This window comes from Microcaecilia unicolor, chromosome 2 (assembly GCF_901765095.1).
Source record: "Microcaecilia unicolor chromosome 2, aMicUni1.1, whole genome shotgun sequence".
In the NCBI taxonomy this organism is placed as follows: domain Eukaryota; kingdom Metazoa; phylum Chordata; class Amphibia; order Gymnophiona; family Siphonopidae; genus Microcaecilia; species Microcaecilia unicolor.
In genome coordinates, this window is record NC_044032.1 from 381,222,777 (window position 1) to 381,790,629 (window position 567,853).

General features: G+C 45.4%; 4 protein-coding genes and 1 non-coding gene across 14 annotated transcripts; 1 reads left to right on the plus strand and 4 right to left on the minus strand.

Annotated features, from left to right (window-relative positions):
* Nucleotides 1-3,072: 3,072 nt before the first annotated feature.
* Nucleotides 3,073-104,011, minus strand: LOC115461021 (UDP-glucuronosyltransferase 2A1-like). Of its 6 annotated transcripts, none has more exons than XM_030190534.1 (7): nucleotides 103,933-104,011; nucleotides 102,789-102,904; nucleotides 63,599-63,747; nucleotides 62,629-62,760; nucleotides 27,327-27,414; nucleotides 23,718-23,937; nucleotides 3,073-4,000 (listed from the first exon to the last, which is right to left on the minus strand). In XM_030190534.1, the coding sequence occupies exons 3-7, from the start codon at nucleotides 63,719-63,721 to the stop codon at nucleotides 3,724-3,726; spliced, it is 840 nt and encodes a 279-aa protein (XP_030046394.1). In that variant the 5' UTR covers nucleotides 63,722-63,747; nucleotides 102,789-102,904; nucleotides 103,933-104,011; the 3' UTR covers nucleotides 3,073-3,723. The 6 variants fall into 6 exon arrangements, with proteins under 6 accessions (XP_030046394.1, XP_030046392.1, XP_030046393.1 ...); XM_030190532.1 differs by having other exon boundaries at nucleotides 101,973-102,904; XM_030190533.1 differs by having other exon boundaries at nucleotides 101,973-102,904; nucleotides 103,937-104,010.
* A 61,111-nt stretch (nucleotides 104,012-165,122) lies between these two features.
* On the minus strand, nucleotides 165,123-281,608 carry LOC115461022 (UDP-glucuronosyltransferase 2A1-like). 3 transcript variants are annotated; one of them, XM_030190540.1, is made up of 8 exons: nucleotides 280,679-281,608; nucleotides 280,179-280,180; nucleotides 246,638-247,262; nucleotides 180,201-180,349; nucleotides 179,167-179,298; nucleotides 171,351-171,438; nucleotides 168,622-168,841; nucleotides 165,123-166,050 (listed from the first exon to the last, which is right to left on the minus strand). In XM_030190540.1, exons 1-8 carry the CDS (start codon nucleotides 281,418-281,420, stop codon nucleotides 165,774-165,776), a joined length of 2,235 nt encoding a protein of 744 aa, XP_030046400.1. In that variant the 5' UTR covers nucleotides 281,421-281,608; the 3' UTR covers nucleotides 165,123-165,773. The 3 variants fall into 3 exon arrangements, with proteins under 3 accessions (XP_030046400.1, XP_030046398.1, XP_030046399.1); XM_030190538.1 differs by lacking the exons at nucleotides 246,638-247,262; nucleotides 280,179-280,180; XM_030190539.1 differs by lacking the exons at nucleotides 246,638-247,262; nucleotides 280,179-280,180; nucleotides 280,679-281,608 and adding an exon at nucleotides 231,986-232,779.
* Nucleotides 281,609-316,383: 34,775 nt separating this feature from the next.
* Nucleotides 316,384-418,814, minus strand: LOC115461023 (UDP-glucuronosyltransferase 2A1-like). Of its 2 annotated transcripts, none has more exons than XM_030190541.1 (7): nucleotides 418,707-418,814; nucleotides 376,828-377,759; nucleotides 350,706-350,854; nucleotides 348,682-348,813; nucleotides 342,179-342,266; nucleotides 321,140-321,359; nucleotides 316,384-317,307 (listed from the first exon to the last, which is right to left on the minus strand). In XM_030190541.1, exons 2-7 carry the CDS (start codon nucleotides 377,567-377,569, stop codon nucleotides 317,031-317,033), a joined length of 1,608 nt encoding a protein of 535 aa, XP_030046401.1. In that variant the 5' UTR covers nucleotides 377,570-377,759; nucleotides 418,707-418,814; the 3' UTR covers nucleotides 316,384-317,030. The 2 variants fall into 2 exon arrangements, with proteins under 2 accessions (XP_030046401.1, XP_030046402.1); XM_030190542.1 differs by lacking the exon at nucleotides 418,707-418,814 and adding an exon at nucleotides 387,118-387,208.
* A 47,625-nt stretch (nucleotides 418,815-466,439) lies between these two features.
* Nucleotides 466,440-541,268, minus strand: LOC115461024 (17-beta-hydroxysteroid dehydrogenase 13-like). 2 transcript variants are annotated; one of them, XM_030190543.1, is made up of 7 exons: nucleotides 540,855-541,268; nucleotides 503,173-503,280; nucleotides 491,271-491,402; nucleotides 485,967-486,073; nucleotides 476,668-476,805; nucleotides 468,723-468,839; nucleotides 466,440-466,696 (listed from the first exon to the last, which is right to left on the minus strand). In XM_030190543.1, the coding sequence occupies exons 1-7, from the start codon at nucleotides 541,062-541,064 to the stop codon at nucleotides 466,609-466,611; spliced, it is 900 nt and encodes a 299-aa protein (XP_030046403.1). In that variant the 5' UTR covers nucleotides 541,065-541,268; the 3' UTR covers nucleotides 466,440-466,608. The 2 variants fall into 2 exon arrangements, with proteins under 2 accessions (XP_030046403.1, XP_030046404.1); XM_030190544.1 differs by lacking the exon at nucleotides 540,855-541,268 and adding an exon at nucleotides 521,512-521,782.
* A 24,095-nt stretch (nucleotides 541,269-565,363) lies between these two features.
* Nucleotides 565,364-565,436, plus strand: TRNAK-UUU. The gene has a single exon. It is a non-coding gene; the product is annotated as a tRNA-Lys (tRNA).
* The last annotated feature ends 2,417 nt before the right edge of the window (nucleotides 565,437-567,853 follow it).

Genomic DNA, 567,853 nt, shown 5'->3' on the forward strand with positions numbered 1-567,853 from the left:
TACCGCTAAATCAATGGCTGGCGGTAAGGTCTCAGACCCAAAATGGACGTGCACCAATTTGTATTTTGCTGCATGTCCATTTTCTGTAAAAATGTAAAAAAGGCCTTTTTGACAGGTGTACTGAAAAATGGATCCACCTGCCCAAAACCTGTGCCTACAGTACTGTAGGGCAATTTTCAGGGCACCTTTGTAAAAGGACCCCTCAGGGCCCTGTTTACTAAGCTGCGTTATTATACGCATGTTAGCGTTTTTAACGAGCGTTAACCATGTACGTGCGTTAACTGTGTAGGCACCTACACGGTTAGCGCGCACGCTAATCAGGCACATAAAAATGCTAACGTGCTTTAGTAAACAGGGCCCTTAGATCACGAGCCTGATAGAATACAGAAAATGATGACGTTGTGATCACTCCCATTTCAGCTGATAAAAAGCTTGATGCAAAAAAAAAACAAAAACCCATAAACAACACCAATGATTGAAAATGGAGAAAAATAAAAAACAGCACTGTTAGAGAAGCTTTTTTATTTTTTAAAAAGAAACTATTTTGCACAATGCATGAATAAAGAAAATTATTATTTATTTAAAAGTATATATATACTATCCCAATAAGAAACAAGTACGCAGAGATACAGAGAGGAAGAATATGTGGCAGAAATACAGAGTTAAAATGGGTTAAAAACTAATTGCCAAGAATGTCTTCATATGCTGGCTGCCAGTGAACACAATAGATTCATATAATTATTCAAAACCGGAGGAAAAGACCTCAGATGTCACCAAGAATGTTTCACCTGCCCGGTTAGTAACAAGACAGGATAATGGTCTTAAGCAACTAATGTAATCCCTGGTCAAAATGTTCTTGGTTGTGATATTTCTGCTTCATAGCTAATAAAAATAAAACTTTCAAGTTAAACAAATAAAACAAAACACCTCCTTTCTGCCCATATTTTTAAGCAAATTTTTTTCATCACTGTAGAAAAGTTCTTCAAATCTTCAGTTCATGAAGGTTATCATTAACAAGTGAAACTGCATATCTTATAATTCATTCCGAGCAACATAGTTCAAAAGACAATCAAGCTGCTACTGCAGATAAGTGTTCACTCTTTAAGTTGCTTGACTATCTTTTGAAACACAGTCAGGCTTATTTTCGAAAGAGAAGGGCGCCCATCTTTCGACACAAATTGAGAGATGGGCATCCTCTCAGGGTCGCCAAAATCGGCATAATGGAAAGCCGATTTTGGGCGTCCCCAACTGCTTCCCGTCGTGGGGACGACCAAAGTTCCTGGGGGCATGTCGGAGGCGTAGCGAAGGCGGGACTGGGGCGTGCCTAACAGATGGGCGTCCTCGAGCGATAATGGAAAAAAGAAGGGTGTCCCTGATGAGCGCTTGGCCGACATTACTTGGTCCATTTTTTGTTATGACCAAGCCTCAAAAAGGTGCCCGAATTGACCAGATGACCACCGGAGGGAATCGGGGATGACCTCCCCTGACTCCCCCAGTGGTGACTAACCCCCTCCCACCCTAAAAAAAAACTTAAAAAACTTTTTTTGCCAGCGTCAAATATCATACTCAGGTCCATCTTAGCAGTTTGCAGGTCCCTGGGGGGAGGGGGGGGGGGAGGTGTGTGTGTGTCAGCGCAGGCATAGCGAAGGTGTGGATGTCCTTCTTTCAAACATTTTGGATGTCCTGAACTGCCGTCCCCCCACAGGGACAGACAAATTGCAAGGGAGTGGAGTAGAGGCCTAGTGGTTAGTACACTGATCTTGCAATCCAGAGGTGACCAGTTCAAATCCCACTGCTGCTACTTGTGATCCAAAATCCAAATAAATAAATAAATAAAGGGGTTGTCAGAGGCATAGCAAAGGAATGGATATCCTTCTCATAGAAACATCCACATTTTGGACGTCCTCAACTGCCCGTCGCAGGGACGGAGACATAATGAAGGCAACTAACACTTGGATGTCCTTCACCCATACACCCCCTCCCCCCCCCAAAAAAAACATCCCTGATGAGCACTTGGGCGTTTTCACCTGGACTTGTGTTTTTTTAAGGTTGTAGACAGCTATTATATATGCAGCGTGTCTGCATGCATGAAGCCATCTCTGGAATGCGCAGAGCAGCCACGCATAAGGCTTGGCTGCTCTGCACTGGCTTCCCCTCCTTAGGAAGGAAATCATGTGCAAATTAGCTAACAGCGAGCAGCTCATTTGCATGCGATTTCCTTCATGCATGCCCGTTCCTTTCCGAATTGCTAAGGGATCGGTAAGGGAAGGGCTTTTTCTGTTTAGTGCATCAGTTAGTTCACTGCAGTGCTCCTGACCGGTTGGTGTCCTGGCATGTCAGGGGGACCAGTGCACTATGAATGCTGGCTCCTCCCACGACCAAATTAGTTGGATTTGGTCATTTTTGAGATGGGCGTCCTCGGTTTCCATTATCGCCGAAAACCGGGGACGACCATCTCTTAGGTCAACCTAAATGTTGAGATTTGGGCGTCCCGACCGTATTATCGAAACGAAAGATGGCCGCCCATCTTGTTTCGATAATACCGGTTTCCACGCCCCTTCAAAGGGAAAATTTGGGCGCCCCGTTCGATTATGCCCCTCATCGTCTTGTTAATAACCAGGCAGGTGAAAAATTCTTGGCAACATCCTATTTCCTCCCTATAGTTGTTTTGGGAATGTTTTGAAAAATGCCAGTACCAACCAGGATGTCACCTCTGTGGGGAAGCACTTCACAAAACGAGAACACTGTACCAATGATTTTATGGTGAGAATACTAAAAGGGAACTTTAAAACAATACAGGAACGTAAGACCTTTGAAGTCAGAATGATTAAATATTTTGACACCTACCAGACAGGACTTAACAAAGATCTGGGTTTTCTTGCCCATTATAAACCATAAAATTCTACTGCTTTGTCACCCTCTTATCACCATGCATATCTCCCTGTCCCTCATCCACCCTCATCCTGTTAGACTGTCACTGAAATGCTTTGATGTTTCACTTATATATACTGTCATCTATCAACATTTGCTTATTTCTGATCTAATGAAGAAGGGCTACCTTCGAAAGCTAATCAAAAAATGTATTAAGTTAGTCCAATAAAAAAGGTATCATCCTATTTTCTTTTCCATGTTTTATTTTATTCTATTGATTATGAATAATAGTATGAATCTATTGTGTCAATTTGTGGTTGATAGATAATTACTTCAGTGGTGGACTTTACGGTCATTATTTTTGTTATTAAGATTTCATATGCTGGATGTACATATTGCACCCTTTCTTTGGTAGAATTCAAGGATTAAGATTAACACTTGCAGTAAATCTGAAAGATGGAAATGTTGGATTATGAGTGAGGGTCATTCCTTTCATGATATGCATAAAACAAATCTTTTTGGAGACATAATCCTGAGAGGTACCAATGACACCATTTGATTATTTTAAGGCTCTGGGAAATCAGAATATTGTAATAATTCCTACAAAAACAATCTAAGTAAGCTATCCATTTGTTCTGAAGTTTAACATACATCAACGGGTTGTAAACTTTTGATTTGTTAATTTAAGTATCAGTATAGACTGTGCATCTGTTGACAGATTAACATTAAGACAGCAAGGTAATGTAAACATTTCTCAAATTAAGTGGTACTTTCTCACCTGTTCACTAAACTTAGACTAGATAGAACACACAAGTAGGGAAAACTCATAATAGAAAAATATTTCAAGCAGCATTACTCTCTTTTTTTCTTTACAACTCTTTTCCGCTTTCCAAAACAAAATGAACAACACTTAATAGAAACTATAAGGAAGACCACCAGGCAGAGGATCAACAATGCTATAATGTCCAAGCAGTGGTATTGGTACCATGTGAGATGATGGGAAGCAGGTCTCAAGTGTTTTGCTCCTTTGTGACGCATAACAAATTCAATCCAGAAGACAGCTCTGTCCAATGGTTTTATAGGCTGGTCATGCTGTATCTGGGATAACTTCATTGCATTTTCTTTATATCTGTGGGAAGAAAGCACAACACATATGAATGTAAGTGGCCTGCTCATTTTCAAACCATCATTTGCCCTTACTGTGCCAACACGATAATATTATCAGTGTATGTAAATTTCTTTTTTTTTAAATCAAGGTTCTACTAGGTTATGTTAGCAGTATATTTTATGGTTAACCAAAACCAGTGTCAATGAAATGTAAACAGGACATATGAAATAAATCATTGCTAGATGTCTGTTCCTCAGCAAATATTTTTGCAAGATGCAGCCATTTTGACTCTCCGGACTGATTAACAGATCATATCTGATCAGAGAGCCGCAGGAAGGTGTGTGGTGGACATGCCACAAAGACAGCTGCCATAATTGCAGCTCATTAATTGTTGCCTAATGGCTGTGGTTCCCAGAGCTGACCCTTCAGAAATCAGACCTGTTTGAAGAGTCTCAAAGACAAGGTTAGGACCAATCTCTGAAAAGGATGATTCCTGAGGTAAAGCTCTGGACCCCATTTACTCACTTGTTTTTCTTTCTTTCTTTTTCTTGTATTAACTAGGAGAGCATCCTTCTGCAGATGTTAAAAAATATTATACAATGTTTATGTTATGTTTATTCACTAGGAGGTCCTTTTACCAAGCTGCGGGAAAAAGGGACCTGTGCTAGTGGCGGGAGCTGGTTTTCCTGCGTGCCTGGGCTCTTTTTACCAATGGCCATATGGTAAGAGAACTCTTACCGCGTGGCTATGTGTTGGGCTTACTGACACTTTGTAAAAGACCCCCTAAGTAAGGTCAAAACAAAACAGAAGGGAAAGAGAAATTACCAACAGTAAAGAACACAGTCACTCAAAGAGTTCAGGCTCTCTCTAAACCCTCCCCCCCCCCCCAAACATATTCCATATACTCAGCTTTATTGGACATTGTGGGATGTAGCTAATAGATAATTAAACCTTGAGAGATCATATTTTTACTCCTGTCAAAATTCTGCACAAAAAACAAAGGCAAGTTCTGTGCAAATTTTGAAAACTCTGCACATAGTATTTTAAAATTCTATACAACCCCACCTGCAATCACTCTCTGCTACCACTGCACCCCCCCCCCACAGAAAATCAGTTGCATTGCTGCCCCCAGCAGAGACCTGCCCCCCCCCCCCCCAGGCTACTAGACCACCCTGTAGGCCAGGCTTGTCCAACCTTTTCTTATCAGAGGCCACATTTAATAATTCATAACATGTGGAGGGCCATGACACACATGTGCATGTGAGCACCATAGGCGGTCGGTGGCCCAACTGTTTGGGGAGGCTAAAGGGGGTGGGGTTAGGGGTGGAGCCAGGGGAGGAGCTTATAGCCACAATTAACACAGGAAAAAAATAAGTAAAAATAAAATAGTCACAATTAATACCTTTTATTAAATTTAGACATTAGATATGTATCATATGTCAAAGAATAAAGTGGTTGCTCAAAGCATATACTAACCACAATCGCTCAACTGCAAAACACTATGCACAAATTTGTGCAAAAACACACTCAGAACCTTACTGTACCATAACACTAGGCAGACCCTAATACATCAATATACCACCCATATAGAAAATGCAGACCGTCAACAATATGAAACAAGGGATCATAATATCACAATTCTCATGCAGAGCCACAAAACACCCTTTCAGGGTGGATAGTGTTCACAATGAGCTCCTTTTATTAACAACTATATGTAGATCCTTCAAGAGGTAGTGTGTCATGATTTAGGCTCTAAAACCCTTTCTGATGTTTTGGTGCCACCTCAGTAATGCCAATACACAATCTCTCCACTGCAAAACACTATACACAAACTTGTGCAAAAACACACTCATAACCTTAGCAAACCATAACAGCACTAATTCCAAGGACAGGACGAGCTACAACCTTATGCGTGGAAAAGCAGCACTGTAATTACACCAGGCTCTAAAACACCAGTACACAACCTAGTGAAACAAAAAAAAAAACAACCCAAAAAGGCCTGTAAATTCTACACACTAGTAGAATACTGCACCTTGATTACACATGAAACACACATGACACAACAGATAAGAAGGCAAAACTGGAAAGTTACCTCAAGAAGTCAGACTTAGCATGCAGCAATACTAGAAAAATTGAAACTTGCATGCAAAATATCACAGATGCATATTTCCAAAAGCTGACGTATTCCAGTTAATAAATTCTGAATAAAATACTTTTTTCTACCTTTGTTGTCTGATCATTTAGTTTTTCTATTCGCTTTGGTCCCAGTGTCTTCTTTCCATTTGATATTTTTTCTCTCAACATGTCCACCTACTACTACTACTATTTAGCATTTATATAGCGCTACATCCCTCCATTCTTATCCAACATTTCTCCTGTCTTCTCTGCCCTCCACTCCATCCATGTCAGCACCTTCCCTCTTTCTCTTCTACCCTTCCATCCAGTGTCATCCCTCTTTCTCTCTCCATCCTTCTACCCATTACCCTCTCCCAATCCTTCCGTCTATTGTATCCCTCTATCTCCCCTTCCTTCTACACAGTTCTCGCTCTCGACCCTTTTCCATTCAGCATGTCCTCTCTATCCCCATTCTTCCAGTGTCTTTCCTCTTTCTTTCCCTCCCTACCCTTACGTCCAGTGTCTTTCCTCTTTCTGCCCCCTCCTTCCAGCATTTTCCCTCTTTCTCCCTCCTTTCATTCAGCATTTCTCCGTCTGACAGCTAGGGTCTCCCCCAGTTTCTCCCCAGCAGCTTCTCTCTTTCTCCTGCCCATGTCCCCTCTTTCTCTCCCCATCTTTCCACTAATCTCTCTCTCTCTCTTCTCTTCCATCCAGCATCTTCTCTCTGGCTCTCCCCTGCTCTCTTCCATGTCCCCTCTTTCTCTCCCCATCTCTCTCTGACTCTCCCCTGCTCTTTTGCATGTCCCTGGCTCTCCCCTGCACTTTTTTCCACTTTCTCTCTCTCTCTCCTCCAGCGTCCTCATGCATCTCACCTTTCTCTTCCCTCCCCTTCTTGCTTTCATCACTCTCACTCCTTTCTCCACCCCCCTTTTCCCATTCCCTGCCATTGCTTTCCTTCCTCCCTCTTCCTCTTAGATGTGGCACCTCACATCCTCCTCTCTCCACCCCCTTTCCCTTTGGTCTGGCAGCTGGCTGGCATGATGCATCGCTCCCCCCCCCCCCGGACTAGTTCGGTATCGCTCTCCCCCTCCGCTCCTGTCATGTCTTTGAACTTCGAGGATTCCTTCCGGTAGCAGCAGCAGCATCAGCAGCATCAGCATCGGTAGGGTTACCATACGTCCGGATTTCCCCGGACATGTCCTCTTTTTGAGGACATGTCCGGGGCGTCCGGCGGATTTTGCCCGCGCCCACGTTTGTCCGGATTTCTGGACAAACGTGAGCGCGGGTGCGGGGAGGCGCGTGCGTGCGGTGGGCGGGCGATCGTCGGCGCCGTGGGTCACCTGGTCTCCCGTCCTCTCCCCTTCCTTACCATGTTCCCTGGTGGTCTAGTGACGTCTTCGGGGCAGGAAAGAGCCCCCTCTTTCCTGCCCGGAGCGCTGCCTCCCCTGTCTATCATCCTTCTCGGTCTGGCTGGGGATTCAAAATGGCCGCCGAGAGTTGAACTCTCGCGAGGCCGCTTCAACTCTCGTTGGCCATTTTGAATCCCCAGCCAGACCGAGAAGGATGATAGACAGGGGAGGCAGCGCTCCGGGCAGGAAAGAGGGGGCTCTTTCCTGCCCCGAAGAGAAGACACTACTAGACCACCAGGGCTAGATCGTAAGTGAGGGGGGGGGGGTATGTGATGGGGGGAGGGGATTATGCGACGGGGGGGGGGGGGGAGGGGCGGAACCCGACCTGGAGGGGCGTGGCGGGGGGCGTGGCATGAGGCGGGGTGGGGGCGGGGTAGGGGTGTGACATGTGTCCTCTTTTTCAGAGGACACAAAATGGTAACCCTAAGCATCGGCAATGATGTAAGCGCTGCTTTCAGCTTGCCCCAGAAGCCTTCTCTGGACAGCGTCCCTCCTACGTGGGAAACTGTACAGAGAGTGCTTCCGGGGCAGGCTGAAAGCAGCGCTTACATCATTGCCGATGCTGCTGCTGCTGCTGCTGCTGCTGCTACCGCTACCGGAAGGAATCCTCGAAGTTCAAACACGACGTGACAGGACAGGAGCGGAGGGGGAGAGTGATACCGTAGTAGTCGGGGGGGGGGGGGTAAAGATCGCACGGTCCACGCACCAGTCGGGGGGGAAGGGAGGGAGATGTTCAAGGCAGCAGGAGCTGCACCCGGGGTGGTCCGCCCCGCCCTTGCTGCACTTCTGGCTGGGGAGGCTTAGCCCACAGCCTTCACCATCTCTTTCTCTCTCTCCCATGCCCCCTCCCAGCCTCTCTCATGTACCCCCAGAACCTTCACCATCTTTCTCTCTCTCCCATGCCCCCTCCCAGCCTCTCTCATGTACCCCCAGAACCTTCACCATCTTTCTCTCTCTCCCATGCCCCCTCCCAGCCTTCACTCAGTCTCTTTCTCATGCCGCCTTCAGCCTTCACTCAATCTCTCTCTCTTATGTATCCCCCTCCCCTGTCTTCACCAATCCCTGGAACAGCTGCCTGTTCTGACCTCTGTCCATGTTGAGGGTGGATCACTTCCTGAGCCACATGATGAGGGAGTTGGAGGGGGATGTTTTTTCTATTGTACAAACAGTCATTGTCTTCGGTGGCACTGACTTGCATCCTTGTCATTAATGTCAGAATTATTTGTGCAATGATGATTTGCTAGGATTATGGCAACGACCAAGGGGGGAGGGGGTGTAGCAGGAGGGATAAGATGGGAGGAATTGGGATATGGACGTAGAGGGAGGGAAGTGTGTTTGGAGCATATGGAGAGGGGTAGAAGGGAAATGGTGGAGAAGTAGAAGGAGGGAGGGAGTGGAGCGAAAAAAGGGGACAAATATGCATTGCAAGATCCAAATGAGCAGGGAAGAGATCTCTAGTCCTTTATTGTCCTTTATTTCTTTGGAATAGCTGTCCTCTTCCTTTTCATTCTTGTTCTTGCTATTGGTTTTGATATTTTATTATTTCATCTTGCAAAGTTGCTAAAGCAGCTTGGTTGGGCTTGTGGATTGCTTACTAGTTTTGCATGCATTTGCTCACAATATATAGTTTTTGCTTATGCACAATAACCAGCTTATTTTCGAAAGAGAAGGGCGGCCATCTTCCGACACAAATCGGGAGATGGCTGCCCATCTCACAAGGCCGGCAAAATCGGCATAATCGAAAGCCGATTTTCGCCGGCCTCAACTGCAGTCCGTCGCATGGGCGGCTAAAATGAAAGGGGGCGTGTTGGAGGTGTAGCGAAGGCGGGTCGGGGGCTTGCTTAACACATGGCCGCCCTCGGCCGATAATGGAAAAAAAAAGGCCAGTTCTGACGAGCATTTGGTCGACTTTACTTGGTCCCTTTTTTATGTCTCAGTCCCAAAAAAGTGCCCAAACTGCCCAGATGACCACCGGAGGAAATCGGGGATGACCTCCCCTTACTCCCCCAGTGGTCAGTAACCCCTTCCCACCCTCAAAAAAAAAATCTTTCAAAACTTTTTTTGCCAGCCTCTATGCCAGCCTCAAATGTCATACTCCGGACCATCGCAGCAGTATGCAGGTCCTTGGAGCAGTTTTAGTGGCTGCAGTGGACTTCAGGCAGGCGGACCCAGGCCCACCCCCCCTACCTGTTACACTTGTGGTGGAAAATGGGAGCCCTTCAAAACCCACCCGAAAGCCACTGTACCCACATGTAGGTGTCTCCCTTCACCCCTTAGGGCTATGGTAGTGGTGGATAGCTGTGGGGAATGGGTTTTGGGGGGCTCTGCACTGAAGATAAGGGAGCTATGTACCTGGGAGCAATTTGTGAAGTCCACTGCAGTGCCCTGGCATGTGAGGGGGACCAGTGCACTATGAATCCTGGCCCCTCCCACGACCAAATGCCTTGGATTTGGCTGGGTTTGAGATGGCCGCTCTCGGTTTCCATTATGGCTGAAAACCGAGGGCGCCCGTCTCAAATCCGGCCAAATCCAACACACTTGGCCAACCCCAACTGTATTATTGAAACAAAAGATGGACGCTCATCTCGTTTTGAAAATACAGTCGGCCCTGCCCCTTCGCGGTGCCGTCCTCAGAGATGGGCGCCCTTAGAGATGGCCGGCCCCGTTCAAAAATGCCCCTCCACAAGTCTCTTTTCCCTCACCTGGCTTCAGCTTCAAATTCCTCTGGTGGAATCCATGCTTCCTTGCTGCGACTCCTCTAACTGTAAGCTTAAGCCGTGTGGTGCAGGTTGGTTTCCCAGTATCAATCTCAAAATGGCTGCTGGGACCTCCTCCAGCAGTCTCAGCAGTCATCTTGATTCAGTGGCGGCAGCAAGCAGGAATGTGAGGGCTCTATTCCTGCCCCCGAAGAGGCCACTAAGCCACCATGGTGTCAGACTTGTGAGTTCTTGTACAAAGTAGAGCGCTGCTGAGCCCAGTACTCAGACCAGGTTCTGCTTGGCGGCTGGACAACCCCGGGTTTCACCCGGGCTGACCGCTGTTCCCCAGAGGTTCAGCCCCTAGGTGCGGGCAAGCAGCCTGCAAGACTTGCGAGATGGAGCTGGAATCAGGGTGGTGAACGTATCGCCCAGGCAGGCAGCAGGCAAGAGAGTGATCCAGGTACAGGCAAAGTCAATAGGCAGGCAGCAGGCAGGGGAGTAATCCAGGTACAAGCAAGGTCAATAGGCAAACAGGCAAGAGAGTAATCCAGGCACAGATATAGTCAGTAGGCAGGCAGCAGGTCAAGAGGGTAATCCAGGTACAAGCAAAGTCAGTAGGCAGGCAGCAGGTCAAGAGAGTAATCCAGGTACAGGCAAAGTCAGTAGGCAGGCAGCAGGTCAAGAGAGTAATTCAGGTACAGGCAAAGTCAGTAGGCAGGCAGCAGGCAAGAGAGTAATCCAGGCAAAGGTAAAGTCAATAGGCAGGCAGCAGGCAAGAGAGTAATTCAGGTACAGGCAAAGTCTGCAACGAGAAACAAGTAGATAAGAAGCAAACTACTGAGCAAGTAACACCTACCAAAGTAGAAGCCGAAGCATGGAGTCCTGGAAGAGCTCAGCTGATAATGACATCAGCAGGAATTAGCAGGGAGAAGGAGCACACCCATAGGACAAGAGCAGGGGAAGGAGGAACCGAAAGACTAATAGGAGAGAAGCAAGGGAAGCCAGGCAGAGGGAGAGCAGACACAGGTGGATGGAAGCAAAGCAATCAAGAAGCAAGGGAAGCCAGGCAGAGGGAGAGCAGACACAGGTGGATGGAAGCAAAGCAATCAAGAAGCCTGGAAGCCAGGCAGAGAGAGAGAGCAGCCACAGGTACATGGAAGCAAAGCAATTAAGGAGCCTGCAACCACCACTCTCTGAATAAACCCAGAGAAGAACTACACACACGGCTCAGGGCACTGCCAGTCAAGTGTGCGTGTCAACGGGACCCCGCGCAGCCCGAGGACGCCACTTGCGTTGAGGTAGGGGACACGACAGTACCCCCTCCTTAAGGACTCCCCTCTGCCTAGGTCCGGGTTTCTCTGGGTAGCGGTCATGGAAATCTCGAATCAGGTCAAGAGCGTGGACGTTAGCAGCGGGCTCACAGGAATTGTCCTTCGGGTCAAAATGTTTCCATGACAGCAGATAAAATAGTCGTCCTCACTGATGCCTGGAGTCTAGAATTTCCTCCACCTCAAATTCAGGATCAAGCTCAGAATCAGGGACGATGATCTTCTTGGGTTCTGGATGCCATCTGGAAGTTAAAAATGGTTTAAGCAGGGCTACATGGTAACCGGAGACGATAAGTGACCGCCCCACCCAAGATTGTACTGGAAATGGCCCTATAAATCAGGGAGCGAATTTGAAGGAGGGGAGAAGTCTCAAATATTTGGTGCTGAGCCAGACTTTCTGTCCAGGTTGGAAAACTGGCGCAGTTCGTCTTTTCCAATCCGCGAAGAGCTTGTACTTAGCCAAGGCTCACTGGAGATGTTGCTGGACTTTGGCCCAGATAACCTGAATGTCAGTGAGAGTCCGGTGGAGCAGAGGCGAGGCTTGTGTCTGAGGGATTGGAAGCGGCAGATGAGGATGGCGTCCATACACTGTAAAAAATGGCAAGGTATGAGAGGCAGTATGAAAACTGTTGTTATAGGCGAATTCTGCCCAGGGGAGCAATGCGGACCAGTCATCCTATCGACTGTTAGTGTACATCCTTAGGAAGGCCTTGAGAGTTTGATTGACTCGTTCCACGATGCCATTGGTCTGAGGGTGATAGGCGGATGAGAAGTGAGTGGTAATCTTAAAGGTAGAGCACAGTGCTTTCCAGAACTTTAAAGTGAATTGAGAGCCCCGATCACTAATGATCCGCAGAGGGAGACCATGTAAGCGGAAAATGTGTTGGATAAAGGCCGTGGCAAGGGTGGCAGCAGAAGGAAGGGTCTTCATGGGAAAAATCGGTCCACCACTACCGAAATGACTGTGTGCCTTGGGATTCAGGGAGCTCAGTAACAAAATCCATTGATATTTCCTGCCATGGGAGTTGCGGAACTGGTATAGGCTGCAGGAGTCCCCACGGCTTGCCAGGAGGGAACTTGTTCCGGACGCAAGTGGGACAAGTAGAAATAAAATGTAAGATATCTTGAGCCATGCGGGACCACCAATAATACTGAGATATTAAATGAAAAGTCTTACGGAAACTGGGGTGACCAGCAAAAGTGGAGGAGTGTCCCCATTTGAGGACCTTCTTCCTGGATTGAGGTGGCACGGAAGTTCTCGTAGATTTGGGTGAGACCAAGTTCCTGGAGGCAATGCAGGCAGGATTGAGCATGGGGTAACACTCTTTGGGTTCTTCAGAAGGGTTGAAAGCCCTGGATAGGGCATCAGCTTGCGTATTTTTGTCTGCCAGTCGGAACACCAGGCGGAAGTTAAAATGGACAAAGAATAATGACCAGTGTGCCTGCCGTGGGTTCAACCTTTTGGCTTTCTGAAGGTAAAGGAGATTCTTGTGATCTGTGATTACCGTGATGGGGTGCAGGGCCCCTTCCAGGAGGTAGCACCATTCTTGAAAGGCCAATTTAAGAGCCAACAGTTCCCGGTCTCCAATGGTATACTTTTGTTCAGCTGGAGAACATTTTTTAGAAAAGAAAAAACAGGGGTGACGTTTGCCAGACTCTGAGGCTTGAGAAAAAAGAGCCCCTGCCCCGAGGGAAGAGGCATCAACCTCCATAACGAACGGTCTTTTAACATCAGGCCTTTGAAGTATAGGGGTGGACAGAAAGGCTCATTTAAGGGTGGTGAAGGTCTTGGGCTTCCAGTGTCCAGTTCTTCATGTCTGCCCCCTTCCTGGTCAGCGCGGTGAGAGGGGCAGTGATGATGGAATATCAATGGATGAACTGCTGGTAGTAGTTAGCAAAGCCCAAAAATCGTTGCAAGGCCCGGAGACCCTGGGGCAATCTTGGATGGCTCGGAGTTTAGTGCGGTCCATTTGGAGGCCATTTGAGGAGACGATATATCCCAGGAATGGGATAGACCGTTGATGAAACGAGCACTGCCGAATAGGCGGTGGCTCTGGAGGCACTGAAGGACCATACACACATGATGGACATGGTCCTTAACAGAAGTAGAGAAAACCAGGATGTCATCCAAGTAAACTATGACCGAGGAGTACAGAAGATCTTGAAAAATAAAATTGATGAATTCCTGAAACACTGCAGGTGCATTGCAAAGGCCAAACGGCATAACTAAATACTCAAAATGTCCCTCATGGGTAATAAAAGCGGTCTTCCATTCATCCCCATGGCGAATTCGGACTAGGTTGTATGCCCCTCGGAGATCTAACTTGGTGAAGATAGATGCCCCTTGCAGACGATCAAAAAGTTCTGGAATGAGGGGAAGCAGATACCAATTTTTTATGGTTACTTTGTTCAGACTTCGGTAGTTAATGCAGGGTTGCAACGAGCCATCTTTCTTGGAAACAAAAAAGAACCCTGCCCCCGCCAGGGATGAAGAGGGCCTGATGAAGCCCTTATGGATGTTTTCTTTAATATATTCCCGCATGGTATTAGATTCCTCACGAGAAAGGGTGTAGAGCCGGCCCCAAGGGGGGCATTTTGCCTGGGAGTAGTTCAATGGGGCAGTCAAAAGGGCGATGTGGAGGAAGGGAATCCGCCTCCTGCGGACAGGTCAAGAGGGTAATCCAGGTACAGGCAAAGTCAGTAGGCAGGCAGCAGGTCAAGAGAGTAATCCAGGTACAGGCAAAGTCAGTGGGCGGGCAGCAGGTCAAGAGAGTAATCCAGGTACAGGCAAAGTCAACAGGCAGGCAGCAGGCAAGAGAGTAATTCAGGTACAGGCAAAGTCAGCAACGAGGGACAAGTAGATAAGAAGCAAACTACTGAGCAAGTAACACCTACTAAAGTAGAAGCTGAAGCACGGAGTCCTGGAAGAGCTCATCTGATAAAGTGCTGGCATCTGACATCAGCAGGAACCAGCAGAGAGAAGGGGCATAGCCATAGGACAAGAGCAGGGGAAGGAGGAACCGAAAGACTAATAGGAGAGAAGCAAGGGAAGCCAGGCAGAGGGAGAGCAGACACAGGAGGGTGGAAGCAAAGCAATCAAGAAGCCTGGAAGCCAGGCAGAGAGAGAGAGCAGACACAGGTACATGGAAGCAAAGCAATTAAGGAGCCTGCAACCACCAGTCTCTGAACAAACCCAGAGAAGAACTACATACACATGGCTCAGGGCAGTGCCAGTCAAGTGTGCGTGTCGACAGGACTCTGCGCAGCCTGAGGACGCCGCTTGCATTGAGGTAGGGGACATGACACAGGGTTTGTTAAGGTAGGCCCAGGGAGGACCTACAAGGTAATCAGGGAGCCCCAGGGGCCAGGTCTGTGCCAGGCAAGGGGGTCACGGTAGTGCTTGTTTTCTGCCTGGAGGTGGATGGGCAATTTCCAGTTTCATCTGGAATCAAAGCCATTGGTTTCCGTCGGCTCTATTTTGTGTAGAATTCCCTATAAAAGCTTGGCTCCTCCTTGCTCCAGGCTTGAATGCCCTCTTCCCATTCTCCGTCAGCAATCTTACTTTCCACCCCTCTCTAGGCTTGATTTCTTTCGCCCCCTACTTCAGCTCTCTCTGCCCCCACTCCAGGGTGGATATCTCCATCTCCTCCAATAAGAATTCCAGTTCTCTCTCCACCCCTCTCTTTCTGAAAACCTCTTTCCAGCATACAATCTTTCCCTGCAGGGCCGGTCTTAGGCCGAGGCGACCGAGGCGGCCGCATAGGGCCCCGCGCGGCACGCCTCAGTCAGCCTCTTCCCAGGGCAACGACGTAAACAACAAGCCAGGTAAGCATGGCACAGCGCCGCCGCGCCATGCTTACCGCCACCCTGCCCACCCTCTTCTTCTCCCCCCAACCAAGGAAGGATAATTTTTCTTTTAAATTTACCCTCCGTCGCCGGAATCCAGCACAGCAGCGTCAGTGAAAACGCTCCTCCCCTCCCGAATCCCCCCGACGTCTGTAGCAGAACAGAAGTGTCACCACCCTCCTGCGCTCCGTTGTATCTGTGATGGTTTACCCAACACCTGTTGTTAGTAGTCGTGGCTAATGTTGGGTACCACACGGAGCTCAGGGGATGGTGCAGGAATACTAACCTCGTCCCACCCTTTTAAAAAGATGTAGGAGGAAAAATAAACTAAATTGGATACTTTTCTAAATTAACCAGAACCAACACAATATTAAGATTTTCAAACAATAAGTCAACTTTAATTTCAGAAATTTCTATAACAAATATTATAACATTGAAAGTAGATAATAATTGTAATACAATGTGCAGATTAACTCTTTTGTTGTGCTATCTTACTTATTTTTGTACCTCTTTTCTCTTTTAGGTTCACTTTCGTCAGAACACCCCCAAAATCAGATAAGTATAAAATAACCTTAACAAACCCAAATATTCTCTGTATTTTCTCTCTCTTTGTGAGTATTTCCCTGAATTTGATTCTTTGGTGTTTTCTTTTCTCTTTCCAGGTCTCCGTAAGCAGCCCATCCCTCTCACCAAGGAAATAAGGTAAGTATTGTGTTTTTTTTTCTTCTTCCCTATTAGTCTTTCTCTCTTTACTTCTATTCACTATTTGTGTCTCAGAATGTCACTTAGCTGTCGTTGATTCACTCTCCGTTCTGGTCGCCGTCTTTCTTGCGTGGGGGCCCGTTGTCAACAGATGCTTTATTTTTCTTGAAGTCTTCCTCCTAAACCTTCCTTTAAGCAAATGAACAGGAAGCAAAACCCTCTCTTCCTGATTTCGTACGGGAACTCTAAAGGATTTGTTCAAAAACTGTGGCCAACTATTCTTCAAAAATAAAATTAATTAAATGTTCCCTATCTTCCAGATCTAAACTTTAGGTTTTTTTCCCTGAACTTGTGGTGAGAAAGATTGATTGTCCCTTTCACACAATCACTCCCACACAATTCTTTTATTACACTTATTCCAACTCTTATTCAACTCACTACCCCTTAAGCTATAACTCTACTTCCATTGAATTAAACTTTAAATTTATTCCTAAACCCTTTCCCAAATACTCCTTATGCTATTACTACAAATACATTAATAACCCTCTCTTATCAAATTCCCCTTAACTCCTACCCTATTCATACATTCACCCTATCCTAATAAAATTTTAAAACTTATTTTATAAATCACACCTTCCTTACACACCTCACTTTCATTCACCATCAATCACCAGAAACTTTTCCCAATATCCTATCTTTTACCATTAAAACCCTCCTCTCACTACCAGCACCTCCTCAGCACCTCCACTCTCTCTGACCATCAATCCCACTCTCACCAACTGCAACTCCCCGGTTGCCTTGGTAACCAGCCTTGGCTTGCGTTCCAAACCAGCCCTGGCTTGCGTTCCAAGACCCTTCCAGCCAATCCCTGACTAGTACCAACATTCCAATCTCCACTGCTGACCAGCGGAATTCTGGCCAGCAGTGCAAAATCCCCATTTTAACCCCATAGAAACTAATGGAAAAGTAATAAAATTAAATAAAAACCCTATAAAACTATATCCGAATCACCCCAAAATTTCTACACCAATTAAACTTCCCATTCCCTATTAAATCCTGCTTTTAAAATTTAAAAATAACACTTTTTACAGTCCGCCCGCAATTATCTCTCCTAAACCCCCCTCAAAAATCCCAAAATAATTTAAAACCCACTCTAAAAATTCAATCCCCCTCCCCTCTACCTGCTACGTCGAATTTAAAATTTTACCATGTAATTAACCCCTTAAAACCCACACTACACCAGAACACCCCCAAAAAATATTAAAATTTAAAATGTAACCCCCCACAAAAATAAAGAAAAATACCCTGAACCCAAATATGCAAATAGAATTTAAAACCAATAAACCCCTGATTTTTTAAAAATAAAAAACGCTATTTATGCAAATTTAAAATTAACCAATCAAAATTCCGGGCCAAACGACCCCTTACCTTAATGTAGATTTTCCCCACACGTGATCCCAAACAACGGATCCGGTCCCGCTGGTCCTGGGCCAAAAACGGAGCGAAAAATAAAAACAGCCCCAAAAACCACGATTCTTCTGGAGCTCCAGCTTAAAAATCGAGGCCCAGGCTTGTAGGCCTCGCCGGAGCTCCCCAAAAAAAACTATTAGTGCGCACGCGCGCACCCCCGACACACCCCTCAGCGGCCGGGGACGTACCCAACCATCCCCGGCCCGCAGGAAACTCCCGCGCCGTCTCTCTTCACTCCCGGGACTCGCCCAATCGTCCCCGGGAGCCAAAAACAGCAGCGCCGCACCGGGAAATCGCGGCGCTGCCCCCAAAACTACAGCGCTTCCAGCAGCGCCTGGTTCCAGCCCCAACGAGCCCCAAAACACATCGGGAGCGCTACTCTCCCCCTGCAGCGCTCCCGACCACAAAACTGGGCCCGAAATTGGCCCCCGAAAATCGCCGGACCCCCAGGTAAGATTAAAAAAAAAATATTTTAACCCGAGGGTGGGACAATGAGAATAAATGAATCAGGAAGAGCTTCTGTTCTGCTACAGACGTCGGACTCGGGGGAACTCGGGAGGGGAGGAGCGTTTTCACTGACGCTGCTGTGCTGGATTCCGGCGATGAGGGTAAATTTAAAAGAAAAGTTAACCTTCCTTGGTTGGGGGGAGAAGAGGATGGCAGGAGAGGGCAGGGGGAACAGGAGGGTCGCTGGACATGGTGGCAGGGGAGGGGGGTTTCTGGACAGGATGGCAGGGGCAGGCAGGGAGGACAGGAGGGTTTCTGGACATAGGTGGATGGCAGGGGAGGGCAGAGGGGACAGGGGGGTTTCTGCACATAGGTGGATGGCAGGGGAGGGCAGGGGGGACAGGAGGGTCGCTGGACATGGGTGATGGCAGGGGAGGGGGGTTTCTGGGCATAGGTGGATGGCAGGGGAGGGCAGAGGGGACGGGGGGGGGGGGGGGGGTTACTGGACATAGGTGGATGGCAGTTGGCAGGGGAGAGCAGGGGGGACAGGAGGGTCGCTGGACATGGGTGGATGGCAGGGGAGGGGGTTTCTGGACATAGGTGGATGGCAGGGAGGACAGGAGGGTCGCTGGACATGGGTGGATGGCAGGGGAGGGCAAAGGGGACGAGGGGGTTTCTGCACATAGGTGGATGGCAGGAGAGGGCAGGGGGGACAGGAGGTCGCTGGACATGGTGGCAGGGGAGGGGGGTTTCTGGACAGGAGGGTTTCTGGACATAGGTGGATGGCAGGGGAGGGCAGAGGGGACAGGAGGGTTACTGGACATGGGTGGATGGCAGGGGACGGCAGAGGGGACAGGAGGGTCGCTGGACATGGGTTGATGGCAGGGGAGGGGGGTTTGTGGACATAGGTGGATGGCAGGGAGGACAGGAGGGTCGCTGGACATGGGTGGATGGCAGGGGAGGGGGGTTTCTGGACATAGGTGGATGGCAGGGGAGGGCAAAGGGGACGGGGGGGTTCTGCATATAGGTGGATGGCAGGAGAGGGCAGGGGGGACAGAAGGGTCGCTGGACATGGTGGCAGGGGAGGGGGGTTTCTGGACAGGATGGCAGGGGCAGGCAGGGAGGACAGGAGGGTTTCTGGACATAGGTGGATGGCAGAGGAGGGCAGAGGGGACAGGGGGGGTTTCTGCACATAGGTGGATGGCAGGGGAGGGCAGAGGGGACGGGGGGTTCTGCACATAGGTGGATGGCAGGGGCAGGCAGGGAGGACAGGAGGGTTTCTGGACATAGGTGGATGGCAGGTGAGGGCAGAGGGGACAGGAGGGTCGCTGGACATGGGTGGATGGCAGGGGGGGGGTTTCTGGACATAGGTGGATGGCAGGGGAGGGCAAAGGGGACAGGGGGGTTTCTGCACATAGGTGGATGGCAGGGGATGGCAGGGAGGACAGGAGGGTCACTGGACATGGGTGGATTGCAGGGGAGGGGGGGGGTTTCTGGACATAGGTGGATGGCAGGGGAGGGCAGAGGGGACGGGGGGGGGGGGGGGGGTTGCTGGACATAGATGGATGGCAGGGGGGACAAGAGGGTCGCTGGACATGGGTGGATGGAGGAGAGAGAAGACATGCTGGACATGGATGGAGGCGAGGGAAGAGTGAGGAAGGAGATGAGGTGAGGGAAAAGGAAGAGAGGAGAAAAAGTGCACATGGATATAGAAAATAGGCAGAAGCTGGATCCACTGGACAGTCAAGTCTGCGGAGGACCCAGCTTTTACTTACGGATGTAGGGCAAGAAATGAAGAAGAAAGGCGGAAAGTAAAGAAATAAATGGAAAGGAAGCCCTGGAAACGGAGTTAAGAGGACAGATAGCAGCACAATCGGATACTGAGCCAGCATGATCAGAAAAACAAAGTCACCAGACAACAAAGGTAGAAAAAACTATTTTATTCAGGATTTATCAATAGAAATCAAACAAAATAAAACATGGAAAAGAAAATAAGATGATACCTTTTTTATTGGACATAACGTAATACATTTCTTGATTAGCTTTCGAAGGTTGCCCTTCTTCGTCAGATCGGAAATAAGCAAATGTGCTAGCTGACAGTGTATAGAAGTGAAAACATTCAAGCATTACTATGACAGTCTGACAGGGTGGGAGGATGGGGGTGGGTCGGAGGTATGCATGGGGACATCAAAGCATTGATGTCCCCATGCATACCTCCGACTGTCAGACTGTCATAGTAATGCTTGAATGTTTTCACTTCTATACACTGTCAGCTAGCACATTTGCTTATTTCCGATCTGACGAAGAAGGGCAACCTTCGAAAGCTAATCAAGAAATGTATTGTTATGTCCAATAAAAAAGGTATCATCTTATTTTCTTTTCCATGTTTTATTTTGTTTGATTTCTATTGATAACCTTAAGAGTGGACTAACACGGCTACCACACTCCTCTACTTATTCAGGATTTATTAATTGGAATATGTTAGTTTTTGGAAATGTGCATCTGTGATATTTTTCATGTAAGTTTCAATTTTTGTAGTATTGCTGCATGCTGATTCTGACTTCTTGAGGTAACTTTCCAGTTCAGTATTTTGCCTTCATGTGTTTTTCAGGTGTGATCAAGGAAGGTGCAGTATTCTGCTAGTGTATAGTTTGCAGCCATTTTTGGTTTTTTTTTCACTAGGTTGTGCACTGGTGTTTTAGAGCCCGGTGTAATTACAGTTGGCTTTCCATGCCAAGCATAAGGTTGTAGCTCGTCTTGTCCTTAGAATTAGTGTTGTTTATGGTTTCATGATAGCATTTTGCTTATTATTTCAATCAGTTTTTTTGTACAAGTTTAGCGTCATTTGTATTTATTTGAAATTTCATAAATAAAAAAATTTTCTAAAAATGGAATAATCTTATCAATGGGGTGGGGCTAGGGTGGGGGTGGAGCCAGGCTGGGGCAGGGCTATGGTAGGGCGGGGCTAGGATGGGGCCCCACCAAATTGGTCTGCATAGGGCCCCGCACTTGCTAAGACCGGCCCTGTTTCCCTGGCACAGACACACCCATAGGTCTCTTTTTCAAACCTTCCCGGCACATACATCCATAACTCTCTCAACCAGAGGCGTAGCCACAGGTGGGCCTGGATGGGCCTGGGCCCACCCACTTTGGACTCAGGCCCACCCAGCAACGGTGCACCTCAGACAACCAAACCGCGACTTCAGCTTTCCCTCCTCCCAGCCACCCGCCGGTGCGCCGCAGGTTTTGTTTCCTTCCTGCTCCCTCCTCTGTCATCCCCGTCCTGCAGTGGTGTTAGCTCCTGTGGTTTTTGTTCTCTCCCACCTCCCAGCCACCCACTGGCGCGCCGCAGGCCCTTCCTCCCCTTCCATCCCCGCCGTCCAGCTCTGAACGTCTTCAGCGGCGCCAGGGCCATCCGCACGCTGCTACGTGTGCTTCCTCTGCGCTGGCCCCGCCTCTTCAGAAAGAGTATCGGAGAAGGTGAGGCCGGCCAGAAGGAAGCAATCGTGTAGCGGCAGCGTGCGTCTCCGCTGCAGACATGCAGAGCTGGACTGCGACGGGGATGGAAGGGGAGGGAGGGCCTGCGGCGTGCCGGCAGGTGGCTAGGAGGTGGGAGAGAACAAAACCGCAGCGGGTGGCTGGCGGGGGGGGGGGGAGGTGCAGCATGTCAGCGGGTGGCTGGGAGAAAAAACCTACAATATGCTGGCAGGTTGCTTGAGGGGTCAGGGAGAGAGGGAGAGACAGGAGCACTGTTGGGATGAGGGAGTGAGACAAGGTAGTGCTAGGTGGGGTGGAGGAATAATTGTTTGATGTGGGGGGAGGGATGGAGAGATGCTGCAAGGGGAGAGGGAGAAGGGATGGGGAGAGGGAGGGAAAGGCTGCATAGGAGTGGTAAAGGACCAGAGAGAAAAAAAAGTGTTGGACATGGAAGTGGAAAGAAAGGAGGGAGAGATGAGAGGGGAAATGTTGAACATGGCATTGAGGTGAGGGGAAGGAAGGAAGGATGGAGAGATGCTGTGTGGCGGGGGGGGGGGGGGGGGGAGTGAGATGTTAGACCAGGGTCTCAAGGCAGGGAGAGGGAGAAACGTTGGACATGAAGGTGGAGGAGAGGAGAGGAAGAGAGAAGATGGACAATGGATGGTAGGGAAGAGAAAGGGAAAAATGCTGAACAATGGGGGAGATGAGAGAGATGGGACAGGAAGATGCTGGTGGTGGGAGGTAAAAGGGATAGGGAGATATCAGGCTAGAGGGTGAGGATGGGAGAAAGAGGGAACAGATGCTGGGCTGGAAGGGTGGACCGTGGAGGGAGGGAGACACTGGGAATGGTGGAAAGCATGGAGAAGAGGCCTAGGGAGTGGAGATGGCAAAGAAATAAATGAGAGAACAATGATTACAGGGGTAGAAATATGGTAATGGTGCATAAATTGAAGATGGAAATGAATGATAGGCTGGGAAGGAGAGAGATGGGGAATGGGAGAGCTAGTGGGTGAAAGGAAATGGAAATGTGATAGATATCTTAAAAGTAAAAAGAAGGAAAAGATTTAGAAAGAGGATGAAATTTGAGTGTACAGAGGCAGAAAAGAAAAAAGAAAGAAAGAAAGGAAAGAGCTAAAATGGAAAGATCAATATTTCAGAGGCAGGTGTAGTGAGGAAATGAAATGACAGGAGAAAAAAGACAAATGGACAGCCGCTTGAAGAATTAGCAGAAGACAGACAGGAAAGCGGGAAAGAGAAATTGGAACCAACATGATGGAAAAATAAAATGTCCAGACAATAAAGGTAGAAAAATCATTTTATTTTGAATGTTTTAAATGGAATATGTTAGCTTTGGGAAATGTGCATAGTGGATGTCTTTTATTGTGTTAAGTAGAAAAGGAAATGAGCTTTTGCTTTTGTTTCTCCAGTGTTGTAGTGCATGCTTAGGTTCCTAGTTCAATTTTGTCTACAAATTTTTATTTCTAATTTGTGATCCCTTGTTCTGTAATTTGTGAGGGTCTGTCAGTGTGACTGTAATGGCAGATGAAGAGATTGGAGAGGAGAGGGAATTGGGGGAGGGGCTTCTTTATTTTATGCCCTGGTCACCAGCATGGTAACAGCAGCCCTGAACCTTGCTGTGGCTAGTGGGGATCCCCAAGCCCTGCCAGCTGGGTATCTCTTCCGGGGCTGGCCGGAGCTGCCTTCCGCCGAGCTTGGCAGATGGGGGCAGCATCCTGGAGCCACTGACAACTAAGCATGTATGGGGTGCTGGCATCAGTGGCTCGAGGAGTTGCAACTGCCTGCTGGGCTTGGTGGGGAGGAGTTCTGGCCATCTCTGATGGAGGTCCCCAGCTGACGGAGATTGGGGATCTTCATCAGCTAAAGTATTTATATTTTGAGTTGGGAAGTGCTGGGGGAGAGGGGGGAGAGAGAAAATTTTGTGCCCACACACTTTGTGCTCAGGCCCACCCAAAATTGGTTGTCTGGCTACGCCACTGCTTTCAACCACCACCCACCCCTCTTTCAGTACAAACACCACCATAACTGTGGTACTGCAGTATAAAGGGAAACTGGCAGACTAGAGGGGCCTTGCAATTTTTATCTGACATCATATTCTATGCTTTTATGTTTCTTTGACACACAGAAAAAAAATTAAATCCACAAATTGATAACACAGTAATAAAAGAGCATTTATAAAAACTTATTGTTTCATATTATCTAATAATTGGTATATCATGGAACTTACATGGGGTTGTTAATGACCGTGTTAAGTGCATCCACCAAATCCTGGGCTTCGAAAGTGTTAAAATTCAAAACAACTGCCATCCCCTTTGCCTTCATGTGGGCCATGTTATCTGGCTGATCAAGAAACAATGGAATGCCAACCATAGGAATGCCATGATAAATAGCTTCATAGATCCCATTGGTTCCACCGTGTGCAATAAATGCTTTTGTCTTGGGATGACCTGGAATAGACAAGTATTGATGGGTGTGATATTAGAGGTCTAGGGATTAACAAGATAGCAAGGAACTCTTTTCTATTCATCAATCCAAATGAACTGCAACAATTAGCACATGGGTTTCTCTCAATTACTTTTGCCAAATTGGGAAGGGGAAAAAAGTTGGGCAACTGAGGTGTTTATATGCTAGACTTGAAAAAGAAAGAAGAATTCAGAATGAGCTGTGGGAAATGTTATGTTGGACCAGAATTAAGGGAAGTTGCCATCTAACAAGTTAGCATTACAAAGGTCAAGTGGAGAGCACTTCTACAACCGGGTGGATGGTAGAAGTCTATTCCATAAAGGAACATAGGTGGCTACTTTCCCTTATAGAATACTAGCCTAACTGGGTATATACATACACCTAACATTTAGGCATGAGCAGATAATGCAGAGCAGTCAATGCTAGGAATGGGATGTCATTTGCAACAACATGGGAAATCAAATGTCATTGCATGTCATTATATGAAAATGAGCAGAAAAACATGATGTGTTTTTTTTTTCCGCTTGCTGATAATAGTGAAGCATATTTTTAAAGCATGTAGATGTACAAAGTTACACAGGGGCTCATTTTCAAAGCACTTAGACTTACAAAGTTACAGGTGCACACTATTTGCAAAGAGAAGTGCATGCACGCATGAACCAATATGCATTAGGAAAGACTGCACCCTCTTGGCAAATTATATGCATGCTTTGCAAAACATATGCATTCTTGATTTCATAGCTCCCGTAATGAACAAATGCCTGGATAAGAATGAACAAAGCATTCCCAGAGACAGCATAGGAAAAGACATGACATGAAAATGTTCCACTTGGCCGTCCCTAGTTAATACCACCCAAGAAGTGTAGCTATCTGCATTGTGTTGTGCCACAAGGTTAATGCACTGTGAATTGAAGAAAGCATGTGACAAGTACTACTACTACTATTTAGCATTTCTATAGCGCTACAAGGCATACACAGCGCTGCACAAACGGAGGATCTCTAAGGAACAAGACGGGATTGTAGTTGGTATGGATGGGGAGATTGAATAGGTCATATGGTCTTTATCTGCAGTCATTTTCTCTGTTTCTATGTGAACACATTTTCACAACATTAACTACGTGGGAAATGCTGGAACACCCCAACAGTTACCATGAACATTTGCAGTTACCTTGCTCTAATTTTTTGCTATTACTGCACAATAATTGCAAAACATTACTGTACTTTGTTAAGATTGTTTTTATTTTTTTTTTTTATTTTTTATTTCTGTTGCTTTTTATGTTTTCCTTTAGTTTTTTTTTTTTTTTTGGGGGGGGGGGGGTTCAAGTTCCATTGGTTTTATCCATATTTTCTACATTCTACATATAAACCATATGGCTGTAGCGTCAGTGTGATTTTCTATATTGGGTGATATCATCCAACATTCAGATTTATACTATAAGACAGAAAGTATATGGTAATATAATACTTTCATTCTCATTTTCTCTGCTAAGCTTTTTGTCTCTTAAATTTTTCTTTATCTTCAGGTTTAGGTTTAGGTCTAATTAGACTTGTTATACTGTCCTTCCTGCAAGGCATAACAGAACGCTGTACAAGTGTGTTATTTGCAAAGATTTTATTTTGGAAACGGTCTAGAATTGTAAGATAAATAAATGCTCTTAGGCTCCATAAACTTTTTGATTGGTTTAATAACATTATTTCCAAACCTAGATACATCATGCAATTATCTTCATTCTTGGGATTACCTTATAGGCTTTGTTAATTGTCTGTTCTTTTTTTCGAACTTATATCTTTCACTTTATCTGCAGCTTTCCTTTAGAGATCATTATTAAAACAGTATTACCAGCCTAGCACATTGTTAATATTACACCTTCTAATTAAAGGTAAAGATAAAGGGTCATAGATTTGATATACGGCCTTCTTGTGGTGCAAAGTGGTTTACATTTTGGTAATTTCTTTGATCTCTTTTTAATGTCCAAGTGGAAAAATTCCAGTGAAAATTTGCTTCTTTGTGTGACTTCCCTTACAGGTTAAAGACATATCATTGGTCTTCAATACTGATAGCATTTGTTTATTCTAAACTTAAGTCTCTTATGATCCCAAGGACCTGAAATATTAAATGATTTTTTCCAATTTTGTGCCTAAGGGATAAAGAGGCAATTCTGCTAACAGGTCGCCAAAAGAAAGGTGTCTACTTTTTGTAGGTTGCAAGCCTATTCTTAGTATGCATGTGCATGTGTTTACACTAACATAAACTGACACTGGCACGCTGACATTTTTGTGTGTGCTCTTACACCAGGTCTATGGCTGGTGTAAATGTGAGTGTCTAAACGTGACATTTATTTGCATATATTACAATTCTAAGGGGCCCTTTTACTAAAGCTTAATGCATGCTATTAGCATTTAGGGTGCGCTAATGTCGTTAGTGTGTACTAAGCTTTAGTAAAAGGATCCTAAATGTAAGATTCTATATAAGGCACCTAAACAATCTGTGTGGAAAACATTTTCGTCTAAGCGTATTCTATAAGTGGCACCTAGATTTAGGCACGGTATATAGAATACACTTAGTTGGTAGCGCCTAAATCAACGCGCCTCATACACCAACAAAAACATGGCGTAAATCCTGGCATGTAGATGTAGGCACAGTGGGCCACATTCTATAACAATGCATGTAAAGTTTGAAAAGCTCATGAAATGCCTACAACCACGCCCCTTTTTGTCTGCGCACATTAGAATTTAGGCGCTCTGCATTACAGAATACGCTTAGCGATTTGTGCAAGTAAATTCTAATTATTCTCAATTAGTGCTCATTATTGCTCGTTAAGTGCTGTTAAGAATGCTGATTAGCTTGTTAAGCTAATTAAGTTAGGCACACTGTTATAGAATCTGCTTGGATTTTGGAGCGGAATCTGGGGGTAAGTGCATAAATGTCGGCTCCACTTATGCCCTGCTCATCCCCCTCCGCTATGATCTCCTCTCCTTATGCGCTGAGACACACAGTTCTATGGCAATATTTTATATACTTAAGCACACAAATGGCACAATTTAATATAAAGGCGTATTTTCAAAGCACTTAGAGTTACAAAGTTCTATAGTGACCTATGGAACTTTATAAGTCTAAGTGCTTTGAAAATGAGCCCCATACTAACATGGTACAAGCAATCTGTTACAGAGTAAGGGGGAAAATGTTTATAAGTCTTTTAACATCAGACTCCAAATATTCAACAAGATTATTGTACCCCTTGATAGGATTTAAGATTCCTTTCATTTATTTTACCAAAATTAAACTTTACTAGGGATATGTTTGCAGACAAATGTCTATATTGTTTTAGCAAGGTGAATGAAAAATGAAAATGATTAAGAAGTCATGCCTTACCGAGAAGATCGTTCTGGGGTAACCAGTCATAAAGCTTAGTGTTATGCCCTAATGTTTCTGGTGTTTTGCCACTGTATCTCCAAAGCACCTGAAATACAAAGTTATTAAAGTCAAGTGCACCCCTCTACAGTATAAGCTAAATGCACCAAACATGATGCAGGTGTCAAATATCAAAGAGTTAAATGATAAAATGGTAAGTCTTACTATTGAATATCTACTCTTGATCCACTTGCAGAGTCAGCTATGGTCCAACTGGCATGTGTCCCTGACTTCCTGGTTTCTGCTTCTGGATTTCCCTTCCCCATCATGCTATGCAACTCCCCACATTAGGGAGTACTGAGCTACCATTGATTAGCTAGAAGAGCACATGGCCACATCATGGAGTGATGTTGGGGGCTTTGAGGTTGAGAGGTGACTGCAGGTAGTTCAAGAGTAGGTGTTATTTAAGCAGTTAACCATTACATTTTCATCATTTCAATTGGTGGTTTTCAACCCAGTCCTCAGAGACCACCTATCCCACTGGGTTTTCAGGATATCCAATGAATATGCATGAGAAGCATTAGCATGCACTTCCTCCATTGCATGCAAATATCTTTCATGCATATTCATTATTGATATACTGATAACCCAACTGACTAGGTGGTCTCTGAGAACTGGGTTGAAAACCACTGATTTAAATAGTTAACTAAACTATTTTAAAAGGGGTAACTCTGTTAGTCTGGTGTAAGAGATCTGAAGTGGCAGTTGCCTCAATAAATTGGTTACTTTATAAGGTGTCACGAGGTTTTGAGGACCAGAGTCCACTTTGTCAGATGGTCTTTGAAAGCTCATGCCTCAATAAATTGGCATCTATAAGGTGCCACCTGCCTCTTTCAATGTTATTTACACAACTTTTACTAGGAAAGTGCGTTTGCTTACAAATAAACATCAATGATATCTGTCATGCCAACTGAAACATCATAAACCTCATAACAAAATGTCATAATGTTGTTGGTACCAATCGCACTGGCTAGTTTACTTGTATATTCACTGTGGGACCTCCAAATATATCATAATATTGCAACTTGTTCCCACCAACTGTTTCTTTTACCACCACAATTCATTTAGTATATACTAGTAAAAAAGGCCCGTTTCGGTTGGCAATGAAACGGGCGCTAGCAAGGTAATCCCCCACCCTCCCTCGCTATCTCGCTCTGTCTCCTCTGTGACCCATGCCTCCCTCCCTTCCTTCCTTCCGAGTTCCAGACCCCCTCCTTCCCTTCCAGTTCAAGGCCCCCTCACGCCCCTCCCACCGAGTTTCAGACTCGCCACCCCCCCGTCCTCGTTACTGACCTCTGGACCCGCCTGCTGCGACCCTCTCTACCCCCCCCCTTTCCGCCGAAAACCCTCCCCCGCCGCCATCGCATACCTGTGCTGATGGGGGACCCCAACCCCCGACAGCCGAAGTCCTCTTCTCGTCTGCGCCGGCGTTGTTTGCTGAATGGTGTGATCAAGTTTCTGTGCATGCGTCTGATGTCAGACGCACGCACAGAAACTTGATCAGATCATTCAGCATGCAACTCGGAGTTGGCTCGTGCTGCTATGTTGTGATTGGGCACTATCGTTGCTGACGCACCCGGAAGTGAGAGGCGTCGTTTCAGGAGATGGATACAGAAGCAAGAATGCCTCAAGGCTTATGTCCACGCAGTCAGAAAGGAATCTGCTCATGCTGCATCATGACAATAAAGAAGAAACATCACTTTGCACCATGCTGTATCATATTGAACCTCAGTATCCCATACCATAGTGGGAGTCAATATGCTGGATGACACCATGGTACCAGGCAGCCTCAGGATACACTAGGCTGAATTGCACAACTGCATGCTTTAATACACGACAGCATGCTGCATCCCAGGGCTTTTTTTTTTTTCAGTCAGTATGCACACTGGCATCTTTTTTTCCTGCCTTCCAAAAGTGTCCTATCCACCCCACTACATTTTTCACTCAAAATCTCCCACCAGCCAGCCTCAAAGCTGTGACCCTCAGATTCAATTTCAGAGGCAGCCACCTTCCAGGTAGAGCTATTCTGGGTCACATGGCTACATACACTGTACAGGCTGAAAAAAAAAAGCCCTGGTTACCCCCGCCTCCTAAAGTTGGGTGTGCATGAGTACTGGCATCTTTTTTTTCCCAGAAAACTTTGCTGCATTCTACTACAACTTCTTGCATCACACTGGTGTTCAGGACAATGCTTCACTGCAGCATGCTACAATGCATAGCCTTGTGTTAATCCACACAGCACTATGCTGCACCACAGTGCTCCTCACCGCATCACATCATGGTCGGAGGCAACACCACATTATCCCATGCCACACCTCACCACAACTCTCTGTTATGGCAGGCAACACCATACTGTTCACACTTCTTTCATTTTTGTGATACACAGCACCAATGCACTGAGCAGCCGCCCTTTCCAAACCTTTGATGTGTGTAAGAGATATAAAAGGAAAACAACAACAAAAATATCATTAGTGAATGGTTCTGCTGGACTTTCTTGTGCTTTTATTTGAGTAAATGTCTTTTAAGTGGTGCTTAGGAGTTACTTGAAGCCTGCAATGTTTTGTAGTGATGGTAATAGAGAGGGATTTGCTCAGTGGTGTGCTGGTAAATGTTAACAACAGGCTCTCTCCCCGGTCCACCTCTGTGCCCCTCGTCCACCTCTGCGCCCCCCTAAATTGCAGAGCTGGCTATAGCCAGGGAGAGAGCCTGGGGAGGGGGGGGGCAATGCATTACTCCAGGAAAAAAAATTTAAATCATCCCAGGTTCCAATCTAATTCATGTTTAATGTGGGATAAAATGCCATAAATAAGTAAATAAATATAAACTTTTAATGTTGAGCACCTGATTCTAAAAGTGGACATATTCCAAACACTATAATGAAAATAAAATGATTTTTTTCTACCTTTGTTGTCTGGTGACTTTGTTTTTCTGATCATGCTGGCCCAGTATCCGATTCTGCTGCTATCTGTCCTCTTAGCTCCATTTCCAGGGCTTCCTTTCCATTTATTTCTTTACTTTCCGCCTTTCTCCTTCATTTCTTGCCCTACATCTGTAAGTAAAAGCTGGGTCCTCCGCAGACTTGACTGTCCAGTGGATCCAGCTTCTGCCTATTTTCTTCATCCATGTGCAGTTTTTCTCCTCTCTTCCTTTTCTCTCATCGCATCTCATCTCCTTCCTCACTCTTCCCTCCCCTCCATCCATGTCCAGCATTTCTTCTCTCTCCCTTCCCTCTCCTCCATTCATGTCCAGCAACCCTCCTCTCCCCTGCCCTCCCCTCCACGATCCACCCATGTCCAGCAACCCTACTCTCCCCCTGCCCTCCCCTCCATCCTGTCCAGCAACCTTTCTCTTCCCCCGCCCTCCCCTCCATCCACCCATGTCTAGCAACTCTCCTCTCCTCCCCTGCCCTCCCCTCCATCCACCCATGTCCAGCAACTCTCCCCTCCCCTGCCCTCCATCCATCCATCCATATCAGCAATTCACTTCTCTCCCCTGCCCCCCTCTAGCCATCCATACCCAGCAATTCTCTTCTCTCCCCTGCCCCCCTCCAGCCACCCATACCCAAGGATTCTCGCTCCCCTGCCCTACCTCCATCCATCCATATCAGCAATTCTTTTCTCTCCCCTGCCCCCTCTAGCCATCCATACCCATCAATTCTCTTCTCTCCCCTTTCCCCCCTCCAGCCATCCATACCCATCGATTCTCTTCTCTCCCCTGCCCCTCCAGCCGCCCATGCCTAGAGATTCTCCTCGCTCCTCTGCCCCCCTCCAGCCACCCATACCCAGCGATTCTCTTCTCTTCCCTGCCCCCCCCTCCAGCCACCCATACCCAGCGATTCTCTTCTCTCCCATGCCCCTTCTCCAGCTAACCATACCCAGCGATTCTCTTCTCTCCCCTGCCCCCCTCCAGCCATCCATACCCAGCGATTCTCTTCTCTCCCCTGCCCCCTCCATCCATCCATATCCAGCAGCTGTTCTCTCTCCCCTGCCCTCCTGTCCCCTCCATGTCCAGCAATTTCTCCTCTCTCCCTGGGCCCTGCCTTCTCATCCATTTCCATCGATGGCTTTGATGTTCCTCTCTCCCCTGCCCTCCCGCTCCAATGTCCACCTGCCCGCCCTCTTCTCCCCCCAACATCTCTCTTTTGCTCCTGCCATCCTGGGGGGTTTAAATCGTTGATTTACCTCCGTCGCAGCAGCCGCAGTGAAAGCCCGTCTCTAGCCTTCCCTTCGTTTCCTGTCAGTGTCCCACCCTCATGGAAAGAGGAAATGATGTTAGAAGAAGGCGGGACACTGATGGGAATCAGTGGCATTCCTAGGGGGGCTGACACCCGGGGCGGATTGCCGATGCGCCCCGCCCCCCGGATGCAGCAAGACCCTCCCCCCGGCGAAAGAACCCCCCCCCCGGGTGCAGCGCGACCCCACCCCCGGCAAAGGTAACCTGTTCCGGGGCAGAAGGAGCATGGAAACGAAGAGCCGACAGGCACGCGGCACCCCCCCAGCGGCGTGCACCCGGGGCGGACCGCCCCCCCTTGTTACGCCACTGACGGGAACGAAGGGAAGACTAGAGACGGGCTTTCACTGCAGCTGCTGCGACGGAGGTAAATCAACGATTTAAACCCCCCAGAGCGGCGGGAGGTGAGGTAAGCATGGCTTGTGGTGGGTGCCCTCCTGCCATGCTTACCTCACTTACCGCCGGGTTGCGCCGCCCAGTGGTGTACCTAGGGTAGTTGACACCCAGGGCCGGTCATTCTTTAACACCCCCTCCAAAATCCAGTACTAGGCATACCGAGAATATAAAACACTCAGGACCTATAGAGCAATTCTACCATACCATAAGCAGTAATTTCTACGAGTCACACAAGGAAAAGGAAAGCATCTTAAACACTACAGTGAGCACTAGAACATCAATTCACCTATTGTAAAACGAAACCAGACAGAATAGTACAGATTGTCGATCCTGCACAGTCAATGCCAACTAAAAGCCATGTCTTTTTCATAAACACAGTCACAGATACACCCTAATCCACTATAGAATAAGTAATCATAAACTTTCTATTTAGACAAAAATTAAACTGAAACCCCAAGATGCTAGATTCTGCATACAATGCAACACCACAGAAACAGAAAATGTAAATTTGAAAAAACTAACAAATACCAATCACCTCTTTACAAATTAACAAATAGAAATAAAACAAAGATAGAAAATAAAATAATACCATTATTTTATGTCTGCCCTCCCTCTCACTCCCCCTTCCATCCAGGATCTGTCCCCTCTCTCTCTGCCCCCTCTTTTTGGCCCCAAGTTCCAAGCCCATTATTCACCTGCCCCTAGTTCCAGCCCCAGCCCACATCTCCCATCTGTCCCGCTTTTTCAGCCACCAGTTTCAGCCCCACTATCCCATCAGTCCCCAGTTTCAGCCCCAGCCCTTTTCTCCCACCAGTGCCGAGCTTCAGCCCCAGCCCCTATCTCCTTTTCAGCCCCCAGTCCCCACAGTTTCAGCCCCTGCCCCTTTTCAGCCCCCCAGTTCCAGTCCCCTTCATCCACATGCCTTGCATTAGGGCCCCCTTTTCAGCCCCAGACCCATTCTCTCACCTGCCCCAGGCATGGCCCCATTCTTCCTCCTGCCCTCTTCTCAGACCCTAGTTCCAGGCCCCTTCTCCCATCTGATCCCCCTCCCGACCCAGTCCCCTTCTTCCAACTGAGCCCCCCTCCCCGACCCATTCCCCACCTGCCTACCAGCTCCATGGACAGACGACCCTCTTCTCCTGCCACCCGGCACCTGACCCAGCCTTTAAAAAAAATCTGTGAAGCGACGGCGCAGCGCAGCATCTCGTGTATGTCTGCTGTGTGTGTAAAGGAAGCAAATTGCCTCGTCGGTCGGCCTTCCCTCACTGTGTCCCGCCTTCGGATGTCACTTCCTATTTCCGTGAGGGCGGGACACAGTGAGGGAAGGCCGGCCGATGAGGCGATTTGCTTCCTTTACACGCAGAGCAGACAGATGCGAGGCGCTGCGCCGCCGCTTCAGAGTTTTTCTTTAAAAGGCTGGGTCAGGTGCCGGGTGGCAGGAGAAGAGGGTCGTCTGACCACGGAGCTGGTAGGCAGGTGGGGACTGGGGTGCCGGGGGAGCACCCCCCCCACCTGCTGACACCAGGGGCAGACCGCCCCTACCGCCCTGCCCTTGGTAAGCCACTGGCACCGCCCCTGGGAGCCGGCTCGCCTGCCACAACAACCGGCTCACAAGAGCTTTAAAAATTTAACAGCCGGCTCCAGCACACCACTGGATTTGCTGGACTGTCCCATTGTGTGAAAGGGAGGGGAGCTGGGCTAATGCAATTGTTGTTTTTCACAAATAATAAAAAGTCCTGACTCTTCGGGTATGGTATCTGTACCAGCGGTGTAGCTATGGGTGGGCTGTGCCCCCCCATTCGTGCTTCAGGCCCACCCAGACTAGTGGCCCCCAAAACACCTCATTGGTGGTGCCTCAGTTCTCTCTCTCTCTCTCTGTTCTCCATTGCCCGCACAACATCTGCCCATCTTTCCCTGAACTTCCTGCCCCTCCCAGTCTACCTTCAAGCCATCACCTGCAGCAATTCCTGTAGGCAAGCTGAGCCAGCCCTACAGGCTTCCCTCTACCGCAATGTTTCCCAAGTCCAGTCCTGAAGTACCCCCTTGCCAGTCAGGTACTCAGGATATCCACAATGAACATGCATGAAGGACATTTGTATATAATGGAGGCAGTGTATGCAAATCAAATTCATGTGTATTCATTGTGGATATCCTGAAAACCTGACTGGCAAGGGGTATTCCAGGACTGGACTTGGGAAACACTGCTTTACCGCATCCCACCTTCGATGATGTCACTTTCTGTTTCTTCACTGGTGGGGATGTGGTAGAAGGAAACCTGCAGGGCCGGCACAGGTTGCCTAGAGGGATCGCTTCCAGCTTGGCTTGGAGGTAGACCAGGGAGGGGAAGTTTTCAGAGAGAGATGGGCAGAAGCCGGGCGGGGCGGGGGGGGGGGGGAGGATCAGTGTTGCCAGGTGGGCGGTTTTCCGCGCCCCGCCGCGGGAAATTTTTGCCCGCGGCGGGTTGCGGTTTTTTGGGCGGTTTTTTAGGCTTCCGGGCGGCTTTTTGGGCAGCTTTTTGATTTTTTTTCGGCCGCGGGGGGCGGGGTTAGTGACGTTTTTGGGCGGGGTTAGTGACGTTTTGGGCGGGGCCGATGACGTGGGAGGCGGGGCCGATGACGGGGAGGCGGGGCTGATGACGGGGAGGCGGGCCCGATGACGTGGGAGGCGGGGCTGATGACGGGGAGGCGGGCCCGATGACGTGGGAGGTGGGGCCGGTGATGGCGGGGGCGGGGCCGGTGACGCGGGGGTGGGGGTGTCAGGGGCGGGGTTTGTGTTTGGGCGGGTTTTGGGCTGGTTTCTGGCCCGGATTGGGCTGGAAAAAAAATTTCTACCTGGCAACCCTGGGGAGGATGACAGATGCGAAGCTGCAGGCAGAGGGTGAGAAAGATGACAATATTTGAGCAGGGGCAGAGGGGATGGATAGGAAGAAAAAAGGAGAGATGGGGCAGGGGCGGAGAGAAAGGTTAAAAAAATCTGTATGGGAAGGGCCCACCCAGGTTAACTCGGGGCTCACCCATAATGGCAGGTCTGGCTACGCTCCTGATCAGTACCATGATAATACAGTACATTTATAGCCATAGTTTTGTTATTTTGGGGTTTTTCTTTACAGCCTATATTGGATAATGGAAATATATAGAGGAATTCCACCCCTATCTTTGCAATCCTTGGTATCTGAATCAGAGAGAGGCCTGTTATGTTTACTGCTTCTCCTGATCAGACTTTAGTTAATAAAGGCCTTTGACTTTTAAGGAAGACTGGGCTTATGAGCATTCCTGTCCATGTTGTGCAACAGGGTTCACCATGCAGCCTTTTCTAGATGCTGAACTGTCTAATCAGATGACACAGTTCATTCAGGCCCACATGCTGAAAAGTAAACACAGGTGCTAGAGGCCATTAGCTTCAGACTAGTGCCTGTGTTTACTGGCTCAGTATGCTGCAAGACAGCTACCATAGGAAAGAACATGCGTGCTGACCATCAGCACAAGTAGCATGAAAATGCATGTAAAATAGGGGTCATTAGGTATGCACTCCGATGCTCATCCAACCTTGGACGACACAAGGGCGCCCATGGCGCGCCAAATCCAATGCCAGCTTGGAGCTGAGATTAGGATTAATAAGTACATAAGTATTGCCACACTGGGACAGACCAAAGGTCCATCAAGCCCAGTGGCCAATCCAGGTCACAAATACCTGGCGAGATCCCCAAAAAGTTCAATACATTTTATGCTGCTTATCCCAGAAATAAGCAGTGGATTTTACCCAAGTCCATTTTAGTAATGGTCTGTGGACTTTTCCTTTAGGAAGCTGTCTAAACCTTTTTTAAACCCCACTAAGCTAACCCCCTTTACCACATTCTCTGGCAACGAATTCCAGTGGGAGGAATGGGGAGAAAATGGCATGATTTTGATGCTCGCAAGAAACAAGTTATGGCTCATGGCAGAGTTTCTCTTTAGACTGTTAAGTGACTTCCTCCTACAGAGGATTGTGTTTTTTTTTATTTTTTTTTTTATTTATTCAATTTAATCATTACATTTATGTCTCAAACATAATATGGAATTAAAGAAATATACAAGATTGAACTAAACAATCAGGCAAAATATAAATTTTGTTAGTCCACATTTAAATGATCCAAGAACTAGGGACTCAAACAAAAATGGTATAGCTGAAGCGGTTTCCCGCTTCAGTCTACTCAAATGCAGAAAACATTTTGCAAACAGGAAGGGCAAGAAATCAAGTCGGGGCAGCCGATAAAGCATACAATCCAAACAAACAGTACATTACTCTTTACTAACAATAAATTCTGCAAGTTTATCTGGATCAAAGAAAATATAATTAGTAGATTCCAACGAAATATAGCATTTACAAGGAAATTTAAGTATAAAGGTCCCACCTAATTGTAGGACCCTTACTTTCAATAATAAAAAAGCTTTTCTTCTTCTCTGCGTCTCTCGAGAGAGATGAGGGAAAACTTGAATTTTTGAACCAAGAAAAGGTGTAGAGATGTGGCGAAAAAATAATCTGAATATGTTATTACGGTCCAGTTCTAATGCAAACGACACCAACAGTGTCCTCTCCGTAATAACTTCCATTGAGCTTTCCAAGAACTGTGTCAAATTCAAATCAGATTGAGGAGGTTGTAAATTTCCAATTCCAGCCCCAGAGATGTATACGTAGCACTCTAGTTAGAGGGGGAAAAGCTTCCGGGGGGAGCCCCAGAACTTCAGTAAAGTATTTTTCAGCATTTCTTTGGCTGGAATCAAAGGAGATTTAGGAAAATTCAAAAACCTGAGATTGTTCCTCCTTAACTGATTTTCCATATAGTCTATCTTCTTCCTTTGAACAGTGTTATCCTTAATAACTGCCGAAATAGAGTTTTTAATGGAATTTACCTCGGTTTCAAAAAGATCCATCCTATTCATCTGTTCAGTAACCTTACCTGAAAGCTCTGAATGAGCCTGAGACAGCTTCCCCACGTCACCTCGCAAAGTTCCTGCCACTTGGAGTAACGTGCTGTTTAATCCTTGGATCGCTTCCCAAATGGAATCCATTGTGATAACCGATAGTCTCACAAGTTCCCGGACACTGACGGAGGGCTCGCTCAGTTGTCGCTCGGGGAAAGAAGCTTGCAGCATCAAGCCCACTTGCGAGGATGTTTCCAACGGAGACGAGGTCGCTATGGGGTCTCCACTACTATCCGCAGGGACTCCACTTCCGGAAGCCCCCGTCGGTTGCCTCTCCATAGCTAACAACTCCCCTCCGGGTCTCTGGGGCGTTATCATCGGAGGGGGACTCAACGTCACTCCCTCTACGCTGAGGTCCGAAGAATCCCTCGGACCCCTCGAAGCACCGACTTGAGTTCTCTGCAACAGCAGTCCCGCTTCCTCTAACGTCGTCTGTCGGGTGGTAAGGGAGTTCACCCGTCCCGTGGAGCGAGGTAAGCTGGGTTTACCCTTTCTCTTCCCCATAGGCAACTAGGGGAGATTCCCACACACAACTTCGGAGTTGAAGGGCAGGAACTGCTGTTCATGCGTCCTTCCTTAACGCCATCTTGGATCGGCAAGCAGAGGATTGTGTTTTAAAAGGAATGTTGGTGGCTGGCAGACCATGTTTCCCTCTACTAAAATTTCCTATACAGAAGCTTTCCAAATTTTTGCATGTTTAAGGGCATTGGGGAAGGTCACTTTGAATGATCGAGGGGTTCACAGTTGTTTACCTGGTAGAAGACAGTAAAAATATGTAAAGGTCTACCGACCCTGAAGAGTCCCAGGAGATTAGACAAAGGAAGTGACAGTGCTTTAAATATTTATTTATTTATATTACAACAAACTAGATCAGAGTCGGATCAGAAATGCTGAGACTCAGAAGTCTGCACAGGCTCCTGCTCCCCCATGATGTCAAACTCTTGAGCTCATGCACCACACAAGCCTTCCTCAAATCTACCCGATGCTCAACACGAACAGCGCTCTTATTTTTGCATATGATTAGCGTTGAGCATCAGGGAGTACTTTTGCTGTGCTGTTCTGGTGGTAATTTTACGGCTCTGTTCCATACAGTGCCGGAATTTTGATTATCAACCTGTCAGTCTTTTATGGTGAATATGTACCTACTGTAGGTAATACTGCAAAAGGTGTGAATCTTCTTAAAATATGCATAAAATATCTAAATTCTTTTAGAAAATATAAGTATTATTTCTTGATTTATTAATTTTTTATTTCTACCATTTATAAATCACAATCCATGTAATACACTTTATTATATAATTAATACCACGTGCCTGTCAGAAATGGCAACTGGAGGGAAGGAAGAAAACCTCCTGCATGCCAAGGGGTGGCTTAGGGTGACAGAAACAGGAAATAGGAGCAGTGGGGGGGGGGGGGGGGGTGCAGGGAGGGAGACAGGAACAGTGTCACAGAAGAGGTGGGGTGCAGGGAGACAAACAGGAGCAGTGGGAGGGGCAGGGACAGACAGGAGAACTTGGTGAGGACAAGATAGAGACAGGGGCAATGCTAGGTGGAGGTAGAGACAAGTTGGAAGGTGTATGTGTGTGTGTGGGGGGGGGGGGGGGGGGGGGAGGTGAGGGTAAGGTTGCCAACTGGCCAGTTTTAAGCCGGCCTGGCCGGTTTTGCAAAGGCCAGGCCGGCTGCTGGCAGAACCCTAAAATGGCAACCAGAAAGCTGTTTTTTTTGGCTGGTCCAGGGTCTCTGCCTTGTGGTCCCCTTCCATGGGTCCAGTAGCCCTCCCTTCCTCCATTCTCTCCCACCTCCAGCTCCAACTGCCTCTGTCCCGGTCCTACATAACCATTAGGTTGCAGGCAGTGCTAAAGATCCGCTGCTTCCAGCTGCCCTGGTGCTTCTCTCTGTTTGGTCCTGCACGCAGGAAATTGCATAAAAAAGGGCAGGACCAAACAGAGAGAAGCACAAGTGCATCCAGAAGCAATGCATTTTTAGCTCTGCCTGCATCTTGATGGTTTTACAGGACTGGAAGAGAGGCAGGAGTGCCACTGTAGCCGAAAGTGGGAGGGAATGGAGGAGAGGGACAGCTGCCAGACCCAGGGGATATTGGTGGGGTAGGGAGGTGGGATGGGTGAGAAGGAGAGAAGCCAGACACTTGAAGGAGGGGCGATGCCAGATCCACGGGCATGGGGTGAGGGAGAGAGGCCAGACCCCCCCTTGGAGGGGGGGGGGGGGTAAAGATACCAGACCCCCCCCCTCCTTAGGGGGGAGTAAAGATACCAGCCCAGGAGGTGAGGGGAGGGAGGAAGAAAGAGGGCGAGATGCTAGAATTGGGGATGGGGGGAATGGAGGGAAGAGAGTGAGAGACCAGACTGTAGAGGGGGAGAGGTGCTGGACTACTGGACCATGGTGGGGGAAGTGGGGAAAAAGAAGAGACAGAGAGAGACCATACGGGGGAGGGGGGAGCTGGACCAACAGAGGGAAGAAGGGAGGTAAAGAAAAAGAGAGAAAGATCCTGGATTGCAAGGGTGGACAAGGGAGAGAGAGGGAGAGATCCTGGCTGCAGGGTGGGGGTGTTTTAGGGGGGGAGGAGAGAGGGGATGGGACAGGGACTTAGAGAAAAGATGCTAGAGATGGAGAGAGCCTAGGGACAGGGTCGCAGAGGTGAACTGCTAGACATGGGGTGATGGATAAGGACACTGAGAAGGCATATGTGGAATATGGGAGGAGAAATGTGTGAGGACATAGAGGATAGGATGGATAATGGGCATAGAGGAGAGACTGGTGATGGACATGGAGCGAGAAGACATGTTAAATGGACAAAGGCCCTTGCAAGAGAATTAGGGGGAAAATAGAGAAAAGCAGAAAAGAGACACTGGGACTAAAGCAAATAGAGAAAGAAAATGCTCATATAACAGGGATAAAAATGTATACTTTATTCTGAATTTAGTAATTGGAATGTGCAGCTGTAGCAAATCTTCTTCTCTGACTAATGGTTAGTGCTTTGTTCCTGACAACGTGGGTTAGATTCCCATTGCAGCTCCTTGTGACCTTGCGAAAGTCACTTAACCCTCCTTTGCCCTAGGTATAAAAACTTGTGGTGAGCCCTCTAGGGACAGAGAAAGTACCTGCATATAATGTGTACAGCACTGCATACATCTAGTAGCGCTATAGAAATGATTAGTAGTATTTCTCTACTATTGCTATTCATGCATAGTCTGATTTCCTGAGGCTTGCAGCTCAGTTTTTTGCTTTCATATCTCTATTACTGATGTGTGGTCCCTTGTTTTAGACTTGTTGAGGGTCTGTTGTGTTTTGTTGAATGACCAAGGTTCAGTATTCTGTTAGGTTGTATTTTCGGTGACATATTCTGCTTGTGTTTAGTTTCTAGGTTGGAAACTGTAGAAGTCTGATTTTCCAGTAGGGACTATACTGGTATTCTAGGGTGCTGCCTTTTCATAGAGTCCTGGACATTAGTGCTACTTTATTATGCCAGGTTTTCTATATATGTGAAATGTGTTTGTTTTTTGCAGGGTTTGGTTACTAGAGCTCCGTTTCTCTTATGTCAAGTCATAGAACTTACATACAGTTTTTTCTTCTGAGATGGCAACCTTAGTGCGGACAGCGGGGGAAAAGGTTACAACAGTGAGTGTGGCAAGGAACTAGGGATGGGGCAAAGGACTAGGGGTGGGGCATGGGACGGGGCAAGGTAGGGGCATGAGGGCAGGGCAGATGTCAGATTTTTCATTGGCAAAAAGTTGGCAACCCTAGGTGAGGGGACAGAGGAAAGAGTTAGTGAAAAACTGGGGAATAAGAGGTAGGAGAATGAGAAGGCCAGGGTAAGGGAAAGAGATGGAAAGATGTAGGTAGATGCAGTAACAAGAGAGAGATACTGGATAACATGAATGTAGGTGCAGTTTATAGAATACGTCTAAATCTAGGAGTAGTTTATAGAATATGCCCAACATCTGTTTTCTGCGACTATATTTAGTCGCATATATTTACACCAATGAAAACCTGGTGTAAATGCCGATGCCTCAATTACATGTGGAACGGGCATATTCTATAACAGTGCGTGTAAATTCTAGGAACGCCCATGATCTGTTCATAGACACGCCTTCTTTACAGATGTAGAATACGCTTAGGCATTTGTGCGCATACATTCTAATTAATGCCAATTAGTTTAATAATTGCTTGTTAAGTACAATTGTCGGTGCTGATTGACATGTTAAGCTAATTAAGTTGCGCGTGGAAACCCAGAATACGTCCGGATTTGCGCGCGCAACTCAAGTCACACTAAACAGAATCCAGGGGATTGTGTAATGCTATTACTTTGGCCTTAGTCAAATTCAGCCTTAAAACCCTCCCTTTTGTAGCTGATTTTAAATCTTAATCCTATTTTCTAGATCATTTTCTAGCTGGTTTCAACCATTTTCTTAGTAATTAAAATTTCCAAAGTTTATTAGTTGTCCTGTATCTTCGCTTTGACTAGATTGTATTTGCAAAGTGCTGCATACATCTAGTAGAGCTATAGAAATGATAAGCAACAGCAGCTCTAGTGGCAAGGGCTTATGCGACATGTAAGTGCTTTGTTTGAGAACATATACTTTTGTTGTGACTATTGGTAATGTGTATAAGAATTCCCTCAAAAAGTGTGTGCTAGCTGTTTTTTATTTTAGCAAGGAGAAATATAGCCAAATGCATTCATCCTCAAGGCCCTATTAGTACATTGGTCACAGTGTGTAGATCGTTCTTGATCTTCTTGCTGTGCTGTGCTGCTGTGCTGATTCCCTTGACTGGGTAGGACAGTCCCCTTCTTCAACTGGACACCATCCACTACTTGGAATCCACCCACTATCCTAACTCTTAGGGCCAGATGCACTAAACTAAACGAGCCTTTAACGACCCTTTAACGAACAAGTTTTTAACCGTGGTATGCACTAAAGGCCATTTTCCGACGACAGTAGCAGCTAACGAAAACGGAATGCAGATGAGCAATTCGTGTAGAAACCCTATTGTAACGAGATGTACTAACCTTTTCCGATTGCCTTAACGCAGGAAAAACGCCGGGAAACCTAACAAAATCTAACGAGAGGTCTGTACCTCTCGTTGGGGCTGTGTGGGCTTGGAAAAATTATTAATGTAAAAAACAAACAAACCTGGAGCCAATCCCAGCGCATTAGCTGAGCTAAACGTGCTGTGATTGGCTCAGCCGAGTGAAGCATGGGCCAAAAGGGCGTTGTATTACTCCGAGGTTGAATTATTTGTCCGAAAAAGAGCCTGCAGCATCGGAGCCTGTCTGATTTTTTAAAATAAAGCTTCTTAAAGAAAAACGTGAATCCTTTTCCATGATACATTGAATGTGTGGTCAGAAGCTGCCAGGAGGTCCTGTCATAAGCACGTCTATGTAGTACGTGCATATCGACGTGCTATATAAGCGTGGTTACGCATGTGTGCACATTTGTCGGAGAAGTCATGGCTGCACGAGGGAGAAATCTGGACGTGCTGTGGTTAGCACAGCTGTTTACTATAAATGAGAAGCGTCTTTTCCCCCTTCCAGGGAAAAGACACAACATCACACGCATGGATGAGGGGTGGAAAGTTCTACAACGCTTATTTAATAAGCGTTCGTCATACCCCAGATCCATAAGTATTGGCAGTATATAGGGACGTTTGTATGTGCGTGTACAAAAAAGGTGTTTTCTAGAACGTGGGTACAGCTAATGAGCATGACAGTGCATCATATCACGTGAATCATTGCATGACAGTGCATGACAGTGCATCATTGCTTTTTTATATTTATTTCTTTTCATCTGATCGCCCTTCTTCTTGTTTAACAGGTTGAGGAGCTGAAAAAACGGGCGCGGGCCTTGAGGAAGGACCACTCAGAATGGCTCCAGGAGGTCAAGTCTAACCTTGACAACAGCCCAGGTATTTGTTGATTTCACATGAGTCTGCCACATGAGATTTGATAATGCCCTCGGGGTATTATCTGATAACTGATATTTGTTTCTGCAGAAATGTCATCTTCTGAGGCAGAGGATGATGATGATGATGAAGGCAATGGGGGGTCCCTGGCTGGTGTTGCTCCCCCCCCGCCCTTCCGGTCCTACCCCTGGTCCCCACCTCTTGCCTTATGCCCTTGTCCGTCCCGGCCCCTCCTCTGGTCCCCCCCCCCACACGAAAGAGATCCCGCCATACCCCAGTAATGCGGCTCCCTGCACCAAGACACGGCCCTTTCCACCTTTCCTCTCCTCCTCCCTGAGCACACTTGAGCCCCCCTGCCTCCCCCCCCCCAGCCGCACAGTCCCATCAGCCCTCCTGTTTCCCCTGCATCCCCCCAGCCACGCCCTCCTGTTTCCCCTGCATCCCCCCCAGCCGCACAGTCCCACCAGCCCTCCTGTTTCCCCTGCATCCCTCCCCCAGCCGCACAGTCCCATCAGCCCTCCTCTCCCCCCTGCTTCCCCCCCCACAGATGCCCAGCCTCTCCCCTGCTATACCCTCCCACTCCTCCCCTCACGAAGTCACCAGCTTTCTAACAGTCCTTTTGTCTTTACTGGCAGGTGCCGTGGTGGACCTCACAAGGGAGGATATTGAAGACATCCCCTCTCATCCCCCTGCTACCCTTGACCGCAGTGTCTCCCCCATTCCCCCTGCTCCCACCCTTGCCAGATTCACCTCCCCTATCCCTCCCACTCCTACCCTAGACCGTTGTACCTCTCCCATTCCTCCTGCTCCCACCCACACCCGATCCACCTCCCCTATCCCTCCCACCCTTATGGACCGCGCCTCGTCTCCCATCCCTCTTGCCCGTTCCAGCCTGTCCCCCGAGGAGCTGCAGATGCTGGCCGAGAACATGCACTTGGGAGGACAGGCACTGGAGGACCTTTCCCAGTGCTCCTGTATCTGTCCTCCCAAGTACAGCGTCCTTGATGCCATCTCCTCCCCCTTTCCCCCCTATCCAACCCCTCTTCAATACCGTGCAATATATCTGCCCCCCCCCCGTATATAGTCCCCTTCCCCCAATATATTTTTGTAGATAATCGTTATATATTTTTATACATTTATAAAGTTATCTGTTATCATTTTTCTGTGTGTTCTAGTGGTGTGATTTCCAAACTGGTTGTGTGGGGGGTGGGACAGAAATAATAGGAACTGTAGTACAGGGGTGGGTGAAAGAGGAGGTATATCAAGGGGTCCTCCTACAAAGCAGCACTGAAGTGAACCACTTACAGTGTGGCCATTTCTGGAGGGAGCACTGAACGCCACCCAGGAGGAGAGGAGGAATAAGAAGGAGGTGGAGGACGACGAAGAAGAGGGTAGAGATGGAGGAGATTTGAGGCTGCAGCTGCCCTCCTAACCCAACATCTCCTGCCTTTTTATATATCATTGTACATCTACTAACTTTTTTAGTGGTAAAGACTATTCTATGTGTTCATGTGGTGTAATTTTTCAAAGAGGTGGTGACAGGCATTGGACAGAAAAACTTTAAACTGTAGTATAACTAATGAAATGTTGATGGAAAGGGAGGGGGCCCCGCGAAGCAACGTGCTGGGTGGAAGGGAGAACACAGACAAAGCTTCTAATTCATGATCCAGGTATTCACGCATTGCCTGTATATGTGCGTGTATATATGACGTATATATTGTGCGCCATCAACGAGCGCCGCACTACTGTGTGTGCTATCGCATTTGTCTTGCACGTGACACAGACAAGCGAATCCGCTTCTATTTTCACAATCCAGGTATTCCCTGGTTGGCTGCGTATTTGCTCATAAATATGACGTACATATTGTGCGTTATAAACAAACGCCGCTCCTCGTGTTTGCCTTGCTCGTGAATTGATACAACAAGGTAATGGATGGTGGATTTTTCCTGGCATAGTTGGACTTTATTCCTGATATACAATATGCCCACGTTGCTGCCAGGCAGGGACAGGAGCCAAGGCAACCCATTCATGAAGACCCTGCCCACGTTCGCCCTCGCCGGCTCCCCCGCCGACGTGTGTTTCGTCCACGGCTGGTTCTGGAAGACATGTCAGACAGGAAGATTGTAGATGACTACCACTTATCCAGAACAGCTATATATGAGCTGTACCAGGAAATAAGAGATGATATCGACTCAATCACTGCTAGATCTCATGCAGTACCTGGCCTGGTAAAACTGCTGACTGTTCTGCAGTTCTTTGCCACAGGGACATTCCAGCATGTTTTAGGGGGTAACAGCGGCATGGACCAGGCTACTGTTTCAAGACATCTAGCCCAGGTACTACTCTTAATTTTACCCTCTCCCCATCTCTGCGCTCCACCACGTCTCTGCCCTCCGCCACCTTTGTTACACCCCCTTCTCAGATTTTTACTGTATAAAAACTGCATGACCAAATACACACCTTTGTTCTATGTTTCAGGTTCTGCACACCCTGAAAAAATGTGTTCGCAAGCACATTGCTTTTCCCACAGGGGAAGAGGAGCGGAGGAGGATCAAGTGGGACTTCTACAAGATTGCTGGCATGCCCAATGTCCTGGGAGCTATTGACTGCACACATGTTGCCTTCACCCCGCCTGTGGATCAAGAAATGCAGTACTGTAATCGCAAGATGGGGTACTCGCTGAATGTGCAAGCGGTGTGCGATGCAAACCTTAGGATCCTGGATGTTGTGACACGTTATCCAGGGAGCTGCCATGACTCCTACATCTTGTCTAACAGTGCGCTGGGAAAGAAGTTTGCAGAGGAGCAATTTCAAAACAGGTGGCTTCTTGGTGAGTGTTTTCCATTTTTTTAACAGATGTGGCAGCGGTTCTGGAGGATACACTTTCCAGGTGACAGGGCTGTGTTTGGCATACTATTGCTATGGGCATTATTATTAAACGGGCAGTTTGCTAGGTCTACTGACCTCTTCCGCCTTCGGGCCAGGATAGAGCCCCCTCTTTCCTGGCCCGAAGACGGAAAAGGTCACAAGACCACCAGGGCACTAGTAAGTAAGGGGAAGCCAGTAATCTGCCCGTTTGTCCAGAAATCTGGACAAACGTGCAGATTGGCAAAAGCCGCTCGATTGCCCGGAGATGCCCTCAAAAAGAGGACATGTCATGGTAAATCCGGACATATTGTAACTCTAACTATTATGTTCTGATAGCAATGTATTGTTGTGTTCCTGCAGGGGATGCCGGATATGGATCTAAAACATGGCTACTGACCCCGCTCGCAATGGCCCGGTCGGATGCTGAGAAGCGCTACAACGAGTCACACATCTCAACTAGATGTACAATTGAGCGTACTTTTTGGGTACTGAAGAGCAGGTTTCACTGCTTGAACATTTCTGGTGGATCCATGCAATATTCCCCAGAAAAGGTTGCTGATATAGTGCTTGTATGCTGCATGCTTCATAACATTGCACTGAAGCATCACCTCGACATCGAGATTGTAGACCCTCCAGAAGTGGACATAACCCCCTTGGACAGAGGATCGGATATGCTTCAGGATACTGTTCCTGAGTTAGCTCTATCTCTGTCTCTGTGGGCTGGCTGCTCTAATTGCTTCACTACTCTACACTTGTGTGTATTGGGCCTCTCTGTACTTCAGTGGGCTGTTCCTGAGGCAGCTCTGTCTCAGGCTGGGTGGGCTGGCTGCTTCCAGCCTGACACTAATTACCTCACTAGACTACACCTGTGTGGGTTAGGTCTCTCTGGGCTTCTGTATGCTCCCTGCCTGTGGCCTGAAGGGGTGACCTCATCTGTCAGGGCCTTCTTAAGGAACTGGTGTTCTAGTCTTCATTGCCTTTGCATTGCCAATGCCTCCGCAGTGCCTTAGGTCCCGAGGTTAGTGTGCTGTTTGCACAGTTAGCTTTCCTTGTCTTTTCTTGTGGGCTTCCATCCCTTCTGCTTTGCTAGTTACTATCACCTGTGGGCCTTGCCTTCTGGCTCAGGGTATTATTGCTCTGTGGGCTTTCAGCTCTTCTATGTCTATTGCGCTGTGGGCTTCCATCCCTTCTGTGTTTATTGCTCTGTGGGCTTCCATCCCTTCTGTGTCTATTGTGCTGTGGGCTTCCATCCCTTCTGTGTCTATTGCGCTGTGGGCTTCCATCTCTTCTGTGTCTATTGCTCTGTGGGCTTCCATCTCTTCTGTGTCTATTGCTCTGTGGGCTTCCATCTCTTCTGTGTCTATTGCTCTGTGGGCTTCCATCCCTTCTGTGTCTTTTGCTCTGTGGGCTTCCATCCCTATCTGCGTATATCCCTTTATCTGTCGGCTTCCAGGCCTTCTGGGTGTATTACTGCGGCCTGGGGGTTTCCAGCCTTTCTGTGTATATTATTCTCTGTGGGCTTCTTGCCTTTCTGTTTCCCTGTGCAGTGGCTCTGCTCCCTGTCTGAGGTTGGTTAGTGGCTGCTGCTGCTGCAGCCATTTCTCTCCTTTCTATCTGTTAGCTACTGTAGCTCCAGTCTAACCCTTCCTCTGGCAAGCGTATCTGTCATTCCCATTCCCTTGAGCTTAGCTTGTATGTAGCTCCTCTTTCCTGCCAAGCTAAGCTTCCATGGACACCCTGCCTGCCTAGTGTTTGGGTGAACCCGGATCCAGTCAAGCTGTGCCAGTTTCCCGAATCCTGTGGGAGAAGCCTGTATTGAGCATCCTGTTTCTCTAGCCTGAACCCTGCTGTAGGACGTTGTTCCTGGATTCCTTGTTGCTTTCTCTTCAGCTCCAGCCCAGCCACTCCAGTCCTGTCTACTTCAGCCCGTCTTAGGGTTGCCTGTTTCCTGTTGGGTGGTTTTGCCTGCTGCTGCCACCTCCATGACAGCGGCCCAAGGGCTCACATTTCCCCGAGAGACCTGACACCCTGATCCAGAAACATCTGCTGTTGCTGCTGGGAAGACGCTCTCATCAGATTGCACAGGTCACTCAAATGGGCATTGGTCTGCTCCAATTGGGCGCTGGTTTTGTCCAATAGGGCATTGGTTTTCTCGGATTGGGCGTTGGTGTTATCCACCACATTTTGCACCTGTGCACATAAAGCAGTTGTGGAATGCTGGATACGTTCTGCCACTTTTTCAAGCCGTGTGTTTATCCCCTCATTCCACTTGCCCTGCATCTCCCACAACTGGCGACGAGCCTGCCATTCCTCCATAGGGGTTCTACGAGGACGGTCCATGGGCAACTGCATAGCAGAAGATAGGGGGGTGACATGACCATTGAGGGGAGTTCTGACATCAATGAGGTCAAGTGTCACAGTTTCCTTGTCCTCCCCATCCTTTCCTCCCTGTGTAGGCGTCATCAACCATACACCTACCAAATAGAAAGGCAAGTACTTTAACACAGGAACACAAACATACACACAAACAACGCCAATGTCCTATCTCTCAGCAACACACGATAACATGTCTGTACTCACGTGGTTCTAGTTCTTCAAGTTTTCTGGCACATGGTGTTGCAGGCCCTGGTGACCAAGTGTAAATGCCCGCAACCGGATGTACACTGTCAGGCTTCTTCCCTGGAAGCACTGGGTTTGTGAGTCCTTGGACCACTACTGTGGAGCGGCAGTGGCAGGCAAGGTCACCTTCAAAGCAGAGATGAGGCAAGGTTGGACTGGAACCCCGGACTGGAGTTCTGCACTGGAATACACAGGACTGGAACGCACAGGACGGGTGCGCACTGGACTGGAACCCACTGGACTGGTACACACTGGAGTGGAGCCCACTGGACTGGAACACACAGGACCGGAACACGCTGGACAGGAACACACTGGACCTAGGCTTCACCTACGCTTAGCCACCATTCCCCGAGGGTTGAGCCCTCAGGTTCAGGCAGCCGGCAGGGCTTACAGGAAAACCGGAACTGGAACTAGCAAGCAGGAACAACAGGAATCAGGATACAGAAGTTGTCCCGTTTCCCGGGTCTACCTGCGCTCCCGGGGTGGGGAGCGATGGTCGACGGGCCTCGCGGCGTCCAGGGCTGCGGGAATGGACCTCCGGGGAAGCCGGCGCTGCCGCGGGTCGGGCCGAGCCCGGCGACCCGCTGGAACAAACGCGGACCCCGGAGAGCGGAGCTTTGCGCCGGCCAAGATGGCGGCGTTGGCGCCGACGATTCCCTTGCCCTGGGCGGATCGGTGCGGAGGCTCCTCCCACGACACGCCAGATTGGCGCACCAGGACTCAGACTCCACCTGGAGGGCGGACCGGCCAATCCGCAAGCCCCATCATCTTCCGGGTCCAGGTTGGTTGGTTCTCCTCCCGACGAGGGGGCGGAACGGCGCAATATTTAAACCTAGGAGCTAGAAGACTCGGGGCTTCCGTTTCGTTTCTCAGAAGCCTGCACAGTGGGATTGTATGGAGTGCTAGCCACCTCCAGAGACTGTGTCCTTGTCAGCTAGCCGTCCTTGCTAGCCACCTCCAGAGACTGTGTCCTCTTCAGCTAGCCGTCCTTGCTAGCCACCTCCAGAGACTGTGTCCTCTTCAGCTAGCCGTCCTTGCTAGCCACCTCCAGAGACTGTGTCCTCTTCAGCTAGCCGCCCTTGCTAGCCACCTTCAAAGGCTGTGTTCCTTTTCTGCGCTAGCCGTCCTTGCTAGCGGCCCTTTAGAGACTGAGTTGCTGACTACCAGCCAGGCCGACCGTCACCCCGCGGTTCCAGCAGTCCTGCTGGCCGCCTGCAGCTGGGGGCTCAACCCTCGGTGAACGGCGGTCGCCGCGGGTGAAGATTCGGGGTGCGCGGCGGTCCTCGGGGGTCTTACCGGGCCTCAGGGAACCTAAGGGCTCACCAATCATCGGAACAGGACAGAAGTGCCCCCAGGCACCTAGGCGAAAGCAAGGCAGACAGGCAGGGAATATCCGGGTTCTGGCAATAGTCAGGCAGTAGTCGGGTCAGGCAGCAAGTATCGGGGCTCAGGCAGTAGTCGGGTCAGGCAGCAGGTATCGGGGTTCAGGCAGTAGTCGAGTCAGGCAGCAGGCAGCAAGACTATGGCTGGAGCTCTAGTAGCAAGGAGTACTGGCAGCGGACAGGACTAGGGCTGAAGCTCCAGAAGCAAAGGAAAACACACATGGGAAAACCAGAAAGCTAAACACAAGAAAACTAGTAAAGCTGAACACAAGCTAACAAGAAAGCTATGCCCAAGCTAACTAGTCACAAGCTAGAAACTCACACTAAGCAAAACACAGGAGAACTAGTAAAACTGTACACAAGCTAACAAGCAAAGCTATGCCCAAGCTAACTAGTCACCCACTAGGAACTCACACAACACACCACACAGGAGAACTAGTAAAGCTGTACACAAGCCAACAAGAAAAGCTATGCCCAAGCTACTAGTAACAAGCTAGAAACTCACACTGAACTGGACAAGGTAGCAGTGCACAGAGCACTCTAATATACCAGGGACCTTAGATGATGCAAAGGCCAAGGCTGCAGTCTCTAAGTGATTAATAAAGCCCTTCAACACCTGAGGAGTAGCTGCAGCCATCAGTAAGCAACTACGGAGGCTGTCCAGGCACAAACAAGAAAGACAAGTCCGGCAGCCTGGAAGAATCGGACCAGACTGCGCTAAAGTCTGGAATGGGTAGGAACAGCAAGACAAACTAGGCAGCCACTGGCTCTGGCCATCAGCGGGTGAGAGGAGCACAAACCAAGGAGCAAGCAGCGCGCACACAGAACATAGAGAGACTTGAATACCTAGGTGCAGCACAGAGGAGCAAACAGAGCCAGGCTGGAGACAGAGGTAGAGCTAACTCAGGCAGCACCCCCAGGTGCAATAGAGTGGAGTAATTAGAGCCATGCTGGAAGCAGCCAGCACACAGAAGGAAAACTACTCCAGAAAGGATAGGCAGAAGCCAGCTTAGAAGCTGACCCCCAGAAATAAGGTAAGTCTGAGGGTGGTCACGGCCACAGACGTGACAGTACCTCCCCCTCAAGACCCCCCTTCCGGTCTCCACCGGGGGTTCAGGTGTCCAGGAGTAACTGTTGTGAAACCTCCTGATAGGTTTCAAAACCCAAACATGGATCGCTGGACTGGAAGCAACAAGGAAGTCCAGCACTTGCAGCCAGGAGTGGGTCTTGTAAACAGGAGGCTCTTTCGAACCACCGCTGGATGGAATCAGAATCTTGGATACAGCAAGAGGAGTCCTACTCAACCAGAGCACTTTTCTGAGGGGATCCACAACATCTTGGGCCTCCTGGCATATCAACCTAGTAGCAGGAACAGGGCTAGCATCCCAAGCTGGGCTAGGATTGGGACCCAAACGGGAATCAAAAGCTTGACTGTAACTGGAACCAGGAATTGGACCGGGATCAGGAGCTTGACTGGACCTGGAACCCAGCGCGGCCTCAGCATCCTGGCTGGCACTGGAACTCAGAGTGGACTCAACGTTGTCTTGGCTGGAACTCAAACTCGGAGTGAACTCAGCATCTTGGCTGGAGCTGGAACTCAGCTTGGACTCCGTATCTCGGCTGGAGCTGAAACTCTGAGTAAACTCAGCACCTCGGCTGGAAATGGAACTTGGAGTAAACTCAGTGTTTGAGCTAGAACAGGAGCTTGGAGCAGACTCAGCATCTGGGCTGGAACTGGAACTCAGAGCGGGCTCAGCTGCGGGGATGGAACTGGAAATCAGAATAGATGCAACAGCTTGGCTGGAACTGATGCTCTTCTGGTTGGACTGGAACGACCTAAGCCGTCTCCTTTCGGCGTTGGCTTCAGGAGTAGTCCGCAGGGCAGGCTCCAAGAGAAGACTGCGGCGGTACACACAGAGCGTGATAGCAGGATCAATTGCAGAAACTGGGTTTCTCTGGACCCCAAGCCGCTGAACTCGCCTTCTCTCAGCTACAGCTTTGGGGGTATTTTCCAAGGCTGGATCAGAACAAAGTCTATCACGGTACTCTTGGAGCGTCATCTCATCATTAAGGGCAGAAACTGAAGAAACCTTTATAGGCTGGACGCTCAGCCTGGTATCAGGAGCAGTCCCGGGATTGGGACCCGGACTGGAATCAGGACTTGAACCGAGGCTGGGACCCGGAGTGGAATCAGAGTCTGGACTGAAATGGGAACTCTGAACCGGAGCTGAATCGGGACTGGGACCCGGACTGGGTCAAACTGGACTCAGGAGCTTGACTGGGAGCACCCCTTGAACTGGACTTTAACTGAGGCTTGGCAGAAAAAACCCCTTGGACAGGGATCAGAGGCTCGGTCTGAAGCACCACTCGAACTGGTCTTAGGAGCTTGACCGGACGGGTCACTTGGACAAGATCCGGAGGCTTGCTTACAAGCGTCCCTCGGACTGGACTCAGAAGCTTGATTGGATGGGTCCCTTGGACTAGGACCGGAGGCTCGACCTGGAGTGCCACTTGAACAGGTTTCGGAGGCTCCGTCAGAAACACCCCCCGAGCGGGCCTCAGGGGTTTCACTGGTCGTGCCACTTGAACGAGGACTGGAGGCTCAGCCAGAAGTGCAACTCAAACAGGAATCATAGGCTCAATCGAAAGTGTCCCTCGGACGGGACTCAGAGGCTTGATTGGGAACGCTGCTTGAACTGGAATCGGAGCTTCAAATTGCAGCACCCCTCGGACTAGATTCAGGGGCTTAGGTGGCAGCGCTACTTGGACTGGAGTCAAAGGCTTGGTACGACGTCTCACTCGGCCTGACCTCAGAGACCAGGTCAGAACCATCCCTCGGACTGAACTCAGAGGCTTAACTGGAGACTTCACTCGCACGGGATTTCAAGGCTCAGCTTGAAACTCCCCTCGGACTGGACTCAGAGCCGGCGGACTGGAATCCCGAATAGGAACTAACCCGCTATGGTAACGCAGACTGCTCTGCTGAGGAGCCTTGAGCGGAGGAATTCCACAGCATATTCTTTCAGCCTCCGCTTCTGAGGTATCCCGCAGCACTGGGTCTTCGAGAAGACTTTGCCGGTACACGAAAAGCATTGTATCCAAATCAAAATCAGAAACTGGACTATGGCGCACTTGACGCCACCAGAGACGCTTCCTTTTGGCTGCTGCTTCAAGAGTACCCTCCAGGGCTGGGTCAGACAAAAGTCTCTGGCGGTACACCCGAAGCGTCATAAAAGAGTCCAAAAACGTAATTGGGTTGGCATAGGAATCTGAACAAAATTCAGGGGCAGCATCCGGGTTGGAACCCGAGTTGTCCATAGGGAACGAAGTCATGGGCAGGAAGCCCACCTGGACCGATGATCTTGCAGGACTCATGGCCTTTGCATTCTGTCAGGCTTCTTCCCTGGAAGCACTGGGTTTGTGAGCCCTTGGACCACTACCGTGGAGTGGCAGTGGCAGGCAAAGTCACCTTCAAAGCAGAGACGAGGCAAGGCTGGACTGGAACCCGGGACTGGAGTTCTGCACTGGAATACACAGGACTGGAATGCACCGGACGGGTGCAAACTGGATTGGAACCAACTGGACTGGTACACACTGGAGTGGAGCCCACTGGACTGGAACACACGGGACCGGAACCAGGGACATGCCTAGGGTCTCTGGTGCCCCCCTGCAGACTATCAGTTGGCACCCCCCCCCCCCATCCCGTGTGGCACAAGATGCAAAGGAAATAGGAGCTGAAAGATGGAGTGCATCTTTGTGGGATTGCTGAACAAATAGAGGGTTTACAACCACTTAGCTTTTCGTGCTTTCATGTTCACGAAATTAGTAATTAAATCTTTGATATCTAACTGGGCACATACTGTATATCATTCTCAATAGCAATCATGGCAAGGCTTACAAGCCTTTCTTGCGAAATACTTGATCACAAATAATCCTATATAATAATTCTCACCTCCAACAGGATGTGCCTGGGACCATGCCTCCCTCGGAGGTGGTCTGCTAGGCAGGCACGCACTGACGTCAGTGACATCAGTGACAGCTGATACCAAAGCAAGGAGAGGAGTAGGGAAACACGTGGAGCGTGTTTCCCTACTCCTCCCCCTATGTTACAGCCCACTGCACCCCCCTTCCGCGACCCAATCGACCCCCATTCTCGGCGAAAACCGTCCCCCGCCGCCGTCCAGTACCTGTGCTGACGGGGGACCCCAACCCCTGTCAGCCGAAGTCCTGTGCTGGCCTTCGCGCCGTTGCTTCTTCAATGATCTTCGGTTCAAGTTCCTCTGCATGCGTCTGATGTCATAAGTACATAAGCACTGCCACGCTGGTAAAAGACCAAAGGTCCATCAAGCCCAGCACTCTGTCTCCGACAGCGGCCAATCCAGGCCCCAAGAACCTGGTAAAAACCCAAAATTTAATAACGATCAATGGACTTTTCCTTCAGGAATCTGTCCAGACCCCCTTTAAACTCAGCAAGGCCAGCTGCGGTCACTACCTTCTCCGGCAATGAGTTCCAGAGTCTAACCACACGCTGAGTAAAGAAAACTTTCTCCAATTTGTTTTAAACCTACCACATTCTAACTTCATCTTGTGTCCCCTAGTTCTATTATTGTTAGAAAGCGAAAACAAACGCTTCACATCTGTCCGCTCTACCCCACTCATTATTTTGTAGACCTCTATCATATCACCCCTCAGCTGCCTTTTCTCCAGGCTAAAGAGTCCTAGCCGTCTTAACCTCTCCTCATAAGGTAGTCGTCCCATCCCTTTTATCATTTTCGTCGCCCTTCTCTGCACCTTCTCCAATTCCTTTATATCTTTTTTGAGATGAGGCGACCAGAACTGAACACAATACTCCAGGTGCGGTCGCACCATGGAGCGATATAACGGCATTATAACATCCTCATGCTTGTTTTCCATCCCTTTTCTAATAATACTCAACATTCTGTTCGCCTTCTTAGCTGCCGCAGCACATTGAGCGGAAGATTTCAACGTTCTATCCACGATGACTCCCAGATCCCTTTCTCGGTCCATAACTCCTAAAGCAGAACCTTGCATGACATAGCCATAATTCGGGTTCCTCCTTCCCACGTGCATCACTTTGCACTTGTCAACATTGAACTTCATCTGCCATTTGGATGCCCAATCCCCCAGTCTCACGAGGTCCTCTTGTAATCTTTCACACTCCTCCCGCGACGAGATGACCCTGGATAACTTTGTGTCATCTGCGAATTTAATTACCTCACTAGTTACTCCCATCTCAAGGTCATTTATAAATATGTTAAAAAGCAGCGGTCCCAGCACAGACCCCTGAGGGACCCCACTAACTACCCTTCTCCATCGAGAATACTGACCATTCAACCCTACTCTCTGCTTCCTGTCTTTTAACCAGCTCTTAATCCATAATAATACACTGCCTCCGATCCCATGACTCTCCAGTTTCCTCTGGAGTCTTTCATGAGGCACTTTGTCAAACGCCTTCTGAAAATCTAGATATACAATATCCACCGGCTCCCCTTTGTCCACATGCTTGTTCACCCCCTCGAAAAAATGCAGTAGATTTGTGAGGCAAGACTTCCCTTCACTAAATCCGTGCTGACTTTGTCTCAGCAGCCCATGCTTTTGTACGTGCTCCGTAATTTTATTCTTAATAATAGCCTCCACCATTTTTCCCGGCACCGATGTCAGACTCACCGGTCTATAATTTCCCGGATCTCCTCTGGAACCCTTTTTAAAAATCGGCGTTACATTGGCCACCCTCCAATCTTCCAGTACCACACCTGATTTTAGGGATAAATTGCATATTACTAACAGCAGCTCCACAAGTTCATTTTTCAGCTCTATTAACACTCTGGGATGAATACCATCCGGACCCGGTGATTTACTACTTTTTAGTTTGCAGAACTGCCCCATTACATCCTCCAAGTTTACAGAGAAATCATTTAGTCTTTCCGACTTGTCCGCTTCAAATACCTTTTCCGGCACTGGTATCCCTCCCAAATCCTCCTCGGTGAAGACTGAAGCAAAGAATTCATTTAATTTCTCCGCTACAGCTTTGTCTTCCCTGATTGCCCCTTTAACACCACCGTCGTCCAGTGGCCCTACCAATTCTGTAGCCGGCTTTCTGCTTTTAATATACCTAAAAAAATTTTTGCAATGTGTTTTCGCTTCTATCGCTAACTTTTTTTCAAAGTCCTCCTTAGCCCTCCTTATCTCCTTTTTGCATTTGGCTTGACATTCCTTATGCTTTATCTTATTGTCTTCCGTCGGTTCCCTTCTCCATTTTCTGAAGGATTGTTTTTTGTCTCTAATAGCTTCCTTTACCTTACCATTTAGCCACGCCGGCTGACGTTTGGTCTTTTTTCCTGCACGCAGAGCAACTTGGACACAAAATCATTGAAGAAGCAATGCCTTGAAGGCCAGCACAGGACTTCTGCTGACGGGGGGGAGGCAGAGTCTGGAACAGCGAGGGAGGGAGGGTGGGGGATGGCCTTGCTAGCACCCGTTTCCTTCCCTTTTGAAACGGGCATTTTTTACTAGTTTTTTATGATTTTTAACCGTGAAAATGATCGCTCACCACTTGCCACACTGACAGGAATTGTCAGCAATATTCTTAGAAACAAATTGCTATACATTGCAAAATAAGATAGCAGATGTAAATTCTCAAAGTGGACATATTCCAAACACTAAAATGAAAATAAAATGATTTTTCTCTACTTTTGTTGTCTGGTGACTTTCTTTTCCTGATCATTGATAAGTCTCTGACTCTAAAGTTTAGCAATTTCATTAAAGCAAAATATATTTCACCTATCACAGACTCTTCCTATCCAAGGAGAATCTTTTATATAAAAACAAACACCAAAATAAACAATCACATTTTCACTTACCAGCTCTTCTACACTACATGTCAGCTAAAAGCTTCCTCTGAAACTACTGTTGGAACCATCAGCCAATGAAATGGCTTTTAGCTGTAACTATCCGGTTACCTTTAATTATGCAAACATCATTGCAGTCATGCCTTCCTCTGGTGTACAAGCTCAGAGAAAAAAACCCCCAAAAACTTTGAACCACTTACAGATTTTAACAATTACACTATTTACTTTTTATTTCTCCCAGGTCTCACTTGCACACCTCCCTCCAAACCTGGCTGTTCTCTTTAATTTGAATGTTGTTCAAGCTCATCCTGAATGAGGAGTTCGTCCCACACCAAAGACATAAATAGCACTGGTTGTATTCTTTCAAACAACTTCAGCAGAGTCTGCCTGCCTCAGTGAGCACTGTAGTCGAAGAGGGGAGGGCAGGGGAGAGAGGAGAATCACAGCTTCAGGTAAAACATTTTGCAAGTGAGCTGACCTCAGGAAACGGTAGGCACCCTCCAGAGGTCGGCGCCCCCCTGCGTTGCTTACCCCGCTTACTGTGTTGGCACGGCCCTGACTGGAACCTGCTGGACAGGAACACACTGGACCTAGGCTTCACCTACGCTTAGCCACCGTTCCCCGAGGGTTGAGCCCTCAGGTTCGGGCAGCCGGCAGGGCTTACAGGAAAACCGGAACTGGAACTAGCAAGCAGGAACAACAGGAATCAGGATACAGAAGTACCCCCAGGCACCTAGGCGAAAGCAAGGCAGACAGGCAGGGAATGTCCGGGTTCCGGCAATAGTCAGGTCTGGCCACAGGCAGAGAAGATCCGAGTTCAGGCAGTAGTCGGGTCAGGCAGCAGGCAGCAAGTATCGGGGTTCAGGCAGTAGTCGGGTCAGGCAGCAGGTATTGGGGTTCAGGCAGTAGACAGTAATTGAGCCAGCTGGGTTTTACTTCCATTGCTTGAAAGCAATGGAAGTAAAACCCGGCTGGCTCAATCCGTCCTCCTTTTTCTGGAGCCATATGGTAACCCTAGTGAATCTCTCTTCGCTGACCTCCCCTCTAATCCATGTGCAGCGATTCTCCTCTGCCCCCTGTCCTCCACTGCCATCCGTGTCCAGCGATTCTCCTCTCTCCCCTGTCCTCCCCTCCATTCCCAGCGATTCTCCTCTCTCCCCTGCTCTTCCCTCCCATCCATGTCCAGCATCTCCTCTCTCCCCTGCCCTCCCCTCTCATCCATGTCCAGTAATTCTCCTCTGCCACCTGTCCTCCCCTGCCATCCATGTCCAGTGATTCTCATCTTCCCTGTTCCCCCTCCAGCCACCCATACCCAGCGATTCTCTCCTCTCCCCTGCCCCCCTCCAGCCACCCATGCTATTCTCTCCTGTCCCCTGCCCCCCTCCAGCCATCCATACCCAGTGATTCTTTCCTGTCCCCTGCCCCTCCTCCAGCCACCCATACCCAGCGATTCTCTCCTGTCCCCTGCCCCCCTCCAGCCACCCATGCTATTCTCTCCTGTCCCCTGCCCCCCTCCAGCCACCCATACCCAGTGATTCTCTCCTGTCCCCTGCCCCCCCTCCAGCCACCCATACCCAGCAATTCTCTCCTGTCCCCTGCCCCCTCAACAGCCACCCCTACCCAGAAATTTTCTCCTCTTCCCTGCCCCTCCTCCAGCCACCTATACCCAGCGATTCTCTCCTCTCCCCTGCCCCCCTCCAGCTACCCATACCCAACGATTCTCCTCTCTCCCCCCTGCCCCCCTCCAGCCACCCACGTCATCATCATCTTCTGTCTGCTCTCAGCTCCCCGATAGCCCTTGTTTCCTTCCTGCTGCCGCCCTGCCTTTAAATATTGTATTTTTCCTCAAGTCGCAGCGCCAGCATTGAAAGCAGCAGGCTCGGCTCGCCTCCAGCCTTCCCTTCCCTCACATGGTTCCGCCCTCGCGGAAACAGGAAATACTACTACTACTACTACTTAACATCAGAAGAGGGCAGAACCATGCGAGGGAAGGGAAGGGAAGGCTGGAGGTGAGCCTGCTGTTTTCAATGCCGGCGCCTCGACTCGAGGAAAAATACAATATTTAAAGGCAGGGCGGCGGCGGCAGGAAGGAAACGAGAGCTATCGGGGAGCTGAGGGCAGGCAGGAGATGATGGACGAGCGGGGGAGCCTGCAGCTCGCGGGGTGGGGGGAGGAGAGGCAAGTCGGCTCGCACTCAGTAAACAACCGCTCGCAAGATGCCAAAAAATTTAACAACCAGCTCTTGCGAGCCGGTGTGAGCCGGCTCCAGCACACCACCTCACAAAAAAGGTGCCGGTACACCGTACCGGCACGAACCGGCACAAAAAAAGCACTGGTCTTAAGAGGCCCCACTGTAGTAGCATAGCCAGACCCAGTATTTTGGATGGGCCTAGAGCTAACTTAGATGGGCCCTTCCATGGCACGGCACAGCACTCCATAGCCCTCCCCTGAGATGTAACAAAAAATTATAGATTTTTTCACCTACCCCATATCAACATCTCTCCTCCTCCGTGGCATTCCAGCATCTGACCGCCTGTTGCTGAACCCCGTCCCTCCCTGATGTATCTTACAGGCATCCCCGGTGCCTGCAGTGAGTCAATTATTGCGGCGTGTGTCAGCTCCCCAGGTTTCCATCAACCGGGTCCCACCAGGCAGGAAATGATGAAAGCGAGGGTGGGACCTGGCCAGTGGAAGCCTGCAGGACCAGCACAGGCAGCAGTAATTGAATCACTGCAGGTGCTGGGGACACCTGTAAGGTACACCAGGGAGGGACGGGGTTTAGCAACGGGTGGGCATATTCTGGGATGCCATGGAGGAGGAGAGATGTTGATGGGGGGTGCTGCTGCTGGGTGGGCCAGAGCCAAGAATGGGTGGGCCTGTGTCCACCCAGACCCACTCGTAGCTACGACACTGCCCCACTGTTGCAGCTGACTCTACTGTTGGAACTCACATCCTCTGCCCCCGTATGTTTAGGCTGTGTTCCTTGTCTATTTATCTTTACTAGACTGTCAGCTTTAAGAAACAGGGCGGCTATGTACTACTACTACTACTACTAATCTCTGTGGCCTTCATTTATCAAGCCTTCTGTTTTCATTTATCTGAGCCCTCTCAAGAGTGTGCTCACATTACTTGCTTCCACTCAGTGAGTAACAGGCTCACAGACTCACATTAATAAGTTAACTGCAGTTTGAGTTAGGTATGAACCAGTATTCAGTTAGCAAGCACTTACGAGCGGATATTCAGCCAGAGGTGGTCAGTGTTTTTATGTCTGCTGCCAGCTGTATTCCCAGATATTCAATGCCAGGCTCTTAACTGCATAAGCTAAATCACGTAAAGACAGGACTGCGAATTATGCAGCCCAATTTAAGCAGTTATCTTATGCAGTTAAGGGCTGAATATCAGCATTTAACTACTTAACTGCATAAGTGGCAACTCCGCCCATGGAACATCAGGCGCTAATTGCAAATACTCAACGGCACTATTGAATATTGGCCGGTTAGTAAATAGCATGGATGGTGAACATACCATAGGAATCCAGTCTCAAATCTCAGCCTGCTTTCCATAACTCCTCTTTATTTGATATACTTCCCTGTATCTTAAACTTAATACGGTCTAGACAGAGCTTCATGTATTTCCTCCTAAATCCATTTCTCCTCCCTTTGTATTTCTGTGAATTATACCTGTCATTCAGTGGCGTACCTAGGGTAGTTGACATCCGGGGCCGGTCATTTTTTAACACCCCCCTCCAAAATCCAGTACTAGGCATACCGAGAATACAAAACGCTCAGGACCTATAGAGCAATTCTACCATACTATAAGCAGTCATTTCTACGAGTCACACAAGGAAAAGGAAAGCATCTTAAACACTACAGTGAGCCCTAGTACATTAATTCACCTATTGTAAAATGAAACCAGACAGAATAGTACAGATCATCAATCCTGCACAGTCAATGCCAACTGAAAGCCATGTCTTTTTCACAAACACAGATACACCCTAATCCACTATAGAATAAGTAATCATAAACTTTCTATTTAGACAAAAATTAAACTGAACCCCCAAGATGTCAGACTCTGCATACAATGCAACGCCACAGAAACAGAAAATGTCCCCTAGTACTGTGCAAAATATAGACAGCAGATGTAAATTTGAAAAAACTAACAAATACCAATCACCACTTTACAAATTAAGAAACAGAACTAAAACAAATATAGAAAATAAAATAATACCATTTTATTGGACTAATACATTTAGCTTTCAGAGGCCAAAACCTTATTCCTCAGATCAATACAGTATAGTGCTGTTATGGTGTCCTATCCTGACCTGAGGAAGGGGGTTTTGCTCTCCGAAAGTTAGTCAAAATTTATCAAAATTAGTCCAATAAAAAGATTACCTTATTTACATCTTCTATTATAAACATTTATTAACACAGCTACAATACTACTTTATCCTAAAGCAAAAAAAAAAAAAAAAATATATATATATATATATATTTTATTTACAGTTTGTTGTCTCTGGCTTCTGCTTTCCTCATCTTCTTTTCACTGTCTTCCTTCCATCCAGCATCTGTCTTCATTCTTTCTCTGCCATCCAGTGTCTGCCCTCTCTGCTGTCTCCTCCATCCAATGTCTGCCCTCTCTCCCTGCCCCTTCCATGCACATCTGCCATCAATCTCTGCCCCTTCCATCCACCATCTGCCCGTCTGCCCTCTCTCTCTCCCCCTTCCATTCACTGACTGCCCTTTCTCTCTGCCCCTTCAATCCACCATTTGCCATCCCTCTCCCCCCCCCCATCCATCCATCCATCCATCCAAGATCTGTCCCCTCTCTCTGCCCCTTTTTTCAGCCCCCAGTTCCAGCCCCCTTATCCCACCTGCCCCTAGTTCTAGTCCCAGCCCACATCTCCCACTTGCCCCTCCTTTGCAGCCCCCAGTTTCAGCTCCACTCCCATCTGAGAAGCCCCCACCCCCCTTCTCCCATCTGAGAAACCCCCACCCCCCTTCTCCCATCTGAGAAACCCCCTCCCCACCCCCATTCTCCCATCTGAAACCCCCCTCTCCCATCTGAGCCCCCAACCCGACCACCAGCTTCGTCCAGAGAGGACAGCCCTTGTCTCCTGCCACCACCCTGCCTTTAAAGAAAAAGATGTGAAGCGGCGTGGCAGGCAGCGCCTCGCATCTGCCCTGCTTGTAAGCAAAGTCAATCTCCATTCTCCTCATCATCGTCGGGCCTTCACTGACTGGGTCCCGCCCTCCTCTGAGGTAACTTCCTATTTCCACGAGGGCGGGACCAGCGAGTGAAGGCCCGACGACAAGGAGGAGATTGGAGATTTACTTCATTTACAAGCAGGGCAGACGAGAGGCGCTGCCTGCTACGCCGCTTCACAGCTTTTTCTTTAAAGGCAGGTGGCAGGAGACGAGGGCTGACTGCAGCGCCAGCGGAGCACCCCCCCCCCCCACCCACTGACACCCGGGGCGGACCGCCCCCACCGCTCCACCCTTGGTACGCCACTGCTGTCATTGTTCTACTTTCCTCAGACTGGAATCTCATTTGTGTATCATGTTTCTTCATTTGCATGTGTGCATGCAAGGGCCTTAACATGTTCACTCATGTTAACAGTGAATATGCACTGTTTTACTTTTGCAATAACTGTTCTTCAAAACTGAGCTAAGTGCACATATATTTATATATATTTTATACATTTTTTTTGTGTGGACATTCTTTGGGTTAGTGTATTTTTGTTTACCATTAGGCATGCAGTGATTGAAAAGGGTGTCGCCAAGCAATATTGCTGAGGCAATAAGGTTACTTCTTGGAGCATACTTTTCATATATATTTTTAAAAATTATTTGTTATGTAATTATAAAACTTTTAATTGTTTTATACATTAAAAAAATGATTAAATAGTACCTGGATCTATATTGGATGGATGCTTTCAAGTAAGAACCTAGGCGGGGCTCAACATGATTACTGGGTATTCTACCAGCCCTGACAATGTTCGATGCCACAAATAAACACTGACCTTTTGTGGAATCTTGCTCAAAGCAGTTCCAATGATGTTCGCCTTTTCAATACTTAGGTTTCTGAACAATAAACCCAAGGAAAACACCACAATGCCATGTTCACCCGAGCTCTGGACAAATTTCTCCATGTCCTGCAAGTCAGCAAAAAAAAAAAAAACATACTAAGAAACTGTTGCATTTTGATCGTGATCCCCATTCTGCAAAACTTGAAGCACACAAATGGAAGACTTTGTGGAGAGATTTAGTCTGGGACATTTCTTCTCGTGCTGTAGGAAAGGATAGATAGGCTGCTTTATGTGTGTGTGGGGGGAAGGGGGGTCCTTTTATTAAGCTGTGGCAAAAAGTAGCCTTAGTGCTCTCCCTGATACAGGTCTTTCCTGCACAGTAAAGATATTTTTACTGCAGCCATAAAAATGGTCTGTATGTATTTCTTGTCTTAATGGCCATGTGTTAATTTTGTCATTAGTACGCAACCATTTAATAAAATATATAATGTCAGTACATATCGCCACCCATTTTGTAGGTGGTAAGGGCTCACGTTTGCTAACCAGTTAGTGTGCGGTAATATAGATGCCCTAACTGGTTAGCAGAGAAATGCACATTCTCTGCCCATGACTGGCTCTCAGCCAATAAATAACTAAATATTTTTTAGCATGTGGTTCGCATGCTCACATTTGGAGCTACCGCAGGACGCCAGAGTATGTCCTGTGGTATTGCATTTTTAGCTGCACTAGGGGGTCCTTTTACCAAGCTGTTTGAAAAAGGGCCCAGTGGTAGCAGGGGGGCCATTTTTGCTGTGTGCCAGGGCCCTTTTTACTGCAGTGTGCGATAGCACCTAATGCAGCTTAGCAAAAGAACCCCTATGTTAATTCGACATTTTTTTTTTTTTGTTTACCTCAGAATTTTGCAGAATGGAGGCTATGTCTGAGAAAAAAATGCCGTGAGAACAGCATGTTTTCTAAACATTACCTCTGGTAGTGGTTTTGCGGGTTGGCAATGAAGTCCTCCAACAAACTCAAAATTGGGTAGAAAAGGTCGAGGGTATTCAAAGTCCCAGTAGGTTCTGATCAACCAGATATCAGCCTTGCTCATGATTTCACAGATTGTTGTAGGTTTCCCTGTAAAGATCCAAAAGACAGAGGAATTAACTGCAGAGGTCCTGGATAGGTTTTCTCCCATGGAAGAGCCTAAAAAATATGTCTGCTACCAGCAGTGATGTACTACTGTTTTGTTTTTTAGCTTTAGGGGCTCTTGGCAGATTGGCTTCACTCTAGGAGACACTTTTTGTGTTTCCTAAAATAATTTAATAAGAGGATTCTGATAGTCTCCATTAGCCTCCTTCAGCACATGAATTGAAAAGTGAGTTTTTAGGTGACAACAAGTCATACCTCTTGAGAATTTAGGAAGGAGTCAACTGTATTTTTGGAACGCAAACAAATAGATAAGGTGAAAATCTTAATTATGTGAAACTAGCTTCAGAGAGGTAGCTCAAGGAATTTATTGAAATGATAAAATCTTCATATTACATACTGTTGCAGGAATTGATGCATGAATTACCCCTATTGTTAGCAGAATCTGTGGTACTTCAGGAGTCAGACAGCACACATCAAAATGAGAGAGAAATCTTCTTTATTTGCCAGCAAACAAAGCAGGACATCAGCATTAAGTCTCTTCTTCTCTTTCTCAGCTCTCTGTGTCTTTGTGGCTTCTGTCTCAGCTGCTTCTCTTCTGCTGTCTGTCTTCCTTCAGCTCTCTTCTCCTCTGTCTGTTCCTTCTGCTCTCTTTTCTGACGTAAGCTGCTTCTGCTCCCACTTAAATACAGTCCTAAGCCCCCTCCTAGCCCCCCTTACTCTCCAGATGGTAAAGAATAGATTGGTTACCTTGCCTCAGCCAATCAGCTCTATAAAAATATCAGTTACATAGGTTCCAGACATCCTAAACTGACCTGTGACCTGGGCCCCTCACACCAGACATTTGGGCTCCAGAACTCCTGCATGTTATTATGATTAATTTCTCATATTCCTAGTACTAACTGCTAACTGAACTCTGGCATTCATTAAAGGGTCAAGGGCCAATCTTACTTAATAGCATACAGCTATAGTTTGTTATTTCTTTCAAGATCCATTCCTACATTTACCTATAATTAATCAAGGAGAAGAGAGCTGACTAGTCCTGACCTTTTTCACCCACCAGCTCCATACATTAAACCAGCCAGAACTGCAGATAAGTCAAAACACATGTTTGACCTCTTCACTGCAGTCCTTGCTTGAAACGTCAGACAAAGAGTAATACAGAATTTAACAGACATTCTACACAGAAACAAAACTTATTAATTTACACAGAATACAGCATATTCTAAAGTAAGCATCCTTATAAGACATATTCTACATACTTATAATGGTCTCTATATCTATATCTAAGCTATCTCCTTCTAAGCATTTTTAACTAATCCTAAACAAACTGCCTGCTTTTAAACTACAGTATGTCTGGCTCATTCCTTTGTTCATTCATAATAGTTTACAGCTGTGCCAGCATTAACAATCCATCAATCACAAGGGACAGAGTTTCTCTCTCTGACCTTTTAACCCAGCAAGGCTAGATTTCTAAATAATCTGAACCATCTGGCATTCCTTCACTTGCAGGACTGAAAAGTTAAAATACCAAATTCAAACACCAAGCTTTTAAACCCCAGATTTTTATGGCTTCTTATATATATAATTATGCCCATGGCTGCCTCATTCCCCCCTTTGAGACTAAAATCAGCTTATGCAGAGATAAGTCTCACAACTCAAACTCTGGAGATTATAGTGATCCTAACTAAGAATAGGCTTGTGAATCACCATTACCTTACTTGTTAAGGTCCGACGGCATACTGCCGAAGCACATGAGGCCAGGAAACAAAACAACAACCCTGCTAAAACTAAAACTATTAAGGAAATAAACAAAGGACGTATCCAGGAGGTCAATGACCACCACCAGGAGGTAAGGTCTAATCCTCCTCGGTAATCCTCCACATTAAGGCTGGCCAACTGTAGGACTTTATCCATAGCATGCCTAACTACATGCGTCCTATTTATAACAATAGTACAGCACTCTGAAGAATTTAGCACTGTGCAGAGGCCACCCTGGGCTGCAAAGAGATAGTCAAGACCCATACGGTTATACCGAGAAACTATACTTAATTCATTAATTTGATCCTGCAATGCATTGACTACCACATTCAGCTCATGAACTAAAACATGGAGTAGAGACTGAAGTCTCTGGGTAGCCATGCCCAGTTCAGTAATACCCGCTACCGGGCCCCCAATTGGAATCCAGGCCGTGGCAGAAAGGGCTACAAGTCTCTTTTTAGTCAGAGGATAAGTAGAGTTAATATACTGGAGGGCTAATTCAATCACCTCATCCTCTGTGGCAACGGAGGAAGGTAAGGACAAGGCCTCTCGCTTAGAGCGGTGCGGGGATGGTGGCCTGAGGAGAGGAATAACTTTAGGAAAATAATTCAAAGTTACCAATACACAAAAATCATATGTGGGGGGAAGAATCATGTGGAGGACATTATCACAGAGCCAGTAATGACCAAGGAGAGGGCGAGGAAAGTTCCCAATAAATGTTGGCACAGGATGGACACTAGGATGCCCATAATGCGAGCCCCTATCCCAGGGGGAACTAAGAAGAAATGGAGACTTTGTACACCATAGGTGCCAATCCCCAATTGTGACAGACCGCTCATATGATGCAACCCCTTCATACCCCGGGGACTTATGAAAGTAGAAAATAGGCCGGGACACTATAGTCTTCTCAGTAGTAAGGTTAGGAGCCAGATAATCACCTTGGTCATAATCTACAGGTATGGTAGTAGGGCACATAGGAGTACCTGGAGAGACTACCCACACAGATTCCCCTTTTTCTGGGAGAACATTAGTATAGTTACAGGGAATGGGAAGAACAGTTGAGATGTTTCTTGTTAAACAAAACACTCCAGAAGCTGGATAGGGAGACGTAAAGACTGGCCTTAGAGAAGATTCAGAGGGGGAAGTAGCATTATAAAAGGACCACCAAGTATAATCCTGGCTCCAAGGGCCTGAACTCGAAAAGTAGGGAGGTATAAGAGCTGGGAGCTGCACAGGGACAGGTACAGCTGGGACATCTGTAGTATAAGGAGAAAATCGGGAACACACAATACAAGGGGAAGTAATCTTTGCCTGGCTAATTAGTTCCTGGACAAAGTGTAACCAAAGGTTGGAGCGAGTTGGGGTATTAGGAACAAGGAGGCAAGGAGTAGAAAACAACAAAAGCATCCAAACTACTAACATTTTCTTTCTTCCTAATCTAAAACAAATACAGCAAACTAATTAAGCAATAATATTTCAACAGTCTGTGCTAATCACAGATTATTCTCATATAATGTTCTCAGTCTTTGAGTTCTTATACCAGTTGGGATAGAACCTCAACTGACGAGGATCAAGCTCTCAAATTCCAAGAAAGCCAGAATCAGGAAAAGAAAGAGTCTCAGTGTGAAGCCGAAGTTCAGCAGCTCCTGCAGTATGCAGTTGACCCTTCTTTTCAGCTAGTAGATTCTTTGGTTCGGGTCAAGCGCAACTTCAATGGCTCCGCAGGATCTCTTTCTGCTCTCCACTGTCTAGGCTCCGTCTGATCCGTGCTGGGCTCAGTCTGTTCAGCAGACTTGATTCGAGACCAATGGACCCATGGAGTTATCCCTGCGACCTTCACAGCTGTAGGGGTAGAAAGCAAAACAGTAAAAGGTCCTTTCCACCAGGGCCCCAAAGGCTGGAGCCTCCAGTCTTTCACCCAAACTCTATCCCCTGGCAGGAAGGAATGTACCTGAGCCTGGAAGGGGACAGGGTTTATTTCTCTCACATAAGACTGAAGCTCAGAAATTATCCTGCCCAAGAGGGCTACCTGCTCCTGCACCTGGGCAGACCCTAAAATCCCTATGTCTCCCTTAATTCCCTGCAAAATGGCTGGGGGCTTCCCATACACAATTTCAAAGGGAGAGAGGGCTGTTCCTTTAGTTGGGGTGCATCGGAGGCGGAAGAGGGCTAGTGGCAGTGCCTGTGGCCATTTCAGTTGGGTTTCCTGACAAATCTTTGCTAGGCTATTTTTCAAGGTTCTATTTGCTCGCTCAACCTGCCCTGAACTCTGGGGACGATAGGCACAATGCAATTTCCAGGTAATGCGCAATGCGCGGGACAGGGCCTGAAGTGTGGCTTCAACAAAGGCGGGACCATTATCTGAACCTATGGCAAGGGGCAGTCCATACCTGGGGATGACATCCCTAAGGAGGGCTCGAGCTACTTCTGTGGCTTTCTCAGTGACTGTAGGATATGCTTCCACCCACCCAGAAAAGGTACAGACCATGACCAAGAGGTATCGGAGCCTACCGCTCCTGGGCATTTCTGTGAAGTCTATAACTAGAGACTCAAAGGGTGTTAGTCCTCTAGACTGAACTCCTGGTGGAATACGGGGTCCCTGACGAGCATTATTCTGGGCACAGAGAGTACATCGGGCAGAGGCAGTGGCAACCAGACTATCCAATCCTTCCAGCACCACTACTCGACTGAGTAGGCGGGCTAGTGCTGTTTTCCCTAAGTGTGATAGGTCATGAGCTTGAGACACTACAGGCCAAGCTAGGTGGCGTGGCACCAGAACTCTGGTATCAGGGAGATGTAACCAGCCATCAGATCTCCTTACTGCACCTTCCTCTTGAGCCCATTTCTCTTCCATTTGGGTATACATAGGCGTCCATTCTTGCAGTCGAATTTGGAACAGGGGAGTCACAGTACTTGCTGGGGGTCCTCGAGCAGCTTCCTTGGCCACCCGATCAGCATGGCGGTTCCCTCGGGCCACTGGAGTATCTATCCTTTGGTGTCCCCTGCAGTGAATGACAGCTACCTTCTTAGGTGCCCAAACAGCCTCTAGCAGCTGAAGTATTTCAGGTCCATACTTAACAGGTTGGCCTGCGGCATTTATGAGTCCCTTTTCCTTATACAAAGCTCCATGAGCATGTAGAGTTGTGAAGGCATACTTGGAATCAGTATAAATATTAGTTACCAGTCCTGCTGCTAGCTCCAGAGCTCGTATGAGGGCCACAAGTTCTGCTTTCTGGGCTGAAGTTCCTTGGGGCAGGGCTCTTGCTTCTATCACCTTGTCTTCTGTCACCACAGCATAGCCTGCCAATCGCTTGGAGTTCTCCACGTAACTGCTTCCATCTGTGAAATAAATTACATCTGGGTCCCTCCAAGGAACATCTTTAAGATCTGGTCGACTGGAGTACACTTCATCCATGGTTTGGATACAGTCATGATCCGGTGGTCCCTCAGATGCTGGCAAAAGAGTGGCAGGATTGAATGTAGCCACTGTTTCCAGGTGTATCCGTGGATTCTCACACAAGCTAGCTTGGTACTTAACCATACGGTTATTTGTAAACCAGTGGTTGCCCTTATACTCCATGAGGGTGAGAACTGCGTGGGGGACTTTAACAACCAGTTCTTGCCCCAAGGTCAACTTATCAGCTTCCTGAACCAGTAAGGCTGTTGCTGCAATAGCCCTCATGCAGGCTGGCCATCCTTTAGCCACTCCATCCAGCTGTTTAGACAGGTATGCAACAGGCCTCTGCCAGGATCCCATCATCTGGGTCAGCACACCCAGAGCAACCCCCTGTCGCTCATGGACATACAATGAGAAAGGTTTCTCCACATCAGGAAGGCCTAACGCAGGGGCTTGGAGTAGGGCTTTCTTTATGGCAATGAAGGATTGTTGAGCTGTAGGTCCCCATTCAAATGGTTCCTTTTCACCCCCCTTTGTGGCCTGGTAAAGGGGTTTCGCCATCAATGCAAAATTTGGAATCCAAATTCTGCAGAATCCGGCTGCTCCCAGAAATTCCCTAACTTCCCTTCTGGACTTGGGTTGGGGAATTGCAGCAACCGCTTGCTTCCTACTAACATCCAGTCTCCGACTTCCCTGGGAAATACAAAAGCCCAGATACTTCACTTCTGACTGACAAAGTTGGGCCTTTGAGCGTGAGACCTTATAGCCTGCATCCAAGAGTAGCTCCAGCAATTCTCTGGTAGCCTCAAAACACTCTTCCTGAGTCACTGCTGCAATCAGGAGGTCATCTACATACTGGAGTAAAACTCGTCTGGAAGGCTCAGATTTAAAAGTCTTAAGGTCTTGTCCTAGGGCTGTCCCAAAAATGGTGGGGGAGTTCTTGAACCCCTGTGGCAGGCGGGTCCATGTATACTGAAGCTTCCTTCCTGTTACTGGGTTTTCCCATTGAAAGGCAAAGAGCAGTTGACTGGCGGGGGCCACCCGAATACAAAAGAAGGCATCTTTTAAATCAAGTGTCGTGAAATGGGTAGCTCCAGAAGGTATCAATCCTAGCAGGACATATGGATTAGGCACTACAGGGTGTAATGAAATAGTGGATTTGTTGACCACTCGTAAGTCTTGGACTGGCCGGTAGTCCTCAGTCCCTGGCTTCTGAACTGGCAATAGTGGCGTATTCCATGGAGACTGGCAAGGTCGAATAATTCCATGGGATAACAAACGATTCAGGTGTGCTTGGATCCCTTCCAGAGCCTTTCGGGGAATTGGGTATTGGCGAAGATGGATTGGCCGGGCACTTGGAAGTAAGTCTACATGGACAGGAGGAATATTTCGGGCCAACCCTGGGGGATTATCTTCTGCCCATACCCCACTGACCTGAAAGCTATCTGCCAGGGGTAGGTCAACTTGGCCCTGCGACTGATGCAGCCGCCATTCTTCTTCAAGGGGGCAGCAGAAACTCAATATACCCTTAGGGCTAGATGTCGGGGGACGAAAGGAGACTGAAGTCTGGCCATCAGAGTCAAAGGAAATTTGGGCCCTAAGCTTGGACAGCAGGTCTCGACCTAACAAAGGGATTGGACAGTCTGGCATATACAGGAATTCATGAGTGACTGTGTGTGAGCCTAATTGGCATCTACGGGTCGTCAGAAAGGGCCTCCGGTTCTGCACCCCCGTGGCTCCCACCACTCGGACAGTTTTTCCAGACACAGGCGCTAATCGCTCCGTCACAACAGAATGTTCAGCTCCTGTATCAATCATGAATGGAATTGAGCGGCTCCCTATAGTTAACTTGACCATAGGTTCCTGGGAGCCCAATTTGTAGGAACCCGGTCTGTCCTATTCGTCCCATTCTGCCATCTCGGCTATCCCGATGATGTCAGATTCAGGAGGCTCATATCTTCCCTCTCGAACTCGGCCTCGGCTTCCTCGATCTCCTGGTCCCCTTCTCAGTCCCTGGCGCCTCTGGGGGCATTCATCTTTCCAGTGCCCTCTTTCCTTACAGTAGGCACACTGGTCCCTCTCCAATCTTGGTCTGGGATTCTCCCCCCTTAGCCGGGATTGATTGAAGGAATCTCGGGGCCTGGCTGGTGGTCCGGGGTCCCACTTTGGCTTCCCATTAGCTAGAGGTCGACCTCGGTTAAGGGTGGAATTAGTAATGGCTGCTGCTAAAAGGTCGGCCTTCTTCTACATCTTCCGGTCAGCCTCTCGGCGCACCTCCTGATCCCTATTAATGAAAACCTTGGTTGCGATCTCAATTAGCTGGGTGGTATTCATCCCTGCGAATCCCTCCTGACGCTGCAACTTCTTCCGGATATCTGGCATACTCTGGGCCACCAATGCACTATTCACCATTCTCTGGTTTTCTAGTGCCTCAGGGTCAAATGGGGTGTATGTTCTGTAGGCTTCAATTAGTCGCTCTAAAAAGGCCCCAGGGGATTCAGTTGCCCCTTGGAGAATTTCAGAGACCTTTGCCAGATTAATGGGCCTCTTTATGCCTTTCCTCATACCTTCCAGCAAGTCCCGGCAATAGCAAGACAACAGTTCATAGTGCTGCTCATTATTTGGATCCCAAGCTGGAGCTGCGCGAGGGAACCGAGTTCTAACCCATTCCTCTAGGTCCGGTGTCCTCTCGGGGGCACGCGCTCGCGTGATGGCCTCAGCATTTTGCAAAATCTTCCGCCTCTCCTCAGTTGTGAAGAGGGTCAGGAGAAGTTGTTGACAATCAGTCCAGGTTGGGTTATGGGTGGCCATAATGCTAGCCACTAGGTCCACCACTGCCTGAGGCTTTTCAGTATAAGAGGGGTAATGCGTCTTCCAATTCAGGAGATCAGTGGTTGTGAAGGGTACATACTGGTAGGCCTGTGCCTGCATAACCTGACCCTCATTATTAGGATCCGGTCGAGTGATGGTTACCTGACGGAGGGGCAGAACTCTCGAGGAGGTGGGAATGGAACCTGAGGTAGAGCTAGGAGCTACCCTCCTATCATGCTCAAAGGTGATTGCAACAGGTCTAACCCATTCAGTGGAGGTGTGTTGAAACCCTGAGGGATGGGGAGGGGTACTCATAGGCTGAGAGGTGGTCACAGGTGATTCAGTCCATTGAAAGGGATGCCGGGCCCCTGATGAGTGGGTAGGGGTACTAGAGGGAAAGGCTGGGCTGTCGGGAGTTGAGGAGTCAGGGGGTGCAGCCCAAAGCGGGTCTTGGGAGGTTAACAGGGGAGAATGTGGCAAAGGAGGGTAGAGGCCGGATGAAAGGTCCACCCTAGGATGTGACGGGGTTTGCACAGAAGAGGAGCTATCCGGAGAAGCCTGTGCTGGAGAGGCTTGGGCTGGGCGGCGTGGATCTCTGGGGGTGGCACGGAACCCCAACAATGGGCCATAAGGTGGCGGCTCAAGATCTGAGGGGTCATCAGAAAGTATGGGTTTCTCAGACAGGGTAGGGGCGGAAGCCACCGATTGGGTGGTAGGCTTCCTAGGGCTCTTTCCCTCTTCCAATTTAGATTTTCTAATCTTTCTTTGAACGCGGCCCAACATGAATTTTACTGGGGATCCCATATAAATTTTCAACCAAGAGGGAGGGTCAGTCACAAGGCTGTCCCAGGAATCTATATAGGGGAGTTGTTCAGAATATTCTGGTTCTCCTACAATTATGCTGTAGACCTTCCAGATTACTTCAATATCTAAGCTGCCACCAGGGGGCCACCCCACTCCCATAGATGGCCACTCAACTTCACACAAGGTTCTTAGAGTACTTGAGCTTAAAGTCTGTCCATAATCATTAATTAAAAATCCTTTCTTGAAATTCTTAAGCATACAATCTAGGGGAGTATCAATTTGTCTAGACGATTTCCCTCCCATAATGCTTACAGTTACAACACACAAAAGGGAAGGAGTTTTTGGATTTGTGGTAAGGGGTCCACAGAACCGAGACACAAGGTAGACAGACAACAATCGCTTCCTTCGGTCACTGGCCAATTGAACTCGCGTTAATTGGAAACGCAGTTATAAGAAGTCCGCACTCATTTAACATTCACGCATCACACATTCTGCACAAAAATCCCACCCAACAATTTCAGATTTCTCAGATACAGATAAGCTCAAGCGGTTTCACTGCTAGTCCCCACGACTAGAAGCTACTAGGGCCTTCGCTGAGAGTTGATCAGACTCCCCTTCCCTCAATTTTTGAGGGGCTGGTTTACAGTTTCCTAGCTAGGATTACAATACAGAATACAGAATACATACCCGGCGAATGTTCTCCAGTCAGTTGGGTGCTGGGATTAATGCAGGATTCAGAATCCCACCACTGCCACCAAGAATTGTTGCAGGAATTGATGCATGAATTACCCCTATTGTTAGCAGAATCTGTGGTACTTCAGGAGTCAGACAGCACACATCAAAATGAGAGAGAAATCTTCTTTATTTGCCAGCAAACAAAGCAGGACATCAGCATTAAGTCTCTTCTTCTCTTTCTCAGCTCTCTGTGTCTTTGTGGCTTCTGTCTCAGCTGCTTCTCTTCTGCTGTCTGTCTTCCTTCAGCTCTCTTCTCCTCTGTCTGTTCCTTCTGCTCTCTTTTCTGACGTAAGCTGCTTCTGCTCCCACTTAAATACAGTCCTAAGCCCCCTCCTAGCCCCCCTTACTCTCCAGATGGTAAAGAATAGATTGGTTACCTTGCCTCAGCCAATCAGCTCTATAAAAATATCAGTTACATAGGTTCCAGACATCCTAAACTGACCTGTGACCTGGGCCCCTCACACCAGACATTTGGGCTCCAGAACTCCTGCATGTTATTATGATTAATTTCTCATATTCCTAGTACTAACTGCTAACTGAACTCTGGCATTCATTAAAGGGTCAAGGGCCAATCTTACTTAATAGCATACAGCTATAGTTTGTTATTTCTTTCAAGATCCATTCCTACATTTACCTATAATTAATCAAGGAGAAGAGAGCTGACTAGTCCTGACCTTTTTCACCCACCAGCTCCATACATTAAAACCAGCCAGAACTGCAGATAAGTCAAAACACATGTTTGACCTCTTCACTGCAGTCCTTGCTTGAAACGTCAGACAAAGAGTAATACAGAATTTAACAGACATTCTACACAGAAACAAAACTTATTAATTTACACAGAATACAGCATATTCTAAAGTAAGCATCCTTATAAGACATATTCTACATACTTATAATGGTCTCTATATCTATATCTAAGCTATCTCCTTCTAAGCATTTTTAACTAATCCTAAACAAACTGCCTGCTTTTAAACTACAGTATGTCTGGCTCATTCCTTTGTTCATTCATAATAGTTTACAGCTGTGCCAGCATTAACAATCCATCAATCACAAGGGACAGAGTTTCTCTCTCTGACCTTTTAACCCAGCAAGGCTAGATTTCTAAATAATCTGAACCATCTGGCATTCCTTCACTTGCAGGACTGAAAAGTTAAAATACCAAATTCAAACACCAAGCTTTTAAACCCCAGATTTTTATGGCTTCTTATATATATAATTATGCCCATGGCTGCCTCAATACTTCAGTTCATTCACTAATGAAACAAGAGAATATGGATTATTGATTCTTCTAAGTAAAGAGGAAAAGTGTATATGCAAAAACACTAAACCCTTCAGAGACTGAGATTGTACTCCAAATGCCCTAGTTTAGGAGTGAGGTTCATTCCTCTCATAGTAAGAATAAAACTAAGGATTGTCGTATGTGTTAACCAGGACCCCCAATGCTATTGTTAGTTTGTCAAACTGACCTCAACACCTCCACCCCTGGTCTATCACCAACTGGTGAAACAGAACCTTAATATAAAGGATTCCAGGGATTCTGTGGGGTTATTCTTATCATAGGTCTTAGTGCCCAATTGTTATAATTTGTACCATACCAAAAACTACTTAACTTTGCATTGGCTGGCTTGAATCAACACATACTGTTACATCTTCCATCAAAGTATCCTAACCACACTAATTGTTAATTTATTCCATGTCCAAATACCCTCATTATTTTACTGCTTGTGCTTAACCACATTATCCCCTCAGTCCCATGTATAGTGCACTTAGCTGAGTTCTTTGCTTTTCTCCAGCCGGCTGGTAAACGTTCTCCTATGTTTCCAACCCTATCTCCTGTTCATGAGATCATGAGGTATGCGGTAGTGCTTTCGCTGGTATGAGTGTATTCAGATTACTTCGTAACCCCGTTCCTCTCTTTACTCTTGGAACACTTTGGAAAGCATCCACGATCCCTCTACTTCTTTCTGAGTCCGCAGACGGAACCTTCCAATCTACATCTGGCAGATTGAAATCTCCCAGCAACAAACACCTCTCTCTTGCTTCCCAACTTTTGAATATCTGCGATCAGGTCTTTATCTAATTCCTCCAATTGTGTCGGAGGTCTGTAGACAACACCCACGTGTTTTTAAAATGGGGATAAAGGTTGCTGATAAATAAGTAAAGATCATTGTTAGTAAAGTCAAAAAGAGTCCAAAGTGATAAGAACCCAGGATGAATCCGACAATAGATACTATTCCTATCATACACACCCTGTGTTTCAGCAAACTAAAGGTGATCTTGCCTCAGGGTATTTGCTTGTGTTTTCTGCTTCTGTCCTCAGTGTCTCAATGTGCTTCCTTCCCGTCCCCCTCTCCTCTTTCCCCCCCCCCCCCCCCCCCAGCTCCCTCCCTCCATATGCAATTTTCTGGTCTGGAGCGCGGCCCCCAAACACTGCCCTCTAGGTCCTAGTGCCTGCCTCAGCTAACATACAGAACATAGAACCTCCAGTCCTCCCTGCATTCACCTCTTCCCGCCAGAAATCAAAATCTGAGCTGTGCCTTTTTCCTTGAAGCACTGGTCTGGACAGCTTCTTGAAAATGCTTTACTCTTGGCAGAGGGCATTAATGTTGCAACTCACTAGCAGTTCTCTTTATTTCTATTAAAGTTGTGCTATTTGTTGGTGGGGGGGGGGGGGGAGAAGAAAGCCGGGGAACCTGACGATCTCCATTGTGTGCTGTTGCTGGTAAGACTGTGCCTCCGTCTCGTAGTTTTTTTTTTTTAAAGTCCCCCGCCGATGAGGGATCACGTGATGTGCTGAGAGGAGCGGAAGCAGGAAAGCTTCTCTCTTAGACCGAACCCTCCTCCCCATTGCCTTAGAGTGCTGACCCGACCTCCGCTAACAAAGAAACACGACGAGAGGGATCCGTGAGTGCATGGACCATTTCGTCACGAGATTGGAGCCTAAAATGCCACCAAAATCGATAAAAAAAAGAGGCGGACAGGCCCCGCGTCTCAGAGTCCAAGATGGCGGCGAGCCTTTTGCCTGAAGGGCAGGAGGCGATGTTTTCCCCGCCGCAACTTCAACAACTAACGGAGGCTGTGAAAATGGCCCTGCAACCGGAGTTACAGCAGCTCTCTGGCAAACTGGTGGCGATGGAGAATTTGCTGGCGGACACGATGAGACGCACTGGAGAATTGGAACAGAGGGTGTCCGCCGCCGAAGACGAACAGGCCGGAACAACAACAGAACTCGAAGAATTGAGACGGACAGTGCAAAAGCAAACACAACTATTGGATGACCTCGAGAATCGCTCACGAAGAGATAATCTTTGAATCGTCGGCATTCCAGAAACGGTAATAGAGCGCTCGCTACCTAGCGTATTGGAAAAATGGCTCCAGGCAGAATTTGCGCTGACAGCATTGGGGCAATTTGCCTAGAGCGCGCCCACCGTGTAGGCAGGAAGACCAACTCAGACCAGAGACCCAGAGTGGTCATGATTAAAGTCCACAATTTTGTACACAAAATGGAAATCTTAAAAGGAGCACGATTGAAACGTGACTCATTGACTTTCGAAGGTTCGCCAGTAAAAATTTTTTAAGATTACTCCCTTGCCTTACAAGAAAGACGGCGGGCCTACGGGAGGGTGTGCCAATCACTTGTGGATGCCAATCAGAAATTTACGATGACATACCCGGCCACTCTGCGGGTCAACTACCAGAGCAAATGGCATGCTTTTCAATCACCAAAGGAAGCGCAAGACTGGATGGCTGAGAACTTAAATATTAATAACCATCAGAATAGCCCCAAGTAAATTAGACGGTGAACTGAGCTGTCATACTATATTGGAGGTAAAGGGTAACATTTAAGAAATTAAAATTGGTGGGGGAGGGGAAGACCCCACATTATTGATCCCTCTATCCTTTCTGTAGGCATCAGAGGGGGGATAGACTGGAGTTTCGAGGGGAACAGAAGGGACAGGGAGGGGGGAGTGGGAAAGGGAAAGGGAAAGGTTGAGTCGCCAAAGGGACCTAAGGGAAACAAGAGAGATAAGGCCACTAGTAATGTCCAATGTACGTTGTATTGCAAGGGTGTACCTTTTGCTGAAAGGAGGAGGCTGGGAAAGTAGTGACACCAGTGTACCCTTGGGCGAGGCTGGGCGTCCGAGGAGGCAAAATTCAAGAAGAGCTAGAACGCAAGTACCCATAGGAAAAACACAACATTAAGTCAGTAAGGTTCGCCTCCTGGAATGTGGGAGGTATTTCCACCCCGATAAAGCGGACAAAAATCTTAGCAAGCCTTAAGTGCCACAAAGTTGACATAGGGTGCCTTCAGGAGACCAGACTCACTAGTGAAGAACACAATAAACTAAAGAGACAGTGGGTAGGTGATGTCCATGCAGCGTCCTCTGGAGACCGTAAAGCTGGGGTGGCAGTGCTGATTCGTAAGGGGTTGGCCATGAAGTCGGAGTTAGTAAAAGCAGATACAAATGGACGCTATGTTCTGGTATGACTCTGGGTGCAGCAAAGAGACTTTCTAATAATGGGAGTGTATGGGCCCAATGTGTATGATGCAAAGTTCCTCCCAAACTTAGTACAGATGTGCCTCCCGTACAAATCCATTCACCTTTTAGTAATGGGAGATCTCAATTTGGTTGTGGACCCTAGTGTTGATTGCTCAAACCCAGGGGCGGCTTTGAGAGGGGGGCCTAAGGCGCATGCGCTCTCCTACTTTCAACGAGCCCTTAATTTATTAGACACGTGGCGTTGTTTGCACCCCGGGGAACACGACTACACTCACCTGTCCAGGGCCCATGGAACGTATTCCAGAATAGAATATATTTTTATTGCTCAACCAGCCTTCCCCTGGGTGTTGGCATCTGAGATAGGCCCGGAGGAGATAGCGGATCATTCCCTGGTGTGGATTGATGTAGAGGTACCAAATTTCTATCAACAAGCTTGTAACTGGCGATTTCCAGGTTATCTGTTACGAGATAGTGAATTTCCAGATTTTCTTAGGCAGAAGTGGGAAGATTATCTCCATAACAATAGAGTGCATTCAGATCAGCCCGAATTGCTCTGGAGTGCAGCCAAAGCTGTACTAAGGGGCGAGATAATTGCCTTTGCCCGTGCAAAAAACAAAAAGCAGACTGTAGCAATAGTGAGACTACAGCAAAGTTTACGGAAAGCAAAGGCCCAATACATTAGACGCCCGACTGCAGAGTCAAAAGAGCAACTGAGAGCTATACAAGTAACACTTAATGCGTTGATGCATGAATGGGGGCAAAGATATATGGCCTATCAACAGCACAAATTTCGCAGATATGGCAATAGAGCAGGAGCGATGTTAGCACAATTAGTCACAGCCTGGGGACCCCGTAAACCAATATTGGCTCTCAGAGATGCACGAGGGAACATCCAAAACAAGAGCAAAGAAATATCCCAGATCCTCACAAAATTTTTCGCAACATTATACAAATCCAGTAAAGATCCAGATGAAGCGTAGATAAATCAATTTCTGGAGGGGGCAGGGTTACCGAAATTGACCGAAGGGGAACAGGAGGAACTAGAGGCACCCTTAGACGCAAAAGAAATACAGGAGGTAATAAAGTCACTACCCACGGGGTCCGCGCCTGGCCCAGATGGGCTCGCTGGCGAATTTTATAAGGCTTTGCTCATCTCCTTCATCCCAGTGATCAGTGCTTACTACGAGCAGGTGGTTAACACAGGCCATTTCCCAAAACATGAAAACACAGCATCCATTACTCTGATCCAAAAACCTGGGAAACCAGCCCTCCTGGCGGACTCCTACAGACCCATCTCCTTGATTAATGTTGACCTGAAAATACTAGCAAAGATCCTCTCCAACCGCCTGGCCAAGATATTGCCAAGGGTGGTGGGGGAGGAACAAGTGGGATTTGTTAAGTCCAGACAGGCGGCTAGGAATGTACGCAGACTATTGCTCGCTATGTCAACAGCCCAAATGTCAGAAATGCCATCCTCATTATATTCCTTGGATGCCGAAAAGGAGTTTGATCAGGAGGGGTGGAAATACCTGTTCACAGTCTTAAGGTACATGGGTATTGGGGGGTGGTTTTATAGGGCCATAGGGGCGCTGTACACCGGACCGAAGGCTTCAGTGTTAGTGAATGGAGTTAGCGCCCAACCCTTTGAGATCGCCAGAGGTACTAGACAGGGCTGCCCCATGTCTCCAGCTCTGTTCATACTATCCCTGGAGCCCTTATTGAGGGCTTTGAAGAAAATAGAAGAAATCCCGGGTGTGCGGGTAGGGAGCAAAACAATTAAACCCCTCGCATTCACAGATGATTTCCTGATTGCGACCGCCCATCCTTCAGATGCTTTAGACCGGACACTGCAACTTATAGAGGAATATGGTCAAATCTCAGGCTTACCTTAAACATCAAAAAGTCCCTGGTTATGGAAGTGTACCCAGATAGGGGGCAGCCGGGAACCACCTGCCCCCTGACAAGAGTGGAGGACAAGATAAAATACTTGGGCACCTACATTCCCCGGGACTTGACGCGATTGTACCAAGAAAACGTGGAACCTCTGCTTGAGGCAACTCGTACAAAGCTTTGGCTTTGGGAGAACTACCCTCTGTCTTTAATGGGCTGCATAGCAGTCTACAACATGATGATAGCACCCAAATGGATGTATGTGTTCCAGACTCTTCCACTTTTTCTCAAACAAGAGGATGAAAAACGTCTAAACAGGCACATACAGAGATTTTTGTGGAGAGGGCGCAAAGCAAGACTTCCAATTACAATAATACAAATCCTGCGTGAGTACGGAGGCTTGGGCCTACTAAGTATGAGATATCTCACCATAGTCAGCGGCATGCGTCACATCTCCGATTGGTACAGAGCCACCTCAGAATTTTCGGACACCCCGCTGGAGACGTCCCTAACACAAGGAATACATTTCAGTTGCCTACTGCATATGGGAGGGGGGCAAATCCCTCAAGTCTTGAGAGAATCGTATATATTGCCCACAGCACGAGCAGTTTGGAGATGGGTCTGCAGACAGCATCATTTTAATGGGAGTGTTACTCCCTTCTTGGCGATCTGCGATAATCTGAATTTCCCACCAGGAACCTTGCATGGAGCCTTCCACAGATGGCGTCGCAATGGTCTGGTGTATCTATACCATGTTTTAACAGAAGAGGGGCAACTGAGGACATTTGAAGATCTTCGGGCTCAATTTTCCTTTAAGTCAACAGACCACTTCCACTATTGGCAACTAGTACATTACATTAAAAGCCTGCCTTGGGAATGCCTCACGGAAGATGTACAGGAGGAAATCTCATCTGCCTACTCCTTACAATCACAGGGCAGAGTGTCTTTCACAATGCACCATCGGCACTTAAGAGACTTGACAGAAGAGCCAGATTACAAGTCATTATCCCAGAAATGGAACGAGGACTTGGGCACGAATTTGACACCACGGGATCTACAAGAGTTCATATACGCGATACCTAACTCCTCTAAGATGGTTTTGTATAGAGAAATGGACTACAGATTCGTAATGCGGACCCATATCCCCCCAAGGAGGGCATTTCATATGGGAGTTTCCCCAGATGAAGCTTGCCTTAAGTGTGGGGCGCAGGGAGCGACACTTGGTCACATGTTTTGGGTGTGTCCCTGCGTCCAGAGATTTTGGAACTCTCTCACACAGTCGACATCCAAGATGTGGGGGGCGACCTGGAAGACGGGACCTCAGATGCTGTTTGGGCGGCCTGTGTTGGTGCGCCCCCTTCCAGGAGGATTCAAAAGCTTTACCCACAGGGCAACTATAACAGCAAAAAAGTTAATACTCACTGAATGGATTACAAATAAAGAGCCAACATTGCAACAATGGCGTGGCTTGATGATAGATTATATGAGGTTTGAAAAAAGAATGGCAGATTACAAAGGGGACCGGGGATTCACTGAGAAAGATTTCTATAAGATCTGGACCCCATTCTGGCAGACCATTCCCCCAGGAGGCAGAGGGCGCATCCTGAACATGTAAATTGGACATATGGACATAGAAAGCGTAAACTCTCAAGGGCCTTTCCCTGGGGGTGGGTGGTTAGGGGTGGGAGGTGGGGTGGGGGGGTGGGGGGGGGGAGGAGGTAGGGTGGGGGCTCTATAGATTAGTTGGAGTTGCGACAAGTGCCTCATGACGAGATTCCCAAGCAGTTTGAAGAAACAAGGACGGACTAGATAGTAGCAAAATTGCAGTATTCCATTATATTTAGCCAAATTTGTGTTTACTTGCAGTGGTAGAAGACCTTTCAGGTAGGAACACAGATGTCTAGGGGCAAATGTACTCATTGTTATGTTATGTGAAATTCAATAAACAAATTAAAAAAAAAAATAAAGTCCCCGCTGATTTTTGCTGCTTTCAATCTAATAAAGTAGGCGACCTGGCCTTTTTTTGTTGTTGTTGGTGGTTGTGGTTAGTGTGTGTGTGGGGGGAGGGGGGAGATGGAGGGTTTTTAAATGATATGGACATCATGTGTGTGAGTAATGTGAGCCGGCTGGCGGAGATCGTTTAGGAGCAAAGAGAGAGGTAGGGTCAGAAGTGATTGGCAACTTTTTCCGTGAAAGAGTGCGTCACATCGCCCGAACCTCTACCCTTTGGCTTTTGGTTGACTTGCGAATTTGACTAACGCCAAAAGTGGGAGGGAAGGTGACTCGGTGAGGGCTTTGAATGGCTGGTGAAAGGAGAGGCACTGTGAGCAGGAGGCGGGTCTTAAATTGAATTTAGATTGAGTGTACTCTTGTTGAGTGTATTTGTTCCGCCCTCAACGTCATCACGTTTGACGTGAGGGCGGGGCAAATGCTCATGGGCAAATTGTGGTTTCACCACCATGCAGTTAGAACGTTGGGACTTTGTGGAGGCTTCAGTAGAACGTTGGAGGTGCGTTTTATATAGAGAGATTAGCTAATAAGGATCCTCAAGCTCTGTTAGCTGAAGACTTTCTCTGAAGGTGGCCAGAACTCCCTTTTACCAAACTTGGCAGGCAGCAGCAACATCCGTAAGCCACTGATGCCAGCACCCTATGCGTGCTTAGCTGTCAGTGACTCAAGCATGCTGTCACCGACTGCAGAGCTTGGTAGAAGGAAGTTCTGGCCGTCTTTGGAGGAAGTCCTTAGCTGGGGAGGCTTAGGATCCCTACCAGCTATACAGCAAGGGTCAAAATTGGTGTTAGACATGCTAGGGCTCCCTCCCTGATCCTCTCTCCTCCCTGCCTTCCCTCTGATTTCCCCACCTGCCATTACTGTCACACCAACAGACCCTCACCAAATACAGAACAGGGGATCACATATCAGAAATAAAAATATTTAGACAAAAATTGAACTCAGAACCCCAAAAGTTAAACTTAGCATGTACTGCAACACTGGAGAAATAAAAATAGAAATGGATTTCCTTTCTCCTCAACACGATACAAACACATTTGCTATGCAGATTTCCCAAAGCCAACATATTCCATTTAAAACATTCAAAATACATTGCTTTTTTCTACCTTTGTGGTCTGGACATTGTATTTTTCCATCATGTTGGTTGCAGTTTCTTTTCTGCTTTCCTGTCTATCGTCTTCTAATTCTCTTTCAAGCGGCTGCTGTCCATTTGTCTTCTTTTACCTTCACTATACCTGCTTCTGACATATTGACTGTTCTTATTTTTAGTTCTTTCCTCTCTTTTTTCTTCTTTCTGCCTTGCTGTCAACTCAAATTTCACCCTCTCACTGTTCTCCTCCTTTTTAGTTTACAGCTACCTATCAGATTTTCATCTTTTTCTCTCATCCACTAGCTTTTCCATTTCCCCATCTCACTCCTTCCTCAGCTCTCCATTTCCTTTCATTGTCATATTTCTATCCTCTGTAATCACTATCTTTTTATTTATTTATTTATTTATTCATTTCCTTGCCACCCTCTTCCTCTCCCTCCTGGCCTCTCCCACATGGTTCCACCATCTTCCTTCCCTTCACCCTTCTAGCCCAGCATCTGCTCCCTCTTTCTCCCCACCCCACTCTTGTAGCCTTACATCTCTCTGCCCCTTCTCTCTTCCCTCCTGCCCTCTCCCCCATGTTCCAACATTTCTCCCTCTCTCTTCCCTCACTCCCACTGTCCGGCATCTCTCCATCACCCTTCTGCTCCTGAATCCAACATCTCCTCCTTTCTTCCCTCTCCACCTCCTGTGTTTTTCTCTCCCTCTCATTCACCCCCAGGTCCACTATATCTCCCTCTCTCCCACTTTCTACCATTTCTCCCTCTCTTGTGCCATGGGTCCAACACTTCTCTTCCCCCCTCCCCCCATGCAGCATTTTCTCTCTTCCTCCCTTCCACTGCCATGTCCAACATTTCTGCCTCTCCCCCTCCCTTGTGCCCCATACAACATCTCTCGCTTTCCCCTACAGCATCTCTTCCTGCCCTCCACCATCATGTTCAATTTTTCACCATCTTTCCCTCCTCACCACCCTCTGTCCAACATTTATCATCTCTCCCTCCCCACTACCCCTATATCCAACATTTCTCCCTCTCTCGTCCCACTACCCTCCCCATGCAAGATTTTTTTTCCTTTCTTACCCCTCTCTACCCTATGTCCCACAATTCTCTCTCTCTTGCCCCTCTCCACCTCATGCCCCCCCATGCAGCATCTATCTTTTGGAAGGAGACCTCCCCCCAACTCTCCCTCTCAATTCAATGGGGCACCACCCTTAACAGCCTCAGTATTGGAGGAAGCAGGCTGAGCTCCGATCCTGCATTTGCCTCCCTCTCTCTCATGGCACTGCTTCCCAGATGCTGCCTACCACCGCCACGATCCTGCATCTACCTCCCTCTGTCTCAGCAGCAGCGGTAGCGATTCATACATGCTGCCTCCTGCTTCTAACCCAGAAGCGTCTCCTCTGCCGCGTCCCGCCCCCATTATCACAACTTCCTGTTTCTGCTGGGGCAGGACGCGGCAGAGGAGATGCTTCCGGGTTAGAAGCAGGAGACAGAGGGAGGTAGATGCAGGATCGTGGCGGCAGTAGGCAGTGTCTGGGAAGCGCTGCCGTGAGAGAGAGGAAGGCAGATGCAGGATCGGAGCTCAGCTTGCTCCCTCCGCTGCCGTGCTAATGAAGGTGCTCCACTGCTGGGTGGGCCTGAACCCAAACGGGGTGGGCCTAAGCCCGCCCAGGCCCACCTGTGGCTACACCCCTAATCTTAGCTGAGGTAATCTTGGTCCACTTCTCCTGAAACCAGTACAGGAGTCCTGCTTGAGGAGTGAACTGAGACTCCATCAATGGAAGATGCAGCAGGCATAGGTTGACCTGGAGTTGAAACAGAGCTCATTCTACCAGCTTTGTTGTAGTGGAAGTGGAAACCCTGAAAGTGGTTTTCCTGGCCCCACAAAACCTACGACAAAAACCAAGCGGATTAAAAATCATCCTTAAACTCGTCCCCTGGCAATCTCCAAGACTTGGAAGTCCCTCAGGTCTTTACCGTAACTAAATTTGATCGCGTGGAGAGGCGCTTAGCGTATTCTATATACCACATGGAAATGTAAGCCTATTCTATAAAATACAGGCATACTTTAGAGAATACGCCTAGGTGTATTTTTCCCCCCATGGAATTTTCAAGCGCCATGTATAGAATCTAGCCTTAAATGCATAAATGGTTTGAATACCAGCATATATGTACACATATGCCAATGTTGTACCTCAGCATTATTCTAGAAATACTTACCTATCTTGCATAGGGTCTATTTGCAAAAGGGGTTTACAAATGGTGGAGCATGAGTGAAGCATATGATACACTTAGTTCTTTATTTCAGATATATATAAATATCTTAACAATTGTTTTAAGCTATGCATGTTTGTATGTATTTTCATTTAAGTTGAACATACACATAGTACATTTAACTGCTTTCTTTTCTATATTGCATTAAGACTATTTGCAGCAGGTTTTGCACTTTAATATTATACATATATATATAGTGCAATCCGCTTAAGTTCAAGGGTCTGGGGCCAAAGAAATGCATGCAATTAACCGGAGCGTGCACTTAACCATTGTGACCCAAAGAAGCTTGACATCTGATAAACATATGTACACTACTGTTTATTATTATACGTACAGTTTATAGTCTCTGTTAACTGATATTAGGCTTACTTGAAGTAATAAGCTATAGTCCTCTGTACACTATTGGGTCTGTGAGTTCCATAGACTATGTCTTCCAGACAGTAAAAACTGTCATAGTATGACATCCAGTGGCCTCCAGATAGGCCCGCACAGTGTTGAGATTCTCCAGCGCTCTTGCAAAAGTGACAGAAGGAGGTTGTTGAATTTCATCAGCATGTGCCTCGCTGCTCATTTCATCCTCTGTTTCATCATCAGCCATTGCTGCCTGCATGTAGGCACATATCTCGACATCGGTGCTGTCATCAGCTGTTTGTAGATCGTAATCAACAGCTACGTAGCGATGAAACTCCTCTTCAGTAACACCAGCTGGGATGTCAATAACCTGTTCATCTGACGCGTTTGCAGCAGCTGCATCTGTTTCGTCCCTCTCCACATCCTTAACAAATCTTGCCCGCTTGCAGCAGTTCACAATGGTTGCCTGTGTAACATGATTCCAGGCTTCTTTCTGCATATGTAGGGAAACCAACAGTGATAGATTACGAGCCAGTTCAACAGCACGTTTATCCTTGCCAGTCTGGTTATCCATAATGCTTATCAGATGACGTAGCACAAGAGCCCGATAATGTTGTTTGAAATTGGCTATTATGCCCTGATCCATAGGTTGGATCAGAGAGGTAGTGTTTGGTGGCAGGAAGACCACCTTGACGATAGACAGTCTGACATCATACCTGTGTGCAGCACAATTATCACAAAGCAGCAAAATCTGACACTTTTGTGCCTGCATTCTAGTGTCTAACTTCTTTTGCCACTGCTTCCAAATTTCCCCAGTCATCCATGAATTTGCGTTAGCCTCGTATGACACAGGAAGTCACTTAACTTTCTTGAAGCAACGGGGCTGTTTGCTCTTTCCATTGACGAGGGGTTCCAACTTCTCACTCCCATCCATATTGCAGCAAAGGAGGATCGTCAGTCGGTCCTTCGATGTTTTACCTCCAGTAGTTTCAGCATGTTTGAATGCAAGAGTTCCATCAGGAATCGCTCGCCAGTAGAGACCATTTTCATCAGCATTGAAAATGTCACAAGGTGCAAACTCGTTCAAGATGGTAGGAAGAACTGAAACAACCCAATTTTCAGCACCAAAGTCATTAGCGTCTTGCTTCTCAACATGCTGTTTCTTGAATTTTATGTTGTTCTTTTCCTTCCATCTTTCCAACCATCGAACAGTGGCTTTGAATTCAGTTAGTCCAAGACTTTCAGCTAGCTGGTTAGCTTTCTCCATAAGCAGTGGACCACTGACAGGAAACTGTCTGCTCCTGACTTGAGAAAACCACCAAAGAAGAGCATCTTCTACCTCCTCAGCTTTTCCTGCCCATTTTCGTTTCCGTTGTGGATTTGTATTGTTTTGCCAGTCTTCCAGAAGCTGGTCTTTCTGCTTCAAGATACGTGAAATTTGACTGGGATTGACACCATATTCTTTAGCAATAGATGCTTGACTTTGTTTGTTTTCTAATTTTTTAAGAACTTCTATTCGTTCAGCAAGTGTTAAAGTCTTACAGTTCCGCCGTGACGACGACGACGACGAGCCCAGTGTACACTGTAACAAAATTCTTTCGCTTATTCTGCCTTTGGCAGTTAAAGGGGCGGTAAATTTGAAATCTCGTTGGTTGTCATGCGCCAATCGGCTTCTATATTCCGTGCGCGCGCTTATGCGGAGTCTTTCCAGTAGAGGAGCTGTCTTAAACCATGCATATAAGTGAATCTTGCACTTATCAGTGGTGCGCTAAACCGAAGTTTGTCCCCATAGAAATTGATGGTGCCAAAAATGGGACCGAAGTACGGCATGCAGTTAAACAGAGCATGCGCTTATCCGATGTGCACTTAAATGGAGTGCACTGTATATATATATATATATATATATATATATATATATATATATATATATATGTCATTACAGAACTACACTGTTATCCTGAGAAGAAAATACCAACAGCAGATATTAGGCTAGACCGTGTGTCTGCGGTAACCATCCTTCACCAGTAACGATATAGGTCACTAACTAAGACCCTGACTGTAGAAGAAATTCCTGTTCTCACCCTTAGTGGTCCGCAGAGTCAGCTCCAGCTGGTGTGAACACTTGGCTCCTCTTCAGGCTCTAGCAGAATTCCTGTGAGCCCCTCCTATTGTCAGGTTTTAGTCTGATGTCCTTGCTCAGTAAAGTAGCTGGTTACTTAGTCTGTGGGAAGCCGTATATCAGCTCAGGAATCTTTCCTTATACTCAACCCAGCACAGCAAGAATTACAGTTCACAGGTGTTTGGGCAATTCAGTCCCTCCTCAGAGAGATGCATATACCACCCGATCTTCCTTTCTTCTGACCTGTTTCTCCCTTTCCTTTTGCCAAGTCTAGCATTGGCACTGCCCTCCAGGTTTTCAGGTGACACTCAGGGACCTATCAGGAACTGCATCCCTCTCCAGCAGGTTATGTATAGTCATCACATCTTTTGGGCTACTAACAAGAACTCCTTATCAGTGGTCATCATGCCATTGAGGTAAATAACAAGCATGCCCTCATTCATGGCTGGCAGTGCAAAACTGTCCTCCACGGTTCACACTAGATACCAGAGACACTAGCTCTGTGAAGCTCACTCCTCCGCAACTTCCCAGGAGATAAACCGGAGGAAAGAATGAGTAAACAGCTTGTCCTTAAAAGAAATCACTAGCACAGTTGGGCCAGAAAGAATGCAGAATCCATGTTTTTTTTTTCTTGCAGAAAAGATGGTTCTGGGCCTAACAAGGCCTCTTGCCTACCAAGGGTAATTATTACAAATATAAGGGTTACAATTAATTTTATAATTAGTCACGCTGTATCATCTACTCATAAACTGCTCTAATTATATTAATCATAAACAACATTACCATAATAACCACTTTAAACGTTTATTACATCTCGAAATCCCATCCAACCACACACAATCTCACATAGCACTCAATACTGTGTTTCACAAAATAACAACATTTCATGTACCCCAACTGTCTGGCATAGTCTCAAGAATTATACAAAACAGAGCAGTCCATAGCGAAGTTATCACTCCGCTTTAGTTTCACACAAAAATGTCCTGATAATCCACTGTTCAATCGATGACGATCTTGCAGACGAAAATCTATCCTTTCACAACTGAAGAAACCTCAGCAGATGAGCAACAACAACAAACCCCATTACAGGGTCAGTGTACAATAAATAGGTGAGCAGTCATTCTGCTGTAATTTCCATCTTGCCCACCAACAAGCATGTAATCTTTTCAGCTTCCCATCCTTATGGGTATTATATGTGGTTGAAGGTGTTCCTTTCATTCACCATTCAAATCTCAACCTGGTCTCGGTCTCAACACAGGCTGTGTTTCATTTTCTCTTCATCAGGAGACCTTTCACAAATAACATCAACCATTACTTATAATTACATACAATCACTCTGCATATTTAATATAAAAAAAAATTTCATTACCTTTAACAGCCCCATTAGAGTTTCTAGGCACACCCGGGATCCTCTCTGTCTCCGGTTACACCAAATGCATGAGTCATACGATTCCCCACACCTCACTTCCTCTTTTATATTGCCATTAGCAGAGACCAATCCACTTCCTTATTTAAACCATGTGGCTTCACGGTTCCCCAATTATATATCATCCACTGTTCCCTACGGACTAGTTCCCGCTCAGGATTGCCCACTTGTCCCTGTAATTGAAACAATACTACAAATTTCAAGTCATCAATCACATGATTAGAATGCAACCAATGGTTCACAAGCGGAGTGTCAATCTTCCTACACCTGATGTTGCTTAAATGTTGTGATATACGCATCTTGATCTTACGAGTAGTTTCTCTAATATACCACAACTGGCATGGATAGCATATGCCATAGATCACATTATGGGAATTACAGTCAGTTTTCTTCTTGAGATAATAATATTTACCAATCGACTGAACCCATATGCGATCTGTACACAGCGCATGTCTACAATAAACTCAAGTGTTACATTGCTTATGCCCACCAGGATTTCCATGCTCACAATGCTCAATTAATCGTTTCTTGGACAATATCTCACCAACATTCCTGTCACGTGTGCATGAAAACCGAGGCTTATTACTCAATGCTGTATGTAAGGACAGAACAGACCAATGTTTCATCAATATGTTTTGAATCTTCCCTGTCTGTTTATAAAATGGAAGTATACAATTAATCTGTCCGCCCAGATCTTTCCCCCTATTCTTTGCACTATTTAACCAGCACTGATGAGCATATTTCGCTCGTTTATACTGTATGCTCTCTTAATGGTGTGCTGTGGATATCTACGATTTTTAAACCTGGCGGCTAGCAATTGCGCCTGTTGATTGTATTTCTCCTGATCAGAGCTTAACCTCTTGATCCTAAGAAATTGGCCAATTGGTATACTCTCTTTCAACTTACGTGGATGATGACTGTTAAAGTGAAGTAAAGTGTTTCTATCTGTGGGCTTGCGGTATACAGTCATCGCAAATTGGCCATTAGCATACATTATATCAATATGTAAAAATTGGACAGACAGACCCAATGACTGTTTCACCAATTGAATATTAACATTGCAGTTGTTCAGATGGCTGACAAATCTATCTGCCTCACTCTCCGAACCTGACCATATGATAAAAATATCATCAATATACCTTTTCCAGGTGACGATGTGCTTCCGAAAAACATGCGAAGAATACACAAATCGATCCTCATATTCCGCCATATAGAGGCTCTCTATACAAGCATTCCACAGGGAGCATGTTTAGGCATTATTGAGAAAACTCTACTAGGTTTAGATCTATCTAGGGAGAAGAAGCAGTTGTTATTCAAGATGGCTCAGTTGGTAATCGAAAGAAATTATTTTCAATTCTTAGATCAATTTTTTCTGCAAATTAGAGGGGTCGCCATGGGGGCTACGGTTGCCCCCACGGTGGCCTGCCTCTATATGGTGGAATATGAGGATCGATTTGTATATTCTTCGGATGGAAGAGAGGGGGGTAAACGGAGTCACGATCGCCGTTTGGGAGGGCTTGCACGATCCTGGACCTCGCGGGGGGGGGGGGGGCTCGCGGGTGGCAGCAGAGGGAAGATGGATGGGACTGGGAGGGGTGGGGAGCAGAGGGAAGGAGCAGGAGATGGATGGGACTGCGAGGGGTGGGGAGCAGAGGGAAGGAGCAGGAGATGGATGGGACTGTGAGGGGGGGAGCAGAGGGAAGGAGCAGAAGATGGATGGTACTGGGAGGGTGGGGAGCAGAGGGAAGGAGCAGGAGATGGATGGGACTGGGAGGGGTGGGGAGCAGAGGGAAGGAGCAGGAGATGGATGGGACTGGGAGAGGAGGGGAGCAGAGGGAAGGAGCAGAAGATGGATGGTACTGGGAGGGTGGGGAGCAGAGGGAAGGAGCAGGAGATGGATGGGACTGGGAGGGGTGGGGAGCAGAGGGAAGGAGCAGGAGATGGATGGGACTGGGAGAGGAGGGGAGCAGAGGGAAGGAGCAGGAGATGAATGGGACTGGGAGAGGTCAGGCACAGCAGAGGGAAGGAGCAGAAGATGGATGGGACTGGGAGGGATGGTGAGCAGAGGGAAGGAGCAGAAGATGGTCAAAGCCAGTATGTAGATGGATACAAAGGACTAAAGAGTGAGAGAAAAGTGTGTGGGTGTGTGTGGAGGGGGGGGGGGGGATGTAAAATGAAAGATCAGTGCCAGACAGATGCAGAGAAGGACAGTAAGAAGACAAGAGAAGGGCGAAGAAATGGAAAAGTCAACCTAGAAAAGAATTTAGGAGAATATTGATGCATGGAAAGTGAAAAGGAGACTGGGACCACACCAACTAGAAAAATAGAATGCTCAGACAACAAAGGTAGAAAAGAAAACATTCTTTGTATTTAACGCTTTTTAAGGACTAAGATGTGCATGCTTTGTGAAATGTACATTTTTTTCTATTGTATTTTGCAGAGTACAGGAGAAAATACATTTCTGTTTCTCTTTTACCAGTATTTGCACTGCTTACAGAGTTTGGCTTTCTTAAAGAGATCTATATTTCAGTTTTTGTGGGCATGTTTTTTGTGGTTCCCTATTTTGTATCTCATGAGGGTTTGCACCTGTTCTGCATTTGTGACTGATGTGATGGATTCTGCTAGCATGTAGTGTTTGTGTAGGAATGTGTAACGTCCAGCTTGTTGCAGTTTTTCAGTAGCAGGTATATTGGTGCTCTAGGGTCCGATCATCTTGAGCTGGCTGGGTAGCGTTACTGAACCCCCCTTTTTTTCTCCACTCTATATGCTGAAAGATTCACATTTAACTGTGGGTGATAACTTGGTCCTGTATCCTGTTTTATACGCAGGTAGTGTGAGAATGTGGCTTTGGAGTTTCAAATTAATTACTTGCAAGCTTGAGTGCATCAGTAGTCATAAAGATGACTTATACTGTGCCAAAATTGAAATTTGAAAACTCTTATCTCTATCTGGTCGTTAATAAAAGGAGCTCATTGTGAATACTATCCATCCTAAAAGGATGTTTTGTGGCTGTACATGAGAATTGTGACATGATCCCTTGTTTCATATTGTTGATGGTCTGCATTTTCCGTATGGGTGGTATATTGGTGTATTAGGTTCTGCCCAGTATAATATTTATGGTACAGTAAGGTTCTGAGTTTTTGCACAAAGCTGTGCATAGTGTTTTGCATTTGAGCGATTGTGGTTAGTATATGCTTTGAGCAACCACTTTATGCTTTGACATATGATACATATCTAATATCTAAATTTAATAAAAGGTATTATTTGTGACTTTTATTTTTATTTATTTATTTTTCTGTGTGTTATCAGACAATTATGGATTTAAGCTACACCCCTGGCCCCACCCCTAACCCCGCCCCCTTTAGCCTCCCCAAACAGTTGGGCCACCGACCGCCTATGAACAAGAGAAAGTAGCATCGAGATGTTTCCTGTTTCGTATTTAGTTATAAAACTGATTAAGACAAGCATGATCCAGACACTGATCTACACTGCAGACATTATACCAGCCTGATGCACAAACCAGAATAAAAAAGCACATTCATATTACTGAATGCGAGGACTATATGCTTTGAAACATTACAATCAAGAGCAATACATTTCTATTTTCTAATATATAAAGACCAGCAGTATATTTTCTAATATTAGCAAAAGAGCCCCTAAATGTTACCATGCTTCCTTCCTCCTAGAGCCATGAACATTTCTGCTGCAAATTTCCAACACCATTATTCACTTCCAAGCTGAATAAATTGTTTTGTGGCGCAGATTAATACATGCACATTTTCCCATAAAGAATGTGAGCCTTGTAGAAGTTATATGAAGGAAAGTGATGGGAATTATGTATAAATGTAACCAATAGGTGATAAGTACAGTTATAAACGAGAAGTACATCTTCTACTTTTCCTATAAAACTGATTAAAAAGGACATTAATGGAACGTGTAGCTATATACAATCCCCCAGATTTTATATATGGTGCCCAGATTTGCATTTCAAAATTTGGCTGCACTTCAGAGATGCGCACACACATTAATTGAACCACCAATAATTGGGTGCTATTAACCAATTATTGAGATTAATTAGCACCCATTAGAATTTTTGCATGTTAGTTCTTCATCTCAAGGTATACAACCATCTGTGGATAGTTTAGCCATCGTTTTCCAATCCAAAGTGCAAAAAGTTAGACAAAGTTTTCATACAGTGTGTGATATATGTTTAAGCTATAGCCAGGGAGTTTAAGGAAGTTCCTGGATTTCTTTTTCTACTATCTCTATAGATGATATTGCAGGGCTTTTGAATAATCTTTCAAAAAAGTCTTGCAACCTAGATAATTGTCCGTCTCATTTGTTAAAAACAATTCCTATGTCTTTGATAATCTGGATAACTGAGGGGGTCTTTTACTAAGTTGCGTTACCATTTTTAGCATTCCCTAATGCAACTCCCCCTCACTTCTGGTGGAGATGTATGTTAGGCTCTGGGTCCTGTTCGCCTATTGTATGTAGTCGTGGCTTCGGAACCCAGCACCCAGAAGTGGAGGGAGAACAAATTCACTAACCACGTCTCGTGCCTACAAGAGACAGGAGAGGAAAATAAACTAAATACAGAGATTTTTCCCAACCTTGGACAGAACTCGCCAGTTCACTTTTCAGTTGAATTAAAAGGTTTTAATAATGAAAGTTCAGCACAAATATTGTTTCTTCCCAATTTTAAGGATCTTTAAATATAAACCTTGAACTTATTTTCTTAATAAAATAACATTAGCAATTCACCTTACTTAGAAACTATTCTAAATTATACAAATATCAACAGTGTATCTTTCAGTCCCTCCCCCTATTCTCTAGGCAATTACCGACAAGTATGTAACACTCTTTCTCACTTGTCTTTCTAGTTTTCCAACAGGTGCATACCACTTCTTCCAGTTCACTTTCTCAGATAAGTACTTTTCTTTAAATAACTTTGTGTATTACTTATTTACTTAAACTATCATGCATTAATAGTTTTTCTCCTTTGTAGAAAGAATTTGATTCTTTGTATTGTATTCTTGTCTTACAGATTACCCTCTTTTCAGGATTGCAGAACTCAGACCAAGATTTCCAGGTAAGTATACTTCTTTCCCTGCTTCCCTTTTTCCTCTATTCACTTAGTGTTCCAAAAGGTAACAGATTCTGTGAAGTTAAATTGTGTGTAAGCTCTACTAATTTGTGATGCTTTCCAGGTAGAATCACTTAGCTCAGTCCCACGTTTCCGCTGAAGCAGATTTTTAGTACTTGTCTTTCTTGCGTGGGGGTCCTTATTTGCTGGATCAGGATCTCCTCAGTCTCTTTCTTCCAGTTTCTCTCTTCTCCCTAAACCTCGCTAAAAAAATTGAACAAAAAAGGAACCAAAACCCTGTCTTCCTTTCCTTTTATTTCCCAGGATATCTAACTCAGGGACTTTAAAGATGGTACATTATACTGGGGTCAGATAGCTAAATTAAACAAAATTAATCAGAATGATTCTATCTTGTTCCCCTATCTCTCACTGAGCCGTCCCTATTCTATGGGCTGGAGAGAGCTTCTGTACTGAAGTCATAATTGTTACAGTCAGAATCAGACTCTCACCTCTCATTAAACCCTCACCACTTCAATCCCAATTTCACTCCTTCCCTAGGACCATGCACAGCTTTAATTCTCTCTTATCTCAAACACCCTCCTTCACTTCTCATGCTCTTCTCCCACAGCAACCTTTTTCCAGTCAAATCCACTTTTAAACCCCTTCTACATTAATTCTCATTTATTCTCTTACACCCCAACACCTTTCCAAATACTTTCAACACCCTACTCACACTCTCATGTGCACAGCCTGCAAAAACACAACCTGCCTCTCTCAGTGCCAAGCAAGGTTGCCAGATGGGAAAAATTTTCCCAGCCCCAAATCAGCCCTAAACCCGCCCAAAAAATGCCCAAAGTCAAACCCCGCCTCCCACGTCACCAACCCTGCCTCCCACGTCACCAACCCCGCCCTGCCCCTCACCTCACCAGCCCCGCCTTCCACGTCATTAACTCCGCCCCCTGACATCACCCCTGATGTCGTTAACCCCGCCCCTGATGTCAACCACACCCCTGAAAAGCTTCTATTGGACCAAATTGGACCAATAGAAGCCCTGGAAAAAAGTGCACAGTGGCCACAGGAAAAAAGCCCAAACCTGCACCCCGCAGCCGCCGAAAATTTTCCGCAGCTGCTCGCAGAAAACCCGCCCAGTGTTGCAGGAAGACCGCAACCCTGGCGACAATGGTGCCAAGCTTCCTCAGGCAACTGCCAGCTGCTGTTGCCAAGCCAACAGAAGCTCAGGTCTCAGCAAATTCCAAGAACATGTGTTGCTGGGAACACTCAGGTAATTTTATTTGCTTTATTAACCTCCAGGTTACACTAAATATTAGCATGCACCAAATCGCTAGCATGCCTTAGTAAAAGAGGCCCTGAGTTAATGAGATCTCTTTTGGAGGGAATTTATCCTATTTCTTGCATTGCTCATACCCCTATCCTTAAATCTGCTAGTGCTGATTTAACTATTGTAGATAATTATCGACCAATTGCGGGCATTCCATGGGTTGCCAAACTCTTGGAATTCTTGGTTTATCAGCAATTTCACGAGTTGATTTTTTTCCAGTGATTTACACTTTATGCAGCATGTGTTTCGTCGGTTACACAGCACTGAGACCTTGTTTCTTTCTTTGACATCAGAGGTGAGGGACATTTTGAGTAAAGGGGCTCAAGTTGCTCTGTTGCAGTTCGATATTTCTGCTGCTTTTGATGCTATTGATCATTCTTTATTACTTCATAGACTTGCTGAATTGGGTATTGGCGGAAAGCTATTACAGTGATTTTCAGCAGAGGCGTAGCCAGGTTTTGATCTCAGGGGGGGCAGACTTTTATAAAATAGGCACCGGTTGGTGTCAGCTAGACAGCAGTGTCTATGTTGTTGCTCAGGGGCTGTGGCGGGCCATGATTAATACAGACTGTCTCCGTTGCGTCCTGCCTACTATGAAACAGGAGTTTCGTCAGGAGGCAGGACGCAGAAGAGGTCCCTGGACTGGCTAGAGCAGGCAACCTGTCTTCTTAACTACAAAGTAAAAATATTCAAATCGTGACCATCACCTCAGGAATAGCACACACATTCCTTTCACTGCTAGACACCTTGTTTAAATCAGATGGGCTTTTGTTTGTGTGGTGACTCTACAGGATGTGGAGACCACTAGTCTTCAGGATTTATATTTTGGTTGACAAGGGCCACCAAAGGCGGCCCTGGCCCCAGAGTGGCTGAGCCTATTTTCAAATAGGGCTAGACACTTTGCCATTCAGGTTTTCAGGCTATCCACAATGAATCTGCATGAAAAAGATTTTCATGTAATAGAAGCAGTATATGCAAATCAATTTCATGCATATTTAACGTGGATATCCTGAAAACCTGACTGGCAAGGGTGTACTCCAGGACCAATTTGGGAAACACTGCCCTAGAACACAAAACTTACCACCCCATAACAGCCCTAACCCACCTATGAAAAGATAGTGCTATATATATTACACTGGGTTCTTGAGCACCAATATACCTACTATTGGGAAACTGGAACAAGCTGCACTGTTACACATTTCTACACAGACACTACATGCTAGCAGAATTCTTCACTTCAGTCGCACATGCAGAACATGGACAGACCCTCATCTGTATAACATGAGTAGCCATACTGGGTCAGACCAAAGGTCCATCTAGCCCAGTATCCTGTTTCCAACAGTGGCCAACCCAGGTCACAAGCACCTGGCAGAAACCCCATCTGTGACAACATTCCATCCTACCAATCTAATACAGAATAGGCAGCCACAAAAACAACAACAACAGCAACAACAAAAAGTTAAAATAGAGACCCCCTCTTCTCTGCCCAAGAAAACCAGACTCTATAATCAGTGCAATACTGGTAAAAAGAAACAGAAAAGCATTTTCTCGTGTACTTTGCAAAATAAACATAGAAAAAATATACATTTTTACAAAGCAGGTACATCTCAGTCCTTACAAAGTATTAAATAAAAATAATGTTTTTTTCTACCTTTGTTGTTTGGGAATTTGGCTGGTCCCAGTCTTTTTTTCCATGTTCCATGAGTCAGCCTTACAAATTCTTTTCCAGGCTGGCCTTTCCATTTCTTCTCTCTCCTCTTGTCTTCTTCCTTTCCTTCTCTACATCTACATCTAGCTGTGTATAGAGCTCCCAAGTGATCCAGTTCCAGAAGGGATATTTTTCAACCAGTCACAGGGATATTTTTCAACCAGTCACAGTGTGAACTCTTATCCCACATTCATGTGGGATTTGCAGTCCCTGATTCTACCCTTCAAAATCTGTGCTGCAGTACATCCAAAATGACTTAAGAAAATGCACTCGGACGCCTGCAGGGTTGCTAATCTGAAGATATCAGAGATGTGCATTTTCAAATACTGTCATATTCCTAATATCAAATTCAAAATAAAATACCTTTTTCTTCTGTTGTTAGAACAATTTATTTTTTCAATTGCTTTGGTCTCACTGTCTCTTTTCTGTGTTTCTCTGTTTCTTCTGCCTTTACAGGGTTTCCTGCCCATCTGACATTTCTTCTGTCTCCAAGTGCACCATCCTTCTTTCCTCTGCACCACTATTTGTCCTGTCCAGCATCTCCCTTCTGCGTCCCTTGCCCCTACCCTACCCCCAAGTTCAGGATCTGCCCTTTCTGTTTCCCCATCTCCCCCCTTTTCAGCACAAGCCTTCCTGGTCTCCTCATCTCCCTCTTTTCTAGCATCTGCCCTCCTGGTGTCTCCATCTCTCCCTTTTTCTAACATTGCCGTGTCCCCATCTTCCCCCTTTTTCCAGCATTACCCCTGTGTTACCATCTTCCCCCTTTTCCAAAATTACCTCTTTGTCCCCATCTCATCCCTTTTTCACCGTTGTCCCCATATCCCCATTCCCCCTTCCAGTAGTGCCCCTCTGTGTCCCTATCTCCTCTTCCCCTTTCCAATAGTGCCCTCTCTGTGTCCCTATCTCCTCCTCCCTTTCCAGTAGTACCCCTGTGTGTCCCTATCCAATCTTAGGTTTCCCTTCCCAGTGAAGCCGTCATCGCCATACTCTCAAAACAAAGCAAGCAAACCTATGAGCTGCTGCATCCATGTTGTCACTCTTTATTGTTGGTAGCATTTGTATTTAATCTCACTTATATTTTCAAACATGCCAATTTGTGCAGTATATGGATGTACACAGAAAAAGTATAATAACGGAATATAGGTAGAGTAGTAATTTGTTGTAAATCGTAATCAGTGTGTCAAACGGAATATAAGAAAGCTAATGGACTGCATTAGGGGCTTATAGCCCATTTAGTTATGTTTAAACAAAAGAGATCTACATTAAAAAATATTTATTTTTATTTTGACCTATAAAACCACTTGTCCCTGAAACATGCCTAAAAGCAGAATAATCCATATGTATCTAAAATGTAAATTCCTACAAATGAGATGACGTGAAAATGTGATTCCATGTGCCCCAATGAAAGGCGAGTTTAATTCTACTTCCATTTAATTTCAATATATTCTATCATCTTTATAACACAAGCTTCCCAAGGCAGAGTACAACAGTTAAGATAAACTCATCAGGAAACAGGATATCCTCACTGAAATCTTGGCCATATGTATTGTATAGAAGAACAGTGAAGAAAAATGAGCACAAGCTACAAAGTTTATAATTGCTTTTTCTACCAGCTACAATAATTTTTGAAGCTGTTTTATTTCTTTTCTCCTCTAGCTTTTAAGGCACTGCCTATCCAACAAAAACAGCTTTAGCCTTGTTACAGATGGATCAAAGCCGCATTGAGCCTGTCATGAGTGGAAAAGCGCGGGGTACAAATGTAACAAAAAATAAAAATCAACAATAAAGAACGACAATGTGGATGCAGCAGCTCATAAGTTTGCTTGTTTTGTTTGGGGTGAAGGCAATGATGATGATGGCTGCGCAGGGGAGTGGAAACAGATTAACCAAATTGGCTTCCTTGCTTACAGGATTTACTGGGCTAGAAAGGCTCATTTCCACTCGTCTATTAAACCTCCTTGGGCAGCTCTCCCCCGGAGTCTTGCATCTTTCTCCCTGTGTTTCTTCTGCTGCCCGCTGTCTCCCATCTGCATCGTCATTTTTACTGCCCTGAAGCATTCTCCCTCAGCACCAGCAATTCACAGTCAGCCTTCTGCCAGCGTCGGGGCTTCTCCTCAGGCGCGTCCCGGACTCCCGCCTACTCCAATGCAACTTCCTCTTTTCTGCAGAGGTGGGAGTGAGACATGCCTGAAGAGAAAGCCCTGACGCTGGCAGAAGGCTGACTGTGAATCGCCGGTGCCGAGGAAGATCGCTTCAGGGCAGTAAAAATGACGATGCAGATGAGAGACAGCGGGCAGCAGAAGAAACACAGGGAGAAAGATGCAAGACTACGCGGCAAGGTGGCAGGGAAAGTTACTGGCACGTGGCGCATAGGCACCATTTTTTCAAAAATCTGTTTGGGGGAGCGACTACTCCCCCTGCGCCCCACCTAGCTATGCCACTGATTTTCAGAATTTATGGGTAAAAGATCATATTTGGTTCATAGGAATGGTGTTTCTTCTTATTCCTGGTTGCCTAAGTGTGGTGTCCCTCAGGGGTTACCATTGTTCCCTTTATTATTTAATGTTTATATGAGGCCACTTGAGCTTAGATTTCTTCTTTAGGTTTACAAATATTGACCTGTGCATATGATATTTCTTTTATTGTGTCCTGCTTTGAATACCTTCGAACATTTGATGTTAGTAGAAAATGTTGCATTGCTTGATTCATGGGCTAGTGCAAATTTTTAAAAGTTAAATAGACAAAAACTACTATTGTTTGGTTTGGGGATTATGATCCTTTGCCTGAAAAATTTCTAAAATTGATTACGGGAGAGGTTTTGCAGATTACTAATAGATCCAAAGTTTTGGGTGTAATATTAGATTCAAGTTTATCTTTTGATGCTCAACTAGCTACTTCAGTAAAAACATTTAATTTTCGATTGTGTCAGTTGAGAGCAATCTGGTCCAGTTTAAGTATGGAGAGTTTTCGAAGTATAGCAGAGTCGGTTCTGTTACCTTATATTGACTACTGTAACTCGTTATATGGGGGATTAACATCAAAGCCGTTGCGAAGATTACAATTGCTTCAGAACACGGCTGCCAAATTAATTCTGAGAGTCAATAAATTTGAGTTGGTGACTCCTCTTCTTGATAAATTGCACTGGCGTCTGGTTCATTCTAGAATTAAGATTAAAATAGCATGTATGGTTTTCAAAACTTTGGCTGGACAGAATTCTGTTTGTCTTTCTAAATATTTGACCATATTATCTGCAAGACATGTATCTCGTGCTATTCAAACTAATACTTTATTGTTTCCTAATTTCAGAGGAATTAGGTTTAAGAGCTATTTGAGTAACTCAATATTTAACGGTAAAAATCTGGAATGATATACCACATCAGAGTAGATCTATGGTCTTATATTTTGTTTAGAAAACAACTGAAGGCTTTATGGGTTTCGGATGTAGATTTAATTTTAGTCAATTTGTTTTGATATTCCTCTGTAATTCTATATGATTGAGATGTTTCTTTTCTTGTAATCCGCAATGTATCCCATGGCGATATAGCAGAATATAAGTTACGTATGATATGGTATTTGGCTGTGTGCTATTCTATAAGGCAGGGCACCTAACTTCTATTACATGAAGTAGAGGAGTAGCCTAATGGTTAGTGCAATGGGCTTTGATCCTGGCAACCTGGGTTCAATTCCTGCTGCAGCTCATTCTCACCTTGGGCAAGTCACTTAATTCTCCATTGCCCCAGGTACAAAAACTAGATTGTGACAGAGAAAGTACCTGCTTATAATGTGTACTGCACTGTATACACCTAGCAGGGGCATAGCCAGACCTCACGGTGGGAGGGGGCCAGAGCCTGAGATTGGGGGCACATTTTGATTGTCGTCACGCCTCACCTCGCCTCCTTGCCACTTCCCCTCACCACCTCGTCGCTCCCCCCACAAAAACAAATACCTTCTTAGTTTCACGTAATGGAGCGTCAGCGTGCGCAGGAGGAGCAAGAAGAAAGAAGAGCAGGGCAGCGAACGTGGCTGCGCCAGAGACCTGCGCTGAAGAAGGCTTCAGCTGTCAGGGATTGGGGACCTCTGCCAGCCAAACCAGGGGCCCAATGAAATTTGATGGGCCAAGGCCCCCCACAGCTACGCCCCTGACACCTTGTAGTGCTATAGAAGTGATTAGTAGTATCTGAAAAGGGAGGGGGGCATTCTGAAAGGTTGCACACATATTTATAGAATAGAGGGTCAGCACACCCAACTTGGTTGCCAGTATTTATACCAGTTTTCAGCAGGTGTAAGTCTGGGCAGGGGAATTGTGCTTTTTAGTGCTGATCTTTACAGACACCCATTTTTGAGCACAATTTATAGAATTCTCTCAATAATCTTTCTATTGTTCATGCAGTCTTACGCCATGGACTGTTGAAAACTCTCAAATAATTCAAAGTACATTTACGTTGTGGGAAGAAGAAAACATGACTATGGCTAAAAGTTACCTATTGACAGAAAAGCAATGCTGATGAGTTTGGTTTTGGAGAAGATTTCCCCTCCAGCCGTTGGCCAGCCTACAGAGCTGGGAGACCAGGCCTAGGTAGTAACTTTTCAAAATGATTGAAGGTGCCAGACACAATACAAAGTACCCCTCCCTGGACACACTGACAGAGGCTGCTTAATGCTTGGGTGCTCAGCACCACAGGAATCCACAGAGCTGGCTCCTATGAGCAGGGGCATAAACAAGGGGGAAAAGGAGGTCAAAAGAATATACAATGCATGCACAGAAATATGTTTCAGTGTCTCTTCAGCATGCTGTATGGCCTGGCTTATCAATGTATTCCACCTTGGTTTTTTTCCAACTTGACAAAGGCAATGAGCACAAAACTTGCAAAGATCTGAAACATATCAGTGGTGGAAATAACTGAAGCTTACCTAACATTTGACTGTAGTACTGATCCCAATGTCCATAAAGGGACTGTAAGATGAGGTCCTGTAGGGTATACAACACAATATTCCACATTCTCTCCATCAGCGACATGGTGTCACCCATTTCAGAGAGGACAGCAGGAACATAGGATGGGGGTGTGGGCATCTGCGCGCATTTCCTCTCCACAACTGATCCTGGTGTGAATCGTAGGGAATACAAGTACGGAACTCCCAGGGCTATGGCAACGAGGTCACCACAAAGAAATATTGGGTCGGACAAAACCACATCGATCTTCCTCCTCTCCAACTGTTGCATTAAATCTTTGTTTTTCAATACTGCATCGCAGATGTGCCTATTTGCATGGTTCACTTTGCCTACCCACACACTTAATCTCTTGTAGAATTGCCAGAAGCTCATTTCTGGCTTTTCATAGACCCATAGGTTCACCAAACCATCTATTATTGAATGCATGTAAACCTTATCAAATGGCGCTTGTAAGACTTCATAGTGCAAAGCTGATGTTGTGTTTTTGGGATTGATATATGGAGAAGCTGAGGAGACCAGCACCGTGACATTGTGACCTCTGTTTATTAGCTCTTTTATAATGACTTTAACATTTAACCAGTGGCTGCCTTCTGTTGGCCAAATCAGTACATTCCCAGAAAGGACAGTTCTTGAAAGAACCAGCTGAAAAATTACAAGACAGATCAGTTTCTCTGGACCAATGCTTCTCGTTGGGATAGACATGTTCAGGGATGTAAACAGGAAGCCCAGATATTTTTTCACATTAAATTCCAATACAAGGATGTGAGGTTTCTTACTCGTAGGACCCTTGGTGGTTTCATTCAACCCAAAGGTTTATTCTTCAAGAATAACTCTTCTGTGATGAAGATGACAACTGCAATATGTGCATGTACGCAGAAAACTGTTCACAGTCCTAGGTTCAAAAAATGAAGAAAACCAGATAACTTTTGATTTTTTCTTATTATTAATAAGATTGCACGTTTGTCATTAGATTATACTATGCTAAACCAATTTGTGAAAAACTGCATTGGCTCCCCACCAAGGAACGTATTGCCTTCAAGGTTTGTACTCTTGTCCACAGGATTATTTATGGTAATGTCCCTGGATACATGCTGGACTTTATAAAACTACCACCCAGAAACAGTACCAACCTATCCCGTACTTATTTAAATCTGCACTATCCAGACTGTAACGGACAGATACAAATCTACTTATGCATCCAGCTTTCCTTACATAAGTACACAACTGTGGAACGCTTTGCCCAAAGCTGTAAGGTCTGTCCATAACCACCTTAACTTCAGGAAAATACTGAAAACCATCCTGTTTAAGAAGACTTATCCCCCTGATCCAGATTAACTACTTCATTTTGTACCTGTATTATTGAACCGGAGCTTTACGGTATTCTGTAAGTCACATTGAGCCTGCAACTAAGGGGGAAAATGTGGGATATAAATGTGTTAAATAAATAAATACATGCATTCATTAAGCATTGTTAAAAGAGCATGTTTTAGTGGTACATCATATGAGAAAGAAGGGCTTGAAAACTATTACAGTTGTCCAACAGCAGATTAATGAATGAAGTAGTTACATCGCATCAGCACCCTTCAATATTTCCTCATTTTTAAAGTGAAATATTTTCCAAAATTACTAAAAAATGCTAATTAAAAATCAACATATCTGAATATAGTCCAATTATGGAGAGTAAACAAGAGCCATTATAATTTAAACCATTAAGGATTGTAGTTACTGAGATGCATTTTGGCAATAATATATGTTATGGTTAGTGCAGTGGCCTGAGGAACTGGGTTCAGTTCCCGTTGCAGCTCCTTGTGACCGTGGGCAAGTCACTTAACTCTCCATTGCTCCAGGTACAAAAATAACCACCTGTATATAATATGTAAACCGCATTGATAGTTGTTAAAAGAATTTTAATTAACATACTCACGAATCTCAAGACACCAAACCAGCTTAAACACAAACAGGTTTATTCTTGCGCAAGAGAGACAAAATTCCAACATCAGTTAGGATGTTGTCTGACTCTAACCCCCCCCCCCCTGCTCTTATAAACCTTTCTCTTACAATGCCTACGTGCAGTTTCACAGTGCCTGTGTGTCTGTCATTAACATGTTACAGTTCTAGACTGTTAATAAGGTAGCCGGCCAAAGCATATCTAAGAACATTCAGTTCTACTTGCAATTGCACAAGGTCAGAGCTGAACTGTTCCTCTTTTACATTTATTTAGAAATTGTAAGAATGATTAACCCTATATTAGCAAAACATTTCCTCTACAATATAACTCTTCCTCTCTATGCTTCTCTAATGTTTCTGCACACATGAACCTTATTCTACCACAACATTACTGTATTTGTTCATACAGGAATTGGTGAACGCCTTTATAGTACTATGTAAGCCACATTGAGCCTGCAAATAGGTGGGAAAATGTGGGATACAAATGTAACAAATAAATAAATAAATAGTAATCACAGAAGGCAGTAAATCAAATTCCATCCCCTTTCCCTTTAACATGAGTTAAATGGCAATAATGTGCAATATATTACACACACATTAATTTAAATTACCATGGGATACATAAGTACATAAGTAATGCCACACTGGGAAAAGACCAAGGGTCCATCGAGCCCAGCATCCTGTCCATGACAGCGGCCAATCCAGGTCAGGGCACCTGGCAAGCTTCCCAAACATACAAACATTCTATACATGTTATTCCTGGAATTGTGGATTTTTCCCAAGTCCATTTAGCAGTGGTTTATGGACTTGTCCTTTAGGAAACCGTCTAACCCCTTTTTAAACTCTGCTAAGCTAACCGCCTTCACCACATTCTCCGGCAACGAATTCCAGAGTTTAATTATGCATTGGGTGAAGAAACATTTTCTCCGATTTGTTTTAAATTGACTACACTGTAGTTTCATCGCATGCCCCCTAGACCTAGTATTTTTGGAAAGCGTGAACAGACGCTTCACATCCACCTGTTCCACTCCACTCATTATTTTATATATCTCTATCATGTCTCCCCTCAGCCGTCTCTTCTCCAAGCTGAAAAGCCCTAGCCTCCTTAGTCTTTCTTCATAGGGAAGTCGTCCCATCCCCGCTATCATTTTAGTCGTCCTTTGCTGCACCTTTTCCAATTCCACTATATCTTTCTTGAGATGCGGCGACCAGAATTGAACACAATGCTCAAGGTGCGGTGGCACCATGGAGCGATATAACGGCATTATAACATCCTCACACCTGTTTTCCATACCTTTCCTAATAATACCCAACATTCTATTCGCTTTCCAAGCCGCAGTAGCACACTGAGCAGAAGGTTTCAGTGTATTATCGACGACGACACCTGGATCCCTTTCTTGGTCCGTAGCTCCTAACGTGGAACCTTGCATGACGTAGCTATAATTCGGGTTCTTTTTTCCCACAGGCATCACCTTGCACTTGCTCACATTAAACGTCATCTGCCATTTAGCCTCCCAGTCTCCCAGTCTCGTAAGGTCCTTCTGTAATTTTTCACAATCCTGTTGCGAGTTAACGACTTTGAATAACTTTGTGTCATCAGCAGATTTAATTACCTTGCTAGTTACTCCCATCTCTAAATCATTTATAAATATATTAATAGAAATCAAACAAAATAAAACATGGAAAAGAAAATAAGATGATACCTTTTTTATTGGACATAATACATTTTATGATTAGCTTTCGAAGGTTGCCCTTCTTCGTCAGATTGTAGAGGAGTGTGGTAGCTGTGTTAGTCCACTCTTAAGGTTATCAATAGAAATCAAACAAAATAAAACATGGAAAAGAAAATAAGATGATACCTTTTTTATTGGACATAAGTTAATACATTTCCTGATTAGCTTTCGAAGGTTGCCCTTCTTCGTCAGATCGGAAATAAGCAAATGTGCTAGCTGACAGTGTATAGAAGTGAAAACATTCAAGCATTACTATGACAGTCTGACAGGGTGGGAGGATGGGGGTGTGTCGGAGGTATGCATGGGGACATCAAAGCATATCATTGATATTCTAACAGGATGGGTGTGGATAGGTGAGGAGTGGGGTGATCAACAGAGACATACAGCTTTATGGTTTATAATGGGCTAGGAACCCCAGATCCTTGTTAAGTCCTTTCTGTTGGGTGTTAAAATATTCAATCATTCTGACTTCAAAGGTCTTACGTTCGTCAGATTGGAAATTATTAAAAAGCAGCAGTCCTCGCAGTCCTAGCACAGACCCCTGAAGAACCCCACTAACTACCCTTCTCCATTGTGAATACTGCCCATTTAACCCCACTATCTGTTTCCTATCCTTCAACCAGTTTTTAATCCACAATAGGACTTTTCCTCCTATCCCATGACCCTCCAATTTCCTCTGTAGCCTTTCATGAGGTACCTTGTCAAACGCCTTTTGAGATGTAAAATATGCAGATGCATGCAAAATATCTCATTCTTATGTAAATTGAATATCAAAGCTTGAGCTCAACACTGCAAGCTGTGCTTTTTCTGTCCAGGAACTATCATGCAACCCCTTGCTCTCTTGTTCCATCTTTAAAGAGCTGTTGTTGGTAAAAAGCAGTGGTTCCCCCTCCCCTTCCCCCTCCTCCCAGACATACCCCTGAGCCAGAGTGCCCCAGCAGCAAAGTCCTGCCCCCATAACAAGAACTCATACCCTGCCCCCTGCTCACAAGGACCCATACCTTTCTCCCACTAAAGATGCCCCCCATAGGCTCCCACAGGCATGCTGGAAGACATTCCTGGTGGTCTAATAGAAGCCAGATAGGAGTGATTCCCAGTTGCTTCTGCACATATAAACACTGAGTTCAAAAAGGCAGCTGCAACACTTAGTGGTAGTGTCATTAATAAATATTATACTAGAGTCGATAGTCTTTGTAATCATTAAAAAAGTTTGCCAATCAATCTCCAGATTCAGTCCTTCAGGGTTAAGCATATGCATTTATAAATCTCTTGCTGTTCTCAGCGGACTAAAAGTTTTGAAGATTTAAGATTCCTCCCAATACCACGACTTGTTCAATAACAAAAAAAAAATGTAAATGATTATACAGTTTAAGCTATTTGTTTACAATGTAACGTGAGCAGTGTTGTCTCCTCGTTGGTATGGATGGCAAAACAGATTGATTGCAAGCTTTTTTATGATTACAAAATGTTATCGAATCTAGTAAAATATTTATTAATGTTTTTAACGGTGATATATTTCTCAAATTTAATTTAAACTATAATTGGCTGTCATGCTTGTACAGAGTTGTTTAAGGCATAATTGGGAGAAAAATATGTACATTTGATGGCGTTTTTTTGAGAGTCCTATGATTTATGTAATGCTTGATGTTCATCCTTGATGATTTGTGATTTTCATATCTTGGCAGATTTTTGAGAATTTAGAAAACAGTTATTTTTGAAAATATGAAAAACCTCTATAATTTGAGTTTTTCACTTTATTAATGTTTGTATTTTCAGTTTGCTCTTTCTTGTCATGCTCCCTGAAGAAGCCTAGAAAAGTGAAACTGCTGGCTAGGTTGGAGCAGTACTTGGTATTAACCATCACTATAGAGCAGCTTTAACTTTCGCTTCGGAGCAGTGAAGATTTGATAATTGTTGCTGATTCTGGATGCCATATAAAATTAAATAGTTAAAATTAAAACAGCCCTGGTTCACTCTCAAAAAACTGGATTATATTTGTATATGTTGATTTTGAATTGTCATTTTTGGGTAATTTAGGGGTCCTTTTACTAAGCTGTGCTAAAAAGTGGCTTGCGCTATGACTTCACGTGCACTGAGGCCACTTTTAGTGTGACTGTAAAATGGCCACATTTTCCATGTCATCTATTAATGGCCACAGGCTTATTTCCCAGTTAGTGCATGGCTATTAGCACGGGACTCTTACCGACACCTATTTTCTAGGCGGTAAGGGCTCCCGCACTAACCATGTGCTAATCAGTTAACGCACAGTGATGTAACTGCTCTAACCAATTAGCGTTGGGCATGCCTACTCTCTGCCCCAAATACGCCCCCCAGTGCTAAAAAATAAAAAGCATTTTTAAGTGCGTGGGAAGCATGTGCCGATCTGAAAATGACCATGGAATGCCTGATTTCACCCTGAATTAGTGCTTACTGCATCTTAGTAAAAGGGCCCCTTAATCTGCTGTTGGACAACTAAGTTGTAATGGTCTTTGAGCCCTTTTTTTCTCATATGATGTGAGTCAAAGCATTTTATAACTGTTTATTAATTTTGACAAATTTTGGAAAAGGTTTTTAAACTAATACTTCCATAAAATTGTGTTTTTTTTTTGTGGAAATTTAAGTTTCCATTACCCAGGGCTGGCGAGGGGGGGGCAGGGGGGACAAAATTCCCCAGGCCTCCAAGGGGGGCCCGGCGCTGGGGTCAGGCCACCGGCACTGCAGTTCCTGACAGATTGCCTCCCTTCCGGCCTTTCCTCCCTGTGTCCCACCCTCGCGGAAACTGGAAGTTACATCAGACGAGGGTGGGACACATGGAGGGAAGGCCAGAAAAGAGGCGATCTGCGCTGCCGCCTTGCATGCAGGGGGCCCGGAGCCATGGAGGCAGGCAGGTGAGAACGCGGACTGCAGCAGCAGGGGGAGCAACGGAGGGGGGGGGGGGCGGCAGCGACGGGAGGGGCAGAGGCGGGGCGGCCTTGCCCTGGGCCCGGCTGAGTCTCTTGGCGGCCCTGCCATTACCACATATCTTTATACTTTAATAGTTGAAAGAGGACAAGATGGCCAATAGGTCCAATCCTTGTATTTTCCTAATAGTAATTTTTGGGACCCTTTTACTAAAGTACAGTAATGTTGTTCACTTACCTTATAGTACATGCTTATATTATTGTACAGTAAGGGCTCCTTTTACCAAGCGGCGGTAAAAGGGACCCTATAGTGGCATAAGCGTGTGGGTTTGCAGCATGCAGAAGCCCCCTTTTACCACCACCGGCAAAAGGCTTTTTTTTTTAAAAGAAGGAAATGGCTGTGTGGTATGTTAAACACTTGCTGTGCGGCCATTTCCTGGGGGAGTCCTTACCTAGGAGGTGGTAAGGGCTCATGCTGTAGCCTATCAGTAACTGGGCACAATGCAGCACTGCTCGATTATTGTCGGGCTCACTCCTGCCACTTGAAGACAAACGGGTTTTTTTGATGCATCAGAAATGGTGCACAGAAGGGGCAGGAAATACAGCCGGGCTCCCCCAAGGAGCTCAGAGGTAGAACCGAATTGCCGCATGGCAAGCCCGCGGCAGGCTTGTCACACTTTCATAAAAGGGCCCCTAAGTGCACAGTCTGTGAGCTAAGTGTTGATGGTGAGTCCAGCATGTTCTCTTACTTTTACTACACAGAAAAATATTAAGGGGACAATTCTATAATATATATGCTAATATTTACACAGGCATTATGCACAGAAATGTTTATATGCACACATACACATGCCAATATTTCACTATATGCTGTTCTGTACATACTCACATATCTCATATAGCACAAATTTTCATGGTGGGTGTACACAGGGGTAGAGCCTGGGCGCAGTGTGAGTGCATCGCTTTGGTATTTAAGCATGAGAATTTACAACAGCTCTATAGCTGGCTAACTGCCCGTGTCTAACTTCTGTGCACATATATGCCCAATTAGGTAGTATGCTATAAAGAAAATTAGGTGCCTAGATTCCGCAATAAAATAGGCTCTTACCAGGTGCCTTCTGGGCTCCTGATTGTAAGTGCCCTGTTGAAGAATGGCTTTTTATGTGTATTGATAAGCAGTATAAAATGTATTGTACTGGTACTTGTTGCCTGGATTGGCCACTGTTGGAAACAGGATACTGAGCTTGATGGACCATTGGTCTGTCCCAGTACAGCAACACTTATGTACTTATCTACTGTGTTGCCAACTAAGAAATACATATGATTTATAATAGAGCTTATATATTAGACTGTATTTGTTTTTCTGTTTTATGAGTGCATGAATATGATATCATTTAATTTAATTTTGCATTTCACAGCATTTTGAGTGCTTTTTGAGTGCAGGTTTTTTTTACATCAGTGGTTATAACCGATAGCTATAACTTCATTAAGAGGTTCTGAGACTTTATCCTCCACTAGTCAAACTCCTGTATATCCCAATCTGTTGATTATTACCTTGAAAGGTTTGATTGAGTGGGGACTTTTAGAGATACTTCTGAGAGTTAAGTGCTCCCCATTCCTCTTTGTTTAATGTTGTGAGGCCACAATACAAGCCATTACAATGGAACAAGTAAGATTTCACAACCATGTTGGCAGTCTCTTGCTCTTCCTTCTACCTTCTGTTTATGCATGGAATGCATTTTGACTGAGCTTCTAAGATGGTATTTTTAAATAATGTCCATCCTTCATATAAACTTTTATTTTTGCAACTGTTCCTTATACTTCTTTCGAATTTCTTTTGGGGCTTTTTTACAAGGGCCTTTGCACATGCAGCACGTGTCAAATCAGCATTATTGCCCAGCTAGCGTGTGTGTCTGGCGGTAATTCCGAGTTTGGCATGTGCCAAAAACCCACAGTAGAAAATAATTTTCTATTTACCACCGCTGGGGCGTTTCTGGTGGTAATCAGCAGTTGGAACGTGCTGGATGGTTACCACATGGGTAACGCATGAGCCCTTACTGCTAAATCAATAGGTGGCATTAAGGACTCAGGCTGTAAATAGTGTTTATAGTGGAGTCCGTGGTTATATGGTCCCCTTTTATAACCACTTAGTCCTAGACTGTAATATGTGGGAATTCTTTCTCTGATCCTTCTACTTACCATAAGAAATGTACCACCCCAAGACACAGTGGATCAGCCACCCCCAAGATATGGGGTGACAGAGAAGACAGAGGCCCCTTAGTTTGTCAATGTTTCCCTTTTTAAAGTTAAATGCTACTATGGGAGATTTCTTTTTTGGTCCTCCACTCAGTGATTGTTACATTTGATAATGTTATAATCATTATTGCCAGTGATATCTTTCCAGCCAGATCATGTGTCACAATGACAATTAGATCTAATGTAGTCTCCCCCTTATCAGTTCAAGGACCTACTACTCCATGAAGTAATTTATGGCAGCTAGAAACTTTGCCTTTTTAGTGTATCCTGATGAGGAATTTATCCAACCAATACTGAATTAATTAAAGTCTTTTGTTATAATTGTGTAGCAGATTTTATTTGCTTTTCTAATTTCTGCTAGCATTTTGTCTATTGCTTCATCTAGTCAGGTAGATGGCAATTTACCCCCACCACTATACTTTTCCCAGTCACATATTGAGTTCCTATCCATAATGATTCCACTTTAGTCTAAGTCCAAGAGTCAGTAACTTTGCAAAATAGAAGAGCCATTTAATGTTTTATTTCTTTCCAAAATATTTTGAGAGCTATAACCTTGTTGCAAGTTCAGACGTGTATATAAATTACTACTACTACTACTATTTAGCATTTCTATAGCGCTACAAGGCGTACGCAGCACTGCACAAACAAAGAGCTTACAATCTAATAGACAAAAAATAAATAAAGTAAGCAAATCAAATCAATTAATGTGAACGGGAAGGAAGAGAGGAGGGTAGGTGGAGGCGAGTGGTTACAAGTGGTTACGAGTCAAAAGCAATGTTAAAGAGGTGGGCTTTCAGTCTAGATTTAAAGGTGGCCAAGGATGGGGCAAGACGTAGGGGCTCAGGAAGTTTATTCCAGGCATAGGGTGCAGCGAGACAGAAGGCGCGAAGTCTGGAGTTGGCAGTAGTGGAGAAGGGAACAGATAAGAAGGATTTATCCATGGAGCGGAGTGCATGGGAAGGGGTGTAGGGAAGGACGAGTGTGGAGAGATACTGGGGAGCAGCAGAGTGAGTACATTTATAGGTTAGTAGAAGAAGTTTGAACAGGATGCGAAAATGGATAGGGAGCCAGTGAAGGGTCTTGAGGAGAGGGGTAGTATGAGTAAAGCGACCCTGGCGGAAGACGAGACGGGCAGCAGAGTTTTGAACCGACTGGAGAGGGGAGAGGTGACTAAGTGGGAGGCCAGCAAGAAGCAGATTGCAGTAGTCTAAACGAGAGGTGACAAGGGTGTGGATGAGGGTTTTGGTAGAGTGCTCGGAAAGAAAGGGGCGGATTTTACGGATGTTGTAAAGAAAGAAACGACAGGTCTTGGCAATCTGTTGGATATGAGCAGAGAAGGAGAGAGAGAAGAGTTAAAGATGACCCCAAGGTTTCGAGCTGAGGAGACAGGGAGAATGAGAGAGCCATCAACAGAAATAGAAAACGGGGGGAGCGGGGAGGTGGGTTTGGGGGGGAAAATGAGAAGCTCGGTTTTGGTCATATTTAATTTCAGGTGGCATTGAGACATCCAGACAGCAATGTCAGACAAGCACGCTGAAACTTTGGTTTGGATGCAAGGTGAGATATCAGGGGTAGAAAGGTAGATTTGGGAGTCATCAGCATAGAGATGGTAGGAACAGCCATGGGATGAGATTGCCCCCTCCCCTACCCCAATCCTCATCTTTTATCCCCAACCTCTTACCATCCCAAGCAGTCTCTTTCTCTCAATCCTACCTCACCCTAAGCAGTTACTCTTTCTCAATACCCACATTCCCAGAAGTAATTCTCTGTCTGTTCCCCCTTCCCAACTGTCTCTCTCTGTCAAGCCCTCTTCAATCCTATAAATCACACAGAATTCTTTTCTCTAAATCCTTCCCTCATTTTTATCAACTACTAATATACAGCCACATCCTCAATGGTATCTTCTCAATCTGCTCCACTTGCATTCTTTTCTTTCTTTCTGTTTCAGTCCTTGCTATCTATATTCTTTACATTATTTTCTCTGGCCCATGCTCCAGCAACTTCATGACAGAGACTCATTCAGGCCTTCAAAGAGCCACATGTTAGTACCTCATGAGTACAAGTTGTAGATCCCCGGTCTAGTTCTTAGTGTTTTTTCAATAATGCTTCACTATCTTACAAGGAGCTGGTGAAAAACCAATAACATGAAGAGTATCCTTGCTAGCTGATTGTTATGACAAAAATGTGTGCATCTATCTAAGTATATAAGTTGTTTTTGGCATTTCTGTAGGTAGATGGGGAGGGAGCACCATATTTGGTATTTGAACCAGGGTCTACAGAAATGTTAGCTCAGGAGACAGTGGTGGTCCTCATGACTATGACTCCCTGATGCTCTTTCCCGATACACCCACAAATATAACACACAGACCCACAGACATATATGCATATATGCACACAAAACACAGATAACTGTGGGATTAAGGTTCCACTCTTGTTGCAGATCTTTACAATGCTGCAGTCTGATTTTCCATCCCATAAGCACTTCTAACCTTCTATCTGCTCTGACCCAGGGGACAGAGACAGACTCCTCGAAACCCTGACTGCATCCTTCGAACAGAAAGGCTTCAACCCCAAAATAATCTCCAAGAATATTGCCTCCTCCCTCAAAACACCCAGGGAAAATCTGCTACAGTATAAAGAAAAAAAAAGCCACAGACAGAATCCCCCTTATAGTGACATACAACCCAGAGCTGGAAAAATTAAGAAAATTCATAAGAGATCTGCAGCCTCTACTCCAGGAGAATGAATTACTGAAAGAGATATTCCCATTCCCACCAGTGCTGGCTTTCTGACAGCCACCCAACTTAAAACACAAGCTGATTAGAAGTAAGCTCCCAACACAGACTCAAAAAGAAAAGAATGGTACACATCCTTGCAATATATCGAGCTGCAAACTATGCCAAAATATCTCACAGGACCCCATGATCATTCACAAAAGAAAAATATTCAACATTAAGGAATCTTTCACATGCTCATCTTCCAATGTGATATATATCATTCAGTGTAAAAAGTGCAATGAAGGCTGCTACATTGGAGAAACAAGTCAGATGCTAAAGAAGAGATTTAATTTACATAGACATCATATGAAAAATGCCAGTACAAACAAAGATGTCCCGCCTGTGGGACAGCACTTTACAAAACCAGAACACTGTACCAGTGATTTCATGGTAAGGATCCTAAAAGGGAACTTTAAAACAATACAGGAACGTAAGACCTTTGAAGTCAAAATGATTAAATACTTTGACACCCACCAGACAGGACTTAACAAAGACCTGGGTTTTCTAGCCCATTACAAAGCATAAAATTGTATTGCCTTGTAAATTTTATTGCTCTCCTGTCTCCCTGAGTCTCACCTATTGAGAGAGTGCAGGTGAAAGGGGATCTGGGAAGGCACAAAGAAAGGGGGTGCAGGGAGCCGGGGAATCCCAACGGGGCAGATTTCATGTGCACAACACCCACATTCAGAAAGCTGGGCTACCGGAGGCAGAGAGGGTGGCTGGGTTAAGGAAGAAGGGGAGAAACTACCAGTCCCAGAATCCTTCTCTTCCCCACCTGGCTGTGCAAGAGTTAGGGGAGGAGATAGAAGATTGGGAAATGGTCTCTGAGGAAGGTGATGAGGGCCAGCTGGAGAGATTGGGGGTGGGGGAAGTTGAAGAGGAGGATAAAATGGAGATTACTGAAGGGCTAGAGGAGGAACAGATGGAGATTGGAGCTCTGGCTCAAACCCAAAAAGCTGCTGTAAGAGGGTGGCTAGCTGTGCCTTGGAGAGACTAGTGGAAGACCAGAGGAGAGAGGCTGAGGTGCTGGGGAAGATCGCTACTAAAGAGGGCACAGGGGCAGCCCTGGGAGAGAAAGAGGGTTGGGCACAATTGAAACCCCAGCCTGAACCAGGTGGGAACCAAGCTGTGTAACTGTGCTGTAAGGAGGTGCAAGAAAGACTGTGTAAACTGTTTCCTACTGAAAAGGTCTGGGCTGCAACCTACCAAGCTACTGTGTTTTCTTTCTGATAATGTACTATTCCCTAAGAGAAGTAATCTTAGGTCAAGTGAAGTGAAGTTATATGGACTGTTTTGAACCTGACTTGTGCTTTGGGTAGCAAGCCCTAAACAACCTGGAGTTAAGGTGTGCCTGGGCGTTTATGTTGACCTGAAGCAAGAAAATAAAAGCCCTTACTTATAAACGTTGTGCTTTGAATGTGCCTCTGTGAAAGGAACGGAGGGAGGAAGGAGTCCTGGAAGTTCTCAGGGCCTGGAGCTGAGACTCACAGCAGCCAGATTGCTGTGGAGTGAGGCAGCAGCCGTGTGAAAAAGAAGGCAGCTAAGCAGGGTTAAGACTGGCTGGGTGCTGGAAGGGGTGACCCAGCTACACTATACACCCCCATTCTTTTAGACTGTCACTGAAATGCTTTGATGTTTCTCTCATCCCCTGACTCCATGCATATAGACTGTCACTGAAATGCTTTGATGTTTCACTCATATATACTGTCATCTACCAACATTTGCTTATTTCCGATCTGACAAAAAAGGGCAACCTTCAAAAGCTAATCAAGAAATGTATTAAGTTATGTCCAATAAAAAAGGTATCATCTTATTTTCTTTTCCATGTTTTATTTTGTTTTATTTCTATTTATTACCTTTAAAAGTGGACTAACATGGCTACCACACCTCTCTACTAACCTTCTTTATTAAATTCACAGATCTACTACTAACAAATTAAGGAACTTTCCTAGCTGAACGAGTTGGAAATTCTTATCTACTTTATGTAATTCAGATGCCTGCAACTTTGCAAAATAGAAGATCCATGTAATGTTTTATTCTTTTCCAAAATATTTAGAGAGCTGCAATGCCCTTGTATATTGGGACACTCAAGTAAACTGCCTCCTTCTCCTTCCACCATCCCACTTCCCACCTTCTGTACTCCACAACACCAACTGTACCATTTACCCTGACCTCCTACCGTGCCCAGCAGACTCAATTTCACCTCATCTCCAGAAGTCACTCTTTCTCAATCCCCTATTCCTAGCAGTTATTCTCTTTCCTATACTTTCCCATCTCTCTCTATCTCAATCCCTTCTCATCCCCAGAAGTCATACACTTTCTTCTCTTTATATCCTATCTCATCTACTGTAGTCATTATCTCTGACTCGCTTCATTAATTGTATCCCCAGCAGTTGCTATCTTTCTCAATTCTCCTATTTCTAGGAAACTGTCGCAAGCCTCCATCTCTTCATATCCAGTGCTCATTTTCTCTCTCAGCACTCTATCCCCAACAGGGCTCTCCCTCTCTCTCTCTCTCTCACTCTCAGGCCTTCCACATCTCCAGTATTTTCTCTTTGGGGCAATTGCTGTAATTCTTAGTTGTTTTTGCACTAATGCTTCATATTCTCACAAGGGATTTAAGGAGAAAAGCACCATGGTGAATATCCTTGTGAGCTGGGAATTATGACAAAGATGAGTGCAAGTATATGAGAATTTTTTGGTATATATGAGGACAGAGTGAGAGGTATTTATACACAGTCTACATTTGTTCACCCTAAGCAATGTTCTAAATATCTTCTTTCCAAGCCACAACAAATATTTTATTTTTCCTATAAGTATCCCCTAAATATGTGCTTCCTGCAGCAGCTTCTATTCCAGTTTTAAGCTCTATTAGTGTTTCAGATGCCAAAAAGGATTTGAGTAATTCACTCTTAGGGGGGGTAGTAAATGTGCTCTTCTCTTGTGTCATATTTCATATATTTCCTATTGCATCTAGAAACCACCTCCCCCTTTGTTTCAATAGAAAACTGCCCAAAGTCATGTGAAACTGCTAAAACGTATAACATCCTAAATCTGCTAGAATAAAGCAGTTGCTAAATTTTTTTTATTAACAACACAGTTTGAAACTAACCAAAAAAGAAAAGAAAAGAAAAAATCTTCAAAGCAAGAAAACAGTTCAACTTGAAATGAATTATTTTCTTTGCACATCCCTACAAGCCATTCTGGAATAAGACTTGCTTGCACAGTAGATCAGCATGAACCCTACATGTCTAAGGTGTCCTTTTACTAAGCTGCGGAGGCCCTTTTTACCACAGCTGGTAAAATGTCCCCCCCCCCCCAAAAAAATGGCCACGGGTAAGATAACCGTGTGGCCATGCAGCGGGTAGCACTTATTGCCACCCACTGAGGTGGCCGTAAGGGTTTCCACGGTAACCCAGCAATAACCAGGCAGTGCGTGCTGTTAAAAATCAAAAATTTCCAGAGCAGCAGAAATGGCATGCGCTTGACCTGGAACAACCACCAGTGGCTGCATAGGCGCCCCGTATAAGAGGCTTGGGGAGGCTAAGCCTCCCCAGCCTAACCGTGACCTTCCCCTGCGCCCTCCTTCCCTCCCAACTCAGCACCCCGACCGGCAGCGCCCTCCCAACACAGCTCCCTGACCGGCAGCTCAGCTCCCCGACCGACCGACCGACAGACCGACCAACAGCCCCCACCCTGTGCGCGCGCATTTTACTTTCCGCAGCGACATCAATGAGGAAGAAGGCACTGCGGGCCGCCTCCGGCTTCTCCCTTCCCTCTTCACACAGTGTCCTGCCTTCTGCGATGATGCATTTCCTGTTTCTGCGAGGACGGGACACTGTGTGAAGAGGGAAGGGAGAAGTTGGAGGCGAGCCTGCATTGCCTTCTTCTTTACTGACATCGCTGCCAAGGACAGTAGGGTTAAATGATTGGGGGGGGGGCAGGAAGGAATGGAGAGGAGGGCTGTCGGGGAGGTGAGGGAGGGCAGGGAGAATTGCTGGACGGAGGGGAGAGCAGGGGGAGAGAAGAGATCGCTGGACATGGAGGGGAGGGGAGGGCAGGGGGAGAGAACAGATCGCTGGAGAGGAGGGGAGGGCAGGGGGAGAGAACAGATCAAGAAAAATGACATTGGTATGTGGCTGATCCACTCTAGTGTACTTAATATTGGAAGAGAATCCCTCAGAAACCTATCGGACTAGAAGTCCTAGGTTAACGGCGGGTATATTACACCGTCGATGAGTCTCTGTCATAGGGATTCATAAAAATCTTCCTTTTTAAAAAATTTTTATGCAGTGCTCAATACTGTGATTTAAACAAATGGGAGGCCAAATGGACTTTTATGTTGAAATCTTTAGAACCCGGTGGCTTCAACAACAAAATGGATTGGCATACATTCTATTAAATTGATTGTCAATCAATAATACCACGCCTCTGGATGTAGTCACTGTTGTGAACAGCTGATTGCAACGCTCTATTTAAAGACTAGATTCAGCGTGTGACGCGTTAGTGCCATTTTTTTGAAAAAAGTAATCTTAAAGTTAGTATCTCGGCGGTTCATTATATGTCCGCGTCTTTTTAAAATGTATTGGTATACAGATTGAATCTTATCGTTTCAGAAGCAAGCAACTGGAAAGACTTAATATTAATCAGCAAAATGAATCCCTGAGGAAGCCACGAGAAGGTGAAACGGTGGCGCCATTGGACTTAAGCTAAGTGTTGCTTTGATATACTTTCTGGCGCTTCCATTTAAGATTGTTTTGCTAAAAACTTTTTGATTCAAGTCATATAATACATTTTGTTTAAATCACAGTATTGAGCACTACATAAAATTTAGTCCGATAGGTTTCTGAGGGATTCTCTTCCAATATTAAGTACACTAGAGTGGATTAGCCACATACCAGTGTCATTTTTCTTGTTTTGTATAGTTTTACTGTATTACGACACTAGGCTTGCTGTACCAGTTTGATTTTGTCACGGTTGTGCCCATGTTTCGTGCTTTCCTTCCTCTCGCCACCTGGTGGCCTGACCTGGTGGCTGCAGTGAACTGTCTGGTTGTTGTCACCCATTCCAGATTTCAGGCAAGTCCGGTCCGGATCTTCCAGACTGCCAGACTTGCTCTGCTTGTTTGAACCTGCACAGCACCCATAGTTGCCTGGTGATTGCTGCAGCTTGAGCCTCAGCTGCTGTTGGGCTTATTAGCCATTCTGAAATCCTTCTGTTTTGCCTTTGCATCGCCTTAGGCCTTGAGGCTTGTCGGTGTGCTGTGTGCACGTCTGCCTAGTCTGGTTTTATTGTATTGATTCTTGCCTGAGATTCTTGTCTGTTCTAGTTAGTCTGTGTGTAGTTTAGATTAGGTTGTTGCTTGTTCTCTAGTCTTGTTTCTGAGTTGTAGTTTTGTGTTTAGTCCTTGTCTGTTTGTGTCTTTAGTGGCTGCTCTGCAGCTTTCAGTTCTGTCTTTGTTTGTCAGTATTTGTTCCCTTTTTCAGTGGCTGCTTGCAGCTTTCAGTCCTGCCCTTTAGCTTTCCCTTCCTGCCCTGCTGCCCCTGTATGTTCCTTTCCCCTCTGACCCTCAGTCCTGGTTCAGCCTAGTGGGTATCCAGTTCTGCCTTGCCCAGTAAGTCCTGCCGGCCACCTGCAGCCAGGGGCTCAACTCCTGGTGAAAAGCAGCCAAGTGCAAGTGAAGTTTTTAAGTGTGCTTGCTCTGCTTGTTCCTGCTTGTTTGCCTCTGCTGCAACTCCAGTCCAGGGTTCCAGTCCTGTTCTGCCTAGTCTCCGGTGTGGGGTGGTTTTGCCTGCCACTGCCGCTCCTCGGCAGTGGCCCAAGGGCTCACAAACCCAGTTCCTGCTTGGAAAAAGTGACAGATTTAGCATGGAGAGAACAGATCGTTGGAGAGGAGGGGAGGACAGAGGGTGATAACAGATCGCTGGCCATGGAGAGGAGGGGAGGGCAGGGAGAGAGAAGAGATCACTGGAGAGGAAGGGAGGGCAGGGGAGAGAGGAAAATTGCTGGCCATGGATGGATGGAGGGGAGGGCAGGGGGAGAGAAGAGAAAGCTGGACATGGATGGATGGAGGGGAGGGCAGGGGAGAGAGGAGAATTGCTGGACATGGATGGATGGAGAGGAGGGCAGGGGAGAGCGGAGAATCACTGGACATAGATGGATGGAGGGGAGGGCAGAGGGAATTGCTGGACATGGATGGATGAATGGGGGTAGGGGAGGAAATTTGCTGGATATGGATGGATGGAGAAGAGGGCAGGGGAGAATGGAGAGTTGTTGGACATGGATGGAGGGGAGAGAAGTCAGGAAGGAGATTCACATGGATGGAGGGGAGGGAAGGGAGGAGAAATGCTGGACGAGGATGGAGGGAAGGAAAGACAAAGGAAAGAGATGCACACAGATGAAGTGGAAGGGAGAGAGGAGAAATGCTGGTCATGGATGGAGGGGAGGGAAGACAGAGGAAGTAGATGCACATGGATGGAGGGGAGTGAGGAGAAATGCTGGATATGGATGGAGGGAAAATTGCTGAATTTAAGGGCTGGACTGGAACACTTTGAGGGCAGATGTTGAAACTGGAGAAAGGATAGGGACTGGGCTACAGATGGTAGACAGGACGCATAAGCGGACAGAAGAATGGTGGACATGATGAGAGAAAAAATATCAAAAGGAAAGAAGACACTGGGACCAAAGCTAATAGAAAAACTAAATGCTCAGACAGCAAAGGTAGAAAATATTTTTTTATTCAGAATTTATTAATTGGAATATGTCAGCTTTTGGAAATGAGTAAGAAATAGAACATGTCCCAGACATTAACATTACAGCAGGAAAATTAAATCCAACTCTACCATATTTATTATTTTTCATTTATTTGACTGGTGGTCTTTATTTTGAAATGGACCAGGAGTTTCTTGCTTTCTGCTGATTGGCTGGTATTTTTCTACCTATCAACGTTCAGAATTTCTGAGTCAGCTGTAGCTTATATATAACTAGCCGTTAAGCCGTAACAATGGGCTAGTTTTTTGTTTTCCTATGGCCTCCCCCCCTGTCCACCAACCCTGCTCTCTCCCCTGCCCTCCCTCCAGCGTCTGTTTCCCTCAGTTGTGCCCCCTCCTTCCCTCCCTGCTCCCTCCTCCGATTTCTACGCCCAAGTCCAAGCCCTCATCCCTATTGGGCTGTACTGCTGGTGGAGGCGGGGATTGAACTTCTACACTCTCAGCGTTCTGACTCTACTGCGCATTTGCAGGTGAGTCAGTCACTTGCCGTTTATATGTTTGACTATGGATTGGGCTGAGTTACTGCAGCCATTTTGTTTCTATGCAGGAGTACAGGACACATATGCTTTGGTGAGCGTTTTTGTATTTAGCCTACCTTTTTGAATGCATGAGGGATCAGTATAATGTTGTGACAAAATCTCTAAGATGTTTTTATTTTGTTTTTGTAGAGAACCTCTTCCCTGAGGAAGTTTTTTTATGAAACCTGGCCATGTCGGTGGAGGTTCTCCTGCTATTAAACATTGTCGCCAACCAGATAAGATAAGTGCTGTGTTGTGCTATACCATAGGTTCTAAGAATAATCACGATTTGCTGTATGTCACAAATATATATAAAAAAACAGGGTGATCTAATGAGGATTTGCACCGCAACCATGTTTTCTAAAATGAAGAAAGAACAAGCTGTTCTAATGGTGTGAATTGCATTAAGATCTGATGATCCCCCAAAATTTATGAAATAAACGAAAAAAAAAATAAATATGGTAGATTTGGATTTAATTTTCCTGCTGTAATGTTAATGTCTGGGACACGTTGTATTTCTTAGTTATATTTAAGTCCCCACATTGTTTTGAAAACTGTTTGGTCAATCAATTGGAGCTTTTGGAAATGTGCATCTGTGATATTTTGCATGCAAGTTTCAATTTTTCTAGTATTGCTGCATGCTGAGTCTGACTTCTTGAGGTAACTTTCCAGTTCAGTATTTTGCTTTCATATCTGTTGTGTCATGTGTTTTTCATGTGTGATCAAGATGCAGTATTCTGCTAGCATGTAGTATTTGCAGCCCTTTTTTTTTTTTTGTTTTGTTTTGTTTCACTAGGTTGTGTACTGGTGTTTTAGAGCCCGGTGTAATTATAGTGTTGCCTTTCCACGCATAAGATTGTAGCTCGTCCTGTCCTTGGAATTAGTGCTGTTATGGTTTCGTAAGGTTATGAGTGTGTTTTTGCACAAGTTTGTGTATAGTGTTTTGCAGTGGAGAGATTGTGTATTGGCCTTACTGAGGTGGCACCAAAACATCAGAAAGGGTGTAGAGCCTAAATCATGACACACTACCTCCTGAAGGATCTACATATAGTTGTTAATAAAAGGAGCTCATTGTGAACACTATCCACCCTAAAAGGGTGTTTTGTGGCTCTACATGAGAATTGTGATATTATGATCCCTTATTTCAAATTGTTGACGGTCTGCATTTTCCATATGGGTGGTATATTGGTGTCTTACTAAGGGTCTGCCCAGCATAATATTTATGGTACATTAAGGTTCTGTTTTTGCACAAAGTTGTGCATAGTGTTTTGCAGTTGAGCGATTGTGGTTAGTATATGCTTTCAGCAACCACTTTATTCTTTGACATATGATACATATCTAATATCTAAATTTAATAAAAGGTATTAATTGTGACTATTTTATTTTTACTTTTTTTTTCTGTGTGTTGTCAGACAATTATGGATGTAAGCTCTGCCCCTGGCCCCACCCCAAACCCTGCCCCTAACCCCACCCCCTTTAGTCTCCCCAAACAGTTGGGTCACCGACCACCTATGAGTGGCTGCGTTGGGCTGGCAGTAGTTCAGATTTAGATTTTAGTAATCCCACATTGGGTTTACAGCTGCTTTGTAAACGACCACCTTAAATGAGCAGACAGTTGTAAGGGGAAAACGATTTAAAAGACAGCATAAAAGGTGGAATATAAATCAAGATAAGTGCAAGCTGATGCTTTATCTGCACCATTAATTGTTTACCATGTTCAGCATCTTGTCCCACTCCATACAATTATGCCATCTTTGTGTTATTTTGTACCATACATTGTAAACTATTATCGTTGTGATACTTTGCACTGTACATTGTAAGCCGCACTGAACCTGCTACCGAGCGGGAAAGAGCGGGGTATAAATGCTACAAATAAATAAATAAATCATGACTTTCTACCGTATGTGAAAGTGCTGGTTATACCCCAAGATTCCAACTGTTCTAATGACTTCCGTACTAACGACTTTGAGGCAAACCAGTATAAATAACGTGCATCACCCATGAAGTTCCAAATGACCAGGAAAGTAATGTGATAAGGAAACATTAAAGACTGTGAACAATACAGAAAATAATTACCATATCATGTGACAGCTTGGTAAGTCCCAGCAGCTTTTGAAGAAGCTTATCCTTGAAACTCATACCAAGAAACACTATGATGTGAAAAATCTCTCTTATGTAACTCATTATCATTGCTTTGCTGTACAGTGTAGGCAGTGCCGTAGCCAGGGCAGCTGACACCCGAGGCGGGTCGCCGCTGTGCACCCCCCCTCCCGGGTACAGCATGACGCACCCTCCCCCTCTGGAGTGCACCCCCCCCCCCCCGGAGTGCGTACTTACATCAGAAAGCGGCGAGGGCCAGGCGGGAGGGCCAATCCGCCCCGACTGCATGTTGCTGGGAGATGCGTCAGCCAGGGGCGTAGCTACGGGTGGGCCTGGGTGGGCCCAGGCCCACCCAATCTCGGCCCAGGCCCGCCCAGTCTTTTGCGACCTTTGACGACGACGACTTACTCTTCCCCGCAACGGTGAGCGGGTGGGCGTAAAAGCAGCAAGCAGCCGGGCAGGCTCGACTTCGTCCTTCGCTTCCTGCCCTCTCTCTGCGCCGTCCTGCCCACAAGGAAATGACATCAGAGGAAGGCGGGACGGCGCAGAGAGAGGGCAGGAAGCGAAGGACGGAGTCGAGCCTGCCCGGCTGCTTGCTGCTTTTACGCCCGCCCTGCCCGCCGCTGGTTGGCCGCAGGCCAGGATTTGTTTCGCGGTCTTGGTTGGCCTCTCGGGGTGCTGGTGGCACAAGCATGTCATGCGGCGGTAGCAGTTATTCACCTGAATTATAGCCATGAGGACACACAGCAGTACCTGCAGACTGCAGGAAGTGGACGGTATGCACAAAGTGGTCTTGGTTGGCCCCTCGGGGTGCTGGTGGCACAAGCATGTTATTCACCTGAATTATAGCCACGAGGACACACAGCAGTACCTGCAGACTGCAGGAAGTGGACGGTATGCACAAAGTGGTCTTGGTTGGCCCCTCAGGGTGCTGATGGCACAAGCATGTTATTCACCTGAACTATAGCCACGAGGACACACGGCAGTACCTGCAGACTGCAGGAAGTGGACGGTATGCACAAAGTGGTCTTGGTTGGCCCCTCGGGGTGCTGGTGGCACAAGCATGTTATTCACCTGAATTATAGCCACGAGGACACACAGCAGTACCTGCAGACTGCAGGAAGTGGACGGTATGCACAAAGTGGTCTTGGTTGGCCCCTCGGGGTGCTGGTGGCACAAGCATGTTATTCACCTGAATTATAGCCACGAGGACACACAGCAGTACCTGCAGACTGCAGGAAGTGGACGGTATGCACAAAGTGGTCTTGGTTGGCCCCTCGGGGTGCTGGTGGCACAAGCATGTTATTCACCTGAATTATAGCCACGAGGACACACGGCAGTACCTGCAGACTGCAGGAAGTGGACGGTATGCACAAAGTGGTCTTGGTTGGCCCCTCGGGGTGCTGGTGGCACAAGCATGTTATTCACCTGAATTATAGCCACGAGGACACACAGCAGTACCTGCAGACTGCAGGAAGTGGACGGTATGCACAAAGTGGTCTTGGTTGGCCCCTCGGGGTGCTGGTGGCACAAGCATGTTATTCACCTGAATTATAGCCACGAGGACACACGGCAGTACCTGCAGACTGCAGGAAGTGGACGGTATGCACAAAGTGGTCTTGGTTGGCCCCTCGGGGTGCTGGTGGCACAAGCATGTTATTCACCTGAATTATAGCCACGAGGACACACAGCAGTACCTGCAGACTGCAGGAAGTGGACGGTATGCACAAAGTGGTCTTGGTTGGCCCCTCGGGGTGCTGGTGGCACAAGCATGTTATTCACCTGAATTATAGCCACGAGGACACACGGCAGTACCTGCAGACTGCAGGAAGTGGACGGTATGCACAAAGTGGTCTTGGTTGGCCCCTCGGGGTGCTGGTGGCACAAGCATGTTATTCACCTGAATTATAGCCACGAGGACACACAGCAGTACCTGCAGACTGCAGGAAGTGGACGGTATGCACAAAGTGGTCTTGGTTGGCCCCTCGGGGTGCTGGTGGCACAAGCATGTTATTCACCTGAATTATAGCCACGAGGACACACGGCAGTACCTGCAGACTGCAGGAAGTGGACGGTATGCACAAAGTGGTTCTGGAGGTAAGTGCGGAATGCTACAGGACTCATTAGTCCAACTTTTTTTTTCTGCTACTGATTTCTCCTGGACAGGTCACTCATTGATTCAGTTTAAACTTTCAGTTCTTTCAGGATCTCGGATACCACTCACACCCATGGCAGATGGACTAGGGCCATCTCTAAGATTGATTCTAGAACTCTACCTTCATCTCTTTTTTTTTTTTCAGCCTCTTCTGATTTCTCTTCCACATCTTTGGATGAGCTAACAGACGTGTGGCTTTTGATCTAAAGACAGGGTCTTGATACAGTTGCCCCTAAATACTTCTGTGCTCATCGTGTGTCAAATCATCACACCTGGTATAGTCCTAAACTCTGGTTTCTCAAACAACAATACCATAGGTCCTCTACTATCATGTCTTAATGTGGTGGCAACATGGCTAAAAAACCATTGTCTAGTACTCAATACAGAAAAAACAGTTGCCCGTTGGTTCTTTAGTGCATTAACACCCTCATCTTCTCCTATTCCTTTGCTTGACACCGCTATTACTCCTGTTTCTTCTGTCCGCTATTTAAAAATCTGTACTGGTTTTGGTATTCGTATTCAGAAGGTTTGTGATACATGCTGTAAGAAACTTCTTTGCAGGATTTAGTGTTACTTCACAAAGTACCTGGCAGTGAAGGGATTTTGTGTTGTTATTATTGAGGTACTACCAGAACTTGAATACATTTTTCCTATGGAAAGTTGTAAAAAGAACTGTTCTAACTATGTTCTGAATGCTACAGATGTACAGTAGATGGGAATAAATCTTGATGTTGACAGTTGGATTTTTCTTATTTCATCAGTGAGAAATCTGGAGCTTTTCTTCATGTGATTTTTCATGTGTTGAAGAATAGACAAAGGTTAACATTTCTGAAAAATGTAAGGTATTTACCTGTTTTGCTTAATCAGGCATTTACATTTGTTGTAAAGCAAAGTTTGAATGATATATGCCATTGCAGTAATTATATTGCAGGATCCAGTCGCGTGTGTTGAGGTATTTGCCATTAAAGTAAACTTATATCTGGTCAAGTTTAAGATATGAGATAATGTAACTATATTTAAAAATAGTATTTTTTCTTTAACTATATATGTGGTTTATGTTGATGCAGGACAGCTGTTGGGCAGAGAAATCCATCAAGTGCATTCTAAGGCATTATTTTGTAGTATCCCAAAACACTACTCATACCTATAGTGCCCACCCATATTAGCTCTGGGCCCACCCAAAAAGTCAGGTCTGGCTACGCCACTGGCGTCAGCTCCGCTGGTTCCCTGCTCTCTCTGCCCTAAAACAGGAAGTAACCTGTTCCGGGGCAGAGGGAGCAGGGAACCAGCGGAACTGACACCCTCCCCACCTTCCTACGCCACTGGGTGTAGGTTTGTGAGTATTCATGTTTTCAGTTGCTTAGAATGAATGTTTTTATTACTAAGATTTGCATAAACATTTATGCAAAGTGAGATTTTAATGTGAATTTGTATATATTCTTGAGTTACTGCATTGCTAGGCACCTGGGAACATTATTTATAATGATACAGTGTATTCTATACTAGAGAAATATATTTTAATTAAGAGTTGCTTTATTGTTCTGAGGGCTTCAACCCGTTACTTTGAATTTTATATGGATGTGAATTCCCTCCAAACTTTTATTTTTGAGGTGGGGGGGGGGGGGGGGGGGGGGGGGGAGGAATTGAGGTTTCTCAAACTATCAGAATGGTACTCATCTCTGACAGCTCTCGATCTGGCTCATGGTTATGGGTTTCGTTTCTGTGAAAAATGTATTATGACTCTGAATCCCAATTTATAATTTATTTTATTGTAGCAAATTTGTAGCTTGCTGATCCGAAAAACTTGCTTTTAGTTAATTGCAGAGCAATTATAGGAGCCCTTTTATTAAGCTGTGGTAAGCACTAATGCATGCTTACAAACACTACCACAGGGCATGTTCAGGCATCCTGTGTTAATTTCAGGATTGGCGTGCGCTTTCCACATGCTAAAAAATAGATTTTTTAAATGCTGAGGGCATGTCTGGGGGGTGGAGAGTAGGTGTGTACTGTTTTTTTTTTATAAACACAATACAACTGTGTTCACATACAAACATCCAAGGCTTCCAATTGTACAAATATTATAAATCAGAGACAACATTATGAGCTGCTATGTCTGTCTGAACAAAATCAACTGTATGGGACACACTCCAGCTTATAATCAAAAGAGAAAAATGCCTATATTTTGACCCAAATCGGGAGATGGGCATTTTTCTCGCAAAGGCGCCCAAATCGGTATAATCAAAAGCCGATTTTGGGCGTTTCCAACTGCACTCCATCGCGGAAACAAATAAAGTTGACGGGGGCGTGTTGGAGGCGTGTCGGAGGCGGGACTGGGGCGTGATTATCAGCCGAGGAGAGATGGGCGTCTGTAGCTGATAATAAAAAAAAAAGGCGTTTTTACCGGGATTTTGGGTCACTTTTTTTGGACCCTTTTTTTTCACGAACAAGTCCCAAAAAAGTGTTCCAACTGCCCAGATGACCACTGGAGGGAATCGGGGATGACGTCCCCGGACTCCCCCAGTGGTCACTAACCCCCTCCCACCAAAAATAAACCCACTTTAAAAACTTTTTTTCCAGCCTGTATGCCAGCCTCAAATGCCGTACCCACCTCCATGACAGAATGTGTTCGATCCTCTCACAGCCTTTCCCTAGGTCAGATGTGGCTCTCGGGTGCACTACACGGTCACATCAGCATTGCATTGTGGTGGGTGTAGGGTATTGGGCTCCGTGATTTCATTAGCTTGTGTTACAGTCTCACGATGTTGGTAGTTGGTAGGCTCTTCTCCCATGGTGCTTTTCCCCCTGCCTACTGGGTCAGAGTGTGCCCTGTTGTGTTTCCTGTTGTAGTCCATGCGGTAGTGGCCATTTTTGTAAGCCAGTTTTAGTTCCCTTTCCTGTGTTAGCCACGTTAGACAACTTAGTTCTTACCTTGAATGTGGCTGAAAGAGGGCATTGTACAGCATTCTGCCAGCTCTGACCTACTGCTAATCTCAGTACCAGGGAGACTCGTTGCCAGTGGGGCACAACCTCTGCAGTTAACTGTGAGTAAACGTGCTTATTCCAATAAAGGACGTTTTCGGAGAGATTAGTCTTCAGGTGTCAACTGGTGTGCCAATGTTATACAGCAGCAACAAGTTCTAGAGGCCTGCATGTATGCAGGTCCCTGGAGCACTTTTAGTGGGTACCGCAGTGCACATCAGCCAGGTGGACCCAGGCCCATCCCCCCCCCACACTTGTAACAATTGTGCTCGTAAATGGGAGGCCTCCAAAACCCACTGTACCCACATGTAGGTGCCCCCTTCACCCCTAAGAGCTATGGTAGTGTTGTACATTTGTGGGTAGTGGGTTTTGGGGGAGGGGGGTTGGGAGCTCAGCACCCGTGGTAAGGGAGCTATGCATGTGGGAGCTTTTTCTGAAGTCCACCGCACTGACCTAGGGTGCCCAGTTGGTGTCCTGGCATATCAGGGGGGCCAGTGTACTACCAATCCTGGCCCCTCCCACGACCAAATGGCTCGTATTATCGCTAAAAAAAACAAACACCCAGCTCAAAAATGTCAATTTTTTCAAAAATACGGTTTGGCCCACCCCTTCACGGACCCGTTCTCGGAGATAAACGCCCATGGAGATAGGCGTTTGCATTCGATTATGCCCCTCAATACGTACTGCATTTCCCCCCCCCCATCCCCCCAGCCATATTCCAATCAAGCCACTCTTTACCCGTACCATAATTCAACATCCACACCCCGTTCTCCGCCCCCTACCCTTCTCTTCCCCCTCCCCCCTCAATCATGTTCCACGTAAATATTGTCCTGTGCTCTCGATGTAACAACTCCAATGTGATGTTCCCCCCTCTGCTCCGGCTGTACACCTTCACTAACACCACAAACCTTAGATCTTCAAGTGTATGGCCAGCCTTGCCCCAGTGTGCTACCAATGGTGTCTGTTGTTTCCCAAGTCGAATATTACTAAGATGTTGAGCAATTCTATTCTTTATTTTTCTAATGTATGTCCGACATACCAGAGTCCACATGGACAACAAATTACATAAACACATTGGTTGGTGTTACAATCGGTGTGTGATCGTAAGTAAAACACAAGACCATTAGAATGGGGAATTTCAACCTGCCTAATTTGTAAAGCATACTTACAGTACACACACCCACTACATATCGTGTGACCAGGGGGTAAATCATCAATTTGCCGATTCTTCATCGTTTTATAATGAGACGTGACTCCCCCATGTTTCGCCCCCGTGTGTACGTGAACCTCGGTGTTTCCCGGAATTCCTTATGCACTGTGAGCATCGGCCATAGTTTCTTAATAATTCCCTCAACCGCCCTGCATTTGTCAGTATAGGGTAATATGCACGTGAGCCTATGAGGTTCATACTGTTTGTTCGATATCGACAACCACTCACGCTGGGCATTGAATGCCCGCTTTGCTGCCTTATGGACCACCCTTAACGGGTACCCTCGTTGTCTGAACCTATAAATCATATTCTTAGCCTGTTCTTCATAAGTGTTACGAGAGGAGCACAATCTCCTAATATGTAGGAATTGGCCCATAGGTATGCTTTGTTTAAGCCGCAATAGATGATGACTACGGTAATGCAATAAAGCATTACGGTCTGTGGCCTTACGGTACGATTGTGTGACAAATGCTCCCTGGCTCCATGTGATATTGACATCAAGAAAGTTGACTGATCCCTCTCCTATCTGATATTCAAATTTGATGTTGACATCTTGCTCATTTAAATATGTGAGAAATTCATCTAGTTGTTGTCTATCACCCCGCCAGATCAACAAAACGTCATCTATGTACATTAGCCAACCAACAACTTTATCAAAATGAGGGGATACATAGACCCATCGTTCTTCATACTGAGCCATATAAAGGCATGCCACCGTGGGGGCAACAGTGGCCCCCATGGCGACACCCTTTACTTGCAAGTAATACCGCTCCCCAAACTTGAAGAAGTTGTGCATAATAACCATTTGAGCCATACGATTCAACAACAGAATTCTTTTTTCGGACAATTGTAAAGTATTCAATAATTGTTCTAGCATCAGCACAGCATCTCTTTGTGGTATGTTCATGTATAATGACACCACATCTAATGTCACAAGCATGACCCCTCCACTAGCTAGACCTTCGCAGTTTTTCAACAATTCAAGCAAATGGCTAGAGTCCCTCACATAGGACCTAATATTTTTAAGACAGGAGCGTAAGTGAAAATCTAAAAACTGAGAAAGGGGTTCAAATAGTGCCCCTTTACTTGAAACAATAGGGTGCCCAGGGGGCTGGTATTGACTTTTGTGTATTTTAGGAGCAAAATAAATAATGGGAGTCATCGGAAATTGGTTGTACAAAAATGTATACTCACGAATTGATATTACTCCCTGTTTATTGGCATCTGAATAAAACCAAAATAGAGCCGTCTCAAAATTCAAATGAGTACAGCGTGCCAGGGAACAGATGATGTTTAACAGTATCAAAAGCAGTGGATAGGTCAAGAAAGATGAGGCTAAAGTAAAAGTCTTAACAGGGAAAGGGACTGATGCAGAAAGCTACCATGGTGGGGGGTGAGGGAGGAGGGTCAGATTAAGGAGCCACTAGATGATTTTGGGACCGATGCAGAACAGGCAATTTTTAAAAAAATGTTCCTTTTCTTGTCAGTGTATGAGCCAATCACAGCTCATGTGTTGACAGGGAGGGAGGCATTTTGGCAGTGAGCAGTGAATTACTGCACATTTTTAATGAGGCAATAATTTGCTTGTTCATTGCTTACTGCATCACTGCAGTATATTTTGGTGTCAATTTCTGCATTTGCTCCTCAAACTGCTTTGGGTTGCCTAATGTGAAAAGGAATTGACATGTTGCTACTTCTAAAAATAATCCTTTTTATCTTTTCAACCTAGCTGTTATCTTAGTTTTATCAAGGATTGTGTTAATGAATTTGCATTTATGATATCACATAACCTTATATTGTTGTACAACTAATTTTTCTATTGGGTAATGTTAAACTTTGTTATATTCCCTTTGAATGAGTGATAGACATCCAATAATATTTCTTGGCAGATACATTTTTAATTGGAGAATTGTCATTTTAATAATAAAGGCCCTGTATTACATACTTTATTCTTATTATCCTAAACTATAATCCTAGCATTCATATTATTTTTATAATTGTTATACTCATTTCCTTTGCTCTTGTGAATTACAATTTTGTTATGAGACACTAACATTTTGCAAGTTTTTCCTACTGACATAACTAATGCTATTGCAATTCTCAAATCTTAAAAGTAAGTAAATAATGGTATGCCCCAAAAACATCTCTTAAGTGAAACCTCATGTGTGTGAGTCCAGGCTGAAATCTAAAGAGAATCCACGTATGTGGAGAACTCAGTAGATCCCACGGAGTAAAAAATGAAAACAAAAAGGAGTGGGAATATAAACCAGGCTTATCCAAAAAACTGGAACCAGACAAAAACATATAAATAATCAAGCAAACAATATTTATTAATATTTACTTAAAAAGAACTCATTAAAATTTTGTAAAAATGACTCAACACAATAACTGTGAATACTGAATCATATATTCCAAAAAAGTTTTAAACCAACATTATACACCAATTTACTACTACTACTACTTAACATTTCTAGAGCGCTACTAGGGTTACGCAGCGCTGTACAATTTAACAAAGAGAGACAGTCCCTGCTCAAAGAGCTTACAATCTAATAGACAAGTGAACGGTTGGTCCGATAGGGGCAGTCAAATTGGGGCAGTCTGGATTCACTGAACGGTAAGGGTTAGGTGCCGAACGCAGCATTGAAGAGGGGGGCTTTAAGCAAAGACTTGAAGACGGGCAGGGAGGGGGCTTGGCGTAAGGGTTCAGGAAGGTTGTTCTAAGCATAGGGTGACATGTACATATATAGATATTTCCATGTCGTGGGTATTGTTTAAAAAAACGGAAGTTTTTTTGGGCATAGGTAAATCTTAAAAAATAAAATTTGAAAAACTAAAAAGTAAAACAGGTAGGGGGGGATGGTCCTGGGTCCGCCTGCCTGAAGTCCACTGCAACCAACATAAGCTGGTCCAGGGACCTGCATACTGCTGTCAGGGAGCTGGGTATGACATTTGAGGCTGGCATACAGGCGGGCAAAAAAGGTTTTTAGTTTTATTGTTTTAGTGTGGGAGGGGGTTGGTGACCACTGGGGGAGTCCGGGGAGGTCATCCCCCATTCCCTCCGGTGGTCATCTGGTCAGTTCGGGCACCTTTTTGAGGCTTGGTCGTGAAAATAAAAGGACCAAGTAAAACCGGCAAAATACTGATTAACGCCGCTTTTTTTTCCATTAGCAGCAAAAGCCGGCCATCTGATAGCCACGCCCATGCCCGACCATGTCCCACCTTTGCTTTGCCGCTGACACCCCCCTTGAACTTTCGCCGGCTTGGCGATGGGAAAGCGGCGATGGTGTCAAAAAGCAGCTTTCGATTATACCGATTTCGCCGCTTTTGCGAGATCGCCGGCCATCTCCTGATTTATGTCGGAAGATCGCCAGTGATCACTTTCAAAAATAAGCCTGATTGTGTATCTGGATTTTCAGAAGGCGTTTGACAAAGTACCTCATGAAAGACTCCAGAGGAAATTGGAGAGTCATGGGGTAGGAGGTAATGTTTTATTGTGGATTAAAAACTGGTTAAAAGATAGAAAACAGAGAGTAGGGTTAAATGGTCAGTATTCTCAATGGAGAAGGGTAGTTAGTGGGGTTCCCCAGGGCTCTGTGCTGGGACTGCTGCTTTTTAACATATTTATAAATGACCTAGAGATGGGAGTAACTAGTGAGGTAATTAAATTTGCTGATGATACAAAGGTATTCAAAGTCCAATTCATCAGTTTTATTTTTACTACGGATACTAGGTCAGTCCATTATTTTCATTATTATTTTTTTTTTCATTATTTATTTTTCATCCTTTTTCAATTTTTATTTTTTAAGATTTACCTATGCCAAAAAACATCTGTTTTTTAAACAATACCCACGACATGGAAATATCTATATATGTACATTTATTTATTTATTTATTGCATTTATATAATGTCGGTTTAAATTGTTTTTGGGATATGTGATTCAGTATTCACAGTTATTATGGTTTTTTATGTTTGTTATGTTTCAATTATTCATGTTATTCATACTGTATAAGTACGGTGGTCAATATTTCTTATAAACATATGTTATGATATATATGTTCACACATGATATTTTTTATGACATGTTTCTCATCTTCATAGATATATGATTTTATTTATGTATTGTTGTTTTTATTTATAGACTCCTGATGTAGGCCACCAGGCCGAGACACAACGTTGTGTCGAGTCATTTTTACAAAATTTTAATGAGTTCTTTTTAAGTAAATATTAATAAATATTGTTTGCTTGATTATTTATACGTTTTTGTCTGGTTCCAGTTTTTTGGATAAGCCTGGTTTACATTCCACTCCTTTTTGTTTTCATTGAGTCCAGGCTGGGCATTTTGAGAGAAAGATACAGATTCTCCAAGAGAGAATTAGGACAAAGATACAGATTTTCCAAAAGTATTCCTCTAAAGCAGTTTGTGTGTGGTGTATTTTGTTTTGGTGGTCCCTGGTGCGAATTATATGCATTGCTAAATGAATCCTATGGGTTCAATGGGGCCAACCCGCACATCTCACATGATGCTATCCTGTTAAAGCTGTGAATCCTACTGTTGGGTTCACAGCTAGAGATGTTGTGAGTTAAGCAAAAAACTTATGGTGGGAAACAGAGGGAAAAATAATCCAAATTAATAAACCACCCAAACTGTAACAAAGAGGAAAACTACACTTGCCCAGTGACAAATACAGAGAAAACAGGGGGACTTTGACCCTGAAAAAAATCACCATCATAGGTGAGAAAAACTCCATTGCTTTTATAAGATATATGAGTCTCAAAAAAGCCATATTTACCAGTGACCATAAATAACTTCAGTGGAATAGAAATGCTAAATAATACTTAGCTTAGTGAGCACACGTGGAGAAATCCAGTGACTATAAGGCTGAAAACATTATCCACATTGAATTCCAGTGCTGTTAAATGTGTATATTTTTGATACTATTTCATGGTAGTTCTATTATTAGGTTTCAGTGTACTGTTTTCAAGTTTACCTCATTTTTTGGTATGTATGTCTGCTTTTGGTTATTTTACTATTGCTATGCTGTTAACAAAATTGTAAGTTCTATGTTAAACTGTATCTGCTATACACCGCCTTGGGTGAATCTCTTCATAAAAGTGGTTAATAAATAAATAAATAAAAGAGAATTAGGAGTGAGGTATGCATAGAACAAGGGAAATTATGATGGGGAGAAGAGAAGACTAATATAATTACAAAGCACATTTTCTGAATCTGTAAAATCTGCTGCATAGCTGGGTGTCAGCAAAAGATTCTCTACTGCTAGACAGGACTGTTGGGGTAAGAAGCTGAGGTTTGGCAGGATGCTTAAGAGAACCTACAAAAATTTCAGTAGTACCATTGTCTGTAGAGGAATCCAAGTTATGGGAGTAGAACTTTAGGAGAATTTGGAGAATGAGAGTAATACTGTTGTTGGGTGACGAAGCCAAGCCAAAGAACTTGAAGAGAACCTAGTGACTGTGGGCAAAGAAATAGAGAAGCACATCTGATGTGTTCCCAAAATTTCTGTGGAACTTTCTGGCAATTCTAAGATTGGAAAACCCAGCTGACCTTGGAAAAGGTAAAGCATGCTTATGTTTTTTGTTTGCAGTGGCTATAATGACTTGAACCAAGCCATCTGCATTGGTTGATGATGTTCCCAATGTGGAAAACTAAATCTTCAGTTGGAATAGAGATCCTGTGAAGAGTCAAGTAGATGCAGAACTGATCCACTAGTATGCAAGCAGAGGATGAGAAAAGCTTTATTTTCCTAGTACAAAATAAACAGCTCCACTGCAATGTACTAATATAGTTTCTGTTCCCCAGTCCTTGCTTATTTTTTTGTAACTAGAAGCTTTGTTTTCTCCCATGAAAGAACATATAATGAGAGTTAGAAGACCAAAGAAGTTTGGTGCCCAAGCCACTTCCGTCCTCCATGTGCTGCTCCTGTAACATGGAAGCCAGTGGCCTGCCTTCAGCTGCTACTACTATAAATCATTTCTATAGCGCTACCAGTCGTACGCAGCGCTTCACAATTTAACATGTAGAAAAGACAGTCCCTGCTCAAGAGAGCTTACAATCTAAATCAGGACAGACAGACAGGACAAATAAGGGATAAGGGTAGGACAGACAGATAGGACATATGGGGAAGGGACTATTGAAGAGAGGAAGACAAGATAAAGGTTACAAGCAGGTGACAAGTTAGGAATTAAAAGCAGCAACAAACAGGTATGCCTTTAGCCCGGATTTGAAGGTGGCCAGGGATGGAGCTTGACGTAATGGCTCAGGGAGTCTATTCCAGGCATAAGGTGTGGCATGATAAAAGGAACAGAGTCTGGAGTTAGCGATGGGGTAGAAGGGTACAATTAGGAGAGATTTGCCTAGTGAACGGAGTTCCTGGGAAGGAGTGTAGGGAGAGATGAGGGTGGAGAGCTAGTGAGGGGCAGCAGAGTGAATGCACTTATAGGTTAATAAGAGGAGTTTGAACTGTATATGGAAACGGATAGGGAGCCAGTGAAGTGACTTCAGAAGAGGGCTGATATGGGCATAGCGACTTTGGCGAAATATTAATCGTGCAGCAGCATTTTGAACAGATTGAAGAGGAAAGAGATGGTTGAGTGGAAGACCGGTGAGAAGCAAGTTGCAGTAGTCCAAGCGAGAGGTGATGAGTGTGGATGAGGGTTCTGGTAGCGTGCTCAGAACGGAGAGGGCGAATTTTGGCGATATTATAGAGGAAGAAACGACAGGTTTTAGCAATTTGTTGAATATGTGCAGAGAAGGAGAGAGAAGAGTTGAAGATGACCCCAAGGTTACGAGCAGAAGAGACAGGAAGAATGAGCGTGTTGTCGACAGAAATAGAGAGTGGGGGAAGGGGAGAAGTTGGTTTAGGTGGGAAGATAAAGAGCTCAGTTTTGGACATATTGAGCTTCAGGTGGCGGTGAGACATCCAGGCGGCAATGTCAGATAGGCAGGCAGATATCTTGGCCTGGATTTCTGCCGAGATTTCTGGTGTGGAGAGGTAACATATACATAGCAATGTGGAGGGGAATAATCGAACGGCGCTGGCAAAATACATGGCCGGTGATGTATTTTGGCGGTGCCGCAAACAGCTGGCCAGACGCGTATTTTAGAAAAAGATGGCCAGCCATCTTTTGTTTCGATAATACAGTTCTGGGCAGCCGGATTTGGCCGGGGTTTGAGATGGCCGGCTTGGTTTTTTATGATAATGGAAAGTAATGTTGGCCATCTCAAACCCCAGCCAAATTCAAGACATTTGGCCATGGGAGGAGCCAGCATTTTAGTGCCAGGACACCAACCGGGCTCCCTAGGGGTCACTGCGGTGGACTTCAGAAAAGCTCCCTTACTTTGGGAGCTGAGCCCCCCAACCCCCCCCATAACCCACTACCCACAAATGTACTGCACCCACTAAAACTGCTCCAGGGACCTGCATACAACCTCTAGGACTTATTGCTGCTGTATAACTTTGGCACACCAGTTCACACCTGAAGACTAATCTCTCTGAAAAAGTCCTTTCTTGAAAAAAACACGTTTACTCACAGTTAACTGCAGATCAGAGGTTGTGCCCCACTGGCAAAGAGTCCCCTGGTACTAAGATGAGCAGTAGGTCAGAGCTGGCACAATGGTGTACAATGCCCTCTTTCAGCACCATTCAAGTAAGAACTACGTTCTCTAACGTGGGTAACACAGGAAAGGGAACTAAAACTGGCTTACAAAAATGAACACTACCGCATGGACTACAACAGGAAACAAAACACTCTGACCCAGTAAGCAGGGGGAAAGCACCAGGGGAGTAGAGCCTACCAACTACCGATACCTACACCCACCACAATGCATTGCTGATGTGACTCTGCAGTGCAAATAACAGAAAAGGTGTCACACTCACCCCAGAGCCACATCACAAGCAGGAAAAGGCTGTCGAAGGACAGAACACATTCTGCTGTCATGGAGGTGGGTATGGCATTTGAGGCTGGCATACAGGCTGGCAAAAAAGATTTTGATTTGTATTTTTATAGTATGGGAGGGGGTTGGTGACCACTGGGGGAGTATGGGGAGGTCATCCCCCATTCCCTCCAGTGGTCATCTGGTGAGTTGGGGCACCTTTTTGAGGCTTGGTCGTGAAAATAAAAGGACCAAGTAAACCCGGCGAAATACTGCTTAACGCCGTTTTTTTCCATTATCGGCAAAAGCTGGCTATCTGGTAGCCATGCCCATACCTGCCCATGTCCCGCCTTTGCTTTGCCGCCGACACGCCCCTTTGAACTTTCGCCGGTGAGGCAACGGGAAAGCGGTGATGCTGTCAAAAAAAGCAGCTTTCGATTATAACGATTTCGCCGCTTTTCCCAGATCACCGGCCATCTCCCGATTTGTGTCGGGAAATGGCCGGCGATCACTTTCGATTATGAGCTGGATAGTAACATAGTAGATGACAGCAGAAAAAGACCTGCACAGTCCATCCAGTCTGCCCAACAAGATAAACTCATATGTGCTACTTTTTGTGTATACCTTACCATGATTTGTACCTGTCCTTTTCAGGGCACAGACCGTATAAGTCTGCCCAGCACTATCCCCGCCTCCCAACCACCAGTCCCGCCTCCCTCCACCGGCTCTGGCACAGACCGTATAAATCTGCCCAGCATCATCCCTGCCTCCCGCCACCGGCTCTGCCACCCAATCTCGGCTAAGCTCCTTAGGATCCGTTCCTTCTGAACAGGATTCCTTTATGTTTATCCCACGCATGTTTGAATTCCGTTACTGTTTTAGGTAGATCTGGGAAAACCGTGGGCTGAGATCAGAGCACCAAGGGAGGAAGTATAGATGGAGAAAAGGAGAGGTCCTAGGACAGATCCCTGAGGTACACCCACTGAGAGCGGGATAGAGGAAGAGGAGGATCCACCAGAGTAAACACTAAAAGTACGCTGAGAGAGATAAGAAGAAAACCAGGAAAAAGCAGAGTTCCGAAATCCAATTGAGGACAGCGTGCTATGGAGTAGGCTGTGATCAACAGTGTCAAAAGCAGCAGAAAGATCAAGAAGGATGAGGATAGAGTAGAGTCCTTTGGATTTAGCCAGGAATAGATCATTGGAGAATTTAGCAAGTGCAGTTTCAGTTGAATGAAGGGGGCGAAAGCCAGACTGGAGAAGATCAAGAATAGCCTGAGAAGAAAGAAAGTTGAGGCAGCCACGGAGGACAGTACGTTCTAGTATCTTGGATAAGACTACTACTACTACTACTTAACATTTCTAAAGCACTACTAGGGTTATGCAGCGCTGTACAGTTTAACAAAGAAGGACGGTCCCTGCTCAAAGGAGCTTACAATCTAATGGACAACACGTGCAGTCAGCTTACAATCTAATGGACAACATGTGCAGACAGTCAAACTGGGGCAGTCCAGATTTCCTGGATAGAGGTGAAATGGTTAGGTGCCGAAGGTGACGTTGAAGAGATGGGCTTTCAGCAAGGATTTGAAGATGGGCAGGGAAGGGGGCTTGGCGTATGGGCTCAGGAAGTTTGTTCCAAGCATAGGGAGAAGCAAGGCAGAAAGGGCAGAGCCTGGAGTTGGCGAAGGTGGAGAAGGGAACAGAGAGGAGGGATTTGTCCTGTGAGCGGAGGTTTCGGGTAGGAGCGTAAGGGGAGATAAGGGTAGAGAGGTATTGAGGGGCTGCAGATTGAGTGCATTTGTAGGTTAGTAGGAGAAGCTTGAACTGTATGCGGTACCTGATCGGAAGCCAGTGAAGTGACTTGAGGAGAGGGGTGATATGAACATATCGGTCCAGGCGGAAGATAAGACGTGCAGCAGAGTTCTGAATGGATTGAAGGGGGATAGATGGCTAAGTGGGAGGCCAGTGAGGAGTAGATTGCAATAGTCAAGGCGAGAGGTAATGAGAGAGTGGACGAGAGTTCGGGTGGTGTGCTCAGAGAGGAAAGGGTGAATTTTGCTGATGTTATAGAGAAAGAAGCGACAGGTCTTGGCTATCTGCTGGATATGCACGGAGAAGAGGGAGGAGTCGAAGATAACTCTGAGGTTGCGGGCAGATGAGACGGGGAGGATGAGGGTGCCATCGACTGAGATAGAGAGTGGAGGGAGAGGAGAGGTGGGTTTGGGTGGAAAGACAATAAGCTCTGTCTTGGACATGTTCAGTTTCAGGTGGCGGTTGGACATCCAGGCAGCAATGTCGGATGAGCAGGCCGATACTTTGGCTTGGGTTTCCGCAGTGATGTCTGGTGTGGAGAGATAAAGCTGGGTGTCGTCGGCATAGAGATGATATTGGAAACCATGAGATAAGATCAGCGAGCCCAGGGAAGAGGTGTAGATTGAAAAAAGAAGGGGTCCAAGGACAGATCTCTGAGGAACTCCAACAGAGAGTGGGATGGGGGTGGAGGAAGATCCATGAGAGTGTACTATGAAGGTACGGTGGGAGAGATAAGAGGAGAACCAGGAGAGGACAGAGCCCTGGAACCCAAATGAAGACAGTGTGGCAAGAAGTAAATTATGATTGACAGTGTCAAAAGCGGCGGATAGGTCGAGGAGGATGAGGATGGAGTAGTGACATTTGGATTTGGCAAGGAACAGGTCATTACAGACTTTAGTGAGTGCCGTTTCTGTCGAGTGTAGAGGGCGAAAGCCAGATTGAAGTGGATCGAGGATGGCATGAGAGGAGAGAAAATCAAGGCAGTGGCTGTGAACGGCGCGTTCAAGTATCTTGGAGAGGAAGGGTAGGAGGGAGATGGGGCGATAGTTGGAGGGACAGGTAGGGTCAAGTGATGGCTTTTTGAGGACTGGTGTGACTACAGCATGCTTGAAGGTGTCAGGGACGGTTGCATTGGAGAGAGAGAGGTTGAGGATTTGGCAGATGGAGGGGGTGACGGTAGGAGAGATGGTGTTAAGTAGGTTGGTGGGGATAGGGTCAGAGGAACAGGTGGTGCATTTCGAGGAGGAAAGAAGGTGGGCGGTTTCCTCTTCGGTGATATTAGGGAAAGAGGAGAAGGAGGGAGAAAGGGAGGAGGGAGACAGGGCGATAGTTGGAAGGAGAGGTAGGATCCAGAGAAGGTTTTTACAGGAGTGGGGTGACTACGGCATGTTTGAAGGCATCAGGGACAGTTGCAGTGGAAAGTGACAAATTGAGAATATGACAGATGAAAGGGGTGACAGCAGGAGAGATAGTGTTGAGTAGATGAGTGGGGATAGGGTCAGTGGGGCAGGTGGCTAGTTTTGAGGATGAAAGAAGAAGTAGAGTTTCTTCTTCAGTGATTTCGGAAAAGGAATGAAAGGAGGCAGGGGTAAGAGGGTTGAGAGAGTGGACTAAGGGAAGAGGGGGTGCAGGAGAGCTGGTTGCGAATTCAAGTTTAATCTTGTGAACCTTATCATGAAAGTAATCAGCCAAAGTCTGGGGAGAAAGTGAAGGGGGAGTTGGAGGAGAAGGCACTTTGATAAGAGAGTTTAGCATGGCAAAGAAACATCGAGGGTTCGAACTAATAGAGTTAGTCAATTGGATATAATAATCCTGTTAGGCAAGTTGGAGAGCAGCTGCTAACTCTGAGACTCCCCGAGCATGCTCAGTTCTTGCTCAGACTGAGCACATGTGAGGAGAAGTCCCAGTGTTGGTGACTGGAGGCAGGCTACCGACTTAAGCATTACAGATTACACCTAGATCTTTTTCTTGGGTGCTTACTCCTAAGGTGAACCCTAGCATCAGGGAACTATGATTCAGATTATTCTTCCCAATGTGCATCACTTTGCATTTGTCCACATTAAATTTCATCTGCCATTTGGATGCCCAGTTTTCCAGTTTCCTGAGGTCTTCCTGCAATTTTTCACAATCTGCATGTGTTTTAAGAACTTTGAATAGTTTTGTGTCATTTGCAAATGTAATCACCTTACTTGTTCTGATTTGCAGATCATTTATAAATATGTTAAGTAGCACTGGTCTCAGTACAGATCCCTGAGGCACTCCACTATTTACTCTCCATTGAGAAAAATGGCCATTTAACCTACCTTCTCTTTCACTACACCTTTTAGCCATGCTGGCTGTCATTTGCTCTCCTTTCCATCTTTGTTAATACATGGAATACATTTGGTCTGGGCTTCCATGATGGCATGTTTAAACAATGTCCACACCTGCTTTAAAGTCCTAACCTTTGTGGCTGACCCTTTTAGCTTCTTTGTAATCATTTCCCTCATTTTGTCATAGTCGCCCTTTCAAAAATTAAATGCTGCTACAGTAGATTTCTTTAGTGACTTCACTCCAGATACCAGCTCAAATTTAATCATGTTTTGATCACTGTTTCCCAGCGGATCCAACACTGTTACCTCTTGTACAATGCCCTGCATTGCACTAAGGGCTAGATCTAAAATAGCTCCCCTCTTGTCAGTTCTTGGACCAGTTGCTCCAAGAAACAGTCAATTACATCTAAGAATTTTACTTCCCTAGCGCTCCCTGATGTAGCATTTATCCAGTCAATATTGGGGTAATTGAAATCCATTATTATAATGTTGCCCAATTTGCCAGCTTTCCTTATTTATGTAAACATGTCTTCATCTGTCTGTTCATTCTGTCCAGGTGGACAGTAGCACAGCCTCTATCCACAAGAATTCCATGCTGCTATCTGTTTCATCTGGAATATTTATTTTGTTTGATTCAATTCCCTCTTTCAAATATAGCGCAGCCCCCCCCCCCCAACAATTTGATCCACTCTATCATTGCGATATAATTTGTACCCTGGTAACACAGTGTACCATTAACTGTCCTCCTTCCACCAGGTCTCTGAGATGCCTATTATATCTATCTCTTCATTTAGTGCTAATAATTATGTAATGGTATCAGTTTATTACTGAAATATGTAGCATATTTGCTGGATTATATATACACCAATATATTTGTGTATCTTTTAAAAATATATATTTGACACGGCAGCAGAGAGAATAGTTTCATTTCAAGCCTCTCTCTCCATTCCTTTTTCTGGGAACTTCTGAGATAGTTAACTACACACACTTAACAAACACAAAAGAGCTTCCTCTGCCCTCCCACCTAACAAAAGATGGACTAAGGTGGACACCTGAATAAAACAAAGAACTCAGAGGAAGCATAAACAGGACATTTGCTTGTCAAAGGTATACCTGCCCCTCCCATCAGCTTCCAGACATGTGCAGAAAGGAAGGACTTGTAATGTGTATCTGCCCCAGAGACTGAACAGGACATCAAAAGACATTTGCCAGCAAAATCCAGACTGTAAGTCTCGTGATGTCATACCAGGACTCAGGGGTCATGTGCAGACATGAGACCAAGATACCACAATGCTTTGCAAATGCTCAGGGGTCGTGTGCAAAAAAACCAGGAAGCCAGCAAAGATCCACATGGCATATCCTCCTGCAGTTTGCAAGATATAAAAGGACAAGCTGTTTCCCCAAGAGTCAGATTCTCTCTTCACTGCAAGCAACTCAGATCCATATACTGCAGAAGCCCTCCTGTCCTCAACATGTGCTCATCAATCAGCTGGACCACAGCATGCTTGTAACAAGGACTTGTAAGTTAACCTACCTGCTACTTTGTTCTATTTTAAGCACAGATTACCTGTAAAGATCTCTTAAAACCTACCTCTCGTGTGCAATTGTATATTAAATCAATCTTTTTGAAGCTAAAAATACGGTCTCTTTGTGTTCTGAGTATACTTAATTTATTTAATTTATTGCAATTATCACCTTTGGTGATTGGTGGAGAAATCAATATAAATACAGCACCTGCTCTTAAATTATAAACAGTAGCGAGTGCTCTCGAGCTCTTTCCCCAAAATAAATAATTTCTTCCAACAATTAGGCTATTAAAAAAAAAACTCCACGCATGACATAAAAATTTGAACTAACCCATAGTAACCCAAGTAAATGGGGTGAAATCCCTACAAAACCTCCGTTCAAGCAGAGAAATCAATGGACACAAAGATTCAACTAAACTTTAAAAAAAATAGCCAAAATCTGGTATAATCTAATATATAGTTGAAGTCAATGTCATTCATTAACCGGGTGGTAATGGTCAATGCGTGTGAAATGCCTTTTACTGCCCAGTAGTGCCATGCACCACAAAATAAAATTATTTTCTGTTGTGCGTAGTAGACATGCGCCAAAATTGAAATTACCACCAGGCACATGCAGTAGCTGGGTGGTAACTCAGAATTGGCATTTATGCTGCTTATCCCAGAAATAAGCAGTGGATTTTCCCCAAGTCAGTTTAATAATGGTCTATGGACTTTTCCTTTAGGAATCTGTCCAGACCTTTTTTAAACCCCACTAAGCTAACCGCCTTTACCACATTCTCTGGCAACAAATTTCAGAGTTTAATTACACGTTGAGTGAAGAAACATTTTCTCCGATTCATATTAAATTTACTACTTTATAGCTTCATCGTATGCCCCCTATTCCTAGTATTTTTGGAAAGTGTAAACAAACGATTCACATCTACCTGTTCCACTCCACTCATTATTTTATAGACCTCTATCATATCTGCCCCCAGCCGTCTTTTCTCCAAGCTGAAGAGCCCTAGCCACTTCAGTCTTTCCTCATAGGGAAGTCGTCCCATCCCCTTTATAATTTTTGTCGCCCTTCTCTGTACCTTTTCTAATTCCAGTACATCTTTTTTTAAGATGTGGTGACCAGAATTGAACACAATATTCGAGGTGCGGTTGCATCATGGACTGATACAAAGGCATTATAAAGCCCTCACTTTTGTTTTCCATTCCTTTCCTAATAATATCTAACATTCTATTTGCTTTCTTAACTGCCGCAGCACACTGAGCAGACTCAATAACTCAGTTGACTCAGCAAGCTTGTTCTGAACCAGAATTTTGCTAATGTTTTTAGAGTCATTTGGATCTATAACAGTGGGATGGCATTCAACATGTATCCGACATAACTTCAAATGGTAGCACAAGTATATTTAGGGGTTAATCTTCAAAAGGGTTTAATCAGGTAGGAGAGGCTAGGTTAGGGGCGGGCCAAGGGCAGAGGTGGAGCAGAGTGGTAACTTAGTCTGTTAGCAAAGATATTCAGTCCACTAACTGGATAAGTATGCACATAACATTAGGGCAAGAAAACAGTTGTCCTAACTATTTGCACTGAATTACCTGAGCACTAGTCTGGATATTCGTTGGTGCCCAGAAAAAGGATCTAAGTGTCATTGCTGATGATACATTGAAACCGTTTGCTCAGTGTGCAGTGGCATCTAAGAAAGCAAATAGAATGTTAAGAATTATTAAGAATGGAATGGAGAACTAAACTGATAATATTATAATGCCTTTGTATCACTCCATGGTGCGACTGCACCTAGAATACTGTCTGCAATTCTAGTCACCACATATCAAAAAAAATATAGCGGAATTAGAAAAGGTGCAGAGAAGAGCAACAAAAATGATAAAGGGGATGGGATCTTCTGCTTGGAGTAGAGACAGCTGAGGGGAGATATGATAGAGGTCTATAAAATACTGAGTGGAGTGGAATGGGTAGATATGAATCCAAAATACTAGGACTAGAGGGTATGCAGTGAAAGCTATTAAGTAGTAAATTTAAAAGGAAACCAGAGAAAATATTTCTTCACTCAACGTGTAATTAAACTGGAATTCGTTGCAAGAGAATGTCGTAAAAGCAGTTAGCTTAGCAGGGTTTAAAAAAGGTTTGGATACTTTCCACCCAATTCAAGGCAGTCCTCAGGATGCTAGAAGCTACAGTGATGGTGATCTGCCTCGCTGAGAGAGCAGCTCGACTCACTGGGGGGTGCCATGGAGCCCTAGAGGGGCCTTTTCGAAAGAAACATCCAAGTTGCGATTTGGATGTCCTTGCAAAACAGCGAAATCCACGATGGACGTCCATATTTTGTTTTGAAAATACCGTCAAAGACATCCAAATCCTTAAATTTGGATGTCCCTAGATTTGGACATCCCTAGACATGGACGTTTCTGACTTTCACCGATTTTCGAAACCAAAGACGTCCATTTCAAAAACGTCCAAATGCAAGCCATTTGGGCATGGGAGAAGCCAGCATTCGTAGTGCACTGGTCCCCCTGATATGCAAGGACACCAACCGGGCACCCTAGGGGGCACTGCAGTGGACGTCAGAAATTGCTCCCAGGGGAATAGCTCCCTTACCTTGTGTGATGAGCCCCCTAAAACCCACTACTCACAACTGTATACCACTACCATAGCCCTTAAGGGTGAAGGGGGGCACCTATATATGGGTACAGTGGGTTTGGGGTGGGTTTTGGAGACCTCGCTGTTTCCTTCATAAATGTAACAGATAGGAGGGGTATGGTCCTGGGTTCGCCTGCCTGAAGTGCACTGCAGTACCCACTAAAACTGCTCCTGGGACCTGCATGTGCTGTCATGGACCTGAGTATGACATTTGAGGCTGGCATAGAGGCTGGCATAACATATTTTTAAAGATGTTTTTTGAGGGTGGGAGGGGGTTAGTGACCACTGGGGGAGTAACGGGAGGTCATCCCCGATTCCCTCCGGTGGTCATCTGGTCATTTCAGACACCTTTTTGTGCCTTATTCGTAATAAAAACACGTCCTGGTGAAAACGTCCAAGTGTTCATCAGTGACGTCCTTGTTTTTTTTCGATTATGGGTCAAAGTCGTCCAAGTGTTAGGCAAGCCCCAAGTCTCGCCTTCGCTACGCCTTTGACAGGCCCCCCTTGAAATGTGGATGTTCATGCGACGGACTGCAGTTGGAGACGTCCAAAATCGGGTTTCGATTATACCGATTTGGACATCTCTGGGAGAAGGACGTACATCTTCCGATTTATGTCAAAAGATGGACATCGTTCTCTTTCAAAAATGAGCCCGCTAATGTCCACCAGCGACAAAAGGTGAACGGGGGTACGGAAGGGCATGGCCACAACTGTGACATCACTCCTTCCTCAAAGACACTCCCCCCCCCCCCCCCCACACACACACATTCCAGGTTTGGGTCTATGGAGAAACATTTGATGGGACCACCTAATTAGAGGAGCATGGATATGAGCTGCTGGTTCTCTTCAGGACCATATCCTTTCCATGTAAAAAGGTACTGAAGTCAGCCTTACACCTTTCTGGAGTCTAGGATGTTCTGAACCTTATACTCATGATCTGGGTCTGATGCCATAGTAGAGGATGCTGGCAGTTTACTACTCTTCCATTTCAATACTAGAGGTTTAAGGAGGGATACGTGGAATGCATTATGGACCTGATGGGAGGATTTAGCTTCAGCTGATAAGCCACAGACCCAACTTGGCAAACAATAGGATATGGCCCAATAAACCGAGGTGCAAACGTGGTTGAGGGAGTCTTAAGACAAAGGTTCTGGGTAGATAACCAGACCATGTCCACAGGCCGGAATGAAGAGCAAGACATCTCTTCTTTCCGCGTGTTTCTAATATTTCTCAGCAGCTTGAAGCAAATGTTCTTCTTTTTTTTTTTGTTACATTTGTACCCCGCGCTTTCCCATTCATGGCAGGCTCAATGTGGCTTACATGGGGCAATGTTGCCTACTAAGGAACGCAGCTGTAAGCTCAATGGCAGGTACATCAGCAGTCAGAGGTACTGCAAAGGTACCTTAGAGTATCATCTGAGCACAACCTGGAAGGGAGAAGAACCAGTCTTTACTTACATGATTATTATAACTGAACTTGGCCCAGGATAACAGTTGTGGCCAGTCATTTTATTGGACCAACATGTGGAGGGGCATAATCGAATGGGGCGCCCAAGTTTTCCTGGGGCCGTCCTCGCAGGATGGCTCCGTGAAGGGGTGGGGAAACCCGCATTATCGAAACAAGATGGGTGTCCATCTTTCATTTTGATAATATGGTCGGGGACGGCCAAATCTCCACATTTAGGTCAACCTTAGAGATGGTCATCCTTAGAGATGGTCGTCCCCGGTTTTCGGCGATAATGGAAACCGAGGACGCCCATCTCAGAAATGACCAAATCCAAGCCCTTTGGTCGTGGGAGGAGCCAGCATTCGTAGTGCACTGGTCCCCCTGATATGCGAGGACACCAACTGGGCACCCTAGGGGGCACTGCAGTGGACGTCAGAAATTGCTCCCAGGTGCATAGCTCCCTTACCTTGTGTGCTGAGCCCCCCCAAAACCCACAACTGTACACCACTACCATAGCCCTAAGGGGTGAAGAGGGGCACCTACATGTGGGTACAGTGGGTTTGTGGCGGGTTTTGGAGGGCTCACATTTACCACCACAAGTGTAACAGGTAGGGGGGGGGGGTGGGCCTGCGTCTGCCTGCCTGAAGTGCACTGCACCCACTAAAACTGCTCCAGGGACCTGCATACTGCTGTCAGGGAGATGGGTATGACATTTGAGTCTGGCATAGAGGCCAGGTTTTTTTTTAGGGTGGCAGGGGGTTGGTTACCACTGGGGGAGTAAGGGGAGGTCATCCCCGATTCTCTCCGGTGGTCATCTGGTCATTTCAGCCACCTTTTTGTGCTTTGGTCGTAAGAAAAACACGACCAGGCAAAGTCGTCCAAATGTTCATCAGGGACATCTTTATTTCTTTCGATTATGGGTCGAGGATGTCCTAGTGTTAGGCACGCCCAGGTCCCGCCTTCGCTATGCCTCCGATATGCCCCCGGCCGTCCCTGCGATGGAAAGCAGTTGGGGACATCCAAAATCAGCTTTCGATTATACCGATTTGGATGACTGTCAGAAGGATGCTCATCTTCCGATTTACGTCGAAAGATGGGCATCCTTCTCTTTCGAAAATAAGCCCAATAGTAACATAGTAAGTGATGGCAGATAAAGACCTGAACGGTCCATCCAGTCTGCTGAGGAGGAAGGAGGTGTTTTAGAGAGCTCTGCTGACTTCCAGTGGAAAGGGAGTGAGACCTAGCTCCCTCCCCAAAGATGAGGAGGGTCCCTGGGGAGAAGGCCTCAGGAAAGTCCCAGGCTGTGGGGCCTCCTGGGGCCCGGGACCAGAAGGCCGAAAGGAGTGGCTCTCTCCCTGGTTTGACTACCGGGAGAAGGGAAAGGAGTCCAGTGGACCGAAGGGAGAAGCAGCCCGGTGGAGGCCACAAGAGCATTTCCCCCTCCATGGCCCAGCTTGCGGAAGGTAAGCGAGAAGACAGTGGAGGGGGGAGGAAAATAGTACAGGCCCCAGAAGGGCGCTTCCAAGGAAGGGAGAAGGAAGAGGCGATGGAAGTTTGCCAGAAGCCTTTGCTGGAGGCAGATGAGAGTGAGAGTGAGGAGAGTGGATCGTCAGATGAGGAGTTCCTTGAAGTGAGCTATGACCCTGATGATCCAGCAAGTAGTGTGGTAAATATTGTAAGACGAATTAAGCTGGTGGAAAAAGAAGTAGTGGAGCTAGGAAAACGTCTGAAAATGGCAAGAACTATGTGTAAATTTGCCCCAGCGGAGCACAGACAAATGTATGTTAAAGAGGAAGCCCGGATATCGAAGTTGTTGGGGAAAAAAGAACACTTGTTGAACTGTTTAAAAAAGGGCTCTGTGAATCCTTTGAGGGAGCTCTATGTTAACCGAGAAAGGATGGCTTCTATACCACAGTCTGGGGGTTCAGGAACACTACAGTTGCAGCAAGCTTCAGTGTCTTCAGCAGCATTAGAATCTAAAGAGTTGTCTGGGTTCAGAGGTGACCCCACTTTAAAATACATGAGACAGTTGGCAACACAGTCCAGAGCACTTACCCCGCAGCCAGAGGATAAGGAGGCAGCGGCAGGACATGGCTCTGAGGTGGGGGCTGGAGCGGAGATCCTACCTGTGGAGGGGAGGACAGAACTCAGTACATTGTCAAAACTCCAGATAATGGAGGCAGCAGAGGGAGACGCAGGTAGCAGCCTGTTTTCTACAGAGGTGGTGGTCGAAGTCTCAGAGGGCTTACCTGCAGTTGTGCAAACAGCAGAGACAGTTGCCGTGAAGGAGGCCCTGTTGGAAAAGGGTCAGCAGAGGCAGACTCCGGTATTTTTGGCCGGGTCTGCAATGACTGAAGTGGAAACCGAAGCAGCATGGCATCTGGAGAAGCCCCGCCCACGAAGTCCGGGAGCAGGGGAGGTCTTCCCTGAGCATGGAGTAGCTGGCGGTTTACAGGAGAGGGGTCGGAGAGAGAGGAATAGGAGCGGGCAGCAGCTGGGAGCTCATTTGACCAGCTGTCCATTACAAGAGGTGAAATCGGGGGGTGCTAACAGCCAGCCTGTGGCGGTATCAGGAACAGATAAGCCATGCCCCCGGGAAGCGCCAGCCATTGGGAGAACGCAGGACGGACTGCACCAGAAGCAAGGGGGAAGTAACCCGATTGTTGAGAGACTGTCGTTGACTAGAGAAGCGGACATGGCAAGTCCAACAGATGTGCAGCGGGTGGTGGAGCGGACCTGCCAGCAGGATGGCTGGGAGCGAGGAGCCAAGGGGAGCGGCGGAGTTCCGGAGGCTTCGCCCCTGATGCCGGAGGTTGGAGGGAGTTCAGGGGCGGAGCGAGCAGGGAGTCTGGTATCGCCAGCTGCAGACCTGACTGGACAGAAGCCAGAGTATCGCCAGGAGACAGAGGAGAGGAGGCGATTAGCCCAGAGGCTGGAGCCTGCAGTGGCAGGGACGAGCAGGGACGTTCCAGGAAGTGGAGATGGGCAGGACAATCAGTTGGAGGCAGCCCAAGCAGCAGAACTGACTATGGATGTTGCTGGATGTTTGTCTGAGAGGGAAGGGGACGGGGACAGCGGGAGGGGGAGGGGGCTGTGGAGATTGAGGAAGGGAGAGGGATGAGGGGAGGGGCAGAGGGACAGAAGGGGGGGGAGGCAGAGGGAAGGGCTGGAACAAGTGTGGAGGGGGGGCGGTGGGGGCTGGGGTCCAAGTCCTTTGCGGCAGTAGTCCAGGGAGGGGGAAGGAAGGAGGGGGGGAGATCGGGTGGTTTTGAGGGCCCAGGGAGGGGTTGGGGGGGAGCGGGGACAGGGGGTGGACAGCTGCCTAAGCGGCGAAATGTGGTACAGCTGAAATGGATAGGGGAGGGGGCAATGCCCTCCAGGGATCGGGTCTTGAGGCTGGTGATGGGGATGGGGTTTATACCCGAGGACTTTTACGCGTGTATACACCCCATCAACATCCCAGAATATGACTTGAGCTTCATGACCCAGAGGGGGATGGAAATATTCTGGGAAAGGTACGAGGGGGTGAGGGGAAAGGGGGAGTGGCGGGACCTCAGGGCCATTCCAGTCAGCAAGCTGGACCTGGTGCAGATCACCCTGCTCGTGAGAAATGAGTCTATCTCTGGGGCAGATTTAGCCTACTGGCTACAGAGGTACGCGGAGCTGAGATCCCCACTTACAAAGTTACCGGATCCAAGCAGGGTTTGGGCAGGAGGTTGGGGAGCCCTGGTCAAATTGAGACAGGAGAGCCATGTGGTCCAGCACATTCCTTCGGCTGCCTTTATCGGTCGTGACAGGATACTGTGCTTTTACAAGGGGCAGCCGCGGCAGTGCTTCAGATGTGGTTCGTTTAGGCACTTCAGCATGTCATGCCCAGTGGTAAAGTGTGGAAGATGCGGGGATCAGCATGCCACAGAGGACTGCACCGCGATCAGGTGCAACCTCTGCGGCGGGTTAGGCCATGCATATCGGAACTGCCCTAGGGCGGCCCATAACGAGTGGGATATGTGGGGGAAGGGACGGGGAGGGGGGTAATGGAGGAGGGGAAAGGGCAGGGGGTGATAGGCAGGGAGGGGCAAGGGGGGGAGAAGGAGGGGATGCAGGAGGGGGGGCGGCAGGGGGCTGGGTTAGGAGTGGAGCAGGGGGGAGAGGGGGAGTGGGTACAAGTGCCACAGAGGAAAGGGAAGTTTCGGAGGGGGGGGGAAAGTAGGGGTGGGCAGGGAGGGGTCGCTGCAGGGGAAGAGGGGGGGGAACAGATTTCAGGTGTTGGAGGAGGAGGAGGAGGATAGGGAGGTTGGGAGGGAGGAGGAAGAACAGGGGGAAGGAGAAGAGGTGGAGTTAATGGAGGAAGAGGGGGCGGCAGGGGGGATTGGAGAGGGCAAACAGAAATATGAGGAAGCACTGGAGGAGGGTACTGGTGGTAGGAAGAAGGGCGGGAAGGCTCTGGGGGGAGGGGGAGGGGTGAGGGAGGAGGAAGAGGGAAGGGAGGGAGGGAGGGGAAAGGGGAGTAAGAGGAAAGCTGAGGGGGCCGGGCAGGTGGTGAAGGCCCAAGTGCAGGCTTGGGGGGACAGAGTGGAGCTAGAGGAGGATCTGGAGGACTTGGAGGACTTGGGGGAGGTGGAGGACTCGGAGGAGGAGGTAGGGGGCGGGGGTGAAGAGGGGAGAGGGAGGGATCAGGGGGTGGGTCCGGATAGAGCAAAGAAGAAAGGAAGGAAGAAAGGGGGAGGGGGGGTAAGGTGCAGACAGGACGGCTGCAGGGGGGGGAGGGGGATCTGGCAGGGGATGATATAGACCGCATAGCAGAGGACCTGCTTCAGGGTAAGAAGGGGGTATCCCAGGAGATAAGGAAAGAAGTTGGGAGTGAGCAGACCCGTGACTCGCAATGAGGATGGCAGGCTTAGTGTTGACATTTGCCACGCTGAATGTGGCCAGCATCGCCTCTCCGAAGAAGCAGGGTTTAGCGTATGACTGGTTCGCGAGGGTCCAAGCAGATTGCTTCCTGCTCCAGGAGACTCGGCTGCGGTCCATTGAGGTGATCAGGCGGGCAAGGCGGGCCTGGAAGTGGGGTCCCTCGGTGTGGGGGTTGGCGGGGGAGAGGTATGGTGGGGTGGGGATCTTATTTAAGTCCCACCGGGTGAATATTCAGCGAGTGGTGGAGCTGGGGGTGGGGAGATGTCTTGTTGTGGATGCGATTTGGGAGGATAGAGCACTGAGGGTGGTGAATGTGTACGGGCCCCAAAGCAAGAAGGAAAGGGTGCTCCTCTTTGGGAAGATCAAGCCCTACCTATACACTTCGCGCCAAGTAGTCTGGGGGGGAGATTTTAACACCATATTGCGGAAAAAGGATAGTGGGGGACGATCGGTACAGGTGGGCTATGACGGGGTGAGGCTGGCAGGGATCATGCGGGAGGCGGAGCTGGTAGACGCGCATGTGGCCTTCTGTGAGGAACAGGAGGGGTTCACGTTCTTTCAAGGGCAGTGTAAAAGTAGAATCGATAGATTCCTGGTAAAGAAGGGGGTTTGTCTGGGGGGTCCACGAACCGTGGACGTGGACTTTTCAGACCACCACATGGTCCTCCTTCAGGTGGGGGGGGGGGGGGCTGCAGCGCAGAGGCCAGGGAGGGGGTTATGGCGACTAAATTTAAAGTGGTTAGGTAGCGAGCAGGTGCGGGAGGAGTACCGCCGGTTTTTGGAAGATCAGGTGTCAGTGCAGGGGGCATTTCAGTCATTGGGGGAGTGGTGGGATACAGTGAAAAGACGAACGCGGGGATTCTTTCTCAGACAGGCGAGAAGGGAGGGGAGGGAAAGGACAAAGTTGGGCATGGCAATAAAGAAAAAGAGGGACACATTGATTTCACAAGGGGGGAGGGAGGAAGAAATACATGATCTCCAAGCACTCCTGGAGCAGGTACAGTACAACCGCTACACCTCCTTGGTGTATGAGCGGGACTTCGGGAAAATGTGTAGCCCGGACCCCTTCGCATGCTGCCGGGAGCGGAGGGCGCGCAGGGTGATGGAGGGGGTGCAGGATGCACAGGGGGTCCTGCAGGACACCAAGGAGGGGATTCTGGGGGCAGTGAGGGACCACTTTGCGGCGTTCCTTTCAGCCCAGCAGATTGATATGGAGCAGATGGAGTGTTATGTGGAAGGAACCCCGGGGATAGGTCACGGGGGACCCCAGCTTCAGGCCCTCTTGAACCCGTGGACAGAACAGGAGGTGGAGGAAGCCATCGGGGCGCTCCACAGGAAGACCTCGCCGGGGCCGGATGGGCTAACAACTGAGTTCTACCAGGCCTTTAAGGAGCAGCTGGTGCCGATCCTGGTGAGGGTATGGGGGGCAGCCCAGTTGGAGGGTTCCTTGCCTAGTTCCTTGACAGAGGCGGCTCTTATCCTACTAAGTAAGGGGAAGGACCCGGCGATGCTGGCCAACTGGCGGCCTATAGCACTGCTTAATACGGATCGAAAAATCTTCGCGCGAATGCTATTCCAGAGAATGAGGCAGGTGTCTGGGGATTTGCTAGCAGCCTCGCAAGCATGTGGGGTTAAAGGGAGAGGGGTCTTGGAAGCTGCAGCGTGGGTGCGGGAGGGGGTAGAACGCAGTAGAGTGGGAGGGCATGGTAGGCTGTTGGTAACACTCGACCAGGAAAAAGCGTTTGATAGAGTGCAGTGGGGTGTCCTATGGAGCATTCTGGAGCGCTATGGGTTTCCGAAGGGTTGGATAGAGCAATTACAGCTACTCTATCGGCATGCGGGGTGTTTTCCCCTGGTTAACGGGTGGAGAGGGCAGGGGTTTGAGGTAGGGGCAGGGGTCCGACAGGGGTGCCCACTCAGCCCGCTGTTGTATGCATACGCCATCGACCCTTTTATAAGACGGCTGGAGAAGGGGGGGGGCGGAGGGGCTGGAAGGGGTGGAGGTGGGGGACAATAACCAGTTAAGGGTCGTGGCGTATGCAGATGACGTTATAGTGTGGGTAGCGGACCAGAGGGAGGGAGGTAGATTGCAGAACCTGATCCAGGAATACTCGCAGGCAACAGCGTCGCAGGTCAATTTTCAAAAGTCCAATAGCCTGTGGGTTGGGGATCAGGGGCTGCAATTTGAGTTGGGAGGTAGGTTTCCTACAGCTGTGGAACGTATACGGGTCTTGGGAATATACTTCGAGAAGGGGGATTATAGGCTCTACAACTGGGATAGGTGTCTCCAAGAAGTGAAGGGGAGGGTGGATAGATGGAAGGGGTGGAAAATGACCATGGGGGAGCGGGTACAGCTCATCAAGGCACACTTAGTTCCTTTGTTTCTGTTCGTCAGTTACATCTGCCTGCTGCCAGAGAGCCGGTACGCGGCCTTGTATGGGGTGTTCTTCCGGCTGCTCTGGGGCAACAGGACGAATCCGGTAAAACGGAATGTTACCTATCTGCCTAGGAGGGAGGGGGGGGGTGGGCATGATAAACCCAGTCCTGTTTTTCAGCGCTTTGTTCCTGCAGTTCAATCTGGGGAGGGCGGTAGGGCGGGAGCCACCGGGGTGGGCTAGGAGTGTCCTGCAGTGGTGGCCGAGATATTGGGACCTATGGCGGGAGGGGGGGAGGGTAGTGGCACTGCGAAGGGGGGCTCCGGGGGGGGGGGTGAGTTATTGCAAGACCCTAGTGAAATTGGTGAGGGTGTGGGGGCTGACGGTGGGGGAGGTGAAGGCAGGACAACGGGGGGTCTGGATGGACAGAGTACGGGCGCAGGTGTTCTCAGCTCCTCTGGCGCTGAGGGACGCGCCGGCCCCACGGATGCAGCAGGGGTTACGGTTGATTGCTTCGAACCGCATCCCGGTGAAGTATAAAGACCTGGCGTGGCTGTCCTTTCACGGTAGACTGTACGTCCGAGGAAATTTGAAATATCGCAATGTGCGGGATAGAGGGTGCCCACGGGAGGAATGTGCTGGAACTGAAGAGACGATGGAGCATTTCCTGGTGAGGTGCCCATTTACAGTCCAGGTCTCTGACCGGGTTTCCTCGTTGCTGCAGATCCCCAGTTTCCGCAACTACAGCTATGCGGACTGGGTGTATGGCCCAGAGGGTGGAGAGGGACGCGGGGATCCGGTAACACGCTTTCTGATTTCGGTGATATTGCGGTACTGCCTCTGGATGGCGCGCTGCAGGGTGTCCCTGTACCAGGAGGTCCGGCCGGCGGAGGTAGTCAGCTGGGATGTGGTAAGGGCGGTGCAGGCAGCGGCGAAGTGGGAAAGGGTGGAAAAAGGGGTGGGGGTGGCTTCGAGGTGGTGGAGACACGTGAGGCTTAAGCCGCCATGAGGGGACATGCTTCCCAGGGGATTGTGTGCCAGTTGTCTGAAGGGGTTGTGGGGGTCGGGGGGGGGGGGGGGGGTTGATCCATTGTATTATTGAGGAGGGGGTGTACATAGATAGGCAGACCATGTCTAGCTAGGAGCCTGGGGTTTGATTTGCATGTCCGGTTTTTTTTCTTTGGTCTTTCTAATAAACAGTTTCCACTGTACTATTGAGGAGGGGGAGGGGGTGTACATAGATAGGAGGACCGTGTATAGCTAGGGGCTTGTTTTTGATTTGTATGTTATTGTTTTTAGTTTTTTCCAATAAAAAGAGTTTTCCAGTCTGCTGAGGAGGAAGGAGGTGTTTTAGAGAGCTCTGCTGACTTCCAGTGGAAAGGGAGTGAGACCTAGCTCCCTCCCCAAAGATGAGGAGGGTCCCTGGGGAGAAGGCCTCAGGAAAGTCCCAGGCTGTGGGGCCTCCTGGGGCCCGGGACCAGAAGGCCGAAAGGAGTGGCTCTCTCCCTGGTTTGACTACCGGGAGAAGGGAAAGGAGTCCAGTGGACCGAAGGGAGAAGCAGCCCGGTGGAGGCCACCAGAGCATTTCCCCCTCCATGGCCCAGCTTGCGGAAGGTAAGCGAGAAGACAGTGGAGGGGGGAGGAAGATAGTACAGGCCCCAGAAGGGCGCTTCCAAGGAAGGGAGAAGGAAGAGGCGATGGAAGTTTGCCAGAAGCCTTTGCTGGAGGCAGATGAGAGTGAGAGTGAGGAGAGTGGATCGTCAGATGAGGAATTCCTTGAAGTGAGCTATGACCCTGATGATCCAGCAAGTAGTGTGGTAAATATTGTAAGACGAATTAAGCTGGTGGAAAAAGAAGTAGTGGAGCTAGGAAAACGTCTGAAAATGGCAAGAACTATGTGTAAATTTGCCAACAGATGTGCAGCGGGTGGTGGAGCGGACCTGCCAGCAGGACGGCTGGGAGCGAGGAGCCAAGGAGAGCGGCGGAGTTCCGGAGGCTTCGCCCCTGGTGCCGGAGGTTGGAGGGAGTTCAGGGGCGGAGCGAGCAGGGAGTCTGGTATCGCCAGCTGCAGACCTGACTGGACAGAAGCCAGAGTATCGCCAGGAGACAGAGGAGAGGAGGCGATTAGCCCAGAGGCTGGAGCCTGCAGTGGCAGGGACGAGCAGGGACGTTCCAGGAAGTGGAGATGGGCAGGACAATCAGTTGGAGGCAGCCCAAGCAGCAGAACTGACTATGGATGTTGCTGGATGTTTGTCTGAGAGGGAAGGGGACGGGGGACAGCGGGAGGGGGAGGGGGCTGTGGAGATTGAGGAAGGGAGAGGGATGAGGGGAGGGGCAGAGGGACAGAAGGGGGGGGAGGCAGAGGGAAGGGCTGGAACAAGTGTGGAGGGGCGGTGGGGGCTGGGGTCCAAGTCCTTTGCGGCAGTAGTCCAGGGAGGGGGAAGGAAGGAGGGGGGGAGATCGGGTGGTTTTGAGGGCCCAGGGAGGGGTTGGGGGGGAGCGGGGACAGGGGGTGGACAGCTGCCTAAGCGGCGAAATGTGGTACAGCTGAAATGGATAGGGGAGGGGGCAATGCCCTCCAGGGATCGGGTCTTGAGGCTGGTGATGGGGATGGGGTTTATACCCGAGGACTTTTACGCGTGTATACACCCCATCAACATCCCAGAATATGACTTGAGCTTCATGACCCAGAGGGGGATGGAAATATTCTGGGAAAGGTACGAGGGGGTGAGGGGAAAGGGGGAGTGGCGGGACCTCAGGGCCATTCCAATCAGCAAGCCGGACCTGGTGCAGGTCACCCTGCTCGTGAGAAATGAGTCTATCTCTGGGGCAGATTTAGCCTACTGGCTACAGAGGTACGCGGAGCTGAGATCCCCGCTTACAAAGTTACCGGATCCAAGCAGGGTTTGGGCAGGAGGTTGGGGAGCCCTGGTCAAATTGAGACAGGAGAGCCATGTGGTCCAGCACATTCCTTTGGCTGCCTTTATCGGTCGCGACAGGATACTGTGCTTTTACAAGGGGCAGCCGCGGCAGTGCTTCAGATGTGGTTCGTTTAGGCACTTCAGCATGTCATGCCCAGTGGTAAAGTGTGGAAGATGCGGGGATCAGCACGCCACAGAGGACTGCACCGCAATCAGGTGCAACCTCTGCGGCGGGTTAGGCCATGCATATCGGAACTGCCCTAGGGCGGCCCATAACGAGTGGGATATGTGGGGGAAGGGACAGGGAGGGGGGGTAAGGGAGGAGGGGATAGGGCAGGGGGTGATAGGCAGGGAGGGGCAAGGGGGGGAGAAGGAGGGGATGCAGAAGGGGGGGCGACAGGGGGCTGGGTTAGGAGTGGAGCAGGGGGGAGAGGGGGAGTGGGTACAAGTGCCACAGAGGAAAGGGAAGTTTCGGAGGGGGGGGAACTAGGGGTGGGTGGGGAGGGGTCGCTGCAGGGGAAGAGAGGGGGGAACAGATTTCAGGTGTTGGAGGAGGAGGAGGAAGATAGGGAGGTTGGGAGGGAGGAGGAAGAACAGGGGGAAGGAGAAGAGGTGGAGTTAATGGAGGAAGAGGGGGCGGCAGGGGGGATTGGAGAGGGCAAACGGAAATATGAGGATGCACTGGAGGAGGGTACTGGTGGTAGGAAGAAGGGCGGGAAGGCTCTGGGGGGAGGGGGAGGGGGGAGGGAGGAGGAAGAGGGAAGGGAGGGAGGGAGGGGAAAGGGGAGGAAGAGGAAGCTGAGGGGGCTGGGCAGGTGGTGAAGGCCCAAGTGCAAGCTTGGGGGGACAGAGTGAGCTAGAGGAGGATCTGGAGGACCTGGAGGACTGGGAGAGGTGGAGGACTTCGGAGGAGGAGGTAGGGGGTGGGGGGGGGAGAGGGGAGAGGGAGGGTTCAGGGGGTGGGTCCGGATAGAGCAAAGAAGAAAGGAAGGAAGAAAGGGGGAGGGGGGGTAAGGTGCAGACAGGACGGCTGCAGGGGGGGGAGGGGGATCTGGCAGGGGATGACATAGACCGCATAGCAGAGGACCTGCTTCAGGGTAAGAAGGGGGTATCCCAGGAGATAAGGAAAGAAGTTGGGAGTGAGCAGACCCGTGACTCGCAATGAGGATGGCAGGCTTAGTGTTGACATTTGCCACGCTGAATGTGGCCAGCATCGCCTCTCCGAAGAAGCAGGGTTTAGCGTATGACTGGTTCGCGAGGGTCCAAGCAGATTGCTTCCTGCTCCAGGAGACTCGGCTGCGGTCCATTGAGGTGATCAGGCGGGCAAGGCGGGCCTGGAAGTGGGGTCCCTCGGTGTGGGGGTTGGCGGGGGAGAGGTATGTGGGGTGGGGATCTTATTTAAGTCCCACCGGGTGAATATTCAGCGAGTGTGGAGCTGGGGGTGGGGAGATGTCTTGTTGTGGATGCGATTTGGGAGGATAGAGCACTGAGGGTGGTGAATGTGTACGGGCCCCAAAGCAAGAAGGAAAGGGTGCTCCTCTTTGGGAAGATCAAGCCCTACCTATACACTTCGCGCCAAGTAGTCTGGGGGGGAGATTTTAACACCATATTGCGGAAAAAGGATAGTGGGGGACGATCGGTACAGGTGGGCTATGACGGGGTGAGGCTGGCAGGGATCATGCGGGAGGCGGAGCTGGTAGACGCGCATGTGGCCTTCTGTGAGGAACAGGAGGGGTTCACGTTCTTTCAAGGGCAGTGTAAAAGTAGAATCGATAGATTCCTGGTAAAGAAGGGGGTTTGTCTTGGGGGGGTCACGAACCGTGGACGTGGACTTTTCAGACCACCACATGGTCCTCCTTCAGGTGGGGGGGGGGCGGCAGCGCAGAGGCCAGGGGGGGGGTTATGGCGACTAAATTTAAAGTGGTTAGGTAGCGAGCAGGTGCGGGAGGAGTACCGCCGGTTTTTGGAAGATCAGGTGTCAGTGCAGGGGGCATTTCAGTCATTAGGGGAGTGGTGGGATACAGTGAAAAGACGAACGCGGGGATTCTTTCTCAGACAGGCGAGAAGGGAGGGGAGGGAAAGGACAAAGTTGGGCATGGCGATAGGGATTTTTTTTTTATATATATCGTTCCTGGAGTATATATTCAGTTTGCATATTACCATCAGTAACAGAGGTACTGGGGGAAGGTTGGGGGGGGGGGGGGGGGGGGAGGAAACAGCTCATGCAGCTGTACCAGAGCTTCGCAGTGAGGGATTCCTCCTTTGCTGTGTTTAAAAGTGCCCTAGTCCTTTTCCTGCAGTATTGCCCCAACTTGAAGGATTTTAATTTGCTTTCTTCTGCCTAGCCTTGCTCTATTCCCCACTCTAGTCCTGCCCACTTGGATTTTAATTTGCTTTCTTCTGCCTAGCCCTGCTCTATTCCCCACTCTAGTCCTGCCCACTTTAGCCTCCCCAAACAGCTGAGTCACCGACCACCTATGAACAGTTGGTAAATGGTGGGATCTTATCAACAAAAGTTAAACAATATAACATCTCTGTACCTGGAAAACACTTTGCAGCCCTTTTACTAAGTCGCTTAAGCTTCTACGTGCGCCCAATGCGCACCAAAATGGAGTGTCTGCCCGACTACCGTGTGGGTCTTGCAGTAATTTCATTTTTGGCACACGTCTGCTATGCACCTCTGAAAAAGAATTTTTATTTTCTGATGCGCGTAGGTCATTTCTGCCCGGTTACCACGTGAGAACTTACCGCTCAATCAATGGCTGGCAGTAAGGTCTCAGACCCAAAATGGACGTGTGCCGATTTTTATTTTACTGCATGTCTATTTTCTGTAAAAATGTAAAAAAGGCCTTTTTGACAGGTGTACTGAAAAATGGATCTACGTGCCCAAAACCTGTGCCTACACTACTGTAGGCCAAGTTTCAGTGCACCTTTGTAAAAGGACCCCTCAGGGCCCTGTTTACTAAGCTGCATTATTATACGCATGTTAGCGTTTTTAACAAGCGTTAACCATGTACGTGCGTTAACTGTGTAGGCGCCTACACGGTTAGCGCGCACGCTAATCAGGCACATAAAAATGCTAACGTGCCTTAGTAAACAGGGCCCTTAGATCACGAGCCTGATAGAATACAGAAAATGATGACGTTGTGATCACTCCCATTTCAGCTGATAAAAAGCTTGATGCAAAAAAAAGAAAACCCATAAACAACACCAATGATTGAAAATGGAGAAAAATAAAAAAACAGCACTGTTAGAGAAGCTTTTTTATTTTTTAAAAAGAAACTATTTTGCACAATGCATGAATAAAGAAAATTATTATTTATTAAAAGTATATATATACTGTCCCAATAAGAAACAAGTACGCAGAAATACAGAGAGCAAAAATATGTGGCAGAAAATACAGAGTTAAAATGGGTTAAAAACGAATTGCCAAGTATGTCTTCATATGCTGGCTGCCAGTGAACACAATAGATTCATATAATTATTCAAAACAGGAGGAAAAGACCTCAGATGTCACCAAGAATGTTTCACCTGCCCGGTTAGTAACAAGACAGGATAATGGTCTTACAGCAAATAATGTAATCCCTGGTCAAAATGTTCTTGGTTGTGATATTTCTGCTTCATAGCTAATAAAAATAAAACAAAACACCTCCTTTCTGCCCATATTTTTAAGCAAATTTTTTCATTACTGTAGAACAGTTCTTCAAATCTTCAATCCATGAAGGCTATCATTAACAAGTGAAACTGCATATCTTATAATTCATTCCGAGAAACATAGTTCAAAAGACAATCGAGCAGCTACTGCAGATAAGTGTTCACTCTTTAAGCTGCTTGACTGTCTTTTGAAACACAGTCAGGCTTATTTTCGAAAGAGAAGGGCGCCCATCTTTCGACACAAATTAGGACATGGGCGTCCTTCTCTCAGGGTCGCCAAAATCGGCATAATGGAAAGCCAATTTTGGGCGTCCCCAACTGCTTCCCATCGTGGGGATGACCAAAGTTCCTGGGGGCGTGTCAGAGGTGTAGCGAAGGCGGGACTGAGGCGTGCCTAATAGATGGGCGTCCTCGAGCGATAATGGAAAAAAGAAGGGTGTCCCTGATGAGCACTTGGCCGACATTACTTGGTCCATTTTTTGTTATGACCAAGCCTCAAAAAGGTGCCCGAATTGACCAGATGACCACCGGAGGGAATCGGGGATGACCTCCCCTGACTCCCCCAGTGGTGACCAACCCCCTCCCAACCTGAAAAAAAACAACTTTAAAAACTTTTTTTTGCCAGCGTCAAATATCATACTCAGGTCCATCTCAGCAGTATGCAGGTCCCTGGGGGGGGGGGAGGTGTGGTGTGTGTCAGCGGAGGCATAGCGAAGGCGTAGATGTCCTTCTTTCAAACATTTTGGACGTCCTGAACTGCCCCCCCCCCACAGGGACGGCCAAATTTCAAGGGCGTGGAGTGAAGGAGTAGCCTAGTTGTTAGAGCACTGGTCTTGCAATCCAGAGATGGCCAGTTCAAATCCCACTGCTGCTACTTATGATCCAAAATCTAAATAAATAAAGGGTGTGTCTGAGGCATAGCAAAGGCATGGACATCCTTCCTCACAAAAACATCCACATTTTGGACGAGCACTTGGACGTTTTCACCTGGACTTGTGTTTATTTAAGGTTGTAGACGACTATTATACACGCAGCTTGTCTTCATATATGAAGCCATCTTTGGCATTCGCAGAGCAGCCAAGCATAATGCCTGGCTGCTCTGCACTGGCTTCCCCTCCTTAGGAGGAAATCGTGTGCAAATGAGCTAACAGCGAGCAGCTCATTTGCATGCAATTTCCTTCATGCATGCCTGTTCCTTTCTGAATCGCTAAAGGATTGGTAAGGGAAGGGCTTTTCCATTCAGTTAGTGCATCTGGCTGAAGGTAAGGGAGCTATGTACCTGGGAGCAATTTGTGAAGTCCACTGCAGTTCCCTCTAGGGTGCCTGGTTGGTGTCCTGGCATGTCACGTGGACCAGTGCACTTTGAATGCTGACTCCTCCCATGACATTTTTGAGATGGGCGTCCTCGGTTTCCATTATTGCCGAAAACCAGGGACGACCATCTCTAAGGTCGACCATCTCAACATTTAGGTCAACCATCTCTGAGGTCGACCTAAATGTTGAGATTTGGGCGTCCCCGACCGTATTATCAAAACGAAAGATGGCTGCCCACCTTGTTTCAATAATACGGGTTTCCCCGCCCCTTCGCGGGGATGTCCTGCGAGGACGCCCTCAGGAAAACTTGGGCGCACCATTCAATTATGCCCCTCATCGTCTTGTTAATAACCAGGCAGGTGAAAAATTATTGGCAACGTCTTTTCCTCCTATTTTGAATAATAGTATCCCTATAGTTGTTTTGGGAATGTTTTGAAAAATGTCAGTACCAACCAAGATGTCACCTCTGTGGGGCAGCACTTCACAAAACGAGAACACTGTAGCAATGATTTTATGGTGAGAATACTAAAAGGGAACTTTAAAACAATACAGGAACCTAAGACCTTTGAAGTTAGAATGATTAAATATTTTGACACCCACCAGACAGGACTTAACAAAGATCTGGGTTTTCTAGCCCATTATAAACCGTAAAATTTTACTGCTTTGTTACCCTCTTATCACCATGCACATCTCCCTGTCCCTCATCCACCCTCATCCTGTTACACTGTCACTGAAATGCTTTGATGTTTCACTTACTGTATATATACTGTCATCTATCAACATTTGCTTATTTCTGATCTAATGAAGAAGGGCTACCTTTGAAAGCTAATCAAAAAATGTATTAAGTTAGTCCAATAAAAAAGGTATCATCTTATTTTCTTTTCCATGTTTTATTTTATTCTATTTCTATTGATTACGAATAATAGTATGAATCTATTGTGCCAATTTGTGGTTGATAGATAATTACTTCAGTGGTGGACTTTACGGTCATTATTTTTGTTATTAAGATTTCATATGCTGGATGTACATATTGCACCCTTTCTTTGGTAGAATTCAAGGATTAAGATTAACACTTGCAGTAAATCTGAGAGATGGAAACGCTGGATTATGAGCGAGGGTCATTCCTTTCATGATATGCATAAAACAAATCTTTTTGGAGACATAATCCTGAGAGGTACCAATGACACGATTTGATTATTTTAAGGCCCTGGGAAATCAGAAAAAAGAAGGGTGTCCCTGATGAGCACTTGGCCGACATTACTTGGTCCATTTTTTGTTATGACCAAACCTCAAAAAGGTGCCCGAATTGACCAGATGACCACCGGAGGGATTCGGGGATGACCTCCCCTGACTCCCCCAGTGGTGACTAACCCCCTCCCACCCTGAAAAAAACAATTTTAAAAACTTTTTTTGCCAGCATCAGATATCATACTCAGGTCCATCTCAGCAGTTTGCAGGTCCCTGGGGGGAGGGGGGGAGGTGTGTGTGTGTCAGCGCAGGCATAGGGAAGGTGTGGATGTCCTTCTTTCAAACATTTTGGATGTCCTGAACTGCCCTCCCCCCACAGGGACAGACAAATTTCAAGGGAGTGGAGTAGAGTGGAGGGGAGGAGTGGCCTAGTGGTTAGAACACTGATCTTGCAATCCAGAGGTGACCAGTTCAAATCCCACTGCTGCTACTTGTGATCCAAAATCCAAATAAATAAATAAAGGGGTTGTCAGAGGCACAGCAAAGGAATGGATGTCCTTCTCACAGAAACATCCACATTTTGGTCGTCCTCAACTGCCCGTCGCAGGGACAGAGACATAATGAAGGCATCTAACACTTGGATGTCCTTCACCCATACCCCCCCCCCCCCAAAAAAAAAAGACATCCCTGACGAGAATTTGGATGTTTTCACCTGGACTTGTGTTTTTTTAAGGTTGTAGACAGCTATTATATACGCAGCTTGTCTGCATGCATGAAGTCATCTCTGGAATGCGCGGAGCAGCCACGCATAACGCATGGCTGCTCTGCACTGGCTTCCCCCCTTTAGGAAGGAAATCATGTGTAAATGAGCTAACAGCGAGCAGCTCATTTGCATGCGATTTCCTTCATGCATGCCCGTTCCTTTCCGAATTGCTAAGGGATCGGTAAGGGAAGGGCTTTTTCTGTTCAGTTAGTGCATCAGTCCACTGCAGTGCCCCCTAGGGTGCCCGGATGGTGTCCTGGCATGTCAGGGGGACCAGTGCACTATGAATGCTGGCTCCTCCCACGACCAAATGAGTTGGATTTGGTCATTTTTGAGATGGGCGTCCTCGGTTTCCATTATCGCCGAAAACCGGGGACGACCATCTCTTAGGTCGACCTAAATGTTGAGATTTGGGCGTCCCGACCGTATTCTCAAAACGAAAGATGGCCGCCCCTTCGAAGGTACGTCCTGCGAGGACGTCCTCAGGAAAATTTGGGCGCCCTGTTCGATTATGCCCCTCATCGTCTTGTTAATAACCAGGCAGGTGAAAAATTATTGGCAACATCTTTTCCTCCTATTTTGAATAATATTATCCCTATAGTTGTTTTGGGAATGTTTTGAAAAATGCCAGTACACCAGGATGTCACCTCTGTGGGGCAGCACTTCACAAAACGAGAACACTGTACCAATGATTTTATGGTGAGAATACTAATAGGGAACTTTAAAACAATACAGGAAGGAAAGACCTTTGAAGTCAGAATGATTAAATATTTTGACATGCACCACACAGGACTTAACAAAGGTCTGGGTTTTCTAGCCCATTATAAACCTTAAAATTTTACTGCTTTGTTACCCTCTTGTCACCATGCATATCTCCCTGTCCCTCATCCACCCTCATCCTGTTAGACTGTCACTGAAATGCTTTGATGTTTCACTTATATTTACTGTCATCTATCAACATTTGCTTATTTCTGATCTAATGAAGAAGGGCTACCTTCGAAAGCTAATCAAAAAATGTATTAAGTTAGTCCAATAAAAAAGGTATCATCCTATTTTCTTTTCCATGTTTTATTTTATTCTATTGATTATGAATAATAGTATGAATCTATTGTGTCAATTTGTGGTTGATAGATAATTACTTCAGTGGTGGACTTTACGGTCATTATTTTTGTTATTAAGATTTCATATGCTGGATGTACATATTGCACCCTTTCTTTGGTAGAATTCAAGGATTAAGATTAACACTTGCAGTAAATCTGAAAGATGGAAATGTTGGATTATGAGCGAGGGTCATTCCTTTCATAATATGCATAAAACAAATCTTTTTGGAGTCATAATCCTAAGAGGTACCAATGACACCATTTGATTTTTTTAAGGCCCTGGGAAATCAGAATATTGTAATAATTCCTACAAAAACAATCTAAGTAAGCTATCCATTTGTTCTGAAGTTTAACATACATCAATGGGTTGTAAACTTTTGATTTGATAATTTAAGTATCAGTATAGACTGTGCATCTGTTGATAGATTAACATTAAGACAGCAAGGTAATGTAAACATTTCTCAAGTTAAGTGGTACTTTCTCACCTGTTCACTAAACTTAGACTAGATAGAGCACACAAGTAGGGAAAACTCATAATAGAAAAATATTTCAAGCAGCATTACTCTCTTTTTTTCTTTACAACTCTTTTCCGCTTTCCAAAACAAAATGAACAACACTTAATAGAAACTATAAGGAAGACTGCCAGGCAGAGGATCAAGAATGCTATAACGTCCAAGCAGTGGTATTGGTACCATGTGAGATGATGGGAAGCAGGTCTCAAGTGTTTTGCTCCTTTGTGACGCATAACAAATTCAATCCAGAAGACAGCTCTGTCCAATGGCTTTATAGGCTGGTCATGCTGTATCTGGGATAACTTCATTGCATTTTCTTTATATCTGTAAGACGAAAACACAACATATATGAATGGAAGTGACCTGCTCATTTTCAAACCATCATTTGCCCTTACTGTGCCAACACGATAATATTAGTGTATATAAATTTCTTTTTTTTTAAATCAAGGTTCTACTAGGTTATGGGCAGATGGGATGGGGAGGATGAGGGTGTTATCAACTGAGATAGAGAGTGGAGGAAGAGGAGAAGTGGGTTTAGGAGGAAAGACGAGGAGCTCGGTCTTGGACATGTTCAGCTTCAGGTGGCGGTTGGACATCCATGCCAGCACATACATCCAAAAACCACCACCCCTCTTTCAGTACAACCACCACCATAACTGTGGTACTACAATAGAAAGGGAAACTGGCAGACTAGAGGGGCCTTGCAGTTTTTATCTGACATCATATTCTATGCTTTTATGTTTCTTTGACACACAGAAAAAAAAATTCAATCCATAAACTGATAACACAGTAATAAAAGAGCATTTATAGAAACTTATTGTTTCATATTTCTCTATATAAAACGCACCTCCAACATTCTAATGAAGCCTCACTTTCCCAACGTTCGAAAAGTGAGGTGACTGAGATCGGTTTTGCTCCATGAGTGTCTGCCACACCCACGCATCAAACGTGATAACGTCGAGGGCGGAGCAATGACACTCAAAGAATCACAACAGCGGTCAGTGCCCCCCCCCCCCCGCGCATCACCCAAGCCCCTCCCCTGCCAATCCACGAGCCATGCAGGGAGAGGAGTGCATGTTTCCCTACTTCTCCCCCTGCCTACGACACACCTCTAACTGTCCCCCCCCCCACCGGCGCATCACACAAGCCCTACCGCAACGGCGCATCACCCAAATCCCCTCCCCTCGGCGCATCACCAACCCACTATCCCCCCCCCCCACATCAACACCCTCACCACCCGCAGCCACAAATTCTAACTCTGTCCGGCCGCTGCTGTTCTCCTGTTCAGCAGCAGCAGCTGGTACATAATGAAAAAAAAAAAACTTAAAACTAAAACGCACCTCCTAGACAGTCATCTCACATTGGCTGACGTCTCTGCAGCCACTCCTCCTCTCCCCTCTACGTCACTGCCCCTGGAGGAAGACCCCGCAGGAGCGCAGCAACGTCAGAGAGGAGAGGAGAAGCGGCTGCAGAGACGTCAGCCAATGTGAGATGGCTGTCTACGGAGGTCCATCTTAGACTTAGTTTTAAGATTTTTTTTTCCCCTTATGTACTGGCTGCTGCTGCTCAACAGGAGAAGCAGCAGCAGCCGGACAGAGTTACTATTTGCGGCTGCGGGCGGGTGGTGAGGGGGGTTGATGTGGCCGGGGGGGGGGAGGGGCTTGGTGATGCGTCGGGGGGAGGGGTCGGGTGATACGCCGAGGGGGGGGGGGGTAAGGGCTTGGTGATGCGCCGTTACAACATACCCAAACAATGCCCTCTTGCCACCTACGGGGTTCCACACTCCTCCTCTCCCCATGAAAGCCGGAAGCACCCGGTTCCTGGGAGTATTCCGTGTAAAAAAACAAACCACCCACACCGTCCATGTTTGCCGACCAAGGCCCCCCCCCAACCCCCTAAACTAACAAGATTCCTCCACCTCACAGAAAAACACACTGCAGCAAACCCCTCCAAGTTCACCAGACAACCCCCTCCCTATTATATTGTTACACACACACACACACACACATACACACACACACACACACACAATATAAACTCCACTCACACACGCACACACACAATTTCTCAACCCCACACACCAACTCTGACACACTCTCTATCACTTCCACACACACACACACACACACACAATCTATCTCTGTGACACACGTGACCTTTCAATCTCACAAACACCCCCCTCAAAACCCCAGCAAAAAACACACATACACTGATGCAGAACATGGAGAGATGCACAATCACTTTCTCTCTCTCTCTCTCTCTCTCTCTCTATATATATATATATATATCACCTCTGCAACAATAACCACCCTCAAAGACCCCCTCCACTTCCTCCCACTTTGCCAGCATGGCACACCCCCCAACCCCCCCACCCCGAACCCAAAAAAAACACACACACAATAAAGCACCACACTAATACCAGCCAGCAACAACATGGCCACCCCCCCAGCAATGCTGACCCCCCTCCAAGCCCCCTGCCACACTCTCTCAGTTCACCACCACACACTTACTCACTCTGTCTCTCACATACACTCTCTCTGACACACTCACTGTCTATCACACTCTCTCTGTCACACACACAGTCTCTATCTCTTTGTCCCTCTCTCTCACACAGAGTCTCACACACACACACACACACACACAGACACTCTGTCTCTCACACACTCTCTCTCTCACACAAACACACACACACACACACACACACACACACACACACACACACAGACACTCTCTCTCTCTCTCACATTCTCTCTCTGACACACGCGCTCCATCTCTCACACACGCTCTTTCTGAAATATACACTCCGAGGAAAACCTTGCTAGCGCCCGTATCATTTCTAACAGAAATGGGCCTTTTTTACTAGTTATCTAATAATTGGTATATCATGGAACTTACATGGGGTTGTTAATGACCGTGTTAAGTGCATCCACCAAATCCTGGGCTTCGAAAGTGTTATAATTCAAAACAACTGCCATCCCCTTTGCCTTCATGTGGGCCATGTTATCTGGCTGATCAGCAAACAATGGAATGCCAACCATAGGAATGCCATGATAAATAGCTTCATAGATCCCATTGGTTCCACCGTGTGCAATAAATGCTTTTGTCTTGGGATGACCTGGAATAGACAAGTATTGATGGGTGTGATATTAGAGGTCTAGGGATTAACAAGATAGCAAGGAACTCTTTTCTATTCATCAATCCAAATGAACTGCAACAATTAGCACATGGGTTTTCTCTCAATTATTTTTGTCAAATTGGGAAGGGGAAAAAAGTTGGGCAACTGAAGTGTTTATAAGCTAGACTTGAAAAAGAAAGAAGAATTCAAAATGAGCTGTGGGAAATGTTATGTTGGACCAGAATTAAGGGAAGTTGCCATCTAACAAGTTAGCATTACTAAGGTCAAGTAGAGAGCACTTCTACAACAGGGTGGATGGTAGAAGTCTATTCCATAAAGGAACATAGGTGGCTACTTTCCCTTATAGAATACTAGCCTAACTGGGTATATACACACACCTAACATTTAGGCATGAGCAGATAATGCAGAGCAGTCAATGCTAGGAATGGGATGTCATTTGCAACAACATGGGAAATCGAATGTCATTGCATGTCATTATATGAAAATGAGCAGAAAAACATGACGTGTTTTTTTTTCCGCTTGCTGATAATAGTGAAGCATATTTTTAAAGCACGTAGACGTACAAAGTTACATAGGGGCTCATTTTCAAAGCACTTAGACTTACAAAGTTACAGATGCACACTATTTGCAAAGAGAAGTGCATGCACGCATGAACCAATATGCATTAAGAAAGACTGCATCCTCTTTGCAAATTATATGCATGCTTTGCAAAACATATGCATTCTTGATTTCATAGCTCCCGTAATGAACAAATGCCTGGATAAGAATGAACAAAGCATTCCCAGAGACAGCATAGGAAAAGACATGACATGAAAATGTTCCACTTGGCCGTCCCTAGTTAATACCACCCAAGAAGTGTAGCTATCTGTATTGTGTTGTGCCACAAGGTTAATGCACTGTGAATTGAAAAAAGCATGTGACAAGCATGGAGGATCTCTAAGGAACAAGACGGGATTGTAGTTGGTATGGATGGGGAGATTGAATAGGTCATATGGTCTTTATCTGCTGTCATTTTCTCTGTTTCTATGTGAAGGTAAAGATAAAGGGTCATAGATTTGAAATACGGCCTTCTTGTGGTGCAAAGTGGTTTACATTTTGATAATTTCTTTGATCTCTTTTTAATGTCCAAGTGGAAAAATTCCAGTGAAAATTTGCTATTTTGTGTGACTTCCCTTATAGGTTAAAGACATATCATTGGTCTTCAATACTGATAGCATTTGTTTATTCTAAACTTAAGTCTCTTATGATCCCAAGGACATGAAATATTAAATGATTTTTTCCAATTTTGTGTCTAAGGGATAAAGAGGCAATTCTGCTAACAGGTCACCAAAAGACGTATCTACTTTTCGCAGGTTGCAAGCCTATTCTTAATGTGCATGTGTTTACACTAACATAAACTGACATTGGCACGCTAACATTTAGGTGTGTGCTCTTACACCAGGTCTATGGCTGGTGTAAATGTGAGTGTTATTGCATAAATCCTGGCATGCAGATGTAGACACAGAGGGCCACATTCTATAACAGTGCATGTAAAGTTTGAAAAGCTCATGAAATGCCTACAACCACTCCCCTTTTTGTCTGCGCACATTAGAATTTAGGCGCTCTGCATTACAGAATACGCTTAGCGATTTGTGCAAGTAAATTCTAATTATTCTCAATTAGTGCTCATTATTGCTCGTTAAGTGCTGTTAAGAATGCTGATTAGCTTGTTAAGCTAATTAAGTTAGGCACACTGTTATAGAATCTGCTTGGATTTTGGCGTGGAACGCTAAGTGCACTATATAGAATCTGGGGGTAAGTGCATAAATGTCGGCTCCACTTATGCCCTGCTCATTCCCCTCCGCTATGATCTCCTCTCCTTATGCGCTGAGACATACAGTTCTATGGCAATATTTTATATACTTAAGCACACAAATGGCACATCTATATATATAAAACTCACCCTCAACGTTCTATTGGCTGCTGACGTCACTGAAGCCAAGGTTCGTATGTTCGAAGCTCTGAAGCCTCGAAAATCATAGTCTCTGGGCCCCGCCCTCACGTCAAACGTTATGATGTTGAGGGCGGAGGCGGAGCAATTCACCCACATCGACGATGGGTGGGGGGGGGGGGGGCACAGGAAAGCCTTGCTAGCGCCCGTTTCATTGGCTCCAGAAACGGGCCTTTTTTTACTAGTTTAATATAAAGGCATATTTTCAAAGCACTTAGAGTTACAAAGTTCCATAGTGACCTATGGAACTTTATAAGTCTAAGTGCTTTGAAAATGAGCCCCATAATAAAATGGTACAAGCAATCTGTTACAGAGTACGGGGGAAAATGTTTATAAGTCTTTTAACATCAGATTATTGTACCCCTTGATAGGATTTAAGATTCCTTTCATTTATTTTACCAAAATTAAACTTTGCTATGGATATGTTTGCAAACAAATGTCTATATTGTTTTAGTAAGGTGAATGAAAAATGAAAATGATTAAGAAGTCATGCCTTACCGAGAAGATCATTCTGGGGTAACCAGTCGTAAAGCTTAGTGTTATGCCCTAATGTTTCTGGTGTTTTGCCACTGTATCTCCAAAGCACCTGAAATACAAACCAAAGTTATTAAAGTCAAGTGCACCCCCTACAGTATAAGCTAAATGTACCAAACATGATGCGGGTGTCAAATATCAAAGAGTTAAATGATAAAATGGTAAGTCTTACTATTGAATATCTACTCTTGATCCACTTGCAGAGTCAGCTATGGTCCAACTGGCATGTGTCCCTGACTTCCTCCTGGTTTCTGCTTCTGGATCTCCCTTTCCCATCATGCTATGCAACTCCCCACATTAGGGAGTGCTGAGCTACCATTGATTAACTAGAAGAGCACATGGCCACATCATGGAGTGATGTTGGGGGCTGTGAGGTTGAGAGGTGACTGCAGGTAGTTCAAGAGTAGGTATTATTTATGCAGTTAATCATTTACATTTTCATTATTTCAACTGGTGGTTTTCAACCCAGTCCTCAGAGACCACCTATCCCCTGGGTTTTCAGGATATCCAATGAATATGCATGAGAAGCATTAGCATGCACTTCCTCCATTGCATGCAAATATCTTTCATGCATATTCATTATTGATATTCTAACATGCACCCCCGGTGTTCCTGATGGAATCTGCGCATTTCCCAGAACCAGATGGCAGTAGTCGGGCCAAGTTCCGGAAAATTACACTGCAGAGCACCGGGAGTGATGCAGAGACACTAACCTCGTCTCCCACTCTCAAAGAATGGAAGAGGAAAAATAAACTAATTATGGAATTCTTTCCCAAATTTACCTTGTAGAGAAATGCAACACTTTAGAATTTCTTTAAAAATGATAACAATTTAATTGTAATAAGATTGTCTGAAACCCCTTTCCGATTATAGGTTTTAAAGAACAATTTTTTTTAATATATAACAGATAACCCTTTAATGCAACAAATAACTCAAATTACTGCTCAATATTGTTTTCTTAAAATAAAGCTTATAATGAAATATATAACACAATTCTCCCTCTTCTGTAGATAACTTTTCCCTCAATTGGATGAACAATCAGATAAGTATTACGTTTTCAAATCCAAATTTCATTACACAACAAGAAATGCTTATTTACTTTCTTTACTTCTTATATTACAAGAATTTGATTCTTTGTGTCATTTTTTTGTCTTGCAGGTCTTCTCCCTTCACATCAACCTTTCAGGAAAACTCAGGTAAGTATGTGTTATTTTTCCCTTTTCACTATTCCCCTTCCTTTCCCTTGTGTTCCTCAAAACCCCAGTGTCCCCCACCAGTCACTTTTCTATGGTGGATTTTCTTTCTCTCTCCAAGACGTTATGCAGCCTTTCTTGCGGTGGGGCCCTTGTCATCCACGGCGTGCCATTGATCTTCCTCCTAAACCTATCCTTAACCAAATCAAACGTAGGCAAAACCCTAGCTTCCTATTAGCTGGAACCAGTTCTACTAGGGGAATATATTTAACAAATACTGTGGCCAAGATAATCTAATGAAATTAAAATAATTAAAGAGTCCCTTATCTATCAGACTTATCCTATCCTTCAACTAAACTTTTTTTTATTCCTAAACTATGGAGAGAGGTTGGCGGTCCTTCACCCACAGCCGCATTCACACCTCAATCCAGACACTGCCCCTATTCAAAATTCCACCCCTCCACACTATTGCACTAACCCAATCTCCCTAAGTAGAACACACCCTCAGTATACTTATATAGATATCAATCATTCCAACCAAATATCACCACAACGCCTCACACACCAACCCACTTGCATTACCCTTCAATACTGTATCCCTAAATCCCTTTAACTAGTTCAACTTTTATCCCTTAAACCACTCTCACACTCCCACCACTCACAACACCACCTCTCACCTTGACCACCAAACTCACTCTGGCCCAAGTAAACTATAAAAATAAAGTAATAAAAAAGTTCCCTTATCTTCCTCACCTATGCTATTTTATTTTCTTTTCCTATCCTACTCAGAGTGGCTAGCCAGCACTCCCTTACTGCATCTATTCATAACATTCCACTTTCAGCATTATATGATAACATTCCAACTCACCCTTTACTTAAAATGCACTCAAATCACTCAGCTCCTTTTCCCCTAAACTAATATCTTATTTCCCAAAATCACTCCTTTACTGTTCCCAAGCTCACCACTATCCATTCATACAAATTTCTAAACCTGCGTCCCTTTTCCACCCCACTACACATATAATGGAACCCCAAACTCAATTAAATTTTAAATAAACCTCCTCTCACCCATACATTCACTTTCTCCTTCACTTCAGTCAGACACTGTCACTCAAAAACCCCTCTTTATACCTACTTCTTTCATTTTAGCCCTCCTTTCTTGCACACACCCTCCACAACACATCCAGTCACTCTGGCTGCCTAACCAACTCTGCTAACTGCCCACTCACTCGGTCACCTAGGAAACTGGCTTTAGCTTGGGATTCCAAACCCTTCTCAAACTTCCAAGCTACATTGCTGACCGGCGGAATGTTCGCCAGCACAAGTAAATCCCCATTTTACAACTTTGGTTTTTTTTTCTTTCCCTAACCCCATGTTACAATATACTGATAACCCAACTGGCTAGGTGGTCTCTGAGAACTGGGTTGAAAACCACTGATTTAAATAGTTAACTAAACTATTTTAAAAGGGGTAACTCTGTTAGTCTGGTGTAAGAGATCTGAAGAGGCAGATGCCTCAATAAATTGATTATTCTATAAGGAGTCATGAGGTTTTGAGGACCAGAGTCCACTTTGTCAGATGGTCTTTGAAAGCTCATGCCTCAATAAATTGGCATCTATAAGGTGCCACCCACCTCTTTCAATGTTATTTACACAACTTTTACTAGCAAAGTGCGTTTGCTTACAAATAAACATCAATGTTATCTGTCATGCCAACTGAAACATCATAAACCTCATAACAAAATGTCATAATGTTGTTGGTGTCATTTTGTTTACCCTCCCTAAGAAAAATGCCTGTTGGGTCTACTCTGGGTTGCCCCCACCCCACCCCCAATCTTTGTAAAACAAATGGGTTCAGACCCCTGGCCTCTTCTACCACCCTGATTTCTTTTCTGATCCCACAAAATGACCCCCTTACCTGCTACAGCCTGGCATCCAGTGTCGGTCTGATAGTTGATTACACTGGCTAAACTAAAGATAATTAGTGTAAGTAGCATCCGTTGCATTAGGCAGGTTTGTGTTATGAATGAAGGTTCTGAAGATATGATTTGTAAAGATTAGATAGAAAGTTATGATGACACTACACACAAAGAATGAATCTTGCCTACAAACAAAGTAAATGTTGCTGAGATAAAGGCGCTATATCGTGGACTAATTTAGCTACAAAATATGATGTTTCCAGAGTAGTGTTCAGAAAGGAATCTGCTCATGCTGCATCATGACAATAAGGAAGAAACATCACTTTGCACCATGCTGTATCATATTGAACCTCAGTATCCCATACCATAGTGGGAGGCAATATGCTGGATGACACCATGGTACCAGGCAGCCTCAGGATACACTGTGATGAATTGCACAACTGCATGCTTTAATACATGACAGCATGCTGCATCCCAGGGCTTTTTTTTTTCAGTCAGTATGCACACTGGCATCTTTTTTTCCTGCCTTCCAAAAGTGTCCTATCCACCCCACTACATTTTTCACTCAAAATCTCCCACCAGCCAGCCTCAAAGCTGTGACCCTCAGATTCAATTTCAGAGGCAGCCACCTTCCAGGTAGAGCTATTCTGGGTCACATGGCTACATACACTGTACAGGCTGAAAAAAAAAAGCCCTGGTTACCCCCGCCTCCTAAAGTTGGGTGTGCATGAGTACTGGCATCTTTTTTTTCCCCAGAAAACTTTGCTGCATTCTACTACAACTTCTTGCATCACACTGGTGTTCAGGACAATGCTTCACTGCAGCATGCTACAATGCATAGCCTTGTGTTAATCCACACAGCACCATGCTGCACCACAGTGCTCCTCACCACATCACATCATGGTCGGAGGCAACACCACATTATCCCACGCCGCACCTCACCACAACTCTCTGTTATGGCAGGCAACACCATACTGTTCACACTTCTTTCATTTTTGTGATACACAGCACCAATGCACTGAGCAGCCGCCCTTTCCAAACCTTTGATGTGTGTAAGAGATATAAAAGGAAAACAACAACAAAAATATCATTATCTCTAGTGAATGGTTCTGCTGGACTTTCTTGTGCTTTTATTTGAGTGAATTTCTTTTAAGTGCTGCTTAGGACTTACTTGAAGCCTGCAGTGTTTTGTAGTGATGGTAGTAGAGAGGGATTTGCTGAACTCTCCCACTGTGTGAAGGGGAGGGGAGCTGGGCTAATGCAATTGTTGTTTTTCACAAATAATAAAAAGTCCTGACTCTTCGGGTATGTTATCTGAACCAGTGGTGTAGCTATGGGTGGGCTGTGCCCCCCCATTCTTGCCTCAGGCCCACCCAGACTTGTGGCCCCCAAAACACCTCATTGGTGGTGCCTCAGTCCTCTCTCTCTCTCTCTCTCTCTCTCTCTCTCTCTCTCTCTGTTCTCCATTGCCGGCACGACATCTGCCAATCTTTCCCTGAACTTCCTGCCCCTCCCAGTCTACCTTCAAGCCATCACCTGCAGTAATTCCTGTAGGCAACCTGAGCCAGCCCTACAGGCTTCCCTCTGCCGAAGTGTTTCCCAAGTCCAGTCCTGAAGTACCCCCTTGCCAGTCACGTACTCAGGATATCCACAATGAACATGCATGAAAGACATTTGTATATAATGGAGGCAGTGTATGCAAATCAAATTCATGTGCATTCATTGTGGATATCCTGAAAACCTGACTGGCAAGGGGTATTCCAGGACTGGACTTGGGGAAACACTGCTTTACCGCATCCCACCCTCAATGATGTAACTTTCTGTTTCTTCACTGGTGGGGATGTGGTAGCCTGCAGGGCCGGCACAGGTTGCCTAGAGGGATCACTTCCAGCTCTGCTTGGAGGTAGACCAGGGAGGGAAGGTTTTCAGAGAGAGATGGGCAGAAGCCGGGCGGGCGGGGGTGGGGGTGGGTGGGTGGGAGGAAGAGCAGATGTGGAGCTGCAGGCAGAGGGTGAGAAAGATGACAATATTTGAGCAGGGGCAGAGGGGATGGAAAGGAAGAAAGAAGGAGAGATGGGGCAGGGGCGGAGGGAAAGGTTAAAAAAAACTGTATATATGTATGGGGGTGGGGTGGGAAGGGCCCACCCAGGTTAACTCGGGGCTCACCCATAATGGCAGGTCTGGCTATGCTCCTGATCAGTACCATGATAATACAGTACATTTAAAGCCATAGTTTTGTTATTTTGGGGTTTTTCTTTACAGCCTATACTGGATAATGGAAATATATGGACACCTGAATGTGGAGTCCCACAGGGATCCCCCCTTTCACCGACCATATTCAACCTAATGATGATACCCTTGGCCAAGCTACTATCAAACCAAAACCTCAACCCATACATATACGTTGATGATGTAACGATCTACATCCCATTCAAACAAGACTTAAAAGAAATTTCCAACGAAATCAACCAAAGTCTACACATCATGCACTCCTGGGCAGATGCATTTCAGTTGAAACTTAATGCAGAGAAAGCCCAATGCCTAATACTCACCTCTCAACACAATACGAACAAATTTACCACCATCAATACACCAAAACTAACCCTACCAATCTCGGAAACCTTAAAAATCCTTGGCGTTACCATCGATCGGCATCTAACACTTGAAAATCAAGCGAAAAACACAACCAAAAAGATGTTCCATTCAATGTGGAAATTAAAAAGAGTAATTCTTCCCAAGGACCGTCTTCCGTAATCTGGTACAGTCATTAGTACTCAGTCATCTAGACTATTGCAACTCAATCTACGCAGGCTACAAAGAGCATATACTCAAAAAACTCCAAACAGCCCAGAACACGGCAGCCAGACTCATATTCGGAAAACCAAAATACGAAAGTGCAAAACCCCTACGAGAAAAGCTACACTGGCTCCCACTCAAAGAACGCATCACGTTTAAAGTATGTACCCTAGTTCACAAAATCATCCATGGTGATGCCCCAGCCTACATGTCTGACCTGATAGACCTACCACCCAGGAATGCTAAAAAATCATCTTGCACATTCCTTAATCTCCATTTCCCCAACTGTAAAGGTCTAAAATACAAATTAATGCACGCATCAACCTTTTCCTATATAAGCATGCAATTCTGGAACGCTATATGCGCATGCAATTCTGGAACGCGCTGCCACGCAACCTAAAAGCGATCTATGAACTGACCAACTTCCGAAAACAATTGAAGACCCATCTCATTGACAAGATATACCACAGAGATCAACACATGTGAAACTCTCCACATATATCCAGAAATGTTTTATAATGCCTTTTGTTATGTTACTATCATGTATTCTATTACCATGCAACCCAAAATCCTTCTGTAATACCAAATATCTATTCTCTTCTTACTTCCACTATCCATGATGTATTGTAAGACACATTGAGCCTGCAAAGAGGTGGGAAAACGTGGGATACAAATAAGTAAATAAATAAATAAATAAATAAATAGAGGAATTCCACCCCTACCTTTGCAATCCTTAGTATCTGATCAGAGAGAGGCCTGTTAGGTTTACTGCTTCTTCTGATCAGACTTCAGTTAATAAAGGCATTTGACTTTTAAGGAAGACTGGGCTTATGAGCATTCCTGTCCATGTCGTGCAACAGGGTTCATCATGCAGACTTTTCTAAATGCTTCCCAAACATTTATTCCCTGCAGAAAGCTGAACTGTCTAATCAGATGACATAGTTCATTCAGGCCCACATGCTGAAAAGTAAACACGGGTGCTACAGGCCATTAGCTTCAGACTAGTGCCTGTGTTTACTGGCTCAGTATGCTGCAAGACAGCTACCATAGGAAAGAACATGCGTGCTGACCATCAGCACAAGTAGCATGAAAATGCATGTAAAATAGGGGTCATTAGGTATGCACTCCGATGCTCATCCAACCTTGGACGACACAAGGGCGCCCATGGCGCGCCAAATCCAATGCCAGCTTGGAGCTGAGATTAGGGTTAATAAGTACATAAGTATTGCCACACTGGGACAGACCAAAGGTCCATCAAGCCCAGTGGCCAATCCAGGTCACAAATACCTGGCGAAATCCCCAAAAAGTTCAATACATTTTATGCTGCTTATCCCAGAAATAAGCAGTGGATTTTACCCAAGTCCATTTTAATAATGGTCTATGGACTTTTCCTTTAGGAAGCTGTCTAAACCTTTTTTAAACCCAGCTAACCTAACCGCCTTTACCACATTCTCTGGCAACAAATTCCAGCAGGAGGAATGGGGAGAAAATGGCATGATTTTGATGCTTACAAGAAACAAGTTATGGCTCATGGCAGATGCAGAGGTTCTCTTTAGACTGTTAAGTGAATTCCTCCTACAGAGGATTGTGTTTTAAAAGGAATGTTGGTGACTGGCAAACCATGTTTCTCTCTACTAAAATTTCCTATACAGAAGCTTTCCAAATTTTTGCACACTTTTCATATATATTTTTAAAAATTATTTGTTAAGTAATTATAAAACTTTTGATTGTTTTATACATTAAAAAATTATTAAATAGTACCTGGATCTATATTGGATGGATGCTTTCAAGTAAGAACCTAGGCGGGGCTCAACACGATTACTGGGTATTCTACCAGCCCTGACAACGTTCAGTGCCACAAATAAACACTGACCTTTTGTGGAATCTTGCTCAAAGCAGTTCCAATGATGTTCGCCTTTTCAATACTTAGGTTTTTGACCATTGAACCCAAGGAAAACACCACAATGCCATGTTCACCTGAGCTCTGGACAAATTTCTCCATGTCCTGCAAGTCAGCAAAAAAAAAAAAAACATACTAAGAAACTGTTGCATTTTGATCGTGATCCCCATTCTGCAAAACTTCTTGAAGCACACAAATGGAAGACTTTGTGGAGATATTTAGTCTGGGACATTTCTTCTCATGCTGTAGGAAAGGATAGATAGGCTGCTTTGTGTGTGTGTGTGTGGGGGGGGGGGGGGGGGCTGTAGGAAAGGATAGATAGGCTGCTTTGTGTGTGTGTGTGGGGGGAGGGAGGGGGTCCTTTTATTAAGCTGTGGCAAAAAGTAGCCTTAGTGCTTCCCCTGATGGAGGTCTTTCCCCGCACACTAAAGCTATTTTTACTGCAGCCATAAAAATGGTCTGTATGTATTTCTTGTCTTAATGGCCATGTGCTAATTTTGTCATTAGTGCGCAACCATGTAATAAAATATATCATGTCAGTACATACCGCCACCCATTTTATAGGTGGTAAGGGATCACGTGATATCCCTGTGCTAACCAGTTAGTGTGCGGTAATATAGATGCCCTAACTGGTTAGCACAGAAATGCACTCTCTGCCCATGACAGGCTCTCAGCCAATACATAACTAAATATTTTTTAGCATGTGGTTCGCATGCTCACATTTGGAGCTACCGCAGGACGCCAGAGTATGTCCTGTGGTATTGCATTTTTAGCTGCACTAGGGTGTCCTTTTACCAAGCTGTTTGAAAAAGTGGTAGCAGGGGGGCCATTTTTGCTGTGTGCCAGGGCCCTTTTTACTGCAGTGTGCGATAGCACCTAACGCAGCTTAGCAAAAGGGCCCCTATGTTAATTCGACATTTTTTTTTTGTTTACCTCAGAATTTTGCAGAATGGAGGCTATGTCTGAGATAAAAATGCCGTGAGAACAGCATGTTTTCTAAACATTACCTCTGGTAATGGTTTTGCGGGTTGGCAATGAAGTCCTCCAACAAACTCAAAATTGGGTAGAAAAGGTCGAGGGTATTCAAAGTCCCAGTAGGTTCTGATCAACCAGATCTCAGCCTTGCCCATGATTTCACAGAATGTTGTAGGTTTCCCTGTAAAGATCCAAAAGACAGAGGAATTAACTGCAGAGGTCCTGGAAAGGTTTCCTCCCATGGAAGAACCTAAAAAATATGTCTGCTACCAGCAGTGATGTACTACTGTTTTGTTTTTAGCTTTAGGGGCTGTTGGCAGATTGGCTTCACTCCAGGAGACACTTTTTGTGTTCATAAAATAATTTAATAAGAGGATGCTGACAGTCTCCAAGAGCCTCCTTCAGCACATGAGTTGAAAAGTGAGTTTTTAGGTGACAAGTCCTACCTTTTGAGCATTTAGGAAGGAGTCAACTGTATTTTTGGAACGCAAACAAATAGATAAGGTGAAAATCTTAATTATTTGAAACTAGCTTCAGAGAAGTAGTTCAAGGAATTAAAATGATAAAATCTTCATATTACATACTTCAGTTCATTCACTAATGAAACAAGAGAACATGGATTATCGATTCTTCTAAGTAAAGAGGAAAAGTGGATGAGCAAAAACACTAAACCCTTCAGAGACTGAGATTGTACTCCAAATGCCCTAGTTTAGGAGTGAGGTTCATTCCTGTCATGGTAAGAACAAAACTAATCCATTTGGAGAAATTGACTCTGAGGGATAACTCATAATAGTGGAGTGGGTTATGGGCTAGATTCTATACATCACGCCTAAAACATCAGTGCTGAAAAAAACACCTAAGTGTATTATATACACCATAACTAAATTTAGGTGTGGTTTATAGATAACACCCAAATCTAGGCATAGTTTATAGAATATGCCCAACACCCATTTTCTGCGAGTATACTTAGTAACGGCCATTTACACCAATTAAAACCTGGTGTAAATGCTGACACCTAAATTAAGCATGGAATGGGTATATTCTATAACAGTACATGTAAATTCTAGGAACGCCCATGGCCACACCCCCTTTTCAGATCCACATCTTAGAATTTACGCGCATCACTTTATAGAATACGCTTAGACATTTGTGTGCATAAATTCTAATGAATGCCAATTAGTGTCAATAATTGCTTATTAGGTTCAATTATCGGTTCTGACTGGCTTGTTAAGAAAATTAAGTTGTGCGTGCAAATCCAGAATACGACCAGATTTGCACATGCAACTCAAGTCATACTATATAGAATCCGGGGGTAAATGGGTAATACATGAATTTCAAAGTCAGTTTCTTAATCTTAACTAATCTGAAATAGTTGTGAAGCCCAAAAGACGAAATGTGTTTAAAATGGGGATAAAGGTTGCTGATAAATAAGTAAAGATCATTGTAAGTAAAGTCAAAAAGAGTCCAAAGTGATAAGAACCCAGGATGAATCCGACAAGTAATGGAATTCAAACATGCGTGGGATAAACATAAAGGAATCCTGTTCAGAAGGAAAGGATCCTCAGGAGCTTAACCGAGATTGGATAGCAGAGCCGGTAGTGGGAGGCGGGGCTGGAGGTTGGGAGGCGGGGATAGTGCGGGGCAGACTTATAAGGTCTGTGCCAGAGCCAGTGGTGGGAGGCGGGACTGGAGGTTGGGAGGCAGGGATAGCGCTGGGCAGACTTATACGGTCTGTGCCAGAGCCGGTGGTGGGAGGCGGGGATAGTGCTGGGCAGACTTATACGGTCTGTGCCAGAGCCGGTGGTTGGGAGGCAGGGCTGGTGGTTGGGAAGCGGGGCTAGTGCTGGGCAGACTTATACGGTCTGTGCCCTGAAGAGCACAGGTACAAATCAAAGTAGGGTATACACAAAAGTAGCACACATGAGTTGTCTTGTTGGGCAGACTGGATGGACCGTGCAGGTCTTTTTCTGCCGTCATCTACTATGTTACTATGTTACTATTCATATCTATTCACACCCCGTGTTTCAGCAAACTAAAGGCGATCTTGCCTCAGGGTATTTGCTTGTGTTTTCTGCTTCTGTCCTCAGTGTCTCAATGTGATTTATATGCAAGCAATTCTCAGCTATTGTAGAACATGTGTACACCTAGAACGTGCACCTAGAAATACATGGGTAGGTATTCAGTCAGCAGGGTGAGCGGTTTTTTAGCCGCTGGCAGTGTTATTCCTGGTTATTCAGTGCCGGGCTATGTCCGGGTACCGGCATTGTATATCGGGGTTTATGCAGCTGGCTATCATGTGATTACGTGTGATATTCAGCCCTTAATTGCCCAAGTAACACTGCATGAAGATAGGACTAAGTTTAATGTGTTCCAATTTGGCCACCAGCGGGAATTTCACCCCCAGTATGTGGCATTCCTGGCACCACTGGAATTTTTGAAAAATTAAAACCACAGGGGGTTACCTGGTGGTAATCGGGCATGCTGCATGCTGCCCGGTTAACATCAGGTTAGCGTGGGAGCCCTTACTGCCACCTCAATTGGTGGTGGTAAGTACTCCCTCCTGAAATGGCCATGCGGCAAGTGCAAACTTAATTGGTTAACTAGCCATTCAGCGCTGTCAATTTGATGTTAACAATTATCAGCACTAATTGAAATTAATCAAGATTTATGCGCACAACTTGCTAAGTGTATTGTGTAATGTGGTGCACTTAAATTAAAAGTCACATAGTTGAGAAGGGGGCATGGCCATGGGCGTGACATGGGTGTTTCTAAAATCTATGCTCAATGTTATAGAATACATCCGCTCTGCACCCAATTTTGGCGTTGGGATTTATGCCTAGTATAACATGGCATAAATGACCGTAACTAAATTTGATCGCGTGGAGAGGCGCTCAGCGTATTCTATATACCACGTGGAAATGTAAGCCTATTCTATAAAATACAGGCATACTTTAGAGAATACACCTAGGTGTATTTTTTTTTCCACTTGGAATTTTCAAGTGCCATATATAGAATCTAGCCTTAAATGCATAAATAGTTTGCTTACCAGCATACATGTGCATATATGCCAATGTTGTACCTAAGCATTATTCTAGAAATACTTACCTATCTTGTATAGGGTCTATTTGCAAAAGGGAATTACAAATGGTGAAACATGAGTGAAGCATGTGATATACTTAGTTCTTTATTTCAGATATATATAAATATCTTAACAATTGTTTTAAGCTATGCATGTTTGTATGTATTTTCATATAAGTTGAACATACACATAGTACATTTTTAACTGCTTTCTTTTCTATATTGCATTAAGACTATTCACAGCAGTTTTTGCACCTTAATATTACATATATATATAGCAATCCACTTAAGTGTAAGGGTTTGGGACCAAAAAAATGCATGCAGTTAACCAGAGTGTGCACTTAACCGCTGTGACCCAAAGAAGCTTGACATCTGATAAACATACTGTATTTACAGTACTGTTTTTTTTTTTTTAGTTCCAATATTTTTATTGTGTTTTATAAATGATAACAAATGGCTAAAATAAAGCAATTAGCCAGCTTAACAAGTTAACAGTAACAAGCATCAGCATACATGTTCAAGTTAGGGCAAGTCCGGGATTATTTCGATAACAGATCATAATCATAAGCCACAGGAGTAATACATAATTTCAATTCTGACAAAGGTTATTACGTAGTGAGTTTAGTAAAGGAGACCATATTTTGTTGTACTTAACAAGTGAGTTATGTTTTTCAGCCGCAGCATATTCATATTTAGCTAAAATACACACAGAATTCCACCATGATAAATAAGTTACTTTGTCAAGATCTTTCCAACAAAAGAAAAGTGTTCTAAGGGCTTGATGTAACATTAAATCCAGTAATCCAGTGCAATCCGCATAAGTGCAAGTGTCTGAGACCAAAGAAATGCATGCAGTTAACCGGAGCGTGCACTTAACTGTTGTGACCCAAAGAAGTTTGACATCTGATAAACATATGTACAGTACTGTTTATTATTATACGTAGTATACAGTCTCCGTTAACTGACGTTAGGCTTACTTGAAGTAATCAGTTATAGTCCTCTGTACACTATTGGGTCTGTGAGTTCCATAGACTACGTCTGCCAGACGGTAAAAATTGTCATAGCACTGGCATCCGGTGGCCTCCAGATAGGCCCGCACGGTGTTGAGACTCTCCAGCGCTCTTGCAAAAGTGACAGGAGGAGGTTGTTGAATTTCATCAGCATGTGCCTCGCTGCTCATTTCATCCTCTGTTTCATCATCAGCCATTGTTGCCTGCATGTAGGCACATATCTCAACATCAGTGTTGTCGTCAGCTGTTTGTAGGTTGTAATCAACAGCTACATAGCGATGAAACTCCTCTTCAGTAACACCGGCTGGGATGCAAGTAACCTGTTCATCTGACGTGTTTGCAACAGCTGCATCTGTTTTGTCCCTCTCAACATCCTTAACAAAGCTTGCCCGCTTGCAGCAGTTCACAATGGTTGCCTGTGTAACATGATTCCAGACTTCTTTCTGAATATGTAGGGAATCAAACAGTGATAGATTACAAGCCAGTTCAACAGCACGTTTATCCTTGCAGTCTGGTCATCCATAATGCTCACCAGACGACGTAGCACAAGAGCCCGATAATGTTGTTTCAAATTGGCTATTATGCCCTGATCCATAGGTTGGATCAGAGAGGTAGTGTTTGGTGGCAGGAAGACCACCTTGATGTTAGACAGCCTGACATCATCCCTGTGTGCAGCACAATTATCACAAAGCAACAAAATCTGACGCTTTTGTGCCCGCATTCTAGTGTCTAACTTCTTTAGCCACTGATCCAAATTTCCCCAGTCAACCATGAATTTGCATTAGCCTTGTATGACACAGGAAGTCGCTTAACTTTCTTGGAGCAATGGGGCTGTTTGCTCTTTCCATTGACGAGGGGTTCCAACTTCTCACTCCCATCCATATTGCAGCAAAGGAGGATCGTCAGTCGGTCCTTCGACATTTTACCTCCAGTAGTTTCAGCAAGTTTGAATGCAAGTGTTCCATCAGGAATTGCTCGCCAGTAGATGCCGTTTCATCAGCATTGAAAATGTCATGAGGTGCAAACTCATTCAAGATGGTAGGAAGAACTGAAACAACCCAATTTTCAGCACCAAAGTCATCAGCGTCTTGTTTCTCACCATGCTGTTTCTTGAATTTTATGTTGTTCCTCTCCTTCCATCTTTCCAACCATCCAACAGTGGCTATGAATTCAGTTAGTCCAAGACTTTCAGCTAGCTGGTTAGCTTTCTCCATAAGCAGTGGACCACTGACAGGAAACTGTCTGCGCCTGACTCGAGAAAACCACCGAAGAGCATCTTCTACCTCCTCAGCTTTTCCCACCCATTTTTGTTTCCGTTGTGGATTTGTATTGTTTTGCCAGTCTTCCAGAAGCTGGTCTTTCTGCTTCAAGACACGTGAAATTTGACTGGGATTGACACCATATTCTTTAGAAATAGATGCTTGACGTTGTTTGTTCTCTAATTTTTTAAGAACTTCTATTCATTCAGCCAGTGTTTTGTCTTACAGTTCTGCCACGACGACTACCCCAGTGTACGCTCTAACAACATTCTTTCACTTATTCTGCCTGTGGCAGTTAAACGGGCGGTAAATTTGAAATCTTGTTGGTTGTCACGTGCCAAATGGTTTCCATATTCCGTGTGCATGCTTATGTGGTGTCTTTCCTGCAAAGGAGCGGTCTGGAATCATGCATATAAGCGAATCTTGCACTTATCAGTGGTGCGCTAAACCGAAGTTTGTCCCCAAAGAAACTGATGGTGCCATAAACGGGACCGAAGTACGGCATGCAGTTAAACAGAGCATGCGCTTATTCTACGTGCATGTAAATGGAGTGCACTGTATATATTCACAAAGAGACAAACCTTACCAGACAGCCCTTCTGCAATATCATTCACAAAGATGTTAACAAGAGCCGGCCCGAGGACCGATTTTCACGCTCCTAGGCATTGAACAAACAGGCGTGAACTCTGGAACAATGTGAGCCCTTAGCCTACTGTTGACGAGCGGCAGCAGGGTGCAAAATCCCCCAACCACGAGTGGACTAACAGGACTGGAGCTGTAGACAGGCAGGGCTGGAACAACAGGAGACTGGGAACGGACTTGGCTGTACCGGAACCGGATTCTGGAACAGATTTGGCTTGGCTGTACCGGAACCGGATACTGGAACAAGCTGGACTTGACTGGACTGGAACTGGATTCTGGAACAAGCTTGGCTTGGCTGGAACCAAAGGCTGGAACCAGATTCTGGAACAAGTGTGGCTTGACTGGACTGGAACCGGATTCTGGAACAAGCTTGGCTGAATTCAGGATACTCAAACAGGATACAGGATTGACAAGCAAGCTTGGCAGGATTCAAGATACTCAAGCAGGAAGGGAACTGAAGCTAGAGACAGACAGAGCAGATACAAACAGGAGGGAACTGGAGCTAAAGACAGATAGGACAAAGACAGACAAGCAGGAAACAAAGCTGAGCCACGCAGACAAGCAACAGGACTATGGCAGAAGCTAAAGTAGAGGGGACTAGAACAAGCAAGGCAAACTAGGCAGGATACAAAGCTGACAAACACAGACAAACAACAGAACAATGGCTGAAGCTCAGGTAGAAGGGACTAGAACTAGCAAGGCAGAATAGGCAGGACACAAAGCAAACAAACAGAGAGGAACAGAAACAGAAGTGCCCACGGGAACACAGGCTATGAAATAAAGCAACAAGGATCTAGGCAGAAATGCTCACAAACACACAGACTAACCTGAGGACCTTTGGCATTGCAAAGGCCCTAAATGAAAGTGAACCACTTCCTTATAAACAGGACAGAGACAGGAAATACACAGAACCCAAAATGAGGCTTGAAACACAGAGGAAGTGGAAAGCCTACAGGACAGAAGCAGGAAATGCACACTGAACACCAAAGTGAGGCTTGGAACACACAGGAAGTGGGAAAGAACAGACAAGGAGCCAGCTCAGAAGCTGACCATCTGGAAACAAGGTAAGTCAAAGAGGGGTCACGGCCACAATCGTGACAGTACCTCCCCCTCAAGGCTCCCGTGGTCCTCACGGGATATTCAGGTTTCCAAGGGTAACTGTGGTGAAACCTACTGATTGGTTTCAAAACATGAACATGGATTACTGAACTGGAATCAGGAGCTGAACTGGGACTAGGACCTGGACTGGAATCAGAGTCTTGACTGGAACTGGAACTCTGAACAAGAGCTGGGCCGGGACTGGGACCCGGACTGGCATCAGGAGCTGAACCGGGACTGGAACCCGGACTGAAATCAGAGTCTTGACTGAAACTCTGATCAGAATCTGGACCGGGACTGGGACCAGGACTTGAATCAGAGTCTTGACTAGAACTGGAACTCTGAACAGGAGCTGAACTGGGACTGGGACATGGACTGGAATCAGAGGTCAAATCGGGACTGGACCCTGGGCTGGAATCAGGAGCTGAACCGGGACTGGAACCCAGACTGGAATCAGATTCTCGACTGGAACTGGAATTCTGAACCGGATTTGGGCCGGGACTGGGACCCAGACTGGAATCAGAGTCTTGACTAGAACTGGAACTCTGAACAGGAGCTGAACCGGGACTGGGACATGGACTGGAAACAGAGGTCAAACCAGGACTGGAACCTGGGCTGGAATCAGGAGCCGAACCGGGACTGAGACCCGGACTGGAATCAGGAGCCGAACCGGGACTGGGACCCAGACTGGAATCAGAGTCTTGCCTGGAACGGGAACTCTGAACAGGAGCTGGACTGGGACTGGGACCCAGACTGGCATCAGGAGCTGAACCGGGACTGGAATCCAGACTGGAATCAGAGTCTTGACTGGAACTGGAACTCTGAACAGGAGCTGGACCGGGACTGGGACCCGGACTTGCATCAGGAGCTGAACCAGGACTGTAATCCGGACTGGAATTAGAGTCTCGACTGGAACTGGAATTCTGAACCAGAGCTGGACCGGGACCCAGACTGGCATCAGGGTCTTGACTGGAATTGGAACTCTGAACAGAAGCTGGACCGGGACCGAGACCGAGACCCAGTGTCAGGTCCTTGAGGTAGAACTGGAATTCGTGAGCTCTTGGACCCCTGCCGAGGAGCAGCAGAGGAAGGCAAGACCACCCTGGAACTGAACACATGGAAGAACAGGACTGGAACTCTGGATTGGAGTAGTACTGAGGCAGGCAACTGGAACCGGCAGAACAGGAATAGCTTCACCTGCACTTAGCCACCGTTCTGCTGGAGTTGAGCTCCAACGTGCGGGTGGCCGGCAGGGCTTGCAGGACAAGGCCGGAACTGGAGATCCAGAGGACCCACCCTGGGTCTAGGAAACACGAGGAAGCTAGACTAAATACTAGCCTGCACTGAGAGCTGTATGCAGCCGCTAAGTCAGAGACACAAGACAGACTACGAAGACAAGACGTACAAAAGCGTAGCAGGAGCAAGGACTAGGGCATACATGCAAGCTAGGCAAAACGGGGTTCAGGGAATACCCACAGGGTAAACCCACTAGCTAGGTAGAAGCAGGATTCAGGATAAACACTCAGGAGATACACACTAGCTAGGCAGAGACAGGATTCAGGATATACGCTCAGGATATACACCCTAGCTAGGCAGAGACAGGATTCAGGATATATGTTCAGGATATACACCCTAGCTAGGCAGAGACAGGATTCAGGATATATACTCAGGCTAAAAGCCCTAGCTAGGCAGAAGCAGGGTTCGTTAGGAACAAGCAGTGGTCAGGGCTGGCAGCAAGCGAGGATAGTCAGGAACGAGCAGGATTCAGACTGGGCAGGCAAACAGAAGAAGTAACCAGGAACTAGCAGAGTCTATGGGGCTGGCAGCAGACAATAGAATACACCAGGAACGAGCAGAGTCTTTGGGGCTGGCAGCAGGCAGGAGAAATAACCAGGCACTAGCAGGGTCAAGGCTGAAGCTACAGACTCCAACCACAAACAGAGGGAAAATGTCTGAAGGCTTCAGACTCCAAACACAGAGCAAGGCAACAGAAGGACAAGCAGTCCATAGACACAGAGTAGCAGGGCAGAGCCCCCCACGGAAGGACTAGCAGTCCACAGGCAGAAGCAGAAGGGCAGAGCCCACACAGAAGGACTAGCAGTCCAAAGACACAAAGAGAAGCTGGTCAAGAACCCAGAGAAAGTCTAAGTAGCAGTGCAACAGCACACTGACTAAACTGACCTGGCCTAAAGGCATAACACCATGCAAAGGCCCTGCATGCCAGCACAGCACTTCCTTATGAAGGCTCTCCCTGATGATGTCATCCACTGCAGGACAGGAGCAGGGAACACACTCCCACCAGAGAAGGCTGGACACACATAGGAAAGACAAGCAGGAGCCATCTTGGAAACTGGCACAGAGGAGGCGGCAGCCATCTTAGAAGAGGCATAGCCCACACAGGTGAGGTCTAGTGAAGAATCAGCACACAGAACCAGAGACAACACTAACACAGAGACAGACAGAGGCCAGCACAGATGCTGACCCCCAGAGACAAGGTAAGGCTGAAGGTGGTCACGGCCACAGACGTGACACCCGAACTGGAATCAGAGTCTTGACTGGAACTGGAACTCTGACTGTAATCAGCATCTTGACAGGAACTCGAACTGGAGTCAAGAGCTGGCCTGGGACCCAGACGGATCCACATAAACTGCATACGAGCCCAGAACTCGGAACTTCCACGATACCTTCTTTCAGCGTCAGCTTCAGGAGTATCCCGCAGGGCTGGATCCGACAAACGTTTGCAGCGGTAGTCTACGAGCGTGATAGAAGAATCAATAGCAGAAACTGGGTTTATAACGAACCCAAGCCACCAGAGACGCTTTCTTTCAGCTGCAGCTTCAGGAGTACTCTTCAAGGCTGGATCAGAGCAAAGATTATCGTGGTAATTCTGGAGCGTCATAAAACAATCAAGAGCAGAAACTGGGAAAAGACTGGAATCCAGACTGCAACTAGGAGCTGCACCTGGGCTAAGACCCGGATTGCCAACAGGGGAAAAAGTCATGGGCAGGAAGCCCAGCTGGAAGGATGAGTTTGCCGAGCTCATGGCCTTTGCAATCTATCACGCTCCCAAGCTTTGAACAAACAGGCGTGAACTCTGGAACAACGTGAGCCCTTGGCCTACTGTCGATGAGCGGCAGCAGAAGGCAAAATCCCCCAACCAAGACTGGACTAACAGGACTGGAGCTGTAGACAGGCAGGGCTGGAACAGACAGGAGACTGGAACGGACAGGAGACTGGAACGGACTTGTCTTGGCTGGACAGGAACCAGATGCTGGAACGAGCCGGGCTTGACTGGACTGGAACTAGATACTGGAACAAGCTGGGCTTGACTAGACTGGAACTGGATTCAGGAACAAACTTGGCTTGGCTGGAACCAAAGGCTGGAACAGACTTGGCTGGAACCGGATTCTGGAACAAGCGTGGCTTGACTGGATGGAACCGGATTCTGGAACAAGCTTGGCTTGGCTGGAACCAAAGGCTGGAACAGACTTGGCTGGAACCAGATTCTGGAACAAGCGTGGCTTGACTGGACTGGAACCGGATTATTGAACAAGCTTGGCTTGGCTGGAACCAAAGGCTGGAACAGACTTGGCTGGAACCGGATTCTGGAACCAGTTTGGCTGAATTCAGGATACTCAAGCAGGACACAGGATTGACAAGTAAGCTTGGCAGGATTCAAGATACTCAAGCAGAAAGGGAACTGAAGCTAGAGACAGACAGGGCAGATACAAATAGGAGGGAACTGGAGCTAAAGACTACCAGGGTAAAGACAGACAAGCAGGGACAGAACCAAAGCTAAAGGCTTGCAAGGCAGAGACAAGCAGGAGGGGAACTGAAGCTAGAGACAGACAGGACAAAGACAGACAAGCAGGAAACAAAGCTGAGCCACACAGACAAGCAACAGGACTATGGCAGAAGCTAAAGTAGAGGGGACTAGAACAAGCAAGGCAAACTAGGCAGGATACAAAGCTGACAAACACAAACAACAGAACAATGGCTGAAGCTCAGGTAGAAGGGACTAGAACTAGCAAGGCAGAATAGGCAGGTGTCACGGCTGTGCCCAGGTTCCTGGCTCACAGTCACCGCGGTCCCCGGTGGTTAGACCTGGGGATTGCGGTGAACTGATGGTTTACCGTTTCCCAGGTGCCAGAAGATATGCTGGTCCGGTCCAGATCTTCCAGCCCACCAGATTGTTTTGGGAGTTTTTTGGAACTAAGCAGTACCCGTACCTGGTGAACTCCCTTGTGGGCTGCCTTTATTAATCACCTGGAAAGGTTCCTAGTTGCCTTGTAACAGTGTTCTTCAGAGGTGTTCCTTTGGCGTGAGTTGTTGCAGTGCCCTTGTGCTTTTACTCTTTTGTGACTTTGACTCTGCTTGGCTACTGGACTTTTCTTCTGCCTGCCGCCTGCCTAGACCCGGCTTGTTTCTGGACTATTCGTTTGCCTGCTGTTTCCCTGGAACCCAGCATGTTTCTAGTGTTTCCTGCTGTCTGTCTGCCTGCTGCTGTGTCCTGCAGTCCGGCCATCCTGTCCTGTCTGGTAAGTCCTGCCGGCCGCCTGCAGCCCAGAGCTTAACTCTGGGTGAAGGGTGGCTAAGTGTAGGTGAAGCCTTGCCCCGATCCACTGTGTTCCAGTTCCGGTCTGCCTTGTCCTCTGTCTGGGTGATTCTCCTGCCGCTGCCACTCCTCGGCAGTGGCCCAAGGGCTCATAAACCCAGTTACCTGCGGAGTATACGTGACAGCAGGACACAAAGCAAAGAAACAGAGAGGAACAGAAACAGAAGTGCCCACGGGCACACAGGCTATGAAATAAAGCAACAAGGATCTAGGCAGAAGTGCTCACAAGCACACAGACTAACCTGGGGACCTTTGGCATTGCAAAGGCTTGAATGAAAGTGAACCACTTCCTTATAAACAGGTGTCATGTCTGTGGCCGTGACCACCCTCAGACTTACTTATTTCTGGGGGTCAGCTTCTAGCTGGCTTCTGCCTATCCTTTCTGGAGTAGTTTTCCTTCTGTGTGCTGGCTGCTTCCAGCATGGCTCTAATTACTCCATTCTCCTGCACCGGGGGTGCTGCCTGAGGTAGCTCTACCTCTGTCTCCAGCCTGGCTCTATTTGCTCCTCTGTGCTGCACCTAGGTATTCTAAGTCTCTCTATGTTCTGTGTGCGCTCTGCCTGCTCCTTGGTTTGTGCTCCTCTCACCCGCTGGTGGCCAGAGCCAGTGGCTGCCATAGGTTGTCTTGCTGCTCCTACCCGTTCCAGACTTTAGCTCAGTCCGGTCCGGTTCTTCCAGGCTGCCAGACTTGTCTCTCTTGTTTGTGCCTGAACAGCCTCCGTAGTTACTTAGAGATTGCTGCAGCTGCGCCTCAGGTGTTGAAAGGCTTTATTAATCACTTAGAGACTGCAGCCTTTGCCTTTTCATCATCTAAGGTCCCTGGTATGTTAGAGTGCTCTGTGCACTGCTACCTTGTCCAGTTCAGTGTGAGTTTCTAGCTTGTGACTAGTTAGCTTGGGCATAGCTTTCTTGTTAGCTTGTGTACAGCTTTACTAGTTCTCTTGTGTCTTGCTTTCTTGTTTTCCTGTGTGTAGTTTTCCTTTGCTTCTGGAGCTTCAGCCCTAGTTCTGTCCTTTGCCAATACTCCTTGTTACTGGAGCTCCGGCCCTAGTCCTGCTACTTGACCTGACCATTGCCTGAATCTGACTACTCTCTGTCTGCTGCCTGACTTGACTACTGCCTGTACCCAGATATTCTCTGCTTGCTGCTTGACCTGACCATTGCCTGAATCTGACTATTCTCTGCCTTCTGCCTGACCCGACTACTGACTGAACCCCGATACTTGCTGCCTGACCCGACTATTGCCTGAACCCTGATACTTGCTGCCTGCTGCCTGACCCGACTTCTGCCTGAACCCAGATATTCTCTGCCTGTGGCCAGACCTGACTATTGCCGGAACCCGGACATTCCCTGCCTATCTGCCTTGCTTTCGCCTAGGTGCCTGGGGGCACTTCGGTATCCTGTTTCCTGTTGTTCCTGCTTGCTAGTTCCGGTTTTCTTGTAAGCCCTACCGGCTGCCCGAATCCGAGGGCTCAACCCTTGGGGAACGGTGGCTAAGCGTAGGTGAAGCCTAGGTCCAGTGTGTTCCTGTCCAGCGGGTTCCGGTCCTGTGTGTTCCAGTCCAGTGGGCTCCACTCCAGTGTGTACCAGTCCATTGGGTGCCAGTCCAGTGCGCACCCATCTGGTGCATTCCAGTCCTGTGTATTCTAGTGCAGAACTCCAGTCCGGGGTTCCAGTCCAGCCTTGCCTCGTCTCTGCTTTGAAGGTGATCTTGCCTGCCACTGCTGCTCTACGGTAGTGGTCCAAGGGCTCACAAACCCAGTGCTTCCAGGGAAGAAGCCTGACAACAGGATAGAGACAGGAAATACACAGAACCCAAAATGAGGCTTGAAACACAGAGGAAGTGGAAACCCTACAGGACAGAAGCAGGAAATGCACACTGAACACCAAAGTGAGGCTTGGAACACACAGGAAGTGGGAAAGAACAGACAAGGAGCCAGCTCAGAAGCTGACCATCTGGAAACAAGGTAAGTCAAAGAGGGGTCACAGCCACAATCGTGGCACAGATCCCTGCGATATACCACTGATAACATCCCTTTCCTCAGAGAAAGTTCCAATTATCACTACTCTCTGTCTCCTTTCATTTAACCAGTTTTTAACAAGTGGAAGTAAATCGATTTTTTACTTGTTTGAAGGGTACAAAGACTAGGGGACACTGGATGAAGTTACATGGAAATACATTTATAACAAATATGAGGAAATATTGTTTCACGCAATGAATAGTTAAGCTCTGGAACTCTTTTCTGGAGAATGTGGTAACAGCGGTTAGTATATCTGGGTTTAAAAAAGGTTTGGACAAATTCCTGGATGAAAAGTCCATAGTCTGCTATTGAGACAGACATGGGAAGCAAAAGCTTGCCCTGGGATTTGTAGTATGGAATGATGCCACGATTTGAGTTTCTGCTAGGTACTTGTGACCTGGCTTGGTCACTGTTTGGGAGACAGGATTATGGGCTAAACGGACTTTCTTCTGCCTGCCGCCTGCCTAGACCCGGATTGTTACTGGACTATTCTTCTGCTTGCCACCTGCCTGACCCGGCTTGTTTCTGGACTATTCGTTTGCCTGCTGTTTCCCTGGAACCCAGCATGTTTCTAGTGTTTCCTGCTGCCCAGAAACTCCGTTATATGGTGTATAGCCCCACCCAGCGCATCCCAGGATACACTGGGCAAGGCTGGGGGCCACCATTTTGCAGTGTCACAGGAAGAGGAGGGAGGCAGGCTAACCTCCCTCCTCCAACACACAAGGTAGGGGATAGGGGGGACTGGACCACCAGGGCCCCCCTGCTGGAGGACTGGGGGGTCTGGAGACCCACCAGATCTCCAGCCCTCCCTGAACCTGGGGGGGATCGTCAGGAGAACCGGAGTTCCAGCAGACCTCCAGCACCACTGTCGCTGGGGGGAGGGGTTGATTGGTCACCCACTAGGCCACCAGGGACCCTTTGCTGGGGGAGTTAAGATCTCCAGCCCTCCTTGAACCTGGGGGGGATCGTCAGGGGGACCGGAGGCCTGCTGGACCTTCAGCCCCCACTGCTCGGGGCAGGGGTAGTTGGGGTCTAGTGGTCCCATGGACCTCCAGCCCCTGTGTTTGACAGGTTTGGGCTTTTGACAGCCTAGACCTGTCAAACAAACGCGGGAGGATTGTGCTGAGCGCATGCTCAGGCACAATTCTCCCATACTTCTACCCCATGATCAGAGATAATTGCGTGCTTAAATTTGCATGCAATTATCACTGATCATCGGTGCGGTAAAGCCCCGCGCTGTTCCAGCACTATTTTAGAGAGCTGTTTGGAACAGCGCGGGGCTTTTGATCATCTGCTTGCGAGTGAGGTGGAAGGGCAGAAGCAGGGAATAGCTGTCTTCCTAACACATCTGCTTTATTTTTGACAGGCCTCTCCACTAGCCATTTGTTTTTTCTTTTTTTTATAGTCAACGCTTGTCATGAGAGCAAATTCTATCATTATTTTTAATGCAACAGAGTGAATAATTGATGAAAGTTGCAAACTGTTTAATCATTAATGCTTAAGAGGGTGATTTCCAATTTTTTTTTTTTACAAAGATAACGATGGACTTGCACAAGTAAATAATGAGTTTCGAAAATTCTCTCCCTACCTCCCCCCAGTGCAGTTATAAGTAAAATAGGTGGGGATAGGTCAGAGGAGTAATAGTAACAGAGTAGATGATGACAGACAGACAGATTGACCTATCCAGAAAGGTGGTTAGAGTTGTAACCGCCTCTCTGTGCAGGTTAACCCCCCACTTCCTTGAAATGCAAAAGTCATTTCACTGCTGTATTCAGGTTTCCTCCTTTGTCTTTTAGGATTCCTCTGTGTGTGTGTGTGTGTATATATATATACTAGTAAAAAAGGCCCGTTTCCGAAACCAATGAAACGGGCGCTAGCATGTGGTTTTTTTTGTGTGTGTGTGTATGTGTCACAGAGTTATTTTGTGTGTGTGAGTGTGTGAGGGTGCGGTGATGTGTGCAGGTTGTTGATGTGTGTCTTTTTTTGTTTTGTTTTGTTTTTTGCTTGGGATTGTGCTGTGCTGGCAAAGTGGGTTGGATTGGTGTGTGGCTTTGAGGGTGTGTTTCTGTTGTATTGTGTGTGTGTGGTTTTGTCTGTCAAGGAGGTTTGTGGAGGGGGGTCTTTCTGTTGGTGAAATGTAAATGTGGTTGTAGGGGGGTCAGCCTTTGTTGAGTGTTGGGTTTTTTTTTGTGTTGTGCTGAGGCAGCAGTGTTATTTTAGATGGGTGGAAGGTAGAGGAGCACGTTCTTTGTCTGTCCGTATTTTTTGGCTGTTTCAGGGCTGCTGTAGGGGAATGCTGGAAGAGAAATGTGCTGTTGGAAGCAGCGCCATCTTTTTCCATTGGGCTGGGGTTCTGGGCATCCTGGAGGTGGGTGACGGCTTGCCTGAGGACGGGGATGGTTGTTTTAAGTTTGCGGAAGGGAGAAGAGCATGGTCTCGGGCCGTCGGGGGGTGATCCGGTATGTTTGGTCCATTTCAGGCCGGCTGCAGGGGAATGCTGGAACATTTATGCGCTGCAGGAATCAGCGCCGTCTTTTTCCGGGTGCTCGGGGAATCCCCGAGGTGGGAGACAGCTTGCCTGAGGCTGGGGATGGTTGGGCACGTCCTTGGCCGCTTCGGCAAAAGGGGAAGAGGAAGGGGGTGGGGAGTTACCTGCAGCCGCCTGAGAAACCATGTATTCTTTGTTTGTTTTGTATTATTAGTTTGCATTTCTGTTGAAGAAAGAGTGGATGCCTTTCGAATGATGGGGGTGGTGCGTCGGTGTGCGGTTGTTTCGTTAGTTTGGCAGCCAGTCTCCAGCGATTCCTAGGCAGGGAAGGAGTACTCCTCCCCCTTCCTTGGTCGCTGTTTGCTGCTGGCTGGGTCGCAGGTAATCCTTCTAGCTGGGCCGCAGCTTGTCCTGTTCGCCCATGTCCCAGATGGTGACAGGCACGTTGTTTTCCGGCTCCTCTGACTCCATGTCAAGCGATCCCAAATACAGTCTGTGCTATAGGCCCTCTGGCACTCTTCAGTACTGGCATTAGGCATTTAAAAATTTCTCCCCCCCCTCCCCCGGTCTATTTTTGCACATACCTACAGCAGGAATATTCTTCTCTCGTTCCAGCGGTGGTTCTGTGCTCTCCGTGCTGCACAGATAATGAGCCATTCTGCTGGGGAATGCTCCTCCCTTATTGTCACGTAGTTTCCTCTGATTGGTCTGTCTTACGTTGCCTAGTGTTACATAAAAACACAGCATGTCAGGGGTCAAACAATTAATGTCCTAGAAGTATAATGGGGAAAAGGCAAATTGCCGGTTTCCACATCCCCAGTTCAGCCTGCAGCGTGCATTGCGGTCCATCCTCCCGCTACGAGGCCATTCCGCCGATTGCAGATCTACCCGGTCGGACGCAGGGTTTCCCAGCAGGGATAAAACAAGAATGGAAGCGGCAGCAAGTACAGATGTCACGGACGCTTGCCCCACCCAAGAAATCGGAGCGGAAGAGGGACACAGCACTTCACACATGCAGTCAGATGTGGCAGCGACATTTGAAGAAGACTTGATCAACGCAGCAGTGAAGACGCGACCGGCGAGCATTTCGGACAAAAGAAAAGGCCAAAGAAAGCAAGCCATCAAGAAAGCAGCCGGACAAGCCGCCCCCCCCCCCCCCCCCCCAGCAGTAGACATGATCTCGATTAAGAAAGGAAACAAGAAGAAGGCCACAGGATGTCAAGTTGCAGCGGCGTCCCTACATGCACAGACAGGAGAGGGTGTCCCAGGGTCTGCAAGTGACGCAGCTGACATTTCGGAAAGCATCCCCTTTAAACCGAGGCCAGGCACACCAGGATGCTGGCCGCACCCGCCGACATGCGCGGGATGGACACCACCGCATTCAACGTTGCAGGGTGCCATAACTCAGGCGACGGACAGTCCGGGGCCAGTGGCGGGGCAGGGGCAGGATCCAGTTGCGCCCCCGTGGCCATATGGCATGGGCTGGGGCTACCCCCAGCAACCTCCATACTACGGGGTATGGCCAGGATTTGGTCCTCCCCCTTGACATTCATGGCAAACTGCATGTGCTGCCCAACACCCTTCACACAGAATGGCCTCGGGCACTCCAGACCTTAGTTACATGTGCCCTAAACCAACTATCCCCATGCGGGAACCTGCTCACAGAGATATTCCACCGCCGTTGGAACCTGCAGGTACGTCCAGAGGAATGCACAGACACGAGAATGTAAATGTTGATATGAATGTGGGGGAAAGAGCGGGCTGGTTAGAAGGGAGCAGTCCTGCGATTGGGGGAGAGCAGGGCCCACACACTGAGAAAGAGGGCGGTAGCGGGGGACCAAACACGCCAGCCAATGAGGTGAGGCCCGCGAAAGACAAGAAAGGGTAAAAGAAAGGGAAAGGAAAGAAAAAGAGTAGGCGGAGAGACTCTGACAGCGAGAGCAGTTCAGATTCATCATCCTCATCTTCTACCTCCTTGTTGGATGAGGATGATGAAACGCAGAACGCTGAAGGAGCGGTAGCGGGTGCCAGGGATGAACGTCCCCCGCCACCGGCAGCCCTACCTCGCATATGGAGGCTAGTTCCCAAATCCACCCGAAAAAAGATAAAGAATAAAAAATATTTTGACATGTTTCAGGTGCTTGAAGGGAGGAAGAGGGGTAAGAAAAGGAGTAAAGACACAAAAGAAAATACAAACGCACGGCCTAAAGGCGCACAAAGATCCCTATTTAACTGGCTGTGGGCCTTCCTCAGGGTGATAGATGCAGCCGGCCACGCCGACCCCACCCAATATAGCCCGATGCTGGCATATGCCCACAGCATAATGCAGGCTTACAGGGATTACGAGGGATACAGATGGTTGAAATATGACGAGGAATATAGGGACAGGATGGACGAGGACACCACATTAGGGTGGGGATGGAAGGATGTTGACCTGTGGTTGTACACCATGACAAATAGAGGGGCGGCTGTCGGCACCCAGGGCAGGTCCTTTCGGCCTGGGGGGTTACATGGCGCTGGGAGGGCGTCTGGGTCACAAGAGGGGATTTGTTGGCAATTCAACAGAGCCGCATGTCCCTTGCTGAGCTGTAAATTCAAACATGTCTGTGCCACTTGCGGAGCCCCACATGCCGCCAGCAAGTGTGTTAAGAAAGCCCCTGACAGAACAGCTGCCCAACTATAACATAGCTAACGGAGTTAAAGCACCTTCCCCACTCAACCTGACCGCTATGCGGCTGTGGTTGGCGCATTACCCGCGCAGGAAGGATGCAGGCATAATTGAAGAAGGTTTTGCACAAGGTTTCATAATTCCATATTACGGCACGCAGCTCGGGAGAGCAGCTAGGAACTCCCCCTCAGTGATGTACCTGCGCCTGGAAGCTAGGACGCGCATCACTAAGGAAGTGAGCTTAGGGAGAGTAGCGGGCCCTTTCCATTACCAGCCTTTCAAAAGGTTCATCGTATCCCTGTTAGCAATCATCCCCAAGAAAGAACCCGGGAAATACAGGCTCATACATAATTTATCCTATCCGGCTGGCGACTCTGTGAATGATTTCCTCCCCACCGAGGCAAGCTCAGTACAATACGCCACATTTGACATGGCAGTACAGTTACTGAGGCGAACAGGACAAGGATCCCTCATGGCCAAAGCAGACATCGAGTCTGCATTTCGACTCCTGCCTGTGCACCCGGACAGCTTCCCCATATTGGGTTTCAAGTTTGAAGGGCAATACTACTACAATAAGTGCATGCCCATGGGTTGTTCAGTGTCCTGCTCCATATTCGAGTGTTTCAGCACATTTCTGCACTGGGTAGTAGAAAGAGCCTCAGGGAGCAAGAATATCATACACTATTTAGACAACTTCCTGTTTGTTGGTCCAGCCAGGGCCGGTCTTAGGCAAAGGCGACCAAGGTGGCCGCATAGGGCCCCGCGCCTAAGGGGGCCACGCTCTGCCTCCGCTCACCTCGGATGACCGTCCGCATTATTCATGATGATCCCGTGGCTCGGCCACTCCACTTCTGGGGAGGGGAGGTTTCGTGATAGCATTGTGCTTATTATTTCAATCAGTTTTTTTGTACAAGTTTAGCTTCATTTGTCTTTATTTGAAATTTCATAAATAAAAAAAATTTCTAAAAATGGAATAATCTTATCAATGGGGTGGAGCTAGGGTGGGGGTGGAGCTAGGGCGGGGCTAGGATTGGGCCCCACCAAATTGGTCTGCACAGGGCCCCGCACTTGCTAAGACCGGCCCTGGGTCCAGCAGCCAGCCCAGCTTGCCAGTCGACACTTACCCATTTCCGCGCGGTAGCAGAGTCCTTCGGTATCCCATTAGCAAAAGAGAAAATGTGGGACCCATGCACGTGACTGCAGTTCTTGGGCATTGAGCTGGATTCCCGCAACATGGTGTCTCGACTCCCCCTGGATAAAATTGAAAAGCTGAAAACACTAGTAGCAGGGGCTTTGAGTAGAGAAAAGGTCACACTGCGAGAAATGCAGTCATTGGTGGGCAACCTCAATTTTGCATGCAGAGTTACCGTCATGGGTCGGACGTTCCTGCGCAGGTTATCCAGCTCAATGTCAGGCTGCTTAAACCTTCCCATCATATCAGGATGACGAAGGCCATGAAGGATGACCTCAGGGTGTGGGACATGTTTCTGAGCAACTTCAATGGCAGAGTAGTATGGCTAGACACCTCGATATCCAATGCCAACTTGCAGTTTTATACCGACGCAGCCGGCGGTATTGGCTTTGGGATTTACTTCCAGGGAGAATGGTGCGCCGAGTTGGAAAGAACAGCCCATTACAAGAAATATCACATTAATAGAACTTTTCCCGATAGTAGTGGCAGTGGCCATTTGGAAAGAAAGACTAAGCAAAAGGAGGGTAGTCTTTTGGTCGGACAACAGGGAGGTAAACATAATAAATAGGCAAATTGCGCGATGTCCCCAAGTGGTCGACTTGGCGCACGAGCTAGTTATGCTGTGTCTATTCAACAATATATTGTTGTGCGCAAAGCATGTCCCCGGCGCAAGTAACCCAATTGCTGATGCTCTTTCTCATTCAAAATGGGAAGTTTTCCAGAAATTGGCGCCACAAGCCACGGCGGAAGGAGGGCCTGTACCTGGTTACCTATGGAGGTTCGGAGCCCCGAGGCCTGGCGACTGCTGAAACAGTCACTGGAGCTGCGAACATGGATGACTTATACAGCCGGTTACCAGAGAGTCTACTCCTTCCTGTATACTCAAGGATGGCATGAAGGCCCGGTACCAGACAACGCGATAGTGGACTACATCATACATGCAAAACAAGAGGGAGGGTCCCACAGCTCAGTGTCCAGACATCTGACCGCATTCTCATTTTTTACGAAGATAGCGGGATGGGGAGACCCAAAAAATAGGTTTATGGTCAGAAAGTTATTAGAAGGTTGGTGGCGGGAACGCGGAGCCAGACCGGATTGGAGACTACCAATCACGCATGACTTGTTGCTGGAAATTTGGCACGCTCTGGAGAACGTGTGCAAATCAAAATACAAGACACGACTTTTCCAGGCAGCATTTACTCTGGCCTTCTTTGGGGCATTGAGGGTATGCGAAATGGTAGTTCTATCCAAGGCTGTGGAGTCGGAGTCGTGGAGTCGGAGTCGGCAGCAATTTTGGGTACATTGAGTCGGAGTTGGAGTCGGCAAAAATGTACTGACTCCGACTCCTCATACATTTGAATAAAGTACTTCTCTGCTGTGAATAAAGCTTAGTACCTAGTTGTTTCACTAGTGTGAAGTCCAGCTGAACTATTTTGCTGGAGAGCTTCCCTCTGCGCAGTCTCCCTTTGCATTTACTGACTTGCTGTAGAGCACCTCCTCTCTGACCCCACAGTGAACTTAAGCTCCAAGAGAAGATCATTCAGCACACACAGATAAGGCAGCAGAGAGACTCCACCCAACTTCCTCTCTCTCTGCAAGAAGAGCTTTATATTTTAGTGGAAGTGGCACACCATTCACAATGGCAAAAAGAATGTCAGGAAACATGACAAAGTCTGCTGTTTATGAACACTTTACAATATCAACAGATGGGAAACATTATGTATGTCAATGTATTATAGAAGATGATGATGGTGAAAAAGCATGTGATGCAAAAATTAGCAGTTTCAGTGGTTATGAAAAAAATGCACCTACAAGAGCATCAAATTTAAAAAGACACTTGCAGCGTTTCCATCCTAAAGTGTTAGAAGCTGTGAATGAGAAAGATAGCAATGAAAACATTCCATCTACTTCAGGGTCAATAAAAGATCAGAAATCTACTGGAGGCCAGACACAACTATCAAGATTTTTTACAGCTGACAAAGTTACTATAACAATGACACCAGAAAAATTCAAAAATGACATCATTGAAATGGCAGTAAAGAATAGTATAAAAACTCTAACTATTATAGGAGAATACAAACTCTATAGAAAATATACCAACTTAACAAGAGGAGTTTGATAAATATATATAAAGAATAGTATACCACTATCTTTTTTTTCCACAACCAGCCCTTTTAGGCTTAAATGGAGAAATGGCTTAAAAGCTTGGAGTTTCTCTGGAACGAGAAAGTATAAGGAAACTTATACTTGAAGAGGCCAAATGTAAGAAGGAAGAACTAAGAAAAAGTCTGAAGGGATGTCTTGTCTTTATTAAAATGGATGCATGCACACGTCACAGAGTCAATTATTTTGCAATTAATGTTAGATTTGCTGGTGAAAACAAAAAAACAATAACCCGGACATTAGGAGTAAAGGACACTCAGGCACATCATACCAGTGAGTATCTGCAGAAGTTAGTGGAAGGTGTTTTAGAAGATTTTGAAATTAAAAAGGAACACATTCTATGTATTGTAACAGATAATACTTCAAATATGTTAAGCACAATTGAAAAAATGAAGGAAGTTGATGAAGAAAGCAGCATACAAATATCAGAAGATGACAGTTCTGCAATTCAAGAAAGCTGTGAAAGTTTGGATGATATTGCTGAAGAAGCATCTAAGCTTATTACCATTCAACATATGCGTTGTGCTGTTCATACTCTGCAACTAGCAATAAGAGATGGATTGAAGGATCGTCATGCGGCTACACTAATTAGCAAGTTGAGGCAAGTAGCTGTTACAGCCAGGATCCCTAAAACAGATGCTATTCTGAAGAGATGTGCTGGAAAAGGAGCCATTTTGGATCAAGCAACGCGCTGGGGAAGCACTTACTTGATGATAAAGCGTTTGCTTGAACTAAAAGACTTTCTTGAAGAACTGGACAATGTAAATGTTTCATTAAAAGAAAACCAGTGGGCTCAAGTTACAGAATTAGAAAGGCTACTTTCTTACCCTTTTGCTGTTACCAAGAAGCTGCAATATGAAGATTTAACACCAGGTACATTCTTCTTGGAATGGAAGGGCTTGATATATAACCTTAACAAAAGTGGGGGGTCAATTGCTGATGGCATTGTATCTTCAATGAGGAAAATAGAGGAGCTCTTGCTGGATAATCAAATTCTCTTAGCTGCTATTTATGTTGATCCAATGAGCCGAATTTTGTTGAGCAGTGACCAAATTGCTACAGGAAAACAGGCACTCTATGACATAGCAGTTCACATGAAAGGGTTGCTACCTGAAACTCATAAACCACTGGATGAAGCTAAAGCTATAAATACTGGTGGTAATGGTAACTCAGGTTCATCCTCTTCAAATGAAGAAGAGAATTTTCAAGCCTATTTGGACAAAATGGAAGCTTCAAAAGCAAAGCGATGTCGGTTAAGCATGGAAAAGCAACCTGTAAATGTCCATATAAAGAAATTCATGCAAGAGTTTTTTAAAGGATTAAAAGAAGTGGAAAAGTTTGACCGCTCATCAAAACTGACTATAGAAGAAGCCATCATTGTTTATCCAGAGATTGTCAGTGATGCAGCTAGAACCGTAACAGCAATGCCACCCACCCAAGTCAGTGTTGAAAGACTGTTTTCAGCAATGAAAATAATCAAATCAGATTTAAGGGCTTCTATGAAGGAGGATCTGGCAGAAGCAATTCTGTTTCTAAGAACAATATATTAGTTAATTTTGGATTATGTTTAACAGCTATTCTACAGCTATATATGCCAAGTTTAAATAATATATAAGTTGTTTTAGGTTTTCCAAATGTTTTTGGTTTATGTAGGTTAACTTTGATTTTGTTCTAATTTCCAAAGGATGTCCTATATAATAATTCTCACCTCCAACAGGATGTGCTTGGGACCGTGCCTGCCGGAAGGGGTCTGCTAGGCAGGCAAGCACTGACCTCAGTGACCTCAGTAACAGACAATTTGGCAAAGCAAAACAATCTGAGTGCTGGCCATTAGAACACAGGGTTGATAGGAGAGTTTTAAAAGACTGAAGGAACCGAAAGTGTTAAATGGGGGGAGGGGGGGAGTTCTGAAGGACTGAAAGACATGAACATTTGGGAAAGGAAAACAATCTGAATGCTGGCCATTAGGACACAGGGTAGATAGGAGAGTTTTAAAAGACTGAAGGAAACGAAAGTGTTAAACTGGAGAAGGGGGGGGGGGGGGAGTTGTGAGTGACTGAAAGACATGCAAATTTGGGACAGGAAAACAATCTCAATGCTGGCCATTAGCACACAGGGTACATAGGACAGTTTTAAAAGACTGAAGGAACCAAAAGTGTTCGGGGGGGGGGGGGGGGGGGGGGGCAAGTTCTGAATGAATGAAAGAAATGAAAATTTACGAGAGGAACACAATCTGAATGCCGGGCATTTGTACACAGGGTAGATAGGACACTTTTTTTTTTTTAAATGAAGGACGTGAAAGTATTACATCTTGGGGGAGGGGTGAGGAGGAAAGCGGTGGGGTATCCGGATACCGGGCGTTAGGGCCACGGGGGTACATAGACTTTTGAAAGCCTTAAGGAACCCAAAGTGTGGGAAGGAGGAGGAAAAGGAGGGGAGGGAACGGGGTGAGGGGCATTAGGAACAGGGGAGGGGGCCCTGTCACACACTCTCATTCTCACACACACTCTGTCACACACCCACACATTCACTCTGGCTCTCTCTCTCAAACATACACACTCCCAGGAAAACCTTGCTAGCGCCCGTTTCATTTGTTCCAGAAACGGGCCTTTTTTACCAGTTGTTCTAGAATTTCCAAAGGATGTGGTTGTTCCAGGTTTTTATACTTGATAAAAAAACAATAAACATAACCTTGTTTTTTTATGTGTGTTTTTTTGTTTAAACTTTAGGATTAATGAATATTTATAGTTTCTTTAATAAATAAAATAAAAAGTCACAATGACGTAGATTTTAAACCCAAACATTAACATGGAGCCTTGCAAGCTGCACTCTTTCAGTCAACATGCAAAAAAAATACATATTAAAAACTGAGGAGTCAGAGTTGGAGGTACCATAAACTGAGGAGTCGGAGTCAAAGGATTTTTGTACCGACTCCACAGCCCTGGTTCCATCCAAGAAAAACTGGGCAAGGGTCGGTCTTAAGCTCAACGGGGTCACGCTGTCGGGTAATTCACTATGGCTCGTAATCCACAGATCTAAAAAGGACCAACTTGGCAAGGGGCAGACAATCACCCTAGCACAGGTAGACTCACTCCTGACTTGCCCCGTAGCAAACATCAGAGAGTACCTAGCGTTGAGACCTCCGGGTAGTGAGGCTCTTCTAGTGCACCTGGATAAATCCCCTCTGACCCTCTTCCAATTCTCTGCGGTGTTACTGTTGGAATAATGTATTGTATTTAACATGCATTGTCTGTCAGCAATGTTTTTCTCTGTGATTACTCTGTGACCTCTGATGTGAATTACCTAGAGAGGTCACACCCATGCAACTTCCTGTGGGTGTGATTCAGTGTTGCCAGGTGGGCGGTTTTACCGCCCAATTGGGCGGTTTTCCGCGACCCGCCGCGGGAAATTTTTGCCCGCGGCGGGTTGCGGTTTTTTGGGCTGTTTTTGGCCTTCAGGGCGGTTTTTTCAGCCGCGGGGGGGCGGGGTTAGTGACGTTTTTGGGTGGGGTTAATGACGTTTTGGGCGGGGTTAGTGACGTGGGAGGCGGGGCCGATGACGTGGGAGGCGGGGCCGATGACGGGGAGGCGGGGCCGATGACGGAGAGGCGGGGCCGATGACGTGGGAGGCGGGGCCGATGACGGGGAGGCGGGGCCGGTGACGTGGAAGGCGGGGCCGGTGACGGCGGGGGCGGGGTTGATGACGGCAGGGGAGGGGGTGATGACGCGGGGGTGGGGGTGTCAGGGGCGGGGTTTGTGTTTGGGCGGGTTTTGGGCTGTTTTTTGGGCTCGATTGGGCTGGGAAAAAATTTTCCACCTGGCAACCCTGGTGTGATTAGGCACAGCACATGGAGCTCATGGTCTCTCCTAAGCTGAGGATCTATGGTGTGAGCATCCATTACCATCTAAGCACATGGAAAGAGCTGATAATCCAAATGTATAGTATTATGTATATATAAGCCTGTCTGAATATAATCTAACTACAAACTGTGAGTAAACAGATGTTTTGTTACTTCAACTTTAAAGTGACTCAGCAGTGAATTATTCTGGGGTGTATGTGAGAGAGATGAAGAAAAGAAATTAACATTTCTAAAGCTGAAGCTGTGTGTATAAAAATCTGCTAATTATTTACTACAAATAATCCAACAAAAGGGTTATGGGCCCAGCCCAGGAATTGAAAAAGGGAGAAATATTACCAGGCAGTGAAAAAGCCACATGTTTTCTCTTAAGTTTTAAAAGAAAGATTCAGTCTGTCTCTCTCCCCCCCACACACCAAACAGAAGGCAAGGCTAAGAAATGGCTGAGGGAGGAAATTCACCATTTTTCCACTCTCTCAAGGTGCCTAAATTAACTGCATTTAATTATCAGCAGTGGGAACTAAGATTCAGATGTCTCCTTCAAGCAAAGAAATTAAGTATATGTTTAGACCAAAACAGAACAGCTGAAAATATGGCTGAATGGGACAATGCAAACTATTATGTGAAGTGCATGTTTTTTGAAGCTCTCTCAGAGAAACAAGCCATATTGCTGGAAGCAAAGGATACAGCAAGTGAAATTTTATATAAACTAAGAACTATGTATGCAACTACATATGCAAAACAACAACCAATTTGGTTAGCAGAGTTAAATGAGACCAAATTAAGGGATAAAAGTAAATGTAATGATCACATTATGCATTTTATGTCTTCATTTCAAAAGTTAGAACTTTCTGGAATTCCCATGTGTGATGCATTGAAAAGAGCATTTCTTTTTACCTCACTATCAAAGAAGTTTGATGTTTTTAGGTCTGTAAATGAAGCCATTGAAGGGCAATCTTTTGAACAGGCAGCATCAAAACTGAGGCAGGAATGCATAATTAATGATTCTGAGGAGATGTGTTCTCAAAGCAAGTCAGAGAGAAATGAAACAAATTTCTTGGCAAAGAACAGAGGAAGGCGGAGCTATGGGAAAACTCCACCCAAGGGCAAGCTGATTTGCTATTCATGTGGAAAGGAGGGACATGTATCTAAATGGTGTAAGGAAACACAAAACACTCCCTCTAGCTCACCTAAGCCAATGGAACAAAAGAATTTTCCAAGCAGAAAATGTATGAAAGACAATGATAAACATAAGGGCTTTCTAATGGTAGAAAAATCTTTGACTATGGTAAATAATAATTCAAATGAAAGTACTTGGATTTTGGATTCGGGGAGCACATGCCATTTAACCAATTGTAAGGATTTCTTTCAGGAAATGTGTCCAGAAGAAGGTATTCTTCAAACTGCAAACGCAGGGACTACTCAGATCCAAGCAAAAGGCATTGGATTCTTAAAATGCAAAGTGTCTAATGAAGTTAAAGAAATTCCTGTAAGTGATGTCTTGTATATTCCCCAAGCAGTTTGCAATATGCTTAGTGTATCTACATTAGATAAGAAGGGATTTGCAATTCATTTTGAAAACAGTAAGTGCACAATCTCTAAAAATGATGAAGTGTATGCTGAAGCTTTTATGCATAATGATGTTTATAAACTGAGCATTTCAGGTGAAGCCTCACATCTGGCGCAAGTAAGGAAGAATGATGGTAAATGTAGTCTGGAAATCTGGCACCGCCGCCTGGGACATCGTGATTTTAAGGTGATCCAGGATCTTTACAGTAAGCAACTTGCCACAGGCATTCAGATAAGTGCAGATGCTGGTAAAATGGAGAAATGCATAGACTGTGTTACTCAAAAAGGTGTAAGACCCTCATTTCCTGCATACACAGGAAATAGGAGTAATAAAGTACTGGACTTAATACACAGTGACTTATGTGGACCGTTTAATATCCCATCATTGGGAAATAACAGATTTGTGCTAATATTCTTGGATGATTTCTCTAGATATTGTGTGGCCTATTTGCTGAAAGAAAAAAGTCAAGTCACAGACATGCTGAAGAAATACGTAGCCATGGTGAGCAATAAATTTGAAAGAAAACCAAAGGTTCTTCAGACCGACAATGGTGGTGAGTTCACTTCACAAAGCATGCGCACATTTCTAGAACAAGAAGGCATTCAGCATATCACAACAGTAGCTTATACACCAGAGCAAAATTCTGTTGCAGAGAGAAAATTTAGGTCACTTGTGGAAATGACCAGATGTATGCTGTCAGATAGCAATCTCCCTAAAAGACTATGGGGGGAAGCCATTCTCACAGCAGTGTACCTACAAAACAGAATGCCAACTAAAGGCGCTGAGCGCACACTGTCCCGTTCCGGGCCCTTACCTGGCGGTCCGCGGGCCGAAGCGCGAGGCTGGGGCGCCCGTGGGATGCGGGGCAGCGGGGGAAGGCTGCCACGGGGATCGCTGCGACTGCAGGCTGCTCCGAGGCCGGCGATCCAGAAGAGCAAGCGCCGGCCTCGGAGAAGGAAATCCGCCGGCCAAGATGGCGGCGCCGGCGTCGTCGTCCTCCTCGCTACAGCGGGACCAGCGAGGAGGCTCCGCCCACTTGCGCCGGATTGGCGCATCCGCGTAGGAACTCCGCCCATCGGACGGGAGGACCAATCCGGGCCCCCGCTGCCGGCCTGGGCGAAGAGGATTGGTTCCAGCGGTTCCCCAGCCAGGACGAGCGGGGGATTTAAACGGGAACACGGAAGGAGTCCAGTGCTTCCGTTTTGTTGTTTGAAGCCACATTCCAAGCCTGTGTTTGTTCCTCGTGCCAGCTAGCCGTCCTGCTAGCTATTTCCAGTGAAGACTGTGTTTGTTCCTCGTGCCAGCTAGCCGTCCTGCTAGCTATTTCCAGTAAAGACTGTGTTTGTTCCTCGTGCCAGCTAGCCGTCCTGCTAGCTATTTCCAGTGATGACTGTGTTTGTTCCTCGTGCCAGCTAGCCGTCCTGCTAGCTATTTCCAGTGGTGACTGTGTTTGTTCCTCGTGCCAGCTAGCCGTCCTGCTAGCTATTTCCAGTGAAGACTGTGTTTGTTCCTCGTATCAACTAGCCGTCCTGCTAGCTATTTCCAGTGACGACTGTGTTTGTTCCTCATGCCAGCTAGCCATCCTGCTGGCTATTGCCAATAAAGACTGTGTCCGTTCCCCGTGCTCAGCTAGCCACCCGGCTAAGCCACGCTCACCAAGGACTCTGTACCCACATCCAGCCAGGCCAGCCGTCACCCCGCGGTTCCAGCAGTCCTGCTGGCCGCCCGCAGCTGAGGGCTCAACCCTCGGTGAACGGCGGTCGCCGCGGGTGAAGATTCGGGGTGCTCGGTGATTTCCTGGCCCTAGTGGGGCTCGGGAAGACTCGAGAGCTCACCAATACCGGAGTGACATCAGAGCCGCGACAGAAAACGGAAGCCATGAGCTCGCCGACGCAACCTGATCTACGGGACCTGGCCAAGGTTCTCCAGCAGCAACAGGAACAGCTCAATGCCCTGTCTGGGGCGCTCCAGAATGTATGTTCTCAGCTTTCCACGCTTCAGGTACAGAACCAGGCCGCTGCGGTCCAAGGGGTCGCAGCGGCTCCCCGTATGGGAGGGTTCCGCGTGGGACCTCGGTTCCCTGAACCAGCACGATACGATGGGACCCCGGGAGGTTGTCGGGGGTTCCTCAACCAGTGTAACCTGGCCTTCCGGATGCAACCGGAGGCCTTTGCTTCGGACCAAAGTAAGGTGGGCTACCTTATGGGCCTTTGTGAAGGAAAAGCCCAGGACTGGGTGGCCCCCCTGAACGAACAACATGACCCCATTTTGGATGATTATAGCGAATTTCAGCGCCGGTTCCGGATGGTGTTCGACCTTCCGGGAAGACCTTCCTCCGTGGCATCGGAACTGCTCCGGATTCATCAGGGAGAAGGTACGGTGGCCGATTATGCCATCCGGTTCCGTACCTTAGCCACGGAGCTGCGTTGGAATCCGGAGTCCTTGATGGCCATTTTTATGGAGGGATTACAAGAACGAATCAAGGATGAATTGGCGGGACGGGAGATTCCCGGACAATTGGATGCCCTCATATCACTCTGTATACGGGTGGACACCCGATTCCAGGAGCGAGCCAGAGCCCGGGCGGAGCGGCAGAAGTGGGCACGAGGGACCTCCCGGACGAGCAAAGGGCCGTCCTCTCGCCAGGGGAACCGGGACACTACGGAGCCCGGGGAGGAGCCGATGGTGATGGGCCGGCAACGGTTGACTCCCGCCGAAAGACAGCAACGACAGTCAAACGGACTGTGCTTCTATTGTGGGAAGGCTGGGCATTTCCTCCGGACTTGTTCCATCCGGCCGGGAAATGCGCTCCCCAAGGCACCCTGAGGGGAGGGTTCTTGGGGCACTCCGCTCCCCTACCAGACACCCTGATCATCCTACCGGTGACCTTACGGTGGCAGGAAGCCACGGTTCAGACCCGAGCCCTGGTGGACTCGGGGTCAGGGGGCAATTTTATTGGGCTCGAACTGCTGCAGCAAATGGGCTGGCCCACGCTCCCCCGGAGGCCGATGCTGCGGATAACCTCCATCCAAGGAACTACCCTTCCCCAGCCGGTCACTGAGATTACTCCAATGTTGGGACTGCAAGTGGGGGAGAACCATCGGGAGGAAGCCGAATTCTTAGTATTATCCCGGACCATCCACCCTGTGGTTCTGGGACTGCCATGGTTACGATACCACAACCCGGTTATCGACTGGGCCGGGGGAAGAATTCAAGCGTGGGGTAATTCCTGTCAAGAGACCTGTTGTAAGGGTCGGGCTGGCAGCTGTCCGGCCTTAAATACGTTGCCCGAGGAGGGACCGGGTGAACTGGGCTCCTTGCCTATGGATTATAGAGACTTTGCAGATGTGTTTAATCCCAAGGAGGCGGAGGTACTACCGCCGCATAGGTCTTTTGACTGTGCTATCAATTTGAAGACGGATACGGTACCCCCACGGGGCCGACTGTACAAACTGTCCCGAGGAGAGTTCAAGGCAATGCGAGAATACATCCATGAGAACCTACGGAAAGGGTTCATTCAGCCGTCTACATCCCCAGCCGGGGCAGGGTTCTTTTTCGTTACCAAGAAGGATGGGTCGCTGAGACCTTGCATTGACTATCGGGGATTAAATGCCATCACCGTGAAGGATCGGTTCCCGCTGCCGCTCATTCCCGAGCTCTTGGACAGACTGCAAGGAGCTCAGATCTTCACGAAGTTAGATTTGCGGGGGGCCTACAATCTAGTACGAATCCGGTCCGGGGACGAATGGAAAACGGCTTTCAACACCCACGAGGGACATTTTGAATATCGGGTGATGCCGTTCGGTCTCTGCAATGCCCCTGCGGTGTTTCAACGCCTTATCAATTGTGTACTAGAGGATTTGCTAAATTCCACGGTGATTGTATATCTGGACGACATCCTAGTTTACTCTAAGGACCCCCTGGAGCATCCGGGCCATGTTCGTGCAGTACTGCACCGCCTACGTCAAGCCCATCTATTTGCTAAGCTGAGTAAGTGCGCCTTCCATCAGCGATCCTTACCCTTTTTAGGGCATATCCTGCTTCCAGGGGGGTTACAGATGGAGCCAGACAAGCTCCAAGCCATTCGAGAGTGGCCTCAACCGAAGGGCCTGAAGGCCTTACAACGATTCCTGGGCTTCGCCAATTACTATCGCCAATTTATTCCCCAGTACTCCCGGTTGACAACCCCGTTGACGGCACTCACCCACAAGAACACGAGGGTCAGGGATTGGCCGCCAGAGGCGCAAGCGGCTTTTCATCGGGTAAAAGAGGCTTTTGAGTCCGCGTCCATTCTGTTGACCCCCGACCCTGAGAAACCTTTCATTGTAGAGGTGGACGCGTCCGCCCTAGGGGCCGGGGCGGTCATTTCTCAAATCAACCCCGAAGGCCGGCGCCAACCGTGCTCCTTCTTTTCACGTAAATTCTCCCCAGCCGAGCGGAATTATACGGTAGGGGATAGAGAACTCTTGGCCTTGAAACTAGCACTGCAGGAGTGGAGACACTTGCTGGAAGGAGCGAAACACCGGTTCACGGTCATCACTGATCATAAGAACCTCCTATACCTCCAAGAGGCTCAACGGTTGAATCCCCGACAGGCTCGGTGGTCATTATTCTTTGCCAGGTTTCATTTTCAATTAGTGTTCCGGGCGGCCTCCCAGAATACCCCGGCAGATGCGCTCTCCCGGGCCTTCGAGGTACCAGAGGAGACTAAGGAGACTCATCCGATGTTAGACCCCGCTTGTCTCAGTGCGGCCACAGGGGGGGTTGCACCGATCCAGAAATTCGTGGCGGCCGCCGATCGGAAAGAGGTTCTGCAATGGGGGCACTCGTCTAGATGGGCAGGGCACTTCGGGTACCAAAAGACACTCCGATTCATCACACGACATTATCGATGGCCACAGATGAGACGAGACATCCTCCAGTTTGTTACCTCGTGCCCGGTATGTGCCCGAACCAAGCCAGTAGGAGGACCCCCCGTGGGAGACCTACAGCCACTGCCCGTGCCGACCAGTCCCTGGTCGGAGATATCCATGGACTTTATCACTGACTTACCTCGCTCCCAGGGTCATACCGTGATCTGGGTTGTGATAGATCGGTTCTCTAAAATGGCTCACTTTGTTCCATTCGCGAACCTCCCGTCGGCCGCCTCTCTAGCTCAAGCCTTCATTCACCACATTTTTCGACTACATGGACTACCCACTCGGATCATCAGTGACCGAGGACCCCAATTTACCTCCCGCTTCTGGAGAACTTTGTGCACGGCCTTGGGGGTGGAGAACCATTTCTCATCCGCCTACCATCCTCAAACCAACGGCATGGTTGAGAGGATTAATCAAACCTTGAAAGGATTCTTACGAGCTTTTGTCAACCAACGACAAGATAACTGGGTTTCTCTACTTCCCTGGGCCGAGTTCGCCTATAACCAAAGTGACCACTCGTCCTCAGGGCAGTCCCCGTTCTTCCTGGTGTATGGACGACATCCTCGGCTTCCAGGGCCGTTCCCGGCTACCGCCATAACCCCGGCGGGGGACCAAGTCGTGGCCGACCTACAAAAGGTCTGGAAGATGGCTAGGGAACAATTACAGAAGACCGCGACCAAGGACAAGATCTTTGCTGACCGCCATCGGCGGCCCGCTCCCGTGCTCCAACCAGGACAGAAGGTGTGGTTAAGCACGAAACATCTGAGATTCCGAGGTTCTTCCCGAAGATTGGGACCTCGATATGCGGGACCATATGCAATCCAAGAACGAATTGGGCCAGTAACATATCGGTTGCGGTTACCCGGCACCCTACGGGTGCATAACGCCTTCCATATCTCGTTATTGAAGCGGTTCCGGGGGTCCGGGTGGCACCCGCCCCCGGCCCAGGAAGAAGATCTCCAGGTGGCCCCGGACCCGGAGTACGAGGTAGGAGAAATTCTCGACTCAAAGTGGCGGCGGGGAAGACTGCATTATTTGTTATCATGGAAATCTTTTGGCCCCGAAGACAATTCCTGGGAACCCGTGGCTAATGTTCATGCCCCAGAATTGGTCAAAGCCTTCCACGCCTGATATCCGTCCAAACCCGGGCCCCGGGAGAAGGGGTCATCCGGGGAAGATACTGTCCCGTTCCGGGCCCTTACCTGGCGGTCTGCGGGCCGAAGCGCGAGGCTGGGGCGCCCGTGGGATGCGGGGCAGCGGGGGAAGGCTGCCACGGGGATCGCCGCGACTGCAGGCTGCTCCGAGGCCGGTGATCCAGAAGAGCAAGCGCCGGCCTCGGAGAAGGAAATCCGCCGGCCAAGATGGCGGCGCCGGCGTCGTCGTCCTCCTCGCTACAGCGGGACCAGCGAGGAGGCTCCGCCCACTTGCGCCGGATTGGCGCATCCGCGTAGGAACTCCGCCCATCGGACGGGAGGACCAATCCGAGCCCCCGCTGCCGGCCTGGGCGAAGAGGATTGGTTCCAGCGGTTCCCCAGCCAGGACGAGCGGGGGATTTAAACGGGAACACGGAAGGAGTCCAGTGCTTCCGTTTTGTTGTTTGAAGCCACATTCCAAGCCTGTGTTTGTTCCTCGTGCCAGCTAGCCGTCCTGCTAGCTATTTCCAGTAAAGACTGTGTTTGTTCCTCGTGCCAGCTAGCCGTCCTGCTAGCTATTTCCAGTGAAGACTGTGTTTGTTCCTCGTGCCAGCTAGCCGTCCTGCTAGCTATTTCCAGTAAAGACTGTGTTTGTTCCTCGTGCCAGCTAGCCGTCCTGCTAGCTATTTCCAGTGATGACTGTGTTTGTTCCTTGTGCCAGCTAGCCGTCCTGCTAGCTATTTCCAGTGGTGACTGTGTTTGTTCCTCGTGCCAGCTAGCCGTCCTGCTAGCTATTTCCAGTGAAGACTGTGTTTGTTCCTCGTATCAACTAGCCGTCCTGCTAGCTATTTCCAGTGACGACTGTGTTTGTTCCTCATGCCAGCTAGCCATCCTGCTGGCTATTGCCAATAAAGACTGTGTCCATTCCCCGTGCTCAGCTAGCCGCCCGGCTAAGCCACGCTCACCAAGGACTCTGTACCCACATCCAGCCAGGCCAGCCGTCACCCAGCGGTTCCAGCAGTCCTGCTGGCCGCCCGCAGCTGAGGGCTCAACCCTCGGTGAACGGCGGTCGCCGCGGGTGAAGATTCGGGGTGCTCGGTGATTTCCTGGCCCTAGTGGGGCTCGGGAAGACTCGAGAGCTCACCAATACCGGAGTGACATCAGAGCCGCGACACACACCACATGAGACATGGCATGGTAGGAAGCCAAACCTGTCACACATAAGAACATTTGGAAGTACAGCATATGCTCATGTACCAAAGCAAAGAAGGCATAAGCTGGATTCCACAACAGAAAGGGGCATTTTAGTTGGCTATGCTCCAGGACACAAAGGATATAGAATTTTGAATTTGAAAACTGGCATTGTTGGAATAAGACATGTTACATATTTTGATGAAAACAAAAGGGTTGATAAAGGCTGGATTATCCCAGATGAGCCTTATCATCCAGAATATGAAACTAGAACCATAATAGACATGCCAGTGTATATAAATGCCATACCAAGGCAGATGTCTGAAAGCAACTCATCTGTATCTAACGAGGAACAGGCAGAGGAAGCAGACACAGAAAGGATCATTGCAGGAGACAGTACAGTTGGAGAAGGGGAATCAATTGGAGAAGGACTCTCAGATTTAGAGGATGCGGAAAGGTCAGACCAACCTGTTGTCAGACGCTCATCCAGGGAAAACAAAGGTGTTCCACCCCCAAGACTGTCTTACCTAACAAAGTCAGCAGAAGCTCAAGAGCCCTTAACATGGGATGAGATTGAGAAAATGCCAGCAGAAGAAGCTGCTGAATGGCGTAAAGCTGCACAAGAAGAAATTGATGCATTGGATAAAAATAAAACTTGGATTCTTACAAAATTACCTCCTGGCAAGAAAGCTATAGGATGCAAATGGGTATTCAAGTTAAAAAGGAATGCACAAGGAAAAGTGGAAAGGTATAAAGCCAGATTAGTCGCAAAGGGATATCTTCAAAAATATGGAGAAGATTTTGATGAAGTGTTTGCACCTGTAGTGAAACACACGACAATTAGAACACTTCTGAGCATTGCAGTCTCAAAAGGCATGCAAGTCAACCACATTGATGTGAAAACAGCATTTCTTCATGGAGATATAACTGAAGACTTGTACATGGAACAGCCAACAGGTTTCATAAATACAAAACAAAGACAGCTAGTGTGTAAATTAAACAAAGGTCTTTATGGATTGAAGCAAAGTGCAAAATGTTGGAATGACAAATTGCATGAAATATTGACAAATTTAGGATTTAAGCAAGGTGAAGCAGATAAATGCTTGTACACTAGGTGCAGAAATGGACAATATGCATACATTTTAGCTTTTGTTGATGATCTGCTCATTGCTTTTATATCTGACTACCACATACAGGGCTGATATAGCAAATGCAGTAGGAATTTTGAGCAGAAGGGTCAGCTCACCTACCAAATCAGATTGGACTGCAGTTAAAAGGATAGTAAGGTATTTAAAAGGTACCATTGATTGTAAATTAAAGATTTCAGCCAATAGTAACCCAAAACTAATATGTTACTGTGATTCAGATTGGGCAGGGGATCATTCTGATTATAAATCCACAAGTGGATATGTGTTTATGTATGGAAATGTACAAATTTCTTGGGCCAGTCATAAACAAAGTATTGTGAGTCTGTCTTCTACCGAAGCTGAATATGTGGCTGTATCAGAAGCATGCAGAGAACTGATGTGGATTGAAAAACTTTTGCTGGATTTTGGAATAGCTGAACAGAGACCAATCCAGATAATGGAAGATAATCAGAGCTGCATCAGACTGTCACAGAATGACAAGGTTCAGTCACGCACCAAGCACATCGCAATGAAATACCACAACTTGCGAGAGTTGGCGAAAGAAGGGGTCATCAGTCTACACTATTGTCACACCAGTGAGATGACAGCTGACATCATGACCAAACCGTTACCCAGAGAACGTTTTGAGAATCTGCGTATAAAGCTTGGACTTTGTGTGAATTAATAATTGCATGACAGTTATGCATGAGAAGGGGTTTGTTGGAATAATGTATTGTATTTAACATGCATTGTCTGTCAGCAATGTTTTTCTCTGTGATTACTCTGTGACCTCTGATGTGAATTACCTAGAGAGGTCACACCCATGCAACTTCCTGTGGGTGTGATTAGGCACAGCACATGGAGCTCATGGTCTCTCCTAAGCTGAGGATCTATGGTGTGAGCATCCATTACCATCTAAGCACATGGAAAGAGCTGATAATCCAAATGTATAGTATTATGTATATATAAGCCTGTCTGAATATAATCTAACTACAAACTGTGAGTAAACAGATGTTTTGTTACTTCAACTTTAAAGTGACTCAGCAGTGAATTATTCTGGGGTGTATGTGAGAGAGATGAAGAAAAGAAATTAACATTTCTAAAGCTGAAGCTGTGTGTATAAAAATCTGCTAATTATTTACTACAAATAATCCAACAGTTACGCAAATGCTTGTTGAAGGCAGGACGTGACCCGGGGAACTTTGGAACGCATTCCTTTAGGATAGGAGCCGCCACATGCACGGCAGCTTTAGGTTTTCCACCACCATCCGTTAAAAAGTTGGGCAGATGGAAGTCAGAGGCTTACAGGGGATACATCAGGGAGAAGTCCGATGGGCATCAGGGCCCCGTTTAACTATGTAATATCCACATTATTCTATATTGCAGGGTCAGAAACTGTGTGGATTGTCGGCCACTCGTTCATTAAGTGGGCTGCGCGCAGAGCTGCTGCAAGACCCGGCGGCTTCCATTTAGGCCTGGCTACAAGAGGAGTGAAAATACATTGGATAGGAGTTGGAGGGATGAAATGGCCCCAGCTGGTCCCATTACTACGGCGCCAAGCAGACAACTTGGCTGCCCCTGTAGCCATTGTCATACACCTAGGCGGGAATGACATTGGAACTCTTTCCTGCATTGAAATAGTACGGGCAGCTAAGCACGATCTATCAATAATTTCTCACCTTTTCCCCCATACTGACATAGTCTGGTCCGACATACTCCCTAGATGGCGGCACAGACACTTGAAAATATGGGGCAGGCCCAGAAAGAAAGTAAACAGGCAAATTGCAGCTTGGGTTATGGGCGGATGGCAGATCGCACACAACTGGGCAGATGACATGTGCAAAGGATTCTTCTGGAAGGATGGCACCCACTTATCCGCCATTGAAAATGACCTATTTAACAATGATTTACAGAATGTTATAGAGGATGTAATTTTGGCACAACAGGCCGCAGCTGTTGGTGGGGGTGGCCCGGGGCAAGCTTTGCTACCCCGGCCTGGTGGCGGGGTACCCAAGCTTGATGGTGTAAGCTAGGCAGCTGGGATAGCTGCACTTACGGTTGAGCTCCCTTGCTGTGCGGCGGGGAGCTTCGTTTACGATTGGTCAGTCTTGCTAATGACGGCGGACTGGGTTGGATAATGAGCCAGAGGCTGGATCGGCTTGGGTACACCTAGGGTTAAGATGTTTTGTATCTAAATAAAGCTGCGGCCGAGTTGTGCCAAATTAAGAAAATACCATGTGTCGTGTTATTATTGTAATATCAGAAAACCTTTAGGCCCAAGGGGTCTCGGTTGCCTATGTTATGCATTTGGAAACAACCTTGAGGATAACCCCAATGAAGTTTGAAAGTGGGCTGGTGGGGGTGGATATCATTGACACACACAGGTCAGCAGTGTCATGGCCCCACATGAGAAGATATTTGGCAGCTCTCCTTCAGCTCATTAGAATCCAAAGTGGCCCCAGATTAAAAACAAATGAAGATCGCTGTAATAAGGAATCAATTACGAGATTTCATGAATGAACTTCTGTTTCCGCTTTACAGAAGGCAAAGGTCAGACTATACTCACCATTTTTATGAGTACTTTTCGGTGTTGGTAAAGGTTTGCATATGCAACCTATGATTACAATATGTGATGATTCACTTATATATGCTCCATTTTATCGCAGTTCTTTTCCTCCCATCTACCACGTACTATCGGTGTTCTACTGTATCTCATTCTTTTTTGAATTACCTCATTATTTGTATCACCACCATCTATTCCAGAAGGGCATTCCAGGCATCAGGTCTGGTATTGGGGGGAAGGGGAACAATCAATGCCATTTCACAGAGGCCCCCAAGCCTGACTGAAACTAAAGGAGGCAGAGCCTTTAGACGGACTTAAGACCCTTATCCGAGTTTCTGCCCTGAGCCCCAGGCACACAATACAATACAATTGTGTCTCTTATTTTCAGCAAACACCTTTATAGCTCACTGCAGGAGCTGGCGGTAGTGCTGCCCCCACAGCATGCCATCTGTGACCGGAAATATTTTTTATTTTTACTGCCGGGAGCTTACCCAGCGCAGTACAAGGGGGCTTGGTAAAAGAGGCCCTTTGTTATTTGGAATTGCACTGGCTGCTAATTTATTTATTTATTTAAAGCATTTATGTCCCACATTTCCCCACTGGTTGTAGGCTCAATGTGGCTTACAAAGCAATATCAGGACTACAGTACAATAGTACATTAAAACAATACAAACAGTAAATTAAAGCTTGACATTATATTAAACATATATGAAAAGATTCACCCAATTTTGTTAATAGCATAATAGTAAAAATATAAACATAAATACAATAAGTAAACATAAATACAATATTTAAGATCAAACTTCAGAACAGCAAATTAAAACCTAATAACAGGACTATCACGAAACAGTATCAAATATATACACATTTAACAGCACTAAAATTCAAATAAAAGAGATATAACACAATGAGGGGCATAATCGAAAGGGGCGCCCAATTCTTCATGACGGTGTCCTCGCAGGACAATATAACATCTGCAGCCTGGTTTTTAAATCTTTGAATGGTTTAGCACCTCAGTATATTTCATCTTCTTAATGGAGGTTTTATGTATAAAACTATAAACCAATTTTTGCTTAATTTTCAGACTCCTACTAAAATTAAATGTAAAAGAATGTTTGCAGCCTCTCTGTCCTATCAGGCTGCCTTGATCTGGAACTCTTTGCCGCTTACGGTCAGAATGGTTCAAGACTAGTTTCAGTTTAAGAGGCTTTTGAAAACTTTGTTATTCCATACGTTTGTTTTAGCAAAGAATTATGTAGCAATTTAGTTGTATAAAGTATTATATGATTATTTTGTGACATTTGATTACAATTTTGTTGAAACTATATTCCTGGAATCATATCCAGCTGAGTTATTGTTACTCGCACTGAACTTTATGGTATATGTGGGCTACAAGTTCACTTTGTAATTGTTGGTAATTGACTCCTAACTCAGAAACCAGCATTTCGTACCTAGATTTTCCTTATATGCATCAGCGGTGTAGCCAAGGGTGGGCCTGGGTGGGCCCAGGCTCACCCAATTTGGGCTCGGGCCCACCCAGTAGCAGCACACCTCTGATGTGGTTGGCAGGGATTCCCAAACTCCACCAGCTGAAAACTCCCAACAACTGTCTCTCCTGTATACCTTGTAAATAGCAGATCTTCACCTGCAGTGAGCCGCGACTGATACATACTGCTCGCATCGGCCCCACAGCCTTCCCTCTGATGTATTCCCACCTATGCGAAAACAGGACGTTTCATCAGAGGGAAGGCTGTGGGGCCAACATGAGCAGTGTGTATTAGTTACTGCTCGCTGTCGATGAAAATCTGCTATTTTAAAGGTAGGCAGGGGAGGGGAGAATGTTTGAGAGACCGTATGGCATGCAAGCGAGAGAGGGAGAGACCAAATCACTTGTGGGACAAGGCAGAGTTCTTCTGCCTACCCATCTTAGGCCCAGGCCCACCCAAAATTGGGTGTTTGGCTACGCCCCTGTTATGCATCAGTTTGGGGCCCTTTTACTATAGGGTTGCCGCAAATCAGAACTACCGCAGACTTAATGTGGACTCCCCCAGCGCATGGCTTTTCTAGCACTACTGGAAATTCCAGGAAAATATGACCGCAGGGAGTTAGCCAGTGGTAATCGGGCAGCACAGTGCACTGTCCAGTTACTGCTGCATTGGCTCAGTAGCCCTTACCGTCACCTCAGTGGGTACTGGTAAGTGTTCCCCCAGAAATTTACCACATGGCCGTTTCTTTTTTGGGGTTTTTTTACTCCCTGGGGTAAAAAGGCCTCAGCATGCGGCAAAAACAGCCACTGCCGCTAGCGCAAGGCCCCTTTTACTGCAGCTTAGTAAAAAAGCCCCTTTGTTATTACAAAAGTGTGATAAACAGTTATTATGTAAATTTGAATGAGCTAAAAATATTAACTCCAGGCTACAGTAGCCTTGGCATGACAGCGTATACCAATTTACCCCCAGGTTCTATAAAAGGTGTGGCGAGCTGCACATATTAAATTGGGCGAACGCCCAATTTACACATGCACCTTAATTAACAAGTCAATCAGCGATGATAATTGGCCGATAACAAACAATTATCAGCACTAATTGGTAATAATAGGAATTTATGCATATTTTTAAAAAGCGTATTCTAAAAAGAGGCATGTGTAAATTCTAACGCACGTAGCTGAAAAGGGGATACGGCCATGGGAGAAGTGTGGGTATGTCAGGCGTGTTCCTCATATTTGCATTGCTTCTGGCGCCCCCCTCGCCGCTGCAGGTCCAGCATCCCCAGAGGTGTAGAACAGGTAAAAGTGAATCCATTTTTTACCCTTTCAAAAAATACAATGACTAGGGGACACTCAATGAAGTTACATGGAAATACTTTTAATACAAAGAGGAGGCAATACTTTTTCACTCAACAAATAGTTAAGCTCTGGAACTCATTGCCAGAGGATGTGGTAACAGCAGTCAACATATCTGAGTTTTAAAAAGGTTTGGACAAGTTCTTGGAAAATGGGTGAACTGACAGGCACAGAAGATCAAAAGACCTCCGCATGGGTCAATAAGCAGGCAAACACAGCGAAGGTGACACAAAGGATGATGTGGAAAAACATCCACCGGAGTTCACAGCAGGAGTTTTATTTAAAAATATGCAATTGCCTTGACATGAATTGTATTTCAGCCACAAAGTCTGCCTCAGGAGTCCCTGTATAGTGTGCAAGTCGAACGTCTCTGTTCTATGGCATCTGGAAATAAAGTAACCTACTATCTATCATGGCGAACACTGGAGCGCCCACTACTAGGTCAGAGTAGAATAAACAAACACAGGATCACACTTCTCACTTGAATAAAACTCTTGCTGTGAGCTCTTTGAGTCCGGTGGATGTTTTTCCACATTATTCTTTGTGTCACCATTGCTGTGTTTGCCTGCATGGGTGAACTGACCATACAGGCAACCGGGCAGTACCCGAGGGCCCAGAGCTGTGTGTGTGTGTGTGGGGGGGGGGGGGGGGGGGCATTGCTTCCCTCTCACATGCCCGATGTGTGACATCCTTCTCTCTTCTCCAGAACCGGGATAGGGACCTGGACGCCCCCAACTCTTCCCCCTCCTGCACTCCCATCCCTGAACCCTCCTTTCACAGTTGGGGGAATAGGCAGCTAAATCGGCCATCTACTGCTGATGCCGATACTTCCTCTGCCACGGCTCGCCCTCTTCTGATGTCACTTCCTTCTTTCACAAGCGCGCCACGGTGAGGGAAGTTCCAGTGTCAGTGGCAGATGGCTGATTTACCTGCAGGACCAAAAGAAAATGTCATTGGCAGGGGGGGAGGGAGGCAGCAGGACTGGGAGGGGGGCAATGGTCCTTATTGCCCAGGGACCCATATCACTCTCGGTCCGCCCCTGTCCTACAGGAAAAGTCCATAGTCTGCTATTGAGATAGACATGGGAAAGGCCACTGGTTGCTCTGAGATTGGTAGCATGGAATATTGCTACGATTTGGGTTTCTGTCAGGTACTTGTGACCTGAAATTGACACTGTTGGAAGCAGGATACTGAGCTAGATGGACCAATGGTCTGACCCAGTATGGCTATTCTTATGTTCTTATACCACATGCTGTCATCACTGTTGATAGCGCAAATGCACTTAACACCACCTTACGAGGTAGCACAGCCATGGCCCTAAAAGGCAGGACCTCTGACCCTCCCCGATGAAGGCTTGACCACCCTGACCACAGATTCTCCCAAGAAGAGAAACTCCCAAGAGCTGTAACCTACCTGATTCAGTCCCTTTCTTGCTTTGATTCCCGATAGCACCTCCCACCAAGTCCAATCTTCCCCTTGCTATGATCCTCCCAACAGTATATCTGACTCAATCTGATGCCCCTTCCCCCAATCACAACTCCTTTGCCAGCCCCTCCCCAGTGCAAAGCTTCTCCCTTTTGGCTCCAACCTGACCCTCCCTCACCCCCAACATTACTGACCACATCTGAAACAGCTAGGGGTGAGGGTGATATTCCCTGCTCATCAGGTAGATCAGGATGGGAGTGGTCCTCCTCTGTTCCTGTCCCATCTGGCTCCTGTTTTCAAAATGGTACCGATGACACCTTCTGGTAGTCTCATGTTACTACCATTAGGAGTCAGCATTCCATATAAGAGCAATTTGCGTGGTGTCCTAATGATATTACTGCTAGGGTTTAGACTTCCATATAAGGACAATCTGTGCAGTGCCTATGCAGTAAGTGTCTGGCCTGTGCGATAAATGCAGGTCAGATGCTGGGAACATCCTCTTTATTTACTGCATATATTTTGAGCTTACTGCACTTACCAACTGGCACTGAAAGGGGCCCTGCGTTGGCCCCCTTTCACCACTGCCGGTAAAAGGCTTTTTTTCTTTTAAGCACTTGTTGCGTGGCCATTTCCTGGGGGAGCGCCTCCTATTTAGGAGGCGTTAGGGGCTCTGGCAGTAACCACTTACTGCCAGAGACACCCCTCGTGCTAGAAAATTAAAAAATATTTTCTAGCACTGGAATTGGTGTGTGGCAGGAGTTGGAACTACTGCCAGGCTCCCCTGGGAGGCCGGTGGTAGGGCCAAATCACTAGCACCCTTTTGTAAAAGGGCCCCTTTAACTTTTGCAGTTAAGGTGCGGTAAGTGCAAAAATGTACTGCACTTTACTAAAAGGGCCCCTCTGTGTTGCTGCAGCAGGGAACATCCTGGCTACAGCAATGCAAAAATAATTGGTTTTTCAATACTGCAGATTAGCAATTGGTGGTGTGGTTAGGGACTGAAGTAAAAAGATGTGTAGACGTAATAATCAGAGTAATATTTAGCACATTTCTTAAATATTTTTGCAAAGTGGTAGTCCTCATGGTCAAAGGATCTAGGTCAAAAAATTAATTGCCCACAACATTGATGGCCTTGACTTCTACTTGGCCTTATGGCTCTGATCAGAGTGTACAACTGCCATGAAACACTGTATAAATAATTTTACTGGGAAAAACAGAGAGGCAAAAGGACTACCAGTGAAAACACAAGTCCAAACAAAGATCCTAGGGATGCCAAATTACCCAGTTCTAGGCTGGAGATTTTAAGACATTCCTGGATTTCTGACCTCCACATCCTGATAAATTATGGACCTTGCAACACTAATTTCAATGGGCAGGGTCAGGCACTACAAATCCCACATTGCTTTGGGAAGGAAGCTCAAAACCAGGGCTGGCCAAAAAGGTCTTCAGCCTGGAACTGGGTAACTTGCCAAGATCCAGAAGCATAGATAGAAGTGAACCCCAAAAGTAAAGCACAGAATTAGTCTATTAAAAGCTAAAAGAATAAAACCACCTGACAAACACAAACCACAACAATATCTGCATGATAAGCTGTTGGAGGGTGCCTAAAGGTAGCTTACACAAACTAGGAAGCACTAAAACCAAAAGAAAAGAGAAAACCATATATACAACAAACTAAAAAATCTTTCTTTTTTTTTGAAAAAAGAACTATCTAATGAATCAACAAAAAGTAGGTCTATGTGGAGGGGCATAATCGAACAGGGACACCCATCTCTAAGGATGTCCTGGAGAAGGGGCGGGGAAACCCGTATTATCGAAACAAGATGGGCGTCCATCTTTCGTTTTGATAATACGGTCGGGGACGACCATCTCAACATTTAGGTCGACCATCTCTAAGGTTGACCTAAATGTTGAAATTTGGGAACCGAGGATGCCCATCTCAAAAATGACCAAATCCAAGGCATTTGTTCGTGGGAGGAGCCAGCATTCGCAGTGCACTGGTCCCCCTCACATGCCAGGACACCAACCGGGCACCCTAGGGGGCACTGCAATGGACTTCACAAATTGCTCCTAGGTGCATAGCTCCCTTACCTTCGGTGCTGAGCCCCCCAAACACCTCCAAAAACCCACTCCCCACAACTGTACACCACTACCATAGCCCTAAGGGGTGAAGGGGGGCACCTACATGTGGGTACAGTGGGTTTCGGATGGGTTTTGAAGGGCTCACATTTACCAGCACAAGTGTAACAGGTAGTGGGGGGGAGCCTGAAGTGCACTGCACCCACTAAAACTGCTCCAGGGACCTGCATACTGCTGTCAGGGAGTTGGGTATGACATTTGAGGCTGGCATAGTGACTGGCAAAAAATATTTCTATAGTTTTTTTTAAGGTAGGAGGGGGATGGTGACCACTGCGGGAGTAAGGGGAGGTGATCCCCGATTCCCTCCGGTGGTCATCTGGTCAGTTTGGGCACCTTTTTGAGGCTTGGTCGTGAAGAAAAATGGACCAAGTAAAGTTGACCAAATGCTCGTCAAGGACGCCCTTTTTTTCCATTATTGGCCGAGGATGTCCATTTAAGTACATAAGTACATAAGTAGTGCCTTACTGGGAAAGACCAAAGGTCCATCTAGCCCAGCATCCTGTCACCGACAGTGGCCAATCCAGGTCAAGGGCACCTGGCACGCTCCCCAAACGTAAAAACATTCCAGACAAGTTATACCTAAAAATGAGGAATTTTTCCAGTCCATTTAATAGCGGTCTATGGACTTGTCCTTTAGGAATCTATCTAACCCCTTTTTAAACTCCGTCAAGCTAACCGCCCGTACCACGTTCTCCGGCAATGAATTCCAGAGTCTAATTACACGTTGGGTGAAGAAAAATTTTCTCCGATTCGTTTTAAATTTACCACACTGTAGCTTCAACTCATGCCCTCTAGTCCTAGTATTTTTGGATAGCGTGAACAGTCGCTTCACATCCACCCGATCCATTCCACTCATTATTTTATACACTTCTATCATATCTCCCCTCAGCCGTCTCTTCTCCAAGCTGAAAAGCCCTAGCCTTCTCAGCCTCTCTTCATAGGAAAGTCGTCCCATCCCCACTATCATTTTCGTCGCCCTTCGCTGTACCTTTTCCAATTCTACTATATCTTTTTTGAGATACGGAGACCAGTACTGAACACAATACTCCAGGTGCGGTCGCACCATGGAGCGATACAACGGCATTATAACATCCGCACACCTGGACTCCATACCCTTCCTAATAACACCCAACATTCTATTCGCTTTCCTAGCCGCAGCAGCACACTGAGCAGAAGGTTTCAGCGTATCATCGACGACGACACCCAGATCCCTTTCTTGATCCGTAACTCCTAACGCGGAACCTTGCAAGACGTAGCTATAATTCGGGTTCCTCTTACCCACATGCATCACTTTGCACTTGTCAACATTGAACTTCATCTGCCACTTGCACGCCCATTCTCCCAGTCTCGCAAGGTCCTCCTGTAATCGTTCACATTCCTCCTGCGACTTGACGACCCTGAATAATTTTGTGTCATCGGCGAATTTAATTACCTCACTAGTTATTCCCATCTCTAGGTCATTTATAAATACATTAAAAAGCAACGGACCCAGCACAGACCCCTGCGGGACCCCACTAACTACCCTCCTCCACTGAGAATACTGGCCACGCAATCCTACTCTCTGCTTCCTATCTTTCAACCAGTTCTTAATCCATAATAATACCCTACCTCCGATTCCATGACTCTGCAATTTCTTCAGGAGTCTTTCGTGCGGCACTTTGTCAAACGCCTTCTGAAAATCCAGATATACAATATCAACCGGCTCCCCATTGTCCACATGTTTGCTTACCCCCTCAAAAAAATGCATTAGATTGGTGAGGCAAGACTTCCCTTCACTAAATCCGTGCTGACTTTGTCTCATCAGTCCATGTTTTTGTATATGCTCTGCAATTTTATTCTTAATAATAGCCTCCACCATCTTGCCCGGCACCGACGTCAGACTCACCGGTCTATAATTTCCCGGATCTCCTCTGGAACCTTTCTTAAAAATCGGAGTAACATTGGCTACCCTCCAGTCTTCCGGTATTACACTCGATTTTAGGGACAGATTGCATATTTCTAACAGTAGCTCCGCAAGTTCATTTTTTAGTTCTATTAATACTTTGGGATGAATACCATCAGGTCCCGGTGATTTACTACTCTTCAGCTTGCTGAACTGACCCATTACATCCTCCAAGGTTACAGAGAATTTGTTTAGTTTCTCCGACTCCCCCGCTTCAAATATTCTTTCTGGCACCGGTGTCCCCCCCAAATCCTCCTCGGTGAAGACCCCAGTCCCGCCTTCACTACGCCTCCGACACGCCCCCGTGAACTTTGGTCATCCCCGCGACGGACTGCAGTGAGAGTGCCCAAAATCGGCTTTCGATTGTGCCGATTTGGGCGACCCTGAGAGAAGGAAGCCCATCTCCTGATTTGTGTCGGAAGATGGGCGCCCTTCTTTTTCGAAAATGCCCCTGATAGTGCCCCATTTTCAATTCATTTTATTGTATAAGAGGAGAGTGCATATAGTGTGTTATGTTTGTCAGAGTATTTTAGGTATTACTAGTTTGATTGTATGTTTTAGTTTTGATGGTTTGCTTTTATCTGGTCCTTTAAATAATAAAAGGCAGTTTATCAAATCCCATCCCCCATTGCATATGGCATAATTGCATGATTAGACCAATTTTGCCCCTACTTATCAACAGAGAATTTAAGACTACTTGTGTACAGACACAAATCTTCTCAAAACTAAATCATGATAACACATGGGGAAATCTCAAACTTGATTACAACTTTATAGAAAAAGCAGCAGCAAGATTAATTCTGGGAGCTTGGAAATGCAATTCAATCTCCCCAATTCTCTACTCATTATATTGGTTGCTATGGATATAGGGTATATTTTAAGATCTCAGTGCTATATTTTAATGGCATTTTATTTAGGTCATTCAAAATATTTGGCATCTGTTATCACAAGCTCAGATACAGTGATGCAGTCCTTTCTACTGTCAGCTGTAATTTTATAGAAAACTAGAAAAGCTGCATTCATTATGTAGGATTGCATTTGTAGAACAAGCTCAAACATAAAAGAAGAACAGCCCTATATACTAAGGTGTCAAGCATGAAAAATAGTGTAAAACGCTTGGAAACATGCTAAAACTCCATAGTACAGATATTTTGAGTTAATTTTTGCATGAAATACACTTTTGCAAGGTCACTTTGGAAAGCCCATTTTGCATGAAAGTTTATGTGGCCCTTTTACTAAGCCATGTAGGTGCCTTCATGTGCCCGGATTCTGCATGGCCTGAGCGGTAATTTCATTTTTACGCGCCAGAAAATATATTTTATTTTTCGGCGCGCAGCACTAACTGGGTAGTAATCGGCATTGTATGCGTGCTGATGATTATCACCCTGTTAATGCATGAGACCTTACCTCTAAATGAATGGTAAGGTCTCAGGCTCAAAATGGACGCATGCTAATTTTCATTTTGCTGCACATCCATTTTCTGCAAAAGAACCCCGCTTTTTTTTGCAGGTGCACTGAAAAATGGACCCGCATGTGTTCAGTACATGTAACTACACCAGCGCAGGCCACTTTTTGGCACACCTTTGTAAAAGGACCCTGTAATGGAAGATGTAAAGGATTGCTTTTCAACCCTGCTTTGTCCGATAATACACTCTGAAATCTTCTGTCTTTGACCGAAAGTAACTTTTTTTTTTTTGTTACATTTGTACCCCGTGCTTTCCCACTCATGGCAGGCTCAATGCAGCAATGGAGGGTTAAGTGACTTGCCCAGAGTCACAAGGAGCTGCCTGTGCCTGAAGTGGGAATTTAACTCAGTTCCTCAGGACCAAAGTCCACCACCCTAACCACTAGGCCACTCCTCCTTGTAAATACAAAAACAAGTTGGAATGTGGATGATAAGACATGTTTCAGATCAATTCAGTTTGTGCAGGAGGAAAACAGGATATGCTCGGAGTTCAGGAGATGAGCCATCTGGCCAGTGGTTTGTTTACTTGGGCAGGAAGCATGTGACTGCATCCTCATGTACATTCTTCTAATTTTCCTTAGCTCTGAACAGGAGTTCCAAGCCTTATAAAAAGGGGAGTTTCTTTCAGTGAAATTGGGAGCTCATCTGTGAGTAACGTATGAACTGCTAAGAGAACCATGTTTCCTGGTCAAAGAAATTCCTGGCTTTCGCTGTGAACAGGGCCGCCCCCAGCTGATGATAAGAGCCTGGATGATGTAAGGAACAGTGATGATTGTATATAGTGTATTATTGCTTCTTTTCCTGGTCTAGGAACTCTTAGCATTGCTTAGATGTAGAGGCCAGTGATGTAACGATTGTTTATAGATAGGTATTGTTTCTTTTTAGTTATATAGCTAATCATTGTGTGTATATAGCTAATCATTGTATATATCTTAACCATTGTATATATATCTTAATCATTGTAGACTTTAGCACCTCTAATAAAGGTCTCATTTACCTAATAAGAATCCAAAAGAATCCACGGTAATTATTGAGTAGTCTGTGTCAGAGAAGCAGGCTGTAAATCCATAGCAGTACAGACCCCTATGTAAATTTTGCATTAATGGGAAAAGGGATAGGATTTGATATACCACCTTTCTGTTGTTACAATCAATTGGTCTAAATATTATATACAGGTATTTATTTTTTGTACTTGAGGCAATGGAGGGTTAAGTGTCTTACCAAGTGTCACACTGAACTGCTGTGATGCAAAATCATGCAAAGCAGCTCATTAATACATAAACATGTGAAAACAAGCACATGGAAAAGGCTTTATGTATCCAATTTTGTTGAAAAAAATAATACATCTATCTTCTTTTATACACAGGGAAAAGACCTCAGTGGCTCTCACATGTCCTTATTTTAGGAGCATATGAAAGAATCTCAAAAAAAGCACCACCATCATTGGTCAGAAAAACCCTCCGTATTTTTCTGAATTCAATTATAACATATTTTATATGATCTGACAAATTTCTTTAACACCAAAACTTCCAGTATGGCTGTTCTTAAGTTCACATAGGCAGCAGATGGAGCAGGAGCAAGTGAGGATAGCTCCTACCCCCATTACCCCCAGACGTCTTGGGGTGAATCAGGGTGGCAGGTGAGGGGTTGGCGGTGAGTCGGCATCCTGGGCCTTTAATTTAGGATGAGCTAGGGCTTCAAAGAGGGTGCTTTAAAATATTTTACCCTTGCATCAGGGCTGGGGGGTATTGGGTTTACAGGGAACCAGGGATTCACGGCCCCCTGGAGCTGAGGTGACCTCCAATTTGGCTCGTGAGGCCGGTTAGGCCCTTTAATTTTTTTCATGCCACTGTGTGAAGGACACAGTTTTGGGAATTTTTCATGAGTTGTCACAACCTGGAGCATGTAATGTTCCTGACTGTGGCAATGCATGTAAAAGTTCTTGCAAATTTTAGCTAAGGATGTAAATAGAAATAAAGGAAAGCAAAAAAGATGATTAAATGATACCTTTTTTTACTGGTCCTTTTACTAAGCTGCATGAGGCGCTAATGCGCACTGAACAAAGCAAAAAATGGGGAACTGCAGGATGTACTACAGTGTCATGTTGTTATTTAAGAATTTGCACATGCTAACTGTGTGCTAAATATATATTTTTCAGGGAGCATGTCAGGGGTGGAGCATGGGTGTCCCTGAACTAATCAGTTAGTTCATCTACATTGCCTCACGCTAACTGGTTGGTGCATGAATACCACAGGAGTCATTACCCCCTACAAAATAGGTATTGGTAAGTGCTCTCACGATAATTATGAAAAATGGCCGTGCACTAATGGCAATATTAATGCATTTCTTATAAGAAAAATCAAAAAGATTATAAAACAACAATAGAGCAGTGAATGAACTTAGTCAAAAAATAATGAGGAAAAAGCCTCAAGAAGCTCCTAGCTAAAAGCCACGGGAGCAGGATTGCTTCGTCATTGGCAAAAAACCTCGTTAAAAGAAATTGTAGTATTGTATAAAATTATTTTCAGCAATTCCTCTAGAAAGTACTTCAAAACAAATAAATCAGCTAGCAGTACTTAGCTATAGAGCCTTTTCGTCCAAAATCAGGTTTTTACGGCTGCAGTAAAAATGGCCTTAGTGCGAGGGAAAGACCTGTGTAAGGGTGTGCTAAGGCCTAGTTTTACCCCAACTTAATAAAACAAGTCCTTAATACAGTTTTTTGAGTAGCTTTTGAAGGAAATACTGTCTTCTTCGGGTCAGAAAAATTCTAATTCTCATTTTTTTTCTATTACCCTTAAAAGTGAACTAAAATGGCTACCACACCAAGGAGTCCTTTTGCTAAGGTGCACTAACAGATTTAGCACGCGCAAAATGATTTAACACCCACAGGAATATAATGGCTGACTTATCAGTTAGTGCACCTCAGTAACAGGACCACTCATTCAGCAAAGGATATAAGGGGCCATTTTACTAAGTTTAGCGTGAGCTAATAGACATTAGAATACACTAAATGTGACATGGCTCATAGATCTAAAACAGGACACGGAGCTTTAAGCACACATTGTATGTTACCGCCCTAGGCTTTTAGTAAAAGGGCCCCTAAATGAGCCGATAGCTCATATACATCTCTTATCTAAATTCTGTGAAAACGGGTGTTAACATTTTCCCAGGTTAGTATACAGAGCCTGAAGTTTGTTATTTAAAATTTCAAAACCTTGTCAAAGTGAAGTTATTTGCAAAGAATTTTCGTGTCGCACAGAGACCGGAAAGGGAAGAGGACAGAAGAAAAGACATTATAGCACTAAGGAAGGGCAGAAAAATTCACGGTCTATTCTATTTTTATTTTAGCATTCTTCCAATTTCAGTGCTCTGACGTGTTGTAAATGGAGCATAGTACATTTAGTTAAAAAGCTTACCTAAAACATGAGTATAATATTGATTCCACTGTTCCCACACATAATAATAGAAGTGCACATCTTGAGAGAGATAAAATAGCATGTTTTTTAACCTCTGTGTGAAGGACATAGTGTCTGTCAATCCCATCATGGGTCCAGGCACATATGAGGAAGGTGCTGGCAGCATTGAACAAAGTCTTTCAAAAGTGTGAGCCTCAGCGAACCTAATGGTATATATGAAAGGAATGCTAAGCATTTCAGCCAACAGTTCACCACAAAGAGTTAAGGGATCTGACAGAACAAGATCAAAATCCATTGTCTGAAGCTTGCCCATTAGTTCTTTGTTCAACACAACACTGTCACAGATTTGCTTCTGCAGCGCTGATATATTAACTGTTACTTCTTTGATCTTTATATAAGACTCCCAGTATGAAAGATAAGGCAATTCATAAATAAAGAACTGCAGCAAATCATCAAGGAAAGCTCTCATCTTTACTTTTCCAAAAGCAGCTTGGAAAACCTCAAAGTTAAAAGACGATGGTGTGGTGAAATCGATAAAGATGTTGCCTGTATGCATCAACACGGTCACATTGTGGCCCCTGTGCACAAGTTCTTCCAGTATTATTTTCATATTTGTCCAGTCACTGACATCGGTAGGCCATACCAGAATCTTCCCACAGAGAGAGGGAACAGGGAAGAACACCTGAAGCAGTATAAGTGCTGAGATCAGCTTCAGAGGCATTGTGGCTCTGTGCTTCCACACCAGTTCTATATTCACCTTTGATTAACTCTTCAAAGCTACCAACCTGAAAGAATATGTAGAAATTCTACCTGGGGGAGAGGGGAGGGAAATAAGGTTTAGAAGTTACAAACTCCTGTACAGGAAATCTGACAATTCTTAGATTGGAGCTCTCAGAGCTGCATTAAAAGAATTACATTTATAGATGCACTGCCCTCTGCAGGATTCTTCAAAATGACAGTATATTGTAAAAGATCATACAAGCAAGCCCAAATGAAAAACTGGTAATCATAAGAACATAAGAGTAGCCATACTGGGTCAGACCAATGGTCCATCTAGCCCAGTATCCTGTTTTCCATACATAGAGGCGTATTTTCAAAGCTCATAAGTTCATAAGTATTATTATTTATTATTATTATTATTTATTGCATTTGTATCCCACATTTTCCCACCTCTTTGCAGGCTCAATGTGGCTTACAATGTGTTATTGTTAGTAGATAGTAGAATAGGAGATAATTGTTAGTGTTAAATGGAAAGTAGTATCATCGAAGATTAAGCAAATGAGAATAAGTAGAAAACATATTGTTAATAGGTCTAGATTGATTCAAGCAAGTAGGAATGAGCAGGGGCATTGTTGGTGACAGGCAAGGTTGCTTTGTGTTACATTTCTAGTTGTTGATCTTGTTGGTATGCCTTGTTGAATAGGTGAGTCTTCAGGGATTTCCAAAAGTTAGCTTGTTCGTAAGTAGCTTTTAAGCTGCGCGGTAGTGTGTTCCACATCTGTGTACTCAGGTAGGAGAAATTTGATGCATGCGTTAGTTTGTATTTTAGGCCTACATAAGTGTTGCCATACTGGGACCGACCAAAGATCCATCAAGCCCAGCATCCTGTTTCCAACAGTGACCAATCCATGTCACAAATACCTGGCAAGATCCCAAAAAAGTACAAAACATTTTATACTGCTTATCCCAAAAATAGTGGATTTTCCCCAAGTCCATTTAATAACGGTTTATGGACTTTTCCTTTAGGAAGCCTTCCAAACCTTTTTTAAACTCCTCTAAGCTAACCGCCTTTACCTACCACATTCTCTGGTAACGAATTTCAGAGTTTAATTGCACGTTGAGTGAAGAAACATTTTCTCCGATTCGTTTTAAATTTACTACATTGTAGCTTCATCGCATGCACCCTAGTCCTAGTATTTTTGGAAAGCATAAACAGACCCTTTACTTCTACCCATTCCACTCCACTCATTATTTTATTGACCTCTATCATTTGTCCCCTCAGCCGCCTTTTCTCCAAGCTGAAGAGCCCTAGCCACTTTAGCCTTTCGTCATAGGAAAGTTGTCCCATCCCCTTTATCATTTTTGTCGCCCTTCTCTGCACCTTTTCTAATTCCACTATATCTTTTTTGAGATGCGGCGACCAGAATTGAACACAATATTCAAGATGCGGTTGCACCATGGAGCAATACAAAGGCATTATAACATCCTCATTTTTGTTTTCCATTCTTTTCCTAAAAATACCTAACATTCTATTTGCTTTCTTAGCCGCAGCAGCACACTGAGCAGAAGGTTTCAACGTGTCATCAACGACGACACCTAGATCCCTTTCTTACTCTGTGACTCCTTACATGGAACCTTGCATGACGTAGCTATAATTTGAGTTCCTCTTTCCCACATGCATCACTTTGCACTTGCTCACATTAAACGTCATCTGCCATTTAGACACCTAGAGGGGCATAATCGACCGGCGCCAGCGAAATTGATGGCCGGCAATCTTCGGGGCCGGCTCTGCAAAGGGGCGGAGCAAACCGTATTTTCGAAATACGGTTGGGGCCGGCTAAATCGATTGCCGGGTTTAGAGCAGGATCGCCGGGTTTACATGAGATGGCCGGCTTTGTTTTCCAGCCATAATGGAAACCGGGCCTGCCATCTCAAACCCGGCGAAATGCAAGCCATTTGGTCGTGGGAGGAGCCAGCATTTCTACATAAGTACATAAGTACATAAGTAGTGCCATACTGGGAAAGACCAAAGGTCCATCTAGCCCAGCATCCTGTCACCGACAGTGGCCAATCCAGGTCAAGGGCACCTGGCACGCTCCCCAAACGTAAAAACATTCCAGACAAGTTATACCTAAAAATGCGGAATTTTTCCAAGTCCATTTAATAGCGGTCTATGGACTTGTCCTTTAGGAATCTATCTAACCCCTTTTTAAACTCCGTCAAGCTAACCGCCCGTACCACGTTCTCCGGCAACGAATTCCAGAGTCTAATTACACGTTGGGTGAAGAAAAATTTTCTCCGATTCGTTTTAAATTTACCACACTGTAGCTTCAACTCATGCCCTCTAGTCCTAGTATTTTGGATAGCGTGAACAGTCGCTTCACATCCACCCGATCCATTCCACTCATTATTTTATACACTTCTATCATATCTCCCCTCAGCCATCTCTTCTCCAAGCTGAAAAGCCCTAGCCTTCTCAGCCTCTCTTCATAGGAAAGTCGTCCCATCCCCACTATCATTTTTGTCGCCCTTCGCTGTACCTTTTCCAATTCTACTATATCTTTTTTGAGATACGGAGACCAGTACTGAACACAATACTCCAGGTGCGGTCGCACCATGGAGCGATACAACGGCATTATAACATCCGCACACCTGGACTCCATACCCTTCCTAATAACACCCAACATTCTATTCGCTTTCCTAGCCGCAGCAGCACACTGAGCAGAAGGTTTCAGCGTATCATCGACGACGACACCCAGATCCCTTTCTTGATCCGTAACTCCTAACGCGGAACCTTGCAAGACGTAGCTATAATTCGGGTTCCTCTTACCCACATGCATCACTTTGCACTTGTCCCCCTGACATGCCTGGACACCAACCGGGCACCCTAGGGGGCACTTGTAAATATTTAAAAAAAAGGTACCAGGAGTACAGCTCCCTTACGTTGTGTGCTGAGCCCCCCAATTCCCCCCCAAAACCCACTCGCCACAACTCTACACTATTACCATAGCCCTAAAGGGTGAAGGGGGGCACCTAGATGTGGGTACAGTGGGTTTTGGGGGGTTTTGGAGGGCTCAATATTTATCACCACAACTGTAACAGGTAGGGGGGATGGGCCTGGGTCCACCTGCCTGAAGTGCACTGCACCCACTAAATACTGCTCCAGGGACCTGCATACTGCTGTCAAGGAGCTGGGTATGACATTTCAGGCTGGCATACAGGCTGGCAAAAAAATGTTTTATTTTATTTTTTTGGGTAGGAGGGGGTTGGTGACCACTGGGGGACTATGGGGAAGTCATCCCCCATTCCCTCTGGTGGTCATCTGGTCAATTGGGGCACTTTTTTGTGACTTGGTCCTAAAAATAAATGGACCAAGTTCAGCCGGTGAAATGCTCGTTCGAACCGGCCACTTTTTTTCCATGATAAGGCGAAGCCAGCCATCTCTTACCCAAGCCCCCGCTCCCTGTCCCGCCTTCACTACCCTACCAACACGCCCCCTTGAAGGTTGGCCGGTGCAGCGACGAAAAAGCAGTTGGGGCCGTCCAAAATCGGCTTTTGATAATACCGATTTGGCTGGGATCAGGAGATCGCCGGCGATCTCCCGATTTGTGTCGGAAGATCGCCGGCGATCACTTTCGAAAATGAGCCTGCTAGTCTCCCAGTCTCGTAAGGTCCTCTTGTAATTTTTCACAATCCTCCCGCGATTTAACGACTTTGAATAACTTTGTGTCATCAGCAAATTTAATTACCTCACTAGTTACTCCCATCTCTAGGTCATTTATAAATATGTTAAAAAGAAGCGATCCCAGCACAGACCCCTGGGGAACCCCACTAATTACCCTTCTCCATTGAGAATACTGATCATTTAACACTACCTCCTATCCTATGACTCTCCAATTTCCTCTGGAGTCTTTCATGAGGTACTTTGTCAAACGCCTTAATGGGCATTTCGGGGCAGAGCATGGGCCTGGATTTGAGTTAGATGTACAATTATAGAATAAGGGGGTTCAGCAAGTAAACGTAGGCAGGGCATTTGCACCACATTTTTGTTGGTGCAAATGGACACACCTAAATTTATGCATGACCCCTGTGCTTAAGAGCTACTCTATAAATTGTGCCTAACTTTAGGTGCAGCTTATAGAATAGCACTTAAGTGGGTTTTTTCCGCGCTGATTTTGTAGGCGCGATTTATAGAATTCAACCCTAAATGTGGAAAATTAACAACCAAACTCACTGAACAGATATCATCATCAACCATGAAAGGTATAAATAAAAAACACTGTAGACCTCATAAAGGCCCCCTTTTTACAAAGCTGCGGTAATGCTGACAACAGCCCATTCACTCTGAAACCTGGATTCACTTATAATGTGGTCAAACATCTTGGATCTCGATATCTGTGCTATATGGGGTCTACTGTGTAATAATACAGTATATCAACCACATACGACCAAAATTCAATTCCCATGAAATACATTTTTGTATGTAACAGAGCCATATAAATATTAAATAACATAGCGGATAGGACTGATAGAAACATAGAAATATAGAATCATGATGGCAGATAAGGGCCAAATGGCCCATCCAGTCTTCCCTTCCTCAGTAACCATTAGCTTCTTCTTTTCTTAAGGGATCTCACGTGTCTGTCCAACGCTTTCTTAAATTCCAACACAGTCCTTGTCTCCACGACCTCCACCACCCTTTCTGTGAAATAGTATTTTCTTAGATTCTTCCTAAGCCTATTTCCTCTTAACTTCATCCTATGCCCTCTCATTCCAGAATTTTCCTTCATTTGGAAAAGGCTCACCTCCTGTACATTAACGCCACTGAGGTATTTATCGCCTCTCTTCCAGCATATACATGTTGAGGTCCTTAAGCCTGTCCCTGTATGTTTTATGACAGACACCGTTTACCAATTTGGAAGCCGCCCTCTGGACTGACTCCATCCTGTTTATATCTTTCCGTAGGTGCAGTCTCCAGAATTGTAGTACTCTAAATGGGGCCTCACCAGAGACTTATACAAGGGCACTATCACCTCCTTTTTCCTGCGGTCATCCCTCTCCTTATGCACCCGAGTATCCTTCTTGCATTCATGGTCGCCTTTTCTACCTGCCTGGCTACCTTAAGGTCTTCGGACACAATCACCCCTAAGTCCTGCTTTCGTACACAGAAATACTTCACCCCCTATACTGTACCGTTCTCTTGGATTATTGTAACCCAAGTGCATGACCCTGCATTTCTTAGCATTAAATCTTACTTGCCAATTTTCAGACCATTCTTCAAGCTTTGTTAGATCCTTCCTCATGCCATCCACACCATTCGCAAATTATCATCACCCGTAAATGTTATCATCCATAAATGATCCTTACAAGATACCTTGCTCTAACTGATACCATTCAGAGACAGTGTCCCCTGCTTGTACTTACTGTTGTCTTTTATTCAAATATGACTCAGACCAATTTAACCCTTCACCTTTTATTTCAGTCTCAGCTAATCTCCTCAGTAAAAGTCTTGGTAAAACAAATTCTCCAGTGATATCAACAAACAAATAAAGAGGCAGCACGGAATCTAACACTGATGTTATTAGTGTCTCAGTGTAGGAGTGGACGACTGTCATGTAGCAACTACTGGACTGCCAAGACAACTTCAGCCCTTGTGCATAATGCTTATGAACTTTTGCCTTACCTGTGGCATGCTCCACGGTGGCATAACTACTGGACTTTTGTGACCTTTTGCACTAACAGGATTTTCTGTTTGGACTTTGAATTCACACCTGCACCTTTGCTTTGTACCAAAACCTCAGTTTTTCTATAATGAGCCTAGACTAAGCCCTAAACCTGTGCAGTTTGGACTTTTACTAGTAGTATGTATTTGTTAACCAGCAGCTAGATAACAAGTTGTAGTAGTCAGCAATTTAGGGTTGTAGGGAAGGCAGCGGGCTCTGCCAATGCAGTCTCGTGATCCATGCATAGAGGCTGTATTGTGTGAACGTGCTGGAACACTGCAATAAGTTACATTTTCTTGCAAAGTAACAATTTCTATGAAAGCTATGAAATTGACGTATCTTTTCTCTGTGAGAACTACAGAATTGCTAATGTATTGCGCATGTGCATGTACTGCGCATGTGTATGTGTGACGTATGGTGTGTTTTATGCGCATGATCACTAATTTGTATAAGACCGAATGTCAGATGACGCTCAGGAGGCAGTATCCTGAGACTGAACTCAGTACTGTTCATTGCTAGCAATAAAGGTGTCCTGCTTTCGGAATCATTTGCCTCTTGTCTCCTGATTCACTTAGCCTAGGGCCTGTTTCATCAGGGCTATGATTTCTCCTAAATCCTTGCTGTCATCCATCCAAAAAACTCCTCTGCACATATTTAGCTAAATGAAGACATACTACTTGTTCAATCAGTTTACGGGAAATCAAACAAAATTTATATTTGTTTACTGTACTTGAAGTCTTTTTCAGAATGGGGTGAACGGGTGCTTGTTTCAATTACTTACGCATCACTCCATGAAGAATTGACTAATTCTTACAAAACCTAGTTAGTGATTCTCTTAAATGTTTGACAGTGAGTGTGGCCTTGTGTAAAAGACAGTTCACAGATTGCATTCCTTGTATAATTGAAATTAAAAATACAGAGTTAACCGAAGTAAAAGACTCCCTTCGAACATGAAAGTCCATTAAGGCGTCCATTAACTTCCTATCTAAAACCTCATTAGCTGATAACACCTGAATTTCATTTGAAAATAATCAGCCAGATCTTGAACTGACACTTCATTAAACCATGTTTGCTTTAGCTGGAGACTTATGTATTAAACTACAAACAACAGTAAAAAGCTCTGCAGATTGAGAAAAAGGATTCTGTATTTTAATAGAAAAGAACTTTTTCTTTGCATTGTCAAGACTCATGTTATACTTATTAAGATTTTCTAAGTATATGTTCTTAGAGGACGCTGTCCACTGTTTCCCTTTGTATCTCTGACTTACATAAAAGCTTTTTTTGTGATTGGACAACCAGAACTGACACACCAGGGATTTGTACAAAGGCATAATGATATTCTCAGTTTTGCACACCATCCTGTTTTGGATAATCCTTAACATGGTATTTGCTTCTATGGTAGCCATGGCACACTGGGCTGAAAATTTCATCATATTGCTCAAGATGACTTCAAGATGTTTTTCTTGGGTGGTGACTAAAGAGTTGCAAGGGAACGGGGACAGCGGGATTCCCGTCGGAACTGCGGAAATCCCCTTCAGCCTACAAGAATCCCGTGGGGATGGACCCAGGTCCTGCGGGATCCCCGAGGAAGTGTCTTCCCTCACCTGAGCCACAGGGTGCCCTCCCGGCATATATCTCAAAGTACCCTAGTGGTCTAGTGGATTCTTTGGGGCAGGAAAGATCCCCACTCTTTCCTGCCCGCTGCTGCTGATCCTCTTGCTGTCTCCGCTTTTTAAAAAATGTCTGCCAAGACTTCCAGCGGCAGCCTCACAAGACTTCCGTGGAAGTCTTGCAAGGCCACCGCTTGAAGTCTCAGCAGCCATCCATTCATTTCAGTATTTAAAAAAAAAAAAAAAGCAGAGACAGTGAGAGGATCAGCAGCAGCGGGCAGGAAAGAGTAGGGATCTTTTCTGCCCCAAAGAAGCTACTAAACCACCACTATTTGCCAGGAGGGCACCAGGGCCGGAGGGGAGGTATATGGATGGAGTCAGGAGGATGATGTGAAAAGTTGATGCCAATTAGGTGAGTCTCTGTTTCTCCTTCCTCATACAGCCATCATTGTCATACACTCAAAACAAAGCAAGCAAACCTATGAGCTGCTGTATCCACATTGTTGTTCTTTATTGTTGGTGGCATTTTTATTTAATCTCACTTATATTTTCAAACATGCCGGCCTGTGCAGCATACAGATGTACACAGAGGAAGTATAATAACAGAATAACTTCTACAGTGCTGTTACTGTGAAAAATGATTTCTGCTTAATGAGGGGAGCTGAAGTCAGCTTCATCTTCATATTTAATTTTATCAGCTGTTCACTAAAATGAATTTTCTATGTCATGAAAATTTATAATAATGGTAAATTTGTAATACTGGGGTAAATAAAGCCACTCAACCCAATACTCAAATGTAATTATACATCTACAGGTGGCCAATGAATTAATAGTTTCACTATCCATATATTTTTAAAAGCTATATTGATAGCATATGGCCCAAAATATGACTGAACGGCCCAATACTATCTATATAATATGAGGCTGGGTTTCAGGCAGAGCGAGTGTGGGCTTTAAAGTTACCTGGAATTAAATGGATAAGCTATCCAGATCATGGCTGAATGTCATCAGGTCCTGGATAGTGATGACATTCAGCCATGATCTGGATAGCTTATCCATTTAATTTAGGCCTGCTGCACAGTACAGTTTACATGAATAGAAGCACCAAATATACATGTTAATTTAAATGCTGGTGCCAATGCTTATATATACAGTTGTCTTCTGATTGACTATTGACCCTATTGAAAATATATATATCTGTGTCAGCCATTGTCAACCCAGTCCTTGGGATACAACTAGTCCCATCGAGTTTTTACATAAGTACATAAGTAATGCCATACTGGGAAAAGACCAAGGGTCCATCGAGCCCAGCATCCTGTCCACGACAGCGGCCAATCCAGGCCAAGGGCACCTGGCAAGCTTCCCAACGTACAAACATTCTATACATGTTATTCCCGGAATTGTGGATTTTTCCCAAGTCCATTTAGTAGCGGTTTATGGACTTGTCCTTTAGGAAACCATCCAATCCCTTTTTAAACTCTGCTAAGCTAACCGCCTTCACCACTTTCTCCGGCAACGAATTCCAGAGTTTAATTATACGTTGGGTGAAGAAAATTTTTCTCTGATTTGTTTTAAATTTACTACACTGTAGTTTCATCGCATGCCCCCTAGTCCTAGTATTTTTGGAAAGCGTGAACAGACGCTTCACATCCACCTGTTCCACTCCACTCATTATTTTATATACCTCTATCATGTCTCCCCTCAGCCATCTCTTCTCCAAGCTGAATAGCCCTAACCTCCTTAATCTTTCTTCATAGGGAAGTCATCCCATCCCCGCTATCATTTTAGTCGCCCTTCGCTGCACCTTTTCCAATTCTATTATATCTTTCTTGAGATGCGGCGACCAGAATTGAACACAATACTCAAGGTGCGGTCGCACCATGGAGCGATACAATGGCATTATAACATCCTCACACCTGTTTTCCATACCTTTCCTAATAATACCCAACATTCTATTCGCTTTCCTAGCCGCAGCAGCACACTGAGCAGAAGGTTTCAGTGTATTATCGACGACGACATCCAGATCCCTTTCTTGGTCCGTAACTCCTAACATAGAACCTTGCATGACGTAGCTATAATTCGGGTTCTTTTTTCCCATCACCTTGCACTTGCACTTAGGATATTCACAATGAATACGCATGAGATAGATTTGCATTCACTGCCTCAATTGCAAATCTAACTCATGAATATACATTGTGGATATCCTGAAAGCCCGATGGGCCTAGGTGTGCCCCCAGAACTGGGTTGGGAATGGCTGATCTATGTATTTATATTATCTACCTCTAAGACCTCATACTACAGTGGTGGAAATAAGTATTTGATCCCTTGCTGATTTTGTAAGTTTGCCCACTGACAAAGACATGAGCAGCCCATAATTGAAGGGTAGGTTATTGGTAACAGTGAGAGATAGCACATCACAAATTAAATCCGGAAAATCACATTGTGGAAAGTATATGAATTTATTTGCATTCTGCAGAGGGAAATAAGTATTTAATCCCTCTGGCAAACAAGACCTAATACTTGGTGGCAAAACCCTTGTTGGCAAGCACAGCGGTCAGACGTCTTCTGTAGTTGATGATGAGGTTTGCACACATGTCAGGAGGAATTTTGGTCCACTCCTCTTTGCAGATCATCTCTAAATCATTAAGAGTTCTGGGCTGTCGCTTGGCAACTCGCAGCTTCAGCTCCCTCCATAAGTTTTCAATGGGATTAAGGTCTGGTGACTGGCTAGGCCACTCCATGACCCTAATGTGCTTCTTCCTGAGCCACTCCTTTGTTGCCTTGGCTGTATGTTTTGGGTCATTGTCGTGCTGGAAGACCCAGCCACGACCCATTTTTAAGGCCCTGGCGGAGGGAAGGAGGTTGTCACTCAGAATTGTACGGTACATGGCCCCATCCATTCTCCCATTGATGCGGTGAAGTAGTCCTGTGCCCTTAGCAGAGAAACACCCCCAAAACATAACATTTCCACCTCCATGCTTGACAGTGGGGACGGTGTTCTTTGGGTCATAGGCAGCATTTCTCTTCCTCCAAACACGGCGAGTTGAGTTCATGCCAAAGAGCTCAATTTTTGTCTCATCTGACCACAGCACCTTCTCCCAATCACTCTCGGCATCATCCAGGTGTTCACTGGCAAACTTCAGACGGGCCGTCACATGTGCCTTCCGGAGCAGGGGGACCTTGCGGGCACTGCAGGATTGCAATCCGTTATGTCGTAATGTGTTACCAATGGTTTTCTTGGTGACAGTGGTCCCAGCTGCCTTGAGATCATTGACAAGTTCCCCCCTTGTAGTTGTAGGCTGATTTCTAACCTTCCTCATGATCAAGGATACCCCACGAGGTGAGATTTTGCGTGGAGCCCCAGATCTTTGTCGATTGACAGTCATTTTGTACTTCTTCCATTTTCTTACTATGGCACCAACAGTTGTCTCCTTCTCGCCCAGCGTCTTACTGATGGTTTTGAAGCCCATTCCAGCCTTGTGCAGGTGTATGATCTTGTCCCTGACATCCTTAGACAGCTCCTTGCTCTTGGCCATTTTGTAGAGGTTAGAGTCTGACTGATTCACTGAGTCTGTGGACAGGTGTCTTTCATACAGGTGACCATTGCCGACAGCTGTCTGTCATGCAGGTAACGAGTTGATTTGGAGCATCTACCTGGTCTGTAGGGGCCAGATCTCTTACTGGTTGGTGGGGGATCAAATACTTATTTCCCTCTGCAGAATGCAAATAAATTCATATACTTTCCACAATGTGATTTTCCGGATTTAATTTGTGATGTGCTATCTCTCACTGTTACCAATAACCTACCCTTCAATTATGGGCTGCTCATGTCTTTGTCAGTGGGCAAACTTACAAAATCAGCAAGGGATCAAATACTTATTTCCACCACTGTATATGGATAGTATTGGGCCATTCAGTCATATTTTGGGCCAGTACTATCAATGCATATAAAAGTCATAAAGGGCAATTCTATAAATTGTGCCTAGAGTTACCTGATACTTATGCACATAAGTTGCGCCTTTATTGGTACAAAGGAGGAAAGGTGAGTTTTTATAACAGGAGTCAGCAACTTACAGTATAACAGTCTCACAGGTAGCTGATTCCTGTGGTAAATGAATAATGCTGCTTACGAGTCACCTCACAAGCAGCGTTACTTCAGCGGTCCGGGAGCATCAGGCCTCAAAGCCGCGGCCCAGTGCTCCCAGACTGGAGCTTCAAGGTGCCGCAGTGCCATCCACCCACCCCCCATCACAACCCTCACCCCCCCCCCATGATACCCTTATGTGGAAACATGACCTCTAGCAGTAGTAGTTCAATACTATGGTTAGGGGTGCCATTTTAGAGATGACGCCATTAAGGCAGGAGTGACTGGACCACCAGGGACAGTAGGCCCCTGATGATAAGGGGGGGGTGGCCTTTGGGTGTGGGGGTGAGTGTGATGGAGGGTGGTGAGTGAAATCATAGGGGTGGGGAGTTGTGATGGGGGGAGGAGTGTGATTGGAGGTAGGTATATGGCACTGTGACTCCTTTAAGCTCCAACGCAACTTTGAGGCCTGACACTCCCTGCATGATAGCTTGGGTGCCCTCAGATATGTGGGAGGCCATGGATGCTTATGCTGAACATTCCATTCTGTAATATTTTGAGCACTGTCTTGATGGATACTGACTCCATGTTGTTTTCTTCTGTTGGATTTTGAGTTATGTTGTTTTTGTATTGGTTCGTGACAAAACTTTAATAAAAACGAACTTAAAAAAATATCCCAGCTTCTGGTTGGGGTTATTTTCTGTTAATTTATGGCCATAACATGACTTGCAGTGTGCACCCAGAGCTAGATTCTATATATGGTGCCTAAAAAATTGGTGCTGAAAAAAGCATTATTCTATAAGTCGCGCTTAAAGTTAGGCGTGGTTTATAGAATAGCGTTTATGGCTGGAAGTGGCGCCTAACTTTAGGTACGGCCATTTGCACCAACTGAAACACAGTGCAAATGTACAAGCCTAAACAAAATGTGCATCGCCCTTTATTCTATAACAACTTGTGTAAACGCTAGGAACACTCCCATTCTGCCCATGCCCCTCCCACTTTTGCACCCCTTTTTCGGATCATGCATTAAAAATGTAGGCACACAAAGTTCAACTCAATTTAATTAGTGCCAATAATTGCGAACACAATTTTTGGCGGCTTTTATAGAATTTGGGGGTTGATGTTCACCACAAGTTGCGGTATGGTTTTCACACTGTATTGAGCTCCTTTACATGTATTTGCATATTTCACATCTCATTAGTATGTAACCCACAGCGACCTATATATTGCTCTGTTAGGGTAAGACAACTTGCATGAGTACCGACAACTTGCATTAGTACTGCAGTGTCATGTTCCTATTCTACAAAGACAACTATATTTTTCTCCCTCCTGTCTGCACTGCTACAGTTGCAACCTGACCCAGGTAAGCTCCAAGAGGCTGATGTGTTTCTGTTTTAGTTTTTGGACTTGTTTTCCTTTCCTATATACACTAGAACTCCTATAGTGAGGCACATCCAGAACTGGATTGGCCTTTCAGGGTCAACATGGGTCAGGGGTCAACCCTAGACATTATGCAGTGGCCACACGGTCATAACTAAGTAGGTCAGACTCAGTCCCAGGCAGTTTCCTTTGCCCTGCTATATAAAATTAATTCAAGTGCCTCCTACAGGTGGTGAATGCATGCAACATGTTCTCAGGGGAACTAGGGACTAAAGTGATATGAGCATTTATAAAGGCATGGTGCAGCCAGAGAAAATCTAGCATTTTTCAATTTGCTTCAGTGTGTTCCTTTCTGTTCCTGTGATCTAATATCTTTCCCTCTTTCTATACTTTATATCCACCCACTAACACACTGGTCTGTCCCAGTGTGGCAATACTTATGTACTAGGACTGGGGGCACACAATGAATCTACAAAATAGTAGATTTAAAACAAATTGGAGAAAGTATTTCTTCACTCAACGTATAAATAAACTCTGGAATTCGTTGCCAGAGAATGTGGTAAAAGCAGTTAGCTTAGCAGGGTTTATAAAAGGTTTGGCTAGCTTCCTAAAACAAATGACTTGGGGAAAATCCACTGCTTATTTCTAGGATAAGCAGCATAAAATGTATTGTACTCTTTTGGGATCTTGCCAGGTACTTGTGACCTGGATTGGCCACTGTTGGAAACAGGATGCTAGGCTTGATGGCGCTTCAGTCTGTCCCAGTATGGCAATACTTATGTACTTATGTAAGAAAAAGCATGGCTTTAGCGACTGCTGCCTTGACATAGTGTAGGGCTGGCATTAGGGGGTGGAAAACAGGGTAATTGCCCTGGGCCCCGGCCCATACCATACAGAGCCCCAAATCTGTCACAAGCTAAAGGAGGCATAGGCTGAAAGCCAACATCTGGGCCTCCTCCCCAGTTTCTGCCCTGGGCCCCTACTTGCCTAGCACTAGCCCTGATAAGGTGTATGTATACCTGAATGCAACTCGCCCTGAACTCAGATTTGCAAAAGGCAAGTCATAAATCTAAAATCCAAAATCTAAAGAAGACAACTTAGCCCCTTCTCAATGTTGGCTTAAATGAAGGCTCACCTAAGATCCTGCTGTAATAGGAGTCCCATTCCTTCCAAGCCAAGAACTGCAACATGTCATGGGTGAGGTAGAGGAGAAGGTTTTCAGTTCTCTCCAGGAAGTTCATCTTTTCCTGTAATTCTGAGGTGGCAGCTGGTACAAAGGAAGGAGGGGCAGGCACTTGTCCACACAGCCTCTCAAACACAAAACCTGTGGAAAACCTCAGGCTATAGACAAAAGGCACTTCGAGTTTTACAGCCAGCAGCTCTCCACATGGAAGGACAGGATCTGAGAGGAGAACATCAAACTTGGATAGCTGTAGTTTGCTCAGCAGTTTTTTGTTTCTCAGTGCCCCATCACAGATCTGCTTGTGCAGGGCAGTGACGCTTTTTGAGAGGCTTTTCATGGTCCAGTAGATCTGCCAGAATGAGACCTGATACCTTTCATAGATCCAGAACCTTAAAAATCTGTCCCACATTGATTGCAGCTCGTCTGAAGTAAACCTAACCCTCACTGTCTCAAAATGCAAATCCAGGCTTGAGTTTGTGCTGACAGAGAAGGATGCAGAATGGACGAGCACTGTGACGGTGTGGCCTCGAGCCACCATCTCCTCTATCAGAAACCTCAGGCTGAACCAGTGACTGTACTCAGCAGGCCACACCAGCACATTGCTGCAGTGAACTGCTCTCCCGGCAAACAGCAAGTAAAAAAGAAAGGTTTTACAGAAGCAGTGCAGTGCTGGCATTTTTCCTGCACGTCAGCATCCACGGAGAAAGAGAGAGAGAGCGTTCAGTTTTTAGCTGCCTGGATCAGGCTTCTGTGGATGGCAATGAGAAAACAGTCATGTCTGCCTCAACACACAGATGCCTTATGTTTTAATAAGCAGTCAGCTGTTTGGGTACAAAAGATGGAAAGGACTCATTGGAAATGTGGAATGGGCTGACAGTCTTTGGATTCTTACAGTGGATGATCTGGATATTTTCTTTAGCCCATCACACGATCAGGCAAAGCAGCTCTCATGAACCGTTAGTAAGGGCACAGGCTGCAACTCCTGTGTCTCATTTTGCATTCAGATGTTTATTTTCTTAACTCCTGACCTTCCCCCCTCTCCCACCCCCACCCTCACCCTCATTATACTCCCTGGGAATATGGGGGTGCAGTCTGATCAGTCCTCATTACTGTCAAACAAACACTGGACCAAAAATCATACAACCTGCTGTTCTTCAGGGATAAGCCATCCCTTATTCATGGAAAGGAGTCATGAGGAACTGATGTATTTCTTGGGATCTGCTGGGTATTCGTGACCTGGACTGTCCACTTTCAGAGACATGATGCTGGGATCAATGGACTTTAGTCTCACTCAGCAAGGGTTTCCTTATGCTTGTAAGTTTTTATAATAATGTCTTTTTGAAATATAAAATACTCGACTACCAAAAATTCTCATAACCCTTATTCATACATTCTCAGAACAAAGGTCTGCGTAAGTGAAATGTATATATTTATAATGACAGGGTTATCACTGGTATATTTCTATAGCAGCCTGCCTCCATGTCTTGTGGTGAGAGCCTATTTTATAAAGATACTAGTAAAAAAGCCCCGTTTCTGATGCAAATGAAACGGGGGCTAGCAATGTTTTCTTCTGTGTGCATGTGGGAGTGTGTGTGTCCCTGCCCTCTGGCCTCTCTCCCCTCCCCCCTCTGAGTCCTTCACTGTTACAGAGCCAGCGATTTGATTTCGTGCTTTGCTGTTTTCCTTCACTGACTGTGTTACAGAGAGGGCGGGGCAGACACTCATAGGGAAAGCGGATATCTCGCCCCCTTCACACTTCCGGCTGGAGGCTTCATAGAACGCTGGTGTTGCCTTTTATATAGAGAGATCTGGATGCTCAAATTCTGTTATTCAGTGCTCTCACAACCTGCCACTGATGTGCCTAACATTTACATGCCTGCAGTTACACCAGCCATAGATCTGGTATAATTAAGGGCATGTACATGCGGCAAGGTTGTGTGTAACTTACTATATGCTGTAAGTCGTCTGCATAAGTAGCGGCCCCACCCATGTCCCGCCTGTGTTCCATCCATGTGAACACTCCCTTATTCTTGTGCTATGTCACTTATTGTACGGTCTCTCACAGAGTATGCTTAGTTATTTTGCTGCCAGTTATGCGGGCAAGGATGTTTGTCCACGAAAGTGCTGCTATTATTCTGTGCATTTATTTATTCAAGTGCCACATAAATGCCTCAGTATTTGAGTTTGTACTTTGTAGAATGCTCCTTTCAGTAATGGATTAAGTGTAGGGTTTTATGTGACATGGATAACTACTGCCACAGAATCAGCATCTAACTTGTAAAGATTTTCCTAGCTGAATTACAATAATAAACAGAATCCATAAGCATCACAGTTCTGCTATATCCTCTCTGTGGGGCAGCACTTTGCAAAACAAGAACACTGTATCAGTGATTTCATGGTAAGAATCCTGAAAGGGAACTTTAAAACAATACAGGAACGTAAGACCTTTGAAGTCAGAATGATTAAATATATATATAATTTTTAATTCTTTATTTATAAATTTTCACATTTACATCTCATGACATAAACGTAGGAAATATCAGAAATACTACTTAACAAGAAAAAAAAATTACTTATTACCAAATTTGGTTCCAAGTAAGAAAATATCAAATCATATTAGTCCCCAATAAGTTGAAACAAGATACTAGGACATTGAAAAGAAAGACATGCCTATAAAAATAAGCCAATTATTTATAACGGTAGGGACATAGCTGGTCTCTACAGCCAACGTAACAACTCTTTAATTAGGGAGGCACACATTAGGTAATTGAACATTTTCCTTAGATGAAATGAATTATAATAATTTTTGAGGGGTAAAAAATATATAATTATTTGAACCAAACATTATATGACATTTGCATGGGAACTTCAGCAAAAAAGTAGCACCCAATTTTAAAGCTCTAGATTTATAAAGTAGAAATTCCTTTCTTCTCTTTTGTGTGTTCCTTGCTAAGTCGGGGAAAATCTGTATTTTTTGCCCCCAAAATAAGTCATTTAAATGGCGAAAATATAATCTTAGGATATTGTGTCTATCCAGTTCAAGAGCAAAAGTCACAAGCAATGTTGTTCTCTCTGTAATACACTCCAGAGAGTTTTCAAGAAGTTCAGTCAAGTTCAAGCTTGAAGTGGCCTGAGATTGTTCCTTTGATGGTTTCACAGTTCCAGTAATATACTGGAGCCTTGTTATAGGGGGAAACCCCTCCTTCGGAATCCCCAATACCTCACCAAGATATTTTTTAAGCATTTCACCTGCTGGTATTAAAGGAGATTTGGGGAAGTTCAACAGTCTCAGGTTAGTTTTCCGATTATTATTTTCCAAATATTCTAACTTTCTTTCCTGAATTTCTTTTTCCTTGACCAAAGTTACAGTTAAATTCTTTAGAATGATTAAATATTTTGACACCCACCAGACAGGACTTAACAAAGATCTGGGTTTTCTAGCCCATTATAAACCATAAAATTGTACTGCTTTGTCACCCTCCTATCTCCATGCATATCTCCCTGTCCCTCATCCACCGGACTCTTCCTGTCTCTCACCCCAGTCCTGTTAGACTGTCACTGAAATGCTTTGATGTTTTACTTATATATACTGTCATCTACCAACATTTGCTTATTTCCAATCTGACGAAGAAGGGCAACCTTTGAAAGCTAATCAAGAAATGTATTAAGTTATGTCCAATAAAAAAGGTATCATCTTATTTTCTTTTCCACGTTTTATTTTGTTTTATTTCTATTGATTACCTTTAAAAGTGGACTAACACAGCTACCACACCTCTCTACTCGTAAACATCATAAATCAATAAAAAATTACAATGAACAACTTCTTAAATTTCAATTAAAAAAATAACCAACAAAAAAAACAACCATTAATTAATCAAAAAGCAATGGAAGAGTGCACCCTAGTGGTAGTACCCCAAGCCTACAGCTAGGGGTCATCGGTGGCATTTTGGATTATAGTGCCAACCCATGCAGCAGCACAGGAGGATCACTGCCATCCAGGAACACTGCTTCACCAGAGGGACAGGGTCGGAGGCTTTGGGGGGCTGGGTTTCTGTCTGGGGGAGGCTCTGAGGAGGGATACTTTCTGTCTGGGGGGACATGCTTGTTCACAAAGGTGGGGTTGTTGGATCAAGGGAGTTGGCTTTGGCATCAGGGGGTTGGGGCTTTGTTCACAGAGGTCAGGTTGAATATCAGGGGGACTGGGTTGAGCATTGGGGGGTTGGGGTTGTGATCAGGCAGGTTGAGGGGCCTGATCAAGGGGATAGGGGGAGCTCTGCTATATCCTCTCTGACAGTGTGCCTAGCTACCGGACTGCCGGGCAGCATAGCTTCACTTATTGCCTTCTCTTCAGGTGGTGGTAAGTTTAGCTGGGTTATGAGCAGCCATGACAGCTAGCATGTGGTACTGATTTGTGTGCTAGGTGTCACAGCTAGCCACACCTCTACCTGCCATGTCATATGCATTTTGCCCACTCCTGCATTAGGCAGCTAATACAGGAGTTTTTACCTCTAAGTCTGCCTTTTTAGTGCATGAGATACTTGTGTGGGCCCAAGCTAATGTCTTGCCACAGCAGAAGCAGGAGGACACCCTCTACGGAAATCCAAAGAAGCTAAAGCAGGAGTAGAGGATGACACAATGACAAACCACCAGGGAGATGAAGTTCAAAACAGAGTTATTAGAGTAACAAAACGAAAAGACCGACACGGGCCGTGTTTCGGGTCACTATACACAACTGAATACACTGAGAGCTGAGAGTAATGTACAGTGCAATAGCAAAATCCAATAACACAACAGCCTCCAGAGCGCTGCAGTGTGAACAGAAAAACTCTGTGGACAATGTGCAGGTCAGCAAATTAGCCACTTTGTCATCCTTCTTCTCCTACATAAACGCACAACTATGGAATGGACTCCCATATGCAGTGAAAACAATACATGACCACCTAAACTTCAGGAAATCATTGAAAACCTACCTCTTCAAAAAAGCTTATCCCACCGATCCAACATAAATCCCCACACCCAGCAACACAAGATAATCTATGATCGTACTGGACAATTTATTATCCTCGACCCCATGACGCCTGAAACACTTCTACCTGTGACCATAACACAACCTTGTATTTGTTATCGTCCGTAATGGCAATCGCCTTTACGATACTTTGTAAGCCACATTGAGCCTGCAAATAGGTGGGAAAATGTGGGGTATAAATATAACAAATAAATAAATAAATACAAATCCTCTACTCCTGTTTTGGCTTCCCGAGCTAATGTCTACCATGAAGTAAAATCCGCATTAGCTGCTTAACACAGCTTAGTAAAAGGATCACTATGAGTATAAATTTAGGCTATCAGCCCCAGTAAATTTTCGAAGAGGCCAATATAGGAGCATAATTTTTTACTAAGCAGTGGCAAGCTCATCATGGGCTTACCGTACGCCAAACCGGAACTACTGCCGGGCTACCCACCCCTAGCGAGTGCCATTTCTGATGCTATAAAAATATGTCCTATTTTTGTAGTGCCGAAACTTAACCGCGCCCTGCCCAGTTACTGTTTTGTTAGCGCAGGAGCCCTTGCTGTCATCTCAATGGGTTGAAGTAAGAGCACCCTTCCGAAATGGCTTCACTTACCGCACAACCATTTCTTTTCCTCAGAAAAAAGACAGCCTTTTACCTGCGGTGGGAAAAGGGGGCCTCAGAGTGTTTCAAAAATACGCGCTGACGCTAGTGCAGGCCCCCTTTTACCGCTGCTTAGTAAAAGGACCCCTAAGTTAGAAGCATAAATCTTTTGAATATAGAGCCCTTAGTATCCAACTATGATGCTACCAATCTTAAGGAACTCATAAAAAAACATTGAACCAGATTGAGGAAAGAGAAGATCCCTAAGAGGGGCATAATCGAACAGGGCGCCCAAGTTTTCCTCGCAGGATGGCCCCGTGAGGGGGCGAGGAAACCCGTATTATCAAAACAAGATGGGTGTCCATCTTTTGTTTTGATAATACGGTCGGGGAAGCCCAAATCTCAACATTTAGGTTGACTGTAGAGATGGTCGTCCTTAGGTCGTCCTTAGAGATGGTCATCCCCGGTTTTCGGTGATAATGGAAACAGAGGACGCCCATCTCAGAGACGACCAAATCCAAGCCATTTGGTCATGGGAGGAGCCAGCATTTGTAGTGCACTGGTCCCCCTCACAAGCCAGGACACCAACCGGGCACCCTAGGGGGCACTGCAGTGGACTTCACAAATTGCTGCCAGGTGCATAGCTCCCTTACCTTGTGTGCTGAGCCCCCCAACCTCCCCCCCCCAAAAAAAACCCCCACTCCCCACAACTGTACACCACTGCCATAGCCCTAAGGGGTGAAGGGGGGCACCTACATGTGGGTACAGTGTGTGCATAGGCGTAGTTTGACTGTTTCATTTGGGGGGGCAAAGAATGGGCGGAGCATATTAGCATATCATTTGCATATATACATATGCAAATGAATATGCTAATGTGGAGGAAGGAATTGAATTTACAGGCAAAATATCACAGATCACATTTCAAAAAGCTGACACATTTCAATTAATAAATTATGAATAAAATACTTTTATCTACCTTTGTTGTCTGATCATTTAGTTTTTCTATTCGCTTTGGTCCCAGTGTCTTCTGTTTTATTCAGTGTCTTCTTTCCAGTAGGCTTCCCTCTGCTCCCCACCCCTCGCAGTCCCATCCATCTCTTGCTCCTTCCTTCTGCTCCCCACCCCTCGCAGTCCCATCCATCTCCTGCTCCTTCCCTCTGCTTCCCACCCCTCCCAGTCCCATCCATCTCCTGCTCCTTCCCTCTGCTTCCCACCCCTCCCAGTCCCATCCATCTCTTGCTCCTTCCCTCTGCTTCCCACCCCTCGCAGTCCCATCCATCTCCTGCTCCTTCCCTCTGCTTCCCACCCCCATCCATCTCCTGCTCCTTCCCTCTGCTTCCCACCCCTCCCAGTCCCATCCATCTCTTGCTCCTTCCCTCTGCTTCCCACCCCTCCCAGTCATCTCCTGCTCCTTCCCTCTGCTTCCCACCCCTCCCAGTCCCATCCATCTCTTGCTCCTTCCCTCTGCTTCCCACCCCTCCCAGTCCCATCCATCTCCTGCTCCTTCCCTCTGCTTCCCACCCCTCCCAGTCCTATCCCTCCCAGTCCCATCCATCTGTTGCTCCTTCCCTCTGCTTCCCACCCCTCCCAGTCCCATTCATCTCCTGCTCCTTCCCTCTGCTTCCCACCCCTCCCAGTCCCATCCATCTGTTGCTCCTTCCCTCTGCTTCCCACCCCTCCCAGTCCCATCCATCTGTTGCTCCTTCCCTCTGCTTCCCACCCCTCCCAGTCCCATTCATCTCCTGCTCCTTCCCTCTGCTTCCCACCCCTCCCAGTCCCATCCATCTGTTGCTCCTTCCCTCTGCTTCCCACCCCTCCCAGTCCCATTCATCTCCTGCTCCTTCCCTCTGCTTCCCACCCCTCCCAGTCCTATCCCTCCCAGTCCCATCCATCTGTTGCTCCTTCCCTCTGCTTCCCACCCCTCCCAGTCCCATTCATCTCCTGCTCCTTCCCTCTGCTTCCCACCCCTCCCAGTCCCATTCATCTCCTGCTCCTTCCCTCTGCTTCCCACCCCTCCCAGTCCCATTCATCTCCTGCTCCTTCCCTCTGCTTCCCACCCCTCCCAGTCCCATCCATCTGTTGCTCCTTCCCTCTGCTTCCCACCCCTCCCAGTCCCATTCATCTCCTGCTCCTTCCCTCTGCTTCCCACCCCTCCCAGTCCTATCCCTCCCAGTCCCATCCATCTGTTGCTCCTTCCCTCTGCTTCCCACCCCTCCCAGTCCCATTCATCTCCTGCTCCTTCCCTCTGCTTCCCACCCCTCCCAGTCCCATCCATCTGTTGCTCCTTCCCTCTGCTTCCCACCCCTCCCAGTCCCATCCATCTGTTGCTCCTTCCCTCTGCTTCCCACCCCTCCCAGTCCCATTCATCTCCTGCTCCTTCCCTCTGCTTCCCACCCCTCCCAGTCCCATCCATCTGTTGCTCCTTCCCTCTGCTTCCCACCCCTCCCAGTCCCATTCATCTCCTGCTCCTTCCCTCTGCTTCCCACCCCTCCCAGTCCTATCCCTCCCAGTCCCATCCATCTGTTGCTCCTTCCCTCTGCTTCCCACCCCTCCCAGTCCCATTCATCTCCTGCTCCTTCCCTCTGCTTCCCACCCCTCCCAGTCCCATTCATCTCCTGCTCCTTCCCTCTGCTTCCCACCCCTCCCAGTCCCATCCATCTGTTGCTCCTTCCCTCTGCTTCCCACCCCTCCCAGTCCCATCCATCTGTTGCTCCTTCCCTCTGCTTCCCACCCCTCCCAGTCCCATTCATCTCCTGCTCCTTCCCTCTGCTTCCCACCCCTCCCAGTCCCATCCATCTGTTGCTCCTTCCCTCTGCTTCCCACCCCTCCCAGTCCCATCCATCTCCTGCTCCTTCCCTCTGCTTCCCACCCCTCCCAGTCCCATTCATCTCCTGCTCCTTCCCTCTGCTCCCCACCCCTCCCAGTCCCATCCATCTGTTGCTCCTTCCCTCTGCTCCCCACCCCTCCCAGTCCCATCCCTCCCAGTCCCATTCATCTCCTGCTCCTTCCCTCTGCTTCCCACCCCTCCCAGTCCCATTCATCTCCTGCTCCTTCCCTCTGCTTCCCACCCCTCCCAGTCCCATTCATCTCCTGCTCCTTCCCTCTGCTTCCCACCCCTCCCAGTCCCATCCATCTGTTGCTCCTTCCCTCTGCTAGTCTGCTCCCCACCCCTCCCAGTCCCATCCATCTTCCCTCTGCTCCCCCCCCCCCCGCGAGGTCCAAGATGGTGACTCCGTTTACCCCCTCTCTTCCTCCCTCCCTCCCTCCGGTGCAGGCAACAGTCTTCAGCTTTTTCAGCGTTCCTGGCAGCGGTAGCGATGTACACGCTGCCTTCGGTCTGCCCCGGAAGTCTTCTCTTCAAGTTCCTGTTCCCACCTATGCGGGAACAGGAACTTGAAGAGAAGGCTTCGGGGCAGAGCCAAAGACAGCGTGTACAACGCTACCGCTGCCAGGAACGCTGGAAAAGACTGCTGCCTGCGGCGGAGGGAGGGAGGGAGGGAGGAAGAGAGAGGGGTAGACGGACACGCTCCTCTCCGTCCGCTACTCCGCTTGGCTTCCCTGCCCTCTCTGTCTGCGTCCCGCCTTCCTCTGACGTCAGAGGAAGGCGGGACGCAGACAGAGAGCAGGGAAGCCAAGCGGACGGAGAGGAGCGCGTGCGTGCATGTGTGTTTTTTTTTTTTAAACTAATGGCGCGGCGGCGCCTCATCGTCGTTTGGGGGGGCATTGCCCCCCCTCGCCCCCCCCAGTCTACGCCTATGAGTGTGTGGTGGGTTTTGAAGGGCTCACATTTACCACCACAAGTGTAACAGGTAGGGGGGAATGGGCCTGGGTCCGCCTGCCTGAAGTGCACTGCACCCACTAAAACTGCTCCAGGGACCTGCATACTGCTGTCATGGAGCTGGGTATGACATTTAAGGCTGGCAAAAAAATTTTGTTAAAGTTTTTTTTTAGGGTGGGAGGGGGTTGGTGACCACTAGGGGAGTATGGGGAGGTCATCCCTGATTCCCTCCAGTGCCACATTTTGCAGAAATGGATACTACCTTGTAAATATTTTCAAAGGTTAGTTCAAAGGCCCCTAAGTTTGGATAATAATAAATACACTTGACTACATCAAAAGCAGCAGCCAAATCAATCTACATCACCAGAGCTTCACACATCCTCCAGAATATTTCTTAAATGTGATAGCAGAGCCATTAAGAACATTTCAGTGCTATAGGAGTTCTGAAAACCTGATTGCATATTGTCATACAGTGCATATTCATTCATTCAATTATTTATATACTACTTAGACCTAAGTGGTTTACAGTTTCAGAGGTCCTTTTACTAAGGTGAGCTGAAAAATGGCCTGCGGTAGTGTAGATGTGTGTTTTGGGTGCACGCAGAATTATTTTTCAGCGCACCTACAAAAAAATGCCTTTAAAATTTTTTTTGATGAAAATGGACTTGTGGCAAAATGAAAATTGCTGTGCATTCATTTTGGGTCTGAGACCATACTGCCAATCAATGACCTAGCGGTAAAGTCTCATGCGGTAACCAGGCGGTAATGACCGGCATGCGCCAAATGCCACTTGGCACGTGCCCAATAAGCGCCGCAGAAAATAAAAATTATTTTTTTGGTCGTGCGTATTGGATGTGTGCCAAAAATGAAATTACCACAAGAGCCACATGGTAACTCCATTCTGGTGCACATTGGGTGCATGTAGACCTTATGCGGCTTAGTAAAAGGGCCCCTCATTTTACAGTTATTGGGCCTGTTCCTAATGGACTCACAATCTAAGTAGTACATTGTACTGCTGTTGTACCTGGGGCAATGGAGGGTTAAGTGACTTGTCCAGAGTCACATGGAGCTGCAGAGGGAATTGAACCTGGTTCCCCAGGATCCCAACCCACTAGTGACCCTCAGACAACAGTGGGTACTGAACCCAGTTCCCCAGATCTGCAGCCCTCTACACTAACCATTAGGTCACTCCTCCACTATGCACTGCATTTAAAATATGCTGTTTGGTTTATAAAATATTAGAGGGCTATTTTTCAGCTCTCTCCTTAGGGGTTCCATCCCTGGGCCATGCTCGGCGTATAATGGATTCTCATTTTTTTCTGTTTTCCTACTGTAAAAGGTCTAAAATTTAGTTTTTAGAGAATTCATTTATTTTTTAGAGTCAACAATTTTTTATTATTCAAGATCCATATAACAATACTGCAGCTCTGAAACAGATACACACAAATGTCCACTCACAAGCATAAAGCAGCAATACAATAACACGGTAAATAGAACAAAGTTGTATAGTATATAAAAACCACAAAAAAATATTGGATCCCATAAGTAAATAACCCCTCCCAACTAACCCCATCCCCAGTACCTAAAGTTTCCCAGCACTGCCTACCACAACGTTAAAGAATTTTTTTTTCCAATCTTTGGAAACTTGGAACTCTTTACCTCAGGCAATAGGTTTAATTCTATCATATACTGACTTTCATAAACTAAAGACGTATTTGTTTTGCAAACATTTGATGTAATAACAACCTGCTAGATAGTAATTGTACTGTAATTTATGATCCTGATTTTGTTTTGCTGTCAATTGGCCTCTTATATATGTTACCTCACTCTAGACCTTGTTTTGGGATACAGCAGGTTAGAAAAATTAGAAAAACCATGATAAGATGAGATGACATGTGGAGGGGCATAATCGAACGGGGGCGCCCATCTCTAAGGCTGCCCATCTCTAAGGACGGCCCCGTAAAGGGGCGTCCCCGACCGTATTATCGAAACAAGATGGGCATCCATCTTTCGTTTCGATAATATGGTCGGGGACGCCGAAATCTCAACATTTGGGTCAACCTTAGAGATGGCCGACCTTGGTTTTCGCCGATAATAGAAACCAAAGATGGCCATCTTAAAAACAGCCAAATCCAAGCCATTTGGTCGTGGGAGGAGCCAGCATTTGTAGTGCACTGGTCCCCCTCACATGCCAGGACACCAACCGGGCACCCTAGGGGGCACTGCAGTGGACTTCACAAATTGTTCCCAGGTGCATAGCTCCCTTACCTTGGGTGCTGAGCCCCACAACCCCCTCCCCCCCAGGTACGCCTACCTGAAGTACACTGCACCCACTACAACTGCTCCAGGGATGTGTATACTGGTGCGATGGACCTGAGTATGGCATTTGAGGCTGGCATAGAGGCTGGCAAAAAAGTATTTTTAACCTGTTTTTTATGGTGGGAGGGCACTGGTCATCTGCTCAGTTCGGGCATCTTTTCACGGCTTGGTCATGAAAAAAAATGGACCAAGTAAAGTTGGCCAAGTGCTCGTCAGGGATGCCCTTCTTTTTTCCATTATCGGCCGAGGCCGCCCATCTCCTAATCACGCCCCAGTCCCGCCTTCACTACCATGCCGACACGCCGCTGTGAACTTTGGTTGTCCTCGCGATGGAAAGCCGTCAAGGGTGTCAAAAAATCGGCCCTGCGAGAAGGGCCCCCATCTCCCGATTTGTGTCGAAAGATGGGCGCCCTTCTCCTTCCAAGATGAGCTGGATTACTATACAGTATTAGCAAAATGAAAAACTTTAAGTAAGTTTTTAAATCCTGCAGCGAACAATATATATCCTCAAGGGCTTGGTTCTGTGGTTGCAGATCAGGCTATGTCAAGTTCTGTTCATCTATGGATTTACTGAAGCATGAAAATTTATCAGGGGTGTCTAGACTTTTACATTCAAATATAAGGCTCCCTCACAGTGGAGTGGAGGAATAACTTAGTGGTTAGTGTATTGGGCTTGATAGCCAGGGGTGCCTGCTTCAAATCACCCTTAGAGCAGTACAAAAAGTTTATATTTCATCATACACCATTAGCAATCCTATATAATAATTTGCACCTCCGTCTGGATGCCTGAATTCGTAACACACTTCCCACTGGTCCGCCCTGGGAATGACATCACACGGCGGACCAATGGGAAGGGAAGCCAGCACCAGCCACTGGAAGTGACTACAGAATTGCCTCCCCCCCCCCCCCCGAGTTCCAGCCCCCTCCTCTCCGAGTTCCATGACCGCCTACCTCCCTCCCTTCCTCCCTGAAACAGAAGTGAAGGCAGTCTGAAGCTCCGTGCCGTGCCTGCTGAATTTCACTGTTGCCATCGGACCATGAGGTAAAAAGTTTTAAAGAACAGCCGGCACTTACGCAAGGTGTCAATTTTAAAGGATCCAATTTTAAAGGGACTGTCTTTGCTACTAATATATGTGCAAGGGAGAAAGCTCGTTCACTGCACATTTCATCAATTTTGATGCTGTTACACATTTGATTCCTGACGCAGGCGCTGTGCGCTGAAACACTGCCCACGTGGGGTCATTTTATAGAAGATTGATGTTCAAGCTATATGATTAAAGGAACTGTGTCCCTATTTTGAAGGCTCTTGGTGCTTATTTTGCTATTTGGACTTTTTTCTGTACTTTGGACCCTCTCTGTGCTGCTTTGTGGAAACCGATAATCTATGTACATATCACTCCAATTTAGGCATGAGCATAAGTGCTCACTTGTAAAAATATATACAGGTAATTACCTCATTACACTAGTATTCTTTAAAGGAAAGTAGTTGCCTACTATTATTTATTAGGATTTATTTACTGCCTATTTGAAGGAATTCACTCAAGGCTATGTACAGAAAGAATAAATCAAACATGAGCAATAGACAATTACAGCAGTAAAAATATTCAAATAACAATACAAAGTATGGCATAGTATACTACTTAAAAATATTTCAAACTGCCAAGAGTGCAAATGAATAACAAAAACTATAGGTATCACTCTTTTGTTCAATCTATAGTTGGACGTGGGACTTTGATCAAAAAAATAGATATTTATATATAAAAAATAGCCTCAACAACCCAGGGAACTTAACACTAGGACTCCACTGAAATGGCCAACATCATAGGCTCCTACCACCTTGCGAAAAAAAATCACAGAAATCAAAAAACTCCCAAACAAAACATACTCAGGGAGAAAAAGATTCTGTGAACAAAAAACGGAAAGCGGGGTGTCTTACAATATCAAAAAGTGATCAAAATCTCCACTCCCCCCTATAGTGAATACTAATGGATCTGAAAAACTACAGCATCCAGTACTAAACCTTCTTAAGTGGAATTGAACTGAAAGACACCATAACTAAAAATAAAACGCAATTACAATGTCAAACACTCATCGCTCAACGGCGACTAAAAACTCCAAAAACAGATGACTTAGCTTGATTTGTTGCTTTGTGAATCTTTTGAAGTCATGTGTTGTCATGCATTGTCCTGACTCTCAAGTAACGATACTGATGTCTTCAGATACTACCTCAGTCTTTACAATCACACTTGTAAGAAGGTCGATCTTTCAAGTGGGTATAGACTTTCATACTTCCACACTCGCAATGTCTTGTAGACTTTAAACTTTCTCGACAGCAAGGGACCCCACTGTTTCGCAACCTTCATCAGGAGAAATACAAAAAACAAAAAATGTTTTTCTTTTCAATCCACTGCGAAACAGTGGGGTCCCTTGCTGTCCAGAAAGTTTAAAGTCTACAAGACATTGCGAGTGTGGAAATATGAAAGTCTATACCCACTTGAAAGATCGACCTTCTTACAAGTGTGATTGTAAAGACTGAGGTAGTATCGGGAGACATCACTATCGTTACTTGAGAGTTAGGACAATGCATGACAACACATGACTTCAAAAGATTCACAAAGCAACAAATCAAGCTAAGTCATCTGTTTTTGGAGTTTTTAGTCGCCGTTGAGAGATGAGTGTTTGACATTGTAATTGCGTTTTATTTTTAGTTATGGTGTCTTTCAGTTCAATTCCACTTAAGAAGGTTTAGTACTGGATGCTGTAGTTTTTCAGATCCATTAGTATTCACTATAGGGGGGAGTGGAGATTTTGATCACTTTTTGATATTGTAAGACACCCCGCTTTCCGTTTTTTGTTCACAGAATCTTTTTCTCCCTGAGTATGTATTGTGTGGGAGTTTTTTGATTTCTGTGATTTTTTTCAGAAGGTGGTAGGAGCCTATGATGTTGGCCATTTCAGTGGAGTCCTAGTGTTAGGTTCCCTGGGCTGTTGAGGCTATTTTTTATATATAAATATCTATTTTTTTGATCAAAGTCCCGATTGAACAAAAGAGTGATACCTATAGTTTTTGTTATAGTGTACTACTTACAATGTCAACACAATATACAATAAAAACATTTTAATTGATATATAGATAGGTAAGAGAGTAAGAGGAGTTAGAAAATAAGGTGACTAATTTAAAGAAAAGTGTACATGAGGTCAGAGATGGTTAAATATTATCTCAGCTAGGGTAGGAGTGGATAAACATGTCCTGTTGCAGTATGTGCAGCCCATGCCACTCCTTGTGTGTGTGCAAGACTAACATTCCATTAAAGGCCTGGTTGAAAAGCCAATCTTTCACCTGCTTCCTGAAGTAGAGATAGTCTTGTGTTAAGCGAAGCCTTTCAGGCAGTGCATTCCAGAGTATGGGGCTACTCCGGAGAAGGCACTAGATAGGCATGTTCATGGCACCTAACTCTAGGCGCTGTCTTATAGATTTATCTTTCATCAGGTCTGGGTGGCAATGCATGCTGCTTGAGGAGAGGGACTTGCTGTAAAGCAGTTTCTGGCACAAGAGAATGAGAGTGTGAGTGTAATGACAGGGAGGGAACCATAAGTATATAAGTATTGCTGTACTGGGACAGACATTGAAGGTCCATCATTATGTTTCCAATAGTGGTCAATCCAGGTCACAAGTACCTGGCAAGAATCTAGAACAGCAAAACAAATTTTATGCTGCTTATCCCAGGAATAAGCAGTGGGGTTTCCTAAATTAATCTTAATAATGGCGTATGGACTTTTTTTTAGGAACTTGTCCAAACCTTTTTAAAACCCTGATACGCTAATTGCTTTTACGACATTCTCTGGCAATGAATTCCAGAATTTAATTACATATTGAGTGAAGAAATATTTTCTCAAATGTGTTTTAAATTTACTACTTAGTAGCTTCATTGTGTGCCCCTTAGACCTTGTTCTTTTCCTCCTGCTGAAAACTGACTTGTCTACTTATTTATATGTGCTCATACATGTTACATATCAGGTTTAGTGTAATATGAGTCCTTTGGAGGAGCTGATCAGGCCAAGATTTCAGACGGGTTTTTACAACTACCGAAGCTAGCACTTTCATGCTTTTATCACTGAGCTTGTGTATATGCCTTCCTATGCTTGGCCTGTTACTAAGGGCTAGGCCTAAGGCCTGTACTGTCAGTTTGGTCCTCACATGTTAGCCTACTAACTCAGCATCTTGTGTAACAATCACTGCTTTCTCAGGAGATGAGAACTGACACTTCATAACATTTGTTTGCAGTTGAGTATGTTTTTCATACAGGGTGGATGTAACCTTGTAAGTTGCTAAGAGACAGGCTGAGGACACAGTGTGAGCCTAACATGTCCAGAATGTTTCATTTGGGGAGATAGACAGAGAGAGGACACAAGGGTATTGTTCTGGCTGTGCACGAAGAACAGATAACCGATTAGCCAATGGTCACTAAGGGTGCATATGCCCACAATGACAGGAAAGACTGATATACCCATATATGGAAGAGGCTACTTTCTGATTCTAGTTTGGGAAAAGTCACATGATTGATGGGAAAGCAGAACTTGTAACAGTATATATGTAATGTCTGAGAGGTATGAGCAGAGCAGTCCTTGTCTTTCAGGATGCGCATTGCTGACTGACAACCTGCTTCAAGAGAGAGAACTATTTTTTGTATTTTTGACTCTGTGAGATACTAATAAAGGTAATTTACTGGCTGCGCCTAACTGAGTCTAAGTTCTATTTCTTATCTGTGTTTTCCCTCCCTGGGGGCTAAGGGACGGAATTACACACTTGTGACGATGATGTCTTTCAAGATCCCTTCAAATGCTTCAATGCAGGATTTCACTGAGAGTTCATTTCAGTGCTGGGAAGGAATGATTGAGCCTGGATGGTACCATTTCTAGGGTATGAGGGCTAGAGACTTGAGACTTAGTACAATGTTTTTCCATGCCTCAAAGCTTTGCTATCCTTTGCCAGCAAATTTTGTCTTTTGTCTCTCTTGTACCCGCTAATCCTGTTTGTAAGACGTCTCCTCTTATTTCAGCTTTTGCATTGCATAGACAAAAAGCGTATTTGTTAATATCAATGTGGTGAATATGATCTGTTGTGACTCCTTGCGGAAAAGGTTGTTTTTCTCATCAAACTTATTCACCTGCTAAAGATGTTCTGTGTTCACAGAGGCCTGGGTGTGTATGAGTACAAGTCTTATATGAGTAGGATTACAAAGCAATTTATTCTCATAACCTGTTCCAAAAATTGCTACAAACACACCACCTGTTTCTTTCCCTATGGGCTGTGAGATCTGTCAGGATGATTCTGAATTAAGAGAAGAGCTTTTTACCATGTAATGTACGATAATCAATGCATGCAATCCAGTGACTATAAAGGGGCTAGTTTTATGACAGACTGCCTATATAAGAAGTCCAAAAAGATACCTATTTTATATCTTATAAAGCTGAACAAAAGCAAAAAAAAATGTAAATGGTAGAGTCCCCACAATAAATAACCAAAATAATCACTTCACCAAAAAACACCCAAAAGCTTTTAAGTATTATTATTACATTTGTATCCCACATTATCCCACCTCTTTGCAGGCTCAATGTGGCTTACAATTCATTATGGATACTGGAAATAGAAAAGAATATACATTTGGTTTTACAGCAAGATTTGGGTATATGATGGTGAAATACATAGCAATGGACATAGAAAAGATTATGCATTTGATTTGTGGAAGTTTTGGTTACATGTTGGAATACATGATGGTATTAAAGCCATAGATATAGGTACATGATAGTATAGAGTCAAAAGATGTAAGGAACATTCTTAGATAGCTTAAAGAAAGTGGAGTTACACGTGTTGTTCCTTATGATATATTTTGTCGAAGAGATAAGTTTTCAGGAGTTTGCGGAATTTGGTCATTTCATAGACCGATTTCAGGTTATGTGGCAGTGTGTTCCAGAGTTGTGTGCTTGTATAGGAAAAGGTTGATGCATCCATTGATTTGTATTTCAAGCCTTTACATTTGGGAGGATGAAGATTGAGGAATGTGCGGGAGGATTTTTCTGCATTTCTGGGTGGAAGTTCTATTAGGTCCAACATGTAGGCTGGGGCGTCTCCATAGATGATTTTATGGACCAAGGTGCAGAGTTTGAACGTGATGCGCTCTTTGAGTGGGAGCCAGTGTAGTTTTTCACGGAGGGGTGTAGCGCTTTCGTATTTTGGTTTGCCGAATATAAGTCTGGCTGCCGTGTTCTGGGCTGTTTGGAGTTTTTTGAGTATTTGCTCTTTGCAGCCGATGTAGATTGAGTTACAATAGTCCAGGTGACTAAGTACCAGTGATTGTACCAGGTATCGAAAGACACTCCTTGGGAAAAATGGTCTGACTCGTTTTAGTTTCCACATGGAATGGAACATCTTTTTAGTTATATTTTTTGCATGGTTCTCAAGTGTCAGGTGTCGGTCAATGGTGACTCCTAGGATTTTTAGGGTGTCTGAGACTGGTAAACTTAGATTGGGTGTGTTGATGGTGGTAAATTCCTTCTTGTTGTATTGCGAGGTGAGTACTAGGCATTGGGTTTTATCAGCATTTAGTTTCAGTCGAAATGCATCCGCCCAGGAATTCATAATGTGTAGGCTTTGGTTGATTTCGTCGGAGATTTCTCTTAGATCATGTTTGAATGGGATAAAGATTGTTACATCATCAGCATATATGTATGGATTTAGATTCTGATTCGATAATAGCTTAGCCAAGGGTGTCATCATTAGGTTGAATATGGTCGGTGATAGGGGAGATCCCTGTGGAACTCCACATGCAGGTGTCCATGTGGCTGATGTCGTCGAGTTTGATGTCACTTGATATGAGCAGGTGGTTAGGAAGCCCTTGAACCATCTGAGAACGTTACCTCCGATTCTGAAGTATTCGAGGATGTGTAGTAAAATTCCATGGTTGACCATGTCGAAAGCGCTTGACATGTCAAACTGTAGTAGTAGTATGTTGTTGGTAGTAGTAGTATGTTGTTGTTAGTATAAAATATTATTTTAATTAATTTCAAATTGTAAAAGATGCATACTTAATTTCCTCTCTATAAAAATTGTAGATAGGAAATCAAACCAAGGGAACCACTCAGTGCCAATCCTCCTGACTTTTAAAGGCTTGTAAGATCTCAGCTGATACTCTTATAGAGAGGAGGAGTGGCCTTGCAATCCAGAAGTAGAAGGTTCAAATCCCACTGCTGCCCCTTGTGGTCTTGGGCAAGCCACATATCTCTCTATTGCCTCAGGTACCAACTTAGATTGTGAGCCCAACAGGGAAATACCCAGCATACCTGAATGTAACTCATCTTCAGCTACCACTGAAAAAGGTATGATTAAAATAAGATATTAAATACTGTTTATCACAGTTTGTCATAAGTACATAAGTACATACTGTAAGTACATAAGTACATAAGTAGTGCCATACTGGGAAAGACCAAAGGTCCATCTAGCCCAGCATCCTGTCACCGACAGTGGCCAATCCAGGTCAACGGCACCTGGCACGCTCCCCAAACGTAAAAACATTCCAGACAAGTTATACCTAAAAATGCGGAATTTTTCCAAGTCCATTTAATAGTGGTCTATGGACTTGTCCTTTAGGAATCTATCTAACCCCTTTTTAAACTCCGTCAAGCTAACCGCCCGTACCACGTTCTCCGACAATGAATTCCAGAGTCTAATTACACGTTGGGTGAAGAAAAATTTTCTCCGATTCGTTTTAAATTTACCACACTGTAGCTTCAACTCATGCCCTCTAGTCCTAGTATTTTTGGATAGCGTGAACAGTCGCTTCACATCCACCCGATCCATTCCACTCATTATTTTATACACTTCTATCATATCTCCCGTCAGCCGTCTCTTCTCCAAGCTGAAAAGCCCTAGCCTTCTCAGCCTCTCTTCATAGGAAAGTCGTCCCATCCCCACTATCATTTTCGTCGCCCTTCGCTGTACCTTTTCCAATTCTACTATATCTTTTTTGAGATACGGAGACCAGTACTGAACACAATACTCCAGGTGCGGTCGCACCATGGAGCGATACAACGGCATTATAACATCCGCACACCTGGACTCCATACCCTTCCTAATAACACCCAACATTCTATTCGCTTTCCTAGCCGCAGCAGCACACTGAGCAGAAGGTTTCAGCGTATCATCGACGACGACACCCAGATCCCTTTCTTGATCCGTAACTCCTAACGTGGAACCTTGCAAGACGTAGCTATAATTCGGGTTCCTCTTACCCACATGCATCACTTTGCACTTGTCAACATTGAACTTCATCTGCCACTTGCACGCCCATTCTCCCAGTCTCGCAAGGTCCTCCTGTAATCGTTCACATTCCTCCTGCGACTTGACGACCCTGAATAATTTTGTGTCATCGGCGAATTTAATTACCTCACTAGTTATTCCCATCTCTAGGTCATTTATAAATACATTAAAAAGCAACGGACCCAGCACAGACCCCTGCGGGACCCCACTAACTACCCTCCTCCACTGAGAATACTGGCCACGCAATCCTACTCTCTGCTTCCTATCTTTCAACCAGTTCTTAATCCATAATAATACCCTACCTCCGATTCCATGACTCCGCAATTTCTTCAGGAGTCTTTCGTGCGGCACTTTGTCAAACGCCTTCTGAAAATCCAGATATACAATATCAACCGGCTCCCCATTGTCCACATGTTTGCTTACCCCCTCAAAAAAATGCATTAGATTGGTGAGGCAAGACTTCCCTTCACTAAATCCGTGCTGACTTTGTCTCATCAGTCCATGTTTTTGTATATGCTCTGCAATTTTATTCTTAATAATAGCCTCCACCATCTTGCCCGGCACCGACGTCAGACTCACCGGTCTATAATTTCCCGGATCTCCTCTGGAACCCTTCTTAAAAATCGGAGTAACATTGGCTACCCTCCAGTCTTCCGGTACTACACTCGATTTTAGGGACAGATTGCATATTTCTAACAGTAGCTCCGCAAGTTCATTTTTTAGTTCTATTAATACTCTGGGATGAATACCATCAGGTCCCGGTGATTTACTACTCTTCAGCTTGCTGAACTGACCCATTACATCCTCCAAGGTTACAGAGAATTTGTTTAGTTTCTCCGACTCCCCCGCTTCAAATATTCTTTCTGGCACCGGTGTCCCCCCCAAATCCTCCTCGGTGAAGACCGAAGCAAAGAATTCATTTAATTTCTCCGCTACGGCTTTGTCCTCCTTGATCGCCCCTTTAACACCATTTTCGTCCAGCGGCCCAACCGACTCTTTGGCCGGTTTCCTGCTTTTAATGTATCTAAAAAAATTTTTACTATGTATTTTTGCTTCCAACGCTAATTTCTTCTCAAAGTCCTTTTTTGCCCTCCTTATCTCCGCTTTGCATTTGGCTTGGCATTCCTTATGATCTATCCTGTTACTTTCAGTTGGTTCTCTTCTCCACTTTCTGAAGGATTGTTTTTTGGCTCTAATGATTTCCTTTATCTTACTGTTTAGCCACGCCGGCTGACGTTTAGTCTTTTTTCCCTTTTTTCTAATACGTGGAATATATTTGTCCTGAACCTCCAGGATGGTGTTTTTAAACAGCATCCACGCCTGATGCAAGTTTTTTACTCTGCGAGCTGCTCCTTTCAGTCTTTTTTTCACCATTTTTCTCATTTTGTCGTAATCACCTTTTCTATAGTTAAACGCTAGCGTACTTGATTTCCTAGTTTCACTTCCTTCAATGCCAATATCAAAACCGATCATATTATGATCACTGTTATCAAGCGGCCCTCGTATCGTTACCCCCTGCACTAGATCATGAGCACCACTAAGGACTAAGTCTAGTATTTTTCCTTCTCTTGTCGGCTCCTGAACTAGCTGTTCCATGAAGCTGTCCTTGATTTCATCAAGAAATCTTATGTCCCTTGCGTGTACAGATGTTACATTAACCCAGTCTATATGCGGGTAATTGAAATCCCCCATTATTATTGTGTTGCCCAGTTTGTTTGCGTCCCTGATTTCCTTTAACATTTCCGCATCCGTCTGTTCGTCCTGGCCAGGCGGACGGTAGTACACTCCTATCACTATCCTTTTCCCCTTTGCACATGGAATTTCAATCCACAGTGATTCCAAGGAGTGTTTTGTTTCCTGCAGAATTTTCAATCTATTTGATTCAAGGCTCTCGTTAATATACAATGCTACCCCTCCACCAATCCGATTCACCCTATCACTACGATATAATTTGTACCCCGGTATGACAGTGTCCCACTGGTTATCCTCCTTCCACCAGGTCTCAGAGATGCCTATTATATCTAATTTTTCATTTAGTGCAATATATTCTAACTCCCCCATCTTATTTCTTAGGCTCCTGGCATTCGCATATAGACATTTCAAACTATGTTTGTTGTTCCTAAGTACATCATGCTTAGTACTTGACAGTATTAATTGGCAATCTTTTGTCTGATTTTTATTGTTATTTAAAGATACCCGATCTACTACAATCTCTTTTGCAACCTCACTATCAGGATACTCTATCTTCCCTGTTATGGTGATATCTTTGAAAGATACCTTATCCCGAACCATAGATAACATAGAACTCTGGACTGGAAGCTGGCTATGAGGGCTCACATTTCTCTTCATAGAGCATATAAAGCCTGATTGACTGATATGGGTGTTTGTCCAAAATGTAAATTGGCAGGTGCTGATATAGGCCACATGTTTTGGCATTGTGCTTTAATTTTTCTCTTTTGGGTTGAGGTTTGTCAGCACCTTTCTTGCATATCCCAGCTTAAAATAGTAGCAACTCTAAAACTTTCATTTGATCACTGGAACAATATGTGCACATTTTCTAGAGGGGCATCCTGTTTTGTTTGCATGGCATTGTTAATGGACTGCAAACATATTTTGTTGAATAGGTGCTCCCAGAAGAGACCTTTGTTGAGCCAGTGACGGGTGAAGTTAATACATCTTCTTTCGCTGGAACGCTTACAAGTTTCTGATTGTAATTCAGTTCAGTGGTCTTCCTTCCAGAAAACATTGGAGCCATTTTGGAACACATGTGGAAGGGCATAATCGAATGAGGGCGTCCTCGCAGGACGGCCCCGTAAAGGGGTGGGGCAACCCGTATTATTGAAACAAGATGGGCGTCCATCTTTCGTTTCGATAATACGGTTGGGGATGCCCAAATCATGAAATTTAGGTCGACCTTAGAGTTGGTCATCATTAGGTCGTTTTCGGCAATAATGGAAACTGAGGACGCCCATCTCAAAAGCGACCAAATCCAGGCCATTTGGTCATGGGAGGAGCCAGCATTCATAGTGCACTGGTCCCCATCACATGCAAGGACACCCTAGGGGGCACTGCAGTGGACTTCAGGAAAATGTCCTAGGTGCATAGCTCCCTTACCTTGGGTGCTGAGGCCAACAACCCACCCCCCAAAAACCCACAACTGTACACCACTATCATAGCCCTTAGGGATGAAGGGGGGCACCTACATGTGGATACAGTGGGTTTGTGGTGGGTTTTGGAGGGCTCACATTTACTACCACAAGTGTAAAAGGTAGGGGGGCCTGGGTCTGCCTGCCTGAAGTACACTGCACCCACTACAACTGCTCCAGGTACCAGCATACTGCTTCGATGGACCTGAGTATGGCATTTGAGGCTGGCATAGAGGCTGGCAAAAAAGTATTTGTAAACTTTTTTTTACGGTGGAAGGGGATTAGTGACCACTGGGGGAGTAAGGGGAGGTGATCCCCGATTCGCTCTGGTGGTCATCTGGTCAGTTCGGGCACCTTTTTGATGCATGGTTGGGAAAAAAATGGACCAAGTAAAGTCGCCCAAGTGTTCGTCAGGGACACCCTTCTTTTTCCATTATCGGCCGAGGACGCCCATCTCCTAAGCACGCCCCAGTCCCACCATCGCTACATTGCTGACATGCCCCCGTGAACTTTGGTCGTCCCCGCGACGGAAAGCAGTTGAGAGCGCCCAAAATCGGCTTTTGATTATGCCGATTTGGCTGACCTTGCGAGAAGGACGCCCATCTCTCGATTTGTGTCAGAAGATGGGCACCCTTCTCTTTCCAAAATTCACCTGATTGTCTCCCTTTGATCATATTAGATATTGAATAGATGACTGTTGATGGTTTTTGAATGTCTCACTTGAAGATTCCTCTGACTTATGATTGTTACAGGTGTTATCTATAGTTTAATAAATAAACTACAAATGTAACTAAAAATCCTACCCACCCCACTTACTCTGTTTAGTGCTTTTGACCAGCAATGGAAGGACTCCCCATGGATCGGTTCTTTCTTATTTGTATTGATATGATTTGTGCACAGATGGTGTAAGGCAGTGGTTTTCAACCATCTGGCCAGTTGGGTTTTCAAGATATCCACAATGAATATGCATAAGATAGATTTGCAAACTGCTTTCTTGGTATGCACATCTCTCTTATTCATTTTCATTGTGGATATCCTGAAAACCCATTTGGCCAGGTGGTCTCTGAGGACTGGGATGAAAATCACTGGTGTAAGGGACTTATTATGTTGGGAGGGGGTTTGTATGCTGGGGTTTTCAGTGGGAGAGCACTGTTAGTTCTGTTTCTTTATTTTTTGTTTTTTTAAACCAAACCAAAAGCAAATCTGTTTGGTTGACATGCAGCGCTGTATTATTAACCAATTCTGTTTTTGTGTGATCAATTTGTTTGCTATTTGTCCATTGTGTGTTGACCAATAAAAAGGCTTCTAAAAAAAAGGTTGCAAGATTCCTCATCTCATTATTTCTCCCTTCAAATAATTACACAGACAAAAAAAAGCAACACTGGGCCTTCAAGAATGGGACAATTGAAGTTCTTTATTGGTGACCCGACACGGGCCGTGTTTCGGTACTAAACAGCGCCTGCTTCAGGGGTCAAGAAGGTACTTGAAGTCAATTCAATGCCTGTGCAGAGAAATGGAACATAGGCGCCGACTCCGTGGGTGCTGTGGGTGCTTAAGCACCCCCAATATTTTCAAACCTGCCCTCCTTGCTTTCCTGCCGTTCAGCCAGCGCTTAAAACTAATTTTAGGTGACTGAACGGCAGTGAAAGAAGCAGAGTACATGCTCCGTCTTCACCTTTCTTCTTCCCTCTCAGCTGTGCTCCTGCCGTTGCGTAAACAGGAAATGAGGGCGGGACCACAGCTGAGAGGGAAGAAGAAAGGTGAAGACGGAGCCGGCTGTACTCTGCTTCTTTCGTTCAGTCAGGTAAAATTAGTTTTAAGAGGTAGGGCAGGGAAGAAATCGCTGAACATTGATGCTGGGCAGGGGGCAGGGGACAGGGGAGAGAGGAGAGTTGCTGAACATGGATACAGGGGAGGGCAGGGGACAGGGGAGGGAAGAGAGTTGCTGAACCTGGATACAGGGGAGGACAGGGGAGAGTGGAGAGTTGCTGAACATGGATACAGGGGAGGGCAGGGGGCAGGGGAGAGAGAGAAGAGTTGCTGAACATGGATACAGGGGGGGCAGGGGACAGGGGAGAGAGGAGAGTTGCTGAACAAGGATACAGGGGAGGGCAGGGGACAGAGGAGAGTTGCTGAACATGGATACAGGGGAGGGCAGGGGAGAGAGGAGAGTTGCTGAACATGGATGCAGGGGAGGGCAGGGGAGAGAGGAGACTTGCTGAACATGGATACAGGGGAGGGCATGGGGCAGGGGAGAGAGGAGACTTACTGAACATGGATACAGGGGAGGGCATGGGGCAGGGGACAGAGGAGAGTTGCTGAACATGGATACAGGGGAGGGCAGGGGAGAGAGAAGAGTTGCTGAACATGGATAAAGGGGGGCAGGGGACAGGGGAGAGAGGAGAGTTGCTGAACATAGGTACAGGGGAGGGCAGGGGGCAGGGGAGAGAGGAGACTTGCTGAACATGGATACAGGGGAGGGCATGGGGCAGGGGAGAGAGGAGACTTGCTGAACATGGATACAGGGGAGGGCAGGGGAGAGAAGAGATTTGCTGAACATGGATACAGGGGAGGGCAGGGGAGTTGCTGGACATAGATGCAGGAGAGGGCAGGGGAGAGAGGAGAGTTGCTGGAAATGGATGCAGGGGAGGGCAGGGGAGAGAGGAGAGTTGCTGAACATGAATGCAGGGGAGAGAGGAGAGTTGCTGAACATGGATGCAGGGGAGGGCAGGGGAGAGAGGAGAGTTGCTGAACATGGATGGATGGGAGGGCAGGGGAGAGATGAAAGTTGCTGTACATGGATGCAGGGGAGGGCAGGAGAAATGATGGACATGGATGGAGGGGAGGGAAGACAGGAGGAGATGCACATGGATGGAGGGGAGAGAGGGAAAATGCTGGACATGGATGGCGGGGAGGGAAGAGAGGAAGTGAGATGAACATGGATGGAGGGTCGGAGAGAAGAAAAATGGTGGACATGGATGGAGGAGAGGGAAGAGAGAGGAAGGAGTTGCATATGGATGGAGGAGAGTGAAGAAAGAGGAAGGAGAGGCATACTGACAGAGATGAGGGAAAGGGAAAAGAGGAGAAAAACTACACATGAATGGAGAAAATAGACGCCGGATGGAAAGAGGGAAGAGAGGGGGCAGATGAAGGATGGAAAGGAGAGAGAGAGGGGGCAGATACTGGATGGAAAGGGGGAAGAGAGGGGGCGGATGCTGGAAGGAAAAGAGGGAGAGAGGGGGTAGACGATGGATGGAAAGGGGGGAAAGTTAAAGATTGAGGAAAGAAGAAACAAGAGACTGGGACCAACACAATTAGAAACAGTAAATGGCCAGACCACAAAGGTAGGAAAAAATGAATTTTATTTTTAGTTTAGGATAAAGTAGTGTGGTAGCTGTGTTAATAAATACAGAAAATGGAAGTAATGTTTACTGGACTAATTTTAATACATTTTTGACTAATGTTTGGAGACCAAACCCTCCTTTCTTGTGTCAGTACAGAATACCATAACAGCAGAATACTGTCCTGACCTGAGGAAAGAGGTTTTGGCCTTTGAAAGCTAATTGAAAAATGTATTTAGTCCACTAAAATGATATCATATTTTCTATTTTTTGTTTTATTTGTATTTGTTAACCTATAGTATAGTGATTGAAATATGTCAGTTTTTGAAATTTGCATCTCTTTATATTTGCACAGTACAGGGGGATTGAGGGGTGGGACTGTTCAGGGAAGAAGTCCTGGTGTAGGTTGCAGGCAGCCTATGAGTGGCGCTGCCACTGCCCAGGTGAAGACTGCAGTAGATATAATTTTAAGGTATTGGGGGGGGGGGGGGGGGGGGACACTGCCTGTAAAAAAAAAATTTTCAGCATCCCCAATCATTTTGAAAAGTTGGCTCCTATGAAATGGAATACAACTTAGGTGATAGAGCCCAGCGTGTAGTATAAAAATCGCCGTTCGCCGCAGTTGCGAGAATACAGCTCTATGAGGAGCCTTCTCTTATGCTTTCAAGTTGAACATAACATCTAGAGTAAAAAGCATAATAAATAAGATAAATAAGGCCATAATTGCATATAGTATTGTGCAGCCAAAATTATTGCTGAGAGAGTTTTGCCGACAAGGACCCGCCTTGTAAAAATCATATTGAAGGAAAAATAAAATCATTGCAAGATAATGAGGAAGATCCAAACATCAGATGGAAACATTCTGCATTAACAGAGGAAGAACTTAAATTCATGTGCTCCAATAAAAAATTGAAAATAACAGCTGAATCACTAATGATACAGAGATAGGAGGAAAACTGAAAAGAAATATATATTATTTATTATATATGTAAAAATAGCAATATCACAAAGTAAAATATATTTATCACAAATCCTGATGATTACCAATCTTCAGCTGTTTGTAGATTGTAATCAACAGCTACGTAGCGATGAAACTCCTCTTCAGTAACGCCGGCTGGGATGTCAATAACCTGTTCATCTAATGCGTTTGCAACAGCTGCATCTGTTTTGTCCCTCTCCACATCCTTAACAAAGCTTGCCCGCTTGTAACAGTTCACAATGATTGCCTGTGTAACATGATTCCAGACTTCTTTCTGCATATGTAGGGAATCCAACAGTGATAGATTACGAGCCAGTTCAACAACACGTTTATCCTTGCCAGTCTGGTTATCCATAATGCTCATCAGACGATGTAGCACAAGAGCCCGATAATGTTGTTTGTAATTGGCTATTATGCTCCGATCCATAGGTTGGATCAGAGAGGTAGTGTTCGGTGGCAGGAAGACCACCTTGACATTAGACAGCCTGACATCATCCCTGTGTGCAGCACAATTATCACAAAGCAACAAAATCTGACGCTTTTGTGCCCGCATTCTAGTGTCTAACTTCTTTAGCCACTGCTTCCAAATTTCCCCAGTCATTCATGAATTTCCATTAGCCTCATATGACACAGGAAGTCGCTTAACTTTCTTGAAGCAACGGGGCTGTTTGCTCTTTCCAGTGACTAGGGGTTCCAACTTCTCACTCCCATCCTTATTGCAGCAAAGGAGGATCGTCAGTTGGTCCTTCGACGTTTTACCTCCAGTAGTTTCAGCATGTTTGAATGCAAGTGTTCCATCAGGAATCGCTTGCCTATAGAGACCATTTTCATCAGCATTGAAAATGTCTCAAGGTGCAAACTCGTTCAAGATGGTAGGAAGAACTGAAACAACCCAATTTTGAGCACCAAAGTCATCAGCGTCTTGTTTCTGACCATGCTGTTTCTTGAATTTTATGTTGTTCCTCTCCTGCCATCTTTCCAACCATCCAACAGTGGCTTTGAATTCAGTTAGTCCAAGACTTTCAGCTAGCTGGTTAGCTTTCTCCATAAGCAGTGGACCACTGACAGGAAACTGTCTGCTCCTGACTCGAGAGCACCACCGCCTGTTTTCGTTTCTGTTTTGGATTTGTATTGTTTTGCCAGTCTTCCAGAAGCTGGTCTTTCTGCTTCAAGACATGTGAAATTTGACTGGGATTGACACCATATTCTTTAGCAATAGATGTTTGACTTTGTTTGTTTTCTAATTTTTTAAGAACTTCTATTCGTTCAGCCAGTGTTAAAGTCTTACAGTTCCGCCGCGACGACGACCCCAGTGTAACTCTAACAACATTCTTTCGCTTATTCTGCCTGAGGCAGTTAAAGGGGCAGTAAATTTGAAATCTCGTTGGTTGTCACGCGCCAATCGGCTTCCATATTTCCGTGCGCGCGCTTATGCGGAGTCTTTCCTGCAGAGGAGCGGTCTTAAACCATGCATATAAGTGAATCTTGCATTTATCAGTGGTGCGCTAAACCGAATTTTGTCCCCATAGAAATTGATGGTGCCAAAAATGGGACCAAAGTACGGCATGCAGTTAAACAGAGCATGCACTTATCCGACGTGCACTTAAATGGAGTGCACTGTATATGTAACTACATAACTACACTGTTATCCTGAGAAGAAAATACCAACTTTGCAGATATTAGGCTAGACCATGTGTCTGTAGTAACCATCCTTCACCAGTAACAATATAGGTCACTAACTAAGACCCTGACTGTAGAAGAAATTCCTGTTCTCACCCTTAGTGGTCCGCAGAGTCAGCTCCAGCTGGTGTGAACACTTGGCTCCTCTTCAGGCTCTAGCAGAATTTCCTGTGAGCCCCTCCTATTGTCAGGTTTTAGTCTGATGTCCTTGCTCAGTAAAGTAGCTGGTTACTTAGTCTGTGGGAAGCCGTATATCAGCTCAGGAATCTTTCCTTATACTGAACCCAGCACAGCAAGAATTACAGTTCATAGGTGTTCGGGCAATTCAGTCCCTCCTCAGAGAGATGCATATACCATCCGATCGTCCTTTCTTCTGACCTGTTTCTCCTTTTCCTTTCACCAAGTCTAGCATTGGCACTGCCCTTCAGGTTCCCAGGTGACAGTCAGGGACCTATCAGGAACTGTATCCCTCTCCAGCAGGTTATGTATGGTCATCACATCTTTTGGGCTACTAACAAGAACTCCTTATCAGTGGTCATCATGTCCGTCTCATTTGTTAAAAACAATTCCTATGTCTTTGATAATCTGGATAACTGAGGGGGTCTTTTACTAAGGTGTGTTACCATTTTTAGCATGCCCTAAATATTAGCACGCGCCAAATCGCTAGCATGCCTTAGTAAAAGAGGCCCTGAGTTAATGAGATCTCTTTTGATGGAGGGAATTTATCCTATTTCTTGCATTGCTCTTACCCCTATCCTTAAATCTGCTAGTGCTGATTTAACTATTGTAGATAATTATCGACCAATTGCGGGCATTCCATGGGTTGCCAAACTCTTGGAATTCCTGGTTTATCAGCAATTTCATGAGTTGATTTTTTCCAATGATTTACATTTTATGCAGCATCTGTTTCATCGGTTACACAGCACTGAGACCTTGTTTCTTTCTTTGACATCAGAGATGAGGGACATTTTGAGTAAAGGGGCTCAAGTTGCTCTGTTGCAGTTCGATATTCCTGCTGCTTTTGATGCTATTGATCATTCTTTATTACTTCATAGACTTGCTGAATTGGGTATTGGCGGAAAGGTGTTACAATGATTTTCAGAATTCATGGGTAAAAGATCATATTTGGTTCATAGGAATGGTGTTTCTTTTGATTCCTGGTTGCCTAAGTGTGGTGTCCCTCAGGGGTCACCATTGTCCCCTTTATAATTTAATTTTTATATGAGGCCACTTGAAGCTTAGATTTCTTCTTTAGGTTTACAAATATTGACCTGTGCATATGATATTTCTTTTATTGTGTCCTGCTTTGAATACCTTCGAACATTTGATGTTAGTAGAAAATGTTGCATTGATTGATTCATGGGCTAGTGCAAAGTTTTAAAAGTTAAATAGACAAAAACTACTATTGTTTGGTTTGGGGATTATGATCCTTTGCCTGAAAACTTTCTAAAATTGATTACGGGAGAGGTTTTGCAGATTACTAATAGATCCAAAGTTTTGGGTGTAATATATTCAAGTTTATCTTTTGATGCTCAAATAGCTACTTCAATAAAAAAAATTTAATTTTCGATTGTGTCTGTTGAGAGCAATCTGGTCCAGTTTAAGTGTGGAGAGTTTTCGCATAGTCAGTTCTGTTACCTTATATTGACTACTGTAACTCGTTATATGGGGGATTAACATCAAAGCTGTTGCGAAGATTACAATTGCTTCAGAACATGGCTGCCAAATTAATTCTGAGAGTCAATAAATTTGAGATGGTGACTCCTCTTCTTGATAAATTGCACTGGCGTCTGGTTCATTCTAGAATTAAGTTTAAAATAGCATGTATGGTTTTCAAAACTTTGGCTGGACAGAATTCTGTTTGTCTTAATAAATATTTGACCATATTATCTGCAAGAGATGTATCTCATGCTATTCAAACTAATACTTTATTGTTTCCTAATTTCAGAGGAATTAGGTTTAAGAGCTATTTGAGTAACTCAATATTTAACGGTAAAAATCTGGAATTATATACCACATCAGAGTAGATCTATGGTCTTATTTTTTGTTTAGAAAACAACTGAAGGCTTTATGGGTTTCGGATGTAGATTTAATTTTAGTCAATTTGTTTTGATATTCCTCTGTAATTCCATATGATTGAGATGTTTCTTTTCTTGTAATCCGCAATGTATCCCATGGCGATATAGCAGAATATGTTATGTATGATATGGTATTTGACTGTGTGCTATTCTATAAGGCAGGGCACCTAACTTCTATTACATGAAGTAGAGGAGTAGCCTAATGGTTAGTGCAATGGGCTTTGATCCTGGCAACCTGGGTTCAATTCCTGCTGCAGCTCATTCTCACCTTGGGCAAGTCACTTAATTCTCCAGTGCCCCAGGTACAAAAACTAGATTGTGACAGAGAAAGTACCTGCTTATAATATGTACTGCACTGTATACACCTAGTAGGGGCATAGCCAGACCTCATGGTGGGAGGGAGCCTGAGGTTGGGGGCACATTTTGAGTGCCGTAACGCCTCACCTCACCTTCTTGCCACTTCCCCTCACCTCCTATGCCACTTCCCCTCACCACCTCGTCGCTCCCCCCACAAAAGCAAATACCTTCTCAGTTTCATGTAATGGAGCATCAGCATGTGCAGGAGGAGCAAGAAGAAAGAAAAGCAGGAGAGCGAACATGACTGCGCCAGAGACTGGCGCTGAAGAAGGCTTCAGCTGGCGGGGTATGGGGACCTCTGCCAGCCAAACCAGGGGCCCAGATGAAATTTGATGGGCCCAGGCCCCCCACAGCTACACCCCTGACACCTAGTAGTGCTATAGAAGTGATTAGTAGTATCTGAAAAGGGAGGGGGGCATTCCGAAAGGTTACACACATATTTATAGAATAGAGGGTCAGCACACCCAACTTGGGTGCCTGTATTTATACCAGTTTTCAGCAGGTGTAAGTCTGGGCAGGGGAATTGTGCTTTTTAGTGCTGATCTTTACTGACTGACACCCATTTTTGAGCACAATTTATAGAATTCTCTCAATAATCTTTCTATTGTTCATGCAGTCTTACGCCATGGACTGTTTAAAACTCTCAAATAATTCAAAGTGCATTTGCATTGTGGAAAGAAGAAAACATGACTATGGTTACAGGTTACCTATTGACAGAAAAGCAATGCTGATGAGTTTGGTTTTGGAGAAGATTTCCCCTCCAGCCCTTGGCCAGCCTACAGAGCTGGGAGACCAGGCCTAGGTAGTAACTTTTCAAAATGATTGAAGGTGCCAGACACAATACAAATTACTACTACTACTACTACTTATCATTTCTATAGCGCTACTAGACGTACGCAGCGCTGTACACTTGAACATGAAGAGACAGTCCTTGCTCGACAGAGCTTACAATCTAATTAGGACAGACAAACAGGACAAACAAGAGATAAGGGAATATTAAGGTGAGGATGATAAAATAAGGGTTCTGAACAAGTGAATAAGGGTTAGGAGTTAAAAGCAGCATCAAAAAGTTGGGCTTTTAGCTTAGATTTGAAGACGGCCAGAGATGGAGCTTGACGTACCGGCTCAGGAAGTCTATTCCAGGCATATGGTGCAGCAAGATAAAAGGAACGGAATCTGGAGTTAGCGGTGGAGGAGAAGGGTGCAGATAAGAGAGATTTACCTAGTGAACGGAGTTCCCGGGGAGGAATGTAGGGAGAGATGAGAGTGGAGAGGTACTGAGGAGCTGCAGAGTGAATGCTCTTATAAGTCAATAAGAGGAGTTTGACCTGTATGCGGAAACGGATAGGAAGCCAGTGAAGTGACTTGAGGAGAGGGCTAATATGAGCATAACGACCCTGGCAGAATATTAGTCTTACAGCAGAATTTTGAACAGATTGAAGAGGAGAGAGATGGCTAAGTGGGAGACCTGTGAGAAGCAAGTTGCAATAGTCTAAGCGAGAGGTGATAAAAGCGTGGATGAGGGTTCTGGTAGTGTGCTCAGAAAGGAAAGGGCGAATTTTGGTGATATTATAGAGAAAGAAATGACAGGTTTTAGCAGTCTGTTGAATATGTGCAGAGAAGGAGAGGGAGGAGTCGAAGATGACCCCAAGGTTACGAGCTGATGAGACAGGAAGGATGAGAGTGTTATCCACAGAAATAGAGAATGGGGGAGGAGGAGAGGTTGGTTTAGGGGGAAAGATAAGAAGCTCAGTCTTGGTCATGTTTAATTTCAGATGGTGCTGAGACGTCCAGGCAGCAATGTCAGACAGGCAGGCTGATACTTTGGCCTGGGTTTCGGCTGAGATTTCTGGTGTGGACATATTCCTTCTCACTTGTATTTCAACATCTGTGCCAGTCTGCCTTAAAGATGGTCTTCCATTGATCCTTGCCAGTGGCCACGTTGCACATATGCTGCCTGCAGTCAGGTCCAAAGCTTTCCCTCTGACCCATCCCACCCATGCAGAAAAAAGAAGTATGTTGGAGGAGGCATTTCCAGGAACCAACAGAAGTCCACCTTTAAATTAGACTAGCAGAGGGGATTGAGAAGAGGAAAAATTACCCCTCCCTGGACACACTGACAGAGGCTGCTTAATGCTTGGGTGCTCAGCACCACAGGAATCCACAGAGCTGGCTCCTATGAGCAGGGGCATAAACAAGGGGGAAAAGGAGGTCAAAAGAATATACAATGCATGCATAGAAATATGTTTCAGTGTCTCTTCAGCATGCTGTATGGCCTGGCTTATCAATGTATTCCACCTTGGTTTTTCCCAACTTCACAAAGGCAAAGAGCACAAAACTTGCAAAGATCTGAAACATATCAGTGGTGGAAATGACTGAAGCTTACCTAATATTTGACTGTAGTACTGATCCCAGTGTCCATAAAGGGACTGGAAGATGAGGTCCTGTAGGGTATACAACACAATATTCCACATTCTCTCCATCAGCGACATGGTGTCACCCATTTCAGAGAGGACAGCAGGAACGTAGGATGGGGGTGTGGGCATCTGCGCGCAGTTCCTCTCCACAGTTGATCCTGGTGTGAATCGTAGAGAATACAAGTACGGAACTCCCAGGGATATGGCAACGAGGTCACCACAAACATTTACTGGGTCGGACAAAACCACATCGATCTTCCTCCTCTCCAACTTTTGCATTAAATCTTTGTTTTTCAATACTGCATCACAGATGTGTCTATTTGCATGGTTCAGTTTGCCTATCCATACTCTTAATCTCTTGTAGAATTGCCAGAAGCTCATTTCTGGCTTTTCATAGACCCATAGGTTCACCAAACCATCTATTATTGAATGCAAGTAAACCTTATCAAATGGCACTTGAAATACTTCATAGTGCAAAGCTGATGTTGTGTTTTTGGGATTGACATATGGAGAAGCTGAGGAGACCAGCACCGTGACATTGTGACCTCTGTTTATCAGCTCTTTTATAATGACTTTAACATTTAACCAGTGGCTGCCTTCTGTTGGCCAAATCAGTACATTCCCAGAAAGGACAGTTCTTGAAAGAACCAGCTGAAAAATTACAAGACAGATCAGTTTCTCTGGACCAATGCTTCTCGTTGGTTTAGACATGTTCAGGGATGTAAACAGGAAGCCCAGATATTTTTTCACATTAAATTCCGATACAAGGATGTGAGATTTCTTACTCGTAGGACCCTTGGTGGTTTCATTCAACCCAAAGGTTTATCCTTCAAGAATAACTCTTCTGTGATTAAGTTGACAACTGCAATATGTGCATGTACGCAGAAAACTGTTCACAGTCCTAGGTTCAAAAAAAGAAGAAAATCAGATAACTATTTTTCTTATTAATAAGGTTGCATATTTGTCATTAGATTATACATACATTAAGCATTTTTAAAAGAGCACGTTTTAGTGGTACAGTGGTTAAAGGGAGAAAACACGAGGCACCAATTGTGTGATCACATTCTCTTCATGCTCTTCATCATATATTCTTAAGGGCTGCACTAGTTACATAGGATGAATGGAGCTATATTGGCAAACTTTTTTCCAAATGTAATTAATAGTTATAAATACTTTGACCCACATCATATGGGAAAAGAAGGGCTTGAAAACTATTACAGTTGTCCAACAGCAGATTAATGAATGAAATAGTTACTACTCATCAGCACCCTTCAATATTTCCTCATTTTTAAAGTGAAATATTTTCCAAAATTACTCAAAAATGGTAATTAAAAATCAACATATCTGAATATAGTCCAATTATGGAGAGTAAACAAGAGCCATTATAATTTAAACCATTAAGGAGTGTAGTTACTGAGATGCATTTTGGCAATAATATATGTTATGGTTAGTGCAGTGGCCTGAGGAACTGGGTTCAGTTCCCGTTGCAGCTCCTTGTGACCGTGGGCAAGTCACTTAACTCTCCATTGCTCCAGGTACAAAATAAGCACCTGTATATAATATGTAAATTGCTTTGATAGTAATCACAGAAAGGCAGTATATCAAATTCCATCCTCTTTCCCTTTAACATGAGTTAAATGGCAGTAATGTGCAATATATTACACACACATTAATTTAAATTACCATGGGATACATCATAATGAGATGTAAAATATGCAGATGCATGCAAAATATCTCATTCTTATGTAAATTGAATATCAAAGCTTGAGCTGAACACTGCAAGCTGTGCTTTTTCTGTCCAGGAACTATTATGCAACCTCTTGCTTTGATGTGCCATCTTTAAGGAGCTGCTGTTGGTAAAATGCACTGGTTCCCCCTCCCCTTCCCCCTCCTCCCAGACATACCCCTGAGCCAGAGTGCCCCAGCAGCAAAGCTCCACTCCCATAACAAGAACCCATACCCTGCCCCCTGCTCACAAGGACCCATACCTTTCTCCCACTAAAGATGCCCCCCATAGAGGGGCATAATTGAATGAAAACATCTATCTCCATGGGCGTTTATCTTCGAGAACGGGTCTGTGAAGGGGCGGACCGAACTGTATTTTCGCAAAAAATAGACGTCCATGTTTTATTCGACAATTTGTGAGCTGGGCGTTTTTGTTTTTCAGCAATAATGGAAAATGAAAGCGCCCAGCTCAAAAACGAATACATCCAAGGCATTTGTTTGTGGGAGGAGCCAGGATTCATAGTGCACTGGTCCCCCTCACATGCCAGGACACCAACCGGGCACCCTAGGGGGCACTTTTACAATAACAAAAAAAAGGTAAAAGAGCTCCCAGGTGCATAGCACCCTTCCCTTGTGTGTTGAGCCCCCCAGATCCCCCTCAAAACCCACTGCCCACAAGTCTACACCACTATTATAGCCCTAAGGGGTGAAGGGGGGCAGCTACATGTGGGTACAGTGGGTTTGGGGGGGTTGGACGACTAATAAGCATTAAGCAGCACAATTGTAACAGGTAGGGGGGGGGATGGGCCTGGGTCCACCTGTCTGAAGTCCACTGCACCCCCTAACAACTGCTTCAGGGACCTACCTGCATACTGCTGCCAGGGAGGTGGGTATGACATTTGATGGTGAAAATAAAAAGTTGTGAAACATTATTTTTTTGTGGTGGGGGAGTCAGGGGAGGTCATCCCCGATTCCCTCCGATGGTCATCTGGTCATTTAGAGCACTTTTTTGGGACCTGTTCGTGTGAAAAAAGGGTCCAACAAAAGTGGCCTAAATGTTCGCTAAAAACGCCTTTATTTTTTCAATTATCGTCCTAACGCGTACATTTCTCCTCGGCCGATAACCAGTTCCACCTTCGCCACACCCCCATCAACTTTGTCCGCATCCGCGACGGAGTGCAGTTGAAAACGTCCAAAATCGGCTTTCGATTATACCGATTTATTCGTTTTTGTGAGATAAACGTCTCCCGATTTGGGTCGAAATCTAGGCGTTTTTCTCTTTCGATTATAAGGTGGATAGGCTCCCACAGGCATGCTGGAAGACATTCCTGGTGGTCTAATAGAAGCCAGATAGGAGCGATTCCCAGTTGCTTCTGCTCATATAAACACCAAGTTCAAAAAGGCAGCTGCAACACTTAGTGGTAGTGTCATTAATAAATATTATACTAGAGTCAATAGTCTTTGTAATCATTAAAAACGTTTGCCAATCAATCTCCAGATTCAGTCCTTCAGGGTTAAGCATATGCATTTATAAATCTCTCGCTGTTCTCAGTGGACTAAAAGTTTTGAAGATTTAAGATTCCTCCCAATACCACTACTTGTTCAATAACAAAAAAAATGTAAATGATTATACTGTTTAAGCTATTTGTTTACAATGTAATGTGAGCAGTGTTGTCTCCTCGTTGGTATGGATGGCTTACCAGATTGATTGGCAAGCTTTTTTTATGATTACAAAATGTTATCGAATCTAGTAAAATATTTATTAATGTTTTTAACAGTGATATATTTCTCAAATTTAATTTAAACTATAATTGGCTGTCATGCTTGTACAGAGTTATTTAAGGCATAATTGGGAGAAAAAATATGTACATTGGATGGCGTTTTTTTGAAGAGACCTATGATTTATGTAATGCTTGATGTTCACCCTTGATGATTTGTGATTTTCATAGTTTGGCAGATTTTTGAGAATTTAGAAAATAGTTATTTTTGAAAATATGAAAAACCTCAATAATTTGAGTTTTTCACTTTATTAATGTTTGTATTTTGTTTTCTCTTTGTTGTCATGCTCCCTGAAGAAGCCTAGAAAAGTGAAACTGCTGGCTAGGTTGGAGCAGTACTAGTCATTAACCATCACTATAGAGCAGCCTTAACTTTCACTTTGGAGCAGTGAAGATTGCATAATTGTTGCTGATTCTGAATGCCATATAAAATTCAATAATTAAAATTAAAACAGCCCTGGTTCACTCTCAAAAAACTGGATTATATTTGTATATGTTTATTTATTTATTTATTTATTGCATTTGTACCCCACATTTTCCCACCTATTTGCAGGCTCAATGTGGCTTACATAGTACTGTCAAAGGTGTTTGCCCAGTCGGTGGATAACAAATAGAAAGTTGTATAGTGATCGTATGAGGTATAAGTGGAGGGTCGAAATGGATGAAGATTGCGTGTTGTCCTGTGTGATCATAGTCATGCTGTGTTGGTAGGTGAAGAGGGTTGCGTGGGGTCGTTGGGGTAGGCCTTTTTGAAGAGGTTGCTTTTTAGTGATTTCCTGAAGTTCAAGTGGTCGTGGATTGTTTTCACAGCTTTTGGGAGCCCATTCCATAGTTGTGCGCTTATGTAAGAGAAGCCGGCTGCATAAGTTGTTTTGTATTTCAGTCCTTTGCAATTTGGGTAGTGTAGGTTTAGGTAGGATCTTGATGATCTGACTTTGTTTCTTATCGGTAAGTCTATGATGTCTGTCATGTATTCTGTGACTATGCCTTATATGATTTTGTGGACTAAGGTGCAGATTTTGAAGATGATCCATTCTTTGATTGGGAGCCAATGCAACATTTCTCGGAGAGGTTTGGCACTTTCGAAGCGTGTTTTGCTGAATATCAGCCTGGCTGCTGTATTTTGAGCGGTCTGTAGTTTTTTTTTGGAGTTGTTCTTTGCAGCCCGCGTAGATTCCGTTGCAATAATCAGCATGGCTTAGGACCGTTGATTGTATTAGGTATCGAAAAGTTGCTCTTGGGAAGAAAGGTTTTAATCGTTTGAGCTTCCACATTGAATAGAACATTTTCTTTGTTACAGAGTTTACTTGACTGTCGAGGGTAAGGTTGCGATCGAGTGTGACACTGAGTATTTTCAAACTATCCGAGGTGGGGAGGGTATGTCCTGGAGTATTTATGGTTGTGGGTTTGTATTTGTTATATGGAGAGGAGAGGATGAGGCAATGTGTTTTTTTGGTGTTCAGTTTTAGTTGGAATGAGTTTGCCTAGGAGTCCATGATGTTCAGACTATCGTTGATTTTGTTGGTTATTTCTGTCAGATCATGTCTGAAGGGGCTATATATTGTAACATCATCTGTGTAAATGAATGGGTTAAGGCCTCGGTTGGATAAGGACTGTGCCAGTGGAATCATCATCATGTTGAAGAGTATTGGTGATAATGGTGATCCTTGAGGTACTCCGCAGACTGCTTTCCATGGTGGTGATATGTTTGACTTTGATTTTACTTGATAAGTTCTGGTGGTTAGAAAGCCTTTGATCCAGTTAAGTATGTTTCCTTCAATCCCGAAGTGGCCTAGTATTCTTAGTAGTATGTTGTGGTTTACCATGTCAAATGCGCTCGACATGTCGAACTGGAGGAGGAGTATGCTTTTGCCTGTGGCAATCTCCTGCTTGAATTTGGCCAGGAAGGTGACTAGGACAGTTTCGGTGCTATGGTGGGATCGGAATCCTGATTGTGAATTATGTAGTATTGAGAACTTGTCCAGTTGATTTTGTTGATTTTGAATTGTCATTTTTGGGTAATTCAGGGGTCCTTTTACTAAGCTGTGCTAAAAAGTGGCTTGCGCTATGACTTCATGTGCGCTGAGGCCACTTTTAGTGTGACTGTAAAATGGCCACATTTTCCATGTCATCTATTAATGGCCACAGGCTTATTTCCCAGTTAGTGCATGGCTATTAGCATGGGAGCCCTTACCGACACCTATTTTCTAGGCGGTAAGGGCTCCCGCACTAACCATGCGCTAATCAGTTAACGCACAGTGATGTAACTTCTCTAACCAATTAGCGCTGGGCATGCCTACTCTCTGCCCCAAATACGCCCCCAGTGCTAAAAAATAGAAAGCATTTTTTAGTGCGTGAGACAGTGGCGTAGCCACAGGTGGGCTTGGGCCCACCCATTTATGGCTCAGGCCCACCCAACAGTAGCACATGTTTAGTGGTAGCCGGTGGGAATCCCAAGCTCCACCAGCTGAAGATTTCCCTCTGATGGTAATGAAAACGCTACTCTCCACAACTCCGGCACCTGCGCATGCTCAGTTTTCAGTGTATTCCTGCTGCCAAGGTGGAAAGAAGCGTTTTCACACCAGCTGAGATTTTTTTTTTTTGGGGGGGGGGGGGGAGAACACTTGGTGCCCACCCAATTCTTGCCTAGGCCCACCCAAAATCTGTTGTCTGGCTACGCCCCTGGCGTGGGAAGCATGTGTTGATCTGAAAACGACCATGGGATGCCTGATTTCACCCTGAATTAGTGCTTACTGCAGCTTAGTAAAAGGGCCCCTTAATCTGTTGTTGGACACCTAACCTGCTTATTTTCGAAGGAGAAGGCCAGCCATCTTCTGACACAAATCAGGAGATGGCCGGCCATCTCCTAAACCCGGCCAAATTGGTATAATCGAAAGCCAATTTTGGCCGGCTTCAACTGCTTTCCATCGCAGGGCCGGCCAAAGTTAAAGGGGGCGGGGCGGCAGGGTACGGAAGGCGGGGCGGGGGCGTGGTTATGAGATGGCCAGCCTTGGACGATAATGGAAAAAAGAAGGCCGGCTCTGATGAGCACTTGGCTGGCTTCACTTGGTCCATTTATTTTTAGGACCAAACCTCAAAAAAGTGCCCCAACTGACCAGATGACCACCAGAGGGAATCGGGGATCACCTCCCCACCAACCTCCTCCCACCCCTCAAAAAAAATTTTAAACATTTTTGTGCCAGCCTCTATGCCAGCCTTAAATGTCATACCCAGCTCCTTCACAGCATTATGCAGGTCCCTGGAGCAGTTTTAGTGGGTGCAGTGCAAGTGCACTTGAGGTAGGCGGACCGAGGCTCATCTCCCCCCTTACCTGTTACACTTGTGGTGGTAAATGGGAGCCCTCCAAAACCCACCACAAACCCACTGTACCCACATGTAGGTGCCCCCTTTTACCCTCTGGTAGTGTTGTACAGTTGTGGGTAGTGGGTTTTGGGGGGGGGGGGGGTTGGGGGGCTCAGCACCCAAGTTAAGGGAGCTATGTACCTGGGAGCAATTTATGAAGTCCACTGCAATGCCCCCTAGGGTGCCCGGTTGGTGTCCTGGCATGTAAGGGGGAACCAGTGCACTACAAATGCTGGCTCCTCCCATGACCAAATGTATTGGATTTGGCCGGTTTTGAGATGGCCGCCATGAGTTTCTATTATCGCCAGAACACCGGCCCAAATGTTGAGATTTGTCCGGCCCCAGAAATGTTTATATGCACACATACACATGCCAATATTTCACTATATGCTGTTCTGTACATACTCACATATCTCATATAGCACAAATTTACATGGTGGGTGTAAACAGGGGTAGAGCCTGGGTGCAGTGTGAGCGCATCTCTTTGGTATTTAGGCATGAGAATTTACACCAGCTCTATAGCTGGCTAACTGCCCGTGTCCAACTTCTGTGCACATATATGCCCAATTAGGTAGTATGCTATAAAGAAAACTAGGTAGATTCTGCTATAAAATAGGCTCTTACCAGGTGCTCTCTGGGCTCCTGATTGTAAGTGCACTGTTGAAGAATGGCTTTTTATGTGTATTGATAAGCAGCATAAAATGTATTGTACTGTTTTGGGATCTTGCCAGGTACTTGTTGCCTGGATTGGCCACTGTTGGAAACAGGATACTGGGCTTGATGGACCATTGGTCTGTCCCAGTATGGCAACACTTATGTGCTTATCTACTGTGTTTCCAACTAAGAAATACAGTGCACTCCATTTAAGTGCATGTCGGATAAGCGCATGATCTGTTTAACTTCATGCCGTACTTCGGTCCCGTTTTTGGCACCATCAATTTCTATGGGGACAAATTTCGTTTAGCGCATCACCGACAAGTGCAAGATTCGCTTATATGCATGGTTCAAGACCACTTCTCTGCAGGAAAGACTCCGCACAAGCGCGCTCATGGAATATGGAAGCCGATTGGCGCGTGACAACCAACGAGATTTCAAATTTACTGCCTCTAACTGCCACAGGCAGAATAAGCAAAAGAATGCTGTTAGAGCGTGCACTGGGGTCATCGTCATCATTGCGGCGGAACTGTAAGACTTTAACACTGGCTGAAAAATTAGAAAACAAACAAAGTCAAGCATCATTTCGGAAAATGGCTGCCGACTAGACAAGACTTGTGAGCACTCAGCTCCCTGGACCAAGTCAGAATTTGACCAGAATAACGGGGTCACTCGAGTCCATCAAACTTTCCGCCTGAACCGGGATTGAACTGAGAATGGAGGAGTACCAGTAGGAACACTTGATGAATACGGTTACACCCAGTTAATCCCAGGTTATCCTACCTGGACCGAGCCATCCCTCAATGGTCGATCTCAGCCTACCACCATACTAGGCCCAACACTGCCCCAGCCCAGACCACAATAAACGGATTCCCCCTGGTATTGCCGACCGAACAACGGTGCCATCAAACCCGTATTACACAGTGGGAAACCTGACCGGCATCCGTAACTACCTTAGCACACTACTGCACGGAGATACAGACTCACCTCAAACTTTTGCTGGACAGGTAGTGATGGCCCATGCTTGAGCGGCACGCTGATAAGAGCTGCATTCTTGAGCAGCTGATTACCCGAGTCGTATGGAAAGGGATACTTGAACGGCACGCTGAGACGAGCTGACCGATCGGCTAACCACCCGAGCCGAAAGAACAAGACATACGTAGACATCCCACTGGGCACGTGCTCCAGTAATGGTGGAGACTAGACGGGCAGGTTAACGCTCAGTGACAACGACCGAACCACACGCGAGTAACAGTGAGGTTTGAACAAGTAACCGCGCTGGAAAATAACTCGCCCTCGTCCTCTAATCTACTCAACGAAGAGTAATAAACCGTAAGTGAACTAAATAATGATTTAGCTTCCCTTGGACTAAAACACAGCAAGATAGCCGTTAGGATACAGAATGACAACGGATAAAATCCAATATGGAAAAAGAAGCCAGCAGATCAATATAACATCAGAAAGATTTTATTGAAGATACCGCATGTAAACAACATTTCCAACAGACCTTTAACTGATGTAGAAAGCCAAGTTCTAAGTAAAAGTTTCTCTTTTATACTGACCCCCCGGTATGATTCATTTAGAACCAGAATAGAATTCTATAAGTTTATTAGAAAATTAAAAATAATAGATTTTTTTGAAGGCAAAAATGACAATACAACAGATATCTCAATAGTATAGAAGGATAGTAAATGGCACCCACCAGGTAATCCACACTTTTTAATTAAAGCATTTGAGAGTGTTGTCCTCAATGATATTACCTTATTAGAAAAAACAGGACAACAGAAGAATTTATTACAATATGACTAAAGATGAAAAACGTGCTATTAAGTCTCTACGGAATGATCATAGTATTGTCATTAAGCCCGCGGATAAAGGGGGAGCAGTTGTTGTGATGAATAGAGAGGATTATATCAAAGAGATTAACAGACAGATGACCATACTTTTTACAAGGAGCTTAAGAATGATCCTACACATAGTATTCAGAAAGATATTAACTCCTTAGTTGAACTAGGTAAGGAAGCGCAATATATCACATCCAAAGAAGCAGATTTTTTAGTTGTAGAAGAACCAGTTATTCCTACACTATACATCCTCCCAAAAATACACAAATGTTTTACCTCCCCTCCTGGCAGACCTATTGTCTCTGCATGTGGTTTGGTTTTAAAACCATTATCTGTATTCGTAGATAAGTTTTTACGACCCTTTGTCAGCCGGATACCATCATACGTACCAGAGGCGTAGCCAGACTCAGTATTTTGGATGGGCCCAGAGGTAAACTGGATGGGCCCTTCCATGCACACGTGCCCTCCCCCCTGCCATACCAATATTTTCCCAGAGATATTTTTTTAAATACAGATTTTTTTCACCTACCCCACATCTCTCCCCTCTCCTCTGTGGCGTTCCAGCATTTGCGTTCCCGTCTCTGAAACCCATCCTTCTCCTGTGCACCATACAGGCATCCTCAGCGCCTGCAGTGATTCATTCTCGCTGCTTGTGCCGGCCCCACAGGCTTCCATCTGCCATGTCCCACTCTCGTTGACGTCATTGCCTGTTTCCTGTCTAGCAGAACGCAGCAGATGGAAGCCTGCAGGGCCGGCACAAGCAGCGAGAATGAATCGCTGCAGGCACTGAGGACGCCTGTAAGGTATGCCGGGGAGGGCTGGGTTCAGAGACAGGAGCACAGATGCTGGGACGCTGCGGAGGAGAGGGGGGACAGACAGTGGTGTGCTGGAGCAGGCTCTCACAGGCTCGCAAGAGCCGGTTGTTAAGTTTTTAAGAATTTTGGGAGCTGGTTGTTAAAGTAGGGCCCTCCATGGCTACTTTAAAACTGGCTCCCAAAATGCGGGCTTGCAGGGCCGGTCTTAGACCGAGGCGACCGAGGCGGCCGCATAGGGCCCCGCGCTTAGGGGGGCCCCGCGCGGCGCGCCTCAGTCAGCCTTGACCTAGTTCCGCCCAGGGATCGCCGCCGCTCGTCCGAACTGCCCGCCCTCTTCTCTCCCCCACGATCGATCATCGATCCCATTCCCTTTCCTTTTTTGCTTTTAAATTTACCTCCAGTCCGGCAGCGTCAGTGAAAGCGCTCCCAGCCAGTAAAAGCGCTTCTCTTCGCTGAGGAGGTAGAAGATGCTCTTCTTAAGTGGTTTTCAGGAGTCAGGAGTCAGGAGCAGACAGTTTCCTGTCAGTGGTCCACTGCTTATGGAGAAAGCTAACCAGCTAGCTGAAAGTCTTGGACTAACTGAATTCAAAGCCACTGTTGGATGGTTGGAAAGATGGAAGGAGAGGAACAGCATAAAATTCAAGAAACAGCATGGTGAGAAACAAGACGCTGATGACTTTGGTGCTGAAAATTGGGTTGTTTCAGTTCTTCCTACCATCTTGAATGAGTTTGAACCTCATGACATTTTCAATGCTGACGAAAATGGTCTCTACTGGCGAACGATTCCTGATGGAACACTTGCTTTCAAACATGCCGAAACTACTGGAGGTAAAACATTGAAGGACCGACTGACGATCCTCCTTTGCTGCAATATGGATGGGAGTGAGAAGTTGGAACCCCTCGTCATTGGAAAGAGCAAACAGCCCCATTGCTTCAAGAAAGTTAAGCGACTTCCTGTGTCATATGAGGCTAACGCAAATTCATGGAAGACTGGGGAAATTTGGAAGCAGTAGCTAAAGAAGTTAGACACTAGAATGCGGGCACAAAAGCGTCAGGTTTTACTGCTTTGTGATAATTGTGCTGCACACAGGGATGATGTCAGGCTGTCTAACATCAAGGTGGTCTTCCTGCCACCAAACACTACCTCTCTGATCCAACCTATGGATCAGGGCATAATAGCTAATTTCAAACGACATTATTGGGCTCTTGTGCTACGTCGTCTGATGAGCGTTATGGATAGCCAGATTGGCAAGGATAAACATGCTCTTGAACTGGCTCGTAATCTATCACTGTTGGATTCCCTACATATGCAGAAAGAAGCCTGGAATCATGTTACACAGGCAACCATTGTGAAGTGCTACAAGCAGGCAAGCTTTGTTAAGGATGTGGAGGGGGATGCAGCTGTTGCAAACGTTTCAGATGAAGAGGTTATTGACATACCAGCTGGTGTTACTGAAGAGGAGTTCCATCGCTACATAGCTGTTGATTACGATCTACAAACAGCTGAAGACAGCACTGATGTCGAGATATGCACCTACACGCAGGCAACAACGGCTGATGATGGAACAGATGAAGAAATAAGCAGCGAGGCACATGCTGACGAAATTCAACAACCTCCTCCTGTAACTTTTGCAAGAGCGCTGGAGAGTCTCAACACCGTGCGGGCCTATCTGGAGGCCACTGGATGTCAGTGCTATGACAGTTTTTACCATCTGGCAGATGATTGTCTATGCAACTCACAGACCCAAGAGTGTACAGAGGACTATAACTGATTACTTCAAGTAAAGCCTAATGTCAGTTAACTGAGACTGTACACTGTACGTATAATAATAAACAGTACTGTACATGTTTATCACGTCGAGCTTCTTTGGGTCACAGCGGTTAAGTGCACGCTCTTGTTAACTGCATGCATTTCTTTGGTCCCAGACCCTTGCACTTAAGCGGATTGCACTGTACATATGATTTATAATAGAGCTTATATAATAGACTGTATTTGTTTTTCTGTTTTATGAGTGCATGAATACGATATCATTTAGTTTAATTTTGCATTTCACAGCATTTTGAGTGCAGGTTTTTTACATCAGTGATTGTAACTGATAGCTACAACTTCATTAAGAGGTTCTGAGACTTTATCCTCCACTAGTCAAACTCCTGTATATCCCAATTTGTTGATTATTACCTTGAAAGGTTTGATTTGAGTGGGGATTTTTAGAGATACTTTTGAGAGTTAAGTGCTCCCCATTCCTCTTTGTTTAATGTTGTGAGGCCACAATACAAGCCATTACAATGGAACAGGTAACATTTCACAACCATGTTGGCAGTCTCTTGCTCTTCCTTCTACCTTCTGTTTATGCATGGAATGCATTTTGACTGAGCTTCTAAGATGGTATTTTTAAATAATGTCCATCCTTCATATAAACTTTTATTTTTGCAACTGTTCCTTATACTTCTTTTGAATTTCCTTAGGGGCCCTTTTACAAAGGTGTGTAAGAGCCTTTGCACATGCAGCACGTGTCAAATCAGAACTATTGCCCAGCTAGCATGTGCGTCTGGCGGTAATACCGAGTTTGGCACGTGCCAAAAACCCGCAGTAGAAAATAATTTTCTATTTTCTACCGCTGGGGTGTTTCTGGTGGTAATAAGCAGTTGGCACATGCAGGATGATTACCATATGCGTAACGCGTGAGCCCTTACTGCTAAATCAATAGGTGGCATTAAGGGCTCAGGCTGTAAATAGACACACGGTTTTCATTTTGCCACATATCCATTTCCTGGCCCCACCCCACCCCTTTTTCCAGACGCTGTAGAAAAATGGTCCAGCACGCATCAAATACACGTGCCCAAAATACTGCAGTCCACATTTTGGCTTGCCTTTGTAAAAGAGCCCCTTAGTTTGTCAATGTTTCCCTTTTTAAAGTTAAATGCTACTATGGGAGATTTCTTTTTTGGTCCTCCACTCAGTGATTATGTTACATTTGATAATATTATAATCATTATTGCCACTGATATCTTTCCAGCCAGATCATGTGTCACAATGACAATTAGATCTAATGTAGTCTCCCCCTCATCAGTTCAAGGACCTACTACTCCATGACGTCATTTATGGCAGCTAGAAACTTTGCCTTTTTAGTGTATCCTGATGAGAAATGTATCCAACCAATATTGGGTTAATTAAAGTCTTTTGTTATAATTGTGTAGCAGATTTTATTTGCTTTTCTAATTTCTGCTAGCATTTTGTCTATTGCTTCATCTAGTCAGGTAGATGGCAATTTACCCCCACCACTATACTTTTCCCAGTCACATATTGAGTTCCTATCCTTAATGATTCCACTTTAGTCTAAGTCCAAGAGTCAGTAACTTTGCAAAATAGAAGAGCCATTTAATGTTTTATTTCTTTCCAAAATATTTTGAGAGCTATAACCTTGTTGCAAGTTCAGATGTGTATATAAATTGCCTCCTCCCCTACCCCAATCCTCACCTTTTATCCCCAACCTCTTACCATCCCAAGCAGTCTCTCTCTCTCAATCCTACCTCATCCTAAGCAGTTACTCTTTCTCAATACCCACATTCCCAGAAGTAATTCTCTGTCTGTTCCCCCTTCCTGTCACACAGAATACTTTTCTCTAAATCCTTCCCTCATTTTTATCAACTACTCTTTCTAATATATAGTAGTGGCCTAGTGGTTAGGGTGGTGGACTTTGGTCCTGAGGAACTGAGTTCACTTCCCACTTCAGGCACAGGCAGCTCCTTGTGACTCTGGGCAAGTCACTTAACCCTCCATTGCCCCATGTAAGCCACACTCAGCCTGCCATGAGTGGGAAAGCGCGAAGTCGAAATGTAACAAAAAAAAAAATATATATATATGTATAGCCACATCCTCAATGGTATCTGCTCCATTTTCATTCTTTTCTTTCTTTCTGTTTCAGTCCTCTCTATCTATTTTCTTTGCATTATTTTCTCTGGCCCATGCTCCAGCAACTTCATGACAGAGACTCATTTAGGCCTTCAAAGAGCCACATGTTAGTACCTCATGAGTACAAGTTGTAGATCCCCGGTCTAGTTCTTAGTGTTTTTGTCAATAATGCTTCACTCTCTTACAAGGAGCTGGTGAAAAAACAATAACATGAAGAGTATCCTTGCTAGCTGATTATTATGACAAAAATGTGTGCATCTATCTAAGTATATAAGTAGTTTTTGGCATTTCTGTGGGTAGATGGGGAGGGAGCACCATATTTGGTATTTGAACCAGGGTCTACAGAAATGTTAGCTCAGGAGACAGTGGTGGTCCTCATGACTATGACTACCTGATGCTCTTTCCCGATACACCCACAAATATAGCACATAGACTCATAGACATATATACATATATGCACACAAAACACAGATAACTGTAGGAGTTAAGGTTCCACTCCTGTTGCAGAACTTTACAATGCTGCAGTCTGATTTTCCATCCCATAAGCACTTCTAACCTTCTATCTGCTCTGACCCAGGGGACAGAGACAGACTCCTCGAAACCCTGACTGCATCCTTCAAACAGAAAGGCTTCAACCCCAAAATAATCTCCAAGAATGTTGCCTCCTCCCTCAAAACACCCAGGGAAAATCTGCTACAGTACAACGAAAAAAAAGCCACAGACAGACTCCCCCTTATAGTGACATACAACCCAGAGCTGGAAAAATTAAGAAAATTCATAAGAGATCTGCAGCCTCTACTCCAGGAGGATGAATTACTGAAAGAGATATTCCCATCTCCACCAGTGCTGGCTTTCTGACAGCCACCCAACTTAAAACACAAGCTAATTAGAAGTAAGCTCCCAACACAGACTCAAAAAGAAAAGAATGGTACACATCCTTGCAATATATCCAGCTGCAAACTATGTCAAAATATCTCACAGGACCCCATGATCATTCACAAAAGAAAAATATTCAACATTAAGGAATCTTTCACATGCTCATCTTCCAATGTGATATATATCATTCAGTGTAAAAAGTGCGAGGAAGGCAGCTACATTGGAGAAACAAGTCAGATGCTAAAGAAGAGATTTAATTTACATAGACATCATATGAAAAATGCCAGTACAAACAAAGATGTCACGCTTGTGGGACAGCACTTGACAAAACCAGAACACTGTACCAGTGATTTCATGGTAAGGATCCTGAAAGGGAACTTTAAAACAATACAGGAACGTAAGACCTTTGAAGTCAAAATGATTAAATACTTTGACACCCACCAGACAGGACTTAACAAAGACCTGGGTTTTCTAGCCCATTACAAAGCATAAAATTGTATTGCCTTGTAAATTTTATTGCTCTCCTGTCTCCCTGAGTCTCACCTATCCACCCCTGTCCTGTTAGACTGTTACTGAAATGCTTTGATGTTTCACTCATATATACTGTCATCTACCAACATTTGCTTATTTCCGATCTGACAAAAAAGGGCAACCTTCGAAAGCTAATCAAGAAATGTATTATGTCCAATAAAAAAGGTATCATCTTATTTTCTTTTCCATGTTTTATTTTGTTTTATTTCTATTGATTACCTTTAAACGTGGACTACCACGGCTACCACACCTCTCTACTAACCTTCTTTTTTAAATTCACAGATCTACTACTAACAAAGATATAGTAGAATTGGAAAAGGTGCAGCGAAGGGCGACGAAAATGATAGCGGGGTGGGACGACTTCCCTATGAAGAAAGACTAAGGAGGCTAGGGCTTTTCAGCTTGGAGAAGAGACGGCTGAGGGGAGACATGATAGAGGTATATAAAATAATGAGTGGAGTGGAACAGGTGGATGTGAAGCGTCTGTTCACGCTTTCCAAAAATACTAGGACTAGGGGGCATGCGATGAAACTACAGTGTCGTAAATTTAAAACAAATCAGAGAAAAAGTTTCTTCACCCAACGCATAATTAAACTATGGACTTCGTTTCCGGAGAATGTGGTGAAGGCGGTTAGCTTGGCAGAGTTTAAAAAGGGGTTAGACGGTTTCCTAAAGGACAAGTCCATAAACCACTACTAGATGGACTTGGGAAAAATCCACAATTCCAGGAATAACATGTATAGAATGTTTGTGCGTTTGGGAAGCTCACCAGGTGCCCTTGGCCTGGATTGGCCACTGTCGTGGACAGGATGCCGGGCTCGATGGACCCTTGGTCTTTTCCCAGTGTGGCATTACTTATGTACTTATATGTACTTATGTAAGGAACTTTCCTAGCTGAATGATTTGGAAATTCTTATCTACTTTATGTAATTCAGATGCCTGCAACTTTGCAAAATAGAAGATCCATTTAATGTTTTATTCTTTTCCAAAATATTTAGAGAGCTGCAATGCCCTTGTATATTGGGACACTCAATTAAATTGCCTCCTTCTCCTTCCATCATCCCACTTCCCACCTTCTGTGTTCCACAACCCAGCTGTACCTTTTGCCCTGACCTCCTACCGTGCCCAGCAGACTCATTCAATTTCACCTCATCTCCAGAAGTCACTCTTTCTCAATCCCCTATTCCTAGCAGTTATTCTCTTTCCTATACTTTCCCATCTCTCTCTCTTTCTCTCTCTCTCTCAATCCCTTCTCATCCCGAGAAGTCATACACTTTCTTCTCTTTATATCCTATCTCATCTACTGTAGTCATTATCTCTGACTCTCTTCATTAATTCTATCCCTAGCAGTTGCTATCTTTCTCAATTCTCCTATCTCCAGGAAACTGTCGCAAGCCTCCATCTCTTCATATCCAGTGCTTATTTTCTCTCTCAGCATTCTATCCCCAACAGGGCTCTCTCTCTCTCTCTCTCTCTCTCTCTCTCTCTCAGGCCTTCCACATCTCTAGTATTTTCTCTTTGGACCCCACAGTACAAATGATGGAGCAACATTCAGGTCTTTAAAGAGCAATATAGACTTCAGGAGTCACTGTTGCACATCCTTGCTGTAGTTCTTAGTAGTTTTTGCACTAATGCTTCATATTCTCACAAGGGATTTAAGGAGAAAAGCACCATGGTGAATATCCTTGTGAGCTGGGAATTATGACAAAGATGAGTGCAAGTATATGAGAATTTTTTGGTATATATGAGGACAGAGTGAGAGGTATTTATACACAGTCTACATTTGTTCACCCTAAGCAATGTTCTAAATATCTTTTTTCCAAGCCACAACAAATATTTTATTTTTCCTATAAGTATCCCCTAAATATGTGCTTCCTGCAGTAGCTTCTATTCCAGTTTTAAGCTCTATTAGTGTTTCAGATGCCAAAAAGGATTTGAGTAATTCACTCTCTTAGGGGGGGGGGTTCACTAACAGGAAATGTGCTTTTCTCTTGTGTCATATTTTATATATTTCCTATTGCATTTAGAAACCACCTCCCCCTTTGTTTCAATAGAAAACTGCCCAAAGTCATGTGAAACTGCTAAAACGTATAACATCCTAAATCTGCTAGAATAAAGCATTTGCTAATTTTTTTTATTAACAACACAGTTTGAAACAAACCAAAAAAAAAAAAGAAAAAAAGAAAAGAAAAAAAAATCTACAAAGCAAGAAAACTGTTCAACTTGAAATGAATTTTTTTTCTTTGCACATCCCTACAAGCCATTCTGGAATAAGACTTGTTTGCCCAGTAGATCAGCATGAACTCTATATGTCTAAGGTGTCCTTTTACTAAGCTGCGGGGGCCCTTTTTACCACAGCTGGTAACATGTCCCCCCCAAAAATGGCCATGGGTAAGATAACTCTTACCGTGTGGTCATGCAGCGGGGAGCACTTACTGCCACCCATTGAGGTGGCAGTAAGGGCTTCCACGGTAACCCAGCGATAACCAGGCAGCGTGTGCTGTTAAAAATCAAAAATTTCCAGAGCAGCAGAAATGGCACGCGCTTGACCTGGAACAACCTGGCTGCGTGGGCTTGCGGTAGTTCAGATTTAGGTTTTAGTAATCCCACATGGGGCTTACCGCTGCTTTGTAAACGACCACCTTAAATGAGCAGACAGTTGTAAGGGTTTAAAAGATAGCATAAAAGGTGGAATATAAATCAAGATTAATGCAAGCTGATGCTTTATCTGCACCATTGATTGTTTACCATGTTCAGCATCATGACTTTCTACCATATGCGAAAGTTCTTACCTGGTTATACCCCAAGATTCCAACTGTTCTAATGACTTCCGTACTAACGACTTTGAGGCAAACCAGTATAAATAACGTGCATCACCCATGAAGTTCCAAATGACCAGGAAAGTAATGTGATAAGGAAACATTAAAGACTGTGAACAATACAGAAAATAATTACCATATCATGTGACAGCTTGGTAAGTTCCAGCAGCTTTTAAAGAAGCTTATCCTTGAAACTCATACCAAGAAACACTATGATGTAAAAAATCTCTCTTATGTAACTCACTATCATTGCTTTGCTGTACGGTGTAGGTTTGTGAGTATTCATGTTTTCAATTGCTTAGAATGAATTTTTTTATTACTAAGATTTGCATAAAAATGTATGCAAGGTGAGATTTTAATGTGAATTTGTATATAATATTCTTGAGTTACTACATTGCTAGGCACCTGGGAACTTTATTTATAATGATACAGTGTATTCTGTACTAGAGAAATATATTTTAATTAAGAGTTGCTTTATTGTTCTGAGGGCTTCTTGCAACCGTATATAAAAAGAGCCAAGTCATACATTCAGGATACGTCCCATTTTCTAAGATGTATAGCAGAGATTAATGAGGTACCTTCGGAAGCGATGCTGGTAACATTAGATATCGAATCAATCGCTGTATTCTAATATTCCTCAGGAAGCAGCACTGGCAATAGTCAAGAGTACGTTGGATGAAAGCTCACAGAGTGAGAGAATTCCAAGCACGCTATTATTGACTTTTGCTAAATTAGTATTAACGGAGAATTATTTTGTGTTTAACCAGTTTTTTCTTCAAAAAAGAGGTGTTGCCATGGGTACAGCGGCCGCACCTAGTGTAGCAAACCTGTATGTTAGTAATTTTGAAGACAGTCATCTGTATAATACCCATTGGTTCATCAATATATCTCATTGGTATTGTTTTATTGATTCAATATTTTTTATTTGGCATTCCATGGAACATCATTTGGACTGTTTTCTGAACACGATCGATCCTCACTTAAGATTCACTATGACAAAAGAAATGCGTGTAATATAGCTTACTTGGACACTTGGATTTATAAAGTTCAAGGGCAATTACAGACTACGGTTTATCATAAACCAACGGATCAAAACACAGTATTACCTTTTGAGAGTCATCATCCGCATAGATTAAAATGGTCCCTCCCCGTGGGGCAATTCCTACGTCTTCGTAGGATCTGCACTACTGATGAAGCGTTTAAATTACAAGCAAGGGAACTGTCCGTGAAACTTAAGGATAGAGGATATTCAGATAAATGCATTCGCCAGGCCTACAAACGTGCCTGGTATGCTCAACATGCATAATTACTATCAGAGAGACCCAAGGAAAAGATGGATAAAATGGTGTGTGTACTGGGCTTCTCTACTTTGGCTCCCAAAATAGCACAATTAATTTACAAACACTGGCAAGTGCTTTCTCTTCACTCTGAATTTTCACAACGGCCATGTATAGCGTATACCCGCAGATGTAATTTAAAAGACGATCTGGTCCATACTGTTCTCACTCAGCCTGTTGTGATTCAGCAGGGAATGCATAAACCCTGTGGAGAATGCCAATTTTGTCCCCAAACTAGACTAATGCAACAATGGACAGCCCTCAGATCACAACAAACATTTGTTTTGAACCATCAAACAACATGCCAATCCTCTTTTGTGGTATATATTATTCAGTGCCCATGCACTCTTTATTATGTTGGACGAACTAGTAGGAAGATGAAGATTCATCTTATAGAACACAAAAGTCGATTGACTACGAAAAATCTGACGGCATCGTTAGTGTCGCATTGTGTCCAATATGAACATAAGTTCTCTGAGCTTCAGTGGTTCATTATTGACCACTTATTACCTACAGTGAACAACCGCTTGGTGGTGTTAACCCGTTGTGAGCAAAATTGGATATATAAATTGAAGACTATTAACCCATCGGGTTTGAATGAAAACATTGAGTGGAACACGATGATTTAATAGCTCTCCGTATAATTCAACAATCATACTCTTTCTACTTTTATTGTGAATTTTTTGCCTTATAAACTGTTTTTGCTCTCATGTAGCAGCTCTGCATGGAGCAGAGCTGTTGTTTGCGTGTACTGTATGAATTAATGCTGGTTAAGATCTCATTGAGGTACTAATTACCCCCTTTTGAACTTTGCAGTGGCGTCAGAAGTAGGACGGGGCGCCTTTAAAAACCTGCATCAGTGTGACATAAGCATAGCTCACAAGAAGTGATGTGAGGAGAAGACGGCTCTATCCTGAGTGTTTGTGTGGCCTTAACCCAAGGCCCTGATGAAAGAGTTCTTGAAACCCACGGTGTCGGGCGTTCCAGGGGAAGTTGACCAACTGGTCTTACACATGAGCAAATGAGGGCGAAGTGATAGTCGTCAATCAATACTGTTCAGATAAGATTTTTTTGTTTTTCATTTTTGTATTCTTTAATTAAGCTATTTGAGTAGCACTTTGCACTTTGGCACAAGCATTATAGCACTTAAAAAAAAAACATAGGAGAGTAGCCCAATGAAAGAGGTGCTATGCCACTTGGCAATTAAACAGTGTTGCCTAAAAATAGTGGTTGTTGCTGAGGGCACTTTTTAAAAAATGATTTTCTGAAAAAAATGAAAAAGAACTGGTTAAAGTAAAATATTTTGAAAATTTATACACATTGGTGCTGATATGTGTGGGTTTATACCATTGATCAATGTGTTTCAGCAGTGAGCTTATAGTCTTGGTTCTGTTTGGAGTCTAAATGTGTCAGCATTGGCCAGTTTAGCACATATTAGCTGCCATACAAAGTTAATTATGTTCAATGGAAAATAAATCTGTTGGCTCAGGTTGCTTGCTTTGTGAAATTTCCATCAATGTTTCATTATTGCTACCAAGTATTACATATTAAGGGCATTTGGTTTAAACTGTGTTTTAATTAATTTATCCAGTCCTTACATGCACATGGTTTTGCTTTTTGAACCCAAAGGTGAATCCTAAGGGTGGTTGAATAATTAGGTATAAACTATGTTTCTGACTTTACTTGTTTTGCACTATTCTGGGTCCTGCTGATCTGTACATCTGCTGTCTGAAATTTTGGAAGATGGCAATGAGAAAATAATAATTAAGTTTTGAATGTATTATGTATATGTCAGTTTTTGAATGTGCATCTGCCAGAACTGGTTTTAGACGTGACTGGAGCCCACAAGAAAACCTCACTCATTGGCCTTCAATCTCCAGAATAGCAGTGGTAAATCTCCAGGTGGGCCACCCTTGGCATCTCTGAACTCCTTTGCTGGCAGGGATACCGAGCCGGGCCAGCCAACTTTCATTCATTTCATTTGTTTAAGTAATTTATATACCACTTAGACCTAAGCGGTTTACAGTTTCATTTTACAGGTACTGGGACTGCCAGGTCTTCTTGTACAAGTATGCATGAGAATTCCTGGCATGCTGCTCAGAGCCAGAAACAAGCAGCGGGGACTGGCGGTAGTCCATTTATTTGGCTGGTGGGGCTTGGCATCCCTCCCAGCAAAGGTATGCCTAGCCTGCCTGCATGGGGGGAGGGAGGAGAGAAAAGAATGTGTTGCTCCCTTAGCCCCCCCCCCCCCCCCCCAAATTGCAGGCTGGCTATGCCTGGAAAGAGAGCCTGTTAAAAATTTCTCAGCACACTACTGGATATACCACCATATTGAAAACATTTAACTGGATAGGCTCAGCACCTGGCTGGTTAAATGCCTCATACCTGGTTTCCAGCGAAATTCAGTGAGGGATAGCTATCTCCTGCTGAATATCACTGGTTGGCGACTAGTAGATAGGTGATATAACTAGCTATCCACCGATTGTCAACCCTACTTTAGTGACTATCCAGCTCATTTTCTAAAGTGATCGCCGGCCATTTAATGACATAAATCGGGAGATGGCCGGCGATCTCTCGAAAGCGGCCAAATCAGTATAATCAAAGCGGCTTTTTTGACAGCATCGCCGCTTTCCCGTCGCCTCACCAGCGAAAGTTCAAGGGGGCGTGTCGGCAGCGTAGCGAAGGTGGGACATGGGCGGGCATTGGCGTGGCTACCAGATGGCCGGCTTTCGTAGATAATGGAAAAAAAAGCGGCGTTAAGCAGTATTTTGCCGGGTTTACTTGGTCCTTTTATTTTCACGACCAAGCCTCAAAAAGGTGCCCCAACTGACCAGATGACCACCAGAAGGAATCGGGGATGACCTCCCCGTACTCCCCCAGTGGTCACCAACCCCCTCCCACACTAAAACAATAAAACTAAAAACCTTTTTTGCCAGCCTGTATGCCAGCCACAAATGCCGTACCCACCTCCATGACAGCAGAATGTGTTCTATCCTCTGACAGCCTTTCCCTGATTGTGATGTGGCTCTTGGGTGAGTGAGACACCTTTTCTGTTAGGTGCACTGCAGAGTCACATCAGCAATGCATTATGGTGGGTGTAGGGTAGTGGGCTCTACTCCCATGGTGCTTTTCCCCCTGCTAACTGGGTCAGAGTGTGCCCAGTTTTGTTTCTGGTAGTCCATGAGGTAGTGGCCATTTTTGTAAGCCACTTTTAGATCCCTTTCATGTGTTACCCACGTTAGAGAACTTAGTTATTACCTTGAATGTTGCTGAAAGAGGGCATTGTACACCATTCTGCCAGCTCTGACCTACTGCTAATCTCAGTACCAGGGAGACTCTTTGCCAGTGGGGCACAACCTGTAATATGCAGTTAACTGTGAGTAAACGTGCTTATTCAAATAAAGGACTTTTTCAAAGAGATAGTCTTCAGGTGTCAACTGGTATACCAAGGTTATACAGCAGCAACAAGTCCTAGAGGCCTGCGTGTATGCAGGTCCCTGGAGCACTTTTAGTGGGTACCGCAGTGCACTTAAGGCAGGCAGAACCAGGCCCACCCCACCCCCCTACCTGTAACACTTGTGCTGGTAAATGGGAACCCTCCAAAACCCACTGTACCCACACGTAGTTGCCCCCTTCACCCCTAAGAGCTACGGTAGTGTTGTACATTTGTGGGTAGTGGGTTTGGGGGGGGGCTCAGCACCCAAAGTAAGGGAGCTATGCATGTGGGAGCTTTTTCTGAACTCCACCACACTGACCCCTAGGGTGCCCAGTTGGTGTCCTGGCATGTGAGGGGGACCAATGCACTACAAATGCTGGCTCCTCCCACGACCAAATGCCTTGGATGTCGCCGGGTTGGAGATCCCCGGCATTTTTTTCCATTATCGCTGAAAAACTAAACCAGCCATCTCAAACCCGGTGAACTCTGGCATTTGGCCGGGTTAAACCGTATTATCGAAAAAAAAGATGGCCGGCCATCTTTTTCGATAATACGGTTCCGGCCAGCTGTAGCGCCGGCGATCTATTTTGCCGGCAACGTTCGATTATGCCCCTCCACATTTGGCTGCTTGAATACATGGGATCTTTGACCAATTTGAACATAACCACCTAAAATAGACTTAGCTTTTTATGTTCAAACTGGCTAAAATTAAACCAGATATTCAATGCCAGTCTCTGGAAATGGCCAAGCATTGAATATCTGGGTTTAGCACTGGCTGCAGAAGTTAGCCCAGCTAACTCCTGCTGTCTGAATATTGGCCCCTAGTTATTTAGGGATAGCCGGCTATATCATATGATATAGCTGGTTATCTCCTAGGTTCTAACTGGGAATGTTCAATGGGAATAATCACCTAACTCCCACTGAACATGACTGGATAACTGGTTAAGTGCCATTTAAGCAGTCAGGTGCCATTCCTGATCGGTTAAATGGTTTTGAATATCAGGAGCATAGTGCCTAGAGGGCAACTACAAAGCAAGCATGCACATGAGCGGATCAGGGTGTATCTTGCAGTATAAGTTACAGAATGCTAGCATGTACGTGCACAACTGCCTGCTTTAGGAGCAACCATTTACACTTGCGCTCTATTCTATAACAGCAATGTCACATGCAATTGCCCTTATACAATTGGCACATACTGCTGGATTCTATATAGTATGCCTAGAGATTCGCGCTGAAATTCAGGTGTATTCTATAACAGACTTCTACGGTCTGGTTTGACCGTACGGGCAGACTTCTACGGTCTGTGCTGTGAGAAAGACAAGGACAAATCAAACTCGGGTATACATATAAAGTATCACATACCATGTAAAATGAGTTTATCTTGTTGGGCAGACTGGACGGGCCGTACAGGTCTTTATCTGCCGTCATTTACTATGCTACTATCCTACTTATTTTCGAAGGAGAAGGCCGGCCATCTTATGGCACAAATCGGGAGATGGCTGGACATCTCCTAAACCCGGCCAAATCAGTATAATCGAAAGCCAATTTTGGCCGGCTTCAACTGCTTTCCGTCTCAGGGCCAGCCAAAGTTAAATGGGGCATGTCGGCAGGGTACGGAAGGTGGGACGGGGCGTGGTTACGAGATGGCTGGCTTCGGCCGATAATGGGAAAAAAAAAGGCTGGCTCTGACGAGCACTTGGCCAGCTTCACTTGGTTCATTTATTTTTACGACCAAGCCTCAAAAAAGTGCCCCAACTAACCAGATGACCACCAGAGGGAATCGGGGATCACCTCCCCTTAGTCCCCCACTGGTCACCAACCCCCTCCCACCAAAAAAAATAAAAAATTACACATTTTTGTGCCAGCCTCTATGCCAGCCTCAAATGTCATACCCAGCTCCATCACAGCACTATGCAGGTCCCTGGAGCAGTTTTTAGTGGTACTGCAGTGCAATTCAGGCAGGCGGACCCAGACCCATCCCCCCTACCTATTACACTTGTGGTGGTAAATGGGAGCCCTCCAAAACCCACCTGAAACCCACTGTACCATATCTAGGTGCCCCCCTTTACCCTTTAAGGGCTATGGTAGTGTTGTACAGTTGTGGGGAGTGGGTTTTGGGGGGCTCAGCACCCAAGGTAAGGGAGCTATGCACCTGGGATCAATTTGTGAAGTCCACTGCATTGCCCCCTAGGGTGCCCAGTTGGTAAACTCTTTGAGCAGGGACTGTCTTTATGTGTATAGTGTACAGCGCTGCGTATGCCTTGTAGCGCTATAGAAGTGATAAGTAGTAGTAGTAATATCCTGGCATGTGAGGGGGACCAGTGCACTATAAATGCTGGCTCCTCCCATGACCAAAGGGCTTGGATTTGGCCGGGTTTGAGATGGCCGCCATTAGTTTCCATTATCGGCAAAAACCAATGGCAGCTATCTCTAACACTGGCCCAAATGTTGAGATTTGGCTGGCCCTGACCGTATTATTGAAACAAAAGATGGCTGACCATCTTGTTTCGATAATACGGTCATGTATGGCGCTTTACAGGGCCGGCCTTAGAGATGGACGCGCCCAAATAGATGGCCGGCCCCGTTCGATGATGCCCCTCCATGTAACAACATGTGTAACTTAATTGATTTAACAAGCTGATCAGCACTGATAACAGCACTTATCAAGCAATAATGAGCATTAATTGGCAATAATTAGAATTTGCACGCACAACTCGCTAAGTGTATTCTGTAATGAACTGCGCCTAAATTCTAATGCATGCAGTTCAAAAGGGATGTGGCTATGGGCAGAGAAATGGGCATTCCTTGGGCATTCCAAAATTTACACATATAGTTATAGAATACAGCCCAGTGCGTGTAAATCTACACGCAGGGATTGATGCCACATCTTTATTGGAAGAAATGTAGGCGCGTAGTTTTAGTTGCTGGGATACCAACTAAGCATATTCTATACACCACGACTAAATCTTGGAGCCGCTTATAGAATACGCTTAGTCGGAAATCTTTACCACACGGATTTCTTAGGTGCCTTATATAGAATCTGGCCCATAGTGCCCATATTTTTCATGCCTAATGTTTGGTGCACTTTTTTGAATCTACCCCCATGTTTTCTGACCTTAGAAATTTCTGACCTTAGAAATTTCAGAAAAACAGTACAGCAAACAGGAAGGGAACCTCTAAGGAGAAGAAAGCCAAAACAGGGTGACGTAGAGGTTGACCAAATGATGAGCCAACTCAGGAGATGTTGCTTGAAAATCCTTTTATTCAAATCACCAGGAAAAGAACCCAACATGGGCCGTGTTTCGGCGGATGGAGCCGCCTGCTTCAGGAGTCACACTAGTATTCTAATAACAAAAAATATCATATACTTAAAAGTAACATTCTAAAATATACTATAAACATATTAAAACACATAATAAGAACATAAAATAACACACAACACACATTCTAAAAAGTTTGTATAATGTGAATGCAGACTATTCCATTTTCACACTGGAAGAGAGTGGATTTTATATAGTATTTGATTTCAATTATCCCAATATTGACTGGATAAATAGTACATCACAGAGCACAAGGGAGGTAAAATTCCTAGACGTAATAAATGACTACTTCTTGGAGCAACTGGTCCATGAACCGACAAGAGAGAGAGTTATTTTAGATCTCGTCCTTAGTGGAATGTAGAAGAGGATTGCCCAATCCAATAAGCGACACAGGGAAATACCTAGACTCTACAAGACACATCTAGGACCCCCTATCAGTAGACAGAACGTGGTTATTCTTTACACCAGTGTTTCCCAAGTTCAATCCTGGAGTACCCCTTCCCAGTCAGGTTTTCAGGATATCCACAATGAATTTGCATGAACTTGATTTGCATACACTACATCCATTATATGCAAATTTCTTTCATGCATATTCATTGTAGATATCCTGAAAATCTGACTAGCAAGGGGTACTCCAGGACCGGACTTGGGAAACACTGCTTTTTACCACCTTCCAATGACATGGTCAGATGCTTTATGAGATGTTACATGAAATCCCAATGCATACTAGATTCCAAATATTCTACTGAAGAACCCCTCTGACACATTCATACAAAGCCTAACCAAACATATCACCTTTGTGTTTAGACAGGGACTTCCCAATAGTGAAGGGAGGCATTATCCTAACCCCCCATCCCCCAAAACAGGAAGATCTCATGAGATGAAATAATAACTACAGACCCGTAGCCTCCATTCCCTTACTTACCAAGGTGATGGACGGCATAGTTCTGAAACAACTACAGGATTATATAACACATTTGTCTTTATTGCACAGCTCTCGATTAGGCTTCTGACCTTGTCATAGCACAGAAACTGTACTAACAACTCTGATGACTGAATTGACAAAGGAGATCAGCATGGGCAGGAGGGTCATGATCCTCCAGTTTGACATGTCCTCAGCAATTGACCTGGTGGACCATGGGCTGCTATTATACATGCTATACAACTTAAGTATCGGAAGCACGACCCTTTCCTGGTTTGAGGGATTCTTGAGAAATAGATTCTACAAAGTGAAGATATCTGGGACCCTATCATCAGAACGGTCACCAGAATGCGGAGTACCCCAAGGCTCCCCCATATCTCCATCCTTTTTTAACATACTGATGCCCCCACCCAGGACACAAACTAGAACAGAACAGCTTTAAAACATACATTTATGCAGGTGACGTCACCATTTGCATCCCCTTTGCAAATGAAATCCAAGCCGTGACAGGAGAAATCAAATGAGCGCTTGACCTGATGGAATCCTGGGCGACAGCTTTCAAGCTTAAACTTAACAGAGAAAAAAATGAAGTTCATGGTGATAACCAGCCTGTTCAAACCAATACAAATCAGCAAACTCACCGAACAGAACACTCTCTTAACTCAAACATCAAGGTACTGGGAATACTACTTGATCAGCAAATAACTTTCAAACCACAAGTATCTGCCCTAATATCAGTGGTGTGCTGGAGCAGGCTCTCACAGGCTCGCAAGAGCCGGTTGTTAAGTTTTTAAGAATTTTGGGAGCCGGTTGTTAAAGTAGGGCCCTCCATGGCTACTTTAACAACTGGCTCCCAAAATGTGGGCTTGGGCCCCCTGCTGAATTCTCTTTTACTTTGCTGGTGGGGATGCTGAGCCCTGCCACCCAAGTAAATAGACTGCTGCTGCTCCCCGCTCCTTGTTTCCAGCTCTGAGCAGCAGGCTGGGACTTCTCCAGCATGTGTGAGAAGTTTCAGTATGCTGCTCAGAGCAAGACCTTGGGAGTGGTGACAGTTCATTTATTGACTGCCAGCAAAGGTATGCCTAGTGTGCCCGCACGAAGGGAGGAAAGAGAGAGAGGCAAGTGCTGCTCCCCCCCCCCCCCCCCGGCCACCCCTGGCCCTTCCAACTGCAGAGCTGGCTACGTCCGGAGAAAGAGCCTGTTGTTAAAAATTTACCAGCACACCCCTGCCTAATATCAAAAATTTTCAGATTACCATGGTACCTGCGATGACTAAGAAACCACTTCTCAAAAAACACCTTCCAAATTTTGGTCCAAAGTCTTGTCCTAGTTAGACTACTGTAACACAATCTATACGGGATGCAGGGAATACATTCACAAAAAACTGCAAACAGTACAAAATACCTCTGCTCATCTAATCTACAGCTTGACCAGACATGAACCAGCGACTCCACTACTACAGTTCTTGCACTGGCTACCAATAAGAGCCAGAGTGATTTCAAAATCTGCACCTTTGTCTACCAGGTTATCTATGGCACTGCACCAAGTTATATGATGTCACTAGTAGAGCTACCTCTAGCCAACCTAAAGGAGAAGCTCAGAGACAACCTAATTATCCACTGCCCCAACTTTAAAGTGTGGTCTACAAATCAGCCCACTTCGCCGGACTACAATACAATGAGGCCAAATGGTGGAACACACTAACAAGAGACATACGATACGACGCATCCTATGAAAACTTTTGAAAAAACTGAAAACATTTTTATTTTAAAAATTCCTGTCGCTAGATAAAACCTAGCATGTATAGTCTAACACCTGTTCATGTACTCCATCCTCCTCCCCACAGATTGTATACCCTCCCATAGACCTGTTTACATCTCCTAATGAGCCTTCCCTTCTCTACCATGTCACCCTTTTTTATGCCTTCTTTATCTGAGAAATGACATGCTTCTGCTTCATGACTGTATTTCTGCTCAATTCAATATAAGCCACATAGAAATGAGTTCTCAATTCAGATGACTGTGGGTACAAATCCAAATAAGGTAAAGTAAAGATCTAGTCCTTAGTGGAATGCAGGGCATAGTACAAGAGGTAACAGTGTTGAGTCCTGCTTTTAACTATCCCTGTGGAGAATGGGGGACCTCACTGCCATGTTACATGTCACTGCAGAGTTCAGTAATTGGAATGCAATGTTTGTTTATGCAAGTACAAACCTATGCATAGAGATGGATAGGCTCTCCCCAGTAGGTACCATTGCTTGGGCAAAAACATTTATAAAAAGGTGATTGTAATCAGTGTTCCTTTCTGAAGTTAAGCAATGGCAGAAAAGCAGCTGTTTATCACAGATTAAACACTGCAGAGAGCAGAGCTTTATTATTTTAAGTATTCTTGAAAAAAAAATGTTTTCCGCTGTATTGTGAAGTCACCTTGGATTTCAGTTAGTTCTTTTGGGCTCCCTCTAAACTGTGAAAATCAAATCCTGGGAATTAGTTGAGGGGAGAACTGTAAGCGCTGTTGCCACAATTTGGGTTTCTGCCAGGTACTTGTGACCTGGCTTGGCCACTGTTTGGAAAACAGGATATTCCTGTTTGTACTTGGCTAGATGGCTCTGGTGGTGCTCTCTCCTGCCAGAAACCAATGACCAGTATTTGAATTGGCAAAGTAACACAGATAGCATTGAGTCTTTTATATTTACTAATTGGCTTTCAGTAGTGAAATATAACATTAAAGACTCAGGCCCAGAAAACTATATTCCCATAACCAATTGAGTTGTCTTTCTCATTACATATGGTGTTCTGTAAATTGTACTTACAGAGCAAATGGGTAATTGTAATTATACTTGGTGGATAGGAAATAAAAGATACCTTCTAATTATATTTGTCTGTGTTCTTGGTTACTTCTGAGCTAGTACTTCTGAGAAGTTCAGATAAATGAGGTAAATATACCAGAAGCAGCCTATGGTGATTTGTTCATCTCTGGCTAGAGGTTTGACTGCTGGCCAGGGAGGGATAAATACACCCAAATATATACAAGGGTTACCATATGGCTCCAGAAAAAGGAGGACAGATTGGTCTGTGTTTTACTTCCATTGCTTTCAATGTAAGCAAAACCTGGACTGGATCAATGTGTCCTCCTTTTTCTGGAGCCATATGGTAACCCTACCTAGTATTGGATTTTGGATTCGGATTTAGCTTGCGCTTTTTCAGTATAGCTAATAATGTCATGGAATCGGAGGTAGGGTATTATTATGGATTAAGAACTGGTTGAAAGATAGGAAGCAGAGAGTAGGATTGCGTGGCCAGTATTCTCAGTGGAGGAGGGTAGTTAGTGGGGTCCCGCAGGGGTCTGTGCTGGGTCCGTTGCTTTTTAATGTATTTATAAATGACCTAGAGATGGGAATAACTAGTGAGGTAATTAAATTCGCCGATGACACAAAATTATTCAGGGTCGTCAAGTCGCAGGAGGAATGTGAACGATTACAGGAGGACCTTGCGAGACTGGGAGAATGGGCGTGCAAGTGGCAGATGAAGTTCAATGTTGACAAGTGCAAAGTGATGCATGTGGGTAAGAGGAACCCGAATTATAGCTACGTCTTGCAAGGTTCCACGTTAGGAGTTACGGATCAAGAAAGGGATCTGGGTGTCGTCGTCGATGATACGCTGAAACCTTCTGCTCAGTGTGCTGCTGCGGCTAGGAAAGCGAATAGAATGTTGGGTGTTATTAGGAAGGGTATGGAGTCCAGGTGTGCGGATGTTATAATGCCGTTGTATCGCTCCATGGTGCGACCGCACCTGGAGTATTGTGTTCAGTACTGGTCTCCGTATCTCAAAAAAGATATAGTAGAATTGGAAAAGGTACAGCGAAGGGCGACGAAAATGATAGTGGGGATGGGACGACTTTCCTATGAAGAGAGGCTGAGAAGGCTAGGGCTTTTCAGCTTGGAGAAGAGACGGCTGACGGGAGATATGATAGAAGTGTATAAAATAATGAGTGGAATGGATCGGGTGGATGTGAAGCGACTGTTCACGCTATCCAAAAATACTAGGACTAGAGGGCATGAGTTGAAGCTACAGTGTGGTAAATTTAAAACGAATCGGAGAAAATTTTTCTTCACCCAACGTGTAATTAGACTCTGGAATTCATTGTCGGAGAACGTGGTACGGGCGGTTAGCTTGACGGAGTTTAAAAAGGGGTTAGATAGATTCCTAAAGGACAAGTCCATAGACCACTATTAAATGGACTTGGAAAAATTCCGCATTTTTAGGTATAACTTGTCTGGAATGTTTTTACGTTTGGGGAGCGTGCCAGGTGCCGTTGACCTGGATTGGCCACTGTCGGTGACAGGATGCTGGGCTAGATGGACCTTTGGTCTTTCCCAGTATGGCACTACTTATGTACTTATGTACTTATGTAATGTTAAAACATATTCCAAATATGTTTGGTAACTTAACAATAAACTAAAGGCCAGAAGATCTGAAGCCTGGTGGCCAACCGGCAACCTGCCAAAAAAACCTGAGAGGCAAATCATTTTAAGGTTGCCAATAACCACAGGATTTCTATTACAGTGGTTGCTGAACACCACATAGCCAACCGGATGATGGTGGACTGCAGTGCTGGGGCTGAATGAGAGCTAAGTGTTAAAATGCCTGTATATGTTTCCAGAATATTGCAAATATTGTTCTATTTAATATATTGTATTTTTTTGTGTATTATTTTGATTTTTTTTAAAATATCATTCCTGGAGTATATATTCAGTTTGCATATTACCATCAGTAACAGAGGTACAGGGGGAAGGTGGGGGTGGGGGGAAGGAAACAGCTCATGCAGCTGTACCAGAGCTACATAGTGAGGGATTCCTCCTTTGCTGTGTTTAAAAGTGCCCTAGTCCCTTTCCTGCAGGATTGCCCCCACCTGAAGGATTTTAATTTGCTTTCCTCTGCCTAGTCCTGCCCACTTTAGCCTCCCCAAACAACTGAGTCACCGACCACCTATGACCAGTTGGTAAATGGTAAGGTGGGATCTTATCAACAAACGTTCAACAATATAACAGCTCTGTACCTGGAAAACACTTAGGAGCCCTTTTACTAAGCCATGTAAGCTTCTACGTGCGCCCAATGCGCACCAAAATGGAGTGTCTGACTGACTACCGCGTGGCTCTTGCAGTAATTTCATTTTTTGCACACGTCTGCTATGCACCTCTGAAAAAGAATTTTTATTTTCTGACGCGCGTAGGTCATTTCCGCCCGGTTACCATGTGAGACCTTACCGCTAAATCAATGGCTGGCGGTAAGGTCTCAGACTCAAAATGGACGTGCACCAATTTGTATTTTGCTGCATGTCCATTTTCTGTAAAAATGTAAAAAAGGCCTTTTTGACAGGTGTACTGAAAAATGGATCCACGCGCGCCCAAAACCTGTGCCTACACTACTGCAGGCCAATTTTCAGGGTACCTTTGTAAAAGGACCCCTCAGGGCCCTGTTTACTAAGCTGTGTTATAGGCGTGTTAGCGTTTTTTTAATCAGCATTAACCATGTACGTGCGTTAACTGTGCACGCACCTAGAATATCCCTATAGGCGCCTATATGGTTAGTACGCACGCTAATCAGGCACATAAAAATGCTAACGTGCCTTAGTAAACAGGGCCCTTAGATCATGAGCCTGATAGAATACAGAAAATGATGACGCTGTGATCACTCCCATTTCAGCTGATAAAAAGCTTGATGCAAAAAAAAAATCCATAAACAACACCAATGACTGATAATGGAGAAAAATAAAAAACAGCACTGTTGTAGAAGCTTTTTTATTTTTTAAAAAGAAACTATTTTGCACAATGCACGCATAAAGAAAATTATTATTTATTTATTTAAAAGCATATATATACTGTCCCAATAAGAAACAAGTATGCAGAAATACAGAGAGCAAGAATATGTGGCAGAAAATACAGAGTTAAAATGGGTTAAAAACGAATTGCCAAGTATGTCTTCATATGCTGGCTGCCAGTGAACACAATAGATTCATATAATTATTCAAAACAGGAGGAAAAGACCTCAGATGTCACCAAGAATGTTTCACCTGCCCGGTTAGTAACAAGACAGGATAATGGTCTTACAGCAAATGATGTAATCCCTGGTCAAAATGTTCTTGGTTGTGATATTTCTGCTTCATAGCTAATAAAAATAAAACAAAACACCTCCTTTCTGCCCATATTTTTAAGCAAATTTTTTCATTACTGTAGAACAGTTCTTCAAATCTTCAATCCATGAAGGCTATCATTAACAAGTGAAACTGCATATCTTATAATTCATTCCGAGAAACATAGTTCAAAAGACAATCGAGCAGCTACTGCAGATAAGTGTTCACTCTTTAAGCTGCTTGACTGTCTTTTGAAACACAGTCAGGCTTATTTTCGAAAGAGAAGGGCGCCCATCTTTCGACACAAATTAGGACATGGGCGTCCTTCTCTCAGGGTCGCCAAAATCGGCATAATGGAAAGCCAATTTTGGGCGTCCCCAACTGCTTCCCATCGTGGGGATGACCAAAGTTCCTGGGGGCGTGTCAGAGGTGTAGCGAAGGCGGGACTGAGGCGTGCCTAATAGATGGGCGTCCTCGAGCGATAATGGAAAAAAGAGGGGTGTCCCTGATGAGCACTTGGCCGACATTACTTGGTCCATTTTTTGTTATGACCAAGCCTCAAAAAGGTGCCCGAATTGACCAGATGACCACCGGAGGGAATCGGGGATGACCTCCCCTGACTCCCCCAGTGGTGACCAACCCCCTCCCAACCTGAAAAAAACAACTTTAAAAACTTTTTTTTGCCAGCGTCAAATATCATACTCAGGTCCATCTCAGCAGTATGCAGGTCCCTGGGGGGGGGGAGGTGTGGTGTGTGTCAGCGGAGGCATAGCGAAGGCGTAGATGTCCTTCTTTCAAACATTTTGGACGTCCTGAACTGCCCCCCCCCACAGGGACGGCCAAATTTCAAGGGCGTGGAGTGAAGGAGTAGCCTAGTTGTTAGAGCACTGGTCTTGCAATCCAGAGATGGCCAGTTCAAATCCCACTGCTGCTACTTATGATCCAAAATCTAAATAAATAAAGGGTGTGTCTGAGGCATAGCAAAGGCATGGACATCCTTCCTCACAAAAACATCCACATTTTGGACGAGCACTTGGACGTTTTCACCTGGACTTGTGTTTATTTAAGGTTGTAGACGACTATTATACACGCAGCTTGTCTTCATATATGAAGCCATCTTTGGCATTCGCAGAGCAGCCAAGCATAATGCCTGGCTGCTCTGCACTGGCTTCCCCTCCTTAGGAGGAAATCGTGTGCAAATGAGCTAACAGCGAGCAGCTCATTTGCATGCAATTTCCTTCATGCATGCCTGTTCCTTTCTGAATCGCTAAAGGATTGGTAAGGGAAGGGCTTTTCCATTCAGTTAGTGCATCTGGCTGAAGGTAAGGGAGCTATGTACCTGGGAGCAATTTGTGAAGTCCACTGCAGTTCCCTCTAGGGTGCCTGGTTGGTGTCCTGGCATGTCACGTGGACCAGTGCACTTTGAATGCTGACTCCTCCCATGACATTTTTGAGATGGGCGTCCTCGGTTTCCATTATTGCCGAAAACCAGGGACGACCATCTCTAAGGTCGACCATCTCAACATTTAGGTCAACCATCTCTGAGGTCGACCTAAATGTTGAGATTTGGGCGTCCCCGACCGTATTATCAAAACGAAAGATGGCTGCCCACCTTGTTTCAATAATACGGGTTTCCCCGCCCCTTCGCGGGGATGTCCTGCGAGGACGCCCTCAGGAAAACTTGGGCGCACCATTCAATTATGCCCCTCATCGTCTTGTTAATAACCAGGCAGGTGAAAAATTATTGGCAACGTCTTTTCCTCCTATTTTGAATAATAGTATCCCTATAGTTGTTTTGGGAATGTTTTGAAAAATGTCAGTACCAACCAAGATGTCACCTCTGTGGGGCAGCACTTCACAAAACGAGAACACTATACCAATGATTTTATGGTGAGAATACTAAAAGGGAACTTTAAAACAATACAGGAACCTAAGACCTTTGAAGTTAGAATGATTAAATATTGTGACACCCACCAGACAGGACTTAACAAAGATCTGGGTTTTCTAGCCCATTATAAACCATAAAATTCTACGGCTTTGTCACCCTCTTATCACCATGCATATCTCCCTGTCCCTCATCCACCCTCATCCTGTTAGACTGTCACTGAAATGCTTTGATGTTTCACTTATATATACTGTCATCTATCAACATTTGCTTATTTCTGATCTAATGAAGAAGGGCTACCTTTGAAAGCTAATCAAAAAATGTATTAAGTTAGTCCAATAAAAAAGGTATCATCTTATTTTCTTTTCCATGTTTTATTTTATTCTATTTCTATTGATTAAGAATAATAGTATGAATCTATTGTGCCAATTTGTGGTTGATAGATAATTACTTCAGTGGTGGACTTTATGGTCATTATTTTTGTTATTAAGATTTCATATGCTGGATGTACATATTGCACCTTTTCTTTGGTAGAATTCAAGGATTAAGATTAACACTAGCAGTAAATCTGAGAGATGGAAACGCTGGATTATGAGCGAGGGTCATTCCTTTCATAATATGCATAAAACAAATCTTTTTGGAGTCATAATCCTAAGAGGTACCAATGACACCATTTGATTTTTTTAAGGCCCTGGGAAATCAGAATATTGTAATAATTCCTACAAAAACAATCTAAGTAAGCTATCCATTTGTTCTGAAGTTTAACATACATCAACGGGTTGTAAACTTTTGATTTGATAATTTAAGTATCAGTATAGACTGTGCATCTGTTGATAGATTAACATTAAGACAGCAAGGTAATGTAAACATTTCTCAAGTTAAGTGGTACTTTCTCACCTGTTCACTAAACTTAGACTAGATAGAACACACAAGTAGGGAAAACTCATAATAGAAAAATATTTCAAGCAGCATTACTCTCTTTTTTTCTTTACAACTCTTTTCCGCTTTCCAAAACAAAATGAACAACACTTAATAGAAACTATAAGGAAGACCGCCAGGCAGAGGATCAAGAATGCTATAACGTCCAAGCAGTGGTATTGGTACCATGTGAGATGATGGGAAGCAGGTCTCAAGTGTTTTGCTCCTTTCTGACGCATAACAAATTCAATCCAGAAGACAGCTCTGTCCAATGGCTTTATAGGCTGGTCATGCTGTATCTGGGATAACTTCATTGCATTTTCTTTATATCTGTGAGAAGAAAGCACAACACATATGAATGGAAGTGGCCTGCTCATTTTCAAACCATCATTTGCCCTTACTGTGCCAACACGATAATATCATCGGTGTATGTAAATTTATTTTTTTTAAATCAAGGTTCTACTAGGTTATGTTAGCAGTATATTTTATGGTTAACCAAAACCAGTGTCAATGAAATGTAAACAGGACATATGAAATAAATCATTGCTAGATGTCTGTTCCTCAGCAAATATTTTTGCAAGATGCAGCCATTTTGACTCTCCGGACTGATTAACAGATCATATCTGATCAGAGAGCCGCAGGAAGGTGTGTGGTGGACATGCCACAAAGACAGCTGCCATAATTGCAGCTCATTAATTGTTGCCTAATGGCTGTGGTTCCCAGAGCTGACCCTTCAGAAATCAGACCTGTTTGAAGAGTCTCAAAGACAAGGTTAGGACCAATCTCTGAAAAGGGTGATTCATAACATATGGAGGGCCATGACACACATGTGCATGTGAGCACACTCATGTTCTCTCTCTCCCATGCCCCCTCCCAGCTTCTCTCATGCACCCCCACAACCTTCACCGTCTCTTTCTCTGTCTCCCATGCCCCCTCCCAGCCTCTCTCATGTACCCCCCCACAGCCTTCACCATCTTTCTCTCTCTCCCATGACCCCTCCCAGCCTCTCTATGTACCCCCCACAGCCTTCACCGTCTCTTTCTCTCTCTCCCATGCCCCCTCCCAGCCTCTCTCATATACCCCTCACAGCCTTCACTGTCTCTTTCTCTCTCTCCCATGCCCCCTCCCAGCCTCTCTCATGTACCCCCCACAGCCTTCACCGTCTCTTTCTCTCTCTCCCATGCCCCCTCCCAGCCTCTCTCATATACCCCCCACAGCCTTCACTGTCTCTTTCTCTCTGTCCCATGCCCCCATCCCAGCCTTCACTCAGTCTCTTTCTCATGCCGCCTTCAGCCTTCACTCAATCTCTCTCTCTTATGTATTCCCCTCCCCTGTCTTCACCAATCCCTGGAACAGCTGCCTGTTCTGATCTCTGTCCATGTTGAGGGGGGATCACTTCCTGAGCCACATGATGAGGGAGTTGGAGGGGGATGTTTTTTCTATTGTACAAACAGAAGATATCAGAGGAGGCTTTTTTTCCCCTTTGTAGTCAGTGGCCCTGGGGCCTGTATTTGGCCTTCGGCCTCTTGGTTAATAAAGCTAACTGTTGACAAAAAACAAAAAAAGCCAGTCATTGTCTTCGGTGGCACTGACTTGCATCCTTGTCATTAACGTCAGAATTATTTGTGCAATGATGATTTGCTAGGATTATGTCACCGACCAAGGGGGGGGGGGGGGGGGGGGAGGGGGTGTAGCATGAGGGATAAGATGGAAGGGATTGGGATATGGACATAGAGGGAGGGGAGTGTGTTTGGAGCATATGGAGAGGGGTAGAAGGGAAATGGTGGAGAAGTAGAAGGAGGGAGGGAGCGAAAAAAGGGGACAAATATGCAATGCAAGATCCAAATGGGAAGAGATCTCTGGTCCTTTATTCTCCTTTATTTCTTTGGAATAGCTGTCCTCTTCCATTTCATTCTTGTTCTTACTATTGGTTTTGATATTTTATTATTCATCTTGCAAACTTGCTAAAGCAGCTTGGTTGGGCTTGTGGATTGCTTACTAGTTTGCATGCATTTGTTCACAATATATAGTTTTTGCTTATGCACAATAAGAGTCTCTTTTCCCTCACCTGGCTTCAGCTTCAAATTCCTCTGGTGAAATCCCTGCTTCCTTGCTGCAACTCCTCTAACTGTAAGCTTAAATCATGTGGTGCAGGTTGGTTTCACAGTATTAATCTCAAAATGGCTGCTGGGACCTCCTGCAGCAGTCTCAGCAGCCATCTTGATTCTGTGGTGGCAGCAAGCAGAAATGTGAGGGCTCTATTCCTACCCCCGAAGAGGCCACCAGGGTGTCAGACTTGTGAGTTCTTGTACCAAGTAGAGTGCTGCTGAGCCTGGTACTCAGACCAGGTTCTGCTTGGCGGCCGGACAACCCCGGGTTTCACCTGCGCTGACCACCATTCCCCAGAGGTTGAGCCCCTAGGTGCGGGCGGCCTGCAGAACTTACGAGACGGAGCAGGGAGCGGGGTGGTGAACGTAACGGCCAGACAGGCAAGAGAGTGATCCAGGTACAGGCAAAGTCAATAGGCAAGCAGCAGACAGGGGAGTAATCCAGGTACAGGCAATGTCAATAGGCAAACAAGATAGTAATCAAGGCACATGTAAAGTCATTAGGCAGGCAGCAGGTCAAGAGAGTAATCCAGGTACAGGCAAAGTCAGCAATGAGGGACAAGTAGATAAGAAGCAAACTACTGAGCAAGTAACACCTACCAAAGTAGAAGCTGAAGCATGGAGTCCTGGAAGAGCTCAGCTGATAAAGTGCTGGCGTCTGACATCAACAGGAACCAGCAGGGAGAAGGAGCACAGCCATAGGACAAGAGAAGGGGAAGGAGGAACCAGAAGACTAATAGGAGAGAAGCAAGGGAAGCCAGGCAGAGGGAGAGCAGACACAGGTGGGTGGAAGCAAAGCAATCAAGGAGCCTGGAAGCCAGGCAGAGAGCAGACACAGGTGCATGGAAGCAAAGCAATTAAAGAGCCTGCAACCACCACTCTCTGAACAAACCCAGAGAAGAACTACACACATGGCTCAGGGCAGTGCCAGTCAAGTGTGCGTGTCGACAGGACCCCGCGCAGCCCGAGGACGCCGTTTGCGTTGAGGTAGGGGACATGACACAGGGTTTGTTAAGGTAGGCCCGGGAGGGCCTACAAGGTAATCAGGGATCCCCAGGGGTGGTGCCGTAGCGAGGGCGGCTGACACCCGGGGCAGGTCACCGCTGCGCACCCCCCCGGGTGCAGCACGACGCCCCCACCCTCGGCGCGAAACCTCCCCCCCAGAGCGCATTGTTATTACTAGAAGCGAGGAGCGGGCGGGAGGGCCGATCCACCCCCGAGTCCACGTCGCTGGGAGCTGCGTCGGCTCCATTGGTTCCTTGCTCTCTCTGCCCCAGAACAGGAAGTAACCTGTTCCGGGGCAGAGGGAGCAAGGAACCAACGGAGACGACACCCCCCCCCCCAGCGGCGTGCACCCGGGGCGGACCGCCCCACCGCCCCCCCTTCCTACGCCACTGCCCAGGGGCCAGGTGAGTGGGTCATGGCAGTGCATGTTTTCTGCCTGGAGGGGGGAGGGCAATTTTCAGTTTCATCTGGAATCAAAGCCACTGGTTTTGGTCGGCTCTATTTTGTGTAGAATTCCTCATTATAAAAGCTTGGCTCCTCTTTGCCCCAGGCTTGAATGCCCTCTTCCCCTTCTCCGTCAGCAATCTTACTTTCCACCCCTCCCTAGGCTTGATTTCTTTCGCCCCCTACTCCAGCTTTCTCTGCCCCCACTCCAGGGTGGATAGCTCCCTCTCTTCCAATAAGAATTCCAGTTCTCTCTCCACCCCTCTCTTTCTGAAAACCTCTTCCCAGCATGCAATCTTTCCCTGGCACAGACACACCCATAGGTCTCTTTTTCAAACCTTCCCAGCACATACATCCATAACTCTCTCAACCACCACCCCTATTTCAATACAAACCACCATAACTGTGGTACTGCAATAGAAAGGGAAACTGGCAGACTAGAGGGGCCTTGCAGTTTTTAGCTGACATCATATTCTATGCTTTTATGTTTCTTTGACACACAGAAAAAAAATTAAATCCATAAATTGATAACACAGTAATAAAAGAGCATTTATAAAAACTTATTGTTTCATATTATCTAATAATTGGTATATCATGGAACTTACATGGGGTTGTTAATGACCGTGTTAAGTGCATCCACCAAATCCTGGGCTTCGAAAGTGTTAAAATTCAAAACAACTGCCATCCCCTTTGCCTTCATGTGGGCCATGTTATCTGGCTGATCAACAAACAATGGAATGCCAACCATAGGAATGCCATGATAAATAGCTTCATAGATCCCATTGGTTCCACCGTGTGCAATAAATGCTTTTGTCTTGGGATGACCTGGAATAGACAAGTATTGATGGGTGTGATATTAGAGGTCTAGGGATTAACAAGATAGCAAGGAACTCTTTTCTACTCATCAATCCAAATGAACTGCAACAATTAGCACATGGGTTTTCTCTCAATTACTTTTGCCAAATTGGGAAGGGGAAAAAGGTTGGGCAACTGAGGTGTTTATCAGCTAGACTTGAAAAAGAAAGAAGAATTCAGAATGAGCTGTGGGAAATGTTATGTTGGACCAGAATTAAGGGAAGTGCACACCTAACATTTAGGCATGAGCAGATAATGCAGAGCAGTCAATGCTAGGAATGGGATGTCATTTGAAACAACAGAAAGGACTTAACAAGGATCTGGGGTTCCTAGCCCATTATAAACCATAAAGCTGTATTTCTCTGTTGATCACCCCACCCCTCACCTATCCACACCCATCCTGTTAGAATATCAATGATATGCTTTGATGTCCCCATGCATACCTCCTACTCACCCCCATCCTCCCACCCTGTCAGACTGTCATAGTAATGCTTGAATGTTTTCACTTATATACACTGTCAGCTAGCACATTTGCTTATTTCCGATCTGACGAAGAAGGGCAACCTTCGAAAGCTAATCAAGAAATGTATTAAGTTATGTCCAATAAAAAAGGTATCATCTTATTTTCTTTTCCATGTTTTATTTTGTTTGATTTCTATTGAGAAACAACATGGGAAATCAAATGTCATTGCATGTCATTATATGAAAATGACCAGAAAAACATGACGTGTTTTTTTTTCACTTGCTGATAATAGTGAAGCATATTTTCAAAGCACTTAGACTTACAAAGTTACAGGTGCACACTATTTGCAAAGAGAAGTGCATGCACGCATGAACCAGTATGTATTAGGAAAGACTGCACCTTCTTTGCAAATTATATGCATGCTTTGCAAATGCATTCTTGATTTCATAGCTCCTGTAACGAACAAATACCTGGATAAGAATGAACAAAGCATTCCCAAAGACAACATAGGAAAAGATATGACATGAAAATGTTCCACTTGCCCATCCCTAGTTAATACCACCCAAGAACTGTAAGGTTAATGCACTGTGAATTGAAGAAAGCATGTGACAAGTACGGAGGATCTCTAAGGAACAAGACGGGATTGCAGTTGGTATGGATGGGGAGATTGAATAGGTCATATGGTCTTTATCTGCTGTCATTTTCTCTGTTTCTATGTGAACACATTTTCACAACATTAACTACGTGGGAAATGCTGGAACACCCCAACAGTTACTATGAACTTTTGCAGTTACCTTGCTCTAATTTTTTGCTATTACTGCACAATAATTGCAAAACATTACTGTACTTTGTTAAGATTGTTTTTTTTTTTTATTTTATTTCTGTTGCTTTTTATGTTTTCCTTTAGTTTTTTTTTTTTTTTTTTGGGGGGGGGGGGGGGGTTCAAGTTCCATTGGTCTTATCCATATTTTCTACATTCTACATATAAACCATATGGCTGTAGCGTCAGTGTGATTTTCTATAGTGGGTGATATCCAACATTCAGATTTATACTATACGACAGAAAGTATATGGTAATATAATACTTTCATTCTCATTTTCTCTGCTAAGCTTTTTGTTTCTTAAATTTTTCTTTATCTTCAGGCTTAGGTTTAGGTCTAATTAGACTTGTTATACTGTCCTTCCTGCAAGGCATAACAGTACGCTGTACAGGTGTGTTATTTGCAAAGATTTTATTGTGTATGTATTTTGGAAACAGCCTAGAATTGTAAGATATGCGGTCTACAAATGTTTTAAATAAATAAAATGCTCTTAGGCATTCCAATTTTTTCTCTTGATCTCACAATCTCAATAAACGTTTTGATTGGTTTAATAACATTATTTCCAAGCCTAGGTACATCAAGCAATTATCTTCATTCTTGGGATTACCTTATAGGCTTTGTTAATTGTCTGTTCTTTTTTTCGCACTTGTATCTTTCACTTTATCTGCAGCTTTCCTTTAGAGATCATTATTAAAACAGTGTTACCAGCCTAGCACATTGTTAATATTACACCTTCTAATTAAAGGTAAAGATAAAGGGTCATAGATTTGATATACAGCATTTTTGTGGTGCAAAGTGGTTTACAAATTTGATAATTTCTTTGATCTTTTTTAATGTCCAAGTGGAAAAATTCCAGTGAAAAATTGCTTCTTTGTGTGACTTCCCTTATAGGTTAAAGACATATCATTGGTCTTGAATACTGATAGCATTTGTTTATTCTAAACTTAAGGACATTAAATATGAAATGATTTTTTCCAATTTTGTGTCTAAGGGATAAAGAGGCAATTCAGCTAACAGGTCGCCAAAAGAAAGGTGTCTACTTTTTGTAGGTTGCAAGCCTATTCTTAATGTGCATGTGTTTACACTAACATAAACCGACATTGGCACGCTGACATTTGGGTCTGTGCTCTTACACCAAGGTCTATGGCTGGTGTAAATGTGTCTATAAGTGGCACCTAGATTTAGGCTCGTGTAATATGGTTAAAAACAAAATACAAACGTTACTTTTCCTTTTGGAGTGCTGGAGGGGTTCCTCAGGGCTGCAGAGATGGGATTTTTAGGGGCAGGAGTTGTTTGTGACCAGCCCTGATGGCTGGCTGGCTGGCTGGCTTTAAGTGAAGTAGAGACAGAGAGCATTACTGGGTTATGGCAGGTTCTGCACATGCTCAGTAAGGTTCTGAATCTCTGAGTAGGCCTGAAATTGGGGCCTGGGCAGGGCCTTGGGGAGGATTAATTAATTAAACGTTTTTGGGGGGGAATTAAGAGGATCTGGCAAAAAGAATATTGTTTTTAAGTTGTCTATAGGGAGATACGCAGTTTCAAGGGGGCTGCGCATCTTTGGGGGTATGTTTTGGAAATTCAATGGTAGAATAGGATGGAGAGGGATTTTAGGGAAATTGTTAGATGGTGGCCAGGAGATTTAATTAATTATTTTATGGGGGGGGGGGGGGTTTTAGGAAAATGCGGTGTGGTCAGGAGAATACGTATTTTTAAATTCTAAGGTTATCAGGGTACCAGGAGAGATGTGCTACATCTGCTTAGCGAGCGGGAGGGATGTGACATGAGCGGATGTCAAAATATTTAGGAAAGGTTTCTTCTCAATTAAAGTCTATGGGTCTGATGGTTTTAAAATGGAGCTGACACCAGGGAAATTCAGATTCCATATTCTCAGCGCAAACTGTAGCTTAAGTGCTGGAGAGGTTGATTGGCTCAGAAGGGACCGATGATGCCATCTGATTCTGGTTACCTGGACTACGGCTTGGGGAAGCAGGGAGAAGGATAGGAGAAAGAGAACTGACAGGGAGGTTTTTTTCTATGCTGAGAGAAAAAAAGGTTCTCCAAAGACAAGCAGGCCAATATTCTCACATATGGGTGACGTCACGTCGGCCCGGAGGACTTTCTAGCAAAGTCTTCATCAAAATAAAAAAATGTCCCTCGTCGCGCGGGCGGATGCAGTTTGCATGCGCGCGTCCCTTTTCCTGCCCGCCGCGAGGACACATTCCTCAGTTTTTTCTTCTCCGCGTCAAGAGGTGACACGGTGATTTTTTCGTCTTCGTGTTGCTGTGCCCGGAGGTGAAGAAAAACTACAAAAAGTATCCTTTTTAGTATTATTAGTATTATTTTTTCATTGTTTAAGTTTTCTTTCTTTTAGCCTGCGATTTTATTTAAATCGCTCGTTCGGTTTTTTTCTCTTTTTTTCTTGTGTCCTTTTCTTTTAAAGACACAATCGCGTCTTTTGATTTGGCAGGGGCTGTTTTTCCCGAAATGTCATCGAAGATGCCCAGCGGCTTTAAGCCTTGTGCCCGCTGTCATCGGGCCATCTCCAGCACTGACCCACACTCGTGGTGTTTACAGTGCCTTGGGCCGGACCACCGCTCGGAGGGCTGCAAACTGTGTCTCGCTATGAAAAAGCGGACACTGCTCTCCCGAGATGGCCAAAGGGAGAAGATTTTTGGGCCCGGTGCCTCGGCGTCGGCGCGGTCGACGTTGGTGCCGTCGGCGTCGTCTAAGTCGGTGAAGTCGGTGCCGTCGAGGACGATGCCTTCGAAGCCGTCGTCGTCGAGGTCAACGTCGAAGGAGGCGTCGGCACCGGGAGACCAGGGACACCATTTGACCGATGCACGCTGGGAGCAGTGATGCATCGAGTGGGTCTCCGCCCACCTCGGCGCCTCCTGCTTTGCAGACCCCCCGGGACCGTCCTGCATCGGACCCGGCCCCGAAGAGACGTGTGGATTCCACGTCCTCTTCTCCGGTGCCGAGGAGTCTCGACGACGGGCGTCGGGCGAAGGCCAAGAGGCACCGTCGTCGTTCTCCTTTGCGTCACGGCACCGGGAGCTCCGGGTCATCGATACATTCGATACCCGAGAAGCGTCGATGCCGAGAGGATCGCTCCCCCTCTATTACTGAGGTACCGACGCGTGGGGTCACTGGCAGCCGAGTCCCCACTCCCCAACCTCAGCAGACTTTGCCTCCAATGCCTCAACCGACCCCTCAGCATCTTCCGGCAGCAGCTCTTGATGAGCGTATGCAGGCCCTTTTTCCTTTTTTCATGGCAATGATGCAGCAGTGGCAATCGGCACCGAGGTTGTCGGTGCCGACGGTGCCGGCGGTACCGGTGTCGATGTCTTCAGAGGCACTGGTGCCGACGGCGTCGGAGGTATCGACATTGCCGGTGCCGGATGTTTATGCATCAGGCCTTCAGCCTGTGGTGAGGTCTGTCTCACCGGTGCCGCCTCCGGCGCCGGTGTCTTTGACTTCCTGGGTTGACTCTCTCGAGACATCGGGGCAGGAAGCTTCGCCGGAGTCTCAGGGACCGTCAACTTCTCGACACCATCATAGAGGGCGTCAAGCCTCTTCGTCGAGACGGGCTCAGATTCGGGCGGCTCTGTCTGAGCTTTTAGCCCCATCTGATAATACCTCATCAGAGGATGACGATGAAATGCATGGGGAGTTCTCTGGTGAGGACTCTCAAGGCATCCCATCTGAATCTACTCCCTCGTCTCAAAGACAGCTTTCTCCTCCCGAGAGCTTGTCTTTCTCCTCTTTTGTTCGGGAGATGTCTGAGGCCATCCCCTTCCCTGTGGAAATTGTGGATGAGCCCAGAGCTAAAATGCTTGAGGTTTTGGACTATCCATCTCCACCTACATCTTCTGCCACAGTTCCTTTCCATGAGACTCTCAAGGAACTTATGTTGAGGAACTGGGAGAAGCCTTTTTCTTGTCCAACCGTCCCCAAAAAAGTTGAGTCCCAATACCGGATCCACGGGGAACCCAGTCTCATGCGGACTCAATTGTCTCATGATTGCGGTGGTGGATTCCGCTCTCAGAAGAGCCAAGAGTTCTAGGAACTTCTCCTCGGCGCCCCCGGGGCGGGAGTACAGAACTTTGGACTCTTTTGGGAGGAAGGCGTATCAGGCTGGTCTGCTCGCCGCCAAAATTCAATCGTACCAACTCTACACGAGTATTCATTTGCGGAACTCTGTGAGGCAACTTGAGAGTTTGGTAGACACACTCCCACAGGAGAAAGCCGAACCCTTTCGCCAAGTGATCAGGCAGCAGAAGGCATGTCGCAAGTTCCTGTCCAGGGGCGTTTTTGACACTTGCGATGTGGTATCTCGCTTCTCTGCCCAAGGTATAGCGATGCGCAGACTCTCATGGCTGCGTGCCTCTAACCTGGAGGAACGAACTCAGCAGAAGATAGCAGATATCCCAAGCCGGGGGGATCACCTTTTCGGAGAGAAGGTAGAAGAGATGATTGATCATCTCTACCAGCGTGACAACGCTATGGATTCTCTCTCCCGCCGGGCGCCTTCTGCATCCACTTCCACTTCTAGGAAGTTTTTTAGGGGAAAAAGAAGTGCTCCTTACGTTTCTAGAAGCCGCAAGTACACTTCTTATTCCCGTCAGCTGGTTCAGGCTCGACCCCAGCCCGCTCGCTCTCATCAGCAGCGGGCACCGAAGCAGGCCCCTGCAGCTCCCCAGAAAAAACCAGGGACGGGTTTTTGACTGGCTCCAGCAGAGCATAGCCGAAATCAAAGTACCTGTGCCGAACGATCTACCGGTCGGGGGGAGGTTAAAATTTTTTCACCAAAGGTGGCCTCTCTTAACCTCCGATCGGTGGGTTCTCCAAATAGTCCGGTCCGGGTACACTCTCAATCTGATTTCCGAACCTCCAAATTCCCACCTGGAGCTCAGTCTTTCAGCTCCTACCACAAGCAGGTACTTGCAGAGGAACTCTCCGCCCTTCTCAGCGCCAATGCGATCGAGCCCGTTCCACCAGGGCAAGAAGGACTGGGATTCTATTCCAGGTACTTCCTTGTGGAAAAGAAAACAGGGGGGATGCATCCCATCCTAGACCTAAGGGCCCTGAACAAATATCTGGTCCGAGAAAAGTTCAGGATGCTTTCCCTGGGCACCCTTCTTCCCATGATTCAAGAAAACGATTGGCTATGCTCGCTGGACTTGAAGGACGCTTACACTCACATATCGATACTTCCAGCTCACAGGAAGTATCTTTGATTTCGGCTGGGATCACAGCACTTTCAGTACTGTGTTTTGCCTTTTGGCTTGGCGTCTGCTCCCAGGGTATTTACAAAGTGCCTGGCAGTTGTGGCAGCGTCGCTACGCAGACTGGGAGTGCATGTGTTCCCTTATCTGGACGATTGGCTGGTGAAGAACACTTCCCCGCAAGAAACTTTGCAGTCCATGCGGATGACTATTCAGGTGCTAGAGATGCTGGGGTTTGTCATCAATTATCCCAAGTCCCATCTCGTTCCAGCTCAGAAATTGGAATTCATAGGAGCTCTGTTGTGCACAAGGACAGCTTGTGCTTATCTTCCAGGACCCAGAGCGGACAAACTTCTGTCTCTGGTTTCCAGAGTACAAGCGTCTCAGCAGATCACAGCTCGGCAGATGTTGAGATTGCTTGGCCACATGGCCTCCACAGTTCATGTGACACCCATGGCAAGTTTACACATGAGATCTGCTCAATGGACCCTAGCTTCCCAGTGGTTTCAAGCCACAGGAAATCTAGAGGATGTTATCCAGCTGTCCATCAATTTTCGCAACTCCCTCAATTGGTGGACCATTCGATCCAATCTGGTCTTGGGATGCGCATTCCAAATCCCTCAGCCACAAAAAGTGCTGACGACGGATGCATCCCTCCTCGGGTGGGGAGCGCATGTAGATGGGCTTCACACTCAAGGAGCTTGGTCTCTTCAGGAGAGGCATCTCCAGATCAATCTCCTGGAATTGCGAGCGATCTGGAACGCTCTAAAGGCCTTCAGAGATCGGCTATCCAACAAAATTGTTCTCATTCAGACAATCAGGTTGCAATGTATTACACCAACAAGCAAGGGGGTACCGGATCTCGCCCTCTGTGTCAGGAGGCCGTGCAGATGTGGCTATGGGCCTGCCAACACGGAATGTTTCTCCAAGCCACTTACCTAGCCGGTGTAAACAACAGTCTGGCCGACAGGCTGAGCAGAATTATGCAGCCTCACGAGTGGTCCTTGAACATGACTATTGCCAAAAAGATCTTTCGAGTTTGGGGCACTCCATCGATAGATCTTTTTGCTTCCCAGGACACTTACAAGGTTCCTCAATTCTGTTCCAGACTTCAGGCCCACGGCAGACTAGCATCGGATGCCTTCCTCCTTTTTGGGGGGACAGGACTCCTATATGCGTATCCTCCCATCCCTTTAGTGGGGAAGACTCTCCTGAAACTCAAGCAAGACCAGGGAACCATGATTCTGATAGCGCCCTTTTGGCCCCGTCAGATTTGGTTTCCCCTTCTTCTGGAACTTTCTTCAGAAGAGCCATGGAGATTGGACTGTTTTCCGACCCTCATTACTCAGAACGAGGGGGCGCTTCTGCATCCCAACCTCCGGTCTCTGGCTCTCACGGCCTGGATGTTGCGAGCGTAGAGGTTGCCTCTTTTGGTCTCTCTGAGGGTGTCTCCAGAGTCCTGTTTGCTTCCAGAAAAGATTCCACACATAAATGTTATTCTTTTAAATGGAAGAGGTTTGCCGTCTGGTGTGACAGCAAGGGCCTAGATCCTTTCTCTTATCCTGCACAGACCTTGCTTGAGTACCTTCTACATTTATCTGAGTCTGGTCTTAAAACCAACTCGGTCAAGGTTCATCTTAGCGCAATCAGTGCTTATCATTCACATGTAGATGGTCTGCCTATCTCTGGACAGCCTTTAGTCATGCGTTTCATGAGAGGTTTGTTTTTGACAAAGCCCCCTGTCAAACCTCCTCCAGTGCCATGGGATCTCAACGTCGTTCTCACCCAGCTGATGACAACTCCTTTCAAGCCACTGGATTCCTGTCATCTGAAGTACTTGACCTTAAAGGTCATTTTCTTGGTGGCGGTTACTTCAGCTCGTAGGGTCAGTGAGCTTCAGGCCCTGGTAGTTCATGCACCTTTCCTTGTCTTTCATCATGACAGGGTAGTTCTCCGCACGCACCCAAAGTTTTTACTGAAGGTGGTGTCGGAGTTCCATCTGAACCAGTCAATTGTCTTGCCAACATTTTTCCCCCTCCTCACATGAGCCCGGGCGAAAGCAAGTTGCACACTTTGGACTGTAAAAGAGCACTGGCCTGTTACGTGGAGCGGACACGCCCCTTCAGACAGTCCGCCCATCTGTTTATTTCTTTTAATCCCAATAAGAGGGGAGTTGCTGTCGGAAAACGCACCATTTCTAATTGGCTAGCAGATTGCATTTCCTTCTCTTATGCCCAAGCTGGGCTGACTTTGGACGGTCATGTCACGGCTCATAATGTTAGAGCCATGGCTGCGTCACTGGCTCATCTAAAGTCAGCCACCATAGAAGAGATTTGCAAAGCTGCGACGTGGTCTTCAATCCACACATTCACATCTCATTACTGCCTTCAGCAGCATAGCCGACGCGACAGTCGGTTTGGGCAGTCGGTGCTGCTGAGTCTGTTTGGGGTTTAGAATCCAACTCCACTCCCCTAGGCCCATTTTTATTCTGTTCCAGGCTGCACTCTCAGTTAGTTGTGTTTTGTTTCAGGTCAATTTCACTTATGTCCTCGCCGTTGCGAGGCCCAATTGATCGTTCTTTGTTATGTTGAGTGAGCCTGGGGGCTAGGGATACCCATATGTGAGAATATTGGCCTGCTTGTCTTTGGAGAAAGAGTAGTTACTTACCTGTAACAGGTGTTCTCCGAAGACAGCAGGCAATATATTCTCACAACCCTCCCACCTCCCCTTTTGGAGTTGTATTCCTCTTTTTCTTGGAATTTAACTGAGGAATGTGTCCTCGCGGCGGGCAGGAAAAGGGACGCGCGCATGCGCATTGCATCCGCCCGCGCGACGAGGGACATTTTTTCATTTTGATGAAGACTTTGCTAGAACGTCCTCCGGGCCGACGTGACGTCACCCATATGTGAGAATATATTGCCTGCTGTCTTCGGAGAACACCTGTTACAGGTAAGTAACTACTCTTTTTCTTTCTGTAGAGTCAGCTGATAACTCAGAGGCAGTATTGGTAAGGGAAGGGACTTTTAAGGGGACTCTCCAGTACTCGAAAAGAAAGGGGGTTTAGCTGTATTGGGAAAAGCCAGGGTGAAAGGTTTCCATCAATAAGTATTGGAATTCAGAGAGAGCACCTTCAAGGTGATGAGCTGGGAAATTCAAGCTACCAGCAAAGTTATTATTACAAAGGGAGGAATAAGTGTTAGAGCATAGCATATGATTCTTGGACAGAGGGTATGGTCAAGTGAAGAAACTGGACCTGAGTTTGGGAGTTAGCCAGCATTAGTTTCAGAACTCCTGTATCAGAGTCACAATAGAGTTGAGGTTTTCCTGTTCCTGTGCATCAACTGCAGCAAAGCGGATTCCTAGGAATTGCAGCAGTAATTCTGAGGGGCAGCTGCTGATTCCTCCAGAGTGGCGGTGTTTCCTTGTGGTAGCAGTGTTTCCTGGGATCCAGTCTCAAGCAGCAAGAGGTTACCGGATCAAAACGGGAAGGAGTGGATAAGTTATTTACCTTTATGAATTTTTGAATAATTTTCTAGAACTATTTTTTTTTGTGTGCACACATAATTTTAACTTTGAACAGCTGAAACAGTAAAGGTACCTGTTGTTGTTTCGCCCTACCTGTGAAAGAAGATAAACAATTGTTTTTTTTTTTAAACCAAAGGAAAATTGCTTTTAAGGTTTAAAGCAGGAGAAAAAAAGTCCTGGACTGGTAATAATGATATGCTGAGGTTTGAGTTTTACTGGGTTCCGGTCTCCAAACATTTCTGAACTTAGTTTTCAGGAATCTTTGAGCTTGGGTCCATGAAATCCAGAAAACCCTAAGAAGGGAGTAAATTCCTTTGCTAGTGCACAAATTAATGCTTTGTATTCTTGCATTTCTTTCAGTATAAGCATTTAAAGGTTCTGTAAGGTTCTGAAGGTTGAAAAGTGTAAACAGGAATAGAAGCTACTTTGAGCTGTTCACATAATGCTTAATTAAATGTAACCGTTAAACAAATGTGAGTTGCAGAATAAATTAAACATATTTGCTTGTTAAAGGTGGTGATACACATTTCTTTGCCAGCGTGAATGGGGTTCCTCACATTCTGAATTTATATCAACTCTGTTAGTAAAAATTATTTTTTTTTTGAGTTATTAGAAAAACAGTAGCGCTGGGTGGAAGTGTGCTCCGCTTCAGGGGAAAACATCGTACCCCGGTGCCGAGACCAATAGCAGATTCTGTTATTGTAGCGAAGCGGGGCAGCGCTGAAACCTAGGGGGCGCTACACACGGTATATAGAATACACTTAGTTGGTAGCGCCTAAATCTACGCGCCTCATACACCAACAAAAACATGGCGTAAATCCTGGCATGTAGATGTAGGCACAGAAGGCCACATTCTATAACAATGCATGTAAAGTTTGAAAAGCTCATGAAATGCCTACAACCACGCCCCTTTTTATCTGCGCACATTAGAATTTAGGCGCTCTGCATTACAGAATATGCTTAGCGATTTGTGCATGTAAATTCTAATTATTCTCAATTAGTGTTCATTATTGCTCGTTAAGTGCTGTTAAGAATGCTGATTAGCTTATTAAGCTAATTAAGTTAGGCACGCTGTTATAGAATCTGCTTGGATTTGGGCGCGGAACGCTAAGCGCACTATATAGAATCTGGGGGAAAGTGCATAAATGTCGGCTCCACTTATGCCCTGCTCATCCTCCTCCGCTATGATCTCCTCTCCTTATGAGCTGAGACATAGAATTCTATGGCAATATTTTATATACTTATTTTTTTTATTTATTTATTGCATTTGTATCCCACATTTTCCCACCTATTTGCAGGCTCAATGTGGCTTACAGAGTTTTGTTATGTCATAGTCATTACAAGATGTCAGATATAATTGGTAGTGTACAGAGTTTTGTTATGGCATATTCATTATAGGATACCAGATACAATTGATAGTATACAAAGGTTAAGTCAGGGTTAAGTAAGGGAAAAGATAAGGAAGGTTTTAGGAAGGGTAGTATCGAAGGTGGACTGTCAAAGCTGGTGGATTCGTAGGTATTTTGTGGGTTATGGGTTCTCTTTGTATGCCTTGTTGAAGAGATGTGTCTTCAGAGATTTGCGAAAGTTTGTTATTTCGGCAGTAGTTTTCAAGGCAGTTGGTAATGCATTCCACAGCTGTGTGTTCATGTAAGAGAAGGTGGTGGAGTGTATCAGCTTGTATTTTAGTCCTTTACAGCTGGGGAAGTGTAGGTTCAGAAATTTGTGGGATGATCTTTTGGCATTTCTGGGAGGAAGGTCCACGAGGTTTAGCATGTAGATTGGTGCGTCTGCGTGAATGATTTTGTGTACCATCGTGCAGATCTTGAACGCAATGCATTCCTTGAGTGGGAGCCAGTGAAGTTTCTCTCTTAGGGGTTTTGCACTTTCATATTTAGTTTTTCCAAATATGAGTCTGGCGGCGGTGTTCTGAGCTTTTTGGAGTTTTTTGATAGTTTGTTCTTTGCAGCCCACGTACAATGCATTACAGTAATTCAGATGACTTATTACCATTGATTGTACCAGGGTACGGAAGATGTATCTCGGGAAGAAAGGTTTTACTCTTTTGAGTTTCCACATAGAGTGAAACATCTTTTTCGTTGTATTCTTCACATGGGCATCGAGTGTGAGGTTTCAATCAATGGTAACTCCAAGAATTTTCAGATTTTGTGAGACGGGAAGTGAGCAGTATGGTGTGGTTATTTTCAAAGCACTTAGAGTTACAAAGTTCTATAGTGACTGTAGAGAAAATGTTTTGCTAATATAGGGTTAATCATTCTTACAATTTCTAAATAAATGTTCTTAGATATGCTTTGGCCGGCTACCTTATTAACAGTCTAGAACTGTAACATGTTAATGACAGACACACAGGCACTGTGAAACTGTACATAGGCATTGTAAGAGAAAAGCTTATAAGAGCGGGGAGAGGGGGAGGGGGGGTTAGATTTAGACAACCTTCTGGCTGCAGTTGGATCTGTCTCCTTGCAAGTAATAAAAATGCTTAAGCCTGACTTGGTCTTATGGTATTCCTGAGTATTGTTAATAAAATTCCTTTAACAGCTGGTCTTTCGAGCCGGAACCAATAATTTTCCCTGTGTCAGGATCGGAGCTGTTGTGCACACGGATGTTGAATAAATCTTTACTTAAAGTCCCCTGGGGCAATCCTGTAAAAAGGGACCGGCTTTTCTGACACTTGGAATAGTGACGGTTTTCTTTTCTGTGCATCACGAATCTCATAGGGACCAACTTAGGTAATGTTATGTTTTGTTTGTCTTTTAAATTAGTAACTGAGATTTGGAGTGAGGACTCTTTTCAGTCTGGGACTGCTATAGTATAAAAGAAGTCCACGGTCTGGGACCCACTCGGAGGAGAGTGCGGACTCTTTTTTTGTCAGGGACTGCTATAGGGTAAACTAGTGCTATAGGGTTACTAGAAGTGGGAAATCATGGGGAGAGTGGCAAAGTAAAAGTCCCCATTCATGGCAGATAGATGAATATGAAATTTTTCCCCTTATAGAAGTGCCCAGGCAAAAAAGAAATTTAATTGAAGAAATGTCATTTTTGTTTTTTCTACATAGGAAGAACTATATAGTAAACAATGCATTCATTGTACTTGAGAGTTTTTGATCATTTTAAATTTTGTTTTACTGGGAATACTAGAGATTTAATTTAAAAACTCTGACTAACTTTTGTGCTGACAGGCTCTTATTTAACACTGCTCCTGTTTTACCAAAAGCTTTGTGTATGGAGCACCTGAATTTCATTGTGTGGGATAATGTCTTTTATTTTTCTTGAATCCATTTGTTAAAGAAATATGTCACTTATTCCTATTATGTTGACAATTCATTCTTTTCTTTAATTCTTTTGGGTATATTACTGGAATTTTTACTAAGCTTAAATACTTCACATTCCACAATTAGAGTTTCTTTTTCTTTAAGAAAACAACTTTCCTTAAAGATATTTCTTGCCTGATCTAATCTTTGTAAAGGTCAGTCAAGAATGCAGCCTTTGTCTGCCTCATTAGATTTTTTTTTTACAGTTGATTTTGTTGCATTACATTTGAATTTTAATTCTGCAATTTACTGAACATTGCATGACACTCTTTATTGGAGGAAGAACTTGTAAATAGTTTGTGGAAGCGGGAGCATGATAAAAAAAATGGCTCAGGACAATGTAAAATGCCATGTGTGGGCGTAAATGCAGTCCAGTTTAGGCTTTCTTTCAGGGAGATTTTCCTATTAGATGGGTTCAAAGCTTACCATCAATTCTTCTGAATGTGGTATGTTTCTTCACTAGATAATTTCCTGACAGGCTCATGCCAGCATTATGTTTCCTAGTTTTCAATTCCTTTATCCTCTGAAACTATCATAGTTGTATCATAGTAAAGAATGCAGGTGGCGGCATAATAAAGGAACCATTGTCTAAATTAATAGAAGTATTTAAGCCTGAATTGCCATACAACCAACCAAAAGGGGGTTAAAAGCTTACAGAATTAAGGGAGGTCCATATGTGACACAGGATCCGGACTCTAATTTAATCCCATAGTGGGTTTCTGGTCAATGGATCACGGTGGCGCTGCCCACAGCACACCTGACAGAGTTTACATGTTGCTAATTTTTACACTCTTGTATTTCTGATGGCATGCTAATTTTGTAATGCAGTTTTCTTATTTCCAGCTGGTTGCATTCCTCCCTAATAATAATAATTAAAAAAAAGGACCATATTATCTGTGGTAGCTTGACTGTGAGGTTTATAACGAAACAGGATTTCATGGTCCTGCTGGATTGTTGCCCTGCAACTGATTTTACCTTTAAATTTAGTTACAAGACTGACATATTAAATGTTTTTATAGATATACTAGTAAAAAATGCCCGTTTCTGACTCGAATGAAATGGGCGCTAACAAGCTTTCCTCAGAGTGTGTATGTTTGAGAGAGTGTGTGTGTGAGTGACTGTGTGAGAGGGAGAGAGTGAATGTGTGACTGGGTGTGTGTGTGTGAGAGAGAGAGAGAGAGAGAGAGAGAGAGAGAGAGAGAGAGAGAGTGAGACTGTGTGCGAGTGACACTGGGTGTGAGTGTGTGTGTGAGAGAATGTGTGTGTGAGAATGAGAGTGTGTGCCAGGGGTCCCCACCCCCCTCCCTCAGAGTTTCATGGTCCACCCCCTCCCTCAGAGTTTCTGGGTCCCCTCACCCCCTCCCTCTAAGTTTCTGGGTCCCCTCACCCCCACCCTCCAAGTTTGTGTGTCCCCTCACCCCAAGTTTCTGGGTCCTCTCCCTCCATGTTTCTTGGTCCCCTCACCCCCTCCCTCAGAGTTTCATGGTCCACCCCTCCCTCCCTCAGTGTTTCAGGGTCTACCCCTCCGTCCGAGTTTCAGGGTCCACCCCTCTCTCTCAGTTTCAGGGTCACCCCTCCTCCCTCCCTCCCTCCCTCTGATTTTCTGGGTCCCTCCCTCTGATTTTCAGGGTCCCTCCCTCTCTCCCTCCGAGTTTCAGTGTCCATCCACCAACCCACGTAGTTCCAGGGTCCCCACGTAGTTCCAAGGTCCCCACCCTACCACAGTGCTTATCCCGTCCACCAGCAAAGTCCTGGCCTGACCCACAGCCAGCAGGAGCTCCCTCAAACTGTGTAACTCACACAGATTGAGAGGCAATGGCGGTGCTGATGCAGCCACAGGCATTCAGCAGGATAAATTTCTCGTTCTGGTCTTCTGTCTGCGTATGCAGGAGTTTGTTATTTCAGTGCCGCCACACCGCCTTTCTTGTTTGCCGATTTGTTCGCTCTGTGCTTCCTCTCTCGGCCGCCAAAAACAAATGAACGTCTACCGCCGCAACGCGATACACAGAGAGGGTAGGCGGTGCGCAGGGGTGCTTACAACTATCTCGGTTGGTTGCCTTGCCTCTCACTGTTCTGCCCTCGATGTCATCACGTTTTGACGTGAGGGCGGGACAGAGAGAGATGGTGACAGAGTGATGAACCTTACGATCCTTACGAACCCTTCACCAGTGAAGCCACGGAGTCAGCTTCAGAACGTTGAAGGTGCCTTTTATTATAGTAGAGATATGTATGTTCTGTACTCCAGGTAACTGAGATTTCGGAGAGATACCTCCCAGGAAGAGTGTATCTAGATGAGCTTTTAGATTATGTGCTTTGCCTGAAACTGTTGTATGCAGCTCTAGAAAAAAATGAAAGTGCCTTTTTAGTAAACTGCCCTAATCTTCTTTGTTAATTAGTTCTCTTAGGACAAGTACTTAGAACTTTAATATGTTTTGTATAATGTGCCTATCTCATGATTTTAAGCAGATGCTCCCACCTGGTTATTCAGAAAGGATGAAATCTACCATGATAAAAATTTATATTTATGCTTTGCATTATAGGGAGTCAAATTGTGAAGCAGATGGATGACAATTCCCATTCATTTTTTGGTAATTCTATGTCAAAGATTACAGAGATGCTTACTATGTGAAAGCTTACAGAGATGGCTAAACTTGTTAGTTGGATGCACAGTACATATTGTGAAAAGTCACATGGCACAATATCTAGAAAGTACACTGTACGTTGGTTAGAGGGTCTGAGTATGTGAATATATATATATGTGGACGTATGTAGAAGTGTTTGAACAGAGAAATGTGTATGAATTACTCTTTTGCGATAGGCTAGAATAACAATTGATTTTAAGTTTAACCAGAATTGCATAAAGTATAAACCTGAGAACAGCATTAACCTAATGCCATTTTGTTCAAGAACAGGCCAGACGTTAAATAGATTGTTTCACTTGTTGGAAACTGTGACTTTTATGACCTCAGGCCTATAAACAACTATGAAGTCCTCATTGCTCTGCTATGCTTACTTGATCTTTCAGAAGCATGATGTTATCTCCTATGTGACACTCTAATTACAATTTTACAAATATCAGCCTGACAAGCTGGTATATAAGAAGAATTTCACCCACTCTATACGGGACCGTATGGTGTCCAAACGATATTGCGGCTGCATCGCTGGAAGGAGACTTTAGTTGGACTTATTTGTGTGATTTCTATTTACTGGATGAACTGCTAAATTCTACTCCAGCATTTAAACTGTTGGTCTGATTGCAGGAATATTGTTTTTCGTATAATCTTAACTTACATTACATTTTGAATTATAATGATATCTGTCTGCTTGTTAGAGGTAAACTCATATGTTAATTTCATCAACCTTAAAGCAACTGATTGTTTCATGTTTGATAATGTTTCTGTTCACATCATAAGCTATGTGCTGTTTTATTTTAACTGTTAATGGTCTGTTTATAGAAAAGAATTTATAAGACCTGTATAAATTACCACAGAATTTAAAAATGCTGTTACCAGAAAATGCTTTTGTTTCTAATTATCCTTCCATTACTGGACGCTATCTTAGATGACATCTACCTATCTACTGAAAATATTATGTTGCCGTGGAGGGGCATAATGGCATGCAAACGCCTATCTCCATGGGCGTTTATCTCCGAGAACGGGTCCGTGAAGGGGCGGGCCAAACCGTATTTTCGAAAAAATGGACGTTTTTGAGCTGGGCGTTTGTTTTTTTTAGCGATAATGGAAACTAAAAATGCCCAGCTCAAAAACGTCCTAATCCAAGCCATTTGGTCATGGGAGGGGCCACGATTCATAGTACACTCACCCCCCTGACATGCCAGGACACCAACTGGGCACCCTAGAGGTCAGTGCGGTGGACTTCAGACAACGCTCCCACATGCATAGCTCCCTTACCACGGGTGCTGAGCACCCAACCCCCCTCCCCCAAAACCCACTACCCACAAATGTACAACACTACCATAGCTCTTAGAGGTGAAGGGGGCACCTACATGTGGGTTCAGTGGGTTTTGGAGGCCTCCCATTTACCAGCACAAGTGTTACAGGTGGGGGGGATGGGCCTGGGGCCACCTGGCTGAAGTGCACTGCGGTACCCACTAAAAGTGCTCCAGGGACCTGCATACACGCAGGCCTCTAGGACTTGTTGCTACTGTATAACATTGGCACACCACTTGACACCTGAAGACTAATCTCTCTGAAAACGTCCTTTATTGGAATAACCGCGTTTACTCACAGTTAACTGCAGATCAGAGGTTGTGCCCCACTGGCAAAGAGTCTCCATGGTACTGAGATTAGCAGTAGGTCAGAGCTGGCAGAATGCTGTACAATGCCCTCTTTCAGCCACATTCAAGGTAAGAACTAAGTTCTCTAACGTGGCTAACACAGGAAAGGGAACTAAAACTGGCTTACAAAAATGGCCACTACTGCATGGACTACAACAGGAAACACAACAGAGCACACTCTGACCCAGTAGGAAGGGGGAAAAGCACCATGGGAGAAGAGCCTACCAACTACCAACATCGTGAGACTGTAACACAAGCTAATGAAATCACGGAGCCCAATACCCTACACCCACCACAATGCAATGCTGATGTGACCCTGTACTGCACCCGAGAGCCACATCTGACCCAGGGAAAGGCTGTGACAGGATCAAACACATTCTGCTGTCATGGAGGTGGGTACGGCATTTGAGGCTGGCATAGAGGCTGGAAAAAAAGTTTTTAAAGTGGGGGTTTTTTTGGTGGGAGGGGGTTAGTGACCACTGGGGGAGTCCGGGGAGGTCATCCCCGATTCCCTCCAGTGGTCATCTGGGCAGTTGGGACACTTTTTTGGGACTTGTTCGTGAGAAAAAAGGGTCCAAAAAAAGTGACCCAAAATCGCGGTCAAAACGCCTTTTTTTTTTTTTTCGATTATCAGTTAAAGACGCCCATCTCTCCTCAGCTGATAACCACGCCCCAGTCCCTCCTCCACCACGCTTCCGACACGCCCCCATCAACTTTATTCGTTTCCGCGATGGAGTGCAGTTGGAAACGCCCAAAATCAGCTTTCGATTATACCGATTTGGGCGCCTTTGCGAGAAAAACGCCCATCTCCTGATTTGGGTCGAAATATAGGCGTTTTTCTCTTTCAAAAATAAGCAGGCTAGTGAGCCATGGGCTAAGCCATGTCTCAACAGGAGGGATGGTAACAAGAATATTCACAGCATACAGGTTTTTACAATACCCTAAAAATTTTCTGTTCACAATGTATGCTTTGTACTAAGCACAATTTTCAGAGAAGACTCAGACCCTGAGTGGGTACTTTCCCTCAACTAAAGTACCCATTTCAGTACTTATGTATGGATTTTATTGAATTGAATAGAATAGATGTGAAAACAAGAAATATTGCTTAATAATCATTGATATGTTTTCAAAATGGGTAGACGCCGATTTGGGGCAGCTCGAGCACTACTCAGAGGAACTGAACCCATGGAATGGGCACATACGGGGCTTCCTGAACCCCCTAAGAACATTACCTTTTATGAGGGTTAGACCCGTACAGTGGAAATAGATTTCTGTGAACTAACTCGCTGCAGAGGACAAGAGGCAGCTGCAAGACTTACATGGTCTGACAAGTATGTATGCTTCCTACCTACAAATACTCCTGGAACCCATCAATGCACTGTATGGAATCTAGCTATTTGGAGCACGAGCTCCCTTGGGGGTATTACCTACTAAAAACACAAGATGATACTGAGATCCAAAGATCCTATTGGACACTTCTTTATCCAAATATTGGAGAAAAATATTTCTCGAGAGGACTTTGAATTTTCTCTGCCTAAGGTGATCAGATTTGAAAATCTGACCATTGAAGAGAAACTAGAACTTGAAATAGGTTACCAGGAAAAAAAAACGAATGGATGGCATGGGTAATCTATACTACTGAGAAAATAAACAAGTTTGACTATGTGGCGTGTGCTAAGGCAAGACCCTCCTTGGGAACCATACCCTTCAGAATGAGTCCTGATGATCCTGAGGGATTACAGTGTATCGACCCAGTGGAACCTGCCTTATAATGTCACACCTTTTCCCCCCACTAAAGGAAGAATTAAACCACCCACGGTAACATCATACCCAGGTAACTACACTTGCTTTTCTATAAAAGGACAAGGAAAGCGACAAAATCTGAAGCCACTACCACTCATATTGCGATCATCGGGTCAGCTTGACGGGAAAACAGAACTGTACATACCATCTTGATTGGTTCCAGAATCAAGACCAAGGAAAAGCTGATGTCTGGTGGATGTTTGGGGATCTCCATCTTAGACTCCATCTCCCACAAGTGCGGAACGGGGAGTGTGCATTAGTACAAGTTGTTATGCTTTTTATATGTTACCCACATGAACACTGGAACTGCCAAAATCAGTTCTGCATAGAATGAAGAGGGCAGTAACACCTAGCGGATCATTTGACCCACATGGACTGAAAGAGAGTCTTGGAAAGGAATCTATCTTAGAGACTTGAGTAAAATATGTAACAATGATAAACAGGAGGGAAATGTAGAGAAAATGTTTTGCTAATATAGGGTTAATCATTCTTACAATTTCTAAATAAATGTTCTTAGATATGCTTTGGCCGGCTACCTTATTAACAGTCTAGAACTGTAACATGTTAATGACAGACACACAGGCACTTTGAAACTGCATGTAGGCATTGTAAGAGAAAGGTTTATGAGAGCGGGGGGGGGGGGGGGGGGGGGGGGGGTTAGATTCAGACAACCTTCTGGCTGCAGTTGGATCTGTCTCTTTGCAAGTAATAAAAATGCTTAAGCCTGACTTGGTCTTATGGTATTCCTGAGTATTGTTAATAAAATTCTTTTAACAGTGGTCTCTGGAACTTTATAAGTCTAAGCAGTGAGTTTTTTCTAGCGAAAAAGGTGCCAGTACTCAAATGGCAGGCCATCTTTCAGGGGTAGGGTGATTACTGAGAGACCCACCCCACAATAGCCAGGCCCCCTGCAAGACAGTCCCAGAATCTCTGCTAAGGCAGAATTGGTGTGTAGAGCCTGAGCTCTTTCATTAAAACTTGAGGACCATGGGTCAATTTTAGCAGACAATGGAAAAGGTGCCGGAACTCAGTACCCCCAAGTACCCCCTCAAAAAAAGCCCTGAGTCTAAGTGCTTTGAAAATGAGCCCCATAATAACATGGTACAAGCAATCTGTTACAGAGTAAGGGGGAAATGTTTATAAGTCTTTTAACATCAGCCTCCAAATATTCAACAAGATTATTGTACTCCTTGATAGGATTTAAGATTCCTTTCATTTATTTTACCAAAATTAAACTTTGCTAGGGATATGTTTGCAGACAAATGTCTATATTGTTTTAGCAAGGTGAATGAAAAATGAAAATGATTAAGAAGTCATGCCTTACCGAGAAGATCGTTCTGGGGTAACCAGTCGTAAAGCTTAGTGTTAGGCCCTAAAGTTTCTGGTGTTTTGCCACTGTATCTCCAAAGCACCTGAAATACAAACCAAAGTTATTAAAGTCAAGTGCACCCCCTACAGTATAAGCTAAATGCACCAAACATGATGCAGGTGTCAAATATCAAAGAGTTAAATGATAAAATGTTAAGTCTTACTATTGAATATCTACTCTTGATCCACTTGCAGAGTCAGCTATGGTCCAACTGGCATGTGTCCCTGACTTCCTGGTTTCTGCTTCTGGATCTCCCTTCCCCATCATGCTATGCAACTCCCCACATTAGGGAGTACTGAGCTACCATTGATTAGCTAGAAGAGCACATGGCCACATCATGGAGTGATGTTGGGGGCTGTGAGGTTGAGAGGTGACTGCAGGTAGTTCAAGAGTAGGTATTATTTAAGCAGTTAACCATTTACATTTTCATCATTTCAATTGGTGGTTTTCAACCCAGTCCTCAGAGACCACCTATCCCACTGGGTTTTCAGCATATCCAATGAATATGCATGAGAAGCATTAGCATGCACTTCCTCCATTGCATGCAAATATCTTTCATGCATATTCATTATTGATATACTGATAACCCAACTGGCTAGGTGGTCTCTGAGAACTGGGTTGAAAACCACTGATTTAAATAGTTAACTAAACTATTTTAAAAGGGGTAACTCTGTTAGTCTGGTGTAAGAGATCTGAAGAGGCAGATGCCTCAATAAATTGATTATTCTATAAGGAGTCATGAGGTTTTGAGGACCAGAGTCCACTTTGTCAGATGGTCGTTGAAAGCTCATGCCTCAATAAATTGGCATCTATAAGGTGCCACCCGCCTCTTTCAATGTTATTTACACAACTTTTACTAGCAAAGTGCGTTTGCTTACAAATAAACATCAATGTTATCTGTCATGCCAACTGAAACATCATAAACCTCATAACAAAATGTCATAATGTTGTTGGTGTTATTTTGTTTACCCTCCCTAAGAAAAATGCCTGTTGGGTCTACTCTGGGTTGCCCCCACCCCACCCCCAATCTTTGTAAAACAAATGGGTTCAGACCCCTGGCCTCTTCTACCACCCTGATTTCTTTTCTGATCCCACAAAATGACCCCCTTACCTGCTACAGCCTGGCATCCAGTGTCGGTCTGATAGTTGATTACACTGGCTAAACTAAAGATAATTAGTGTAAGTAGCATCTGTTGCATTAGGCAGGTTTGTGTTATGAATGAAGGTTCTGAAGATATGATTTGTAAAGATTAGATAGAAAGTTATGATGACACTACACACAAAGAATGAATCTTACCTACAAACAAAGTAAATGTTGCTGAGATAAAGGCGCTATATCGTGGACTAATTTAGTTACAAAATATGATGTTTCCAGAGTAGTGTTCAGAAAGGAATCTGCTCATGCTGCATCATGACAATAAGGAAGAAACATCACTTTGCACCATGCTGTATCATATTGAACCTCAGTATCCCATACCATAGTGGGAGGCAATATGCTGGATGACACCATGGTACCAGGCAGCCTCAGGATACACTAGGCTGAATTGCACAACTGCATGCTTTAATACACGACAGCATGCTGCATCCCAGGGCTTTTTTTTTTTCAGTCAGTATGCACACTGGCATCTTTTTTTCCTGCCTTCCAAAAGTGTCCTATCCACCCCACTACATTTTTCACTCAAAATCTCCCACCAGCCAGCCTCAAAGCTGTGACCCTCAGATTCAATTTCAGAGGCAGCCACCTTCCAGGTAGAGCTATTCTGGATCACATGCCTGCTTATTTTTGAAGGAGATTGCTGGCCATCTTCTGACACAAATCGGGAGATGGTCGGCGATCTCCTGAACCCGGCCAAATCGGTATAATCGAAAGCCGATTTTGGCTGGCGCCAACTGCTTTCCGTTGCAGAGCTGGCCAAACTTCAAGGGGGCATGTCGGTAGGGTAGCGAAGGCGGGACAGGGGCGTGATTACGAGATGGCCGGCTTCGCCCGATAATAGAAAAGAGAAAGCCGGCCCTGACGAGCATTTCGCCGGCTTCACTTGGTCCCTTTTTTTTCAGGACCAAGCTTCAAAAAAGGTGCCCCAACTGACCAAATGACCACCAGAAGGAATTGGGGATGATTTCCCCTTACTCCCCCAGTGGTCACCAACCCCCTCCCACCCAAAAAAAATTTAAAATATTTTTTTGGCAGCCTCTATGCCAGCCTCAAATGTCATACCCAGCTCCCTGTATGCAGGTCCCTGGAGCATTATTTAGTGGGTGCTGTGCACTTCAGGCAGGTGGACCCAGGCCCATCCCCCCCTACCTGTTACACTTGTGGTGGTAAATGTTGCCCTCCAAACCCCCCCCCCCCCAAAACCCACTATATCCACATGTAGGTTCCCCCCTTCATCCCTAAGGGCTATGGTAGTGGTTAGAGTTGTGGGGAGTGGGTTTTGGGGGGGATTTGGGGGCTCAGCACCCAAGATAAGGGAGCTATGCACCTGGGAGCAATTTTTGAAGTCCATTGCAGTGCACCCTAGGGTGCCCAGTTGGTGTCCTGGCATGTCAGAGGGACCAGTGCACTACAAATGCTGCATACATCTAGTAGAGCTATAGAAATGATAAGCAACAGCAGCTCTAGTGGCAAGGGCTTATGTGACATGTAAGTGCTTTGTTTGAGAATATATACTTTTGTTGTGACTATGGTAATGTGTATAAGAATTCCCTCAAAAAGTGTGTGCTAGCTGTTTTTTATTTTAGCAAGGAGAAATATAGTAACATAGTAAATGACGGCAGAAAAAGACCTGCATGGTCCATCCAGTCTGCCCAACAAGACAAACTCATATGTGCTACTTTTTGTGTATACCCTACTTTGATTTGTACCTGTCCTCTTCAGGGCACAGACCGTATAAGTCTGCCCAGCACTATCCTCGCCTCCCACCACCGGCTGGCTCTGCCACCCAATCTCGGCTAAGCTCCTTAGGATCCATTCCTTCTGAATAGGATTCCTTTATGTTTATCCCACGCGTGTTTGAATTCTGTTACCATTTTCATTTCCACCACCTCCCGCGGGAGGGCATTCCAAGCATCCACTACTCTCTCCGTGAAAAAATACTTCCTGACATTTTTCTTGAGTCTGCCCCCCTTCGATCTGATTTCATGTCCTCTCGTTCTACTGTTGAGTCTACTCTGGGTTGCCCCCACCCCACCCCCAATCTTTGGCTAAATGCATTCATCCTCAAGGCCCTATTAGTACATTGGTCACAGTGTGTAGATTGTTCTTGGTTTTCCTGATGTGCTGATTCCCTTGACTGGGTAGGACAGTCCCCTTCTTCAACTGGACACCACCCACTACTTGGAATCCACCCACTATCCTAACTCTTAGTCTTAAGAGGCCCCACTGTAATAGCATAGCCAGACCCAGTATTTTGGATGGGCCCAGAGCTAACTTAGATGGGCCCTTCCATGGCATGGCACAGCGCTCCATAGCCCTCCCCTGAGATGTAAAAAAAATTATAGATTTTTTCACCTACCCCACATCAACATCTCTCCTCCTCCGTGGCATCCCGGCATCTGACCGCCTGTCGCTGAACCCTGGTCCTCCCTGGTGTACCTTACAGACATCCCTGGTGCCTGCAGTGATTCAATTATTGCGACTTGTGAGAGCTCCCCAGGTTTCTATCAACCGGGTCCCGGACAGGAAATGATGAAAGCGAGGGTGGGACCTGGCCAATGGAAGCCTGCAGGACCAGTGCAGGTAGCAGTAACTGAATCACAGCATGTTGGCCACGGCGGAGGAAGAACTTGCAAGTTGTCACCTCGGGTTGGTTGGCGGGGGTTGGGGTCCCCCGCAAGCTGAAGAAATATTTTTAAAGGCGCAGGAGGAAGCGGACGCAAAAGTAAGAAACGGCAGCGGGGGAGGGCTGGCGGCGGGAGGGGGGCCAGGGCGAAATCTGCGGGGGCCCAGGCCCCTGTGGCCCCACACAGATACGCCCCTCAGGCTGGAATCTCATTTGCGTATCATGTTTCTTCATTTGCATGTGTGCATGTAAGGGCCTTAACATGTTCACTCATGGTATTTTTGAATATGCACTGTTTTACTTTTGCAATAACTGTTCTTCAAAACTGAGCTAAGTGCACATATATTTATATATATTTTATATATTGTTTTGTGTGGATATTCTTTGGGTTAGTGTATTTTTGTTTGCCATTAGGCATGCAATGATTGAAAAGGGTGTCTTCAAGCAATATTGCTGCGGCAATGAGGTTACTTCTTGGAGCACACTTTTCATATATATTTTTTTAAATTATTTGTTATGTAATCTCCCTCCTACCCTTCCTCTCCAAAATACTTGAACGCGCTGTTCACAGCCGTTGCATTGATTTTCAAGCCTCTCATGCCATCCTCGATCTGCTTCAATCTGGCTTTCGCCCACTACACTCGACAGAAACGGCATTATCCAAAGTCTGTAATGACCTGTTCCTCGCCAAATCCAAAGGTCATTACTCCATCCTCATTCTCCTCGACCTATCCGCCGCTTTTGACACTGCCAATCACAACTTACTTCTTGACACACTGTCCTCTTTTGGGTTCCAGGGCTCTGTCCTCTCCTGGTTCTCCTCTTATCTCTCCCATCGTACCTTCAGAGTACACTCTCATGGTTCTTCCTCCACCCCTATCCCGCTCTCTGTTGGAGTCCCTCAGGGTTCTGTCCTTGGACCCCTTCTTTTCTCTGTCTACACCTCTTCCCTGGGCTCCCTGATCTCGTCTCATGGCTTCCACTATCATCTTTATGCTGATGACACCCAGCTTTATCTCCCCACACCAGACATCACTGCGGAAACCCAGGCCAAAGTACTGGCCTGCCTATCCGACATTGCTGCCTGGATGTCCAACCGCCACCTGAAACTGAACATGGCCAAGACCGAACTTCTTGTCTTCCCACCCAAACCCACTTCTCCTCTACCTCCACTCTCTATCTCGGTTGATAACACCCTCATCATCCCCGTCTCATCTGCCCGCAACCTCGGTGTCATCTTCGACTCCTCCCTCTCCTTCTCTGCGCATATCCAGCAGATAGCCAAGACCTGTCGCTTCTTTCTCTATAACATTAGCAAAATCCGCCCTTTCCTCTCTGAGCACACCACCCGAACTCTCATCCACTCTCTCGTTACCTCTCGCCTTGACTACTGCAACCTACTCCTCACTGGTCTCCCACTTAGCCACCTATCCCCCCTTCAGTCCGTTCAGAACTGTGCTGCACGTCTTATCTTCCGCCTGAACCGATACATTCATATCACCCCTCTCCTCAAGTCACTTCATTGGCTTCCGATGAGGTACCACATTCAATTCAAGCTTCTGCTACTAACCTACAAATGTACTCGATCTGCAGCCCCTCCTTACCTCTCAACCCTCATCTCCCCTTACGTTCCTACCTGTAACCTCCGCTCTCAAGACAAATCCCTCCTTTCAGTACCCTTCTCCACCACCGCCAACTCCAGGCTCCGCCCTTTCTGCCTCGCCTCACCCCACGCGTGGAACAAACTCTCCGAGCCCATACGCCAGGCCCCCGCCCTGCCCATCTTCAAATCACTGCTTAAAGCCCACCTCTTCAATGTCGCCTTTGGCACCTAACCACTACACCTCTACCCAGGAAATCTAGACTGCCCCAACTTGACATTTCGTTCTTTAGATTATCAATAGAAATCAAACAAAATAAAACATGGAAAAGAAAATAAGATGATACCTTTTTTATTGGACATAACTTAATACATTTCTTGATTAGCTTTCGAAGGTTGCCCTTCTTCGTCAGATCGGAAATAAGCAAATGTGCTAGCTGACAGTGTATATAAGTGAAAACATTGAAGCATTACTATGACAGTCTGACAGGGTGGGAGGATGGGGGTGGGTAGGAGGTATGCATGGGGACATCAAAGCATGCATACCTCCTACCAACCCCCATCCTCCCACCCTGTCAGACTGTCATAGTAATGCTTCAATGTTTTCACTTATATACACTGTCAGCTAGCACATTTGCTTATTTCCGATTTGACGAAGAAGGGCAACCTTCGAAAGCTAATCAAGAAATGTATTAAGTTATGTCCAATAAAAAAGGTATCATCTTATTTTCTTTTCCATGTTTTATTTTGTTTGATTTCTATTGATAACCTTAAGAGTGGACTAACACGGCTACCACACTCCTCCGTTCTTTAGATTGTAAGCTCCTTTGAGCAGGGACCGTCCTTCTTTGTTTAATTTGTACAGCGCTGCGTAACCCTAGTAGCGCTCTAGAAATGTTAAGTAGTAGTAGTAATTATAAAACTTTTGATTGTTTTATACATTTAAAAAATTATTAAATAGTACCTGGATCTATATTGGATGGATGCTTTCAAGTAAGAACCTAGGCGGGGCTCAAAATGATTACTGGGTATTCTACCAGCCCTGACAATGTTCGATGCCACAAAGAAACACTGACCTTTTGTGGAATCTTGCTCAAAGCAGTTCCAATGATGTTCGCCTTTTCAATACTTAGGTTTTTGACCATTGAACCCAAGGAAAACACCACAATGCCATGTTCACCTGAGCTCTGGACAAATTTCTCCATGTCCTGCAAGTCAGCAAAAAAAAAAAAAAAAACCATACTAAGAAACTGTTGCATTTTGATCGTGATCCCCGTTCTGCAAATCTTCTTGAAGCACACAAATGGAAGACTTTGTGGAGAGATTTAGTCTGGGACATTTCTTCTCGTGCTGTAGGAAAGGATAGTTAGGCTGCTTTATGTGTGTGTGTGGGGGGAGGGGGGTCCTTTTATTAAGCTGTGGCAAAAAGTAGCCTTAGTGCTCTCCCTGATACAGGTCTTTCCCGCACACTAAAGCTATTTTTACTGCAGCCGTAAAAATGGTCTGTATGTATTTCTTGTCTTAATGGCTATGTGTTAATTTTGTCATTAGTGTGCAACCATTTAATAAAATATATTATGTCAGTACATACCACCACCCATTTTGTAGGTGGTAAGGGCTCACGTGTGCTAACCAGTTAGTGTGCGGTAATATAGATGCCCTAACTGGTTAGCAGAGAAATGCACATTCTCTGCCCATGACCGGTTCTCAGCCAATATATAACAAAATATTTTTTAGCATGTGGTTCGCTTGCTCACATTTGGAGCTACCGCAGGACGCCTCAGTATGTCCTGTGGTACTGCATTTTTAGCTGCACTAGGGGGTCCTTTTACCAAGCTGTTTGAAAAAGTGGTAGCAGGGGGGCCATTTTTGCTGTGTGCCAGGGCCCTTTTTACTGCAGTGTGCGATAGCACCTAACGCAGCTTAGCAAAAGGGCCCCTATGTTCATTGGATATTTTTTTTTTGTTTACCTCAGAATTTTGCAGAATGGAGGCTATCCAGCTTATTTTCGAAGGAGATCGCTGGCCGTTTCCCAACACAAATCGGGAGATGGCCGGCGATCTCCTGAAGCTGGCCAAATCGGTATAATCGAAAGCCGATTTTTGCCGGCACCAACTGCTTTCCGTCACGGAGCTGGCCAAACTTTAAGGGGGCATTTCGGTAGCATAGTGAAGGCGGGACGAGGGCGGAACGAGGGCGTGCTTTGAGATGGCCGGCTTCTCCCGATAATGGAAAAAGGAAAGCCGGCCTTGACGAGCATTTCGCCAGCTTCACTTGGTCCATTTTTTTCAGGACCAAGCTTCAAAAAGGTGCCCCAACTGACCAGATGACCACCGGAGGGAAGCGGGGATGACCTCCCCTTACTCCTCAGTGGTCACCAACCCCCTCCCACCCCAAAAAAATATATATATTTTTTGCCAGCCTCTATGCCAGCCTCAAATGTCATACCTAGCTCCCTGACAGCAGTATGCAGATCCCTGGAGCAGTTTTAGTGGGTGCAGTGCACTTCAGGCAGGTGGACCCAGGCCCACCCCCCCCCCTACATGTTACACTTGTGGTGGTAAATGTTAAGCCCTCCAAAATCCCCCCAAACCCACTGTACCCACATGTAGGTGCCCCCCTTCACTCCTAAGGGCTATGGTAATGGTGTACAATTGTGGGGAGTGGGTTTTGAGGGGGATTTGGGGGGGCTCAGCACCCAAGTTAAGGGAGCTATGCATCTGGGAGCAATTTTTGAAGTCCACTGCAGTGCCCCCTAGGGAGCCCGGTTGGTGTCTTGGCATGTCAGGGGGACCAGTGCACTACAAATGCTGGCCCCTCCCATGACCAAATGCCTTAGATTTGGCTGGGTTTGAGATGGCCGGCCTCGGTTTCCATTATGGGCAAAAACCAAGGCCGGCCATCTCAAACCTGGCCATCTCTGACATTTGAGCGGCCCCAACCATATTATCGAAACGAAAGATGGACGGCCATCTTGTTTTAAAAATACGGTTGGCCCTGGCCCTTCGTGGCGCCATCCTCGTAGATGGGCATTCCCGATCGAAAATGCTCCTCCACGTCTGAGAAAAGCTGTGAGAATAGCATGTTTTCTAAACATTACCTCTGGTAGTGGTTTTGCGGGTTGGCAATGAAGTCCTCCAACAAACTCAAAATTGGGTAGAAAAGGTCGAGGGTATTCAAAGTCCCAGTAGGTTCTGATCAACCAGATCTCAGCCTTGCCCATGATTTCACAGAATGTTGTAGGTTTCCCTGTAAAGATCCAAAAGACAGAGGAATTAACTGCAGAGGTCCTGGATAGGTTTCCTCCCATGGAAGAGCCTAAAAAATATGTCTGCTACCGGCAGTGATGTACTACTGTTTTGTTTTTAGCTTTAGGGGCTGTTGGCAGATTGGCTTCACTCCAGGAGACACTTTTTGTGTTCATAAAATAATTTAATAAGAGGATTCTGACAGTCTCCAAGAGCCTCCTTCAGCACATGAGTTGAAAAGTGAGTTTTTAGGTGACAACAAGTCCTACCTTTTGAGCATTTAGGAAGGAGTCAACTGTATTTTTGGAACGCAAACAAATAGATAAGGTGAAAATCTTAATTATGTGAAACTAGCTTCAAAGAGGTAGTTCAAGGAATTAAAATGATAAAATCTTCATATTACATACTTCAGTTCATTCACTAATGAAACAAGAGAATATGGATTATCAATTCTTCTAAGTAAAGAGGGAAAGTGGATGAGCAAAACCACTAAACCCTTCAGAGACTGAGATTGTACTCCAAATGCCCTAGTTTAGGAGTGAGGTTCATTCCTGTCATGGTAAGAACAAAACTAATCCATTTGGAGAAATTGGCTCTGAGAGACAACTCATAATAGTGGAGTGGGTTATGGGCTAGATTCTATACATCACGCCTAAAAAATCAGTGCTGAAAATATCACCTAAGTGTATTATATACACCATGCCTAAATTTAGGTGTGGTTTATAGATAACGTCCAAATCTAGGCATAGTTTATAGAATATGCCCAACACCCATTTTCTGCGAGTATACTTAGTAACGGCCATTTACACCAATTAAAACCTGGTGTAAATGCTGACACCTAAATTAAGCGTGGAATGTGCATATTCTATAACAGTGCATGTAAATTCTAGGAACACCCATGGCCACACCCCCTTTTCAGATCCACATCTTAGAATTTACGCGCATCGCTTTATAGAATACGCTTAGACATTGTGCATAAATTCTAATGAATGCCAATTAGTGTCAATAATTGCTTATTAGGTTCAATTATCGGTTCTGACTGGCTTGTTAAGATAATTAAGTTGTGCGTGCAAATCCAGAATATGACCACATTTGCGCATACAACTCAAGTCGTACTATATAGAATCCGGGGGTAAATGGGTAATACATGAATTTCAAAGTCAGTTTCTTAATAGTTTCTTGAAATAGTTGTCAAGACCAAAAGAAGAAATGTGTTTAAAATGGGGATAAAGGTTGCTGATAAATAAGTAAAGATCATTGTTAGTAAAGTCAAAAAGAGTCCAAAGAGATAAGAACCCAGGATGAATCTGACAATAGATACTATTCCTAACTATTCACACCCTGTGTTTCAGCAAACTAAAGGTGATCTTGCCTCAGGGTACTTGTGATTTCTGCTTCTGTCCTCAGTGTCTCAATGTGCTTTATATGCAAGCAATTCTCAGCTATTGTAGAACATGTGGACACCTAGAACGTGCACCTAGAAATACATAGGTAGGTATTCAGTCAGCAGGGTGAGTGTTTTTTTAGTCGCTGGTAGTGTTATTCCTGGTTATTCTGTGCCAGGCTATGTCCGGGTACCGGCATTGTATATCCGGGTTTATGCAGCTGGCTATCTATTTGGCCGGCGCCGTTCAATTATGCTCCTCTATGTTACAAATAATTATAAGGGAGGTGGAGAAGGGTAGGGAATGATTAAATCTAAATTAAACAAAAGGGGGATGGGAACAGGGAGAAAAATGGACAAAACACATCGACTAAGACAGTTCTAAGGACTCACAGTATCAAGGCTTAGCAACCGAACAGAAACGTGATGGTTTTAAGACTCAATTTAGTACTAATGAAAGCTTTTTTGAAGAGGTACATTTCAATACTGCCCTAAAGTTCATAGAAGAAAGTTCAGTGTGAAAATCCAGGGGTATAAGGTTCCATTGGGTAGGCGCAATCACAGAAAAACAATTTGATCTGGCACGGTGTGAATGAATTTGTAAATGAGAAGGGACAGGGAGGAGATGTTGATTGGAAGAGCGTAGAGAGCAAGAGGGAACATAAGGAACAAGTGACCTAAACAGAAACTGTGGTATTCCAGAATGAAGAATGTGATGCATCAATACCACAATCTTAAATGTGAGATGGAATCGAATGGGAAACCAATGCTCAGACCTCATGAATCTGGCCCCATGGATGAGTTTAACTGTAGTGTTTTGGATGAACTGTAAACGATGGAGCTGATAAAGAGGAAGACCATAAAAAGTTATGATATAGTCTGAACAATATTCATTGATTATAAATATGATACACATTGATTTGTTCACTAGTACAGCTTTCCATCCCGTTTTACTTTTTGCAGAGAAATATATTTGTTTATTATTATGTTTTTTATATACTGTTTTTATTTGATCTCAGATGCAAGTGTGGGCAATCTGCAAAAGCCATCCACGGAAGGGCAGAGGACCAAGTGGCCGAACTGCAAAGGGTAGCTACAAAAGCCAGACGGGAAGCGCTGTCACCCATAACGGGAGAGAGTGTCCCATACAGAGACCAGGTGAAGAAATTGCTCCCTCACTTTGGACTCAAGCCCCCCCCCCCCCCCCAAATCAAGGTCTGGCTATGCCTGTGGCTCAGGCATAGGAAGGCATGCATGCTGCCATATGTACAGTGGATGATCTGGATCTTTTCTTTAGCCCATTACACGATCAGGCAAAGCAGCTCTCATGAACCGTTAGTAAGGGCACAGGCTGCAACTCCTGTGTCTCATTTTGCATTCAGATGTTTATTTTCTTACCTGCTGACCTTTCCCCCTCTCCCACCCCCACCCTCGTTATACTCTCTGGGAATATGGGGGTGCAGTCTGATCAGTCCTAATTACTGTCAACCAAACACTGGACCAAAAATCATACAACCTGCTGTTCTTCAGGGATAAGCCATCCCTTATTCATGGAAAGGAGTCATGAGGAACTGATGTATTTCTTGGGATCTGCTGGGTATTCGTGACCTGGACTGTCCACTTTCAGAGACATGATGCTGGGATCAATGGACTTTGGTCCCACTCAGCAAGGCTTTCCTTATGCTTGTAAGTTTTTATAATAATGTCTTTTTGAAATATAAAATACTCGACTACCAAAAATTCTCATAACCCTTATTCATACATTCTCAGAACAAAGGTCTGCGTAAGTGAAATGTATATATTTATAATGACAGGGTTACTATTGGTATAATTCTATAGCAGGTGGCCTCCATGCCATGTGGTGAGAGCCTATTTTATAAAGATATCTGGATGCTCAAATTCTGTTATTCAGTGCTATCGCAACCTGCCATTGATGTGCCTAACATTTACATGCCTGCAGTTACACCAGCCATAGATCTGGTATAATATAACTTGGATGCACCAAATAGCAATATTTTTTACAGCCACTACTACTACTTAGCATTTCTATAGCGCTGCCAGGGTTACGCAGCGCTGTACAAGTTTAAACATGGGGAAGGACAGTCCCTGCTCAAGAGAGCTTACAATCTAAAGGTAAAAACTATGTAGTCAGTGTAGGTATCAGGAATGGGAAGGTGGTTAGGCACCAAAAGCAAGGGAGAAGAGATGGGCCTTGAGTAAGGACTTGAAAATGGGCAGGGAGGGCGCATGGCGTATGGGCTCAGGAAGTCTGTTCCAGGCATAAGGTGATGCGAGGCAGAAGGGGCGGAGTCTGGAGTTAGCGGTGGTGGAGAAGGGTACAGAAAGGAGTGATTTGTCCTGAGAGCGGAGGTTACGGGTGGGAACATATGGGGAGAGGAGGGTAGAGAGGTAATGGGGGGCTGCAGATTGAGTGCACTTGAAGGTCAATAGGAGAAGCTTGAACTGTATATGGTAGCGGATCGGGAGCCAGTGAAGCGACTTGAGGAGAGGGGTGAAATGAGAGTATCAGTTCACGCGGTAGATAAGACGTGCGGCAGAATTTTGGACAGATTGAAGGGGGGATAGGTGGCTAAGCGGGAGGCCAGCGAGGAGAAGGTTGCAATAGTCAAGACGAGAGGTAACGAGCGAGTGGACGAGGGTTCGGGTGGTCTGTTCAGAGAGGAAAGGGCGAATTTTGCTAATATTATAGAGGAAGAAGCGACAGGTCTTAGCTGTCTGCTGGATGTGGGCAGAGAAGGAGAGGGAGGAGTCAAAAATGACTCCGAGATTGCGGGCTGAAGAGACCGGGAGGATGAGGGCGTTGTCAACAGAGACAGAAAGTGGGGGAAGAGGAGAAGAGGGTTTGGGTGGAAAGACAAGGAGCTCAGTCTTTGCCATGTTCAGTTTCAGATGCCGGTTGGACATCCAGGCAGCGATGTCTGAAAGGCAGGCCGAAACTTTGACCTGGGTTTCAACTGTGATGTCGGGAGTGGAGAGGTAAAGCTGGGTACCATCAGCATAGAGATGGTACCCTCTCATCTAGACGTTTTTGTAAGGCATATTTAAATGTCATGCTTGCCATTTTACAATCTCTGACAGAAGCTGCATGGGAACGTTTGTACTGGCTCCAAAAGCAGCAATTCTTGTCCTGCAAGGGAAATCACGTCAGAGGAGGTGGACATATATGGAGGGCGGGGGGAGGGGACAGTGCTGAGATACTGCAAACATCTTTTTGTTGTGGCAGGTCAACAGCTCAGTGCCTACACCACCCAAAAGGCATGGGTTGGGATCTGCCCTGGTAACAGAGGACTGTTCCAGTGCCTCAAATGGTACAAGGGGCTGTGGGCAGAGTGATGAACATTCTGATAACCAGACAGAATCACAGAAGGGAACCACTGCATCCCAGAGGGGGAGGGTGATGGGGAAGAGGTTTTTCGCATGGGTATTGGAAGGTGGGGGAGTTTGCAGGTGTGGAGACAGAATGGTTTCAGATGACAGGTTCACAGATTCTATCTGAGCTCTCTGGCAATCAACACCAACACAAACAGTCACAGGAACATGCTGCAGTGGTACTTAAATGTGATTTAAAGGTTTCTAAGTTCCGGCATTCATCTGGCATGAGATTTTCAATAAATCAACTTGAGAAGTTTAAGACCGCTGTCCCTGTTTCTTGAGTTTATGGTCATTTTCCTACTGTCCTTGTCTTCATTGGATTTTGATTGGCATTCTATCCAGAATTGGGAATGGACATTGCTGACACAGCGACACACTTGACACTCCCCTCCCTGTACTATCCTCAACATGCCTCCGCTGGCCAAATACATTTTTGTGGCTTAAACATTTTGTCCTGCCCTTTTGTAAAATACATTTTGGCTGCTTATACTTATAATGTGCGAGGATTAGAGACAAACTCGCTAATTACTTTAATGAAAAAATAATAAAATTACGCAGTAAACTTCCTCAGCACAACACCGACATCGAAAACCGACCTGGACCTAATCCCTGGTGGATGCCCAGCTGACCGTATCTGGTCAACATTTACTCTCCTCACCACTGAATCAGTTACAAAAGCGACTCATAGGTTTGCCAATACCCACTGCAAACTGGATATATGTCCCAGTCATCTACTCAAATCCCCCCCCCCCTACTGCTTCATAGCAGACCCCACATCCCACCTAAACTTCATGCTACAACAAGGTCTCTTCCACGAGGAATATGGTAACATCCTACTCACCCCAATACCTAAAGACACCAAGAAAATCCACAAACGATCTAACCAACTACCGTCCAGTTGCATCTATCCCACTAGTAGTCAAACTGATGGAGAGCTGGTGACCAAACAGCTTACGGAATACATGGACAAGTTCTCAATATTACATGACTCAGTCAGGATTCCGCCCCCACCATAGTACTGAAACTGTCTTAGTCACTCTCCTGGCCAAATTCAAGCGAGAAATAGTCACAGGTAAAATTATACTTCTCCTCCAATTCAACATGTCGTGCGCATTTGACATGGTCAACCACAATATACTACTAAGACTCCTTGGCCACTTCGGGATTGATGGAAATGTACTTAACTGGATAAAGGGTTTTCTAACCACCAGAACTTACCAAGTAAAATCAAACTCAAATATATTACCACCGTGTAAAGCTACCTGTGAAGTACCCCAAGGATCACCATTATCACCAATACTCTTCAACATGATGATGATCCCACTGGCAAAGTCCCTATCTAACTGAGGCCTCAACCCATTCATCTATGCAGATGACATCACAATCTACATTCCCTTCAGTCATGACTTGACAGAAATAACCAATGAAATCAATGACGGCCTGAACATCATGGACTCCTGGGCAAATTCATTCCAACTGAAACTGAACACTGAAAAAACACACTGCCTCATCTTCTCATCTCAACATAACAAGTACAAACCCACAACCATAAACACCCCAGAACACACCCTTCCTACCTCAGACAGCCTAAAAATACTCCGCGTCATAATCGACCGCAACATTACCCTTGAGAGCCAAGTAAACTCCGTATTAAAGAAAATGTTCTATTCAATGTGGAAACTTAAACGAATAAAACATTTCTTCCCAAGAGAAATTTTTCGAAGCCTAATACAATCAATGGTCCTAAGCCATGCAGATTACTGCAACAGACTCTATGCGGGATGTAAAGAACAACTCGCAAAAAAACTCCAGACCGCCCAAAACAGAGCTGCCAGGCTGATATTTGATAAAACATGCTTCGAAAGTGCTAAACCCCTCTGAGAAAAGCTACACTGGCTCCCAATCAAAGAACGGATTATCTTCAAAATTTGCACCTTGGTCCACAAAATTATCTACGGCGTAGTCCCAGGATACATGACAGACCTCATAGATCTACCAACCAGAAACAGAACCGGATCATCACGATCATACCTAAATTTACATTACCCAACTTGCAAAGGACTTAAATACAAAACAACTTAGGCATCCAGCTTCTCCTACATAAGCGCACAACTATGGAATGGACTCCCAAAAGTTGTGAAAATAATCCATGACCATTTAAACTTCAGGAAATCACTAAAAACCTCCCTCTTCAAAAAGGCTTACCCCAACAATCCAACACCCAGCAACACAACATAACCAATGATCGTACTGGACAATATACAATCTTCATTCCCTTCGACCCTCATGGTGCCTGATACACACCTACCTCACTCGACCACAATATAACCTTGTATTTGTTATCAACCGACTGGCGAATGCGTTACGGTACTATGTAAGCCACATTGAGCCTGCAAATAGGTGGGAAAATGTGGGGTACAAATGTAACAAATAAATAAATAAAATAAAAATAAACTAAGAATAGCACTTCTAGAATGACCGCCATAATCAACTAGTGGAAATATTTGTCAAAAACGATGGGTCCAAAAGGCCTTCCTTGGTACATTCCCCTCCTCCCATCTGATCCTAATATGACCCCAGTACTTTGTCTTCATAAGCACATTCTCCTCCATTCCTCAGGCTGATTCCAACATTTTCTGCTTTCCCTCACCAGCCTAGTCCCAGCACTCTTTCCCCTCCATCTTCTCCAGCACCTTCCCAGGTCAGTGGTGGCCTGCTCCTGTAAGATTCCCCATTAGAGGCTGTGGAAGAAAACAGCCCCCAACCCCCCAGGCCCAATATCAGTTGTTTGGCCTAAGGAGGGAATGAAAGAGGCAGCCAAGGGCTGCTGCTAACAGCTGTACTGTCAGAGGGGCACTGCTCGATCTCCTCACCACAACAAACTGAATGGAGACAAGGCAGGGAGTGCTGGAACTAGCCTGGCAAGACTGGAGGGATTCATGAAGTGAGAGAGGCAGTGAGAGCCTCTTGACAGTTCTCACTGCTGGTAGCCTGGGTGTGTGTGTGTGTGGGGCGGGGTACCTTAGAGTCAGCATGGTGGTCCTAGGCCTTCAGGAATATCTGATGGCACTATCTGGATAATTCCATAAGAAGCCACATAGATTATTGCCCCATCAAGTATGTGCCCAAGTGCTGGCAACTCTAGCCATTTGCATAGGTGGACATATTCTCATAATTTTTTTTTACTTTATATGTATTAAGTTTATAACAAGTACGCACTTGCTTCAGAAATATGGAGATATCCTATATAATAAAACTCACCCTCAACGTTCTGAGGACACTGACGTCAATGCAGCCAAGCCACTGACGTCAGTTCCGTCATGAAGGGTTCGTGGTGGTGAAGCCACCGAAAGCACCAAGTCTCTGGGCCCCGCCCTTGCGTCAAATGTGATGATGTTGAGGGTGGAGCAATGGCGTCACACAATGAGGGCGGAGCAATGGCGTCAGTGGCTTCAGAACCAAGAAGCTCATGAAGGAGCGTTCACGAGGTCCGGAGCAATGGCGTCAGTGGCTAAAGAACGACGAACGGGTGGGTAGGTAGGAAGGGAGGGAGGGGGGGTGTTGGGGAGGAAAACCTTGCTAGCGCCCGTTTCATTTGCTCCAGAAACGGGCCTTTTTTACTAGTATATATATAAAACACAATAAGGAAAGGTCAATTATACAAAAAGAATTAAACCCCTTCTAAAAGAGGAGACGTCTCAGTAAGTAAAAAGGAGATAAATATAAGAAAATATTACTAAAGTAAGGCCCTAGATCGAGCTACATATCCACTTTTTTATCTAAATACCATCAGATTGTACATTACCACTAGCTATCTTTTTAATATCCAGAAATGCCCTTAAATGTTGGGGCTCCCAAAAGACACATTTCACTCCTAAAAAATGAATTAAACATTTACAGGGACATGCCAATGGAAATGAGGAACCTAATGCTCGAGTCTCTGTTTGCATTGCTAGAAATAACTTCCTCCTATCCTGAGTAAACTTAGCTACATCAGGATAGATCCAAATCCTCTGTCCACAGAACAATGCCTGTGAATTTCAAAAATATAATCACAAAACAGCGTTTAAATCCTGTACAAAAACAAAAGTTGCCAGCAATGTCCCACGATCAGTCACCTCAGACAGACAAGACTCCAAAGTAGCAGACAAATTATTATGTCCACACCTTCTTGTTGAAGTGGATCATAAATGACAATAATCTGGTTATGCGCTGTGCTTTAAATACGTGCCTGACTTTGATGATGCATATTTTGCAGGTGTGCGTTCACTTCGGCAAAGTCTGAGTGGTGCATGGGTTGAGCTCACAAGCAAGTAAATTATGGAAACCTAAAATCTATGTAGCAAAAAAAGCACCAAGAGCCTTCAAAATAGGGACACAGTTCCTTTAATCATATAGCTTGAACATCGATCTTCCATGAAATGACCCGACACTGACCATGTTTCAGTCCACAGTGCCTGCGTCAGGGATCAAATGTGTAACAGTTTCAAAATTGATGATATGTGCAGTGAATGAGCTTTCTTCCTTGCACATGTATTAGTAGCAATGACGGTCCCTTTAAAATTGGATCCAAAACAACCTTTTCCGAAAGGTGTCAATTTTATAGGATCCAATTTTAAAGGGACTGTCTTTGCTAATAATATATGTGCAAGGGAGAAAGCTCATTCACTGCACATTTCATCAATTTTGATGCTGTTACACATTTGATCCCTGACGCAGGCCCTGTGCACCAAAACACAGCCCACGTGGGGTCATTTTATAGAAGATCGATGTTCAAGCTATAAGATTAAAGGAACTGTGTCCCTATTTTGAAGGCTCTTGGTGCTTATTTTGCTATTTGGACTTTTTTCTGTACTTTGGACTCTCTCTGTGCTGCTTTGTGGAAACCTATAATCTATGTACATATCACTCCAATTTAGGCATGAGCATAAGTGCTCACTTGTAAAAATATATACAGGTAATTACCTCATTACACTAGTATTCTTTAAAGGAAAGTAGTTGCCTACTATTATTTATTTATTTATTAGGATTTATTTACCGCCTTTTTGAAGGAATTCACTCAAGGCTATGTACAGAAAGAATAAATCAAACATGAGCAATAGACAATTGCAGCAGTAAATATATTCAAATAACAATACAAAGAATTTTCCTTATATTAGGGTCCCTTGGTTTTGTATCTTCTACTACCTATGTATTCCAAGGGAAATCTGAGTGTAGTTTCCCCAGGTGCGTGTCTGTTGTCGTTTTTACTTTAATAATTGGACCTCAATGCTTCCACTCCTGAATTGTCACCATTAAAGGTGCATCACAACCTTGCCTGAGGGGAGGGGAGACATGATAGAGGTATATAAAATAATGAGTGGAGTGGAACAGGTGGATGTGAAGCGTCTGTTCACGCTTTCCAAAAATACTAGGACTAGGGGGCATGCGATGAAATTACAGTGTAGTAAATTTAAAACAAATTGGAGAAAATGTTTCTTCACCCAACGCGTAATTAAACTCTGGAATTCGTTGCCGGAGAACGTGGTGAAGGCGGTTAGCTTGGCAGAGTTTAAAAAGGGGTTAGACGGTTTCCTAAAGGACAAGTCCATAAACCGCTACTAAATGGACTTGGGAAAAATCCACAATTCCAGGAATAACATGTATAGAATGTTTGTACGTTTGGGAAGCTTGCCAGGTGCCCTTGGCCTGGATTGGCCGCTGTCATGGATAGGATGCTGGGCTCGATGGACCCTTGGTCTTTTCCCAGTGTGGCATTACTTATGTACTTATAAGAATTCCAGGATGTATTGTGGAGCTGATCCTATCACCGGTCCTTTAATTTCTTTTAAATTTCACCATCAGTGTAGACACTAATGTAAAAAACTCCTAATGAGAAAAACCATCATGTCTCACTGCTGGTCATTTTCTAACATACATACCCTGTGAAAACACACTACTGTCACATCCGTCGCTCCCTCCGGCCGCTCCTCCGCGAGAAGCAGGAACCGGCGTCCGCCACGACGAAGGCCAGCTTTCTTGAGGCCACGGCGGGGAGCCGGGGCTCGCCGTGGTGATGGCCGCCCAGTCCGGGGCAGAGGCCAGAGGCCGGTGATCGCGGCTGCCGGACTTTCGATCGCCGGCTATGGTGGCTGTGTTTGCGCCAGTAGGGAAGATGGCGCCGAGGCGCGATGGCCGGCGTCTCCTTCACTCTCGGGCATGGGAACCGAAGCTCCACCTCAGAGGAGTTAGATTGGGAGGCCAGTACGGTATTCCCGCCTGGGAGGTCGGACAGAGCCAATCAGAAGGGTTCTGTCGATAACCAGGTTCTGATTGGCCGGCTATGTCTACGGGGGCTGGGCGGGTGAATGCTGAACAGTATTTAAGGAGCGGGCCTGAGATAGGACATTGCTTCAGGTTCTGATTCCCGAGGCCAGTCTCCGTTTGTTCCTGTGCTCAGTTGGTTTCTTTGTACTTCTGGTTTTGACTTTTGGACTTTTCCTGGTTTACTCTGCTAGCCGCCTGCCTCGACCTCTTGCCTGACTCTGACTACGCTGTTAGCTGCCTGCCCTGAACTGTTGCCTGTTATTGGACGTCTCCATTTTCCATCTGCCCTCTTTTCTCCTGGTCCCAGTCCAGGTCAGTTTGTCAACCCCGCAGTTCCTGAAGTCCCGTTGACCGCCTGCAGCTGGGGGCTCAACCCTTGGTGAACGGCGGTCGCCACGGGTGAAGACTTGGGGTTGCACGGCTGTCCTTTGAGGTCCTTCGGGGCCTTGTGGGACCTAAGGGCTCACCTTCCTTGCGGACAAGACAGGAACCTGAAGCCATGAGCTCGCCTACGCAACCCGATCTACTGGACCTGGCTAAAATTCTTCAGCAGCAGCAGGAGCAGTTGAACGCCCTGTCGGGGGCTCTGCAGAATGTCTGCTCCCAGCTAACCACGGTCCAGGTACAGAACCAGGCCACTGCGGCGCACCAGGTCGCCGCAGCGGCTCCCCGTCTGGGAGGGTCCTTCCCAGGACCTCGGTTCCCTGAGCCTACTCGGTTTGATGGTGTCCCCGGAAGCTGCCGGGGGTTCCTCAACCAGTGCAACTTATACTTCAAGATGCAACCAGAAGCTTTTGCATCAGACCAGATAAGAGTGGCATATATTATTTCCTTGCTTACGGGACGGGCCCTAGCCTGGGCGTCCCTGCTATGTGAACAACAATATCCGCTTTTGGACAACTACGCGGAGTTCCAACGCCAATTTCGCATGGCGTTTGATCTTCCAGGAAGGCCGTCTTCCGCCGCTTCCGAGCTGCTGCGGATCCAACAGGGCAAAGGGACTGTGGCAGACTATGCAATCTGGTTCCGGACTCTGGCGACTGAATTGCGCTGGAATCAGGAGTCCCTATCTGCGATCTTCCTGGAGGGGCTTCAGGATCGAATCAAGGACAAGCTGGCGGGCCGGGAGGTCCTGGGGCAGTTGGACGCCCTGATCTCGCTCTGTGTCCGGGTGGATACCCGTTTCCAGGAGAGGGCTAGAGCCCGGGCGGACCGGCGGAGGGGGCCCGGAGGCAGGTCCCGGTCTAGTCGGGTACCTTCCCCCTGACGGGGCTCCAAAGAAACCAGGGAGAGCTCTGAAGAACCCATGGTCATCGGCCGTCAACGGTTAACCCCGTCTGAAAGGACTCAACGCCTTTGGGGCGGCCTTTGCCTGTATTGCGGCGAGGCCGGTCATTTCATCCGCACTTGCCCCGCACGGCCGGGAAACGCCACTCCCAAGGCGCCCTGAGGGGAGGGGTCTTGGGGCACTCTAATCCCCTACCAGACCGTCTAATAACTCTGCCGGTGACCCTGCGGTGGCAGGAGACGATGGTTCACACCCGAGCTCTCTTGGATTCCGGGGCCGGGGGAAATTTCATTTATCAGGAACTCTTGCGGCAGATGGGATGGCCTATCCTGCCCTATCGACCCGCTTTGCAAGTGACATCCATCCAGGGGACAGTGTTACTCCAGCCTATCATGGAGGTGACTCCATTTTTGGGACTCCAGGTGGGGGAAGACCACCGTGAGGAGGCTCAATTTCTGATTTTACCCCGCACCATTCATCCTGTGGTACTGGGCCTGCCCTGGTTACGGCGTCACACCCCAGTAATAGATTGGACTTTAGGGAGGATTCAAGCCTGGGGTGGCGCCTGCACTGAGACCTGTTTGAAGGGCCGGGAATCCAGCTGTCCCGCAGTAGTAGCCACTCCTAGAACTGTGCCAGTCTGTCAAGCTGCTCTGCCAGAGGAGTACCGGGAGTTCGCTGATGTGTTTAGTCCCGTGGAAGCGGATGTGCTACCCCCACATCGGTCCTTTGATTGCGCTATTAATCTGATGGCTGACAAGATGCCTCCGCGGGGCCGACTCTATACACTGTCCCGAGAGGAATCGAAGGTCATGCAAGCTTACATCCGGGAGAATCTCCAGAAAGGGTTCATTCGTCCCTCCACGTCCCCTGCCGGGGCAGGATTCTTTTTCGTGACCAAGAAAGATGGCTCCTTGAGGCCCTGCATTGACTACCGGGGCCTAAATGCCATCACTGTCAAGGACCGATATCCTCTGCCCCTTATTCTGGAGTTGTTTGATCGGCTGCAGGGGGCCCAGATCTTCACTAAATTGGACCTCCGTGGAGCCTACAACTTGGTCCGTATCCGGCAGGGGGACGAATGGAAAACTAAATTTAATACGCATGAGGGACACTTCGAATACCGAGTGATGCCTTTCGGCCTGTGCAACGCTCCAGCAGTGTTCCAGAGGTTCATAAACTTCGCTCTGGAAGACCTGCTTTACGCTACGGTAATTGTATACCTAGATGACATCCTGATCTTTTCCAAAGATCCCCAGGAGCATGTGGCCCACGTTCGGACTGTTCTTTAGCGCTTATGGCAATATCGCTTGTTTGCCAAACTCAGCAAATGCTGATTTCATCAGCAGACTCTGCCTTTTCTGGGACATATTCTTTTACCTGGGGGTCTGCGAATGGATCCAGACAAACTCCGCGCTATCCGGGAGTGGCCCCAACCCCAAGGCCTGAAAGCGCTGCAACGGTTCCTGGGGTTTGCGAATTATTACCGTCAATTTATTCCTCGTTATTCGCAATTGACAGCTCCGCTGACAGCGCTCACTAAGAAGCATGCGAATGTTCGGAACTGGCCGGCCGAGGCTCAAGCAGCATTTAGTCAATTGAAGAAAGCCTTTGAATCCGCTCCCATCCTTCAGGCCCAAGATCCTGACAAGCCTTTTGTGGTAGAGGTGGACGCTTCTGCTTTGGGCGCCGGGGCAGTCCTCTCTCAAGTTAATGCCAAGGGCCGGCGTCAACCTTGTTTCTTTTTCTCCCGAAAGTTCTCCCCAGCGGAACGCAATTATACTGTGGGAGACAGAGAATTGTTAGCCTTGAAGTTAGCTCTGCTGGAGGGGGCAGAGCACCGATTTACAGTGATTACGGACCACAAGAATCTTTTGTATCTACAGGAGGCCCAAAGGCTGAATCCGCGGCAAGCCCGCTGGTCGCTGTTCTTCGCCAGGTTCCGGTTTCAACTTGTGTTCCAGTCAGCTGCACAGAATACCCCTGTGGACTCCCTCTCCCGAGCCTTCGAAGCTCCAGAGGACATCGAAGAGCCTCATCCTATGTTGGATCCGGCCTGCCTCGGTGCAGCCCTGGGGGGGGGGGGGGGTCACCCCGACGCGGGAACTTGTGCCTCCGCAGGACCGGGAAAAAGTAATGCGTTTGGGACATTCCTCTGTATGGGCTGGACACTTTGGGTTCCAAAAAACCCTCCATCTGATTTCTCGATAGTACCAATGGCCTTGTATGAAGCAAGATATTCTTCAGTTTGTCGCGACCTGCCCTACCTGTGCCCGGACTAAGTCAGTGGTGGGGCGTCCCTGGGGAGATCTGCAGCCCTTGCCCATTCCTGCAGCCCCCTGGGAGGAGTTGTCTATGGATTTCATTACGGATCTTCCCCGCTCCCAGGGGCACACTGTGATTTGGGTAGTGGTAGACCGGTTCTCCCGTATGGCACACTTCATTCCCCTGCCAGGACTTCCGTCGGCAGCGCTGTTATACCCAACAGTTCATCCAGCATATTTTCCGGCTCCATGGGTTACCAGTCAGGATCATCAGTGACCGCGGAGCCCAGTTCACTTCACGATTCTGGAGAGCCCTGTGTTCTGCTCTGGGAGTAGTTACTCATTTCTCCTCTGCCTACCATCCGCAGACCAACGGGATGGTCGAAAGGATTAACCAAACGTTGAAGGGGTTCTTGCGGGCTTTTGTCAACAAGCGGCAAGACAACTGGGCATCCCTTCTTCCGTGGGCCGAGTTCGCCTATAACCACAGTGAACACTCTGCCTCTGGGCAATCTCCATTTTTCATGGTATATGGGCAACGTCCGCGGCTTCCTTCGCCCATCCCCTCTGACTCCTCTACGCCCATGGTTACTCAAACCCTGGCTGACCTGCGGGAAGTCTGGAATATGGCCCGAGAGCAACTACAGAAAGCAGCGGCCAGGTATAAGTCGTTTGCCGACCGACACCGGCGCCCTGCCCCGGTTTTGCAGCCGGGGCAAAAGGTATGGCTGAGCACCAAATACCTGAGGCTCCGGGTGCCCTCTCGGAGGCTGGGGCCAGAGTACATCGGGCCGTTTGTTATCCAGTCTCGGATCGGAGCTGTGACATACCGCCTGCGGCTACCTAGTACTCTGCGGATCCATAATGCCTTCCATGTTTCTCTGCTGAAGGTCTTTCGAGGGTCTAAATGGCATCAACAGAATAAAGAGTCAGTAGTTCCAGAGGCTGACCCTGATCCCGAGTATGAGGTTGAAGAAATCATAGACTCCAAGAGGCGGCGGGGAAAGCTGCTCTACCTGTTATCATGGAAGCATTTTGGTCCCGAAGACAATTCCTGGGAGCCGGCTACCAATGTACATGCCCCGGAGTTGGTACGGGCCTTCCATGATCGATATCCTCAGAAACCTGGACCCAGGAGGAGGGGGGCCTCCGGGGGGGATACTGTCACATCCGTCACTCCCTCCGGCTGCTCCTCCGCGGGAAGCAGGAACCGGCGTCCGCCACGATGAAGGCCGGCTTTCTTGAGGCCACGGCGGGGAGCCGGGGCTCGCCATGGTGATGGCCGCCCAATCCGGGGCCGAGGCCGGAGGCCGGCGATCGTGGCTGCCGGACTTTCGATCGCCGGCTATGGTGGCTGTGTTTGCGCCAGTAGGGAAGATGGCGCCGAGGCGCGATGGCCGGCGTCTCCTTCACTCTTGGGCACGGGAACCTGAAGCTCCGCCTCAGAGGAGTTGGATTGGGAGGCCCAGTACGGTATTCCCGCCTGGGAGGTCGGACAGAGCCAATCAGAAGGGTTCTGTCGATAACCAGGTTCTGATTAGCCAGCTATGTCTATGGGGGCTGGGCGGGTGAATGCTGAACAGTATTTAAGGAGCGGGCCTGAGATAGGACATTGCTTCAGGTTCTGATTCCCGATGCCAGTCTCCGTTTGTTCCTGTGCTCAGTTGGTTTCCTTGTACTTCTGGTTTTGACTTTTGGACTGTTCCTGGTTTACTCTGCTAGCCACCTGCCTCGACCTCTTGCCTGACTCTGACTACGCTGTTAGCTGCCTGCCCTGAACTGTTGCCTGTTATTGGATGTCTCCATTTTCCATCTGCCCTCTTTTCTCCTGGTCCCAGTCCAGGTCAGTTTGTCAACCCCGCGGTTCCTGAAGTCCCGTTGACCGCCTGCAGCTGGGGGCTCAACCCTTGGTGAACGGCGGTCGCCGCGGGTGAAGACTTGGGGTTGCACAGCTGTCCTTTGAGGTCCTTCGGGGCCTGACCTAAGGGTTCACCTTCCTTGCGGACAAGACAACTACTTGCATTACTAGAAACCTTCAGAAACCATAATTCTCTATAAGGTATTCTATAAATTTTTCAATACATTTTCTTCTGTGCTTCCCCACACTTTATGTTTCATTATTTTAAGCACTTATACTGTCCAAACTCAAATCCACACTTATCTTATATAGTGTGTTCTCCAGCCGGCTGGTGTTGTTAAGTCTCCTCTCTTTAACTTCCACCGCTGTTGCTTCCTTCCCCCGTATTGGGTATACACAGTAATCTCTCCGACAGTCTTTCTGTGCTTTAAATATTTTATCAACTTATAAGTGTGGATATATGAAGCTGTTATTCATCCGACAAGAACGTCTTGTTTCGCGACTTATAGAGAATTAAGATTTCTGAAGGTTTCTAGTAATGCAAGTAGTGTGTTTTCACAGGGTGTGTATGTTAGAAAATGACCAGCAGTGAGACACGATTGGTTTTTCTCATTAGGAGTTTTTTACATTAGTGTCTACACTGATGGTGAAATTTAAAAGAAATGAAAGGGCCGGTGATTGGATCTGCTCCACAATGCATCCTGGAATTGTTATGATAAGGCAAGGTTGTGATGCACCTTTAATAGTGACAATCCAGGAGTGGAAGCATTGAGGTCCAATTATTAAAGTAAAAACAACAACAGACACGTACCTGGGGAAACTACACTCAGATTTCCCTTGGAATACATAGGTAGTAGAAGATAGTATACTACTTACAATGTCAACACAATACACAATAAAACATTTTAATTGACATATAGATAGGTAAGAGAGTAAGAGGAGTTAGAAAATAAGGTGACTAATTTAAAGAAAGGTCAGAGATGGTTAAATATGATCTCAGCTAGGGTAGGAGAGGATAAACATGTCCTGTTACAGTATATGCAGCCCGTGTCACTCCTTGTGTGTGCGAGACTAACATTCCATTAAAGACCTGGTTGAAAAGCCAAGCTTTCACCTGCTTCCTGAAGTAGAGATAGTCTTGTGTTAAGCGAAGCCTTTCAGGCAGTGCATTCCAGAGTGTGGGGGCTACTCCGGAGAAGGCACTAGATAGGCATGTTCATGACATCTAACTCTAGGTGCTGTCTTATAGATTTATCTTTCATCAGGTCTGGGTGGCAATGCATGCTGCTTGAGGAGAGGGACTTGCTGTAAAGCAGTTTCTGGCACATGAGAATGAGAGTGTGAGTGTAATGACAGGGAGGGAACCATAAGTATATAAGTATTGCTGTACTGGGACAGACATTGAAGGTCCATCACTATGTTTCCAATAGTGGTCAGTCCAGGTCACAAGTACCTGGCAAGATCCTAGAACAGTAAAACAAATTTTATGCTGCTTATCCCAGGAATAAGCAGTGGAGTTTCCTAAATTCATCTTAATAATGGCGTATGGACTTTTCTTTTAGGAACTTGTCCATGCCTTTTTAAAACCCTGACATGCTAATTGCTCTTAAGATATTCTCTGGCAATCAATTCCAGAGTTTAATTACATATTGAGTGAAGTAATATTTTCTCAAATTTGTTTTAAATTTACTACTTAGTAGCTTCATTGTGTGCCCCTTAGACCTTGTTCTTTTCCCCCTGCTGAAAACTGACCTGTTTACATATTTATATGTGCTCATACATGTTACATATCAGGTTTAGTGTAATATGAGTCCTTTGGAGGAGCTGATCAGGCCAATATTTCAGAAGGGTTTTACAACTACTGAAGCTAACATTTTCATGCTTTTATCACTGAGCTTGTAACGATGATGTCTTTCAAGATCCCTTCAAATGCTTCAATGTAGGATTTCACTGAGAGTTCATTTCAGTGCTGGGAAGGAATGATTGAGCCTGGATGGTACCATTTCTAGGCTATGAGGGCTAGAGACTTGAGACTTAGTACAATGTTTTCCCATGCCTCAAAGCTTTGCTATCCTTTGTCAGCAAATTTTGTCTTTTGTCTCTCTTGTACCTGCTAATCCTGTTTGTAAGACTGATCCAAATGTCTCCTCTTATTTCAGCTTTTGCAGTGCATAGACAAAAAGCGTATTTGTTAATATCAATGTGGTGAATATGATCTGTTGTGACTCCTTGCGGAAAAGGTTGTTTTTCTCATCAAACTTATTCACCTGCTAAAGATGTTCTGTGTTCACAGAGGCCTGGGTGTGCATGAGTACAAGTCTTATATGAGTAGGATTACAAAACAATCTATTCTCATAACCTGTTCCAAAAATTGCTACAAACACACCACCTGTTTCTTTCCCTATGGGCTGTGAGATCTGTCAGGATGATTCTGAATTAAGAGAAGAGCTTTTTACCATGTAATGTACGATAATCAATGCATGCAATCCAGTGACTATAAAGGGACTAGTTTTATGACAGACTGCCTATATAAGAAGTCCAAAAAGATACCTATTTTACATCTTATAAAGCTGAAAAAAAGCAAAAAGAAAATGTAAATGGTAGAGCCCCCATAATAAATAACCAAAATAATCACTTCACCAAAAAACACCCAAAAGTTTTTAAGTATAAAATATTCCTTTAATTAATTTCAAATTGTAAAAGATGCATACTTATGTTCCTCTCTATAAAAATTGTAGATATGAAATCAAACCAAGGGAACCACTCAGTGCCAGTCCTCCTGACTTTTAAAGGCTTGCAAGATCTCAGCTAATACTCTTATAGAGAGGAGGAGTGGCCTTGCAATCCAGAAGTAGAAGGTTCAAATCCCACTGCTGCCCCTTGTGGTCTTGGGCAAGTCACATATCTGTCTATTGCCTCAGGTACCAACTTAGATTGTGAGCCCAACAGGGAAATACCCAGCATACCTGAATGTAACTCACCTTCAGCTACCACTGAAAAAGGTATGATTAAAATAAGATATTAAATACTGTTTATCACAAAGTTTGTCATAGACAACATAGGTCTCTGGACTGGAAGCTAGCTATGAGGGCTCACATTTCTCTTCATAGAGCATATAAAGCCTGATTGACTGATATGGATGTTTGTCCAAAATGTAAATTGGCAGGTGCTGATATAGGCCACATGTTTTGGCATTGTGCTTTAATTTTTCTCTTTTGGGTTGAGGTTTGTCAGCACCTTTCTTGGATATCCCAGCTTAAAATAGTAGCAACTCTAAAACTTTTATTTGATCACTGGAACAATATGTGCACATTTTCTAGAGGGGCATCCTGTTTTGTTTGCATGGCATTGTTAATGGACTGCAAACATATTTTGTTGAATAGGCGCTCCCAGAAGAGACCTTTGTTGAGCCAGTGACGGGTGAAGTTAATACATCTTTCGCTGGAACGCTTACAAGTTTCTGATTGTAATTCTGTTCAGTGGTTTTCCTTCCAGAAAACATGGGAGCCATTTTGGAACACACGTGGAGGGGCTTAATCAAACAGGGAGCCTAAGTTTTCATGAGGGCATCCTTGCAGGACGGCCCGTAAAGGGGTGGGGCAACCCGTATTATCGAAACAAGATGGGTGTCCATCTTTCATTTTGACAATACGGTCGGGGACGCCCAAATCATAAAATTTAGGTCAACCTTAGAGATGGTCGTCCTTAGGTTGTTTTCGGCGATAATGGAAACAGAGGATGCCCATCTCAAAAGTGACCGAATCCAAGCCATTTGGTCATGGGAGGAGCCAGCATTCGTAGTGTACTGGTCCCCCTCACATGCCAGGAAACCAACCGGGCACCCTAGGGGGCACTGCAGTGGACTTCAGAAAAAGGTCCCAGGTGCATAGCTCCCTTACCTTGGGTGTTGAGCCCCACAACCCCCCCCACAACCCCAAACCCACAACTGTACACCACTACCATAGCCCTTAGGGATGAAGGGGGGCACCTACATGTGGATACAGTGGGTTTGTGGTGGGTTTTGGAGGGCTCACATTTACCACCACAAGTGTAAAAGGTGGGGGTGGGGGGTGGGCCTGGGTCCACCTGCCTGAAGTACACTACACCCACTACAACTGCTCCAGGTACCTGCATACTGCTGTGATGGACCTGAGTATGGCATTTGAGGCTGGCATAGAGGCTGGCAAAAAAGTATTTGTAAACTTTTTTTTATGGTGGGAGGGGGTTAGTGGCCACTGGGGGAGTAAGGGGAGGGGATCCCCGATTCCCTGCGTTGGTCATCTGGTCAGTTCGGGCACCTTTTTGAGGCTTGGTCATGAAAAAAAATGGACCAAGTAAAGTCACCCAAGTGTTCGTCAGGGACGCCCTTCTTTTTTCCATTATCGGCCGAGGACGCCCATCTCCTAAGCACACCCCAGTCCCACCTTCACTACACTGCCGACACGCCCCCGTGAACTTTGGTCGTCCCCGCGACGGAAAGCAGTTGAGGGTGCTCAAAATCGGCTTTCAGTTATGCCGATTTGGCTGACTTTGCGAGAAGGATGCCCATCTCCCGATTTGTGTCTGAAGATGGGCACCCTTCTCTTTCGAAAATTCACCTGATTGTCTCCCTTTGAACATATTGAGCCTGCTCGTGGGTGGGAATAATGTAGGATATAAATGCCAAAAAATAAATAAATATTAGATATTGAATAAATGACTTTTGATGGTTTTTGAATGTCTCACTTGAAGTTTCCTCTGACTTATGATTGTTACAGGTATTATCTATAGTTTAAGTGAGGTGGGTGGGATTTTTAGTTTCATTTGTAGTTTATTATTACTCTGTTTAGTGCTTTTGACCGGCAATGGAAGGACTCCCCATGGATCGGTTCTTTCTTATTTGTATTGGTATGATTTGTGCACAGATGGTGTAAGGCAGTGGTTTTCAACCCAATCCTCAGGGACCATCTGGCCAGTTGGGTTTTCAAGATATCCACAATGAATATGCATAAGATAGATTTGCATACACTGCTTTCTTGGTATGCGCATCTCTCTTATTCATTTTCATTGTGGATATCCTGAAAACCCAACTGGCCAGGTGGTCTCTGAGGACTGGGTTGAAAATCACTAGTGTAAGGGACTTATTATGTTGGGAGGGGGTTTGTATGCTGGGGTTTTCAGTGGGAAAGCACAGTTAGTTCTGTTTCTTTGTTTTTTGTTTTTTTTAAACCAAACCAAAAGCAAAACTGTTTGGTTGACATGCAGCGCTGTATTATTAACCAATTCTGTTTTTGTGTTATCACTTTGTTTGCTATTTGTCCATTGTGTGTTGACCAATAAAAAGGCTTCTAAAAAAAGGTTGCAAGATTCCTCATGTCATTATTTCTCCCTTGAAATAATTCCCAGAGTGCCTGATATTTATACTAACAATTTAAAAGTTCCCATAAGTGCTTGCGTAGCCAATCATAAATCCTGTATGTACAAATCAAGAATATTCAACAATAAAAGGTACTTAGTTCAATTCAGAGCTGTTGAATATTTTTAAAGTGTGCAGCTCCTTAATTAGTTTCAATATTCAAAGCAGTGAGACTAGTCTTGGGGAGGTGAGAAGAATTGTACAGGTGTTTTCCATAGACAAGAGGATTGATAAGGCACACAAGTAAGCAACATTGCCTTTTCTGTTGACTAGCAAGAATGCGTTTGGAACCAATTGGGTGATTCCCAAGCTTAGGGCTGCTCAGAACTGAATTATCTTAGCCCTTGAAACAGCCCAAACAGCCAAGTGAGGGTGTTGCTAGTTGACAAGGACAGATTGGCCAGCACTGCTTGACCAAAGGCACTATTTATTTATTTATAACATTTATACCCCACATTTTCCCACCCACAAGCAGGCTCAATGTGGCTAACATCAGACTGTAAAGGCAATTACCAATCCGGTAAACAAACAAAGTATGGTAGGGTAAGCAGCAAGGATTGTAATTACAAGGGAAGAGGAAAAAGAGGGGGAGGGTAATAGAGTTCATGAGGTCCATAAGTTAGTTGTATTCCAGGAATTATGGGTTTAAGATGGGTCCATTAAGGTAAGCCTTTTCAAATAGCTGGTCTTAAGAGATTTTTTTGAAGTTCAGATGATCATGAATAATTTTCACAGATTTAGGTAATGCATTCCATAGTTGAGTGCTAATAAAGGAAAATTTTATATATGGTGCCCAGATTTGCATTCCAAAATTTGGGTGCACTTCAGAGATGCACACACACATTAATTGAACTATCAATAATTGGGTGCTATTAACCAATTATTGAGATTAATTGGCACCCATTAGAATCTGCGCATGTTAGTTCTTCATCTCAAGGTATACAACCATCTATGGATAGTTTAGCCATCGTTTTCCAATCCAAAGTGCAAAAAGTTAGACAAAGTTTTCATACAGTGTGTGATATATGTTTAAGCTATAGCCAGGGAGTTTAAGGAAGTTCCTGGATTTCTTTTTCTACTATCTCTATAGATGATGTTGCAGGGCTTTTGAATAATCTTTCAAAAAAGTCTTGCAACCTAGATAATTGTCCGTCTCATTTGTTAAAAACAATTCCTATGTCTTTGATAATCTGGATAACTGAGGGGGTCTTTTACTAAGGTGTGTTACCATTTTTAGCATGCCCTAAATATTAGCAGGCGCAAAATCGCTAGCATGCCTTAGTAAAAGAGGCCCTGAGTTAATGAGATCTCTTTTGATGGAGGGAATTTATCCTATTTCTTGCATTGCTCTTACCCTTATCCTTAAATCTACTAGTGTTGATTTAACTATTGTAGATAATTATCGACCAATTGCGGGCATTCCATGGGTTGCCAAAATCTTGGAATTCCTGGTTTATCAGCAATTTCATGAGTTGATTTTTTCCAATGATTTACACTTTATGCAGCATCTGTTTCGTCAGTTACACAGCACTGAGACCTTGTTTCTTTCTTTGACATCAGAGGTGAGGGACATTTTGAGTAAAGGGGCTCAAGTTGCTCTGTTGCAGTTCGATATTCCTGCTGCTTTTGATTCTATTGATCATTCTTTATTACTTCATAGACTTGCTGAATTGGGTATTGGCGGAAAGGTGTTACAGTGATTTTCAGAATTCATGGGTAAAAGATCATATTTGGTTCATAGGAATGGTGTTTCTTCTGATTCCTATGCATATGATATTTCTTTTATTGTGTCCTGCTTTGAATACCTTCGAACATTTGATGTTAGTAGAAAATGTTGCATTGATTGATTCATGGGCTAGTGCAAATTTTTAAAAGTTAAATAGACAAAAACTACTATTGTTTGGTTTGGGGATTATGATCCTTTGCCTGAAAAATTCCTAAAATTGATTACGGGAGAGGTTTTGCAGATTACTAATAGATCCAAAGTTTTGGGTGTAATATTAGATACAAGTTTATCTTTTGATGCTCATATAGCTACTTCAGTAAAACATTTAATTTTCGATTGTGTCAGTTGAGAGCAATCTGGTCCAGTAAGTATGGAGAGTTTTCGAAGTATAGCACAGTCAGTTCTGTTACCTTATATTGACTACTGTAACTCGTTATATGGGGGATTAACATCAAAGCTGTTGCGAAGATTACAATTGCTTCAGAACTCGGCTGCCAAATTAATTCTGAGAGTCAATAAATTTGAGATGGTGACGCCTCTTCCTGATATATTGCACTGGTGTCTGGTTCATTCTAGAATTAAGTTTAAAATAGCATGTATGGTTTTCAAAACTTTGGCTGGACAGAATTCTGTTTGTCTTAATAAATATTTGACCATATTATCTGCAAGACATGTATCTCATGCTATTCAAACTAATACTTTATTGTTTCCTAATTTCAGAGGAATTAGGTTTAAGAGCTATTTGAGTAACTCAATATTTAGCGGTAAAAATCTGGAATGATATACCACATCAGATTAGATCTATGGTCTTATTTTTTGTTTAGAAAACAACTGAAGGCTTTATGGGTTTCAGATGTAGATTTAATTTTAGTCAATTTGTTTTGATATTCCTCTGTAATTCCATATGATTGAGATGTTTCTTTTCTTGTCATCTGCAATGTATACTATGGTGATATAGCAGAATATAAGTTACGTATGATATGGTATTTGGCTGTGTGCTATTCTATAAGGTAGGGCACCTAACTTCTATTACATGAAGTAGAGGAGTAGCCTAATGGTTAGTGCAATGGGCTTTGATCCTGGCAACCTGGGTTCAATTCCTGCTGCAGCTCATTCTCACCTTGGGCAAGTCACTTAATTCTCCATTGCCCCAGGTACAAAAACTAAATTGTGACAGAGAAAGTACCTGCTTATAATGTGTACAGCACTGTATACACCTAGTAGGGGCGTAGCCAGACCTCATGGTGGGAGGGGCCAGAGCCTGAGGTTGGGGGCACATTTTGAGTGCCGCCATGCCTCACCTCACCTTCTTGCGGCTTCCCCTCACCTCCTATGCCATTTCCCCTCACCACCCCTCGTTGCTCCCCCCACAAAAGAAAATACCTTCTCAGTTTCATGTAATGGAGCATCAGCATGCGCAGGAGGAGCAAGAAGAAAGAACAGCAGGGCAGCGAACGCGGCTGCGCCAGAGACCGGTGCTGAAGAAGGCTTCAGCTGGCGGGGTATGGGGAACTCTGCCAGCCAAACCAGGGGCCCAGATGAAATTTGATGGGCCCAGGCCCCCCACAGCTACGTCCCTGATACCTAGTAGCGCTATAGAAGTGATTAGTAGTATCTGAAAAGGGAGGGGGGCATGGGTGTGTCAGGGGCATTCCAAAAGGCTGCACACATATTTATAGAATAGAGGCCCATCTTGAGTGCCAGTAATTATACCAGTTTTCAGCAGGTGTAAGTCTGAGCAGGGGAATTGTGCTTTTTAGTGCTGATCTTTACTGACTGACACCCATTTTTGAGCACAATTTATAGAATTCTCTCAATAATCTTTCTATTGTTCATGCGGTCTTACGCCATGGACTGTTTAAAACTCTCAAATAATTCAAAGTGCATTTGAGTTGTGGGAAGAAGAAAACATGACTATGGTTACAGGTTACCTATTGACAGAAAAGCAATGCTGATGAGTTTGGTTTTGGAGAAGATTTCCCCTCCAGCCCTTGGCCAGCCTACAGAGCTGGGCGACCAGGCCTAGGTGGTAACTTTTCAAAATGATTGAAGGTGCCAGACACAGTACAAATTACCCCTCCCTGGACACACTGACAGAGGCTGCTTAATGTTTGGGTGCTCAGCACCACAGGAATCCACAGAGCTGGCTCCTATGAGCAGGGGCATAAACAAGGGGGAAAGGGAGGTCAAAAGAATATACAATGCATGCATAGAAATATGTTTCAGTGTCTCTTCAGCATGCTGTATGGCCTGGCTTATCAATGTATTCCACCTTCGTTTTTCCCAACTTCACAAAGGCAAAGAGCACAAAACTTGCAAAGATCTGAAACATATCAGTGGTGGAAATGACTGAAGCTTACCTAATATTTGACTGTAGTACTGATCCCAATGTCCATAAAGGGACTGGAAGATGAGGTCCTGTAGGGTATACAACACAATATTCCACATTCTCTCCATCAGCGACATGGTGTCACCCATTTCAGAGAGGACAGCAGGAACATAGGACGGGGGTGTGGGCATCTGCGCGCAGTTCCTCTCCACAGTTGATCCTGGTGTGAATCGTAGAGAATACAAGTACGGAACTCCCAGGGATATGGCAACGAGGTCACCACAAAGAAATATTGGGTCAGACAAAACCACATCGATCTTCCTCCTCTCCAACTGTTGCATTAAATCTTTGTTTTTCAATACTGCATCACAGATGTGTCTATTTACATGGTTCATTTTGCCTGCCCACACACTTAATCTCTTGTAGAATTGCCAGAAGCTCATTTCTGGCTTTTCATAGACCCATAGGTTCACCATACCATCTATTATTGAATGCATGTAAACCTTATCAAATGGCACTTGAAAGACTTCATAGTGCAAAGCTGATGTTGTGTTTTTGGGATTGACATATGGAGAAGCTGAGGAGACCAGCACCGTGACATTGTGACCTCTGTTTATCAGCTCTTTTATAATGACTTTAACATTTAACCAGTGGCTGCCTTCTGTTGGCCAAATCAGTACATTCCCAGAAAGGACAGTTCTTGAAAGAACCAGCTGAAAAATTACAAGACAGATCAGTTTCTCTGGACCAATGCTTCTCGTTGAGATAGACATGTTCAGGGATGTAAACAGGAAGGCCAGATATTGTTTCACATTAAATTCCGATACAAGGATGTGAGGTTTCTTACTCGTAGGACCCTTGGTGGTTTCATTCAACACAAAGGTTTATCCTTCAAGAATAACTCTTCTGTGATTAAGTTGACAACTGCAATATGTGCATGTACGCAGAAAACTGTTCACAGTCCTAGGTTCAAAAAAAGAAGAAAATCAGATAACTATTGATTTTTCTTGTTATTGATAAGGTTGCACATTTGTCATTAGATTATACAGTGGGGGAAATAAGTATTTGATCCCTTGCTGATTTTGTAAGTTTGCCCACTGACAAAGACATGAGCAGCCCATAATTGAAGGGTAGGTTATTGGTAACAGTGAGAGATAGCACATCACAAATTAAATCCGGAAAATCACATTGTGGAAAGTATATGAATTTATTTGCATTCTGCAGAGGGAAATAAGTATTTGATCCCCCACCAACCAGTAAGAGATCTGGCCCCTACAGACCAGGTAGATGCTCCAAATCAACTCGTTACCTGCATGACAGACAGCTGTCGGCAATGGTCACCTGTATGAAAGACACCTGTCCACAGACTCAGTGAATCAGTCAGACTCTAACCTCTACAAAATGGCCAAGAGCAAGGAGCTGTCTAAGGATGTCAGGGACAAGATCATACACCTGCACAAGGCTGGAATGGGCTACAAAACCATCAGTAAGACGCTGGGCGAGAAGGAGACAACTGTTGGTGCCATAGTAAGAAAATGGAAGAAGTACAAAATGACTGTCAATCGACAAAGATCTGGGGCTCCACGCAAAATCTCACCTCGTGGGGTATCCTTGATCATGAGGAAGGTTAGAAATCAGCCTACAACTACAAGGGGGGAACTTGTCAATGATCTCAAGGCAGCTGGGACCACTGTCACCACGAAAACCATTGGTAACACATTACGACATAACGGATTGCAATCCTGCAGTGCCCGCAAGGTCCCCCTGCTCCGGAAGGCACATGTGATGGCCCGTCTGAAGTTTGCCAGTGAACACCTGGATGATGCCGAGAGTGATTGGGAGAAGGTGCTGTGGTCAGATGAGACAAAAATTGAGCTCTTTGGCATGAACTCAACTTGCCGTGTTTGGAGGAAGAGAAATGCTGCCTATGACCCAAAGAACACCGTCCCCACTGTCAAGCATGGAGGTGGAAATGTTATGTTTTGGGGGTGTTTCTCTGCTAAGGGCACAGGACTACTTCACCGCATCAATGGGAGAATGGATGGGGCCATGTACCGTACAATTCTGAGTGACAACCTCCTTCCCTCCGCCAGGGCCTTAAAAATGGGTCGTGGCTGGGTCTTCCAGCACGACAATGACCCAAAACATACAGCCAAGGCAACAAAGGAGTGGCTCAGGAAGAAGCACATTAGGGTCATGGAGTGGCCTAGCCAGTCACCAGACCTTAATCCCATTGAAAACTTATGGAGGGAGCTGAAGCTGCGAGTTGCCAAGCGACAGCCCAGAACTCTTAATGATTTAGAGATGATCTGCAAAGAGGAGTGGACCAAAATTCCTCCTGACATGTGTGCAAACCTCATCATCAACTACAGAAGACGTCTGACCGCTGTGCTTGCCAACAAGGGTTTTGCCACCAAGTATTAGGTCTTGTTTGCCAGAGGGATTAAATACTTATTTCCCTCTGCAGAATGCAAATAAATTCATATACTTTCCACAATGTGATTTTCCGGATTTAATTTGTGATGTGCTATCTCTCACTGTTACCAATAACCTACCCTTCAATTATGGGCTGCTCATGTCTTTGTCAGTGGGCAAACTTACAAAATCAGCAAGGGATCAAATACTTATTTCCCCCACTGTACATACATTAAGCATTGTTAAAAGAGCATGTTTTAGTGGTACAGTGGTTACAGGGAGAAAACACGGGGCACCAATTGTGTGATCACATTCTCTTCGTGCTCTTCATCATATATTCTTATGGGCTGCACTAGTTACATAGGATACACAGGATGAAAGGAGCTATATTGGCAAACTTTTTTCCAAATATAATTAATAGTTATAAATACTTTGACCCACATCATATGGGAAAAGAAGGGCTTGAAAACTATTACAGTTGTCCAACAGCAGATTAATGAATGAAATAGTTACTACTCATCAGCACCCTTCAATATTTCCTCATTTTTTAAGTGAAATATTTTCCAAAATTACTCAAAAATGGTAATTAAAAATCAACATATCTGAATATAGCCCAATTATGGAGAGTAAACAAGAGCCATTATAATTTAAACCATTAAGGAGTGTAGTTACTGAGATGCATTTTGGCAATAATATATGTTATGGTTAGTGCAGTGGCCTGAGGAACTGGGTTCAGTTCCCGTTGCAGCTCCTTGTGACCGTGGGCAAGTCACTTAACTCTCCATTGCTCCAGGTACAAAATAAGCACCTGTATATAATATGTAAACTGCTTTGATAGTAATCACAGAAAGGCAGTATATCAAATTCCATCCCCTTTCCCTTTAACATGAGTTAAATGGCAATAATGTGCAATATATTACACACACATTAATTTAAATTACCATGGGATACATCATAATGAGATGTAAAATATGCAGATGCATGCAAAATATCTCATTCTTATGTAAATTGAATATCAAAGCTTGAGCTGAACACTGCAAGCTGTGCCTTTTCTGTCCAGGAACTATCATGCAATCTCTTACTCTGTTGTGCCATCTTTAAGGAGCTGCTGTTGGTAAAAAGCACTGGTTTCCCCTCCCCCCAGACATACCCCTGACCAGAGTGCCCCAGCAGCAAAGCCCCATCCCCATAACAAGAACCCATACCCTGCCCCCTGCTCACAAGGACCCATACCTTTCTCCCACTAAATATGCCCCCCATAGGTTCCCACAGGCATTCTGGAAGACATTCCTGGTGGTCTAATAGAAGCCAGATAGGAGCAATTCCCAGTTGCTTCTGCCCATATAAACACTGAGTTCAAAAAGGCAGCTGCAACATGTGGAGGGGCATTTTTGAATGGGGACAACCATCTCTAGAGCGCCCATATCTAAGGATGGTGCCTCGAAGGGACGGGGCAACCAGTATTATCGAAACAAGATGGGCGTCCATCTTTCGTTTTGATAATACGGTCGGGGACGCCCAAATCTCAACATTTGGTCGACCTAAGAGATGGTCGACCTAAATGTTGAGATCGTCGACCTTAGAGATGGGCGACCTCGGTTTTCGCCGATAATGGAAACCAAGGACGCCCATCTCAAAAACGACCAAATTTGGTCGTGGGAGGAGCCAGCATTTATAGTGCAGTGGTCCCCCTGACATGCCAGGACACCAACCAGGCACCCTAGGGGGCACTGCAGTGGACTTTACAAATTGTTCCCAGGTGCATAGCTCTCTTACCTTGTGTGCTGAGCCCCCCAAAACCCACCCAAAACCCACTCCCCACAACTGTACACCATTACCATAGTCCTTAGGGATGAAGGGGGGCACCTAGATGTGGGTACAATGGGTTTCTGGTGGGTTTTGGAGGGCTCACATTTAGCATCACAAGTGTAACAGGTAGGGGGGATGGGCCTGGTCCGACTGCCTGAAGAGCACTGTACCCACTAAAAACTGTTCCAGGGACCTGCATACTACTGTGATGGAGCTGGGTATGACATTTGAGGCTGGCATAGAAGCTGGAAAAAAATGTTTTTAAATTTTTTTAGGGTGGGAGGAGGTTGGTGATCACTGGGGGAGTAAGGGGAGGTCATCCTCAATTCCCTCTGGTAGTCATCTGGTCAGTTTGGGCACCTTTTCGAGACTTGGTCGTGAAAAACAAGGGACCAAGTAAAGTCATCCAAATGCTCGTGAGGGACGCCCTTCTTTTTTCCTTTATCGGCTGAGGACGCCCAAGTCCCGCCTTCGCTACGCTGCCGACAGGCTCCTGTGAACTTTGGTCATCCCCGTGAAGGAAAGCAGTTGAGGACGCCCAAAATCGGCTTTTGATTATGCCAATTTGGGCGACCCTGAGAGAAGGACGCCCATCTCCCAATTTGTGTCGGAAGATGGGCGTCCTTCTCTTTCGATTATGCCCCTGTTAGTGGTAGTGTCATTAATAAATATTATACTAGAGTAGAGCGTGTCAGGGAACAGGTGATGTTTAACAGTATTGTTTGTGCCTTTTGTGCCGCACCTCCAGGGTCTCTAATCATGGTCAGCACTACTTACACAATACAATCCTCTCAACTATATCTTAGAAACCGGACAGCTGGATTAAGGACCATTTGCACTACAACAAATAAAAACAAAAAGAGAAAAAAAAAACACCAAGAGAAGCTTCCGTTGGGGGAAAAACACAAGTTTATTCTTTATCCAGAGATTTAGGAATATGACAGAAATGAGAACATATATAGAAATGGAAATTACAATGGAAAGTGGGAACAGGACATTCTTTCAAACTCCCTGGCTTGGGAGCCAAAAGAGATGTACACTGCCCAATCTCCTATCTGGCAGAGAAATATTATATAGGGTTTCTTTTCCCTTTCAAGACAAAAGGGAGCACAAGGGAGAGGGGTTGTCACAGCCCCTTAGTTAGCATCTTACAGTCAGTCAGGATCTCTAATATCAATAAAATACATAGCATCTGTTTACATTCCCTTTGAAGATGCAGTTGGTCTCTTGTCTAAAATGTTTTTGGATATTATATCTCTTCTATTCATATTTTTATTCTAATTCTAAAAAGAGGAGGCAAGAGTTAATTACTTTTCCTTCTGACAGCCCAGGTCATTCTTATTCTAAAGACAAGAGTTAAAAACTGCTTCCCTTTAGAGGTGTTACATCTCTCTGTCAGCTCAGACCCTGTGTTTATGTCATAACATAGATCTCCTTGTGTTCAAAGAGATGCGTAATAGGACTATTACTGCCTGGCATAAAGCTATTGCTATGGGCTTCCAGAGATCTGTCTGTCATGGAGATAGTGTTTGATCTAATTGTTCTAGGCAGAGAAAGAAGTATTCTGCAAGTGTTATTTCCCTCACTGTTACAAGATAAAGTCAATCTCATCTGTATATTAAATAATTGGAGGCCTTCCACCTCCTACAACAGTATCAAAAGCAATGGATAGGTCAAGGAAGATGAGGATAAAGTAAAAGTCTTACCAGGGAAAGGGACTGATGCAGAAAGCTACCATTATGGGAGGCGGGGGAGGAGGGTCAGATTGAGGAGCCACTAGATTTATTTTATTTTATTTTTGTTACATTTGTACCCGCGCTTTCCCACTCATGGCAGGCTCAATGCGGCAGGCAATGGAGGGTTAAGTGACTTGCCCAGAGTCACAAGGAGCTGCCTGTGCCAGGAATCGAACTCAGTTCCTCAGTTCCCCAGGACCAAAGTCCACCACCGATGCAGAACAGGCAAGTTTTAAAAAAATGTTCCTTTTCTTGTCAGTGTATGAGCCAATCACAGCTCATGTATTGACAGGGAGGGAGGCATTTTGGCAGTGAGCAGTGAACTACTGCACATTTTTAATGAGGCAATAATTTGCTTGTTCATTGCTTACTGCATCACTGCAGTATATTTTGGTGTCAATTTCTGAATTTGCTCCTCAAACTGCTTTGGGTTGCCTAATGTGAAAAAGAATTGACATGTTGCTACTTCTAAAAATAATCCTTTTTATCTTTTCAACCTAGCTGTTATCTAAGTTCTATCAAGTATTGTGTTAATGAATTTGCATTTATGATGTCACATAACCTTATATTGTTGTACAACTAATTTTACTATTGGGTAATGTTAAACTTTGTTATATTCCCTTTCAATGAGTGATAGACATCCAATAATATTTCTTGGCAGATACATTTTTAATTGGATACTTGTCATTTTAATAATAAAGGCCCTCTATTACATACTTTATTCTTATTATCCTAAACTATAATCCTAGCATTCATATTATTTTTATAATTGTTATACTCATTTCCTTTGCTCTTGTGAATTACTATTTTGTTATGAGACACTAACATTTTGCAAGTTTTTCCTACTGACATAACTAATACTATTGCAATTCTCAAATCTTAAAAGTAAGTAAATAATGGTATGCCCCCAAAACATCCCTTAAGTGAAACCTCATGTGGGTGAGTCCAGGCTGGGCATTTTGAGAGAAAGATACAGATTCTCCAAGAGAGAATTAGGAGAAAGATACAGATTGTCTAAAAGTATTCCTCTAAAGCAGTTTGTGTGTGGTGTGTTTTGTTTTGGTGGTCCCTGATGCGAATTATATGCATTGCTAAATGAATCCTATGGGTTCAGTGGGGCCAGCCCGCACATCTCACATGACGCTAACCTGTTAAAGCTATGAATCCTACTGTTGGGTTCACAGCTGGAGATGTTGTGAGTTAAGCAAAAAACTTATGGTTGGAAACAGAGGGAAAAATAATCCAAATCAATAAACCACCCAAACTGTGTAAAAAAGAGGAAAACTACACCTGCCCAGTAACAAATACAGAGAAAACATGGGGACTTTGACCCTGAAAAAAATCACCATCATAGGTGAGAAAAACTCCATTGCTTGCATAAGATATATGAGTCTCAAAAAAGCCATATTTACCAGTGACCATAAATCACTTCAGTGGAATAGAAATGCTAAATAATACTTAGCTTAGTGAGCACATGTGGAGAAATCCAGTGACTATAAGGCTGAAGACATTATCCACATTGAATTCCAGTGCTGTTAAATGTGTATATTTTTGATACTATTTCATGGTAGTTCTATTATTAGGTTTCAGTGTACTGTTTTCAAGTTTACCTCATTTTTTTGTATGTATGTCTGCTTTTGGTTATTTTACTATTGCTATGCTGTTAACAAAATTGTAAGTTCTATGTTAAACTGTATCTGCTATACACCGCCTTGGGTGAATCTCTTCATAAAAGTGGTTAATAAATAAATAAAAGAGAATTGGTTATGAGCGGAATAGATGCTATTGGGCGATAATTGGTTAGGTCCATTGTGTTTTTCTTAGCATCTTTGGGTAGAGGGGTAAGTAGAATGTTTCCTTTATCCTTGGGGAATAGGCCATTTTGTAGCATGTAGTTTAGGTGTTTCGTGAGGTCTGTTTTGAGTTGTTGAGGGGCAGATCTAATAAGGCTAGTAGGGCAGATGTCTAATTTGCATTGCGACTTGGCATATTTTCCAAGCAATTGTGAGATGTCGTTGAATGAGAGTGTGTCAAAGTTGGTCCATGATCGGTCTGCTGGGTATTCTCCAGGTATTGGGTCTAGACACTCAAGGAGGTTTGTATAACCAGTTATGTTTGTAGGTATCATGAGTCGCAGCTTTATAATTTTTTCTTTAAAGTAATTTGCAAGATTGGTAGCAGATGGGGTGTCTATGTTGTTAGAAGTAACCTGTGTAGTATTTAGTAGTTTATTTATGAGTAAGAAGAGTTTGTATCCTTGTAGTTTGGTCCAATTTTGGTTTTATAAAATGTTCTTTTAGTTTGTCTGATGGTATATTTGTATTTTCTTTGTAGTTGTTTCCAGTCTTTGAGTGTGGATTCGTCTTTTTTCTTGTTCCATGCTCGTTCTAATCTTCTGACTTGTGTTTTTAGTTCTTTCAGTTCTTCGTTAAACCACGGTATTGATTTATTTCTATGTGAGGTTCTGGTTTTAAGCGGTGCGATGTTGTCCAGAACGGTTCTGCATCTGTTATCCCATTCACTAAGAAATTGGGGTGAGTCTGTAAGTGCTGTCCATTCGTCGTTATAGAATTGTTGCCAAAATGTTGGCGGGTCTATTTTGCCTCTCGTAGTATAAGTTTGTTGTTCTTGTTTTTGTTGTGTATTTTTTGTTCGCCAGTGAAGGGAGAGGTTTGCTCTGTAGTGATCGGACCATGGTGTAGCTGTCCATTTTGTATCTATTAGTGTGAGATTTGGTTCTGATGAGAATTTGTGAGTAATGATATCTAGTGTGTGCGCTTTATTGTGGGTGGGTTGCATGTTTGGCCAGTGGAGCTCCCATAGTTGAAGGAAGTCCTTGCATTTGCATACGTTACTTAGGTTGGTATCCTCAAGGTGAAGGTTGATGTCGCCTGCTATGAGAAGGTTTTGGGTGGAAACACAAGTGTTCGCTATGAAATCCATAAAATGCGTTTGGGAGTCTTGCCAATTGCTTGGTGGTCTGTTAAACAGGACGAGGTCTAGGTGGTTGTGTAGGGTTAGGTGGTTGATTCTGACTGAGGCTATTTCAAGTTGGGGAAGAATGGATTCGGCTGTTGTTGTGACTATGAATTGGGAATTATAGATTAAAGCTATGCCTCCTTCTCTTTTTCCGGTCCTTGTCCAGTGGGTAATTTTGTATCCTGGAGGGCAAAGTTCTAAGATTATGGGATCTTTGGAGTCATGGATCCAGGTTTCACTAATAAGTAGGAAATCAAGATTGTCAGTTGTGATCCAGTCGGTTATTGTTGTGGTTTTGTTAACTACAGATCTGGCATTTATATAACCCATTTGTATTAGTTGGTGGGGTTCCGTTGGGTTCGAAGTTGTGATGATTTCTATCAGTTGTCTGTCTTCTTGGTATTTGAGTTTGTTGAGTCCCTTCTTTCCTTTCTGTTGATAGTGTCCGTGGGTAGTAGGTTTTCCGTGCCATTTTTTGATTTTTTTGGGTAAATGTATTGTGTTTGGGTTGTGTGTATGGTTTGTGTAATGTGGGAATATTATTGTCCGTGAGAGGGGATGTGAGTGCGTGGTGGATTAGGGAGAGACAATAAATGATTAGGAGTAGTTTGCTAGTATTCATGTTAATGTTAGTTTGTGTAGTGCAGCAGGAGCATGTGTGAGTTAGTATTCAGCCGTGCGTAATAATGGTGTGATGTTATAACATACATAGAATGCATTTAAAAGCATTAGAGGATTAGGTCATCAAACATTTCAATGATACAGTGACTTTAAGATATTATCCTGCTTAATTATGCAAAATACTGACTAAAGCATTATTTCAATGACTTTAAGATATTATCCTTTATCATTTTTGTCGCCCTTCTCTGTACCTTTTCTAATTCCACTAAATCTTTTTTAAGATGCGGTGACCAGAATTGAACACAATATTTGAGGTGCGGTCGCATCATGGACCGATACAAAGGCATTATAAAGCCCTCCCTTTTGTTTTCCATTCCTTTCCTAATAATATCTAACATTCTATTTGCTTTCTTAGCTGCCGCAGCACACTGAGCAGACTCAATAACTCAGTTGACTCAGCAAGCTTGTTCTGAACCAGAATTTTGCTAATGTTTTTAGAGTCATTTGGATCTATAACAGTGGGATAGCATTCAAGATGTATCCGACATAACTTCAAACGGTAGCACAAGTATATTTAGGGGTTAATCTTCAAAAGGGTTTAATCAGGCAGGAGAGGCTAGGTTAGGGGCGGGCCGAGGGCCGAGGTGGAGCAGAGTGGTAACTTAGTCAGTTAGCAGAGATATTCAGTCCACTAACTGGATAAGTATGCACATAAAGTTAGGGCAAGAAAACAGTTGTCCTAACTATTTGCACTGAATTACCTGAGCTCCAGTCTGGATATTCGTTGGTGCCCAGAAAAAGGATCTAAGTGTCATTGCTGATGGTACAATGAAACCCTTTGCTCAATGTGCAGTGGCATCTAAGAAAGCAAATAGAATGTTAGGAATTATTAGGAATGGAATGGAGAACAAAACTGAGAATATTATAATGCCTTTGTATCACTCCACGGTGCGACCGCACCTGGAATACTGTCTGCAATTCTAGTCACCACATATCAAAAAAAAATATAGCGGAATTAGAAAAGGTGCAGAGAAGAGCAATGAAAATGATAAAGGGGATGGGATCTTCTGCTTGGAGTAGAGACAGCTGAGGGGAGATATGATAGAGGTCTATAAAATACTGAGTGGAGTGGAACGGGTAGATATGAATCCAAAATACTAGGACTAGGGGGCATGCAGTGAAGCTAATAAGTAGTAAATTTAAAAGGAAACCAAAGAAAATATTTCTTCACTCAATGTGTAATTAAACTCTGGAATTCGTTGCCAGAGAATGTCGTAAAAGCAGTTAGCTTAGCAGGGTTTAAAAAAGGTTTGGATACTTTCCTAAAAGTTTATAAGACATTATTAAGATGGACTTGGGAAAATCCACTGCTTATTTCTAGATTAAGCAACATAAAGGATTGTGTCAGGTACTTGTGACCTGGATTGGCCACTGTTGGAAACAGGATGCTGAGTTTGATGAACCTTCGGTCTACCACAGTATGGCGACGCTTATGTTCTTATGTTCTGGTTAACTTCCAGATCAGTGGACACATTTGGATATTCAATGCTGGGAACCACGCATGCCCTGGCATTGAATAACTGGGGTTAGGTCAGCCTGTGGTGAAAAGTGGCTTTTAAGCCACTTACTGCCACAGGCTAATTATTACCCTCACAAAATCTCTCCTGCTTTACTCCTACAAACTCTTACCTTGTACCACTGGCTGTGGCAGGGGTCAAACACAGGTCTCCTTAGCAAAATTCCTATAGTTGGGTGCTTATAGGATTAGCAGTTCTATCTAACAAAGTTACCAGTGCTGTTATCAGTTGGTTATCACTTATTTATTTATTTATTGCATTTGTATCCCACATTTTCCCACCTTTTTGCGGGTTCAGTGTGGCTTACAATAAGAAATGAATGATGGAAGTACAATTTGTTACAATTTGGTTATGGATTACATTGTGCAGAATTATGCGAGACAATCGAAGTGTCATTAAGGAGTGCAACAATGGAACACAAACATTGAACATTGGAAGGAGACAATGGGAGCTTAAAGGGCAATACTAAGGCATAAAGACATATACGTATTTCTGTGAGTAAAGGTATGAGTGATGTGAGATTACGGGGGATGAGAGTTCAGAAGTGGATGTATGGTGCATTAATGAACAGTAAGTGTGGACTTTATGTGTTTTGTTTATGTTTATGTGTTTATGTGTTTTGCTGACAATCTTGGTGGAAACCCAAGAATACTGGGCTCCAAACAGTGACTTTCTGATTAGGATCTTTTTAGCTACAGCTGGACCCAGCAATAGGCCTGCAGAGGTGATAAGTATAATAATCTTTCAACCTTGTGAAGTTCTTGGTACATAAAGGATTGTCACAAGGTAGCTCAGATTTCCCTTCTCCTTCCTGTGATTAGAAAGGATGCAGGGGGGCCTCCAACCTTCTAGCAATCCTGACAGGGCAGTCGATCTGACATCTGCACTCTTTTGTCTCCTTTAGCCTAATCATTTACTAGTCTGAGTGACTGGTAAAGACTTAGTATTGCTGAGTCCTACATTTGATAAGGATTGGTTTGAAGGTTGTCCTTTGCAACGGAAGGGTCAGAGGTGGGAGATATAACTCAAGACATGTTTTCAAGGGGTGTTTTAGTTTATAGTCAGAGGAGGATTCTGCTCCCTTAAGAGGGCCCTTTGGGGATAGTCTGATGAAGTCAGAGCCAGAAAAAAGCAGGAACCACAAAGATGCAAACAGACACAGGAGGGCACAGACGGGGTAGGAGCAGGAACAACACCAGAACAAGAAAGAAGACACAAGTTAGAGCAGGCATGAACAAGATGGAGGAGACAGACAGGACAAGGCTGAGACAGGAAAGGCTAGGGAGAAGGCTGGAGACGGGCAACATGAACAAGGCTAGAGGCAACTGGAACAAGGCTGGAGAAGCACCCAAGATATGGCTGGAGGACCTGCACAAGGCTCGATCAGATGACCCATTGCAAAGACAATGAGGCAGTGTTCCTAGCTCTTTTATAAGGGCCCTGGCTTGGATGTCATCCCAGGTTGCCACCTTGACACTTCCACTGCTGGCAAAGGAATGATCCTCCCAATTCATGGCAGTCCTTAGGATGCTAGAAGCTGCAGTGATGGTGATCTGCCTCGCTGAGAGAGCAGCTGGACTCGCTGGGGGGGGGGGGGGGGGGTGCCATGGAGCCCAAGAGGGGTATTTTCGAAAGAAACGTCCAAGTTGCGATTTGGACGTCCTTGCAAAACGGCGAAATCCAGAGGTGGGGAAACCCGTATTTTTGAAACACGATGGATGTCCATATTTCGTTTTGAAAATACCGTCGGAGAAATCCAAATCCTTAAATGTGGATGTCCCTAGATTTGGACATCCCTACACATGGACGTTTCTGACTTTCAGCAATTTTCAAAACCAAAGATGTCCATTTCAAAAACGTCCAAATGCAAGCCATTTGGACGTGGGAGGAGCCTGCATTTGTAGTGCACTGGTCCCCCCGACATGCCAGGACACCAACCGGACACCCTAGGGGGCACTACAGTGGACTTTATAAAATGCTTCCAGGAACATAGCTCCCTTACCTTGTGTGCTGAGCCCCCCCAAAACCCACTACTCAGAACTGTACACCACTACCATAGCCCTTACAGGTGAAGGGGGCACCTATATATGGGTACAGTGGGTTTTGGAGACCTCGCTGTTTCCTTCACAAATGTAACAGGTAGGGTGGTATGGGCCTGGGTTCGCCTGTCTGAAGTGCACTGCAGTACCCACTAAAACTGCTCCTGGGACCTGCATGTGCTGTCATGGACCTAAGTATGACATCTGAGCCTGGCACAACATATTTTTAAAGATGGTTTTTGAGGGTGAGAGAGGGTTAGTGACCACTGGGGGAGTAATGGGATGTCAACCCCAATTCCCTCCAGTGGTCATCTGGTCATTTCAGGCACCTTTTTGTGCCTTATTCGTAATAAAAACACATCCTGGTGAAAATGCCCAAGTGTTCATCAGGGACGTCCTTGGTTTTTTTGATTATAGGTCAAAGACGTCCACGTGTTAGGCACGCCCCATGTCTCACCTTTGCTACACCTCCAACACGCCCCCCTTGAAATGTGAACGTCCTTGTGACGGACTGCAGTTGGAGATGTCCAAAATCGGGTTTTGATTATACCGATTTGGACATCTCTGGGAGAAGGACGTCCATCTTCTGATTTATGTCAAAAGATGGATGTCCTTCTCTTTTGAAAATGAGCCCGTTAATGTACACCAGCAACAAAAGGTGAACTGGGGTACAGAAGGGCATAGCCACAACTGTGACATCACTCCTTCCTCAAAGACACTCCCCCCCCCACACACACATTCCAGGTTTGGGTCTACGGAGAAACATTTGATGGAACCACCTGATTAGAGGAGCATGGATATGAGCTACTGGTTCTCTTCAGGACCATATCCTTTCCATGTAATAAGGTACTGAAGTCAGCCTTACACCTTTTTGGAGTCTAGGATGTTCTGAACCTTATACTCATGATCTGGGTCTGATGCCATGGTAGAGGATGCTGGCAGTTTACTACTCTTCCATTTCAATACTAGAGGTTTAAGGAGGGATACGTGGAATGCATTATGGACCTGATGGGAGGATTTAGCTTCAGTTGATAAGCCACAGACCCAACTTGGCAAACAATAGGATATGACCCAATAAACGACCCAACTTGGCAAACAATAGGATATGACCCAATAAACCGAGGAGCAAACGTGGTTGAGAGAGTCTTAAGACAAAGGTTCTGGGTAGATAACCAGATCATGTCCACGGGCCGGAATGAAGAGCAGGCCATCTCTTCTTATCCGCGTGTTTCTAATATTTCTCAGTAGATTGAAGCAAATGTTCTTGAGTCTTTTTCCATTGCCTACTGAGGAATGCAGCTGTAAGCTCAATGGCAGGTACATCAGCAGTCAGAGGTACTGCAAAGGTACCCTAGAGTATCATCTGAGCACAACCTGGAAGGGAGAAGAACCAGAGTCTTTACTTACATGATTATTATAACTGAACTTGGCCCAGGATTACAGTTGTGGCCAGTCATTTTATTGGACCAACATGTGGAGGAGGCATAATCGAACGGGGTGCCCGAGTTTTCCTGGGGCCGTCCTCACAGGATGGCTCTGTGAAGGGTTGGGGAAACCCGTATTATCTAAACAAGATGGGCGTCCATCTTTCATTTCGATAATATGGTTGGAGACGCCCAAATCTCCACATTTAGGTCAACCTTAGAGATGGTCATCCTTAGGTCGTCCTTAGAGATGGTTGTCCCCGGTTTTCGGTGATAATGGAAACCGAGGACGCCCATCTCAGAAATGACCAAATTCAAGCCCTTTGGTCATGGGAGGAGCCAGCATTCGTAGTGCACTGGTCCCCCTGATAAGCCAGGACACCAACTGGGCACCCTAGGGGGCACTGCAGTGGACTTCAGAAATTGCTCCCAGGTGCATAGCTCCCTTACCTTGTGTGCTGAGCCCCCCAAAACCCACTACTCACAACTGTACACCATTACCATAGCCCTGAGGGGTGAAGGGGGGCACCTACATGTGGGTACAGTGGGTTTTGGAGGGCTCATATTTTCCACCACAAGTGTAACAGGTAGGGGGGATGGCCTGGGTCTGCCTGCCTGAAGTGCACTGCACCCACTAAAACTGCTCCAGGGACCTGCATACTGTGCTGTCAGGGAGCTGGGTATGACATTTCAGGCTGGCATAGAGGCTAGCAAAAATTTGTTTTACAGGTTTTTTTTTTTTAGGGTGGGAGGGGTTTGGTGACCACTGGGGGAGTAAGGGGAGGTCATCCCTGATTCCCTCTGGTGGTCATCTGGTCAGTTCAGGCACCTTTTTGAGGCTTGGTCGCAAGAAGAAATGGACCAAGTAAAGTCACCCAAGTGCTCGTCAGGAACGCCCTTCTTTTTTCCATTATTGGCCTAGGACACCCATCTCTTAAGCACGCCCAAGTCCCACCTTCGCTACACTGCTAACACGCCCCTGTGAAATTTGGTCGTCCCTGCAACGGAAAGCAGTTGAGGGCGCCCAAAATTGGCTTTTGATTATGCCAATTTGGACGACCCTGAGAGAAGGAACTCATCTCCCGATTTGTGTCGGAAGATGGGCACCCTTCTCTTTCGAAAATAAGCCTGATAGCTACACAGAAAGGTCTTTAATATTTGATAGATTCTTTCAGTCTGACCATTGGTCAGGGGGTGATAACCGGAAGAAAAGTTCAAGTCAATCTGTAGGGTCTTACACAATTTTGCCAGAACCTAGAAGTAAACTAGACTTCCTGGTCAGAAACAATGGATTCAGGTAGTCCATGTAAGTGAAAGATTTCTTTGAAGATGTGTCGAGATAGGGCAGGGGCAGATGGTAACCCAAGTAGTGAGATGAAATGAGCCATCTTGTAAAATTGGTCAATAACCACCCATATAATAGTACCCTTCCGAATCGGGGAGATCTGCCACAAACTTCATGGCTATTGGACTCACAGGACCTTCAGAACTGGGAGAGGTTAAAGTAGCTTCTATTCCATACTGACCGCTCTCTGGCTGAGCGGTCAGTGTCTCCAAAAATTTCAGTTCATCTACAACCTCTCATGATCATACCTCTCATACCTTGCTCCTTCCCTTCTGTAGTAATTATTTCATAGAATAACAGAAAATGATTGAACCACACCACTGCTGGATCATCAAGTTACCCAACTCCCCTCTACTTCTCCCACCCCTCCTTCAAAATGCCAAGTCCAAAATACCGCTCGCCCAAAGCGTCAGTCTTCTACAAATGTACGAAACCCCAATTCCAACATAGCTTGTTCAAACTCAATCTTTTTCCCATCATTAACCTATAAATTAAAATCTCCCATCACCAACAACTTTGGTGCCAATAAAGCTGCTTCCACAACCAAATCTAAAATCTCCTCTGGACTTGTACTCTTTACTTCCAGGGCTTGATAGAGCACCAAAGTACTAGATTCCCTGCCTCCACAAAACACGCTTGAAACCCTCCACCTGTAACAACAAATATACTATTTTATATACCACAGCTGTTCTTCCCTCTTCCTGAAGGGGTGAACTGGTTGATATTTACCCTGTAGAACCATAGAACCATGTCTCAGTGATACAGAGTACACCAAGTTTATAGTCGTCAACTAAATATATAGAATATGGCACTTTCCATTTGTAGAGTGAGCATTCACTAAAGGTACTTCAGTAACTTTTTTTTTAAGTTTACAGAGACTGTCCCTCCCCATGTCCAGCTTCTCCTCTTTCCTCCCTTCCTGCTGCATTCCAAGGTCAGAATTTCTCCCTCTCTCCCCTGCCTGTCTCATCCTTGCCTCCACCTCAGTAACAACATCTCTCCCTCACTCTCCCCTGTCACCCATCTTGGTCAAGCTTCATTCTGTCTCCTCTCCACTCTCTCTCTGTCCCTATAACCCCCATCCAGTCTCTCTTTCCCTACTGTGCTCCCTACATCCTTCCCCTTTAGGTCTGTCATTTCTCCATCCTCCCCCACTGGTCCAGCATCTCTGTCTCTCTCTTCCTCCTCCCATGGGCTCGTCATCTCTTCCTATCTCTCAACCTCCCTCAGTGGTCCTCGACACTTACAACAGGTCACAGGCAGTGGCACCAATCAAAATAGCCTGCTAGTGCAGTAGAGGAGGGAATTTTAAACAGGTGACCCCTACCACTGGGTGGCTCTGGGCTTTTTGCCAGGCTCACTCAATGGTGGCTAAGCCCCTGATACCAGGCTATAAATTATATCAAAATAATAGGATGTATTAGATTGGTGGAGTGGTGCTATATGTTAAAGATGGCATAGAAAAAGTGTACACAAATGAAAAAGTACGGGGCAGACCAAATGTATATTCAAACAGTGGGTTTATTAAAATAATGGAAATAAAACAGACTTGACGCAGTGCTGCGTTTCGGTGCCTGCCTCAGGAGTCAAGTGCTGTCTCAGCTAGTGGTGGTAAAGAAAAGGTAAGACATCAAAGGCAACAGCATAACAGATGTAATGATACAACAGAAATCATCAATGCAAAGTGTAGTATGTCGCAAAAGCTGAAGACTGGGCCTCACGAGCAATGCTGGCAACCACAGACAGGAGGGCTGAAAGTGTTACAGAGGCACCAGCTGAGTGTGGGAGGCTCCAAGAAATACCCCCTGGTCTGGAAATGGCGCACAGCGGCCCTGCAGAAGTACGTCTGCAGTTCCCAGTACTGTGTCTTTGGCGTGTGCCTGTGCCCATGGCCCCACCCTCTATGGGGCAACGCAGCTCCGATGCCAGACAGATGGAAGGGCACCGCCACTGGATCGCGATCCTCCTCCTCCTGCCAGTAAGCATAAACCACTCACGGCCGGGAGCAGTGACAGTGCTGAAGAAGACAGTGAAGGAAGTAGGACAGGAAGTTTGGAGTTGGACAACCTTGAAGATCTCTTACATCTGTGCATGGAAGGTAAGTAGATCCAGAGATGGAATAAAACTTTTCAGGGGATTTTGAACAACTTGATTCCAGAGAAAATGATTTAGATGATTCCCCTTAAGAAAGGGGGTAATTTGGTTTCATCCAGGTTTATAGCTCTTCAAGAGGCAGAAGTGTCAGTTTGAGCATGCTTGGAATAAGCATAAGTGCCAGAAGAAATTGGAAAAAAATATAACGATCATATTTGTGTATATAGAGCAACTATAACACAAGCAAAATATAAAAATAAACTACGTACGGATTTCTTGGTATAACGTGGCTTATGGGCAGAAGAAGGAAACAGATGAGACCCTTAACACTGACTGCAGAGGATTTTATAGTTTTCTTCCAGGAAAAGAATGAAAGGGTTCAAGCCTCCTTTTCTGTTTCACCTGCCTCTTTAGATATAGAGGCAGTTTATAAAGTAGAAGAAAAATGGGGGCAGGGGGGCGGTTTAAATCAAGACAAGAATTATGGTTATCTGGGTACCATGATATTTTGACCGAATCAGGCACTTTCTTAGTTAACTAACTGAATAACTGCTAGCTGGGTAAATCCCAGTGCAGCTCTGGTGCTTTTCCTGCACGCCATGATCACACTGGATTTTCAGCAGTAGTAGTATCTGGTTAATCTGCTATTTAGCTGAGCAAGAGCTTTCCTGCCCAGTTAAATCATTTTGAATATCTACCTCTATGTGTTTATATTATTTGGGCTTCTTATAATAAAACTTATCTTATGGACTGCGAAACAAAAGTTAGTGCATCCTGGAATACACAAAGCCTACTCCAAACAATCTAAAATTACTAATTTCCTTATGCCTGTGAGGTTCAGAATTTGGCTTCGTGGTTGGTTTAATTGCATGAAGGTCTTTTGAAATGCATTTATAGATTATTAACAGTAAGGAAAGGAGGTGCATATTTTATCTCTGGGTGCTCTGCCCACCCCACCCTCACCTGACTACCCTATTGTCTGCTTTTCTTACGGGGATTATTTGGTTGATAAGTAAGCAAACTTCTTTCAGTTTTGCCCAGTTAACTAAAATGGTCAATGCACTGATTTGAACTCCTAACTAATCCTGCCTTTCATAAAACCTTCTTTGGACTTTTGATTGTAGTGGATTATTTGGAATCACAGTGAACTATTGTGAGCAAGCCTGAAATGAGAATAAGTCTGTGTGCCAATTTGTGTTCTCAAAGTATAACATTACTGCCTTTTCCTGAGTTAATACAACCTATAATCCAGATAGTTAAAGTTTTCTGAGCATGGCCAGCTTTAACTCAAAGCCTCTTATTTATTCATTTAGGGGTCCTTTTACTAAGCCATGGTTTAAAAAAGTGGCCTGCGGTAGTGTGGGCGCGTGTTTTGGGTGTGCACTGGGTCATTTTTTACCATGGCTGGGAAAAAGGGCTTTTTTTAATAGGCCTGGAAATGGGCGTGCGCTGAAATTTAAACCAGCGCGCGCCTATTTACGGTCTGAGCCCTTACCGCCACCCATTAACTTAGCAGTAAGGGCTCACATGTTTCCCACATGGTAATCATGATGATTGCTGGGAATGCCCCGTGGTAGAAAATAGAAAATTCTCCGAGGACAAGCAGGCTGCTTGTTCTCACTGATCGGTGACGTCCACGGCAGCCCCTCCAATCGGAACACTTTCTAGCAAAGTCCTTTGCTAGTCCTCGCGCGCCGATGCGCACCGCGCATGCGCGGCCGTCCTCCCACCCGAACCGGCTCGTGCTGGCCAGTCTTCTTTTGTCCGCGCTCGTTACGGTCGTGTTTTGCCGTTCGCGCCCCAAAGTTGACCTCGCGCGTCGTCTATCGACTTCGTTCTTCAAAAAAAAAAAAAAAAAAAGGTGTCGGAAGGAGACCTTTATGGTTTTCTCCCTTCCCGTACTTCTAGTTTGCCCCGGTAAGTTTTCTTTCGTCGTCGGGGTAGGCCCTATTTAGGCCTCGGTCGAAGTTTTCTTCCCCCTATTTTTGTGGTGCCATTTTCGCCATTTCGAGTTTTGATCTCGCCGGCGCGATTTTTCCCGCCCATGACATCGAAGTCTTCCAGCGGCTTCAAAAAGTGCACCCAGTGCGCCCGGGTAATCTCGCTCACTGACAGGCACGCGTCATGTCTTCAGTGTCTGGGGGCTGGGCACCGCCCTCAGGCCTGTAGTCTGTGTTCTCTTTTGCAAAAGCGGACTCAGGTAGCGAGATTAGCCCAGTGGAACGTTTTGTTCTCGGGCTCTTCGTCGGCATCGGCACCGGGAGTATCGACTGCTTCGACGTCGTCGGCGCCCGGACCTTCATCCTCGCCCCCGATTGCATCGAGTGCATCGAGGCATCGGCCCTCTGCATCGGGGCGACATCGGAGGGCTGCGTCGGCGTCGGTGATATCGAGACCTCCTCGTCTGCTGATGTCGTCGGACGGTGGTGCTTCGTCTGGAGTGCAGGTGAGGGCTGTCCATTCCCCTGCTGGTGGCAGTGAGCCTTCGGGTGGGTCTCCCCCTACCCTGAGGGCTACTGCGGTACAGCCCCCCCGAGACCGACCCTCTTCGGCCTCGGCCCCGAGGAAGAGACGGCTGGATTCTACGTCCTCCTCGTCAGTGCCGGGAAGCTCCGGTGACGTGCTTCGTTCCAAAAAATCGAAGAAGCATCGTCACCGGTCCCCTTCCCGTGTCGGCACCGAGAGCTCTGGGTCGCCGAGGGAGTCAGCACCCAGTAAGCATCGGCACCGAGAGGACCGCTCGCCCTCTGTTCAAGAGGTGTCGATGCGCTCCCCTTTGGACAGCCTGGAACAGCCTCCACGCCCGGAACAGGTTCTGACATCGACTCCTGCATCGGCTTCCATGTCTTTTTCCACAGCCGCTCTGCACGAGAGCCTCCAGGCCGTTCTCCCAGAGAACCTGGGAGAGCTGTTGCGCCCTACCCCTCCGGTACCGGGGGTGCTTGCGCCACCGGTACCGTCGAGTGAGGCGCCGGCTGGCCCATTGTCCGGGGTGAGGTCTCCGACATCGGTGCCGCTTGCGGTACCGAGTGCGGTAGCCTCCCAGGAAGGCTCCCCGACTACGTCGGCGGAGGGAGCTTCGCCGGTGCGGGCGAGGGAGTCTACCTCTCGACGCTCCCACCATGGCCGTGGTTCCACGGAGTCGAGCCAGGCACGGTTGCAGACATAGGTCCATGAACTTGTGTCTGACACCGATGGTGGGGCCTCGTGGGAAGAGGAAGAAGACATCAGATATTTCTCTGACGAGGAGTCTGAGAGTCTTCCTTCTGATCCCACTCCCTCTCCTGAAAGACAGCTTTCTCCTCCTGAGAGTCTGTCTTTCGCTTCCTTTGTCCGGGAGATGTCTACGGCCATCCCCTTCCCGGTGGTTGTGGAGGACGAGCCCAGGGCTGAAATGTTTGAGCTCCTGGACTATCCTTCTCCACCTAAGGAAGCGTCCACAGTACCCATGCATCATGTCCTCAAAAAGACATTGCTGGCGAACTGGACCAAGCCTCTAAGTAATCCCCACATTCCCAAGAAGATCGAGTCCCAGTACCAGATCCATGGGCACCCAGAGCTGATGAGCACTCAGTTGCCTCATGACTCTGGAGTTGTGGATTTGGCCCTAAAGAAGGCCAAGAGTTCTAGGGAGCATGCTTCGGCGCCCCCGGGCAAGGACTCTAGAACCTTGGACTCCTTTGGGAGGAAGGCCTACCATTCTTCTATGCTCGTGGCCAAGATTCAGTCCTACCAGCTCTACACGAGCATACACATGCGGAACAATGTGCGGCAGTTGGCGGGCTTGGTGGACAAGCTCCCCCCTGAGCAAGCCAAGCCATTTCAGGAGGTGGTCAGGCAGCTGAAGGCGTGCAGAAAATTCCTGGCCAGAGGAGTGTATGACACCTTTGATGTTGCGTCCAGGGCCGCTGCTCAAGGTGTGGTGATGCGCAGACTCTCATGGCTGCGTGCCTCCGACCTGGAGAATAGAATCCAGCAGCGGATTGCGGACTCGCCTTGCCGTGCGGATAATATTTTTGGAGAAAAGGTCGAACAGGTGGTAGAGCAGCTCCACCAGCGGGACACCGCATTCGACAAGTTCTCCCGCCGGCAGCCTTCAGCCTCTACCTCTACAGGTAGAAGATTTTTTGGAGGAAGGAAGACTGTTCTCTACTCTTCTGGCAAGCGTAGGTACAATCCTCCTTCTCGACAGCCTGCGGCCCAGGCTAAGTCCCAGCGCGCTTGCTCTCGTCAGCAGCGTGCGACTCAGCAAGGCCCCTCAGCTCCCCAGCAAAAGCAAGGGACAAGCTTTTGACTGGCTCCAGCAGAGCATAGCCGACATCCAAGTGTCAGTGCCGGGCGACCTGCCAGTCGGAGGGAGGTTGAAAGTTTTTCACCAAAGGTGGCCTCTCATAACCTCCGATCAGTGGGTTCTCCAAATAGTCCGGCAAGGATACACCCTCAATTTGGCCTCAAAACCTCCAAATTGTCCACCGGGAGCTCAGTCTTACAGCTTCCAACACAAGCAGGTACTTGCAGAGGAACTCTCCGCCCTTCTCAGCGCCAATGCGGTCGAGCCCGTGCCATCCGGGCAAGAAGGGCTGGGATTCTATTCCAGGTACTTCCTTGTGGAAAAGAAAACAGGGGGGATGCGTCCCATCCTAGACCTAAGGGCCCTGAACAAATATCTGGTCAAAGAAAAGTTCAGGATGCTTTCCCTGGGCACCCTTCTCCCCATGATTCAGGAAAACGATTGGCTATGCTCTCTGGACTTGAAGGACGCCTACACGCACATCCCGATACTGCCAGCTCACAGACAGTATCTGCGATTTCAGCTGGGCACACGTCACTTCCAGTACTGTGTGCTACCCTTTGGGCTCGCCTCTGCACCCAGAGTGTTCACGAAGTGCTTGGCTGTAGTAGCAGCAGCACTTCGCAGACTGGGGGTACACGTGTTCCCATATCTCGACGATTGGCTGGTGAAGAACACATCCGAGGCAGGAGCCCTGCAGTCCATGCAGATGACTATTCGCCTCCTGGAGCTACTGGGGTTTGTGATAAATTATCCAAAGTCCCATCTTCTCCCAGTGCAGAAACTCGAATTTATAGGAGCTCTGCTGGATTCTCGGACGGCTCGCGCCTATCTCCCAGAGACGAGAGCCACCAACTTGTTGTCCCTCGTCTCGCGGGTGCGAGCGTCCCAGCAGATCACAGCTCGGCAGATGTTGAGATTGTTGGGCTACATGGCCTCCACAGTTCATGTGACTCCCATGGCCCGCCTTCACATGAGATCTGCTCAATGGACCCTAGCTTCCCAGTGGTTTCAGGCTGCTGGGGATCTAGAAGACGTGATCCACCTGTCCACGAGTTTTCTCAAATCCCTGTATTGGTGGACGATTTGGTCCAATTTGACTCTGGGACGTCCTTTCCAAATTCCTCAGCCACAAAAAGTGCTGACCACGGATGCGTCTCTCCTGGGGTGGGGAGCTCATGTCGATGGGCTTCACACACAAGGAAGCTGGTCCCTCCAGGAACGCGATCTGCAGATCAATCTTCTGGAGTTACGAGTGATCTGGAACGCTCTGAAGGCTTTCAGAGATCGGCTGTCCCACCAAATTATCCAAATTCAGACAGACAACCAGGTTGCCATGAATTACATCAACAAGCAGGGGGGCACCGGATCTCGCCCCCTGTGTCAGGAAGCCGTCAGCATGTGGCTCTGGGTTCGCCGTCACGGCATGGTGCTCCAAGTCACATATCTGGCAGGCGTAAACAACAGTCTGGCCGACAGGTTGAGCAGGATTATGCAACCTCACGAGTGGTCGCTCAATTCCCGTGTAGTGCGTCAGATCTTCCAGGTGTGGGGCACCCCCTTGGTAGATCTCTTCGCATCTCGAGCCAACCACAAAGTCCCTCAGTTCTGTTCCAGGCTTCAGGCCCACGGCAGACTGGCATCGGATGCCTTCCTCCTGGACTGGGGGGAGGGTCTGCTGTATGCTTATCCTCCCATACCTCTGGTGGGGAAGACTTTGTTGAAACTCAAGCAAGACTGAGGCACCATGATTCTGATTGCTCCTTTTTGGCCGCGTCAGATCTGGTTCCCTCTTCTTCTGGAGTTGTCCTCCGAAGAACCGTGGAGATTGGAGTGTTTTCCGACCCTCATCACACAGGACAAAGGGGCGCTTCTGCATCCCAACCTCCGGTCCCTGGCTCTCACGGCCTGGATGTTGAGAGCGTAGACTTTGCCTCTTTGGGTCTGTCAGAGGGTGTCTCCCGTATCTTGCTTGCTTCCAGGAAAGATTCCACTAAGAGGAGTTACTTCTTTCTATGGAGGAGGTTTGCCGTCTGGTGTGACAGCAAGGCCCTAGATCCTCGCTCTTGTCCTACACAGACCCTGCTTGAATACCTTCTGCATTTGTCTGAGTCTGGGCTCAAGACCAACTCTGTAAGGGTTCACCTTAGCGCAATCAGTGCATACCATTACCGTGTGGAAGGTAAGCCGATCTCAGGACAGCCTTTAGTTGTTCGCTTCATGAGAGGTTTGCTTTTGTCAAAGCCCCCTGTCAAGCCTCCTACAGTGTCATGGGATCTCAATGTCGTTCTCACCCAGCTGATGAAACCTTCTTTTGAGCCACTGAATTCCTGCCATCTGAAGTACTTGACCTGGAAGGTCATTTTCTTGGTGGCAGTTACTTCAGCTCGTAGAGTCAGTGAGCTTCAGGCCCTGGTAGCCCAGGCCCCTTACACCAAATTTCATCATAACAGAGTAGTCCTCCGCACTCACCCTAAGTTCTTGCCAAAGGTTGTGTCGGAGTTCCATCTGAACCAGTCAATTGTCTTGCCAACATTCTTTCCCCGTCCTCATTCCTGCCCTGCTGAACGTCAGCTGCACACATTGGACTGCAAGAGAGCATTGGCCTTCTATCTGGAGCGGACACAGCCCAACAGACAGTCCGCCCAATTGTTTGTTTCTTTTGATCCCAACAGGAGGGGAGTGGCTGTGGGGAAATGCACCATATCCAATTGGCTAGCAGATTGCATTTCCTTCACTTACGCCCAGGCTGGGCTGGCTCTTGAGGGTCATGTCACGGCTCATAATGTTAGAGCCATGGCAGCGTCGGTAGCCCACTTGAAGTCAGCCACTATTGAAGAGATTTGCAAAGCTGCGACGTGGTCATCTGTCCACACATTCACATCTCATTACTGCCTGCAGCAGGATACCTGACGCGACAGTTGGTTCGGGCAGTCAGTGCTTCAGAATCTGTTCGGGGTTTAGAATCCAACTCCACCCCCCTAGGCCCATGTTTGTTCTGTTCCAGGCTGCACTCTAAGTTAGTTGGTAAATTTTTTTAGGTCAATCTCAGTTATGTCCTCGCCGTTGCGAGGCCCAATTGACCATGGTTGTTGTTTTGAGTGAGCCTGGGGGCTAGGGATACCCCATCAGTGAGAACAAGCAGCCTGCTTGTCCTCGGAGAAAGCGAATGCTACATACCTGTAGAAGGTATTCTCCGAGGACAGCAGGCTGATTGTTCTCACAAACCCGCCCGCCTCCCCTTTGGAGTTGTGTCTTCCCTTCTCTTTGTCTTACTACATATGAGACTGGCCGGCACGAGCCGGTTCGGGCGGGAAGACGGCCGCGCATGCGCGGTGCGCATCGGCGCGCGAGGACTAGCAAAGGACTTTGCTAGAAAGTGTTCCGATTGGAGGGGCTGCCGTGGACGTCACCCATCAGTGAGAACAATCAGCCTGCTGTCCTCGGAGAATACCTTCTACAGGTATGTAGCATTCGCTTTATTGTCTACCACAGGATTCTGTGTGCACCAGACTTAGAATTGCCATCGGGCACATGCGCTAGCCCGGATGTAGTGCCGATTTGGCGCATGCAACCCGCGCCTTAGTTAAAGGGCCCCTTAATGCTGTGTGTTTTATCTTTTCACATGGGGATAATGACTTTTCAGCATGTCCCTCTGTGCCTTTCCTGACTGCTATACAAACTATGATGATGGTGATGATATATTAATGGTTAGTGCAGTGGGCTGAGAATGTGGGGAACTGGGTTCAGTTCCCAGTGCAGCTCCTTGTGACCCTGGGCAATGTAAGGGACCCATCCCTCAAGAGTTTACCTTATCTTACTTTTTACCAGATTTGCAAAACAAATGTCATGATAACCAAGGTTTACCTCAGATAAGGTATCTTGAGGAGAAAGTGGGCCATTAAAATAAAAATACTAACCTCCTCCTTCTACTTATAAATAAAGGAGGAATAATATGTAAAGAGTTTGATGTTAAAACTAAGAATCATAGGGCCCAATATTCAGACCGCGGGAGCGGCACTGAATATCTGGTTTGTTTTTGGCAGGTTCCAACTTAACTGGCCAAGCGGATATTCAGCACTGGCTGGTTAAGTTGGAACCAGCCTAAGATATTAGATCTATTCACATGGCCATATGTAGCCACCAAACCCACGCTGAAAATTGGCGGATAGCCAGTTATATATTGCGATATAACCAGCTATCAGCTATCCGCTAACCAGCAATATTCGACAGGAGACATCCAGCTATCTTCCGCTGAATATCGTTGGCAGGGATCCCGTGCTAATCCAACAGTAACTAGGTAGTGTGCGGCGGCGGCGATGCCTGATTACCACTGGGTTATTGCCGCGCAAGCCATTTCTGGGTGTTTTCTCTTTTACCCGGAAATGGCACGTGCTCAGGGCAGGGCTACCGCCGGCAGCCACGTTGGGCCAGTGGTAGTCCCGGAAGAGCAATCGGTAAGCCCGCATTGGGCTTACCGCCGCTCTGTAAAAGGGACCCATAATGTGGCTGTAAAATGGCCACATTTTACATTGCCTCAATTAATGGTCACGCGATAATTTCCCCATTAGCATGTGGCCATTAGTGAGGGGTACTTACCGACACCTATTTTCTAGGCGGTAAGGGCTCCCATGCTAATCAGTTGTTGCACTGCAATGTAGCTACAGTAACTGATCAGCATAGAACACACTTACTCTCTGCCACTAAACATGCCCCCAGTGTGCTAATCCAAAAACTACTATGGGACGCTTGAGCACAACCAGTAGTAATGTTTTTTAAACCACATTAAACACATGTAAGTGCTTACTGTTGCTTAGTAAAATGACCCCTTAGAATTTTGCTTGGTAAGTATTTCCATTTAATTAAACTCTGTCAGAGAATGAGTTTCCCATTGGCAGAAGAAAAAAAAATCCTAGTAGAAGAATGCAGAATTTCTGAAGAACTGAGCAAAGGTTCCTCATAGAATAAAAGTTTCAAAACACACCCTTCAAAAATTTCACCACAAAGACACCTCAGACTCAGACTCAGGGGCCCTTTTACAAAGGTGTGCTGAAAAATGGCCTGTGGTAGTGTAGATGTATTTTTTGGGTGCACGCAGAATCATTTTTCAGTGCACCTGTAAAAAATGCCTTTTTAAAATTTTTGCCGAAAATGGAGGTGCGGCAAAATGAAAATTGCCGCATGTCCATTTTGGGTCTGAGACCTTACCGCCAGCTATTGACCTAGTGGTAAGGTCTCACGCGGTAACCGGGCAGTAATGGTCTATGCACATAGAATGACGATTACCGCCCGTGCGCCAGAAAATAAAAATATTTTCCAGAACACAGGGGCCACGCGGTAGCTGGGTGGTAACTCAAAATTGACGCACAATGGGTGTGCGTAGGTGCCTACACGGCTTAGTAAAAGGGCCCCTCAGTCTCTCAAAGTCACAGAGAAATTTTCAATATTTTTGCTCAAAAGGTTCTTGTAGAATAAGCCTCAGTTTTAAATCTAGAATCCAGTAACTAACACATCAATTTGAACAGGAACTAGCACATCCTATTATCACACAGGCACTCAGCTTTTCCTTTCAAAAATGACTCAAAAATGTACCAGAAATGTTTCATAACTACTTCCACAATTTTTCTTTTCACAATCCTTCACCATCTTTCTCACAAAATTCTCAAATAAAATTTCTTTTCACTCTCTTCAACTATAATCTCACACTGACACTGAGTCACAGACCCTGCCTCTTCAGAGCTCAACTGTCTTCTCTCAGTGGACTTCAGAGCAGTCCCTAGAAATAGGATCCTACCAGGACTTGTGCAGCCAAACACAGCCATGCACTGGAATTCTATGGCTACAGCATGCATGCAAAAAAAAACCCAAAACACTAGTTTTTGCTTTTAAACACCCTATATCATGTTACATGTGGATTCTTATATGAACTGTGTAAAAATTCACGTTTTTAAAACCAAATTTTTCCCAAATGGGTGACAAACGTTTTTTATTAACCATTTTTACTCTAAAACACCTTCCGAGAGACTCAAAACACATCTGACTCATCTTAGCCATCAAATCTAATTCCCCCACACACATTTATATTGGCCAGAACCCCCAAAATTAGCTTCTATATTTCTAAATTTTAAATGGGTGTCAGGGCCAGCATCCACAGGCACCAATGTGTAAGTGCGGTATTTTGCACCGTTTTCAGCTTTCTCTCCTGCCTCCCTACTCTCCCAACATTTTCTGGAGCAGTCTGTGCTGAATTGTTCATGTGTGAATGCTCATAGGCATAATTCATAGCACCATCACAGCAATTTAAAGTTGCCAATTATCCTGCCTCTCCAGACCACCCTGACACCTCAAATAATTAAATTTTAAATTTTGGAGGGCCACAAATATTTTTCCCAGGCCTTCTTAGGCTCACAGACCATATCCTCTGTTTTTTGCTCATGTGCTATGACATCATCATTGCACCTAAACAATGATGATATGCTCGACTGCTATACACCATCAGTCCCAAGGCTTTAGCCAAGCTGGGGCCTTTCCTGAGCCACTTCCCTGGGCTGCCTTTGTGTCCTACTGGCCTCTCTCTACTCTCGGGTAGCCCGGGGAGAAACAATGTGACAAGGCAGTGGCCACAACCAGAAGAATGCTAGGCTGCATAGAGAGGGGTATAACCAGCAGAAGAAATGAGGTGTTGAAGTCATTGATGAGGCCCCACTTGAAGTATTATGTTCAGGTATGGAGGCCATATCATTCTAAGGATGTAAAAAGACTTGAGGCAGTGATGATAATGTTATGGGGTTTGCACCACAAGAGATATGAGAAGAGACTTGATAACCTGAAGCAGGGCCACAGAGAGACTGGGCCGGGCCCGAGGCAAGGCCGCCCCCGGGGCCTCGCCCCCGCTGCTGCCACCGCCCCCCCTCCATCCACCACCGGACTGGGCCCCCCTGAATTCAAATCATAGCGCCTCACCTCGACCTCGCTCCGTGTGAAAGAAGCACAGCAGCGGCAGTCTGCAGATCGCCTCCCTTCGGGCTCCCTCCCTCCCTCCCTCCCTCATCTGATGTAACTTGTGTGAGGGCGGGACATAGGGAGGGAAGGCCCGAAGGGAGGCGATCTGCAGACTGCCGCTGCTGCACTTCTTTCACACAGAGCGAGGTGGAGGTGAGGCGCTATGATTTGAATTCAGGGGGGCCCGGCCCGGTGGTGGATGGAGGGGGGCGGGTGGAGGGGACTGTGGCGCCGGGCCCCCCTTGGAGGCCTGGACCCAGGGAATTTTGTCCCCCCTGCCTCCTGGAGGAGTAGCCTAGTGGTTAGTGCAGTGGACTTTGATCCTGGGGAACTGAGTTTAATTCCCACTGCAGCTCCTTGTGACTCTGGGCAAGTCACTTAACCCTCCATTGCCCCTGGTACAAAAATAAGTACCTGAATATATGTAAACTGCTTTGAATGTAGTTGCAAAAACCTCAGAAAGGTGGTATATCAAGTCCCATTTCCCCTTTCCCTTCCCTCTTGGCAGCCCTGACCTGAAGATGTACATCTTGGAGAAAAGGAGAGATGGGGGTGATATGATACAGACATTCAAAAATTTGAAAGGTATTAATTTACAAACACACATATCCAGAGATGGGAAAGTGGTAGAACTAGAGGACATGAATTTAGGTTGCAGGGGGGGGCCAACCCAGGAATAACATCAGGAAGTACTTTTTCATGGAGAGTTTGGTAGATACCTGGAGTGCCCTCCCATGGGAGGTGGTGGAGATGAAAATGGTAATAGAAGAATTCAAAAATGTGTGGGATAAACACAAAGAAATCCTGTATGGAAAGAATGGAATCAAACAATCTTAGTGGTGCTTAGATGGTTTCAGGTTTATTAAAGGTTTGTTATCCTGCACAATAAAAATAAATCTATGAGGCTTACAATACTAAGGGGTCCTTTTACTAAGCCTTTGTAAAAAGTGGCCTGCAGTAGTGTGGCTGCATGTTTGTGGTGTCCACTGGGCCATTTTTTTCACTGTGGCTGGGGAAAAGGCTTTTTTCAAAGGGAGCAGTACATGGCCATGCGCTAGAATTACATGTATTTATTTATTTTTGAACATTTATACCCCACTTTTTTCCATAGTCGTGTGGACTCTGTTGAACAAAAGCATACAAAATAGAAGTGGAAAGCTTCAAAGAACAGCAGAGCAAGCTGTTTCAACACTAAATCTCCTGGGACATGATGGGGCCCACATCAGCTAAAGGCACGGCTCCAGAAAGTCTGTGGAATAAGGGAAAACAGATGTAGCATGTTCTGCCCATGATTAACAGCTTTGTGGTATTCAGAGACTTGCACAGGAATGTTGTATGAGAGAATTGGTCAGATGCCAAAGAAGAACGATATAAAAACAGATTGGAACAAAGAGGTAGCGAGCATTCTAATTTCTTTGTCTGTATATAGCATTCTGATTTCTTCGTCTGTCTATAGCATTCTGATTTATTCGCTGTACATTGTTTTTTTAATCATTCATTCTGACTTGTATATTGCTTATCAAGAAATGCTACCTGAAATAGCCCATTGAGCTATTCAGTACAATTGTAAATAAACTTTATATATTAAATAGGAAATTCGGAAATTCGTCTGGCCTTTTCTACAAAAGTGGCGAGCCAGCCAGGAGCGATGCCGCACACGGAAAAGAGAAGGCGAGACGAATGACAAATTAAGTGTTTGTTGTTAACGAAGTTTTTTACAGGATTTTGAGAGAGAGCAAGCGTTGTTTACGCCTGATTACTGTGTACCACTGATTTGGGAGTGATCAACCTACTGACGTGGACATACAGGTGACGACTCCTGGGCTTGCTAAAGAGAAATAAGAAGACGCGTGAGTAAGCTTACATTGTGGACTTATTAGTGGTATATTTGTTTAGCTTTGTAGTTTTCTGTTTTGTATATTTTCTTTGTTTAAGTGCATTAGTATATTTTTGTAGATTGTGGCTTTATAGGAGAAATTTTAATAGTCAGAATAAAATGGAAGGGAAAGGGGCAGAGAAGAAAGAAACTCCTGTATTTACTTTGTATTTAGATTTAGATAGTTCAAAAAAATGCACCCCTTTGCAGCATGTCATAGAATTATTCCCGTTAGAAAAAAAACAGATTGAAGAAACACATGAGAAATGGGTCAAATATGATGCAAAGGATTCTTTTTTGAGCTGGTCTCAGTATGGATCGTTTGAAAAAATACAGCAAGAACAGGAAAAGCAGCCTTTGGTTCAGCCTGAAGGTTGAGGAATGTCATCTGGTTTTGATTTCTCGGGTGTACAGGTTAGAAAGGTCAGGAAGAACTGAAATTTGTTTTGTTCCTTTTAAAAGATTGTTTTAGATTAGATTTAAATAAGTTCTTTGTCTTATAGGGAATTCTGATCTCTGTTTATTTTAAAATATGTGTTACTCTGTTTAATTAATAAGTTCTAGTTCTCTATGTGGAATGTCTTTGCAATTTAACTTTGTTTAACCCTTTTTTAAGTGAGATTTCTGCAGTTTTAAGAGATCATCTGGTTTGAATTAGTCACAGTCCTAGCTAGTTTTGTGTGTAGGGCTAATAGGGAAAGAGGTGATTTAAAATCTCTAATAACCTCGGAACAATATGATTTGTCAACATAATTTGAGGCTGAGGGACGGCTAAAGGTAATCCTGTTCAAATTGACACCCAGACCGTCAAAGGCAATTTTTAGGGAAACCCATGTAGCTGCAGAGCTTGTGAGAATGGATAAAATCAAATGTGGGGAGTTACTAAAAACCTGTTGGAAGTTAAACATCTCCCCTTCCCCCGTGACAAGGGAGGACCTACATCACTTGAGGATGTACAGAATTTGACAAAAGCAGGAACTCAATTGACTATTGGGGATTTTAAAGCTTTATGTGCAGCATCAGGTATCAGTATTTCTCAAAGTTGGGCAGCTATGATTAATCAAAATAATGAAGTAAATACACCAGTAGCTTTTTTATCAGGCTCTTTTAATCATGTGGAAAAAGGAATGAAAGAAATACCAAAGTTATTGACAGCTATTGTGTCAGCAGTAGGCAAATGGAGAGCACAAATGCCTTTTGTTCCTATTGTAATACATACCAACCACACGATTAAAACGCTGTTGAGCCCTAGCCAGACGGCATTGACAGCCACTAGATTTGGAAAATATCAAGCAGTACTTTTAGGACAAGATATAAGAATAATACCATTAACTAAAGAACAAAGAAATAAGATAGATCTGCTTTTTCCTGTCGATCTAGAGGGTGAGATCGATACTATAGAAATCCCTACATTTCACTGTCTTACTTTTGAACCCTTATCTGATGGGTTAATATGGTTTACAGATGGAGCTTGTGAAAGGACTGTTGCAGGCTTTGCCTGCGTGCAGGTAGATGAGAATCTAAGAAAGATAATGCAAGTACAATATAAAACCCCTCCTGACCAGACTGCACAGCATGCTGAACTTTTAGCCGTTATTACGGCCTTACAACACACTGATATGACTCAAAATGTCACTATATATACTGATAGTGGTTACGTTGCAAGTTCACTACAGTATCATATATTAAAATGGCAACGTAGGGGGATGATAACCAGTGCAGGTAAAAATCTACAACATTACACATATTGGAAATTGCTGTTTGAAATTTTGGCAAGAAGGGAATGTGAAGGTAGAAAAACTGCAGTTGTGTGGACCCCAGCCCACACTGAAAGGCCAACCTTTGAGGCACTAGGTAATGCAATGGCTGATGCAGCAGCAACGGAGGTGGTTAAGCAAAGTGAAAAGATTTTGTATAATACTAGACAGACACGGGAAGGGCCACTTACGAATGTAGATAAGATTGAAATGTGGCAGCCAGAGGGACAGGAAAGTGAAAAATGGTTGAAGAGAGGATGTATGAAATTGGGAAGTGAATGGTTTAATGCAGAAGAAGGATTACCTTGTATGCCAATGAGCCAGGCAATTAAGGTATTGGCTGAGTGGCATGCAACCATGCATTGGAATAAGGAAACAATGAGGCAACAATTTGAGCAAAGATTTTGGACTTTAAAAATTGATAACCTGATTCAACAGGTTGTGCAAAATTGCATGGTATGCAATATTAACATACCTAAACGAGGTCCTAAAATATCACCTGGGACACTTCCAATACCAGAAGGCCCAGCAAAAGAATGGTATATTGATTTCACTGATATGATTGTTCCAGTGCAGGGAAAAAGGTATTTGTTAGTTTGGGTGGATGCTTTCTCAAGGTGGATAGAAGCATTTCCATGTAAAAGGGAGACAGCACATGAGGTGGTACAATGCCTGATAACTCATATTATGCCAAGCCATGGGTGTCCGTCTAGAATAATTTCTGATAACGGGACACATTTTAATAACAGTGTTTTGAAAGAAATGGAAACGATTATGGGTTTAACACACAGGAAAGTATCAGTGTATCGCCCCACCTCCAATGGTTTGGTGGAGCGCTACAATGGCATTTTAAAAACAAAATTGAGAGTTTTATTAAAATCTCTCAATAAAGAAATGGTGGGAAAATTATATACATGGCTTGATGTATTGCCATTAGCATTAATGACAATAAGGGCCCAACCTAATGGGCGTACAAAATTGTCCCCATTCCAAATTCAGACAGGACGTCATTTCTTCCCGATGCAGACAGCAAGTACGGATAGCACAGCTCAGTACTGGCAAAAGCTACAACCGATGTTGAACCTGACAAGTGATATGATCCGAACAAATGTAGCATCACAGGCAGGGACTACTAATGATGTTTGTGCTTTTAAAGTAGGTGATCTAGTACTGCGAAAGAACTTTACACATAAAACGTGGAAGGATCCTGTGTATGTAGGACCTTTTGCTATCACGGCCCTTACTCAGACCGCTGCCCGTCTGGAAGGTCATACTTCTTGGATACACTTATCAGATATTCGACGAACTAATAATATTGAAATGGACAAAGAATAAACAAACATCATGTCCCTAAACATGATGGTATTGGGATGTTGTTGTTTTGTTGTTGTTTGTTAATGGACAATGAACACATATAGACTTGTTACAGCGGCCAAGATGTTGAATTTGACTGATTGTATCATATGTGCCCACTGACTGACATCATCCTTGTCCTTGCCAGCTATGATATATGGGACTACAATGATAAAATCATGTCTGTTATCGAAACTTCATTGGACAAATGAGACTATTTATAAGCAAGCCTTGCTTATGGACAAGTACCCACAGACATCATTTTGGTGTCTAATTAATAGTATGACAACTGGAAACATTCCCCTGATAAAGTGCAATTACACGCACAATGTTGTAACAGGTAATTGGTGTATAGGAAAAAGTACATTGATTATAAATGTCACAGCCACCAAAGAAAAGTGTGGCAATAAAACAAGCTGTAATAAGACTTTAACTCAATAGTATGTAACAACTGATTCAATGAATGTTAATAACCTTGGAATATGCTTTTAATTTGTGTAATTTTTAATGCCACATTAACTAATGCAATTGGGCATTATCCTTATAATTGTTCTTATATGAAAAGTAAGAATGACAGTGTACTTCCCTTTGATGAAACTCACTGTCTGTATTCAAAAGAAATATAAATTTTGTACCCTAGTACAATTGAATCTGTTTAATGCTATATAACATGTGTATTAGCATGTTTGCAAAGATGTGCCAGGATGCTTTTAAAATGACAATGGTAACTGAGATCAAGAATGAATAGAACATTAATATGTCAGCCAAAAATATTGAAAAAGCGTGCAGAAACTGAATGCCACAAACAAGGGGGGAGGAGATTTAGAAGGGAGGTAAGGAAACAGACTGGAGCTGAAACAGATGTTTGAGGCCTGAAACAATCAGTCCTCAAAAGGGAGGATTTGTTGAACAAAAGCATACAAAATAGAAGTGGAAAGCTTCAAAGAACAGCAGAGCAAGCTGTTTCAACACTAAATCTCCTGGGACATGATGGGGCCCACATCAGCTAAAGGCACGGCTCCAGAAAGTCTGTGGAATAAGGGAAAACAGATGTAGCATGTTCTGCCCATGATTAACAGCTTTGTGGTATTCAGAGACTTGCACAGGAATGTTGTATGAGAGAATTGGTCAGATGCCAAAGAAGAACGATATAAAAACAGATTGGAACAAAGAGGTAGCGAGCATTCTAATTTCTTTGTCTGTATATAGCATTCTGATTTCTTCGTCTGTCTATAGCATTCTGATTTATTCGCTGTACATTGTTTTTTTAATCATTCATTCTGACTTGTATATTGCTTATCAAGAAATGCTACCTGAAATAGCCCATTGAGCTATTCAGTACAATTGTAAATAAACTTTATATATTAAATAGGAAATTCGGAAATTCGTCTGGCCTTTTCTACAACTCAAAGTGACTTACAATGTGCAGAATAGGCCAAATTACATTGGGAGAATTACAAATCTCAAAAGAAGAATAGATGGAAGAGGGATGAAGAAAAGTGGAAAGGGCTAAAAGAGGAAAAGGAAGATGAGGTGATACAGAGGTAGGCTATCCAAGACAGGCCAGTCAAAGGTGGAGTCCAGGCGCTGAAATGACTAGAACAGCTTCCAGCAAGGCAATCCAAAAGAGTGCAGCTGAGATATCACAGCTCGACCAGGAAAAAGAAGCAGCATGCCACGAGCAGGACCGTGTGGGGCAGGATGTGATGAGAGTCAAAACAGCAGGCTGCAGAAAGCGCCGAAAGCAGCTCATCAACCGTCCAGCTCCTCAGACGATGGCTGCAGCAGCCAGGAGACGCAGTTCCTAACGGCCCAACGGCCCAGCTGCAACGGTCCATGCTGGAGATAGACAGCACTCGGCCATACAGCTGACCACACTCCACGAAGGCGGGGCCCAAGATGCCGATGGGCACGGCAACATCAATACAAAGCAGTAGGGACATTAGTTCGCCAAGATCGAAGGCTGTCGCTTCCCCCTAGGATCCGGCAAGGCAGGCTAAGACTTCCTGCAAGCTAACACACTACGAATGACCCGAGCGGGCAGCCGCTGGTGGCCAGCGGCAGGCACACGAAGACGGCGGGAACTTGCCGACACTGGCAACCGGACGTAGCCTAACAGCCTCACCACGGCACCCCAGATCAAAAGAGGTGCAGGATCAGCGATGCTGAGCCAATCTGCGGCCAAATATCGGCGGACCACGGGAGCCGATGATTCCCCATCCCCCTACGTGGCAGCCATCTTGGAATAGTGCTTGGCTGTTTACTGCTTGAGCCCTTACTGCCAGCCATTGACCTAGCGATAAGGGCTCACAAGCAGCATGTGCTGTACTCATGTAGCGTGCGCCAATGCAGCCAAACTGCCAATTACTGCCAGGAACACCCCCCATGGTAGAAAATAGAAAAATATTTTCTACTGCGGGAAACAGTGTGCGCCAAATTTGACATTACTGCCAGGTGGGCACACTAGCCGGGCGGTTGTGTCGATTTGGCTCATGCTACATACGCGGTAGTCTTTCCACCACTTTCTAAAAGGGCCCCTAAAATAGAGAAGAGATATAAAGAAAACAAATTATGAGAGGGAAAGAATAGTATGGGAAAGGAAGAAACAGAACTCCATTATTTGATAGAAAGAGGGGTATTTGCTGGTGACAGAGGAGAAGGGAAGTAAGTCTAGACTGGATGTCTAGATGGCAACTCCAGTAATTGGGAAGCAAAGCGAGTGCCAGGCAGACTTCTATAGTCTGTGCCCTGATCATGGCTGGACAGATAGACACAGGGATGGGGACCCGCGGTAACTGCAAGGACGGGGATGGGACGGGGACAGAGCCTGTGGGGAGGGACATAGACAGGGACAGATCTCACGGGGATGAGGTGGATGAGGACAGAGCCCATGGGGACGGGGACAAACTTTGTCCCCATGTCATTTTCTACGTTGAAGCCTGTAAATGAACTGGACTGTTATTTATGTTTGAGTGATGCAGACGATATTTAGATTTTTTTGGAAAAACAAGCAAACATGCTGACCACAACAATCAAAATTTGCAGCGGGGATCCTGTACATTTCTGCTACCAGCACATCTTCTAAGAAGACAAGTTGCTCATTTTTATAATTGTTTTCTATTTCTGATTTATAAACAACAGTTGCACAGCATATTGTTCCTTTTTTATACTTTAATAAAGATATTTAACTATGAAATCAAAAGTGTTCAAGGCTTCTGCAGATGTGGACAGAGCCCATGCGGATGGGGCGGGGATGGGGACGGGGACAGAACCTGCGAGGACAGGGCAGGGACAGAGACAGGACCCATGGGGACAGGATGGGGACAGAGACAAAACCCACGGGGATAGGGCGGGGACGGGGAACTTTGTCCCCGTGTTATTCTCTATGGACAGATTTGGATGGGCTGGAGTAGGGCTTTGATGACAGCTTCAGAAGCTGGAGAACAAGGCCAATGCCTGGAAGACTTCTATGGTCTCCCTCAAATTCTAATTCTATAAAAGTTGCTAAAAATTGTGTGTGTTAAATTCAGGTGCATGCTCAACTTGCGTGCACAATGCAATTATTGTTGCTAATTGGATTTAATTAAAATGTATCTGCGTAAATGTTATGCGTGAGTCCAAAACGGGCACAGCCATGGGAGGGTCATGGGTAGATAGGGCGCGTGCCCACAATTTATGTACGTTGTTATATAATAACGGGGATCTGTGCCTAATTTCAGCATGGGGATTTACACCAAGGTTTACAGAATAGCAATTAGCATCGGGAACCATGACTATATTTAGGCACAACCATTTACACCAATGAAGCCTAGGTGTAAATCCCCACCCTTTCTTCTATAATAACGCGTGTAAATGAAAGGAACGTCCCTGATCGTCCCATGACCAACTCAAGGCTGCACACACTTTTGTGTAAATTTTAATTAATTCCAATTAGCACCAATGATTTCTTGTGAAGTTCTCAAGTATCAGTGCTAATTGGCTTGTTATTCAACTAAATTGTGCACATAAATTGGGTGTATGCCCAAATTTTATCCACCGATTGGGCAAACGTCTTTGACGGTACTATGTAAGCCACATTGAGCCTGCAAATAGGTGGGAAAATGTGGGGTACAAATGCAACAAATAAATAAATAAATTTGTACATGCAATTTTTAACGCTTTTTATACAATTTGGGGCTTAGTTCACACTCTTAATGACATTCATTTGAAAACAAAAACAAGCAAACAAAAAAAAAAAAAACAACCAAACATGACCATGAAATGTTTTTGGGTGCCCATCCCTATTCTATAATATATTTGCACAGCTGCCTTTTTATTTATTTAATTTCTTATATACCACCTGCAAGCCTATCATAGCAGAGTACATTCAGGTACAGTAGGTATTTTTCTGTCCCTGGAGAGCTCATAATCTAGTCTGTTACTGAATCAATGGAGAATTAAGTGACTTGAATGTGAGAAAGTGAGGAAAAAAAACACTCAAGAGAAATCCAGTCCAGTAGCTAAAATCTTTAATCAGTAATGTGCTCATCAACAAAAGTTTGTGGTACAAGAAATAAGATGACTCGATATGGCTTTGTTTCAGCAACTAAGCCTGTGCCGCTAATCGATGTGTCACTAACAAAATGTGATATATTAGTTGAATTGATCGTTTGAAACAACTGTGTACTTTCCACATCTGTGTGCAGGTACAGTAAGAGATCCTTGCCCCTGAGAGGGCTTACAATTCATGTTAGTACCTGAGCCGCTTGCGCCTCGGCTTCTTTGACAAGAGCCACGTCAAACCAGCCTTTCTCGCTTGCTCTGGACAGTGTTGCCCTCATGTCTGTGATGTCTCGGGACCATGAGGAATTAAGTGACTTGCCCAAGATCTCAAGAAGCTGCAGTGGGATTTGAACTGGGCTCTCCTGATTCTTAGCCCACTGCTCTAATCATGTTACTTCTCCATGGGGGCATTCACTGGGTAAGAGCATGGTCGGGGCACAGGCAGGGTCGATATTTATGCATGTAACATACAGAATACAGTAAGTCCAAGGAAACAGCAGGACAAGCGATCCACAAGACCCAAAACAGCAGTATGAAAGGAGCAAATCACACAGGTAAAAGTCCTTTCTTTGAGAAATACTTTATTCATGTGAGGTCTATAAAAAAGCCTGACATTGATTGTGTTTCATCCATGTATGGGCTCAGTCTGGGACTAAAATCAGGGCTTTTTTTGAGGGGGTACTTGGGGGTACTGAGTACTGGCACCTTTTCCATTGTCTGCTAGAATTGACCTATGATCCCCAAGTTTTAATGAAAGAGCTCAGGTTCTACACACCAATTCTGCCTTGTCACAGATTCTGTGAGTGGTTGCAGGGGGCCTGGCTATTGTGGGGTGGATCCCTCAGTGATCACCCCACCCCTGAAGGGTGACCTTGCACTTGAGTACCGGCACCTTTTTTGCTAGTAAAAATGTACTGACTAAAAGTAACTGACAACAAATAAAACAAAACATATTATTTAACATTAATTATTAATATAAATAATAAGAACATAAATACCAATTCTAAAATACCATAACATGTCAAGCCAAATACATGAATATAAAATTGATAAATGAATACTCACTAAATGATTAAAAAATATATCTATATATCCTCTGAACAAATGAAAATGTAAAACAAGGACAGATACCCAAGCGATATTTACAAGCCACTTCACCTCCTTGTTTAAAAGCTAAAAAAAAAGGAGAAAGCACGGCAAGTGTCAGGTTTTTTTTTATAGACCTCACATGAATAAAGTATTACTCAAAGGATCTTTTCCTGTGTGATCTGCTCCTTTCAGAATACAGGGCCCTGTTTACTAAGGTGCGTTCGTGTTTTTGGCGCGTCTACATTTAGCGTGCACGCTAACCATGTAGGCGCCTATAGGGATATTGTAGGCACGTACATGGTTAGCGCTCATACATAGTTTACGCACGTTCAAAATGTTAACGCGCCTATAACGCTGCTTAGTAAACAGGGCCCACAGTAAGATACACGCTACAGTACCATGTTTAGGTGCTAACAAGGATGCCAGCCTTAGATCTTAACTACCCTTCCGGAAAGCACTAAAAACCCATTTATTCAAGCAAGCCTATCCAAATGATCCAGATTAATCTTATGAACCATCTACCTAACACATACCCTCATGATAACGACATTGACCCAGACCATATCTCCCACCTTACTCCCCTTTCCATTGCCTATTTCTACCTACTCATCTCATCTATTATTCTGGTATATTTAACTTTTACCCTCTCTAACAATATTCTGTATTCCTTTTACTGTGTAAGCCGCATTGAACCCGCTTTGAGTGGGAAAGCGCGGGATACAAATGTAATAAATAAGTAACTAAATAAGATCTGGTGGAACTGGGTGTGCCGAAATGTAGGCGTGCCATTGCCTATATGCACTAGTGTTCTTTAATGGAAATTATGTGCATAATTGATGCACTACCCACTTAGTTTCAGTGCCTAATTTTGGTGCCCAGTTATAGAATTGCCCCCTTTATAACTGCATATCATTTTAGAGGATGGGAAATGAATGTGGGCTGCACTTTGTGGTTCATGAATAGTAACTTGCCATAAGCTGTTAGCATAGCAGACAGCTTGAAGCAGTTACTACCTCCTAAATAATGTGGCAGGCCGTCAATGTGCAGGAGTGGCCTAGTGGTTAGGGTGGTGGACTGGTCCTGAGGAACTGAGTTTGATTCCCACTTCAGGTACAGGCAGCTCCTTGTGACTCTGGGCAAGTCACTTAACCCTCCATTGCCCCATGTAAGCCGCATTGAGCCTGTCATGAGTGGGAAAGCGCGGGGTACAAATGTAAAAAAAAAAAAAAAATGTATCTGCTGTCTGTTACTGCCTGTAGTACAGAGTAAAGGTCTATTCTGTGTGGTAGCTTTATGGGAGGATGCTGGGAATGCACACCGGTTTTGGAGTTACCACACACATTACTTATGCAACTAACTACAACACTTCACTATTCTTTAATAAAAGGGCCTCTAAGTCCACCACATACTGTAGTTATCTTATCAAAATATCACAAAATCATCACACTTTCAAGCCAAAATGCCATTATTTTCTAAAGCAGAAGTTGGATGGCTCAGGAAACCTTCCATTAAAATAAACAATGCCCCTGGATGACGGCTGGTTTGGCTGGTTTTATTACATATTTCATAAACTGTTATCATTTTGTAGCAGCAGTTTATGATTTATGCTACACTTCATCTAATCATCATCATGTAATGACTTTGTAATTTTTGCCCTGCCCTTTTCATCTCCTGAAGCTCTTCTACGAACTAAAATGTAGCTTTAGTTAGAATAACAACATGATTTCTCTGGGGTTATCAAGTCAGATGATTATAAATTTAGGGCATCTGGAGAAATAAGATAAATAAAACCGTTTTAGCTGCAACTAATAAGGTAGATGAAAGAAGCTGTTATGTAAGGGACTGAAAAACTGTCCATCAAAGGTAACAATCCTGTAAGATTACCAGAAGAATTATTATTATATGATAAGAAGTCAAAATGTAGAAAATTACATTGATGGTAAAGTAGAAGCAAAACATACCTTAGAAAATCTTGAAAGGGCTGCAGAGAGAAAACTGGAAAGCAGTAATTTGCAAAAGTAAAGCCCGATACTTAAATAGGAGATCACATGTGTAGGCAATTACAGCCCCAAAATTGAAAAGGTAACTTAGGAAACGGTCAGCTGCCAAAGCTTTACGTATGAAAAATCCGCTGAACTGGACAAGAATGTGTAAAAGAGCAAATCAGGATAAGAATGAAAGTTAAATGATAATGTATTAACATAAAAGAGAAAACGAATAGAAAACCAAAACGTTCAGTTCAGATTTGAGGTCATAGGGGAACAGGGTGACCTGTGTTGTAAATGTACCAATTTCACCTTCTCTTCTCCAAGAAAAATGATCTCCAAAACCCAAGAAGGACTGCAATTTGTCTACTGTTCCACTGGGAGTGAAAATGTACTGTACATGAAGGGATGGATTGGAAACAGAGAAGTGGGGGACAGAGCTGCTATATCTGGTGTCCTTAAGCAGACTGTCTGTATGTGCTTAGCTTCACTAAGCCCCAATGGTTGTTCCAGAGAGGTGAAAGAGCTTTCCTTCAAGAACTGAAATCCTTTGGCTCTATTCTATTGTGATGTCTTCTAACTGCATCAGCAACTGTGGATATAATCATCTCTGACAATGTGTGACCTTAAGTATGCACCTGAAAAAGTGTGACCGAAGCGGTGTGTCCCTTTGGAGCTTTTTCTGAGCCACTGAGGGCTCTTGAGAGGGGAATCCTGGTTGCAACTTGGGCCAGAAGAAGGTTAAGTTGAGATCCTCTGTATCTGATTGGCCTCCATAAACTCGGGGGCCTATGGACAGACACATGTACATTTTGTATGGCCCAGGAACTACCACTTGGAACTTGGCAATTCTCTGAGCTCCAATAATAAGAGCCCTCCGCTTTCACCAAGGATTGCTAGAACAAGGGCCTTGGTGTCATAGAATGGCATAGCAAGTTCCCAGGTGACTTTTAAGATGGTAGCATTGCTGAATCCTTAGGTCTGTTGGTCTTCAGCCCAAGTAGAGTTCCCCTTCCCAAAGTGGTTTAGGTGCCTAGGGTGGCAGCTGACCGGGATGTATCTCTGGTAGATATCTAGCAAACTGTGATGAAAAGAGAGACTATGCTTCAAGAGTTTGGATCTCAGCTTTGTAATATTTCCAGTGAGAGTATGGCTAAGCTAGAGGGATAAAATAAGAGACGTGGACAGGTTGATTAGTGATTAACTATCCTGGATGCTCAAATATACTTTTTGCAAGCTAATCATCTGGCTAATAATAAAGACATCATGGTAATCTATCACAAGAAGAAGTCTCAGAAAAATGTGGCTAAAGCTAAATATTCACGGGGTTTGAATTTTCCAAAGGCTGCTGTTGACTCATGTATTTCTGTGATGTTTTAACTTTCTCTAAAATTCACACCAAGAAGGTAGTTTTCTCTGGATGATTAAAACTTGAGAAAATCTTAACTTAACCTACATGAGGCAAACCATCTAATAGGTTCAAAATAAAACACTTTTTTTCTACATTTGTTGTCTTGAATTTTATTTTTCCAAGCATACTGGTCCCAGTTTCTCTTTTCTGCTCTCCTGTCTGTCTTCTGTTCTCTTTCAAGTGGATGCTGCCCATTTGTCCTTTCTATACTTTTCCTCCTATCTTCTTCCATTCTCTCACTATATTTGTCTCTGACATATTTCCTCTTTTATTCTTTTCTGTCTGCCCACTTCATTCTTCAGTCTCTCATCTATATTTCACTTACCCACCTAGTATCACCATGTCTAGCAGCTCTCCTCCCTCTCCCTTCCTACACACTTATAGCCAAGCATTTCCTCTCCCTTCTCCACTCACACTTGTAGCCCAGTATCTCCCTGTCCCCCCTCTTTCTCCTTGAACCGTATTGTCTAGCATCTCCCTGCCCCCCTCTCTCCTCTTCTCTTATGGTCCAGAATTTCCTTATTACTTCTGCTTTTCCCTCTACATTTATGGTCGAGTATCTTCCTTCTCCCTCTCCCTTCCCCATCACCCCTATTGTGCAGCAACTTTCTATCCACTCTCCCTTCCCCTTCACCCTTGTAGTCCAGAATCTCCCTATCCCACCCCCATATCCTTGTCCCCTCTGTCTCCTCTATAAAATGGTATCATTAAGACTTACATAAAACATCATAAAAGAAAAACACAATAAAATAAATTCTACAATTGTGGCTTACATAATTAAATAAACTGGGCAAACCTCAGGAACATTACAAACCAAGAAAACATGTAGCCAAAAAGGATAGGTAATTTACAGTCAAATATTTTCTAAATAAGAATTATAGCCGTCTAGCATGTTTCATTCCATCAGCAACCCAATTTAAAACTCCCTGTCCTCTCCACCCCTATGGTGCAGCAAATCCCATCCCTTGCTTTCCCCTCCATTCTTGTGGTTCAGCAACTCCCTGTCTCCTCTCTTTCCCACTCCCCTCCCCCCCCCAAAAAAGTGAAGCTTCCTTTTCCAGCAGGACTTGGAGGTGAGAGCAGCAGCAGGAAACTGAGTCCAGTGGCAGAAGACGTGTTTAGTTAAATCCTGATGCTATATTCCTTCCCCGGTTGTATAGGCAGCAAATTGCATTTAGCATGCTCTCAATTCCAGTGGCTCTGAAAACTGGAAGTGAAAACCTAGTAAGCATGGTTTGCTGCTCATACAACCTGGGAAGGAGCATGCGCCTGCGCAATCTGCTCTCCGCTCCTCCCCCCCCCCCCCCCCCCCCCCCGACGTCTCAACCTGGCTATACTTCTAGTAGCAGGGCTTGTGTAGCTGCACCTCCTGCTGCTGGGCGGGGTTTTCTGTAGCCACTCTCCCTTCCAAGCCGCTGCTCTGTTTGTGCTGGGCCCGCAACACACCTCCCCGATACTCATGACACACTTGTGTGTTGCAACACACCAGTTGAGAACCGCTGCTTTAGACTGACCCATAACATATATCCTACAACTGAACTGGAGCCCTTCCCATAAAAATTTAGCTTTAGATATTCCAAAGTGCCACCGATAGTCCAGCTGAGTATCCTGCTCAGTCTATCTGCTTATTATTTTGTCCTGCTTTTCTTGCATCTGTGGTTACCTGGCTAAGGAAGTTACTGTAGAGAGAGACTTTTCTAAAACCACATAGTTGTATACGCCCATATCAGTATGCATTCCATTAGTAACACATGTACATATAGGGCCCTGTTTACTAAGCCACGCTAGCGTTTTCAGCACGTGCTAAAATTAGCACATGCTAAATGCTAGAGACAACCATAGGAATATATGGGTGTCTTTAGCGTTTAGCGTGTTAAGAACGCTAGAGCGCCCTTAGCGCTGCTTAGTAAACAGGGCTTATAGTGTGCTGTGCGTAGGCAATCCCAGGAGTTGAGGTGCCATGTACATAAGTATTTTTTTAAATACAAGCATACACACTTAGAGCTAGAATCTATATGTGGCACCTGAAAAATCCGTGCAGTAAAAAACATATGCTTAGGCGTATTCTCTAAAGTACATCTAAATTTTATAGCATAGGCTTAAATTTCCGCACAATTTATAGAAAACGCTGAGTGCCTCTCCACGTGACCAAATTTAGTCGCATCCAATTAGGCCACATTTTACTCGGCGTAAATCCCAACATTTAAATTAGGTGCTGAGCAAGTGTATTCTATAATAATGTGCATAGATTTTAGAAATGCCCACACCCCGCCCATGGCCATGCCCTCTTTTCAACTATGCAACTTAGAATTTACACACTCTATGTTACAGAATACACAACAAGTTTTGCACATAAATCTTAATTCTAATTAGTGTTGATAATTGCTTGTTAACATCCAATTGACAGTGCTGATTCGCTAGTTAACCAATTAACTTATGTGCATTATTATAGAATATGGTTCAATTTCTGCACGGAAATTAAGGCGCGATATATAGAATTTGGGGGTTAGAGGGTAATTTAGTCACGCCTAGTTATAAAGTTTAGCATGCATTTATTTGACTTTATAATATACATAGCTGGTATAAATGTTAGCCTGTTCCTTCCACACTTTTATAATCTGAGTAAATGTGGATTCTACCCACACTCCATCCCCGTACTGAAAGAAGGTGCCGGGAAACTTATGGGATTTTATAAGAAGTTATTCATGGGAGTCAGTGGACACTTGCACACGCAAATGACTAAAATACTGGCATTTGTGTGTGTTCTTCGCATCTAAAACTAGGCAGCTCCTCAAAGAACTACTACTACAGAGGGTAATGCTATTAAGGATCTTTAATGCTTGCAGGCCTCATATAAAATGATCCCCCATGTAAAAGTACATGCAATGACAAGAACACGTGTACTTGTATTGGACATGTGCTTGGGGGAAGTGTTTGGTGGATCACAGGCACAAAATACAGTGTAGGTTATAAAGTACACACTTACATGCATACTTCAGCCATGTACATTTACACACGCTCCCAAGCAGGTGAAATTTTACATGGTTATTTTTACCTATGATTTCTGCAGGTTTCTTGCTCATGCAGGTGCATACAGGAGCACATATATCTTCATAAAATCACTGGAAAGCACTCTTTTTGATGAAGGTCTAGACCCCCAGAAGCAGCAGATGTGGCACCGCGAAATGATGGCCAGCATCAAGCTGACCTAGGCAGAGCTTTTTAAAAAAAAAGCCTAAGTATTTTTTAAAAAGCTAAGCATTTTGTTTGTCTTCATAAAACTATATTAAAGATGTTGGGAGGCTTTTAAAGCCTACGATTGATGAATACAGGGTATAAAAATCAAATAAGACACCTTTTGTTCTCTGAGGCTTTTTCCTCCCGCTGTGAGCAAAATGTATGTAATTTTGAGAAATGTGCAAAAATTAAAAAAAAAAAAAAATACAGTTTGTAAACTGAGCTGAGTAAAATTCACTAGATAAGAAGATCTGCACTTACAGTCTTTAGGAGTTACTGGGCACAGTGGTTTTTTGTGAAGTTTTGGTGTTTAAACTATGTGTGGTGCCAAGAAGGTATATACTTTTATGCGACCTATGTGTAGGCATGCTCATGTATAAAGTATGGAAATAGCACAGTCAGGGTTCAGATTTATGTATATCATTTATAAAAATATATTACAGCGCTGAGCTGTTTAAATACCTGAGACTAACTGGAATGTATGCTTTCATCTTAGTGCTAGTTAAGTAAATTATAGTCCCAGTAAATTATAGTCTAAAATAAGTGAAATTACAAAAAGTATAAAAATTTATAAAAATTCATAAACGGAGATTTTTCTTGATCAGTGACGAAGAGCTCAACCGCAAAAACGGCAGCCGCAATTCAGCAAATTGCAGTTAAGAGAAGTAAAGTTTCTGAGATCTTTTTTTCCCATTTAGGTATATCATATTTGGCTCCCAGTTAACCCTTGCTTGGATTGCTATTGTATGGTTAGTATTATTATTGCAAGTGGTAAGCCATTTTTTTGTAGTAGTTGTACATCATTTATAAAATACACATATGTGTTAAAAAGCCCTTTTGTGGCACCATACCCCCCTACCCCCAGCTGTAGCATTGAGAAACTATTGCTAGAGGTGAAATGGAACCATTTCCCAAGGGGCAGGAATGACTGGGGATTGTTCCTACTACAGTTGCTAGACACCGGGGAACCCTGGGGGGGGGGGGGGGAGGATATGGGTTTAGGGCAATGGTTCTCAACCAGTGTGTCACCAAGAAATTTGAGGTGAGAGTTGTGTCACCAAAAATTTGACACACATCACCCTTGTGCTTTTCTTAACATGTATGTGGCCAGTTGGGGAGAGTTGAGAACCAGGAAGTCAAATACTTAATCTCCATAACTAGTCCCTACTGCTGTCATTTGCCCTAACTGGAAATGTTGCAGCCTATGGCACACCCCTCTCCTCCACACCAGCAGTCACCACCATTGCATCTATATCTCTCTTGCATCATTGATGCAAATAAATGATACTCTGAGTAGCCCAATGACAAAACACAGCTGTAGTAGATCCTGGAAGAAAAGAAGGGTTCCCCTGTAAAAGCAAAAAGGGGGGGCTCTTGTGTGGTTGTTCAATAAAGAACATACCCATCGCAAAGTCTAGTGGGTGAGTTTATATTCCAGATAGACATTGAAGGAATCAAAGCTTTAGCAGAAGCATGCAACATAGCACTAAAACAATATGCAGAAAACAGCAAAATTTCAACTTCAGTAAAATAAAACTGGGATGTTTTGCGATACCAATCATTGTGATATGTCACATATGTCAGGTAAATGATAAATGGTGAATATTCAAAAGTCACAGCACAGCTTTATCTCTAGGAAGCGTCACTCGTACATAGGAAAGCCTGGCTTTCTTACCATTCCATAAATAGACATCAATAATCTTCACAAGGTATGTGTTTTTACAGAGATAGACAGGAGTAACATTTGGAAAAAATAGAGCCATTGCGGTATTAGCATTATGTTATAGAAGGCAATTTTACCCAACAGAGATAAGGGATAAGTTTGCCATATTTTTAACATCAATTGAATAGTGGCCAATAGTGGTTGAATGTTAGAGGCATAAAAAATGGATAAATCGCAGGGAATGGTAATTTCCAAGTAGTAAGTAGAATCACCTCCCCAGGACAAGGGAAATTCGCCCACCCAATCCCTCTGAAGGGACACCTGCAAAGGCAAGGCCACTGACTTCTGCATATTACACACAAATCCTTTTAAAAGACAAAAAATGAAGGTAAGCTGTGGAGGGGAGTTGAGGAAGGAAGGGGAAAATATACTGTTCCATAATGAGTGCCACCTGAGGCCTCTGCTTCAGTTGGCCTAATGGTAGGGCTGCCACTGGTGCCTCTCATGATGGGAAGGGCCTCCGTTCTAAAACCATTAACCAAAATAGAAGCGGAAGGATTTGTGTATAATGTATGCAAAACCTGCAGGTACCACCACCCCCCATTCTCAAATAATGCAAAACCTGAAAAAGATACTGCCAATTCACCTTATAAAAGGTCTTTTCCATGTCCAGACTCACCAGCATTGCTGAGGTATGGTGAATCTTACAGTGGGTCATAGCTAAGAAAACTTTATGGACATTGACCTTTAACAAATCCTACTTGTTCAGGGCAAATCAACTGTGGAAGAAAGGAGGTCAAGTGATCAGCTAGTATCCTAGAGAGGATCTTAATGTCAACATTATGAAGAGAGATTGGTCGATATGATTCAGGAAGATGTTGTTGCCTGCCTGGTTTGGGAATAAGGGTGATCAAAGCTGCATTAGACCCAGAGGGAAACACCCAGTCAGGTATTGCCGCATCCGTAGTAGGTGGCAAAGAGCCTACAAATAGTAACCTGAATTTTAATAGAGACCAACACTGGTCAAACCAGGATAGTAAAATTATACTAACATTACCATCTGACACAAATACCTAATTGGAAAGAAAAAAATAGGGTCAGGGTAGGGACATTAATAGGCTGAGAAAAAGCCAGATCTATCATAAACTGGAGAAAATCATTCTTTGAAGAAGTTAGACAAGCATCAGCAAGAATGTTGAAATCCCCCAAAATAAGCAAACCTTGAGATGAAGAGGAAACATCAGATCTCCATAACTGGAATTCCTCGAAAAAGGTAGAATTAGGAGGGGAAGGGTAATAGATAAGTAAACTATTAAAAAGCATCCTGCTTTGTCCTTAAATGGACCAGAAGGGCTTTAGCATGGTTCAGTGCTTTCAAAGAGATTTCATGTACTATCATATAAATCAGGATGTAATGGAGCAAATCAACCCTTCACCTTCCTTGCGAAAAGCTAAGGGAGCAAGCTTGAAGGAGAGCAAGGCCCTCCCATTTTTTGAGTCAAGTTTCTGTAATACACAGAAGATAAAATCTCTTTTCTACAGTAAGATCAGAGACAAAGGCAAATGTATTCTTTATTGACATATCATTCATCACACATAACTAAATAACAGCTGGGGTTAGCAATAAGTCTAGGGTCACACAGACTACAGCAAGGAACAGGGATCAAAAAATGAGTCAAAGGTTTATGCCACAAAGTGAAGTGGTAGAAGGAAGGTGGTGAAAGAGTAGGAAGGCAAAAGATAGATGTCTTTATAGAATACATAGTAGACGGTATGTAGAGTTAGTGAAGCAGGCAAAGAGAGATTTTGTGAGAAGTAGATTGGGGGGGAGGGTGAATCGAACCAGCATATTGTTTAATTTAGTGAACCACATCTAAATAGAAATGGAATAGAGGTGAAATGTATTATTTTCAAAAGAATGGAGAATATTTGGTTATATTTAAGAGTACTAGGGAACAGGACTGGTTTAACCGCTAGGCAGGACTAAGCATTTGCCTAGGATGACACTGAGGCAGCTGTCAGCTTGTCTACAAAAGACCCATTGTGACCAGTATGGTGCCTTGAGTATCCTTGCATGCTCATTCTCTGGTGGATCCTGCCCCCTCCAAATTTCCTGTTTTGGAGGGGGCAGGATGTGGCAGACTTTGAGCATGCATTGATGCTCCAGGCCATATGCTAGCCACAATAATTCTTCTTTAATCAAGTTGAAGGCAGATTTGTTGCTCAACTAGAGAGGATAGAGAAGGGGAAAGGTGGAACACCTTGGAGAGGGAGATAGGGAAGGAAAGATGCTGGACATCATGTTGGGGGAGGTAGTGAAGAGGAGATGCTGAAAACCTCAAGGAGAGACATAGGAAAAGGGAGATGTTGGACATGTCAGGGGATGGGAGTAGGGTAAGAGTAGAGATAGGGAAGCAGAGAGATGCTGGACACTTTGGGAGCTGAAGTGTGAAAGAGGAGATGCTGAACATCTTAGTGGGGAAGTAAAGAAACAGGGAAATGCTGAATATCTCAGTAAGAAGGGGTAGGGAAGGGGAGATGCTGGATTGTGGAGGGGTATGGAAGTGAAGGTGAGCTACTAGACATAGGAGGGGAGAAACCTGTGCTGCCTTTTGGTGGGGAGCACACAGCAGAAAGGTGCATCTAAAGTATCAGATACCCTTGGGCAGTCCCTGCATAGAGAAGGGAAGGTGATGTAAAGGGGTATGTTTTTTAAAAATAAAGTTTTCCCTTTACCTGCGATAATGGAAGTGAATTTTAAAGATTGTTTTTCAACCCTGTCTTGAACGACTAGTGCACTCGGGGTCTGTATTGTTGATTAGAAGTAATTCTGTTTAAAAATGATTGTTTAAGTGTTACCTTAAAGGATTGCTTTTCAACCCTGCTTTTGTCCGATAATACACTCTGAAATCTTGTCTTTGACCGAAAGTAACTTTTCTTGTATGCAGAAGATAAGGCACAGCTCTAACTAATTTGGTATGCAAAGGAGAGGATGGCACTTATTTTCCCAAGCTCAGCTTGGCCACCTGGACTTGGGAAAGCATGTGACCACGTTAAGCATTCTGTAATTTTCCATAGAAGCTTTCTGTAACTTTCCTTAGTTCTGGACATGAGCTCAGAGCCTATAAAAGGGAGGGCTTGTCACAGTAAGGTGGGGTTCATCTGTGAGTAAGAAGGCTTGTTCCTGGTCCAAAGCTCCTAGCTCTCGCTGTGTAAACTGGGCCCCTCCAGCTGATGATAAGAGCCTGGATGTTGGAGACCAGTGATGATTGTATGTGTGTATATTGTTGCTTCCTTTCCTGGTCTAAAGAAATCTTTGCATTGCTTAGATGTAGAGACCAGTGATGTAATGATTGTTTATACATAGTAACATAGTAACATAGTAAATGACGGCAGAAAAAGACCTGCATGGTCCATCCAGTCCACCCAACAAGATAAACTCATATGTGCTACTTTTTGTGTATACCCTACTTTGATTTGTACCTGTCCTCTTCAGGGCACAGACCGTATAAGTCTGCCCAGCACTATCCCCGCCTTCCAACCACCAGCCCCACCTCCCACCACCGGCTCTGGCACAGACCGTATAAGTCTGCCCAGCATTATCCCCGCCTCCCGCCACCGGCTCTGCCACCCAATCTCGGCTAAGCTCCTTAGGATCCATTCCTTCTGAACAGGATTCCTTTATGTTTATCCCACGTGTGTTTGAATTCTGTTACCGTTTTCATTTCCACCACCTCCCGCGGGAGGGCATTCCAAGCATCCACTACTCTCTCCGTGAAAAAATACTTCCTGACATTTTTCTTGAGTCTGCCCCCCTTCAATCTCATTTCATGTCCTCTCATTCTACCGCCTTCGCACCTCCGGAAAAGGTTCGTTTGCGGATTAATACTTTTCAAATATTTGAACGTCTGTATCATATCACCCCTGTTTCTCCTTTCTTCCAGAGTATACATGTTCAGGTCATCAAGTCTCTCCTCATACGTCTTGTAACGAAAATCCCTTACCATTCTCTTAGCTTTTCTTTGCACCGCTTCAATTCTTTTTACATCCTTCGCAAGGTACGGCCTCCAAAACTGAACACAATACTCTAGGTGGGGCCTCACCAACGACTTATACAGGGGCATCAACACCTCCTTTCTTCTGCTGGTCACACCTCTCTCTATACAGCCTAACAACCTTCTAGCTACGGCCACCGCCTTGTCACACTGTTTCGTCGCCTTCAGATCCTCAGATACTATCACCCCAAGATCCCTCTCCCCGTCCGTACCTATCAGATTCTCCCCGCCTAACACATACATCTCCCGAGGATTTCTATTCCCTAAGTGCATCACTTTGCATTTCTTCGCATTGAATTTTAATTGCCAAACCTTAGACCATTCTTCTAGCTTCCTCAGATCCTTTTTCATGTTTTCCACTCCCTCCCGGGTGTCCACTCTGTTACAGATCTTAGTATCATCCGCAAATAGGCAAACTTTACCTTCTAACCCTTCGGCAATGTCACTCACAAATATATTGAACAGAATCGGTCCCAGCACCGATCCCTGAGGCACACCACTACTCACCTTTCCCTCCTCCGAGCGAATTCCATTCACCACCACCCTCTGGCTTCTGTCTGTCAACCAGTTCCTAATCCAGTTCACCACTTCGTGTCCTATCTTCAGCCCATCCAGTTTATTTAAGAGCCTCCTGTGGGGAACCGTGTCAAAAGCTTTGCTGAAATCTAAGTAGATTACGTCCATAGCTCGTCCCTGATTCAATTCTCCTGTCACCCAATCAAAGGACTCAATGAGATTTGTTTGGCATTATTTCCCTTTGGTAAAACCATGTTGTCTCGGATCTTGCAACTTATTGGCTTCCAGGAAATTCACTATCCTTTCCTTCAGCATCGCTTCCATTACTTTTCCAATAATCGAAGTGAGGCTTACCGGCCTGTAGTTTCCAGCTTCTTCCCTATCACCACTATTGTGAAGAGGGACCACCTCCGCCAATCCCTCGGAACCTCTCCCGTCTGCAAGGATATGTTAAACAAATCTTTAAGAGGACCCGCCAGAACCTCTCTGAGCTCCCGGGGTGGATCCCATCCGGTCCCATGGCTTTATCCACCTTTAGCTTTTCAAGCTGTTCATACACACTCTCTTCCGTGAACGGTGCTCTATCCACTTCAATCTCATTTGTACTTTTTGCAGTCCATCGCGGTCCTTCTCCAGGATTTTCTTCTGTGAAAACAGAACAAAAGTATCTATTTAGCAAATTTGCTTTTTCTTCATCATTATCCACAAAGCGGTTCGCAGTATCTTTTAGTCTCACAATTCCCTTTTTAGTCATTCTCTTTTCACTTATATACCTGAAGAAATTTTTGTCACCCCTCCTTACATTTCTAGCCATTTGCTCTTCCGCTTGCGCTTTTGCCAGACATATCTCTCTCTTGGCTTCTTTCAGTTTCATCCTGTATTCCTCCTTGTGTTCCTTTTCTTTAGTTTTTGTGTATTTCTGGAATGCCAACTCTTTAGCCTTTATTTTCTCAGCTACTTGCTTAGAGAACCATATCGGTTTGTTTTTTCTCTTGTTTTTATTTACTTTCCTTACATAAAGGCTCGTGGCCCTATTTATAGCTTCTTTCAGCCTGGACCACTGTCCTTCCACTTCTCGTATTTCCTCCCAACCCATCATCTCCTTCCTCAGGTATTCCCCCATTTTACTAAAGTCAGCACGCTTGAAATCCAGAACTTTGAGTTTTGAGTGGCCGCTCTCCACTTTAGCTGTAATATCAAACCAAACCATTTGATGGTCACTGCTGCCCAGGTGGGCACCCACTCGGATATTTGACACGCTATCCCCATTTGTGAGCACCAGATCCAGTGTCACTCCCTCCCTCGTGGGTTCTGTCACCATTTGTCTGAGCAAACCGCTTTGTAAAGCATTCACGATCTCTCTACTTCTTTCCGATTCCACAGACGGAACCTTCCAATCTACATCCGGCAGATTGAAATCTCCCAGCAACAGCACCTCTCTCTTGTTTCCTAACTTTTGAATATCTGCGATCAGGTCTTTATCTAGTTCCTCCAATTGTTTTGGAGGTCTGTAGACAACACCCACGTGTATAGAGGTTCTATCATCTCTTTTTAAGGTGATCCATATCGCTTCTTCCTTTCCCCAGGTCCCTGTCATTTCGGTCGCTGTGATATCATTTCTCACATATAGAGCTACTCCTCCACCTTTACGACTCTCTCTATCCTTCCTAAACAGATTATAGCCTGGTATGTTTGCATCCCATTCATGCGAACCATTTAGCCACGTCTCCGTGATTGCAACAATGTCTAAGTCTGCCTCCAACATCAGGGCTTGAAGGTCATGAACTTTATTGCTTAGACTGCGAGCATTTGTGGCCATCGCTTTCCATGTACATTTCCTGGTATGTGCTTCAACATTTGTGATTTGTGGTTGTCTTTTCTCTTTGAGTACCTTCATATCCTTTTGTTCCAACTTCATTTCTTTCTCTTCTGCCTCAGTTCTATTTTCAGGATCATCACCATGCTGTAATGGAGCAAAAGAATTCTGTAGGGGCAACACTTGTGAGGGCGGATGCCTCTGGTGCAAAAAGCGAAGTCTGCCTGAGCCTACTGTGAACCATCTATTCCTAGGTGGTTTTATCCTTAGAGGCAGTGGTGTGAATTTGGCTTGATTCTGTGCTGCATGGTTTTGTGTAGTCTTAGAAGCTGCTTTAAGTGCATCTAATTCCTGTTTTACCTTACTGAGCTCCTGTTTTAAACTAGCAAGCTGATGACAGACAGGACAAGCCTTAAGTCTCCAGATAATTGGCCTTGAAACTGAAACACCACAATTATTACAGAGAATAAAAGTCATCCTGTTTGTTGGAATGGGAATGAACAGGTATGCTATGATGGGGTTAATACTGTGCAAGAATAACTTTACTCCTCAGCCATACATAGGCAACCAGAGGCAGTTGTAATTTGGGTGGAGTTAATTTGCAATAAGTAGAATAGTTAGGAAATTTATTTAGGAAGTGTCAGTCATTGTATAAACAATGATCAGCAGGCCTAGTAAGATGGACGTCCTTCGGCAGTTCTGTAAGAAACACGTCCTTCTTACTGTACTTTGCACTTATGAATGTTCCTTATATTTCCCGTACCTGGATGTGCGCAACTACATGCGCTGTACTTGTGGAACAATCAGGTACATCAGAGAAGTCCAAAGTATAGTAATAAGGACATCTTTCTCGTAGAACCGCCGAAAGACCTTCATATGACAAATGTTGGCAAGTACAGTGAATGTTGGGGACGTCCTTTGGCGGTTCTAGAAGATGGGCGTCCTTTTTTACTATATTTTGGGCATTCCTGATTTGGGCATTTCGCACTGCGATAATGGAATGGCTAAGGATGTCCATACTATTTTTCCATTATACCTACCTGATTCTGGACGACTTTGCAAGGACATCTTAATTCATACTTGGACGACCTTTCGAAAATGCCCCTCCACATATACATCCTAGAGTACTGATGAGACAAAAAAATGAGGTTGCAATTTGTCTTTAAGATCAAGTGTGGTACAAGAAGCTTGGAGGGTGGCCAATATAATGCCAATTTATAAAAAGAGTTTTAGGGGTGGCTTGGTAAATTATAGACTGGTGAGCCTGATGTCAGTGCCAGGCAAAATGGTGGAGACTATCATAAAGAATAAAATTACAGAGCACATAGATAGGCAAAAACAACATGAATTTAACAAAGGGAAATCTTGCTGCATTGCTGCACCAATCTATTATATTTCTTTGAAGGGGTGAACAAACTTGGATAAAGGTGAGCCAATGGAGAACAAAACTGAGAATATTATAATGCTTCTCTATAGCTCCGTTCTGTGTTCACATCTCAAATATTGTGTACAATTTTGATCACTGCATCTCAAAAAAGATATAGTGGAATTAGAAAAGGTGCAGAGAAGGGCGACGAAAATGATAAAGGGGATGGGGTGACTTCCCTATGAGAAAAGGCTAAAGCGGCTAGGGCTCTTCAGCTAGGAGAAAAAACACCTGAGGGGAGATATGATAGAGGTCTATAAAATAATGAGTGGAGTGGAATGGGTAGAAGTGAATTGCTTGTTTACTCTTTCCAAAAATACTAGGACTAGGGGGTATGCAATGAAGCTACAAAGCAGTAAATTGAAAACAAATCTGAGAAAATATTTCTTCACTCAGTGTGTAAATAATAAATAAATTTGAATGCATTTTAATAATAGGGCCTCTAAGGGCCCCTTTTACCAAGCTGAGGAAAGGGGCCCTGTGATAGTATTGGCACGTGGATTTGCTGTGCCCCGAGGCCCCTTTTACCGCAGTGGGTAAAAGGCTTTTTTTTTTTTTTTTAAAGGGAAATGGCCAGGATCTTCTGAGATGGCACTGTGTTGAGACACTCTGAAAGGAGCTCCCCCTGCTATGCAGTGTTTTGGCGTTGTTAGCCCTCTTGCCTGGGAGCAGCGATAAGGGCAAGAGGAAGGGTGTGAGCCGGGGGGGGGGGGGGGAATCCCTCTACACCCCGGATCGTACAGCAGCTCCTGCCAGACCACTTTGCTGGTGGTGAGAGGGTCCTAGTTCTCATCCCCTTCTGCTCCTTCAATTTCTCTGCAGCGGTGAGCAGTGAAGACCGGGCTTCTTTGAGCCCAGTTGAAAGAGTACCTCCACCGAGACCCAGAAGCAGCCTACCTGCGGTTGGGGTGAGTGGTTCTAGCCCTGTTTGGCTGTGTGGTCTGCTCACATTGGAGGGTCCCCTGCTGGCGGTTTCAACTCCCCTGAGATGTGCTGGAGACCTTCTCTGTGACATAGGGAGGCAGCAAGCACAACAGGCTGTGAAAGGTATCTTGCAGGTTAAGGAGAAGGCTGCTTCATATTTGGAGGTCTGGGACACTGAGAGATCAGGTACTGTGGCTTTAGAGTCACTCTGGGATGCCATCCAGGTCCTGAATAACTCCTTGCTGAAGTTTTCTGAGAAATTTGTTACAGATTTGACCACTTTTTCTGAAGTTGTTGTGGCTAATTCAGAGAAGCTAGACCTACAGGCAACCAAGTTGACTGCTCTGGAGAATAATGTGCAACAAGTGCAGCAGATGACTACTGCATTGATCACCGTAGATTGGAGTATCTGGAGAATCAGCTTAGACTTTGCAATTTTGGCATTTCTTAATTTTCCAAAATCACCTTTGATATGTTAAAAAATAGCCACTAGCTGAGATAATATTTAACCATCTCTCTGACCTCATATGCAACTTTCTTTAAATTAGTCGCCTTAAGTACATAAGTATTGCCACACTGGGGCAGACCAAAGGTCCATCAAGCCCAGCATCCTGTTTCCAACAGTGGCCGATCCAGGTCACAAATACTTGGCAAGATCCCAAAAAAGTTCAATGCATTTTATGCTGCTTATTCCAGCAATAAGCAGTGGATTTCCCCCAAGTCATTTTAATAACGGCCTATGGACTTTTCATTTAGGAAGCCATCCAAACCTTTTTAAAATGCCGCTAAGCTAACCGCCTTTACCACATTCTCTGGCAACGAATTCCAGAGTTTAATTATATGTTTAATTACTCTCTAACTCTTCTTACTCTTTGACCTATCTTATACCCTACATTGTCATTTAAAATATTCTATTACGTATTGTAAGTAGTATAGTATGCCATAGTTTGTATTGTTATTTGAATATTTTTACTGCTGTAATTGTCTATTGCTCGTGTTTGATTTATTCTTATTGTACACCACCTTGAGTGAATTCTTTCAAAAAGGTGGTAAATAAATCCTAATAAATAAATAAATAAACTTTGGAATTCATTGCCAGAGAATGTGATAAAAGCAGTTAGTTTAGCAGGGTTTAAAAAAGGTTTGGCTAGCTTCATAAAAGAAAAGTCCATAAGCCATTTTTAAGATGGACTTGGGGAAAAATCCACTGCTTATTTCTAGGATAAACAGCATAAAATGTATTATACCATTTTGGAATCTTGCCAGATACTTGTAACCTGGATTGGCTACTGTTGGAAAAAGGATACTGTGCTTGATAGACCTTCAGTCTTTCCCAGTATGGCAATGCTTGTGTTATTATTAATAGCATGTACCCAAAATGTTTAGGCACCCAAAAGAAATGAATGTGCATTCACAAATATGCACCTCTTAACATTCACAAAGGATTCATTTATGGCTGTAGAATCATGAGGTGTGGAGGGGTATTTTCGATATAACGTCTAAATTACATCAGAGACGTTTATCGTAAAATGTCCAAAACTGGAGGACCAGGAGACATAAATTTAAACGCCAACACCATCTGCCTCCATGTGCAGGTGGTGGCGGCGAGAGAACCATCCAAGGTGGAGAACCATCCAAGGCATCCTAGGAAAGTAAGTGTGCAACAGTGTCCCCAGGATCACAGTACAACTTGGGCAAGTCACTTAACCCTCCATTGCCTCAGGTACAAACTTAGATTGTGAGCCCTCCGGGGACAGGGAAATACCCAGTGTATCTGAATGTAACTCACCTTGAGCTACTACTGAAAAAGTTGTGAGCAAAATCTAAATAAATAAATAAATAAACTCATATGCAAGCACCATACATAAGCAGAATCATATGCACTGAGTTCCCATTGTTGTTGGCAGACATTTCTTTTCTGACACATGTGCATGTTTCAGAAAAGAAAGGAAAAGACAAAACAGTGCTGCAATCACAATGTACAGAATATGTCCTGACAACTTAGTCTGGGGGCCCCCTTCCACTATTCATGCAATGCAACAATTTATTTATTTGTTGCATTTGTACCCCACATTTCCCCACCTATTTGCAGGCTCAATGTGGCTTACATAGTACCATCAAAGGCATTTGCCCAGTCGGTGGATAACAAATACAAAGTTGTACAGTGATCGTATGAGGTATAAGTGGAGGGTCGGAATGAAGATTGCCTGTTGTCCTGTTTGATCAGTCATGCTGTGTCCACTGAGGGCTTGGACACATCTGCCTCCTCCCCCCACTACTGGGCCATGTGCATACAGTGCAGGGAACATTTGCAGCTGGTGTCTTCGCTACATTGAGAAGCCCAAAGGCACACCAGACATATCCCACTGCCTATCACCACCTCACATCAGCAGCACACACCCTGCACCAAAAGGTCACCATGCCACCCTTTGTCTCCATGCCCACCTCAGCTCACAAAGCACGTGTGCCCACGTGATCCCCTTAGCCTCCCCCCTAATCTGCCTGTGCAATGTATCCCTGCCTATATGAGGAACAGTGCACAATATGGCACATAAGTACATAAGTATTGCCATACTGGGACAGACCAAAGATCCCTCAAGCCCAGCATTCTGTTTCCAACAGTGACCAATCCAGGTCATAAGTACCTGGCAAGATCTCAAAAAAGTACAATACATTTTATGCTGCTTATCCTAGAAATAAACAGTGGATTTTCCCCAAGTTCATTGTAATAAAGGTCTATGGACTTTTAAGAAGCCATCCAAACCATTTTTAAACCCTGCTAAGCTAACTGCTTTTACCACATTCTCTAGCAACAAAATCCAGAGCTCAATTACACTTTGAGTGAAGAAACATTTTCTCCAATTCATTTTAAATATACTACTTTGTAGTTTCATTTTGTGCCCCCTAGTCCTAGTATTTTTTGAAAGAGTAAACAAACAATTCACGTCTACCCGTTCCACTCCACTCAATATATTATGGACCTCTATCATATCTCCCCTCAGCTGTCTTTTCTCCAAGCTGAAGAACCCTAGCCACTTTAGACTTTCCTCATGGAGAAGTCGTCCCATCCCATTTATCATTTTCATCGCCTTTCTTTGTACCTTTTCTAATTCCACTATATTTTTTTTTTAGATGCGGTGACCAGAATTGAACACAACATTTGAGGTGCAGTTGCACCATGGAGCGATACAAAGGCATTATAATGTCCTCATTTTTGTTTTCCATTTCTTTTCTAATAATACCTAACATTCTATTTGCTTTCTTAGCCACCGCCGCACAATGAGCAGAGGATTTCAACATACCATCTTCGCCTAGATCCCTTTCCTGGGCGGTGACTCCTAATGTGGAACCTTGCATTACATAGCTATAATTCAAGTTCCTCTTTCCCATGTGCATCACTTAACATCATCTGCCATTTAGATGCCCAGTCTCCCAGTCTTGTAAGGTCCTCTTGTAATTTTTCACAATTCTCTTGCAATTTAACAACTTTGAATAACTTTGTATCGTCAGCAATTTAATTACTTCACTAGTTACTCCCATCTCTCGATCATTTATAAATATGTTAAAAAGCAGCGGTCCCAGCACAGACCGCTGGGGAACCCCACTATCTACCCTTCTCCATTGAGAATACTGACCATTTAACCAGTGGCGTAGCTAGGGGGGTGCAGGGGGAGCGGTCGCTCCCCCAAACGGATGTTTTAAAAGAATGGCGCCTATGCAGGTCTCAATCAGCAGGGCCGGCACACTGCAGCCAGGATTTTTTTTTTAAATGTTGCCGTTTCTTTCTCCCCTGTCTTTCCTTCCATTCCCATCCTACCATGTTCCCAACATCACCTTCTGTTCTCCCTCTTCCACCCCATCCCGGACCATCATTATCAAGCAAGCTTACTTTGTTCAGCACAGCAGCCTGCAGGCTGCAGCCCCTGGCGCAATAACATCCTGCCTGTTTGAGCCGGCGTCCAATCCTTTCCTCTGCTTGCTGCGTTTCCCACCCTTGCGTAAACAGGAAGTATTTCTGTGAAGCCAGAGGTGCGCCGCATATCCAATGCCAGGTCAGGCAACGTGTTATCGCTAAACAGAGCAGGTTTGACAGTCTGGGTCGGCGGCGGGCGGGGAGAGAGAGAGGGGAAATAGAGGGTGCTGGACTCGGGAGGGTGATTGATGGCGGTGGAGAGGGAGAGAGAGGGGCAACAGAGGGTGCTGGTTTCGAGGAGGGGGATTGATGGCGGCAGAGAGAAAGAGAGGAGAAACAGGGTGCAGAGAGAGGGGAAACCGAGGGTGCTGAACTCGGGGAGGGTGATTGATGGTGGTGGAGAGAGGGGAAACAGAGGGTGCTGGACTCGGAGAGGGTGATTGATGGCGATGGAGAGAAGGGAAACAGAGTGCTGGACTTGGGGAGGGTGATTGATGGCGGTGGAGAGGGAGAGAGAGAGGAAACAGAGGGTACTGGTCTCGAGGAGGGGGATTGATGGTGGCAGAAAGAGAGGAGAAACAGGGTGCAGAGAGAGGGGAAACTGAGGGTGCTGGACTCGGGGAGGGTGACTGATGGTGGAGAGAGGGGAAACTGAGGGTGCTGGATTCGGGAAGGGTGATTGATGGTGGAGAGAGGGGAAACTGAGGGTGCTGGACTCGGGGAACGGGATTGATAGTGATGGAGAGAGAGGAAACTGAGGGTGCTGGATTCAGGGAGGGTGATTGATGGCGGATAGAGTGGAAACTGAGGGAGCTGGACTCGAGGAGGGGGATTGAAGGTAGTGGAGAAAGGGGAAACTGAGGGTGCTAGACTCGGGGAGGGTGATTGATGGTGGTGGAGAGGGGGAGAGGGGAGATGGAATTGCTGGTTCATAGTGGTGGAGGGGACAGGGAGAGTGAATAAGGAAATGCTGGACCATAGTGGTAGAGAAGAGAGAAGGGTTGGGGGACAAGGAGATGCTGGGCTACAAGGGAATAAGAAAGGAGAGGGAGGGGAGATGTTGGCATGGTGGAACAATGTGGGGAGAGACCATGGAGGTTGTCAAGGAGAGATGAGTGAGAGGAGGATGGTAAGTACAGAGGGTAGAATTGCATAGTGTGGAGTGGGTGAAAAAGAAGGGAATATGAGGCTAGGGAAGGAGACAGGAGAGGTAGGGGTGAGAGGAGACGATGGAAAGTTGATAGGTACTGGTAAGTGAAATATAGGTGAAGGACTGAAGAGTGAGAAGATAAAACCTGAGAGGAGAGACAGAAAACAGTGAAAGGAAATGTGTCAGAGACAGATATAGTGAGGAAATAGAAGAAGATAAGAGGGAAATGGAGAAAGGACAAATGGACTTCACCCACTGGAAAGAGAGCAGACAACACACAGGATTTATTAACCGGTTTTATGAAGAGATTCACCCAAGATGGTGTACCGCAGGTACAGTTTAATATAAAACTTACAATTTTGTTAACAGCATAACAATAGTAAAATAATCATGAATCAGTGGCGTTCCCCCAGTGAAATGACCCCCCCCCCCCGGGTGTATGCCACTGGGGGAGGGGTGCCGCGGCGCACGCCTGTGGGCTCTAACTTCGCTTGTTCGCTGCAGCTCCCTCTGCCCAGGAACAGGAAGTAACCAGCGGCATGCACCTGGGGCAGACCGCCCCCCCCCCCCTTGGTACGCCACTGCCATGAATAAAAAAATACAATAAATGAGGTAAACTTGAAAACAGTAAATTGAAACCTAATAATAGAACTACCGTGAAACAGTATAAAAAATATACATATTTAGCAGCACTGCTCTGGCCGGTCCTGGGACCTCTGCTACCTCCAGCCTCCTAATGTAACTTCCAGTTTCCTTGTAGGTGGGATGTAGCAGAGGCAGCCTGTGTTAATCATTGCCGGCCACAGTCACAGCACCTGAGCGACAATACCGGGCACTGTCGCCTGTCCGACACAGACTAGCGCCTAATTTACAAAACTTTGCTCCCCCTGATGTGAAAATCTGGCTACACCTCTGCATTTAACCCTACTCTCCATAGGCACCCGGTATAAGAGGCTTGGGGAGGCTAAGCCTCCCCAGCCGCAAGCCCCAAGCGTCTCTCTCTCTCATCCCCCCCCCCCCCCCGATGTACCGTTTATCTCTCGCACTCCCTCCCTGCAGTCCCTATAATTTGATTAGATCGCCGGCGCTACAGTACTCTCTCACCCCCCCCCCCTCCCGATGCAGCGTCTCTATCCCTCTCACTCCCTCCAAAGTGATTCAGATGATCGCCCATCGCTGCCGCCGGTAGCGGCACGCCAGCATCGTATTACGGGGGGGTGGGAGCGGAGGGCACTTTGAGGAGGGAGTTAAGGGTGGCGAAGAGACGACGAGGGTTAGAGCTGAGAGAATTAGTCAATTGGGTGTAATAGTCCTGTTTGGCAAGGAATAGTGAGGACTGGAAGGAGGATAGCATGAATTTGTAGTGAAGGAAATCTGAATGGGTGCGAGATTTCCTCCAGAGGCGTTCAGCAGATCGGGCGCAGGAGCGAAGGTAACGGATGCAAGGGGTCAGCCAGGGCTGGGGATTAGTACGCCTTGTGGGACGGGAGGTGGATGGTGCAAGGGTGTCCAGAGCAGAGGAGAGAGTGGCATTGTAAGCGGAGATAGCCTCGTCAACAGACTCGGAGGACATGATGGAGGGGAGGAGATTAGAAATACTAGATGATAAGGTGGGAGGGTCAATAATCTGGAGATTCCTGGAAGTAGTGGTTAATGTTGGGCGGGGCTGAGGGGGAGGGTGAAGAAGTGTGAAGGTGATCAGGTGATGATCAGAGACAGGAAGAGCTGAGGTGTGGAAATTGGAGGGTGAGCCGGAAGAGGAGAGGACGAGGTCAAGGCAATGGCCATCACGGTGAGTAGGGGTGGTGGAACAAAGCTGGAGGTTGAAGGATGATGTTAGAGTGAGGAACTGAGAAGCGTGAGAGTTGGACAGGTCATCAACGTGTATGTTGAAGTCTCCGAGAATGAGGGATGGAGATGAGGGTTCAAGAAAAACAGAAAGCCAGGCATCGAAGTCGGTGAGGAAGGAAGGGAGGGATTTATCAGGGGGGCGGTAAATGACTGCCACTCTGAGTGGCAACGGGTAGAGTAGACGGATGGAGTGGACTTCAAAGGATGAGAAGCAGTGAGACTGTGGTAGGAGGAGGGGTTGGAAGCTACAGGAGGGCGAGAGTAGTAACCCGACGCCTCCTCCACGGCCAACTAGGCGGGGAGTATGGGAGAAGAGATAGCCTCCATGGCATAGAGCCGCAACTGAGGCAGAGTCGTCAGGGGAGAGCCAGGTTTCAGTTAGGGCAAGCAGGTGAAGGGAATGAGAGATGAAGAGATCGTGGGTGAAGGGAAGTTTGTTGCAGACCGAGTGGGCATTCCACAGTGCACATGAGAAGGGGAGGGAAGAGGGGGGGAGGAGGGGAATAGATATGAGATTGGAGACATCCCGGAAAACCCACTTCTCCTCTTCCTCCACTTTCTATCTCAGTTGATAACACCCTCATCCTCCCCGTCTCATCTGCCCGCAACCTCGGAGTCATCTTTGACTCCTCTCTTTCCTTCTCTGCGCATATCCAGCAGATAGCCAAGACCTGTCGCTTCTTCCTCTTTAACATCAGCAAAATTCGCCCTTTCCTCTCTGAACACACCACCCGAACTCTCGTCCACGCTCTCATTACCTCTCGCCTGGACTACTGCAACTTACTCCTCACCGGCCTCCCACTTAGCCATCTATCCCCCCTTCAGTCTGTTCAGAACTCTGCTGCACGTCTCATATTCCGCCAGAACCGATATACTCATATCACCCCTCTCCTCAGGTCACTTCACTGGCTTCCGATCAGATACCGCATTCAATTCAAGCTTCTCCTTCTTACCTACAAATGCACTCAGTCTGCTGCCCCTCACTACCTCTCTACCCTCATCTCCCCTTACGTTCCCGCCCGTAACCTCCGTTCACAGGATAAATCCCTCCTCTCAGTACCCTTCTCCACCACCGCCAACTCCAGGCTCCGCTCATTCTGCCTCGCCTCACCCTATGCTTGGAACAACCTTCCTGAACCCTTACGCCAAGCCCCCTCCCTGCCCATCTTCAAGTCTTTGCTTAAAGCCCACCTCTTCAATGCTGCGTTCGGCACCTAACCCTTACCGTTCAGTGAATCCAGACTGCCCCAATTTGACTGCCCCGATCGGACCGACCGTTCACTTGTCTATTAGATTGTAAGCTCTTTGAGCAGGGACTGTCTCTCTTTGTTAAATTGTACAGCGCTGCGTAACCCTAGTAGCGCTCTAGAAATGTTAAGTAGTAGTAGTAGTAGTAGTATTACAACTTGCTTCGGGGCTTCAGCCTGACTGCATGACGTGCCCCGCCTCCTTTGACCAGCCTTCCTTCTGATTCGTCCAGCCCTCGCGGAAGCAGTTTGTTCAGAGGAGGCGGGGCACGTCATGCATGCATGCAGTCAGGCCGAAGCCCCGAAGCAAGCTGTAATACGATGCTGGCGTGAGTAGGAACTGAAATTTGACCTTTTTTTGTTAATAGTCTGCTCTTCCGACGATGACCAGCAACAGCTAGTACTCTTGCAGATATAAGGTGTTTTTGTTTTCTTTTACCTATTCTGTTATCTTGATAATTAAATCTAAGAATACACACACACACCTTTCACTTTCGATCTCTGGATTTCAAGCGGATGAACCAGTGGAAGTCAATGCACTTTACTTTTTAAAATCCAGTTTATGTTGGGATATGTTCGAAAATGAGACTCGTAGCCTGGAATACCGAGGAGCTATGATTTTGAGCAGCTTCTACAGCTAGAGCGTTTAAGTAGAGATGCCTTATACGTGACCCATGTATAAAGCCACACAGGCAGCATGTTCCTCTTTGCAGTACCCCTCCCCTCCCACATACACACAGAGGCACCATGTTCAGATTTTTTCAGCACACAGCCAGCATGCACCCCTCACAAACACTCAGTATACCAGTATTTCTCTGCTGATCCCCCCACTCCAAACACACCCACTATATTTGTCTCTGTTGCCCCCATACATACACCAAACTTGTCTTATTTTTCCACTGCCACAGATTCTTACATTCTGTACTGCTTCCAGCAAGCTTTCTGAGCAATTAAATTACCACCTTTTTAGCTGCTAAACTCAGGAATTAATAGAATTGGTACATAAATTATGGAGACAATAGAAAGCTTGTCTCTTTTCAGTACCGTCATGGTGAAACAGGTGGGAAATCAGGAGACGAAAGGCAAACTTTGGTTCCAAACAAGGCAACTTTATTGCTAGCAAGTGAACAGCACCGAGTAGTCTCGGAACACTGTGTGTCATAAATCATCTGACACTTACATTTATACTTCCCTACTGGGCCTGCGCATTTGGCCCCTTACACATCACACTGGCATGCGCAGTGAACATTTGTAGTTCTTACAGTACAAAATTGTAGTCCCAGTACATACTCACGTCATAACACTGAAATGATACTGGTAAGAAAAACGAAACTTAGCAGCTTATTCTTCACACACACACACAATGCTCCTTTCTAGCACAGGAGATAAGGTTCGGCTCAGGAATGCAGGGGGTGTCAGCACCCTCCAAGGTCGCGTTGCTACATGCAAGCTGGTCTTGTATAGGCCTTGCAAACTACTGTTACAAGCTATATGTCTAATAGTCCTGCATTCTGTCCTTACATTAGTAAACAGCAACCTTCTTTCGTTAGTAAACAGTAAAACTGGATAAGGCACAAATGTCCAGTGCAGTAATAAGGTGTGGCTAAACAGCCAAAAGCAGAGGTAGAGTGCATAAGTATACGTCCATCAGTAGGCACAAAAACATGAGGTTGTCCTGTTGTTCAGCAGTATTCGGGTAGTATTCGGCGTTCCACTCCTTCATTCCCCCCTTTTGATACTTGAACATCCATTCTGGTGGAGAGTATCACCTCCATGAACCCTAAAAAAAGGAAAGAAAGGACAAGGATAGTTAGCGAGGGAGGCAACAAGCGAGCCCTAAGCCCTTGCGCAGCCGTTGGTTGCTTCGCCGGGGTTGAGACGGAGGGTCCCTAGAGGAATCCCCCCCCCCTTTGTAGCCGGTCTTTTGCTGGCACAAGGGTAATGGCCCATGAAGTGACTCAGGGGGTTCAAAGGGCACATCAGCCACAAGGTGCTTCATCGTAAGCTTCATCAGACTGGGGAATGGGGGAGTACATCTGGAGAGCCATGAGCTGGGCAGCAGCCCGGCGGTCAGCGATGCTCTCCATGGTGGAGCGTAGACACCTGAAAACAAAGGGAAGAGATAAAGGAATTAGTAAACAGGACAACAAAAACAGGCCACCCATGACAAGGAGGCCTTGCAGGCTCCCGGAGGTTGGCAACCAGCTGGTTAGAGAGGAAGTCCAGTCCCACGCGCTGTTCCAGGTCTGGATGGGGACGTGGGCTAATTTGACCATCCGGTCAGTTACCTCTTTGATGACATGGCTCTGGTCATCAATCTGTAAGCAGCAATTACTGAGGTTAAACTTGCCACACACCCCGCCCTCCTGGGCTAGGAGGTAGTCAAGAGCCAAGCGATTTTGGTAAACTGCGGTAATGAGCTTAGTGTTTTGTCGGGCTAGGATATTGAGGGCAAAGGCCGAATCGTTAGTAAGGATTTCGAGCACGGCCTGTAGGCGAATAATGCGATTCAGCATATAGATAGGGGTTCGGTACCCGTATGTACCATCTTCAGCCCATGTGGCCGGTCCATAGTAATGAATGATGCGTTCTGGCGGCCACTCGTTGTCTTTCCAGTCTCCAATTTGGACTTTGGGCTTGGTGTTTAGAAAGGACCGTTTACGTCTGGCAGGGTTATCTGGCCCCTTTTCCACGTATAGGGGGATACCCAAAGTTTCGCCAACTCGCAGGGGCAGAAGGAAAAAGCTAGGTCGAACAGTGCCCAAGAGACAGGTACCGTACCAGCGGGCCGGGAGCTGTTCGTAGGCCCTGCGCCCGCAGATATAGTAGTAGCCCTCCGGGGCTACCCACTTGAGGGAGGCGTTTCCTCCGTATGTCCATGTCGTGTTCAAGGTGGGTTCTGTCCAAATAGGCTCCGGGGCGGGCAGGTTATCCGTTTGCCACCAGGTCGTCCGGCTTCCGTTATACTGAAGGACCCCCGTGCAAGCAGAATCTCCCACTGGTACAGAGTACCGCTTCGATGGCGCTCGACTAGCGCAGAGGGTACCTATGATATTTGTTCTTAGGGCCCATTCGTACGGCTTCGGCCGTTGGGGAAAGGTAATGTTAGTGGTGTTGAGTGCATCCCATGTTTGCTGTCGGATCTCTCTCGCTTCCCAGGGCCATTGTTCACCCATGTCAGTGCCTCCACAGACGAAACAATTGGCAATTCCCAGGGAGAGGGCAATGTTTTCTGCCAAGTTGAGGAACATATTCCGGGCTTCTGGGGAAATGGGGAATTTAGTCTCGGTCTGTTCAGCACGAGCGATTTCATCGAATACCTCTTGGTAGCCGACGACAGTAGTCTGGTAGTGCGTAGGAGGCTTTGTTTCGAGGCTCTGATATATGGTAATATATGTCAACGGATCCATTCCTCCTCCGTCAATGCCAAGGCCCCACGTCCCTCTCCATGGCATATCGTGTCCTCGAATGGGCCAGTCTAGGGACACATAGTTACCAGAACCTCGACGAAACTCGCCCAGGCCGGTGCATCCGGCATATCCTCCACCCGTATAAGCACATACTCGGTCCCAGCCCGAGGCTCGAGTGTCACCGGCACATGGGAGCCAAACCCACGGAGAGCAGCATCTCATGTCTGGACTAAAGGGGCAGACATACTTGTGGTCGTTCACATATGCCTTACGCCAACTCTGGCTGCCACATTTGCGAGACCAAGGGTGTTTGTCCATGGCGACACAAACGTCGAAGGTTAGGGTCGCTATCGTTTGGATGCCACCGACAAGGATGCGAGTGGAATTTATGTAATACAGAATGCCATCTCCCTCGACTCCCGGAGGCCCGGCCACATACGCAGGGAGTCCTACACTGAGGGTGACATTGTAGTATCTTGGCTTGGTAGGGCTATGGCAGATAGTGAGATTGCCTTGGAGGCATCTGTGGAACTGTTGGAGGCCATTCGGGGTTATGAGGGCACAAGTCGGGAGAAGCCGGCAATCGCCTTCCGGGGGCTGCGTCTGGTGAATGAGGGTGGTAACCAGGTGATATCCTCCCTCTATACGATGGCGCACCAGGCGCAAACATTCAGTGCAGTTCAGGCTCAGGGTGGCGGGATAGCTCGGGACTGCGCACAGGAGAAGGAAGATGCTCAGCATTATAGATTTGGTGGGAGGTATCCGAGCTTTTGCAGCAAGAAGATAATGAGGCCCACAATGAAGGCTGCGATAAACAGGGAGCCAAAAACGCAGTGGGTCCAGAAGCTGAGTTCCTGTTGCTGGGCAGGCATGAATCTGGTGGTTCACGTCTTTCTTAAGGTCAGCCGTAATGGAGCGTCTGGATGGTGATGAGCAGTCCATCGCTTCGGGGTGCTGTCAGTGGAAGCGGCAGGTTTCAGTCGGGTCCAATGTATCCACACCGAGCTTCCTGCAATTTTAACAGCGGTTGGGGTCGTTAGGAGAACAAGGGAGGGCCCCTTCCATTTGGGCTTTAGACAGTCAGATTCATCCCACTCTTTTACCCAGACCTCATCTCCTACCCTGAACCGATGTGTGGGATTGGTGAGAACCAAGGGAGCTACTCTTTCAGTGTATTGCTGGATGTCTTGCACTACCTCGTGTAATGCTTTCATCTGTCTCACTAAGGAACTCTCGCCCTGTACCTGCAAGGAGTCGGGAAAAGAGGGTAGTGGTGGTGGCCTAGCATACATCATCTCGTAAGGAGTAAGGCCGGTAGCCTTGGGGGTACACCTAAGATGTAGCAAGGCCAGTGGAAGCAGATCGGGCCATTTGGCTTTGGCTTCTTGGCATAGCTTGGCTAGCTGGTTCTTCAGGGAACGGTTAGCTCTCTCCACTATTCCACTGCTTTGGGGTCTCCAGGCACAATGTAACTTCCAATCGAGGCCCAGTCTCGTACTGAGCTGTTGAGTTACTTCACTGGCAAAGGCAGGACCGTTGTCGGAGTTTATCTGCTTGGGGAGACCGTATCTGGGTAAGATTTGATGAAGCAGTAGGGAGGTGACTTCTTTAGCCATTTCTGTTCTAGTGGGCTGGGCTTCAATCCATCCGGTGTAGGTACACACGGCGACGAGGATAGCTTTGTAGCCCCGGGCCGGGGGCATGTGTGTAAAGTCAATCTGGCAGACTTGGAAAGGGCTAGTGCCTCGGAGAACATGTCCTGGCATAGGACCGGGCCCCGTTCGAGGGTTGTTCCGGGCACAAGTCGCGCATCGGCTGGAAGCACTTTTGGTCCACAGGGACAGTTTGTTGATGTAGTAGGTTTTCTCGAGTAGGCGCCCCAGGGCGTCCCTGCCCAGGTGGGTGCGATCGTGAGCCTCCTTGGCCACCGTCCAGGCCAAGGCTTCGGGTATCCATATGCGCCCATCCTGTAGTACCCACCAGCCATTGCGTGACTCCAGGCCTTCTTGTCGGGCCCATTCCGTTTCTTGGGAGGTGTAGATGGGGATTTCTGTAGGGAGATGGACGACGAGTACAGGGTCAGAAGAGTGAGTAGAGCAAGGGAGCAGACTTGCCCTTTTTGCGGCATCATCCGCTCGTTGGTTACCGCGGGCAATAGGGTCCGTCCGGCCGGTGTGGGCCCTACAATGCATTACAGCTACTTTCTTTGGCTTCCACACCGACTCGAGCAGTTGGCAAATCTCAGTGGCATTTGCGAGTCCTTTTCCCTCAGCTGTCAGAAATCCCCTCTCCTTGTACAAGGCTCCATGCACCTGGAGGGTGAGGAAGGCGTATTTGGAGTCAGTGTAAATGTTAACAACTTTTCCTTCAGCCCACAGGAGGGCTTTGGTGAGGGCGATCAGCTCCGCTTTCTGGGCTGACGTTCCGGGCGGCAGGGCCATAGCCTCGATCACGTGGTCCTCAGATACAACAGCATAGCCAGCTCTTCGACTTCCCTCTATTACTTGGCTACTTCCATCGGTGAACAGGGTGATGCCCCCTTGCCAGGGTTGGTCCTTGAGGTCAGGTCTGCTAGAATGCACTGTGGCCATTACCTCCTCACAGTCGTGTAATGGCGGTTCAGGGGCCGGGAGGAGGGTGGCAGGATTGAGGTTGGTCGTGTCCAGGATCCGCACCTCCGGATTTTCGCACAGGAGGGCTTGGTATTTAACCAATCGGGAGTTGGTCATCCATCTAGGTCCGTGGCTCTCGAGTAGGCCGCGGATGGTGTGGGGTGTGGTCACAAAAAGTGTTTGGCCAAACGTGAGTTTATTGGCCTCATGTATCAGCAGACAGGCCGCTGCAATGCTTCGGAGACAGCCCGGCCATCCTCGTGCCACGTTGTCCATGCTCTTGGAGAGGTATGCTACAGGGCGTTGCCAGGTGCCGATCAGTTGGGTGAGGACTCCAAGTGCCAGTCCCTTCTTTTCGTCGACGAACAAGTGGAACGGCTTAGTCACATCTGGCAGTCCGAGCGCTGGTGGGGCCACAAGGGCCTCCTTGAGGTCCTGAAGGGCTTTCAGTTCGTTTTTCTCCCACTGGAGGTTTTGGCCCTCGAGTTCAGGTCCTTTTAGCTTGGCGTACAGATCATGGGTCAGAACAGCGAAGTTGATGATCCATATCCGGCAGTATCCAGCGGCTCCGAGGAGTGCTCGCAATTCCTTCTTATTCACAGGGGTGGGTTGATTGCGGATAGCTTGGGTTCGGGGGGTACCTTCGGGTTCCTTCTCGGAGGCGAAACCCCAGATACTCGACTTCGATCTCGCATATCTGGGCCTTTTTGCGACTGGCCCGGTACCCCTGGGCTTCCAGGGTTTTCAAGAGGTAAAAAGTAGCTTCTGCACAGTCCGTGTACGTTTCCCGGGCCACCAACAAGTCATCCACGTATTGGACGACCGGCCCGTACTCATCTTGGTACATTTTCAGGTCCTGGGCGAGCTGGTCACCAAAGAGGGTAGGGGAGTTCTTGAATCCCTGGGGGAGTCGGGTCCAGGTAAACTGCTGCTTATTACCAGTCTGTAAGTCTTCCCACGTGAAGGCAAACAACTTTTGGCTGTCGGCAGCAAGAGGGATGGAGAAGAAGGCGTCCTTCAAATCAATGACACTGTACCACTTGGTCTGGGATGGCACTTGGGCTAGGATGGAGTAGGGATTCGGTACGAGGGCAATTATGTCGGCCACCTGGTTGTTAACTTTCCTTAGGTCCTGGACGGGTCTGTATTCGGATGTTCCTGGCTTCTTAACGGGCAACAATGGGGTATTCCACGCGGATCTGATCGGTTTAAGGACCCCTTGTTGGAGGAGTTTCTGTAGATGAGTTTGCATACTATGCCGGGCTGCATAGGGGATGTGGTATTGTCCTTGGTTGACAACTTGAGCATTTGGTTTGAGTTCAATCCAGATGGGGATAGCGTTAACGGCCAGTCCTCCGGGGTTCACTTCTGCCCATACATCAGGCACTTCATCCATTATGGCTCGCCTCTGCTGGGCAAAAGGGGTATTCTGGTCGTAACGGCAGCTGCCAGGCCCTACGGTTGGGGGAGCGTGTAGTCTCCATTCTTCCCTTACCGGGCAGATAAGTGTCACTGGCCGATCTTCAAAGCGAGCTTCCACTTCACCCGTGGTCTTGAACTTCAAGGTGGCCTGGAGCTTACAGAGTAGGTCTCGACCAATCAAGGGGACTGGACATCCAGGGATGTGTATGAACTGATGAGACACCATTGTCCCTCCGATCTGGACTTGGCGTTCCTTGAGGAGGGGGGCTGCAAGGGATTTCCCGGAGGCTCCCACAATTGGTATAGTTTCTTTCGTGGCTGGGGCTATGGCGGTGGTGATAACAGATCGTTGGGCCCCCGTGTCTAGTAAGGCCTTCATAGACTCTGTCCCCACCCGAATTTCCACCAGAGGGTCAGTGGGGACTCTGCCCTCCCGGTCTCTTCATGCGGTACTGTCTCGGGTAGCCTCCATAGCCATCTGCCATTCCCTCCGGTCATCCCGTCCCCTGTCTCTTCGACCCCGGCTCCGGCCTCGTCTGGGGGCCCCTGCACGGTCGTCCGTCTCCTCCTCTCTGGGCTGGTCCCATGTTTCTTCTTCTCTCGGGTGGTCCCGTATCTCCTCTGGGCAGTCAGCCCACCAGTGCCCTTCTTTTCTACAATTTGCACACTGGTTACGTCCTATGGGGGACCGTGCTCCTCTTGTCTTTCTGCCCCTCCCCCTTGGTCTAGACCTCAAGCGTTCTTCCAGTACCGTGGCCAACACATCTGCCTTCTCCCGCATCCGTCTGGTCGACTCCTTCCGGGCCTCTGTCTTCTCTTCTTGGTCGCGATACCCGAATACGCGGTCAGCTATAGCTTTTAATTGGCTGAGGCTCATCCCTTCAAACCCTTCCGTTCTCTGCAGCTTTCTTCGTATATCCGGTGCTGACTGGCTAACAAAACTCATAACTACGGTTGGGAGGTTCCTGGGGTCTTCGGGGTTTATCGGGCTGTGCCTTCTAAATGCCTCCATAAGCCGTTCCAGAAAATCCCCCGGACTCTCGTCCTTTTGTTGGACTACACTGTGAATTTTCCCCATATTGGTAACCTTCTGTTTCCCCTTCTTTAAGGCGGCCAGGTACGCCTGCTGGTATCGGCGGATAAGGGTTTGGCCTTCAGCGGTTCGGTAGTCCCACGCAGGAGCAGCGAGGGGCGCCTCCGTCTCTATTAGATTCTGTAAGTTGGCATGGGTGGGGTTCGCATCCCGGACAGCTTGCTCCATATTTTGTTGTAAAAGGCGGCGTTCTTCAGTGGTCAGGATGTGGGCGCTCAACTGCCTAAGGTCTCCCCAAGTCGGATTATAACTGTATATAATGCCTTCCACCAGCTCCACCAACTGCTCGGGTTTCTGGTCGTAGGACGGCCCATGCAATTTCCAGTTATACAAGTCGGCGCTCGAGAAGGGAACGTGGCTATAAACTGTTGATTCAATGGGCTGGCCCCCCCCCTTCCGCCGGGTTAGGGGTATAGGTGGTAGATTGTCGAACTGGGAATAGGTTAGTGGCTCCCTCTTTCCTGCTCGAAGGGAGGGCATTGCGCGGACTCGATTGGGGGAACCGAGTAATGTTCTTCACAACCCGTTTACTCTTCCGTATGGTTGCGGGGCCCGGTGACTCAGGTGAGTCTGGACGGGACGTCTCTCCGGCCTCCGACTCTGACCCGGAAGCATCAGCGTTATCCGGGCCCTCCTCCAGGCTCGCGATGTCGGGGTATATCGGGGCATACGGCGGTGGCGCGATGTCGTCTTCGTATGCTTCCGCCGTAGCAAGTATCGGGGCCTTTGGAGGCTTCTTTTTGGGCAAACCCTGAACTTTCCCTAGGGTTTTCTTTGGGGGTTTCATTCTAGAAAGTGTGCTGGTCGTACTGGGCGTAGCTCCTACCTTACCAATGGTAGCAGGGGGCGTGGTCTCAGTGGCTTCAGCGCTAGGGGCGGTAGGCCGTATGGGGGCGGTTCCTGCGGCCTTCTGAACGGCAGCGGTTGCCGAGCTTTGGAGAGCGAAGGCATGGGTCGGCAGGGCCTTAAGTTTAGTTTTCCGGCCCTTTCTCTGCTTTACCACCATGAGGGCGGCCTTTTCTACCTTCCGTTGGGCCCAAGCCGGCGGGTCCCGGACTACGTCCAACCACGCTTCTATGTATGGGATGTCCTCGGGACAGCCTGGGTTTCCCTCAACTATAACAATATTCATGACCGCCGCCACTTTTTCATACTCGAATGACCCTCTCGGGGGCCATTCGGCAATTCCTAGCCCTGGCCACATAAATTGACATCTCTGTATCATCCCGGCCCTGCTACATTTATCTTGGTCGAACACTTCGCTAAAGTGTTCCGTCATTAAGTCTAACGGTGAAGACCCACCCCCGCCCATCCTAACCTGAGTGCCAAAGGACAGGTGACGGACAAAAGGGGGAAGGGGCGGTGGAGGAGTAAGGGGTCTCGTTCCACCAGACACAAAAGGGTCAACACTCGGCCTGACCAGGACGCGGTCGCCCGGCCTGGAACTGCAAGCCCATCCACACACTTTCATACGCCACAAGAAACCCTCCCGTTCGCCGCTCGGTTTCGTCGCCGGAGCCTAGTGAGTTTCGGGACCTAGTCGTATACCAATAGTCCGTATTAGTCACTGGCTAAAAGAGGGTGATCACGCCTCTTCTTCGGTCCTTACTGGGCCGGTCACTACGTAGAGTATACTCGCCTGTCCGCCGGGGTCGCAGGCTGCGCCGTCGTACGCTTCTTTCTGAAATAGAAAAGGTGCCTTGCCGGAACCACACAGCCCCCTCTACAGTCAGGCGGAGTTGATCGACCCTCCTCCGGGAGATGGACGCTGAAATCAGCGGTGGCCACTCACCACCTTCTCAGGTGGGGATCGATAACCCGACTCGACCGCAGTGGGGGAGGGGAAGAATATAATCCGATTCCCCTTTCTACTTCTGTCCCATCTGGGGTGCCAATGAAACAGGTGGGAAATCAGGAGACGAAAGGCAAACTTTGGTTCCAAACAAGGCAACTTTATTGCTAGCAAGTGAACAGCACCGAGTAGTCTCGGGACACTGTGTGTCATAAATCATCTGACACTTACATTTATACTTCCCTACTGGGCCTGCGCATTTGGCCCCTTACACATCACACTGGCATGCGCAGTGAACATTTGTAGTTCTTACAGTACAAAATTGTAGTCCCAGTACATACTCACGTCATAACACTGAAATGATACTGGTAAGAAAAACGAAACTTAGCAGCTTATTCTTCACACACACACACAATGCTCCTTTCTAGCACAGGAGATAAGGTTCGGCTCAGGAATGCAGGGGGTGTCAGCACCCTCCAAGGTCGCGTTGCTACATGCAAGCTGGTCTTGTATAGGCCTTGCAAACTACTGTTACAAGCTATATGTCTAATAGTCCTGCATTCTGTCCTTACATTAGTAAACAGCAACCTTCTTTCGTTAGTAAACAGTAAAACTGGATAAGGCACAAATGTCCAGTGCAGTAATAAGGTGTGGCTAAACAGCCAAAAGCAGAGGTAGAGTGCATAAGTATACGTCCATCAGTAGGCACAAAAACATGAGGTTGTCCTGTTGTTCAGCAGTATTCGGGTAGTATTCGGCGTTCCACTCCTTCAATGGTACAGTAAGGTTCTGAGTGTGTTTTTGCACAAAGTTGTGCATAGTGTTTTGCAGTTGAGCGATTGTGGTTAGTATATGCTTTGAGCAACCACTTTATTCTTTGACATATGATACATAGCTTATATCTAAATTTAATAAAGGTATTAATTGTGATTATTTTATTTGTACTTATTTTTTTCTGTGTGTTGTCAGACAATTATGGATGTAAACCACCGACCGCCTATGCTACTTTCTGTTTTCTACCTTTTAACCAGTTTTAAATCCACAATAGGACACTGCCTCCTATCCCATCACTCTCCAATTTCCTCTGGAGTCTTTCATGAGGTACTTTTGAAAATCCAGATACAGAATATCGACCGGCTCACCTTTATCCACATGTTTGTTCACCCTGACAAAGAAATGTAATAGATTGGTGAGGCAAGATTTCCCTTCACTAAATCCATGTTGGCTTTGTCTCATTATTCCATTCTTTTGAATATGCTCTGCAATTTTGTTCTTTATAATAGTCTCTACCATTTTGCTCGGCATCGACGTGAGGCTCACCGGTCTATAATTTACTGGGTCTCCTCTGGATCCTAGTCAAAGCAATAATGTATGTGATACCAAGGAAGACCATCCCCTCAACCCTCTCTCCACCAACTTCTCTTTTGCAGGTGCTTCGGACTCCACTGCGACCTTGAGTCGCTCCAGTACCAATACCGGCTTGTCCCGCACCAGGATCCTATACTGATACGGCACATAAGGGAGCGGCTCAAGGTGCACTTAGGGCTCAAGCCCACCCAACAGTAGTACACGTTTAGCAGTAGCTGGAGGGGATCCCAAGCTCTACCAGCTGAAGACTTCCCCCTGATAGTAACAAAAAATGCTGCTCTCCACGATACTAGTACCTGCGAATGCTCAGTTTTCAGCATATGCCAAGGTGGAGCGAAGCATTTTCCCACCAGCTGAGATATTTTTTGGGTGGAGGGTGGGGGGGGAGAACACTTGGTGCCCACCCACTTCTTGCCTAGCCCCACCCAAAATCTGCTGTCTGGCTACGCCCCTGGTATGCTGTCTCCCACTAGCAATTCCCCAGGTAGCAACCAGCAGATATGCATAGGTGGTGCCAAGACTATAGTTTATTCTCTGTTCTCCGAGGACAAGCAGGCTGCTTGTTCTCACTGATGGGTGACGTCCACCGCAGCCCCTCCAATCGGAAACTTCTCTAGCAAAGTCCTTTGCTAGTCCTCGCACGCCCGCGCGCACCGCGCATGCGCGGCCGTCTTCCCGCCCGAAACCGGCTCGAGCCAGCCAGTCTTCTTTTGTCCGCACTCGGTACGGTCATGTTTCGCCGTGTCGAGCCCCGGAAAGTCGACCTTGCGCGTCCAAATTTATTTTGACATGTTTTTTTTTCTTCGGAAAAGTCTTTAAAAGTGTCGGGAAGTGCTCCGGAAACCCCCCCCGGGTTTCGTGTCAACCCCTTCCCGTTCTTCCAGCTTTTTGCCCCGATAAGTTTTCTTTCGTCGTCGGGGTAGGCCTCTTTTCGGCCTCGGTCGAGATTTTCTCCCTTAAAAATTTTTGGTGCTCTTTTTCCGTCATTTCGGATTTTGATTTCGCCGGCGTGATTTTTCCGCCCATGACATCGAAGCCTTCCAGCAGCTTCAAGAAGTGCACCCAGTGCGCCCGGATAATCTCGCTCACTGATCGACACTCGTCGTGTCTTCAGTGTCTGGGGGCCGAGCACCGCCCTCAGAACTGTAGTCTGTGTTCCCTGCTTCAAAGGCGGACTCAGGTAGCGAGATTAGCCCAGTGGAACGTGTTGTTCTCGGGCTCTTCGTCGGCATCGGCACCGGGATCTTCGAGTGCATCGACGTCGTCAGCGTCCAGACCATCTTCCTCGGCCACCACTGCATCGAGTGCATCGAGGCATCGGGCCTCTGCATCGGCGCCAAGGTATCGGGCGACTGCATCGACATCGGTGGTACCGGGACCTCGTCTGCTGATGTCGTCGGACGGTGGTGCATCGTCAGGAGTGCAGGTGAGGGCTGTCCATTCCCCTGCTGGTGGCGGTGAGCCTTCGAGTGGGTCTCCTCCTACCCTGAGGGCTCCTGCGGTACAGCCCCCCCGAGACCGACCTCCTTCGGCCTCGGCCCCGAGGAAGCGACGGCTGGATTCTACGTCCTCCTCGTCGGTGCCGGGGAGCTCCGGTGACATGCTTCGGAAGAAGTCGAAGAAGCATCGACACCGGTCGCCTCCCCGCGTCGGCACCGAGAGCTCTGGGTCGCCGAGGGAGTCGGCACCCAGCAGGCATCGGCACCGAGAGGACCGCTCACCCTCTGTTCAGGAGGTGTCGATGCGCTACACTCTGGACAGCCCAGAACAGCCTCCTCGCCCGGAACAGGTTCTGACGTCGACGCCTGCATCGACCTCTTTGCCTTTCTCTGCAGCCGCTCTGAACGAGAGCCTCCGGGCCGTTCTCCCAGAGATTCTGGGAGAGCTGTTGCGCCCTACCCCTCTGGTACCGGCGGTGCTTGCGCCTCCGGTACCGTCGAGCGTGGCGCCGGCTGGCCCATCGCCCGGGGTGAGGTCCCCGACGTCGGTACCGCGTGCGGTGCCGACTGCGGCCACCTCCCAGGAGGACTCCCCGACTACGTCGGCGGAGGGAGCTTCGCCGATGTGGGCGAGGGAGTCTACCTCTCGACGCCCCCATCGTGGACGTGGCTCCACCGAGTCGAGCCGGGCGAGGTTGCAGACACAGGTTCGTGAACATGTGTCTGACACCGAGGGTGAGGCCTCGTGGGAGGAAGAGGAAGACCCCAGATATTTCTCTGACGAGGAGTCTGAGGGTCTTCCTTCTGATCCCACTCCCTCTCCTGAAAGACAGCTTTCTCCTCCTGAGAGTCTGTCTTTCGCTTCCTTTGTCCGGGAGATGTCTACGGCCATCCCCTTCCCGGTGGTTGTGGAGGACGAGCCCAGGGCTGAAATGTTTGAGCTCCTGGACTATCCTTCTCCACCTAAGGAAGCGTCCACTGTTCCCTTGCACCATGTCCTAAAAAAGACATTGCTTGCGAACTGGACCAAGCCACTAAGTAATCCCCACATTCCCAAGAAGATCGAGTCCCAGTACCGGATCCATGGGGACCCAGAGCTGATGCGCACCCAGTTGCCTCATGATTCTGGAGTTGTGGATTTGACCCTAAAGAAGGCTAAGAGTTCTAGGGAGCATGCTTCGGCGCCCCCAGGCAAAGACTCTAGAACCTTAGACTCCTTTGGGAGGAAGGCCTACCATTCTTCTATGCTCGTGGCCAAAATCCAGTCTTACCAGCTCTACACGAGCATACACATGCGGAACAATGTGCGGCAGTTGGCGGGCTTGGTTGATGCTCTTCCCCCTGAGCAAGCCAAGCCTTTTCAGGAGGTGCTCAGGCAGCTGAAGGCGTGCAGAAAATTCCTGGCCAGAGGGGTGTATGACACCTTTGATGTTGCGTCCAGGGCCGCTGCTCAAGGTGTGGTGATGCGCAGGCTCTCATGGCTGCGTGCCTCCGACCTGGAGAATAGACTCCAGCAGCGGATTGCGGACTCGCCTTGCCGTGCGGACAATATTTTTGGAGAGAAGGTCGAGCAGGTGGTAGAGCATCTCCACCAGCGGGACACCGCATTCGACAAGTTCTCCCGCCGGCAGCCTTCAGCCTCTACCTCTACAGGTAGAAGATTTTTTTGGGGAAGGAGGACTGTTCCCTACTCTTCTGGCAAGCGTAGGTACAATCCCCCTTCTCGACAGCCTGCGGCCCAGGCTAAGCCCCAGCGCGCTCGCTCTCGTCAGCAGCGTGCGCCTCAGCAAGGCCCCGCGGCTCCCCAGCAAAAGCAAGGGGCGAGCTTTTGACTGGCTCCAGCAGAGCATAGCCGACATCCAAGTATCAGTGCCGGGCGACCTGCCGGTCGGGGGGAGGTTGAAAGCTTTTCACCAAAGGTGGCCTCTCATAACCTCCGATCAGTGGGTTCTGCAAATAGTCCGGCAAGGATACACCCTCAATTTGGCCTCAAAACCTCCAAATTGTCCACCGGGAGCTCAATCTTACAGCTTCCAGCACAAGCAGGTACTTGCAGAGGAACTCTCCGCCCTTCTCAGCGCCAATGCGGTCGAGCCCGTGCCATCCGGGCAAGAAGGGCTGGGATTCTATTCCAGGTACTTCCTTGTGGAAAAGAAAACAGGGGGGATGCGTCCCATCCTAGACCTAAGGGCCCTGAACAAATATCTCGTAAAAGAAAAGTTCAGGATGCTTTCCCTGGGCACCCTCCTTCCCATGATTCAGGAAAACGATTGGCTATGCTCTCTGGACTTGAAGGATGCCTACACACACATCCCGATACTGCCAGCTCACAGACAGTATCTGCGATTTCAGCTGGGCACACGTCACTTCCAGTACTGTGTGCTACCCTTTGGGCTCGCCTCTGCGCCCAGGGTGTTCACAAAGTGCCTGGCTGTAGTAGCAGCGGCACTTCGCAGGCTGGGGGTGCACGTGTTCCCGTATCTCGACGATTGGCTGGTGAAGAACACGTCCGAGGCAGGAGCCCTGCAGTCCATGCAGATGACTATTCGCCTCCTGGAGCTACTGGGGTTTGTAATAAATTACCCAAAGTCCCATCTTCTCCCAGTGCAGAGACTCGAATTCATAGGAGCTCTGCTGGATTCTCGGACTGCTCGCGCCTATCTCCCAGAGACGAGAGCCAACAACTTGTTGTCCCTCGTCTCGCGGGTGCAAGCGTCCCAGCAGATCACAGCTCGGCAGATGTTGAGATTGCTGGGCCACATGGCCTCCACAGTTCATGTGACTCCCATGGCCCGCCTTCACATGAGATCTGCTCAATGGACCCTAGCTTCCCAGTGGTTTCAAGCTGCTGGGGATCTAGAAGACGTGATCCACCTGTCCACGAGTTTTCTCGAATCCCTGTATTGGTGGACGATTTGGTCCAATCTGACACTGGGACGTCCTTTCTAAATTCCTCAGCCGCAAAAAGTGCTGACTACGGATGCGTCTCTCCTGGGGTGGGGAGCTCATGTCGATGGGCTTCACACCCAAGGAAGCTGGTCCCTCCAGGAACGCGGTCTACAGATCAATCTCCTGGAGTTGCGAGCGATCTGGAACGCTCTGAAGGCTTTCAGAGATCGGCTGTCCCACCAAATTATCCAAATTCAGACAGACAACCAGGTTGCCATGTATTACATCAACAAGCAGGGGGGCACCGGATCTCGCCCCCTGTGTCAGGAAGCCGTCAGCATGTGGCTCTGGGCTCGCCGTCTCGGCTTGGTGCTCCAAGCCACATATCTGGCAGGCGTAAACAACAGTCTGGCCGACAGATTGAGCAGGATCATGCAACCTCACGAGTGGTCGCTCAACTCCCGAGTGGTGCGCCAGATCTTCCAAGCGTGGGGCACCCCCTTGGTGGATCTCTTCGCATCTCGAGCGAATCACAAAGTCCATCAGTTCTGTTCCAGGCTTCAGGCCCCCGGCAGACTGGCATCGGATGCCTTCCTCCTGGATTGGGGGGAGGGCCTGCTGTATGCTTATCCTCCCATTCCTCTGGTGGGGAAGACTTTGTTGAAACTCAAGCAAGACTGAGGCACCATGATTCTGATTGCTCCTTTTTGGCCGCGTCAGATCTGGTTCCCTCTTCTTCTGGAGTTATCCTCCGAAGAACCGTGGAGATTGGAGTGTTTCCCGACCCTCATCACGCAGGACGAAGGGGCTCTTCTGCATCCCAGCCTCCGGTCCCTGGCTCTCACGGCCTGGATGTTGAGAGCGTAGACTTTGCCTCTTTGGGCCTGTCAGAGGCTGTCTCCCGTATCTTGCTTGCTTCCAGGAAAGATTCCACTAAGAGGAGTTACTTCTTTCTATGGAGGAGGTTTGCCGTCTGGTGTGACAGCAAGGCCCTAGCTCCTCGCTCTTGTCCTACACAGACCCTGCTTGAATACCTTCTGCACTTGTCTGAGTCTGGTCTCAAGACCAACTCTGTAAGAGTTCACCTTAGTGCAATCAGTGCATACCATTACCATGTGGAAGGTAAGCCGATCTCAGGACAGCCTTTAGTTGTTCGCTTCATGAGAGGTTTGCTTTTGTCAAAGCCCCCTGTCAAGCCTCCTACAGTGTCATGGGATCTCAATGTCGTTCTCACCCAGCTGATGAAACCTCCTTTTGAGCCACTGAATTCCTGCCATCTGAAGTACTTGACCTGGAAGGTCATTTTCTTGGTGGCAGTTACTTCAGCTCGTAGAGTCAGTGAGCTTCAGGCCCTGGTAGCCCAGGCCCCTTACACCAAATTTCATCATAACAGAGTAGTCCTCCGCACTCACCCTAAGTTCTTGCCAAAGGTCGTGTCGGAGTTCCATCTGAACCAGTCAATTGTCTTGCCAACATTCTTTCCCCGTCCTCATTCCTGCCCTGCTGAACGTCAGCTGCACACATTGGACTGCAAGAGAGCATTGGCCTTCTATCTGGAGCGGACACAGCCCCACAGACAGTCCGCCCAATTGTTTGTTTCTTTTGATCCCAATAGGAGGGGAGTGGCTGTAGGGAAACGCACCATATCCAATTGGCTAGCAGATTGCATTTCCTTCACTTACGCCCAGGCGGGGCTGGCTCTTGAGGGTCATGTCACGGCTCATAATGTTAGAGCCATGGCTGCGTCGGTAGCCCACTTGAAGTCAGCCTCCATTGAAGAAATTTGCAAAGCTGCGACGTGGTCATCTGTCCACACATTCACATCTCATTACTGCCTGCAGCAGGATACCCGACGCAACAGTCGGTTCGGGCAGTCAGTTCTTCAGAACCTGTTTGGGCTTTAGGATCCAACTCCACCCCCCGAGGGCCCTGTTTGTTCTGTTCCAGGCTGCACTCTCAGTTAGTTGGTAAATTTTTTAGGTCAATCTCAGTTATGTCCTCGCCGTTGCGAGGCCCAATTGACCATGGTTGTTGTTTTGAGTGAGCCTGGGGGCTAGGGATACCCCATCAGTGAGAACAAGCAGCCTGCTTGTCCTCGGAGAAAGCGAATGCTACATACCTGTAGAAGGTATTCTCCGAGGACAGCAGGCTGATTGTTCTCACAAACCCGCCCGCCTCCCCGTTGGAGTTGTGTCTTCCCTTGAAGTGTATTGTCTTGCTACATACTGGACTGGCCGGCTCGAGCCGGTTTCGGGCGGGAAGACGGCCGCGCATGCGCGGTGCGCGCGGGCGCGCGAGGACTAGCAAAGGACTTTGCTAGAGAAGTTTCCGATTGGAGGGGCTGCCGTGGACGTCACCCATCAGTGAGAACAATCAGCCTGCTGTCCTCGGAGAATACCTTCTACAGGTATGTAGCATTCGCTTTCGCCATGTTTCCATATCCCCCTAAAAATCAAGGTTGAGGGCTTGGAAAGACATGCAAACAACTTTGTTATATTTACACATTTACAGCAATGGTATACATGGGTGAAAAGGAAAATCAACCTTGTACAACTGTGGGGGATATATATATGAGTCAGGAGTTGAGGGAACCATTAGACACATGCTTATTTTATCACAATTGCAACCAGTCAGGTACTAAACAGCAGAGTGGCTTGCCTATAGGAGCAACTAGACTCATAAGTACATAAGTATTGCCATACTGGGAAAGACCAAAGGTCCATCAAGCCCAGCATCCTGTTTCCAACAGTGGCCAATCCAGGTCACAAATACCTGGCAATATCCCAAAAAAGTACAAAACATTCTATATACTGCTTATCCCAGAACTAGTGGATTTTCCCCAAGTCATTTAATAATGGTCTATGGACTTTTCCTTTAGGAAGCCGGCCAAACCTTTTTTAAGCTAACTGCCTTTACCACATTCTCTGGCAACGAATTCCTGGGATCAGTAGGTCACAGGCCAGGGGAATAGTGTAGACACCAGGCTGGCATCACCTACAGGTAATGAAGAGCAGGAATTGTAACTAGATGCCTCTTCCCCCCCCCCCAAAAAAAAAAAATGCTGTTGGGCCTGTAAGGGACCCCACCTGTGGCCAGATTGAAAATTGATTGCAGGACTGGAGGATTGTAGCAGTGTGTTCACTGCTCTGGGAATGACAATCAATACATACATTCCAGTGCTGCTAAATATGTATATTTTTTATACTGTTTCACGGTAGTTCTATTATTAGGTTTCAGTTTACTGTTTTCAAGTTTACCTCATTTATTGTATTTTTTTAATTCATGGCAGTGGCGTACCAAGGGGGGGGGGCGTTGGGGGCGGTCCGCCCCGGGTGCATGCCGCTGGGGGGTGCCATGGCGTGCGCCTGTGGGCTCCGACTTCGCGAACTTCACTCGTTCGCTGCAGCTCCCTCTGCCCCAGAACAGGTTACTTCCTGTTCCGGGGCAGAGGGAGTTGCAGCGAGCGAGCGAAGTTCGCGAAGTTTGAGCCCACAGGCACGCGCCGCGGCACCCCCCTCCCCAGCGGCGTGCACCCGGGGTGTGTCATTTCGCCAGGGGGGGAGGTGTAATTTCGCAGGCGGGGGGGGGGGGCGCTGCACCCGGGGGGGGGGGGGGGCGCATTGGCAATCCGCCCCGGGTGCCATCCACGCTAGGAATGCCACTGATTCATGGTTATTTTACTATTGTTAAGCTGTTAACAAAATTGTAAGTTTTATATTAAACTGTACCTGCTGTACACCGTCTTGGGTGAATCTCTTCATAAAACCGGTTAATAAATCCCAATATATAAATACAATGGTCTCCCCTGACCCTGGGAATGGGTGGGCACCTGAGGAAAGGGGAACGGGGTTCACCACACAAATAGGGATGAAGCCTACTGACAAGACATGTGAGGTGCAAAGCAAGAGCCAAGCCACCAGATGTGGACCCCTGTGCAACTAGTGAAGATGTGAGACGTAAAATTGGAAAACAGGCACAAGATAGGGACCCCTTGACCCTGAGTCCAGTGGAGAAAATGGTGCGTAGATCCATTCCTAGCGCCTCTCCCCCCCTCAAATCCCAAAAGTAGCCACAACTGAGTGTGTCTAATTGAGAACAAGGTATTTATATATAGGCTGGAAACTGTTAGTATCAGTATCCCAGTCCACTATATCACAGTATCGCAGTACACAGTACCAGAGTCTACTGCTGTATGTTGTGTTCCTGCTGACCAGTACCAGTGCTCTATCATGTCCTGCATCCAGGTCCTCCAAAAAAGCAAGGAGTCCTTGGTTAACAGATACATAGGGCAGAGCATGTCTCAGATCTGCTTCCTAGCAGAAGGGGAAAGGTGGGATGAGAAGGCTGTGTTTATGTAACCCAGTCCTGCTATCCTGGGTTAGAAGGGGCTTGAGAGGCACTACATGTTATTATCACTTACTCACTCTGGTCCCGTCAGCTCATCCACTCAAGAACCAGACGACACTCAGAGGATTAAAAGAACTGCAACATTTATTAACTCTTAACTGATGGTTTCCACTGTATTGATCTTCTTACAGTCAATTGTAATTCATATTGCTCCAGGGGCATAACTATGGGTGGGCCTGGGTAGGCTCTGGCCCGCCCACCCAAGCGCACACACACTGCCCGCCCACTTTTCCTCCAGGCCCGCGCCAGCCCCAGCTCCCATTGCCGGCCACTGCTGCTTTTCCTGTTGAGCAGCAGGGCCGGCGCTACAAAAAGAAGAAGCGCTCAGCTGACTGAGCTGAGCGCTAATGCTAACGAGAAAAAATGTTTTAAAAAAAGCACGGCACCGCAGGCAGCCTTGAGGCATTGGCTGCTGGCTCTGCAGGCTCCTCCCATCTCTTATGTCACTGCCCCTGGAGCACTTTTTTTTTCAACATTTTTTCTCGTTAGCACAGCTCAGTCAGCTGAGCGCTTCTTCTTTTTGTAGCGCCAGCCCTGCTGCTCAACAGGATGGGGAGAAAGAGGGAAAACAGATGGAAGGATGGGGATAAAGAGGGAAAACAGATGGAAGGATGGGGAGAGAAAGAGGGAAAACAGATGGAAGGATGGGGAGAGAAAGGGGGAAAACAGATGGAAGGATGGCAGAGAAAGAGGGAAAACAGATGGAAGGATGGCAGAGAAAGGGGGAAAACAGATGGAAGGATGGCAGAGAAAGAGGGAAAACAGATGGAAGGATGGCATAGAAAGTGGGAAATAGATGAAAGGATGGGGAGAAAGAGGGAAAACAGATGGAAGGATGGAGAGAAAGAGGGAAAACGGAAGGATGGGAGAGAAAGAGGGAAAATGGATGGATGGGGAGAGAGACACTGGATGGAAGGATGGGGAGAGAAAGAGGGGAGATGGATGAAAGGATGCAGAGAGAAAGGGGAGAGACTGGAAGGATGTGGAGAGAGAAGGGACACTGAACAGAAAAGGGTAGAGAGATAGAGAGACACTGGTTAGAAGGAGGGAGAGAGAGACATTAGATGGAAGGATCAGGAGTTAGGGTAGGTGGGTGGAAGGATGGGGAGAGAAAGAGGGAAGACGCTGGATGGAAGGGTAGGGAGAAAGAGGTGACACTGGATGGAAGGATGCAGAAAGAAAGAGGGGAGACTACTGGAAGGATGGGGAGAGAGAGGGGAGACACTGGAAGGATGGGGAGAGAAAGAGGAGAGCTGCTGGATGGAAAAGGGGAGCAGTGAAATACTGGAGAATAAGAGGAAGGGGCATGGGGAGAACAAGGGTGAGAAAAAGATGAAAAGCCATAAGTAGATGAAAGAAATTAAAGAATGGATAGTAAGAATGAATTAAATCTGGACAGAGAGAGAGAGAGAGGCAGAAAAATATTGAAGAAAGCAAAGAAAAAGGAGAGAAAAATGACAAATGGCCAGGAAATCCTGGCAGAAGAGTTATGCGAAAACGAAGGAAAGCAGAATCTAGAGACTGGGAACAACACAATGAGAAAAAGTAAATGGCCATACAACAAAGGTAAAGAAAATAATTTTATTTTTAATTTAGGATAAAGTAATATGGTACCTGTGTTAATAAAGTTTCAGAGACCAATACTTCGAGAGGATACTGTAACAGCATTATACTGACCTGAGGCAGGAGGTTTTGGCCTCTGAAAGCTCACTGAAAAGGGTGTTAGGCTATTAAATAAATTGTCTGAAATCTGATGCACTGAAAAGCAGCACTTTACCCTATGTGACAAATGTATCTGATTAGTGTGACTAAATTTTACTGGGGGAGGGGGGTAGAAAGAAAATTTTGTGCCCACCCACTTTGGGTTCAGGCCCACCCAAAATTGACAGTCTGGCTACGCCACTGTAATTGCTCTCCAGATGATCATAAGCAATAATACATATTCCGGTCTAATACTCATGCTTAGCCCTCATGCCTGTCCTGCAGCTCTGTCACAACCCAAAGCAGATTTCATACTCCCAATGTACTTCAATACCATCTGGGCCAGGCTTCCAGTAACTGCATACTCCCTTTGTGCTGCCACCCCGAAGGTCTCGCTATCAACCAGGGTAGACTGTAACCCACCCGGGCCCCGGTTACGGCTGGACTCCCGAATCTGCTGAGTTCAGACTCCTCAATTGGCTGATACAATGTAACAGCTTACTGTCCAGGTAATCTATTCACTGGTTGCAATGCTACAGGACTTCCCCTTCTCTTACAATGGGTTGTCTGGCAGGGGAACCAACAGTAACACCAAACTCCCACACCTAGAACTAGTACTTCTTCAAGAGGCAGAACCAGAGACAGGAACCTTTCCCCAGGGCTTCACTTTTATATTCTCCTGAGCTCCCCCCAGGGGTCCTCCAGCCACTCCCCCAGTAACCTGCCACCCGATACTCACTCTATCATTTTCTTAAACAAACCATGTGTTCCACCCTCTATACCCATATGTACTTTCTCCACAACCCGCCATCGCAGCTCATCCAACCCATGTTTCTTCTCAATCCAATGTGTTACCAAGGGGGCATGTAGAACCCTGCATGAGATTCTGGATTTATGCTCAGTTAAATAAAACATGGAAAAGAAAATAAGATGATACCTTTTTTATTGGACATAACTTAATACATTTCTTGATTAGCTTTCGAAGGTTGCCCTTCTTTGTCAGATCGGAAATAAGCAAATGTGCTAGCTGACAGTGTTTATAAGTGAAAACATTCAAGCATCACTTAGATACACTGTCAGCTAGCACATTTGCTTATTTCCGATCTGACGAAGAAGGGCAACCTTCGAAAGCTAATCAAGAAATGTATTAAGTTATGTCCAATAAAAAAGGTATCATCTTATTTTCTTTTCCATGTTTTATTTTGTTTGATTTCTATTGATAACCTTAAGAGTGGACTAACACAGCTACCACACTCCTCTGCTCAGTTAAATGTAATTTGATTGGTCTCTAGGTCCTACCAATTAGTTCAATTCACAAGGGCATACTATCATATAAATCACATTGGCGGATTCACAATTAGTGTTCTCCCACCTTGTCAATGTGGTGCCCGATCTAGATATCTGAAAAGCAGGTCCCACTAAAGCTAAACTACACCACTAGTATTTGCCACAAATAGTATGACCAACAATTTGTCTGACTGTTTCACCTCATAATCAATCTGTTTATATGTCAGAATCTCATCCAGCGTTCTCCGCCTTTGGTACTCTATCATATCTTTCCTTAAAACAAGTATGTACTGACAAAATATACCAAAATTTGTATAGCAGTGTCGTAACTGATACATGTGTCGTACATGGGAACACAGTCACCAATTTAGTATTTTTGAACTCCCCGATAAGACAGTAAACTGTCTCTAGATGCAAATTTAGCTTGATAATGAGCTTTTTTAATGGCAGATCGTCAATAACCTCGTGCCTCAAACCGATGCCATAGTACTCTAGTATGATATTCAAACTGATTATCTACAGAACAAATCCTTTGAATACGAATGAACTGACTGATGGGTAAATTCATACGTAAAGAATATGGATGGAAGCTAGAAAATCTCAACAACGTATTCTTGGTCACGGGCTTGTGATACAAAGTAGTCTGTACCCTAATATTGGTCTTATACACATACAAAAATTCCATATAATTCTCATTGGCAGAAGCAGTGAACTGGAAACTACTAGATGTGTTCATCCATTCCAAGAAATCTCGCAACAGATTGCCATTGCCCTCCCATATGAAAAAGATATCATCAAGAAATCTAATCCATGATCTTATAGATTTGAACCAATGGGGAGTATATAGGAATATATTTTAGGGCTAGAGTCCTGACGCAGCTATGGCGAAACGTGGCCATGTTGATGTGGGTCCTGATATTTTCTGTAAGTGAAACATGAATAAAGAATCTTCGACTTTACCTTCACATACCTTTGAATGATAAGAACAGTTTGCAGCACTGGGATGTGTATTTTTTGTGAGTGAAACCCCCTGCTAGTGAGACGTGAGACCATTTGATTTGAACATATTAATGTACAGCATTTAAGTTTGTATTTCTTTATTTTTACTTCTGAAGCTGATTTCTTCATTCAAAATTATTCATCAGAAAACAGAGCAATGTCCGATGTAAAAAAAAAAATCTTTACAGTTTTGAATCTGAGATCTTGGAAATTTGAACAAGGAAAGCATGGCTTCCGTAGTGAATTCCGTCTATTCTTCTTTGCCATCATGGATCACTGTGTCAAATTTAATTTCCTGCAGTTTGTTTAGAGCTACCAAAACGCGCTCTGGCAGAATGCTGTGGAGAGGATAAAGCATGTTATCCTAGAACCCATAGATAGTTCACCAGTACTACTATTAAATTATCATTTCTGGTATCCAACTAGATATACGCAGCACTGTACAGATGTACATAATAATCATTTCCTGCTCCATGGAGTTCACAGTGTGGTACAGGCAGCACACATATGACAAACTAGAATGTCAATGGTAAATGCACTGTATTGATTTTAGAAAAGTGGTTGAGATTTAAAAGCAGGCTCATTTGAATGTAGCCAGAGAGGTGGCACAACAAAACTGTCTCAGGGGCAGATGAATCAAGCTTGCACAGATGTTGGCGTGGGTTAGCATGACGTCTGAATGCAATTTTATGGGCACACAAAGCAGAGAAGTGTTTTCCGCAGAAACGCTATGGAATCCAGATGTAGGACACTGACACACAGCAGATTAAAATTAATGTGAATGAAGCTATTAGCTATTTGACCTTGATGCAGAGAAGTGGGTGAAGATGTTAAACTGAGCACAAGGCAGGAGATTTAACATTACTTCAGAAAAGGCATAGAATGGTTAGTTTGATCTTCTACAATACAATCTGTGAAGATTTAATGCCTGTTTCTTCTTTTTTGCTCTAAATGCCCCTGGATTTTCCACTGCCCCCTAAGATGATTCTCTGATCTCCCTCCCCTCAGATCCAAAACAAACTCAGTGGTGGTCTAGTGGACTCTGACCCATGCACACTCCCTCCAGATCCCCCCACTCATCTGGAAGACGGGAGGCAAGAATGATGCCCACTCGCACTTACCCCCTTGCCTCCATCTTGCAAAATGGTGGTCCCAGTCCCTGCGTGGTGCATCCTGGGACACGCAACATGCCAGATAAGGACATTTAGGTCTTATTTGGCAGACACCACCCAAATTTTGTCTCATAAGGCAAATTATTCCCATATTTGGCAGACTGCCCCCCACGTTGTGTGTTCTAGGATGCACTGTGCAGGGTCACATGCCACCATTTTGCAAGATAGTGGCAAGGGAATAGGAGGGAGTGGGCATCGCTCCTGCTTCCCATCTTCCAGGTGCATGAAGGGAAGGGGGAGTCAAGGTCCACTAAACTATTATTGAGTTTATATTTTGGGTTTTAGGAGGTAGGGTATGCAATTTTATAAAGCGAGTGCTAACATTTATGCATGCATTATGGGGTAGATTCTATATATGGTGCCTAAAAAATCGGCATGGAAATCAGTGCTGACTAAGCATATACTATAAGCAACACCTAGATTTAGGCACGGTATATAGATACGCTTAGTTGATATCTCAGCACCTAAAATTACGTGCCTCCATTTACACCAACGAAAATGTGGCATAAATCCCAGCACGTAGATTTAGGTGCACTGGGCCATATTCTATAACTACACATGTAAATTTCAGAACGCTCATGAAACGTCCATGTCCCCACCGGATAGCCACACCCCTTTTGCCTGCATGCGTAGAAGTTAGGTGCACTGCATTACAGAATGCGCTTAGCGAGTTGTGCACATAAATTCTAATTATTGCCAATTAGTGCTCATTATTCTTGTTAAGAGCTGTTATCAACGCTGATTAGCTTGTTAAGCCAATTAAGTTATGCGCGTTATTATAGACTACGCTTGGATTTTGGCACAGATCTTTAAGTGCACTATATAGAATCCGGGGTATGTGCATAACTGTTTAGAATGCTAACATTTACACATACAATGCCAAATTCCTGCCTAATCACTATTCAGTACAAACAGGTGTTTCAGAATACCCAAAATTAATTTGCACAAGATAGCTCTGCATACGCTGGAAGGCACTAAATGCTCTTGCGTTAATTTTTTTTAAAGGTCGTGTACTAATGGTAACATTAGCTCATGACCAGAAATGAAACTAATAAAAAAAATGCTTTTTTACAGCTACAGTAAAAATGGCCTTTGCATGTGGGAAAGACGTGTAAGGGTGGGCTAAGGTCAATGCTTACTGCAGCTTATTAAAAGGTTCCTAAATGGTCAATGTTTAAATAAATATACTTACAAATTCAGAAATAAAAATAGACGCACAGAGGAAGGAACAAAAATCATTTTCTTATTGGTCAATATTCCATCCAGCAGTTTCTGGGCAACAGTCTTTGTTTTCAAAATAGGCAAAAGTCTGCAATTACAACATATATATTCAACATGAATTTTGTTAACCTTCTGTTCCAAGTAAAGATTTTTCTACAATGCATTAACAACACCTGCATGTAATATTACTGTCTACAATTAATTCATGAGCATCAACTAATAAAGATGCCTTAAAAAGTTTATCCCATTTTACAATATAGGAGGTAAAAGTCTTTAACCCAGAAAAAAAATTGGACTCATTACTCCAATTTCTGCCCAGATGTTACATTGCTCCAATTTTCTGCCCAGATTTTTTGAGCCTATCCCTCTCGAAAACTTCATGTCAAACGTTTTAGATGTTGTCTTTGCCACTATAGTCAAAACATTAAAAAAACACTGGCACTGTTGTGTCATGATCACCCATATATCCTCTATTGGTAGTTTCAGCAATGCCATTACAATAGGAGGCGTGGCCTACTGGTTAGAGCATAAGTCTTAACATCCAGCGGTGCCCGGTTCAAATCCCACTGCTGCTCCTTATGATCTTGGCCAAGTCACTTTACCCTCTATTGCTTCAGGTAGAAACTTAGATTGTGAGCCCTCCAGGGATAAGGAAATACCCAGTGTACCTGATTTTAACTCACCTTGAGCTACTAATGAAAAAAGGTGAGCAAAATTCAAATAAATAAATAATCAGAATGCACTATCACCAGTGACCATATGGTCCTCAAATGCATTGTGATCTAGCAGTGGCTTTGAATGTCCCACATGGTACAAGTGAAAATACACCTCACAAGCCACAACTGTAATGTGAGCCATCAAGCTCAGTGTCACCCTACTACTACTGCTTATCATTTCTATAGCATTACTAGACGTACGTAGCGCTGTACACTTGAACATAAAGAAACAGTCCCTGCTCGACAGAGCTTACAATCTAATTAGGACAGACAAACAGGACAAACAAGAGATAAGGGAATATTAAAGTGAGGATGATAAAATAAGGGTTCTGAACAAAGTGAATAAGGGTTAGGAGTTAAAAGCAGCATCAAAAAGGTGGGCCTTTAGCTTAGATTTGAAGACGGCCGGAGATGGAGCTTGACGTACTGGCTCAGGAAGTCTATTCCAGGCATATGGTGCAGCAAGATAAAAGGAACAGAGTCTAGAGTTAGCAGTGGAGGAGAAGGGTGCAGATAAGAGAGATTTACCCAGTGAACGGAGTTCCCGGGGAGGAGTGTAGGGAGAGATGAGAGTGGAGAGGTACTGAGGAGCTGCAGCAGGTTTTTTTACTCAATTAGTAGGACAAATATCACATTTTTCACCTTCAGGAGGCTCAAAAACTTCCCATGTTATTCAACCAATGACACAGGGGGAAACAATATCCCTGCCATGGGGATGCAATTGGTAACGAAGAATGAATGAGAGGAGTGTATAACCTAGTTCTGCCAGCAGATGGCAGGGCATAATAATATAAACTGGAGAGCCAGTTCTGCAGAAGAATGTAGAGATATGCCAAAGAGGGAACTATTTTTCCTTCCTCCTGATCAGGGTGTTAAAGACAGAGGCAGAGGGTTGAAAGTTTGCCTAGGGTGTCTGATACATTTAGGCCAGCCTTGCCACTGAGCCTAGGCATACTAAAAGTGAGTGGAAGGCATCCCTCTCCAGCAATCTTACCAACAACAGGTGTGCCCTGTGTGTCTGAGGAGGATGGGATGAAAATGGAGGGAAAATAGGGACCTAGGAGTGTGCATTTGTGAGCATGCATTTGGTTTGTTTGGGTGCCTAAAATTTAAATGTGTGCAAATCATTTGTACACATCTGTACTTACAAATTAATGCATGTAAAATCAATTTGTACACTTTAAAAAGTTTGTGCATGCACACAATGCATGCCTACAAAAATGAGTATGGCAAGCAAACAAAAATGCCCCCAAAACTGGAATAAATTAATTTTCAATGAGCATGAATAAACCAAATTTGTGTTGTCCATGCATACCGAAAAAGGGAACTACCCCTTAGTCACAAGACAGTAGACTAATAAATAATACATTCCAAGGAAACAGAAGAGATTTTAAAAATGTGAAAATTATAAAACTGAATTGAGTAGAATTTACTATCATTGTTGATGTTCCACGTTATGAGCATCTAAGCCTGGATGTGCACAATTCCCTGAGTACTTTGAAAAAGGCTTTTGAATGCAGGTACTTTGATTCTATCAAGGTCGCCAATAATTGGGCGTATAAATTTTGGAATGTTCCTGATTTGTAGGCACAGTTTAATAGAATAATGAGCCAATTAGTGCCAATAATTGGCTTTTTAACAAGCATTAATGGCACAAATTAGATTTAATTGGGAGTAATGTGCCTAAAATTTACATGTGGTCCAAAAAAGGGACTGTAGAAATGGGAGGGTCATAGGCATTTCCGGGCAGATCAGGCACATAATTACAAAATAATGGTGCTCTGCACATGAATTTAGGCATGGGCATTTGCATTACGTTTTCATTGGTGCAAATGGCAGTGCCCGAATTTACATGAAACCTGTCTGCCTAAGCGTGTATTTTATAAACCATGCCAAACTAGGTACGGCTTATAGAATATCGTTTACCTGGGTATTTTAGGTGTCATATATAGAATCTAAACCTAAGTGCAAATTCTATATCAGCAATTATGCCTGTAATTGCCATTATAGAATAGTAGCCTACTGTAAGTCCACAGTTATGTGCTAACTTTAGGCGGGAGCACTTCTACTAGCTCAATGGCTGGTGTAAACTGAGGCATATAACTGAGAGCATATAACAGAAGCTTAGCCAAAATTGGGTGGCGGAGCAGGTGGGGGAAGAGAGGTTGGTGGTTGGGAGGCGAGGATAGTGGAGGGCAGACTTATACGGTCTGTGCCAGAGCCGGTGATGGGAGGCGGGACTGGTGGTTGGGAGGCGGGAAATACTGCTGGGCAGACTTGTACGGTCTGTGCCCTGAAAAAGGCAGGTACAAATCAAGGTAAGGTATACACATATGAGTTTATCTTGTTGGGCAGACTGGATGGACCATGCAGGTCTTTTTCTGCCGTCATCTACTATGTTACTATGTTACTATGAGAGCATTCTAGAACCTGTGGGGTAATTTTACTAAGCCACAATAAAAAGCGGCCTGTGGTAGTGCGAGTGCATCTTTTGGGTGCATGCTGGGCCATCTTTTACCGAGTCTAGGAAAAAGGGCCTTTTTAAGGGGCTGGAAAATGGATGTGCATTAAAATTTAAATCAGCTACACGTCTATTTTGAGGTTGAGACCTTACCGCCACCCATTAACCTAGTGCTAAGGTCTCACGGGCTACCCGTGCGGTAAGCGTGCAGTGCAAGCCAACTGCTGTTTACTGCCAGGAAAGCAGGGAGAAAATTATTTTTCTACTGCGGGATTCAGCACGTGTCAAATTCAGAATTAACATTCAGCTCACATGCTAGCCGGGCAGTAGTGCCGATTTAGCGCACGATGTACACCTGCAGGCTCTCCCGCACCTTTGTAAAAGGACCCCTGTGTGCGTAAGTAGTAGGCACGCTCCTGACCTGCTCATGCCCCTCCCAGGTCCATGTTATCTTTGGAATTGCGTGCTATGGATGCTCAGTGCTCAATTTGTAGAAAATCAGTTAAAGGCAGTTACATGCATAACTGCAAATTAGTGCCGATAACTGCCAATTAACACCCATTATTAGGTTGTTAAAGCCATTAGCAGCTAATCTATCACTTAAGTTATGCACGTTACTGACACTGGGCAAGATGCACAAAAGTTCTCGTTAGAGTCGTTCCGTACCGAATTCCATAATGAATCGGTACGGAATGACAATGCATGAAGGAAAGGGAATGCAAATGAGCTGCTCATTGCAGCTCACTTGCATTCTCTAATCCTTCGTTAAAACCGTCGATAATCGGCCCATAAAGCATGCGCAGAGCAGCCAAGCGTTATGCTGGCTGCTCTGCGCATGCCAAAAACGTAAAAAAAACAAAAACAAACACGTCCCCTGCATTAAAATCGTGACTTTTTTAGGCAGCCCCAGCCCACCTCCCTCCCTCTCTTTCTCCTTTTTTAGAAAAAACAGCTCCCGCCATCTTCTGCCCTGTGCCCTGCCCCCGCTGCCCCCCCTGAGGTCATCGCTGCCGCTCCCCCCTCCACCGGGCCCCCCTCCGTCTGAAACCGGGCCCGTGCAGCGCCTCTCACCTCTGTATGAAGGCGCTGACCTATGTAGGTTACTTACGTCAGACGAGGGCGGGCCCAGGAGGAACGGAGGGACGTCGGAGGAGGCGATCAGCTGTTCTTGCCCATGCAGCGCCTTCATACAGAGGTGAGAGGCACTGCTCGGGCCCGGTTTCACGGAGGGGGGCCCGGTGGAGGGGGGGGAGCAGCGGCAACGACCTCAGGGGGGGCAGCGGGGGCGGGGCACGGGGCGGAGGATGGCGGGAGCTGTTTTTTCTAAAAAAGGAGAAAGAGAGGGAGGGAGGGGGACCGGGGCTGCCTAAAAAAGTCACAATTTTAATGCAGGGGGGAGCGGGAAGCAGCGGCGACCTCAGGCGGGGGGCAAGGCCGTCCATAAAGGACGCTCCTGATGAGCGTTTTTGCCCCTCCCGATTTTGTTTTGTTTTTTTCACTTGTTCTGAAAGCCGGGCAACCCCAACAAGAGGTACAGACCTCTCATTAGATTTCCCGGAGTTTTCCAGTGTTAGGGCAAGTGGAAAACCTTAGTGCATCTCATTTCAATAGGTTTTCTACACATACATAGTAACATAGTAGATGACGGCAGAAAAAGACCTGCACGGTCCATCCAGTCTGCCCAACAAGATAAATCATACTTGCTACTTTTTGTGTATATCCTACTTTGATTTGTACCTGTGCTCTTCAGGGCACAGACCGTATAAGTCTGCCCATTTGCTCCTCTGCATTCCGTTTTCGTTTGCTGCTACCGTTGTCGGAAATTGGGCTTTAGTACATGTCAGGGTTAAAAACTTGTTTGTTAAAGGCTCATTAAAGGCTCATTTAGTTTAGTGCATCTTGCCTACTGTTCTATAACTTCAGCATGCAACTTTGTACTCTAAGAGGCCGATGCTCAAAACTGCCGCGGTAAGCCCAACAGCACAGAAGCCATACCGCTGGAACAGCATAAAAACCTAGCTCGCCAATGCTCAAAAGAAATGATATTCAAATTATATGTGCTCTGTAGAAACAAAAGCAAAGAAGGGGAATGTGCTTGGAGCATGCGCAGAAGAGTTCTGTGGTAAACTCAGCTCCTGTGCACATGCGCCTGGCAAAGTCAAATGTGAAGCATGCATTAATGTCTGTTTTCTGTGCCTTTAATTATGTGTTTCAATTTTTTAAAACGTGGAACGCTTATAATTAAACATAGGAAAGAGGCATCAAGGTGTGCTTTCACTTTCGGGTTTGCTCTGACTTGCAAACACTCATTTCTCACTACTGGTGCTTAGGGGCTTGCACGGGCTTTCTTCTGCTTCCAAATTATATAAAACTAGTAAAAGGAGGGAGGAACAAGATGGCTGCTGCTGCATAGAGCTGTTGTAACAGCGTTCCAACTTATCTGGGCAAAGCGATTTTCCCCTTTTAAAATGCCCCACACAAAGAGAAAAGGGGTGGTGAAGAAGGTTCCCTCGCCCTCCGCTACCTCAACACCAACCCAACTAAGTTTGGATCGATTTTTGACATCAATCTCCCAATTATCAAGGGAAGGTAGTACCATAGTGGAACGTACCGGAGAAGTGGAGTCTCCACCGGTTGATGAAACCTCCCTGTCTCCTCCATCGCAGTTGCTTCCTCCGTGTCCGGCAGCGTCAGCAGCCCTTGGGGCGACCCCATATACCACCGGAAGTGTGGGTGGAGAGGCGCCAGTTGAGGGACCTGAGCTGCAATACTCGCTGCCGAGCCCTCAGAAGAATATTTTTGGGGAAAAACCGGAGGTAAATTTAAATTTGATTTGGACAATGTTGAATGGAATGAATGAAACGTTGCTAAAAACGTCTGGGGAAGTTCATGTCATGAATGAAAAATTTGAGGAATTGAAAGTAACGATAGAGCAAGTTAAAACAGAAACCTCAATAAAGATCACGAATATCCAGAAAGAAGTAGATTTTCTCCATGAATTTAAGAATTCAGCAATAAGAGATAGTGGCGATGTTCGGCGCAGAATCGAACAGATTGAGAACTGTAATAGAAGATTGAACCTACGATTGCTTAATTTCCCAAAACTCCTAGGAATTCTCCTTCTGATCTCTTTAGAAGATACCTAAATGAGATTCTAAAGTTTCCCCTTGAAAGTATGCCGCCAGTAAATAAAATCTATTATATTGGAAATCCTATGGAGAAGATTGGGGAAAAACAGAATCAGCAGCAAACAAATGGTAATTTGGACATATCTGCTCTATTAGAACAAACTTTGGATAAATGTACTGACAGGGCGACCCTCATAGTTTCTCTGGTATTTGAGCAGGACTTGAATGCCATTATGAGAAACTACTTCAAAAATTCCACTACTCCTTTCGGAGGAGAAAGGATATGGATATACCCGGACGTTGCAAAGCAGACCCAGCAAAAAAGAAAACTTTTCCTGGCAATGAGAAAGAGGACATTGGAGATAGGGGGTTCTTTTTTTCTTGCCTATCCATGCAAATGTAATGTTAAGTTGGGTTTAAATAAGTATGTTTTCTATTCACCAGAACAGTTAAAATCTTTTTTAGATTTAAAGCAACTTAAATAACATCTAAATAAGTAATTCTGATTGGGAGTATGCAGCGAATATTTCCTTAATATTTATTTCTACTTTGTAATCTTCTCTATTCTTTTGTTCCTCCATTTTTTTATTTTGTGGTCTGAGGAAGCTAACAAATTTTTTCTCTCCTTTGTTAATTAATTAGATGATATAATTTCTTTGGCTGTATTTCATAAACAAGTTATGCTTGTTAATTATATTGAAATTAATAAATAGAATAATAATAATAAAAAATAATAATAATAATAATAAAACTAGTAAAAAAGGCCCGTTTCTGTAGGCAAGGAAACGGGCCTTAGGCAGGCAATTCCCCCCCCCCCCCCCGTGCTACGGCCCCCTCAAACCCCTCCTTCCGTGAACCTGTCGTTCCCCCCCCACCCCCCCCCCCCCCATGCGAGCGAAAACTGCCGCCACCACCGCCGTGTTGTTCTTCCCTTCCCGTAGGTTCTTCAATCATCTTGTCTGGAAGTTCCTCTGCGTGCGTCTGACGTCAGATGCACAGAGTTAAACGTTCTGAGAAGATGATTGAGGAACCCACCCGAAGGTAGTGCACAACAGCGGCATTTTTTTTCCCAGCGGTAAGGGAGGCTTTCTTTTGTGCACTGTTCTCAGCATTATCTGGTTTGTACAAGGAAAGTCTGGGGTGAAGTCTGGGCAGAGCCTGGAGTACCTGGGGACCCCCAATATTCAGTGGCACTGCCCAGATACCTGTCCAGTCAACCTAGAGAGCCAAAAGGCTGTCCTAAGTTGCTGAATACTAGCAGCACCCGGGGAACTCCTGGCAGCTGCCTTCTGCCCAGGTATTCAGTGTTGGTAACTGGGTAGGGACCAGCATGAATACCTGAGCACATTCAGCTTGCAGGGGCCAGCTTTTATAACAAACACTGACTGCCATCAGCTGAGTATTCCCCTTTTCATTGTTGGAGTTTTGAGGTTGTTTCAGACAGCAGAGAGGTAAGCATAACCCTTCCATCATTAATGCAGATCCCAGGGTGAAAATGAGCAGCTGACACGCCTGTCTGGACGCAGGTGTGAATGCTGACCTCTAGTTTAATGTACACCTGCATTGCCACATATTTTTCTGTCCTTCCCAAACCACACCCACAATACACACCTTGTGCTGGGATTTTTAACAAATCCGGTATTAACGAAAACCGGGCAGAGACATGATGTTTTGACTCCATATTTTCCCAGTGCCGAAAGCTCTGCTGTTAATGCTGTATGGAACCCAACTGCAGCGTACTTGCTGGAACTGAACAATAAAAGATCTTGGGTTGATATAGCACATGACTACCTGAAGAAAAGGCATTTCTTAACCCTTATATTTAAAATGCTTAAATGAATTGTCTTTCAAACCTCAGTGCTTATGAAATTATGTTTGTGGTGCTCATTAGTTTCAACAGGGACTTGCACAGACAATCATTGCACTTTTTTTCATTATTTATATATGCCCTAAACTGCAGTCTTTTCTCAAAATTCAATATTAAATGTCCATATGCTTCAGTATTTAAATGAAACTCAATTACTGGCAAAATTTATAATATTTATACTGGATCCAGAATAATATATCATCAGAAACCTCTTGGCATCCAGTTAAAATTCATTAAACATATATGAATCATTCACTGCTACTTCAATTTCTGTTCACTATTTCTTTATATAAAGAATTTTTTAGATTTTTTAAGTAACCTCAGTGATGTTCACCGCCCACCACCCTTACAGGCTTTACGTGGCGATACCAAAAACATCAGCCTCTTCACAGGTTCACTCTTCAAACCTTACTTTTCAATAATTGTTATTTTACTTATCTTTTCAAGATTTTATTTAGTCGGACCCAGGGGTTCTATTGTCCGACATGCATGTTTCGCTCGACAAAGCGAGCTGTCTCAAGGACACACCCCCTGTGATCTTTACTAGCACCAGCTCTGCATACTATCTTATCAGCAAAGTGCATGTCGGACAATAGAACCCCTGGGTCCGACTAAATAAAATCTTGAAAAGATAAGTAAAATAACAATTATTGAAAAGTTTTTTTTTTAATTGAAGTAGGGTTTGAAGAGTGAACCTGTGAAGAGGTTGATGTTTTTGGTATCGCCACGTAAAGCCTGTAAGGGTGGTGGGTGGTGAACATCACTGAGGTTACTTAAAAAAATCTAAAGTTATTCCATCACTGCAAGAGTACGTTGTATTACATGTTTATACAACTCTGCGGAGTTATTGATTTGAAGGATTTGACTCCTGAGGAAGGCTCTCCAGCCGAAACACAGCCCATGTTGGGTCCTTTTTATTGGATCATATTTACCACTGGCAAATAAACTTTTGGATATTTTTTATCCATGGACAGCCTTGGTTACTTGGTACAGTCCCACTTCCACCTTGCTGTGTGTTTTTTTTTGGTTGACTCAAGCCCAATGGCTTCACTCAGGGCTCCAGTCCAGCCCTCTGTGACTGCAAAGAGCACATTCTATCCTCTCAGCGACTTCCTTTTTAATCAAAGCTCTTGCTGTTAATAAACTCATCTGCTCTAAACATCCAGCTCCACCTATCACTACACTCCCTGGGCCTTCTGGTGGTTCATGGGAACTGTAGTCTCTAAGGGCGGCCATATTTGCTCAGAGACCTCCTGCACAGTTTTCTATACAGGGCGGCTCTTTTGGTTTGCAGTCCAGCTGGCAAAACAGTGGCTGTGATCTGTCTTCTGGCTCCCTACCACAGTACCCAGTATGTATCACTGGAGTAGGGTTAGTAACTTTAGTGGGAAACTCAGAGGCACTGTTGTCCCAGAAGTTAGCCTGCTCCTATCGAATAGGAAACTGCCATGTTCCTGCAATCTCCTCACGACATAAATAGGGATACATTTATAAATACCAAACCACATATCTTTTACCACAGAATAAGTCTGTAACAAACGAAAAGAAGATGGATGTGAAAGACCCGGTCACTTCGTGTCTTTTGTATTTATCTGGTTCAGCATATTTTGAGCAGTTGAATTAAAGGAAAGGAGAGACAGAGAAACATTATAGAGCAGTTTGTTTTTCTGTAGCCTGCCTAAGTACAAAGTCCATGGATTCTTTAGTGTCTGCAAACCTGGTAGGTAATTTTCAAAGGAGAATTATGTGCTTTGCTTATCTTTGCAAGGTTTGTGCTTTTTTTTCTTTCTGGGGCAGAAGACTAGGAGGAAAAGTACAGTATATGCTCCAATTTTAAAATACCATTCTGTGCATGCATTTTACTCCTCAGGGGTACATTTTCTGACAGCCCTTTTCACCAGAGAAATGGCTTTGAAAATTGCCATTTCTATATCAAAAATATATAAATAATAAAGGGGAAATGAAGTATAATTCAATACCAAAGAAACAATCAAAGTCACTTTGAATTAAGAGTTCAGGAGTACAGTTACTGTGAAATGCTGGCCACTGTTTGAAATGGACCTTTGGCAAGATAACTGCATGTGAGTTAAGTGCTTCGTTTTAAAGGGTTTGTATATTTCTTTAAATAAATAATCAATATTTTTGAGAAAAAAAAGGGAAGATTTGGGTTGCTGTTAAGCTCTATGTCAGTGTTTTCCCAAGTCCGGTCCTGGACTACCCTTTGCCAGTCAGGTTTTCAGGATATCCACAATGAATCTGCAAGAAAGAGATTTCGATATAATGGAAGCAGTGTATGCAAATCAAATTCATGCATATTCATTATGGATATCCTGAAAACCTGACTGGCAAGGGGTACTCCAGGACTGGACTTGGGAAACACTGCTCTATGTTAATTAATAATAGCAGAAATATTTTTGGACTTTGTTAATGAAGTACAAGAATAATAGTGAAGATTTGATCGTTTCTTTGATTTTGAAAATTTCCATCTACATAAGGGGCAATTCTATAAATGGCACCTAAAAAAATTGGCACTGATAAAAACATGTAGCGGTATTCTATAAACCGAGCCTAAAGTAAGGCACGGTTTATAGAATAGCACCTAAGCCCAGGGATTGTGCCTACATTTAGGCATGGCTATTTGCACCGACAAAAACCTGGTGCAAATGCCTGCACTTATATTTAGGTGCAGAGCCCCCTTATCCTATAATTACACACGTAACTAAAAGTCACGCCCCCGATCCACCCATGGCCCTCCCATTTCTGCGCCCTTTTTTTCCAACTCGCATGTACAACTTAGACATGGATCCTACACCTATATTAACATGCGTACATGTTTAATTGAATCTAATTAGTGTCAATAATTCCTTGTTAAAAAGCCAATTATTGGAACTAATTAGATCATTATTCAATTAAAATGCACACGCCCAAATTTTCACACACATTTATTAGCGCTTTTTATAGAATTAGGAGGATAATGCATAGATACTTTCATTCTCCTGCGTCCTTTCAAAAATTTTCAACTAGAAATAGTTAGGATAATATACAGTAGAGTCTTGATTATCTGACCTTTGCTAATCTGACTATCTGGCATATCCGACAGAACCCCCCCCCCCCCCCCCCCCCCAGTGACGTCATCGCATTGCTATTAAGAAGTGTGCAACTTCTCGTTTTGTTTTCCTTTGTAGCATAGAGAAAAGTTTCACACCTGAAACATTCAGTTTCAACCCCAGGACCATGCTTGAACTGTGAAACAGCACCGTTGTGAGGAGAGACCCTGTTTTTACTGTGCAGAGAGTTTTAACTCTCTGTTTCTGTAACATTTCTAATATAGTAGGTACATAATACTATTGTACTACAATACTATGTTTTTATTCTCCCCCCTTTAGATCTGTAGAAGAATACTTCTGAAATGGCCAGTCAAAAGAGGAAAAAAGTTGCTTTGTCTATAGAGCAGAAACTTGAAGATTTAACAAGAATTGACAAGGGTGAATCCATCCAAAAAACTGCAGCTGAACTAGGAGTGGGGAGAACAACAGTTCTTGACTGGAAAAGGCAACACAGTGAGATGGAAAAATGGGCCTCAAATCGTGCCTCTGTTTTCAATGGACACTAGAAAAAATATGAAAAAATGTGAACATGAGAAAGTAAGCGAAGCCTTATTCCTGTGGTTCACACAGCAAACAGACAAGGGCATACTTATATCAGGGCATATATTGCCAGAGAAAGCCCCGTTTTTTCAAAAGGAATTCACTGAAGGTGACCCTGATTTCACTGCTAGTATCAGGTTGCTTGATCCTTGGCAGAAAAATATATGGAATAAGGCAGCTCTAAACTGCTGTGGAAAAGCTGTCAGAGAACTGAGGAATTTGTCACATTCCAAGTAGAGGAGTGTGGTAGCCGTGTTAGTCCACTCTTAAGGTTATCAATAGAAATCAAACAAAATAAAACATGGAAAAGAAAATAAGATGATAACTTTTTTATTGGACATAACTTAATACATTTCTTGATTAGCTTTCGAAGGTTGCCCTTCTCCGTCAGATCGGAAATAAGCAAATGTGCTAGCTGACAGTGTATATAAGTGAAAACATTCAAGCATTACTATGACAGTCTGACAGGGTGGGAGGATGGGGTGGGTAGGAGGTATGCATGGGGACATCAAAGCATATCATTGATATTCTAACAGGATGGGTGTGGATAGGTGAGGGGAGGGTGATCAACAGAGACATACAGCTTTATGGTTTATAATGGGCTAGGAACCCCAGATCCTTGTTAAGTCCTTTCTGTTGGGTGTTAAAATATTCAATCATTCTGACTTCAAAGGTCTTACGTTCTTGTATGGTTTTAAAGTTACCTTTCCTATCAGACTGTCATAGTAATGCTTGAATGTTTTCACTTATATACACTGTCAGCTAGCACATTTGCTTATTTCCGATCTGACAAAGAAGGGCAACCTTTGAAAGCTAATCAAGAAATGTATTAAGTTATGTCCAATAAAAAAGGTATCATCTTATTTTCTTTTCCATGTTTTATTTTGTTTGATTTCTATTGATCACATTCCAAGTGAAATTTCAGCGTCTCTTTAAAAAGGCAGGCATATCAAGGGACTTTAAAATGTTGCCATCAAGAACTCTTGCATCGTGGCTCGAGGTCTTAGCTCCAGGTAAAGAAAGAATGACTATTCTGGCTTAGGCTGTAGCAATGCAACTGGTAAATTTAAATTACCACTGAATTTCATTAGAAAGTCAAAAAATCCTAGGGCCTGTACAAACATGGCTCCTGCTGCACTTCCAGTGACCTATAGGAATCAGAGGAAAGCCTGGATGGACAAAGACATCTTCCATAACTGGTTTTCCAAGGAATTCGTTCCATCAGTAGAAAACTTCTTGAAAATAATAAACCTGCCTAGGAAAGCGATGGGAAAACAAACATTAATCACAAAATTTTACAAAACAGTTTTATAATTTATGTTTACCATTTGAACTGCTACTAGGTTCAGCTTACAGTACAGTATGTACTCTGTTTTATATAGTTCTGCATTGGTCTTACTTTAAGGTACAGTGATTACAGTACAGTATGTTTTAGCGCTCCAATCATGCTGCAGAATGTGCTATAGAGCTTTTAATAAAGAATTTTTTTTTAAAATACGCCTTTGTTGATGCTTTGCTTGCTGGGTTCCCATTATTTACTGTATTATCCAACAACAGGTCAATCTTGGTTACATCGGATAATCGAGACTCTACTGTAATAGAATTTCATCTGTGCAATGGCTGGGGCTCCCTCCTCTTGTAGATTATACCTTCTCCCTCTGTAGCATCCTTATGTCCCCATCCCAAACTGGCCTATGTACTAGAACGCAGATTTAGAAACTGACATGAATCTCTTGTGTGCCAGCATATATCACTGCCACTGAGCTACCAGACTGGCAATACAGTTTTTTCTTAAATGTAGATTTAATCAAGATTAATTGATTTTTAAAGCAAAGAAAAGGGTCTGGCACTATGACACAGCAGATCTGAATTCAATTCCATTATAAAGGCAGCACACTAGCACCAGAGGAGAAAGGAAGTCAGCCAAGGCTCTAGTGCCAGTCTTTGCTATTCACAGAGTAGCCCTGAAGGGTCACCTCGAAGGAGCAGTGCCTCAGCTTTTAGGGCTGATAAGGGCTTCTTGATACTGCGCATCCTAACTGTGATGGGGCAGATTTTTATGAGGTAAAAGGGGAAAATATAAAAGGAAAAACAGTGCTGGTTATCAACAAATGCTAACAAAGGTTCTGATGCACAAAGGTCCCCGTTAAGAATCTGTCTGTATTTCCAAATTGGTAAAAATTACCGATTGGAAATGCAGAGGGACTCCCAAAGAGAATCGCATGCAAATGAGCTGCTTGTTGCTTTTGCGACCCAGCTCATTTGCATGCGATATGGGAGAAGCCAGTCAGCGAGCTGAGCATGCGCAGAACAGCTAATCACTATGTGTGGCGGCAAGCAGTAGAGGTAGCCTTTTTTTTTCAAGCACAAAAGCACCATTTTTGGGGGGATGGAGCAGCATGTAGGCGGCAGTGGGTGGGACAGCACTGGCTAATGTGTAGTGACTCAGCGACTGATGGGCAGACCTGTGTTGGGGGCTTCCTGCCTCTCCGCTGTCGGGGAAAAAGTGGGAAAAGTGCAGAATATGCTCTCTGCTGCTCTTTCTTGGCTGTCATTTTCTGTGAGGAATCTGCATCAGGGCTTGGTTCCTTCCACCCCCAGCTGCTATTGCTGCTTCCTTCTATTAGCCGGTTAACATCCTGAAACACCCTATCTCCCTGAAGATGGACTCTCATTGTCTGGCTGCTGTCCCAACTCCTCCTCCCTGCGGGGCTTCCCTGATGACATCACTCTTTCTGAAGCTGCCCCCTCCAATGACAGAGCAGAGCTTTGAGCTGATTGGACCCGAACTTTCTGGTGTTCCCCTCCAGTAGTAAGTGGGTGGGTGGGACATCCTGGGCTGACACTGTCAAATAGGTTTTGCCTATCTCTGTGCTTCTAGCATGGGGGATGCTGTTTTCCAGCAGACACTCTTTGTTTGACAGACCCTTGTTTTCATTGCATTTGGTAAGTCACCATTACTTTTATGATTTGTTTTACGCTTACATTTTGGCACTGCAATATTTCTTTACCACGGTAGGCAGGCACGGTAGGCCAATTTCATGCCAATAAAATGTAGTTTGAAAGAGAAGAATGGCACAGGACCGCCCCACACTTTCCTTTGGGTTTTACAACTTGATTTCAGGGAAAATTAACCATTTGCTCCCCACCGGCTTTCATACACCCAAAGAAACTGCGTGTATGAATCCGGTGTGCTTTTTTTGTGTGTGTGTGCTCCAGCATCTTCCCTGCCTTCTTTCTTCCCTTTTTCTACTTGCGACAATAAAGAACCAACAGCTCCACACCTCTTTTTAAAATTTCCACGGTAAAACTAGGGGCCACTTGTGTGCATCATTTGGAAAATGGCTGTGCATTGCTTTGCATGCACATTTGTATAGTAATTAGCTCATTATAATAGCTTTGCATTCCGCTTTCGTCAGCTGCTACCGTGACAGGAAAATAGCACAGAGAACCCTTTTGTGCAGATCTCGCTGTACTCGTTGCTCGCTAAACCGGCTAGAACTAGTTTAAAAACCACATTGCTGGCTTGTTATGTTTTGTGCATCTGGGTAAAAGACAAGTAAGGGTCATGGATTTGATATATACTGACGTTCTATAGTACAGCCTAAGCAGTTTACATTTATCATATGCAAGTACTTTCTTTGTCCTCAGTGGACTCACAATCTATAAAAACTTACAACCCTCCCCCCCCCCCCCCACACACACCACCACCATAACCACTATCTCCTTGGCCCCCAAAATATTTGGTGCACCTACCCTTGCTTTTGCCAAATTCAGACTCATACCTCTGGGTGAGAAGATCCCTTTCAACTAAATCAGATTCATCATGGAATCGAGCAGCCTTCAGCTTCACCATCCCCAACATGCAATCCTCAGCTTGCTACCACCATCCCAAGTACCTCCCTTCTGAGGCAATTCCAAACTGTAAACTATTTAAGATTCACCCCCTGAAGCTGGCCACTTCTGCAGTGAAAGGGAGGAGTATGCTCACATGCTGCCGACATGCATCCTGCTGCCAGGTGATGGCACATGTATCAGGGTAGTGGTGGGGGGGGGGGGGGGAGGGAGAGGAGTTTGTCAACCTCTGTCCTAATAGATCCATGTATATTGCTTGCTGAAGTCCTATAATTTCATATGTAAAATGGAAATCATGATATGCTGGCAAGAGGTAAATGACTATGTAATAATATATGCAGATGAATGGTTTGTTAGTCACTTCTATACTGAAGGATTGCCCAGTAAGTAGCTCGGCATTCCCCGGGACTGTGCTTGTTGTGGCCATCATATAAACTAGACCTCTTGAGATGAGTGTGTTACCATTGTAACTAGCTACATTAATATTACCCTACACTAGGGCTACTCAATTCTGGTCCTCGAGGTCCACAGGCAGGCCAGGTTTTCAGGACCTCCACAATGAATATGCATGAGAGAGATTTGCATGCCAAGGAGGCAGCGCATGCATATCTCTCTCATGTATATTCATTGCAGATATCCTGAAAAGTGGGCTTGCCTGTGGACCTCGATGACCAGAATTGAGTAGCCCTGCTTTACACCCTTGGACTTCATTCCCAGTCTTTGGGGGCCACCAATGGTTCTGGTTTTCAGGATATGTCTAATGAATATGCATTAAAGAAATGTACTTGCTTACTTCTTCCATTTTCTCATGCATATTCATGAGGGTTATCCTGAAAATCTGACCTGTTGGGAGCGAAGGACAATGTTGTACACCAGGGGTGTTTAATGTTGGTCCTCAAATACCGCAACCCAGTCAGGTTTTCAAGATTTCCACAATTAATGTATATGAGATCTATTTGAATTCAATGGAGGCAGTGCTACACATATATTTTTAAAGTTTATAAGGTTATATATTTTATATTTTGTTTTAATTTATTTGTGTGTATTACACGTTGTCTTCCCTATTTTTACATATACTGTAAATGTATGTTTTTATAGACTCCTGATGCAGGCCTGACGGCCGAAACACGACGTTGTGTCGAGTCTTCAAATTATTAATAAAATTGTTTACTAACTAACATCCTTCAGTTTCTGGTATCCTTGGTCGCTCTCCCATTTTTTTTACACTACTGTTTTTACCGTGGGGCGTTTGAGTTCTCCGCCTTTTTGGTGGATTTTCTCCCTCAAATACCGCAACCCAGTCAGGTTTTCAAGATCTCCACAATTAATGTATATGAGATCTATTTGAATTCAATGGAGGCAGTGCATGAAAATATATGTCAGGCATATTCATTGAGGAAATCCTGAAAACCCGACTGGGTTGTGGCCCTCAAGAACCGGCACAGAGCACCTCTGCTCTACACATTCATTTTCACTTTTGTAGGTAAGGGAAAGAAGAAAAATGAAATAGTAGAAAATACAAACCAAATAGTAATACATACCAATAACCAATCATGTACTCAACCCCAATATGACCAGCTGATGAAGCAATCGTGACAACATGTCCATGATTATTTCTCATCATAGCGGGCAGGAATGCTCTGGTAGTCTTAAAACAACAGTAATTCAGACAGAAGAGCCAAACATCTTAAAGTACATTGAATGACACTGAATAGTAAACTAAATAACAAAAACACTGCATGTTAGTGGCATTTTTAAAGGGCTATACTCCAACAGATTTACAAGAGTGATGTTTTAAGCCCCATTTTGCAAAGGATGTTCAGGTAGGAATTAGGAAGTGTAGGTCAGAATGTTCAGTTCTCCCAGTGTTTTACAAAAGGCTCTGATAAACATGGTGTTTTTTGTAAAACCAGCTCGTGTGGAATCGGGATATGTGGATGGCTCTTCCAGTACAATCCAGAGAATCTAAAGTTTTGTCACACACAGTGTTTATTGCCATAAATACATCTGGAAGACTTGACAAGGAGCCATGTTTTGGTGTAACCACCTGCCTCAGGAGTCTGTAAATGTATGAATGTGTTAATAATGATGTAATACAAACACTGTATGTTAAACAATTTGAATGCACGTATGGCCATCTCTAAGCGATGTGGCGCAGTCTCAGTGAGTCTCAACAATGCTATTTCAAAGCTTTCTTTTTAAATAGAATTGTTGTGACTCACTGAGACTACACCACATCGCTTACAGCAGTGTTTCCCAAGTTGGTCCTGGAGTACCCTATTGCCAGGACAAAACTTTCGATATCCTGGTTTGTGTTGGAAGATCCGTCTTCATACCCCTACTCCAGTAGAACTGTTTCTTCACATTCATAGCGGTTCCTGTTCTTCCACCTTGGTGGGTATTTTATTGTCTTTTGTAAAATACATATACTCCCCTAATTGCATAAAAGTTGACAAAAATTGGGTGCACAATTTAATTGAATAACAAGCCAATTAGTGCCAGTAATTGGCATTTGAACAAGCAATTATTGGCATTATTAGATTTAATTGGAACGTATGTGCATAAATTTAGACACGGGATCCGCACCTAAATTTTATGCGCGAGTAGAAAAAAACAGGGGCATGGAAATGGGAGGGTCATGGGCGGAACAGGGGTGTTCCTTACATTTATGCGGATTGTTATAGAATAACGGGGATGCATGCCTAATTTAGGCATGTACATTTGCACCTCGTTTCAGTTGGTGCAAATGGCCGTGCCTAGTTAGGCACAAATCCCAGGTGTAAGCGCTAGTCTATAAACTGCACCTAACTTTAAGTGCAGCTTATAGAATAGCGCTTTTTCAGCGCTGATTTTTTTAGGCGCCATATTTAGAATCTAGCCCATTAACACAAGTGTATATGTCAGCAAGCATGTACAGCAGGAGCATTAAAAAAACCTAAACGTGCAGAAAGAGGGCAACATCATTCAGCAGGTTCCATGTAGAAATGCTTACAAGTATACATAGAAGTGTTGCTTTTTGCTATTTCCACATCTAAGAACCATATGGATAATTATGCTTATGAGTACAGTGTATCACTTAAAGTAGTCAAAAATATATATATGGAAGGGTCAAAATAATACAGTTCAGAAACAGATCACTAATATAGCTTATGAATACAAAATCTATGCCCATGTGCATAAATCAAAAACATTATTAAGTTGTAATGACCTCAGTGATTACTTTTTTCACATGAGGAACTCACCTTATGATTCATCTCACTTTTCATCGTTCTGTACTGTGGTATATTTATTTTTCTTGATACTCTCACATATTATTGCTTTTTTATAAATATAAATACTTGTTTTTTTTTCATAAAATGCATCAGTTTCAAACAATATAGTTCAAAAATTAGTATCAAAACTTAGCTTTTAGTATAAGAAGGACCAAAGGAGGAAGCCTAAAAAAGATAAATGGTATACATTTTAAAGCTTATACAAAGTAGCAGGGGCTAAGCACAACTATCCCTTCAGTTGCTCATTTCAAGCCCTTTGCAGAAGCTTATGTAGGCTTCAGAGGAGATACAAAAGCCAACTGGGGAAATTTTAAATGAGTAATGCATGTATAAATTTTTGGCCCACTTAAACCACATCTTTTGAATCTCGGCGTCCCAGGCCATCTACATGTGCAAAGACTGGCATTCTGATATCCACACTGACATGTCTATGTAGGGCCCGATATTCAGCTGGTAGCAATATACCTGGAAGTTCAACGCTGGACCATGTCTAGGTTCCGACACTGAATTTCCAGGTAAATGGAGCTGGCCAAAATATAGCCAGTTAACTGCACTATTCAACAATTAACCAGCTATAAAGAACCGCATAAAGAAAGCACTGCTTTTTGGGGTCCTTTTACTAAGGTGTGCCAAAAATGACCTGTGCTGTTGTAGGCGTGTGTATTGGACAAGCACAGGTCCATTTTTCAGCACGCCTGCAAAAATGGCCCCTTTTTTTGGCTGAAAATGGATGTGTGGCAAAATAAAGGGAAAGGGACTTGATATACTACTACCTTTCTCAGGTTGTTTGCAACTATATTCAAAGCGGTTTACATATATTCAAGTACTTATTTTTTACCAGAGACAATGGAGGGTTAAATGACTTGCCCAGAGTCACAAGGAGCTGCAGTGGGAATTGAACTCAGTTCCCCAGGATCAAAGTCTACTGCACTAACCACTAGGCTACTCCTCCACTAGCAACATGCCATGTAGAAGCCTACCCTTGCAGATCAGCAATGCAGCCGTGCAGGCTTCTGTTTCTGTGAGCCTGACGTCCTGCACATACGTGCAGGATGTCAGACTCACAGAAACAGAAGCCTGCGCAACCGCGTTGCTGATCTGCAAGGGCAGGCTTCTACATGGAATGTTGTTACTGGAATAGCAACATTCCATGTAGAATCTCAAATAGGGAAAGGGAAATGGGACTTGATATATCGCCTTTCTGAGGTTTTTGTAAGTACATTCAAAGCGGTTTACATATATTCAGGTACTTATTTTGTACCAAGGGCAATGGAGGGTTAAGTGACTTGCCCAGAGTCACAAGGAGCTGCAGTGGGAACCGAACTCAGTTCCCTAGGATCAAAGTCCACTGCACTAACCACTAGGCTACTCCTCCACTTGCGCATCCATTTTGGGCCTGAGACCTTACCACCACCCACTGACTTAGCGGTAAGGTCTCACACATTAACCGGCGATAATTGTCGGTGTGCGTACACTCCTGATTACCGCCCAGTTAGCGCCTCATGGTAGAAAATAAAAAACATTTTCTGCCACTCGTATTGGATGCACTTAAAAAATGGAATTACTGCCTCGGGCATGCAGTAGCTGGGTGGTAGTTCCAAATTGACAGCTTTGGATGAACGTAGGCACCTACGCGCCTTAGTAAAAGGGCCTGTTTATGAAGTCCTGTTTATGCGGTTACCTTTAACTGATTAAGTGCCAACTCTGCTCTCAGAATGCCCCCAACCTAGCTGCTTTCAGCTTAGGCACTAACCAGGTATTTTCAGCAGCATTATCCAATTAAGTGCCGCTAAAAATGCCCGGTGAGCCCTCAACAGGTGTTTTAAATATTCAGGGGACTTTCCTGGCCGTTTAAATCATTTTGAATATCGGGCCCATAATGTACATGTGTAAATGTCATTACACATGTAAGTAAAAAACAACAAGAATGGAAGATGTACAGAAAGACCAAACTAAAATCACAGGTGTAAAAAAGCCAAATTCCTTTATTAAGACCCTACATGGTCCGTGTTTCGGCTGATGCTGACTACAGGGTTCATGCATCGTTTGGACAGCATCAGTAGATTTGTCTTAATTTGAGTGAACCTTTGGAAGAATATCTACAGTATATATGCCAATCCATAGACCCCTGAAGAAGGCCTCTTTGGCCGAAACACGGACCATGTAGGGTCTTAATAAAGGAATTTGGCTTTTTTACACCTGTGATTTTAGTTTGGTCTTTCTGTACATCTTCCGTTCTTGTTGTTTTTTGGTGTTTTTTACGGGAGATTTGGACTCTCTTTGTTGTTGATTACACATGTAAGTGCCAGACAAAGCTTCTAAAACAATGTCCTTTATTTCTTTGTTTTATCCTATATACTGTTATGAAGAAAGACTAAGGAGGCTAGGGCTTTTCAGCTTGGAGAAGAGACGGCTGAGGGGAGACATGAGAGAGGTATATAAGATAATGAGTGGAGTGGAACAGGTGGATGTGAAGCGTTTGTTCACGCTTTCCAAAAATACTAGGACTAGGGGACATGCGATGAAACTACAGTGTAGTAAATTTAAAACAAATCGGAGAAAATGTTTCTCATCCAACGCATGATTAAACTCTGGAATTCATTGCCGGAGAACGTGGTGAAGGCGTTTAGCTTGGCAGAGATTAAAAAAGGGTTAGACGGTTTCCTAAAGGACAAGTCCATAAACCACTTCTAAATGGACTTGGGAAAAATCCACAATTCCAGGAATAACATGTATAGAATGTTTGCACGTTTGGGAAGCTTGCCAGGTGCCCTTGGCATGGATTGGCCGCTATCGTGGACAGGATGCTGGGTTCGATGGACCCTTGGTCTTTTCCCAGTGTGGCATTACTTACGTACTAAATGCAACCAGGAAGTTCAAATTAACAATTTTCTATCCTGTACTGTTCAAGTAAATGTTCATACACTAGTAACCTAAAATATCAAAATAGTATGTCAGTTCTGTTAGACTAAAGGCCAAAGCAAGACTGATAATTAAGGGGGGTCTTTTATGAAGCGGCGGTAAGCTCAACGCAGGCTTACCGCTCGCTAATCTGGAACTACTGCCAGGCTACCGCAGCAGCCCGGCAGTAGTTTCCAACCCCAGCGTGTGGTACAGGTGATTACTTGGCAGTAATCGGGCAGTACCGCACACTGCCCGGTTACCACCAGGTTAACGTGGGAGCCTTTACCATCACCTCGATGGGCGGCGGTAAGTGCCCCCCCTCCCCAAAAATGGCCGCTCAGCAAGTGGTTCACTTGCTGCACGGCCATTTCTTTAAAAAAAAAAAAAAAGACAGTGTTTTACCCGCTGCAGTAAAAGGGGGCCTCAGCACACGTCAAAAACATGTGCTGATGCCAGCGCAGGCCCCCTTTACCGCAGCTTGGTAAAAGGACCCCTAAGGATGCAACCTCTGGAACAGGTCCAAGAGGAGACAAACAACGAGTAGGACAGAGCAGTCAAGAACTGGTAGGCTAGGAGCCTGGAGCAACAAGAGTAAGTTCAGGTATTGAAACTATAATAAGACCTGGAGAGAAGAGAAGAATCTAGGCATGAGCAAAAGATCATACTCACCCAAAAATGTGCAAGAACATTGACTTCAAATGTGTTTTGCACCTGGTGATCTTGAATGCTAAGTAAATCTGCACAGAAAATCACCCCAGCATTGTTTACCAAGATAGTAACATCTCCAATGTTCTTTTTCACCTGTAGGAGTTAAAATATCTGTAAGACATGTAACTTTAACGCAAGGTGCAGTAACCTAACTACAGGGAAATGATCGACCCTAGGGGAGTTTGTCTAGTAGAGGATGTACTGGATTACTCTTCTCCTCCTCCCTTCCCCCCAAAGGCCTAGAGGAAAAGCAACTGAGAGTCAGAGGAATGAAGTTCTAGAGAGACTGCCTCTTTAATCCAAGAGTGATTAAAGCTAGGTGAGAATAAAAGGTACTGGAAAACACTCTGGCCTCCTTCTCAACTGTGCCTTTAAGCTGAAGACCATTAAAAGGAGTATTGTCTAAGGATTTTGCGTCCAGTAAACTGTTTGCCCAAGAAGTAGGGGAAAGGTAAGCACAGGATATATTGATGATGGGAGCAGAATTAAACATGAAAAGATGAACCCTAGCAGTAGTACCACAAGTCTACCACTAGGGGCCACTGGCACCATTTTGGATCCCAGCACAGGCAAGGACAGAAGGAAAGATGACCCCCTAGAAGTAGTATCATGAGAGTACCACTAGGGGTCACTGGCAACATTTTGGATCCCGGTACAGACGAGGGCAGGAGCAACTAGGGATTACTCCTGCCTGCCCACCCACTAAACTCCAAGGAATTTGAAAAGAGGGAGCCTTGTGGGAGGGCTTTGGGGGGGGGGGGGGAAATCTGGGTGAGAAGAGTCGCACCTTGGGAGCGACCCTTCATGTGGGGTTAGATGGTTGGTGACTCCTGTGGTAAATGAAGGTGCAATAAAAACCCACCTTTTATTGCACCTTATTTTTCTTTTTTTCCTTTTAGCCTGTGATGTTTGCAAATAGTGTGTGTAAAAATGTAAAATGAAACAAAACAAAGTGTGAGGAACAGAGTATTTGGACAATGGGCTATCCATAGGAGAATGGGGAACTTTTATCTTTCCTAAACCTGACATGCCAATATGGGCTTCCCAGCTCACAATCATTCATGTGGATTCAAGTGCACCATTGTATTGTTAACAGTGTAGCAGAATGAAGAACTCATAAGGAATCATCTGATATGTTGCATCTTTGGGGACTCTCATTGTGTGGTCACCAGGAGTCAGTTCAACTCGAGGACACATCTGGATCTGGATTACATCTGTATACAAAAGTCCAAAAAAAAACCCCACAAACAAAACGTCCCCAACTGCTTTCCATCGCAGGGATGGCCAAAGTTCCCGGGGGTGTGTCGGAGGTGTAGCGAAGCCGGGACTTGGGCGTGCCTAACACAGGGATGTCCTCAACTCATAATGGAAAAAAACAAGGGCGTCCCTGATGAGCACTTGGACGACTTTACCTGGTCCTGTTTTTCTTACAACCAACGCACAAAAAGGTGCCAGAACTGACCAGATCACCACCGGAAAGAATCGGGGATGACCTCCCCTTACTCCCCTAGTGGTCACTAACCCCCTCCCACCCTCAAAAAACATCTTTCAAAATATGTCATGCCAACCTCAAATGTCATACTCAGGTCCATCACAGCAGTATGCAGGTCCCTGGAGCAGTTTTAGTGGGTGCAGTGCACTTCAGGTAGGCGGACCCAGGCCCATTCCCCCCCCCCCCCACCTGTTACACTTGTGGTGGTAAATGGGAGCCCTCCAAAACCCACTGTACTCACAACTAGGTGCCCCCCTTCACTTACAGTATAAGGGCTATAGTGGTGGTGTACAGTGTTGGGTAGTGGGTTTTGGGGGGCTCAGCACACAAGGTAAGGGAGCTATGTACCTGGGAGCAATTTCTGAAGTCCACTGCAGTGCCCCCTAGGGTGCCAGGTTGGTGTCCTGGCATGTCAAGGGGACCGGTGCACTATGAATGTTGGCTCCTCCAATGACCAAAGGGCATAGGCACCCCGTATAAGAGGCTTGGGGAGGCTAAGCCTCCCCAGCCAAGCTGTGACCTTTCCTCGCCTTTTCCACTGCCGCCCACCCCCCACTGAGCCCGCTCTCATCTCCCCGACCTTTCCATTCCTGCCGTGGCTGCCCGGCATTTAAACCTTTTTAAGTCGCAGCGACAGCTCACCTCCGCTCCAGCCTTTCCCTTCTCGCTCAGTGTCCCGCCTTCCTCTGTTGAGGTATTTCCTGTTTCCGCGAGGGCGGGACACTGAGCAAGAAGCGAGAAGGCAGGGAAAGGCTGGAGTGAAGGTGAGCCGTCGCTGCAACTTAAAAAGGTTTAAACTCCATAGTTCCAGACCAAATTAACTTTTCTTTAGTTCATTTCCATATTATGTGCGACGTGCAAGCCGGAAGAAGTTGGCGCGAGATAGGAAAAAAAAGTCTCGTTAATTTGCAACCGCGCAAAAGAAAAAGCAGGGGAAGAGGAGACAAAACGTCTGATTTGAAAAATTAATATATATATATATATATATATATATATACAGTATATATATATATATATATATATTTAAGTCCAAAATAAATCTTGGCGTTCCCTCAAATTCGCGCAGGGGTCCTCTGCTTTGTAAGCAGGAAACCTCTTTGTTCGCTCCAGTGCGACAAGTGCCTTTCTTAGCAGGGAAACAGAGGGAGGATGGCTCGGCGCTCCCGATGTGAAGATCCTGAAGACCTTCATTACCAGGACACAGACTCGGATGTTACGGATCAGCGAGAAAACAGAGTAAAAGTAAAGTGGACCCCAGCAGAGGATGAACGGTTGAAAAAACTGGTGAAACAGTTTGGACAAAATGAGTGGAAGCTGATAGCCAGCCTGTTCCATAACCGTAGTGTTAATATGCCAAGCTGGAGGACCACACATCCTGGGTCCATCTGAAAGATAGTAGTGATCAGCAATGCCAGCACCGATGGCTGAGAGTTTTGCACCCTGAGGGACCCTAGACCAAAGAGGAAGATCAGAGGGTCATTGAATTGGTTAAAAAATATGGCACAAAACACTGGACCCTTATTGCTAAGCACCTGAAAGGGCGTGTGGGAAAGCAGTGTCGAGAGCGCTGGCACAATCACCTGAACCGAGAAGTCAAGAAATCTTCATGGACAGAGGAGGAAGATCGGATTATTTATACTGCCCACAAAGTTCCAGGAAACCGCTGGGCTGAGATTGCAAAGCTACTGCCAGGAAGGACAGACAATGCTGTGAAAAACCACTGGAACTCAACCATTAAAAGGAAAATGGTGACTGGAGCATACCTGAATGAGGCAAAAGAGGCCAAGCCCTTGTGTCTACTGTTTGAGATGGAGGGAAAGGATGATCACAGTTATCAAGCAATAGAAGAACCGAAGGGCATTTTCACCATCTGGCCCAAAAGTGCCCTGGATGATGCTTCCCTTATACCTTTTCAGTTCTTATCTAATATTTCTAATACTTTGGGACTGCCCTACACACTGCCAAGGCTGTATACGTTTTGTCATTGCTTGCAACACTTTAGCTATTCAGCAGCTTGATGTCTGTCCTTGAAGCTCCAACGGGATTAGTGCTTTAAGCAGAAGAAAGAATAATAACAGGGAGAAGAGGGTTGCTGGACATGGATGGAGGGAAGGGAAGAGTGAGGAAGGAGATGAGATGAGGGAAAAGGAAGAGAGAAAAACTGCACATGGATGAAGAAAATAGGCTGGATCCACTGGACAGTCAAGTCTATGGAGGACCCAGCTGTTACTTACGGATGTAGAGCAAGAAATGAAGAAGAAAGGCAGAAAGTAAAGAAATAAATGGAAAGGAAGCCCTGGAAACGGAGTTAAGAGGACAGATAGCAGCAGAATCGGATACTGGGCCACCATGATCAGAAAAACAAAGTCACCAGACAACAAAGGTAGAAAAGATCATTTTATTTTCATTATAGTGTTTGGAATATATCCACTTTGAGAATTAGGTGCTCAACATTAAAAGTTTATATTTATTTATTTACTTATTTATGGTATTTTATCCCACATTAAACATGAATTAGGGTGTTTTGTGGCTCTACATGAGAATTGTGATATTATGATCCCTTGTTTCATATTGTTGACGGTCAGCATTTTCCGTATGGGTGGTATATTGGTGTATTAGGTTCTGCCCAGTGTAATATTTATGGTACAGTAAGGTTCTGAGTGTGTTTTTGCACAAAGTTGTGCATAGTGTTTTGCAGTTGAGCGATTGTGGTTAGTATATGCTTTGAGCAACCACTTTATTCTTTGACATATGATACATATCTAATATCTAAATTTAATAAAAGGTATTAATTGTGACTTTTATTTTTTTTTCTGTTATCAATTATGAATTTAAGCTCCACCCCTGGCCCCCACCCAACCCCTCCCCCTTTAGCCTCCCCAAACAGTTGGGCCACCGACCGCCTATGCCAAAGGGCTTGCATTTGGTCGTTTCTGAGATGGGCGTCCTTGGTTTCCATTATCACCAAAAATCAGAAACGACCAAATCTAGGGATGACCATCTCTAAGGACGACCTAAATTTCAGGATTTGGGCGTCCCCGACCGTATTATCGAAACGAAAGATGGACATCCATCTTGTTTCGATAATACAGGTTTCCCCACCCCTCCATCGGGACGTTTTGCGAGGACATCCTCAGCAAAACTTGGATGTCCCTTTCGATTATGCCCCTCCACGTCACTTAACACTCTGATCACTCTGTTTTATATAGTTAAACAGTGAAGTAATACACATTCAGAAAGTGGTCATACTTACTAAATTCTAACCTACTATTAATACTATATTAAGTATATTTCTTTTTTTTTATTTTTTTTTTTATTTTATTATTTATTCATTTCATCAAACATTCAAGAAAACATCTTGATCGGAAAAGAACATAAAACAAAAAATATCATATAACAATAAAGATTAACAATCTGTAAAGAAATCATTAGTACTCAAGTCCATAAACTAAGAATCCAAGATTGAGGAATACAAGGAGAATAATTAAATTTTTTAAAAAAATTAACAGGATTAAGCAAATGCCATTGAGGTGTATTACTTATTTATTAAGCGTTGTCCTTTTTCCTCGAGGCTATAAGAGCCGATGCATGCGTAGGCTCTGTAAACACATATTTCTTTCCATCAAGTCTTACTATACACTTGCAGGGGTATCTTAAAAAGAAGGTACCCCCCAACTGTATTATGCCAGACTTAAGGAGCAAAAATTGTTTCCTCCGTTTCCTTGTCTCCTTAGAGACATCAGGAAATAATAATATCTTATAACCCAAAAAGGGGTTTTCTCTGTTACGAAAGAAAAGACGGAAGATCCAACCCTTATCCGTCTTTTCTTTCGTAACGGATAAGTATATTTCTAAGGTAGAATTTTTTTCCACAAATGCACATCCTTACTCTTTGGGGATTGTTTATTAAAGCTTAGCTCGAGTTATCTGCAGCAGGGCCCATAGGAATAAAATGGGCCCTGCTGCAGATAACTCGAGCTAAGCTTTAGTAAACAACCTCCAAGACATGTGGTTTTGTCACGTATACAAAAATTAGGGATCATTATTTTAACACAAACATGGGACTAGAGAAGGTATAGGAGATGACCATGAATCAAAAAGAAGATCAAGTTGACTGGTAAATATTTTGGACCAATCTTTTTTCTTTTTTAATTTGAAAATGTTCATTAATCAGTACAAAGCACTCATTATTGGAAAACAGTACAGCCCACATCAAGGGATTAAAAGGAAAATTAAAGTAACCATAAAAACAAAATTCCAAATTGCTCCATAATAACCCTGGTTAAATTCTTGGCCATCTTATACTTATCCACCTGAAAAATCATCTCTCTTCCCTATCTAACAGCAATCACTGTTCTGGCTAAAGAAAAGTATAAGTAACATCTAGAAATGTAATTATACATTTAGAAGGAAATTAAAAAAAAAAGAAGTTGCACAGAGTTCCTGAACTTTCAATTTAAATTGAGGAATTTGTTTATATCTAGCTTGTGAGGCTCTAGAGACATCTAGAAACACCTTAAGTTTTCGTATTAGGCAGCTAAATTCTGGAGAATTTTACCTGTTAATTTACATCTTTTATCATCTGAGGCTGAGGCTGAAGCATCCTGTAGTAATTTAGGGGCGCTAGTGGCAGTGCGTGTTTTTGCTGTGCTTCAAGCAGGGGTGTAGCTACGTGGGGCCACGGGGGCATGGGCCCCCATAGATTTGGCCCTGGTCCCCCCACCGCTGACCCCTTCGACCTCCCCCCTTCCCGCCTCCAACCCTCCCCTGCCGGCGCGGCCGCATTGCTGATCTGTAGTGCAAGGATTCTGTTTCTCTTCAAAACAGGAAGTTACATCATGGGAGGGCGGAGGACTGGGAAACCGGCAGTGGCACACATAAAGCTATGATCCCGTGCATGGCTTTCTTTTGTTACTTCGAAGTTTGCAGCCAAGTCGGGGAAGCAGTAAGCTGTGCAAACCAATAAGTGAGGGGCAAGCTAGGCAAGGGAAGCTAAGCTTGCGGTTTCTTCAGGGACTGGGGAGGTTTAAACTATGGTGCATAGGCGCCATTTTCTTTGAAAATCTTTTTGGGGGAGTGACCACTCCCCCTGCGCCCCCCTAGCTATGCCACTGGTTGAAATGTTACAGGGAATTCAAAAATGTGTGGAGACTATTGAATGTTGGGCTAATGATTTTTGTTTAAAACTCAACCAGGAAAACACTAAATTTTTATGGTTGGGCCCCCCTAAAGATATCATGGGGAAAGAAACATTAAATACTAGAAATACAAATTTCAAATTTGAATTTTTATCTAGGATCTCAGGAGTTGAGGTAGACAGTCAACTTACCATGGTTAACCAAATCGATAAGGTAGTAAAAAGTTCTTTCCTGTTATTGAGAAAGTAGAGATGCATTTGGAAGTTTTTAAAATTGTCTTTTTTTCTGACTTGTGTTACAATCATTGTTGCTCTCAATAATGGATTATTGCAGTGTTGTTTATGTGGACTGCACCAATTTGCTTATGAAAAAAAAAAATAGCAAACAATTCAAAATCTGGTGATCAGGGTAATTTTTTTCTTTAAGGTTGGATAAATCAGTAACACTTTATTTTTATAAATTGCATTGGTTACCAATTATTCTGTGATCTCACTTTAAACTGTGTACTATTGTTTTTCGGTCCCTACAGAGGAGTGCTCATTTTTATTAAGTAGAAAATTACTGCGGGGGCAGGTTTTATTAAAATTTCCATCTGTAAATTCGGTACAATATTTTAGAAAGTTATCTTCTTCTTTGCCTTACCAGGCTGCTTCATTATGGAACTCCCTTCCCATGTCTGTGCAATCACTCGAGACTATTTACTATTTCGTAAGCGACAAAACATTTTTGTTTCAAAAACATATGGATTGAATTATAGCTTAAAATGTGTATTTATGTGTAATTCCTGGATGATTGTTCCAGTTTGAATTATTGTGATCTGCATAGAACTGTGGAGGCTATTGCAGAATAGAAGACCAGAAATAGAATAGAATAGGCTATACCTTAATCTAGGCATGTCAAACATGTGAACCACATCACAGTATCTAATGCACATTCTCAATTTAACATTGGCTTAATTACACAATGCAAATGTGGCTCCTAAGTAATTGAAATGGGGAGAATAGGAAGGATAAATTTTTTAGTACAGTACATCGATGAATGCATGACTGCCATAGCGATCCATTCATGTGGTAGAGGCCCATCATTAGTCATAAGTAGCTTGGGTAGAGACTACCAAATAAGGGGAAAATCCCTTATTTGGCAGACTGACTCTGCTTGGTGTATCCCAGAATGCGCCGCACGGGGGCAGGAGTGAGGTACAGGAGTCTGTGGGGCTTGTGGGAGAGGTTGGGAGTGCCACTAGACACCAGCATTGTGTCAGGGGAGAGCTATTGGGACATTCATTTGAAGTGGGGGGGGGGGGGCTTGTTGTTTTTAAATGAAAAATACAATTATTATTATTACGTCTGTGTACAGAAAATCTACTGACCGTAACACGCTCCTGCACTACTTAAGTTGCCATCCAAAAGCTTTAAAGGATAATTTTTTGCAATTTCTGCGGTATCGCGGAATTTGTTCAGATGAGAGGGATTTTCGCCAGCAGGCAAGAGGACTACGCGAGCGCCTGGTGAATAGAGGATACTCGAGTAAGATTGTTAAAATGGCTTATAACAGAGCCAAATTTAACAACAGGGAGTTACTTTTACAGCCGCACTCGAAACCTGAGGACACAGAAGCAGCGGTGCATGCATATGTGCTAAAACATACTACACACGTATGGAAGGTGGCACGGATTATTCGGAACCATTGGAATATAATACAGACAATGCCACTTTTTGCTGAGTCTACCCTACGATTGGCGTATAGCAGAGGAAGTAATTTGAAAGAGCTGTTATGCCCCTCAACCCTTAAGATAGAAGTGGTTGGCCCCCCTGACTTTACGGGCCATAAAAGCTGTGGTCAATGCCAGATGTGCCCCTCGATGCTAGAGACAACGGAATTCACAGACCCTTCTACTGGACACAAATTTGTACTGCACGTTAACACCTCATGCAAGTCGGAGGCTGTTATTTATTGCATTATCTGCCCATGTGGGAAGCTTTACATGGGACAAACCTCTCGCCAGCTATATGTGAGACTAGTCGAGCACAAGAGTGTGATCAATACCAAGAAAACGACCTCACCACTAGCTGTCCACTGTGCTGAACAGTTACATCATTTTGAGTCTTTAAAATGTGTGGTTTTACAACAGTTCGTCACCAGTCAGGGTGGTATAGACCGCCGTCTGGTAGTCCTGAGAAAAGAGCAACAATGGATTTCCCACCTAAATACGTTAGCTGGTTTGGTTTAAGCCATTTTTTGTAAGAATGGCAGGTACATACCTAGAAGGTAGGCAGTATGAGTAGCTGTGAAACACTGTGCTCTGATTGGCTGGCAGGTTGACAGCGTGTGACATCACGAAAGATTGAAATAGCCGCCATTTTTATATCTGCTGCCCTTCCTGCAACTGTCAGCATACTGAATGGAATGTAAGCGAACTGATTATCTTGCCGATAAAATAGTAAAAGAGGAGTTGTTGATTGAAGCTATCTTTCTTGTTTCCTTCTCGTTACAGTCTAAAATTTGACTAGTGGTTCTGAAGCAGCATTGGCGAAACGGGGGCCAACGTTGACCTCGGTCAATATAATAAGAAGAGACAGGATAACGGCAGGCTTCAATCCTAATCTAAGTACCTGTTGAAATGGTTTTGAACTTTGTATGAATGAGGCCAGTTACACTAACAAACTAACCAGGAGGTTGTTTGCCCATGATGAAGAAGTCCTAGCCCTCTTAACACAGCAGTGGACAGAAGAGGAGCTTCTTGAGGCTTTTTCCTCCTGATTCTTCATATGCTTACAGTAGATGGAGTTTTCCTAAGTTTATATTGAGTGGGTATTGCTAGAGGATTCTCTTTCCCTTATTGAAGTTTTAGTTCATCTCTACATTTCTAACATATACATATTTTCATGAAGACCCTTGACGAAGGACCAAGAACAGAAACACGGCTTGTATTGGGTCCACCAATGTAGTGCATTGCTACAGTTTGGAATTGTACACCTTTATTGACATTGTTCCTGGAACAGTCTATTTTGGTCACCTTCACCCTTTTGGACTTTTCTCTTTTACACGTAAAGTACATACGTATATGCATATTTTATAGACAATGCATGCAAATTGTGACTCTGTCCTGGTCACATGAAAGTATGTGCCTTCTTGGTAATGGACATACTTTTAAACATATATCCCAGGATTCTATATATGGTGCCTTAATTTCCCTATGGAAATTGAAGCGTATTCTATAACAATGCACATAACTTCATTGGTTAACTAGCTAATCAGCACTGTTGATCGGGCATTAATGAGCAATTATTAGCAGTAATTGGCATTAAAATTTATACGCACAACTCGATAAGTGTATTCTATAGCATTGCGCTCTTCAATTCTAGTCATATAGTTGAAAAGGTGGCGTGGCCATGAGCATGGGATTTTCTAAAATCTACGCGTGTTGTTATAAAATATATCTGCTCTGTAAGAGATTCTATATACGGCACCTAAAATATCGGTGCTGAAATCAGTGCCAACTATGCGTACTCTATAATCAGTACCTAGATTTAGGCACCGATTACAGAATATACCTAGTTGATATTTCAGCTCCGATATCTGTGCACATCCATTTACGCCAACAAAAACCTGGTGTAAATCTCAGCATGTAGATTTAGGTGCACTGGGCCATATTCTATAACTAGGTGCCTAAATTTTGGAACACCCATGAAATGCCCATTTCCCAACCCATAACCATGCTCCTTTTGCCTCCGCACATTAGAGGTTCAGCGCACATCATTATAAAATACGCTTAGCAAGTTGTGTGCCAAAATTCTAATCAGTGCCAATTAGTGCTCATTGTTGCTTGTTAAGTGCTGTTATCAGCACTCATTAGCTTGTCAAGCCAATTAAGTTATGCACAGTGTCATAGAATCCGCACGCATTTCAGTGCCTAAATCTAAGCGCACTATATAAAATCCGGGGGTCTGTGCCTAATTTAGGCATTGGGATTTACGCCACATAAAACATGGTATTAACGACCGTGACTAAATTTGGTCACGTGGAGAGGCACTTGGTCTATTCTATATACCATGCAGACATTTAAGCCTATTCTATAAAGTTTAGGAATAAATTACAGAATATGCCAAAGAGTAATTTTTTCCCACGCAGAATTTTCATGTGCCATATGTAGAATCTAGCACATGGGCTAAATTCAGTAAATAACGCCCAAATTTGGGTGCCAAAATAGGAGCGCTAACCACTATTCTATAAATGGTGATCAAAGTTGGGCACCATTTATAGAATAGTGCTTAGTGCTAACATCCATGCCCAGTCTGGGGCATGAAGATTTACCCCAAGTGAAACCTGGTGTATATCCTCGCACCTAAATTAGGGGCAGATCTACCAAATTCTATAACAGCGTGCGCAAATTGTAGGAATGCCCTGCTCCACCCATGCCCCTCCCATGGCCATGCCCCCTCTTCAGACCTGCACGTAAAAATTTACGTGTCGTCTGTACAAAATACCAACTACAAAGATGAATGTGTAAATGTAAATTGTTGCCAATTAGCACCAATAATTGTTAGTGCCCAATTATTGGTGCTAATTAGTTCATTATTCACACAAATTGGCCACATGCCCAAATTTGCATATGCAGTTTTGAATGCCATATATAGAATTTGGGAATAACCCTTGAGGTAATTTTATGAAAACCTTCTCATGCATGTAACAATAACTTTATGCTTGAAAAATCCATATAATTTCCCCCATATAGTGGATGTACACATTTATATCTTCTTTGGAACAGGCGTAAATTTGTGTAAGATCATTTTATGCACTACTAGCAGTCATGTTACAAGCCTCTTTTCTAAAGGGACCTAAGTGCTATGTTATAAATTTAGCTCCACGTGAGTAATGCCTACTTTTTTAATGAAAAATTCTTGAGATGCTATATCCTTAAGCCAAGACTCAAGAACTGTCAAATATTCCACAAACAATTTTAAAAATCTGCAAGATCCTTGAAAATTGATACTCAATGGTAAAAATGCTCAAAAAATAAAAGGAGAGTGAAAGCAAAGTGTCATGACTGCGTTAAAATATTAGGGTGATTAATCTGCAAGGAAGAACAGTCCGTTTTTTGCATGCTTATTTTGGTGGGGAAAGGTTCCCCAAGCTTCTTGCAATGGCTAGCAGTGCAGAATCACATCTTGTCTTTTTTGAGTTAGCATCTTGCCCTTACCAAAACCCAGCTATTGAAGCGTTATGCTCTCACCTTCTCTGCAGTACTGTAAATTTCATCTCGCTTGCTGCAGTTCACCACAAACGTATGAACAGTTGCCCCAAGTCTTCTGCACTCGTCGGCTGTCTCTTCCACCCCATGCTATGGAAAAAGAAAACTCTCCACATTATTAATTGGTCTTTGTGACAAACCAGGAGTGCAGAACATGCTCTGTTCCCAAATACTGTTAAGCATGAATAAAGCTAGAGTCTATAACTATAGGAGTTTTAATGTATTTTTTTTTTCAGGGTACAACTCTGAACTGCACTAGTGGCATGCTCACTGGAAGATCACATTCCATTTATGTCCATACATGTCAGTAATAGCATTTTCCCACAAAGCGCAGGCTCCCTTTTACTGCAGCTTAGTAAAAGGGCCCCTAAATAAGCATGTGGAGGGAATTTTATAACAGGGTGTCTAATTAGCACATGAGTTATACTTCTTTGTGCATAGATACCTTTGTAAAACTACCACCCAGAAAGTAACCACAGACATTTACACCTGCTTTGAGGTGTGTACAACTATCTCGGTAATCTTTATGCACATCTGCATATATTTTATAACACAGTGTACAGCGAGCGTATTTTGGACAAGACAGCGAGTGCATTTTGGACAAGATTCCAGTGATCAGTCAGTAGAGGACAAGTCATCCTTTTTGGCAACCCATCGTGTCCCTTCTATCTGGATGCCACAACGCCTAGTATTGCAGGATTTAGAAATGATGGAGCCAATCTGGATTTCATGCCTAGGAATTTAACTACAGTTCAGAGCCAAGCAATGACTGATTTACAAAATGATAACACCATAGCCATACAGAGGGCAGATAAAGGAGGGGGGTAGTAGTACAGGATGTAGACACATACAGTATAGAGAAGCTCATTGACAGTTGATGGATAGGGAATTTTATACCATATTGGAACAAAACCCTACACCTGGTTTTCAGGAAGAGATAAACAACTATTACAACATGCTACACAAGGGGGAATGATTTCTATGAGGGAATATCAGTATCTGTACAAGTTGTATCCTGTGATTCCACATATTTATTTTGTACTAAAGATGCATAAGACACTTAAAAAATCCTCCAGGTAGATTGAAAGTGTCCGGGAAAAATTCCCTCAATGAACCTCTGTCTCAATATCTAGATTATCATCTCCAACCCCGGGTGACAGTCTAATTTAATCCAGATTCTGCAGCATATGAATATGAGAGATAAGCCAGTTATTGTAACCCTATGGGTTAAATTTTAAAAGATTACCTGGCTCCTTTTGGATCTGGTGTGGAGACAGTGAGCGGTGTAGAGGCTTATGCTGGGCTTGTGCTAGGTATGACATAGTTAGACTTCCAAATGTTACTGTTGGGCAGTTGGGAGGTGAGTGAGACACTGAGCAGACCTGTATTAGTGATCTGGGCTCAGCTGTCATGGGAAATCTATGTTAAAACAGATCTGGGAGTATTTTGAGGGATATGAGTGAGTGTGAAGTGAATGAAATAGATTTAATACTTAAACTAAAAAGCCTACCGCGTTTTAGAGGCTTTAGAGAGGACTGAGCTGTTTGAGAGGTTGGGGAAAACAGAAATGAAATGACAATAAATCCTGCCAGTGTATTAATGTTGCTGATGAGCTGGTAAACTGGGATTTGTTTTTATAAAGTGTCATATTCATATATCCAGCACAAGTGCTGACTGTAATGATATCCCAGCATTCTATCCAGTATAATTGATTTGAGAACAAGATTTTAAAGGGGAAAAGTCTCAGTGGAATTGTGTATAAACAATTAGTTCAAAGAGAAAAATTAGTTCACTGTGTTTAAGTGGCGGTGTATAAACAATATGGCTGGAAGCTAAATTAATGGTAGGGAATAATATGCTTCCAGTGTTTAGACTCACACTCATTCTATTGTAAATTAACTGTGGGAGAGGAAGTATAGGGGCACCAGATTATCCATTGCTTTGGGGTAGTTAGTCAGGGAAAAAAACCTATAATCTCTACAAGGTAAAATTCGTGTGTACTTTATTAGTGTCAATAGTTAGGGGGTAGGGTTTTGCCTTTTTGTGTTAATTAAAGACTAGTGTAGTAGGTATCTGGAGGTGTTCCTGATCCCGAACAATTCCTTCTTTGGAAATATCACATGAACACATGGTACCCACCAAAAGAAAGAAGAAGAAAAGAAGAGAAAGCAAGAAAGCAAAGGAAAAAGTATCCTTTACAACACTGAATTTGCATGGACTAAGGATCCTGCAGAGACTAAATTAAGAGAGAAAATAAACATACTTACCAGTAAAGTGATCCTGTGCAGCAACGAAATGAATGTTAATAGTTAGTGTTTATTTTTGAAAAGGTTCATGGTTAATAGAAACAAAGTTTGCTCTGGGAGAAGGAAACATAGAAGCTTAAGTGACGTGGAGGGGCAAAATCGAACGGAAACGCCTATCTCCATGGGCGTTTATCTCCGAGAACGGGTCCGTGAAGGGGCGGGCCAAACCGAATTTTCGAAAAAATGGACGTTTTTGAGCTGGGCGTTTGGTTTTTTTTTAGCGATAATGGAAACTAAAAACGCCCAGCTCAAAAACGTCCTAATCCGAGCCATTTGGTCGTGGGAGGGGCCACGATTCGTAGTACACTCGCCCCCCTGATATGCCAGGACACCAACTGGGCACCCTAGGTCAGTGCGGTGGACTTCAAAAAAAGCTCCCACATGCATAGCTCCCTTACCACGGGTGCTGAGCTCCCAACACCCCTCCCCCCAAAACCCACTACCCACAAACGTACAACACTACCATAGCTCTTAGGGGTGAAGGGGGCACCTACATGTGGGTACAGTGGGTTTTGGAGGTCTCCCATTTACCAGCACAAGTGTTACAGGTGGGGGGGGGATGGGCCTGGGGCCACCTGGCTGAAGTGCACTGTGGTACCCACTAAAAGTGCTCCAGGGACCTGCATACACGCAGGCCTCTAGGACTTGTTACTGCTGTATAACATTGGCACACCAGTTGAAACCTGAAGACTAATCTCTCCGAAAACGACCTTTATTGGAATAACCGCCTTTACTCACAGTTAACTGCAGATCAGAGGTTGTGCCCCACTGGCAACGAGTCTCCCTGGTACTGAGATTAGCAGTAGGTCAGAGCTGGCAGAATGGTGTACAATGCCCTCTTTCAGCCACATTCAAGGGAAGAACTAAGTTGTCTAACGTGGCTAACACAGGAAAGGGAACTAAAACTGGCTTTCAAAAATGGCCACTACCGCATGGACTACAACAGGAAACACAACAGGGCACACTCTGACCCAGTAGGCAGGGGGAAAAGCACCATGGGAGAAAAGCCTACCAACTACCAACATCGTGAGACTGTAACACAAGCTAATGAAATCACGAAGCCCAATACCCTACACCCACCACAATGCAATGCTGATGTGACCTTGTACTGCACCCGAGAGCCACATCTGACCCAGGGAAAGGCTGTGACAGGATCGAACACATTCTGTTGTCATGGAGGTGGGTACGGCATTTGAGGCTGGCATAGAGGCTGGAAAAAAAGTTTGTAAAGTGGGGGGTTTTTTGGTGGGAGGGGGTTAGTGACCACTGGGGGAGTCCGTGGAGGTCATCCCCGATTCCCTCCAGTGGTCATCTGGGCAGTTGGAGCACTTTTTTGGGACTTGTTCGTGAAAAAAAAGGGTAAAAAAAAAGTGACCCAAAATCGCGGTAAAAACGCATTTTTTTCGATTATCAGATAAAGACGCCCATCTCTCCTCGGCTGATAACCACGCCCCAGTTCCGCCTCCACCACGCCTCCGACACGCCCCCGTCAACTTTATTTGTTTCCGCGATGGAGTGCAATTGGAAACGCCCAAAATCGGCTTTCGATTATACCAATTTGGGCGCCTTTGCGAGACAAACGTCTATCTCCCGATTTAGGTCGCACTATAGGCGTTTTTCTCTTTCGAAAATAAGCTGGTAAGTGTTACAATTTTTATGCCTAAAGAACTACTGGTGAATGGGAAGGGGAAATACTAGCAGTTAGTGTGCAGGGTATAAATTATTGAGTTGTGGGTTGAAAACAATTGTGTTTAATAAAGTTGATGTTTTAAATAAAAGAACTTTTGGTTTATTCCATCTTTTTAGTTTTATTTGTACCTCTTCTCTGCTTCTGGGTGATACCACCCGGTCCAGACTACATTTGCAACCTAACCCAGAAGTGGGGGAGGGGTTTACATTATCTTGCCTGCTTATTTTCGAATGAGAAGGCCGTCCATCTTCCGACACAAATCGGGAGATGGCCGGCCATCTCATAAACCCAGCCAAATCAGTATAATAAAAAGCCGATTTTGGCCGGTATCAACTGCTTTCTGTCGCGGAGCCGGCGAAAGTTCAAGGGGGCATGTCGGCAGTGTACCAAAGGCGGGACGTGGGCGTGGTTACGAGATGGCCGATAATGGAAAAAAAAGGCCGGCTCTAATGAGCACTTGGCCGGCTTTACTTGGTCCATTTATTTTTAGGACCAAGCCTCAAAAAAGTGCCCCAACTGAGCAGATGACCACTGGAGGGAATTGGGGATCACCTCCCCTTACTCCCCCAGTGATCACCAACCCCCTCCCACCCCCCAAAAAAATTATAAACATTTTTGTGCCAGCCTCTATGCCAGCCTCAAATGTCATACCCAGCTCCATCACAGCACTATGCAAGTCCCTGGAGCAGTTTTTAGTGGGTACTGCAGTTGACTTCAGGCAGACGGACCCAGGCCCATCCCCCCTACCTGTTACACTTGTGGTGATAAATGTGAGCCCTCCAAAACCCACCTGAAACCCACTGTACCCACATGTAGGTGCCCCCTTCACCCATAAGGGCTATGGTAGTGTTGTACAGTTGTGGGGAGTGGGTTTGGGGGTTTTGCGGGGGGGGGGGGGGGGCTCAGCACCGAAGGTAAGGGAGCTATGCACCTGGGAGCAATTTGTGCACTTTACTGCAGTGCCCCCTAGGGTGCCCGGTTGGTGTCCTGGTATGTCAGGGGAACCACTGCACTATAAATGCTGGCTCCTCCCACGACCAAATGGCTTGGATTTGGCCGGGTTTGAGATGGCCTCCATTAGTTTTCATTATTGGCGGGAAACCAATGGCGGCAATCTCTAATGCCGGCCATCTCTAAGGCCGGCCCAAATGTTGAGATTTGGCCGGCCCTGACCGTATTATTGAAACGAAAGATGGCCGGCCATTTTGTTTCGATAATACGGTCGGGTGTGCCGCTTTACGGGGCCGGCCTTAGAGATGGCCGCCCATATAGATGGCTGGCCCCCTTCGATTATGCCCCTCTTGGTCACATTATATGTAGTTTCACTCTACACTAAGATCCTACAATCTAGAGCATTACAATTGATAAATGATCATTTGCAACAGTTAAAGATATCTATGGATAAAATTAATTTGTTAAATCAATTAGAACACCTGAAATTAAATATGACCAAAATCGAGCTTCTCATTTCCCCCCCCAAACCCACCTCCCCGCGCCCCCCGTTTTCTATTTCTGTTGATGGCTCTCTCATTCTCCCTGTCTCCTCAGCTCGAAACCTTGGGGTCATCTTTGACTCTTCTCTCTCCTTCTCTGCTCATATCCAGCAGATTGCCAAGACCTGTCGTTTCTTTCTTTACAACATACGTAAAATCCGCCCCTTTCTTTCCGAGCACTCTACCAAAACCCTCATCCACACCCTTGTCACCTCTCGTTTAGACTACTGCAATCTGCTTTTTGCTGGCCTCCCACTTAGTCACCTTTCCCTTCTCCAGTTGGTTCAAAACTCTGCTGCCCATCTCATCTTCCGCCAGGGTCGCTTTACTCATACTACCCCTCTCCTCAAGACCCTTCACTGGCTCCCTATCCATTTTCGCATTCTGTTCAAACTTCTTCTACTAACCTATAAATGTACTCACTCTGCTGCTCCCCAGTATCTCTCCACACTCGTCCTTCCCTACACCCCTTCCCGTGCACTCCGCTCCATGGATAAATCCTTCTTATCTGTTCCCTTCTCCACTACTGCCAACTCCAGACTTCGCGCCTTCTGTCTCGCTGCACCCTACGTCTGGAATAAACTTCCTGAGCCCCTACGTCTTGCCCCATCCTTGGCCACCTTTAAATCTAGACTGAAAGCCCACCTCTTTAACGTTGCTTTTGACTCGTAACCACTTGTAACCACTCGCCTCCACCTACCCTCCTCTCTTCCTTCCCATTCACATTAATTGATTTGATTTGCTTACTTTATTTATTTTTTGTCTATTAGATTGTAAGCTCTTTGAGCAGGGACTGTCTTTCTTCTATGTTTGTGCAGCGCTGCGTATGCCTTGTAGCGTTATAGAAATGCTAAATAGTAGTAGTAGTAGTAACAAATGGTCATACAAACACATGGGGTTGCGATGGGGGCCACGGTAGCACCTATTGTGGCATGCCTATATATAGCAGATTTTGAAGAAAATATTTATATCCCTCACAATTTAAACAGTATATCGCATTATGGAAGCGATTTATAGATGATGTTCACCTAGTATGGATGGGAAGCAAGGCTTTATTACAGCAGTTCCTTGCTTATTTAAATATGTGTGACATCAATATTGAATTTGATACCAAAATAGAAGGCCATCAAGTCAACTATTTGGATACAGATCAACATCAGTGGAGGGGTATTTAGTACTTCAGTTTTTAGAAAGCCAACAGACACCAATATTCTGCAATATTATTACAGTTTTCACCCTAAAAGTCAGAAGGAAGGGATTCCCACTGGACTGTTTCTCCAGTTAAAACAGTTATGTGCTACTCAACAGAGTTTTTAACATCATGCTAAAGATTTAGGAGACAGATTTAGACAGAGGAGTTACCCTCGTAGAGTAATTAGGACTGCATATACAAGAGCGGATAATGTACATCGACAATGGCTATTAAATACATATAGCAGCATAAATCATAATGACAGACCTGTGTGCGTTTTACCATATTCAGTTCAAACCAGGGATATTAAGACGATCATACAAAAGCATTGGCCTTTATTAGCTTTGCATGGGATTAACAATACTCCACGCTTTGCATACACTAGAACTAACAATGTTGGAGAAATAATAGCATGGAAGAGGTATAAAAACTCCCATGTAGCAGAGAAAGCAGGGGGGGGGGGGGGCACAGTAGGTGAGAAAAATGCACATACTATAGGTATGCTTGGGTTACCCATAGTGTACAGCACTAGGTAATGGGACGGGAGTTTAAATTACAGTTTAGTACAGATTGTAACACAGCCCAGGTTATCTATGGAATAAATTGCCCATGTAAGAAGTGGGCAAAAAAGACATAAGATCAAACATAGGATTGCAGGACATCATAGTAATTTACGTACACACAAAAGGGAAGCACCTTTGATTTCACATTGGGAACAGCACAGGCATAGAGCACAAGATGTGCTTTTTGTGGTCTTAACCCATATCCAATTAACTAGAAGTGCTAATGTTTCTGCCCAGTAGTTCATCTTCTGTTAGCAAACAGTGACCCCTAGAGGTCTTAATAAAGAAATAGAGTGACTATTAATAGCATTTGAATTGAAAACAAGAGTATATATAAGTGCGCATGCGTCACCGTTTCAGCTGGGCTTGGCGGTTTGAGGCAAGCAGGTCTCCCAGCAGGTCAGTCAAGAATAAATGTACACAATAATAATACGTGCTTAGGAATCTTTATTTAGTAAGGGGTTATAGTAGTAAGTGAATCGCAGGTATATGACTATGTTAGACTGGGATTTTTTTTTGGTTTTTTAGTTAGCGTTCTCCTGGTGATGCCATGAAAAGGCAAAACATGCCAGCTTGTAGAGAATGAGGGCAAATATAAGCACATTTTCACTGATTCACTAAGGAAGAGTGCAATACTGAAGGACCATTAGACTGCTAGATTTATGGAGAACAATTGGAGCACAGTTTGCACATCAAAAGATCATATTCAAGATAAGTCATTATTTTCATCTATTTTGCCAGAGTGCTGCCTGCATAACCATATTAAAGAGTATTTTGGATATTGAGGTAGACAGGAGAACTGTAGTGCAATGATGGAATTGCTATAGTGCATTATAGAGGAGATGGATCCTAGTTAAGTAAAGCACTTACTCTGAGCACTATTCACTATATTTAAAGTCACTTTATATTTTAATATTGAATTGAAGGTTTCTGGGACAGTATTATGATTTATTGATAAAGCAACCAAATGTAATGAAGTACCCTAGAGAAGTTATTAATTCAGTTAAAATTTAATGCCAAGAAGTGCAGAGTGATGCACTTGGGGTGCAGAAATCCAAAAAAGATATACCAGAAAGGAGGGGAGAGATTGTTAAACTTGGCTCAGGAAAGGGACCTTGGGGGTGATGGTGTCCAAGGATCTGAAGATGACAAAACAGTGCGACAAGGGGGTGGCCATGACTAGAAGGATGCTAGGCTGCATAGAGAGAGGTATAATCAGCAGAAGAAAGGAGGTGTTGATGACCCTCTACAAGTCATTGATAAGGCTCCACTTGGAGTATTGTGTTCAGTTTTGGAGGCCATATCTTACTAAAGATGTAAAAAGACTTGCAGTGGTTCAAAGAAAAATGACAAATATGGTATGGGATTTGCATTGCAAGACATATGATGAGAGACGTGGAGGGGCATTTTTGAAAGGGACGTCCAAGTTGCGATTTGGACGTCCTTGCAAAACGTCCCAATCCAGGGGCGGGGAAATCTATATTTTCAAAACAAGATGGACGTCCATCTTTCATTTCGAAAATACCGTCAGGGACATCCAAATCCTTAAATTTCACCGTCCCTAGATTTGGACGTCCCTAGACATGGACGTTTCTGATTTTCGGCAATCTTTGAAACCAAAGATGTCCTTGTCAAAAACAGCCAAATGCAAGCCATTTGGTCATGGGAGAAGCCAGCATTTGTAGTGCACTGGTCTCCCTGACATGCCAGGACACCAACCAGACACCCTAGGGGGAACTGCAGTGGACTTACCTTGTGTTCTGAGCCCCCCAACTCCCCCCCCCCCAAAACCCACTACCCCCAATTGAACACCACTACCATAGCCCTTACTGGTGAAGGGAGGCACCTATATATGGGTACAGTGGGTTTGTGGTGGGTTTTAGAGAGCTCGCTGTTCCCTCCACAAATGTAACAGGTAGGGGGGCACATGGGCCTGGGTCCACCTGTCTGAAGTGCACTGCAGTACCCACTAAAACTGCTCCAGGGAACTGTACGCGCTGTCATGGACCTGAGTATGATATCTGAAGCTGGCATACAGGCTGGCACGACATATTTTGAAAGATGTTTTTTGAGGGTGGGAGGGGGTTAGTGACCACTGGGGGAGTAACGGGAGGTCATCCCCGATTCTCTCCGGTGGTCATCTGGTCATTTCGGACACCTTTTTGTGCCTTACTTGTAAGAAAAACAGGCCCTGGTGAAACCGTCCAAGTGTTCATCAGGGATGTCCTTGGGTTTTTTTCGATTATGGGTTAAAGACGTTCAAGTGTTAGGCACGCCCAAGTCCTGCCTTTGCTACACCTCCGACACGCCCCCTTGAATTTTGGCCGTCCTTGCAACGGAGTGCAGTTGGAGACGTCCTAAATCGGGTTTCGATTATGCCGATTTGGATGTCCCTGGGAGCAGGGGCGTAGCTACGGGTGGGCCTGGGTGGGCCAGGCCCACCCAATTTCAGCTCTGGCCCGCCCACTCCCATTGCCGGCCACTGCTGCTTTTCCTGTTGAGCAGCAGGGCCAGCGCTACAAAAAGAAGAAGCGCTCAGCTGACTGAGCTGAGCGCCGCCGCCAACGTTAACAACGACAAAAAATGTAAAAAAAAAAAAAAAACGTGGCACCATAGGCAGCCTCGAAGCATTGGCTGCTGGCTCTGCAGGCTCCTCCTGTCTCTTACGTCACTGCCCCTGGAGCGAAGCAGGGGCAGTGACGTAAGAGACGGGAGGAGCCTGCAGAGCCAGCAGCCAATGCTTCGAGGCTGCCTGTGGTGCCGCGCTTTTTTTTAAAAACATTTTTCTCATTTTTAGCGTTGGTGGCGGCGGTCAGCTCAATCAGCTGAGCGCTTCTTCTTTTTGTAGCTGGGGCTGGCGGGCCTGAATCGGGTGGGCCTGAATCGGGAGAGGGAAAACGGATGGCAGGATGGGGACTGGGGAGAAAGAGGGAAAACGGAAGGATGGGGAGAGAAAGAGGGAAAACGGATGGCAGGATGGGGACTGGGGAGAGAGAAGGAAAACGGAAGGATGGGGAGAGAAAGAGGGAAAATGGATGGCAGGATGGGGACTGGGGAGAAAGAGAGAAAACAGAAGGATGGGGAGAGAAAGAGGGAAAACAGATAGGAGGATGGCAGAGAAAGAGGGAAAACGGAAGGATGGGGAGAGAAAGAGGGAAAACAGATAGGAGGATGGCAGAGAAAGAGGGAAAACGGAAGGATGGGGAGAGAAAGAGGGAAAACAGACGGAAGGATGGCAGAGAAAGAGGGAAAACGGAAGGATGGGGAGAAAAAGAGGGAAAACGGATGGCAGGATGGGGACTGGGGAGAAAGAGGGAAAACAGAAGGATGGGGAGAGAAAGAGGGAAAACAGATAGGATGGCAGAGAAAGAGGGAAAATGGAAGGATGGGGAAAGAAAGAGGGAAAACAGATAGTAGGATGGCAGAGAAAGAGGGAAAATGGAAGGATGGGGAGAGAAAGAGGGAATACAGATGGAAGGATGGCAGAGAAAGAGGGAAAACGGAAGGATGGGGAGAGAAAGAGGGAAAACAGACGGAAGGATGTTAGAGAAAGAGGGAAAACAGACGGAAGGATGGCAGAGAAAGAGGGAAAACGGATGGAAGGATGGCAGAGAAAGAGGGAAAACAGATGGATAGGGAGAGAGACACTGGATGGAAGGATAGGGAGAGAAAGAGGGGAGATGGATGAAAGGATGCAGAGAGAAAGGGGAGAGACTGGAAGGATGTGGAGAGAGAAAGGACACTGAACAGAAAAGGGTAGAGAGATAGAGAGACACTGGTTAGAAGGAGGGAGAGAGAGACATTAGATGGAAGGATCAGGAGAGAGGGTAGATGTGTGGAAGGATGGGGAGAGAAAGAGGGAAGACGCTGGATGGAAGGGTAGGGAGAAAGAGGTGACACTGGATGGAAGGATGCAGAAAGAAAGAGGGGAGACTACTGGAAGGATTGGGAGAGAGGGGGAGACACTGGAAGGATGGGGAGAGAAAGAGGAGAGCTGCTGGATGGAAAAGGGGAGTAGTGAAAGACTGGAGAATAAGAGGAAGGGGCATGGGGAGAACAAGGGTGAGAAAAAGATGAAAAGCCATAAGTAGATGAAGGAAATTAAAGAATGGATAGTAAGAATGAATTAAATCTGGACAGAGAGAGAGAGGCAGAAAAATATTGAAGAAAGCAAAGAAAAAGGAGAGAAAAATGACAAATGGCCAGGAAACCCTGGCAGAAGAGTTAAGCGAAAACGAAGGAAAGCATAATCTAGAGACTGGGAGCAACACAATGAGAAAAAGTAAATGGCCATACAACAAAGGTAAAGAAAATAATTTTATTTTTAATTTAGGATAAAGTAATATGGTGTTAATAAAGTTTCAGAGACCAATACTTCCTTCCTTAGGTCAGGAGAGGATACCGTAACAGCATTATACTGACCTGAGGCAGGAGGTTTTGGCCTCTGAAAGCTCACTGAAAAGGGTGTTAGGCTATTAAATAAATTGTCTGAAATCTGATGCACTGAAAAGCAGCACTTTACCCTGTGTGACAAATGTACCTGAGTGTGACTACATTTTGCTGGGGGAGGGGAGTAGAGAGAAAATTTTGTGCCCACCCACTTTGGGTTCAGGCCCACCCAAAATTGGCAGCCTGGCCACTGCCTGGGAGAAGGACGTCCATCTTCCGATTTATGTCAAAAGATGGACGTCCTTCTCTTTCGAAAATGAGCTTCTTACTGACCTAAACATGAATATCAAGGAGGAAAGGAGAAAAAAGGGGTGATATGATACAGATATTCAAATATTTGAAAGGTATTAATCCGCAAACAAATCTTTTCCAGAGACGAAAAGGTGCTAGAACTAGAGGACATGAATTGAGGTTGAAAGGGGGCAGACTCAGGAATAATGTCAGGAATAATTTTTTTCACGGAGAAGGTGGTAGATACCTGGAATGCCCTCCTGTGGGAAGTGGTGGGAATGCAGGGGGTAAACACAAAGGAATCCTGTTTGGAAGGAATGGATCCAAAGAAGCTTAGCAGAGATTAGGAAGCAACAATGGTAATTGGAAAACAAAACTAGTACTAAGCAAACTTTTACAGTCTGTGCTTTGATTGTGGCTGGACAGATTCAGCTTCAGAAGTTGGAGAACAAGGATAGTGCTGGGCAGACTTCTACGGTCTATGCCCTGAAAATGGCAAGGACAAATCAAGATCAGGTATACATAGGAAGTATCACAAACCATATGTAATGAGTTTATCTTGTTGGGCAGACTGGATGTTCCATACACGTCTTTATCTGCCATCATCTACTGTGTTACTATAGAAATACTGGCATTTTAAACAGAATATTACTGCTTTCCATAGAATTTATATTCTCAATCTAAAATGGACAATTATGGCAATAAAACATGTCAAGGGCAGTTCTATAATATAGATGCTAACATTTCAATGCATATTACATGCGTAAATATTTAGAATACTAACATATACAAGTGTATAAGCGTACATATGCACGCACATGACAATATTCTGCCTAAGTGCTACTCTATAAATATGCAGGTATCTTGGATAATGACTATGCAGACAGATGGATTTGCTGGTCAGTGCTACTTCCCACCCAGAATCTCTTTGATGGCAGATAGCACAGGAAATAACTAAATAGATCTGACACAATCCAGGGGTGCCAGCAAAGTGAAATGCCTTCCAGGATCCTCAACAACAGGATCCAGAATACAAACAAAATACTGGGTATGATCAGAAGAGACAGAAGATTCTAAAGTTGATGATGTAATCCACCTGGGGACAAATGATCTGACCAAAAATAGCACACTCAAACAGTGGCGTAAGAAGGGGGGGCGGGAGGGGCGGTCCGCCCCGGGTGCACGCGCTCGGGGGGTGCCGGCCCCGTTGGTTCCCTGCTCTCTCTCTGCCCCGGAACAGGTTACTTCCTGTTCTGGGGCAGAAAGAGCAGGGAACCAGTGGGGCCGACGCAGCTCCGAGTGACGTGCACTCGGGGCGGATCGGCCCTCCCGCAGGTAAGAATGCGGTCCGGGGGGGGGGGGTGCACCGCAGAGGGGGGGGGGGGTCGCGCCGTGCTGCACACGGGGGGGGGGGGGGGGGGGGGTGCGCAGTGGCAACCTGCCCCGGGTGCCATTAGCCCTCGCTACGGCACTGCACTCAAACTAGAGAGAGCCTTTCAAAGCTGGGGAAAGGGCTAAAATCTTTGGCATAGACTATAGCTTTTTCTGTAGTGCTTTCTGCCTATAGAAAGGAAGAGGAAAGATTACATAATACAGAAAACCTGGTGTCCACAAGATTTTAGATACAGTAACACAGTAAATGACGGCAGAATAAGATCCACACAGTCCACCCAGTCTACCCAAGAAGGCGGCCAGAGCCGCACCCACCACTCTGTGTGGGCCACAGCCACCCATGCTTAAGCAGTGGTCAGCAAATCTCCACCATGCTGGATCTCATGCTTACAAATGGGTAAAATGACTGAGTGAATGCCCCCTTGTGCAGTAGTGATCATCAAAAACAGCTATAGTGGCATGTAGTCATCCTGGATTTCAAACATGCTGACTTTAGTAAAATGAGGGAGACTACCTGAAGAAAGAGCTGGTAGGATGGGATGATAAAAGAGAAGTAGAAAGTTAGTGGTCCAAGCTGAAAGGAGCTATAAAAATGGCAACAGATCCTTATGTAAGGAAAGCAAACAAAAGCAAGAAAAAAAGAAATCTGATATGGTACACCACACAAGTTTCTAAGGGATCCTTTTACTAAGGTGCACCGAAAAGTGGCCTGTGCTGGTGCAGATGCGTGCCTTGGGCACACTCAGGTTCATTTTTCAGTGCACCTGCAAAAAAGGCCTTTTTTTTTCACCGAAAATTTTCATTTTGCTGCACATCCATTTTGGACCTGAGACCTTACCGCCACCTTTCGGATAGGTTCAATAAGATTTTGTTCTGGAAACGGTTTCTCGACGTGTTCTTTCTTTGGGAAGGAACTGAAGAATTGTTATCCTTCAGATCTTGGATTAATACATTAGACTCTAAACTTCAATTTACATTGAAATATCATTGGACCAGTTTAGAATTTTTGGATATGCAGGTGTTTAAAGCACATGGTGGTTTTGAAACCACTTTGCATCGCAAGCTGGTGGAGAAAAATACATTCTTACATTTTGGAAGTTACCATCCTTCTAATCTCAAAGTTAATCTACCAGTAAGTCAATATTTGCAAGTAAGAAGATTATGATCAGATATGTCAGATTTCAAAGCACAAGCACAGAAGTTGACTGCTTGGTTCCTCATTAGAGGATATCCACGGAAGGCGTTATGACAGGCATACCTTAGAGCTCGATATGCCCATATGGAACTTTTATTGCAGGACAAACATCTGACTCAGGAAGAACTTCTCACTTACATGATGCCTTACAATGTTATCCTCTAAGTTTGTATATATTTTACGATCCTACTGGCGTGTGTACCAGATTCATCCTGCTATTGAAAATTTCCCAGTAATTGCATATACTAGGGGCAAAAATATTGGAGAATTGCTATCTAAACAATGATATTCACAGAAATGCAATAAAGATGGTAGGAAAAACTGAAACAACCCAATTTTCAGCACCAAAGTCATCAGCGTCTTGTTTCTCACCATGCTGTTTCTTGAATTTTATGTTGTTCCTCTCCTTCCGTCTTTCCAACCATCCAACAGTGCAGTGGCGTACCAAGGGGGGGCGGTGGGGGCGGTCCGCCCCGGGTGCACGCTGCTGGGGGGGGTGCCACGTGCCTGTTGGCTCTTCGTTTTCATGCTTCCTCTGCCCCGGAACAGGTTACTTCCTGTTCCAGGGCAGAGGGAGCATGAAAACGAAGAGCCAGCAGGCGCGTGGCACCCCCCCCCCCCAGCGGCGTGCACCCAGGGGGGGTTCTTTCGCCAGGGGGGGCGTTGCACTGTTCCGGGGGGGCGCTGCACCCGGGGGGTGGGGCGCATCGGCGATCCACCCCGGGTGTCAGCCCCCCTAGGAACGCCACTGCAACAGTGGCTTTGAATTCAGTTAGTCCAATACTTTCTGCTAGCTGGTTAGCTTTCTCCATAAGCAGTGGACCACTGACAGGAAACTGTCTGCTCCTGACTCGAGAAAACCACCGAAGAAGAGCACCTTCTACCTCCTCAGCTTTTCCCGCCCGTTTTCATTTCCATTGTGGATTTGTATTGTTTTGCTATTCTTCCAGAAGCTGGTCTTTAGGCTTCAAGACACGTGAAATTTGACTGGGATTGACACCATATTCTTTAGCAATAGATGCTTGACTTTGTTTTCTAATTTTTTAAGCACTTCTATTCATTCAGCCAGTGTTAAAGTCTTACAGTTCCGCCGTGACGACTACACCAGTGTATGTCCTAACAACATTCTTTCGCCTGTGGCAGTTAAAGAGGCAGTAAATTTGAAATCTTGTTGGTTGTCACGCTCCAATCGGCTTCCATATTCCTTTTGCACGCTTATGCAGTGTCTTTCCTGCAGAGAAGCGGTCTTGAACCATGCATATAAGCGAATCTTGCGCTAAACCGAAGTTTGTCCCCATAGAAATTGATGGTGCCAAAAACGGGACTGAAGTACGGCATGCAGTTAAACAGAGCATGCGCTTATCCGACGTGTACTTAAATGGAGTGCACCATATTATATCACATTCCAAGCATATGATATGATTGCAGGGGCTGCTTATATTTATATTTGCAAAGGGAGTGTACACATAGGCAGAACTTGGGTGAAGCATGAGTGGGACTCACATTAACACATGTACAGGAGAATTCGATATATATAGTGCTAAACATTCACCGCTACTTCTGCACAGAGGTTTAACGGTTGCAAACTGCCAAAACAGAGCAGAAACTGCAGATCTGCATGAAAACACACTTACGTGTCGATTTATAGAATAGCGCCTAAGTGTTTCCGTGCGGATCTGCAAAGGGGGTGTGGCCATGGGAGCATAGGCAGGTCGGGGCATACCCTTAAAATGCGCACAGTGTTATAGAATAATACGGATCCACGCACTGGGATTTACACCTGGTTTCATTTGGTGTTACTCTCGGGCGCGGATCCCGGCGCAACTTGCTATTCTATAAGAGACATCAATCCCAGAACAACTGTTATTAAAAAACTGCTCAGTGGCAATTTCTTTTTTTTTTTGAGCCAAATTTTGAGAGCCATTAACTGAATCCAGGCTGTAACTTATAGAATACTGTAAGTTATACACATATTCTGCAGCTGTTAGGTGGTAGCACTTAACGTCAGTTGCATGGCACATATACCTGTTTAGGATAGTATTCTGTAGAGGAAAGTAGGAATCTATGTTCCTGTTATAGAAACCCCTCACTGAGCACCTCCTCACACCTAGGAATAAGAACACAAGAGGAGGCAACAGGGTGAAGAAAGCAGCAGCTGCACTCTAACGATCAAGAAAGTCCTGTTTTACTGATCACTATCTGATGTTTACTTATTAAACTAGGTCTTATTTGCACACTGACTTGACAATGTTTAACTTTTTAGTTTGGAATTACTGATTTCAAAAACATTTACAACAGCAGTCATTGAATTTATTTTCTTTTTTAAAGGAATACACTGTCAAATACGTTCATAAATGTGTATGCAGTGCAAAACTGCTACTTCTTATCTGTTGTAGTCTGTATTTACAGTTCAAATTTTTAATCCACAAATAAATTATTCACATCCTTAGCTTCCCTTAAAGGGCATATTTTCTCTAACCCCAGCATGGGGCACACAAAGGCTGACACACTCTGGGGTTCTAATTCCATTTTGATTACTGGGGTTCTCTGATTATGGTTGAGCATATGATATAGTGGACCAAGCTTAGGGTATTCCTAGACTACATTATTTTACTGGACAGAAACTACTCCCTTCTGTGCATGGTAAGACATTTCTCCTAAATGAATGGCTTCTTCGCATCAGTAGTAGTATAGTGGCAGTCCTCACCTCACGTCCATGGATTAACCAGTTCCGTCCAAATTTTGAACAGGAAGTTCCAGGCATGTCAATTTTATTAGGGTTTTTTTGAACAAATTCAACATCCATAGGCTTTCAGAATAAAATTTTTCCAGGGGTATTGCTAGAAGTTGATTGGAGGAGGGACAGGGTGGACTTTGGGGGGTGGGGGGGGGGGGGGAAGCATTTTCTGCAAACTTCTGAATTTCACATGTGTGAGCAAAGATTACCTCCAAAACTTACACTCTTAACCCCTGTTTACTAAGCCGCGTAGCAATGCCGACACAGCCCATTCAAAGTGAATGGGTTGTGTCGGCATTAGTGCACTGGCTGCCGCTAGCGTAGCTTAGTAAACAGGGGGGTTAGGGGTCCTTTTAGTGTCAGCATGTGTTTGTTTGTGAGGCACACTGATGCCTCCTTTTAACGCAGCGGGTAAAAGTCTGTCCATTTTTAGGAAAAAGAAATAGCCATGCGGTAAGTGAACTACTTACTGCACGGGCATTTCGGTGGGGAGCCCTTACTGCCACCCATTGAGATGGCGGTAAGGGCTCCTGCACTAACCCAGTGCTAACCAGGCAGCGCAAGACCCTGCCCGAGTTCAGCCGGTTAAGTTCCGGAAATGGCGTGCACTAGGAGTGTAACGAGAATCCACAAACAGTGGAGAACTCAATAGATCCCACGAGGCGTGAAACGAAAAATAAAAAGGTGGGAAAATAAGCCAGGCTATCCAAAGAATGGAACCAAATTATCTTTTCTTAAAAAACAAAATTTATTAATCTTCAAACAAATAATAATATAACAATAACACATTAAAATTGACTTTGAGTCAATTTTAATGTGTTATTCTTATATTATTATTTGTTTGAAGATTAATAAATTTTGTGCACTAGGAGTGGCAATTATCACCAGGTTCCTGCGGTAGCCCAGCGGTAGTTCCAGATTGGCACATAGCATTCCCACAGTGGGCTTACCGCTGCTTGGTAGAAGGGCCCCTTAGTGAATTATTTTATCTCATTCTGTAGGTCTGTGATAAGGGGGTTGGAGATTCAAAAACAAAAAAAGAGAAAATGGAAAAGAATTGTTCTCTCTCTCACCTTGCTGATGTTCCACAAGACCAATGTACTTTGATGTTTGGCAAATTCAATTGCTGTGGCTCTGCCAATGCCATGGCCAGCGCCAGTGATCAGAACGATCTCTGCACTGACAGACTTTCTCTTTGCAGGAATGAAAAGCTTCACCAGAGCCTCCAGGTAGGAGTAAATGATGGTGATCAGAAGGATTAGAATTTCCAGGAAGAGATTCATCCTTTCTGCTGCTCCTGTGCTTCTTTTGTAGGGCTACCAGAAAGTGCCCATCCGATCCTGTACATTGGCACTAAATGAAAGGCATTTCTTCCCCCTTCCTCTCCTGTTTTCTAGAAGTCACATGCAATGTAAATACAGCTCAGAGATAATTAACTCATTCAGTATCACAATGCTGCAGAAGGGGGGCTTAAAAGTACTGCTGAGGACACAGGTAAAAACCAGATTCTCTGGCTCTCATTGGCAAATGTCTGTGTACCACAAAATAAAATAAATAAATAAATAAATGCATGGGCCAGATCAGCTGCTTTCAAAATGCAGAGATTTCTCAGTAACACTGTTTGCCATGCAGGACCCTCTGAAGAAATAAGATTAAAGCACATGGTGAAGGCGGTTAGCTTAGCAGAGCTTAAAAAGGAGTTAGACGGTTTCATAAAGAATAAGTCCATAAACCACTACTAAATGGACTTGGGAAAAATCCACAATTCCAGGAATAACATGTATAGAATGTTTGTATGTTTGGGAAGCTCGCCAGGTGCCCTTGGCCAGGATTGGCCGCTGTCGTGGACAGGATGCTGGGCTCGATGGACCCTTGGTCTTTTCCCAATGTGGCATTACTTATGTACTTATGTACTTATATAAAATATTGAACTTCACTGGTACACTTTGGGACTGATGCCCATCAACCTGTCCTGAACCATGTGCCTCCTCCACCTCCCTCAGCGATGTCTCTGCCTCTCCTCAGTTCAGCTGCGTACCCAACCAATTATGGCCACAATGCCTGGCTCCCTCTCACTCATCTCACAGCGGCTCCATTTATAGCGGCCCCATCCCTCTTCAGTGCCACTCTCATTGTTCCCTTTCTGTAGCTCCCTGAAAAATGGCCCAGTCTCAAACACCACTGCCACACTTTAATGTACCATTATATCATTACAGGCATCAAGGCAGTGTGCAGAGTAACAGAAACAGTCGGAGAGCTCTGGAGTCTCAATGCGTGTATGAGACGATGGTGCAGGGAGGAGGGTTTTAGAGTTGTTAGGAACTGGGCAACATTTGGGGAAGGGGGAGCCTATTCCGAAAGGATGGGCTCCACCTTAACCAGGGTGGGACCAGGCTGCTGGCATGGGCATCTAAAAAGGAGATAGAGGAGCTTTCAAACTTGAAACTGGGGGAAGGCCAACAGTCGCTCAAAAGCACATGGTTCGGAATAAGGTATCTTTCAAATATATCGCCAAACCAGGGAAGAGAGGATATCTCGGTAGTGAGGTTGCAAAAAAAACCATAGTAGATCAGGTGTCCTTAAATAAAAATAAAAATCAGACAAAAGATTGAAAATTAATACTGTCAAGTAAAGAGCATGATGTAAGTAGGAACAACAAACATAATTTGAAATGTCTATACGCGAGTGCCAGAAGCCTAAGAAAGAAGATGGGAGAGTTAGAATACATTGCACTAAATGAAAAATTAGATATAATAGGCATCCTCCTGGTAGAAGGAGGATAACCAGTGGGACACTGGTTACAAATTATATTGTAGTGATAGGGTGGATTGAATTGGTGGAAAGGTAGCATTGTGTTAAGGAGGGCCTTGAATCAAATAAATTGAAATTCTGCAGGAATCATAACACATCTTGGAATCCCTATGGATTGAAATTCCATGTGTAAAGGGGAAAAGGATAGTGATAGGAGTGTACTACCGTCTGCCTGGCCAGGATGAACAGATAGATGTAGAAATGTTAAAGGAAATGGGGGACGCAAACAAACTGGGCAATACAATAATAATGGGTGATTTCAATTACCCCGATATTGACTGGGTAAATGTAACATCAGGGCATGCTAGGGAGGTAAAATTCCTTGATGAAATCAAGGACTGCTTTATGGAGCAGCTGGTACAGGAGCCGACAAGAGAAGGAAAAATTCTAGACTTAGTCCTTAGTGGAGCACATGTCTGGTGTGGGAGGTAATGATGCTGGGGCCGCTTGATAACAGTGATCATAATATGATCAGATTTGATATTAGCTTTGGAGTAAGTATACACAGGAAATCCAATACGTTAGCATTTAACTTTCAAAAAGGAGACTACGATAAAATGAGAAGAACGGTGAAAAAAAAACTTAGAGAAGCAGCTGCGAGAGTCAAAAATTTACATCAGGCGTGGATGCTGTTCAAAAATACCATCCTGGAAGCCCAGGCCAAATATATTCCGTGAATTAAAAAATGAGAACGGAAGACCAAAGGACAGCCGGCATGGTTAAAAAGTGAGGTGAAGGAAGCTATTAGAGCTAAAAGAAAATCCTTCAGAAAATGGAAGAAGGAACCAACTGAAAATAATAAGAAACAGCATAAGGAATGTCAAGTTAAATAAAAAGTGCTGATAAGGAAGGCAAAGAGGGACTTTGAAAAAAAGATTGCGATGGAGGCAAAAACACATAGTAAAAATTTATTTTCGGTATATTAAAAACAAGAAGCCAGCAAAAGAATCAGTTGGACCGCTAGATGACCGAGTGGTAAAAGGGGCAATCAGGGAAGACAAAGACATAGCGGAGAGATTAATTGAATTCTTTGCTTCGGTGTTCACTTAGGAAGATTTGGGAGAGATACCGGTGCCAGAAATGGTATTCAAAACTGACTAGTCGGAGAACCTGAATGAAATCTCTATAAACCTGGAGGATGTAATGGGGCAATTTGACAAACTGAAGAGTAGCAAATCTCTAGACCAGATGGTACTCATCCCAGAGTACTGATAGAATTGAAAAATGAACTTGCGGAACTATTATTAGTAATATGCAGTTTATTTTTGAAATTGAGCGTGGTTCCGGAAGATTGGAGGCTGGCCAATATAATGCTGATTTTTAAAAAAGGTTCCAGAGGAGATCCGGGAAATTATAGACTGATGAGTCTGACGTTGGTGCTGGGTAAAATGGTAGAGACTATTATAAAGAACAAAATTACAGAGCATATTCAAAAGCATGGATTAATGAGACAAAGCCAACATGGATTTAGTGAAGGGAAATCTTGCCTCACCAGTCTATTACATTTCTTTGAATGGGTGAACAAACATGTGGATAAAGGGGAACCGGTTTTTCAAAAGGCATTTGACAAAGTACCTCAAGAAAGACTCTAGAGGAAACTGGAAAGTCATAGGGTAGGAGGTAATGTCCTATTGTGGATTAAAAACTGGTTAAAAGATAGAAAACAGAGAGTAGGGTTAAATGGTCAGTATTAGTTAGTGGGGTTCCCCAGGGGTCTGTGCTCGGACTGCTGCTTTTTAACATATTTATAAATGACCTAGAGATGGGAGTAACTAGTGAGGTAATTAAATTTGCTGACAACTCAAAGTTATTCAAAGTTGTTAAATCGCAAGAGGATTGTGAAAAATTACAAGAGGGCCTTACCAGACTGGGAGACTGGCCTGCTTATTTTCGAAAGAGAAAACGCCTATATTTCGACCCAAATCGGGAGATGGGCGTTTTTCTCGCAAAGGCGCCCAAATCGGTATAATCGAAAGCCGATTTTGGGCGTTTCCAACTGCACTCCGTCACGGAAACGAATAAAGTTGACAGGGGCGTGTTGGAGGCGTGGTGAAGGCGGGACTGGGGCGGGACTAGTTATCAGCTGAGGAGAGAAGGGCGTCTTTAGCTGATAATCGGAAAAAAAAATGCATTTTTGCCGCGATTTTGGGTCACTTTTTTTGGACCCTTTTTTTTCACGAACAAGTCCCCAAAAAGTGCCCCAACTGCCCAGATGACCACTGGAGGGAATCGGGGATGACCTCCCCAGACTCCCCCAGTGGTCAATAAACCCCTCCCATAAAAAAAAACCCCACATTAAAAATGTGTTCTATCCTGTGACAGTCTTTCCCTGGGTCAGATGTGGCTCTCGGGTGCACTACAGGGTCACATCAGCATTGCATTGTGGTGGGTGTAGGGTATTGGGATCCGTGATTTCATTAGATTGTGATGCTAAGATGGCCGACTGGTAGGACGCACTGTGGGGAGCTCTGGTCCAGGGTCGACTCCCCAGTGCTCCCGCCACGGTGCGATCCCCCCCAGAAGAGCCAGAAGCACGGATCGACGCCCGCTGCCCAGGGTTTGCCACCTTCGGTAGCCGCGGTCCAGGTCCAGGCTCCAGGTAGCCGCGTCGCGGACGGGTCCAATTCGGCCCTCCATTGCTGCGGGGGCCCAAGCTGGGAGAAGGCCACGTGCTGTCGGCCGCCGGGCGCCGAATTCGCCGAGTCCGTGAGCGAGTCTGGGTCGGCCGCCACGCTCCCCGGCAGGAACTGCTCGGGACCGTATCGGGTGAGAGCACTGTGTGACCCGGGTGAGTCGGAGCGAGCTCACCCGCGGCCTCGTGGTGCGCACCCGACCTCGTGGCGCGGCCCGACCCAGCGATCCAAGAGGCCTCCGTACCACCGCGGTGCTCCCGGTCCCAGCGGCCCGACGCCTACACTGCCCTTCCTCCCGCGGCCTGCCCTCATTCGCGGTGCCGAGTGCTCAGAGATAGGGCAGTCGTGGCGGAGCACTGTGCTTAGGCACCGTGTGGAAGTCTGCCCAGCTGCTCCAGCCTGCCCCAGTCCACCCTCCCCAGCTTCTCCCTGCTTGCTTGCTCCAGTCCAGCTTTCCCCCTGCTGTTTCCAGTTCATCTGCCCCAGCGTGTTCCAGTTTGTTCCAGTCCTCCTATCCATCTGATCCCATCTTGTTCCAGTCCGCTGATCCAACATTCCCCCTGCGTGTTCCAGTCCATCGACTCCAGTGTGTTCCAGTGTGCTCCAGTGTGTTCCAGTCCCCGTTCCAGACCGTTCCAGTGTGCTCCAGTGTGTTCCAGTCCCCATTCCAGACCGCCTGATCCAGCTTCTCCCTGCCTGCTCCAATCCATCTGCTCCAGCATCTCCCAGCTCGTTTCAGTCCTCCTGATCCCAGTCTGTTCCAGTCCGCCGATTCAGCCTACCCCCAGCTTGTTCCAGCCCATCGGCTCCAGTGTGGTCCAGTCCGCCTGATCCAGACTCTACAATCCATCTGCTCCAGCGTGCTCCAGCGTATTCCAGTCCTCCTGTTCCCGGCTTGCTCCAGTCCGCCGATCCAGCTTACCCCCTGCTTGTTCCAGTCCACCAACTCCAGTGTGTTCAGCCTGCTCCAATCCGTCTATTCCAACTTGTTCCAGTTCATCTGCTCCAACCTTCCCCAGCATGTTCCAACTTGTTGTTCCAGCTTGTTCCAGCCTGCCCCAGCTTGTTCCAGTCCGTCCATCCCAGCCTACCCAGCTTGTTCCATCCGTTTCTGCATGACCCGCTTGTGCCAGTCCGTCTGTTCCAGCGTGTTCCAATCCATCCATCTCAGCGTATCCTGTTACTCTGTCGTCTGCTGGTCCTGCTCGTCACAGTCCATCTGTTCCTGTCCGTCTGCTCATCCTGACACAGTCCATCTGTTCCTGCTTGTTCCAGCTTGTTCCAGCTTGCTAGGACTTATTCCAACTTGATCCAGCCTGTTCCAGCTTGCTCCTGTCAATCTACCCCAGCTTGATCCTGACCGCCTGTTCCAGCTGCTACCCGCCTGCCTGTTAACACATCGAGTAGCCTGCCTGCTTGCGAGCCTCTCAGCCATTGACTTACCTACCTGCCTGCTAGCTTGTCAGCCATTGACTTACCTACTCGCCAGTCCAAAACCCAGCTTTCCAGCTCTATCTATCTGCTTATCACCTCAGTCACCTCAGTCACTACATAGTCACCTGCCACACCTCAGTCAGTACTTATGGCCCCTGTCCACGTTCTCTTCCTTGCCCTGTCCCTTCCTAATCTTCTTTCCCCCCCACTCCCACTGTCTACCACTAGAATTCGCTGCCCTCCCGCCATGCCCACCACGGCAATACCCCATTCACCCTCATCCCCCTCCACCTCACCATCCCTCCTGTCCCCCACCTCCTTCCTAGCTCTTAACCTTCACCACTTCCTTCCTGCCATTAACCCATCCCCATTCCTCCTAAGTACACCTCGTCTTCGTCGCCTTTGCCACCCGACCTCCCCCACCCTCCTCCGCATTCTCCTGCTCCTCCTCCTGCTATCCGCGGGAGACATTAACCCTAATCCAGGTCCCCCTCACCTGTCCCCGTCCTATCCATGCAAACGATTCTGAGATGTCTCCAATCTCGTCTCTATTCCCCTCCTCCCCCCCTCTTCCCTCCCCTTCTCATGCGCCTTGTGGAATGCCCACTCAGTCTGTAACAAATTGCCCTTCACCCATGATCTCTTCATCTCTCGCTCCCTTCAACTGCTCACCCTAACCAAAACCTGGATCTCCCCGGACGACTTGGCCTCAGTCGCGGCCCTCTGCCATGGAGGTTATCTCTTCTCCCACACTCCCCGCCCAGCTGGCCGTGGTGGAGGCGTTGGGCTACTACTCTCGCCCTCCTGTAGTTTCCAACCCCTCCCCTACCGCAGTCTCACTGCTTCTCATCCTTTGAAGCCCACTCCATCCGGCTATTCTACCCGCTGCCACTCAGAGTCGCAGTCATCTACCGTCCCCCTGATAAATCCGTCTCTTCCTTCCTCACCGACTTTGATGCCTGGCTGTCCGTCTTTCTTGAACCCTCATCTCCGTCCCTCATTCTCGGAGACTTTAACATACACACCCATCCGACCCTAACGCTTCTAAGTTCCTCACCCTAACATCCTCCTTCAACCTCCAGCTGTGCTCCACCACCCCCACTCAACGTGACGGCCACTGTCTTGACCTAGTCCTCTCCTCCTCTGGTTCACCCTCCAACTTCCACGCTTCTGCTCTCCCTCTCTCCGATCATCACCTGATCACATTCACACTTCTTCACCCCCCCCCCTCTGCCCCGTCCAACTTTAACCACCTCCTCTAGGAATCTCCAGGCTATTGACCCCCCCCCCCCCACTTTATCCTCTAGTATCTCTAATCTCCTCCCCTCCATCATGTCCTCCGAGACTGTAGACAAAGCGGTCTCCGCTTACAATGCTGTTCTCTCCTCTGCTTTGGACACCCTCACTCCATCCACCTCCTGTCCCACAAAGCGTACTAATCCCCAGCCCTGGCTGACCCCTTGCATCCGTTACCTTTGCTCCTGCACCCGATCCACTGAACGCCTCTGGAGGAAATCTCGTACCCATCCAGACTTCCTTCACTACAAATTCATGCTATCCTCTTTCCACTCCTCCCTATTCCTTGCAAAACAGGACTATTACACCCAATTGACCAACTCTCTCAGCTCCAACCCTCGTCGTCTCTTCATCACCCTTAACTCCCTCCTCAAAGTGCACCCGCTCCCACTCCCCCTTCACTCTCTCCTCAATCGCTGGCTGACTACTTCTGTGACAAGGTACAAAAGATCAACCTTGAGTTCACTACCAAGTTACCACCTCCTCTTCAGCCTGTAGCCCTATCCAATAACCAACCAACCATGGCCTCATTCTCGTCCTTTCCTGAGATCACCGAGGATGAAACCTCCTGCCTTTTTTCCTCCTCGAAATGCACCACTTGTTCCTCCGATCCCATCCCCACCAACCTACTTAACACCATCTCCCATACTGTTACCCCCTCCATCTGTCGCATCCTTAACCTTTCCCTCTCCACTGCAACTGTCCCTGACACCTTCAAGCACGCCGTAGTCACACCTCTCCTAAAAAAACCATCACTTGACCCTACCTGCCCCTCCAACTACCGCCCCATCTCTCTCCTCCCCTTCCTCTCCAAAATACTTGAGCGCGCCGTTCACAGTCGTTGCCTTGATTTTCTCTCCTCTCATGCCATCCTAGATCCACTTCAATCTGGTTTTCGCCCTCTACACTCGACAGAAACAGCACTCTCTAAAGTCTGCAACGACCTGCTCCTCGCCAAATCCAGAGGCCACTATTCTATCCTCATCCTCCTCGATCTATCCGCTGCGTTTGACACTGTCAATCATGATTTACTTCTTGCCACACTGTCCTCTTTTGGGTTCCAAGGCTCTGTCCTTTCCTGGTTCTCCTCTTATCTCTCCCACCGCACCATCAGAGTACACTCTCATGGATCTTCCTCCACTCCCATCCCACTATCTGTAGGAGTTCCCCAGGGATCTGTCCTTGGACCCCTTCTCTTCTCAATCTACACCTCTTCCCTAGGCTCACTGATCTCATCTCATGGTTTTCAGTATCATCTTTATGCTGATGACACCCAGCTATATCTCTCCACACCAGACATCACCGCGGAGACCCAGGCCAAGGTTTCAGCCTGCTTATCCGACATTGCTGCCTGGATGTCCAACTGCCACCTGAAGCTGAACATGTCCAAAACCGAGCTCCTCGTCTTTCCACCTAAACCCACCTCTCCTCTTCCTCCACTCTCTATCTCAGTTGATAACACCCTCATCCACCCCGTCACATCTGCCCACAACCTCGGAGTCATCTTTGATTCCTCCCTCTCCTTCTCTGCGCATATTCAACAGACTGCCAAGACCTGTCACTTCTTCCTCTTCAACATCAGCAAAATTCACCCTTTCCTATCTGAGCACACCACACGAACTCTTGTCCACGCTCTCATTACCTCTCGCCTTGACTACTGCAACTTACTCCTCACCGGCCTCCCACTTAGCCATCTATCCCCCCTTCAATCCGTTCAGAATGCTGCCGCGCGTCTTATATTCCGCCAGAACCGATATACTCACATCACCCCTCTCCTCAAGTAACTTCACTGGCTTCCGATCAGATACCGCATACAATTCAAGATTCTCCTCCTTACCTACAAATTCACCCGGTCTGTGGCTCCTCACTACCTCTCTACCCTCATCTCCCCCTATGTTCCCGCCCGTAACCTCCGCTCACAGGACAAATCCCTCCTTTCAGTTCCCTTCTCCACCACTGCCAACTCCAGGCTCCGCTCATTCTGCCTTGCCTCACCCTACGCTTGCAACAATCTTCCTCAACCCTTACGCCAAGCCTCCTCCCTACCCATCTTCAAATCTCTGCTTAAAACTCACCTCTTCAATGCTGCTTTCGGCACCTAACCTTTCGTGAAACATAGTATGCCCTATCAGACGGACTCTACACTTGTCTTTAGATTGTTTAGATTGTCTTTAGATTGTACACCTGTCTTTTAGTTTGTTAGCTCCTTGAGCAGGGACTGTCCTTCCATGTTAAATTGTACAGCGCTGCGTAACCCTAGTAGCGCTTTAGAAATGTTAAGTAGTAGTAGTAGTAGTAGTGTTACAGTCTCACGATGTTGGTAGTTGATAGGCTCTTCTCCCATTGTGCTTTTCCCCCTGCTTACTGGGTCAGAGTGTGTCCAGTTTTGTTTCCGGTAGTCCATGAGGTAGTGGCCATTTTTGTAAGCCAGTTTTAGATCCCTTCCATGTGTTAGCCACGTTAGAGAACTTAGTTCTTACCTTGAATGTGGCTGAAAGAGGGCATTGTACAGCATTCTGCCAGCTCTGACCTACTGCTAATCTCAGTACCAGGGAGACTCGTTGCCAGTGGGGCACAACCTCTGATCTGCAGTTAACTGTGAGTAAACGTGCTTATTTCAACAAAGGATGTTTTCGGAGAGATTAGTCTTCAGGTGTAAACTGGTGTGCCAAAGTTATACAACAGCAACAAGTCCTAGAGGCCTGCGTGTATGCAGGTCCCTGGAGCACTTTTAGTGGGTACCGCAGTGCACTTCAGCCATGTGGACCCAGGCCCATCCCCCCTACCTATAACACTTGTGCTGGTAAATGGGAGGCCTCCAAAATCTACTGTACCCACATGTAGGTGCCCCCTACACCCCTAAGAGCTATGGTAGTGTTGTACATTTGTGGGTAGTGGGTTTTGTGGGAGGGGGGTTGGGAGCTCAGCACCTGTGGTAAGGGAACTATGCATGTGGGAGCTTTTTCTGAAGTCGACAGCACTGACCTAGGGTGCCCAGGTGGTGTCCTGGCATATCAGGGGGGCCAGTGTACTACAAATCCTGGCCCCTCCCATGACCAAATGGCTCGGATTAGGACGTTTTTGAGCTGGGCGTTTTTAGTTTCCATTATCGCCCAAAAAAAACAAACGCCCAGCTCAAAAACATCCATTTTTTCAAAAATACGGTTCGGCCCCCCCCCCTTCACGGACCCGTTCTCGGAGATTGACACCCATGGAGATAGGCATTTCCATTTGATTATGCCCCTCTGGGCGTCCAAATGGCAGGTGATGTTTAATGTGAGCAAGTGCAAAGTGATGCATGTGGGAAAGAGGAACCCGAATTATAGCTACGTAATGCATGGTTCTACATTAGGAGTCTCCAACCAAGAAAGGGATCTAGCTGTCGTCGTTGATGATATGTTGACACCTTCTGCTCAGTGTGCTGCGGTGGCTAAGAAAGCAAATAGAATGTTAGGTATTATTAGGAAAGAAATGGAAAACAAAAATGAGGACGTTATAATGCCTTTATATTGCTCAATGGTGCGACCGCACCTCGAATATTGTGTTCAATTCTGGTTACCGCATCTCAAAAAAGATATAGTGGAATTAGAAAAGGTGCAGAGAAGGGTAATGAAAATGATAAAGGGGATGGGACGACTTCCCTATGAGGAAAGACTAAAACGGCTAAGGCTTTTCAGCTTGGAGAAAAGACGGCTGAGGGGAAATATGATAGAGGACTATAAAATAATGAGTGGAGTGGAATGGGTAGACATGGAGCATCTGTTCACTCCTTCCAAAAATACTAGGAGTAGGGGGCATGCAATGAAGCTACAAATTAGTAAATTTAAAACAAATCGGAGAAACTTTTTATTCACTCAACGTGTAATTAAACTCTGCCAGAGAATGTGGCAAATGCTTAGCGGGGTTTTAAAAAAGTTTAGACGGCTTCCTCAAGGGAAAGTCCATAGACCATTATTAAAATGGACTTGGGGAATATCCACTGCTTATTTCTGGGATAAGCAGCATAAAATGTTTTGTACTTTTTTGGGATCTTGCCAGGTATTTGTGACCTGGCCACTATTGGAAACAGGATGCTGGGCTTGATGGACCTTTGGTCTGTCCCAGTATGTTAATACTTATGTACTTATCCTATATAATAATTTGTACCTCAAGGTTCTCTGGCTGGCTGGCTGTCTGGGTTCGTAACATGTTGGTGATGTCAGGTCGCCTCCAGCGTTCCCTTCCCTCTCATTGTCCTGCCCTCGAGATCGCTGGGGGTGACGCAAGCCCAGCCTGCCTGCCGCCGGTCTGACTTCCGAGCAGCAAAACTTTCACTGCGCCCAACTTTCCCCCACTTATCCCACAGCCCTCTAATTCCGCCACTCGGTCCCTTCCCCGGGAGAGCTTTTCGTTTCTTTCCTACAGCGGCTCCTCTGCTCGCCTTAAGCCTCATCAGGAGGAAACGGCAGCGGCCAAAGGAGGAAAAGAGAAAGCTAGAAGGAAACACAGGGTCAGGGGAAGAAAAGCCAGTCACTCCCCCTACTCTAAAAAAGAAAAAAATAACCCCTCTGTGCCTTTTCTCTGGCCTCGCCGACAGTGCTATTATATCCTGAGAGAGATCGCAACCTCTTTTAAAAAGTGTGACATTCGTTCTGCAATTTTTTAAAACCGATTTGTTGACAGAAAAGCTTCTCAGTGAATACCGGGTGAAAGAGAGGCCAGGGACATGCAAAGAAAAATAAGCGGAGGTGCAGGGGAGGTCAGAATCGCGGGACACGGAGGGGATGGGAGGGGAGGGAAGAATTGCGGGACATGGAGGGGAGGGCAGGGGAGAAAGCGATGGAGGGATAGCCTTGCTAGCACCCATTTCATTTTTTCACGAAATGGGCTTTTTACCTCACTACTGTACTCAAGAAATAAGCATAGATATACCACACAAGATTAGAATACAACACATTTGGAAGGTAGATAAGTAGCACAACATCAAAATACCCTTAGATATTGAAACATGGAATTATACACAAAAGGACTATGAATGTGTAATGGGAAAGGGAGGAAGACCCACTGGAATGCTGGCAATGGTTAGGTAATATTTCATTTGGAGTGCTGCGTGCCCTGCCCCATCCCATGCAGCTCCTTATCTGCTCCTACATCTGACCACCAGTGTAAGTAATTTCTTTTCTTTCTTTTTTTTTTATTTATTCATTTATATAAATAATTCCACAAGTATACATTTGATTAAGAAACACAGGGCAAACATAATACAGAATAATCTTCCAATAAGGTAACAACAGATGAAAACAAAATCATATAAAATCAACCCTTCCTTAGACCACTATGAAAGGGGGAGTGACTAGATATTAATAGGATTTTACTAAGTAGAAATTGAATCAAGAAAAAGGCCTAGCCTGATTCTCCGCAATATTAGTTCACAATAACTGATGATTTAACCAACTCCAAATAACTTTTTTAGGTCAATGAAAGGCTTTAGATGTTCCAGTTCAAAGAACAGGGGGGTTAAGGGGGCAAACAATGAAGCTTCAAAGTAGTAAATTTAAAACAAATCAGAGAAAATATTTCTTCACTCAATGTGTAATTAAACTCTGGAATTCATTGTCAGAGAATGTAGTAAAAGCAGTTAGCTTAGTGGGATTTAAAAAAGGTTTGGATAGCTTCCAAAACATAAAGTCCTTAAGACATTATTAAGGGAATTGTACTTGATATACTGCCTTTCTGTGGTTTTTTTTGCAACTACATTCAAAGCTGTTCCGGAGTTTAACTACGCGTTGAGTGAAGAAAACTTTCCTCCGATTCGTTTTCAATTTACCACACTGTAGCTTCATCGCATGCCCCTTTGTCCCAGTATTTTTGGAAAGCGTAAACAGACGCTCCACCTCAACCCATTCCATTCCACTCATTATCTTATAGACCTCTATCATATCTCCCCTCATCCGCCTCTTCAGCCTTTCCTCATAGGGAAGTCGTCCCATCCCCTGTATCATCTTTGTCGCCCTTCTCTGCACCTTTTCCAATTCCACTATATCTTTTTTGAGGTGCAGCGACCAGAATTGAACACAATGCTCGAGGTGTGGTCACACCATGGAGCGATACAATGGCTGAATAATATCCTTATTTTTATTTTCAATCCCTTTCCTAATGATACCAAACATTCTATTTGCTTTCCTAGCCGCAGCAGCACATTGAGCAGAAGTTTTCAACGTATCATCAATGATGACACCTAGATCCCTTTCTTGGTCCGTGACTCCCAACGCTGAACCTTGCATGACATAGTTAAAGTTTGGGTTCCTCTTTCCCACATGCTTCACTTTGCACTTGTTCACATTAAATGTCATCTGCCATTTAGACACCCCGTTTCCCAGTCTCGTAAGGTCCGCTTGTAGTTTTTCACAATCTTCCTGCAATTTGACGACTTTGAATAACTTTGTGTCATCGGCAAATTTGATTACCTCACTAGTTACCCCCATCTCAAGGTTATTTATAAATATGTTAAAAAGCAGAGGTCTCAGCACAGATCCCTGAGGGACCCCATTAACTACCCTTCTCCATTGTGAATATTGACCTTTTAATCCTACTCTCTGTTTCCTATCTTTAAACCAGTTTTTAATCCACAGTAAGACACTACCTCCAATCCCATGTCCCTCTAATTTCCTCTGTAGTCTTTCATGAGGGACTTTATCAAACGCCTTCTGAAAATCTAGATACACAATATCAACTGGCTCACCTTTGTCCACATGTTTGTTTACTCCTTCAAAGAAATGCAGCAGATTGGTGAGGCAAGACTTCCCTTTGCTAAATCCATGTTGACTTTGTTCCATTAGTCCATGCTTTTGAATGTGCTCTGTAATTTTGTTCTTGATAATAGTCTCTACCATTTTGCCCGGCATCGATGTCAGACTCACCGGTCTATAATTTCCCGGGTCTCCTCTGGAACACGCACTATTGCTTGTTAAGTGCTGTTAACAATGCTAATTGGCTTGTTATGTCAATTAAGTTACATGTGTTATTATAGAATGCTCTTGGATCTCGACACGGAACACTAGGCACCCTGTATAGAATCCATAGGATTGTGCTTGTCAGAAGTTTGTGAGGCTTCTATGTTCAGTTTGTTTGTGGCCCATTGTATTTGTGAAGAAGTCATGACTATTAATTTTCTATAGAAGCTAACTGAATAACGTGAATTTATACTCCTTAACACTGATCCACTTAACACTAACCACCCCTCTTGCAGAAAGTAACAGTATACACATACTGTACAATCATCAAAGATTGATCAGATACATCTCAACAAACTGGCAACAACTTAAACAAAGGAAGAACACCATCATGTGGACAACCACCACAAAATGCAAAGAAGGGTCCAAACAAACCCACCTCAACAAAGAAATGACAACTAATAAAAGTCCACACAACACCAAACACAGAAGATCCATTCCAAACAATTGAAGTGAGCTACATCAACGCTAGATCTGCTGTAAACAAAACAGCAATACTAACAGACTGGATCATGGCAGAAGACATTGACCTACTCTTCATCACGGAAACCTGGATCCACAACCAAAAGGATCCTATAATCCTAGACCTGTGCCCTCCAGGATACAAAATCACACACTGGACCAGAAAGGAAAAGAGAGGTGGAGGCATAGCACTAATCTATCGATCCCACTTTACCACCGAAATCACAGCCGAGTCCATGACACCGCAACTTGAAATTGCCTCAATCAGAATCCACAACAAAACCCTACGCGATCATTTGAACTGTGTTTTGTTTTACAGACCTCCAGGTAATTGGAACAAAGGCCAAACTAACTTCATGGACTTCATCTCAAACACATGTGTAACCTACTCCAATGTACTAGTACTAGGAGACATCAACCTTCACTTAGAAGACCCAAACTCAATCAACGCACGGGAATGTAAGGAATTCCTGCACTTATGGGATCTCAAATGGCCACAAATGCAAGCAACCCACGGCACACACTTGATCTCATCTCACATAAACTTTCAACAGACCAGAACTTAAAAATAACAGATATTAACTGGACTGAAACAGCCTGGACTGACCACTACAAACTAAACCTATCCCTACACTGGCGGAAGAAGGGATTACACCAAATACAAGAACACACATCCTACAGCACTGGCAACTGATATACAACAATGAATGGATAGCACAAACAGACTCCATATACTTCCTCATGGAATGGGATAAAAGGTGCAAATGCATACTAGATGAAATAGCACCCTTACAAACAAGAACCTCATGAAAGCATAACTCAATACCATGGTTCAACGATGAACTGAAAAAGCTAAAAACACAATCCAGGAAATTCAAACAAGCATGAAAAAAAACAAAAGACAAACACACACTCAACACATGGAAACAATCACAAAGAAAATACAAATATGCAATAAGACAGACCAAAAGATCATACTATAAAACTAAAATAGGGACAGATTACAAAGACACAAAGAAATTATACCAACTCGTGAACAAACTCCTAGATACCAACTTGGTCACTACAACGAATACAGACATCCCATCTGCAGATGAACTTGCTAAGTATTTCAATGAAAAAATTGTAAACCTAAGCAACACGCTACCTCATGACAACACTAACATCGAAAACTTCCTTAATGAGTTAGACCCAACCACTGGAGAATACCCGGCTGACTGAACCTGGTTAAACTTCGCCCTCCTTACCGTCGATACAGTTACACAAGCGATCAGCAGATTCTCTAACACTCACTGCAAACTAGATACCTGTCCCAACTACCTAATGAAATCCACCCATGACCATTTCATAGCAGACCTCACATCCCACCTAAACTACATGCTTCAGCAAGATATCTTCCCTAATAAAAATGGCAACATCCTACTCACCCCGATACCAAAAGACACCAAGAAAAAAACAAATGAAATCACTAACTACTGTCCAGTAGCTTCCATCCCTTTGATAATCAAACTGATGGAAAGCATGGTAGCCAAAGAACTTAAAGATTATATAAACAAATTCTCAATATTACACGAATCACAATCAGGTTTTCATCCCCTCCACAGCACAGAAACAGTACTAATCACCCTCCTAGCCAAATTCAAGCAGGAAATAGTAATAGGCAAAAACATCCTCCTCCTCCAATTCGACATGTCTAGTGCATTCGACATGGTAAACCATAATATATTAATAAGATTACTAGATAAGTTCGGGATCGGTGGAAACATACTTAGCTGGATCAAGGGTTTCCTAATCACAAGAACATATCACGTAAAATCAAACTCAAGCATATCATCACCGTGGAAAGCAGACTGTGTAGTACCACAAGGATCACCACTATCACCGATCCTCTTCAACCTAATGATGACCTCACTAGCCAAGTCCTTATCCAACCAAGGCTTTAACCCTTTCATCTATGCAGACGATGTCACAATATACATACCTTACAAATATAACCTCACAGAAATCACCAATGCAATCAAGAACAGCTTGAACACCATGGACTCTTGGGCTAATGCATTTAAACTAAAACTCAACAAAGAAAAAGCACACTGAGGGGCATAATCAAAAGTGGGTGCCCATCTCCTTGGGCGGCCATGCGAAGGGGCGGGACAAACCGCAATTTCGAAAAAAGATGGGCTCCCATCTTTTTTCGATAATACGGGTTGTGCGGGGCAAATGCCTAGGATTTGGGCATTTTTGAGCTGGATGCTATCGGTTTTCAGCGATAATGGAAACCGAAGGCGCCCAACTGAAAAATGAACAAATTCAAGGCATTGGGTCGTGGGAGGGGCCAGGATTCGTAGTGCACTGGTCCCCCCTCACATGCCAGGACACCAACTGGGCACCCTAGGGGGCACTTTTACAAATTAAAAAACAAAACTTAAAATAGCTCCCAGGTGCATAGCACCCTTCCCTTATGTGCTGAGCCCCCCAAATCCCCCCCAAACCCACTGCCCACAAGTCTACACCATTACCATAGCCCTAAGGGGTGCAGGGGGCACCTACATGTGGGTACAGTGGGTTTGGAGGGGGTTTGGAGGGCTCAACATTAACCTGCACAAGTGGAACAGGTGGGGGGGGGATGGGCCTGGGTCCGCCTGCCTGACGTCCACTGCACCCACTAACAACTGCTCCAAGGGTCCTGCATACTGCTGTCAGGGAGCTGGGTATGACATTTGAGGCTTGCATACAGGCTGCCAAAAAAGTTTTTAAAGTTCTTTTTTGTGGTGGGAGGGGGTTAGTGACCACTGGGGGAGTCAGGGGAGGTCATCCCCGATTCCCTCCGGTGGTCATCTGGCCAGTTGGGGCACTTTTTTGGGATTTGGGTCTTGAAAAAAGGGTCCAGCAAAAGCGACCCAAATCCTCGCTTCTGCTGCCCTTTTTTTTTGATTATCTGCTGAAGGCGCCCATCTCTCCTCGGCTGATAAACACGCCCCAGTCCCGCCTCTGACACGCCCCTGTCAACTTTGTTCGTTCCCGCGATGGAGTGCAGTTGAAGACGCCCAAAATCAGCTTTCGATTATACTGATTTGGGCGCCTTTGCGAGATGGGCGCCCATCTCCCGATTTGGGTCGAAATATGGGCGCCCATCACTTTCGAAAATAAGGCCGATAGGCAGAACTTGGATGAAGTATGAATGGGAATCACAATTACACACGTAGACACAGATCCCACTGCAACTCGCTGTTCTATAAAAGACATCAATCCTGGAACACATGTTATAGAATAATGCTCAGTGCTGATTTTTTTTGAGCCAAATTTTGAGAGCCATTAACTGAATCCAGGCTGTAACTTATAGAATACTGTAAGTTATACACATATTCTGCAGCTGTTAGGTGGTAGCACTTAACATCAGTTGCATGGCACATATACCTGTTTAGGATAGTATTCTGTAGAGGAAAGTAGGAATCTATGTTCCTGTTATAGAAACCCCTCACTGAGCACCTCCTCACACCTAGAAATAAGAACACAAGAGGAGGCAACAGGGTGAAGAAAGCAGCAGCTGCACTCTAAGGATCAAGAAAGTTACTTATTAAACTAGGTCTTATTTGCACACTGACTTGACAATGTTTAACTTTTTAGTTTGGAATTACTGATTTCAAAAACATTTACAACAACAGTCATTGAATTTATTTTTCTTTTTTTAAAGGAATACACTGTCAAATACTTTCATAAATGTGTATGCAGTGCAAAACTGCTACTTCTTATCTGTTGTAGTCTGTATTTACAGTTCAAATTTTTAATCCAAAAATAAATTATTCACATCCTTAGCTTCCCATAAAGGGCATATTTTCTCTAACCCCAGCATGGGGCACACAAAGACTGACACACTCTGGGGTTCTAATTCCATTTTGATTACTGGGGTTCTCTGATTATGGTTGAGCATATGATATAGTGGACCAAGCTTAGGGTATTCCTAGACTACATTATTTTACTGGACAGAAACTACTCCCTTCTATGCATGGTAAGACATTTCTCCTAAATGAATGGCTTCTTCGCATCAGTAGTAGTATAGTGGCAGTCCTTACCTCACGTCCATGGATTAACAAGTTCCGTCCAAATTTTGAACAGGAAGTTCCAGGCATGTCAATTTTATTAGGGTTTTTTTGAACAAATTCAACATCCATAGGCTTTCAGAATAAAATTTTACCAGGGGTATTGCTGGAAGTTGATTGGAGGAGGGACAGGGTGGACTTTGGGGGGTGGGGGGGAAGCATTTTCTGCAAACTTCTGAATTTCACATGTGTGAGCAAAGATTACCTCCAAAACTTACACTCTTAACCCCTGTTTACTAAGCCGCGTAGCAATGCCGACACAGCCCATTCAAAGTGAATGGGTTGTGTCGGCATTAGTGCACCGGCTGCCGCTAGCGTAGCTTAGTAAACAGGGGGGTTAGGGGTCCTTTTAGTGTCAGCATGTGTTTGTTTGTGAGGCACACTGATGCCTCCTTTTAACGCAGCGGGTAAAAATCTGTCCATTTTTAGGAAAAAGAAATGGCCATGCAGTAAGTGCGCTGCCTGATTACCACCAGTAAAATTCCAGCGCTAGGGGCTATCGCCAGGTTCCTGCAGTAGCCCGGTGATAGTTCCGGATTGGCACATGGCAATCTCACAGTGGGCTTACCACTGCTTAGCAGAAGGGCCCTTTATTGAATTATCTTATCTCCATCTGTAGGTCTGTGATTAGGGGGTTGGAGATTCAAAAACAAAAAAAGAGAAAATGGAAAATAATTGTTCTCTCGCTCACCTTGCTAATGTCCCACAAGACCAATGTACTTTGATGTTTGGCAAATTCAGTTGCTGTGGCTCTGCCAATGCCATGGCCAGCGCCAGTGATCAGAACGATCTCTGCACTGACAGACTTTCTCTTTGCAGGAATGAAAAGCTTCACCAGAGCCTCCAGGTAGGAGTAAATGATGGTGATCAGAAGGATTGGAATTTCCAGGAAGAGATTCATCCTTTCTGCTGCTCCTGTGCTTCTTTTGTAGGGCTACCAGAAAGTGCCCATCCGATCCTGTACATTGGAACTAAATGCAAGGCATTTCTTCCACCTTCCTTCCTGTTTGCTAGAAGTCACATGCACTGTAAATACAGCTCAGAGATAATTAACTCATTCAGTATCACAATGCTGCAGAAGCGGGGCTTAAAAGTACTGCTGAGGAAACAGGTAAAAACCGGATTCTCCGGCTCTCATTGGCAAATGTCTGTGTACCACAAAATAAAATAAATAAATAAATACATCAGCTGCTTTCAAAATACAGAGATTTCTCAATAACACGTTTGCTGTGCAGGACCCTCTGATGAAATAAGTTTAAAGCGTTTTCAGGTGGAAAACATTGAACTTCACTGGTACACTTTTTGACTGCTGCCCAACAACCTGTCGTGAACCATGTGCCTCCTCCACCAGATGTCTCTGTCTCTCCTCAGTTCAGCTGCCTACCCAACCAATGCCCGGCTCCCTCCCACTCATCTCACAGCGGCTCCTGTCAGAGCGGCCCCATCCCTCTTCAGTGCCACTCTCATGGTGCCCTTTCTGTAGCTCCTTGAATAATGACCCTGTCTCAAACACCACTGCCACACTTTAATATACCACTATATCGTCACAGTTGTCAAGGCGGTTTGCAGTATAACTAAAACAGCCAGAGAGCAAGAAATAAACATAGATATACCACACAAGACTACTATACAACACATTTGGAAGGCAGATAAGTAGCACAACATCAAAATTACCCTTAGATATTGAAACATTGTACACAAAAGGACTATGAATGTGTAGTGGGAAAGAGGGGGGAGACCCACTGGATTGCTGGCAATAGTCAGGTAATATCATTTCATTTGGAGAGTTGTGTGCCTTGCCCCATCCCATGCAGCTCCTTATCTGCTCCTACATCTGACCACCAGTCTAACTAATGTCTTTTCTTTTTTTATTTTTTATTTATGCATTTATATAAATAATTCCACAAGTATACATTTGATTAAGAAACACAGGGCAAACATAATCCTATATAATAAAACTCACCTCCAGCATTCTGAAGCTGACTGCATGGCTGAGGCATTCCTGCTCTCTGTATCCATCTCCTGAATTGACATCACGTACTTCCGGGTTCGTCACAAGCAGAAGTGACCAACCACACAAGGTTTCTCGGCTTCAGAATGTTGGAGGTGCATTCTATTAAATAGGATTGGTCAGTTCCTTGAAGCACAGCCAGAACTCAGTTTCCTGCACAGTAATGCTCAGACACCAGAGAGAGGGGGGGGGGGGGGGCTGACACCAGAGAGGGGGGGAGGTATCTCTGTCACACACACACTCTCTCTCTCTCACAGTCAATGTCTTTCTTTCTCTCACTCTCACACACTGTGTCTCACACGCTGTATGTCTCACACTGTATCACATTCACAATCTCTACGTGTCACACAGTCACTCACACACTCTCTTGGTCTCATACACTCAGTCTCACAGAGAGTCAGTGTCTCACACACACTCTCTCGCACACAGTGGCGTTCCTAGGGGGGGCGGTGGGGGCGGTCCGCCCCGGGTGCACGCCGCCAGGGGGGGTGCCGCGCGCCTGCCCTCCGTTGTTTCATGCTTCTTCTCTGCCCCGGAACAGGTTACTTCCTGTTCCGGGGCAGAGAAGAAGCATGGAACAACGGAGGACAGGCGCGCGCGGCACCCCCCCGGCGGTGTGCACCCGGCGGGGGGTTCCTTCGCGGGGGTGTCCTTTCGCCGGGGGGGGTGTCCGCGCTGCATCGGGGGGGGGCGCTGCACCCGGGGGGCGGGGCAAATCGGCGATCCGCCCTGGGTGCCAGCCCCCTAGGAACGCCACTGCTCGCACACACTGTATCTGTGTGAAACACTCTCTCTCTCTCACACTGTGTCTCACATACACACTTGCACACACTCATTCTCACACACACACTCTTTCTCTCACAGACACACTCGCACCCAGACTCACTCTCTCTCTCACACACACACACACTCGCACATTCACTCTCACACACAGTCACTCTCACATACACTCTCTCAAACATACACACTCCGAGGAAAACCTTGCTAGCGCCCGTTTCATTTGTGTCAGAAACGGGCCTTTTTTACTAGTACAGAATAATCTTCCAATAAGGTAACAATAGATGAAAATAAAATCATATAAAATTAACCCTTCCTTAGACCACTAAGATAGGGGGAGTGACTAGATATCAATAGGATTTTACTAAGTAGAAATTGAATCAAGAAAAAGGCCTAGCCTGATTCTCCGCAATATCAGTTCACAATAACTGATGATTTAACCAACTCCAAATAACTTTTTTAGGTCAATGAAAGGCTTTAGATGTTCCAGTTCAAAGAACAGGGGGGTTAACGGGGCACACAATGAAGCTTTGAAGTAGTAAATTTAAAACAAATCAGAGAAAATATTTCTTCACTCAATGTGTAATTAAACTCTGGAATTCATTGCCAGAAAATGTAGTACAAACAGTTAGTTAATGGGGTTTAAAAAAGGTTTGGATAGCTTCCTAAAAGAAAAGTCCTTAAGACTTGCAACTACATTCAAAGCTGTTTACATATACAGGTACTTATTTGTTCCTGGGGCAGTGGAGGATTAAGTGACTTGCCCTGAAGGAGCTGCAGTGGGAATTGAGCCCAGCTTCACAGAATCAGCATCCACTGTACTAACCACTAGATTACTTATCCACTGCTTATTTCTTGAATAAGCACCATAAAATGGATTGTACTGTTTTGGGATCTTGCCAGGTACTTCTAACCTGAATTGGCCACTGTTGGAAACAGGATGCTGGGCTTGATGAACCTTTGGTCTGTCCCAGTATGGCAACACTTATGTTCTTATGTAACATGTACTTCACACTAGAGAGCTGCACGGGAACAGGATGGAAGCAGTTCTGTGGGGTTCCTGTGGGGACGGAAGCAGTTCTGCGGGGTTCCCGTGGAAGTGTAAGCTATACCTGCACCAGCCTCTCATCTACTGAGTACCAAGTTCTTTGAGTGCTGTCTTCTCCTCCTCCTCCTCCTCCTCCTCCTCCTCCTCTTTGCTTTAACACCACAAATGTGGAAAATTTTCCATTAAGGAGATGGTAGAGACACAAATGATGATGGAATTCAAAAAGGTGTGGGATGAACACAGAGGATCTCTAATTAGAAAATGGAAGTTATAAAAAAACCTAACCTTAAATGGTTGCATGTGTGTGGATGTGTGAAGTAATGCTTAGATGGCGACTCTGGCTGTGATTAACTAGGGCCAATACCGGGCGGACTTGTATGGTCTGTGTCTAATATATGGAAGTCTGGTTTAGGATGGGCTGGAAAGGGCTTAGACAGCAACTTCAGTGGCTGGAACATAAGGACAGTTCTGGACAGATTTTTACGATATGTGTCCCACAAATGAGAAGATGAATAGTGGGCTTCAACGACAACTCCAGCAGTTGGAACATAAGGATAGGGCCAGATAGACTTCTATGGTCTATGTTCCAGAAACACAAAAGAAAGACCATAATCAAGTATGTAATATCACACTCGTTGATTTAATCATGAATTGATAATGAGTGTGACTATTGGGCAGACTGGATGGACCATTCAGGTCTTTATTTGCTGTCACTTACTATGTTACAATTAATCCTCTTTGCTCCCAGGCTGATGAGCAGACCTCAGCTCTGACACAGGCATGAGCATCAGATGTCACCTGACCTACTGGCGCGTGCATGTGGTGACCTCTCAGCACACAATGTCAGTAAATCAAAGACAAATCTTACATGTGCACACCAGAGTGTTCCAAGTTTCAGCTTCCATTCCTTCCTTGCCTACAGTGCTGTGGCTCAAATCCAGAGAGAGACTGAGGGAGCTGACTGGAATTTTCTTTTATGCACCATTAAATTCTTACAGTGATGGGTGGGGATGGGTTAAATTCTTGCGGGGACGGGTGGGGATGGGTTGGGATGGGATGGGTTACATTTTTGCGGGGATGGATGGGGATAGGTAAGATTCCAGTGGGGACGGGTGGGGACGGGTAAGATTTCTGTCCCCGTGCAACTCTCTACTTCACACTCAAATATCTAACAATACATTTGCAGGGGTAAGCTGACAGAAATGAAGCACCCAATGCTTTAGCATCAGTCCTCATGTCCAAAAAACATCTCCTCCTGTCCTGAGTAATTTTGGCCACATCAGGATATAATCATATTCTTTGACCACAAAAGAGTAGTTGAAAGTTCTTAAATAACAGTTTCATAATTCCATTCAAATATTGTTCAAACAGAAAGGAAATGGCTTGGCCACTGTTGGAAACAGGATACTGAGCTAGATGGATCATTGGTCTGACCCAGTATGGCTACTCTTATGCTCTTATGTTCTCTGAAATACAGTCCTCCAATATAGAAGATAAGTCTTTCAAAGGTGTGCTAACATTTTTAGTGTGCACTAAAAATTAGCTTGTGCTAATTGGGCTTCTACATGGTTAGTGCATGCTAATAAAGTTGTATTTCTCTGTTTATCTCCCTCCTTCCTCACCTACCCACCCCCACCCTGTTAGACTGTCAATGAAATGCTTGGATGTTTCACTTATATATTCTGTCATCTTCCACATTTGCTTATTTTCGATCTGACGAAGAAGGGCAACCTTCGAAAGCTAATCAAGAAATGTATTAAGTTATGTCCAATAAAAAAGGTATCATCTTATTTTCTTTTCCATGTTTTATTTTATTTGATTTCTATTGATTACCTCTAAAAGTGGACTAACATGGCTACCACACCTCTCTACTTAGCATGCATTAAAAATGCTAGCGTACCTTTGTAAACAGGGCCCCTATTGTTTTAGACCAGGATTTTCTAGTACTCCCCCATTTGCCTTTTTAGTAGGTAAATAATAAATCTTATTGACCGGAGGAATAGACTAGGGGGAAAATTTCAAATTATCAATAAGAAATTTTTTAAGCAAATCCATAGAGGGAACACATATTGGTCTGGGAAAATTCAATATTCTAAGGTTCCAATTTCCTATGGATAATTGTATTATCCATTCCTGAGTTAGTAACATTTCCCTTAATAGCTGCAAATTCTGCTTGAGTATGTTGTTCACTCTCCACAGCGTCCTTTTTGATTTTATCAATGGATTGAGACAAAGCTTCTACCTTAACGGTCATGTTAGCAGTATCTTGAGCAGATTGCGACACTGAAGCAATAAGTTTCTCATAGCCCACCACAAGATCTCCAGAGTAACCACCAGAGAAATAACACCCTCGCCAGATGAATCAACTCCAGACACTGTACTTGTGATAGCAATTCCCACGCCGCTGGTCTCAGCACTTATACCTTCCACAAATGCAGGATTAGCAATTGCATCCCTGGCAGCAGCCGGACATGGTGGGGCCTCGATTGCAGGGGGACAGAAAGAAACATCCTGCCCCAGGAGCTCTGTGGCTCCTCCCAATGAAACTCCAATGGGGCCTCCTCTCTGACATATTTGTGGGCATCAAATGGATGGCTCCAAGGTCTGCCGCAGCTGTGAGGAAGCTCTGGTCGGTAGAGGTAAAACCTTCACATTCCCCTTTCTTTTTGTATGAGACATACTGACCACAGCCAGAAAAGAGGTAACAAACCAAGCAGCAGAGAGATGAAGCTGACAGCAGCCGACCTAGGATGTCATCTTAGCCACTCCCCCCTGTAATTAATTTAATTTTGGCATTTATAATCCATTTAAATTTTAAGTTCTAGGCAGAGGACAAATCCAGTTAGAAAGACATTTTACATTGAAACTCGAATAACCGGAAAACCGTTATATAAAACAGAGGAGAAAATTGTTACAATTAGAGCAAAGTGTGTGCTTCTCAAGACATGTTAGCTGAAAAGTAAATGCACGTGATAGCTGTGTCATTACTTAGACATGTTTGTATGTATCCTTCGATCGACTCCCTTTTGGAGTCACTAAGGGCCAGATTCTATGTATGGCGCTAAAAACATCTGTGCAGTAAACATTTCCGCCTAAGCACAATTTATAAACAGTGCTTAAATTTATGTGTGGTATATAGAATGTACTTAGTTGATATCACAGCACCTAAAACTATGCGCATCCATTTACATCAAGGGAAATGTGACGTAAATCCCAGTTCATTGATTTAAGCGCACAGGGCCATATTCTATAACAGTGCATGTAAATTTTGGAATGTCTATTTCCTGCCCATAACCACATCCCTTTTTGCCTGTGTATAGATTTCTATACCCCCCCCCCCCCCCCAAAGTGGTGGAAGTAGTTCCTGCAGCTGGGTCAGACTCCTGCAATCGATTGCAGACTGCCTCAATGGAGAAAGGCAGTAACCAGCATGGCGAAGGCGTTTCTGTAAGAAAATCTTGTGAGTTGGAGAGGAAAGCTATCGAAGATTCTGAGAATGTTTCAGCAACTCTAAGTAAGTCTTCTCTTTTGCCTAAACCTTCAACCATTACTCTTGAAACAATATGGGAAGCACTTTTGACTTTGGAATCGTCTTTTTCTCAAAAACTGACATTCTTATCCCAGAAAGTACAATCCCCAAATGAAGCTATTCTAAAAATTGAGAAACAAATTAAAGTTATGGAGAATAAAACTGAAGAAAATGCTAAGGATATTAAAATATCTCAGCAGATACAAGTAGATATTATAAAAGAAAATAAATGGTTACACACTAAAGTGGAAAATTTAGAAAATCAACAAAGTTCAAAGACTCTTCGAATAATAAATTTTTCTAGACAAGAAATGGTGGCACCTTTACTGACATTTAAAAAATATATGTTTTAAAGATACCAAAACAAGCTTGTCCACCAATATCAAATATCTATGACCTACAACCATATAAAAGATTAAGTGTGGCTGGACAACCTGAATCTGAAGGAACTGAACCAGTATTTGAGACTTTGAATCTTTCTAAGGAGTCGATGTCGGCACCATTTCTGAACTTGGAAGTGGAGTAATTACTTTCTTGGATTGTAAGAAAGAGTTCAAATGTAAAGGGCCAAAGAAAATATATTTTACTGAATTCAGTTTCACTACACATTTACAGGGGAAATTCAGCCAAAATAATCCTCTCATCTGAAACACAATAGGACGTAATTTAAGAAAATTTTGACGCCTCTTTTGTGTTACTTTGGAAACATCTGGATATATTCTTATTTGAAAATTCAGAAAGGTTTCTTTTCTATGTCTAAAAAATTGTTTTACTATCCAATCCCTATCTGGCTGTAAAACTAATGTAACAATAAGAGTTCGTGGTTCCAAACCCAAATTGTCAGTCTTATTTGTGTTAAGATTAGTAATCCTGTGTATCTCCCTTTCAGGTCTCTGGTTGAGAATTTAAATATTGTTATTACCTATATATTGTGCCTTGTCTCTCTCTCCTATTAGTGGACTAATATAAGAGGATTATAAACTGTTACTAATAATAGTTTACTGTTTTCTTTATTGATAATGTGAATATAATCTTTTTTCTGTACAAGAGATGTTCTTGGAATTGATAATTTGAAATATAAATAAAGAATTTAAAAAAAAAACAATGCTGATTGGCTTGTTATGTCGATTAAGTTACATGTGTTATTATAGAATGCTCTTGGATCTCGTTGTGGAATGCTAGGTGTCCTGTATAGAATCCGTAGGATTGTGCTTGTCAGAAGTTCGTCTGGCTTCTATGTTGACTTTGTTTGTGGCCCATAGTATTTGTGAAAAAGCCATGACTATTAATTTTCTATAGAAGCTCACTGAATAGCGTGAATTTATATATTTTTATATACAGTGCAATCTAATAAATGAGTGTTCAGAAACAAAATGGAACACTTGGTTGATTTTTCTATGGCGTCTCTGTTAAGTTTTTTGTACATCCAATTCAAGGGATTTTCTACAGATCAAATGGATTTGAACTTCATATTCCCATCATTTAACTTTTTACTACTGATCTACTTTACAAAATGCTTACAAGACAAAGGGGCCAAGGCAATAAAACTCACATTAAAAATGTTTAGTGTTAACTTGGAAGGCGTTTGACAGACATGCAGAGTTAGCAGTCCAGGGGTTCACAGGAGGTTAACCTTCCTCTAGGGCGAGGTACAACAGAACACTGACACCATCCCTCTATGATGTTAATTCAGACCATCATGTAAGATTTCCCTGGTGGTAGGGCTGAGGGATGGTGCTAAATTAAAGAAAATAATAAATGGTTCTCTGAAGGGGGGAAGGAATAAGAGGAATCACATGACCAAGTTGGTCAAAGAAACATATCAAATGAACAGGAAAATATTTCAACAGTCAATTTCACCAAAGTTTCTTATGTGACCCTGGATATACTATTGTTATTTCTCAACATGTGACAAACCAGTGACAGCAGATAAGTATTTCAACTCTGCTACTGGTGTTCCTTTTACCAGATAAATGTCTTCAAGGATTTGGATTATTTCAAGCAAATTCTCTTATGTTTTTCAGGTAAACCTTCCCAGGTTCTCAGGAGTACTACTACTAAGAACATACAACCATAAGAACAGCCATACTGGGTCAGACAAATGGTCCATCTAGCCCAGTATCCTGGTTCAAAGAGTGGCCAATCCAGGTCACAAGTATTTATTTATTATATTTGTATCCCGCACTTTCCCACTAAAAGCAGGCTCAATGCAGCTTACATAGTAATAGGTAACACAGAATTTTGTTATGTAAAGTAGGAAATTAAGTATAACATAATAGAAGGATGGATGGGTAGTAAATGGATGGGTAGGTAGGTAGAGACAGGTGATAGAGAGTACCTGGCAGAAACCCAAATTGAGGTGGTGGAGAGGAAAACGGTAACGGAATTCAAACATGCGTGGGATAAACATAAAGGAATCCTGTTCAGAAGAAATGGATCCTCAGGAGCTTAGCCGAGATTGGGTGGCAGAGCTGGTGGAGGGAGGCGGGGCTGGTGGTTGGGAGGCGGGGATAGTGCTGGGCAGACTTATACAGTCTGTGCCAGAGCCGGTGGTGGGAGGCGGGGCTGGTGGTTGGGAGGCGGGGATAGTGCTGGGCAGACTTGTACAGTCTGTGCCCTGAAAATGACAATTACAAATCAAGGTAAGATATACACAAAAACTAGCACATATGAGTTTGTCTTGTTGGGCAGACTGGATGGACCGTGCAGGTCTTTTTCTGCCGTCATTTACTATGTTACTATGTAACTACTACTACTATTTATTAGGATTCTGCATGCATTTGAATCAACATTTCCCATGTTATTTCATGTCATTGGCAAATGAAAAAGAGAAGAAAAAAACATGTCATTCTGGGGTGTCTTTTCATGTGCCATCAACTCTTCGTTATCTCTCCTTTCTCATCTTCCTCCACACTCCTCCTCAGGAATGCTGCTCATCAGGCAAGACACTCTTTATCTGTGTCCTTCTCCTCCATCACAGATAAAGAGTGACTTGCCTGATGAGCAGCATTCCTGAGGAGGAGTGTAGAGGAAGATGAGAAAGGAGAGATAACGAAGAGTTGCAAAGTGAATACATGTATGTTTTAGCAAACTCAAAATACTCACCCCCATCTATGTTTTAATTGAGCTCAATAATGCGTATATAGGTTTGGCTAACTGGGATCGGCGTGTACACAGATCTCACCATGGTGTCTTGCACGTCTGCCTCTAAAGATCAGATGTACCAGAGTGAAGGATGAATTGGAATCTCTGGTAAACTCTGCTCCCATTACAACTGGCTGGGTTCCCAGGCTGTGAACTACGATGCCCTCCTGTCTCTTGACACACTGAGCACTAATTCAATAAACTAACCTCTCTAGTTCTATCTGGCAGACCTCACAGTCTTCAAGCTAAAATATGCTTGCTCTGTACTGGTTCTCTAAATTAGAAAAAAAATATAAAGTACTATTTCTGTCTGCCACTAGTGATTCTCTCTTTTATTTCATTTCAAAAAGTTTCCAAATAAAAACATACAAGCAACCAGACAGAGCTCATTTAATCTGGGATTATCAAAGGGATCCATGACTCTGTAATAGCTACAAAGACAACCAGGCTTGGGTCATGGATCCCATTGATAGATGATCCCAGATTGAATGAGCTCTGTCCAGTTGGATATAAAATAATGCACCTGCCTAGAATAGGTAAACAGGGTGGACGACTACTTTTAATATATAAATGGGTTTTTTCAATGTTAAAATTCTAGATTCTTATAGTTCAATCCAATTGGAAATTCCATTTTGTGAGACAATTGCTGACTATATTTTACTGCCCTCCTGGAAAATGGAATTCGGTTAGGGATCTTTTTTATGATTTTATGGTGAAAATTTCTTTTGGTTATCTTGATAGTTTGTTGGTTAGGGATATAATAAATTTGTATATGGAGGATAAATCTGCTGTAGCAGTTAAGGATTTTCTTGATTTTTTACATTCTATGACCCTGACAATTGCTACGTTTAAAAAGGTCATTTACTAGATGTGATAGCATCTTCTTATTCACAGGATTTCTTTATTGAAATTTCCCTGATTGGATCATTTTTTGTTTGATTAAGGGCCCTGTTTACTAAGCCGCGCTGTAGGCGTTCTACTGTTTTTAGCATGCGCTAAAAATTAGCACGCTCTAATACTAGAGACGCCCATATATTCCTTTGGGTATCTCTAGCATTAGCACCTTAGTAAACAGGGCCCTAGTTTTATACTGGAAAGACCAAGGGAACCCCCTCCCCACCACCACTAATTTGCATACTGTTACTATGAGGGGAAAGGTTGATACTAATGGTTTTTGGAATAGGGTGGATATGTTTCTGATGATATAATTGAGGAAAATATCTGAATTGATTATTGCGACTCTGTTACAGTTCACGTATTAGACGAAATTGCTCCATTAAAATCTAAGGGCCTCTATTACAAAACCGCGCTGCCAATTCTAGGTGCGGCAAATGAGAGAAAGCCCGATCAATTCCTATGGGCTTCCTCTCATTTACCATGTGGGAATCACTAGTGCGGCTTTGTAAAAGAAGCCCTAAATGTAATTTGCTAGGAAGTCAAATAGTTTACAAAGGAACGTTTACTAAGAAATAGCGAGCGTAGAAAATTTGAGAGGTTATGGAAAAAGAACCCTAATACATATAACAGGTAGAATAGGCGGCTGAAAATGAATTCTTATAGATAACCTTTTGTTAAAACAAAGAGGGAATACTCTTCTAAATTAGTGGAACCAGATAAACTAGATATATCTAAACTGTTGAAATTAGTCCATTCACTCTCTTCAGTTACGTACTGTACTAATAACTTGGACTAGGTCTCCTGTATATCTCAGATTTGGCTGTTTATTTCAAGGAAAAGGTATCTTCTGTTCAAAATAGCATACCTGATACACAAGACATTGAACTCTATTTGAATATTAAGGATATAGGTATACCATCTGATTGGTTATGGGAAGATTTTGAACCAATAACAGCTATAGATGCCATTAGGTTACTAAAAAGTTTGCATTATCTCACTGCTGTTTGGATAGTTGTCCTTCTTATCTTGTGGGGTCTCCTAGCCCTAGTTTTATATGCTTTTTTACTAATTGGTTAAATATGCAGTTTCAAATAGATAGATTTCCTCTTTCACAAGGTGGATTGTCTTGATCTCAGTATTAAAGAATTCTAAAGGTAGTGTATCAGATGTAACAAATTATAGACCAATGGCATTCATCCCTCTGTTCATTAAGGAGATGGAGGGATGGGTAACAGAAACGTTGAATTTTTTTTTTGGATAATTTTCAATTATTGCATGGATCTCAATCAGGTTTTTGCCAGGGCTTTAACACTGAGACCATGGTCTGCTCTTTGGTGACTTCTGATCAGAAATTAATGAGCGAAGGTCAAAGTTCCATCATAGTTCAATTTGACTTATCCAGTGCTTTTGACCTAGTAGATCACGATGTTCTGCTTTTGCTCTTTATTCATTAGGGATTCAGGGTCCAATATTATCATGGTCTCGGGCTATTTTCAGCTGGAATTCTCTTCTTCCTTTTTAAACACATAAAGAACACTATTATGAGTTCCAGAAACTATTAAAGACTTTTCTTTTTAGAAAATACGTTTCTTAACCTGTAGATGTTGTATTTTATTTCAAGATTGTGATTATTCTATATAATTATCTGGAGTATGCTCTTCTTGTTTTATCCGCTAAGAACTTGTTGGTTGTAACGGGCTATAAGACCTTAATGTAATATAATATAATGTAATAGAATGCTTAGAAACATAAAAAAATTACAAAATAAGGCAGAAACAGCAATGATACGCCTGAGACCTCAAATAATGGAAGTTAAAGAAAAATAATGGAGAGATAGCAGATGATTTCTATAACACTTCCCCCCCCCCAAAAAAAAAAAATAAGGAAATTACGAAAATGAAAAGGGAAGTAAGACATTTCTATAAACAATGCAAGATATGTTACTGCACAGAATCTATAGGGGAAGATAAGGCAAGAGGGGCTAGGAACATCCTATATAATAAAACTCACCCTCAACGTTCTGAGGACAGTGACGTCACTGTCACTTCCTTCCAGAACAGTTCGTAAGACCATGGTGGTGAAGCCACTGAAATCACCCAGGGCGGAGCAATGGCGTTCTGTGCTTCCAAGAGGTGCGGAATGCGGAGCAATGCTGATGCCATCAGAACGACAAAGGGGTCCGTAGGTAGGTAGGTAGGGAGGGAGAAGGGGGCGACGAATGGATCGGTAAGTAGGGAGGAAGGGAGAAGGGGGGTTGGGGAGGAAAACCTTGCTAGCGCCCGTTTCATTTGCTCCTGAAACGGGCCTGTTTTCCTAGTTACCTTAATATTTCATGATAAATTTACAAGTAAATTGCAAAAAAATATGTTGCTCCTAGGGCCAACATAGGTATGTTTAGCCAAAAAAGCCTTCCACTTACTCTGTATGGTCGTAGATAAGTCAGGAAATACCATAGGTGTCAACTCTATGGATGCTCTGGGTTCCAGGGCACCCTCAATATTCTTTCCAGCACTGCCCTGAACCAAAGCTGAAAGCTTCAAGATATAGAGCTGCAGGGTAGAGAATGATACAGGGATAGGGACATTTGGGTAACTACAGTAAGAGCAAAATATAAACAATAATTGCCACAGATGCAGAAATTAAAGTCATCAAATAGGCTTTGGCTCGCCGAGCAGGATCTTCTGAGGTACTGCGACTAAGTTGGCTCTCCCCATCATCCTGCTTTGTAGCTGCTTCAAGGGCCTTGGCTTCGTCCTCAGTGGTGGCCACTTTTTTCTCTTGCTGCAGAATTTTCATGGCAATGTGTAACTCTGCCTTCCTGCATGCAGAGGCGGCAGCAGTAGGGACAGCAGCAGACGCATCAGCAGCTGCTTCCCCCCCCCCCCCTCTTCTAGTCTAAGTTTCTCTAGCTTCAGGGGTGCTTCCTGCTGACTACAGGAAGTACATGATTTTGCCCTTTCTTGTACAGCAGCAAAGCTGGTTGAGAACTTGCACAAGTGGCTTGTTCTATGTGATCATAAGGAGCAACTGGAGGTATGCCTTGAAAAACCAGAGTGTTCTGAAGTGTCATCTCTGACATTCTCTCTTTTCGATTCTGCCTTTTTAATTGCTTCTGTTACTATTCTGTGACGCATTTGATGCAGGCTCTCTTGAAGACTGTACTCATGCAAGCTATCCTCAGTATTAGTTCTTACTAAGAATTTGAGATGATTATCTGCTGCTAGCTGATAATCTGTAAAGCTGGTTGGTAACTGCGCTATATGGTAACTGATATTTGTAGTGGATTCAGACACTCTTTCTATAAGCTGCTACAATAAGCGTCTCGCATCTATGACACTTATTGTAGCCTCTCGGGTTTATAATGCTTTAAGCATTTTCTAATAAGACTAGTTCTCTGGAGAGATTTAATATATCCAATGTAAAAACAGGGAAAGATAACTGATGTGGTGAGAAGACTCCTGATGCAGGCCTTGCTGGCCGAAACACAGCTGTGTCGAGTCCTGTTCTCCCCTATTTTGTATATCTTTTATGATTAATACATTTTTTAAATCTTCACCATCGGAGTACCGTCTTCATTTTTCATCATTTTTGTTAACCTCATTTTTTAGAGTCATCTTCACTGTTTTGTGTATTATTGATTTTTGTGAAGATAGTTTTCTTCTGTTTTTTTTGCGTACTTGTGTAAGGCAAAGTTGGAACATATAGATGATTAAGAAAGTAGGAAGAATTAGAAAGTAAGGATTGATTTGAAGAAAGTTGCACGTGAAGTCAGAGCAGGGGTGTGCTGGTAAATTTTTAACAACAGGCTCTTTCTCTGGACGTAGCCAGCTCTGCAGTTGGAAGGGCCAGGGGTGGCTGGGGGGGGGGGGGAGCAACACTTGCCTCTCTCTCCTCCCTCCCTTCGTGCGGGCACGCTAGGCATACCTTTGCTGGCAACCAATAAATGGACTGCCACCACTCCCAACGTCTTGCTCTGAGCAGCATGCTGAAACTTCTCACACATGCTGGAGAAGTCCTAGCCTGCTGCTCAGAGCTGGAAACAAGGAGCTGGGAGCAGCAGCAGTCTATTTACTTGGCTGGCAGGGCTCAGCATCCCCACCAGCAAAGTAAAAGAGAATTCAGCAGGGGGCCCAAGCCCACATTTTGAGAGACAGTTGTTAAAGTAGCCATGGAGGGCCCTACTTTAACAACCGGCTCCCAAAATTCTTAAAAACTTAACAACCGGCTCTTGCGAGCCTGTGAGAGCCTGCTCCAGCACACCAGTGGGTCAGAGAGATGGTTAAATTTTATCTCAGCTATGGTAGAAGTGGATAAACATGTCCCGCTGCAATATGTGCAGCCCGAGTCAAAATCCTTGTGTGTGTGAGTGAGACTAACAAGCTAGTTACTTCTTCCATTAAAGGCTTGGTTGAAGAGCCCAAGCTTTCACCTGCTTCCTAAAGTAGAGGTAGTCTTGTGTTAAGCGGAGCCTTTCAGGCAATGCATTCCAAAGTGTGGGGGGCTACTCCAGAGAAGGCTCGCTTGCAGGTACCACATCGTGTAATGTCTTTTGGAGAGGGTGTAGTTAGTGAAAGTCCTTGGGAGGACCTTAGTGTCCTTGGCAGTGTGTGGAGGATCATCATATTCTTCAGATACTCCAGGCCATTTCCTTTAAGGGCCTTGAAGATCAGACATAGAGTTTTAAATTTGCTATGTATTGTACTGGTAGCCAATGAAGTTTTTGCAAAAATGATGTGATGTGGTCATGTCGCTTGTAACCTTCTATGAGTCTTGCTGCTGCATTCTGAATCAACTGGAGCTGGTGCAGGCCCTTTGTAGTCAGACCATTGCATTGCAGTAATCCAGTCTTGATGTTACCATGGCATGCACAACTGGGATAAGATTTACCTTCTCGATGTAAGGAGAGAGGTAGCGTAGCTGTCACAAATAGTAGAAGCAGCTCTTGAAGGTTGCTTGGATTTGGGGAATCAGAGTAAGTGTTGAATCTAACCTTAGTAATTGTATGGGGCCATATCTACCATTTTGCTGATGTTGATGGTTATAATTCCAACACTTCTCTCCAAAATTGCTATCAACTTTCAAAACATTTCCTGTAAATATCAAACAAATAAACAACAACAGAATATGATAGTTGATAGAAAAGAAAAAGCCTCAGTACCCTACCTTCCCTCTACTATGTGACAGGAATTGATGGGTGATCACCTCATATGTAATGCACAGAACCTGACTAGTATTAATAGGGAGGTTTTTTATGCTTATGAGGTGATATTTTTCATTTTTATATTTTTTAGCATGGAATTGGCATGTGCTGATCCCACAACTACCACAGAATGCCTAAGTGTGTTCTGCAGTAGTGGCTTTTAGCATGTGGTAAGCACACGTTAGTGCTTACTGCCACTTAGTAAAAGGGTCTTTAGGCTTTTGTACCTGGAGCGACAAAGGGTTAAATAACTTGGTCAGGGTCACAAGGAGCCACAGTGGGATTGAACCCACTTCTCTAACTATTAGACTACTCCTCCACCATTTTGGTATCCTGGATTTCAAATAGTGGCATATGCAAATACTGGAGAGATACAGTAGATAATTTCCATTTATTAATATATCTATCGACCACTGGTAGTGGGGTTCCCAGTACCAGGTGCTGAAAATTCAGGCATTGAGTAGAGCTGTACTATCTGCAGAGGTCTGATTGATTTGTCTTATAGCCCTATAAATAAGGCATCGTAATAGTCATAGTGTGCTAAAACTAAATGGTGCACTACAGTACAAAAGTTGTCAACAGAAAGGTACAGGCATAATCTGCACAGCAGTCTCAGCCAGGGGCGTAGCAACGTGGGGCCATGGGGGCATGGGCCCCTGTAGATTTGGCCCTGCCCCCCCCTCTGCCAACCCTCTTAACCCCTCCCCCCCGCCGCCAACCTACCGCCGCTATCGCAGATCAGCAACGCAGCCACGCCATTGAAGAGGACTTCAGCTGGCGGGGGTTGGGGACACCCGCCAGCAAAGGTACCTGACGGTGACAGTGGCAGCGGGGGAGGGTTGGCGGCAGCGGGATGGGGGGTCGAAAGGGTTGACGCGGGGGGGGGGGGCAAAGGTGGTGGTGGTAACGGTGGCAGGGGGGGCTAAAATGTGCCCCCTCACCTCAGGCTCTGGACCCCTCTCCCGCCGAAGTCTGGCTACGCCTCTGGTCTCAGCTTGTAGAATGTCCGCTGAATGAGCAGCTCAGCTTAAGAGTCCCACTGAATCCCTAAGTATTACACATCATTTAGCACATGAATCTCCTCCTTGTTCACCATAAGATGGAAGCACTAAGATATACTCTCTGAGAAGAAAAAGGAGAGGATATCCTTTTTGGGAGGAGGTGGAGGATATCTTACTTTGCCTGTCAGGAGACTCCTGCAGGGGAAACATGATTCCTGAAAAGGAATTCTGAGGAAACTAACTGTTGCATTAAGTGAAAAGCTGTGAGAGATGTTGAGGTGCAGGCTGAGAGTATCTGGGGAAGTGTGAAGTGTACTAGTGCCAAGATGTTATACAGAATGCCAAGAAGGTAGGGAGGTGAGGCACCTTAGTCCATGTGAGGTCTTAACAGTAATTCTTTACCCCCCCCCCCTTCCAATTAGAAATTGAACAATTAAAATATCTCTGTAGACCCAGGAAAAGCTATCTCCAAACAGGGGGTCTACCTGGTTTCCTGCTACACTTCTTTTAAGAGCTAGATATAAATAGGTTGCTAAAATACAGATACAGTAAGATCTAATCATGCTCTTTTGCCTGACTCACACTGCAATAATTTAAAAGCACCACAAGGGGTCACCAAGGCACTTCAGAAATTTGCAGCACATTTGATAACATGGTTAAATATGATATTCCATACACAAAATACGTTAATAGAGTAACATTAGAATTGCAGCTTAATACACAAACATTAAGAGACAAATTCTGTCACCTCAGCTCCATAATAGGTCTTCCTAAGGAATGGGGAACCAGGTTCAATTCCCACAGCAGCTCCTTTTGCATCTGGGCAAGTCACTGACAGGCAGATGATCAAAGCCCCGTGCTGTTCCAAACAGCGCTCCCTTATATGGTCTGTAGCCCCACCCAGCGCATCCCAGGATGCACTGGGCGGAGCTGGGATTCGGTAGCCAACGGTGGAGGGGGGAGTCGGGGTGGGCCGGAGGTCCGCCAGACCTCCAGCCCCCCCCCCTCCCCGTCGCTCACTGGGTGGGAGAGGGTTTGGCCGGTGGCCAATGGACATTTTCTGGGGGTTTGGGGGGCTGGAGACCCACCGGATCTCCAGCCCTCCCTGAACCTGGGGAGGAGTGGGATCGTCAGGGGGACTGGAGGTCCACCGGACCTCCAGCCCCCTGTTGGCGTTTGCTTTGGGGGGGAACAGGGCATTAGATATGCTAAACAGGGCATTAGATATTCCTCCCCAATTATCAGTGGCCAGCACGCCTAAATTTGGGTCACCATTCCTCCCCAATGTTCAGCAAACCCTAATGCCAGCTCGGAGCTGGCGTACGGTTTGCCGCGACCAGCGACCCAAATTTTGGCGTGCTGGCCGCTGATCATTGGGGAAGAATATCTAATGCCCTGTTTAGCATGCATTTGCATGCTACTTGTGCTACGAGCCCTCGAGTGCATTGTTTCAAGCGCTCAAGGGCTCTGATCATGTGAGGCTAGGAAACGCCGGTGCTAGTATGATGCTAATAGGCTCTAGCGCCGGCATTTGCTTTTGATCATGAGGGCATTAGGGGGCCATTTATAAAGCTGCACTAGTGTTGTTCTTAGCTCATGGTAAAAATCAGCTGGCAGTATATGCTGAGATGTCCATTATCCCCTGGATTCTATATAGTATGCCAAGAGATCTGCACCAAAATCCATGTGTATTCTATCAGTCACGTAGCCACAGGTGGGCCTGGGTGGACCAGGGCCCACCCACTTAGGGCACAGGCCCACCCAACAGTAGCACACGTTTAGTGGTAGCTGGTGGGGATCCCAAGTTCCACCAGCTGAAGACTTCCCCTTGATGCTAACGAGAACGCTATTCTTCACGATACCGGCACCTGCGCATGGTCAGTTTTCAAAGCATGCTTGCTGCAGACTGCCAAGTTGGAAAGAAGCATTTTTCTGACAGCTGAGATATTTTTTTGGTGGGGGGGGGGGGGGGGGGGGGGGGGGGAGGGAGGGAGAACACTTGGTGCCCACCCACTTCTTGCCTAGGTCCACCCAAAATCTGTTGTCTGGCTATGCCCCTGTATTCTATAACAATGTGCATAGCTTAATTGGCTTAACAAGCTAATTCTTGCTGATAACAGCACTTAACAAGCAGTAATGAACACTAATTGGCAATAATTAGAATTTACACGCACAACTCACTAAGCATATCCTGTAACACAGTGTGCCAGCTTCTAACATGCGCAGGCAAAAAAGTTTGCATGCGTAGTTGTAGAATATTGCCTCTGCACCGAAATCTGTGCGCCGGGATTTACATCATATTTTCGTTGGTGTAAAGGGAGGAATGTAGTTGTAGACACTGGGATCTCAACTGAGATCTCAATTTTTTATATACTACACCTAAATCTAGGCACCTCTTATAGAATATGCTTAGTCGGAAATGTTTTCCACACGGATTTTGTAGGTGTCATATTGTCAGGACGTCCTTCTGCACTTACACAGCTCCTCCACCTCCACGCTCCTTCTTTCCTGGCACCCGACACCACTCTCTCTGAGGTATTCTGTCCTGCAAATAGTGCCTCATGGAACAGGAAATAACCTAAGGCTCCACCACCTTCTTAACTCATTTATTTCTTATCAAGTCCAACAAAGCTTCTCTCTCAGCTTGCCTAGGCAGGCTTTTAATATAGTTCAATTCAAGACAGCTTAGTTGCAGTTCTCTTTAGCAAAGCTTCCCATACAGTTCAGTTCAATTAAGCTTATCTGCAATTCACCTTGGCAAAGCTACTCGCACTGTTCAGTTCAATTAAGCTTAGTTGCAATTCACCTTGGCAAAGCTTTTCACACAGTTCAGTTTACTTAAGTTTAGCTGCAGTTCTCTTTACCAAGGCTTCTCCTACAATTCAGTTCAATTAAGCTTTACTGCAATTCACCTCAGCAAAGCTCCTCACACAGGGCAAGATGCACTAAAGACTCGTTAAAGCTCTTTCCTTACCAATTCCCTTAGCGAATCGGTAAGGAACGGGCATGCATCAAGGCAGTGGCGTTCCTAGGGGGGGGCGGTGGGTGCGGTCCGCCCCGGGTGCACGCCACCAGAGGGTGCCGTGCGCGCCTGTCCTCCATTGTTCCATGCTTCTTCTCTACCCCGGAACAAGTTACTTCCTGTTCCGGGGCAGAGAAGAGGCATGGAACAACGGAGGACAGGTGCGCGCGGCACCCCCCCCCCCGGCGGCGTGCACCCGGCGGGGGGGGGGGGGTCCTTTCACCAGGGGGGGTCCACGCTGCATCGGGGGGGGGGGGCGCTGCACCCAGGGGGCAGGGCGCATCGGCGATTCGCCCCGGGTGCCAGCCCCCCTAGGAACGCCACTGCATCAAGGAATAGGAATGCAAATGAACTGCTCGTTGTAGCTCACTTGCATTCTCTATTCCATCGTCAAACAGTCGGCCAGTCGGCCTGTCGAGCATGCGCAGAGCAGCCAAGCGTTATGCTGGCTGCACTTCGCATGCCAAATACGTCTCCCTGTGCTGCCCGAAGACACCGCGCTGCTCACCCCCTCCGATGCGGCTCGACAGAGGACAGTGCAGTTGAGGACGCCCATCCAAAAAAAATGTCCATTTTGGCCGTCATTCCCCCCTGCAATAATAAAAACGTCTTTTTTGGCAATGCTTCACTCAGCTGAGAGATCTGGAAGTCTCTGAGCCAATCACAGCGCGTTTAGTTCGGCTAAACGAGTTGTGATTGGCTGAGGGACTTCCAGGTCTCTCAGCTGGGTGAAGCACTGCCAAAAAAGACGTTTTTATTATTGCAAGGGGGGGGGGGGGGGGGGAAGGTGGCCAAAATGGGCGCCCATCCAAAAAAAAAATGCTAGCGTGGCTTTGTAAAAGCCTCCCTTATCCCTCCATTGCCCCAGGTAGAAAATAAGTACCTGTATACAATATGTAAACCACTTTGATTGTAAACATAGAAAGGTAGTGTATCAAGTCTCTTCCCCTTTCTGTTTCCCTTAAAATAAACAAGAAGTTCATATTTGAGTAGGAGAGAATCCCACCCAGTTAAATAATGCTGATTAGACTAGGCTCTGATATTCAGCAGCACTTAACTGGAAAATGCTGCTGAATTTCAGCTTTGACTGTTGTGGCGCTCATCACACTTTTTTTTTTTTTAGGATTTTAAGAGGGATCTCAAGGACACGTAGAGGGGCATATTCGAACGGAAACGCCTATCTCCATGGGCGTTTATCTCCGAGAACGGGTCCGTGAAGGGGCGGGCCGAACCGAATTTTTGAAAAAATGGACATTTTTGAGCTGGGCGTTTGGTTTTTTTAGCGATAATGGAAACTAAAAACGCCCAGCTCAAAAACGTCCTAATCCGAGCCATTTGGTCGTGGAAGGGGCCAGGATTCGTAGTACACTGGCCCCCCTGATATGCCAGGACACCAACTGGGCACCCTAGGTCAGTGCGTTGGACTTCAGAAAAAGCTCCCACATGCATAGCTCCCTTACCATGGGTGCTGAGCTCCCAACCCCCCTCCCCCAAAACCCACTACCCACAAATGTACAACACTACCATAGCTCTTAGGTGTGAAGGGGGCACCTACATGTGGGTACAGTGGGTTTTGGAGGCCTCCCATTTACCAGCACAAGTGTTACAGGTAGGGGGGATGGGCCTGGGTCCACCTGGCTGAAGTGCACTGCGGTACCCACTAAAAGTGCTCCAGGGACCTTCATACACGCAGGCCTCTAGGACTTGTTACTGCTGTATAACATTGGCACACCAGTTGACACCTGAAGACTAATCTCTCCGAAAACGTCCTTTATTGGAATAAGCACGTTTACTCACAGTTAACTGCAGAGGTTGTGCTCCACTGGCAACGAGTCTCCCTGGTACTGAGATTAGCAGTAGGTCAGAGCTGGCAGAATGCTGTACAATGCCCTCTTTCAGCCACATTCAAGGTAAGAACTAAGTTCTGTAACGTGGCTAACACAGGAAAGGGAACTAAAACTGGCTTACAAAAATGGCCACTACCTCATGGACTACAACAGGAAACACAACAGGGCACACTCTGACCCAGTAGGCAGGGGGAAAAGCACCATGGGAGAAGAGCCTACCAACTACCAACATCGTGAGATTGTAACACAAGCTAATGAAATCACGGAGCCCAATACCCTACACCCACCACAATGCAATGCACCTGCTATATGCTTATCTTCCAACCCCACTCATCCAAAAGACACTCCTGAAAATCATCCAAGACAAGGCCACAATCTTACTCATTACGCCGTACTGGCCAAGACAAGTGTGGTTCCCTTTCTTACAACGCCTGGCAGTGACACAGCCAATGCGCCTCCCACACCGACTGGATCTCATCACACAACACCAAGGGGCCACGCTGCATCCCAGCCTCAACAAGCTGGCGCTAGTAGCATGGATGTTGAAAGGCTAACATTAGCTCCTCTCCATATTTCCCCGAAAGTCAGGGACGTCCTGCTAGCGGCCAGACGACCTTCCACCAGGAAATCCTACACCCTCAAGTGGAAGAGATTCCAAGCATGGTGCAACAAGGCTCACATAGATCCCTTCTCATGCCACCTCCCAGCTGTCCTGTAATACTTGCTCAGCCTTTCACAGATGGGCCTCCGCACAACGTCCATCAGAGTCCATGTCAGCACCATTTCAGCTTTCCATGACAGAGTGGACAGTGGACCGCTGGCCTCTTACCACCTGGTAACCATGTTCATGAAGGGACTATGAAACCTCTATCTGCCAGTCAGACGGACGCCTCCAGCATGGGACTTGAACGTTGTTTTACGCCGCCTCATGCTCCCTCCCTTCGAACCACTTGAAAATGCAGAGAACAAATTCCTTACTTGGAAGACCCTTTTCCTCATTGCGATAGCGTCTGCCCGACGCATCAGCGAACTCCAAGCCCACCATACACACAACTCCTTCATGACCATGCAATTCTCAGAACTCATCCAAAATTCTTGCCCAAAGTGGTCTCACCTTTCCACATCAACCAGACAATTGTGCTCCCCTCCTTCTATCCAGAACCACACAACAGCCAAGAGGACCGTCTCCTCCACACCCTGGACTGCACCCGAGCCTTGCGCCTCTACCTCCAACGGACAGAACCACAGCGAAAAGCCTCGCAGCTCTTTCTCTCCGTTGACACCAACAGGATGGGTGCCCCTGTGAGTAAACGCACCCTCTCAGCATGGATATCAGCCTGCATAGCCTTCTGCTACGAGAAAGAGGGCCAAATCCTCCACGATAAGGCCTCGGCACACCAATTGCGGGCCATGGCCACCACATTGGCCAACCTTCACTCTACCTCCATGGAGGACATCTGTCGCGCTGTGACCTGGTCCTCTGTTCATACCTTCACACGTCATTACTGCCTCGACAGGCCTCTAGAAACCTCCGAACTGCAGCAGCCACAATACGGCCTGAAGGCAAGAGGATTCACACCTCTGGGACAGACTCTCACTGTTAGGCCTATATCAGATTCTCACTGTTAGACCTATCTGTTTACCAGGTTGACCTGCTACTCATTCTCATGCAGAATTTAATGTTCAACTGTTAAAAAAAAAATTGTTCAAGGTTCACAGTTAAACTGTTGTTATAACTGCCTCGTTTATGTTAAATGGTTACATAAGCTGTTCTTAAAAACTGCATCATTTATGTTAAACAGTTAAATTGAATATAACAAAAAAAAAAAAAACCTAACCTGGTGGCCTCTTATTATGCCTTTTCACGTATTATGCTTTTTCGCGTAGCCTCATCCTACCTCAGCAGCACAGCGGGCACTCGAACAAAACCTCTGAAGGGGACACACCTGACCCTTCTTGGCCCACAGCTAAGGAGTCTCCAGTGTGTGGCTGACTCATCCTCCTTGTCCATGGAGAAAGTGAAGTTACTTACCTGTAACGGGGGTTCTCCGTGGACAGCAGGATCAGTCAGCCAAACATAACCTCCCTCCTCCCCTATGGATGAGGCCACGCAACATAGCTGGGTACACCTGAGGCAAGACGCTCAAGCAGGGACATATATAGTGCACACTGCACATGCTCAGAGGGACCTGCTCAAAAGGTTCCTTTGAGCTCTGGGAGAGCAAATCCGTTTCCGGCTCGTCGGATGACATCACCAGTGTGTAGCTGACTGATCCTGCTGTCCATGGAGAACCCCCGTTACAGGTAAGTAACTTCACTGTCCCCAAGGCCTTCTCCTCAGTTGAGCATAGGCCGAGGAGCCTACTCAGCTGCCTCCTCAGCTAAGCATAGGCCGAGGATCCTGCTCAGCTGTCTTTCTCATGGCAATACCCTTACCCTGGTGCAAAGAGCATTTCCTGGGTTGCAGAATGCTGAAGCTGTAAGGTTCCAAGGCCACCTCAGTTAAACAGGGAGCCTGCTCAAGCTGCCTTTCTCATGCACAGAGCAGTGCAGGCTTTTCCTCATTGCTACCCTTTCTGTTCCTTTCTGGATCTACGGCATCTCTGCAAAATGTTACCAGAAGGCAGTTAGTGGCCTGGGAAATGGTCTTACACAGCCTCGAAAACACAGCGTGGGGAAGGAAAAGAATGCCAGACTTTGCAAATTTGAGCAGGCTTGGGAGGAGCCCACATAGCTCAGTCGGTAGAGCATCAGACTTTTAATCTGAGGGTCCAGGGTTCAAGTCCCTGTGTGGGTGGGACCAGCCCCGCCAAAAGGAAATGCTGTTCCCCAAGGCATTTTTCCAGTTAGCAAGAAGGGTGCCTAAAGTAGGAAAAATGTTTATTTGGCCTGTTCAAACAGCAAGGGCTGAGGGACTCAGCAGTAATCAAAGGAACCTTTTCTTAACAGAAAGGGCGGTGGATGCGCCAACAGCCTCCCAGTGCGGGCAGTGCACACCAGAGCTGTATCCGAATTTGAGAAAGCGTGGGGTGAGCTGTTGTGGATGGGCGTTATCTCACCTCACGTGGCCACTCCCCCTCCCCCCCCCACACATACATTCAGGTTTCTACGTTTGTCACCACGCTGTAGCCGTAACCATTGATTCCAGATTTCTAGCACTCTGAGGCAACACGTCTTAGAATCGGCGGCGAATTTGGAGACGATAGTAAAATACAGAACGTGAGGGGGTGGTAAAGCCCAGAACAGGTTCCAGCAAACTGAAGCTAAATGTGAATAAAACGTAGGCCCTGCTCTGTAGCGCTGCCCCATAACACTGCATACTTATACCCCTTTTTAATGGATGGGATTCGGATCTACATTGTTCAATCCCTGAAAATTCAGGGAGTAGTCATCAATGGCCAACTAAAGTTCCAATTACGCATCTAGTCTACTGTCCAAAAAGGCTCTGTTTGATCGTTTTCTGATCAGAAAGCCTTGAGGAAGAGACTTCGCCCTCTGGGGAATTCAGATGATTGTAACGCACTTGTTTATGGGTTTTCATAGAGAAAAGGATTACAGCTCATGCAAAAACACTGCTGTCAGACTGATACAGGAGCCAATCCCTGAGACAATGTCACCCCTGCCATGATTGCGATAATTGATCTATCTAGTTATTCACTTTATTTATTTATTTATTTGTTAGGATGTATTTACTGCCTTTTTGAAGGAATTCACTCAAGGCGGTGTACAGTAAGAATAAAAATCAAACATGAGCAATAGACAATTACAGCAGTCAATTAATAAGGCTAGCTACCGGTATCTGCGTGAATTCCCTACAAAATCCTGACACTGGCTTACAAAATACGTTGTTCCGGAATACCTGTGTTCCTGTTCCGAATGCTTACACCTTACGTACCCTCATGATCGCTCTGGTCCTCTCAACAATCTCTTTTCGCAATTTTGCCAAAATTTTGCCAAAATTTGCTTTGACACTCTCCTCGAATCTATTTTCTCTGTTGTTGCCCCATCCCTGTGCAGCAGTCTTCCTCTCAGCCTTCCAGCTGACTCATCATTTCGTAGACTCTAACGGGTTGACAAACATCTCTAGGTCGTCGTTCTGTTTCCTTGGTGCTTGACTTTCACCGTGGGCAATCGGAGGCCGCTGCTGTGACCTAACCCTCAAGATCAGTGGTGTGCTGGTAAATTTTTAACAACAGGCTCTCTCTCCGGTCCACCTCGGTGCCCCCCCCCATCCACCACTGCGCCCCCCCCGTCCACCTCTGCGCCCCCCCATCCACCTCTGTGCCCCCCCCAAAATTGCAGAGCTGGCTATAGCCGGGGGGGGGGGGGGGGGCAATGCATTACTCTCTCCAGGAAAAAAAATTAAATTATCCCAGGTTCCAATCTAATTCATGTTTAATGTGGGATAAAATGCCATAAATAAATAAGTAAATACATAAATAAGTAAATAAATATAAACTTTTAATGTTGAGCACCTGATTCTCAAAGTGAACATATTCCAAACGCTATAATGAAAATAAAATGATTTTTTTTCTACCTTTGTTGTCTGGTGACTGTTTTTCTGATCATGCTGGCTCAGTATCCGATTCTGCTGCTATCTGTCCTTTTAACTCCGTTTCCAGGGCTTCCTTTCCATTTATTTCTTTCCTCCTTTCTTCTTCATTTCTGGTCCTCAGCTTCTGCCTATTTTCTTCATCCATGTGCAGTTTTTCTCCTCTCTTCCTTTTCCCTCATCTCATCTCCTTCCTCACTCTTCTCTCCCCTCCATCCATGTCCAGCATTTCTTCTCTCTCCCCTCCTCTCCCCTGCCCTGCATGCACCCATACCCAGCGACCCTCCTCTGCCCTGCCCTGCATGCACCCAGATGTCCAGCAGTGACCCTTCTCTCCCCTGCACGCACCCATGTCCAGCAGTGACCCTCCTTTCCCCTGCCCTGCATGCACCCATACCCAGCGACCCTTCTCTCCCCTGCCCTGCATGCACCCAGATGTCCAGCAGTGACCCTCCTCTCCCCTGCATGCACCCATGTCCAGCAGTGACCCTCCTTTCCCCTGCCCTGCATGCACCCATGTCCAGCAGTGTACCCTCCTCTCCCCTGCCTTGCATGCACCCAGATGTCCAGCAGTGACCCTTCCCTCCCCTGCATGCACCCATGTCCAGCAGTGACCCTCCTTTCCCCTGCCCTGCATGCACCCATACCCAGCGACCCTCCTC

Excerpts from the sequence above, each read along its gene's own strand:
- LOC115461022 (XM_030190540.1), bottom strand. The coding sequence starts at position 281,420 with ATGTCTAAACCAACGAGAAGCATTGGTCCAGAGAAACTGATCTGTCTT. Across the intron at positions 180,350-246,637 it reads CTATTACAGCAGGATCTTAG|GGAAACCTACAACATTCTGT; the intron begins GTGAGCCTTCAT and ends GGATCTTTACAG. Across the intron at positions 166,051-168,621 it reads ACGGTCATTAACAACCCCAT|ATATAAAGAAAATGCAATGA; the intron begins GTAAGTTCCATG and ends TTCGTCTTACAG.
- LOC115461021 (XM_030190532.1), bottom strand. The coding sequence starts at position 102,714 with ATGTCTATCCCAACGAGAAGCATTGGTCCAGAGAAACTGATCTGTCTT. Across the intron at positions 63,748-101,972 it reads GTACTACAGTCAAATGTTAG|GGAAACCTACAACAATCTGT; the intron begins GTAAGCTTCAGT and ends GGATCTTTACAG. Across the intron at positions 23,938-27,326 it reads ACCCCAGAACGATCTTCTCG|GTCATCCCAAGACAAAAGCA; the intron begins GTAAGGCATGAC and ends TGTCTATTCCAG.
- LOC115461024 (XM_030190543.1), bottom strand. The coding sequence starts at position 541,064 with ATGAATCTCTTCCTGGAAATTCCAATCCTTCTGATCACCATCATTTAC. Across the intron at positions 491,403-503,172 it reads TTTACAGTACTGCAGAGAAG|GTGAAAAAGAACATTGGAGA; the intron begins GTGAGAGCATAA and ends TAACTCCTACAG. Across the intron at positions 476,806-485,966 it reads GAGTACATGATTGGTTATTG|TTCCAGCAAGTACGCTGCAG; the intron begins GTATGTATTACT and ends TTTATTGTTCAG.
- LOC115461023 (XM_030190541.1), bottom strand. The coding sequence starts at position 377,569 with ATGTCTATCTCAACGAGAAGCATTGGTCCAGAGAAACTGATCTGTCTT. Across the intron at positions 348,814-350,705 it reads CCGCAAAACCACTACCAGAG|GACATGGAGAAATTTGTCCA; the intron begins GTAATGTTTAGA and ends GCTGACTTGCAG. Across the intron at positions 342,267-348,681 it reads TGAGCAAGATTCCACAAAAG|GTGCTTTGGAGATACAGTGG; the intron begins GTCAGTGTTTCT and ends TTTGTATTTCAG.